At 46.1% G+C, this 500,946-nt stretch overlaps 8 protein-coding genes, 2 long non-coding RNA genes and 1 pseudogene across 44 annotated transcripts; 4 read left to right on the plus strand and 7 right to left on the minus strand.

The window, feature by feature from the left end:
• Positions 1 to 22,389: 22,389 nt before the first annotated feature.
• On the plus strand, positions 22,390 to 72,783 carry RAB6A (RAB6A, member RAS oncogene family). Of its 2 annotated transcripts, none has more exons than XM_019744396.2 (8): positions 22,390 to 23,172; positions 47,321 to 47,379; positions 56,134 to 56,187; positions 57,795 to 57,900; positions 59,704 to 59,815; positions 65,407 to 65,500; positions 69,710 to 69,776; positions 70,797 to 72,783. In XM_019744396.2, the coding sequence occupies exons 1-8, from the start codon at positions 23,103 to 23,105 to the stop codon at positions 70,859 to 70,861; spliced, it is 627 nt and encodes a 208-aa protein (XP_019599955.1). In that variant the 5' UTR covers positions 22,390 to 23,102; the 3' UTR covers positions 70,862 to 72,783. The 2 variants fall into 2 exon arrangements, with proteins under 2 accessions (XP_019599955.1, XP_019599956.1); XM_019744397.2 differs by lacking the exon at positions 57,795 to 57,900 and adding an exon at positions 57,623 to 57,728 and having other exon boundaries at positions 22,555 to 23,172.
• A 6,204-nt stretch (positions 72,784 to 78,987) lies between these two features.
• Positions 78,988 to 93,254, minus strand: PLEKHB1 (pleckstrin homology domain containing B1). 5 transcript variants are annotated; one of them, XM_074335807.1, is made up of 8 exons: positions 93,222 to 93,254; positions 90,700 to 90,775; positions 89,433 to 89,585; positions 88,726 to 88,828; positions 87,584 to 87,623; positions 84,784 to 84,888; positions 80,917 to 81,016; positions 78,988 to 80,339 (listed from the first exon to the last, which is right to left on the minus strand). In XM_074335807.1, exons 1-8 carry the CDS (start codon positions 93,237 to 93,239, stop codon positions 80,203 to 80,205), a joined length of 732 nt encoding a protein of 243 aa, XP_074191908.1. In that variant the 5' UTR covers positions 93,240 to 93,254; the 3' UTR covers positions 78,988 to 80,202. The 5 variants fall into 5 exon arrangements, with proteins under 5 accessions (XP_074191908.1, XP_019599967.1, XP_019599968.1 ...); XM_019744408.2 differs by lacking the exon at positions 93,222 to 93,254 and adding an exon at positions 92,023 to 92,180; XM_019744409.2 differs by lacking the exon at positions 93,222 to 93,254 and adding an exon at positions 90,924 to 90,946.
• On the plus strand, positions 80,306 to 269,427 carry FAM168A (family with sequence similarity 168 member A). 5 transcript variants are annotated; one of them, XM_074335805.1, is made up of 10 exons: positions 80,306 to 80,433; positions 95,185 to 95,243; positions 217,006 to 217,093; positions 243,362 to 243,442; positions 248,422 to 248,448; positions 253,413 to 253,538; positions 260,133 to 260,275; positions 261,737 to 261,911; positions 263,239 to 263,369; positions 264,048 to 269,427. In XM_074335805.1, exons 3-9 carry the CDS (start codon positions 217,024 to 217,026, stop codon positions 263,349 to 263,351), a joined length of 735 nt encoding a protein of 244 aa, XP_074191906.1. In that variant the 5' UTR covers positions 80,306 to 80,433; positions 95,185 to 95,243; positions 217,006 to 217,023; the 3' UTR covers positions 263,352 to 263,369; positions 264,048 to 269,427. The 5 variants fall into 5 exon arrangements, with proteins under 5 accessions (XP_074191906.1, XP_074191907.1, XP_019599923.1 ...); XM_019744364.2 differs by lacking the exons at positions 80,306 to 80,433; positions 95,185 to 95,243 and adding an exon at positions 119,706 to 119,978; XM_074335804.1 differs by lacking the exons at positions 80,306 to 80,433; positions 95,185 to 95,243 and adding an exon at positions 163,424 to 163,448.
• On the minus strand, positions 208,271 to 208,816 carry LOC141572440 (10 kDa heat shock protein, mitochondrial pseudogene; annotated as a pseudogene).
• A 3,283-nt stretch (positions 269,428 to 272,710) lies between the features above and the next one.
• Positions 272,711 to 292,305, minus strand: RELT (RELT TNF receptor). 15 transcript variants are annotated; one of them, XM_074335789.1, is made up of 13 exons: positions 291,999 to 292,127; positions 281,404 to 281,559; positions 280,758 to 280,875; positions 280,028 to 280,110; positions 278,974 to 279,048; positions 278,693 to 278,859; positions 278,408 to 278,487; positions 277,380 to 277,637; positions 275,441 to 275,521; positions 275,071 to 275,152; positions 274,645 to 274,902; positions 274,039 to 274,237; positions 272,711 to 273,900 (listed from the first exon to the last, which is right to left on the minus strand). In XM_074335789.1, the coding sequence occupies exons 4-13, from the start codon at positions 280,073 to 280,075 to the stop codon at positions 273,853 to 273,855; spliced, it is 1,296 nt and encodes a 431-aa protein (XP_074191890.1). In that variant the 5' UTR covers positions 280,076 to 280,110; positions 280,758 to 280,875; positions 281,404 to 281,559; positions 291,999 to 292,127; the 3' UTR covers positions 272,711 to 273,852. The 15 variants fall into 15 exon arrangements, with proteins under 15 accessions (XP_074191890.1, XP_019599971.2, XP_074191891.1 ...); XM_019744412.2 differs by lacking the exon at positions 291,999 to 292,127 and adding an exon at positions 281,989 to 282,446; XM_074335790.1 differs by lacking the exon at positions 291,999 to 292,127 and adding an exon at positions 281,989 to 282,446 and having other exon boundaries at positions 280,028 to 280,184.
• LOC141572224 (uncharacterized) lies at positions 291,674 to 297,775 on the plus strand. 2 transcript variants are annotated; one of them, XR_012497490.1, is made up of 4 exons: positions 291,674 to 291,780; positions 292,827 to 293,055; positions 295,618 to 295,686; positions 297,539 to 297,775. It is a non-coding gene; the product is annotated as an uncharacterized LOC141572224 (long non-coding RNA). The 2 variants fall into 2 exon arrangements; XR_012497489.1 differs by lacking the exon at positions 291,674 to 291,780 and having other exon boundaries at positions 292,237 to 293,055.
• Positions 297,776 to 298,411: 636 nt separating this feature from the next.
• On the minus strand, positions 298,412 to 354,973 carry ARHGEF17 (Rho guanine nucleotide exchange factor 17). Its single transcript, XM_019744355.2, has 21 exons — positions 351,431 to 354,973; positions 317,765 to 317,842; positions 311,818 to 312,000; positions 309,491 to 309,607; positions 309,181 to 309,273; positions 308,816 to 308,992; positions 308,468 to 308,518; positions 308,101 to 308,210; positions 307,905 to 307,990; positions 306,153 to 306,271; positions 305,604 to 305,817; positions 305,015 to 305,088; positions 304,244 to 304,443; positions 303,734 to 304,032; positions 302,979 to 303,228; positions 302,597 to 302,683; positions 302,206 to 302,273; positions 301,815 to 301,963; positions 301,198 to 301,372; positions 300,814 to 301,083; positions 298,412 to 299,924 (listed from the first exon to the last, which is right to left on the minus strand). Exons 1-21 carry the CDS (start codon positions 354,590 to 354,592, stop codon positions 299,728 to 299,730), a joined length of 6,159 nt encoding a protein of 2,052 aa, XP_019599914.2. The 5' UTR covers positions 354,593 to 354,973; the 3' UTR covers positions 298,412 to 299,727.
• Positions 354,974 to 355,159: 186 nt separating this feature from the next.
• On the plus strand, positions 355,160 to 391,620 carry LOC141572223 (uncharacterized). Its single transcript, XM_074335803.1, has 5 exons — positions 355,160 to 357,296; positions 377,017 to 377,497; positions 378,041 to 378,156; positions 384,889 to 384,973; positions 387,422 to 391,620. The coding sequence occupies exon 1, from the start codon at positions 355,168 to 355,170 to the stop codon at positions 356,104 to 356,106; it is 939 nt and encodes a 312-aa protein (XP_074191904.1). The 5' UTR covers positions 355,160 to 355,167; the 3' UTR covers positions 356,107 to 357,296; positions 377,017 to 377,497; positions 378,041 to 378,156; positions 384,889 to 384,973; positions 387,422 to 391,620.
• P2RY6 (pyrimidinergic receptor P2Y6) lies at positions 363,024 to 396,975 on the minus strand. Of its 7 annotated transcripts, none has more exons than XM_074335800.1 (4): positions 396,847 to 396,897; positions 395,655 to 395,715; positions 366,318 to 366,382; positions 363,024 to 364,982 (listed from the first exon to the last, which is right to left on the minus strand). In XM_074335800.1, exons 3-4 carry the CDS (start codon positions 366,329 to 366,331, stop codon positions 363,914 to 363,916), a joined length of 1,083 nt encoding a protein of 360 aa, XP_074191901.1. In that variant the 5' UTR covers positions 366,332 to 366,382; positions 395,655 to 395,715; positions 396,847 to 396,897; the 3' UTR covers positions 363,024 to 363,913. The 7 variants fall into 7 exon arrangements, with proteins under 7 accessions (XP_074191901.1, XP_074191902.1, XP_019599916.1 ...); XM_074335801.1 differs by lacking the exons at positions 395,655 to 395,715; positions 396,847 to 396,897 and adding exons at positions 365,660 to 365,819; positions 387,731 to 387,793; XM_019744357.2 differs by lacking the exon at positions 395,655 to 395,715 and having other exon boundaries at positions 396,847 to 396,975.
• A 20,370-nt stretch (positions 396,976 to 417,345) lies between these two features.
• On the minus strand, positions 417,346 to 434,060 carry P2RY2 (purinergic receptor P2Y2). 4 transcript variants are annotated; one of them, XM_019744400.2, is made up of 3 exons: positions 433,845 to 434,060; positions 424,136 to 424,318; positions 417,346 to 419,186 (listed from the first exon to the last, which is right to left on the minus strand). In XM_019744400.2, the coding sequence occupies exon 3, from the start codon at positions 419,180 to 419,182 to the stop codon at positions 418,052 to 418,054; it is 1,131 nt and encodes a 376-aa protein (XP_019599959.1). In that variant the 5' UTR covers positions 419,183 to 419,186; positions 424,136 to 424,318; positions 433,845 to 434,060; the 3' UTR covers positions 417,346 to 418,051. The 4 variants fall into 4 exon arrangements, with proteins under 4 accessions (XP_019599959.1, XP_019599960.1, XP_074191911.1 ...); XM_019744401.2 differs by having other exon boundaries at positions 433,802 to 434,060; XM_074335810.1 differs by lacking the exon at positions 433,845 to 434,060 and adding an exon at positions 431,378 to 432,286.
• Positions 434,061 to 453,257: 19,197 nt separating this feature from the next.
• On the minus strand, positions 453,258 to 497,517 carry LOC141572225 (uncharacterized). 2 transcript variants are annotated; one of them, XR_012497491.1, is made up of 4 exons: positions 496,746 to 497,517; positions 457,504 to 457,579; positions 455,968 to 456,046; positions 453,258 to 455,169 (listed from the first exon to the last, which is right to left on the minus strand). It is a non-coding gene; the product is annotated as an uncharacterized LOC141572225 (long non-coding RNA). The 2 variants fall into 2 exon arrangements; XR_012497492.1 differs by lacking the exon at positions 457,504 to 457,579.
• Between the last annotated feature and the right edge of the window lie 3,429 nt (positions 497,518 to 500,946).

Consider the following 500,946-nt stretch of genomic DNA (forward strand, 5'->3'; position numbering starts at 1 on the left):
TTCTGGCTTTACTTTTACAAGCCAGCCTTCTTTAAAAAGCTTTAAAAAAAACAACAAAACAAACTGTTCCAGTACTCAGTACAACACATCAGAGAAAGCCTTAGGGAACAAGAGAGAATAAAGGGAGGCCCTTTAGAAGAATATGTTTGATCTCAGGTTAAACTTCCTTGAAAGTAATACTTCTGTGGTACCTACTATAAAAAGTTTCCCAAGGGTGACAAATAGCTCTAATTTATGGTTTAAATGAAAATACATGCATTAAGGTAACGCCATTGAAAAGTATTTTAGCTTCAGTAGGACTTTTCTGCTTCTATTTTTTGATATGGCTTTGATACAAAGAAAATCATACTTAAAAGAAAAATGATACAAAGCCATCGGTAGACGATTGCTGGCTACCTAGGAAAAGTCAGAAAAGGATGGTGCCGACTCCCCAACCTATACTTTACCAGGAGTTTTCTGCTTGTGCAGGGCCTGGCCAAGTGAGTGGGAATGACCTCACCCTGGAGAGAGGAAGAAAGGATGATGAAAGAGTATGCAAGAGGAAGCTCAAGTGATTAGTGAGGTCATAGAAGCCTGTAAGAATTAGGAAGGGAGAACCACTCACCAAGCAGCTAGGTGTGTAACTTGTCAAGAATCTTTCTAGAAGCCCAGAACCTGTGTTCAAGTTAGTGGGAGAGTGCCTGCTGCACAAAGCTCCTCCAGCATAGAGATACTGGAATACCTGGACACCTGAGAGGCTATCATCTCTCCTCTCCTCCCATCCCTTTCAGGCTGGCCTGCACAAAACTACCTTTTATAGTTTACACCATTATTTAACAAAAGAAAAACTTTTCTTATGGACTAGGAAGAATCTGTTGCAGTTGCTGCTGCCTGAGCCCCAGATATCACATGTGTACTGAAAAACAGAAATAGAAAAACCGTAATTTCACTCTGGCAATCTACTCATAGCCTCTAGTGTAATTCTCCTGCCTGGCAGTTTGGGATTAGGAGACACAGATGCAGATTTTACAAAATCTTGATGTGGGAGCCAATTTTGAAATAAATTCCTCAGAAGACAGTACTGCCTCCTTGACCTACTGAGACAGGAGCTTCTAATCTGACTTTATTTGAATGCCTCCTCCTCTTTGCCTTCACATCTACTTCCTAGGGTCCACTTTCACTGTGTCTCACCTGAACTATTTTGCTGGCTTCTGATTAATCTACCAGGGTTCAGTCTCATCCACATTCCAGTACATTTCCAAAAGCTGCCTTTCTAAAGTACATATCATGAAGATTATAATTTTAAAAACAAAATAAATCAAAACAAAACAAAGCCTTCAATAGCTACTTAAAGCCCTCCAATTAACAACACACTCCTTACCTTGGCATCCATAGCTCTCATGATCTATCTCCAAGTTACCATTCCAACCACTCCTATTCACATACCCTTTACATCTACATCGATAACTCTGTTCAACATATTTTCCTAGACCTCCCTTATAGACTTGATCTTTTGTATTATAGTTATTTGCAGATGTGTTTTGTCTGATCACCAGACCATGGCCCTTGATTTTAGAATCCTTGTCTGATTCAGCATTATGTTTCTCTCAGCATCTTCATAGCATGTACACATAGGAGGCACTAGAAAATATCTGTGGACAAACATTGGGCTTGCGGAAGAGTACTAACACCTTAGCCCCAACGTTTGCTAATAAAAATATAAATGGTTCTCATGATAAGTTACTCTTATTTGAGTCTCTGAAAGCCTTTTCTTAGAAAAAAATTTAAAAATTAAAAAAAAAGGGGACATACTTGCTGTAAAGCATTTGGAGAAGACAGAAAAATTAAAATAAAAAAAATCAAACAATCCAAAGACAGGATGTTAACATTTCATTATATTTCTCTTTTTCACATGTCTTTAAAAAATAGTTTGAATAGGGCCGGCCCGGTGGTTAGAGCTCCATGCTCCTAACTCCGAAGCCTGCCGGTTCGATTCCCACATGGGCCAGTGGGCTCTCAACCACAAGGTTGCCAGTTCAATTCCTCAAGTCCCGCAAGGGATGGTGGGCTCTGCCCCCTGCAACTAAGATTGAACACAGCACCTTGAGCTGAGCTGCCTCCCGGATGGCTCGGTTGGTTGGAGCGCGGGCTCTCAACCACAAAGTTGCAGGTTCAATTCCTGGAGTCCCGCAAGGGATAGTGGGCTGTGACCCCTGCAACTAACAACGGGACCTGGAGCTGAGCTGTGCCCTCCACAACTAAGATTGAAAGGACAACAACTTGACTTGGAAAAAAGTCCTGGAAGTACACACTGTTCCCCAATAGTGTCCTGCTCCCCTTTCCCAATTAAAAAACAAAAACAAAAACCCACAAGTCTACCAGACTCTGTAAAAAAAAAAAGTAGTTTGAATATAGTCTGCATCCAATTTTACAGGCAATTTTGTTTCCAGTATGACATCAACTATTCCCTAGTTTATTAAAAACTCATAGCAAATATCACTTTGTAGTTGCATAATTTTCTATTATAAAGATGTATCATTAGATCCTAAATTTTTTACTTTAAATATTACAGGTTATACTAAATTTTCATGTTAAAATTACTTTCTTATGATAGCTATCATGAGAAGTAAAATTAGTGCTAGATTCATTTTGAGGTTTTGGTATATTTTGCCAAAACGCTATGACTTTATTTCTCTGTGTTTCATTTTTTACCACACTTTCATAAGCATCGAATATTAATATATTTGAACACTTTCAAAATTTGGTAAGTGAAAAATGCATATCAAAAATATTTGCAAATTTGGTAGTTTATAAATTGCATAATCTTCATTTTCTGTTGTTAATATGATCGAAACTTTCCCCATGTTTTGTTATACAATTGTATTTCCTTTGTGAATTGTCTCTTCATGTCCTTTACCTTGGAGTCTTAATACTTTGATTCCTGGCAATACCAGCCTTTTATACACACTTATTATGTTTTAGGAAGCAGCTTATACTCAGGGAAAGAACACCATAGTGGGGTTCAAGAAATCTGGGTTCAAGTCCCACCACTACCATTATGTGACCTGGAGCCAGTCACTTCCTCTCTTCAGACCTCACTGTCCAAATCTGTACAATGAGGGTAATGGACTAGGAGCTCTAAGATCAAGGAAAGGCCAAGTGGATGTGGCTACCCTCCCAAACTCCTGCCTTCTGCTTTAATTAGAACAGCTCCCCTTTTGTCCATAGTGTGTGTGTGTGAGTGTGTGTGTGTGTGTGTGTGTGTGTGTGTGTGTAATTCCCAAAGCTCTTCCATCTCTAATGGTCTTTCTGCCATTGATAGGTGGTAACCAACTTAGATAACATTTCTACTATTGTTATTTTCATTTTACAAATGAGGAAACTAAGGCTCAATTCAAGTGAACAGATTATTCTTCGTCTGGCTAAGAGAAAAAGCCAGACCTTCCAACACTATTGTGGTCCCTTAGCCCCTTCTTGAATCCAAACCACCCTCTCTTGAATCCCAACTCTTCCTGAAACTGGTCTGCTCGGTATTTCAGCGTCCTCCAGCATGTATATCCTAACAATGAAATGCTCAACAAATCTCCACCCTTCAACCACTTCAGATAATTCTGTTCCTCCCAAGCCAAAGAGACAAACTCTTGAGAGTAAAACGAAGTCACCCTGAGCTGATAATGCCTTCATGGTATAAGAAGTGGCCACTGACCTCATGAAGGACTCTCCTATATGCTCAGCCATATATGCCTAGAAGAGTTACTGTGCCACTTGACTTTTGCCACATCTTGTCCCCCAATTTTCTGAATTATAATGACTCTTTAAAAGTTTCAAAACTTTCTTATTAAAAATTTTATACCATCCAATAATAACAACACAGGGCCTTCTTTTTTCTAAAACACTTACAGACATTTTCTCAATTGTTCTTCATCACAGTCTTATGAAGTAAGTAAAGGACTTATATCCTCAACACAAGATAAGGAAATTAAGACTCAGAGAGGTGAAGTGACTTGCTCAACATCACACAGAAAGTGGATCCAGGTTTTTAGTCTCTACCGTAGTTGAGTGCTCTTTTTATTCAACCACTGCCACTCAGCTTTATCTCATTTGATAATTGTTAGTTTGAGACCCACATTCAGGCCAAGTTTTCATTGTTACAGAGCCCCTGAGCAGTCGGACCCTCTACCCCCAGCATTTCATGGCAGGGAACAAAAGAGACCAAAATTTATTTCTCTCCTATCAAATAAACAAGCAAATAAATCCATGTAAAACTTCCCCTTTTCTGTCTTGCTTACTTACCTAATTAGAAATGGTAGTGCAAGAAAATAGCATTTACATACCTAGGGAAGCTGCTAGCTAGGAAGAAGTTGGAACTGAAAGTCCTAACTTATTTCTTGACAAGTCTGTGTGGACTTGTTAGAGCCATTTTAACACAGGAGAGAGATTGAGTAGAGCTAGTAAGAGATGACATTCTAAATATGAAGGACCCAACTTTTGAGAAGGCTCTATGATTGTTAGCTACTCCTACATTTTGTGAAGTTTTAGATTTGTTTCTTCAGAGGTCCTTACCACCCTCAAGGTGTTATGATTCTGAGTTTCTCAAGGTTGTAATACTCTAGAACCCTAAGACTTTAAAGTCTTAAAGGCTCTAAAATGTTGTAATTCTTGTAGAACAAGTTTACAGAGGGAGGATGAAGTTGTGGCCTAGCCAGTTCTCAGCTGTCTCTCCTCTATCAGCTTTTCACTTAAAGTTCCAAGTGTTTAAATGCCCATGGGAAAATATGAAAATTATGGTACATTTATCCATGGAAAACTTTATACTCTGCAGATAATTTAAATGACAAAGAAAAATAGTATGTAACAAACAATACCTAACTTTTTACAGCATTGTCCAAATTGTCTTATATACAGGAAGGAAAAAAATAAGAATGACCAAAGGTAATCATGATTGTTTCATGTTGATAGGAAAATAATTTTCATTTTCATTATGCTTTTCCCAATTTCCTAATATTCTAAATTATGCATGTATTTTTATAATCAGAAAAAAATGTTTTAAGTTCAAACGTGTCGGGTCACACCTGGCGCCGCCAATTTATCTCGGTGTTGGGACAGAGATGAGTCATCGTAAAAAAGAGGAAGGGGCCAACTGGGCTTTGACAAGGGCTATTTTTGAAGGGGAAGGACTAGCACTGGATAGGGTGGGAACTGATCCGCTCAGCTAGAGTCCAACCCGGAAGTGCTGACTGTGGCACTCTACGGGGCAAAATCCAGCCGCAAAAGCTGGGAATTACGTGGCAGCGAGGCTCGACGGGTCCCAAGGCCACCCCCAACGCCCTCCGGCAGAAGGTCCCTCCTCCCATGGTTCCCGCCCCTTGCCTCTCCCCATTGGCCCGCTGAACAATGTTTGATTCCTAAGGCCTGCCCCGTTGGGTCCTGCGAGGGATGGGGCGGTCCCTCCCCGGCTTCCACCGGGCTGGCCATGCAGAGTGTGGCAGGACGCAAGAGGGTGGGGCCGTTTACTTGCACCACCTCAGCAGTACCTTCCCTGTGTTTCTCCTTAGTCGCGGACTATCGGGACTCAGTGGAAAGAGTGGTTTCCCACTTGGGAGCTGAGCATTTGCGTGAGGTGCAGATGTCTGCTACACTTCTTCCAGTTCCCTGCTGGCCAGGTTTTAGTTTTCCAGAGGTGATGTCATTACAAAACCTTTACACGGTCCTAATGCCCGTCGTTAAGATCTGAGAGCCACTGGAAATCAGAGATCCTTAGAGATAGGGTGACCGCATAATCTATTGTTCAAACTAGGACAGCTTTGAAAGCCTAAGGGGATACTATTAATAATTACGATTAGCACAACAGTCATAAATGTGAACTGTTCTGGATCTTATAACCACCCTACTTAGAAACCACCAGGTCCAAGGCCTAGCTCATTTTTTTAACTTTTTTTTTTTTTTTTTTCAAAATGTATATAACATAAAATTTTCCATTTGAACAATTTTAAATGTACAATTCAATGGCATTAACTACATTCACAGTATTGTGTAACCATCACCATTATCTCCAAAAATTTTCATCATCCCAAACAGAAATTCTACCCATTAAGTAATAACCTCCCCATTACCCACTTCCATCTGCCTGTGGTAATCTCTTAATCAACTTTCTGTTTCTTTGAATTTGCCTATTCTAGGTGGTTCAGGGAAGTAGAATCATGCAATATTTGTCCATTTGTTTCTGGCTTATTTCACTAAATAGAATGATTTCAAGGTTGTAGCGTGTATCAATCGTCTGAACCCTTCATAACATTTTATGACTGAATAGTATTATAGTTCATGGATATATCACAATTTGTTTATTCAGTCATCTGTTGATAGACACTTGAGTTTCTACCTTTTGACTATTGGTGAATAATGCTGCTATGAACATTCATATACAAGTATTTGATTCCTTGCTTTCAATTTTTTTGAATATATTTTTAGGAGTCAAATTGCTGGATCATGTGGTAATTCTATATCTTAACTTTTTGAGGAACTGCCATACTGTGTTCTGCAGCAGCTGCATCATTTTACATTCCCACCAGCAATGTCTGAGGGTTCCAATTTCTTCATGTCCTCACCAACACTTATTTTCTGATTTTTATTTTTATTTTTTATAGCCGTCCTAGTAGATGAGAAATGGTATCTAGTTTGGGTTTGTATTTTCCTAATGACTAATGATGTTGTACATTTTTCCATGTGCTTATTGGTCATTTGTATTATCTTTTTTAGAGAAATTTCTATTCAAGTCACTTGCCCATTTTTTAACTGTTGAATTGTAAGAGTTCTTTACATATTCTAGATATTAAACTCCTATCAGATACATGATTAGCAAATACTCTCTCCCATTCTGTGGATTATCTTTTCACTCTGTTAATAGTGTCCTTTGATACAAAAAGTTTTTAATTTTAGCCAAGTCCAATTTATCTATTTTTTCTTTTGTTGCTTGTGCTTTGGTGTCATATTTAAGAAACCTCTGCCAAATCCAAGGTTCCTGTGACCTATCTCATTTACAGGTGGAGAACTTGAAGTCTGTAGGGGCAAAAGCCTGAGTTCTCAAGGTCACTGGAAGTTAATGACAGCTTGGACTGAAATCCAGAGATCTATTTATAACCAGTGATTGAAAAATAACAATAATACACTTTTTTTAAAAAAATTACTGAGTGGAGTTTTATCTTCAGTAATAAAACAATGTAATAGAATAAGCCTTGAGAACAACTTTGCTCTTAGAATAAACAGAGAAAGTTGTATAAATAGTTCAAATTATTGTGACAATAAATTACTTTGATTGAATAATTTTGGGATCAGTTTTAAACAAACAAACAAATGAAAGTTGATGTCTTTGATAAAGAAACAAACAGGATCCTGTCTTACTCCAGGACATAACGTTTATCGAATGGCCTTTTAATTCATGGCCTGGGATAGTAGGATTTTAGAAATCTAAATCTTTCCTGGCTGTTATCTGAGGAGTTCCCCGTTGAAACCAAGAGCCAAAATGTCAATTTCACTTGAAAAATTATTTCCACCAGTGTCTATTCATAGAAATGCCCTTGCAAATTTTTAAAAATTGAGCGCACATCTCTGAAGTTTAAAATCAGTTTATTCAACAACTATCTACAGAGAACTTTAGGTCTGTTAGGGTCTTTATTTTTTTTTTTTAATCTATCAATTTGTAAAGTAAATACCAGGAATTTCTCTTTCTCTGAGATCTACGTATTACACTCTGTTACAAGACTATCTACCATCTATCCGAGTCAAGATTAATGTGGTATGTATGTAATGCTGATGCTTCCCCATCACATTCATTTCTGGACATTTTAAAATAGCATCATTTGTTTTTTCCTTCAAGACTATAAGGTTTGGGATAGAGAGCAATTAATTAGAAATCACAAGGATAGGAAGGAGGAACTCTTAGATCCTCCCCTAATCAGCATAGGTGGCAATTACGGTGGGGTCATTCACATATTATGTTGTGCTTTTAAAAAGAATATGGAAGCTTTTAATTTTGGAAATTTTAAAAAATTTCTGTCCAAAGTAGAATTCATTCAGCATTTAATTTTATAAGTAGAGAAATTGCCACTTATAATATCTCCCTCTTTCAAATTTTTCACCAACCTTCCCACCCTGTAAGCCAATCTTCTATTAGAACTGTCTTTAAAAATAAAAAACACCTGGAAAAAGAAGTGTGTATAAATATGAATTTTGTACCTGCAGAGCATAGCCCACCTCAGGAACACAAAAAGGCATAATAATCTATCTTCTTTGCTTCTTCCCAAAATTTCTGCAAAGAATTATAGTGAGTATTTTACCTTATTCCTCCCTATACAAATCAGACCATTCTAGTATAACATGTTCTAGCTCAGTCTTTCTTTTAACATGTGAGATTACTTGGTTCTAAAGTGGTGTTCAGATTAGGGTTGTCTCACTGATAAGAAGAAAAGCCCTCAGCCAGTCTGTGGGCTGCAAGATCTGATTTCTTACTAGTTAAAGGTTACGCATAATTGGAGTGGCCAGATTTAGCAAATAAAAATAAGGATGCCCAATTAAATTTTAAATATAAAATCTTAAACTCAGTTTTATTGTGCACCCTGTATTTTAACTGACAACCCAATCCATAATACAAATATACATTTGTTATTTCAATTTAACATGTATTCATTGAACACCACTAGAATAAAACATTGGGCTAGGCTTTGTAAGTCAAACTGAAGGTAAAATTTATATTCTCAAGGACTATGATTATCAGAACATACAAGGGAGGACACCAAACTTCTATGTAAAGAAATGAAAACTACATGTATAATAATGTTACTACACAGAACTAACTGTCGGTCTCTGTGTAGTTTGTTTCTTTGAATTTTGAGTATTGGTCCTTTCCAGGTATTTGCACTTGTAAGAACACCAAAGTCCTTCCTCTTGTAGTGAAGCTCTGTCTTGGAATCAGCAAGGCTTTAGCCTGTTCATTGCTACCAAACCATAAACATCTTGTATTAAACAGGACTGTCCCACATTTTAATTCTCTGTACAATAAAGTGAAAAATTAGAAAATTAGACACTTAAATGCTCTTTTTTTATTATAATTTCAAAACTTCATCTTAATTTGTGACTGATATTTAATCAATAGTGGTTTGTTATACTTGAGCTTTTGATTTTGTCTTCTGGTAAGAATATAATGGAATTTAATGATCTCTAAGTAAACACTTAAGAAGATGGTATTTCAAGGAACCCTGTGACTTTGCAACTTAGTGGTTTTGCAAAGTGAGTCATTTTATTCTCTAATTTATGAGTTTGATAAGCAAAATGATTTAGTAGTTTAGATACTAATGTTTTCTATCAAATAACATAAAAGGGATAATATTCCAAGTGGGGAAACTTTCTTTTTCATCTCTCTCCTTCCAAATGACAGTAACTATTTATTGAGTTCTTTCTCAATGTAGGCACTGTGCTAAATGCTTTACAAACATCATTTATTTTAATTCTTATGGGGAAATCAAGTCTGGAGAGGTTAGAGATGTGGTCCTATACTTTTTGGAAGATCTCTGGTGACCTTGTAAACATTAGCAATAGAAAGTACAACAGTACACAACATTTTTTAAAAAAGAGTTTTAAAGGACTCAATTTAAAGGAGAGACTGGAATTAAATATTAAGTAAAACTAACAATTGTCACCCCAGTAAACTTTAACAAAAAAAAATTAAGAAAAACTTCCTAGGGTATCAAATATATAGTGATGGAAGGAGAACTGATTCTGGGTGATAAACACACAATGTGATTTATAGATGATGTATTACAGAATTGTACACCTGAAATCTATGTAACTTTACTAACAATGGTCACCCCAATAAATTAAAAGAAAAGAAAAGCTTCCTGATAATGAAGAACTGGAAGAGGGCGAGTGGAGAGATTTTCTTAACTACATATACCGATGTATCAGTTGACATTTATATGCATAGGAGCTAATAGAGATGAATAAACCCTTTAAATATTCTTTGAGCTCATTAATTCCAGGAAAAGGAGATTGCTTAGAGACCAAAGAGGGGAACTTTATCTGCTGTGTAGCTTCAACCCCACATCCACTTATTGTGGGACCTCATACTAAGCCATTTGCTTCAATTTCTACTTCTGAAACAAAAAGTAATAATTATCTACCTCTAGTTATTTGGATTCTTCAGTGGAATATGTCTAAAACTGAACTCACTTCCCTTCTCCCTTTCTTGACCTTGTTTGTCTTTAGTTGCTATGTTTTTGTTTTTTTGTTTATTGTTTTCCTTTCCTTCTCTTTAAGAACCAAACTCCTTAAATAAAAGAGTTTTCATTTCTTGCCTCCATTTCTTAATCTCCCATTTCCTCCTAAATCCAAGTCTGGCTTCTCTCCTCCTCACTCCACTGAATCTTTTCTGGCTGGGTCCTAAAAAACAAACCAGAAAGAACCCCAAAACACAACTTTAATAAGTTATAATTTACATATGATAAAAGTTATTTGTTTTAAATGTTCAATTCTGTGATTTTTAGCAAATTTACAGAATTGTACAATCATCACCACAATCCAATTTCAGAACATTTCTGTTGCCCCCAAAAGATCTCCAAATGTGCCCATTTGATTTGCAATCACTCACCTTTTGAGAACACATTCAATGAACAATTTTCAGTCACAACTCATGTAACTGTTGTGGTGCATTTGGCACTGCTGACCATACCTTTCCTTTTGAAACTTTCTTTTCCCTTCTTTCTAGCCACCACTCTATCCTGGTTTCCCTCCTAATTTTCTGGTATGTCTTCACAGATTAATTTCTCTGCCTGACTTTAAATATTGCTGTTCCATTCTGTTCTGATCTCTCAGCCTACACTCTACCTAGGTAATCATATCCATCCTTATGACTACAACTGTCACCTGTAAGCCAATGACTTCGAAATCTCTTACCAGCTCAGACTTATGCCCTGAGCTCCAGACTGGTATAGTATAACAGTAAAAATATTTATTATCAACAGCAGTTCTTCTCTTGAGCTCTGGCTATTATAAAATGCAAACAGGAAATTCATCAAATTAGGAGATAAATTCTGTTCTTCTTGGAGGAGGGAAATAAGATTCATCCATATCTTATTAAGTTTCAAAGTGGTGGATGAAATATAAAGTATATACATGATCTCTGAAGTTTACAGACCATAGTATACTCTGCTTAGCAGATCTTGTAAGTTAGAGTTTTAATGTACTTTCCTCTCTCACTTTATTCTAACTCACTTTTTAGTTTAAAGATATTTTTTACATATCTGCCTCACCAGAAGATTGATGTAAACTCAAGAGCAGGACCAAATCTTCTTCTGCTTTTTCTTTTCATAGGAAAGCACAGTGCTTGGTACATAGTAAGTAAAAGTGTTTGTAGAATAAATAAATGAACAAACGAGTATATTGGGGCAGAGCATACTTGCAACTGAACTGGTGTGTTAGTGTAGTGAACATTGATGGTGCGCTGCCAAATGTCATTTTCCATTTTTCTTTCCTTATAACAAAATTATCATTATATTATAACAATCCCTTTTCCTCCACACAGCCATATACTTTTGTAATCCAGTCATAGCAATCCCATTTCTCTTGCCAGTGACCGATTTAGGATGGAGATCTGAAGGAATTCTGGTTGATGAGAAGTAATGGGGAATCTGCTATAAGTTTCCGTTATAGAGATACAGAGGCATCTTCTTTCTTTGAACTTTATAGTGTCTAGATGTGTCAACTTGAACTATGGCAGCCATCTTGTGATTATTGGGGAAGTTAGTATCTAAGGGCAAAGTCAATATATTGAGGAAAGCAGAGTAGAAAGACAGAAGCATCTGGTCCTTGCAGATATTGCTGGATAGAAATTAACCAACTCTGAAGCTGTCCTAGCTTGGGACTTCTTTATGTGTTTTGCCCTATTGTTTCAACTATTTAGAGTTGGGGTTTCTGTTTCTTCCAGCTGAAAGATTCATAACTGATCATGTTAATAAATGGATAACATAGCAGACAACTTATGTCTTTTCTTTTTCTCATCAGACTAGAGTGGAGTGTGGATAAAGGGCACGTGTCAACCCTGCTGTCATCTCTGTTGTCTGTATTGGACTACACTCCTGCCATGTAGATGTTCTTGTAAGCCTCCTCTGGAAAGACTTTGCACACACTAACCTTGATAGTCTCATATCTGGGCAACAAAACCAAATTAGCATGTCTGATGAAACCAGAAAGACAAATTTTAGGATCAGTGATATGGAAACTTCTTGCTTTTACTGATGAAAATGATAATTTTCAGCCTTACTCTACACCAAATGCTGGCATTTTCAGCCCAAAGGGAGAGTCCTAATGGTAATAATTTTCAGGAGACTTGAAGATATAGATTGATAATGTTTCTTTGTAGTCATTACAATATTTTTATACAAGTTTCGGTATTTTTACCTTTTTCTCTTCCCTTTCCATCTACTCAAATTCTGCCACTTATGCCAGACGCAGCATAAGGGTGAGATTTCACCCTTGTCATAAACATAATGCATCATGAGGCAACCTCTCTCTTCTAATTTCTTAAGCATTAATTGCCTTTGTACTTTATTTGGTAATTGGTCATGCAATGCTTTGTGAGATCTCTGTTTATTGTTTTGAAATATTGTTCAAATCTTTATTATTTAATCTTTCATGTTTTTCCTCTTCAACTGTAAGCTTCTCAAAGACAGAATAAATGTCAAGGTATCCCCACACAAGCACTTCATCATTTGGATAATAAATTATCAATTTATTAAATTATCACATCAATAAATAATTTTTATTATACATTTTTAATATACAATGATAAGAGTGTATAGAGGAAGAGATTTAGCAAAGGAGTTAGAAATCTCCTTACAAATTTTCCTTGAATTTTGTTGCTGAGAGCTAACTAGACTTTGGGTATTGTAAAAATATCCTTAGTTTACCTCCTAAAGTGTATAGTGGCTCGGTAGTAATAGGTGGTAGTAGTAGGTATGGGGATTCAAATAAGACAACATTTATTTAAGGGTTTATATGAACTTGATCCCCATGCTTTATTTTCTGTCCACTTTCCTCAAAACAAAACACATTACTTTGTTTTTCATTTGTCCATAACAAATGTTGAAACACATTAAACAACGTATAGAGATTTGGGAATAGGTTCATGGGTGTTTGTTGTACTGTTATTTTTTTTAATAGACTTCATTTTTTAGAGCAATTTGAAAAATTGAGGAAGATAATAGAGATTTCCCATGTATCTCCTGCACTGAAACAACAATAGTCTCCCTCATTGTCAATATCCTCCACTGGAAGGGTACATTTGTTGCTATTGGCACATTTTTGTCGCCCAAAGACCATAGTTTACGAGTATATTAGGGTTCACTCTTGGTGTACATTGTATGGATTTGGGCAAATGTATAATGACATGTATCCACCATTATAGTATCATACAGAGTACTTCCACCGCCCTAAAAATTACCTATTCAACCCTCCCTCCCTCTACACCGCTGGCAACATCGATTCTTTTACTGCCGCCATAGAAACATGAATATTTAACATAAACATGCAGTTAACATGACCATTAAAATCTATTTTTTCACCCTATCTTCAAGCAGGATGAAAAGAAGAAACCATACTTGTGACAATGCTCGTACATAACATAGTAGTATGTTTACAGTGTTGTGCAACCATAACTACTGTCTAATTCCAGATAATCTCATCACCCCAAAATGAAAGGTCTAATATGTGGTCTTTTTATTTTATTATTATTAGTTTCAGGTGTACAAAACAATGTAATAGTTAGACATTTACACCCCTTACAAAGTGATAATCCCCCTCTCCCAATCTACTACCCTTCTGACATTGCATATAGCTGTTACAATTCCATTGACTCTATTCCCTATGCTGTACTCCACATCCTGTGACTATATGTATATCAAATTACAGTTGACATTCATTATTATTCAGCTTCAGCTTCAGGTGTACAGCACAGTAGTCAGGCATCTACACCATCCATGAAGTGGTCTCCCTAATAAGACAAGTGTCCATCAAATACTCTAATACGTGGTCTTTTGTATCTAGCTGTTAGCATAATGTTTTCAAGGTTCATCCATGTTGTACCATGTATCAGCACTTCATTCCTTTTCATGGCTGAATAATATTCCATTGTATGGATAGACCAAGATTAGTTACCCATTCATCAGTTGATGGACATTTGGGTTGTTCCCACTTTTTGGCTATTAGGAATAATGCTCCTGTGAACATTTGTGTACAAGTTTTTGTGTTGATATATGTTTTCAATTCTCTTGGATATATAGCTAAAAGTGGAATTGCTGAATCTTATGGTAACCGTATGTTGAACATTGCAAAGAAGTGCCAAACTGATTTCCAACATACCATTTTATATTCCCAACAGCAATGTGTAATAGTTCAAATTGCTTCATATCTGCTCCAATACTTGTTATTTTCTGTCTTTTTGATTCTTGCCATCCTAGTGGGTATGAAATGGTATCTCATTGTGGTTTTGGTTTGTATTTTACTAATGACTAATTATGTTGAACATCTTTTCATTTGGTTGTTGGCTATTTCTGTGTCTTCTTTGGAGAAATGTCTGTTCAATCCTTTGTCTTTTTTTAATTAGGAATTGAGTTGTAAAAGGTTTTTTTTTATATTCTGGATACTAGACCCTTATTAGATGTATGATTTGTAAATATTTTCTCCCATTTTGAATATTTACAATTTCTTGATTGTATAATTTGGTGCATAAATTTTTTAAATTTTAATGCAGTCCAATTTATCTATTTTTTCTTTACTGCTTGGGCTTTTGTGTCATATCTACTAAGATACCTAATCTAAGGTTACAAAGATTTATATCTAGGTTTTCTCCTAAGAGTTTTATAATTTTAGCTCTTATAGTTAGGTCTCTGATTCACTTTGAGTTAATTTTTGTAAATGGCATGATGAAGAAGGGCCAATATCAAACTTTAGCATGTGGCTATCTAATTGTCTAAGCACCAGTTATTGAAAAGACTATGCTCTTTCCCTGTAAATTGTCTTGGCACCATGTTAAAAATCAATTGACCATAAATGTATGGGTTTATTTCTGCATTTTCAATTTGATTCCATTGATCTGTATGTGTATCTTTATGCTAGTACTCCAGTGTTGACTGTTTTGGCTACTCTGGGTCCTTTGAATTTCCATGTGAGTTACAGGATTAGCTTGTCAAGTTTTGCAAAAAAGCCAGCTGATATTTGGCTAAGGAATGTGTTGAATCTGTATGTAGACCAATTTGAGTAGTATTTTCATCTTGACAATATTAAGTCTTCCAATCATGAACATGGGATCTCTTTCCATTTAGTTAGGTCTTTAATTTCTTTCAATGATATTGTGTAGTTTTCTGTGGAAATACCTTGCATTTATTTTAAGTTTATTCTTACATACTTTACTCTTTCTGGTGCTATTGTAAATAGAATTGCTTTCTTAATTTCAATTTCTATTGCTAATACATAGAAATACAACTGATTTTTATATATTTATTTTGTATTCCACAACATTGCTGAACTAATTTATTATTAGCTCTAAAAGATTTTGTATATGTGTGTCTGTGTGTGTGCACGCCTTAGGATTTTATATGTACAAGATCATGTCATCTGCAAATAAAGATGGTTATATTTCTTCCTTTCCAGTCAATACACTTTTTATTTCTTTTTCTTCCCTAATTGGCCTGACTAGAACTTTGAGTACAAGATTGAGTATAATAGTGAGAGTGGATATCCTTTTTCCTGATCTTAGGTGGAAATCATTCCATCTTTCAACTCTAAATATGATGTTAGCTTTGGGTTTTTCATAGACACACTTTATCATATTGAGGACGTTCCCTTCTATTACTAGTTTGTTGAGTATTTTTCTCATGAAAGGGTGTCGGATTTTGTCAAATACATTTTCTGTGTCTCTTGAGATGATCATGTGTTTTATTCTATTCATATGGTATATTACATTCATTGATTTTTCATATACTGACACAACATACCTTGCTTTCCTGGGATAAATCTCACTTGGTCATGGTGCATAATCCTTTTTACATGCTGCTGGATTAGGTATGCTAGTACTTTCTTGAGGAAATCGAGTTTATATTCATAAGGAGTATTAGTCAGTTGTTTTCTTTTTTTTTTTCAAGGTCTCTGTGTAGTTTCAGTATCAAGTTAATAATGGCCTCATAGAATAAGGAAGTGTTATCTCACCTTCTACTTTTGGAAAGAATCTGTGAAGGATTAGTATTAATTCAAATTTAAATGTTTGGTGGAATTCATCAGTGTAGACATCCAGTCCTTGGAAACTTTTTTGATTACTAATTTTATCTCTCTATTTGTTATAGGTGTATTCAGATTTCTTCTTGGTTCAGTTTTGGTAGTTTGTGTCTTTCTTGGAATTTGATCATCTCATTTAGGTTATCTAATTTGCATAATCATTTTTATTTCTGTATTTTTGGTAATAATGTCCCCTTTTACTCCTGATTTTAGTAATTTTAGTTTTTTTTCTTTCTTGATTAGTCCAGCTAAAGGTTTGTAAATTTGTTAATCTTTTCAAAGATTAACTTTTTATTTCATTGATTTCCTTTATGGTTTTTCTAATCTTTATTTCATGTATTTCTGCTCTAATCAGTGTTATAGCCTTCCATCTCCTTCCTTGTTTGTCCTTTTTTTAATTTGTTAAGGTAGAAGTTTAGGTTATTGATTTGAGGTCTTCCTTTTTTTAACATAGGAATTTACGGCTTTAACTTTCCCTCTAAGTACTGCTTTTGCTGTATCCCAGGAGTTTTGGTATGTTGTGTTTTCTTTTTCATTTGTCTCAAAGTATTTTCTAATTTCCCCTGTGCTTCTTTGAGCTATTGTTTATTTAAAAGTGTGTTGTTTAATTTCCACATATGCGTGGATTTCCCAAATTTCCTCCTGTTATTGATGTCTAATTTCATTCTATTGTGGTTAAAGAACACACTTTGTATGGTTTCAGTCCTTTTAAATGTATTGTGCCTTTTTTTTATGGCCTAAGATATGGTCTATCCTGGAGAATATTCCATGTGCACTTGAGTTATTCTATACTTTGCTTTTATTGGACGGGGCATTCTATAGATATCTGTTAGTTCTAGTTCAATGTTGTTCAAGTACTCTATTTCTTTGTTGGTTACTAATCCCCCTATCTTCTGGCAGCACCTCACCCTAGTACTCTACTATGTCTCGTTATTTGAGCCTAGAGCTTCTTGTGTTCAGTTCCTCCATAGAGAGGGATAGGTTTGTAACTACTCTTTATATAGATATAATTCTCTTGTTTTTGGCCTCTTTCCTTACCCCTACCTTCTGTGGTACTTGCTGCTTCATATTCCTGAGCTTTTGTGGAGTTCCTGCCTGCCTGGCTGACTGGCTTGCTTCTTGCTACTTTCTCCTTCAGTAAGCACTTTCTATGCTCTGTTCAGTCAGTTGCCAATGCTCTCTATCTTTGTCTCCCAATTTAAAATATTATAGTTCTGGGTTAGAGCTGTCAAAGACAGAGTTTCCATTTTTACTTTTTGTTCTTGTTCTGGAACAATTTCAGAAAAGGAAGAGGGCAGAAACATCTTTAATCTACCATTCCAAAACTGGAAGTTTGTTTTTCTGAAGTTTGTTTTTCTGTGGTTTATTATCTCACTGGATAATTCCAGCTATTAACTATTGTAGTAATTTTGATACCCTTTGATTTTTGTATAAAGTCCTAGTTAGTTTGTGCTGTTCAAAAATGTGAAGAAATGTTCACAAAAAGATGGTTTCTCGTGGCATGTTAGGCAAGTTACAATTTAGCTCTGCAGTCCATTGGCATTTCAGTGCAAACAGCATTGGTCTCACGCTTTATCCTAAGATGCTCTGTTCTTTGCATGTAGAGCAATAGAAGCAGTTGTTCTCTTCTACTCTGAGAGTGATTATCTCTTAGTAGCAGGTGGAGTGATTCAGTCTGCTGTATATCTTACAGGAGACTTTATTATCTGTGGAGGATAGAGTATGAGGAGAGGAGAGCTCCAGCAATGTGTCAGGGATTACACATTCTGGATTAGTATAAAAAGAAGCAAACTCTTCCCCCACTGCAATTTCAAAGCCTGGAAGTAACACCCCACATCTAAGGCTCTGAGAAATCACATTATTCATAAAAAGGACCATGATTCACATGAACGGAACAAAATGGAATTATCAAAAATAGAGTCTGTAGATCAATCTGTAGCAAAAATATCTTCTGACTTAACTTATAAATTGTCTATAATCACAGGAAGGACCATTCCATTGAAGTTCCACTGCCTTCTCCTTCTGCTCCTTGACTGAATACATTTTATACTTCCCCCATGACACGTCCTTGTAGGTCAAGGTATTTGGAAAACATGTTTTGCCATGAAGCCTCCCCTCTCTTTTCCCCTTATAGTCCTTTTAAAATGAGACGTGCTTAAACCTTGCTTAAAACTTGTTTAAACCTTATACGTTGTGTTAGTTGTACTCATTTAATTGGTCACCTGGAATTATTGAGCATCTGTTATTTTTATGCTTTGTATATTGACTCACTATTATTTTTAGTATCAATGATTATAATAACCTGCAGAGTGGGTAGAAGGGCTTCACATTTGATACAATTTGAATTCCTGCCAGAGATATTATTTGTTTCAAATATGAGCAATATGATTTCAATCCTTTTCAATCCCTGGACAGTTTTTCTCCTTCTATTGATTTCCTGCCTGTCCAAGAATAATAAATCCTTTTTAGGGAGTAGTAAATAGAAAAAAGCAGTTCCGGTTTGGTAGCTATTACTGTATTATGTATATAATATACATTATTATATGCATAACATATATTAATACATATAATACACACACACACACACACGCACACACATAATATTGAGTGCCTAATGTTCAAGGAACTGTGCGAGGTGTTTGAAGGGATCAAAAGATGAGAACATCAGATGCTTTCAGCTGCAAGTAACAATAACAAAGACATATATGAAAACATTATTAAATATAAAGACTTTTTTTTTTTTTTTGCTAAAAAGAAACCAGAGGAAGGCCAGATACGGTGGCTCAATGATGCCTTTAAGTTTTCTGCTTAGCCCTCATCAATGGGTTGGCTTTTTTCTTCAGGATTACATATTAATGTTCACAAGATGTCTTAGTTCTAGATATCTTGTCCTTATATAACCACATCCAATGGCTGAAAAATGGCACTTTTTCCTCATCTATCTCTTTTCATCAGGGAAGATAATTTATCTTCTAAGTCTCTGGGATATTTCTTCATCTGATACTGGCTCAGATCAAGTTACGTGCCTATAACTTAGCTGAAGGGAACCTGGAAAAGTATCTGTCATTACCAATACATAATGTGGAAGTGTGTGTGTAATGTTGGACAGACAAACAGTAGTGTCTGCCACAGGAATACAATGAAATCTCAGTCCTCCTTCAAGAAGCTTTGTGTCTCTAGAGGCAGAAAGACAAGCTGTAGTTATATTACAATTTCTGTGTGGTAGCTTCCTGGACACATTCATGGGCTTCAAATTAACGGCCCCTTTTAAATTTATCAAAGGAATCTGCTCTAGGTACTTATGATTTGGACTTGTCAAAAGTTGTCCTCTCTGATTTTGAGTGATGCTTTCTCTAAAACGCTCTTGCCCTTCCATCTCCACGTGCCCGAATTCCATTGAACCTTTGAAGAAAGCTAAAATAATCTCTCTCATTTATTCAGCAAATATCTGTTGCATGCTTACTATGTAGCAAGCACTCTACAAGTGTTGGAAATACAGGACCTCACAGAGCTTAGTCAGGTGGGGAAGATTGACAATAACAATGAAGCGATGGGGAAGAATAGGGTACAATGGGAGAACAGGCAGGGGTACTTAATACTGTTAATGGAGGTGGGAGCAGACAGAAAAAGCTCCTTGAAGACCTTTTAGAGATGCTATCTGAAGGATAAGTAGGAATTGGGGGGAGGGAGAAAGGGAAGGGATAGTGTTCAAGGTAAAGAGAATAGTGTGTAGAAAATTATGGAGGTGAAAGTGTTGGAAGAAGCCTCTTTAATTTCCTTCTCCCAAGTAATTTTTTCATTTGATGAACCCGTAGCACTTAATATGCAACTTTTAGACCATATGTTTTGCTCTGAAGGCAAAACATGATTTACACAGATAAATATGAACGCAGCTTCAGAGAAGAATGAGGCTGTATATGTGTCAGTGCAAAATGCTAGGTTAAAACATTCGAACATCTGAGGTAAAAGGTCGATTACACCACACTTCTCTTCAAAATAATAGAAATAACATCACCTTTTTAGGTGACCATAGGGACCAGAGCAGCATGGAGAAATTGATTCATAAAGTTCCGGAGGAAGTACAAAGTAATTATAGTTCCAATCCTCAGATGTTACTTTAAAGGCTATTTCAGGAAACGTAATGAAAACCTGGTACCCATCAGAAAGAAAAAATAGCCACTCTTGCTTGAAAGAGGTTTTCTTTTTAAATAGTCTCTTGGTATTGGGTGTTCTCTGTGTGTGCCAGGGTTCTGAGTTACTGGTAGCGAAAGCCTCCCAAGACCTGACAAGCTATTTTTAAAATGAAATATTTTTCTTTTAAAATCAAATGTCCATATCACAACTCAGGTTTTCACCATTTCATTTTAGATGCATGTTCCAAAATCTTTCTGCCATTTAGCTGAGAGGAACCAGAAGTTAGTAAATTTTGATAGAGATGGAGGTTTGGGGATGTAACTGTTGTCTTGATAGGCTAGAATGGATATTTTATGAATCTCTGTTCCTCCCCTTAATTTATTCTAATTCAGCAATTCATGCCTAGTTTGAGAAGACACTTACTTGTTTGATACTGCCATTTCTATAGCTAAGTAAATAATAACCTCCAAATAATGAGAAAATGTATGTAAATGTGTTTTGTGAACAGTAAGACACTATATACAAATGTAAGGACTTACTGTTTTATTATTAACTTGGGAAGTATTTTTGATACCAGTTTTTAAAAGTGTTCTCTTCAAGCACAGAGATTACTTTTTTGGATGTTATCCAGTAGCGTAGTCAAGTGTGGCTGAAGTATGGTGAAGTGTAGATGCCAATTTCTCTAATTCAGTGATTCTTAACCTTTTATTCATTCATCTTTTATTAATAGGTGTTTTTTAAAGCTTTGTATTTACAGAAAAATTGAGCAGACAGTACAGAAAGTCCCCATATACCTCTCCCCACTGTTCCCTCTCATGTAATATCTTACATTAGTGTATTTCTTACAATTAAAGAACCAATATTGATACATCATAATTAACTAACATCTATCTTTATTCAGATTTCCTTAGTTTTTGCCTGTTTTTTTCTGTTCCAGGATCCCATTCAGTTTAAAACTTATGTTCAGTTGTCATGTTAATTATATCCACATTATACTTAGTTGTCATATTTCCTTAGGCTTTTCTTGGCTGTGACACTAGCCTGAATTTTGGGGGCATGAGCTATGTTGAAAATCTGCTGAATGCTATGATTCTCTCCACGGCAAAATGCACGTTTCAGATATTTCATTTAAGAGAGGTCCACCAACGGTAGATTCAGAAGCCCTATTTTAGGAGGAACGGATGATCTTTAAAATATCCCCTTCCCCACATTTGGTCTCAAGAACAGGCTCTACCTCTAATTTGTTGTGTGACCTTTTTGCAAAGCTGTTTTCCTACGTGGGCTTTAGTTTCACCATCTGTGAAATGACGGGTTTGTTTTACGTCTAATTCCTTTTCTAGCACAGAAGGTGGCACCTAGAGTTGTCAATATCTGAGGAACAAAGGCTGGCACAGAAGACCAAGCCAGGTCAAGCCAGGGAAGTGATGGGCTTATCAATAAGGAGATTGCAAAGGTTCAATGGGGGAAAAAACCAAAACCTGGGTTCCACTTTATGTTTTTGTGGGTTTTCTAAGTTATTTCCTTCCTTTGAGCCTGTTTCCTCATCTGCAAAAATATGGAGGCCCTGCTTCTTACTGTAGTTATGAAACTCCTGGGAGCAACAGCAGAGCATGTACCTAGTAAGATACCGTGAGAAGATTAAGAAGATGAAGGTGGGTAGGTGCCCGGGTGAAGGGCGGATCTGAGGAATGTGAGACAGGGATGTGAGGAATGTGCAGGGCTGAGGGCTCAGGATAGAGGAACCTAGTACACGTCTAACGACTCTCTAACCCCACCTGTGCATTGCTGGGTTCAATGTATCTCCTCCATTCCGGCCCCGCCTCCGTCCCTCCTCCCTTCCCCTCCCGCAGGCTGCGACGCGCCACACTCCGCATGGCCGCCACCGTACAACGCTTTCCACCGCGCGGCAGCCGCGCGCGCTCTCGCGCCGCCACCTCACTCCCGTCCCTGCCCTCCTTTGGTCTCTCGCGATTGGCTCATCCCATACGTAACATATTCCACACCCTCCTTATTCCACTTCCTCACTTCCCCACGTTCCGCTCCGCCTCCGTGCTTCTCCTGACGCGAGTCGAAACCAAACCTGCCGACGTCTCCACGGCGCGGGAGGAGCCGGGAGAGCAGGCTAAACCACGGAAGCGCTGGCTGTGGCGCGCACGCGCACGCACGCACGCACGCCGGCGGGCGGCGGGGCGGCAGGCTCGCGCCCAGGCTCGCCCAGCGCCGCGCCAGAGGCTCGCGCATTCAGCAGGTTGGGCTGCGGCGGCGGCAGCTGTGGGAGCTGAGGCGCTGCGTTTCAGAGGTTCCAGACGTCTGCGGCTCCAGCCCCGCCACCCTCCGCCTCTCACTTCACTCTCCGTGCCCGGTGCTGAGAACAGAACAGCACTAGCCTTGGGAACCCTGAGCACACCCCTGGCTGCTTCTGACACCGCTCTCCTTCCCTTCCCAGCCGCGGGCCTCGTTCGGTGCCAGGCGACTCCGCGGGGAGGCGGTGGCGACGGCTGCCTATCTGTGGAGAGCAGTCCTGCCCGCTAGCCTTGCTCAGCCGTCGGCCCTGCTGGGGCCGAGAGAGCTCGGCGCCCGCCCTTCCTTTCACCCTTTTCATCAACCGATTGGAGCAGCGTCGGTCCGGTAGGTCTCTGGGCTGAAGCGGCGGCAGCTCCTCCGGTTCCATCATGTCCGCGGGCGGAGACTTCGGGAATCCGCTGAGGAAATTCAAGCTGGTGTTCCTGGGGGAGCAGAGCGGTGAGTGCGTGGCTACCCCACTCCTGGCGGCTGGCCGCAGCTTCCCCGCACCGCCCCCAGTGCGGCCCTTAGTCCGTGGAGGCTCCCTGCCGGCCTCGCCTTAGCGCTCCGTTCCACCCCCAGCCCTTCCCGGGGTTCGCCGACCCCTCTTAGCCACCGGTTCCTTTTCGCCTTGATCCGTCGGTCGGATTTTGACCCTTTCGTCCCCGACTCCGGCGTCTCCTTTCCCCGCAGCCCGGCCCTCTTCCGTCGATCTGCCTCCCTATTCCCCACCCCGCCCAGCCTTCTGTCCATCCCTTTCTTCCTCGGGTCTCACCCACCCCAGCCCCCTTTCTTGAGCCCCACCCTTATTCCATGCTCTTATTCCAGTTCGTCAGCTCTGTTTGGCCCACCCCAGGAAGCCCCACTCCTGGGAACCGGCCCTCTTCAACCTTGGACACGGAGGGTAGGATCTGGGCGTTGTTTTCCCCAGAGGCTTGGCCCTGAGAAGTGCGGATCTCATGGAAGTGGGGGGGTCGTAGAAAATTCCTGGATGGTTTTCACTTGGGTGGGGAATTAGTCTGGGTTATAGAAGACATATATCTGAATTGGAGGCGACTTGAGGATGGAGTGGTTGAGGGGTGAGAGGGTTGGCGATGGCAGTGGCAATTTTTACCCCTTGGGTTAGGCTGTGGCTTTTTGGAAAACCTCATTTTCTTCTCTTGACTTTCATCCTTGACAATTCTTTGGGCAGTGTTGATGCTTTTCTGGTCTCTGCCAGATGCTATGTCATGATCGTTTTACTTGGAATTTTTCACATCTCACCTCTCCTTTTCCAACATGAAACAGTATCTGATTCTCCTCATGGTGGTGCATACAGGAATTACTGGGAAAATGTTCATTATTCCATTTATCCTTGAGTATTTTCCAGTTGTAGATGTAGGATTTCTGTGAAAGAATGCTTGAGAATAACAAATATCTTTGCTTGGTGGATTTCCTTTGGGAGTATTGGAGTAGAGTAAGAAGAATAGATTCATCATCTAGTTTTGAAAATTAGTTCGAAATATGTAATACCGCTTCTGCTAAATGACTCCTTTATACTTAATATCCCATAGTATCTGATGAGTGAAATTCTCAGTTACTCGGTCAGGCTTCTGCTGTTGTTATAGTTTGTATTCCATACGAGATCCTAGTTTTGTGATGGCTGTCTCTAAAATTACTTCTTGTAATTTCATTTTTATGCTGTATTATGCAAACTTGACACTTGGCAATTTAGAGATTATCATTCTTCATTTTTCTCACACTTATGACCATCTTTAAAATTCACACATTGAGAGATTAGTTTCTCCCAAGTCATCAAACATTGTTACCCACTTGGTGTCTTAGGTTAGGCTATAGAAAACATTTGTTATCTTTTGATTGAAAAGAAGATAACTGATATAAATTCAGAGCTTTTATTACTACCTTGAACTATTTATACTATTTTGTATGGCATTAAAGTAGGTTAATACTAGTTGCAGAATTGCTTCCAGTTGGACCTGAGAAATCATTTTTCTCCTTTCATACATAATCTTTCCCCTTCCCCCTTACCAAGGAAAAATGATGTCTTCTCTTTGCTTTTGAATTTTCCTGAAGCTTGTTTCTTTAAGTAGCTTGATTAACCTATGAGGTTGATCCTGGTCCAGGTGTTTTATGGTAATTTTAGGATAGTGCCATACATAAAATAGTAGCTTATTGGTCATTATTGATAAATAGGATTAAAGTGCTTATTGTGTACTCTAGGGATGTTATTGCCTGCCTTCTGTTATGATGCAGAGCTGTTTAGTTTGCATGAAAAATCCATTAATATCTCATAGGAAGATTTTAGTATGACTAGAGATTATAACCAGTATCTCTAGGTTTCCTTTGAATTTCTTGAGTATTTATGTTCTAATTCACATTGCAGAGTGTTATGGCTTTTCATTTCTTACTTTTAAAAAGTCTTTAATAACTCTTTTCCTCCCCAATTCCTGAAGCCGTCTTAGATTTTTTTTTTTAAATAGACTTTGTTTTTTAGAATAGTTTTAGATTTATAGAAAAATTGAGAAGATCATGCAGAGGGTTCCCATATAGCCCCACCCAGTTTTCCCTATTATTAACATCTTACATTAGTGTGGTACATTTGTTACAATTAACCAATATTGATACATTATTATTAACGAAGTCAGTAGTTGATTCAGATTTCCTTAGGCTTTTTCCTTTTATTTATTTTAAAGATTTTTTTATTAAAATACAGCTAACATACAATATTATATTAGTTTGAGGTGTACATCATAGTTATTCAACAGTACCCGCCTAGCTCTAACCAGTGTTATTACCGCATTATTGATTTTATTCCCTGTGCTAAAGAAGTGATCACCATAAGTTCAGCAACCATCTGACACTGTACTACACTATCACAATATTATTGATCTTTACCTCCCCTTTCAAATTTTTCAGTTAGAGTTGACATTCAATATTATTTTCAGATTTCCTTAGTTTTTATCTGTTCTGTTTAAGCATTTATTTTAGGGTACCACATTACATTGAGTTGTCATGTCTCATTAGGCTCCTCTTAGAATTTTTTAGGATTGTTCACATGCTTTTTAACTCTGTGGACCTGTGAGGTTAATTATCTGTTGAGGCTACTATATTGCTAAGTAATGCCATCCAATATCTTTGACAATGAAAGATCGATCTCTGTTTTCATGGGCAGTGTCTAGTTTTCTTGTGCATTAGCAAAGGTCTGTAGAATCCATGTAATCTTGATGTAACTCTTCATGAATTATTTATTTTTAGGTTTTAGAATTACACAATTCGGCTTTCAAAGACTAATCTGTGGCAAAGCCTTGTTTGTTTCCTTAATAGCATTTACCACATTTATAATTCTTATTTTTTATGTATTTGTTTTTGTCTATTTCCCACAAACAGAATGCAAGCCCCATGAAGATTAAAAACTGTTATTTTTTGTTGTTGTTCATTGTTTCCCCAGTGCCTCGCATAGAGCCAGGATTATAGTATGTACTCAGAAATATTTGGTGAATGAGTGATGGTTAAATCTCATAGTAATCAAAGGTAGTAAGTAGCCTATATTAATTTTTGTTATAGTGAAGTTTGTATTCTTTCCTTATGCAATTAAGAGTTTAACACTAACATTTTATACTTACATTATTGGATTGTATGCAGAGATATTGCAGTTACTGAGGGGGTGGGAGAGAGAACCTAATAATTTATAGACCTCATTAAAAAAAAAAAAAAAAGACGGATCAGGATTTTACAGTTTTTTTTCAAACTATTGTTAAATTATTTGCTATTAGAATAGTACCTCAACGTATGTCAAATGATAAAGATGTGGTCATAGAACTGATTTGAAGTTAAGTAGATTGTTTTATCAAAAATTTAAGGTTCTGTGCTCTGTAATGAAGATGAGTTGTTTCAGTACATGAAGCCTCGTTGAGTTAATTACATCAGTACTGGTAATCTTACAAACTTACGGTTTCTTTGTATTTCAGCAGTGTACATGGTTTAATAAAGGAATGTTGAAATACACAACTTGCATCTGAAGTTTCTTTGAGGAATCTCTTTTTTTACTACCTGTTGCTATTGTTTTGAAATGCAAAGGCACTTTTAGGAATGTCATTATGGTTTACAGTAGAAGATATTACTACAAACAAATGTTATAGGTTGGTTACAAATTAGAAAATGTAATCTAAGAGAGAATCACATACCTGGCCTGGTACTACTATTTTTTCACTGTGTGTTACCTTTTTTACATCAGTTCTTTTACATTATAACATACTAGGTAGGGAAAAAGTATCTTACTTTCAGAGGCTAGGAGTACTGAACAGTTTAGATTGGCAGATCAGTGATCTTAAACTTTTTCTTCTCACAATTCATTTATGCTCTCTTACAAATTTGTTGAGGCCCCTAAAGAACTGTTTATGTGGTTTAGATCCATATTTACTGTATTGAAAGTGAACAGAAAAATTTTAAATATTTGATTCACTTATAAAAATGATAGTGTTAAGCCTATTACATGTTAACATAATCATTTTTAATGAGAAAAGAAAGAACTATTTTCCAAACAAAAATGTAGTGAGAGTGGCGCTGTTTTACATATTTGCAAATCTCTTTAATTAGTTTGACTTATTAGAGGAAATCTGGATTCTCATAGCTTCTATATTCAATATCTGTTCTAATATCACACAGCATGTAGGCTCATTTTCATGAAAAAATGAAAGTGGAGAAAAGCTGAATAATAATATTATGAAAATGGTTTTGATCCCCCGGAGGCTAGTGGACTCCTCTGAAGGTGTCCTGGGGATCAGAGGACCACACTTTGAGAACCACTGCTTTAGATGATATCAAGCCATTTGTACCTTACAGCTTCATTTTGCAAGTTAGGATAATCAAGGGGAATGTTTTCCATGTCTTGTTTTGAAGCCTCAAAACTAAACAGTGGAACTAGTGATTAATAGCACAGAGTCTGGGTTTCGTATTTTACCACTGGCCGCTCTTGAGCAAATTATTTGACCTCTTTCTGCTTCAGTTTCCTTATCCAAAACTAAAGATAATATAAAGTTTATCATATACACTTATTGTGACGATTAAATTAGTTGATACGTGTAAAGCATTTAGAAGAGTGTATGGCACATAGGAAGTGCTTATAAATATTTTTAGTTTAACAAATGTTTACTGAAAACTATTCTGTCAAGTGGTTTGGTAGAGCCTACTCTTAAGAAATTTATATTTCATAACATACATATACATAATATAGTGTAATAAGTGCAGCTGCTTTGAAAAGTAGAATTAACAGGTACAGAGAAGTGACAGAGGAGCCTGGAGATTCAGGGAAGGCACATTATAAATATGACTGGCTAATAGTTTAAACATATTTTAGTTGATATTTTTTAGTTACAGCCTTCCATAGTTGGAGGAAACTTTGAGAAATCGTCTAGTCCGTTTTTCTTAAGGCTTTAAACTGGACCACTTTTTTTCCCCTCTAACTTTATTTTTAATAGGTAATAAAACCACACATTTCACAAATTAAAATTATATAAAGTATATATATTATTTTCTTGTGTATATTCTGGGATTTCTTTGTGAAGACTCAGCAAATATGAATATAATTTCTTATTCTCCCTTACGTAAGATGTATCAGACTGTATTCTGCATGTTGCTTTTTTTCACTTAACTATATGTCCTAGAGGTCTTTTCATATTAGTACAGAGAGAACTTTCCCATTCTATTTTTTTAAATACAGTTTTTGTTTTAGAATAGTTTTGGAGATTTACAGAAAAATTGCAAAAATAATATATACCCTACACCCAGTTCCTTCTATCAACATCTCACATATGCATTTTTTACAATTGATGAACCAATATTGATACATTATTAAAGTCCATATTTTATTTAGATTTCTTTAGTTGTTTTTTTAATACTTTTTTTATTGGGGAATATTGGGAGACAGTGTGTTTCTCCAGGGCCCATCAGCTCCAAGTCGTTGTCCTTCAGACTAGCTGTGCAGGGCGCAGCTCAGCTCCAAATCCAATCTCCGTTTTCAATCTTTAGTTGCAGGGGGCACAGCCCACCATCCCATGCGGGAATTGAACCGGCAACCTTATTATTGAGAGCTCGAGCTCTAACCAACTGAGCCATCAGGCTGCCCCTAGATTTCTTTAGTTTTATCTAATATCTTTTTTCTGTTCCAGGATTCCATGCAGGATACTACATTTAATTTAGTTGTCAGGTCTTCTTAGGTTGTTCTTGGCTATGACAGTTAAACTGGACCACTCTTAAGTTACTGCATCCTATTCTCAGATATCTCCAGGAATACACATTTTGTAATTTTTAATATCAAACTTCCCTATTCCGAAATTCTCAAATCTATTCCTATACTATCCACTGTGTTTCCCTGAAAAGGAGTCCTACCCTGAAAATAAGCCCCAAGTAAGATCGCCAGCCAGATGGACGCATTTAGTACATTATGACGATGTTCCAGAAGATGACATGACTATTTGAATAAATGTAGATTGTTGTACATGAAAAAATAAGACACCCCCTGAAAATACGCCCTAATGTGTCTTTTGGAGCAAAAATTAATATGAGACCGGTTTTATTTTTGGGGAAACACGGTAGTTAAAGCTTTTCTGTTCGCCAGGAGCGGCCGGTGGCCAGTGTGAGTGGCCGGCAGCCGGCGTGAGTTGCTGTGTGGTGCCGTGGGCTACTGTGTGCCACCATGAGTGGCCGGTGGCCTCCGTGAGTGGCCCATCGTGAGCAGCCAAGAGCTGCCGTGAGCTGCCGACCAACGACCGGTGACCGACTGCCTCAGCCGGGTGGGGGCGGGGGGGGGGGGGGCGGGGCGCAAGGCTCATAATACCAGCATGGGCCAGGGAGCTGTGTCCTACACAACTAGACAGAAACAACTGCCTGGAACCGGAGTAGGGGGGAGGAGAGGCGGAAGAAGGGGAAAAAAAAAACAACGTTTTCTTTTGGGGGAGGTGGTATATAGTGATAAAGACAGCTCCTGGGACAGTCAGGCTGTGGTTCTAATCCTGACCCCACTGTTTATAGTGTCATCTTGACCACTTTAACCATTTAACCTTTCTAAGCGTTTTTCTTTTCTTCTATGGTAATATTAACCTGGAAGTGTTGTTTTCCCCATCCTCTAAATACAGATATACATTTTGGTCAGATCAGTATTTAATCTTTACATTATTAATAGGTAAATGGTATTCACAGCTAAGCTGGGTAGTATACTGATTACTTGTACTCTCTTGCATATATTTTGTTTATCTTTGTGTCACTATTTGACTTGTTCCTTTGTTTAATTTATATGCATATCACTCTTTACCAAAGAATGCATCAGGTTTTCCCTCAGTTTGCTCTCCTTGGGACATCTCTCCCAGAATCTTCTGAGCTATTCTAATTTATGCTAGTTACCCTCCATGACTGCTGTATAGCTGTCAACCTGGAATTTACCTTGACCATCATTTTGAAGATTTCCTTCTATTCTTGTATTGAATGGATTCCTTAGATTACATTTTTTTCTTCTTTGTTTACTTCCTCCTTACATTTTACATATCCTCCTAATAAAGGGAAAATGAAAGAAAGTCTTTTGAGACCTGTGTGTCTGAAAATGTATTTGTACAACCCTTACACTGGAAGTTTGTGGAGTTTAGAATTCTAGGTTGGATATATTCTTCCTTCAGAGGTTTGAAGATATTAATATATTGCCTTGTAAATGCTAGTGGTGCCATTATGACTTTTGGTCTTTTGATTTTTTATAACGATATGTCTATTTTCATGTTATGTGCTGAGTAATAAGTATATGTCCTTTCATACTGAAAACTTGCGTTCTTAAATTTCAGGAAATTTTCTTGACTTTTAGAATGGTATCTTCTTCTCCATGTCAGTTCTCTAGAATTCTTATTAGACCTCCTGAATTGATCCTCTAATTTTACCTTATCTAGCCTCTTTCTCATTTCTTTATGTTTCTGTTTTAATTCTCAACAGGTTTTTTTTTTAACTTTTACTATCCTATTGTTTTATTTCTGCTGTCATTTTAATTTCAAAGAGCTCTTTGTTTTTTCAGTGTTCCTTATCTCTATATATCTATGATTCCAGTATTTTCTCTTGTTATTTGAGAATTAATGGGATATATGACTTTCTTTGCTTTTCTCCATTTATTTTAGTTTCTCTATTTCTTGTTTGATGTGGTCCTCAAAAAACTAGTAATTTTTGGCTATCTGTTTCTGTTTAAGAGTTGAACACTAGAATTTGAATTTTAAGCTCTTCTGTTAGTTTATGGGGCTTCTCTGTAGGATAGTGTGGCTGAGTTCTTTTGGGGGGAGTCTCTGATACAAGCCCTTTTAAGTCTTTTTGCTGGTCAGATTTCCTAAAAAAAGAATTATTCAGTGTCTTGTTGGAGAAGATAATCTTGGTTGCCAGCTTTCGTGAACTAAATAGAGAGAGGGTTTGAAGGTAACATTGAATAAGTATATTTAATTTCCTTGTTTTTAGGACTGTTTGTACTCTAGCCATCACTTGTACCTTGTATTCCCAAGTCCAGGAACCTTCTGCTTTCCTTTCTCATAGCATAATCCTCCAATCTTCTGATGAGGTGGGGGAGGGACCTGGCTGTGTGGAATAGAGGAAGGGGATGTGATAGATTATCATTCTACCTTTTAAACAGACTTTCACCCATTCTTTCCATTTTTACTACCTTTGTTACCCTTATTTCTAGATGTACTTGGTGCTGGCACTTGCTAAGGCATTTGGGGGGGCCCTCTGGTACAAATCAGATTGTTTCTTAGCTCTCCCCATTGTCAGTTTATTTATTTATTTATTTTTTTAAGTTAAAAATTTTTTTTTCCAATTACCATTGACATTGAGTGTTATATTCGTTTCAGGTGTACACCACAGTGGTTAGACATTTATGTAACACCATTGAGAGTTTAAAATTGAGCTTTATAGAATCTGTTAGGTCAATTACTATTTTCCCATTAGTTTTCTACCTTATAAACGTAGGTGATTTAGATTTTCTGAGAACAAGCACTTACATTTAGACAATTAGAACTGCTTAGGGTTTTCAGTTTCTGTTCTTTTTTTCCTGTTCTTTTTGAAAAGTACATTTTATAAAATCAAAACTCATTTATACCCATGTTTATAGCAGCATTATTCACAGTAACCAAAAGGTAGAAGCAACCCAAGTGTCTATCAATGGATGAATGGACAAACAAAATATGGTGTGTATAGTATACACAGTGGAATATTACTCAGCCATGAAAATAGTGAAATTTTGCCATTTGTGACATGGATGGAGCTAGAGGTATTTGTGCTAAGTGAAATAAGTCAAACAGAGGAAGATAAATATTATATGATTTCACATATATGTGGACTCTCAAAAAACAAAACATATATAAACAAAACAGAAACAGACTCAGATATTGAAAAACTGATGGTTGCCAGAGGGGTGACAGTGGGGGGAAGGGCGAAAAAGGTGAAGGAGATTGGGAAGTACAAAATAGTTATAAAATAAAGAAGTCGTAGGGATATGATGTACAGCATAGGGAATACAGTCAATATCATAACCTTCTACAGTGACAGATGGTTAATAATTGTGGTGATCACTTCATACCGTTTCCCCGAAAATAACACCTAGCCGCACAATCAGCTCTAATGTGTCTTTTGGAGCAAAAATTAATATAAGACCCAGTCTTATATAAGACCTGGTATTATATTATATTATATTATATTATATCATATTATACCCGGTCTTATAGTAAAATATGACCAGGTCTTATGTTAATTTCTGCTCCAAAAGATGCATTAGAACTGATTGTGCGGCTAGGTCTTATTTTCAGGGAAACACAGTAGTATTGTGTTGAATATATTGTACCTCTAAACATAATACAATATTATCTCAACTGTAATTTTTTAAAATGGTATATGCATACAATGAAATATTCAGCCTTAAAAAGGAAGGAAATTCTGACACATGCTACAACATGGGTAAACCTTGATGACATTATGTTAGATGCAATAAGCCAGTCACAAAGGGGCAAATACTGTATATGATTTTTGAAAATTTTTTAATATATATAGTTTTTCAGTTACAGTTGACATTCAATATTGTATTCATTTCAGGTGTATAGCATGGTAGTTAGACATTTATATAACTGACAAAGTTATCCCCCCAGTAAGCCTAACTACTCACCTGGCACCATACATAGTTATTACAATTTTATTGACTATATTCCCTATGCTGTACTTTACATCCTGGTAACTATTTTGTAACTGCCAATTTGTACTTCTTAGTCCTTCAGTTTTTTCACCCAGCCTCCCAACTCCCCTCCCACCTGGCAGCCATCAGTTTGTTTTCTGTATCTGTGAGTCTGTTTCTGGTTTTTTTATTTTGTTTTTCAGATTCCACATATAAGTGAAATCATATGGTATTTGTCTTTCTCTGTTGACTTATTTCACTTAGAATGATAACCTCCAGTCCATCCATGTTGTTGCAAATGGTAAGATTTCATTCTTTTTTATGGCCAAGTAATAATCCATTATATATATGAGGTCTGACAATTAAGTTCGCGAACTTGTTGCAACACTATTGCTAACCTTTTCTGATATCAGAGGGGTTATTCATTATGAATTCGTACCAACTGGACAAACAGTTAACCAAGTTTACTATGTAGAAGTGCTGAAAAGGCTGCGTGAAAAAGTTAGACAACCTGAACTGTTCTCCAGCAATTCATGGCTCTTGTATCAGGACAATGCACCAGCTCACAGGACACTGTCTGTGAGGGCGTTTTTAGCCAGTAAACAAATAACTGTATTGGAACACCCTCCCTACTCACCTGATCTGGCCCCCGATGACTTCTTTCTTTACCCAAAGATAAAGGAAATATTGAAAGGAAGACATTTTGATGACATTCAGGCCATCAAGGGTAATATGACAGCTCTGATGGCCTTTCCAGAAAGTTCCAAAATTGCTTTGAAGGGTGGACTAGGCGCTGGGGTCGGTGCATAGCTTCCCAAGGGGAGTACTTCGAAGGTGACCGTAGTGATATTCAGCAGTGAGGTAGGTAGCACTTTTTCTGGGATGTGCTCGTGAACTTAATGGTCCAACCTCATATGTACCAAGTCTTCTTTATCCAGTTGTCTATCGATGGACACTTAGCTTGCTTCCCTGTCTTGGCTATTATAAATAATGCTGCAATTAACATAGGGATGCATACATCTTTTTTGAGTTAGTTTTTTGGATTTCTTTGGATAAATACCCAGAAGTGGAATTGCTGGGTTTTAAGGTAGTTCTAATCCAGTTTTAATTTTTTGAGGAACCTCCATACCATTTTCCATAGTGGCTGGATCAATTTGCAGTTCCACTGACAGTGCACGAGAGTTCCCTTTTCTCCACATCCTTGCCAACACTTGTATTTTTATTTATTGATAATAGCCATTCTCACAGGTGTTTGGTGATATTGTGGTTGTAATTTGCATTTCTCTGATGATAGTGATTTTGAGCATCTTTTCATGTCTGTTGGCCACCTGTATGTTCTTTTTGGAGAAATGTCTATTCAGGTCTTCTACTAATTTTTTAATTGGATTGTTTGTATTTTTGGTGTTGAGTTGTATGAATATCTTCTCCCAATTGGTAGGTTGCCTTTTTGTTTTGATAATGCTTTCCTTTGCTGTGCAAAAACCTTTTAGTTTGATGTAGTCCCATTTGTTTATTTTTTCTTTTATTTCTCTTGCCCAAGGAGATATAGCCAAAAAAAAATATTACTAAGAACAATGTCAAAGAGTTTACTCTCTGTTTTCTTCTAGGAGTTTTATGATTTCACGTCTTTTTGGTATTTGGTGTAAGAAAGTGTTCTAGTTTCTTTTCTTTGCATGTATCTGTCCAGTTTTCCAAACACCATTTATTTAAGAGACTGTCTCTACCCTATTGTGTAGTCTTACCTCCTTTGTCGTAGATTAATTGGCCGTATAGGCGTGGGTTATTCCTGGGCTCTATTCTGTTCCATTGATTTATGTGTCTGTTTTTATGCCAGTACCATGTTGTTTTGATTACTGTAGCCTTGTAGTATAGTTTGATACCAGGTATCATGATTCCTCCAAGTTTGTTGTTATTCCTCAAGTTTGCCGTGTCTATTTGGGTTTTAGTGTGTGTGTGTGTGTGTATGTATGTATGTGATTCCATATAAAATTTAGGATTATTTTAGTTCTGTGAAAAATTCCATTGGTGTTTTGGTAGGGATTGCATTGAAGCTGATTGCTTTGGGTAGTATGGACATGTTAACGATGTTAATCCTTATCCATGAGCATGGTAATTGCGTAGCTTCCATTTATTTGTATCTTCATTTTCTTTCTTCAGTGTCTTACAATTTTCCAAGTATAGGTCTTTCACCTCATTGGTTAAATTTATTGCTAGGTATTTTTTTTGATGCAATTGTAAATGGGATTGTTTCCTAATTTCTTTTTTTGATAGTTTGTTATTGGTATATAAAAATACAGCTGATTTCTGAATATTAATTTTGTATCCTGCTTTACTGAATTTGTCAATTACTAATAGTTTATAATATGCCATCTGTAAATGACACTTTTACTTCTTCCTTTCCAATTTGAATGCCTTTTATTTCTTTCTTTCTTTCTTTCTTTTTTGTCTGATTGCTGTGGTAAGGACTCCAAACTGTGTTGAATAAAAGTGTTGAAAGTGGACACCCTTGTATTGTTCCTAATCTTAAGGAAAATGCTTTTCACTTTTCCCTGTTGAGTAGAAGGTTAGCTGTGGGTTTGTCACATATGGCCATTATTATGTTGAGTGATTTTTAAAAATTAAGTGATGATAAGCATCACTGTTACTCTGTCCTGCTGTTGTAAGATTGTATGAAACCTTGCCCAGACACCACATAAAGACTTCTGTTTGAGATGAAGTCCAAAATTGGCTGCCAGAGTTAGAGCCTTTCATTGTCTGGCTTATACTCTCCTATCTCTAACCTTATGCATAGCACTCATCGTTACCTAACAATAGTTAGGCAGATTTTTTTCAAAGTTTTAAAAACAATCATCATTAAGGTGTTACATGCTATACAGAACAGGTGTTTGCTTTTTAAAGCTTTCATTCTAAGAATCATAGAATATTATAGGTCATTTATCCATTTAATAGATGCCCAGTATATGCCAGACTTAGAGCTAGGTCCCAGGGGATGTGTGTGTGTGTGTGTGTGTATGTATGTGATTCCATATAAAATTTAGGATTATTTTAGTTCTGTGAAAAATTCCATTGGTGTTTTGGTAGGGATTGCATTGAAGCTGATTGCTTTGGGTAGTATGGACATGTTAACGATGTTAATCCTTATCCATGAGCATGGTAATTGCATAGCTTCCATTTATTTGTATCTTCATTTTCTTTCTTCAGTGTCTTACAATTTTCCAAGTATAGGTCTTTCACCTCATTGGTTAAATTTATTGCTAGGTATTTTTTTTTATGCAATTGTAAATGGGATTGTTTCCTAATTTCTTTTTTTGATAGTTTGTTATTGGTATATAAAAATACAGCTGATTTCTGAATATTAATTTTGTATCCTGCTTTACTGAATTTATCAATTCTAATAGTTTATAATATGCCATCTGTAAATGACACTTTTACTTCTTCCTTTCCAATTTGAATGCCTTTTATTTATTTCTTTCTTTTTTTTTTTTTTTTTTTTTTTTTTGTCTGATTGCTGTGGTAAGGACTCCAAACTGTGTTGAATAAAAGTGTTGAAAGTGGACATCCTTGTATTGTTCCTAATCTTAAGGAAAATGCTTTTCGCTTTTCCCTGTTGAGTAGGAGGTTAGCTGTGGGTTTGTCACATATGGCCATTATTATGTTGAGTGATTTTTAAAAATTAAGTGATGATAAGCATCACTGTTACTCTGTCCTGCTGTTGTAAGATTGTATGAAACCTTGCCCAGACACCACATAAAGACTTCTGTTTGAGATGAAGTCCAAAATTGGCTGCCAGAGTTAGAGCCTTTCATTGTCTGGCTTATACTCTCCTATCTCTAACCTTATGCATAGCACTCATCGTTACCTAACAATAGTTAGGCAGATTTTTTTCAAAGTTTTTTAAAAAATCATCATTAAGGTGTTACATGCTATACAGAACAGGTGTTTGCTTTTTAAAGCTTTCATTCTAAGAATCATAGAATATTATAGGTCATTTATCCATTTAATAGATGCCCAGTATATGCCAGACTTAGAGCTAGGTCCCAGGGGATGTGTGTGTGTGTGTGTGTGTGTGTGTGTGTGTGTGTGAGTGTGTGTACATATACATATATATATATACACACACACACATATATATATGTAGTTGTTAACAAATAACATAATCTCTTTTCTTGCTTACAGTCTAGCAGGGAGCAGTAAGGTAGATTTAAATCTTTTATGTTGCTCTGTACTTTCCAGCTTCTATTCTTGGACCTCACCTCCAGCCTGTCCTCTATATTGATATCAGAGTTAACTTTATAAAAATGTAAATTAGTGTTATTTCCTTACATTAAAAACAAAAACATTGTGAATGTACTTAATACCACTGAATTATGCAGTGAAAATGGTTGAAATGGTAAATTTTGTAATATGCATAGTTAAAAAAATTTTTAAACTCAAAAAACCTGCCTTTGTAGTTTTTTTAATCGTGCTTAGAATAAAATCTGTAATCTTTCCAAATGATCTACATGCATAGCCGACACTACATTATATGGCTCCTCTCCATCTGTCCATTGTTATCTTGAACACATATCCCACCATCTTTCTTTTTCAGCCATACTGGCCTGTTGTTTTCCTGTTGTAACTCCACTGATCTCCACCTTGTTATATACTCCCTCTTCCCCTTTGCCTGGTTAACTCCAGTTTATCCGTTAGGTTTCAGCTTCATGTCACTTCTTCAAAGAAGCCTTTGCCGACTTCCTCAGAGTAGTTTAGGTTCCCAGAATTCTTTATGCTCTCAGCACTTTGTACTTCTTGCTGCCTTTAATACAGTTGTAATTACGTATGTATTAAGATTTCTGTTTTCCATTTGGTCTGTAAGTTCCATAAATTCATGAATTTCTTTTTCATTGCTGTATTTTAAGCTCATTGCACAGTGATTGGCATATAACGGGAGCTCACTAAATATTTTTGAACAAGTAAATGATTTATAATTTTTACCCTACTTAATTTCAGAAAGGCCTCGAGGTTACCCATGATGTAACTACACATAAAAGAGGATAATTGAAGGAAAAACAGAATAAAACAAAACAATAAATAAACCTAATCTAGGAGAAGAAAGGTTTGATATACTAAGTATCTGGGATGAATGTGAAGAGTCAGTGGCTCAAGTTGAGGAAAATGATGCCTCAGAAAAGGTAATTGGATTTGTCAAGAACTAATCAATAGTTTTTTAAAAAGTAGTTTCAGTAGAGTTTTGGAGAGTCCAGAAGTAGGATTCAGAAGTAGGCAATAGGTATAAATTCCATATTTGAAAAGTGAATTTGTGACTTAACCAAATATGTCTCTGGGTTCTTAAAATACTATTTTAACTTCTTTATTATGGGAAATTTATAAAGAAGTACAGAGAATAGCATCATGAACTCCCATAAACTGTTAAAATACTATTTTAACTTCTTTATTACGGGAAATTTATAAAGAAGTACAGAGAATAGCATCATGAACTCCCATAAACTGTTACTCAGCTTCAGTAATTATGAACTCATGACTTGTTTCATCTATAGCAAATATTCCCCCACCAACTCCCAACCCTCACCCCCTGCACTAGAGTGGGTTGATGGAATCCCATACATACTGTTATTGCAAATATTTTGGTATAACTGTTAAAAGATGAAGACCTTCTTATTGGTATATTCTTGACATTCATTGATATGGTTGCCCACAGAGGCATTTATTTTTAGGATGCTTTCCATTATATGTTTTTGAGATTTAATATTTCAGGATTTCTAGATCATTGCTATCCAGGTGAATTGTCTGCAATGGTGGAACTGTTCTGTATTTGTGCTGTTTAATATGGTGATGGCTAGTGTGATTGAAGAACTGATTTCTGAATTTTATTTCATTTTAATTTCAGTAGCCTCATGTGGCTAATTAACCCTTTACCTGGCCTTAACCCTGCACTTAAAATGGAAGAATATCCCTTCAGAAATTTATGCATGTGCACCTTAAATGATTTGCATATTCAAGGTGAATTAAGTTGATTATAATAGGGAAATAGAGAATGTGATGCCTCATAGATTTAGACAAATTTCAGACCACCTCTGGACTAAAGATATTTTGATCTGTAGTATTTAAGTTTGCACAAAATCCACTCTTGGGTCTTTTAGATCTCTGTCCTTGGTGTCTAGCATAATGCCCTATAGATGACCATAAAATATTGACTCTGTCGAGTTGTTAGGAAGCTGGATAAATAGGTCCTTCTTTCTTCTTTAGAAAGGTGACAGAGGCTACTGAAGTTACTACTTATTTGTAAAGCTTCTATGTTTATCAAGTTGTTTAATATGCAACATTTCTTTTCCTTTAGCCTGTGAGATTCTTATAGTTACTGTGATAATGGGGGGAAGTTCTAGAGCAGGAGTTAGGAAAACTGAACTATGGCCTTTGCTCTGCCACCTTATAAATTATGTGCACTTACAGCGTTCACTTTAACTTCTCTATGCCTTAGTTTCCTCATACGTAAAATGAGAAGAGTCCCCCCACCTCGTTTGGTATGGCTGCGTAGATGGTGCTCTGCAGGCTGCACTGAGAGACTTCCTGTCAGCACCCTTTCAGAGATTCCTACCTATTTAATACTCACAGAGCTTCCAGAAACTGAAAGTAGTTTCTCTTCACAAAAAGACTGAGTACGTTTACTTTTAAATAATGCATTCCTTTTGTACTCTCAGAATTCTTCAGTTGAAGTTAACTTCATCTCAAAATATTGTATATTTGTTTTCAAAATCTCTGGTATTGTAATAATTATAGTCTTTTGTGTAAAACAATCTAAATAGTTATTTCAACCTCATTCTGATTAATATTCTAAATACTGTGATGATTTATTTTTAAGAATTTTTACTTTTGTGCTTTGTTATGAGTTAAGTTATATCCTTCTCAAATTCATATGTTGAAGTTTAACCTTTAGTACCTCAGGTACAATTAGTTAAGATGAGGTCTTACTGGGGTAGGATGGGCCTCTATACAGTATGACTGGTGTCCTTATAAAAAGGGGAAACTGGACACAGATGTACTCAGAGAGAAGGCCATGCGAAGATCAGCAGAAATCAGGGTAATGTTTCTATACACCTAGGAATGCCAAGGATTGTTGGCAAACCACCAGAAGCTAGGGACGTCTTGGAACAGATGATCCTCACAGCCCTCAGAAGGAACTAACCCTGCCAGTACCTTGATTTTGTATTTGTAGCCTCCAGAACTGTGAGACAATACATTTCTGTTGTTCAAACCATTCTGTTTGTGGTACTTTATTAGAGCAGTCCTAGCAAACTAATACAGTGCTTAATATCCCTTTGCAGCCAAATATAAAACTCCATGTACTCCAGACAACAGTAATGGATAATGTGTATTTCCTGTCCAACTGAATTTTTTTGAATAGTTAGACTGCTTTAATTTTGTGGGTATATATATATCTCCATGTTTTGTGGCTTCCTGACATTAGTATATTTCTTTGCATTCATAATAGTAGTATCGACTGGCATTTGATTACTTACTGTATATCGGCCCTGTTGTAAGTACTTTACAGTCTTAACCAATTTAATTTTTAAAACCAGCTCTGTGAGCTCCTTGGAGAAGTGGTTGATTTCTGGGCTGGCGCAGGGAAAATACAAAATGAACCTGGAGCTTCTTCTGGTGCCAGAAAGTGTTTAAGAAACAATGGGGGCATGTTGAACGGGCACAGGAACAATGTGAAAGAACTCTCAATAGGGAAAGTTGGAGTAATTTGAGCAACAAAATAATGATATTAAATAACCCACAGAATTAAGATATCCATGAATGCATGCTTTAATTAATTAATTAATTAAATTCAAAATAAATAGGACTGCTCTTCATTATAGAAGAATTACTGTGGAATACCACGGTAATGATTACTGCAGGCAAGATCCATTTGATGAATGCTAAAATTAGTGGGCACAAGTTTGGGAAGACACAGGAGATTCGTGTAGTTTCAAAGTATCTCCCCCACAATATTTGTTATTTACAAAGGGGAAAACAGTCAATTTGTAGTAGAGAAACTCTAGAGATCACCATAACCAAGTGAGCAAGGGTAATTTCACTAGGATTGAGACATGAATGTGACATTATGTTCCCCTTGGAACAATGCATCCAAGAAAGGTACATCATTTCTGTGGTAGTCTTGCCAAAAATGTGTGACCTGAATCTAAGGAGAAAATAAATCTAAATTGAGGGATACTGTACAAAACAACTGACCAGTATTCTTCAAAAGTGTCAAGGTCATGAAAACAATGAAAGATGGGAAATGTTACATATAAGAGGAGACAAAAGAGGCATGACAAATAAATGTAGTGTGGGATCCTGGGTTGGATCTTGGGACAGAAAAGGGGCATTAGTAGAAAAACTAGTGAAACCCAAATAAGTTCTGTAGTTTAGTTAATAGCATTGTATCACTTTTAATTTCATAGTTTTGATACTTGTGTTATTACATAAGATGTTACCATTAGAGGAAGCTGAGTGAAAGGTATACTGGAATTCTGTGCTATTTTTGTAACTTTTCTGTGAGCTTAAAATTATTTCCAAATAAAAAGTTAAAACAGTTGTACTACTGTTATACCCATTTTACCATGAGGAAACTAAGGCACAGAGAAGTTACGAACTTGTCCCAATTGTATACGGTTAGTGGTCAAGCTGGGATTTGACCAATCAGCTGGTTCTAGAGCTCCAATGCTAAAACACTGAACTATACTACCTTCCTTGATAAATTTTGTAGAGGTGGGATATGTGCAGGAAGTGCGGGATACTTAGGTGTTCCCCAAACCATAAAAGTGAAAAAAACGAATCACCTCTGGAAAATTGAGGTATACGAACTAAATCTATTAGATAAGGTTAAGTGGTTCTCAGGTATTTTGCAGAACTGGACTTTTATAATTTATATGACAAAATTATTAATACATGTAATTTACAGTTAAGAGATTAAGATGAGAAACAATTAGTTTTTAGTAAATTCAGTGGCATTGATAAATTTTATTAATGATTGTGTTACTGACTCTGATACTGAATTATCAGGATCATTTCAAAATGCTATTATACCTGTACACAAGGAAAATCAGATTTATTTAATCATGGAATTAAAATGTGATATTCAGATGAGGATTGTTCGGTCTCATCTAGAAGACAAGAACAACCAAAAAAAGTCTTTAGATTTGTAATCATATTCTGTAGAAAAAATAATAGCCACTTTGCAATTCTAAGATCTGAACAGGAATAAAACGCTTATGCTGAAACATGAATTTAGTTTATAGTGAATTTAAGTCAGGTATATTGAAGAATTTCCTGACTGAAGAGGTTGTAGAAATACTAGCGTGGGTTATGAAATCTCTTGGAGAATATTACCTATTTCAAATAGAGAAGTAATTTCTTGGAAGAGCTAGGAGTACTCAGAAAAAGGAGTGTAGCTACACTACTTAACAGATCCTATTTTGTGTTCTATAGAATTATATTTGTTGATAATTAAATGTTCTTATTTGCTAGTTTTAGTTTATCTTACTTGCTTCAATATAAGGTTCCTTTTATCAGAATTTCTTGATGATCGCTTTAATTTGGTCCATATTACATAAATACATTTATATGGTATGGGTGTATGAGGCTGCAGCCAGCTTAACACGGCATACTGTTTTACAGCAAACCTTTTTTTTTAAGTAGAAAGAGTACACTCTAAAAATGATCTTAAAAAAATACAGTGTAATAAATACATAAACTAGTAACGTAGTCATTTATTAAGTATTACCAGGTCAAGTAAGTTTGTGAACTCATCCTAGAAAAAGTGCTGCATACCTCATTGCTAAATATCACTCCTGTCACCTTCAAAGTACTCCCCTTGGGAAGCTGTGCACTGACACCAGCGCCTAGTCCACCCTTCAAAGCAATTTTGGAACTTTTTCTGGAATGGCCATCAGAGCTGTTGTGTTACTCTTGATGTCCTGAATGTCATCAAAATGTCTTCAATATTTCCTTTCTCTTCGGGTAAAGAAGGAAATCATTGGGGCCAGATCAGGTGAGTGGGGGGGTGTTCCAATGCAGTTACTTGTTTACTGGCTAAAAACTCCCTCACAGGCAGTGCCGTGGGAGCTGGTGCATTGTCGTGATGCAAGAGCCATGAATTGTTGGCGAAAAGTTCAGGTCATCTGACTTTTTCACGCAGCCTTTTCAGCACTTCCAAATAGTAAACTTGGTTAACTGTCCAGTTGGTACAAATTTATAGTGAATAATCCCTCTGAGATCAAAAAGGTTAGCAACATTATTGCAACAAGTTTGCGAACTTAATTGTCACACCTCATGTACCATACATAATTGTATGGGCTATAGCTTTATACAACTGGCAGTACAGGAGTTTTGTTTACACCATCGTGACCACAAACATGAGTAATGTGCTACTACATCAGGACAGCTACAGTATCACTAGGTGATAGGAAGTTTTCAGCTCCAGTGTAGTGATCTTAGGGCACCACTGTCCTACACGCGGTCATCTTTGACTAAAACGTCGTTATGTGGCACATGACTGTATTTGGATTTAAAATAAATCTGCCATCTTCTTAACGTGTTTTCGTTTTGTCCTAGACATTTCTATTTCTCTTCTTGTGTTATTTGAATTCATAGTTTGTTTTTCTTTTTTCTTAATTCACAGTCTTTTAAAAACCATTCCATGTTCATTACTTTATTAATTGGGAAGTTACACATTGTTATCCTTTTATTTAGTGATTACCCTAGAAGTTGTGGTATGCAGCCTGGACAATGAAGGGACCTAGAACTGCAACTCTATTTACCACTCCTCTTCCTGACTTTACTTACTGCGTGTATTTTCATTGTGTATATGTGTGTGTAAAACATGTAAAATGTTGCTATTGTTTCAAACAATGATTATTTCGATTTTTTTTGTTAAAGAAAACTTTTTGTTGAAGTATAACACATATAAAAGAAGTCGTAAGTACAGCTTAAATGAGAAAATTTGCTAGTTATACTCCTGTTCTTATGTAAGTTATTTCTTACTGTAAATTAGTAAATTTGGCCTTCTGGCTTTAAAACCTCAATTTCCTGAGTTTTGTTATAAGTGTATCCCAATGAGCTTTATCTACTTTCATTGCATTGTTGTATGCCAGACTCTGGACTACCTTAGTAGTCAGTGCTGTCTACTTGGTAAAGTTTCTTTTCATTGATTGCATTCAGTGCCGGGCAGGGACCAACACTATGAGTATATCCCTGAGCAAAATAAATGAGGTTCCTGTTCTGCATCTTACCCTTTGAAAGTTAGGGAGGTAAACAGTAAAAAAATGCACAAACAAGATAATTTGAGATGTGGTATATTGCCAGTTTTTCTTATTTTTCCCCATACAAAAAAGTGGATCATGTTTTTCCTTACGTTAAATTTCTACACTTAGACTGACAGTTTCTGAGTAAAGTTAATGCTGGTAAAGTGAGTCTCATGCTAGTACTTACTTTGGACTTAACACTGGACTGTTTTTGAGGATTCAGATTATTTCCAACTCGTCTTTTTATCCTTAAGAGACATTCATAGATGGATGTTGATTTTGTTGTAGGAATAAAGTAAAAGCCCTGCTGCCATTCAAAATACTTGTAGGAATACAATCTTAGGTCGCAAGTAATTTTGAAAGGTAATTTAGTTTTTCTTTCCTTCAGGCGTAACCATATCTGATACTGAATTTATAAGTTCATAATGTAACCAGGAAGAAAAGTTCCACAAAATTAGGTTACATGAGCAAAATCTGAGAGTCTCCAAGGTACATGTTATGCTTGAAGAATAACTAACAGCTTTCCATCATTGTCAGATGAAGTTTATGTTTAACAAGGCTAGGAGATGAGACTAGAGGGCTAGGTTCAGGTTTGACTATAAAGGTCCTTGACTGCCTGCTAAGGATTTTTAACTTTGTCTTATGGATACTTGGGAGACTTGGAATGTTTTATAAATTGAAAAAGGATACTATAGAAGCTGGATGCTTTTCACAGTGCTTTCCTTTCATGTTCACTTTGGTATGTGTATATGTTTATCTCTCAGTGGATTGTAAACTCCTCTGTGGTTAGGGCCTTACTTACTCATTTTTGTTTTTCATTCTTATCCCCCAACCTCCATGTTCCTTAGCACTTAGTAGTTTGGGAATTAAATGAGAAAAAAATAGTTGCCATCCAAGCATTAAAATATTTGCTTACTTGTTATTTATCTTTGTTAAGAGTAGCCAGTGGGTCTTTACCTTTATGGATCTTTTCTGTCTTCATCTCTTACATAGGTAAGTATTTTTTGTTTTTATTTTGGATGTCTCCATTTCATCATCCTGAAAACTAACACTATAGGTCTAATGCCTTTAACATAAATATGTTGTAAAGGAATAAAGCACCTTTATTAAAAACAACTTTTGAACAATAGATGTGAAATTATTTATTTTAACAAATATTATATACAACCGAACTCATTCTCCCCATTTTTTAATATGATTATACAAGTGTAGTTGTAGGGGTTTTTTGTTTGTTTGTTTTTTTTCTTTTTTTTTTTTTTTTGCTTTAGGAGAAACAAAATGTTTATTCAATTTAGGTCTTTTGAGAAAGGCTACTACATTTATTGAACTTGAGTGTTGTTGACTAGGTTAGCTGGATTTGAAGTAGCGTTAGCTAGATGTAATTGATTCTTTGTTTTGCAATAGAATTGCATCACCTAGGTGAGACATCTTGGATATGATATTGCAGTCTTTTGCTTGCAGCTGAGCTTTTCTGCTGTGGTCCCTAGGTACCTTTTTCAGCTGCCTTCATTACCATGATGGAATAGTGACTACAGATTGTGGGTTTTTTGTTTTGTGTGTGTGTTGTTTTGGGGTGTTTTTTTGCTTTTTGTTTTTATTTGCTTAACTGTGTTACTAAAATCATAGCATCTGTCTGGAGCTACTGTTATAGCACCATAATCTTGTATAGTGGCTTATTTTTGTAGGAAAACGTTAGAAAATGTAAATATGTAGTTGGTTTGTTTCAGTATTATCTGACCAATATAACTAACCAAGAATTATAAAGCAGTTCATAAATTTTCATATGTATAGGCTGTAGAATAATTAAAACTTCTTTTGAGCAAACATCAGTCTTATATTCTTTCAATCCTAAATATTCTTGAATTCTAAGTATATTATTTGAGGAATTACTTTAACATTTATAGAAATTTTCTCTCGAGTTAGTATACCTTGGTCTTCTAGAGGCCCAATAATTAGTTTCTCTAACCTTTAATAATCAGCCTTTTAAAAGAACTTTCCTTTTAGTTACCTTTGGTGTTCAAATATTAGATTTTTTAAAAATCCCCCATAATTTTTTGGTAGTGAGAGGTGTTTTTTTTTTCAATGTGGTAAAATATATGTAACAAAATTTACCCTTGACATTGTTGTACAACCACCACCACCATAAATTTTCAGTAACAGCTTTATTGGCATAAAATCACATACCATACAATTCACCCATTTAAAGTATACAATTCAGTAGTTTTTAGTATCGTCATAGAGTTGTGCAGCCATTATCACACAGTTTTAGAATATTTTCATCACCTTCAGAAGAACCTCTGCATCCCTTTACCATTACCACCCAATTCCTCTACTCTCCCCCCATCCTTAAACAACCACTAATCTACTTTCTTTATATATTTGCTTACTCTAGATACTTCATATAAGTGTAGTCATATCATATGTAGTCTTTTGCTACTGAACTCTTTTACTTAGTGTAGTGTTTTCAAGATTCATCCTTGTTGTGGCATATATCAGTACTTCATTCCTTTTTATGCGTGAATAATATTGCATTGTATGGATATACCACATTTTGTTTATTAATTCCTCAGATGAAGATCTGATCCAGAGGTGAATTTTAAAACAGTGTTTTATGTCACTTCTTTCTCACTCTTAGAAACAGTCTAGTTGTTGCAGCCCTAATACCCCTCGCTCCTAGGACTCTCTGTCTTTAGTCTTTATATCCCCAGGAGTTATGCTTTGATTCACTGAATGAAGTAGACCTGAACCTCAGTTTCCCGAGGTTACTGTCTGGGTAGTTAACTAAATTGGTTCATGGTCTAATCCTAGTTCTTTTTGTTAGGACCCAAGTAAATACCTGCTTTGCCTTTTGTGAATTAGAGATGTCATCATAATTGGTAGTTTTCCTCCATATTTTCTCTTTATTTTCTCAACTCTTAATAAATACTCTTTACTTGTGCTCTTCATTTGAGAGATTGTTGTCTATTATTAGAGAAAGGCATTTCAACAAACTTGGGGCTGTGTGTTTCTTCATTATTGTTACGTAGTAGAACCCTTGCAGATATTTCCCGTTAAATTAATTGCAGTTCTCTGTAAAAGAATTGCTTGAGAACCCAATGTAATATGTTAACTGAGTGAATCTTTTTTCTTATCATTTCAGTTGGAAAGACATCCTTGATCACCAGATTCATGTATGACAGTTTTGACAACACCTATCAGGTATTTTGTTTTTGCCAACTTCCTGGGTGTCTCTATTTTGTGTTATAAGTAATATTCAAGGTCTTTTAAAAAATTCATTTATTTACATGCAGTCATAAATGTAAGAGCGCTTTTCTGTAATCTGTAAAATTCTATATAAATATAATGCAGAATCAAATGATTTTGCTCAGTGCTCACCTTTTTTCATTTATCTCTTCCAAAGTCTATTGAAAGATTCTCGATAATGCCATCCGTGATAGAAGTAAGGATGATTGTAGATATTCTCTTATAGAGATTTTGTCCAGGTCTAGGATTCTCTGACATTTTGATCTATTCATGAAGTCAAGAATAAGGAGATTTGGGAAATTATAAATATGTGGAAATTAAACAACACATTTCTAAGTAACCAATGAGTCAAAGTCAAAAGCACAAGGGAAATTAGAAAATATTTTGAGACAAATGAAAAATAAAACACAACATACCAAAATTTATGGGATACAGCTAAAGCAATGATACAAGGAAACAAAATACATTAAATCGATAATTTAACCTTCTACCTTAAGAAAGTAGAAAAAGAAAAGTAAACCTAAAGCAAATGGAAGAAACTTTTAAAATTAGGTTTTATTATTATTCAGGCATAGTGAGGCCAACAGATCAGGAAATTATTGCCATTGAAAAGATAGTTTGGGGTGGCCCATTGGCTCAGTTGGTTAGAGCGCAGTGCTCATAACACCAAGGTTGCCGGTTCGATTCCCACATGAGCCAGTGAGCTGCGCCCTCTACAACTAGATTGAAAACAATGACTTGACTTGGAGATGACGGGTCCTGGAAAAACACACTGTTCCCCAATATTCCCCAATTAAAAAAAAGAAAAGAAAAGATAGTTTGTTATCCTCACAGATCCCAAGAGGAAGGGGACTCCATGCCTTGGGAAGGAGCTACATGCAGAAGCACTTCTGGTGGTTAGGAGATGGGGGGTGGGAAATGGGGAAAGTGGGCAAGAGCCTTTATTGTGGTTTCTGTGGGAAGGATGGGTGAGACCAGGTAGACAGATTTGGGATTGCCTAGTTTGAATAATTTCAGCAGGCTCTAGGTGTAGGAGCTGTTTCTAGTTATCTGGTTCGTGGCCCTGGGATGAGGGCCAGTGAATAGTGACCCTGAGTGTGATAAATGAGGTAGCTGGGGCACAGGCTCTGGGTTGGTTGGTTTGCATATGAAAGGCGCTCTCACAAGCACGTTTGCTATCCCAGAATTGGCAGGCCCTGGGAGGGCCAGTCCTTCCAGTGTCAGCAATGTCACAGATGTCAAAGCAAATAAAATAAAGCAAAACCACAGAAAAAGACATGCTTTAATTCAGAAGCTAATAAAGATTAGGCAGAGATATATGAAAGAATAGAAAAACAATGGAGGAATTGAATGAAACCAAAAGTGGTGCTTAGAAAGGATCAACAAAATCAACTAACCTTTAGACTAATCAAGAGGGGAAAAAAAGAAGATTCAAATTACTAAAATAAGAAGGACATTGCTACTGACCATACAGGAATAAAAAAGGATTATAAGGGAATACCGTGTACAATTATGTCAACAAACTAGATATCCTAGATGAAATGGAGTATTCCATAAAAGATACAAAGTACTGAAACAAACTAAAGAAAAAATAGAAAATTTGAATACACCTTTAATAAGTAGTGAGACATAAATAGTGATCAAAAACTGCCCATGAAAAAAATACCAGGACTAGATGGCTTCACTGGTCAGTTCTATGAAATGTTTAATGAATACCAAAACTTAATAAACTTCTAAAAAATAGAAGAGGAGGGAACACTTCCCAACTCATTCTATGAGGTCGGTATTACTCTGATACCCAAACCAAAGACATCAAAATTAAAATTACAGACTAATATTCTTTATAAATATAAACACAACAATCCTCAGCAAAATTATTACCAAACTGAATCCGGCAGCATGTAAAAAGGATTATATACCCTTTACCAAGTGGGATTCGTAGGTTGGTACCAGGATTGCAAGTTTGTTCAACATACAAGAAGTAAGGTAATGCACTATATGAATAGAAAGCGTTTGGCAAAATCCAATAGCCTTTCATGGTAAAAACACTCAACAAACTAGGACTATAAGGGAATTAAACATAATGAAGGTCATCTATGAAAAACCCACAGCTAACATACTTAATGTTGAAAGGCCAAAAGCTTTCTCTTTAAGATAGGAACAAGATAATGATATCTGCTGTCAGTTACATATGTGTGTGTATATAAATTTTATGTATATCTAAGTTATATGTATTTTAGTTTAAACTGCTTAACTGTAAAACAAAAATCCAAGAACAAACTAAGAAGAATAAATTAGTAATCTTAAAAACCAAGTACTTTTCACTGGGATGCTAAGCACTTGCAAATCTTTCTCTGTATTAACTCTTTGAAATGTTCTTGTTAAAATAAAAAAATAAAATGGCCCCTTTTAAGTATCTATTTTACATCTGTATTACTGTGTAGTAAATATAAAAACTTGCTTTCAATTGTTTTATCTTAGTAATAAATCAAATGTTAATCAGGTTAAAGGAAAGGTTAGCTTTCATAGTTATTACTTGCCACTGTCTCAGTTATTTATCAAACCATTTTTACTTCTGAAAGCTTTTAGGGTAAATTTAAAATCTGAATCTTGTCCTTTTTTTGGTATGTATTTTTCCCACATTTGAAATACATATTTTATTTCAGGAATATGCCTTCTGTTTCGAATACTTGATAAACTGAAAAATTTAGGCATTTTCTTTCTAGGAATGCCATATAATGAGCTCTAGCATCAGAAAAACCTTTATTTACATCTTAATTCTACCATTTAGTAATTGGGTGGTTTTTGTACAAATTGTAGAAATTCGGACAAATTTTTTTTTTTTTTTGAAAAATGCTCTATTGTTTTGTGATTATTGTCAATTTATCATTCAGAAAAACGTTGATTGTTTTTATTTACTTCTTTGAAAAATCTTAGCACTTGTTTCATAATACTGCTCTGTGTTCTAACTCGTCAGCATTTTAAGCAACTGTAATATTCACACAGAAGATCCTATACTTCTGACCAACTGGCTTTAAATTGGGGGTTCCCAAGGCTCCCTCCTTGGGTTTGGTAATTTGTTAGGCTGGTGTACAGAATTCAGGGAAACACCTACACTTACAAGTTTATTATAAAGGATGCAGAAGAACAGCTAGATGAAGAGGTACATAGGGTGAGATCTGGAAGGATCCCAAGTGCAGGAGTTCTGTCCCCATGGAATTTGGGGTGTGTCACTCTCTGAACCCCTTTACTTAGGGTTTTTATGGAGAGTTTGTGATATCTGGTTGATTCAGTCATTGGCCATTGATGATTGAACTCAATCTCTAGCCCCTCTCCCCTCCGTGGGGGTCAGAGCTGAAAGTTCTAGCCCTCTTGTCACCTGGTTGGTTCCCCCATCCTTAGGGGCTTTCTAGAAGTTGCCTTATTAATATTAAATCAGGTGTGGTTGAAAGGGTTGTGTGAATAACAAAAGACTCTCTTTTAACCTTTATTGCCTTGTTTTAGGAGCTATTTCAGGGGCTAGGAACGAAAACCAAATATTGTAACAAAAGATCCTCTATTCACTCTTACCATGTTTCCCCCAAAATAAGACTGCGTCTCATATTAATTTTTGCTCCAAAAGACGCACTAGGGCATATTTTCAGGGGCTATCTTTATTTTTTCATGTACAACAATCTACATTTATTCAAATACAGTCATGTCATCTTCTTCTGGAACATCATCATAACATACTAAATGCGTCTGTTTGGCTGATGATCTTAACTGGGGCTTATTTTCAGGGTAGGTCTTATTTTCTGGGAAACATGGTATCACTCAGGGTTTTAGGATCTTTGGCCAGGAAACTGGGACGAAGATCAAAATATATATTTCTTATATCATAGTATCACACCAGTGAACTCCATATTGGTAAATGCAGTGGTCATTTCTCAGTCCTCATCTTACTTGATCTGTAAGCAGCATTTAACATAGTTTTTAACACGACTTCTTAAAACTTGTTTTCACCTGGCTTTCAGGATACCATACCTGACTCATTTTTCTCCTGCCTTTCTGGTTTCTCTTTTGCTAGTTCTTCCTTTGCCTCTCCAGTCTGTAAATGTTGGTTGCTTCAGGGCTCGGTCTGCAGGGTCCATACTCACTCCCTAGTGATTTTACACAAATCTTATGGCTTTAAGTGCTCTGTGTACTGAGTCCCAAAATGTTAATGATTCTTAAATTTATAGGTTTAGCCTGGACCTCTTTCTTCTCAATTCCAGATCCGTATACAGAGGGTGCCAAAAAAATGTGTACACATTTTAAGAAAGGAAAACTATTAAAATTGTAATACTCAATATAAACCAGTAACAAAAGATGAATACAAGTCACACTTGACTTCTGCAATTACAAGAGGTGCTCAAAGTGGTTATCGTCAGCGTCCAGACACTTCTGATTACGGTGAACTACTGCTTGAGCAACGTTGACCAAAGTTTCCACTTGTATACGTTTTTTTGGCACCGGCGGTATTCAGCTGCCTACCTGATATCTCCATTTGGTTGTCAGTTGGCGTCTCAAACGTGGTATATTCAGAACTGATCTCTTCATATTCCCCCTCAAACCTTCTTTTCCTGTCATCTGTCCCATTTTAGTTAACAATAAAGCCAAGCTCAGTTTACCTTGGTGTCACACTCAAATCCTCTTTCTTTCATATCCCACTTATAGTCTATCAGCAAATCTGCTTTTCAAATTACATTTGAATTCTTCTACTTCTCCCAGCCCAACTAAAACCACACTGGTCCAAGTCACCAATAATAGCCTCTTAAATGATCTCTCTGCTTCCCTTGTGCACTATTAGGTTAATTTCAACAAATAGCCAGAATGATTCTCTTGTAAGTTAAAAGTCAGTGATAGCAATGTTCTAAAATTGATTGTGGTAATAGTTGTATAATTATGTGAATATGGTAAAACCTATGAATTCTGCACTTTATTTTTTATTTTAATTTATATTTTATTTTATTGGGGAAAGGGAACAGGACTTTATTGGGGAACAGTGTGTACTTCCAGGACTTTTCCAAGTCAAGTTGTTGTCCTGTCAATCTTAGTGGAGGGCGCAGCTCAACTCCAGGTCCAGTTGCGTTAGTTGCAAGGGGCGCAGCCCACCTTCCCTTACGGGAGTTGAACAGGCAACCTTATTATTGAGAGCCCACGCTCCAACCAACTGAGCAATCTGGCCACCCGGGAGCTGAGCGGCAGGCTCATTGACTTCATTGCAGTTGTGGAGGGCGCCGCTTGCTGGCCCGTGTGGGAATCGAACCGGCAGCCCCACTGCCCAGAGCTCACGCTCTAACCAACTGAGCCACCCGTCCGCCCCGAATTCTGCACTTTAAATGGTTGAATTGTGTGGTATGTGAAATACATCTCTATAAAGCTGTTTTTTAAAAAGTAAGCCATATAAGGTCATTCTTTTGAATATTCCATCTTATTCAAAGTAAAGTTGTTACAGTTCCCCCCCACACACACACACACTGTGTTATATATTTTACCACTATGCTATATTTTTTATAAAATTGAATTATTAGAAAAATGAGAAAAGAAAAAACATTTAAAAAGTCTACTGGATATGTGCTTGGCTATTGATTACTATAAAAGCTTGTAAGTGCTTATTCCTCAATTTCTGTACTTCCCTGGCCATGCACTGGTAACAGTTGGGAGTAGCATCGATCTTTCAACCATTCTTTGAGTAGCATTAGCCTGTTAAGTCCCTGCCGTCCTCCCTACCTCGTTACCTTTGTGATCTCATCTCTACTTTCCGCTCATTGTCAGATCTTCAGCTGCAATAACCTCCTTGCTGTTCCTTGAACTTGTTAGGCCCTTTCTTATCTCACAGTCTTTGAACCTTGTAGAAAGCTCTAAACCCAAATATCTACATGGGTATTCTTGTTTGATAATTCTAGAATCTTGGGGACAAACATATGTGGCTTATTATATTATCTCCGTTCTTTTAGTTGAAAATTTTTCATAAACATTTTTATATTTTTTTAAAAGTCGTAAGTTGATCATGTCAATAGGTGGAGCAAAAGTATTTGACAAAATCCAATACCTGTTCATGATAAAAACCCTCAGTAAACCAGGCGTAGAGGGCAACCTCCTCACCTTGATAAAGGATATCTACAAAAAATCTATAGCTAACGTTATACTTAATGGTGAAAAGCTCAAAGATGTCCTACTAAGATTAAGAACAAGGCAAGGATGTCCCCTCTCACCACTGCTTTTCAGCATTGTACTGTAAGTCCTTGCAAATGCAATAAGGGGAACAAATGGGGAGGGGAGAGTATACAGATTGGGAAGGAAGAAATAATAAGAAGATACGAAGAAATAGGGTACAAGGTTAATATATAAAGTCAGTTGCTTTTCTGTATACTACCGTATTTCCCCAAAAATAAGACCTAACTGGAAAATAAACCCTAGCATGATTTTTCAGGATGGCATCCCCTGAACATAAGCCCTAATGCATCTTTTGGAGCAAAACTTATTGTAAGACCGACCCAGTCTTATTTTCGGGGAATCACAGTAACTATATACTAACAGTGAGCAAGTGGAATTTGAGATTTAACACTATATACCATTTACATTAGCACCTTCAAAAATGAAATACTTAGATATAAATTAACAAAATATGTACAAGATCTACATAAGAAAAGCTACAAAACTCTTATGAACGGTATCAAAGAACTAAATGGAGAGATAGTCCATGTACATGGACAGGAAGACTCAATATTGTCAAGAGATCAGTTCTCAGCTTGGTCTATAAATTCAGTGCAATCCCAATAAAAAACCCAGCAAGTAATTTTGTGGGTATTGACAAACTAATCAATTCTAAAGTTTACATGGAAAGGCAAAAGACCCAGAATAGCCAACCCAATATTGAAGGAAAAGAACAAAGTAAAGGACTCATGCTACTCAACTTCGGACTTACTATAAAGCTACAGTAATCGAAATAGTGTTGTTATTGACAAAACAATCCACAAATAGATCAGTAGAACGAGGTTTGAAAATACTTCATTTTTCAAACTTGTGTTTCTTTTTTACTCTCATACTACCACCACACTCACAACACTTCTGATACCAGATATTTGTGTGTGGGGGGAGGGGTTCCCATACAAGCAAGTCTGTAAAACCAGCTGGGTGTTGTACAGTTTAACTCAGTTCTTATCTAAGCAGTGATTGCATCAGATCCCACAGATTAAAGATTCAGTCTCACGAGACTGCCCCCCACTTCACATGCCAATTGCAAGTAGTAGGTCCCCAGGTTATCCACAGCTTCTGTCCTGTTCGCTACAAATTTGAGATTCCCACGACCTCCTCCTCTTTCAATTTGATGATTTGTTAAAACAGTTCATAGAACTCAGGGAAATACTCTCGTATGTTTTCCAGTTTAATAAAGAATAGAGCTGGGTGGCCGGATGGCTCAGTTGGTTAGAGCGTGTGCTCTTAACAACAAGGTTGCCAGTTCAAGGGATAGTGGACTGCGGCCCCCATTGAAAACGGCAACTGGACCTGGAGCTGAGCTGCGCCCTCCACAACTAGATTGAAGGACAATGACTTGACTTGGAGCTGATGGGCCCTGGAAAAACACACTGTTCCCCAATAAAATTTTTAAATAAATAAATAATAGAATAAAGAACACAGATGAACAGCATGATGAAGAGCTACATAGGGTGAGGTCTGGGAGGGTCTCAAGTACAAGAGCTTCTGTCCCCATGGAGTTGGGGTACATTACCCTCCTGGTTTATTGATGTGTCCACTAACCTGGAAGCTCTCCAAACCCCATACTTCTGGGATTTTTATGGAGGCTTTATCACATAGGCATGATCAATCATTAACTCCATTTCTAGTCCCTCTCCCCACTTTGAAGAATGGGGGTGGGGCTGAAAATTCCAAGCTTCTAATCATGGCTTGGTCTTTCTCATGATTAGCCACCATCCAGGAGCCACCCAGAGTCACCTCGTTAGAACACAAGATGCTTCTAGTGCTCTTATCACTTAGGAGTTTGCAAGGGTTTTAGAGCATGTATTTTTTATTATTTCAGAGAGTTCAGAAATAGACCCACATGAATGTAGTCAACTGATCTTTGACGAAGGTGCAAAGGCAATACAATGGAGCAAAGGCAAAACAAGTGGTGCTAGAACAGTTGGACATCTACATGCAAAGAAATGACCCTAGGCAGTTACACCGTTCACAAAAATTAACCCAAACTGGATCACCTATGTAAATGTAAAACAAAACTGTAAAACACCTAGAAGATAACATGGGAGAAGAGCTAGATGACCTTGGATATATCTGTCAGTGTACGAGTATATTGGAAAGAGCTTGACTTTTACTCCCAACTCCACAGCAGACACTTTGTGTCCTTAGATAAGTTATTTAACTTCTCCAAGCCCCAGTGTTGTTGTCTATACAGTGAGAAAAATAGGGGTGGTAGTAGCTACCTTGCAGAGACGTGTGAGGATTGGAGATGAGCATGTGAAGGGCCTAAAAGAATCCCTGATACACAGCTGGTGCTCAGTAGGTTGAAGCCATTATCACGGAAAATTTTGTTTGTTCTTACTTGACCATGATGTATTTATGTGTTATTCATTATTTCTTCCACAATCATAATTTCCATTTGAACCCTAACTGCTAACTGTCATTAAACTATTAGTTTTTTTAACTCCTCTGTTTTGTTTTGGTTTACAGGCAACAATTGGTATTGACTTTTTATCAAAAACAATGTACCTGGAGGATCGAACAGTGAGTAATGTTTTCCATGTGCAATTTTCTTCAGCACTCCAGGATAGAAAACTATGATCAAAGCTATAGTCAGTGATTGTCTCCCTAAGAAGTACTTAGCAAAGTTGCCAAAGTTAGTTTACAGGCCTTGAGATAAGTTATTACAGAGTGAATAGTACTTAGCACTCTGACATCTTATCCCCAAATGAAATCCAAAGGGGAGAGAAAGCCAAGTTGTATAGAAAACCCCGAAAGCCCTAGGCTTGTTAAACAGAATTTGTCATCTTGATTTGGAAAAATGGTAACAAATAGCATTGAGATAATTAAATGAGTATGTTCATGAAAAAATTAGAGCTGCTAAAGACCTTTTGAATGCCAGAGGTATTCAGAAAGATTTCTTTTGAATATGACACAATTTGTGAACTTCAAGATTTCGTCAGAATATGATGTATACCAAAGTGACTGTGAATAGAAAAAGTAATGTGTAGTTATCTGTTGGATTTTTTCCCTCCATCTTTTGGAATGCTCCCTTTAAGTACAATGTAAATTCTGTATTCTAGCCCACTATCCTTTGAAGAGGTTTCTATCATGTAAACAGTGACTATCTTAAATGTAATATTTCGGAACTATACCCCAAAATCATTATCTTATATTTAATGCTGTTTCTTGTAGGTGTTTGAGTTTTTTTCTTTTGACTGTTCTCTTTTATGTTTTAATATATAAAATGCCATTTCTTAAAGTTTGAAAGCTTGGAAACAACTTTATAATGGTCAAAGAGCTTGTTTTCAGGCTTTTCTTCCTCAAATGTGAAAAAGTAAGAAATAAATTTTTATGTGGGGTTATAAAAAGATATTCCTTCTTTTTGTTAGATTGTGTATTTGTGTACAATGCTCTGGGAAGAAGTGTGTGGGAGAAACATAAGTACCTGTAATCAGAGACCCAATTTCAAAGTGTTCTGGACCCAGTAGAAAAGAGACACATTTTAGCTTCAGAGAGACATTAATAATTCCTTTACTCTGATAGCCTGGGCTGCTCGTTGACATTTACCTTCATTTTTCCCTTTATGCTTACTATTTGAACATCAAACAAGTCTACTACTTGCTATCCAGAAGGGATAGGAATCAAAGAGAGGTTATGGGGGTTGGAGGGGAGCTGTATTTCTGATTCTCTGCGATCTTTCCCATTGCCATTTTTAAGTCATGTACCTTCAAAGCAAACAAATTTTTTATATTCCTCCCTTTTGAAAAAGGAAGGTTTTGTGTTTTCATTCTTCACATCCCTGCAACCTTTTGCATGAGTCTCCTTTTTACCTCCTTTCCACCCACCCCTTTAAAAACATTATTTCTTTTTTCTTTTTAGTATGAGTTTTGTTTTTTTGTTGTTTTGGGGTGTTTTTTTTGTTTGTTGTTTTTTTTTGGGTTTTTTTTTTTTTTATTCATTTTTTCCCATCCCACAGATAAGGCTGCAGCTGTGGGATACTGCGGGTCAGGAACGTTTCCGTAGCCTCATTCCCAGTTACATCCGTGATTCTGCTGCAGCTGTAGTAGTTTACGATATCACAAGTAGGTATTTTGCAACACGTTGACCTTTCTTATTTTTCTTGCTTGTTTGACTGATTTTGTTGTTAGGTACGATTGCAATTATGGGACACAGCAGGTCAAGAGCGGTTCAGGAGCTTGATTCCTAGCTACATTCGTGACTCCACTGTGGCAGTTGTTGTTTATGATATCACAAGTGAGTGGGGGGAATTATGCATTTCTAATCTTCTTTCAACCTTTAGCTTAGCTGCATGCATGTTCTTGTCTTGTGCTTATTTTCCATACTGGCATGTAAAAATGAGTTTTATCATAGCAAACCTTATCACAGACAAGCTAGGTCCAAAATATTTGCTTTGGTGTTTGTACCAGTATACTTTATTTCCACTGCACCAGATTCTTTTGCCCTGGAAATTCTAGTTCAATTATGAATCTTCTCCAAGGCTTTCTTCGTATCTGGTTATCCCTAAGCACACCTTAATTATGGTTGGAAGAATGTCTCCGTTTTTATTTAACTTGATTTCAGATGTCTCTAAAATAAAATAATCTGCATTTAAGTCTCTTGCCAGGTTTTCCACATCATCAGAGGCTTCTGTTAAGGCTATTAAAAACTTGTGCTAGCCAACTTTTCTCTGCTTTCCTCTTCCAGCCATCCTCTCTCTACAGAGGAAGGTAGAGAAAACGTAATGTGCAATCTTCTATTAATGATTTTCATTTGAATCATAATCAGGATTCTGTGACTGACTGACTTGCTTTGTTGCTAACAAATTACACTTTCATTTCTCTCCAAGAAAAATGTTTAAATGGAAGACTAAAGTAATGGTCTTTCTTTTTCTTTTCCCTAAAGATTCCCTAATGCCTTTGGCATTTTAAGTGACTTTAAATTTTCCATGGAGCATTGGTGATTGACAGGGAAATGCTCTCCGATTAAAATTGTCTTTGTAAATTGGCTTATGATATATGTATATTAGGCAATATTAAGCATTTTTCCATATAGTGGTCCATAATTTATTAAAAAACTAGGATAGTAGTCAGACTTCTTTAAAAACATCAACAAACTATTGATTTGAACAAGTAGTACTATTACTGTAGATTTGTGCATATCTGCTCAACCAGAAGTCATATCCACTTAATAATTGAAATGGCAGGATTATAAATTACAAGTTTGCATTCAGAGACTTTTTTTTGGGCGGGGTTAGGTGCTGTATGCAATCTTTTCTTAAAGCTTTACTTTGGGTTGCTTCTTGTTTAAAATGTTCATGTGCATTGACAAGTTTTGCAGCTTTAAAATGTTTGTGCTTACTTTAACCAAATCAAGTGAAACCTGGTGTATTTTTCTTCAAAAATTGTGCACATGTGGTTAAAATATAAGTAAGCTGTTTTCTTTAGTTGCTATAAAAATACTGAAGTAGTCTACTTAGAATCAAATGCTAGAAAAGATGGAGTTTTTTCACGTGATTCTGGTGCTGCATTAAACTAAAAACTTCAAGTTAAAGTGATCACAAACTGAATAAGCATTGCAAACAGAGTGGTGTTAAAAGCTATTTAAAACTCTACAAATTTTCTGGATATGTTGGGACTTACTGGCTGACATACTTTTGGAGATGCTTTCTTTGTCATGTTTGATATGTGTAAGTAATAAAAAAAAGCCTTGTGGCAATGTGACACCATATTATCTGCCATAGCTGTCTTACATTAAAAAAAATTGTTTTTTCTATTACATATAGTACATTGCGCTCATGAGGGCATGTCCAAAAAATTTAAACTACTATAAAAAGAACCTTGAGGATTTTTCTTGTGATTTGTTTAGACCACGGACAGTTGTACTCAGATAAAATGGAGTTATGTTGCAGGCACATTAAAAGTGGGTCCTAATGTGCCAACCCCTTCCAACTTCCAGGGCTTTTTTTCTTATTTTCTTCCTTTTTTTCTTTTTTTTGGTCCATTACATGGGGAGGCATTTACAATAACAGTAATCTCTTTGTCCACCCTCTTATACCAGATGTTAACTCATTCCAGCAAACTACAAAATGGATTGATGATGTCAGAACAGAAAGAGGAAGTGATGTTATCATCATGCTAGTAGGAAATAAAACAGATCTTGCTGATAAGAGGTATGGAGTGATTTTGTATGTTTGATTTCTTTGTTAAGCAACCTGTTATTTTTGATGTTACTGAAGAATTGTTTTAAAAGGAGGCATGTTTAATCTTTACGTTTATATTTATACCCTTTTTTTCTTTAGTGTGGGAACCTGAAATATCAGACATTTCCTTAGAGGAAAATGAGTTTTTTTGTTTTGTGTAAACCCATGTGTAAATAACTCTTGTGCAAAATTGTTTACACATGACGCTAACTTGCATTTTTTTAGGCCTCATAAACATGAGCAGTGTTCTGTTAAAGAACAAAATGTTTTTTTAAAAAAATCCTATCTTTAAAAATTATTCGTAATGATTAAATACACACTCTTTTGGTAGTCTTATAAATATTCATCATAATTCTGTGGTGTAGTTTTTGCTGTTCTTTTCTTTTTTAAATTGTATGGTTGAGCCAAACTGTGTAGTTGAACTGAATAGCTTGATTGTGATACCTTAGTCAAATGAGGAAAACCATATTCAAGTCACAGGATGCAAAATGTGTTAACATTCACTATAGAACACATGGCTTGAATATCTGCCTTCAGCATTCCTAAGTGATCTGCTGGGCATTCTTTTAGCTTTAAATAATCTTGACCATTTTACTTAATAGTGGAAGCTTTTACTATTTATTATTTGTTCATGAGTTGGATATTGAATTTGGATAATAAATTTGTGCTGTTAATTAAAATGTTGCAAATAGAGCCAATATGTTCAAAGGCTTGTGGAAATATTAAGCCCATTTCTGCCCATGGTACCTCATTTGGAATTGGCAGTACAGTGACAAAAATGTCTTTCTTAATTTAAGAGTAAATTCAAAGTGTGATTTCATCTTTTCTTTATGAAAATCATCTTTGGGACATCAGTTGCCATCATATAAATTTTCACTATTTGTATCTAGTATGAGCATTTGAAGATCATATAGGCATATATTCTTCTAGTAGAGAGTCCCCAAGTACCTTCATTTTTAAATAGAAAAATTGTATATCTGAATTGTTTCCTTTTATAGCCAGTTATCTAAATAATATGAGCATCTGTTCTTTTATTGGGTAATATTTCAATTTAATACACAAATGCTACAAACTTACCTAATTTACAATAATTTGTTTTAAGGTACTCATCTATTGCTTTGGAATTACCATCTTTCTCAGTAATTTTTGCCAGACTATCACCCTTCAGCTATTCACATTTAAAAGAATTAGAGCCTTGTTCATTTCACTAATATAATTTTAAAATGAATGAAAGTTTTAAATGCTTTTTAAAAAGCACTAAAAGAAAATCTTTTGGTAGTGAATGGCATTTTATAAGCATAACTGGAAACCCTGAAGCCATAAAGCGATTGATAAATTTGAATACATAAATATAAAGATCATATTCACCTGTTAGATCAGCCATTGTTCAAAAGATTGATAATACACTGTATCATCAAAAGTCTGAATAAATAAGAACTCTCATACACTGAAATATGTAACTAATACAGTTTGGGGGGACAGTTTAACAATATCAGAATTTAAAATACTCATTAACTCACATCCATCTCTAGTAATTTATTCCACAGATATGCCTACAGAAATATGAGAAGATGAGCATAAAAGGATGTTTGTTGCAATGTTATTTGTAATATTAAAAAATTAAAATCAATCTAAATGTCCATTAGTAGCAGTAGCATTTTATAAATGAATACTTATAACCACTGAAAAAATGGAAGGAATTTATTGCTGTCTTAATACATGAAGCTTAAAACATTTGATCAGTGTGCAGAGCATGACATCCTTTCTGTGAAAAAAATTTTTTTTTTTTTTTTTTTAAAGATTTTATTGGGGAACAATGGTCAAATTGTTGTCCTTTCAATCTTAGTTGTGGGGGGTTCTGTTCAGCTTCAAGTTGTTGTTCTTTCAGTCTTAGTTGTGGAGGGCGCAGCTCAGCTCCAGGTCCAGTTGCCGTTGCTAGTTGCAGGGGGCACAGCCCACCATCCCTTGCGGGAGTCGAACCGGCAACCATATGGTTGAGAGGACAAGCTCCAACCAACTGAGCCATCCGGGAGCTCAGCGGCAGCTCAGCTCAAGGTGCCGTGTTCAATTTTAGTTGCAGGGGGCACTGCCCACCATCCCTTGCGGGAGTCGAGGAATTGAACTGGCAACCTTGTGGTTGAGAGCCCGCGCTCCAACCAACTGAGCCATCCGGGAGGCAGCTCAGCTCAAGGTGCCGTGTTCAATCTTAGTTGCAGGGGGCAGAGCCCACCATCCCTTGTGGGACTCGAGGAATTGAACTGGCAACCTTGTGGTTGGGAGCCCACTGGCCCATGTGGGAATCGAACCGGCAGCCTTCGGAGTTAGGAGCACGGAGCTCTAACCGCCTGAGCCACTGGGCCGGCCCGAAAAAAATTTTTTTAAATGGTAGAGAAAGATATATATTCTTTTGCTTAAAACAAATCTACATAAGCATACATGGAATTTAACTAGTCATTTTTGGGAAGAGAGTAGGATTATGGAGGAATTTATTGTAATGATTGATCTTTTTAAAAATTGATTACTTTTATAATCAGAAGAAAAGTTTTAATGAAAGTGATTGAAAAGGTAAATGTCTTTATCACTTTCTTTGAGAATTAAATACTTTTGGAGGGGTAAAAACTTGGAAGAAAGACCAGAGGATACCTGTTTCAGGGTTTCAGTGTAAGCACCGGGGTGCTCAGTACCGTATTTCCCCGAAATAAGACCCAGCCGGACCATCAGCTCTACTGCGTCTTTTGGAGCAAAAATTAATATAAGACCCAATCTTATATAAGACCCGATCTTATAGTAAAATAAGACCGGGTCTTACATTAATTTTTGCTCCAAAAGACGCTTTAGAGCTGATGGTCCGGCTAGGTCTTATTTTCGGGGAAACAGAGTAGTCTCTATCTCCTATAGTCCAGTGATTCCTAAGTGTTTCAAACCTGTGAATCACTTGGTAAATATGGCTTAGTAGACCCTCTTTTAAGATTCTGACTATGAAGAATCATGGTCAACTTTTTAAATTTGGGTGGTTTTGATCTGACTTCTAAGATACTATTATTCAATTAGTCTAGAGAATCTAGACTGAATATATTTTAGAGACTCTTCCTAGGTGATTCTGACAAAATCAAACCACAGCTGGGACCATTGCTATAGCTAACCTCGACCATTTTATTAGGGTGACTTATAGTTCTAAAACTAGGAAGGATTTCTGTCTGGAATCCTTCTCATGTAGGGTTTACAGACTAATAATTATTCAAGAAGTATTTATTGAGTATCATTTATGTTTTAGAGGATGCTGCTGTAGAGTAGTGAACAAAAAAGACGAGTCTTCAAGGAGCTTTTATTCTAGAGAGTGAACCAGACATAAGCCCAAAAAGTGCATAGCATGTTTGATATTGATACTTGCCAAGGATAAAAAATAGCAGGGAAAGGGAATGTGACGTGTCAGGGTGAGTTTGAAGTATTAGATGGCATAGCAGTGGAACATCTCACTGAGGATAACTGGTGACTTTTAAGTAAAAACGCTCAGTAAGAAAGGGAGTTAACTATGCAGATATTTTAAGGAGGAAAAGCTCCTAAGTAGATGGTTCAGAAAATGCAAAATCCATAAATTGGGAATACATTTAGTTTATTTGGGGAGCAGCAAGGAAGCCTATGTAGCTGGTAAAGAGAATGATGGAAAAAGTAGTAGGCAATGAGGTTTAAAAACAAAGCAAAACAATAATGAAGGCCAGGTCATACAGGACAAAGCTTGTGGGGTGATCAGTGGTCAAATTCAGATATATTTTGAAGATAGAACTGTCAGGATATATTGATGCAATGAATGGAATACATACTGATGGACAGAATATGGGGTGTGGGACGAGAAGTTAAGGATGACACCTAGATTCTTGGCCTGAGTAACTGTCATTCAGGAGAGACTCCATAAAGAGATGGTTTGGAATGGAGTATCATAATTTCAGTTTTGGTCATTTTGAGTTTAGAATGGCTGTTCGATATTCTAATATCTAATTAGATGTCAGGTAGGCAGTTGGATATATGAGTCTGGAGTTCAAAGCAGTAGTCTAATCTAGATATATAAGTTTGGGAGTCACCAGCATATAGATTGCATTTAAAAGCATGAGACTGCGTGGGATCACCAAAGGAATAGTTGTAGATAGGGAAGAGGTCCAAGGAGTAAGTTTCAGGCATCTGACAGAATAGGAAATTCACACTGCTAAAGTATTTAGGACTAAAGGTCAAGAGATTGTCAACTTTCAAATTGTTAGAAAAAAAAAAGTGTGTTTTTAAAAATTAATATACACATACACATAAATTCATAGAGACTGAGGATAAAAGAAGCAGATGTAGTAAAACATTAACAGTTGGATTGTTATGTAAGAGAATGTCCTTGTTTTTAGAGAGTGATGACTCCAGAATAATATCTTCTCATAGACAAGAAGAAGATAGTAGAATCTCGTAGTAAATGGGTCATGGGTGTAAGATTGGGGAGTAAAGACAGTTCCTCCATAGTAACAGGACTAGAGGTAGACTATAAGGCACCCATACACAGGTAAGTCAGTGGATAGATGGGGTGGAAGCTTGTGGAAATTCTCCTGCATTGCTTCAGTTTTCTGTGTTGTAAGAAGCAGAGTTTGTCAGCTGATAGTTCAGATTCATTTAATTAGAACATCTGCATATTTATTAAGCACCTATGTACCAATTAGGCACTTGGAATACCAAAGTAAATGAGATAATCTTGCACTTGAAGAGCTCACAGTTTGAGACACACTGCTAATTATAATACATCACAAAATGCCCTCTAAAAGAAGTATTAAAGTATTAATACTGTGTATCAAGAGACTTTTACATGTCTTTTGACTCACTTTTCCACTTACAGAAATTCATAAAATCCAACCTAAGGAAATGATCCACGGTGCACAAAATATTAAGCAAAAGTTGTTTATAGCAACATTTTTAACAGTAGTGTAGAATTTAAAAACAACTTAAATTTCTAACAGTTTGGGAATGGTTACATAAATTATGATAGCAAATTGACAAATTGTCTAGCAATAAAAATATTATACAAAGTTTTTCATCATAAGGCTAAATACTTATGATCTAATATTAAGAGAAAATAGGCTATTAACTTTCCAGAAATAAAGTTACAGGATGAGCTCAGCCAAGTAAAAGCAAATCATTAAAAAATGCCTTTAGTTGGCACTGCTGGTAGTATCTACAGAATAAATACTAGTGAAACGTTAGCTGTTGTCATCATCATCATCATCATCCTTGTTAGTGTATATCCCAGTGCTAGCAAATTTCCTGCCTAATATATTTTGTGTGAAGTAAATAAGTTGAAAAAAAAAAAAAGCCTTTAAAAAATTGTTTAGTTAGGTGTAACACACACATAGAAGGGCACAAAGTTTAAGTGTACTGCAGCTTGAATTTTCAAACTAGTCTTGTCTGTAACCAGCACCCATATCAAAAAAAAAACACAAAAAACGTTGTTTTCAGAACTTTGTTTATAATCTTTGTAATATCTTTCAAAAAGAATAATTTAGTTGTTTTTGCGTTTTGTTTTAATTTTTCTACAGGCAAGTATCAATTGAGGAGGGAGAAAGGAAAGCCAAAGAGCTGAATGTTATGTTTATTGAAACTAGTGCGAAAGCAGGATACAATGTAAAGCAGGTAAGTGTTCTTTGATTTATAGGTTGAGGTTATCAAATTGAAAAACCTATTATGAAATAATTGTGTGAGTATTCTGTTCTCTAGTGTGAGATTTTCTTCCTGTTAGTAACATCAGGCCACATGAACTAGCAACATATTATTGTATTAAACAGTGAAAAAATATAGTGTGGCATAGTTTTTGGAAAAAGGGAAAAGACTTGCCAAATTTTGCAGAACAATATTTCATTATAATTGTAAGATTGTATGATTGTAAGGTTGTAAACTCAACCGTACTCTCACTACATCCCTACTGCTTTGTTTCAAGGTAAAATTTCTTATTTTAGAGTTTGATGGTTAAGGTTATAATAAAAGAAAGCAAGTATTTGCTGTCAGGAATGGTGTTTTGCTTGTTGTTATGAAAGTACATCCTGGTTACTTTATGCTTAATAAATTGTTGGTATTTTAATAGTTTATAACAGGAGTGTTTTGGGAGGCAGGAAAATATGTGGAGACCTTACATTATCAAACTGTTTTCTAAAAGATAAGGTAGCCAAAAACTCACCTGCTTAATTCTTCAGGGCTACATATCACATAGGATAGTAGTCTCAGATTTATAGGATTTACAGACCAATAAATCAATTTTTTAAATTCTAGATGATCAATAGAGGGTTAAAGTAAAATCCTTTAAACTGGATAAGTAGACCTTTTTGAAAAATTCTCTATATTGTTTTCATTTTTGGTTCTTTATTTGCCGTCTCTTCTTTTCTTGAGACATTTTTAAGAAATACTGAATTGTCACTAATTGTCACTAATTCCCTCCCTGTAGCATACTGTTTCATGGCTCCCTATCTTTGTTCATGCTGTTTATTCTCTTTGTTTAGAATATTCATTTTCTTCTTTCCTGACTGATACCTACTCATCCTTTTAAATTTCAGTTTAGGTATCACCTCGTCAGAGACATTTTCTATGAAATTCTCTGCCATATCTTTAGGCTGTTTCACTTAGTATTTTTACTGACCCCTGTGTTTTTTAAATGACTCTTCTGTGTTTTTACAGACCCCTGACCCTGTGAAACCACTGTCATAGAACTTGCCACATTATATTGAAATTATCTCTCCCATCAAAATTATTTATTTTCAGAACCTACCAATGTGAGTGGAATTTAGTAAGTGAACCCATAGGAGCCACAGACAATTAAAGAATTTGAGTAATAGAAGTTACCACAATGTTATCAAATGTCACTTTTCTAGGACAAAGCAGTGGGTAGCTTCATGTAGCTTTCTCTGTTATAGACACTTTGATAATAAAGTGAGCAGGTTTCTAATATGTCACAGTATGGCCTTCTATGGGACATACTTTGGTCTGAGTTAATGTCTAAAGAAGGGATTGCTGTGGGCCCCTAGGCCTGACCCTGAGTAGTCTCATAGGTTTGGAAGCTCTAAAATCATCAGCATACAGTAGGCACTAGTGATAGCTAGTAACTTTATGACATTTGATTCCTTCCAAGTTTAGGTAATTCCTAGGATGTTGAGAAGATGGGGTATGTCATTTGTTTGCTATTTTATAAACATTATTTTTTAACAGCTTTATTCAAGTATAGTTTTTATACCACAGAATTCACTTGTCTTAAGCATACAATTCAGTTATTTTTAGTGAATTTACAGCATTGTGTAACCATCACCACAATTTGATTTTAACACTGTAAGCGGGCATTTTCCCGCCAAATCGCGTCGTAACGCGGGGCTTTTTCGACATTTTTCTCGCCAAAATTAGACTTTCCGTAAAATATTCATATCTTTCGATCTATTTGATATTTTTCTATGAAACTTTCAGTGTTTTAGTTTAAAAAGAGGTCTCTATTTATTTACTTTGCAAAATTTTTGCCGGTTCCAACTAGAGGCGATATGACGAGTTGACTCGTTTCCCACAAAAAATGTGTTAAAACATTTTCATCACTAGGCACATTATTTTTTCCAAACGCCTGACCTGTATATATAGACCAATATAGCTAGGTAGTGATAATGAAAAGACTTCTTTTATCTGAGTAAAATAATCTCATCCTACATTCAAAACTCATGTGCTGCTTTATTATTTCTCCTTATTTAGGTGCTAGGTCTGAACATGGGATTTTGCTAACGTTCCTGATTTTGGGGGACTTGATTTGATTATCTTTTAAATATAAATTTGACCAAAATTACTGTTTTCAAATTTTGAAATAGAGCTGCCTTTTAATTTTTTTTTGCATTTTCCTTCTTAACTCACAAATACCATTACTTTTCATTTTTATAGAATGCTACAGAGTGCCATAGTATATTAGAATTTTATTTCAATATTTAGAGACTCATGCTTTGTCAGCTCATATAATTTAGTTAAGGAAGGAAATAATCCAATACCCACCCCCCAAATGAAAGAATGAAACTAGAAAAGAATTAAAATTTTATGTTAATAAGCACATTTAAATAATTGGTTAAAATCTTCCCCTTTTAACTGTCAGTGATTAATCATACAGACTATATTTCTGTCATGTGGAGAAATTACTGAGTGATTTTAAGTATCAGCTAAGAAATACATCACATTTTTTAGCGGTTGTCTATTCCTTGAATTAGTTTTTATAAAGGAGCTTAAGAACTGATCAAATAGGGTATCATTAAAAAACTTAATTATTTAAGTGGCTAGAAATGGAAGAATGTTTGTCTTTTTTCTTATAGTTGCACTACAAATCACCCCAATGTTTGGGAAAAAAAAGCCAACATAACTTTTAATTCTGCTTGATATATTAGCTGTATGGAACAATTCAAATTTTGCTAAGTGAAATCTAAATCAAATCTAACAACCGTTGTCCAGTTTCTGACTCTGGACAATACACCTTGTGTGGTTGGAGTTCAGTGCTTATTTTGCAAATCTAATGTTTAGCATGCCATTGGAAACTTTAGCAATAGGAAAAAAATGGTAATTTACACAACTATATGATCTTTGATCATGTACAGTTTCTGGAATATCAGAAGATGTTAAGATAAGCATTCTGCAATTTTAACTCTTGATACCTTATTTTGGTTGAATATTGTGGCTAATGCCTAACTTTGGTACATCTCTAAAGTGCTACTGAACTATATAGAACCAAGTCAGTTATACCTTTTCTCAGGTTTTCCTGATCTTATCCCATCAGGTAATTGCCTACAGAAAAAAATTTCTTTTTCTGTAAGTCTTTCTCTAAATAGATTACTTATAATCTCAGTCTTTCATCTCTGGCCTTCTGTTCTTTCTGTTCCTCTTCATTTTAATTCAGCAACATTTATGGAGCCCTTAAACTCGGAGCACTTTGCACAGTATGTTTTTCAGCCAAGTGAAAATTTAAAATGCCTTTTAAATCCCAACTCAAATGGTACTATCTAAAGATTTTGCCCAGCCTCCTGACGAGGGCTTTCTTTAATCTGTAGTCTCATATCATTCGGTACTCCTTTGGTTTATAGCATTCATCACATTGTAACATAAGGAATTGTTTGAGTTTGTCTCCTTTGTCAGACTATAATCTCCTTGAATTAAAAAACAAAAAACAACTATATCCTGTTATATTCGTCCTTTCTGTTCTCACATACCTCAAAAGTGAACATCTCACCAGGCTTGAGTGTTATTCTCCTTTTGCAGATACTTTTCATAACGTCACACCTCAGGCACAAGCCAACCACTTCTACTGGTGGTCTTTCCAATGGTGGAGGAAAAGCCAGCTGTGTTAGTCTTAAGAGGTGGTATGGTGGTCTCTAACATAGTGCTTTCTTAAAGAATTTTCAAGGGTAATTTTGACTTAGACTGACTTGCACTCTATATACGCTGACTTTAGAACCTAACCCTTTATGAAAGATAGGAATGCAACTATACAGTTTTACTAAATAAACAATCTGCTCTTACTCTGAGTTCCTGTAGTACTTTGTTTTTATGACTCAAGTGATATTTTCGCTGCTTATTTCTTAGCTGTTTGTTCATGTCTGTTCTCACCAGTTGGAGAACAAGGATCATCTTTATATCTCTTTGTATTTGGCATACTGCTTTTCATACAGTATTCATTTACAGAATAAATAGACATTTTAAGATACTTTCAGTATGCTAAGGTCTAAGCGAAGAAAAACCTAGAAGCCATATCATTGAACACAACATTCAGTGGTCCTCCACCTTTACTTGATACCATTTGCTAAATTTTCCTTCCCAATTACTGTATTTGTCTCTTTTCCACAGCTCTTCCGACGTGTTGCTGCAGCTTTGCCTGGAATGGAAAGCACACAGGACAGAAGCAGAGAAGACAGTATCCTTTCTGTTTCATCAGAAAATGTTATTGTTATCACTAGTCTTTAGAGCCCCACTTGGTTGGCTGAGGAATATTATGCCATTGCTTTTTACAGCCAGGAATTGATGGCTGAGGAGCATAGAAGCGCTGAGGTTTTCTATAGCGAATGAGCTCTGGTTATCCCAGTGCACCCGGCTGCTCACTACAGTTAATCAGTGAGAGGGTTTGCGTGTGTTTGCTTGCTTGATTTTTTTGTGAGCAGGAAACTCGTAGAATCCCAGCCTTCTGCTTCTTAATTTTGAGTTCCATTGGCTCTGTACAGTTTTCCTATACGTAGTATGTGTCATGTTTTCTTCCCCTGCCTTTTCTAACATTCAAGCTTTCTACTTGACACTGGCAGGAAATAACTCAGTCTGGGGCTTTGTCATAGCCTCTGCTTTCAGAAACAGAACACGATGAAGCATGCCTTATATTAGTTATTTCAAAAGATTTTGAATTTTGATGTTTTCGTTGTTTCATATTTATGTTCTAGTGTTTTTCCATATGCAGACATTTTTATTAAGCCATAGAATTCATAGTACTTTCTGTCCAGCTCTTCCCACTTCTAAATGTTTTCTGTTTTCTAAGCCTTTATTACGTTTAATAGCATCGTGTGTTCTACAGAGTTAAGTCCCACCACTTATTAAATTCTCTCCCTGTTGTTGGAACTCTCTTGTGGGCTATTTTCAAATTTTATTATAGATAATTCCATAAGGAACATCATCTTTATATGGTTTCTTGCTCCTATAGAATAATTTCCTTAGGAGAGATTCTCATGAATAGAAGTTAACCTTATTTTGACCCTTGTTGCATAGAGTAGATATAAACAAGTTTATTCCATTTGAGTACCTTGTATGGTGAGCTAGCTGGTATATAGAAAATAGTGGCTGTGTAGGCTCTGAAGCCAGATAGGAATGGAAGGGGCTCGTCAGAGATGTCAGTGTTCAGCAGAATTGGAATTGTACTTGCCCGTTTATAGCTCCTTAACTTTTGTTTCAGTGATTGACATAAAACTGGAAAAGCCACAGGAGCAACCAGTCAATGAAGGAGGCTGTTCCTGCTAATCCCCCACACCCACGGCATCTTCACTTCCCTCTAGCCACTCACTGCTTTGGCCCCCTTTACTCTTTCATTGACTGCAGTGTGAATATTGGCTTGAACCTTTTCCCTTCAGTAATAACGTATTGCAATTCATCATCGCTGCCTGTCTCGTGGAGATGGTCTATTAGCTTCACAAGCACAAAAAAGTCAGTGTCTTCATTATTTATATTTTACAAAAAGCCAAACAATTCCAACATATTCCAGTGATAACTTTAAAAATTAGATACATTTTCTTAACTTTGTTTTCCTTTTTAATGTTCCGGTAATGCACTTCAAAATGATGGAACTCTCAGTAGTATGTGGCTTGGTTAAGGAACAATTTGTTCACAGCAGCACTTGCCTGCCTACTTGATCTCTCCCTGCTTTTTTCACCTCTCCCTTATTCCATTCCCTATTATTCTTCCTCCCTCAAAACGAACACGAGGTGGCAAAGCAGCAGTCAAACCAAGCCCATTGGAATTATCCTTCAATTTTAGTGATACCACTTGCTCTAGGCCTTGGGTCAAGATATCCGAAATTATTCTTGAGCACTGATGTAAATTACTTAGACCTTCTTTGAGGTCAGAACTAGCTATCATGGTAGTCAGTGCTTGAATGAGAAAAGTATTCTGGTGCATCTTTAAAATGAGTCCTAATGAACATAGTACTTACAAGTAAACAAATACAAAATGTGTTTCTGACCAAAGCAAACAATGCTTTCACGTGTTAGACTCTGAAAAAGTAAAAGTGCTTCAGAACAGGTTTTTAATATTTAATCCTTCCAATGAACTATTTCTCCCAAGATTTTAAAATTGTCAAAATAGAGCTATTTTATTTGTTTAAAAGAAACTTTTTTCAGCAATAGATTTCTCTTGGGTTTTTTTTCTTTAAAAAAAAAAAATGCAGGCAAGGCACTGTAGAAATCAAATTCCTTTAAGAAGAACCAGTGGAAGAATTTAAATTTGGTACCTTGATCAAAACTGCTGTAATGAGTAGAAATAATGATATCTAAAGCTTACCAACAAAAGAATCCTCAACAGAATAGCAAATACTTTGCTCAGGACATTTGAGGTCTAATTGAAAATGGCACGTTTTCTTAGAGGCAGATCTGAAAAAAAGCATACATAGAAAAGGGAAAAGAGAGAATGGAAATAAAACTCAATCTTATGCAGATTTATGCCTTATTTTTTAGCTTTTTTTTTAACGTTGTTTCTTTCAGGATGGTTTTGCTTTTTATTAGATCTGTATAGTTGATTAATTAGTGATTTAGTTTTATATTTAAGCTACAAGTAATCTCTAGTGATATTTATTTCTTTGCCTTTTTTAAACCACTTTCAATTTTTAGATGTTTTGTTCGATCTATTTAGAGCTTCATCACCATGGCAATATGTATTTCCCTTAAAACACTGCAAACAAATATACTAAGAGTGCACCATTTTAATCTTTACTAGTTATTGTGAGATTGCTGTGTAAGTTAATAAACATATTTGTAAATACATTGTTTGCAGGAAGAAAATTTCTGAGTTACAGCTCAGGAAAAGCCTGCTGAATTTATGTTGTAAGCATTACTTAACACAGTATAAAGATGAAAAGACAAAAATATCTTCATACTTCCTTATCCCCTCACTGCAACAAAACCTTTAACTGGGAGAACCTTATTCCCTCTCTTTCCTCTTCCTCCCCATGCCCCACTTATTGTCACCTTGTAATATTCAGAGAGCACTTGGATTATGGGTCTGAATAGAGAAATGCTTTCAGATAATCATTAGTCCACATACCAGTAACTCAAAGATGAGATGGAGTTGTAAAGTGCTTTTATAATACAATATTATTGTTAAAGGCAAGGGATGACTCTTTGTTTTATTTTGACATGGCATGTCCTGAAATAAATATCAATTCAATATGGCAGATGGGTCATATTCTTTATTTGAAAGAAGTTGTGATTTCTGATATGAGGGTGATTGTCTTCCTACATTGCAGTATTTGAATCTTTTTATGTATGCAGCTTTTAAAATTGGTATTTTTATTTGGCTTGGGGTTCTTCAACTGAAGCAGCAAAGTGTATTCATAGACCAGATTTTTTTTTTAATAAACACAATTTTGCTGCCAAAATATATATAAATAAAACACAAAAGAAAACCATTACTGATTTGGTTTCCCATTCCTGCCAAGGTGGTAAATTAGCATGTGTTTCTTCCTCCCTAGAACTATAAAGGAGAACATAGAATTCAGAAAAAAAACAAAACATCAGCAAAAATGAGAAACCTCTGGGGAGTCAGAAGACTCTTTTCAACTGTTAAGGGTGAGGGAGTGGCTACAACTTGAAAAACAGGATCACTGGTGGAGGCAAAAATATGCTGTATTAAGAAAAGTAAGCTTTTTCCTCCTCTCACCTAACCGCACCTTTGCCTGGGGACAGGGAAGGCAACCTACTACCCTCCCACCAAATCCAGCCTCTACCTGGTTTTTAAATTAAGTTTTATTGGAACTCAGCCATAAGTCAGAGTTGAATAGTTGTGACAGACTTTATAGCCCCCAAAGCTAAAAATATTTACTATCTGGCCCTTTACAGAAAAAAGGGCCAACCTCTGCCTTGGGGACAAACCATAGCTGTCCCCCTTATTGTAGAAATGGAGGCCATAGGCCAGACTATGGTGCAGGTATCCACAGGGGTAATATTAGGGCAGTATGAAATCCTGGTAAGTGAGTTGATGAATGACCTGCCTGCCTTATGCTTTAGGCCTTTCATGTACTCTACATTTTCCCTTTCAAAACATCATTTAGTGGACTGTAATCTAGGGAGAGTGCCTCCTACAAGAGCTGCTTCTTCCTAAACTGGGTTTAAAGGCTTCTTTTCCTTAGCATAAGGTTTTTAGTGTTCATCCATGTTATACCATGTATCAGAATTTCATTCCTTTTTATGGCTGAACAATATTCATTGTATGCATATACCAAATTTTGTTTACTCATCTCTTGATGGACACAGGTTGTTTCCACCTTTTGGCTATTTTAAGTAATACTGCTATGAACATTGGTGTACAAATATCTGGTTGAGTTACTGTTTTCAATTCTTAGTATATACCTGGAAGTGGAATTGCTGAATCATGATAATTCTGTGTTTAACTTTTGAAGACATGCCAAACTGCTTTTCACAGCAGCTGCACCATTTTACATCCACACCAGCAGTGTATGAGGGTTCCAATTTCTCTACATCCTCACCAACACTTTTTATGTTTGATTTTATTTTTTATAATAGCCATCCCAATGGGTATGTAGTGGTAATCTAGCTCATTGTGGTTTTCATTTTTGTATTTTCTAATGACTAATGATGTTGAACATCTTGCTTATTGACCATGTGTATATCTTTGGAGAAATGTCTATTTAAAGTTCTTCGCCCATTTTTAAGTTGGGTTGTTTATTTTGTTGTTGGGTTATAGTTCTTTATATATTTACATATATATGGATTTATAAGTATTTCCTCCCATTTTGTGGGTTGTCTTTTCACTGTCTTAACAGTGTCCTTTGAAATGCACAAAAGTTTTAAATTTTAATCAAGTCCAATTATCTTTTTCATTTTTTGCCTGTGCTTTTGGTGTCATATCCAAGAAATCATTGCCAAATACAATGTCATGGAGATTTTTCTCCTGTTTTATTATAAGAGTTTTATAATTTTAGCTCTTTAAATTTAGCTCTCTGATCCATTTTGAGTTAATTTTGTATCTGATGTAAGGTAAGGGTCCAACTTTATTCTTTTGCATGTGGATATCTAGTTTTCAGCAACATTTGTTGAAAAGACCGTTCCTTCTCCATTGAATTGTCTTGGCACCCTTGTCGAAAATCAATTGACCATATATGTAAGGGTTTATTTCTGGGTTGTCTGTCCTATTCCATTGGTCTGTATATCTGTCCTACGCCATTACCACAGTTTTGATTACTGTAGCTTTTTACTGGCTTACATCATTTTATTGCGCTTCACAGATACTGTATTTTTACAAATTGAAAGTTTGTGGCAACCCTGCATTGATCAAGTCTGTCAGCACCATTTTTCCAACATTTATTCACTTTTTGTCTGCCACATTTTGGTAGTTCTTTGCAATATTTGAAACTTTTCATTATGGTATCTGTTACCGTGATCTGTGACTAATGATCTTTGATATTACTATTGTAATTGTTTTGGGGCACCACAAACCATGCTCATATAAGATGGTGACCTTAATAAATGTGTGTGTTGACTGCTCCACCAACTGGCCATTTCCCCATATGGGGAAATGGCCAGTTGCTTGTTCTCTGTCCCTCTTCTTGGGCCTCCCTATTTTCTGAGACACAACAATATTGAAATTAGGCCAGTTAGTAACCCTACAATGGCCTGTAAGTGTTCAAGTGGAAGAGTTGCATGTCTCTCACTTTAAATCAAACACAAGATTAAACTTAATGAGGAAGGCATGTTGAAAGCAGAGATGGGCCAAAAGCTAGGTCTCTTGCGCCAAACAGCCAAGTTGTGAATGCAAAGGAAAACCCCTGAAGGAAATTAAAAGTGCTACCCCAGTGAACACACAAATGACGAGAAAATGAAGCACCCGTATTGCTGGTATGGGGAAAGTTTCAGTGGTCTGGATAGAAGACGAAACCAGCCACCACATTCCCTTAAGCCAAAGCCTGATCCAGAGCAAGGCCGTAACTCGCTTCAGTTCTATGAAGGCTGAGAGGTGAGGAAGCTGCAGAAGAAAAGTGTGAAGCTAGCAGAGGTTGGTTCTTGAGATTTAAAAAAAGAAGCTTTCTCCAAAACATAAAAATGCAAGGTGTGAAGCAGCAAGTGCTGGGGTACAAGCTGCAGCAAGTTCTCCAGAAGAGCTAAGATAATTAACGAAGGTGGCTACAGTAAACAACAGATTTTCAATGTAGATGAAATAGCCTTATATTGGAAGAAGATGCTATGTATGTAGGACTTGCATAGCTACAGAGAAGTCAGTGCCTGGCTTCAAAGCTTCATGGGACAGGCTGACCCTCTTGTTAGGAGCTAATACAGCTGGTGACTTTAAGTTGAAACCAGTGCTCACTTACCATCTGAAAATCCTAGGGCCCTTAAGAATTAGCTAAATCTACTCAGAGTAGATTTACAGCTATAAATCTCTCATGTAGCACTGCTACCATCTTACTAATGTATTGACCCTTTATGAAATTCCCCTTTTCTGATAATTTTTGTCTTGAAGTCTTTTTTGTCAGATATTAAAATAGCTACTCCAACTTTCTGATGTTTACTTTTTATATGGTATATCTTTTCCCATCCTTCTACTTTCAACCTATTTGTGTATTTTAAAATATGTCTTTTGTACACAGCATCTAGTTGGATCTTGCTTGTTCATTCATCCTGACAATCTAATCTCTTAATTTGTGCTTTTTGTCCACTTACATTTAATGTAATTATTAATATGTTTGGATTTAGGTCTGCCATTTTGGTGTTTTCTATTTGCCACATCTGTTTTTAAATTCCTCTGTTGGCCTCAGCCATTAAAAAGAACGAAATCTTCCTATTTGTGAGAACATGGGTGGATCTAGAGGGTAAGTGATCCTTATGCTAAGTGAAATAAGTCAGAGAAAGACAAATAAATACCATATGATCTCACCTATATGTGGCATCTAAAAGAACAAAATAAAACAGAAACAGACTCATAGATACAGAGAACAAACTGATGGTTACCAGATGGAAGGGGTGGTGGGGGGCTGGGTGAAAAAGGTGAAGGGATTAAGAAGTACAAATTGGCAGTTACAAAATAGTCACGGGGATGTAAAGTACAGCATAGGGAATATAGTCTATAATATTGTAATAACTATAGTGCCAGGTGGGTACTAGACTAATTGGGGGGATCACTTTATAAATTATATAAATGTCTAACCACTATGCTGTACACCTGAAACTAATAATGTCAACTGTAAATGAAAAATAAAAAAAGTAAAAAAAATAAATTTCTCTATTGGCTTTTTTAGCTTAACCTCTTTGCATTCTGTTTTCAGTGGTTGTATTAGGGACTCTACTGTACATCTTTGACTTAGCATATTGTACTGCTTCACATAAGGTACAGGAAACTTGCCATAGTATAACTATTTTACCACCTTCTCCTCACCCCCACTCATCCTCTGCTGTTTTTTTGATTCATCCATAATTCTGCATATACCTATGGATACTATTCTTTGAATGGTATTACATTTTGTGAATGGAATATACCAATGGATCCACCTACTCACGAATTTGAGTTCTTCCAGTGCTTCTATGACACTTTTGTACCTATTACTTTTTGATGAACATATATACACATTTCTGTTGGGTGTACCTACGAGTAGAATTGATGGGTTAGGACGTGTGCCTGTGTTTGGCTCTACTGATCAGTTTCCAAAGCAGATGTACCAGTTTACACTCACACGAGATTTCCAGCTCCACATCAGTACTTAATATTGTCTTTTACACTTTTAGCCATTTAGTTGGGTGTGTAGTGATAACACATTTTAACTCAAAACCTTGTAAAAACGTTGTGCTGACCAAACAAAACAATGTATGGGCCAGATGTGGTCCATGGGGCAACTCCACATTAGACTGTTGTCTGTGAGGATTGTTTCTCTTAAAGTGTGTGTGTGTGTGTGTGTGTGTGTGTGTGTGTGTGTGTGTGTGTGAGAGAGAAGAGAATAATTTTATAATTGTCTCCTGGACAGCTGGAAGATTAAAAATTCATGCAGCAATCCTATTAATGGAGAGATTTTGAAGCAAACTGCATTTGGAGCATCCATTTGCATCCCTCTTGCCCTATTCAGTGGTGAGTGGAAAAAACCGTGGTGTCATCGGGACTGTGATAAATGGCAGCGCTGAGGCTGTAGGGGCACAAAGAAAGGAGCCCTTAACCCAGCGGTGGGAGGTTCCCTGTACCCGGCCCCATTCACCACCCCGTCTCACTGTGCACCCTGCTGTGATACCAGATTGTTTTCTGAACTTCATACTGCTCTCAGAACCAAGTGTTCTAAGGCCTTTGCTCATGCCATTTCTTCCATCTGTTCTTTCTGTGTAGAAAGCTGTCCCTTCTCTGCTTGGCAAACTCCTACCCATCCCTAAAGGTTCACCCTACATTTCCACTTCCTCTCCCACAGCTTCCCCGGTTCCCTTGGCTGAGTTGGAACCTGCTCCTCAGAGCTCCCTGTGTGCCATGTTCGTCTCTTACCTCATTGAATCATTGCTGTGTGTATATGTCTCCCTCTAAGTTGGTGTCTGAGAATATGGCTGAGGTGGACATCTGATATTTTTGCCTCCAGTTCATATCTATTCATCTTACTTTTGGAACAGTGCCCTAAATTTCCTTTGGGACACCGTCCCATCCCTGCTCCAAGCCCTGTTGTAGACTATCTTTTCCAGATCATGGTAGATTCAGGGATGCCTAATGCAGGCTAATGTACTGATACCAGTCCCAGGACTTTTAGTCAAACTGTTAGAGAAACTCTCTTGGCCTGACTTGAATCCCAGAGGACATTAGTCTGGAGCTGCTGAATATCACTGCAGCCTCTGAATGAACTAGCCCAGTGGCTATAAACATGGAAACAAAGTCTAAGTGACACATTTTGAGTCCCTGGACCAAGTAGTTTCTGGACTTACCAGTTAGCGTGGCCCAATGTTTTCCCTTTGACTTGAATCGGTTTGAGCAGTGGGCTTCTGTCACTTGCAGCCTCAAAAAGCCTGATGCAAGCTGGTTGTGTTTCCCTCCCTAGCCACCTGGTCTCCATGAGACCAACTCACTGACTCAACTCTAGGAGGATGGAAACCTACTGGAAAAGACCCCAGCACCACAGAACTCAGAAAGCAGGTAGGGCATGGGTCACCCATAAGCTCAGATGACAGGGACCCTGGTCCAGCCTCTCAAGCCTTTAGGAATGGGCAACTTCAACCTGCTACCCCGTGGGTAGGGAACGCAAGATGCAGAAAGGTTAAGTGATTTGCCCCAAATTGCCCCGCTAACATACGTCACCAGTTCTACCTGACGTCAGAACACTCTTCTCACTACTAGAGAAGGCACAAGTAGGAGCAGAGTCATGGAGTTGTCCCAGAGAGAACAAACAGAGCCAGAGCCAGGGCTAGAACCAACCACACCTTTATTAGTTTCTGCAGCAGGGCCACTAGAGCCCCTTTCTACAGGGGAATGTTAGCAGGCTACGCTGGCTACTTGGGTAAGAATGTTAACATTTCTATGGTGATTAGGACAGGATGGGGGAGGAGACGAAGGGGACCAAATGGGGACTGCTGGGCCACCCGCCGGGACACACATGTGGGTGGGGCCTCCTGGGGCTGAGACAAAGGTGGATGAGGACCCAGAAGTGAACACTGCCATCTACCCCCGAGTGAAGGAGACACAGCCTGAGATGGTGACAGACACACTATTGGACAGAGGTCCAAGCTTCTGGGGAGTAGAAGTGCATTTCCCAATGGAGGCACCTTCCTAGGGATGGGGGTCCCAAATAGGTCTCACCTGCCCCCCTCCAAGCAAGGGGACCCCAGGTTCAGCTTACTTGCTGCCCCACGCACCCTGACATGGGAAATAGATGCTTTCTGACCACTGAAGGAATGGGACCCAGTAAGCTAGTAGTGGGAAGGATGGGGCTAAACTCGGGCAGTGTTTTGAGTTTGGGCATGTGTCAGTATTAACAAAAACAGGCAATATATCCATTATAGGTGCAATCCTGAAACTTCCCTCCAAAAAAACCTCACATCACCTCCGTACCCAGCAAGCTTCCTAGCCTGGAGGGGCATCATGATCTGATCCCCTGTCCCAACCCCAGCCCAAATGAACTCCTTTTAAGTTCTTTGGACATGCCATGATGGTCATGGCTCTGCACTCTTGCTCCTAGCCTACCTTCCTCACTCTCTGCCCTCATACCGTCAAAGGACTGATAACTCCGCCTTGTCAAGTGTTTACCCCTGTTTTCCCCCACCAAGCCTGGAGCCACCTGAGGGAAGAACTTGAATCGTGTGTCTCTAGAGCCTGGGGAACTTGAAGCCACATGAGTTGTGTTTTCTGTGTCCTGATGTGTATTGGGGAAACATATCCATATGTGTCTATTACGGATTTCTGGGGCGTCTGGCGGTAGATACAAGGATTTTGAGTTAAGTGTGTGCCTGGGATGATAGCTTCTTCCAGTTTTGGGGTGAGGCTGTGGGGAGTAAGAGGGATGGTCCAAGTTCAGAAGGGGTTAATGGAGAGGAAGGGCAGGTCTTGGATGTTGGAGGGTGGGGTCAAAGAGGAAAAAAGGTCTGTCGTTCTATGCGCAGGGTCCACTCGCCGAGTCTCAGGACTCAGAACCAGCAGGGCGACCACATGAGCGAGCCCAACGCTGCGCCCGTGGCGGCCCCTGCGAGCATGCCCATGGCCAGCGGGGCGCCGGCGCTGTAGCAGGGATCCTCCCGCACTACCACGTGCGTCACGCCAGGGCCTGCGGAGAGAGCCAGTGAGACCCACGGACGTCAGAGGAGGGAGCAGAGCGATCTTCATTCCCCTCCTCCCGCTTGACTCCAGCCCAACCCAAGGTAAGGCGCTGAGCCCACTCTCCTGTTCCCCAGCCGGAGAAACTAAGGCCTTAACGCAGGAAGGACGTGAGCCCCGTCCCCACGGCTTCCAGGCCTTGGACCCGCTACGGATGTTGTGGGATCGTGGTGGGCTAGGGTGGAAAGGCGAGGAATTCCCGGGATCTCTAAGAACCTCCAGACCACACCTGAAGCGGTAGGAGGCGCCTGTTCCTGCCTTAGCCACCAGGGGTCGCTACCAGCCCAGGAACGGGTATTGATGGAGGCAGAAAAGGGGCGAGCCTGAGGAGGTGAGGTCAGCTTTGGAATGTGGAGGGGCTCTGGTCCAGATCTATTCCGAGTCTCGGGATGGGTAGGGCCTTGCAGAGGGTCCTGCCTGGGAAAATCCGTGGTCATTAAAAGGGTGGGGCCTGGTCCCCACGGATGGACCATGGGCGTGGCCTGGCGCTGGATCGAGACAGAGGGCGGAGCGGGCCTGAGATTTACCTGCGTAGGGTGGTCCATAGTAGCTGCGGACATATGTGGCCTCATGCGCGTTGGGCGACACCACCTCATAGTAGTCCTGGTACGGGCTGTAGACACGCACCTGGGGAGCCCTGCAGGGTTAGCGGCCCAGGAACTCCCTGGCCCGGGTTTGATCCCCTACCCACCACACCCAGGTCAAGTCCTTCTAGGCCCACAGAGACGCCTCCCCAACTTTAGACGTTGGTCCCCAGGGACCAGCAAGCTCCTGGAGAAAGGCCCTGCCTCCCGACAAGGTCCATGATCCTTGTCCTCTAAAGCTTCAGCCCCTGTTATCCAGCTCCCCGTGATGCCATTTTCCTACCATGGCCTCCCTACCTAGCACTCCCCTGATCAAAAATTCTCCATGGCTCCCAACTTCCCTTCATAGACAGTCTAATATGTGCTAGCATCTCTCCAGTGGTTCCACTTGGAAAACCCAATGGATCTCTCTACTCTCCTAGTCACGGGGAGGGAGACCTGGCCAAGCCCCAGGCCCAGGAAATAAAAAGGGGTTGGGGAAGAAGGACAGGATAGGAAGGGCAGGGGAGGGAAGTAACTAAAGTAGTATTATCGAGCAGCCACCATGTACCAGGTCCTGAGGGAGGTGTTCACGTTGTTACTGCCTCTACTCCTTACAACACACATTATTATCTCCACATTGCCACAGAGCTGGGGAATGGAGGCTCAGAGAATAATCGCCAGTGTTCTCTCTGGGAGGGAAGAATATACTCCCTGTCCCCTTCCCTCACCCAGTAGATTTTTACCAACCCCTCAAAGCCTAACTCAAAAGTCGTGCACTCCAGGAAGCCCTTCTGGGCTCAGAAAGAATCTTTCTTCCTGAGTTCTCTTTGGATTATGCTTGTGCCTGCCTCTTATTCCTTCCTATCCTTCCTCTTGGCCTTTCCTGCCTGCACCCCAAATGTGAGCTACCTATAGGCAAGGACTCTGATTCATTTGTGTCACAAGCAGGGCCTAGTGAATAACAAGAACCAATGAATGAAATGGAAGCTCCTAATCCAAGCCCTTCATTTTATCCACAGGATCCCTTATCTCATGGCTCCTTCTTAGCCCCCTTCCATCCTCTATTTCTCCTTAACTGGGCTTCACACCTAAATGGTCCAACTCCCCTTAGAAGTCCAGGTGTCTTAAACTCCACCCATCTCAAAGTGATGTCATCCTCCTTCCATCCCCTAAACCCTGTTCTTCTGTAAGTGCTTTTCACTAAATGCCACCACCATGCACTCAAATGAAGTCATCGGGTCTCCATCCTCGTCTTCACACACTCATCTTCCACGTCACATTAGCAATCACGTCTCATGGTTTACCTTCTAAATATGCTCTTCTGTCCGTCCTCTTGGCCAATGCCAAGAGAACAAGCCATTGGTTTTGGCAACTTGGAAGCTGTGGGTGACCTTGAAAAAACATTTTTCAGAGGTGATTGGGGGAAGCAGCCAGACGATGAGCAGTTAAAGAATGGTTGAGAAGTCAGGGATGGAACCAACACGTCATGACATCTCTTTCAAGAAGTATGGCTATCAAGGGGAATTCTCCAAGCACACCTTGTGATTTCAACTCTCCGTGCCATTTCCCTTCAATGGGGCTGCCTTTCTTACCTTTTCTTATTCAACCACCTAACTTGTCTTTCAGATTCAGCTCAGGTATCACTCTCCCTGAACCTCAGGTTCTGTTGGGGTCCCCTCTGGGCACCCATCGCCCTTAGACTTCCTTCATCACAGCACAGCACCAGTCACTCTGTAGTATCATCGTTTGTGCCCCTGTGAGTGTGTACCTCTCTCATCCTTCTTGGAGACACACCTATCACCACCACCAAGGGCAGGGACTAGGTCTAATCAGGTCTGACTGGAACACAGTAGGTGCCTAATTATTGAATTTATCTTAAGTGCATCAAATACAGGGCCAGACTAGAACTAAGATCATCCAACTCTAAGTCCGGTTTCAAGTTGGGGACAATGACAGTACAGCAACGCAGGAGGCTCAGACAAACAATGCTCAGTCTCAAGTGACTTCCCTCATGGTGCTGCTCCCCCAAGGGAGATCCAATAGGGCTTCCTGGTGGGGGTGGCCAGGATCTGAGCTCAAACCTAGAAGGGGCTAGAGAGATCTAAGCACCAGATCCCCAACTTCATGGGTAGGGAAGTGGCGGTCCAGAGCCTACACCTGCTCTGCAGCTGCACCGTGAGCCACTGGCCCTGTCAGGCCCTGGAAAGAATGGAAAACACCACCCCATAGCCCTGTGGGGCACCTGTTTCTACCCACCAAGCCTGAGAGACCCAGAGGTAAAGTCATGTGGGTCACCTGGCAACGGGGCAAAAGATCCCCAGAGACCTCATGGACAGAACCTAAGGCCTTGATCCCTGATCCTCTCCACAGGCCCAGCCCCTTTTGTAAGTGAGGACAGGGTCATCCAATCATGAAATCGCATGCACATAAATCCCTTCCTTCAGAAAAGCTGTTGTGTATTTATTATAAGATTTAAAAGGTTTATCGCCTTTAAATTCCTATTTTTAGGAATCCTCACTTTAAACAAACTTATATCCTAGTTTGGGCTTGGGGGTGTTCCTCACAATGCTGGGCTGGGGGTTCCAGCCCTGCCACCGATGAATTAAGTGACCCTGGTCAAGTGATGCCCTCTGAGAGCTTCGGTTTTCTCATCTGTAAATAGGGACAGTCATTCCTACACTGCCCACTCCCAAGGCACAGCGATAATCCAGCAGAGCCACGTCTAAGCAACTGCGTGGCGCTAACACTTCTGGGCTCCGTGGTTCTCGCACATCAGGAGCACCAGAGAAATGTTTTAAACCACAGCTTTCCGAGGCCGCACCCCAGACCTATGAAATTAGAGCGTCGAGACGTAGGATCTGAATATTGGTATATTTTTTTAAGCCCTTAAAGCATTCTAAGGCACAGCCACACTGAGCGCCACTGTGCTAGAAAAGGAGCTCACGGTTACTCTAAGACCACGGATACTCTAAGGCAAGCCCCCCACTGTGCTCATCCCATGCCCGGCTGAGCACTGGGGACAGAAGAGGATTCACCCCAAATCCTGCTTTCCAGAAACACTGGGCAGGGAGGTGGGCAGGGAGACAGACATGGATTAAATTATAATGTGCAGTAGTGATGCCATAACAGAGGTTTTTCACTCCTCCCTCCCTCTTTCTTCATTCACTTGTTTGAGGCTTACTTGTGTCCAACCCTCAGGCACAAGGAATAATGAGGGTCAAAACAGAGAGTTCCCATCCCTCACTGACCTCCTGCTGTATACCCAGCACTGTGCCAGGCTCCATAGGGACAGAGCTGATCAGGCCCGGTCCTTGCCTTGGAGGACGTTCCAGATCTCATGGGAGAATCGAGACAGAAATAAACAGATTTGAAACCAGGCAAAAGGAAGACAGTGCTAAGCATTGGTGCCGTGGGCAGTGGGAGGGCGTGATGATGCCTGGAGGTCGGGAGGTCCTCCCTGAGGAGATGGCAACCTTTGAGGTGGGTCTTACAGGATAAGCATTAGTTCGTCAGGTGAATACAGAAACTAAGCATCTTCACAGCAGAGAGAACAGCATATGCCAAGGCTGGGAAGAGGGAAAGGTCTGGAGCAGCTAGGACAGAGGTACAGTGGAGCAGCTGAAGCCCAGGGGCTGAGGAGCCTGTGGTAGGTGAGACTGGCCCAGGCCACGTCCCGGAGGCCTTGAAAGCAGGGCTGCGGTTGGGGTCCCATGGGTGACAGGGAGCCATGGAATGTTTGTGAGCAGGGGAGCAATGTAACCTAGCCCAGTTTTGGAGGCACATCTTGGTGGCCAGAATGGAGGCAGGGAGGGCTGAGCCAGCACTTACCCAAATCCGCCTCTCAACCTTACAGGGGGTCCACGAGCTGGTCACACACCTGACCTTGGGGCAAACCCGGCGACTCCTGGGAGGGACGGTGGCTCCTTCTGGGGCCTGCTCAAGCCACAGAAACCCAAGGGGAAGGGAGGAAGGTGTCAGAGGCCCCCTACATCTGGAGAGACTCAGCACTCTTACCAGGCCCTACCAGAGCCTCTGCCAGCTGGGCAGGGGATGGGGATGCCCTCTTCCTCCTTAGCCCAAGGCAATGGGGGGAGACTGCGGAGGGGGTGGCTTTGCCGAAGTTACACAAAGAAGAAGTATCAGTAGTGTGTCTCCAGAATTAGCTCACCTCTCCCTGCTTCAGGCTGCTGAGGCTCCCAGGCTCCAGGGAGGACAGATTTGCCCTCCCACCCACCTGCCCCCTGTACTGGCCCCCCAGCTTTGACCCTGGCTGAGCCCCTGCCCTGTGTTCCCTGGAACAGCTGGGCTCAGGGGCTCCTCCTGGAGCCTTCCTGCAGAATAGGATAGAAACCTGAAGGCTGGGGAGGGACAAAGTGCGGGTCACTCCTACATAGGCACAGGATCGAAAGAAGCCCACACACAGGCATGGACACTCAGAAACAGGCAGACACTGTACAAGAAAACAGAGGCACAAAGACACCCTGCTCAAGCAAGCCCTGGATGCTCAGGCGTGTGTGTGTGTGTGCAGAGCAGTGGGAGGTAGCGTAGAGGGTCAGAGCAGAGAGACGTGGTAAGCACAGCAGCAGGAGAGCGGACAGGCAGAGAAGGGATAAGGCAGCTTCATAGAGTCACAGAGCGCAGAACGGTCAGTCCTCACCTTCCTTCTTCCTCTCTTGGGTGGGGCTGATTTGCCCTGCATAAGGGGGATTTAGAGCTCAGAGCCAGCTGAGCCCAACCAGATGTCCCTCCATCCTGCTGACCGCTGCCCCCACCTCCTCACTCCCAGCTCCTCTAATCCAGCCTCCACCCAGAAGCCTGAGTCTGCTCCCCGAAGTCCGACCGCGGCCCTCCCTGCTTAATGCCTGTCACTGCTCCCCACAATGCTCAGGAGAAAGTGCAGTCCTTTCAACTGGATTTCAAGGCCCTTTGTGACGTGGTGCCTCAGAGGTCATCTCTCCCATTTCTTTCCCTCCATGCGTTACCCTCCAGCCAGGCTGGACTCCTGGCTCTTAGACGTACACGTGTGCACATACACATGTGCCCGGGTCACTTCCCTGCCTCTGCTCATACAGTTCCTGCTGCAGATAATGCCCTCCCCTCAAAACCTCACGCTGACCTAGGTTCCAATACAGGCTCTTCCACTGATGTAAGACTATGAGACGGGACAAGTCACTTCCCCTCTGAACCTCAGCTTCCCTCTCTGTAAAATGGGACTGCAAACATCAACCCCCTGCTAGGGTTGTTGGAAGATTAAATGATATAACCGATGCCAGATGCTCAGCACTGCGCGCAGCTCTCAGCAAGTAGATGCCCGAGGGAGTTTCTAAATGCCTCCCAGGCTTCCCTGCTACTTCCCAGCACACTCTCTCTAGCTGAGAAGGGCTCCACTGTGCCACAGATAGACGAGTAAGCATGGGACCTGGAGTTGGGCAGATAAGGGTCAAGGCCAAGCTGCACCACCACGAGCTGGGGGCTTTGGGCAGCTCCTCCACCAATCAGTCTCTATTGACTCTACCTCGTAAATAGGTCTTATCCTCATCAGCTTGTTTCTGCCAGCAAGGCCTTAGTCCAGATCTCCAGTCAGTCACCTGGACACTTCCCAGCCTTCTAACTGGTTTCTGGGCATCCACTTTTACCCTCTACAACCCATTCCCTACCTACCAGGCAGACTATCTTTTTAAAAATACAGACCTGGTCTGATCTGTTTATGCCACCCTTCTGCTTAGCAGCTTTCAAGGACTGGTGCTCTTAGCAGAACAGACATCCTTAACACAGGCCACAATGCCTGGCCCTGCCAACCCCCTTCCTCATGCCTTCCCTCTCCCTGAGCTCCAGCCGCCCCAGCCTTCCTTCTGTTCTTCAACTTGCGGGAGTCTCAACCCTTCTCAGGGCCTTTGCACATGCAGTTCCCTCTGCCTGGAAAGCTGCTCCCTTGACCCCACTCCACACCTTTTACCCAGCCTATTTCTACTTATCCTTCAGGTCTCATTTTAAGCCTGTCTGAACTCCTACCTGGACCAGGCCACCACGGTGGTCCCACACGGAATGCACAGTGCGTGTCTCTGTCAGAGCAGTTACCACCATTGCAATGGAATCATTCACTGTGTAATTAGTTGCTTCATGTCTGGCTCCTCAATAGGCTGAGTCCAGGAGGGCAGGGCCCACATCTCTTTAGTTCATCTCTGTGCCTTTGGCACAGTGCCTGGCACATAGTAGGAATTCAGTAAATATTTGCTGTGTACATGAAGGAAGCTCAGTCTTATATCTGCAGGGAGGGAGCAATAATCCCAACCTCACAGGACTGTCATGAGGTGTAGCTGGAATTGCACCTGCACCACACCTGGCACATAATAGTTGCTCGATAAAAGAACACTTCCTTTCCCTAGCTCACATGCCACTCCCTTAAACAAGCCTTCTTGGAGGCCTTTCTCTCCCACCTCCGAGCACCAATAGGCTGTCTTCTGTCCTTTTCTGCTTAGGACTCAGGGCCTCCGAGTCTGCACAAGTCTATTCACTCACATATATATGGGAATCGAGAACTCTGAGCAGGCGGAGACCGAGTCTGAGTCACCCATGATTCCATGGCAGGTAGGGGTGGGGAGGAGAGAGGGAGGGAATGGAGGCTCACCGGGGTGTTGTTTGCCTCCAGTAGCGCCGTCTTCCAAGCTCTGTAAAACAAATCCCACCAGACCATGAGGAGGGAGTCTGGGAGAAGGAGAATGGGCTCTACATTTTAGACATCCCTTCCCCCACCCAGCCCCTAGCCCCAGTCTCTTGTGAAGGGGGAGATCTCAAATACATAAAAGTGACCCCCTCCCTACCCCAGTCACATGGACGGAGCCCTCAGTTGAGCTAGAACCTAATTCAGTCTTGGTCCATAGTCCTTAAGCCTCCAGAAGGTCCAGTTTCCCCATTTAGACAATAGACAGCTGGGCTGGGGGGTCTCTTAGGGGCCTTCAGATTCTGATACGTGTGGGCTGGTTCTTTAGCGGCAGCCCCCCTCCACATCCCAAACCTACAAACAGTTCCCCAACGCTCTGACCCCAGAACCCTGGAAGGGCCCAGTGGACACCAGACAATTGGGCCTTTGTTGGTTGCCATGGCATCTAACTGGGGTGCACAAGGCGGCTCTGTGTTTTGTCTACCCAGAGCTCAGCTTCCCCCACTCCTACACGCCCCATCTCTTTCACTCTCCTACAACCCGAAGGCCAACTGATCTCCCGCCAGAGGGTAGGAAGGGAAAGAATGTGAGTGAGCAGCCGGTGCCTGAGGAAGACACCCAGATCGCAGGGTGGGTCTGCGTCTGACCGGGGCTTGCCCCTGCTGCACGGCTGGCTGCCTCAGTTAGGTACGTCAGGGTCTGCCCTTCAGATCAGTTGCCCACCAGGGCATCTTCTCAGAAGCGAGTGAGAAGGAGGGGCCACTGAGGATGCCACGGGGCTCTGTTCCTTTGTATCAGCCCCAAGCAAGGGCTCACCTCAGAGGCTGCTAAATACGCGACTCTGGATGGTCAGGGGCCACACACCCGAAGCAGGTATGCACACTCCTGCCCCAGCAGTCCTGAGTGCATCACAGACCAGGTGAGGAGTTTACTGGGTACCATCCCAATCACCATGAGCCCATCAAATCCACTCTGGCTAGCTTCCACCAAGCTGACTGGTCTCTGCCCCCTCTTTCTAACCTCAGTGGGTACCAGAAGGCCCAATGAAGGGGAAGTGTCTAGTCACATTCCCCAAGATCCCATCCCGTCCTTTTCTGGGAGTGACTCACATGGCGTCGTCCTTGGTCTCCGCGTACAGATGCAGTCGGGAGCCTTCCCGTAGGTACACGGTCAGCAGGCCATCTCGGCTCCGGCCCTCTGGGGGCTGCACATCTGAAGGCAGACACACAGATAAGGGGTTTCTATAGGGCACAAGCCCCAGATACCCCCGAAAAACCAGGAACAAGAATAGGAACTGACTTCCCTGGGTTCTCTTTATTGGCCACTTCCAACCGCCTCTGATCCCACACACGATCTTTGGGATTCTGCTCTACTCTTTAGAGCCTGTCAACCCTTCCACATTGCCTGCTTCCCTAGTTAAGTCCATCTAGCTCTCAGTAACCCTGTTATAATTGGGACCTGAGCCTGGATTGAGGTTTGCTGTGTGACTCTGGGCCAGTCACTTAACTTCTCTGAGCCTCCTTATTTCCTTTCATCTTTACCCAGTTCCTAGCACGTAGAGGGCAGGAACTGTGTCTGCCTCACCTCTGTGACGCCAGCATAGAACCTGGGCCCAGCACAGGGTAGGAACTCAATAAGGAACTGATTTCTTAATTCACATTCACATGAATTGGAGTTGACAGAGACCCAGAAGCATTATCTGTGGAAACCCTCTGAAAGCTGCAAAGAGCCTTCCAGTGTGAATGTTCCCAGACAGACACAGTGGGAGGGCTATACCCAGAGTCACAGTGCTAGAGAGGAAAAGGCTTCTTCTCACCGTGGCACTCTTGACCGATCTTTATGTTGCGAACATTGGAGCGGATCAGCACGCGGTCCTCCTCGTCCTGCGCAGTCTCGTCATGGTAATAGCCCAGGGTCCCATCCAGCCACAGGGCAAACCAGTTCCGCTTCCAGCGACGGAGGATAGAGCCTGTGGATGTTCCAGACCCCCCAGGAAGGCTGATCACAGAGCCTGCTAGGGGACAGGAGCCCAGCGTGGGCTCCCAGAGTCCCCCTATCCCCAAGTCCCATGTAGTAACCACTCTTATTTGTCTATCCCCTGAAATGACAGGAGGTCCTCTTTCTGTCTTGCTCACCCATTGCCTCCCATTGGGCCTAACACATAGTAGGGGCTCCATAAATCAGTTGAATGGTAAATAAATGACCTGATTCCTTCCTTGGGGCCTTCCAAGGCCAAGTCCCAGGTCTCTTCAAAGGCAAGGACCTCTGCTTACCCTGAGCCTCTTGTCTATCTTAGCTCTCACATTTGCCTTTTGTGGTGGTCATTTGTGCAGAGTCTGCCTCTTCCACCAGACAGGGGACCCACAGCTGGACCTGGGCTCAGTGTTTGCTGCACTGAATAAACTGAGAATAAGTCATGAGATGGGGGTGGGCTTCTAGCCCAGGAGAGCTCCTGCTCAGATCATGACTGTGGTCAGAGGTGAGTCTGGAAGCTGAGCCCTGGCTTCAGGGCAAAGACGTAAAACAGCTTCTTAGATTCCAAGAATCCTTATACATTCTAAAGCAGAGAGGCATTTTTTATTTGTCCTGAGCCTTGTGTGGCCAGCCCTGGGCTGGGGTGCTGTGGACACATAGAGGATCAAACCCCTTGAGCCCTTAAAGAGCGCAGTCTGGGGCCTGTATGGGGGCAGGGGGAGTGAGACCCACTGGTAAAGACGGTTACATTACAGCGATGCTATACCAAGGATATGGATGAGGCTTGGGGGAACAGAGAAGTGAGCCTCTGATCCAGTTCGGTGCTGCAGCAGGAGCTGGGGCAGGGGTTAGAGGAAAAATCAGAGAAGGCTCCTCCCAGAAGGGGACATCTGAGCTGGGTCTTGAAGAATAGGTAGTTTACCAAGCAGTCAGGAATAGGAAGGACATTCCAGACACAGGAAAAAGCATGGGCAAAGGAAGGCAGGATAAAAAAGGCCCTGGTTTCTTGGGAGAAGGTTTCCCTGTGGCAGGCCCAACAAGCCACTTCCCTCACTCCTGCCCGTGGACAAGGAACAGAATAGACAAGGGCTTGGCCCGGGGTTACTCACTCTGTCTCCACAGCCAGCCGCCCCTCACCAGGGCCATTTCTTCAGAAGGACTTTCCAGGATAGAGTCCGGCGGGACCTGTCAGAGGAGACACAGGACACACAGGCCTTGTCATCAGTAGTTCCAGAGCAGCTCCCCAGAGAGAAACCCCCAGCCCCATCCTCCCTGCGGGAGCCACTGAGGAAACGTTTAATGGAGTATTAGTAAACAAACAAGGCAAGCCTGCCTGTCTCCTCCCAGTTCTCCGTTCTCAGCTCTAGGCAGATAATGGCAGCGCTGTCCTGTGGTATCAGCAGGGCAGCCAGCGCTGTGCTGGGATGGGGGTGAGGGTCAGGAGCCTGGATTCCAATCTCAGTTCCATAACCTTGGCCAAGTCCCTTCTTCCTGGCCTCTGTTTCTAGATCTGTAGAAGTATGTCTGTGAGACAGGTAGAGGCTGCAGGGAGGGAGGAACTCAGAAAATGTTAGAAACCCTGGAATTTGGAAATGCTGGCAGCGTAGGATATTAGAATCATGGCAATAAACGAGGGACCTTCATAAGGAAAGCCTCCCTCACATTTGAACCCCACCTGAGTCGTTTACACAGTATGTAAAATAATGGGGCAGCAGCAGCTGTCATTGAGTACGATGCCAGGTACATTTTTCAGTGCTTTCATCTATGATCTCATTGAAGCCTCACAACAATCCTTGTTACTCCCAGGAAACTGGGGCCTGGAGAGTCACTTGCACAGATCTGCTTGATGAGTAAGCAGTGGAGCCAGATTCACTCCCAGCAGTCCTGGCTTCTGACCATTACAACAGTGGGAGCTTTAAAAACTCCCCATCCCCAGGTCATACCCCATTAACAATTAAACCAGAATGTCTGGGGGCAGCAGGCAAGCACTGATAGTCTTCAAAGATCCCCAGGTGATTCGATGTGCAGCAAAGTTTGGGAACCACTGTAAATACTATACTACGTTGCTTTATCCCCACTGTAACTCTGTTAGATGATAAGGGGTAACTCTGTTAGATAAGGGGTAACTCTGTTACCCCTATTTTACAGATAGATGGACAAACTAAGTGATAGCAAATGACTTGTCCATGTATGTGATGGAGCTTGGATTGGAATCCAGGCGCCCTCTGTTTCTGACGGCGACTTACTTTCAAGCAGGTGCCTCTCTGCCCCTCCCCCACTTGCTGCGTAGCAAGGGCTGACACACCTGGGCTGCAAGGCCCGGCCTTGTCCCTGCTTCTCTTGCCGCTCCCTCCCCTCTCCGAGCCCTGACACAGGTAAGACAAGAGGTCCAGGTTCAAACTCCCTCTCCAGCCTCCCCTTGATGCACCCACCTGTCTACACCTGTTGCAGGATGCTGTTGCCAAAACGGCCGCTACTTGATGCTGCTGCCACCCAACCCGCTGCGCCTGCGCTTTGTGCGCCCCAGAGCGCCTGGGGCATTTTACTCCCCAGACTGAGCCCAGGGACTTGCTGCCCCTGTGCCCCGCCCTCCGGCCCCGCCTCACCCCCTGGGAGGGGGCGGGGCGTCGAGAGATGTGCTGTCACAAGACCTTCTGGGATTTGTAGTCTGCAGCTCTGGAGCCGAGCAGTAAGCCTCGGCTCCTGGGTGGTAGCCCTGTCCTGACCCGGAGCACCAGTTGAGAGGCCGCACCTGCGATTTTATTTTTCTGTTAAGACATTTGTTCACTCATTTATCATGAAATGCTTTTTCCTAAGAATCCTGAGCTCATTTTCTAGAAAAAAGTAAAGTTGCAAGGAGAAGCCAGGCTCACAGTTTTGCTATGTTTTCTCAATATTCGGTTTGTGCCCTGCACTGCACTGGGTGCTAGTGGAGGGTACAAAGAAACATCCGACAAGGCCCTTCGTCTTTCCTTCCCCAGCTTCCAGTCTGGCAGAAAAGACAACATAAACCCACAATTAGAGCACAGGGTGTGATTTAACAATGGGAAAGAAGAGTCTGACTTTGCCCAAGAGAGTCAGGAAGGCTTCCCAGAGGAGGTTGATACAGGTCTTGAAGGATGAATAGGAAACGTAGGAGAATCATATGCACGCTGATCAAGGAAGTTCAAAAGAGTGTCCAGTATTTCAGTGTGTTTGGGAAGTGGCGCGCAGGAGTGGGGAGGAGGGCGAGGGGAGTGCAGGTGATGCAGCTGCCCGGGTTGTAAGGATAGAACACGAGGGCCCTGGGTGATAGGCTCAAGAGCGTGGACGTTATGACTTAGTGACTGGAGCTTGGGGGTTGGGGTTCCAAGATGAGGAGTGAGGTGGTCCAATGTATGGGTTAGAAAGGCACCTTCTGGACAGTCAAAAATGGATTGAATGGGGCCCAACTGGAGAAAGAAGGCTGTTTCTATACCTACCACCTCAGTCTGCCCATCCAGGGTCAATTCCTTGAATAGCTCAGCCCTACAAACCCCCACCTACACGCAAATCCAGGATGCCATTCAGAGAACAGTTCCCATCCTCTATTTGAAAAGGGCACCCACCCTGCCCTGGACCCTTCCTCCTGTCCCAGAGACCTCTTCCTTACCGGAGCTGCAGGGCTCATGGTTCCTGGGCGGCCAAGGCAGCATTTCCCAGACGGCTCCTGCAGGGGTCATTTCCCTGAGCGCCTTAGAGATAAGGGGATAAGGAAGGTGCTACCAAGTGGAATCCCGAAGGGGGAGGCAAGGAGGTCCTAGAGAAAGTCATCTTTTCTCTTCGGTCCCTTCTCCAGCCTCCCGACTGATCTTGGCCTCTGACCTTCAGTTCAGGGATAACTGAGGTGGCCTTGGCCTTGCTTCGCTAAAATTCCAGGGACGGGGCGGGGCCGGTCCTCCTCCCTTGGTTGGGGTGGGGCTAAGTCTTCTTTCTGCTGCCCCGCAGGATGGTACTGTCACCTCACCTCAGTCCTGGCTGTGCAGCCTGGCCCTTTAAGCTTCCCTCTCTTGCTGCTGGGTTTCTGTAATCCTGACCTCGAAGCACCACTGCGTTTTGGCCCTTCGTGCAGTGCCTGCCTTGCAGGGTGATTCTCCATGGCCGATCGTATTAGCCACCGAGCTCATCCCTGCGTGCAGCTCCAGGAACCAGCTCTCTCAAACCACGCTGTTTTCGACCCTTGTGCCTTTCTGTCCCTGGAACGTCCCACCCCTACCTTCTCCAGGCTAAATTTTCTGCCCCTACAACAGGACAGAAGGACGAAAGGAAGGGATGGAGAGAGGGAGGGAGGGAGGAAGGGAGGAGAGGGTGGAGGAATCTGGATCCAGCCCCTCTCCCCAGCTCTCCCTGCTTCCCTCCGTGAAGGGCTGTTTGGCTCTGTCTTAGAGGGGTGGGGTGGGGGACCCGTGCAGACAGCTTCTAGATTACATTCTCTGGATTTAGTAACCAGAAGAAAAGGGAAGATTCTCCAGCAGCAGTGTGGAATTCAGGGGGAAGACTTCCCCACCACCCTCCCAAAGAGGGGGCGCTGTGACAAGAAAAAGTGATGCTCTGCAAACTAAAACCGCAGATGCTGCTACAGAATCTAAACGCAGCCCAACCAGGCATATGTCTCTAAAATGTTGATCAATGGTCAATGACCCACTCTGAGACACTAACAAAGGATGTGGACTGCCCAGGCCAAAATGCACACTTGTCACATTTTGCATATAATTCCTGGGATTCATAGACTCTTGAAGCTTGATTATTACTGTTGAGATTGTTTTTAATTTCCAGAGCTATGTTGATGGGTGGAAAGAGTGTGGACTGCCAAGTGAGAGACACAGAGTATAACAGGAATCCCAGCTTCAGCAGTCCTGGCTTTGAGAGATCTTTTTATCAACTAAAATGTATTGAGACCAACAAGCCAACAGTAACTTTCACGGTTCTCTTGTAACTGTGGTACACAGAACCATTGACAGAGAGAAAAGTATTTTGCTGTTTCAAATGTCTCCAGTGGATGAACAGCTCACAAATAATATATTGTTAAGAGAATTCACTACTTACATTTTCTAGACCTTATATATCCTGAGAATAATTAATATTATCTGGTTTTGCTATTATAAAAACATCCTGAAATTTATGTCAAGATGCAATTTGAGCAAAAGTAAAACCACTCATATATAGTTTGTTGTTGTTTTTGTCGTTGTTGTTGTTTTTAATTAAAGTTTATTGGGGTGACAATTGTTAGTAAAGTTACACAGATTTCGGGTGTACAATTCTGTAATACATCATCTATATCTCATATTGTATGTTCACCACCCAGAGTCAGTTCTCCTTCCATCACCGTATATTTGGCCCCATTTATCCTTTTCTAGAACCCTCTCCCCCCTTACATATAGTTTTAAAATAACTTCAGTGAGATATAATTTACATACTCAAAAATTTCTCTTGTAAAGTATACAGTTCAATGTCCTATTATACAAATATTCACAGAGTGTACAACCACCATTACTATCTAATTCCAGAACATTTTTATCACCCCCAAAGAAACTCTATACCCTTTAGCAGTCACTCTCAATCTTCTTTTCTTCCAGACCCTGGCAACCACAAATCTACTTCATCTGTATGGATTTGCCTACTCTGGACATTTCATGTAAGTGAAATCATGCAGTATGTAGCCTTTTGTGTGTGACTTCTTTCATTTAACATGATGTTTTCAAGGTTCATCATGCAACATGCAGAAGCACTTTATTTCTTTTTATTGATGAATACTATCCCATTGAATGGATATACCCTATTTTATTTATTCATTCACCAGTTAATGGACATTTGAGTGGTTTCCACTTTTTAGGTATTATGAATACTGCTATGAACATTTGTGTACAAGCTTTTGTGTAGACATATGTTTTCATTTCTTTTAGGTGTGATATTGCTGGGTTATGTGGTAACTATATGTCTAACATTTTGAGGAACTGCCAAACTATTTTCCAAAGTGACCGCACCATTTTACATTCCCACCAGTAACCTATGAGAGTTCCAATTTTTCCATATCCTTGCCAATCCTTGTTACTGTCTGTCTCTTTTATTATAGTCATCTTTTTTATTCTCGTAGGTGAAAATTGTTATCTCATTGTGGTTTTGAATTTGCGTTTCCCTAATGATCATTGATGTTGAGCATCTTTTCATGTGCTTATTAGCCATTTGTATATCTTCTTTGGAGAAATGTTTTTTCTAATCTTTTCCTTATTTTTAGTTAGATTATTTGTTTTCTATTGTTATGGTATAAAAAGCTTTTTAAAGTAAAAAAATGTAGATGATTCAAAAATAATTTGAAGAAAAAATGAAATGAAATGATGTAAGATCCTTGCAGTGTTTCAGGAGTTTGAGTAGAAGGACTGTGTGAGGCTCAATGAACCCAGGAGGTAACATGCTTCCATTTCCTGGATTGGAGTATCCAGAATAAAACCCAGCCCATGAGGGACAACAGGGGGGACAACACGCTCCTGATGGAAAGCCGTCTCGGAGGGGTTCATCCAGCCTTCCTGGAGCAGGAGTTAGTTTTATGTGTCAGCCTGGCTGGGCTATATACAGTACGCAGTTAGTTAATCAAACGCTGATCTAGGTGTTGCTGTGAAGGTATTTTGTAGATGTGGTTAACCTCTACAATCAGTTGACCTTAAGTAAGGGAGATTATCCTTGATAATCATTCAATTGGTTGAAGGGCCTTAAGTGCAAAACAGATTTCTCTGCGGAAGAAGACTGTATAGTCCGTGGACCGTGGTCTCAGTCCCTGCCTGAGTCCCCAGCCGGCCGGCCTGCCCTACGGATTTCAAACCTGCCAGTCCCCGCAATTACATAAGCCAATTTCTTGAGAGAAATCTCTTTATGTATGTATATATGCCTTACTGGTTCTGTTTCTCCTGCAAGCCCTGACTAATACAGGGAGGAAGAAGACATCTCCTTGCCATGAACTCCCCATTTGAATCTATTGGAAACACCAGATTTGGGAAAGAAAGAGGAAAGCCTGGCAGCCAAGGAGAGGGTCTGAGGGAAGGGTCTTTGAGACCCTTCTATCTCAGAAGAAATAGCGCCCCCTGCCCAGCTATGGGGGGAGGTGCTGCAAACGCTCCCTGAAAAAGTGCTCCATTTAGATCATCAGAGGCATGAGGACCCATTTCTAGAAACTCAAGTTTAATCACTGTTTCCATATTCTTTGTCTCATATCTGCAATCTGTTGTCTTGAAATGAAGAGGTTTCTTTCAGCCTCCTGCGCTCTTGTTCAATGACCATGTCCTTTTAGTTCAAGAGAAATAATTTGGTTTTGAGAAGAACAAGCGATGCTTTCCAGCTTTTCTCCAAGGTCTTTGACTTGCTCTCTGGAGGTCTTCAGCTCTTTATCACATGCTCATCTTGTCATTTGCTTCGGCACTTTCCTTCTCTTGCTCCAAGTAATGATGGACAGATAATTTCTTCAGAGACTCCATTTCTTTCTCTTGACAAATTTCAGTCACTTCATTTCCTCTCCCTTGAAGATTTTGATCTGTACTTTTTCAGTTGAAGTTTTCTCAGTCTAAAGACTTTTAAGATGATCTGTCATGTTGGCTTTTCTGTTTCCTTTTTTAGCAATGTTGATGTAGAATTGATTTTTTTCTCCATCTTGGATGTTTCATCGCACACTCGACTTTTTAACATCAGTCAGTTTCCTCCTAGCTCTTCTTGTTTGGTAATAAATACTGTCTCCGCCTGCTGATTTCAAGTTTTACTTGTGTTCTCGTCTCCAAGGGAAGCTGTCAGGTCTTTCATCTTCAGCAAACAGTCCTCCAGAGACTTGATCTAGACTCTTCACACATGGCCTGCAGTTCTGTAGGAGTGTCCTGAGTCTTGCTTTTGTTGTGCGTAGAGTTTTAAGTTTGCCTGTTCCACTTATATTTTTCTGGATTTGGTTTTTGCTTTGAGAGACGTAGTCTTTCTCATGTTATAAAAAAATGGCTTATCTTCATCTGAATACTGAGATTTTTCTTTTTCCTAGCTGGCTTGCTATTAAGCATAGATGAACCAAATCATGGGGTTAGACATATCCAGGGTGTTAGGACTTCAGGCCCTTCTTTCATTGCAGGGTGAAACTGACAAGAACTTTAATTGTACTAGAACTGAATTGCTGAGGTGTGTTATACTAGTGCTGAATAATACTAGTGCTGAATTGCTAGGGGTATGTTCCCTGGCTCTTAGCACAGAAAATATTCTTCTTCATTGACTGAAAAATTCTCTCTAAAACCAAGAACACTGTTAACACATATACCATCATGGCATGTGTACCTATCTCCCATTGATGCCCGGGAGAGGGAGACGTGGTCTCACGTTGCCAGGTACTTACTTCTGCATAGAACTCTGCAGTGTCTCCCAACTTCACCAACAGTGCAGATTTATGGCAGGAGGAAGCCCCTTCATGGTACCCGGCCTGCATCGAGCCCCCTCTATTGTTGCCAAGTCCTGCTGGGCCACAGTATGTCATGGAGAACACTGAGTAAGTGTCTACCCGGAGCCAAATCTGCGTCTGGCAACTGGGCAGACCATGCGTAAGGGGCTCAAAGGGGAGAGGACCGATAGGACAGCCTGCTGTCAGATACCCTGAAACCCTCAACTTTGTCTAGGACTCTTTCTTTTTTCTACTTAAACCTCTCCTTCTGGGACCCTGGAGGGCTCGTCCTATTCTCTGTGCACGCCATTCCCTCTGCCTGGAAAGTGCTTCCACTTGCTGCCCACCTGGAGCCAAGGCCCCTCCTTTAGTTACTGGACCTCATCCTCCCTATATCCCCAATGCCCAGGGCAGGGCCTGGCGTAGAATGTGCTCAGTGCACCACAAATGTTCATGGAGAGAATGAATAAATGAATGAACAGACGAATAAGGGACAAAGCCATCATTTGCCATCCCTGCAGATTCTCACGTAATGCTAGCTCTGTTGCCTCAGCAGCTGGTTCCCTTGGGAGAGTTTACAACTCCTTTCAGAACTCAGTGCGAAATGGTGGAGAGAAGGGAAGGTGGTGGCAACTGTGCCTTGGGCTCCTCATTCTCCCTGCCCTTCCCACCCCTGCCACCCCCACTGGGAGACTTTGAACAAGTTGCCTAACCTCTCTGCATGTCCTTTCCTCATCTGTAAATGGGGAGAGCAATGCCTTCCTCATGTGATATTGTTTGGATTCACACACGGGTGGACACACAGCCTGGCAGGTAAGGAGTTCAAAAGATTTTAGTGAACTTCTTGATTCCATTACCCAAGGTATGAGCCACTCTTTCCATGAATTATTTGGTTATTCCATGCCAGTTTAGCAAAAGCATTAAGATCAGAAAATAAAATAGCTGCTATCAACTTAAGAAAAAAAAGAGATAAAACCCTTTTTACTGTTAAGATTGTATGCCTAGGAAACATAAGAGATCAGTAAAAACTACTAGAATTAATAAGAGAATTGGGCAAGGTAACTGTATATAAGATAAACATAAAAAGCAAAAGCTTTAGTTTTTTTAAAGAAAATTTTATATTAAGTTATAAAAAGTAGTTGTGGACTGTCAGCTCCCTTTCCTCTCTTTGTCCCCTCCTCTGGAACCTGAGCCACCGCAGACCTGGCTGGTGTCTCAGCTCTTCAGTGCCTTTTGTAGTTCTTCTCAGCAGGAGCACTCATTGCCAGAAAGCTTGAAGCAAAAAGTGTCCATCTAGGGCAGCCGGTTAGCTCAGTTGGTTAGAGAACGTTGCTGCTAACACCAGGGTTGCTGGTTCGATCCCTGCATGGGCCACTGTGAGCTGTCCCCTCTTTTAAAAAAAAAAGTGTCAATCTTTTGTTGAACTCTTAGAGTGAATACCTACCAACAAAATTAGGGGGAAATTACTATGAAATACTTCCGAATTCACTTAGCAAGAAAAGCATAGAACCTACAAAGAGAAAACCACAAAATCTTATTAAAAGATGTAAAATAAGATTTGAATGAATGAAAAGACATGTCATGTTCTTGGATATAAAGATACAAATTCATAAAAGTGTCAATTCTCCAAAATTTCTATATAAATTTAATTCCAGCTTAAATACTAGTAACAAATTTTCTCCTCCTCCTCCTCCTGTTCCTCCTCCGTCTCTTTCTCCTTCTTTTTCTTCTTTAGGAATTGACAAAGAAAGTATGAAAAGTAAGAACAGAGGAGGAGACTTGCTCTCCAGAAACCAGCACTGACTAAAAAGCTGCTGTAATCAGAGCAATCTATGGCAGACACGGCCAGTTTAGTTCCAACATCCATTTTCCCCCTGATCCTTAGCAGAACCCTAGATTTACATCTAGACACGTAGCCACTTGGAATAAAGACCACATCTCCTAGCCTGTCTTTCAGCTTAGTGCAGTCATGTGAGTAAGTTCTAGCAAATGAGATATAGGCAGAAGTATCCTGTGAAGCTTCAGGAAATGTCCTTAGAGGGAGGGGGACATATCTTTCTTTGTTCCTTTCACCTTCTGTTGGTTGAAAGGCTGGAGCTTGAGCAAGCATCTGGGACCATAAGAGAAAACTATGTGTTGAGGATGGTGGAACAAAAGAGAAGGTTCCTGGTTCCCTGAAACTGTCAAAGGTCAAACTAGCTCTAATTACTTACCTCTGGACTTCATTTGTGTGAAAGGGAAATACACTTTTATTTATTTTAAGCCATTATTACTTTAATTTTTCTGTCACTCACAGGTAAACCTGATTCTAATTGATGTCGAATTTGGTACCTGGAAATAGGGCACTCACTGCAAATGACAGAACCTAGATGCTTAATAATGAGTGCACTTGAGTTGCAGATGGCAAGGACTCAGCCATTGCAGACTGGGAAGCTGTGACTCTTTGCTGTACAGTAGTAAAACATTTGATCAAAGCCTGGGATGTTAGCCACCTATTACTGTGTGGCAATGCACCCCCAAACTTAATAGGTTAAAACAACAAGCATTTTATTACCTCTCACAATTCTGTTGGTTGACTGTAATCAACTGGGTGGTTCTTCTGTCAGTCTCACAGGCGTCTTTGATGGGTTTCGGTTAGATGGTGGCTGGGGATGGAATACCCAAGATGACCTCACTTGTGTGTGTGGCACTGTGATGGGAGGGCCGAAAGGGCTGCCTCTCTCTCCATGTGGCTTAGCGTGGGCTTTTTTACATGACAGCTGGATCCCAAGTATACAGAAATGAAAGCTGCCAGATCTTCTTAGGGCTTTAAAGTGAGCCACAGGACTGGTTCAGGTTTAAAGGGGAGATTCTACACCAGGATGTGAATACTGGGAGTAGCTAGTGGGTAGACACTAGCTACCTCAACTTGGAGGGTATATCGTGGGCTAACTAAGGTCATAGCAATGCAATGTAGCAATGTGAAATTTAGAATGTTGGTGTTTTCTGGCTCCTTCTTGCTACTTTTAACAAAGTCCTACTAGCGAAAAAGAGATAGAGGAACGCAAACTAGAGCGAGCTACTCTGTACAACTTTGCTAAGGGAGGAACTCTGTTATAACCTATAATTTGGGTTAACTGAGGATCCTGTAATTTTGAGTTTTTCAGAGTTTAAGAAGCCAATTGCATCTGCACTGAAGCACTTATGAGTGGCAACTGCAAAGTGGCAGCCGTAGGAGAAGTTAAGACTAGTGCCCTCTTTAGAAAAGCTGTGAGTCTGTTGCCAAAGAAGGATGGCGCTTTCCCACCCAAGCCTTTTGTTTCAGACAGCCTGAAGAGAGCCATCATCCAGCTGGGGAAGTGACCAGTAAGTAGGAGATCAGAGTCTTTATGCTTGAAAACCTATCTAGAGAAGATCTTGGGATATGGCCACTCACATTGGAACCGACCAGAACCAAATAGATCAAAGGCCTACTAAATTTGTAAAGGAATTGTGTTATCAAATGTAACCCCTAAACCCAGCCTGCAAAAGCCTGTGATTGTTTAACCCTCAAAACAATCACTGGGCCCTTGAACCTGCACCAGCAGGAAGTAGACGTGGATGACTTCCTCCTGGAAGGTTCGTGTGGCGGAGTAGGGACCTGAATCAATATGAGATCGTGCCAGCCATGGTCAGGGGGCTTGGACTTAGTGGGTTTGGAAGTAGGACCATCCTCTTTGAATTGAATTAGACTCCAGGGTTTTCGGACAATTCTGGCTTGGGGAGCAAGAGAGATATGCCAAAAACCCTGCTAAGAAAGAGAGCAATGTCACCCTTTTTGTACCCCAACTGGATCAAGCCAGTTCTGTGTGGTGGCAGGACTCCTTAGTGAAGTTCTGATTGTAAGTAAGCAATATTGCCTAATAATGTATAACTTGTGTTTGTGAATAATCGATTGTTATTAACTTAATAATGTATTTTGTAGGTGACTAATAATCAGCCTTTGGTTATATGTGTATGTAAAAATGAGTCTATGGAATTGCAAGATCCTCCATATTTAGATCTGTGTGCTGGTCATCAGGAGACCCTAACGGGCCACCCAGTAGGCTGAGACCATACTTGGAGGATCCACGAGCACAGCACAACATAGCTCAGAGGCCACCATCCCAGGAAGCCCTCCCTGAACCCCCAGACTGATCCTTGAGCTTCCTCCATTCTCCCACAGTCAAGGGATTCCCTCTATTATATCACAGAGTTTAATGTCACATCCCGGTCCTCTTTAATCTTCTTTGTTCAGTTCACACATATTTATTGAGCCCTTGTTATGGACCAGACATTGTGCTATGTCGAGGAGATCTATTAATGAAAAGACAAAGTCCTTACATTCTGGAAGGAAGAGAGAGGAAAAATACAAGAAAACTAATAAACAAGGTAATATGATAAATACCAAAGGAAATAGTGTGTTGTAATAGAAATGATGGTGTAGGCAGCAGGGGGAGTGATGGTCAGAGAAGTCCTTCTAGAGGACTTCTAAGTTATAACAATGCCTAAGTTATAACATGAAAGAGGAAAAGGAGCCAAACCCCAAGAGGAAGAGCAACCCAAGCTGAAGAAATGGCGGGTGCAAAGGCCCTGGGGCAGGGAAGAACCTGTTTTATTTGAGAGCACAGAAGCTGTGTCTTAGTAAAAAAGAAAGGGGGATTGGTACGAGACTACAAAGAGGAAGACAGGAGCAAACATATGCTGAGTTTTTGACAAAGAAATGATGTGATATGGTTTATATTTTTAAAAGCTCACTCTGCCTGCTGGGTGAAGAATGGCTTCACATGGGACAAGAGTAGAGCAGGGAGACTAGTTAGGAGTCCATGATAGGCAGGAGATGGAGATGGAAATGAGTTGGAAAGGAGAGGTAGCAATAGAAATGGTGAGAAATGGATAGATTATACATGCATTTTGGAGATTTTACTAACTTCCGGATACACTGAATGTAGACCCTGAGGGAAAGGGAAAATTTAGGAAAGGCTCTCAGGTTTCTAGCTTGAAGTGGAGGCATTTGCATAAATGTATGAATTTTTATGTGTTATATATATTTGCACATATTTATTTGTTTAAATATGTACAAAATATTTTTTTTTTTAAAAACAAACTTTTATTTAAGTGTGTTTTTCCAGGACCCATCAGCTCTAAGTCAAGTAGTTGTTTCAATCCAATTGTGGAGGGTGCAGCTCACAGTGGCCCATGTGAGGATCAAACTGGCAACCTTGTTGTTAAGAGCACTGCGCTCTAACCAACTGAGCTAACCGACCAACCCTACAAAATATTTCTTGAAGGCTGTATAAGAAATTCCATAGAAGGTGTGGTAGTTTATAAAAGATGGCCACAAGTTCTTCCCAATCCCTGTATGCATGGCCTTTTGCAATAAGACTTTGGCGATCCTCCCTTCAAGAGGTGGAGTCTGTTTTCCCCACTCTCTCAGATGTCTAGTCAGGTAACCTGCTTTGACCAATAGAATGCAACTGAAATGATAGGCATTAAGAATCCTTGCAGCTTCCATCCTTTCCCCTTTACTGCCCTGAGACCACCATGTGAAAACGCCTCCTTGATAATGAGAGGTGACAGAAGAGAGAGAGGCCCAGCAGGCAGGCAGCCCCTAATAGCCACAGATGTGAATGAGGGCATCTTATACCTTGTAGCCACTGTCCATCTGCCAAAGGACTGAAGCAGCATGATTCACCCAGCAAGACCAGCAGAAGCACTGCCCTGCTGGGTCCCAAATTACTGACCCACAGAATTGTGAGCAAATGAAGTAGTTGTTGCTTTAAGCCACTAAGTTTTGGGGTGATTAATTGTACAATAAGCGATATAGGAGGGAACTGAGCGACTGAAGAACAGGAATGGGAGAGAGATTTTCATTCACCATTTTGTATCATTTGAATTTTAAACCTGGTGAATGTATTACCTATTAATTCTCAACTTTTATGCCACATTCAGTGCTTAAAATGCCTCTTATTTTGAACATAAAGAGTACAGTTTTAATTGACTCATTATTACCATTGATTTTTTTTATAAACTTTTCTTGAAACATAGCATACCTACAGAAAAGTACACAAATCATAATAGTACAGATTGACAAGTTTTTCATAAAGTGAACATAACCTGTGTAAATAGCACCCAGATCAAGAAACGACAACTGCCTCCTTCATGCCCCCTCCTAGTTGCTACCCACAAGGAGATGTATACGTATATGTATTTACATACATATGTATGTGTATACATACGTATTTACATATATGTATTTGAAGTTAATGTTTTTTTATTTACATATAGTGTATTTATTAACAGAAAAGTAGTTTCTTTTCATCCCCACTAAATACATTTGAACAAGTTTTTAAAAAATGTCATTTTAAAAGCACATCAAGTTATTTGCCTTCCTTCACCAGAGCACCCACAGATCTCCATCTGGCCTTCTGCTTGTGATCAGGGTAAAAGCATCTTGAGCCGTTCCTGGTTAAAACCAAACCCCTGCAGTTGGGAAGATACGTGACTGCCCCCTTGTGGCCATATTTGGTTGCTGCATCGAAGCCTGGCACCCAGGTCAGTCAGTGCAGGACTTTCCGATGCTTTAGCCAAGGTGGAGAACTAGATAAACGGGGCTCCGTCGTGACCTGGCATTTTAGAGTAATCCTTATAGCCGAGGTGACCTGACAGTCCTCAGCTTAGGTAGCACTTATAAGGTTACCCCCCCCCGGCCCCCCCCCCCGCCCCCGCCTGGCGGAGATGAGTTAGAAGGGGGGGGTTGAGGGGGGTGAGAGGAGGGAGGGGGAGTCGCGCAGTGGGAAGGCCTGTGTGTGTGTGTGTGTGTGTGTGTGTGTGTGTGTGTGTGTGTGTGTGTGTGTGGTGGGGGGTGCAGCCGAAGTCTCTCCTGAAGAACAACCGCTGCTAGAGATTGTGGCCTTGGCACTCTCAGGACACAGTATTTGAGAGGACCCTGGGCATGCCTGTATGGCAGAGGTCCCCAAGCCCTGCTTCTTTGGAGCTTCTCCCTCCCACACTGTGAGCAGGCACAGAAAGGAAGACAGGAGGGAACATATACTGAGTGTGAAGGCAAACGGTGGAGGGTTTTTGACAAAGAAATGACATGATGTGATTTATGTTATTAAAAGCTCACTCTTTGGGGAGGTGAAAGGAACTGGTAATATCTTGAGATGAGACCTGGTAGATGAAGGACCATGTACAGTGGATCCTCTAGGGAGGTTTCCAGGAGTAGCGGGTGCTGCTGGGGCTATAGACCTTGCCTGCCACCTGTCACACCTGGGACCTTACCCTGCATGCAGCTTGAGGAGCAGGTCTGGTTGAGAGGACAGAGCCAGTTGCAATCAGTAAATATGCACAATGGTCAGTTCTAGTTTCTGTCTACTCTACTGTCGCTATCTTAAGGTTTCCTCTTTGCTTAACACTTTGTCATACAAAGAGGTTATGGGACACATACCACTTGCCCCACTCAGCAGTGCAGATGTAAAATAGGATATATTTGGGGAAACATACAAGTGGAGACATAAGGCACAGGCAGTTTCTGGAACTCTCATGACCCCACTGCATGGTGGCCAGAGTCCCAGCAGAAAGGGCCCTGTTCCAGTAATGCTGACATGGAGAAGGAATATATCTTGCTGACATGAATGTCAAAAAAAAAAAGGAACTTTTTTTCTTTTAAAAAATTTTCAATTACGGTTGACATACAGTATTAGGTTAGTTTCAGGTGTACGACACAGTGATTAGATATACAACTTACAAAAGAACTTTTAAATAAAGTGGATATGGGGAGGGAACAGTTATGTGACCAGGTCACATGGGAAGCTCCCCTGTCAAGGAAGTGGCCTCGTCAGAAAGGGGGAGCCCCTAGAACCCAGCCGCTGATACCATTGGGCTAATTCAGATGAGTGGAGCTAGCTGTCTAGGGAGAGGAAATGAGCCTGTAAGGCCATTCAAAGAGGTCTGTCCTCACACTTAAAAAAAATTCTGTGACAATTTGTATGTTTTGGCTGTAACTGAATCTTCCTAATTGAAAATGACTTAAGCCATAGAAGTTTTATAATCTCTCTTAACAGGAAGTCAACAGAACAGGCCCTAGATTGACTCCGTGGCTCAATCTGTCCCCCAGGACCTTGCCATCTCTCCCTCAGCCACCCTCCTTGGCAGCAACTTCCCTCAACATTGCAAGATGGCTGCTGCAGATCCAATATGACACCATTACACAACAATGTATAAAATCTTCCCCTCTTGTCTCTGTCTTTTCGCTTTTTATCAGGGAGGGAGATTTTTCTTAAAATTTTGCCCGCACCCTCCACCAGGAGACTTACCCTTTCATCTCACTTGTCCGAATTGGGGCACACAGGTTCCCCTAAACCAACTGCAGGGGACGAGGACTCTTATTACCATGGCTGGCTTGGAAAAGTCATGATTCATCCTATCCACAGGGGAGAAAGAGACAAGGCCTGTTGGGAAGTGACCACTCGTATATGCCATTCCATTTTTTGTTCTTTTCTTTGATTACCAAAGTCATGTATGTTTGTTGCAGAAAATTTGGGAAATGAGGTGGCCCCTGCCACCCTCATGTTGTACCAGCCCTTTAAAAGCTGCTCACCCACCCTGAAGCACATGAAAGTTTGTTGTAGGACATGGCCACAAACTCCTCCCTCACTCTTTATTTTTAACTGTAAAAAATAAAGTAGAAATAACGAAGCATGCATAAGGGATGTGCATAGGTTAATGAATAATGATGTTAGGAACACTTGTGAACTCACCGCTCAGCTTGAAAAATAAAGCATTACTAATACTTTGAGGCTCTGATCACATGCCCTCCTTTCTCTTCCTGAATTTGCTATTGCTTACTGTCTTGGTTGTTGCTGTAAAAAAGCCATGTATTGCCTGAAAACTCAATGAAAATGTATCTCATGCTCCTGCTCTACAGGTTAACTGCTTTGGACTAATCTAGACTGGGCGGGTCGGGGTGCGGCTCTGCTTCAAGTTGTGGGTTGGCTGGGTTTGGCTCCAGACTGGAGACGTGACCCAGGTCTGCTCCACGTGTCTCGCATCCTACTTGGATCACTCAGAGAAAAGAAATTTATCGGAAGGGTGTTGATGGTTTGGAGAACGAAGCTTAGGGAGTGGACAGGATGCAGATCAGTAGTTGCCTGGGGCTGGAGATGGAGAGGTCATTTCCTGTAAAGGGGCACAAAGAAACTTTTTTGAGTGTTGGAAATATTTTGTATCTTGGTTGTGATGGTGGTTACATGGGATATATACGTTTGTCAAAATTCACCAAACTATACACTTTGAATGGGTGTGGTTACTGAATGGAAATTATATGTGAAGTTGATATTTTAAAAAAGAGGACCTGCTTCATTTAATAATAATTTTTTAAAAATCAGTAGTAGCTAGTGCTTGAGAAAGCAACTGTGGGGTTTCCCCCAGACCAGTTTTGTACGATTTGTGGTGATATTCCTGGTCCTATACCTGGCTCTCTAGGCCTCCTGTTGATTCTGTGAACCCCGCAATAGTATTTTTGTTTTAATATAACAGGTTTATTGAGATATGTCTCAACAAACAATTCAATGGTTTTGAATATAGTCACAGAGTTGTGCAACCATCATCACAACCAAGTGTAAAACTTTTTTTTTTTTTTTTAGGAGGGCGCCATCACAGTGGCCCATGCAGGGATCGAATCGGCAACCTTGATGCTGCCAGCATCACGCTGTAACTAACTGAGCAACCGTCCACCCCTGTAGAACATTTTCATCACTGCCAAAAGAAAGCCCATACCCTTTAGCAGTCACTCCCCATTTCCCGTTAGTCCTCACATTAGTTTGCTAGCGCTGCCATAACAAAGTACCACAAACTGGGTGGCTTAAAGCAACAGAAATTTATTCTCTCACAGTTGTAGACAAAATCAGGATGCTGGCAGCCCTCGCTCTCTCTGCAGGCTCTACAGGAGAATCTGTTCTATGCTTTTCTCTTAGCTTCTTCTGTTGCAGGCAATCCTCGGTGTTCCTCGGCCTGTAGGCACATCACCCAGTTGCTGTCTCCGTCATCACGTGACATCCTCCCCTGGGTCTTGTGTTTTCACATGGCATTCTTTTCTCTGTCGGTGTCTCTTTTCTTCTTATAAAGACATCAGTCAGATTAAGAACGCACCCTTCTCTAGTACGACCTCATCTTAATTTATATCTCAATTGTATCTGCAAAGACCCTTTTCCCAAATAAGGTCACACTCATAGATACCAGGGGTTAGGATTTTAACATATCTTTTTTGGGAACACAGTCCAACCCGCAACACCCTCTCATCCCTAGGCAACCACTAATCTACTATCTGTATTTATGGATTTACCTGCTCTGGACATTTCATATCAGTATAATTATACAACATATATTCTTTTCTGATGAGTTTCTTTCACACAGCATAATGTTCTCGAGGTGCATCTCTGTTGTAGCAGGTTGTAGCAGTACTCCATTACTTTTTATTCCCAATAACATTCCACGGTATGGATATAGCACATTCTGTTTATTCATTCATCAGTTGATGGACATTTGAGTTGTTTCCACTCTTTGGCTAATACGAATAGTGCTGTTGTGTACATTTATGTACACGTGTTTGTGTGTGCGTATGTTTTCATTTCTCTTGGGTATATACCTAGGAGTGAAATTGCTGGCTCATACAGTAATTCTATTTTTAACTTTATGAGGATCTGCCAGACTGTTTTCCAAAGCAACTATACCATTTTACATTCCTACCAACAATGTATGGGGTTTCCAAATCCTCTACATCCTGGCCAAGACATGTTACTATCTGTCTTTTTAATTATTAGCCATCCTAGTGAGTTTGAAGTGGTATCTCATTGTGGTTTTAATTTGCATTTCCCTCATGACTAATGGTGTTGAGCATCTTTTCATGGGCTTACTCCCACATTCATTTAATAAATTCCCTCTCTTAAGTCAGCCAGAATATTTTGTCATGTTTTTGTTGCTTACCACTACGAATCTCTGAAACTTTCCTGAAAGTCCTTGACAGGTGTCTGTCTTCTGAGTTGGTTGTGAGCCTAACAAAGGAGTGCTCTGAGGGTGTTTTGAGTCTTCCCCTGACGATCCCATGTGTACAGGAGTTCCGTTTCTCAGAGGCCCTCCAAAATCACTAAGGCCCTCAAGGGTGAGAAGCTGTTTCCCAACTCATGCAATCATTCAGTAAACACTTGGTGATTCTCCCTACCTGTCCCATGCCTGGCTCTGTGCCTGGGGTCCTACCTTCAAGGAGCTCCTCACCTGCTACAGAAGGCAGATGTGGACGTAGTTGGTCACTGCGCAGAGTGTTCAGCGCTGCTGCAGAGGAAAATGCAAGGGCTTTCCATCCTAGGAACAGGAGACTTCCTCAAAGATGGAGAGCGCTGAGGTAAGTCCTGGAGGATGAGTGGGAAACAGCCAGGTAAAGCGGTGGGGTGTGTGGTGATGCTCAAGAAATGTCTCAGACAGAGAGACGGCTTTGTATTAGTGACGATACAAGTTCAACTGCTACAACAATGATCTTATGTGACCTAAATAGACAGATCTTCTTTAACAATTTGACTGTAAGGAGTCTAAGTGGGAGTATAAATTATCTATCTCTGCATAAGAAATTATCCCAAAACTTAATGGCTTAAAATAATAGACATTTATTGTCTCACATGTTTTCTGTGGTCAAGAATTTAGAAGTGGGTTAACTAGATGACTCTGGCTCAAGGTTTACGTGAGGATGCAGTCATCTAAAGACTTGACAGGAAGCTTGGTTGTTGGCAGGAGGTCTCAGTTCCTCATAATGGGAATCTGTTCTCCTGATAGGGCAGCTGGCTTCTGCCAGAGCAAGTCATCCAAGAGGGAGTGAGGCAGAAGCCATAAAGCTTTTTATTACCTAATCTCAGAAGTCACACTCTGTCAGGGGTGTGAATATGAGGAGGTAAGAATTATTACGGGCCATCATGGAGGCTGGCTAACATAATCTGCCTTCTTGACCCCGATGATTTATCTATCTTACATGCAAAATACCCTCACCTTCTCCCAAAGCGCTCAAAAGTCTCATCCCATTGTAGCATCAACTTGAAATCCAGAATTTCATGATGTTAGTCAAGTTCAAATGCAAATGAGCCTCCTTGGGAATAGTTCCTTAAGTATTCTCATCAAGTATAGTTCTACTTTATCTGAACATCTGCAAAAGAAAGACAAGTTATCTGCTTTCTACTCATCCAACATATTATGGTGGGAGAGGACTAGGATAACTGCTCTAAACTTCCCTATTCAAAAAGGGAGGAAACGGGAGGCACACAGAACTCACTGGTCCATAGCAATTCTAAAATCAAGCAGGGCACACATTGATTCTGAAATTGAGCTGTTCCATGATTCAGCCCTGACTTGGGAATACTTCTCTGTGGGTCTTGGTTCTGCTCTCTGAGTCATCCTTCCTTTTTCATGAAAGGTAGCCTGTGTTTGCTGCTGAGTAGTTTTTTTAGTCTATTTTCTGTTTGTACAAGTTTAGGAGTCTAAAGTCTTCTTTTCGTTTTATATTGTCTCTGTCCCTTTCAAATGTAGGTGTTTGAGTTTGTGACACATGGTTTAGACAAAAGTAAAAACAAAGTCTGCATTCAGAGAACCTCCAGGAGTTCAGTATGACAATGCACATGGAAAGTTTATTGGTATTCTGGGATATAATGTAAGTCTAACCAAATTTCAAAGAACTGACATCATATAGAGTATGCTCAATAACCACAACTGGATTATGCTAGTAATAAAAAATGAAAAGAAAACTAAAAAAATCCCCAACTGTTTGGAAATTGAACACTACACTACTAAATAATCTATGAGTCAAAAAATAAACCACAATAGAAATTAGAAAATATTTGAAACAAATGACAATGAAAATACAATATGTCAAAACTTGTAGAATGCAACTAAAACCATGCTTAGAGTGAAACATGGCTTTAAATGCATATATTAGAAAGAAAAAATGGCTGAAAATCAATGATCTAAATATCTACCTCAAATAGTTAGGAAAAAATGTCCATAAATTAAATCCAAATAAAGTAGAAGAAAGAAAATAATAAAGATAAGTTAATAAAATAGAAAACAAAGATATGAAAGAGGATCAAATGAATCAAAAGTTAATTCTCTGCTAAGACTACTAAAATTAATAAACTTCTGGCAAGACTGGTGAAGGTAAAAAAGGAAGAGACACAAGTATCACTTTAGAAACGAAGAGTGCCATCACTACAGATCCTACATTCATCAAAAAGATAATGAGAGGATATTATGAATAAGTATATCCCAACAAACTTGAAAATTCACACGAAATGGACAAATTCCTAGGGAAAAACAAAACAAAAAAACAGCCCATTAAAGTTGACACAAGAAGAAATAGGAAAACTGAGTAGTTCTGTTTCTATTAAAGAAATTGAATTTTTATTAAAAAAACAAATCTTCCCACAAAGAAAACTCCAGGTTCAGTTGTTTCCAGAGAACAGAAAACATGGAAGTTTTCAACTCATTTTATGTGATCTGCAATACCTAGACATGAAAATCTAACAAGGACATTATCAGGAAGAAAAATTACAGGCCAAAGATGCAAACGTTCTAAAAACATATCAGTAAACCAAATCCAAAGATGTATAAATAATATTATACAACCAAGTTTTGTTTATTCCAGGGATACAAGGTTGATTTGACATTTGAAAATTAATCAATATAATTTACCACACTAACAGAAAGAATAAAGTTCAAAAAAATCACAGGATCATCTCAAGAGATGTAGAAAAATCATTTGATAAAGGTCACCACCCATTTATGATAAAATCCTTTTCAAACTAAGAGTAGAAGGGAGCTTCCTTTATCTGAAAGAGGGCATGCACAAAAAACCTACATCAAACATCATACTTACTGGTGAAGTATACAACTCTTCCCCTGAGATGGGAATGAGAATAGGGTACCCACTATCACCACTTTTATTCAACATTGTACTGGAGATTTTCCCCAATGAAATAGCAAGAGAAAGTGTGGGATTAGAACAAAGAAGTAAAACTGTCATGTGAGGGCAGGGGCTTGGCCTGATTCCTCTGCCAGGGCCTGGCACATAGTGTTTGGTGGATAATTGCTGAATGGACAGATGGAGCAATGAATGGACAAAGAGAATATTAAGTACTTGGGCCCCAAGGCAGGAGCCTTCACTACATGGGCTCTGACCATAATCAACAGAAAGAATGAAACTTACAACAGTGAAATTGCACACAGTGAATTTTTTTTTTAAACTTTTATTTATTTGTGTTTTTCCAGGACCCATCAGCTCCAAGTCAAGTATTTCTTTCAATCCAGTTGTGGAGGGTGCAGCTCACCGTGGTCCATGTGGGGATCGAACCAGGAACCTTGTTGTTAAGAGCACTGTGCTCTAACCAACTGAGTTAACTGGCAACCCCCAGTGAATTTTTTTTCTTTTTTTTTAAGATTTTATTGGGGAAGGGGAACAGGACTTTATTGGGGAACAGTGTGTACCTCCAGGACTTTTTTCCAAGTCAAGTTGTTATCCTTCAATCTTAGTTGTGGAGGGTGCCGTTCAGCTTCAAGTTGTTGTCCTTTCAGTCTTAGTTGTGGAGAGCGCAGCTCAGCTCCAGGTCCAGTTGCTGTTGCTAATTGCAGGGGGCACAGCCCACCATCCCTTGTGGGAGTCCAACCAGCAACCTTGTGGTTGAGAGCCCGCGCTCCAACCAACTGAGCCATCCGGGAGGCAGTTTAGCTCAAGGTGCCGTGTTCAATCTCAGTTGCAGGGGGCACTGCCCACCATCCCTTGCGGGACTCGAATTGAACTGGCAACCTTGTGGTCGAGAGCCCACTGGCCCATGTGGGAATCGAACCGGCAGCCTTTGGAGTTAGGAGCACGGAGCTCTAACTGCCTGAGCCACCGGGCCGGCCCCCAATGAAATTTTTTATTGATGAAAACTTGGTGGAAGAATCAGAGAAATGTTTTAGTCAAATGTAGATCAGCAAAGACCTGGCCTCAGCTTCCATTTCTGTTTTCTCTCTAAGAGCTTCAGCAGAGAAGTCAGGATATTTGGCCTCCTCTTTTGACCCTAAGGTTGTTTTTGTCTTGTGTTTATCAATACAGATTTTTAGATAGAATTATATCATATTGATTACTTTTCACTGAGAAAATATTTCCCAGAACAAATGCCACTGGGTCAGTTCAATACCTTTGATTTTTCTACACAGCCTATTAAATCTATTTCCAACTTACCCTTTTTCACTTAAATTGAGCTATAATTATCTTCATCTGAAAAATAATTTTTTGTATAAATTTCATAATGATGATTTGAGTTATCAGTCAATTTAAAAAATCCATGTCACCGTTTAATAATTACAGCTTCTGTCATTGTAAGTTATCTTTTATGGTCGTTATTTCTATCCTCTATCAAGTCCACTTTTCCTGGACAAATTTTACAGATCTACATTTTGTCTAGGAGATTTATTGTATTTTTCCATCAATTTTTAGTCAATAAGTAATTTCATTGTGTGCAATTTACTTGCTGTCAGTTTTATTTTTCTGTTGATGATGCAGTGGGTATGAATCTTACTCCACAAACTTAGGGAAGTAAGAAATGACATATTACTTTATTGAATTTAAATCAAATGAAATCCAGTTTACATCCTGGTCATTATTTGGGCTTTTTCCCTTGCAAAGGATTTGGGGTCTTATGTAGAGAAAAATATTTGGGAAGTCCCCTTAATGACCATGCTTGGTGGATACCAATGTACTTCTGTCTACCATATGCTATTCCTCCTTCATCTTCAGAGAGCAGGCCACACACCTGTCGAAGCTCCAAACCCCATAATGAATAAGTACCCAGTTGAGAACATAGCAGTCCAGTTAGGACAGCTGATTTTCCCAGTGTCATAGCCTCTAAGTGACAGAGCTTGGATATGAACTCAGATCTGGCTTCCTCATGTCTATGCACTTTGTATGACACCAGAATTCTTCACACTGATTTAAAGTAGGAGCCATCCCGGGACACAGGGCAAGAACTAAGAGTGCAGTAAGTGTTACAAAGAGAAAAGGCACAGATTCAAAGACAATGGATGTTGATACCAATTTTCCATAGCTGCTGTTAGAGATGACAAAGTGAATGGAAGTGATAAACATGTCCTAAAATAGGCTCCTCTGAATCTGTTTGGGGGACTTAAAATATTTACTAATGACTTGATTACTTGGGTTTCCAGCTTAATTGCTGTATTAGTTTCCTAGGGCTGTTGTAAAACACTGCCACAATTTTTTTTGTGGCTTCAAACAATAGAAATTTATTCTCTCACTGTTGTGAAGGTCAGAAGTCTGAAATCAAAGCGTTGGCAGGGTTGGTTTCTTTTTTTTTTTTTTAATATTACTCTTTTTAAAAAATTTTATTGGGGAATATTGGGAACAGTGTGTTTTTACAGGACCCATGAGCTTCAAGTCCAGTCGTTGTCCTTCAATTTAGTTGTAGAGGGTGCAGCTCAACTCCAAGTCCAGTAGGCCTTTTCAATCTAGTTGTGGGGGGCGGGGGCTGGGGGGGCTGGGGGGGCTGGGGGGGGGCACAGCCCACCATCACATGCGGGAATTGAACCAGCAATGTTGTTAAGAGCTCCTGCTCTAACCAACTGAGCCATCCGGCCGCCCCTGGGTTGGTTTCTTCTGGATGCTCTGAGGAGCATGCCGGTCTCCTAGCTTCTGGAGGTTGCCGGTAATCCTTGATGTTTCTTGGCTTGGAGTGAATGACTAATCTTTGCCTCTGTTTTCACAGGGCCTTCCCCTTGGTGTCTCTGTGTCTCAAATCTTTTCCCTCTCCTCTAAAGACACCATTCATTGGATGCAGGACCCACCTAAATCCACGATTGATCTCATCCTAAGATTCTTAACTGCCAACACCCTACTTCCAGAAAGGGTTACATTCACAGGTATAGGCATTAGGACTTGGACACACCGGGATGAGTACAGGCACACCCCAGAGGTACTGCAGGTTCGGTTTCAAACCCCCACAATAAAGTGAGTTGTAATCTTTTTGTTGGTGGAGGGTCTTGCATTCCATTTGTAAACAACACACCACCTGCGAAGCACAATAAAGGGAAGTACAATAAAATGATCTTTTTGGGATACACAATTCAACTCACCATATTTGGTATGCTATTTTTTTTTAAGCTTATGAACTTAAGCAGCATAATATATGTAAAGGATCCTCTTAAATGTAAACTTCCCTCCCAATTCTCTTCTGACATTTTTTTTAGTAACAACCCTCACTTCTGTCAGCGCCTTAAAACAAAAAAATATCTGGTCCCTTAATTAACTCTTTTATTTGCCTTGGGAGTTCAAGGTCAGCCATTTTATGGATAAGGAAACAGGTGCAGGAGAGAAATTGACTTGACTGAGGACACCCCGTCCTGGCTGCGGTGGGATTTGAACCCAGGACATCAAGGCTCTTTCCTCATATTGCTGCTGCGATGGGAGCTTAGGTGACTGTAATCAGTTTGTGCAGATTTTGTGATTAATTTTCCTCTTAAGCTTTATTTAATATGAGCTTTTCCCTTGTCATTACAATTTTTTCAGCTTTATTGAGGTATTTTCCTTGTCATTTTAATTGATTATCAATATGGTTTATCTACTTGTCATGTTAATGAGTTAATTCAACCACCACTTACTGAGGCCTTACCCTGTGAGAAGCTCTGGGCTGAACTGAGCTCTGGCCACAGAGATGAACCACATCACCTTGGTCCTTGTCCTTGAGGGCAGTAAATAGACAATGAACATGACAGCGTGAGCAGGCTGCGGGAGTTAAGTGGGCTCCTAACCTAAGCGAGGGTCAGGGGAGGCTTCCAGATGCCTGACTTAGGTCTTAAAGGATGGGCAGGATGCAATCTTATTCCTTTAATACTGGCTATTAGAATGAAATATTATGACGGGTATTTGATACCCAACGATTGAAAGTTAGTAGTGTGTTATTAGTTTTCTAGCACTCTGTCAAGCACACTAACAGGTTTATATAACGGCCTTCATCACAAATGACAGTACCCTTCGTTTGCCCAGGGCTGGATCATTCACAAAACATTTTTACACTCCTTTTCTCATTTGCTACACAAAAAGCTCTTTGAGACGCTTTGTTTATATACATGTATTTTTTCTTGTTTCATATCTTAGTTAAACTCAAAAATTATAATTTTGAGCACGATTATTGCAAAAGTTTAAAAATTGAATTAGATAACTTTGGAACTTAGAATCATTCAAATTGCACTGAGAATTAAAATGGTCTGGTTTCTGATCCTAACTTGGCCTTTCTCTCTCTTTCCTCTACGATAAAACAGTCATGTGAGGGACATTGAGGCTGACGATTAAATGAGATAATGGATCTTATACACCAGCACAGCACCTGGCTCATTAAAGATTGGTTCTCCTAACCAGGTCTCTAATGTCCATTTCCTGCAATTCTACAGCAATTCTTAAAGTAATACTCCAGCCTGCACGTGTGCCAAGGTTCCTAAAGAGATGCTTAGAGAGAGTTCAAAGCCAACTCATTAACATAGCTGGGACAAAACCATCTCACAGTCCTCGTTAATCAGATAATAACAGGCAAAGGATAGAGTTTTGACACTGTCATTTTCCCCTGAAGTTTGTTTTAGTTAAGTTGCTGAAAAAAATTGGATATGGTAGGAATAATCAACATAAAATAAAATTGACAATGGCTAAAACTACACGTGGTAAAATTTTATTACGGATGGAAAAGCAAACTGAATGACTCCATCTTTGTTGGTAACATTGAACATTGCAAAGTTGACCCCTGGGAAAATTCCACTTGGTAGAACTAATCAAACAAAACAAAACTGACAATGGCTCAAATTGCTCCCAGGAAAAGATGGACTTGGTGGAAATAATGACTAGAAATTTTGTAACAGCTGAAACAATAATCAGTAAAAATTGATAAAGATAACTGATGAATCAAATCTTTCTTGTAAAGTAGATAGAGGAAAGCATTATATCTTGATGAAAATTCAATATAGAAAAAAATCTAGAAAAGTTAGAAATTGTTTAACGGTGCTATATAGAAAATTATCAAGGAATTAAATTGGCTTAATGGAGTTAATTCCTTAAATAGTTAAATAAATTCATTAATAATGATATAATTTTGAGTAAAGAGTTTACATGCCAAGGCATGGCAGGGATTTGGAGAGAGAATTCTCAAATTAGATCAAGGGTTTGGACTATAAGTGGCACTTTACAATCTTCAAAACACTTTCATACATGTTGTTTTATTGAATTCTCCGAAAAACCTTATGAGGTGACAGGGCAGGAATCATTCCTTCTATTTGCAGATGTAAACGTTGAGGTTCAGAAAAGCTAAGGGATTTACTAAAGGTCACTCAGTATGTTCATGGCGAGGTCTCATTTAGGATCTGATTCCCAGAATCCTAGTTCAGTAAATTTCCTCATACCTATTCCTCTAACTCAAATAATCCTTTACTTGCAGAACAGATCAGACCCCTCTAATTTTGATTACCCAGCCCCCACTTTCTGCCAGTAGGAGAGCTGGGGAAAGGAGGAGGAGGAGCGAAGAGGGTTTAGAAAGGGGATGGCCAGTGCAACTCAGAGGGGAAGGGACATAGCCAACATGTCATAGGTACTTTTCTTACTATTCTCAGAGAAGAGAGCAGAGGAATAGGATATTTTTGAGGGGTGGAGGTGGGATTTTTAGGCCTGGAAGAATAGGATGAAAAAACTAGATACGCAATTTGAAAAAGTGCCTGATGTATTTGGAGAAAGTGAGTCCCATGGATAGAAATATAACCAGGTTTAGGTGGGGTGAAACTGCAGGATTGTTAAACTCTAATCTAGGCCACCTGGGCTTTCTCCCATAGACCTGCAGTTCTCCAGTGGGCTGGCTAGTGGATCTCAAATGTTCTGGTGTTTCTTGCACAAAACGGAGTAATAAGGACATATGAAATATAAAATACTGTAATTGAATACAGGATTTATGCTAAATCAGAGATCTGATACCATATTTCATATTCTAGGAGAGCTGGACACAGAAAGGAAAAAAAAATTTTTAAGTGTAAGACATTTATTCAGTCTATAGACAATGTTTTAAGTAGAGCTTTGCAGATTCTTTACCATAACTTTGATCCTTCTTCCTCTCTTCGCCTCCCGACAGAGATCTCTGGCCCACAGATTAGAAACCACTGCTATAGGAATTCAGATATAAGGAAAATAAGTGTGCCTGAAATATGTTCTAGGGAAGGCAGGACTTTGTCTTGAGTTTCAAGATGAGTGGGAGATCAGGAGGAAATGGGTGTGGAAAGACCAGAAGAAGGAAAACTTTGAGAAGAGACAATGAAAATCGAAAAAATACTCCCTTCTAACTTAATGGTCTTTTATGAATTTTAATTGACCTCTATTTTAATAGTGGAACTGTTGAGCTCACAAGAAAAGCCAGACAGGCAGAGTCCTGGAGCTTCACTGAGGGCAACAGGAAGCCATAGAAAGCTTTCAGGCAGTAAGGAGAGGTTGTTGAATTTGGAAATTGTTTTTGGAAATAGTCTTACAGCTTAAAAATTATGTGCTCCCTTTAAACAATTCAGGCACTATGAAAATAAAAATTACCTGAAACCGTTTTCTCCAAGATAATCACTGATAGTATTTTGGGGAAGTTCTTTCCTGAAATCTATGATTATAGAATATTTCAAATTTCACCTGAGTTGGAGCATTCTAAACATGCTATTCTGTAATCAATATTTTTCCCTTGAGAATAAAATGTGAATAGCTTTTCATGTCAGTAAATAGATCTATATCATTATTTTAAATGGCTGCTCAGTACTGCATTGTTTGTATATATAATTTAATTAGCCCGGTGATGGACATTTACGTTTTTTCCTCTTACAGTCAAGAACTTCATATAACAACGTTGTATTCATCTTTTCCAAATTGTCGGATTATCTTTTTATGGTAAATTCTTAAAAGTAATAGAGCTGGATCAAGAATTATGCCCTTTTTACAGTTGGATTCAAGTTGTCAAATCGTCCTCAGATTTGCAGGACGACCAGGAGGAAGCTGCTGCCTTGGTTCTAGCGTGAGGCTGTCGCAACTGGGATGGCGAAGAAAGTACAGTCTCACAGGTGATGTAGCTCATTTAGGCCTCTCTTCGGTGGGTTGGCAAATTCCTTCCCTTTTCCCTTTGCTTCACTTCTTTTTCTTAACATGGAGGCAGAACTGAGAACTGCATCTCCCAGCATTTCGCAGGGACCACCCTCCCTGGGAATTGTAGTACCGGGCCTGAGAAGGGCCCGGAAGGAGGGCAGGAGACGGTGGGGGCATGCTGGGAAATGTAGTCCAGCGAGCGCCGGTAGCGGTGGGGGGGGATTATGTGCGCGCGCCCGGGTAAAGAGGTTGGAGATGCTGAGAACATCGCTACCTGGGGATAATGGAGCCGCGTGGGCGACCTAACTTCCTTCACATGTGGTCTCTGAGTCTACAAAAATCGCCCGCGGATGGTTGACTTTATTCCATTGTCCATGACCGGGTAGGGCACCGCCCCGCCGCACTGGGCGCGCGGCAGGAGCCGCAGGCCGCGCGCGGGTCGGAGCGGGGCATGCCGGGAGTTGTGGTCCCGGCAAGCTGAGGCTGTGGGACGTGTCGCGGCGCTGCGCCGGCTCCTCCTTCCCCGTCTTTATAGGTCCCCCGCCCCTTCCCTTCGCCTCCTCCTCCCTCGCCCGCAGCCGAGCGTCCCCTCCCCCCACCCGTCGGGCTTCTCGGCGGCTACTGCAGAGGATTCAGAGCCGAGTCGCTGAGGAGGAGGAGGATCCCGGTCCCTGCGCGCCATCCGCCACCTTACTGGACACGGGCGAGAGAGCGAGAGCGTCGCCTCTGTACCCTCTAGAGAAGACAAGGGCATCGCCACCTCAGCCACCGCCGTCGCCGTTTTCGCCTGCAGCGGCTCTCCGGTGAGGAGACCCCCCCACACACCGCCCCCTGGTCCGCTCGCCCTGAGCCTGGGCCGGTGGTGCTGGGGAGAATGAGAGTGGAGGCTGCGTGAGCGCGGGTTGGGGGAAGGGGGTTGAGGTCGCGATGGAATGGCAGGCTGGGAGGGGAGACTTGTCCAGGCGCGGGGCTGGGGGTGGGGTGAGGGTGGGACCCGAGCAGGTTGGGGGGCCACAGGAGAAGGGGACTTTTAATGGGGAATAACCAGACCTGGGACAGGAACGTGGGTTCGGGGGGCTGGGGTGGAATTTGGGATGGTTTGGGGGCGAGCTGGATGATGAGACTGGAGTGGGATGGCTTTTAATGGGGGAGGGGATTGAATGAGGGTGGTGGATTTGGGGTTGGCCTGGAGCAGTTGACAGTTTGGGATCCGAGCTGGGGTGCGGGGTAAGGAGATCATTTCAATAGAGAGTGGGATTGCAGGGTTGGATAGGACCCTGGCGCGGGGGTGGGGGGGCGGTTAATTCAGGAGGGTGGAATTGGGGGTGGACCTAGGGCAGGCTGATAGAGGTGGTGGAAGCTGGGGGTGAGGGGCTTGGCGTGGGTTGAGACCTGAGCTTGAAGTAGGCGTTTGCCATCTGGGGGTGGTGGAATTTGTGGAGACTTACGGAATCGCGTGGGTTAGGAGAGCAGAGGAGGTAGAATTTGGGGTGTTCCTGGGGAGCTGGTGGGAGTGGGACTTTCAATGAGGGGAGTGTAATGGTGAACTGGCAGGAGCGGGATAAATTAGAAATTAGGCCCAAAATGGGCGAACAAGGATTGAAATTGGGCGGAAGGCGCAGGGGAGGGTGCACAGTAGGATGGGATTTAGGGTGATCTTAGAACCACTGGAAGGGGCATTGGTGGCTGTCTGGGTGCAGGGTTAAGGCAGAGGGCACAGAAGTCACTGCTGAGCTGGATTCACTGAAAGAAGAGTGGCAGGTGGTGAGCAATGTGGGGGGATGGTGTCTTGAAGAAAATGTCCCCTGGTCAAGGTGGCAGAGGGAGTTTTGGAGAAGGAATGTCTGAGAAGAACTGGTAGGACTGGCGAGATGGTTGCTAATGGGGAGGTGGCAGAGGGGTTCTTTACGGGGTGGGAGACATGGGGTGGTGTGGACGGGCAGAGAGGATGTGGAGGGGCACAAGCAATGCTGGGAGGAGGCAGGGGAAGGGTTTGGATGGCCTTCAACAGGCAGAAGCAGGTGAAGGGCTGGACTTAAATGGACAGCTTTGGAGGCTGTGGTCGGGGGAGACAGTAATCACAGGGGTTTTGTAGGGGACAGAGAAGGTACATGAAAGACCCCTAGAGGACGTGGTAAGCTGTTAGTTTCATCTTTTTGTTGCATGTATATTAGTATTATATTTGGAAGTAAATCAACCCAAAGGGGAGAGTTGAGAGAGGCTTCAGTTAAGGTAGAATGAAGGAGGGGAGCGTGTCTTCTGTTACAGACACACCTTGGAGGTAGCGCAGGTTTGGGTCCAGACCATCACTATACAGTGAGTGTTACCATCACGTGAGTTGTGTTCTTGCTGGTGGAGGGTCTTGCCTTCGATTTGTAAAAACTGCAACATTCGTATAGCGCAACAAAGCAAAGCACAATAAAAGGAGGTATGCTTGTATTGATATAAAAACAAAGTTTGGAGAGAAAAACCCACTCCCAAACTAAAGGTGGAGAAGATGAAACTGGAGTGTGATGGATGTCTTTCTATGTGATGTCTCTGCGTCTTTTCAGCCTTCCCCTTGGTGCATTTAAAAATTAGTCCTGGAATTTAGAATTCAATAGATTTGATGAGCTTGAGGTAGCAAAGGGAGCGTTCCTTGCTTGAGAACTGATGAATGAGACTGAAAAATATAAAGCTGAATTCATCTTCTAGTCAGGCAGCGTGCATGTATGCAGAAAGAGCTTGGGCATTTTTTTTTTTTTTTTCTCCTCTAAAAATTGATTGCTTGAAGGCTCCATTTATTGGTGTCCTGGTTTGCAAGGCAATTAGGCCCATCATTGTATTGCAGGCTAATAATCCTGAGATGAATCTTGGCACCACCGCTTTAAGTAAACAGAGGGAAGACAGGAAATATGGAAATGTCATAAATATTCATTGGTAAGATGGTTTTGGTATTGATAGAGTTTTTCATTTGATTCTCTTCTGACATTACTTGATGAGATTTAAAAGAATTGGACTATATTTCTATAGATTGAATTCAGGTGGTCAGAATTCTGTCAGATGTGGATAAAGCATATAGAATCTTTTTTATTTTATTTTTTAGAGGATGGCATTACATTACATTTAGAGGACACATTACATTAACTACAGAAGCAATATCTCCATCTATTAGAAATTTTAGTTAAAGCTGAATGATGTACTTATTCTCATGGCAGAATGGGGAGGTAGAGGGGTGTGCATGGAGGAAGCAGTTTTCTGGACTGAATTGTGTTAAGTATGATACGTTAAAAACGAAGTGGCTATTGATTAGAACTGAAGAAAAAATGGGGAGGAATGTAAAGAGGATAAAATCGGCACCAGAAGGATCAAAGTAATTCTTTTTGTTTAAGCTTTAGAGTTTAGCTCACAAACACCATTTTCCTTGGCTTTCACAGTTGCGCAAATAAAAATACCCAATATTTAGAATCCCCCCCCCCAAAAAATGGGCAGAATGGTGGAAGGTTGGACTTATCCTTGGAAGTGTTTTTCTTTTGTTTTTTTTTTAATTGAGGAAGCTTTCTGTATTAGAATGAAAATCAGGTTTAAGCTGTTACCTCTAATTCGATGAGAGTGTAATCTAATTAATGCAAGCGTTTCTCCTCATAACTTTACTCTGGGGTCCTGACATTGCTTTGTGGCTCTGCAGGCTTTATCTAGAGGTGGGATATTTATATTAAAGTCCTAGTTTTGGAAAGCTCAAAATGAAAAGTAATTGCCTGGGAGAAACGTCTTGGTGGATTTGTTTTTTTCCCTTTATAGCTGTGGTCACCTCTGCTGTAGAAATGTATGTAAAGTGGTTTAGTATCTTTTCGTCATTTGATTCTCTCCATAACTCTGGTGAGAAGGGGAGAGCAGATGGACGTATTAGTAGACAGGCACCTTGGTAGGATGAATAGCCTGTGAATTTAGGCGTCAGGAGTCCTGGATTCAAATCCGTGTTCTGGAACTTGATAGCTGAATGATTTCAATAAAAGCATTAAAAACCTTTCATACTTAGTGGTAGTGGTTACACGACATTGTGAATGTACTTCCACTGAATTATACACTTAAATGTGGTTTAAATGGTTAAAAAAAAAAAAAAAGCTTTCATACTTCACAAAGTTGTCAAGGGGAACGGAACAAATCAGTTCATGTCCTGAAATAACTTTATCCTGAAAACACTGAATATATGAAATATTTGTTCAATATTTATTTACTTTTTGACTGCTAAGTGTCGGGAGAAATGAAAATGAACAAAAAACAGTTGTCAAAGAGCCCTCAGTGTCGTGGAAGAGGCAGACTATTTAATAAATAGAGTGAGAGCGGTGAGGCAAAACGAATGTGCTGGTGAAGAGTCTGGGTTCTGAAGTTTGTCCGCCGTTTACCAGCTATGTGACCTTGGGCACATGGTCTCATCTGTTAAGTGGGTGTAAGAGAACTAATCTTATAAAGTTGTTTTGAGGCTTAAACAGAATAATCTGTGGAAAGCATGGAACACAGTGTGTTACATAGTATACAATAAAAAAAATTATTTGTTGCCATTAGATAGGAAGTGACTAGAATGTGAATCCCTTGTGTGTCCTACTGCCATTGAGTTCTTCGTATTATTATTAAGGAGGTGTTGCTTTGTATTATCATCTCATAGGTTACCTGTGTATTTGCGTGTTTGTACTGCAATGTAGGAACTTTTAAACAGTAAAGTACTAAATACGTTAGCTTCCTCATCGATAAAATAAGAAAAACTACTCTGAGAGGTTATATGGCTTAAGGTTAGTTACAGTTAGTAAATGGAAGAGTCTGGATTACAGCCCCAAAATTCTGATTCTTCAATCCTGTTTTATCTTCTTTTAAATTGTGAAACAAGTGATAGATATAAAAGTGCTTATAACATAAATCTTCAAATTAAAGAATAAATTGAAGATCTATGTTTTTGCTACCAGCTTAATAAAAAGGTGATTTCTAGTATCTTTAAAGCCTCTTGTGATTCCCTGCCTGATTGAATCTCGCTCTCTCAGACTTAACCGGTTTGCTAAATTTTGTGTGAGTCATTCCCTCGCTTTTTTGTATCGCTTTACCAAACTAGTACATATCCTAAACAATACATTCTTTACCTTTGCAACTTTATATAGATAGAATTATACTGTATGTTTTCTTACATATATAATTGACTTGCTTTATTCTTATTTTTTAACTTTACAAGAGCTTTATTTCTTTCAATGTTAAAAGACCATATGCTCATGGTAGAAATTGGAAGTTATAAAAAAGTAAAAGGAAGCAAATTATTGTCTGTAGTCTCATTACTCAGCAACACTTCTTATTTATATGTATATAAATATACATATTTATTCTTCAGTATATGTATGTATATACATACACATGTGGGTACTCTAGATAGCAAGAGGAAGCCAGTTTGCATTATCCAGATGTGGCCCTACGATATTTAGAAATAGGAATTGGAGGGGGTATTAGCAGTCTTCATGAGCTGTGGAAGAGCACTGTCTTCCAGCTTTATTTACTAGAGACTAATTCTTTGTTATACCAGCTTAGAGCTTCATGTCATATTTTAGTAAGTCACTTAACTCTTTTGCTCAGAAGTTCTATGCATCATTGTTTTTCTAGAAATACAGCCTTGTACATGATCCTCACCTGATGGTGTAGGAGGGTCTGTTTCTGCTGCACAGAGAGTACCATGAATAGGATACATAGTATACATATCAGTTATTCTTATCAGAAGCTTAGCAACCTAAACACCAAGAATTTTTTGTCTAAGTGATTTGAAATCCAAATTCATTAATTATCTGTTGGACCTTCAGTTTGCTTATCTGTAAAATTAGGCTCATAGGAGATAATCAAAGTGAAAATGCTTCTTAAACTATAAAGGACTATATAAACGTTAGTTGGTTTTTTCCCCCCCGCTCCTAGTTTACAAACCTGAAATCGGGGCATCCCACGCTGGCAAAAAGCTTGTCGTGTTTGGTTTATTGCTTTCTGGTTCTGCCAGTGGAGGAAAGAATACATGAAGGTCAGTTCACAGTTCCTTCCTTGAAACTTGAAGACTGTTGGATATAGTGGGACAAAGAAGGTGCTAGAGGACTTTCTCCTAGTGAATTTATGGGACCTGGTCCATATGAATTGTGCTGGCTCGCTCAGAATGAAACAATTGAGGCTTTATTGAAGTGGAGAATGCAGTATACAAACAAATATAGTCATTTCCCTGTTGGTTTTCTACCTGTAACGTATTACATAGACCAAGTAGTAAAGTGAGATGAAATATTTGTGCCTATGTAGAAGGGAGCTCATACTCCCTTGTTGGGTTGTTGTATGGATTAAATGGGAGAAGGACAAAGAACCTGGAATGTTGACTGACACATACATAGTCTGTGCTTAATACGGTAGCTACAACTATTTTTATTTTTATATTACTTATGAATTGTTTAGAGCTAATTTTTTTCCCTCCAACATGTTCTTTTGTTATTCCGTATTTTTCTGAGCTGCATCTCCCTTCATTTTACCTTTGGATTGTAAATTTATTTTAATGTTATAAATAAAGCAAAACAAAGAACGTGAATCCACAACCACAATGCAGTCCAAGGCCAAGGAGCTAGGAGTCTTGTGTGTGACATATGTTTAAGGCATCTGTTCAGAAAGTATCTGTTGAGTGACTGTTAGATAGCAGTAAGGGAGTCCTGGAAGTGTGGGCTACGAATCTTAAAATTCCCTGCTTTCAAGGAGCTACAGTCAACCAAGTGGGGAGACGGACATGTCACACATAACCAGCATCGTGTGATAAATGCTACAGCGGAGACTTGGGCAAGGGGCACGAAGAGGATGGAAGTTGGCATGGCCCGATCTCCCTGGGGGAGCAGGGGAGAGAGGTGCTGGGGAGCTCAGGCCCTGACGGGTGTGCGGACGTGCCCTGGGAGGAGAGGTTAGGAATGGTTCCTGCTGTCAACAGCACAATGGCCCTTGAGGGTTCCCTCCCAGTGTTCTCGTAGGCCTTATTTTGTACCCCTTTTTAAGGCCTTTCTAGCATGTGTACCTACTGTACAAACCAAATAAGCAAATCCCTAAACATGCTCTACCGTCAGGCTGCTGTTCTTTCCACATCCTGTGCCTTCCAGCTGAAAGCCCTCTTGCTACTAAATTCCTTCATCTTGACTTTGTCCATTCGATGAGGTGTATGTACTACGGAACATATTTCGTGGTTTCTGCTCTTCCCAGTTGGTTGTTTAGCAGGAAGAGCTTTCGAAGCTATTGAAACTAACTGATATTTAAGAAGAGACCTTTACTGATCCTGCTTTCTCAGTAAATGTTGGTATTCCTGAGGGTTGGCTTCCTTAGCTCACCGGGCTGTTTAAGATTCCTTCCTTCAGGAGTCTTGCCCGCTCTTGGCTTTAACTGCTGCCCATATGCTGATGACTCTCTAATCTGCGTGCCCAGCTCAGAGCTCTCTCCTCAGCTCTGACTTGTGTATCTCGCTGGCTGCTGGCACCCACATACATCCATGTCTATCCTCAACTTCAGTAGGTGCAAAGCGGAACTCATTTCCTACCTACTGGTTCGGACCTCCCCCATGTTAGATGTCCTCCAAAAATGTTAAAATCGTCTCTTCCTGCAGCTTTGTCCTAACTTTACAGGCACTACCATCCGTCCAGTCGCTCAAGACACGAATCTGTGCCCTTAGTCTTTTCTTCTCCCTTCTCTCTCAGAGCTGAAAATAAATCCTTGTAAATATTTCTGGAATTCAGCTCCCCTTTCCTTCTGTGACCCCTTAGTTCAGACCCATATCTTACCTGGATGAGTGAAGCAGCCTCCTGCCGTCCAGTAAACGTATCTCCCACCCCGCAGCCCGCACATCTGCCAAACAGGTGTCATCGCCCACGTCACTCCCCTGCTTACATCTCTGCATTGCCTCTAAAGTCCAAGCTCCTGAGCAGGACACACTAGGCCTCGTACGGCCCGTCCCTCTGTCGCTCCTGCTTCAGCTCCCGTCCCTGGTGATACCTGGCAGCCTGTGGTCTCTACACATGTCGTGTAGTTTCACACCTTTGCTCATGCCGTTTCCCCCTTTCTTCATTCCCTCTGGGTTGAGTGCACGTCCCCTCAGAAACCTTTCAGAGCTCGGAGGGTTGCCTGAGTGCCCCGATTTTGTTCACAGGGAGCCTCCAGTGCATGTCTCTGTCATGGCACTGGCCCTGTTCTAGGAAAACGAGCAGGTGCTGTCTGCTCCTGCTCTTACACTGTGCATTTCTTTGGGGCAGGGATTGTGTCCTAGTCACATCTTTATAGTTCCTGCTCCTGGAGGGGAGGGTGCCTGCAAGTAGTGAGTGATTAGCTTTTGAACTGAGCTTAGTGAGGATAAGTGACAAACTGGTAGTGTGATATTCTAAGGAGGACTAAGGTGATATGCAATTTTCCCGATACAGGTTTTTATTTATTTAGAATTTAATTGGATTGATAAAGGCTTTGATGATGATGTAAAGCATAAGGTTCAAAAGTAGAAAACGGGCCGGCCCGGTGGCTCAGGCGGTTAGAACTCTGTGCTCCTAATGCCGAAGGCTGCCAGTTCGATTCCCACATGGGCCAGTGGGCTCTCAACCACAAGGTTGCCGGTTCGACTCCTCGAGTCCCGCAGGGATGGTGGGCTGTGCCCCCTGCAACTAGAAACGGCAACTGGACCTGGAGCTGAGCTGCGCCCTCCACAACTAAGACTGAAAGGACAACAACTTGAAGCTGAACGACACCCTCCACAACTAAGATTGAAAGGACAACTTGACTTGGAAAAAATCCTGGAAGTACACACTGTTCCCCAATAAAGTCCGGTTCCCCAATAAAATCTTAAAAAATAGAACACAGGGAGATAGTGTGTTCAGGGGTTGGCAGACGCTTTCTGTAAAAAATATTTTAGGCTTTGAATAACATACAGTCTGTCATTTCTCCTTCTGTTCCTCCTTCCCTGTCCTATCCTTCTTTCCTCCTCTTGTGTTTCATTCCTTGCTCACAGGCCATTCAAACACAGGCCATGTGTATGCCATAGGTTGAGAATCCCTGGTATGTTATCAGAAATCAAAGTTGAAGTTGTAGAATATTGAAGAACAAAGAGACTAAAGCAAGTTTATGTATCTTGTTTTATTTAGTTCCTTGGGCATTATGATATCTTTAGTATCTAAAACAATTGCACAGAATCTTCTGTCAAACTACTCTGTTTATGTAAAAGTTTAACATTTTATTAAATGGACCACTGATCTCTGTATGAAGGAGCTTTAAGAACTCCCAGGTTTGTAAAACTGCAACACAACTCTCCCTCCTCCCTCTGTTTAAGCAGGTCCCTTCAGAATATGCGTATTTTTATGATGATACAGATTATGCTTTTCTTAAATACAGACATTTTGAAGGAACCATGGGCTAATATATTTTTCACAGTGAAGGTCAATCGCTAGCTGACTCGAGATTATGATCTTGATTTGCCTTCTGATCACGTCCTTCAATCTTGACAATTTCTGCTGTTGCTCATGTTTTCTAGCCTCTGTTTTATAATTTTTCTACGTATCCTTGTTTTCTGATGTGTCCTCCTTCTTTTTATTTTGACTTGATCACAAAAATTTTTACCTGTAAATACAATTACACTATTTATACTTCTGCAACTGTAATTATTTGATCTATAATGCATAGGTTGGTCATGTTGCATTATTTTCATTTTAAGGATAAAGAAATCAAGACTCAAGAGGATCATTTGTCTTAGGCCTTAGGACTAGTAGGGGATGAGGATAGAAAGACAAAAAGGACCTAATACGTATTTGAGTGCCTGTGATAGGAAGTATGCTGGGTGCTTTCTTTCCCTTATGTAATTTAATCCTCACACTTACACTGTATTGGGAGGGTATTGTGCTCATTTTACAGAAGAGGAAACTGAAGCAACTGAGGCCTGTAGGGATTGATTGGTTTGCATTTGATTACGTACTTAGTAAGGGAAGGGAAGCTTGTATTAAAAACCTGATCTGCCTTGCTCCAAAGCCTTTGTTCTTTTTACTGTGCTGTAATGTAAAGCTCCCTGGTTTTGAAATTTTGTCTATGAGTAGTATCTTGGCTACACATTAGAATCACTTGAGGATCTGTTTGAAAAATAATAATAATAATAAAAACATGCCCAGTTCTAACAGAATTGTGCTAACAGAACTTCTAGGTGAGCCTAAGGCAGGTGTATGTATGGATTTATGTTTGTAAAGAACATATAAATTAAAAAGAAGTTGTATTGAGGTATATATAACATATGTAACAAAGTGCACAAAAAGTGTAAGTAACCAGTACTTAGATCAAGAAAGGAAACATACCTTCCTCAGATGTAACCAGTATTCTGACTTCTAGCACCATAGATTATTTTTACCTGTTTATGAACTTTTCTAAGGTATGACTGGCTTTTGGCACTCAACTTTATTTGTGAGATTCATTTATGTTCTTGTGTGTAGAAATAGTTTGTTCTTGCTCGTTGCTTTGTGGCAGTAGTTCTCAAATATTTTGGTGTCTTCACTTTTACTGATTAATTATTGAAGACCCCAAAGAGCTTTTGCTTGTGGGTTATATATATATCAATATTTACTGTATTAAAAAATTAAAACTCTGAAATTTAATAAGCATTTATTTACTTAAAAACAATAAACCTATGAAATGTTAGCATATTTTTATGAATATAGCTATATTATCCCAACCCCCCAAATTAGAAGAATAAGTAGTTTACATTTTCCCAAATCTCTTTAGTGTATGACTGGATACATATCTGCTTTTACATTTAATATGTTGCAATTGATTATTTTGATTGTATAATATCTAAAGAAAATGCCGTCCCACATATATATGTGGTTAGAAAAGGGAGGAATGTTTTAATTCCTTTTAAAAATAATTGTGGATATTCTTTTTGGATACTGCACCAAAACTGGACAACTGGTAGTTTCTTAAAGGCCCATTGCTTTGTGGAATCTGAAACCATATCAGTGGGCTTTTCATTGACTGTTACATTAAAATCCATTGGTGTGTTTTGTACTTTGAATGGGTCTTCTACCCCTGCATATGATATTGTAACAGCATGCATTGGTCATTTGGAAAACATGTGGTCACTGAGTTATGCAGATCTACTTACATGTTGACATACTCTGTTACACGATGTCAAAAAATCACATTTGTTAATATTACCACCAATCTTATCAGACAAGTCTCTTCTAATTTTTGCTTGAAAGCTCAAATTTTATCATTGGAACAAGTACTGACAGTTGTTTTCCTTGAAGTGACAGTCTCGCATTGTTCATTTTTGAAAAAATGTCTGCCAAACATCCAAGTCGGAATAATCATAGTTTGTCTGCCATTTGTTCTTTCAAGTAAAAATGATGTTTCGTAAAAAGAACAGCTACTTCAGCTTGCAACTCAATTGCACGAGTGCTTCAGTGCTTTTCCTTGCGATAACTCTTGTAGTTTGGTATGCAGGAGAAGCGCTTTATGTGTGCTTCCCGTATCATCACAGAATATTAAAAAGATGTGTCATTAAGGATTGAGATTTAATAAAATAATTTTTGTGGCTTCATGAAGCACATTCTTTAGTGAAACTGAAACTAGCTTTTTTTTTGCATGTCTATGAAGAATGCAATGACATTATTACAGTTTGTTGCCACTGCCTCTGTTCAGCACAAGATGGTATATTGTTATTTATTAGTACGATTATGTTTCCAGTCTTTACGTATTTCTTATTGAGAGAATAGGTACTTTTGTTTAGCCTTCACTAAGAATACTGTTTTGAAAACCAGCATGAATGCAGTTGGGTTTTCTTTGGCTTAGTGGAACCAAAATGCTTTGGAGTTGAGCAGTTTTACAACTTTGTCATGATTTTAGAGAATCATGGGGCTTGGTGCTTATTCTTCCCCATCTTGTGGTGAATAAAGATGTGAGGTAGCCTTTAGAGCTGTCCCCCCGGCCCCCCTCTGTCGGTGCCGCTGCCCTCCAGCCCACTCCTAGGAAACTCGCCTCTCTTCTCTGCCCACAGCTGGGGCAGGGCAGCCGTGTGTGCAGTAGACGTGTAGGACGAACTTGATTTGTGAGAAATCTGTCATCTCACTTGGAATGAATGAAGGTCACGTTGGTAGCTTCAGAAGCTGGGGCCTTATGATTGCTTTTCTAACTCTTGGTTCTTTTCTCTGCTCCCCAGTTTCCTTCTTATTAACTTTCTGGTCAGTTTTAACTTTTAGATAACGTAAAATGAATGCTGCAAAACCAGGTTTTATCAGTACTCTGCTTGTGCATTTGATGTTTTGAACCTAAATGAAGGATTTGGCTTATGTGGTAAGGTGGTGGGATGACAGACTTAAAGACGTGGGGTATGGTGTGTCAACTCTAAGACACAGAAAGGGGGGTATTTGTGCTGCCCTGTCGAGCCCTTAGTACTTCCTAAGAGGTGATTTAAATTATGGCTTCCAAAAAAATATTTTGCTAATTAGAGTCTGAGCACCAGGCAAAAATAATGACTAATGCATGCATTCATTTCGCTTGCATGGGTGTCAGGCTGTGTGCTACGTAGGTAGGTTCAGATGGTACATAGAGATAAGATCCATCTGCTTCCAGGGAGCTCCCAGGTACAAGGTGTAAACAGGTAATATTACAGTTCAGTGTGTTGTAAATGCTGTAAAATAAGTAGCAGAGACGGAGGTGATAATGCCTTTTTCAGGGATGAGTTCTTGGAGGAGTACATACCTGAGCTTATTTCGGAAAGAAGACTAAGTAAGGTCTTGTGTATAGAAGATTCTGGATGTAGAGTCAGAAGACCTGGATTTGAGAGCCAGTTACTAGCTGTGTGTCTTGGAGCAAGTTGTTGAAGCATCTGAATCTCATTTCCCCCCCATGTAACGTGACGACAGTCGTGTCTATATCTACCTTGGAAAGTTGCGAGGATTTAATACATGTGAAAGAACTTCATAAGTGTGCTATACACCTTTTACATTCTGGTTTTTGTTTTTATTTATTTATTGATACTACTTTGAGATATTAGAGCATCAGTGTTCTTACCCAAACCAGAAATAAGAGAAAAAGATTGGGCCTATTAGTGTGTTGATGTCATTTATGACGTGCTAACACTGTAAGCATCATGAATTGGCGCGAAGAATCCACGATTCTTTAGTTTTGTCCTTAAGGAGTGGTCTTTGATAAAATATTGAGTGTGGTTCTGAGTGGCTTAGATGGCAACAGCCAAACTGGAAACAGCTCCATTTCTGGTCAAAGGACTTATGTCTGTGCCACCACTGAAGTTTATGTAATATTTCAGAATTGAATTTTCCCTATCAGTAAAGCAGATAAGTTACTTTACAGACTGAGAATTAGGGATAACTTGGGTAAAATGCACACCACTACTAGCTTCAGTCAGTTAAATTGGAACTGACTATTTGGTTTGTAGCATATTAAAACAATGTTTTTCCTTTCAATACAATAGATTTCTTTAGAGAAGCTTGCTTTAAAGAATAGAGGGGGTATTCTATCATTTTTACTCTACTACCATGTTTCCCCGAAAATAAGACCGGGTCTTATGTTAAGTTTTGCTCCAGAAGACGCATTAGGGCTTATGTTCAGGGGATGTCATCCTGAAAAATCATGCTAGGGCTTATTTTCCAGTTAGGTCTTATTTTCGGGGAAACACGGTATTACTGATAATACTTTCCTTCCTCCTTCTAGTTTATTTCTCTAAATAATTTTGCAAGTTGAGTTTAAATCTCAGCTCTTACACTTACTGGCTGTGTGACTTTCAAAGTTACTTAATCTTTTTATAACTTACTCTCATCTATGAGATGGAGGTACACTGGTATTTACAGTATATAGTGGTTGGGAGGATTACCTGAGATTAGATAAGGTGCTTAGTTTGGTTTGTGGCACGTAGTACGATTTCAGCAAATGGGAGCTTGTTATTATCACTTTCGTTTTGTAAATGGGGAACTGGATACAGATGTAGCAACCTGACTAGATTCACTTTAAAGAACAAGGATGGGATTCAGTCCAGGTTTGTGTGATGCCAAAGCCTTTATCCTTTATCAGGCTCCGTTTTATAATTAGTATTTCATTTGTATGGAAATGTAGCCCTAAGTGCTGCAGGGTGTTTGGAAATAACTTGTTACTCTTAGGTACTCAAAACTTTTAGTGATGTTTTCTTTATAGTTTACGTAAAATCAGGACTCAGTCAGTTTGGGAAAGAACTCTTGGGCCTGGCTTCTCATTGTTCTTTTCAAAAACACATTGTTCTTTTTACTAACCACTGACCAGGACCCCAGAATATCTGCCCATCAACCACTGACCAGTGGTTTGAAGTTGATGGGCAGATATTTTGGGGTCCTGGTCAGTGGTTGATGGGCAGATATTCTGGGGTCCTGGTCAGTGGTTAGTAAAAAGAACAATGTGTTTTTTCCCTCCTAAGCAGCTTTATGAGGTAAAATTGACAATAAATGACACAAATAGAGTGTAGTTTGCTAAGTTTTAACATGCATATACACATGTAAAACCATCACCAGAATTCAGATAATGACTATATCCATCACCTCCCCCAAAGTTTCCTGGTAGCCCTACGTAAGCCCTTCCTCCTGCTCTCCCGGATTCCCATGCAAGCAACCATTGATGTACTTTCTGTCACTACTGGTTAAAGAATGGTTTTGTAGTCAGACCAATCAGATTGCAGATCCCTAGCCTCTATATTAGTTCTGCGACTTTGGAGAAGTCATTTCATCTCTCCGCCTAGTTTACTCACCTGTAAAACAGTGTCCTACCCAAAGGCCCATGAGGAAGATGGGAACAATGTGTGGAAACAGCCGAGGAGCGTTCCTGGCACAAAGTCGCCTTTGGTCCCTGGACATCAGCATTACCAGCCCTGTTTTCAGTTGGTCCAGAGTACGTTTAGGAGTTCAGAACTCCAATGTGCTTTTCTGTCACTTAGCCCTCGCTGTCCCTCCCAGTGGATGAGCTTTTAGTGTCCTTGAAACAGGAAAGTTTAGGTTTAGGCAGCTTCAGGCCCTGGAGGGCTTTCTGATACTCCTTCTTTCCCTCCTCCCACATGCTATTAATTATGAACAGATGTTTCTTCATAAATAAGCAAAGAACTCCACAGCAGATTTTTGAGTTCTTTATGCTTATGTTTAAGTCTGGCATTGTAATAAAGCTGCATGAGCAATGAGCTTGTAGTCAGAATTTTCTGGGTTTTCGTTTCCATGCTGCTTTGGGCAAATCATACAATCTTTCTGAGCCTCAGTTTTCTCACTTATAAAGTCGGGGAAGATCATACCACATAAATTTGTTGAGAGGATTAAAGGAGAATTTGGAAGATGAATTACATGACGAAGTCAGACTTCATCTACATGGTTCCATGACTGCCCCGCAGCATTAGAAGTTTGTAACAGGTTCAGGTAGCATTTAAATGTGATACTGTAGTGTTTTGTTTTGTTTTTAAGTATATTTTATTAGGTTATACTAATAGGTAGAACAAAAAAGCAAACACCAGAGGTTAAAAGTGCTTAGAATTTACAGTCAGAGAAACTTAATTCAAATCTTAATTTAATAGGTGTGTGTGACCTTGGGCAAGTTACTAAATTTCTCTGAGCCTTAAATTCTCACCTGTCAATGAGTTGATGTCTCGTCTGCCTCAGGGGGTTAGAAATAATGTGTGTACAGTGGTTGTCGTATAGTAGACACCCAGAGATGCAAGTTTCCTTTCTTCCATTTTGAAACTTGGCAGATGTGTGGAGTTCAGTGAGCTATCACTGAAGGGATTACTCTTGCCTTCCCCATTCCATGATGCAGTTTGGCCCAGGATGGTGGTTAGGTAGTGACTCAGATTTCCCATTTAAGTCTGAAAATGCAGTTCGAGGTTTATGATCCTAGCAGTTAGTTATTGTAAAGGGATTTTTTTTCTAATAATGGGAGGAGCTGATTCCATGCTTTTGTGCTTTCTCTTTAATTCTCATTGCTGTAGCTGGAGGTACTTTGTATTGTGGGAGCCAGAGAAACTGGGGGCCATGTTCTTGTCTCTCCTCTCTGTGTTTATTTGGATTGGAAAATTGTCTAGAGGTTTCTTAGTGAATACAGTGGATTTGCTGAGTTCAAATTCTTCCTCCTGGGTGAGCCCAGGAATGACATACTCGGGGGAAAAGAAATAGGAAAATGTGGGGAAAACTAGTGATTTCTGCTTATAAAGTTGTCAGGGTCTTTGAGTTTGGGGGCAGTGGAGAAGAGTTGATTCTCTGTTCCCCTCTTCCCCTCCAGAGCATTTCCAACCCAACACAAAGGGAGGCTTAAGATGGAGGTCTGCATTGTCATTTCCTAGAAATTGCTGCTTCTGGAAACCACTTATTCAGTTTGTACCTATTTGCTGCAGTGGATGAAACAATGGGGACAATAAAACCATTTATCTGATAGCTGTAGCCTCAATGGGATGATTGTTTTAATAATGGTATAATTTGCAGGGCTCACACATTGTGATTTTATTCTCTTGGAAATAACTGCCCAGTGGTATTTGGATTCTCAGGTCTCCTGTTGTGGATAATTTCACTAACATTCTGGCTGACAATTTCCTTTATTCCAGACTTCATTTTAGATTGTTCAGGCTGGTTGGGTAATTAGCCCAGTGCAGAGCCACTTTTCTTTAGTTTGGGGCTGGCAGGTGGTTACTAGGTAACTAGGGGACCTTCTGAATGGGGAAGAAATTCTGCTTAGGGATTCAAAGCAAAAGGGCTGAGTTTGGTTTTGATTGTCATCTGGGATTTTTTTTTTTAAAGGTTTTGTCTATCTAGTACCAAATATCTGGATGAAAATGAAAAATTAAAGTCATCTTTTGAGTATTTATTTTTCTTGGTACCAAACATCCCATTACATTTGGAAAATCATTTATTTGAGTTTTTATCGTTCATCTGCATGGTTTTAAAACCTGGGAATATCCACAGAGGACAAAGAAAGATAATAGCTATCGGGAGCTAGTCATTGCCCTGGGTGTTTTACATACATTATTACTAAATCTTAATCAGAACCCTGAGAGATAGGTATTGTTTCCATTTCACATGTGCAGAAACTTAAATACAGAGGAATAACCACATTAAGGTTTCTGAGTTAATAAGTGACAGGCAGTTTTCCGGATTTAAAGCTCATGCTAGGTTTTCAGTTATAGTATAAAATATTCTGAAGATAAATGAAAGTTTCTGTTAAGCTCAGATATTGCAGCGATTGGCTCAATAATATATCATCAGATGTATATATCTGATTGTTCGTTCTATCGTCTAGTCCTGTATTACAGCAGTAAGGGACATGGAGTGTTTTGATTATCTTACCAAAGTTAAAGGCCCTTCCAGACATACGTACACTGTTTTAAGAATTCTTTAAAAGTTACCAAAGCATGGTATAGCCCCAGGGAATAGCTTCAGACTTGGAGTTTGGGGACTGGGTTTTAAAATCTTGGCACTGCCATTTATTGATGATCTTGGCTATACCTGGTAACTCTCATCGGCTAACTCTTAGCCTTGGATGAGCCTCATTGGCTCGTCTGCAAATAGGGGTATGATGCCCACCTTCCAGGGATGCTCAAGGGTTACTGGACGTGATAGTGCCCAGTATATGCCTGTTAACATGGGAAGGGCGCCATCAGTGTTGGTTTCCTTCCTTTTTGACTAATTATACTACTAGTGAACTGTTGGGATAATTTGATGCTAATTTTGTCATTGGCTATATACGATTTATTAAAAGATGGCCCGCTTCTAGTGTCATTACGTTACATTTCATGTTGATACTGTTAAATTGACAGTTATTTTTCTCCAGGAACTTGTTACCCAAGCTAGGTAATTTGTTTAAGGAACAGTTAGACAGCTGGTTCACTGTTTACACTCTTTTGATAAAAAAAAGTGAGTGCATATGTGGGAAGGGCATTGGCTTTGTGATCATACAAACTTGGTTGAAATTCCAGCTCTCCTGCTTACTAGCCGAGTTTCTTGGGACAACTGACTTTTTCTCTGGCTGAGACTTGGGATAGGAATAATGATACCGTGTTTCCCCGAAAATAAGACCTAGCCAGACAGTCAGCTCTAATGTGTCTTTTGGAGCAAAAATTAATGTAAGACCCGGTGTTATATTATATCATCATATCATATTACATATCATATCAATTATATTAATTTTTGCTACACAAGACGCATTAGAGCTGATTGTCCAGCTAGGTCTTATTTTCAGGAAAACACGGTAGCTGACCTCATCTGTTGTGAGGATCAAATGAGATAATGGATGTGAAAATGCCTTTTCCATTGAAAAATGCTAGGCACGATAGTGATTATTAGATTAGGTGGGGCTTAGTGAGAATTCAGTACCATTTTAAGAGAAAATTTTTAAATTTCACTTGAACTATATAAAGGAGATATTTTGATGAGTTTTATGTTAGCTCTTGGGGACAGCATAAGAGAAGAGGCCAGAGTGAGGTCCTGGGTAGAGAAAGAAATGAGTATTAATTGCATGCTGGAGGTGAGATGGGGTGGGGGTGGGAGAACAACTCTGAGACAGGCAGAGGGAAGAGCTTCCATAGGAGGTTTGGATCTTGGTCTAATCTTGATCTTAGAGCCAAGGGAGAGGCAGGCTCCTTGATTAGAAAAGCTTAGAACACTGGGCAGCGTGTGGAGAATTGAGTGAAAGAGTAGGGGTGGAACTAACAGCTGGAGCTTCTCTTATGAGGACACTCAAGTTGAAATCCTGGTTTTAAGTCTTCTAGAAATATGTACAGAAGTTAAAATAGATTTTATTTCATTCCTAGCTCCCTCTGCTTCCTAACAGGTAAGTGTGTCCATTTTTAGGGGAAAGTTCCGAGTGAATCTTGTGCTTATTGTACATGAATCTGTTGGTGACTCTCAGGTGAGCACACTGGAATATTTTCAATTAAAGAGGTGCAGGTGGCTGGCAAGTGGGGGATCTGCTTTCACAGATAGAAAGCTTAATTTTATGCAGTCATATTTATGCAGTCATATTCAGGTTATCTCTTCCCTGAAATTTGGTTGCAGTAGTGCAGATGGTATTTTTCCTAAGTGGAACATCAACCACACTTTTTAATGTGTTTAATTATTGATGTATCTGAATGCTGCAGTGTATTGCTTACTGATTTTTTTATATGAAGAAAGCCTTCTGGCTTTGAATTTTGGTACTCCACCAGTTTTACTCATTTTTCTTTCAGGGGGATGTTGGGTTTTCTTTACTACAAGTAACCTCATTACGTAGTCTGGATCATTGCCTTCTCTGTTGAGTATTGGGGTAGAGTGGTTGTTGTACAGGATGGTTCCAAAGTCTCCATTTTATTTGATTATGGGAACATATTTAGGTTTCTTCTACCCCCTTTGTCTGCTAGTAGCAAGGTGTGGCAGTGATTAGGTAGGAGACGGATTTCCATAGGCTCCACTCAGAATCAGTCTGAGTTACTTTATCACATTAACTTCTTATATAATGATGTCAGCTGATAGTTGCATGATTCTTTCTTTGTAAAGTATTTCATGTTATTAACATTTTTTCTTTTTACAGATCTGTTTCTTGCACTAAACTGGTAGTTCTCCTGGGGTAGGACCAAGTAGTTTTTCATGACTACTCAGCACAGATCTAATGATGATGATTCTGATGCTGGGTAACGCTGTGCTGTATGTGTATCGGAGATTGTGCCACATGCAATGTTCGTTTTATTCATTGTCCGCCTTTTATAGAAGAGAACACTGAGACTCGGTGAAAGGAAGTAACTTGCTCAGTCTCCCAACCAACAAAGGGATGCAGCTATGATTGTACCCAAGCATCTGGCTTTAAAGCTTACGTGCTTAACCCCCACACTGCATTTTCTCAGAAAGAGCTCGTAAGAATATTTGGTATATATAAAACATCTACCTTATTTGAGTCTTAAAACTCTGTGAAGCAGATATTATGCTGTAGTAAACTAAGAAAGGTGAGGTTAAACTAATTATACAGGGTCATACATTTGTTGAGTGGCAGAATCTGGACTCTAAATCCCAGGTCACTTGACTCCAATTCCTGTATTTTCCCCCCTCTGTCACACTATAGCTGTTTGTAGAGCTACACATCTATTTTCTTAGGAATGCACAGTAATCTTTTTAGCTATGGAAAATAGATTCTCTTATAATAAAGATAAGAGGCAGCCTGAAAAAAATATCTGTGTGCCCTTTTTTTCCAAATCCCAGGAGCAAAATTCCCTGGTAGATAGACTGAGAGAGCTCCTCGAGAGTAGAGGACAGACAACTGTGTGCGCGTGCGCATGTGGGCGCGTGCACGTGCGTGCGCTCTGTTTTCCTGGCACAGCGTGTTTTCCATGGAGGTTGCTGAGGGAATGCATCATTGAAAGAGTATGTGCTGAGTCCCATGTTATTAAAGAGTGATGATGCTAAAATTGCTAGTTTTATATCCTATGTTTTCTCCTGATTGCTTCATTCTTGGTCCCTATTGTTTGAGAATTACGATAACACTAAGTATAGTGGCATTTAATATAGTTGAGCCAGTATATGGTGACTGTGTAATGGATCCTTCATATGAGAGGGTTTGCAGGTATGCATTTGTAATACTTGGAGTACTTTTTCGGATGTTTGGCTGAACTCAATTGGACTTTTTTGATTGGCTCGTCAAAATTTTTTTTTTATATTTCTGTGAAGAAAATATGAGAGGCAAATTAGTTTTCCAATTTTTTTTTTGCTTAAAGTATGTATTTTAAATAAATTGAAGTGATGCTATATTGTGACTTCTCTTTTTTACATTGAAATATTGACATTAAAATTATAAGCTAACTCAGTAGTATATCATTAGAAGATTTATAAACTTTGGAACTTAGTAGAGCTGGAAGGGATCTGCTTCACACTCACCCTCTCCGATGTTACAGATAAGGAACTGGAAGCCCAGAGAAAGCAACTGATTTGTTCACGGTCACGCAGTTTGAAAATGGAGAACCTGGGACCAGAAACCTACATTTCTCTGTTTTTGCCCGAGCACACTCTATTTATTTTGAGAACTATTTTCTTTGGCAATTTTGAAGCCAGATGTTGACCTAAAGGTGATGTCACATGGCCAAATCCACAAGCTAATGTGTTTTGGCTCATGTGTCCTGCAGATAGATGATTGATTGATAGATAGATAGATAGATAGATAGATAGATAGATATGGAGGCTTCTGATAGAGGAAGGAGTATCCTAATGATAACAGATCAAGGAGCGGGTTCCATCGATAGCCTTCTTCCAGGTCCCTTCTTTTAGAAGAAGCCAGTTTTTCTTCATTTAGCTTCTAGTCAATATAACATTCAAATACAGTTACATCATGGCCTAACTATTTGGTTTTCCAGGTACATTGCGCTGAATTATTTTTGTATATGATTGTAGCTCTTCCTTTAGTCTGACATGATTGTTATGTTCATGTAAATTACCCCTCACCTAGGAATGTCACAATTTATTCTGTTGTTCCAAATTGTAGATTTGAGTGTCAGGTAGTAATCTACTTATTATTGGATCTTTTAAGAGTTAGTTGTTTTAATGTGGAAATTGTATGAGATCAAAAATTAAAATTTTTCCTCTTGATTAGTTGGCTGCAGACCTGGCCCTGCTGTCACTTGGCACAGATGAGCCCGACTCTTTCCTCACTTTATATCTGTGAGTGCATGTGTGTGTCTGTGCTCATGAATGTTCCCCTCTCCCATCTTGAAGGTACTACCAATAGCTAGTCTATTTTTAGGGCCCTGAAATTTGTCTTGCACAGTTTTCCTTGCAGGTTTCACAAGCTTGGAGGGTAAAGAGTACAGGGTAGCTGCTGAAACAGAGACTCAGGAATCCTGTGGCTCAAACAAGATAGATGTTAATCTCTTACATAACAGTTTAGAGGTAGGTCTGTTAGGACCAGGGTGGGCAGAGGTTCTGTTCCATGAAATCCAGGGATCCAGATTCCTTTGATCTCATTGCCCTCCCAGGATGGTGTCCTCATCCACATGCTCAGAGCCAGCTTATGACAACATCCGCCTTCTAGTCCATGGGAAGGAAGGAGAGAACACAGGGGGCACATAGTTGCCTTAAAAAAAAAAAGGTTGGAAGCTGCTTATATCCCTTTTCCTTCCTAGCATCTCATTCATTATATGTCCTTAGAAACACGACATACCTAGTTGAAACACCGAGAAATGTAGTTTTCAGCTGGGTTGCATGTGCCTCAGTTAAATCTTGGCAGAAAGAGAGGAGTGTCTGTACTAAAAGGTAAAAAGGGAAAATAGATACTATTAGCAGTTTTTTTCACAGAGTCGTCCATTATTCTGTTTAATACTCACCACCACCTTGGAGGTAGGTGGTATTATAACCATTTTGCTAATCAGGAAACTGATTTTGAGGTATTATGTGATTGGTTTAAAGTCACATAGCTGGCTCAAAACTGAACCCATTATCTTCTTCCACAAACCTTCTCTGGCGTTTCTTGTCTCAGTGAATGCCACCACCGTTCTCAGGCAACCATGCTAGAAATTTGGAATTTCCTTATCTTCCCATACTCCTGCCGTCTCTTACGCTGTGGAGATAACATGTCTCAAATCTATGTCTTTCTCTCCATCCCCAGAGCTCTTACCTCAGCTCAGACTCTCCACCTCTCTTGCCCAGACAGTAACCTCCGTTCTTCCTTCTGCTGCCAGGGTCACCCTCTCTTCTCAGCCTGACCCTGCCAACCTACTTACAAACTCCGGGATTTATCAGAAGCTATTATACTGCCAGACCTTTTACTCATGTTGTTTCATCTGCTCAAATGGCCCTTCTTCTCAACTTGGCAATACAGTCTTATTTTATTTTTAAAAATCTTAAAAAAAAAAAAAAATCTAGCACCAACATCACTTCCTCTATAAAGCTGTTGAAGTCCCTTCTAGGTAGAATCGACTTTTCTCTTCATGCTTCTCCTGTGTTCATGCCTGTTGTAGAACCTGTAAGACTTTATTGTACTAATTTATGTGTCTTCTTTATACCATCAGCACTCAGTGTTGTGCCTGGCAGAGAGCAGCTGCTCAATAATTGCTTGAATGAATGGAGCATGTGACAGACGGGTATTTGAATCCAAATCCTGCGTTTTTCTTATCGTAATGACTCATCGTACGTGAGTGTGTACGTATTTCTAGGGAATTGCTTCTCAGCACTGCATTTGGAGATCGGACCTTCTGGGAGCTCTTTTCTTTGGCAGCCAAGAGTAACCCTGCTTGAAAAGGGCTGTTTCAACAAATGTGTGCGTTTGTGGCATCATCATTGCCCTGTCACGTGTTTAGAGTTTACATAAACAGTTTAATTTGTAAGAGGACATCTCTTTGAAAGGTCACACTTTGACCTTAGAATAGTCAAACTTGGTGGGAAAATTATTTTTCCATTTGGATTTTGGGGATGTGCTTTATTTGGCTTTTATGCTGGTGCTGCTAAAACCGTTGTCTGTAACGTGCAGAATAAATGTTGGATGTCTGACTTGAATTTTTATTGATTAAATCAAGGAAGAAAAGAGGATTGGTATACATTTTGGAGGAAAGGTAGGCAAATTAGGAAAAAATGCATCCCCTTAAAGATGGTTTTGTTAAGGTTATTTACAAAGTATATGAAAATGGAAAAGGAATAACTTCAATTTACAGTAGGCACAATTTAGGGAAACACGGTAACACCTTAGTGATGAATATAAATTCGTCTTGGTCATTATCATTTCTGATCACTGAAGCTCGCTTATTGTGGGTTTAAACCATCTGTTTTGGTGTTAATTCTTTAAAACTCAGTTGGTGGATGTTAACGTGATAAAGGGTAATAAAGCTTGAAATATGGCAGTCATTTGGTCTGGTTTACTTTTCAACTAATTGCATGCAAACTTAAGTGTCTTTGGAAAAAGGAAAGGGGGGATTAATGCTGTAGTCAACTATTTTGATCTCAGCTTGAGCCCTGCACACCTGTCACTGGCTTGTGGAAGTTTTCCTCCATAATTAAGCGCTCCTCTCTCACATTATTACTTAATTGGATGCCACAAGAGCCTGGTGAAACAGTGGAATCCTCTTAATTGCATACCAGCTCTTAAAACAAATCACCAATGTTTAAATGTGGTATTGTTTTTATAAGCCTTCCCTGAAAATAGTTTTGATCTTCTTCAAGTCCAAAAGGAAATGTAGTCTCAATGTCTTGAAGCATTGAGGATTCTGCTGTTTATAAAAGTGGAAGTCATATAATTTACTTCGAAACATCTTCCTGTAAAGAGTTAAAGAACATAATGTTTCCGGGACGCTTTACGGTTTGATCAAGCGCTTTCCCTTGCTTCATATTGTTTTTTCTATAATAGCTTCATGAGAAAAGGTGTTCTACTCATGTTTCCCGTTGTACAGGTGAGGAAACTGAGGGTCAGAAGAGTGACTTGCCCCAGGCTACACGGTTAGTAAGTGGTGGTGACCCGTTCAGACCACAGACCATCCCTCACGTGGTACCTCGCGCGGCCTCAGGGCGCTGAAACTGCATGTGTGCGAGTGTCAGTGTTGGGGGTGTTTTTGTTTTGTTTTGTTTTGTCATCTGATATCTGGTCTCAGCTTAGTGTGTTTGGTATTTTTCTTTTTGAGCTTCCCACCCTCATACATAGAGTGGAAAGAGGCAGCACAGTAGTAGGTGAAGAAGCTAAAGTGCTGGGAAAGGCTGGACGGCCCCATTGCAGGTTTGGACATGACTGCATGTAGCTGAAACGTCTTTCTTAGCGTTGGCAGGGTCTTTGCTGTGAGGACAGGCCTTTACAGTGTGTTGGAGTGCGGAGCAGTGTTGACAACTGGTCTCAGTGAGCGCCTGTGGCACCTCCGTTGACGCCCCAGCCCCCATTTCCTCGGCTGCCGCTGTAATGGACTTAGTAGTGGACAGAGCTCTTGGCAGGGAATCTGGAAACCTTGGTTGTGCTGCTGTAGCTGGTGATTTGCTCCCTGACCTGTTCTCTCCAGGACTAATGTTGGTTCGTACCACCTCTGTGACGACTTCCCTGAGTGCTCTGGGGACCCTCCGTGCCTTTTTGTTTATGGATGCTGTGACACTAACATATCCACTGTAGCGCGTAGCACTTTCTACTGCACTTGTGTTCTTTCCATTACAACCGTGCCTCTAACCCTTTTTCTACCAGCATCTGCGCTTACGAATCATTGCCCCAAGCTCTGTATTCCAGGAGGGCACAGGCCAGCGTTTCTTAGGGTAGACAGCGGGCGTTTATTTTCTTAGCTTCCTTCTTATCTCAGTAGTGGCCTCCGATGTTGGTTTTGGGAACTGTACCTCCTCCCTATTTGTCCCGTGTGGTTTGGGCAGGAACGTCTTAGCTCTGGCGTATGTGAACCAGGCCCACGCTGACAAGCACGTCACGGTCCTCTGACCACAATGATTCGTTTCGGGGTAAGTATATGTTCTAAGCTGGTGTACACTGAGTGTTCAGGACTTTTCTGGGAGCCACTACAATAGACCCTCTCCCAATCTTGCTGGACTCAAAGGGTGTTAGCTTCCAGGACGAGAAGCTGTGAAGCGGTTCTGTCTCTATAGGAGGAGACTCTGGCTCATGAGAGAACCACCGTTGAGGAAGCGAGGCTAAAGAGATGGGCATGGTGACTTCAGCTCAGGATGGAGGCTCCTCTCTAGTCTTCTCTTCTGGGTTTCAGTTAATTAAGCCAGTAGTTAGACTTTTTGCTCCAACTCATTTGGATTTTCTGTCATTTATAATGGAAGGAGTCCTAACTGATCCATTCTTCTGCACCCATCGTGATGCAGGCCCTAGAATTTGTTAAATGCATAAATGATCTCTAGGAACAGGAAAATTTCCCCCTCATACGCAGCACAACGTTGGGAGAACAATGGGCATCATGAATACTCACTGATGCTGGCAATGGCAGCTGCACTTTGTTGCATAGGCTCTTTAGGCATTCTATGTAAATTATCTCTCAACCTTGTCAGTTAATAGCACTACCTGTTAGATGGCTATTAATAAGTAGTGTTGTCTTTAGAGGTCAGGTTATACAGTTAACAAGTAAGAGCTGACATGCTTGGTTGAGTTACAATGGAAAATAAATGTGAGTGAGCCTTCCAGAGCATATACAGTAAATCCTGATTTAACATCGTTGATAGGTTCTGGAACTTTAGTGAAACGACATATAAGAAACTAGTTTACATAGGCTAATTGATATAAACAAGAGTTAAATTCACATGGCATTTCTTCAGTGCTATAACAAAACGAATTTAATAAAACGACATTATTCAAGGACTAGGAATGTTTGAGGGGTCTGTCTTAGGTAAATGGTAGAGCTGAACATTAAATACTTGATAGGGATGAAATCTTGGTCTGGAATTTCTTGAAAAGCCACCTGTGAGTCTTTTCTTACTATAGTTTTATTGATTTCACCAATCCATGACATCAGTATTAAATAATGACCGATAAAGAGTAGTGGCATTGGAAATTCTGGTCGCAAGGGTAGTGTACAGTGTCGTGATGCCCCATTGACTAGCTCGGTAAATGCTCCCTCCCTGGGACCCTTGTGAATTAATGCCTTGCTTAATTAAATATTAATATATATTAATGCTTGACTGGTGCCCAGGGAATGTTTTGATCAGGTTCTCGCAGAACCACCCTGTTAGTAGGTAACCTTTAGCCCTTTATGGAGCTTTAAAGTCGGAAACCAGATTAAGCAAGAAATCAAATGGAAAAAGTCTGACTAGCTTCGTTCTAAGATGGAAAACACTTTCACCTTGAAGCAGGATGATCTGGATTGGAGACGATGGTCTGAATCAGATGGTGCTGAGGACCTGCTAGGTGATTTGCATAATGTTGTCTTATATAATCTCCAAAAGAGCCCTTCAGGGTAAAATACGCTCCCCGTTCATAACGAGGATCAGAGAGGTGCAGAGCGGCGTGTGGCTGTCAGTGTGCCCTGTCAGGTTGTAAGTCACAGCCCTTGCGAAAATGGCAGCAGTGAACCTCAAGATCGAGAATCCTATAGAAGAGGATACTTAAATTATCCAAAATATTATTTTTATTTTCCACAGTGAGTCAAGTGTTACTTTTTACCCCTTTGTTAAATGATACAGATATAAAAATAAAGTCATTTCAGCAACTGGAAGGAGTCCTGATAAAGACCTTGGTTTATGGATTTTTTTAAAAAGTGAATGGCTGTACCATTTGCAGTCTTATATGCTGTCATTTTAATACAGTTATTAGGGCTCTGGTGGGGTTTACCAAATTTGTGTAGTCTTCGGCGTATTCATTCCACAAAGGTTTTAGGGGAGCTTACAACAGTAACAATAAAATAATACAACAAGAAAATTATTCATTTCTAATGAAAACAGAGTAATATGTGTCTCCCCACTTGCTGTAGGCAAGCTTCAAATTTACCTCTCAATTTCCTGGAAACCTAGGAGAGAAGGATGACTTCTAAAAGGAGAAAACAAGACAGTTTCTCTGGGAAAGTAGTTTACATTTAACTGAGTTTATCATTCAGGTATGGACATAGCCATATTGGCGTGAAACCTGAACCAAATGCTTTTTGTTTGTATGTTGTGTTCTATTTTAATACGGGACCTTTTTATTCTGTTTTGGTACAGGACCTTTTGGTAAGGTCCTGCTCATGGAGATGGATTAACAGGTACAAGCTGCAGTTAAACGTAGGACAGGGTAAGTGCCCAAAAGTGGGACTTAATCTATACTTCTGTGATTGGGGGAGCTCAGAAGAGGGGGAGACCAGTTTTGGCTGGGGAACCAGGAGAGGCTCCCCAGCAGAGCAGTCCGTATGTTGGAAGTCCCGCAGGTATCAGGTATCCCCCGCTTTTCAAAAGTTTGTATTACTCCCCCTTCACTTTTACGAAAGACCTGTATTAGGAGGACCTGGTCCGCTAACCGCTTTTTTCATTACGAAAAAAGGTGAAAAGTGAAAATAGTGTCCTGCATTTGTTGTGCAGCAAACTGTTCCAGGGGCAGCACGCGGCGAGAGGGGCGCCACCACGTCTCTTTCCCTGGAACTACATACTCAGCATCAGGCCGCCGTAGCTTTGAACTGTTTGTGAGCATCTGTGCTTTATCTTGATTTATTTTGTGCATCTGTTAGCAAGATGTGTACTAAGGTATCAGAAAAGCCTTAGAGCGCTCTTGAGAGTGTTATGCTTGGCGTAAAACTGGACAAAAATTAGCGTGTTGGAGTGATGAGCAAAATAAAGATGTTGTGCACGTGTTGAATGTTGGGTCTGGGAATGCTCAAATAATTTTCCATGTAAATGAATGGTAATTGTTTCTTTGCTTTATGCCATTTCGGCTTATGAAGGGTTTCATAGGAACGCTGTTCTTTCACATAGTGGGGAAACCTGTAGGCCTGTTTGGCTGGAACTGGGACTTTTTGGAAGAGCCCAGACCATCCAAACACATTGTAGGCATTCAGAAACTCCTGTTGCAGGATAGATTTTTAACCTCTTCCCCCTTCCTGGGCTCCTCGTTTCTCTATATCAGTTGCACTTTCTGCCAACGGATTTGGGGTGTGGTTTAGTCCCATTTTCCAGCATGGATATACTCTAAGAAGCTACTTTCCCTCCTATCCCACTATATGTTTAAACATTGTTGCTCTTTTTTTTTCTAAATGACTTTATTTTTCCCCAACTCACATTATTTCTGCACCTTTTAAGCTCTTTTTGCTGGGAAAAGAAGAGCTGCTGATACATTTCTGAGCTCCTGACATATTTGTTAATGGTGTAAAGTATGTGCTTTGGCATGTATAAGTAATGCACTTCATATGTATGTTAATAAATTAGGGTTATGATAGTTGCCATATTAGAGAAAATAATAGATTAGTCTTGCAAAAAGTATCTTAGTTTTTAAAGTGGGTAAGCCAGGGATTTCAAAATTGGAAAAATAATTGTTTATCCAGCATTGTACTGTATAAATTTTTTGATGAATAACATTCTATTACAAAACACCTTATATAGTACCTGACATAGATATTCAATAAATGTTGAATTATATTGCTTAAAAAACACTTTATTTCGAAATAATTATGGACTCACAGAAAGTTGCAAAAATAGAGTCCTATGTATCCTTCTTCCAACTTGCTCCAGTGTTAACATCTTATAGATGCAGAGCAATGTCAAAACCAGGTAATTGAAATTGGTACAGTATGTTCATTAGACTACAGACCTTATGCATTCATTTTCACTATTTTTCACATGCGTTCATTTGTTTGTGTGTATATAGTTCTGTGCAATTTTACGCACATACAGATTTGTGTAACTAGCACCACAATCAAGATGATACAGCGCTGCTCTAGTGCCGTGAAAGAACTCCCTCGTGCTAACCCCCTTTATGTTTATACACACGCTTCCCTCTCTTCCCCCACCCTACTTCTGTCACTGTCCCCTGGCAACCACTCATCTGTTCTCCATCTGTATAGTTTTGTCATTTTGAAAATTATATATATATATATATATATATATATATATATATATATATATATATATATATATAAATGGAATCAGATAATATACAACCTTTTGAGATTGACTTCACTAAGCAGAATTCCCTTGGGTTTCATCCAGCTTGTTGCATGTACCATTATTCTCTTTTTTTGCTGAATAGAATTCCATTGTATGGATGTGTTGGTTTGTTTAACCATTCACCTGTTGAAAGACATTTGGGTTGTTTCCAGGTTTTATTCTATTAGAAATAAAGCTGCTATGAGCATTTGTGTACAGGTTTTGTGTTTTTATTTCTCTAGGATAAAATGCCCAAGAGTACAATTTCTGGGTTGTATAGTAAGTACACATTTAGTTTTTATAAGAAATTGTGAAACGCTTTTTCAGGGGGCTATACTATTTTACGTTTCTACCAGCAGTGTATGAGAAATGCAGTTTCTTTGCATTCTTGCCAGCATTTAGTGTTATCATTATGTTTTATTTTGGCTATTTTCATAGATATGTAGTACTTCTTTCAGGTTTTCTTTGATTAAAGCTACATTTATATTTGAGATCAAATGAAAATAAAGACAATGTCTACTGCATTTATCAACATGAATGTTGTCATTCATAACTTTAGTGAAATATGGTAAAGTGATTAATGGGGGATTGTTCAGCTGATGCCTGTTTCATTGAAAAATAAAATGTTACTCTGGAAAGAACATTATCATCTGTTTTACTGGATTAAACATTTTTTTCCAAGCACTAGAACTTTTTATACCAAATATTACATGAGGTTCCATACAAAGACATCAAATGGGAGCTGCTCTGGTTGGAGTGGGTCTTAAAACACTCTCCCTCTGTATCCCCTTTCTGTTCATTTACGTTCCTGGATACCTTTTCCTAACCTTTAGTTCTCTGAAGACCAGTTTGAAAACGCTGATCTAGGTGGTGCCTTATAGTGAAGAGGAAACTGAGGGTTGGGGAGAGCCCGTCCCTTAGCAAAGCATACATAGTAGGTTGTGAGTTGAGAACTAGTGTTAGTATAGTAATATTACTAAAACTAAGGTCTCTAGATCGTCTTCCAGAGCACCGTCCACGGACTCTGGACTCGACGGAATGACTGTTCTCCTTGCCCCAAACCAGCAGTTCTGACCCATTGAGTCTTCAGTGTCCCTATGACACGAAGGAAACATACTAAGGGATGTCAGTATCCTAGAGGTGATGGGCGAGGTGGCGGTTGTGTGTTTGCCACCTTCCATTCCACCCCACGGAATCAGTTTGTCAATTAATCATGGTACTCGCATGCCCCTTGCCAGTGAAGAATTTAGGAATGGGTATGTGCCCAAAGTCTGGCCACTGAAACATGACAGGAATGCTACTGGAGGCTTCTGAGAAAGGTTCTTGGCTAAAAAAAAAGTGGACTCTTTCGGATGGTTATTTTCCACTACTTATTTATTTACTTAGACTAAACTGAGCCAGCTTGGCCAAATGGAGGTATTAATACCTATCGAGTTGTTGTGAGCAGTAAATGATTTAATGTGTTTGGAAGTGTCTGAGAACTGTACAGCGTTATTAGTTTGTTCACTGGATCATAGATGTCATTCAGCAGAGCTGGGTAAAGGAAGGGCGAATTCAGTGATGCTGGGAGAGGCTGAGCGAAAGTGGGCCAGAAGCTGGTCCTGATTTGTAGCTGGTGAGGATGTGTAGGCTGGTCTGGGGGAGGAAGGCTGTTCATCAGTGAAGCATTGTAAGCAGCAGGAATACCCTCGGCAGTGCCAGTGCAGTGCCCTCGCGGAGGGAACTGTTACCCATGTTTTAAGTGCCTGTCTCTGTCTTGCTCAGTCAGTGTGGGGTCTGAAAGACCTGTGGCGAGCTGCTTCTCTTTCTCCTGGTGGCTCAGTGCCAGAGCACCCCCATCCATGGCCATCGGGGATTCCCTGGGAAGGTATTTGGTAGTAACTAAATCTGGGTCCTCCCAGCTGCTAACTTCTAGTGGAGCTGGAGGGGAGGGAGGACAAGTACCAGCACCGAGAGGGGCCTGGTTGTGTTCTTTTGAGACAGTAATTGATCCTCAAGGGTTTTGGAATCAGATACACCGAGATTCACATTCCAACTTTACCATTTATACCTGTCATCCTAAATGAGTTAGTATGAAAATAGAATTGTAACATTTACCTTTCAAGGTTACTGTTAGTATTCAAGATGATGTTTATACAGCTCCAACCTTAGTACCCCACATATATTAGATGTTCAAGTAAATGCGAGTTGTTTTGCTGTTCCTAACAATAGCAAGGTAGTAGTAAGACTGTGCTTTCAGAACACACCTTTCAGATTACCCGTGGATTTGCTTGTTTGTGAGCCCCTGAGGGCCCTACGCTTAGTATTCGTTTTAATTGGGACTCAGGTGCATGTAAAAATTGGATGTGGATGGAAATGGCAGTTGAAGGGAGAAATGGAGCAGACGTTGCTATTGTCTTTGGCTCCAAGCCTTAGTCTTCAGAGTTATACTCTTGCTACTTTATTCTTTTTTCATTTCTTTTATTAATATTTTACCTATTGTTTTCTTTTAAAGTAACTTATTTTACATTTTGTAATTTTTTAAAATTGTAAGTGTGTATAAATATAAAATTTACCATTTTAGCCATTTTGCAGTGTACAGTGAAGTGCCATTAAATACATTTATGTTGTGCATCCATCCATCTTCAGAACTTTTTTCATGTTGTACCACTGAAACTAGGTACTTATTAAACCGTAGCTCCCTATTTCCTTCTCCTTCCAGCGCCCAGCAACTTTCATCTACTTTCTGTCACTGTGAATGTGACTACCTTAAGTACTTCAGAAGAGTGGAATCATACAGTATTTGTCCTTTTAGGACCGACTTATTTTACTTAGCATAATGTCTTCAGTGTTTATCCACATTGTACCGTGTGTCAGAATTTCCTGTTTGAGGCTGAATAATCTATTATATGTATATACATTTTTTTATCCATTCATCTGTTGATGAACGCTTGGATTGCTTCTGCCTTAACAGTGATTACGAATTCCCCATTGCCTTTTCCATATAGCAGCAAGCCCCTCTCTCTTTTTCTTTATAAATACCTGTAGAGCAGCTTCTTTGGGTTCACTGTTTTTAGTATTGGAGACATGGCAGTGAATAAGACAGATGAGGTTTTTGGGAGCTCTCATTGTGTTGATGAGAATCGTTCCCTTTGCAAGCCCTGCAGGGACTGGGTTCCCTGATTTGCAGTTTGTGTCAGGCCAATAGTGTGTTACCATCTTGGATGTTGCTGCCCTTAGCCCCGCTTTCCTTTGTATCTCAACTTCGACACCTCCTTTGCAGGGGCCTTTTATGAGTCTCCAAGCTGGATTGGTTGCTCCTTCTCTGTGCTAACCACCCTTCACTTATCTTTTCCGTAGTTCTGCCTAACTGTCTCTTCCGCTGGGGTGAGTTCCTTCTGGGCTGGTGCTCTTGTTGATTGATTCATATCGCGCTGCTTGGCTAACATTGTATCAGGCATCCAGGTCGTCTGGGACAGGCTCCTGATGACTTCTGTAACCACATCTGTCACCACTGGCTGGCCTGCCTTGCACTTTGTACTTGAGCAACACTGAAATGAATGTCATTTCCCCAGACATGTTAAATTGTTTCTGTTTTCTGGGCCATCCCTTTTTCTTAGAATGCCTTCTTCCCCTTTCTCTAGGTTCACACCTTCTTTAAATCAGTCACCTTCCACTAAGCCTTCCGGACTCTCTGGACTGTTTTGCCGTGTTGATGCTACTGCCTTCCTTCATGGTCTTTGTCACACCATATGATACTCGACAGGTTCTATATTCTCAAGGAACTCATTGATTTTCGCACTAGGTCTTAGCTAGAGTTCTGCCAACTTCACCCATCAAGTTTCATTCCTCACCTCACTCACTGAACTTTGCTGCGGACAGACATAGTAGAATGAAAGTGGCCTCCTGGGAAACTGATTGGATTTCCTCTTTATTTCTCTCCCTTTGTGTTTCACCCTTTTAGTTGTGTCAATTCTCACTAGAATTAACGTAATCCTTTCGTATAAAAATAATATGCCTTTTATATTCATCTCACCTAGCAGAGATTCCAAAGATCTTGATCAATCATGATGGTGTTTAATATCCTTGTTTTTCTTCTGTAAATCTCCACCCTTTGGCTTTTTGAAAAGTGTCTATTATGGACAATTTGAAAACCTGGCAAATATATCCCTATATCCTATCCTCCCTATATCCTCTCAATAGCCTGCCATGAAGAAATTGACTTCTAAAACTCATTATTTTTTAAAAACTTTTTTCCTATTTTATATAAAATCATACTATAGACACAGTTTTGTGGAGTGCTTTTCAATTTAACATTAGATCATTTCACAGTGTCTTTGAAATTTTTTCTTAAGCATCACTTTTAATGACCATATACTATTGTGTTACACGAAATTATTTGTTTAATCATAACTTTATTGTTGGACATTCAGGTGACTTTCCATTTGTAGATATTATAAATAACACTATGGTGAGCATCTTTGATTATAAATTTTGGTCTGTATTTTTTTATAACTTCCTTATAAAATTTAGGAATACTGTAATTGGAGTCAAAGTAAATTTTTTTAAGGCTCTTGCTACATTTGAGTTGTTCTAGTCTATTTCAGGGACTTAATAATAAGTATTTGTTAAATGAAAGAATAAATACACCCCAGAAAGGCTCTACCTAGTCATGCTTTCTACAGGAGGGGATGAGGGCCTATAGCCCGCATTCCACCCTTTCGTGTTTGATGGTCTCAGTGTCCGCTGTTCTTATTTGTTTATAGTTAGGGCTTTATCCTCTTGTTAGTTTCAGATTTAATGGCTTCTTCTATGCTCAGGCCAAATAAAATCAGGTCTTTGCTCTTCTCTTAAAAAGAGACACTGACTTTCTCCTTGTTTGGTCATGTTCCTTCACCTTTCCATCACTTATTTGTAGTATCTTCTGTCTGAGACGTCTCTTCTTGCAACCACAGAGAAAAACTTGATCAATCTCATAGTTTATGTTTAAAATATGGAAAGAGAGCAAGCCCTAGTAGAAAACTAGAGCTAGTTTCTGAGAGTCCAAAGAGGATTCTAGTTCTTCCTAACTCAGTGATCTTAATCTTTAATCTCTCTGGGACTCTTTCTTATCTATAAAACAAGCCTACGAGAATACTTCTCCTACTTACCACACAGGCTTGATATAATTCATCAGTTCACAAAACAGAGCGTTCTTATTGAATGGCTGCTGTGGGAAGATTGTGTAATAAATTCGGAGAGGCTTCTCTTGTCACAGAACTAATATCTTCATTCATTCAGCCATTTATCCATTATTTATTCAACTGGTCAACTTATTCTTTGGGGTTTTATGCTAAGTATTAGATGGAGAGGAAGACCACAAATACATTGTAATGCAGTGTGAACATGCTACATCATTGGTATGTAATAGTAACAACAGCAGCACCTAACGTGTAATAATTGCCTGCTGTGTGCCAGGCACTGTTCTAAACCCTTTACCTATATTAATTCATTTAATCTTCACAATAAACTTTTAAGGTAGGGGCATACTTACTGTTACATACAAATTATAGGGAGGTACACAGGAGAGTGTAAAAATAGTTACCATTTATTGAATGCCCACATGAGCTAGAGGTTCCACAGATATTTTATGTACATTTTCTTTCAACCTCACCACAGCTCTGCAGGATGAGGTATTATCATTTTACACATGAAGAAATAGAGTCTCGGGAAGGTTAAGCAATGTGTTAAGTCATACAGTTTGTAAGAGGTAGAGTTGGATTTGAACCCAGTTTTAGTCCAGTTCAAAGCCTGGGTTCTTCAGGTTTTGTTGGTACAAGACAGGAAGGTAGGTAAACCCAGTAGGCTAAGGAACTGTGGGATCAAAGATGATCAGAGGGCATTGCCTTTCAGAGAATAAGAGGTAAAATCGAAAGGTACTTGCTTAAAATTGTGAGATTGTTCTTTCCACCTTCTTATATGTCCCCTCCTCTCCAGGACAGATTAAGAAATCCTCTTATACCAGCTTGAGTGCGTAGGTACTTCTAAGCACTAGACTTGTTGCGGCTTGCTGTTGATGACACACGGCAGTTCTGAATGCTTTAGCCAAGTGCCTAATAACTGAAAATGCTGTATTCATTCAGGACAGCTGCACCATGCAACCATATGGGCTTTAAAACTGGCATAGTCATATAAAAAAACGGATTTAAAAATGTCAATTTGCCATCTGATTTTGCCATGTTAGAATTTTCTAATTTTTTCCTCTAATAAAGAATAGGAAATGTTTCATTAAACTCCTGTTAAACTGTTTATACTTGTTGCGCACAGCACAGATGTGCTCAGCTGGCTGAAATGTTTTCCCAAAATTGTGTTCAGTGGAAGAGAGAAAAATGTGCAGTTTTCGTTTGAAGTCTAGAATGGCTATTGTGTAAAAGACTGCAGTGTAATTTTTTAGAGTTTAAGTTATTGACTTTAACAGTTGCTTTTGTAGTTGTGCTATATAATTAAGTCATGGCGTTAATAGCTTTGAGAGGTATAGACTAATGGAGAGAGACCCATTTAAAAATAGATGTTAGAGACTATTTGTATCAGATGGGCGTGGTCTCATCACTTTTTTTATTTTTTTAAATTGTGGCAAATATACTGTCTCTTCACTTTTTGCAGCAACTTCCTGATGGGTCTCCCTGCTCCTGTCTCCCCCCACCCCCCAATCATCTTTCATACTGCTTCTCTGGGAGTTTTGTTAAGTCCATATTGCGCGCCTCTTTCCTGCTTTGTAACTTTCAGAGGTTTCCCATACCTTTGAGGATAAAATTCAAACCCCTTAGTTTAGCTTGCAAAGTTTTTTCATGGTTTGGCCTCTGCCTGCCTCAATTGCCTCAAATCTTACTTCTCTCTCATGTTGTTCACGTCAGATCAAACTGCCTGACATTTACTGTCCAGGTCACATTCCTGTACCTTCATCAATGCCATTGTCTCTGTTTGTGACACCCTCTCACTTTTTCTTCATCTCCCAACCTCTTAATTACCCTTTAAAGCGTAGCTTGGGCTCATTTCTGAGTGGCCTCCCTATGGCTCCCCCACGGTCTCCTGCATCTCACCACTGGGCTCTGAACCTCTCTGTGCCCTTCATAGTTCCGGGTGCTTCCTGTATCACAGAGCACTTACCACTTATTCCAATTTAAGTTTCTCTCTGCCACTAGAGTTTATTTCTCTCTCTCTCTTTCTTTTTATGCTCACAGCGTTTAAGTGGTCCTCAGAAAGTGTGTGCCAGATGACTATACTTTTATATAAAGAGCATACCAAGGATATAGTAATTCATGGAGTCCCAAAAAGTGTGATAAATTTCAAACAGTATCTTCCTGTTTTTATTTCTGCCCAGTTGTGAGATTGCTCCAGTTGAAAAAAATTCCTTTTAGAATTACCTGCAGTCTAGTCACATGCCAAACATGAAAAAGAAATAAGCCCCTGGGGCCGGCCTGGTGGCTCAGGTGGTTAGAGTGCTGTGCTCCTGCTGAGGTCGCCGGTTCGATTCCCACATAGACCAGTGAGCTGCGCCCTCCACAGCTAAGATTGTGAAAAAACAGCTCTCCCTGGAGCTGGGCTGCCATGAGCAGCCGGAGGTTGGCATGAGCTGCCGTGGGCTGCAGGGAGCAGCCGGCGGCCAGCGTGAGTGGCCGGTAGCCATTGTGAGTGGCCGGCAGCCAGTGTGAGCGGTCGCAGGTGAGAGCGGCCGTGAGCTGCTGTGAGCGGCTGACCGACAACTGGCAACCGACCGCCTCAGCCGGGGGGAGCACGAGGCTCATAACACCAGCATGGGCCAGGGAGTTGTGTCCTACACAACTAGACTGAGAAACAACGGCTGGAACCGGAGTGTGGGGGGCGGGGAGGTGGAAGAAGGGGGGAAATAAGAAAGAAGCCCTCTTTTTCATCAAGTCTCATGAAATGGTGGAGCTTTGGTTTGGGTGGAGGGACGGCACAAAGGCTCTCTGATGACCTCTAACTGGTCGTTCCTTCCTCTTCCCACAGTTGGGATGATGGTGGATTAGTGCACTGATTCTAACCTATGAGGGACGTTGAATTTATGGACAGGCCCTGGTGGTGTGATAATAAGAGAGGTAGAGCAAGCTCTGTGTTACCCAGTGTCATTTCTAAGGGACATTTCCTGGAGACTTACTAGGTGCTGGGATAAAGAAATGAACGGGGCACAGCTCCTGGTAGACTGAGTGCCTCAGGGAGCAGACGCAATGCGGACACAACACGACGCCTCCAGTAGAACTTCCTGCAGTGGTAGGAATGTCCTGTGTCTGGCCAGTGGGAGTCACCAGCCACATGTGCCTCCATGTGGCCAGTGCCTGACATGTGGCCGGTGAGACTAAGGAACTGAGTTTTAAATTTCATTTCCTTTTAATTAACATAAATTTTAATTTAAGTAGCTTCATGTGGCTAATGGCTATTGTTTTGAAAAGCACAGATCTAGGGGGGCGAATCCGTGAGGAGACAGACCTGTAAATAAGAATGTATAGTTAAGTGTAATAGGCGCTGTGATAGAAATAGGTCTAGGGCTCTATCTAGGATTGGGTGAAGTATATCTGGGGGAAAGTTAAGTACATCTGGGGGATTCGTTTGTTCTGGGAGTCGGGGGAGGGATTCAAGAAAAGTGTCACAGCTTTGAGTCTTAAAACATGCGTGGGTCTACCTGGTTGTTACATAATATTAGCTTCGAGTCACCGCTGTCTTAGAGCATTCATAGGTTACCAGTTTTCCAAAAATCAATAAAACATAGTTACTCCTAAAACCTCATTATACATAATATAGTCTTATCTTTGATTAAAAAACAAACAGAAATTAATAAATGTTTCCGGTTATTAGAACACGTGCTGTATAAAATTGATGAGAAAGCTGGTCAGTTGAGAATCCCTTTAAAAAAAGTAGCTGTCAGTTGGCACTTGTGTTTTTAAATGGAAAACGTGTTCAATTTTTGCATGAACAAGCAGAACTTACTAGATACAGGCTAATCTTCTAGTCACTGGCGCTGCAGTAACCTCGCTATTGTGAGATTTACTGACTGGAGCTGTAAACCAAACCCTGTTAACCTGGGTGTGGACGTATGTCCTCTGTACAGCAGTCACCCAGGGTCACAGAATGTAGGACGTGCCGTAAGTCAGCAGAGGAAAAGAACCCTGCTCTGGGACAGTTACACACATTTTGTAAAGTGGATGGGACCTGAGTTATTCCACGAAAGGTGGATGGAACTTGAGTAAACCAAATTTTGGTGGTGATGAATCTCGTGACAACTGTGGCAACGAAAAGTGCTGAACAGGACTTCAGGGCCTGTTTAAGGGGCAGTGGGTTCGTGTTTGGCAGGTACTTAGAGTTCTTGAAAAGATATTATTTGGAAAGAAAGACGAGCCAATTTGCAAAACAAAAAAGGGCCTTTCATGCTAATGAAGGTGTATAGACTTTATTCTGAAGGTAGTGGGGAGCTGTTTGAAAGTTTTGTTTGGGATTTGCTGTCACTTTTTAAGAAGCAGTTATCTGGAACTTCTTGGGAGGTAGCCTGCAGACACACTCTGCTTCTGTGTGTATAGGTGTTTATGAGGAGTGCGGATTGAGTGATGGGTGATGATGAGAACACTCCTTGTGTAGTACTAGTGCACTGTGGGAAAAATGGAGAAACCCTTTCAATCTGACTTTATTCATTTCCCCATTTGTATATTCAACACATAACAGTGCCTGGCAGTGCCAGGTTCTGTGCCCTGGGGATCTAGGGGTAAGTTACATTTTCAGCCCTCAAGGAGCTTATCATCAGACTTTGGTCTGGTGTGAGTTCTTGTTTGATGGGCACCCAACTCATTCCGGGGACTAGGGATGAGGGCCCACGAGCATGGTGCTGACCCTCCATTTCAGACATTCCTTAACTCCCCCAAGGTTTGGCTCTGTGACTCCTTTTCCTCCCCAGTAGATGCTATTTTCTCCCCTCACTTTTCCAGCCAGAGAATTCATGTTTCCCCTGCAGCCTGCTGCCTGGCTAGAACACTGTGGCTTTTTCTATTTCTGTCACTCTATGTTAATTAAGTTAATTCTGGCTTTTAAAAAATTTCCACCTGCATGTGCATCTGTTTGTCTAAGGGAGACTGGATGAGAGGAGGTAGTCCTTATGCAAGTCTCGGAGAGAAAAGAGCTGCAAGCATCCCAACTGCTAGGTGAGCCAGAAGTGCTCCCGAAATACCCCAGTGTCACAGCGTGTTATGATAGCTAATAGTTATAAGATAGCTAAGGAAAATAAAGTGTCAACTTTAAAAATTGCTGTTTGTTTGGAATAAGCCAACAAACCAGGCAATTCGGGCATGAAGGAAGATAGGAAAAGAACTAGTGTTTATTGAGGAGCAGACACTGATCTGACTGCTTTGTATGTAGTAATTCCTACACCAGCCCTTGAAGATGGATAATATTATTTCCATTTTGCAGATGAGGAAATTGAGGTTCAGAGAGGTAAGAGAGAAGGTCTGAGTTTGAATCCTGGCTTTACTTTTTTTCCCTTTGCCTTTTTTAAAAACATTCTTTTATATTTATTTAAATAAAATTTTTATTAAATTTATTGGGGTGACATTGGTTAATAAAATTATATAGGTTTCAGGTGTTCCTTTGCTTTTTAGTTGTGAAATCTTTGCAAGTTATTTTAACTATATGATTCTCACTTGGTGGTTAAAAAATATGAGGAAAGGTGGCAGCCAATAATGCTTAAGTCAAAGCATTCTTTTTGATGATTAAATAAAAAACTTCCTATGAAATAATCTAATTCAAAAACATAGTAGGTGCTCAGTTAAGTTTGTTTTAATGTGAGCCTATTTTGTTTAATCAGGAACTCCTTTCAAGGAAATGATTAAAATTCCTGGAAAGACTAAGACATTTTTACAAAGAAATACAGAGAATTAAGAAATGTGGCCAAGGGTTTAATAAATACAGCTAATGATACATAGTATATTATGTTATTTGGTAGAAGCTACCCGACAGAAAGGTACTCCTGCTGAGGAACCTTCTCTGCCGTTCCTGGAATAGTAGGGACTGATGGTGCAGAAACGTGGTTCCACATCCCTCTCTTCCATCCTCAGGCTCCTCCTTAACCCCCGTTCATCCTGTTGGCACTGCAGTTTGGCTTATTGTACTGCCTTTTGTTTTTGAAGTTTTTGCTTGTTAGGTAAATAAACAATAATAAACTCCATAAACTAGGAGGTATAAGGGCATAAAGAATTTAAGCAGAAACAAGGGAGACTTGCTTAGTGTTGGGCACGGCCTCCACGGGTGGAGATACAGAAGGTGATGTTTGTTCTGCGGAGCCTTGGCTAAAGGGGAGAGTCTTTGCCCAGAGCAAATATGAAAACTACTCAGAAGTCCCAAGTGCCACAAAGGAGGCTGGTGGCACTTGAGTCTAACAGGTTTGGAGGGCAGTGTTGAAATTGGGAGGCTGGAGGCTTGGGTCTTCGTAGGTGTGGCTGTGTCCTGCCCGTGATGATCTAGAAGATCTTTGCTCTTTTATGGGCTGTCTTGGAGCATGATTCCAAAGAGAGAAACTATGGGGCCAGCTACATTTACCTACGTACATTTTTTACACGAATAATCTTGGAGTTTCTACCATGCTTCTAATCTGTTACGTTTGTACTCGTACAGTATGTCCGCTTCTAATGTGGTTCTCTTCAATTAAAAGCTTAGTTTGTCAGGACTGAGTAGTAGTTATATGAGTAGTTATCTTTGTCAACGTCTATCTGCAGTATTTTACGTAGTATTTACACGATTTTATGTTGTCGTACGGCGGTTAAGAGCCTGGGCTTTGGAGTCAGGCTGCCTGAGTTTGAATTCAGCCTCAGTTAGTAGCTACCTTGAGCAAGTGGTGTGACCTTGCTAGACTTGGACATCTCGTTTGTAAAAGAGGGGTCACGATGGGATTATGGTTAGAGGAGGGTGACATAATGTGCTTGCTCATCGTAAGCACTCAGTAAACGGTACCTGTTCTCATTTTACCTCAAGTCACATTACCGTGCATGCCCAGCTGGTTTAGTTGCTTATAAATGAATACATTGTGGTTAAAAACATAAAATTTACCATCTTAACTAGTTTTAAGAGTATTGTTCAGTGACATTAAGTACATTCATATTCTCGTACACCCACCGTCCGTCTCCAGAGCCTTTTCATCTTGCAAGATTGAAACAACACCCACTGAACAACTTCCCATTGACCCCCTCCCCCCACCCTTGGCAACCACCATTGTGCTTTGTCTGATTTTTTCTATAATAAGTACCTTATATAAGTGGAATCGTACAGTATTTGTCTTCTGTGACTGGCTTATTTCACTTGGCATAATGTCCTCAAGGTTCATCCATGTTTTGTAGCATGTGTCAGAATTTCCTTCCTTTTTAAGGATGAATGATATTCCTCTGTGTGTGTGTGTGTGTGTGTGTGTGTGTACACGTACGTACCACGTTTTTCTTATCCATTCATTCGTTGGTGGACACTTGGGTACGTCCATGTTTTTTAGCTGTTGTGAATAATGCTGCTGTGAACGCGGGTGTACGAATATCTCTTCGCGACCCTGCTTTCAGTTCTTCTGAGTACCCAGACGTGGAATTGCTGGGTCATATGGTACTTCTAGGTTTAATTTTTTTGAGGAACCTCTATACTGTTCTCCATAGTGGCTGCACCATTTTACATTCCCACCTACAGTGCACAAAGATTCCAATTTCTCCACATCCTGTCAACACTTGTTATTTTCTGGGTTTTTGGTAGTAGCCATCCTTATGGGTGTGAGGTGGTATCTCACTGTCGTTTTGCTTTGCATTTATTTCCATAATGATTAGTGATATTGATTAGTGGTATTGAGCAACATTTCATGTGCTTATTGACCATTTGTATATTTTCTTTGGAGAAATGTCTATTCAATTTCTTTCCCCATTTTTTTTTAAATTTTATTGGGGAATATTGGGGAACAGTGTGTTTCTCCAGGGCCCATCAGCTCCAAGTCGTTGTCCTTCAATCTAGTTGTGGAGGGCGCAGCTCAGCTCCAAGTCCAGCCACCGTTTTCAATTTTTAGTTGCAGAGGGTGCAGCCCACCATCCCATGTGGGAATTGAAACGGCAGTCTTGTTGAGAGCTGGCGCTTTAACCAACTGAGCCGACCGGCTGCCTCCCCATTTTTTTGTTTTTTAAAGATTTTTTTATTGGGGAAGGGAAACAGGACTTTATTGGGTAACAGTGTGTACTTCCAGGCATTTTTTCCAAGTTAAGTTGTTGTCCTTTCAGTCTTAGTTGTGGAGGGCGCAGCTCAGCTCCAGGTCCAGTGGCCGTTTTCTAGTTGCAGGTGGCACAGCCCACCATCCCTTGTGGGAGTCGAACTGGCAACTTTGTGGTTGAGAGGACGCGCTCCAACCAACTGAGCCATCCAGGAGCTCAGCGGCAGCTCAGCTCAAGGTGCCATGTTCAATTTTAGTTGCAGGGGGCGCTGCCCACCATCCCTTGCGGGAGTCGAGGAATCTAACTGGCAACCTTTGTGGTTGAGAGCCCACTGGCCCATGTGGGAATCCAACCGGCAGCCTTCGGAGTTAGGAGCACGGAGCTCCAACCGCCTGAGCCACCGGGCTGGCCTGCCTCCCCATTTTTGAATCATGTTTTTTGTTGTTGAGTTGTAGGAGTTCTGTGTATATTCTGAGTATTAACTTTTTTTTTTTTTTATCAATGTATGATTTACAAATATTTTCTCACTGTGTTGTTTGCCTTTTAAATGTTGATAATGTCTTTTGATGCACAAAAACTTACTTTTTAATATGCAGTTTAAAAAATTTTTACTTTTAAGTTAACAGCAATAAAATTGCCCTATTTGTGTTATAAAATCTATGAATTTTAACACATGCATAGATTTGGGTAACCACAGTCAGAATATGGAACAGTTCCATCACCTCAGAAGCTTCCTTGTTACAACTTGCTTTTTATAAGTGCTTGTCAGTAGTGTTATTGAGATGTCTTGTTTCAAGAATGGCCAAGGTCAGTTGCAAACCAGTCCGAAGTGCTTATGGCTCCATTTGGTTTGCTGGGGAATTGCTGTGTGCTTTTCTTTTTCCTTTCTCTCTTTGCCCCTCCCACCCCCCATAAGTGACCTTGGGAATTAGATCTAGCCCCCTCTTTTCATGTAGAAGAGCACTGCTGACAAGTAATAGATGAGGGGATATTGGATTTTATGATACACAGTTTTGGTAATCATTCTCCTAATCTGTGGTTGTAAATTGGGGTCCTTATGATCTCTTAGTCCTTGATTTATTAATTCATAGCTCTTAGGAGTACGTGTTATAGCTAGGTCTTAATTATGCTTGGTAGTAAGAACTGGGGGAAACGAGGTGAGAAAGAGCCCTAGATTTGGAGATAGTGAATGGAGGACCAACTCCTGGCTCTGGTAATTTACTACAGATCTTAAATTATGTAACTTCTATGAGCTGTTGGTTTCTTACCTGCAGTAGGCTATTTGATTGTATTAAGTAAAATAAAGAAGGTGAGCATTATCTACCATTCAGTAAATGTTAAATTGAATGTGAATGGTAAGAATGTTGATAAATGGAACCTATGGAAACCTCAGATTACATTTTAAACGTGTTTTTTTAAATAGCTTTATTGAGCTGTAATTCACATACCGTACAATTCATCCATTTATACTGGCTTTTACTATATTTGCAGAATTGTGAACATTTTCATTATCCCAGAGAGAAACCAGTACCCTTTAGCAGTCACCCCATACTTCGTCCATCTTCACCAGCCCTAGGTAACCACTGATCTGTTTTCTACAGTAGATTTGCCTATTCTGGATATTTCATATAAATGTTATACAGTATGTAGCCTTTTGTAACCAGGCATCTTTCACTTAGCATGTTTTCAAGGTTCATTCATGTTGTAGCATGTATCAACACTTCATTTTTATTGCCGAATATTCCGTTGTATGGACAGACCACATATATTTATTCATCAGTTAATAGACACCTGGGTGGTTTCTACTTTTTAGCTCTTATGAGTAATGCTGCTACCATTCTTATATAAGTTTTTGTGTGGATAATTGGCAGCTTTGTTTAACCTTCTGAAGAACTCCAGACTATTTTCCAAAGTGACTGCACCATTTTCCTTTCCCACCCGCATGTTCCAGTTTCTCCACGTCCTCTCCACCACTTGTCTTGGTGATTTTAGCCATTCTAGCGCATGTGCCGGGAGGAGTATCTTGCTGTCATTTGATTTGCATTTCCCCAATGGCTAACGATGTGGAGCATTTTTTAATGTGCTTATGGCCCAGCTTGTTACTATTTTTAAGTATCTCCCTGTGTTTTACTGCTGAGCTTGGCACCCTTCTTTAATAAGATGCCGCTCTACACCCCAAGGTACTTGTCAACACTTACTGATTTGTTAGCTGATTGCAAGAGGCTCCCACAGGAAGTGCAACACTGCTCATCTCATCGTTCGCTCCTTTTCCAGTTACTTCTATCACTAGTTGAATTGAAAGTCTTCAGACAGGATGTCCAGAAAAGGGAGGTTTTCAAATAATAATCATTCTGTTTAGGGGAAGGCCAGATTGAGGACATAAGATATTAATTAAAGAATAATTAATGGCTGAATTGATTACTGGTATTGATGATAGAGCACTTAATTTGATACAGCAGTCCCTGCTTTGAGTTTCACTCTTGGCAGCGACGTGAAAAATTAGGCAGTGTATGGGGAAAGGGAGGGGCTACTTTGGATGTGATCACTTAACCTCGGCCTCTCTGGTGAGGTGAAATTTGAGTACCGATCATAATGAAGTAAAGGAACAAGTCATATTGATAATTTCAGTGAAGAATGCTTTAGGCAGAGGGAACTGTAAGTGCTAAATCCCCGAGGTGGTGGTGTGCTCAGCTTATCAATGAACAAGAAAGGAAATGCTGATCACATAAAGGAATCTGAGCCTTGCATGTTCTTCTGGGTCTGCGCCCACCTCAGAGCAGTTTCCAAACAACAGAGTGTTGGTGTTAAAATTTCATTTTACTGCAGTGAAAGGACAATGGTACGTGGTGAGATCAGCTACGTAGAAGAAAGCCAGATTACATGGTGTTTTATAGGCCATGGTAATGACCCTGTATTTTTATTTTGAGTGAGATGAGAAGCCATTGCAGTTTGGAACACAGTAGAGTGACATGATCTGAATTGAATTTAAAAGGATCATTTTGGCTTCTGAGAAATGAGGGGCGTGGGATAGATAGATGCCAAGAGCAGACGCAAGGGGCTCAGATAGGAAGCTGTTACAGGAGTTAGGGAATGCGATAAAGAAAGCTTGAGCTAAGTGATAGCGATCGAAGTGGTAAGAAATTGTTGAAATCAAGATATGTTTTGAAAGAGAGCTGACCAAATTTGCCGATAGATTGGATGAGGATTATGAGAGTAAGAAAGTAGTCAATGGAAGGTTTTTGCGTTGAGCAACTGTAACATTGGAGTTGTCATTTACAGAGATGGGAAAGACTGGGAGGAGCCGATTTGTAGGGAGAGGTCAAGTGTTCAGTTTCAGACATGTTACATTTTAGATGGTTATTAGCCGAAAGGAGATGTCAGGTAGGCAGGTGGATATACACATGTGGAATTCAGAGAAGTCCAGGTTGGAAATATAAATCTGGGAGTCACTGGTATATATAACGCCATAGAGTAGATGTGATCACCTAAGAAATGTGTGTAGAGGCGGCCGGATGACTCAGTTGGTTAGAGCGCGAGCTCTGAACACAGGGTCGCCGGTTTGATTCCCACATGGTCCAGTGAGCTGCACCCTCCACAACTAGATTGAAGAAGGACAACGACTTGGAGCTGATGGGCCCTGGAGAAACACACTGTTCCCCAATGAAAAATTAAAAAAGAAAAAAAAAGAAAGAAATGTGTGTAGCTAGAGCAGGGACGAGAGCTAACAGTTGAGCCCTGGATACCCTGACATTGGGAGGCTGTGAAGTTCAAAGGAGTAGCCGGTGAGGTAAAAGAAGACTCAAGAGAAAGTGAAGTACCAGAGGCCCAGTAGTTTGTGTGGGATTTAATGGCAGCTGTCCCAGCGTGCTTGCCTAGAGTCCTGGAGTCTAATCATGGTTTGGTCCTAAATAACTGGAACATTGGACAGTTCACGTTACCTTTTGGGGCCCTGGTGTGATCTCTAAAGTGTGAGGCTTGACTAGATTATTTCTAAACTTTTCCCCCATCATCATAATAAACATTTATATAACACTGTAGTTTGCACAAGCATTTCCATGTGTTTATCACATTTAATCATCATAACTCTATGTGACTTACATTTTTATACCCATTTTATAGATGAGAAGATTAAAGAAGTTTAGGAGACTGGTCCAAAGTCGCATTTATAGTTGGACTGGGGCCCAGATCTACTTGATCTCAAAGCCCGTGCTCTTTACACTATGTAACAACTACCTTTTATGTTGACATTCTAAAGCTTTGTGGTTTTGATCACATATAACTCATTCATTCATTGAATATGTGCTGAGCGCCTGCAGTGTGCTACTTACTGTTCTCAGTGCCGGGGGTACAGTTGTGACCAAGACGCAGTCCTTATCCTCATAGATCTTCATTCTAGTGGGGAGACGGACAATAAACAAAACAAAAAACTAATGAGTAATATAATGTTAGTGCCATAATAAAAAATAAAGCAAGGTAAGGGCACAGCGTATCTTGGGGGTGGGGGGTGATCAAGAAAAGCTTCTGAAGAGATGACATTTGAGCAGAGATGAGTTATCTGAATGATCTAGACACGAGACGTGATAGAGGAAACAACAAGCAGAAAGATCCAGCGGTAGGAATGAGCTAGACGTGTTTGAGGAACAGCAAGGGCAAGAGCCTGACACACAAAATGCATAGAGCTTTAGAGTCATTTAGCCCTGGGTGGGGGGGTCAGTTCTGAATCCCTTTATTTAATTGGCTGTGTGACTCTGGGCAGAATACCTGGCTTTTCTAAGTTTTAATTTCCTTCTCCATAAGACGGAGATAATAAAATGCTGTCTTGAGAATTAAATGAGAATGTATGTGAAACACCTAGAATGTTGCCGGGCACTTTACTTAATTAAACACGTGTTTACTGCACACCTATTGCCAACTATGTCTTAGGCACTTATTACACTGTCATACAGTAAGTTCAGTTTTTCTCTGGGTTTTCAATTTCTTTTAGTCAGCAGATAATCAAGTTCTGTTTTTGTGCCCAGGCTGTGCGAGGCCCTCTCCCTGAGCTCACGTTTGTGTTGAAATCAAGGAAGGAAGTATTGGACTGAAAAGAAAATGATTTAAAAGTTGATGAGTAGGTACAAACACAAGGGCTTGAGATGCTGGTAATTGCAGCCTTCGATATATTCATTTATTATGGAAAGAAACTGCATGTGCATTTCTGTCATCTTTCCTTATCACTAGATACTAGCTCTACTCAGGCGCTTCCCAGCCAGGGTTCCTGCTGACCCAAAGCTGCTTGCCTTAGGAAAATCAGATAGCAGCCAAGTCTTCCAGCCTTGTACGACCATCTGTTTTCAGACCCACAGCTGCTGCCCTTGCAATTGCAACTCAACACAACTGGAATGATTTATTCATCTCCAGGTAACATTTGTGCACCAGGCTTCCAGCAAAGTACAGTATCAGCTTTACACGTAATGAAGCATCCAGCACAGGTGGTGAGCTGCAGAAAGGAAGCTGCTGGCTTAGGAATGGCTGCTGGACAGGTGGAGATCAGCGCTTCATCCTGCGGGTCCGCCCAGAGCAGGAGCAGCGTAAACACTGGGCAGTGAGGGAGGGTTTCTTGTCCAGTAAAGAATCTTGCTTATGTAGCCTGTACTTCTGGAGTTTCAAGATAATTTAACTCATCTTTAAGTTAAACGTTGTACCACTATTGAGTTAGGTGAGAACATTAAAATCCAGACAAGGGAAGGGACTTAGTTTAAGCTGCACTGCAGCTTGGTACAGCTTTGACTAGAGTGCAGGCATTCCAGTTCCTAACCCAGTGTTTGCTTCCACGTGTGTTGTTGTGCAATGAAACACTTCCAAGCGTTATCCAAATATGAGGCGGCATTATTATTTTTTGCTCCATTTGTAACTTGCTGATACTGAGAACAGATCACAACCTTTGTCCCTTAAATAACTGAATGACCAAGCAAGTCACTTATTTTTTTTTGACCCGCTCTTGTTATATATAAAATGAAGATAATTAACACTTGTTCTGAATTGTTTCGAGGATTAAATGAGATAAATTATATGAAAGCGGCTTAGGTCATTTTTGATAATCAGAAGGTACTAAAGTGCTCATCTCGTCTTCAAACACTGAATAAGCATCTACTTTGTGCCAACTCAATTTCTAAGCTCTTACTTACGTTATCTTATTTAACCTTTAACTTCCTTTCTCTCTCCCCTTATATTAAACGTCTAATTGGCATAATAGTACTTTTCTTCATGACATAATCCTTCCATGGTCAAATCGCCATAACCAAACACAATTGTTGCAAATAACTGATGCTTTTAGCAAAATCTAGAATATTAGAATCCAGTATGAACCTCTGGTGGTATCTATGGACCAATGCAGCTAGAGCTAGTCTGTGAGTCTTGGCTGCTGCCCTTTCTACAAGGCGATTTGGGGACCCTCGGTTTGGAGGGCAAATCATGACTATTACAGCACTCTTTGTCACCTCAGAGAAACATGGTTTCTCTTTGGAATGATTCGTTTTAGTAAATGGCTTCCTTTTCACCTTAGGTTTTAGGCTCTTTGATAAGCCGTCTGCTTCTCAAACCCAATTTCCCTTTACCATGAAGGGCTTGTAGGCAGTTGTTCAGATGGAAAACAGAAGCTTTCTCCAGTTCTTGCTGGTTTTCTAAGAGTGGGAAGGCCTCTGGGAGAGAGATTACATCTGCTTATTGGAATTCATTGTGATGTATGCCTGACTAGACAGTATTTTACCAGGGACTGCTGGGGCCGGCTGAAGAGGAGATACAATTTTGGAACGCATAGGTTTTGGCTATTTGTGTCATTGCCAGTATCCGCTAGGGCTGCAAAGAACTTGTTGGGATTGATGCTTCTTCCTTTCTTTTTCTGTACCTGCATCCATGGTCCAAATTTTCCATTTGTACTTTGATTTTCCAGGTTGTTGGTCTGTTCAGTGAGTGACTCAGCATAATGCCCTTCAGCGCACTGTGTTAAGTGAAGATTCAGTAAGAAATAAAATAAGGTCCAGGGAAACCTAGTGTGAGGTCGTGGAAAAGCCTTGGTAAACTCAGACTTATGGCTTTAAATCTGAGCTTTGCCTTATGCTGGCTTGGTGATCTTGAGTAAATCATTTCATTTCTTTTAAGTCTTAGTTTCTTTATTTCTAAAAATGGGGATATAAATATCTCCCTTGCTCAAGATTGTGGTGAGGATTAAGTGAGAAACTGTATAGGAAAGAATCAAGCATTAAGTTGGTGCTCATTAAATCTTTCCATCTTTCTTCTCATCCCCTTAAGGAGTGTACATGGGAAAATCAGACACGTATACAAGTGATGGGTGTGTGTGTGTGTTAGTTTAATGTAACTCTGAGAAGTGGCTGGAATCTGTCAGTCACAGGGAATTGGGAGGGTGAGGGCTTAAGCTGGATGCATATCTTCCTTGAAAACCAGGCTGAGAGATATACTCTGATAAGGTAACATAAAACAATCTCTGTTCTTTTAAAGACCTTAGGAGGGAAAAAGAAAGAACCTGGTCATGGAGACCTTGGGGTACTGGTTTACTCAGGGGGACCATTAGAATGTCTCTAGTAGTTACTGGTTCTCTTAGAGATAGAGTAATCTGCTTCACAGTAAGCTGAGAGCAGAGCCTGAGGTTTGTAAGCATGAGAACTGACTGTTAGGAACAGTTATTACATAGCGTGGAAGGTTGTATAGCCACCAGCCTTTCCCTCCACCCCAAAATCTGTTATCTCATTAGCAGAATGATCTTTTTAAGATTCAAATCTGGTCATCTTAATTTGCTGTTCAAAGTCTTCAGTGACTCCCTGTGGCCTTCAGGTTAGAGTTCAGATTCCCTCTGTGACATACGAGGTCTTCCTTGATCTGATCTCTACCCTTTCAGCCTCATCTCCCATTGCTCGTGCCTGTGCGCCAGGGACGCTGCATGATTTGCTGCTTCTCGGCCCCTCAACCCTCACGTGTCTTCTCGCCCATGATAGTCTTTCTGCTGCGCTGCGCTTCCCTCCTGCTTAGTCCTCTCTTTTACCTGACAAGCATCTACTCTTTTCTTTCAGATTCTTCTCAAGCAGCATGTTTTCTGTGAGGTCCTCCCTGACTTCTGCAAGTGGGGCGCCATGGGATGAGAGACTCCCTTCCTCTAGGTTCATCTAGAATTTTGTACATACAAAACTCTTAACTACATGTTGTAGCATCAGTGTTTAGTAGACAGAATGATGTCTCAACGCTTTTGTTTATGACTCTTTGGCTATTTTATTTTAGTGCCTTCATTGGGGGATTCAGTGCATCCATTTGTAGATCAGTTCACAACAGATATCTTTAAAATTAGAAAAATAAATGCAGATACAGGACCTTGCCAGACTTAGCAAAGTATATTTTATTATACTTCTTATCCCTGATGCAGTGAGTAGCCATCAGTAAAATGAACAATTAGGTTTGGAAAGAGCTAATTTATTATCAGGTTGGTGGCATAGGTCCATCTGATCTGATTTTTCAATCATTGACAAGCTTTGGCCAAGACAAGCATAACCATTATGCTTTCTTTCAAATAACTTTTCACTTGGATCCTCAAATTTCTTCTAATATAAATAGGATCTGAATTTTGTTTTTCATGTTGGAACTATTTCCGGATGTCTGGTGATCTTTGGTTGTCTGTTCATGTTTTCAAATGGGGTACTAAGAAGCTTATTGGCAATTTTAAATACTTGGGTGGGGTTTACTGATTGTGGACCTCACTGTGTGGTGATCTGCCTGAGCTGTTTGTGGGGCAGCTGCAATGTCAGCATCTTTAGGTCTTTCCGCTCGGGCTGGAAAGATTCTCTGGAAGGATCCTCTAGTCTCCTTCCTCGAGGTTATGGGATTGGCCGCTGGTCGGGAAGCTGAAGCGAGAGGAGGCGTGCATGGAGAGCCTCATATTCAGTTCCCTTAGACTCTTACTTTCAGGAGTGACCCAGCCTTTACCTGTCCTTGCTATTCCCTTGTCTGGAGACCTCGATCTTACCCTTTCCAGAGCAAAAAGAAAACCCAAACACGGTGCTCCCAATTTCTGAATTTTGTGTGTGTGGAGGTGGGGGAAGGTGGGGTGGTTTACAGGTTAAACTGAGTTATTTTTTAATTTTTTCCACTGCTGGGCTTAGTATTCATCTTCCTTGGACCTGGGAAGTCAGTTACTGCTTGCTCATCCATTTGCTTTCTAGCTTTCAATATTTTGTGGCTATTGCTCTTGTACATTTCTCTTTGTTTTTTTATGGTTGTATGCCTCATAAAATCCAAAAGTAGGGTTTAAAATACATTATATAACCCCCTCTTTAGAATAGACAGAATGTCATTTCATTTAATCTTTCTTGAGATTCAAGTTCATTATTTTGAACATCAGTTATTCTGCCTTTTTGTGCCATCCCGATGCCCGCAGGAGTATTGCACCCTACAGTAGCTACTCTGATGCTACGCTTTCAAACAAAAACAAATGCGAAGCGCCACCTTCTTGATGGGTACTGTGCCTTTTACATTTTTGTGGTTGTTTTGGAATTTACTGTTTTGCATTTTCTCCTTGCTGTTTGTGTAACACAACAGACAATACTGTTCCCCTTTCTTACTTTGTCACGTCTAACCTACAATATATGGTGCTCCCAAATTACTGAGTTTATTAGATGTGTTTTTAAAGGAAAAGTGAGGCCGTAGGGACTATAGTAGTAGTAAAGTACAAAGAATTACAGACAATTATTGTGGCTTTGAAGAGGCCTTTTTTTAATTTATTTTTTTTGCTTATTTCCTTGTTCTCTGAGTGTTCCAGAAAGTCATTATCAGATTGCTGAATTCCATACAAGTGAGGTATTATAATAAAACTTCATGGCTTGTCAAGTAAATTGCTTTCATCCATATTGTCTCCTCTCCTTTTTATTTCAAGCTTCATGGTAAATTCTGCAAGGTAGTGGGGTAGGTAAGATTATTTCCGTTTTGTAGATAGGGCCATTGGAGGTTCAGAATGATTAAATGAGTTTTCACATCACATAACCGAGCGGTAGCGCTGGGCCTAATCCCGTGTTGTTGGACTCACGCCGTAGTGCTCTGTCCCTTCTCTGCTCTGTCCCGTCGTGCGTGGCCCTATAGAGAGGATCCGATTCAGAAGATCCGAGTTCAGTGCCATAAGGAATAGTCCTCATTTGGTCCTTTTTTTTTTTAAATTGGAGAAGGGGGACAGGACTTTATTGGGGAACACTATGTATTTCCAGGACTTTATTGGGGAACAGTGTGTTCTTTCCCAGGACCCATCAGCTCCAAGTCAAGTCATTGTCCTTTTAATCTTAGTTGTGGAGGGCGCAGCTCAGCTTCAAGTCCAGTTGTCATTTTCAATCTAGTTGGCAAGGGGCGCAGCCCACCATCCCCTGCGGGAGTCGAACTGGCAACCTTGTTGAGAGCACCCGCTCTAACCAAGTGGGCCACCTGTCTGCCCCTCATTTGATCCTTATGGTAGCACAGTAGGACAGGATAGATTTTCCTATTTCCCACCTGGGGAAATTGGAGCTTACCTGATATAATAGAGTGGCAGAGCTGGGACTCATTTGCTTTTTTTTTTTTCTTAATAAATTTTATTGGGGAATATTGGGGGACAGTGTGTTTCTCCAGGGCCCATCAGCTCCAAGTAGTTGTGCTTCAATCTAGTTGTGGAGGGTGCAGCTCAGCTCCAAGTCTAGTCGCCGTTTTCAATCTTTAGTTGCAGGGGGCGCAGCCCACCATCCCTTGTGGGAATTGAACCTGCAACCTTGCTGTTGAGAGCTCGCTTGTGCTCTAACCAACTGAGCCATCTGACTGCCCCTCATTTGCTTTTGACTCGAAATCCTGCTCTCTGATTGCAGTACCTGATACTTCTTCCTCTAAATCGGAATGAGCTGCCAAAAGAGAAAATATGCCAGCCACATGGATATTGGACAGCAGTGGTTTGAATTGTTATTAAACAGCCAAGTCATCTTCCCTGGGAAGGTTTCAACTGATTGGAATTCTCAGGCTATTTTCCCAGTTTATGTAAAGGAGGAGGATAAAGAATTACTGTGTTTGGACTTGCAACAAACTTTAATTCCTTTAGTGGAAGCACTAAAGTTACACAGTTGCATTGCCAGTTTGGCACAAGGAAATACTTAAGCTTTCAAGTAGAAATACTTACTTAGTTTTTATTACAGCCCAATATTCTGGACCCCAGGAGGGATTCATCATGAATCAATTAGGTTAGGGCTCTACGGTCCATTCGTTCTTAGACTTAAAGGCTGAGTTTGTCTAGACAGTTCAGTGGAACAATTCTCTATACCTTTATTGAGCTCCTGCTGTGTACAACGAATACTAATAGACACTGGAGAATGTCTCTCATGGTCTAGTTAGGAAGGGATATACAAATAATTGCATTATAGTGTCAGAAAGGACTATAATTGAGAGCTATACAGAGAGTACTGAACAGGGAATGATTAATTCTTCCCAGATCAATGGTGGGAGTGATTGGAGAAAACTTGACAGTGAAGATGATGATTGATTTGTGCCTTGCAGGAGGGGTCAGATCATTAGAAAGGGAATGAAGGGAATTAGAGGCACAGGGAACAGTCATGGGCAAAATCTCAGAAATGTGAAAGAGCTTGGTTGAGGGAAGCAGTGGGAAGCTTATTCAGCTAGAACTAGGCCTCCTGTCTGGTCTGGGGCTCGCAAGGCCTTTTCCTGTTACGCTGTGCCAGCACCTGCTCACCATAGGTGTGTTCTTCCTCTTATGTAAGTCTTCTCCGAAACAGGCTGCATCTCCTCTGCAGTCTTGCTGGCTTTTCTTCAAGCTTAGTTAGCATAATTGCACTCTCCTCTAAAAAAGCTTTCCAGGCTGACAGTTGATACCTGTCTTCTCCAAACTCCTGTTGCCCTTTGTAAGCCAATGCAATTGCCTCCTAAATTAACACTGACAACTGTTCATCCATACTTTGATTCTGTGTTGTTTCCTATTCTAGAAGGATTCGCCATTCGTGATATTTTTGGTTATGCCCAGAGTGGAGGTTTATTGTTGGTTACTTGTATTTCTCAAGTCTTGGTTATAGGTTTATTTTGAAGTTGTTTTACCTTCTATTCAGCTCAGGAAACCTCTTACCCTCCCAGAACTAGTAATTCCTTTTCTTTTTGTCTTAGTACTTGTCACCCTGCCCTAGAATGCTATTTTTTCGGTGTCTATATCCCCTACGGATAGTGGGACCACTGAGGGCAGGGATTTGCTTTAGTTACTTGTGTTTTTTCATCAGCCAACATAGAGCCTGGACACAGAATACAGGTTTGGTACATGTGTGTTGTGAGTCAGGATACAGGAGTTCTAGTTCCAGTTCTTCCACTGTGTGACCTTGGGCAGGTCACTTCCAATCTTTGAAGCTCCAGTTTTCTTACCTGTAAAATATGGAGGCTGGACTCCATGACCGATATCATAGCATTTATCCTATTTAAGGTCGTCAGGGTCCAGTTGAACCGATAGAAGCCTCACCAATAATTTGAACAGGTAAACTTTAATATAAAGAATTGTTAACTAGGTAAAAAGTGATTACTAAAAGAGACAAGAAGAGAACTCTAAGGTATAATAGAGGTGGTAACTGCACAGAACCACTGCCACACATTCCTGGGGCTGCGGGAAAAGGAACAACGGAAGGAACTTAGAAGCTTAAGGAAAGAGAGCCCCACAAGACCGAGATTCAGACCTCTGAGGAGAGTGTGTGTCTGTCCTCGGAAGGTGCTGCTCGGTGCTGTGGTGAAGAAGAAACTGGCCAGAGGGCACTCACCTTGGAAGCGGAGAGCCACGCCCGGGTTGAAGCCTCCCCGCCCCCTCGCACTGATCTACTTCTGCTTCGTAGAAAAACCAAACACTGGGGAAAGTCCCTTCTTTCTCCCTGAGCCTTGTATTCTTCCAGCACCCACTGTTGGCAGAACCTGGCATGAACCAGCTGGGACAGGAGAAATGCAGTGTGCAGAGTCCAGTTCAGTACGGCAGAACAGGGCAACGAAGAATTGGTTCGGAGCTGGAAGGCAGAAATGAGTAATTTCTGTGTTGTAATAACCTGTTTTGATACTTGTCTTCCCCACCGCAGCGTGAGCTCAGTAGTGGCGGAAACAGTGTTATATTTGTCTCTGTATCTGCATTATCCCAAAAGGGGCCTGATACTACGGAGTTGCTCAATGTTGCTCAGTCAATACTGTTGGAATGAGGGAAAGCCTCTGTAAGATAGTGAAAATTAGGTGTTCTTCTAGGTTGGCTTAAGTCTGGTTATTTTGGAAGGGGTTGGTGCCAGGCATTCTCCCTAGCAGTTAAAACCTTATTGAATGCCATTTGTCTTGTGCCTGTATTGTGTACAGCTTGCATTAGATGCTAGAGGGCAGGGAGAACATTATCTGATTAATATCAATATATTCTATGAAATTAAATACATGCGCTTTCCTAAAGTGTGAGAGTCTGAAATCTGGGGTAGGTACTTTGCACATAAGTAGATGCATATTCCTCAGAAAGGCAAGGGGAGTAACGTGTCATGCGCAGTTTAGTTCATTTCCTCCCTATAGCCCGTTGTTTTATCCCCATTGTACAGATGGAGAAACTCAGAAAGGTTGAGGGACTTGATTAAAGTTATACAGTTAGTAAGTGGCAAAGCTAGCCCAGGTTTGGCGGTTCTAAAATTTGAACAGGGCGGCACTCTTCCTTTCTCCCAGTTTATGGAGTGCAAGCACGCAATCTTTGTTAACTGCTGTTAACTGACGGCAGTAGAAATCTGTGGAATTGATTTCTGTTTCTGGCCATTTGGGGCCGGGCAAGTATCAACAGAGCAAAATAGCAGCACTTGCAAGGCTGCAATGGTAGTGTTTGCTAATAATTGGCCTTTGGATAAGCCAGTTTGAGCCTGAGCTTCAGAAACCTGATTTGTGAAACAGTTGCTATTTGTCAGCAAGGTATTCTTTTTTTTTTTAACCCCACACTAGCAGCCCACAGGAGAGTTATGCATTCCCTGCAACATTAAGCTTCTCCTCTCTTGCTCTTGCAGGTTTCTTTTCTGGGGCCTGAAACTAGATATACCATTTAAATATTATTAGGAAGCAAATTTATGAAGCTGGTGTGTTTGTTGCTTCTGGGCCAGCACACACAAAGCCTTCAAGTAAGTTCTTTAGGCTTGAGAGTCAGTTATTCCTTTCTCACGTCACCAGGTAGGCAGAGTTGGGGACCCTGAGGCCTGTCTCATGCTTAAAGGGCCCGAGGATTGCGTAGGCCTGGGAGAGATACGGTGACAAGAAAAGCTTTCCATTAAAAGCATTGGAAGAGGCCAATAATATCTGGATTTGCTAATCAAATTATTCAGCTGATCATTTGGTGACTATCCACTCACTGTGCTGGCCGCTGAGATTGGCTGACATTGGAGTGTGATTTCATCATGACAGCAAGAAGCCTTGGACCAGTGTCACCTTTCCTTAGTTTCTTCAGGGACTACCCCTGAAGCTGAGGATAGTTACCTTCCCCTTTGATTTTCCTGGCCGTGAATGCTGCTGCTTTACTGCTTTTGAGAAATAATGACATTTATTCTTTGTGGGGAACTGAAGAAAGTGTGTCGTTTATTTTTAACTACATGCTCATTAGAGTTGAACTCTTACTTTCATTTTGTGGTTTAGCATTGAACAGAAAAGGCAATGTAGTGGAATTAGTATGGGCTTTAAGAGCAGAACCATCTGGGCAAAACCCAATTCTGCTACTTAAAAACTAAATAGTTATTTATTCTGTCTGAGTCTCAGCTTCCTCATCATTAAAATGAGAATAGTGATAAATAATGACTATAATAGCGATTTTGGGTAAGTCTGTGAATTTCCGTGAACCTCAATTTATTTATATGTAAAATGGAGGCAGTAATGCCTCAGTAATAGGTTTGGTTTGAGGAAGAAACTGGATAATATAAATGGAAGTGTCCAGTGGAGTGCTTGGCACATAGTATTTGCATAAATTGCTAAATAAGCGCCTGTGACTGTTCTTAGGAGATCTGAAGGAAAAGACCCCTGAGGGTAGGATAGTTCCTGTGGGACCGGTAGGGGCTTAATAAATATGCGTTAATTATTTCTTTTAGTGGAGAGCTCTTGTCATTTCCTTTATGGACAATTTGACTTGATCTGCTGGTGTTCTTTCTCCTACCATCATGTCTACAGACGGAACTATGGAATTGTTTTCCTCTGAGAGTTTCCTTGCTCTCTACAGAGAAAGCTGAGTACAAAGGCTGAGTTGTGGTTCAAAACTTCCAGTAGCTTGTATTTCTGGGTCCAGTGTTTTGTATACAAGGCTGAAGAGGGTTTGTCAGAGGCCTTACGGAGGTGTGATCATGCTATTTTTTTGTATTTCTTTAGTCTAAGCTAAGAAGGAAGGTTGGCCAGTAAAAACAAAACAAAACAAAATTTATGGACCAGTAAACTAGATGTCTCTGCAAAGCTGTTCTGTGATCTCTACTTAACCTCTTCAGGCAAGAGACTCTGGCGAGCTTGAATTCCAAATGTTTCAGTTCAAGGATTTCATTTCTCTTTCTGTCACAGAGTTGCAGAATCCTTAGAGATCCGTCAAAAGCTGAAACAGATTTAGAGGACTCTTTTAAAGTTATATGGTAAAACCAGAGCTAGGTTTCTCCCTTTCGATTCGCTTCCTGTAGTTCTTTGGGAAAAATAGCTGTTTATTTCATAGGATGTTCATCCAACAGTAAGCAGTTTATTTTTGAGAATATTCTAGTTTTCCTTCTCATAAATGCTGCAGGATTGTATTGAGCTGTATGTAAAGTTTACAAAGTTATTTCATGGCCAGTGTTGCTTTTTTCTTCATAACACTTCTGTGAGATAAGTCAGCTACTCTTAATGATTTTGGGTTTGGTTCTTGTTTTTTTTTTAAGAAACAAACAAACAAACAAAAAACTGATGAGGAAATTAAGGCCCAGAAAGGGGAAGTGACTTGTTCAGAGTCACATAGTGAATTAATGGTAGGTTTAGAATTAGAACTAAGGAGCAAGAAGGCCCTTTTATTTTTACATTTTTGATTATCACTGGGAACATTGTCACACCTTGCCAACACTGGATATTAACATTCTCTACAATTTTTGCCAATCCAATGAGAGAGAAATGTCTAATTGTTTTAATTTTCTTCTTTCTAATTACTAGTGAAGTTCAATGTTTTTTTCATGTTTGTCAGCCATTGGTAGTTCTGTGAATTTTGCATCATTTATTGCACATGTTCTGCTAGGTTCTTTGTCTCTTGTCACTTTCGCAGGGGACAGTGCTCTTATTAAGCATGTTAAGGTTAGTCATCTTTTGATATATATGCTACAAATATTTTTGATGTTTAATTTATAAAACTTAGTGCTTTCCTAGAGAACTAAAAAGTTTTTTATATTGGGATAACTTTTAAAAATAACATGTTACTGCTACCACTAAGATTACTACTGAGCATTTACTTTATGAGTTTTCCAAGAACTTTCATATTCTTTCTGTCTTTTGTTCTTTTAAGAACTTCATGAGGGGGCTTATGATGAAAATAAGATGGATTGAACATGTACATCTTACCTTCTTTTAGAAAAATGCCATTGAGAAGGCAGTGTGGTGGTTCCTCAAAAAATTACGAATAGAATTACTGTATGACCCAGCAATATCCTCTCCTGGGTATCTACCCAAAAAAATCTGAAAACATTTATATATAAAGACACGTGTGCTCCAGTGTTCGTTGCAGCTATGTTTATGGTGGCCAAGACATGGAAACAACCAAAATGTCCTTCGATAGATGAATGGATAAAGAAGTTGTGGTATATATACACAATGGAATACTATTCGGCGGTAAGAAAAGATGAAATAGGACCATTTGTGACAACATGGATGGATCTTGAGAGTGTAATGCTGAGCGAAATAAGTCAGACAGAAAAAGCAGAGAACCATATGATTTCACTGATACGTGTTATATAAACCAAAAACAACAAAAGAGCAAGACAAGCAAATGAGAAACAAAAACTCATAGACACAGTCAATAGTTTAGTGGTTACCGGAGGGTAAGGGGGGAGGGGAGTGGTCAATGAGGGTAAAGGGGATCAAATATATGGTGATGGAAGGAGAACTGACTCTGGGTGGTGAACACACAATGGGATTTATAGATGATGTATTACAGAATTGTACACCTGAAATCTATGTAACTTTACTAACAGTTGTCACCCCAGTAAACTTTAATTTTTTTAAAAAAGCCATTGAAATAGAATAAAACTAGTGTTAACTCACAAAGGCTAAGAGAGTAGGACAAGATGGAAATGAGGCATAAGTGATGAATGAGGTAGTGGACGAGGGAAAGCAGAAAGCTAAGACTACCGAGGGAATATGAATGTGAACAAAGCTGTTCCGTGGAACAGAATCCTAGAAAGCCTAGATATTGGAGGTTCTTGGCATTTTGAATGTTAGAATGAGAGGTGGAGCTGAAAACAGGACTTCAGAGGTTATATAAACAGCAGTTAAACCCCCAGATCTTTATTTCAGCAGAACTTGGGAGGTTTATGCTCTAGAGAAATAAAACCAGAGAGGACTTGGACTTGTGAATACCAAATTTAGCTGCGAGTAAAAGAAAGGTACCATTCTAAAAATGGGGATTAAGTGAAGGTCTCCATCCAGTTCTTAGTCCCCGACATAGGTAGTCAGGCTTGTTCACCTTAGGTGGGAGCCTGGAAGACTCCTCTCGGAGAAGCTGATCCACAGACATTTAAGGACCTCCCCAATAAAAATTGGCTTGATATTGCCTCTTGTTACAGTGAAGCCTAGAAGTTAACATGTCCTGCTGCTCGTACAGTGTATCTGTGTGTACCTTTCTCCTAAATGTGAAAGACTAGGCAGAGGTCACTTGATATTGGAGAAAAACTTCTAATATGAATAACATAAATAAATACAGACAGATAAGAGGAGCTCCATTCTCCAAAAGAGAGTAGGGGGAAGGGAAAGCACAAGAGAGACAATGTAGAAAGCAAGAGAAAATTGAAAAAAAATTCAGATCAGACAAGATATTGCCTAAGTGAAACAATAATAGGGTCCTACATATATATATATATATATATATATATATATATATATATATATATATATATATATACAGAATAGGAAAGAATTTTGGGACAATTAAAAATATATCAGAAATGAAGAACTAAAACAAAAGTAGAAAATAGAAGAAACAAATTACAGGGTCAGTTTAAGGTTTATTTAAATGTAAAAGTTATTAATATAAGAGAATTGATTGAATTATTTTTCATATTTCTTCTCTTCGGTTCCTCCAGTTTTTTCCCCCCTTTGTATCTCTGGGTCTCCTAATAGTTGAATGTTGGATCATAGAGTGAAGGAAATCATCAAAGAAATAATATAACTTCCCAGAATTTAAGTATACATATGTTTAGGTTGAAAAACCCCATTGTTCAGTGAATAAAATAACAAATCATCATGAAATTTCAAAACACTGGGTTGAATGAGAATATAGTAAAAGCTTTCAGAGAGAATTAACAGGTCACAGACAAAGGCATTGGACTTCTCAAAAGCAGTATTAGAAGTTAGAAGAAAGGGAAATAATTGCCTCACATTCTGGAAAGAAATGATTTCCAACCTAGAATTCTATACCCAGTCAAAACTACCAATCAAATATGAAGGTAAGGGGGAAAAAGACATTTTCAGACTTCTAAAAAGATTTCCCATGTATGCTATTTCAGAAAACTTGGTAGTTTGATATACCATAATGAAATAGAAAAGACAGAGGAAGGCATGGATCCAGGAAATGGGAATCCAGTGTAGACGAGAACAGTGAGTAGAAATCCCAGAATGATGGTTATTCCAGGACCATAGCTCTGCAGGAGGCCTCGAGACGGGAGAGAGTTGCCAGATTGGAGCAAGAGGTTGGAGGTCTTCAAGAGAGATGTTGTAAAGAAAAGATCAAATGAAACCAATAAGTGACCTGACGTATAAGACCATATTGAAAGGAGCCTTAAAGTTATTTTAGAGAATTTGGGGATATATTGGGGGACAGGACATTAAAACAAGGCAAATTAAAAATGAGGCAACTGTTAATTCTAGGAAAAACTAGAATTCTAGTTGTCCAAAAAAAGCAATGCAGTCATAATACACTGTGTGGCTTGGCTGTGAAATCAGAATAATGTAAACTCTGAATATTAATTTTTAATATTTTATTTTGAAATAATTATAGATTTATAGGAAGCTGCAGTGATAGTATGGGGAGGTCCTATATACCCTTTATTCAGTTTCCCCCGATGGTTAGGTCTTGTGTAACTATAGTACAATATCAAAGCCAGGAAAACGACATTGGTGCAATGTGTGTGTATCATTCTTTTATCACATGTGTAGATTTGTGTAACCATCACTGCAGTCAAGATACAGAAAATACCATTACTACAAAGATTTCCCTTATGCTACCCCTTGGTAGTCATAGCACCCACCACCCCCACCATCCCTAACTCCTGGCAACCTCTAATTTGTTTCCCATCTGTGTAAGTTTGTCATTTCAAGATAAATATATAAATGGAACCGTATAGTATGTGACCTTTATTTTTTCTTTCCCTCGGCATAAGACCCTCGAGATCTATCCAAGTGGTTGTGTGTATTAATAGTTCATTTCCTTTGATTGCTGAGTAGTGTTCCATGGAATGGGCATATCCTAAAAATACTAATTTAAGTAAAAATTCTTATGTGACCATATTAGTAAAAGAGAAGTATGTATAAATGTGTATGGGTGGTTGCAGAGGTGATGGTAACGGTATAAAAGAACAAATTCTCATAATAGAAAGATGATAGTGACTAAAATTGATCCCCCCAAAAGCCAGTATAAGCGTATTTTTTGGAAATAGATAAATACTAAGAGAATGAGCTAAAAGTTGAAAGTGATTGCCTTTCGAGAGCAGAAATCAGATAGGGGAGTGCTGCTTTTTTGTTATAATCCTTATAGTACTTACTATATATGAGGTGTGAGCAAAAGATACAGTGAATTTTTAAGTAAAAAAAATTATTACAGTAAAAGACACATTGCCGTTAATCCCCCTCAAAATACTCCCTCTTATTTCGAACACACTTATCCCATCATCCTTGCCACTTTGTGAAGCAGTTCTGGAAGTCCTCTTGCATGAGTGTCTTTACTTCATCCTCCATCATGATAACGCTCTGTGTCACACATTGCTTCCGGTGTGGCAATTTCTGTCATATAAAAACATTACAGTGTGTCCTCATCCACCTCATTCACCGAATCTGGCACCTTATGACTTCTGGCTCTTCCCCCAAAGTCAAAATTACCATGAAAGGAAAACATTTTGAATCTATTCAGTACATCGAGGTGGCCACGACAGTGCAACTAAAGACACTCATGAAAGAGGACTTCCAGAACTGCTTCAGGAAGGGGTAAGAATGATGTGATAAGCGTGTTCGAAGTGGGGGGGGTATTTTGAGGGGCAATATGTCTTTTACTGTAATAAATTTTTTTTAATTTAAACATTCAGCATATCTTTTGATCACACCTCAGCATTCCCTTTGATTGCTGAGTAGTAATCCTGAGAAGTAAAGGGTTATTAGCATAAATGGAAATAAGGCCCACAGAGTTAGGGGCCTAAAGTTTTAGAATGAGTAAATAGAGGAGAGTCCCGCTCTGGCTGCCTGACTCTCACCTTCATCCTTTCTGCCCCACCCTGCCTTGGAGTGTTTGTTTGTGACGTTCATACTAGACTTAGTCGGTGCTCCCATCAGAGCCCTCTCAGTAGTTTTTATATTGGTTGTTAACAGCCTTTGCCTCTGGGACAGTGTGAAGTGCCTGGCAGGGCAAACAAGAGGCCTAATGACCCAATTCCTGAGTAGCTGATACTGGGGTGAGAAATTACCATAAAAGTGCTCTCTGACATGCCAGCTCGGCAGCTATGCCCATTTTCTTTTCTTCTGATGGACTAGAGAAAGATCTTTTATAGGAATTGCATGGATCCCTGTTTTTGTTTTTGTTTTTTCAGTTTAAAGATTGATTGTTGGCCCCTGACAAAATACCCCAGTCATAAGAGAGGGAAGTCAAGGCCTAGGTTTGGGAGTCAGAGAACTTGAATGTAGCTATTGCTTCACTATTTTCTTTGTTTTGTTTTCTTTCTCTTTTAGCACAGTAGGATTCCTTCTTTTCTCAACTGTAGTTTCAGCTTTTGGGAGAATTCCCTCCTTGATATCTTTGTTGAACTCTGGTCTTCCCAAATTTCCTGTTCCCCAGATAGTTCTTTGGATCACTTTTGCAAATGATTTCTCTCTCATTCATCATGCATGAGAATTTAATCTCAGGGAGGAATCCCATTATCTAGGACTGGAGACTCATTCTTTGCCCTAATGTGCCAACTACAAGATTTAAGCCCAGAGTGAAATCCTCAGAATGAGTCAGTGGCCTCGTGCTTTACTTCAAATACTGGGTGATCCCTTTCGCCACTGCTATTACCGTTAAAGCATCTTGTCCACGCACATTAGCTGCAAGCTCCCTTGGTTTTCTTTGCTTCCTGATAAGGCTGCACTGTAGTTGTTTTATCCAGTTAAAGACTAATTTCCCAGTTCTGAAGATGAAAATAAGAGCTGTTATGCACCACCAGAGCCAATGTCATGACTTGGGAGTGAAAACGAGCAGAGCTTTATTTTCGTCTCCTGCCAACGCCTGGGCTCAGTGGGGAGAAAAGGGCGGGATGGGCCCTTAGCTTGGTCAGCTGCTGCTGACCAGGAGGTGGGCCGGGGTAGGTGGGGCTCAGCTCTCTTGACCCTGAAGAGCAGTCCCTTCAGAGGGTTCCACAGGTGTTGCAGCAACAGTACAAAGAGTATAGGGTGCCCGTTATTCAGACTCTCCTGGAGAGAGGGCCAAAGACTCCAGTTATGATTCTTACTGAGAGCACAGTCAACATTCATAGGCCAGGTTGCACAGGCAGAAAAAGCCACCCATCTTTTCAAATGATAAGATTCAAATCAATCTTATTATTAAAATAATAGCATATATATTTCCTGAAACTGTTGTACCATAATAAAATTTTATAACTTGGAACTTGCTAGTTTCAGCCAGTATAAGAGACAGACTTCTAGACCCAAGGACCCTGTTCAGGTGGTGTTCGCTGGAAGTTCCCACGGCCCGGAGGTGGTTTACTGGGAATCGAGGCCAGCAGTGATTTTTTCAGCTCATGATTTCCATTGTCTTAAGGTGCACGGACAGATGTTTGGTGCATAGACAGATGTTTGACAATAGTGTGAAATAATGTGTAAAATCCATCTCTTTTTTATCTTGAGCTTGACATCTGGTAAGAAGGCAGAGCCTTTGGGGAGGGTATGTAAGGAGCCCCTTTGGTGTTCTGGGTTCTATAAAGGGGCTGTTTCTTTTTAGACAGGGCATCCTTCGGTGACAGGCTTGATCATTCTCCCCATTTAAGGATTATGGTTTCAGTGAAACATTTCGAGATGACTGCTAAAGAAACTAGGTCACTTTAGGTATGATTTATGAAATGCACCATTAATGAGGCAATGAGAAAGTCAATTCTGTCTTTCTGTGTCCTGAAATTTTAAAGAGGTTAATTACAGGAAGACCTTCAAACCATATGTTCCTTTGTCTTGGAAACATTCCCATTTTTGAATAATGTGCTTGCTGTGTGTCTACATCTAGTCATACAGTATTCAGCATCAGCACTTATTACTTGAGTTCTTTTGTTTTATAGTTGAGGTTATATAAAGCCGGTTTTAAAATAATATTTAAATGATCATTTTAAGGGGTGAATCTACTGACATGTTACACTCACTGATCTGCGATGAACCCAGCAGCGTTGCTTCCCAAGCCTGGTGTTTGTGCCGCTCTCCGCCTTGTTCACTCTGTTCCAGCCACACTCGTTGTCTCAGTTCCGCTGAGAGCACGTCAAGCTCTCTGCTGCTTCAGTGCCTTTGCCCTTACTTTTCCTAAAATGTTTCTCTGCTCCTCCTTCCAACATGGCTAACTACTGCTCTGCTATGGCTCGTTTAAATGTCACCACCCTGGAGTGTTCTTTCTCGTCTTGCCATTTTAGAGCAAATCTCTATGTTGGCTTCTTTGTGAGCACCTTTTACATGTCGTAATTGTAGGATGTATTAGTCTATTCCACTTGCCCCTCATTTCTTTCCTCCTCTAGAGGATAAACTCTGAGGACGGCGCAATGGCTGAGTGGTTCATTATTGCATTCTCAGTGCCTAACACAATATCTAGAGCCTGACTCATAGTAGGAATTCATAACAAATATTTGTTGGAAGCTTGAATGAATGAAGGAACCTCCTCTTTCTTGGGAGCATCCAAGAGCCCCAGGCAAAAGATGAATGGCCACGTTGGGCTTAGTTTTGCAAGTCATACAGCATTGCTTCCACTGCATCCTATTGGTTGGGCTAGTCCATCTCAGATACGTGGGGAGGAGGGTTAAGCTCTGCCTCCTGGTGGGGTTGCAGCAATCTTTGGAATGTATAATCTGTCTAGCTGGGTACTGGATGTCTTGTCTGAGAAATGGATGCAACTCTATTATAGGCATGCTAATCTCTAATATCCCTGGATAGACACGCCTGAAATATAGAGAGGCAGAGGTTCAGATCCTGGTTCTGTCACTTACTAGTGATAGAGAAAGGAAACCTATCAAAAAATTTAAGCAGTTCATTCATTCATTCAGGCTTTCAAACAATATACAGGCATACTGCATTTTATTGCGCTTTATTGTGCTTCACAGATGTTTTTTATTTTTATTTTTATTGGGGAATATTGGGGAACAGTGGGTTTCTCCAGGGCCCATCAGCTCCAAGTCATTGTCCTTCAATCTAGTCGTGGAGGGCGCAGCTCAGCTCCAAGTCCAGTCGCCGGTTTCAGTCTTTAGTTGCAGGGGGCGCAGCTCATCATCCCATGTGGGTATTGAACCGGTAACCTTGATGAGAGCTTGCGCTCTAACCAACTGAGCCATCCGGGCCTGTTTTTTCTTAATAAATTGAAAGCAAGACCCTCCACCAGCAAAAAGATTACAAAGTCACTGTACTGTGATACTTGCTTCATGGCAGTGGTCTGGACCGAACCTGCGATATCTGACATCTCTGAGGTCTGCCTGTACTGTGAGTCCTACTATGGACCAAGACTTGGACATTGTATTAGACACTGAGCTGCAGTAGTGAACCAGACTGCCTTTGCTCTTGCCGCCAAAGCACCCAGTCAGTAAATGGAATCAGCGCCCCCCCCCCACTCTTTCCCCTAATGCAGTGCCATTTTAAAAAAAAACCACAAACTTTATTTTCTTAGAGTAGTTTTATTTTAGGTTTACAACACAATTGAGAGGGAGGTACAGAGATTTTCCATGTACCCCCCCTCCGCCCCCCACATGTACAGTCTCTCCCATGGTCAGTATCACTCGCCGGAATGGTACATTTCTTACCAAGGATGAACTTATGTTGACACATCATCATCACCCAAAGCCATAGTTTCTCTTAGGGTTCACTCTTGGTATTATACGTTCTGTGGGTTTGGACAAATACATAATGACCTATACATATCAATATAATATACAGTATTTCATTGCCCTAAAAATCCTGTCCTCCCTCCCCCCACCCCACCACAACCACTGAGCTTTTCATTGTCTCCGTGGTTTTACTTTTTCTAGAATGTCATATAGTTGGAATCATACAGCACATGGCCTTACAAGATTGACTTGTTTTATTTAGTAATATGCATTTAACGTTCCTCCATGTTTTTTCATGGCTTGATGGCTCATTTCTTTTTTGCACTGAATAATATTCCATTGTCTGGATGTACCACAGTTTATCCATTTACCCACTGAAGGATATCTTGGTTGCTTTGAAGTTTTGGCAGTTAGGAAAAAAGCTGTTATAAACACCCTTGTGCAGGTTTTTGTGTGGAAAGTTTTCAGTTCCTTTGAGTGTGATTGCTGTATCACGTGGGAAGAATGTTTAGTTTTCGTCAGAAACCACCAAAGTGTCTTCCAAAGTGGCTGTCGCATTTTGCATTCTTACCAACGATGGATGAGAGTTCCTGTTGCTCCACACCCTCGTCAGCATTTGGTGCTGTCAATATTCCGGATTTTGGCCATTAGAAAAGGTGTGTAGTGGTATCTCATTGTTTTAGTTTGCGTTTCCCTGATGACATGTGATGTGGAGCATCTTTTCATGTGCTTATTTTTCATCTGTATGTCTTCTCTGGTCACGTGTCTGTTAAGGTCTTTGGTCCGTTTTTTAATTGAGTTGTTTTGTTATTGTTTTTTTAAGAGTTCCCTTGCCTCTTCTCAGCTCCCAGAACAATCTGTATTTAAAAAAATAATTGATCATTATACTTGTAATTATTTGTTCCATATCTGTATTCTCCACTAGACAGTAAACCCCATGAGGGCAGGGCTCATGTCAGTCTTGTTCATGCCAGGCGTATAGAAAATAATATTTTTTGGATGAATGAATGGTTTTCTACCATGTGGGCTTTTCTTTAAAGTACTAGAGGCCTGTTGATTCATTTATAAACTCAACAGACATGTACTGCTTAGGCGCTGACTGAGAGGTGAATTGCTCTTGCTCTTTGACCTGGAGGCACTCAAAATCTATTAGAGGAGAGGAACATGGGGAAAAAATTATAATACAACTTTGTATGAGTTCTACAGAAGCCTAGAGAAGGGAGTGAGGAATCTACATTTAAAAGTAAAACTTAATTGGGTTTACAGTTTGAAGTATATTTATTGGAATTGTAATAGTATTTAATTACAGTGGTACTTTAAATATTGAAAATTACTTAAGTTTGTTTTATCATGGTATAGGAATAGAAAAAGATTGATTTCAAGAATATTCATTTTGAGATAAGTGTTACTATCAATCTCAGTTTATCAGGAACTTTCTCAACCATTTAACTATCCATTATTTAATTCTTTCTACAATCCAATAAGGTGAGTGGTGCTATTCCCCATTTCATAGATGGAGAAATTGAGATCAGAGAAGTTAAAGAACTTTCTTGAGGTAACAGTTGGTAAAGGACAGACAGGACACATTTAGGTCTTTTGGCTGCAAGCTCAGCACTCTTTGTATTAGATTATAGGTTGATTTTTATAGAGCTCTGTGATGTTCCCCAAAGGACCAGAGTTCCTGATGGTTTTTAGTTTTCTAAGAGGATTCTAATTCTTAGAACTCAGCCAAAATGTCAACTTTCATGTCTTTCCCGTGAGAAATGATTTCTTCAGCCTCCTTTCTCCTATGGCACTTTATTAATATTCTTCTGGCATTTTTACTGTTTTCCTTGTATCATAGCTATGTGTGCCCAGTTTTTAAATTTTTTTAATTTTATTTTAAGGAGGGCGCAGCTCACAGTGACCCATGTAGGATCGAACCGGTAACCTTGGTGCTACCAGAACCACGCTCTACCAGCTGAGTTAACCGACCACCCCTGAGCCCAGTTTTTATCACTTCTGCTTACAAACCTCTCTTGAGGGCAAGACAGTTGTTAGGGATATTTTTGTATTAATTAGCACATGTTCCTTGAGCCCCTGTGTTAGTTCATGAGATTTTATAATTTATATATCATGGATGATTATAGTTTTCATACCTTCACTAGAATTCTTCTGTTAATTAAATAGATTGAGAATGGTATTTTTTCTTTTCCTTTTATTAATTATTAGTTGTTTTCTTTGGTTTGTAAAAACTAATATAACTTTTGATGTGTTATTCCTTCCTGGAGTAAATGTCTTCTGCAGAAATTTTAGGCACTATAACTGGTCAGAGGGACCTATTTTGAGGCAGAGTGAATTATGGTACTTCTTCATGACACCTGGAGGTGGTGAGGACACACTTCTCCTCCCACTGACTTATAGGTAGGCATAGATTAGCTGCGGGGACTTGTATTAGTCTTCCTTTGATAAGCCTATTTACCTCACCAGATCCTTGTGAAGATCGAATGCAGCAGTGTATAGGTGGTCATTGGGTATATAAAGTGCCGTGCCAGGAGGACTTTGGATTTTTTCTCCCCCCAGAGAAACAAGTAACTGCTCTTTCTGAATGAATTAGCACGATTCTTCCGCCAAACACTATGCCTTTTCTTGCTGTTGATAACATAGACTCCTATTAGAATTTCTCAGCCAGCTTCAGATTCAGTCTGACATTTTTTTCCGTCAAAGGCAGTTGTATTATGCCACGTGCTTTCCTATATTTCATTTAATTATTATAACAACTCTTGAGGGTACAAGACCTTCATTTTAAAGATGAGTAAATCAAGGGCCAGTGAGTTCAAATACTTAACCAAAATAGTAAGTGGCAGAGTACAGATCCAAATTCACACATTCTGGGTTCATTTCTTGTTACGCTTACATTAGTCAGGACAGGCAGAAGTGTGCTGTGTAACAAATGGCCCACAAGATTTTAGTGGCTTAATATAACAAATATTTGTACAATTCTTACTCATATGAATTCCAGTATGGGCCAGGTGACTCTAGAGGGCAGCTGTCCTCCAGTCAGTGATGAGTTGGGTATTTATGCTGCTTCAGTCTTGTGATGCCACCCTCTCAACATGCCACCCTCTCAACATGAGACTTCTTCTTTTTCAGAACAGAAAGAGAGGGAACTGGGGGATCATACACCAGCTCTTGGGTACTTCTGCCTGAAAGTGAGACGTGTCACTTCTGCTCACAGATCATTAGCGCTGCCTAACTTCTAGAGGTTTGGGAGCTGTGGGGGACTCATGGCTATTCGGTGAACAGTGAATGTCTCTGCCAGACCACTTTGCAGCAGATGCTTCCCCGGGGAATCTGTTTGTACATAGTACATGTTTCCTTCTACCTTACATCAGGGATAGTCTGTTCACATGTCTGGGCCATGTTTTATACGTGAATCCCTTGACGTCAGGAATTAAATTAATAAATGAGCTTATTTTTCAGTTCAATTCAATTAAATGTTATTGAACACCTGCAATTCCAGGCCTTGTTTTCTTTCCAATATCTATAGGCTCCTCTCTTTCTCCCTCTCTCTTTCTTCCCTTTTTCCTTCCTTCCTCCCCCCCCCCCCATATCATACGTAAGTAATAAAAACTAGATAGCACTAGATTTTAAGTTCCTGGAGTGCAATATAGAGTAGTGGTTAAAAGCACTGATTTTAAGGGTTAGAATTCTGGGTCTGCCACTTTCTAACTCTCTGACCTTTAGAATGTTTTCATCATCCCAAAAGAAACCTTATTTCTTTTCTTAGCAGTCACTTCTCATTCTCCCCTCTTCCAAGCCCCCTGGCAAACACTAATCTACTTTCTTTCTCTATGGAGCTGCCTGTTCTGGACTTGGGTAAGTTACGTAACCTTTCTGTTGCTCAGTTTTCTCAACAAAGTGGGGCAATGATACCTACCTCGCCAGGTTGTTATAAATGTGGGATGGGAACAGGGAAACAGTTAAAGGACTTAGAATTGTCTGGCATATAGTAAATGCTGGGTTTGTTGTTAAATGTTTTATTATTATGTTCAACATTGTCGTGTTCATTATTTTGTTCCCTAGGATAGGCCTGAACACATGGTAGGCACATTCGTCCAATTGCCTAAAGCCCCTACTATGTGCCAGGTACTGTTTTGGGGGATTCTGAATATGGATTCTGTTACTACTGTTAGTAGAATCTGTTACTACTGGATTCTATTACTACTGTTACTGCTCTCAAGCTGTTCACAGTCTCATGGCAGGGACGGATATATAAAGAGTATATAAATACTCTAAACCTGTGAGGGGGGTTTTCTTAGGCTCAGCCATGTTAAGTAACTTACCCAGGGTCCTGTAGGTAATAAGTAGTTGAGCTGGGATTTGAACCCGAATCTGACCAATTGCAAAACCTATTTTTACTATTTCTGATACTTACAAAAAGAATTTGCTGCTACTTCTATGCATTTTGTAAGTCCTACAAAACAGAAACTGTTTTTGGCTAAAAGAGCTTGACATGCAATATATGTTTTGAAAAAGTCAACTACAGGTGTTCTATTGCTCCCTCCTTACCTGCTCTGGCAAGAAAAAAAAAACACCTGAGGACTTAGAAGTCCCAAGATGTGTCGTCAGCTCTGGGCAAGATGGGCGCTGCCCCATTTGGCTTTGTCCATTGTCTATCCCGCCAGGTTCCTGACTGGACAGACACCTTGGGACCTGCATGGAGGGTTTGTACAGCGTTTCCTATGAATGGGAAGTATGTTTGTGATTAGCCATGACCTCCTAGCAGCAGATGCATTCATCATTTGGCTTCAACTTTCCCCTCCCCCCTTTCAGGTTCCATTGGATCCACCTGTCACAGAGCAACTTCCATGGAATTCAGCAGCTTATTTCTGGTTACATTAGGCATGATCTGTAACTACCCTTTTGGCTCACTTCACAAATGGGCTAGTCCTGTGGTTATTTTCCACAAAATATCAAAGTGGGGAGGCCCCTTAAAAATCCCAGACTAAGCCCTCCTCATTTGACTGAGGACGAAAGCCGAGACCCAGTAAGGAAAGGTATTTACCCAGATCCCACAGATTCTGTGGCAGAGGTGAGACCAAGACCCTGATGATTTGACTCTAGGCCAGTTTTTCCCTCTACCAGTCTCTGCTGCCTCTTATTTTCCCACTCACATAACATCACAAGCTCTTAGAGGGCAGAGGTCATGCCTTATGGACCGTTATATCCCTCGGAGAACCCAGCTTATTAGGTATGTCTGATAACCTTCCAGATTTGTTACCTGATTTTACATACGAATGATGTGTTGCCTGGTTGAAAGAGCTCAGTGGACCTGGATGGGGATCTTTGCTGGGAATCGATGGGCTGGGCTTTCAACTCAGGTGTCAGTCCAAGTTGTCCGGTCTTCTTTCTAGTAGACTAACTGGATTAGTCTGATTTTGACGGGGGGAACAGTTCAAACAGAGCCAAGCTCCAGGAGCAGTAAGTACCATGTATTCCCCAAAATAAGGCCTAGCCGGACCATCAGCTCTAATGCGTCTTTTGGAGCAAAAACTAATGTAAGACCCGGTCTTATTTTACTATAATGTAAGACTGGGTCTTTAATATAACATAACATAATTATAATATAATATAATTATATAATATAATAATATAAGACCTGGTCTTATATTACTTTTTGCTCCAAAAGATGCATTAGAACTAATGGTCCGGCTAGGTCTTATTTTCTGGGAAACACAGTATTGGTTGCACTCAGAGAAAAGCAACTAGACTGATATGGCCAGAGCACAGGTTGAATTAAATGAAGGGAAATGAGGGGAAGGCAGTGAGAAACACCAGGGGGCTGGGGCGTGGGGGGTGGTGGGTGTGGTGGTGGTGGGGGGAGGTGAAGAAGGTTTGCAGCCAAAAGGGACAGAGCACTTTAATGTGGGCTTTTTAAAGAAAGCCTCCTGGAGTTGGAAGCCTTGAACTGGGCCTGAAGGATGCTTAGAATTTGAATTTATAGGGATGGCACAACATTTCTGGAAAAAAGTGAGCACACACTTCTGTTCCTCTTTAAACAAAGTTGCGAACCGAGCACCTGTTTCATTTGCCTAGAGCATTGTTGAGGAGAGAGGGTGGAGGGGGGGGGGGGCGGACAGCAGAGGTTGGGGATAGGTTTTTAAAAGCCTGGAATTGTAGATTTGCGGATTTAATTTTTATTTCCATGAATACCACTGCAGTTATGCTCTCTTTTCAAAGATGAGTTGTGGGAATCGTGGAGGCAGCTGGGTGATGAACTCTCTGCCGTTTTACCCTTTACACATTGGGGCTTTGTTTTAGACATTTCACTTTGATGAACTGCCATGTGTGCAGCTCTGGCTATTCTTGAGCAGCCTCAAAGGTCTGCGACGTGTGGTAATTTTCCACTTTCCTGAGGTGAGCATTTGAAAAGCATTTGATGGAGGTGGTGGTGGATGGGAGAGAGTCACTTAGCTAAGGAATGTCTCTTCCTAACAATTAGTGGTGTTTGTAAATTGAGGGATTCTTAAGCCATCTCTGGAGATTTGTTCACAAATGATAAGGATTTTAATATATCCCCTTCCTAAATATGCTCTACTCAGGTCCACAGTCAGCCTATTCTGGTCCCAGCTCTACTCCTTGACTTGTCTGTGTAACCACGGAGAAGCTTCTCTCCCCTAGTTCCTGCATCCGCGATAATAATAACGTCGGGCTGGTTCGTCTTCTGGTTCTGATATTTTAGGACTCTGTTTATAGGACACAGATCATCCTTTTCTTTGACATTCTTTATGTCCACAGATCATAATGCATTCGAGCATAATTGTATCACAGTGACTGCACACTTACTGGCTTATTCAGCACGTGCTCATGAAAAAATTCCCGTTGGTCATCGTGCTACACTGGCTTTTGAGTATTTTTCTTGTGTCCCGTCCTTTTTGTGTCTTCTGCTGCCTTCGTGTTCTGGCTGTACCTTCTGTCATCCTGCAGTGCAAGTCATCGACCCAGAGACCCCACTGTGCTCTAGGAGTATCAGGAAAAACAAAAACGAAACAGAACACCCCAAACACCCAACCAGCTGCTTCAATTTAAACTGTCCTTCTGGCAACTGCCGTTTATCAATTCCTGCGTAGGCATCCTGCAGGGCTCAAAGGAGGAGACATGGCAGTTTTGTCCCAACTTGGTGGAAAAACCCCAAGCCTTACCTTTCCTGTCAGTTGCAAGTGCGTAGCTTGCATTTCCACTCCTACTTTACTGCAGTATTAAAGGTGTTTGGAAGGAGGCCAGAAATGCAAAAGAGAGCTAGCTATAAGGAACTATATTTAGAAAAATGTTTAAGACAACTGTCATTGGACATGACTTTTCCTCATTTTTGCTGTTAGGTTGGTGCAAACGTAATTGGGTTTAAAAGGTTAAAAATAATTGCAAAAACCGCAGTTATGTTTGCACCAACCTAATAATTTGCTCCATAGTTTTGGATATGAGTAATAGTAATAAGCATTCCAAACGTTTCATAGCATTTTAAACTTCAGAGTCATTTTTCCCCTTACACAACACATCATAAACAACCTGGAGATGAAGCTTACTCTGAATAGTTAACTTTGTAGTGAGTACTTACTATGTGCCCGACACTGAGCTAAGTACTTTACATATATTATTTCATTTAACTTTTCTATCATCTGTCAAAGTGGTATTGGGGCGGCTGGATGGCTCAGTTGGTTAGAGCACGAGCTCTCAACAACAAGGTTGTGGGTTCAATTCCCGCATGGGGTGGTGGGCTGCGCCCCCTGCAACTAAGATTGAAAACAGCAACTGTACTTGGAGCTGAGCTGCACCCTCCACAACTAGATTGAAGGACAACAACTTGGAGCTGATGGGCCCTGGAGAAACACACTGTTCCCCAATTAAAAAAAAAATTTTTTAAAGTGGCATCGTCACCATTTGGAACAGATGAAGACACTAAGACGCAAAGAGGTTAAGTAAGGTGACCAGGATCACACAGGTAATATATGATGGAGCTATGATTTGAATCCAGCCACAGTGCCTCGCTCCACAGCTGGTTATGTTAACGTCTATGCTTTACTTGCTCTCTGTGGGAGATGCCATCATCTTTATTTACAGATGAGCAAGCTGGCGAGAGAGGTCATAGCTTGCCGGTATCACATGGCACATAAATGGCAGATACAGGACCTGGCAGATACAGGTAGATCCAGTTTTGATCATTTGATTTAGAATCTGTGTCCCAGCTGGTTTTTATTAATTTTTATTTTTAACTCTTATTTTTATATCTTAATAAGGTGAATCACTTCACATTCTTTTGGATTAGTCTTAGAATGGTTTCTAAATAAATTGTAAAGTCTTATTGGTGATGCAAAGAAAAATAAGATGTTGGGTTTATTCTCAAAGAACTAATGGTTGGGTGGTTGTAAGAAAAAGACATGTACAGAATTAGCGGTGCTCCCATCATATAGTAACTGGGGAAAAAACCCAAATGAGTAATTCAGGCTATGAGTGATTTAAAAAAGGGCAATATGTAAGTGTGAGCTATGATTTAATAGGGAAAGGTTTTTTGGGGGGTGGGTAGGTTAAGTATAGTATATAATAATAAAAGATTTGCAATCCTCTTAAATGTGATTAGAAAAAAAACCTGCAGAATTTTGGAGACAAGTTTTGTTTTTAGTAGGAACACAACTCTGAAATGTTTATATATGTGAATAGGCAAAGCGATGTATGTGAAACTTTCATGCATTTGTCATTTAGTATATTTGTGTTTTCAATGCCGAGCTTATGTAAATATTTATTGAAAGACTGAATTTGGGGCCTGAGTCTGAAGGCAGGGATACTGTGTCATTATTATAATATAACGTGCTACCAAGGGCTGCAGATGGAACCTTTAAAGAGTATCTAGTCTGGCCTCTACTTCTAACTGTTGAGGGAAGTGGGGCCCACAGAGTGGAAGTGACTTTTCTAGTGAGTTGTAGAGGAGGAATCCACTGCTCCTGGCAGCACTAATTTTTTGGAATAAATTGCCAATGTTTTCACAGAGATTTCATGAGCACAGGTAAACATGGAGAGAGAACATTGTTGAAAGTATTTTGAATCACTGGCTTCTTGACAGATAAAGTGAGGATTATGGAGGTTTGGATTTTTCCTCCTTATTTCTATCGATCTCATGTACCAAGTTTAGATTAGAAAGGTAGGTTAAACCTAACTTTTGATCATAGTTTTCCCACAGTGCACATCTAACAGAGCTTTTTCCTTCAGAAGCTTGGTTGGAAGCAGTGGCCTTTATTTCTGATGTATAATTCACCTCTCCTTCCTGGTGTTTGAGCCTTGTTGGCCTTGATAAATGCCTGTTTTCTGTGCACAGCATGCATTTAACATAGAGGTCCTGGTGTGAAGCTGCTTAGGAAGCAGTGGGTGAGAGTGGACAGGGTAAGTTAATAGCATGTACTCTTTTCTTAACCATTTACAAAGTTTTTCCAATTGCAGTTGACATTTAATATTTTATGTTAGTTTTAGATATACAGCAGAGTGTTGAGACATTGATATAATTTACAAGGTGCTCTTCCTGATAAGTCTAGTACCCACCCGACACCATACATAGTTATTACGATATTATTGACTATATTCCCTATGTTGTACGTTAGTTACATCCCGTGACAATTTTGTAACTACCAATTTGTACTTTTTAGTCTTTTCACCTTTTTCACCCTGTCTTGTCTGGCAACCATCAGTTTGTTCTCTGTATTTATGTGTCTCTTTCTGTTTTGTTTGTTTATATTGTTCTTTAGATTCCACATATAAGCAAAATCATTTGGTTTTTGTCTTTTCTGTCTAACTTATTTCACTTAGCATAATACCCTCTAGGTCCACCCATTTGTCACAATGGTAAGATTTCATTCTTTTTTATGGCCAAGTAATATTTCATTCTTTTTTATGGCCAAGTAATATTTCATACTATGTACCACTTCTTTATCCAGTCATTTATCGATAGACGCTTAGATTGCTTCCATACCTTGACTATTATAACTATAATGATGCAATAAACGTAGGGATACATATATCTTTTCAAATTACTATTTTAGATTTCTTTGGCTAAGTACCAAAAAATGGAACTGCTGGGTCATATAGTAGTTCTAGTTTTAATTTTTTGAGGAACCTTACTACTGTTTTCCATAGTGGCTGCACCAATTTGCAATGCCACCAACAGTGCATGAGGATTTCCTTTTCGCTACATTCTTGCCAACGCTTGGTTTTTATTTACTAATGATAGCCATTATGATAGGTGTGAGGTGATACCTCATTGTGGTTTTAATTTGCGTTTCTCTGATGATTAGTTATGTTGAGCTTCTTTTCATATGTCTATTAGCCATCTGTATGTCCTTTTTGGAGAAATGTCTATTAGGTCCTATGCTCATGTTTTAATTGGATTGTTTGTGTGTTTGGTGTTAAGTTGTATGAGTTGTTTATAAATTTTGGATATTAACCAATTATTGGATGTATCATTAACAAATATATTCTCCCAATCAGTAGGTTGTCTTTTTGTTGATGATTTCTTTTGCTGTGCAAAAACATTTTAGTTTGATGTAGTCCCATTTGTTTATTTTTTCTTTTTGTTTCCCTTGCCCAAGGAGAGAAATCAACAAAATAGTTGCTAAGAGTAATGTCAGAGAGTTTGCTGCCCATGTTTTCTTCTATTAGTTTTATTGTTTCGTCTTTAATCCATTTTGAGTTTATTCTTGTATATGGTGTGAAGTAGTCTAGTTTTTTTTTGCTTGTATCTATCCAGTTTTCCCAACACCATTTATTGAAGAGACTGTCTTTACCCCATTGTATATTCTTGCCTCCTTTGTCATAGATTAAATGACCATATAGGCGGGGGGTTATTTCTGGGCTCTCTAGTCTGTTCTGTTGATCTGTGTGTCTGTTGTTAAGCCAGTACCTTGCCGTTTGGTTACTGTAGTCTTGTAGTATAGTTTGATACCAGGGAGCATGATACTTCCAACTTTGTTCTTCTTTCTCAGGATTGCTGTAGCTGTCAGGATCTTTTGTGGTTCCATATAAATTTTAATATCATTTGTTCTAGTGCTATGAAAAATGCCATTGATATTTTGATAGGGATTGCATTGAATCTATAGATTGCCTTGGGCAGCATGGACATTTTATCGATGTTAATTCTTCCTATCCATGAGCACAGTATATGCTTCTATTTGTTTGTATCTTCTTCAGTTTCTTTCTTCAGTGACTTACAGTTTTCCAAGTACAGGTCTTTTACCTCCTTGGTTGAATTTATTCCTACCGTGTTTCCCTGAAAATAAGACCTAACAGGAAAATAAGCCCTGGCATGATTTTTCAGGATGACATCCCCTGAACAAAAGCCCTAATGCGTTTTTTGGAGCAAACCTTAATATAAGACCTGGTCTTATTTTGGGGGAAACACGGTAGGTATTTTTTTTTTTTTTTGATGCAATTGTAAATGGAATTGTTCTCTTAATTTTTCTTTCTGACAGTTCGTTATTGGTGTATAAAAATGTAACTGATTTCTGAGTATTAATTTTGTATGCTGCTACTTCACTGAATTCATTTATTAGTTCTAAGCGTTTTTTGGTGGAATCTTTAGGGTCAGATGTAGAACATTTCTATCAGCCTAGAAAGTTCAGTTTGGACAGTGCTGCTCCATTGCCTCCTCAGGGCACAGATCGGAAGGCAAATCGAGCAAGGCCTGAGGAGGAGCAAGTGTGAGAATGGAGAGAGAGAGGAATAACTCATGGAGGACATTAGATGCCAAAGTAAAGTTTGGACTTTATTTGGAAGCCTGTGGCTTCTGAATTTGGCCATATATCAAAAATACCTGGAGGAGCTTGTTTAAAATTCTGATTCCTAGGTGTTCTGATTTAGTTTTGACGTAGCGCCTAACACTCCGTGTGTGTGTGTGTGTGTGTGTGTTAAAAACGTGTAACAAACTTCATTTACCATCTTAACCATTTTTAAGAGTGCAGTGCAGTAGTGTTAACTATATGCACCTTTTTATGCAACAAATCTCTAGTACTTTTCCTCTTGCCAAACAAACTATACCCATTAAACAACTCCCCATCCCCCAACAGCCTCTGGCAACCACCATTCTACTTTCTAAGTTTTTTGTCTTTTGTGACTGGCTTATTTCACTCAGAGTAATGTCCTCAAGGTTTATTCATGTTGTAGCATATGACAAAATTTTCTTTTTAAGGCTTAATAATATATTGTATGCGTACACCACATTTTCTTTATCCATTCATCCATTGATGGACATTTAGGTTGCTTCCACCTCTTGGCTGTTGTGAATAATGTTGCAATGAACCTGGGTGTGCAAATATAAATATCTCTGAGATCCTATTTCCAGTTCTTTTTGGATCTCGACCCAGAAGGGGAGATTGCTGGATCATATAGTAATTCTATTTTTAATTATTTGAGAAACCTCCATACTGTTTTCCAGAGCTTCTGCACCATATCCTTGCCAACCTTGTTATTTTTTGTTTTTTATTTTTTGGGATAATGGCCATCCTAACAGATGTAAGATGGTATCTTGTTGTGATTTTGAGTTGCATTTCCTTGGTGACGAGTGATGTTGAGCATCTTTAAGTTTTTTGCCCATTTTTCATTCGAATTATTTGTAAAAACTGTTTTGAATAAATACTTTGGCGATTCTGATGGAGGATGGTGGTGAGTGGGCCAGCGGCTGTGATGGAGAGCGAGGAGGCTGGGCTCACTCAAGCTGCATTGTTCTCAGTGGGGTTATAGTGGACATCACATACTGTCTCTAGTTTTAGATTTTATTTTTTTGTGACGTCTATATCGTTAAGCCTCAAATTAGACAGGTGCTTCCCAGGGGAGTCTTCAGTATGTCCTGAAATTACCCTCTCTCCCATTTCCTGAGCCATGACTGCTTCTAATATAGTCTCTGCTTTTCATCAGGAAAGCTTTCGCAGTATTGATGCTGCTGGGCAGGAATCTCACTCTCCATTGCTCCGTATTTTCCCAGTGTTTTCCTTCACCTTCATTACAGGAAAGCTTCCTGATCCTGTGCCCTTTGCATCCAACAAGCGTGGTTCTGCCAGGTTTTACTGAGCCCTTCTGTCCCGAGACAAAGGATTTGGCCTGATATTCAGAGTTTCAGCTTTTAGCAATGCAGAAGTTCCTGATTCAGTCTTAGACCTCCCATTGCAAGGGCCCAGTAGTCTTTTAACTAACCAGTAAGCAGAGGAGATTTCTTGTGTTTGCATCGAAAAGCAGCCTCGCTGCCACCCTTCTGGCTGGAGGCCAGAGGTCCAGTCTTGGATCTGTTACTGACTTGCTCTGTGACTTGGAGCAAATCATTTGGTCTCTGTTTTCTCTGTTGCAAAATGAACGGCTTGAATGAAGTGACCTTAGAGGTACTGCCACGCTCTAACATTCTTTGGTTCATTTCAGTTAATCAAACTGTGTACTTGTGTGCTTGGCTGTGTATTAGCTGGTGGGGAATGCCATAGGTTAGTTAACAATATAGTCTTTGCTTTCACAGAGCTCATGGACCAGGAGGAAACGAGTCCTATAGATGACTTGACTTGAAGCAGGTCTAGCATGGGGCTACAACCCAGTGTGCTGGGCACAGACGGCAGTTCTCGCTGGGAGGCTCTGTGAAGCCTCATGTGGGGTGGAGTGCTGTGTTTGAGCCTTTGGTGCTGTCTTCACCTTTGTTCTGGTGTTTCCTTCTCCCCATCCCCATATGAGTCCCTAAGCCCATTTTCTTCTTAAACTCTGCCAGTTTTCATAGGCAATGGTGTCCCTCCTTTAAACAAACAAAAATCTAAAGAGTAAAAACACATGCACAGAATCACGGAAATCCTTCCCTTCCTTCTCCATACTCCTACAGTAGTTGTACTAGGTGTACAGGTTGCCTGTAAAATTCCTTTAGCTATTATTTTCTTGCCTTTCTTTTTATTATTTGGAACTACGAATTCAAGCTGCTTATTTTGTCTGCCACCAGGATTTTAAGTTCTGAGTGTTTGGGTCTCATTTTTGCTACTAGATTATGAGCTCCATAACGGCAAACAATATATCTTACTCTCTTGTTGTCAATGCCCCTTCCAAGTGATTTATAAAACAAATACCCCACATTAAAGTGTCATTAAATGTGGGTTTATTTTAAACCAAGACTCTTGGCTCTGGTATAGCTATATTTATTTATTCAGGATGTGCTGTTTATATTGTTGAGTAATTTACAATTTGTAGCAGTCTTTTTTTTTTTTTTTTTTAATTGGGGAACAGTGTGTTTCTCCAGGGCCCATCATCTCCAAGTCGTCCTTCAGTCTAGTTGTGGAGGGCGCAGCTCAGCTCCAAGTCCAATCACCGTTTTCAATCTTTAGTTGCAGGGGGCGCAGCCCACCATCCCATGTGGGAATTGAACCGGCAACCTTGTTGTTGAGAGCTGGTGCTCTAACCAACCAGGCCATCCGGTCGAACCCTCCAAAAGCTCAGCGGCAGCTCCTTGTCTTCAATCTAGTTGTGGAGGGCGCAGCTCACAGGCCCACCCTGTTGTTCAGAGCTCGATCTAACCAACTGAGCCATCCGGCCGCCCTGTAACAGTCTTTTTTTCAGTCTTGATCCTTCTTTCTTGCCTTAACCATATTCTTGTCACTAAGAAATATAATGAACATTCTTTTTTTTTTTTAAAGATTTTATTGGGGAAGGGGAACAGGACTTTATTGGGGAACAATGGTCAAATTGTTGTCCTTTCGATCTTAGTTGTGGGGGGTTCTGTTCAGCTTCAAGTTGTTGTTCTTTCAGTCTTAGTTGTGGAGGGCGCAGCTCAGCTCCAGGTCCAGTTGCCGTTGCTAGTTGCAGGGGGCACAGCCCACCATCCCTTGCGGGAGTCGAACCGGCAACCTTGTGGTTGAGTGGACAGGCTCCAACCAACTGAGCCATCTGGGAGCTCAGCGGCAGCTCAGCTCAAGGTGCCGTGTTCAATTTTTTAGTTGCAGGGGGCGCTGCCCACCATCCCTTGCGGGAGTCGAGGAATTGAACTGGCAACCTTGTGGTTGAGAGCCCGCGCTCCAACCGACAACTGAGCCATCCGGGAGGCAGCTCAGCTCAAGGTGCCGTGTTCAATCTTAGTTGCAGGGGGCAGAGCCCACCATCCCTTGCGGGACTCGAGGAATTGAACTGGCAACCTTGTGGTTGAGAGCCCACTGGCCCATGTGGGAATCGAACCGGCAGCCTTCGGAGTTAGGAGCATGGAGCTCTAACCACCTGAGCCACCGGGCCGGCCCCTGAACATTCATTTTTTAAGCTTTTATTTATTTTATGTGTGTTTTTCCAGACCCATCAGCTCCAAGGCAAGTAGTTGTTTCAATCTAGTTGTAGAGGGTGCAGCTCACAGTGGCTCATGTGGGGATCGAATCAGCACCCTTGTTAAGAGCACTGCTATCTAATCAACTGAGCTAACCAGCTGCCTCATACAGTGAACGTTTTGATGGAAAGAATACTGCGCCTGGAGTGGGGAGTCAGGGTAAAGTCTAGGCAAGTTTTTTTGAGGCTTTTATCATTTGTAAAGTAGAGGCTAATTCCAGCTCTGATTTCCCACTGAGTTGTTAGATGACTGCAGAAATGCTTTGGAAAGTCAAAAATTTATCTTCTAATTTCTTTGACATTTAGCATTTTTAATGTAACATACATTCCCAAAGTACCTATTATGTGCTAAGTCCTGGGCTAGAGGAAATGAAGGAAGAATCAAATATGGCGTTTGCCCTCCAAGGACTTTTACACGTTAGTGGGGCAGCAGGTATAACACAAAGGAATCAAAGGAATGAGCAAAGGGGCTGGGTAGGGAAAATAATTGGGAAAATGTTTTAATGTGGGACTTGCCAGTTTATGGACTTCAGTTGCATTAATCCTAAAGAGAGATGATGATGGCTTAGAGTAAGATGATAGAAGTAGGAGTAGTGAGAATTTGTCTTAGAGGTAGAACAAAAAAGATTTGCTGATGGACTAGTTGTAAAATATTAGAAATAGAGGTGGCAAGACTGACCCCAAAATTTTGCAATTGAAAGGATGGAGTTGCCATTAACTGAACTGGAAACAGGCTTCAGGAGAAACAGATTTCAGGGGAGAAGTGAGTGAATATAAAAATATAGTTGGTATTTAGAGTCTTGAGATTGGGGGCAATGACCTTGGGAGTGCACGGAGATAGAAAAGAGAAGAGAGGCCCAAGCTTTGAGCCTGAGTCACCCAAAGTTCAGAAATTGAGAATGAACTGCCAGAATGATGGGGGGGGGGGAACAAAACAAAAACCTGCCGCCAAAAGTCAGTGAGTTTAGTTTCTGGAAGCCAAGTGAAGAAAGTGTTTAAAAGAGGGAAGAGTGATCAACCTGGCCACATGCTGCTGACATGTCAAGGAAAATGAGAGCTGAAAATTGACGACTAGTTTTAACGTGTGGTGAGGATGTTTCCCCATGAAATAATGATAAAGCCACCATTTGTTAAGTATGTGTGCGTGCTCTGGCAAAACACATTGTCTCATTTAAAATTCCCACCAATGTAAGTAGTAGTTACCTCTCGTATTTCCATTATAAGAAGAGGAAACTAAAATTAAGCTACCCAAGGCCTCACAACTGCTGTGACTTAAAATCTATGTCCTTAACAATTACACAAAGTTGCTAGATAGCACTTTGCACATGTTTCTCCAGGAAAGGCAATGACTGTGCGATAAAACTTGCTGCTGAGAATTTCCAATCTAGTGAGCTTCTGGGTTTGCTTCAGAGAACTAACATATTCTGTTAGGACACTTTGACTCAATCAGTTTTTCAACAAGTACATACATTTCTTTATATCCCCTTCGTATCCTATGTCTCATGACAGATGGATTTAAAATGCATTGTCATACAGCTAATTTGTTCATTTGCCTGTCTTTCCATATAATTGTTCATCCATCCATACAGAGAGTGGTATGAAGGTGATAGATAGAGCAGAACGCTTCCAGTCTGAAGTCGGGAGACCTGGATGTTGTTCAGAGCCTTATGACCCCGACTTGTCATGTATTTCTAGGGCAGTCCCTTTCCTTCTCTGTGCCTCGGTTTTCTCTTCTAAACAAAAATAAAGAAAGCTGTTGGATGCCATGACCAGACCTCTTCCAATGATCTCTCTGCAAATAGATGTGATAGGTAATATGACAGTTGTACTTTTGAAAAGGAGCACCAGTATTTTTATTATATATTGTATCACAGGTCTTAACTAAGAAGATAAAATCTTATAAAATCAGCTTATACATGTGCATTGCAAATCTAGCCTCTTGTAAGTAACCATTAAAGAAGGGCTGTGAGGATTGCTGATTTATAGTCTTTCTAGAAATGCCTGATCACTGTTTCTTGTAGCTTGGGATGTTACAGCAAGTCTGCCTGCAGCAATCCATTTCCAGCAAACTATAACCTTTCTTCAGAGATGTGTGATAATTGCAGGTCATTGTATTGTGCAGTTGTGAAACTGTGGCAAGCAGCCAATTGATTCAGCAAATATTTTCCAAGCACATACCATGTACCTTTGTGCTTGGTGTTAGGAATGAAAGTGATCAAGACAAATCTCTGCCTTCACGGGCTTTACAGCTGGGAGTATGACACATTTATATTAATAGTATGATACATGCTATAGGAGCTTCCCAGTAAAGGTAGTATTTAATTGAGCCCTGAAAAGAAGAGAGGAATTATCCAGACTAAGAGGGAAAATTAGGGAGAATGCCCAAATGATGGAGAAAGGTGATATTTCAGGCAAAGAGAACAGCATGTGTAAAGACTCAGAAGCAAGAGAGTATGGCATGTTCAGGGGAACTCAAAGATCAAATCTGCCGGATTGTAAAGTGTGAAGGCTGGAAAATGCTACTTTGAAATTACAGCCATTTTAGGTATCACATCTGGATTGTGAAACAGCATGATGTCATGGAAAAGACACTGGACTTGGGACACTGGGCACAGGACTTAGGTTTTAGTCCCTGGCTTTCCACTAACCATCCATGGGATCTTGAACAAATTGTATAACTTCGCTGATTCTGTTTCTGTATCTGAAAAATAGTAATCAACTCTTGCACCATCCTTATAAGCTGTGAAAGGGCTACATTATGAAAGCTTTCTGCCAAGCAAAAGTGACATCCTCTCTCTGTTTCATTTTGTTCTAATATAGCACTTTCATTATAGTCACTCTAACATGCAGCTGTTTCCCCACTAAAAGGTGAGTTATTTAAGGGCAGAGGAATGACACATAGCAAGTCCCCAAGTATTTGTGAGGTTTAATGAGTACAAATGGTCTTTGACTTATGATGGGGTTACAAACCGATAAACCCATCGTAAGTTGAAAATATCATAAGTCAAAGATGCATTGAATACACCTAACCTACCGACCATCATAGCTTACTTCACCTAGCCAGTTTCTACTGAATGCGTGTTGCTTTCACACCATTGTAAAGTTGGAAAATTGTAAGTCAAGCCATCATGAGTAGGGGACCATCCGTAATTGGATTCTATATTAAGAGAGATTCCTTCTGAAATTGGTTTGCCCTTAAAAATAAAATAAATAAATAAAAAACCTTGAAGAAATTTTGTATTTTCAAGCATTTGGCTTGAGAGACGATTTTGTTGTGATTTTGAACAACAAAAAGCCATTTTATTAAATCTATTTCAATAGTGGTTGGAATGTGACATTTTGCAGATGAGCATCTCACTTACAGGCAGACTTTTGCGTGAAAAGATTTCTGTTAACTATGGAAGCCTTTTTGATATTGAGATCTTGTTGGACGATTCCTAGAAATCAAAGTTCTCTTCCATTTCTCTTTACATTGAAACATTTTCTGAGATGAAATGACATATACAGAACTGTAAAATTCAGAGATCTAATGTACAGTCTGATTACATTTGGCAGACAGATAAAGAAGCAGATATCTACTATAAAAACTGGGCTTCCTTGCATATCAGACTAATAGAATTAAGGGTGAAAAAAAACACGGAAACTGAGTTGTTAAAAATTTGTTTGGTAAGAAGTTAATATCCTACTAAGCTGCTGAATTCCAATAAAAGCTTTCTTTTTATTTACCCATTAATTAATTCATTCAATTAGTCAACAAATGTTTACTGAGCACTTTTCTTTATACCGGGCACTTTTTTAGAAATTCAGTAGTGAATACAAGATATTAAAAGATATGGTCCCTTCACCTCATGGTGCTTAAAATGTAGCAGGAAGAAAAGAATTGGTGGCCAAGACGTGGAAACAACCAAAGTATCCTTCGATAGATGATTGGATAAAGATGTGGTATATACGAGTATACACAATGGAATACTACTCTGCCATAAGAAAAGATGAAATACTGCCATTTGCAACTATGTGGATAGATCTTGAGATTATTATGCTAAGTGAAATAAGTCAGACAGAAAAAGTCGAGAACCATATAATTTCCCTCCTGTGGGATATAAAACTGAAGGCAACAAAGGAACAAGACAGGCAAATAAAGAAACAAAAACTCATAGACACAGACAACCATTTAGTGGTTACCAGAGGGAAAGCGGGGAGGGAGGATGGTAGAAGAGGATAAAGGGGGTCAAATACATGGTGATGGAAGGAGAACTCACTCTGGGTGGTGAACACATAATGCAATATATAGATGATGTATTATAGAATTGTACACTTGAAACCTATGTAGTTTTGTTGACCATTGTCACCCCAATAAATTTTAATTTAAAAAATTTTAAAAAAGGAAAATAATTGGGCACGCAAATTATAGCTGCAACGAGTATTTATAACACGTTCAGAGAGCTCTGGGATCGTGGAATGGCCTGTAGCAATGCCGCATCTGGCCTCTGAGATCCTTCAGTAAGAGCTGAGTAGAAATAATTCAGAAATGGGGACAGGACGATAATATCACCGCCATGTGTTCCCTCAGACATGTGCTCTAGCCTTTCAGACTACTCGGTATTCTCTGAGGGAGCCTTGTGCAATTTCATGCACGGCCTGTCCCTCCCCTGCTGCCTCTGTAGAATTCCATCCCATGAGGGAATTGAACCAGGGAGTTGTTGAGAGCGCACACTCTAACCAACTGAGCCGTCCGACTGCCCCTCCGAAAGCTCATCCTTCAAAACATAGATCAAATGACACGTTCTTTTGAGATCTTCTATCTCTCTCCCCCTCCCAATTAAAGAGGATTAGGTTCAGCTACATATAACAGAAATCTAAAATAACAGTGGTTTAAAAATATAAGGTTTTATTTTCTCATGTAAAAGTACAGAGATAGGTAGCCCAGGGCTAAAATGGTTGCTCCATCAAGGACACAGGCGCCTTCTGCCATCCTCGGTTTGAGACTTCCGTTGTCAAGGTCACTTCATGGAAAAGAAGGCTGCTGAGCTCCAAGCATTATGTCCTAATTCTAGATAGCAAGAAAGAGTAAGGGAAGAAGGAAGGGCACCACCCCCAGCTCACACTGTTCTCTCTAAGCAACCTTTAAGTAGAATTCCTATACCATATTTCAGTTAAATCCACGGAGCAAAACTAATCACAGCCACATCTACCAAGAGTTTGGGAAATCACGTCCTTGAACTGAGCATACTGCCGCCTAGTGGCAATCAGAGCATGCTCCCCTTCTCTTTGCCCTTTCGTCTTTTCTTTCAATTCCAGCAGTCAGTGTAATAACAGTACTGTATCGCTGTTAATTCTTAGTTTCCATGTCTGTCTCCATCATAGGAATACCCCAGGGACAGAAATGTGTTCTGTTATCTCTGAATTTGTGACACTTGACAGAGCCTGGCACAAGAGGTTTCAGTTCTTGTGTACAAATGAGGGTGTCAAACGACTTAATTCCTTTTAGCTTATAAAAAAATCTGTAACTTTTCTTGAATCACAAATTTGTATTTTTAACAGCTTTATTGACTTATAATTTACATATGATAAAATTTGCCCATTTTAAGTACACCATTCAGTGCTTGTTAGTAAATATATGGAGTTGTGCAACAGTCACCCAAATCCAGTTTCAACCATTTTTATCACCCCAAAGAGATCTCTTGCTCCCATCTATCAATTCCCATTCCTACTCCAAGTTCCAGGTGACCAAGTATCTACTGTCTGCCTTTTCTGAACATTTCATATAAATGGAATCACACACTGTGGTCTTTTGCTTTAGCTTCTTTCACTTAGCATAATTTTTGAGGTTAATTCATATTGTGACATGTATCAGTGGTTTGTTCTTTTATATCGCGGATGTTGATACTTTTATTAAATCTTAAAAGTTATTTTCTTTGGGGTGTCTTTTGCAACTAAATATGTATTTTAATTTATTACAAATTATGTATTAGAATCTACTTCACATACAAACAATCTACTTCAGATACAAACTAACTTTCAGTAGGCTGTAGAAACTTTGTTCAGTGTAGTTCCATTCTCCCTCTGCTTTACTTTGGGCTCTTGTTTTTATATAAATTCAGTCTTTATCCATTATATACCAAACAATACATTTTTAAAGTTATTGCTTTATACCTGTCTATTAAGTCTTATTAAGAGAAAAAAATAGGAAAATATTTACGTTGTCTTTTATATTGACCTCCATAATCACTTTTACTGGTGCTCTTTATTTTTTCATGTGAATTTGAATTACTCTCTATTACTGTTTTCTTTCAGCCAGACGGCTTTAATATTTTTTGAAAGCCAAGTTGCTTGCAATGAATTATCTCAGTTATATGTGGGAATGTCTTTGTTTTTGCCTTTAATTTTAAATGATAGTTTTGCGGGGGTTAGAAATTTTGGTTGACACCTTTTTTTCCCTTTAGTATGTTTTATATGTCATTCCACTGCCTCTGGCCTCCGTTATTTCTTTTTTTTTTTTTTTTTTTTTTGTAGATTTTTATTTGGAAATGTTTGTATCAGTACAGTGGAACTAAATTTTAAGAGACACTAGATGTCATTACTTTGGATATCATTAGTTTATTACAAAAGAGACATGGAAATTATTTACATGATGAGATTTCAGAACTTCAGTGGAATGGGCAGCTTCACGTGATGCCACGTCAGTAGTGATTTATTTCAGTCTACATATTTTCCAAGACTGTCACCATCTCTAAATAAGAAATAATCCTTGTCATCTATAACTACTTTGGTGCCTCCATACTCTGGAAGAAGAACTTTATCTCCAACTTTCACGCTAACTGGTTGAATCTCTCCGCCCTTTCCTTTAGAGCCGGATCCAACAGCTACTACTGTTGCTTGAAATACTTTTCCTTGAGATTTTTCTGGAAGCATAATGCCTCCCTTGGTTACAGTTTCTGCAGCACTCCTTTCAACTAATACTCGGTCAAAGAGGGGGAGAAACTTTCTAAATGCTTGTCCTGCCATGGCTCCGGCAGCAGCAGTTCGTACTCTGCTCTCGCGCCGCGGCCGCAAGGAGAGACCTGCAGTCCGGTTTTCTAGACACATGAACTTTAAAAAACGCTTCCCAGCGCGCAGGCGCTGGCCTCCGTTATTTCTGATGAGAAGTTACTTGTTAATCTTACAAATTATTTTCTCATTGCTTTTGAAAATTTCTCTTTGCATTCAACAGTTTTTACTATGATGTGTATAGGTGCAGATTTTTTTGTGTTTGGTCAACTTGGAGTTCATTGTCTTATCTTGGATGTGTGGTTTAATTTTATTTTTTTTTTAAATCAAATTTGGGAAGCTTTTAGCTTCAAATATGTCTTCAATTTTTTTTTTTTCTTCCCATTTCTTTTCTTTCCCCTTTCTGGAACTCCTGTTAATTGTATGTTGGTTTGCTCACAGATCTCTGACTCTGTTTATTTTTCTTCATTTTTTTATTTTTGTCTTTACAATTACATCATCTATACTGATCTATCTTCAAGTTGATGATTCTTTCTTCTGCCAGTTCAAATTGTTGTTGAATTCCTCTTGTATGTTTTATTTCAGAATACAATTTCCATTTGGTTCTTTATAATTTCTATTTATTGATATTATTTATTTGAGTCATTGTCATCATACTTTCATTTAATTCTTTTTTATTTTTAATTTATTTTATTATTTTATTTTATTTTATTGGGGAATAGTGTGTTTCTCCAGGGCCCATCAGCTCCAAGTCGTCCTTTAATCTAGTTGTGGAGGGCACGCTCAGCTCCAAGTTCAGTCGCTGTTTTCAATCTTTAGTTGCAGGGGGCGCAGCCCACCATCCCATGAGGGAATTGAACCACCAACCTTGTTGTTGAGAGTGCACGCTCTAACCAACTGAGCCATCCGGCTGCCCCTCCGAAAGCTCAGTGGCAGCTCATTGTCTTCAGTCTAGCTGTAGAAGGTGCAGCTCACTGACCCATGTGGGAATTGAACCGGCAACCCTGTTGTTCAGAGCTCATGCTCTACCCTATTTCCCCGAAAATAAGACCTAGCCAGACAATCAGCTCTAATGCATCTTTTGGAGCAAAAATTAATATTAAGACCCTGTATTGTATTATATCACATCATATCATAGCATATCATATCATATATCATATCATCATATCATACCCAGTCTAATATTAAAATGAGACCGGGTCTTATATTAATTTTTACTCCAAAAGATGCATTAGAGCTGATTATCTGTCTAGGTCTTAATTTCAGGGAAACACAGTAACCAACTGAGCCATCCAGCCGCCCCTCATTTAATTCTTTAAATATGGTTTCCTTTATTTATTTTTAACATTTACAATAGCTGATTTGAAATATTTATCTGCTAATTCTAACATCTGGGTCCCCTTCGAGACAATAGCTATAGTCTCCTCTTTTCCCCCTGCTAAATCAGTCACATTTCACTGTTTCTTTGCATGTATCATGATCTTTTTGGTTGACAATTACGTATTGTATATAGCAACTCTTGACTGAGATTCTTCCCCCACTGTTGGGGGCGGGGGTGTTGCTGGCTTTTTTTGTTTACTTAGTGACTTGCTTAGACTATTTTATAGTGTCTGTTTCCTTTGCAGGGTGTGACTGCTGTCATCTCTGGTCTTATTTTTTTTTAACCATGCATATTTATTTAATCATTTAACATGCAAGTAGTTTATTCTGGCTGGATCTTAATTATTGTTTTAATTTTTAAACTTGGCTTTCTAAAGGTCACTCTTGGGTCAGCATAGATAGTGGTCAGCCAATGATTGACTGAAACCCTAGGCCAGGAAATCTCCCACTCTTTGTTGCTGGCTCTGTTTGTCCTTTGGGGAACGCATTCAAACTTGAGGCAGTTTATCATTCTGTTCCTACCTTTACTTTCAGTGTGTTCAAGACCTTACATTCATATAGAGTTAGTAGATTTGGACTCTCCACAGTTTGTTCTTAGCAAGCATAGAGTCTTACAGTCAACCAGATTTTATCAAGACCCGCTATGTCTGTTTTGTTCCCCAGAACTCCCTTTTAAATTTCTGGCTTATCTGCAGGTCTCTTGCCTGCCCTGACTAGTATTATGACCTTAGGCTAGCTGCAGTAGTGGCCTTCCTGGATTGTTTACTGTTGCACCCCAGATTATCCTTTTATTGTTTTTGGCAATGACTCTGGGTAACATCCAGAGCAGATTTTCTATGCTCAGCTTTATATTAAATCAACCCACTCTGGCAGCACTCATTCTCTTGGCCTGTCTTGTCTTCATGGAATTACCCCAGGGAGTTGGAGGTTGGGGGAAAGGGGCCAGCCCCAGGCTAAAATATCACAGATTCTCACTGTTCTGAATATGATTCAGTAACTTTTCATGAATAATCATTTCTCAGTCTGATGTATGCCTTTGGTTCATCTTCAGAGGCCTGAAACGGTTGTGTTATTTTTGACAATTTATTGTTGCTTTTTGGGGAGAGGGCTTGCTAAGCAGTTTAGGTATTCCAGAAAGTCTGCCTCCTTATGTTGTTTTTGACTTCTTTATTTTTATTTAACTTTTAAAATTCCCCAGCTAGACTGTAACCTTCTTTGGGCGACACTGTCTTTATCTTTTCCCTGCAGTATTCATCCCAGTATACATTAAACCTTTGCGCTTTAATTGCTTTATCTGTCAAATGAAATTAATATTAATAAATCTCTGCATTGCTTACTTCAAAGGATCAAGTAAAATAGTGATTAAAATCGCACTGTAAACTATAAGCACTTTGCAAATGGTAAAATTCTTGGAAAAGATTTAAAGTAGTTTACAAACTACAACACAACTTTTAAACACAGCAACCTGTTGTGCATGTGATAACTTCCAAGTATTCACTCTTAATCCCTGGGCTCTTTCCCCCCCTTATCATTTCATGTTCACAGCTTTGCTGTTGATTTGAAAGAAATAAGTCAGGTATTTTTGAAGGCAGTAGCAGGCCACTTGGCAGAACAATTTGGGGATGAATGCCTGTCAGCTCCACCAAGAGGGACGTCTTGAGCCCCTCTGACTGTTTTCTTTCTCATGCACATGCCATTACCTGGCTCACTGCAGCTTGTTCTGCCCAAGGTGATCTGTCAATGGAGGCTTCTCTGGACATTTCAAGCCACGATTATCTTTCATCTGGATTATTTCAATAACATCCTAACTCATCGCCCTGCTTCTCTTTCTTTCCTGTCATCTGATCTCAGCTCAACAAAGTAATCTTAAAATGAGGTCAAGTCATGTCACTCTTCTCAAAACACTCCAGTGGCTTCCTAGCTCATTTAGAATAAAAAACATAGTCCTTATATAGGCCTACAAGGCCCTGCATGATTTGGCCCTCATTACCTATCTGATCTCACTGCCTACTGTTTTCTCTTTCATTCACAGCTAAATTGGCCTCCATGCTATATCTCAAACATGCTTTTACTTAGAGCATTTGCATTTGCTTTTTACTCTGCTTGGACAGTTTCCTCTCAGATATTTGCATGGCTTGCTCTTTCAGCCTATTCAGGTCTTTGCTTAGATGTTACTCAGTGACACTTTTCTAACCATCTTATTTAATGTTGCAGCTCCTCCCCTTGCACTCTTTCCACCCTCAGTGAATTTCTCTATAGCATTTATTGCCATCTGATATACAGTGTATTTTACTTTTAAAAATATTTTGTCTCTTCCTCCCCCCTCCCAACTAGAATGTAAGCAGGAATTTTTGTTGTTCACTGCTGTATCTTAATTCCTCTGTCAAGCATATGTGAGACAAATGGCATCTGGGAAAGAACGTCTAAGGCAGTGTTCTCAAATTTGGGTATCAGAATCTCCTTGGCAACATAAATCATAGATTCCTGAGCCCCATCCTAGATAGAGCCTAGAGGATCTTGTATACCACGTGAAGGAATTTGGGTTTTATTCCCAAGGCTTTTGAGGAGAGTAATGCCGTTATCTAAACTATATTTTAATAAAGAATATATTTAAAAAAAAGAATGTCAAGGTGAATTAGAGTGGGTTAGAATGGGGGAAAAGAGCCCTCTTGGGACTGTTGTAATAGTTCAGACAAAAAAGGATGAAACTTGAACTAGAGGGCAGTAGCAATGAGAAAGGTAGGGTTGTCAGGATTGGTGATCAACTGGGTGTGAAGAAATGGGAGGAATTGACAATGACTTCCATGTTTTTGGCTTAGGTGCTACCATAGGTGGATGGATTGTCAGTCACTCTGCGACAGGCAGTACAGGATGGGAGAATGAGCTCGAGGAAAGATAGTGAGTTTACTTTTGGACATGGTGAATTTGAATTGCTGATGGAGTTATCAGGAAGAAATGTTTCGAAAGTAGGTGTGTGTGTGTGTGTGTGTGTGTAGGTGAGTGTTGTGTTACAATTTTAAGAAAGATATGGATTTGGAAGTTAATTAGGTTTCATGTATCATGAACTAATCTAAACAACTACTAATCAACTTTCTCTATTGATTTGCCTGTTCTGGACATGTCATATAAATGGAATCACACAACATACGGCCTTTTGTGACTGGCTTCTTTCACTTAATATGATATTTTCAAGGTTCATCCATGTTGTAGCATGCATCAGTACTTCATTCCTTTTTATTGCCAAATATTTCATTGTATGGATGATATACTGCATTAAATTTATCCATTCATTAGTTGAACATTTCAGTTGTTTCAACCTTTTGACCATGAATAATAAATAATGCTGCTATGAATATTTGTGTGGACATTTGCATTTCTCTTTGGTATGTACCTAAAAGTGGCATTGCTAGGTCACATGGTAACTATGTTCAGCTATTTGAGGAAGTCCGACTTTTCCCAAAGTGGCTGTGTCATTTTACATTCCCACCAGCATTGTATAAGGGCTCCAATTTCTCTACATCCCTGCCAACACTTTTTATTGAGTATCTGCCCTTTTCATGATAGCCATTTTAGTGTATATGAAGTGGTATGTCATTGTGGTTTTGATTTGCATCTTTTCATGTGCTTATTCGCCATTTATATAACTTTTTTGAAGAACTGTGTATTCAGATCTTTTGCGCATTTTTAAATTGGGTTATTGGCCTTTTTATTATCAAGCTGAGTTCTTTATATATTTTAAATAAAAACCTCTTCTTTTTTTAAGATTTTATTGGGTAAGGGGAACAGGACTTTATTGGGGAACAGTGTGTACTTCCAGGCCTTTTTTCCAAGTCAAGTTGTTGTCCTTTCAATCTTAGTTGTGGAGGGCGCAGCTCAGTTCCAGGTTGCTAGTTGCAGGGGGTGTAGCCCACCATCCCTTGCGGGAGTCGAACCAGCAACCTTGTGGTTGAGAGGATGCGTTCCAACCAACTGAGTCAACCGGGAGCTCAGCGGCAGCTCAGCTCAAGGTGCCGTGTTCAATCTTAGTTGCAGGGGGTGGAGCCCACCATCCCTTGCGGGACTCGAGGAGTTGAACCGGCAACCTTGTGGTTGGGAGCCCACTGGCCCATGTGGGAATCGAACCGGAGTTAGGAGCACGGATCTCCAACCGCCTGAGCCACCGGGACGGCCACCAAATAAAAACCTCTTATCAGATACATGATCTGTAAAAATTTTCTCATTCTATAGGTTGTCTTTTCACTTTCTTTTTTTTTTTAAATTTCATTTTATTAAATTTATTGGGGTGACAATTGTTAGTAAAGTCTTTTCACTTTCTTAATGGTGTCCTTTGAAGCACAAAAGTTTTTAGTTTTGATGAGTCCGTTTATTTTTTTTCCCTTTGGTTATTTGTGCTCTTGTTATCATATTAAGAAACCATTGCCAAATCCAAGGTCATGAAGGTTTATGCCTCTATTTTCCTCTTTCTAAGAGTTTTGTATTTTTAAATCTTTCATTCAGGTCTTGGATCCATTTGGGGTGCTAGTCTTGACCCTGTCCCTTACTTGCTTTGTGACCTTGGACTGCCCATTTGTCTTTTTTCATCTTCACTTTTTTCATCTGTAAAGTAGAAATTGTGTGTGTGTTGTGTGTGTGTGTATAAAACAACAGAAAACAGATCAGAGGTTGCCACGGGCTGGGAGTTACGGGGTGCAGAGGGTATTGACTATGAAGATGAGAGAACTTTCGGAGGCAGTGAAAATACTTTGTGTCTTAGTTGTGGTGTTTGTATAACTGTATACATTTCCAGCGCTCACAGAACTATATACCTAAAAGGGGTAGATTTTACTGTATGTAAATTATACCTCAATAAACCTGTCTTTTCAAAAAAAACCACCTTACAGCAAACTCTGCAAAGAGTGTGTTCCTCTCTTTCCATTTTGAAGTTAGAAGAAACCATGGCTCAGAAAGGTTAGTGGACTCGTCTGTGGGCCCACATTTGGTACGGGGCAGTTCCAGGAGTTGAACCTACATCTGCCTAATCGTAGAGCTGGTGATCTTCCCGCTCATTTTTAGCCGGCCCTGGGAACTGTTCACAGTGTGTGGATTCTGTTGTAAAAGGCTGACTGACATGCCCTGGGAAGCCAGGAACCGGGTCTACCTGTGAGCAGCTCCCCTGAAGTAGCTGTCATATTCTCCAAATTTTGAACCCCTGGCATTAGTCAGGGTTGGAATCGGTGCCGTTAGAGAGTGCTGCCCAGGCCCGGTCTCCTCCTGAGGCTGTGGCCCGCATTTTGGAGCAGCAGGGGACCAGTTTCAAAACTGACGCGTTTATTTGGTTATGAAAATCAATTTCATACTTTGTCCAACCAGCAAAATAGAGTACCTTCTCAGGAGGAGAGTGATCAGATGTTTACAGGGCCAGTTGTGGTACTTAGCACTTTAAGTCTTCCTTACCCTGGTTTGTTTAGCGGAAAACGGGTTGGATAGACGAGAGAGCCGAGGCAGGGAAAGTATACAGGTAGTTTTCTGTGTTGTCACATCGTCACCATCATCATTTACATCCGCGTGTCACTTTACAGTTTGCAATGTATTTTAAGATCTGTGATCTCTCTTAATTCTCTCAGTACCCTGTCAGGAGATTAGTGCTTGTATTTAGAGAGTATGTTACTTGGCTGTATTCTTGGACAACTGGCCACAAGAATATTTTTTCCTTAAGTGTGCTGCAATAATGTATCTCCTATAACTTTCATCCTCAAATTGTTCTAGTTTCAGTTTGCAACTGGTGGTAGTTTAATGTAGCCTGTCGCCCTGTGGTGGTTTGCCAGGGCTACACTGAGTACATTTCAGGAAGTGCTAGCCTCTGAAATTGACCAGCGGCATTTTCCTTCCTCCCTGTTTGACCATCTCAGCTTCCTCTCCTTAGGAACCCGTCTTTTCTCCACCTCTCATTCCAGAACCCTGGACAGACTAATTAATCGCTGAGCAATTGTCCTGTCCTCAAGCCAGCTGTTAACTGCTTGTCTTCAACCTTTATTTGACTTGTGTCCTATCCTGAGGTGCTACAGGAAAAGTTAACAACCTAAAAAATTGCCCATCTATCATGTGAGCCTAGTTAGGAGGGAATTGTTTGATTTTTATGAAGTGTAAATAATATATTTGGAGACACGTTTTCAAACACGTGTCGGCCTGTTTATCAGAGATGGTTCCCTAAGCAAGGTGGGACAAATTGGCTGGCCAGTAGAGCTTAATGACAGATTTTCTGTTCATCAGAATGAAGAACGTGCTTTATGAAGATAACAGAGCACTTGTGCAGGTGATATTTACTACACACAAAGTTCCAAGTTTATTTCTTTCCCTTGAATAAATTTTGAAAGAGGTCTTGGCTGTGTTTCCTTGTTTGCATTAAAATGATCAATGGCAATAGATACCCGTTTTTTTCAAAGCTATTGGTAGTAGCTTGTGTCTTGTGCTCTGTAGGTGCAAAGAGTGGGGGAGACACTTGCTGTGCTCGTCAGGCACCTGGGCTCCCCTGGAGAACAGAAGTGTCTGCTTTCCTGACTCCTGGACTAGCATTCTTAGAAGGGACCTCGGAGAGCCTAAACGAATTGGTTTCGCATCAGTGCAGTGAAGTCCGGAGAGGGGAAGTGACTTGGCCAGTGCCACACAGTGCACTAGCGACAGAATCGTCTGTGGGGTAGTGGAACTAGCACTGAACTGAGAGCCAAAGGCCTCAGCTGACATTAGGCAAGTTGTATCCCCTCTGTGCTTCCCAGTATCTTCATCCGTATAGCGGGAAAAATGTCCAGCATAGGGCCAGGTACAAACAAGTGGCTTTTTGTTTAGTCCTCTTTCTCCTATACTGTGTCGCTTCTGTGAGTGTAAACTGAAGACTGTAGAGAGGAAGCTGAAGTCAGGGAGAAGGAGGAATCAATAATCAAGGCTGTTCTCTGTGTTTCTCTGTAGGACCCTCAGTCTTCTGCGATGAACCCTGTTTACAGCCCCGTGCAGCCCGGGGCTCCTTATGGCAACCCCAAGAACATGGCCTACACAGGTGAGTGGCGTGGGACGGCTCTCATTTTGAGAAACGGCGGTTAAGGACATGACCTAATAACTTGCTGAATGACTTTTGTATACTGTCCTCCAAAAGCTCTGCTAAGGCTTGGGAACTTACAGAAAGTGGAGATTGAAATGACATTAAGACTAAGGTAAGGATTATTGAGTTGTCAACTAGGGGTAAGGAAGGAAGGTAAATTTATTTGTTGCGAACCACGGGCCTGCCCTGTGTGGGCACGTTGATCTTAAAGCGGTTCTCCGTGTGCCGTTGATGACCAGCATGTCACAGGTGAGAAAGCCGTAGTCACAGTAAGAGGCCACAAAACAAAAATGTAGATACTTGAACCCAGGTCTGATGATTCTGAAGGCAGATTTTTTTTTTCCTCCCCCTGAACTGCGTACCAGTTTCCTACTCCTCTGGCTTTATGTATATTGTCCGTCTGTCTGGAATGCCATTGTCCCCTGACAACTGCATCTTTAAGAATTCAGCTCTGAACTCAGACAGCACTTTTCCAGGAAGCATTCTCTCCCTTATGCGGCCTCAGGCAGGATTTTTAACCTTCCAGAGCTTCAATGTTCTCCTTGTAAAATGAGGGCAATAGCATGGCTTTATTGTATAGGCCTGCGATAAGGATTCAATGAGCTAGTGTAAGGCACTCAGCGTCTCTTATCTGGCACAAAGTCAACGCTTAATAATGGTTGTTATTATTTACAAATAAATAAAGATGGGCAGGATGCATGGTAATGGCAGTGAGTGAGAAAATGTATGTAAGTTGCTACCACGGTGCTTTACATATCACCGGCCTTCAAAAATACGATGAATTTAAATCCAAGGTGAAGGGAACGTATGACGACCCCACGGAGGTAAGGAGGTATGGTCAGAGTACAGTAGATATTGGAGATTAGCTGGAGTAAAGCATATATAAAAAGGGCAAAGTGGGAAATGAAGCTCAGAAAGCTTCAGTAATGGTCTTGATGGCAGGGATCTGAGAACTTTGCTTGTTCTGAATTTGGTTCTATAAGAACACTACAGGGTGCTTCAGAAATTCCTCAAATATTTGATTTGATTTAAAATATATATATATTTAGAACTATTACAAAGCACGCATAAACAAAAGTTGATCAATGTGTTAACTGAAGCTTCTAAGAATGCATGTTAATTTAAAACAAAACAAAACATTGCCAACATTTGCAGCTACTTATGTTTGTGTAATAAATCAGGGTTTTCCTAATGCTCCTAAATAACATTCAGAAACATATCAGAGGTTGAGCCTGATAGGGCTATAGCTGTCATCACTAACTTTGAGTTTCTTATGTTTGTGTCGATCGGAGCAGCTTTTATTATCTTAATTTATCCTTAATAGTATTTTCTGTTTGAACTTCTATTGTATGGTTATTTCACCAACCAGGACCCATTGGGCAGAACCCCATGCCTCACTGGCTCGGGGAGCCTGTTACCGTTTCCCTTCCCAGTTCAGAGTGTTCCTTCCAGCAACCCTCTATGCTTTGGCCAGAGAGGACTGAGCTGCTTTGGCAGACAGAGCCCAGGGGAATCTTGTGGGTTTCCTGTGATCCTGGCGGCCTTCATTCCTACTGAATTGCTAAACTTGAGAAGGAAGAGGACAGTTGCATTTATCTATTGGTTTACACAAACAAGGTGAGGCAGTGTGATATGCTGGCAAGGGAACAGACCTGTCTCTGCGTGGCACATCGTAGAACTTGGTAAATGTTTTTTGATTGAATGAACAACAACCAGCTTCAAATCCCAGGTCTGTTAGATGACAGCTAGGTGACTTTGGACAAGTTGCTTAACCTCCCTAAATTTATTTTTTCTTCAGTAAACTAGGATAATATTATCTATTTCATAGGGTGGTGGTGAGAATTAAATGAGATAATTAGTGCTCTTCCAGAGGGAGAGAGGGAGGATCGTCTTTGTTTCTACAAATCACCAAGGAATAGTATCATCCTGGAACTGTTTTAACTTCTCTTAAAAATCCTACATTCTAGGACCACATAGGTAGTATAAACGCACACAACTAGAATAAATTCAGTTTTAACACAGTCCAAAGTTTCAAATTCTTAGGGAAACTTTCTTTTTGAAGCTAAGCTTCCTGTTGTCTCTCTGTACTTTTGAGTCCGTTTACTTATTTATTTTTTTACTGATAATATGATTCAACTAAGGCCTCAGCTTTATGCAGGGGAACTTGAGGCCTAGCTCATGGCCTCTCCACGGCCCAGCGCCTCATCTCCCACCCCCAGTGGCTTTAAAAAGCAAGCCCTTTGATTGCCCAGGGCAAGAAACCTTCCTGGAGCAGTTCAATTCAGCTTGCTGTGACAGTTCCTGATTTTCAGTTTCTTTTTCTTTCTTAAAATCTCAATTCTGCCTTTGTGTGTTACATAACATAACATTTGTTATCCTTTATCTACCTTTTCTAGGTGCTATGCAGTAGGCAGATTTTCAGGTTATCTTTTCCTCCACATTACTGGAAATAGAAAATCCATGTGAGATGATTTGTAAACAAGTACCAAATACAGTGCATTAGAATAAACATTTGTTGTTGTTAGTAACAGTAATGATTTTGTTAAAGAATATTAATTACCATTTGGGAAGCACATGCTAGGTACTTTATATATGAATTGTAATCTTATTAATCACAAACCCTGTAGTACTCTTCCTTTACAGTTAAAGAAACTGGTAGTTTAATTCAGGTCATATGACTTGGTCAGGTGTATAGTGTAGCTTCTAATGGATGAGGAAGGATTTGACCTTGGGTCTTTATGATTTCAAAGTGTATGTGCTTTCTGTTATAGCAAGCTGATCTGTCTTAAAATATGTGCTCCTTTCACTGCTCCCAGTGATAAGCTAGGGAAGAGGGTTGTCTTTGCAGTTTCTAGGACTAGGGAGCCCCACCTTTGAGGAGCCAGCAGCCCCTCCATGGACTCCCCCCTCCCTTGATCTGTAAGAATGGGGAAGACACTGACATGTAAGGAAACAATTATAGTCCATCAAGATAAATGCTATCTCATAGGGATGCACCACTGTTTTCCCAGAGCCTAACGTAATAAATAGTTGCACAGATTGCTGTGGAAACATGGTGGGTATACGGGAGAGGCCACAACTCTGTCAGAGGCTGGTGTCAGGAAAGACTTCTGAGAAGCCACGCCTGGAACGGGGTCTCGAAGCATGAGATGGATGGAGTTCTCAGTTCCAGGTCCAGGTCGGTCCTAACGACTACAAGACACTAGACAAAGCCTGCCCGTCTCTGTCTCTTTCTCTCTTTTTAAATTTTCATAAAGAGTTTATTTGAGCCAAATGGATGACATTTATGGGGAGCAAGATCTCAAATGCCCCTTCCTGCCTTTCTCTTTTGCCTTCACTTTCCCATCCAGGCTATAAGGGGCTTACCTGAGTTGTTTAAGTTTCCCTTCCAGCTCTTAACCTTCCGAGCATTAATCTATACATTTCTGTTAGCTCTCTCTCTTTGTAAAACAACTGGCTACCTCATTCCCTTAATCTATTTCTTTTGCCCCTTCTTGAATACAATTTTCTGTACCCCTTCTTGGATACCCTGGCATTAATGAAGGGTTCAGAAACAGGGAAGATGAAGTGAGCCCAGTACCCTGCTCAGACCCTGTCCTACTGCGTCAGGATCTTCTGTCAGTCCAGGGCTTCTTGCCCCAGAGCTCCTGACATTCTTGAGCAAGACCAACAGGAAACCACGAAAGCCTTTCCACAAGTATTCTCCTGTGAAAGGTCAGGTACAGCCATAGCCTCCACCAGTGAGTGAGTTCCCATTTCTTGCTAAATACACGGATGCAATTTAATTTCGTTTTCTATGTAGTTACTTATGATTCTTTCTTAGTCAAAGAAGATATATAATTTGGTGGTTCTGAGTACAGCTGAAAATTGGTGGAATGTTGACAAAAGATTTGAAGAGCTTTTGGCTATGTTGCAAAGATTCTCACTGGAATGATTTCTGTTGCTTAATATAGTGGGGAACCCCCTTCCCCATAGAAGTCAGAAGACCTGAGTTTGATTCCTGGCTCTGCCTCTGACTGAAAACTTGAACAAGTCACTTTACTTCCAAGGGCCTTAGTTTTCTCCTCTATAAAGTAGGAAAAATAACTCCTACCCTACCTATCACTTGTTTATGAGACTTTAAGGAGATAATTGATCTCGAAGAGCTTTTTAAATAAGATAAAACTAGTCAAGAGTGGAGCTGGGTCTGAGGGTGGACTGACTGTTTTTTTCCTGAAGGTTAACTGCTCAGCCAGCCAGCTGAGGCCCCAAGGGAGGCTAGCAGGTCGATGAAATTAGCGACTTGACTAATGCCAAAACATTCTTTTTTGTGTGTTTTGAAGACACCTCTCTGGCATTTGGGGGCAGAATTAGCCTGCTTTCTAGAGTCTACTTCCCAAATAATCACAGGGTTTGAGAGCAGAAATTGAAGAAGTCTAGAGCCTGGAAAGAAAAAGAACGCCTGAGTAGAGCGGGCACTCTCTTAAGCTCCGTATACTGCACAGTAAGTTTGTTTCTCCTGTGGGTGGGTTAATCACATCTATTGCTCACTAACAATAGTGGTTGCTATTTGTTGAGCACGTATTATCAGCCAAGCACAATGTGTTGGAAACTTTCCCACCCAAGTATATCTGACATCAGAGGACAACAAGTTCATTCCTGGATTGATGGGGAAATAGCCCAGAGCAGGTATTCTAAGATTAAAATTTATTTGAAGTTTATGTGTTATCTTCAAAACTCATATGAATTTTACCTTAAGTCACCATTATATAGTCATAGTTGTTTTCTGTAAAACAAATACTTTGAATTATTTACCATCTGGTAAATATTAACATCCCAGGAAGGATACCATATTTAATTCAGTGTTTTCATATACCTGTATTGTTGAGCACCCCCAGGTTTCCTGTACCCAGTTTGAGAACTTAATCCTTATTATACAAGTGTGCTAGTAGATATAGACGCAAGTCCAGAAAGATGGAGAGACTTGTCCCTGTCACAGAGCCAGAAAGAGGCAGAGCCAGAATCTAGTCTAACCACTGAGCTAGCATGTGGTTTGTGTTTGCTGCCTGATCATTGCTTATATTTCTGTACCTCTCATTGCTCTCGCAGGCACTCAGCGCTTAACAAGTGCCCAACACGACGTAAACTTGCAGTGAATATTGATTGGCCGAATGAATAAGTGACTAAATGATTAAGCCCATAATACTGAAGCCTTTTCAGAGTCCCTAAGTCTCTGGCAAATTGACTTCAGAGCTGGGATAAATGTCTTTGTTCTCTACAGCAGTGATTCACAGTTGCTGTAAGCCTGTGCTTCCACACAGAAAATAATGATATTTGTAGAGAACTCTGAATCAACAGACGAGGCAGCCCAGGAGCTCCCGTGCCCTGCTTCCTTCCCAGACTCCCGAGAGCTTAAGGAATCAGTATCTCAATTCACCTGTAACACGCTGACAGCTCCTAAGCTGCCATGAAATGTACTAATATCTCAGAATTACCTGGTTTTGTTTGTCTCCCCCTCGCCCAGGACGCCCGCTCACACTCTCCCTTCCCCATCCTACCCATTCACCCCTTATCATTACTGTCGTGAGCATAGATGTGTTGTGGACAAAGCTTGAGAATCATTGTTTTAAAGTTTCGGGGGTATTTTTAGTAGCAGTTAAGGTGGTAAATAGTCTGTGCACACTTAGGGATAGTGGTGAACCTCCACTGCTGACTCGTCCTTTCTTCCCGAGGCCGGGCAAGAAAGAATTTCTTCCTCGGAGAATTCCTCTTCTGAAAATGCACAGGCATTGCCCAGTGTCCTGAAGCATTTGGAAAGAGAAACCTGTAGAAATCTGTCACTATTGGCTTTTAGGGATTTGTGTGTATTGGTGGGGAGGGCTGGGGAAGGTATTGTTGTTGTTGTTTTATTTATTTATTTTTTTAAAAAGCTCTAAGCAAGATGAATAGCATGACATTGTGAATGTCTTCTTAGGGTTGGATAGGTGTTTCAGGTATCTGAAGGTGTCCAGTTGTGGCTTTTCAAAGTCTCAGTGACTGATTGATTTATACCTTAAAGCGGTGGCTTCTAAGTCTAGTGCCCAGGCCTAGGAATTGTTAGAAATGCAAATTCTTGAGCCCTACCCCAGAACTATGAATCAGAAATTCTGGAGGAGGTTCCCAGCAATCTGTTTTTACATGCTGCCTTAAGTGATTCTGATATTCATATCTGCCATTTAGAAAATGTTCAGTAAATAGGCTTTTTCTTCTCCCCCAATTCGATGATCTTGTCTAGGAATCTTGCCATTGTGAATGTCATAATTCCCGTGGAAAATACCCTTGAGTCTCAAACAGCTTTAGAAACAGATCATGTGTCCACTATGACACATGTGTCCCCTATGACAGGAGTGGCTGGCCCCTTCTCAGATGGGGTGGCCTGTGGGCAGGCAACTTAAACCCAGGACCCAGGAATAGACGCTACAGTTTTCAAGAAGATGGCCAACAATCCTGTCTTTTTCCTTGCACATCTTAGGAAGACTAAACAATTAGCCCCAAAAACCGGCTTTAGAAGACTCATGTTGGGTGAGGTCAAAGTGTGATGACTTGAAAATTGCTCAGCTGGTGGGGGAGGTACTTCAATTTAAGTGTCTACATCAAATTTTTGCTATTACTGTTCTCAGGAGGAAAAGAGGCAGAACAATCAGTAGTTTTTGGTCTTGTTTAAACTACAAAACCATACTTCTTGTTACCTCCAAAGGTCTCTGGCTGCCAGAGAGAAGTTTGGGCCTTCACTATCACCACAGGTGCTGTCACACACACTTGTAAGTTGATGCTGAGTTCCTTGAACTCTGTCATGTTACACCTGCATGGCCGGAGACCTGGAGTCTTTGTGGTACCGTCATGTGGGTAGGGGCGAGCAGCCAGGACCTGACTGCAGACCTTCCCTCCCTGTCCTTCCTTAGGGTAGACCCTGAGCTGGGAGAACTGAATTCAGAGATGCGGAGAAGAGGGCTGGGTACAGTATCCAAAAGGGTGACCTGTCCCGAGCAGCTCTGGTGGGATTTAGGTTACTGATAGGCCTGAGTTTCCAGAGGAGCTTGGAGCCTCGAGGAGGAAAGTGGAATAATTTATATTATTATCATTTTCATCATTTGAGTACTTGTTCTCTACCAAATACAGTGCTAAGTGTTTCTCATCCAGCCTAGTGGTTAAGACTGCCTCGTTTTGAATCTTAGCCGCATCATTTGATTATTCTGTATCACGTGTAAAATGCCTGAAGATGCTATTTGAAGACTTGACTAATGGTAATTTAAACACATAGGTATATTTTTCTCACGTAAAAATTCTGGGGGGTCAGTGGCAGGTGGCACTAATTTTATTATATCAGTGATTTCAAGATCGGTGTCCTCTGACTCTTGATCTAAGGTGGCTGCTACAGGTGTTGGCATCATGTCTGTGACTGAGGCAGGAAAAGGGGTAGAAAGGACCATCAGTGATGTTTGTCATTTTACTAGGAAAGTAAAATTCCCCAAATTCCCCAGGAGACGTTTCTATATATCATTGGTCAGAACCGGGCTACCTGGCTACTCAGTGCTAAGGGCTAGGAAGGGCTGGACAGCAAGGAGCTTTTCCAGCCTCCGTAGTGTCGAAGGGCGGACGAGGTTGGGAATGAGCACTGGGTCAGCGCGCCATGGTCTGCCACGATGTCTTGGGCAAATAAGTTAATTCTCTAAGTGGTTTCCTCATCTATAAAATAAAAAAATATAATAGAACCTACCTCATGAAGGGATGGTGAGGATTAAATGAGATCAGTATAAGGTGCTTAGCATGATACTTAATATATAATAAGTAACAATATTGTTTTTATTACTAGCATTATTGTCATCTCAACTCTCTGCCAAGTAATTATTATCCCATTTTATGTAAGAGGAAGTTGAAGTTCAGTGAGTGGAAGCAATAACTTGCCTGAATTCACAGACTTTGAAATGGCAAAACTGGGATTAGAACCTATATGTGAATCTAAAGTCTATGCTCCTTTTTCTACACTGGGAGTTGAGTCAGCAGAGAAGTATTGGTGAGCTGGTGAGTGAGTCTGTCTTGGCGAGACCCACGGCCCCAGCCACAGGCTTGATAATTAGGGATGAAAGGAGACTGGAAAGAATGGATTGGACAGTGAGAATGCAAGCAGAAGGCCCTGTCTGGACACGGAAGGGCAAAGAGTACCACACTTAGGGGGTCATCGCTGGGCTGATTCAAGAGCCATCAAATTGGAGGATGAATATTTGAGGAAAAGGGCAATATAATTTGATAAGAACTGTGTAAGAAAAGCCAGTTATGGGAGTAGCCGGAAGGGACCCTTAATCTAGCCTGGAGACAGAAAGGTCAGTGAAGGGTTTTGAAAGAAGGACATGAAGTGAAGGGCAAGGCAAGGACAATCCAAGGACTGAGGACAGCTTAACAGTGACATGGAAACAGACAGTCGAATGGAGTATTCTAGAACAGCTGTGCATTTGGTGTTTGTGAATTGTACAGTGCCAGGCCAGGAATGGCAAGAACGGAAATCTCTAGATGGATAGGGTCCAGCCTCGTATGGTCCTTATGCCATGCTAAGAAATTTGGAACTTTGTCCTTAGAAATAACCATTATCGTTTGGATACTTGTTTGGAATTTTATCTTTGGCCACCAGAGAGTTTTAGGCATGGTGGATAGATTGGCATTTTTGAAAGATCTCTCTGGATGTGTGAGCAGGATGTATTGGAGAGAGAAAATGGAGGTTAGAGGATAAGTTAGGAGGTTCTTAAAATAATTCCGTCAAGAGACCTGAACTAGGGGTGGTATTTAGGGATGGAAGAAGACTGGAAAGAATGGAGGGGATGGAGAGGACATGTTTGAGACATTTTTAGACAGAGCGGTGTCTGGCATACAGTAGACATTGAATATTTGTGGAATATGAATGAATAAGTTAGGACTTGATGTTGGATTTGGGGAGTGAGGGAGAAGGAATAATCTGGACTTATCCCAGGCTTCTTCTGGCTGATGTGATTGGTTGCGTGGTTATTATGCGTTTTATTGAGTTCTTGGGAGTACCGAGGCCAGAATGTGTTTCTCAGGTATTTTTCTCATAACTTGGGGAATCCCCCTTTTTCCTAGTCCTGGGATTTCTAAACTTAATATACCTTGATAATTACAGGGCAAGATAATGCTATTCCCATTTTACAGATTTGGAAACTGAGGTACAGAATAGTTAAGTGACTTGCCTGGGATCATCCAGCTACTCAGGGTTAGGAGATCCTCTTTCTCTTCAGCATGTTGCCTTTGTGTAAGACTCTTGAACTTCCCACTATAATTTCAACTGATTATAGGCCATAATAAAACAAGCAATAAAATTCAGATTAGCTTGATCTAATTACTCAGCTGTTAAGACGAGGCCATGAGTTAATTGTAATTCAATACACCTTCTAATTCAATCCAGCACAGTAGAGTGTACAGTATCATTTGCGTTGTGCAAAGATCTACTGATGCCTCCTTAGTGTTAAGAGGAAAAAATAAAATAACTCAGAGCCACCATTCCCCTACCCTTATTCTTCTTTATAAGATTGATCTGATTTCATTCTTAACTGTCACTTGTGCATAACTGTGTGCAAATTATTTAACCGTTAGAGCCTCAGTTTTCTCACCTGTAAAAAATATGGGAGATGTTCATTTATACTCTTTTGCAGACACAGGAACAGACTCAGAATTTGATAAGGATTTCCAGGGCCTTGCCCAGGTCACGTAGTATACTAGTGGCATCTCTGAACAGAAAACGTGTTGAAATGGAAGCACTTTGGGAATCTTTGACCAAAGACATGTTCCCTATTTCCGTTTATTTGAAAACCCACTCGTGGTGTGTGTATCATACCTATTTCCCACCTACTTCCTTTAGGACCTCACCAATGGGCTGACAAGTCTCTAATGTCGTCCCTTTAAATTTTTAGAGCCCAAAAAGTTTCTAGGACAGTTTTACATATAACTAGAAAATCTGGGTATCTGGATTCTAGTCCTGGTTCTGCCTGAAGGATGAGGAGCTGTTATTTGGAACAGGTGAAATGTGTAACAATAGAAGATTAATTAAACTTACTTAAGTGTCAATGATATGATCATTTTATGGATTCTTTTGTTGTTTTTCCTCATTTTCAAAACAATGTAGGTTCATTTTAGAAAAATCAGAAAATACTGAGTAAGAAAAACATCCGTAATTTCTCCTGAGCCAGAGATAATCACTGTTAACCCTTTGGTATATCGTTTTTTTCTAGATCTTTTGAAATGAACATACGTACACATTATTTTTCAACAAAAATGAGATTATATGCTATGTACTGTCCATAACACCTTAATTTATGTAAGGAATTATGGGTTGTTGGGTCATTTAGATTTGTTTCAGATAACGCCCTGTTGGTTGCTGTAACTTTCACTGTTAACCAGTAACACAAAGCAAAAATAATAGACTGTAATGAATGAAACATAAAAAGGCAAAAATGTGAGGACACTTTTATTTACAAATTTTTTAGAGAAAATGTTTTAAAATGCACAAAAGATTGTAAATATACCCACACGCACAAAAGTACACTAAAAATTAACGTGCGATCAAAGCATAGTGATTGATTCAGTGTTTCCACAAAACACCATGCTGACTAGTAGCTTGCTTTTCTCCAGCTTGTGCTTGGCCAAACAGCAATCGGCCTAATTACCTGGAACCATGCCATGGAAGGGAGAGCAAAAGGTAGGAGGTGAGGGACATGATTGAGGATGTCGAGGCTTTTCATTAAATGCCTTCAAATCCATGGGCAAGCTCAGTCACTTCCCAAAAGGAACTTTAAACGAAAGGGGTAGGAGTGGATTTAGTGAAGTACTCACCACTGTGTGCCAAGTATTTATGCTGGTATGTATTTTGCATGCTACCGCTTTTAATTTGCTAGCCTACAATATAGGATATCCCTGTGTTCTTGAGGCTCAGGTAAAGGGACTTGCCTAAGATTTCATGTCTGATAAGTGGCACAGCTGACTTTTGAACCCACATTTGCCTGCCTTCAGAGCCCCTGTTCTTTCCACTGGACTAGGATGGCTCCTACACGATGGCCAGAACAGGAAACTCCTCCTGACTCTTAGTAGGAGTGTTCCGATGGGTTCTCAACAAAGTAAGTTGAGAACTGCCCTGTTTACCCCACTAGCCAGCCCACATACAGATACAGAAGTGAAAAGAGACACTGGTCCTGGCATAGAGTAGATACTCAAAAAATGTTTACCGAGCAAGTAAGTTAATGATTGTGTCTAATTTTTAAAGTATCAAAACTGAGACTCAGTCTTTGCCGAAGTGATTTGCCCAAAGGTATAGAGCTAATAAGTAAAAGAGCTGGGATTTGAATCTAGGTCTGCCTGTAAATAAAGCTCTTAATGTGTCTGTAACAGTATACAGTTTGTCTCAGCTTGACACCTGCTCTCAGTGTCCACAACAGTGTTACTTGTTTGAATTAACAGTAGGGGAAGGTGCATGGCCTGAGCACAGACAACTCTCTACTTAAGATCTCTCTTATAGCTAACTTGGAGTGGCAGCAGCCTCTGCAATCCAGAAGCCAGACCAGATTGGTGGGACAGGGAAACAGGTTAAGTGCTAAAATTCATTTTGACTTTCTTCCCTGTTCTCCCATAACACTTTGTAGCTCCTTCTGTGACCTTTACCCCAGGATGCCTCCTACCAGTTACTTCTGTGCTTGCTTGTCTCTCCCATGACATGGTGAATTCATGGAGGACAGGATTGTCCTTTCACTATGCGTTTATTATAGCTCCTAGAACACATTAAGAATTCGGGTAAATAGTTAATTGAATTGACCACTACTTGTGTACATGGCTCACTTTTGAAGGCAGTCACTCAGGTAGTAACATTTAACATACACAATTCTAAAAAGATTTCTGGCCTTCCAGCGCACAACTAATTTCAGCACTGGGAAAGGGCTGGCTAAGAAAGGCTGTAAGGATGCAGGCTTCATGATAATAAAATGAGTGTAAAAGTGAGTGTTAACCTGAGTATAAACAAAGATGCATTTAGAGCTATGCCTCTAATTTCTTTCGTTCTTAAGGGGGGAAATGTCTTGCCTCCATTCCCCACCCATCCCATCCCCCCCACTCACCAAAAAATCCTCTGGATCCTTCTACCTCCTCAAGCTGTCATTGTTCCTTTTCTTTATTATCAACATTTAATCACTTTCTGGGGGGGTGGGGGGTTGAGGGGCTGGGTCGAAAAGGTGAAGGGATTAAAAACTACAAATTGGCAGTTACAGAATAGTCGCAGGGATATAAAGTACCGCAGAGCGATTCTAGTCAATAATATTGTAATAACTGTGTATGGTGCCAGCTGGGTACTACACTTATTGGGTGGGGGATCACTCCATAAGTTCTGTAAATGTCTAACCACTATACTGTATACCTGAAACTAATATAATATTGAATGTCAACTGTAATTGAAAAAAAATTAAAATCGAAGAAAAAATTTACTCACTTTCAACATGTCCTATCCTACTGTTCCAGTGCCTTCATTAAATCTGCTATGTATCAAATCAAAGAGCAGATATTGTCATACTGGATTGAAAAAAAAAACAAGATCCAACTGTATACTGTTTATGGGAGATCCACTTTACATTCAAAGATACAGAAAGGGTGAAGGTAAAAAGATGGAAAAAGATCATGTGAACAGCACCATAAGAAAGCTAGAGTGGCTGTACTAATATTACACAGAATAGACTTTAAAACATTTTATAATGATAAAAGGGCCAATCCATCATGAAGATACAACAGTTATAAACATATATGCACCTAACAGCAAAACCCCAAAATACATGAACAAAAACTGACAGAAATTAAGGGCAAAAGAGACAATTCAGCAATAATAGTTGGCGACTGCTGTACCTCATTTTCAGCAGTGGATAGAAAACTTGGCAGCCGACCAACAGAGAAATGGATGACTTGAACAGCATGTCCACCAGCTACACCTAACAGATCTACAGGATATACCAACAATATAATTCTTTCAAGTGATATGAAACATTCTCTAGAATAGACTATGTGCTGGGGCCATAAAACACCTCTCAATACATGTAAAGGATTGAACTCAGACAACGTATGCTCTCCAACCACAATGAAATGAAATTAGAAATCAATAACAAAGAAATGTAAGAAACTCAGTTATGTGAAAATTAAATTACACACTCCTAAATAACCAGTTGGTCAAAGAAGAAATCACAAAGTAAATTAGAAAATGCTTGGAGATGAATGAAACACAGCCTACCAAAACTTATGGTATGTAGCTAAAGTAGTACTTAGCTAAAGTAATACTTAGAAGCAAATTTATAGTTGGAAATACCTACATTAAAAACAAAGAATGATTTTTACTCAAGAACCTAACCTTTCACCTTAACACACTGGGGGGAGAAAAAGAGCAAACTAAACCTAAAGCAAGTAAATGAAAGGAAATAAAGATTAGAGTGAAATCAATGAAATTAAAAAATAGGAAAACAATAGAGAAAATCAGTAAATCAAAGCTTGGTTCTTTGACAAGATCAACAAAATGGACAAATTTTGATCTAGACTGATCAAGAACAAAAGAGAACAGACTAAAATTACTAAACTCAGGTATGATACAGGAGACATTACTAGTGACTTTACAGAAATAAAAAGGATTATAAGGGAATACTATGAACAATTGAATGACAATAAGATACGTAGGTGAAATGGACAAATTTACTAGAAAGACACAAACTACCAACACTGATTTATGAAGAAATAGAAGTTTGAATAGACCTATAACAAATAGAACTAGGAAGAAAAAAAACTTCCCACAAAGAAAAGCCCAGGACCAGACAACTTTACAGCTTTACTGGTAAGTTCTAAGAAACATTTAAATAAGAATTAACACTAGCCCTCCACAAACTCTTCCAAAAAATAAAAGCAGGAGAACCTTTGTAACCAATTCTATAAGGCTGAAATTGCCCCCATACCAAAAGCAGATAAAAACAACACAAGAAAACTACAGACCTGTAGTCCATTTAAATATAAGTGCAAAAATCTTCAACAAAATACTAGCAAAATGAATCCAATAATTTATAGAAATGATTATATTATACACTATGGCCAAGTGGGATGTATCCCAGGGGTACCAGATCCATCCAACATAGGAAAATCAATCTATGCAATATACCCTATTAAAGGAAAAAAACCCACATACTCGTCTCAATAGACACAGAAAAATCACTTGACAAACTCCAATACCCTTTCGTGATTTAAACAAACAAAAAAGTCTAGCAAACTAGGACTAGAAGGGAACTTCCTCAACCTGATGAAGGACATTTATGAGAAACTCATGGCTATCAACATACTTAATAGAAAAAATCTGAATGCTTTCCCCCTAACATTGGGAATAAGGCAAGTCTGTCTGTAGTCTCACCACTTCTATTGAACACTGGACTGAAGGTTCTAACCAGAGCATTTGGGCAAGAATGTGAAATAAAAAGTAATCCAGATTAGAAAGGAAGAAGTAAAATTATCTGTATTTGCAGATGACATGGTCTTTTATATAGAAAATTCTGAGGAATCCACACAGAAAAAAAAAAAGTTAGAACTAATAAATGAATTCAGTCAGCAAGGCTGCAGGATACAAAATCAATATACAAAAATCAGTTGTATTTCTATACAGTTGTAATAATCCAAAAATGAAATTAAGAAAACACTGCTATTTACAGTAGCATCAAAACGTGGGCAGCATAAAATATGCGGGGGGCCAGTTGGCTCAGTTGATGAGAGCGCAGTGCTCATAACACCAAGGTCGCCAGTTCAATTCCCACACGGGCCAGTGAGCTGCACCCTCCACAACTAGATTGAGAACGACTTGATTTGGAGCTGATGGGTCCTGGAAAAACACACTGTTCCCCAGTATTTCCCAATAAAAATAAAAACAGCAGCATAAAATATGTAAGAATGAATTTAACAAGGTACGAAACATATACTCTGCAAACTACAAAATATTGTAGAAAAAAATTAAAAGTCTAAATTGGAAAAACATCTAGTATTCATAAATTGAAAGACAACATTTTTAAGACGTTAATACTTCCCAAATTGATCTACATATTCAGCACAATCCCAATCCATATTCCAGCTGGCTTGTGTGCAGATTTTGACTAAAATTCTGTTCCTAAAGCTGTTCCTAAAATTCACATGGAAATTCAAAGGGCCCATATTAGCTAAAACAATCTTGGTAAAGAAGAAAGTTGGAGAACTTCCCAATTTCAAAGTTTATTAAAAGCTACAGTCTTCAAGACAGTGTGGTTCCGACTTAAGGCTAGACCTGGATCCATGGAGTAGGATTGAGTATCCAGAAGTAAACCCTCGCATTTACAGTCAGTGATTTTCAGCCAGGGTACCAAAAACAATTCAATGGGGAAAGAAAGAATAATGGTGCTTTAACCATTAACAAATGGTGCTGGGACAACTGATTGTCCATGTATGAAAGAATGAAATAGGGCCCTTTCCCCAAATATCATACGTAAAAATTAACTCAAAATGGATCAGAGACCTAAATGTAAGAGCTAAAACTCAAAAAACTCTTATAAGAAAACCTGAAGGCAAATCTTTGTGACCTTAGATTTGGCAGGGTTTTTTTAGCTATGACACCAATAATACAAGCAGCCAAATAAAAAAATTGATAAATTGAACTTAATCAAAATTTAAAAATTTTGTGCTTCAAGGACACCATCAAGAAAGCAAAAAAACAACCCACAGAAGGGAATCAAATATTTGTAAACCATCTGTCTGATAAAGGACTTGTAACTAGGCTGTATCAAGAACTTTTACAACCCAATAATAGAAAGACAAATAAATCAATTAAGAAATATGCAAAGAATCTGAATAGACACTTCTCCAAAGAAGATATACAAATGGCTGATAAACACATGAAAAGTTGTTCATCCTAATTAGTCATCAGGAAATGCAAATCAAAACCACAATGAGAGGGGTGGCCGCTTGGCTCACTTGGCTGGAGCTAGTGCTGATGGCACCAGGGTTGCTGGTTTGATCCCCTTGTGGGCCACTGTGAGCTGAGTCCTCCTTAAAAACAAAACAAAAAACAACAACAACGAGATACCACTTTGCACCCCAAAATAGCTATCATCAAAAAGGCAGATAATAACAAGGGCTTGCAAGTTTCTGGAGCAATTGAAACTCATATATTCCTGGTGTATACACTTTGGAAAACAGCCTGGTGGTTCCTCAAGTACTTTTCCTATCTCTGTGACCTTGCTTATCCTGTTCTTTTTATTTGGGAATGCCAATCCTTTTATCTTTGCCTGACAGAATCCTGCCCATCCCACAAGGCCCAACTCAAATTCCAATTTCCCAGGCATACATATATCTAGAAACAGAATTGCAGGGTTGTATGTCTTTATTTGGTATTGCAAAATTGGCCTTCAAAATGCTTTAATTCCCATTGTTTCAGATCTTTCCCAACACTTAATATTGTCAGACTTTAGAATTGTTGTCAGTCTGATAGGTATGAAATGATATTTAATTCCATTTACTTGCGTTTTGCTGATTACTAGTGTGGTTTTAAACATCTTTTCCTTTCCTCCCCCTCCTTAGTCATTTGAGTGATTTGTTTTGTGAATTGCATGATTAGATTCTATTGGTTTATTTTCATTTTCTTATTAATACCAGTTTTTTATTCTGGATATTAGTCCTTTGTTAAATGTGTTACAAACATCTTTTCTCAGTCTGTGCTTGTTTTTTTAACTTTGTTTATAGCATCTTGTCATACCGATTTAAATTTTCATGAGTTAAATTAATCAACCTTTTGTCGTTTTTCCTTTTGGTCTCGTCTAAGAAATACTTTCTAATCCCAAAATCAAACTGATATTCTTCTATATTTTTTTCTAATAATTTTTAAAGTTTTGTGTCCTTAAAAATTATTAAGTCTTTCTGGAATTGGAGAAATGTGAGGTGGGGATCTAGATTTTTTTCTTCACATGGAAAATCAAGTATCTCAATATATTTTATTGAATATGAATGAGATTCTTCTCTTTACCAGATCTCTTTAAACAGAATACTAGAATAAAAGAGTGACTTGACCTGGGAGGGAAAGGGGTTCATGGACCAAATCATTAATCTGCAAAATTTCATCTTGCTCTTTTATCTCTTTTTTAGAAGATGGATGCAGGGAGGTTAGGAATCATTCACCAAACAATCTGTAAAGTTCTGAGTATCTCCCATCTGCTTCATATGTGCAGGGAAAGAAAAAAAAAAGCAGCATACTCCTGGAATGGCAATTGAAAGAGAAAGAATAGGCCATCTGCTTTCCATTAAAATTTCTCCCCTACTGGCAGATAGGGAACTTGGGAGATATTTTTAGATTTGTAAAAGAATTTTTTCCCCTGAGGAACAGCAACACACTTGGCCTTATGTGCTTACCTATGAGCGATTTTATTATTAGCTTTAACATAGCCTATTTTCCTATTTTTTTCTTTGTGGATGATATTGTTTTTACACTAAAGACATATCAAGTGAAGCCTGCTCTGGTTTTAGCAGCCTTCATTCTAGGGCTCAAGATGAATGACCCAGAGATTGCTGGCCTTTTATCTGGATGGGTGAATTCTCCCCGAGGATGCAACTTGGCGCATAATTGATCACTGGATATTCCTCCTTTTCTTGTTACCTCAGCGGGAGTTGCCTCCCCCTGAGAAGAGCAAGGCCTCACTTACACCCTCACAATTCCCTGGAGCTCACTAGTGGGAGCCTGGGTGGCTGGGCCTTGAAGCCAACGGACAGGCTCCATCAGATTCCGGTCCAGTGGGCAGGTCGGGGCCAGTTCTGCAGCACTGCCTGCCTCGGCTGACCTACATTCTCGCCAGTGCAGCTCGCTCAGCAGCCAGGCCTCCCAGCCAGTAAGAGGAATGCAGAGCCAGGCTTTTTTCTGGAACGAACCGATTCAAGAGTTTAATTTATTTTCTTTCCTTCTGCCTGTTAAAGAAAAAAGGAAGAAAAAAGTCTACCAACCTTGCAATTAGAATGTTTCCATCTTACTTTGTAGGCTTTCAGCTCACAATAATAAAAATGAGACTCTGCTATCACGATGAAGTTTTATAGGCTCTGTCTCCTAAACGTGTTTGTAACCCTCCTCCCCCCCTGCCCCTTTATCCCATTGTTACTGTTTTAGCTTTGCCTTTGGCCTATTGCAATAACTTCCTATCTGGCCCCTCCTTCCCTAATCTCTCCCACTCTGAACCCTTTTCTACTCTGCCACTGGAGTAGATTTTGTAAAACACACATCTGAAACTTCCCAGTTTAAGATCCTCCAGTGGATTCCTATTATTTATTGATGAATTTCATGCCTTAGCCTGGCATTCAGATCTCTTCACAATCTATCACCAGTGGGCTTATTTGTCTTCATTTCCTGCCACCCCCCACACACACACACACGTACACTCCAACCGTACTGAATTATTTGTTACTCCCTTAATATGGCATATACATTTTCATGCCTTCGTGCATGAAATGAATACATATTTCTTTGTCCCCACCCCCACACACCTCTAGCAAACTCCTGCCCCTCATTGCTCAAGGAAGACTGAAATGTTTCTTCTTCTGAGAAGCCATTCTCAACTCTCCCAGGCCTGTTCTTCACTTCCTCCTCAGCATGCCACTAACACCCCAGTATTATTTGATGACATATATGTTCCGTGTAGATCAGTATAAATAACCTGTATTGTCTCCCCATGAGACTGTAAGCTCCTGTGTAAAGAACCCAGCACCACGCTTGGCACAGAGTAAGCAGTTGCTAGATGCTGACTATGCTGATCAGCTAGTGATAAAGAAATCTGGATGAAGCCACTTTAGGCCTTCACAGACCACCCACCTATCACCAGGGACTTATGGCAATTCAGGTTTTTTTTTTTTAAATGGGGGGTAAAACCATCAGCAGAAGAATGAACAAAGGAAGAAAGTGGAATTGTTTTAAGAGAAGGGGATTTGTAAATTGAAGGCTGGCCAAAGGTGGCAGTCAGGATGGAGAAGGGTTTAAGGAATTGCGTCTGTTGAATTTGGACAAGAGAAAATTCAAGAACAATAACTGATACCTTCGTATCTCTGGAGAGTTGTCCTGGAGCAGAGGGAACAGACATGATCTGGGAGAGTAGACCTAGCGTCAGTGATTGGGAAGGTGTCCGGAGTTGGACTCCTTATCAGGTACATTTTCAGCTCAGAATGAAGAATTTCTTGACGTCCAGAGCTCTCAAACAGGAGCTGTGACTGCCTGAAGAGGTTCTTAGCAGAACATCATTAGAAGGCTGTGCTGGCTTCTGAGGATTTCTGAGCCAAATGGCAAATTGGACTCAATCACCTCGAATACCTCTTCTAACTCTGTAATTTATTGCCTGAGTAATGCTTTTCAGTAACATGATCATGACTTATATTAGGACACTGACTGGGAACAGAATAGCTTTTTTTTTTTTTAACTGGACCATCTTTGACTGAATTGATTCTCTAGAGTAATTTCCTGTTTTCCCAGGTTTTGAAGGTGAAATAATCTTGGCAAACAAAAAGACTCTCGGCAAAGAAAACGGCAGCCAAATAAGGTGTATGCTGAGTAGACTAATGTTTTGAAGAGCGGTAGGGAGCTTTGTAGGAAGGAACTTGGCCTCTCACTCAGCAGACCTGGGTTCAGCCCCTCCTCTATTTACTAGCCGTGTAAGATAAGTCTCAGCTTCAATACCCTCATCTCCAAAATGGGGCTGATAATGTATCTCATAGAGTTAGGGTGAAGATTAAACCAGATAAAGAAGTGCCTGGCTCAGTGCTCAGAGCATGCAGATTCCAAATTATTTCCTTCATCTTGCCCTCTTTTTATTATTTTTTTTTTTTATTTTGAGAGAATTAAAGTTTTTTTGCTTGTTTGGTTTTTGGTCGCCCTGGCCTTGAGGTGGGGGTGGAGGGCAGTTTTCTTTTTTTAATCTTCAGACCTAAAATGTCTTTTCTGCAGTGTCTCCTGCTCACAAAGGAGTAATCCTCTTTGTCTTTCTGTGCCAAGGAGCTAGTCTTCCACTAGCCTTTTGATACTCTGTTATTTTTACTTTCTAAAGATCAAGTCATTTCAGAAAAAGTCCTCTGATTTCTCTTGAAAGTAATTTCTAATTTCCATATGAATCAAAAAATAGTTTTCCATTTCTTCCGTCCTAATCCTAGTTACAACAAGAAAAAGGGATTAGATTGTACTGACCTCTATAAAGTAATTAAAATGTACACATCAGAATCCCAGGAAACCCAATCACTACTACAGCCTTTGGGATACAAAAGAGAAAATCTCACTAGTGTCTTTTCTCTTGACCTTCAAAGAAGATAAGTGCAGAAGGGGCAGACATGTTTCCAAGGACCGCGTCATAGTTATGGTATTTGGTAGGTCTGGAAAAGGCATTGCTTTCAGGATTTCCTTTCCAGTTCCACCAATGACTTGCTGAATAATCTTAGCCAAAAAGTCACTTCACCTCCCCAGCCTCTGTTTCCTTATCTATAAAATGGGGGAAATAACATTAGTTGTTTTGAGTCTCAAGTGAAATAGCAGGTGTGAAAATACCTTTTGGATGAGCAGTGGGTGAAATACGAGGTCGGACAATTAAGTTCGTGAACTCATCCTAGAAAAAGTGCTACATACCTCACTGCTGAATATCACTACGGTCACCTATGAAATACTCCCCTTGGGAAACTATGCACCGATGCCAGCACCTAGTCTACCTTTCAAAGCAATTTTGGAACTCTTTTTCTGGAATGGCTATTAGAGCTTTAGTCATGTTACCCTTGACGTCCTGAATGTCATCAAAATGTCTTCCTTTCAATATTTCCTTTTTCTTCGGGTAAAGAAAGAAGTCACTGGGGGCCAGATCAGGTGAGTAGGGAGGGTGTTCCAATACAGTTATTTGTTTACTGGCTAAAAACTCCCTCACAGACAGCACCATGTGAGCTGGTGCATTGTCGTGATGCAAGAGCCAGGAATTGTTGGCAAAAAGTTCAGGTCGTTTTTGTGTAACTTTTTCACACAGCCTTTTCAGCACTTCCAAATAGTAAACTTGGTTAACTGTTTGTCCAGTTGGTACAAATTCATAATGACTGATCGCTCTGATATCAAAAACAGGTTAGCAACATCGTTGCAACAAGTTCCCAAACTTAATTGTCAGAGCTGGTGTACATGGTGAGTTATTTGAACTCAGTATCTGTACCCACAGTGAGCCTCCGTAGATCCAGGCAGCCTTGGGGGACAGCACTTGGAAGGCTCCCTGCTGGCTTGGGGGTGGGGAGGCAGAGCCTTTTGGAGATCTCTGGACTGTGCTGGGAGGAGACCTCCACAGGGAATAGCCACACACTAGCAAGTGCTCCGTATTGTAACCTGAAGCTTATAGATTCCAGTGGTGGGAGATAGTCCCTCATAAGCAAGGAAACAGAGTATGTCGCGTTAAGTGCTGTGAAGAAAAAGCAGACTAAGGAACATAGAGAGGAACGAAAGTTGAGTACTATTTTAGAAAGAATGTAAGGGGACCTTTGAACAAAGTTCCAGGCAAAGGGAAGAGAAAGGGTAAAGGTTTGAGACAGGAAAGTGCTTGACACATTTGAAGAACAGCACAGACGCCATTGTGTCTGGAGTCGATGAGCATGGGGGCAAATAGTAGGCGAGGTTAGAGAAGTAGCTGAGGCCCACGTGGGTCATTAAAAGGATTTCACTGTGATTGTCACGGGAAGCTACTGTGGGGCTTAACGAGAGGAGTGTCATTACTGGACTTGATGTTTTCACAGGATTGCTCTGGCTGCGGTGGGAAATAGACTGCGTGGAATCCAAGGTAGAAGGAGGGAGAGCAGTTGAGAAGCTATTGCAATCATCTAGGTGAGAGAGAGTGGTGACGTGGAGTAGGATAGCAAGTGTATAGGCCATGAGATTTGGTCAGAGTCTGAATATGTTCTGAAGGTGGAACCGAAAGGATTAGCTGCTGGACTAGATGTGCGTAGGAGAGAAAGCAGAGAGTCAAGGGTGGTCCCAAGGTTTCTGGCCCGAGGAGCTGGAAGAAGGAATTGTCACTGGTGAAGAGAAATCTGCAAAGTAAGCTTGGAAAGGAGTGGGAAGATAGGAAGTAAAATTTTATTTTTGAATCTTTTAAGTTTGAAATACTAATAGCTAACTTTTTGAAGGCTTAACTGTGTGCCTGGCTCCTAATGCTTTGAAATCTTAACTAATTCAATACTTTTAGTAACCTATTAGGTAAGTAATCTTCGTCCTTTTTTACAGATGGGAAAACTAAGGCACAAGAAGGTTAAGTAAGTGACCCAAGATCACACAGATAATTACCAGTGGTGCTGACGTTGAAACCTAAGCCTAGCTCTAGCTCCAGAGACCACTCGTCACCTCTCTGCCTATAGCCTTGACGTCTAGGAAACATCCAAGTGCAGATGCTGAGTTGGCAGTTAGATACTATACTATTAGGTTGGTACAAACGTAGTTGCGGTTTCAAAGGTGAAAAATAATTGCAAAACCACAATTATGTTTGCACCAGCCTTATAATATATGAGTCAGGAGTTGAGGAGAGTAGTCTGGTCTAGCAATATTAAACTCAGGCATAGTTACCGGACAGATGAAGCTAAAAGGTAAGTAAGGTCGGGTCAGCCACCATAAAGGGAGACATGGTCATAAGAAGAGAAAATGATAAGATCAAACCCCCGAAGACAACCTGCCTTCTCAGGTGTGGTTAACCCTTCAGTCCTGTTCCTTAGAAGAGGAAGGACTGGACCAAATAGAGCTCCCTTTAATGCTGGCATTCTGTGATACCTGCCAAAATCAAGTGACTAAAAATAATTCTACTTAGAAACATTGAAGGAAGATCTTGTAATTGCCCCTAAAGTAAAAGGCAGCTGAAGTGATGTAACAGGTGTGCTTACCCTTGGCTGCGCAGTCTCTTCTCATGAAGACAAATACAAATTTCAGCCATGAGACTGGATCACTTTGCTTCCCGGATTAACCCCCTGACTTTCTTGAGAACTGGAAGACCTCCAGATTGCTAATTAAGTGACAAGTTGGCTGCCTTGGTTCTGAAATCAGAAAATGATTGAGGTGGGGAAGAGAGATTCTTTTTCTTTGGAGTTGGAAAGGATTTAGGGAAAGGCATATTAACAAAGATACATTATTAAAGCTCAATATTTACAAATCCCAAAGAAGCTTTTAGGGACTTAAGGATTTAATCTTTGACTTTTAAAATCAGCTTTCCATTGTCAGTCAAAATACCAGTGAGCATTAAAAAACTACAGGGAGCAATGAGACCGGCACTTACACACTGCTAGTGCAAGTACAAATTGACCGTCTTTCTAGAAAGCAGTGTGACACAGTATTTGAATATTCTTAGCATGTCACTTTCTTGTCATCTCAGCTGCTGTAGACCTAATGTGAGCCCCATCGTCTATTGACAGTAGTTTGCAATAGCCTCTGTGCTTCTCTACCCTTCCCTTCGTACAGTATGTTTCCAACACAGCAATAAGAATGACCCTTTTCAAACACAAGTCAGGTCATGTTATTCTTCTGCTCAACACCCCAGGATGACTTCTCATTTCACTCTGATTAAAAATCAAAGTCTACAGTAGCCTGGAAGGCCTTCTGGGAACTGACCAGCGCTTTGTCTCTGACTTCCTCTGTTAGCGCCTTCCCCCCTCACTTGTTCTCCTTCAGCCACACTGACCGCTTTGCTGTTCCTCCCACGTGTCCCATGTACTGTGAATTCAGGGCCTTTGCACTGACTGTTTCCTTTGAAATGCTCTCTTTTCAGCCTTTGGCTTGGTTAACTCTGTTTCTTTCAAGTCTTTGCGAAAATCTTACCTTCTTAATGTGTCTTATGCTGGTTACCTGGTTTAATATGGCATTGCTCTCCCCACCCCCAACACTGTGGCGCTCCTGCTGTCCTTTATCCTGCCCTTTTTCTCTTTTCCGTAGCACTTAAGACTATATTTGTTTGTATTTACTGTTTATCCACTGCCTTCTCACTCCATCTTAGAATCTAAGCTCCACAAGGGCTGGGATCTTAGTGACTGGTACGAAGTAAGTACTCAAGTATTTGTTGAATGGATGAGCTTTAAAAAATAGCACTGTCTTTTGACCTAGAAATCTAATTTCTAGAACTGGTTCCTAAAGAAATAATCAGAGATGCAGCCAAAATTTACTTAGGTTATCCTCATAGCTTATTTATAATAATGAACATTTGCAAACAACCTAAACATCTAAAAATAGAGTAATGGTTAAATGATTTGATATAGCTACATAATGGAATATTTTAAAGATACTAAATGTTTTTAAAGAATGTGTAATTACATGGGAAAATCTTTATAATGTTAAAGTGTTTTGAAGGTAGAATATAAAACTGTATATACCCCTGCCTCACACCATATACAAAAATGGATTAATGATCTAAATATAAGAGCCAAAACCATAAAACTCTTAGAAGGAAAGATAAAGGTAAATCTTCATGACCTCAGATTTGGCAATGAATTCTTAGATGTACCACCAGAAAATATGAGCCCAAAAGAAAAAAATAGATAAATTGGACTTCATTAAAATTTTAAAAATTTTTCATCAAAGGCATGATCAAGAAAGTGAAAAGACAACCCATACAATGGGAGAATATATTTGCAAATTATGTATCTGATAAGGGTTTACCATCCAGAATATATTTTAAAAACTCCTGTAATTCAGTAACAAAAACAAACAATTCAGTAAAAAATGAGCAGATGTTTTGAGTAGACATTTCTCCAAAGAAGATATACAAATGCCAATGAGCACATTAAAAGATGCTCAATGTTGTTAAGCATTAGGGAAATGTAAATCAAAACCAAAATGAGATATCACTGCTTCACACCTAGGAAGATGTCTATAATCAAAACCAGAAAATAACAAGTGTTAGTGAGGATGTGGAGAAATTAGAATCTTTATGAATTGTTTGTGGGAATGTAAAATGGTGCAGCCACTGTGGAAAACAGGTTCATCAAAAAGCAAAACATATAATAATCATATGACCCAGCAATGCTGCTCCTGGTTATATAACCCAGAGGAATTGAAAACAGGACTCACATACTTGCATCACAATGTTCATAGCAGCATTGTTCACAGTAGCCAAAAGGCAGAAACAACCCACGTGTCCATCAATGGATGAATGGAGAAACAAAATGTGGCAATAGCCATACAATGGAATATTGTTCAGCCATAAAAAGAAGTAAAGGTCTGATACATGCTACAACATGGATGAACCTTGAAAATATTATGCTAAGTGAAAGAGGCCGGACATAAAAGAACAAATAGTGTTTGATTCCACTTATATAGAGTATCCAGAATAGGCAAGTTCATGGAGACAGAAAGTAGATTAGATGTTAACAAGGGGCTACAGGGAGACGGAATGGGGAGTTACTGCTTAACGGGTACAGAGTTTGTTTGGAGGTGATTAAAAAGTTTTACAGATAATGGGGATGGTTGCCAACATCGTGGATGCAATTAATGCCACTGAATCATACACTTAAAATGGTTAAAATCACAAATTTTGATACATATATTTTGCCCCAGGAAAAAATTTCAAAAACGCAAGACACCTATAGAGTATGCAGTGGTGGGCTGATCTGGCCGTTGGGCTCTCCGAGACAGTTGTAAGCATCTCTTCCCAACTACTCGTTCCGTAATGTTGGTAGCTTGAAATTGGCCATGGTGGGAGTATTTACATTGTGGAACTTGGCAAGTGCTACAAAACAGAGCTCCACCGCAGTCCCCTCGAGCCAGTTGTTAAATATTTACCAGCACACCACTGAATATATGTATATAAAAGTGCACAGAGAACTGTCTGGAAGGATAGATGCCAAGTTGTTATTACCTCTAGAGAAAAGAGTATTGTGGCAGGAATGTAAAAGTAAACTTACACTTTTCCCATATACATTTCTATATTGTTTCAATATTTTTACAGTGAGCATATAGACATATGTTTCTTGTACTGTTTTTTGGTGTGTTTTTTAATGGACAGGAAAATCTGCATGTGTCGGGATTGTGTTGGTGGCTCTTCTCTTGAGAGTATAAAAGCTGGTCACATATACTGTCTGAAATGGCCCATGAAGAGGATGAACTGGATTCTGTTTTCTCAGAAATCTGCTTTTCTTCTTGCCTTGCTCAATAGAGCCTTTCTTGTGTCTTTGTAGGTTACCCCACAGCCTACCCGGCAGCGGCCCCTGCTTACAATCCCAGCCTGTACCCTACCAATAGCCCCAGTTACGCTCCAGGTAAGGAGAAAATGAAGATGGTAGTGGTAAGTGGGGTGGGCAGTGGGATCTCTTTGGAAAAACAAATCCACCTGCTGCTGGCCTTGCCCTGTCCTTAATTGCTTTGGGCTCAGCTTGTCCAAGTCTGATTCTCCTGGGAGTTCCCTCTGGGAACTGGGGCAGTTCAGCCTCACCGTGGGGGCAAGAGTGAAATCTCCGTTCTACTTGGGCTTCAGGGTGGCCCGTTTCTCCTCTGCCGAATGTCTAAGACGTGTCCTCACAGAACGTTCTCTGCTCTCCCAAACAATGTCCAAATCTGGGCTTTGCTCAGTTGCCCCTGAGGGTATCACTGAGAAACACACAAACCCACACACACACCCCACACACACACCCAGACTTTCTGGGTTGCGGAGTTAGAAAAGTGAGAGACTTGCCACCAGAGGGTAAAAAGCTGGTTTTTAATGTGACGCAAGGAACTTGTTTTTCACAAATAATAAAGGCCCAACACTCCTTGGAAAGACATAGGTTTGGAAATGTTGAAAAAGTTTGTTCTCGTTTGGGCTAGGAGGATGAAGAGGTCTTCCCACTGACCTTACTCCCCACACTCAGCTGGTGTTTTAACACCCGCGGGCAGGAGACGGAGTGTGGGCTCTGCACTCAGCCCCGGGTTTGAATCCCAATTACTCAGCTCACTAGTGGTGAGGCCTTGGACGTCACCTCACCTCTCTGACACATGTGCTACCTTCCTCAGGGTTGTAGGAGGTTTTATGTAAGTGCCTCTTTGTATGCTCGTCAAGGATTTATTGGTTGAATGTCCTCTACGCTGGGATAAAAAAAAAAAGAGAGGATGCCATCTTTGCCTAAAGTAGCTTACAGTCCATGTGGGAGCTGGCACATAAACAAATGCGTGGCTGTACCGTGGGATGAGTGTTGTAAAAGGAATACATAGGCGAGGGGAGGAAGCTGAGGCATGGACAACAGTCTCCTGAGGTTGAAAGTGTAGGGGAGGCTTCCCAGAGGGCCCAGAAGTAGAGACTTGAGGAAGAAGCGGGAGCCATTCTTTTACGCACCCAGAGGCAGCGCCGGGCGTTCTAGGCAGAGTGGAGCCTGAGCAAAGGTGTGGAGGGTGAGGACAGACACGGAGGCTGCGAGTGCTGGCAGTGCTTGCAGCGTGGGAGCAGGGAGGACAGTAGATGAATCTGAGCTGCAGACGTGCAAGGGCCCTATTTGGAAAGTGTCATGATAATACCCCCATTTCCTTGTTTAGTAATTACTGTTCTAAAGTTAGAAAGCTTGAAAAGACCTCAGAGGTCCCCCAGTTCAGCCCCTTCTCTTGACAAGGGAGGTTCAGAGCAAAGCAGTGTTTTGTCCAAATTACCCAGTGAATCCGCAACAGCATGTGGACCAGAACCCGGGGCAGATCCTCTGGCACTTGGTCTAGTGCTTCCCTGGGGCCAACCCAGTACTCACTCTGCTGTCACTCCCTTTTCCTCTGGGACGTTGAGATGACAGAAAACCATGGACTATGTCAGAAGACCTCGATTTGAGTCCGGACTCAGTCACTTTTTAGATCAGCACCCTTCAAGTCACCCGCACTCTGAACCTCAACTGTCAGTCTCTAAAGTGGGCGTGACATCACAGACATGATGCACACGTCATTACACACATCATTGTACACACGTACACACATCATGCAGCTGTCAGACCCTTCTGTTTGGGGCAGATGAGAACTGTTGTATGCAAATTAGTGATGTTGACCCCTGAAGTGTTTACATAGACATGTCATTCCACAGACATTTATTCTGACCTTGCTCTGCGTGAGGCACTGTGGAAGCCACTGTAGGTGACTCATACTTGGGGAAGCTGCAGACATTGGCCTCAAAGAGCTTGTGAGGGGAGCAGTGACACAGGCTGAGAACCTATAATAGTTTTTCAGCATTGATATTTTATTCTGCATTTCCCCCAAATCTATAATAGGCAGACACAATAAAAGCTACAGAAATTCTCCCTGATAAACTACTTAATCAAATTTGGTAAGTTCTGCCTTAAAAACGATGGTGGTTTTGATTATCAGTTATCTCACGACATAGAAATGATTTCAGTGTAAATACTATGAGATCTGTGAGCTGGCTTGGTGAACTATCCAGTCGGAAACAAAACGAGTAGTTGCAGAAGGTCAGGTAAGATCAGGAGCGAAGAGGAGGCGTTGCCTTTCTTGGCAGGAGGCCATCAGCAACCTGTGTGGAAGCCACGTCAGTGAGGTGGCGAGGCAGGGAGCGCAGCGCAGTCTTAGCAGATGGAGCCCACTCTTATGAGAGGCTTGGCCACAGGGAGAGGAGAACAAGAGGGTATTGACTAGAAGGGAACGTGGAGTCAGAGGAGGTGTTATTGGAGAGGGCATGGTTAAATACGTACTGGGAAGGGGCAAGTGGAGAGGACGAGTCGGAGATGGAGGGGAAGGGGTGCCAGATGGATCCGGGCCTCCAAGGAGACTGCAGTGGGCTGGCAAATCTACGTTTCTTTGTTTGGGGGAGCAGGTAGAATGGGTGCCTCACAGGGGAGCGGTTCTCCCTCTCAGACTATAGAAAAGGTCACAGGTGGATAAGCTTAGAATAAATTGCCCAGTGGAAAGTAGAGAGTTCTTATCTAACGATGGGATTCCCTGAGATAGGTGAGCAAGGCTGGAGGGGAGGTTTGTAAGTACAGAGGTCAGGGGGTGAGGAGTGGGAGAGGAAGCGACAACAGGTGAAAGCCAGGTAACACTGGAAGCCCAGCTGAGGGTGGATGTGGTGCGTATGTCAAGACTACTCCCTCGCACTGGGGTATTTTCTCACGATGGTCACAACTTCTGGTGAGAGGTTGTAGAATTGTTTTAGGATTAGTTTGGCAAGAAAGTAGAGGATTGGAAATAAATAGCTAATGTTTGTTGAATGGTTCCTGTGTGCCAGGGCCTATTTTGGGCTCTTTATGGATATTAACTTGTTTTATATCCAGCAAACCTTTGATGTCAGCACTATTGTTATTCACGTTTTCCAAATGGGAAACTAAAACGTAGGGAAATTAGGGAACTAGCACAAAGATCCAAGCCCAGCCTTCCTGCCACTACCCACGTGTGCTCTTAACCACTACATAACAGGTGCAGTTGGCCCAAGAAACTGAGGGGTCACACTAGAGCAACCAGACTAGAGAGAGAGAAGGGGGAGCAGGCAGGAGGAGGCTGAAACGGGGTGTGGGGGGAATGAATGTAGAGATTGGAAAGCCCTGGGCATATATAAAGTACTGATTAAGTTTCAGTTTTAAAACAAAATATCATCCCTCATCAAACTTGATTTTCCCGTTTTATGTTTTAAAAAGTCAATAGATTTCTAAGTTATGACTAAATCAACCCAGTTCATTTTCTCAGAAACCCACAAATCCACTAGAGGGGATGGTAATTAGCATATTGTCAGAAAGCCCCAAACTGGGAATTGGAAGACCAGGGTTATAACAACCAACACTGCTACTGATTTGGGTATAACATTGGGCAGATCCCTTCTCTTAAGAGTTACACACACACACACACACACACACACACACACACACACACACACCCATACCCCACCCCACACCTCCACCTCCCTACCCTGCTATTTCCTATGTTGGGAGGCTGGGCTCTGCATTCACCAGGTCTTCTGATTGTGGTGGGGAAGCTCTGGCTAGAGAAACTAACTGGCTCAGGGACAGAGAGGACACTGTAGGTTACTCAGCTTCCTGCCAGAGCCCTCATTTGTGATGCAGAGACATGCCTGCGGGGTAGAAACCTGCAAAGGAGCCAGGCTCTCAGGTTTAAATTTCTCTCAGCTTCTTCAAGGAGACCAAGATGTTGATGCAGAGAGAGCTATTTTTAGCAGCTCTGAGTACCCTAAAATGTCATGGGTCCAGGATGCAGGGATATACTGCATTGGTTCTGAGGGCAGTGAAGGTACTTGGAGCTTTTCCCCAAGCTCTTAATGATGTTAGGAATCTTAGTTAAGAACGCTTTGGCCCCATTAGAGGCAGGAACCAACTGAGACTTGTTTTCAGAATCTGGAAACCAAAGGATGTGTCGTATTAATGGTAATCTGACTTGAAAATGAAAAGAGAGGATAAAAAGGATAACTAGTGTAGATGAGAATAAAATACTGTCTCACAAGAAATCTGTTTATAAATCATTTTCATCTATTGCCTCACTTCATTTCCCAACAGCCTTGTAAAATACAAATATAATGTTCCCATTTTACAGACGATGAGCTGGGGAAAGGCATTTGGGTTTGCTGAACACCTGCCCTCTATCTTCTAGGCACCGAGCAAAGCATGTCACAAATGTTCATGTTTCCCTCATTCTTGGGAGTTAGACTCTCTGCACACTTTTTCTTCCTCCAGTTTTGCTCAGTGAGGTTAAGTAACTTGTCCAAAGTTGCCCAGCTAAAAAGCAGTGGAGCTGGGATTCAAACCCCGTCTGTCTGAGCCCACAGCCTCTGCTCCTACAACACCGCGTTTCCCCAGAGGCTTCAGGGAATGAAGTGCCTCTGCATTGGTCCTTGCTCTCTGGAGCTTTAGAGAGAACTCTTCAGATGCCAAAGGTGATGATTTTGTCCCTGAACCTTCACGTTCTCTAGCACATAATGTCTGTCACGTGTGAAGTCCCTCTGTAGTACGTGGGAGAATTGAAACTTACTCTTAGCATGGAAGCCAGAAGCAGGAGCGTGGGCTTGTTTATACCCAGTCAGCTCCTGATCAGCTGCCTGGAAGATGCTGTGGCAGCCAAGGAGGTGCCCCCCCCCTCCACGAATAGGGTTTTCTGGATGGCAAGTCTGTCACTCCCCTCCAGGGTAGAAGCGTTTGGCACCCTCTGCATTCTGTTTCTTGTGTGGCCTGGGGTAAACTGCTATCTTGAGACAAAGTCTGTTTTTGTAACTTTAATGTGGACTATTTTGCACAAATTCTTAGTGGTAATTTCAACTAACATTTCTATCCAACAGAGTTTCAGTTCCTGCATTCAGCTTATGGTAGGAGAGCTATTTTTCCTCATATGTATTATGGCCTATGAATGTGTTATATCGTAACAACGGTAGATCCCCTTTCCTTTCCTCCCCAAATCCCATTCCCTAGGCTTGGGCTCCCCCAGGTGGCTCAGCAGCAGTTCCTAAAGCATGCAGGAACATGTCTGATGGTGCAAATCATGGGTTGGAGACACACATGAACCGTCCCCTAGGGCAGCAGTGAGGGAGCATGGCACTAAAAGGCGTCTCTCCCCTTCCTCCCTCCGGGGTCCCTGTCTGACCCACGTCAGAAACCTTCACCCTAACTTGACTGCTGAATTCAAACAAACAAGTGAACGAAAATTGCTGGGCCTGCGTGGCTCCTCTGCTGGCTTCATGCAGCTCCTGTGGAGGAGTCCCTGGATTATACCTATGAGAACCCAAAAGACCAGTCTGCCCCACGATCAGATTTTTCATCTCCATTGGTGGTCTGACATGTTTGAAGACCTGGTTGACTTGAGATACACAGTCTGTTTCATTCGCCCAGATCTTGATCTGGATCGTTTTCAGGGCGTTGTCCTGGATGGAGAGAGGCGAGGGCCCAGTGTGCTGAAATGAGCAAGGGACCCAAGCTGGGTTCTCTGGGCAGTGTGGACTCCAGGCCCAAGGCACCACGGGAACTTGTGGGCACCTGTGAGGGTCTCAGCAGTATAACTTGACTAGGTCCTTTTTGTCATAGACAGGAAGGGACCATGGGAGGGACTTGCCACTGTCACCACCCTCACCTGGGCTGCTCAGGGCAATTTTTTGGTAAAATCTCTGCACACTTTTTCAGCTTTTACCCTGGAATCATTTGGATGTTGAATATTGAACTTATGCGTGGCACATCTTTCAGGAGATGAGCTGTGAAAATTTCTCCTTGCCGCTGCTGTGGGCTGTTTGATCTTGGGCAATTTGCTAATGTCTCCAGGCCATCGATAATGTGTTTCATTCCAGAAGATCTTTGAGGTCCCTTTAAATGCTAACAGCCTATCCTCTTGTATTTTTATTATTTGAATTTTGCTAGTTGCAGACTTGTTTCTCTCATCATTTATGGGGAGTCATTTTTTGTTTGCCTCAGGATATATGCACTTAGAAGACTCCATAAAAATTGGGAGAAGCTCTCTTGCTTTCTCACTTCTCCAGTTATAGCTTGTGTAGTTCCATGCGAGGCCCTTTGAAGATACAAAGACCAGTAAGACAGGGTCCCTGTTCTCAAGGAGCTCACAGTTTAGCGCGGAAGACAGAGAAGCCAGAAAGTGCAGGGGCTTCTCAGGATTAGAGGGACTGGGATTGTGAACCATACGGGATCCATGAGGGGGCGAAGGTTAAGGGGTGGGTAAAAGAAAGACTTTGTAGTAGAGATGCGTCTTCAGCTCATGATTGGTGGATTAATAAATGTTTACTGCATAGCATTTGGGGAAAGACCTGCCAGGAAGAGTGAGCATTGTGAACAAAAATAGAGAGATGCAACGTTCCTTGGCGTATTTCGGGAATGATAAACAGTTTGTGTGGCAGTAGTGCAGGGGCAGAGAGTGAGAACAGGAGCGAGTCTGCAGCGATCATAGGACTAGATCACGAAGGCCTTGAATGCCACGCAAGGCGTCCAGCCTTCAGCCTGTAGGCAGTGGACAGCCATGGAATGTGTTTAAGAAATGTTTTGTCATTAGGTTTAGGTCTTAGAACTATCGCTGTAAATGTGGCTTGGAGATTAGAGTTGGCAGGATTAAAAGCAAACAGAACTATGAGGAAGCTATTGCAGTAGTTCTGGTGAGAGATGATGAGGGCTTGAGTTAGAGCTGTTCACAGCTGTGAGGATGGAGGGCTGGACAGAGCCAATGGACAGGCTTAGAAACTGTAAGACTGGGTGACACTTTATTCTTGATCCTTACGTCAGTGCTAGGAAGTGATCGTTATTGCCGTTTTATGAGACAACAACACTGAAGTTTTAGAAAGGTTGTGTGACTTGCCCAAGGTCTCACAGTTAATAAGTGGCACAGCCCAGGCTAAAATTCAGATTTCCTGACTTACTACGTTGTTCAGGATGATGGTCCCTTGCTGCCTCTCTTCCTTGTAAGTGTGCTTACTAGACTGTTTCAAGTGTCAGAGGGCGTGAGGGCCCCGTACCTGGGGAAGTGAACAACCCAGCACCCGGATGTGGGCAGCATGCTGTCACTGGGCCGCAGCCCTGCACTGCCGAGGCTTCCTGCCTCTCTCTCTCTCTCTCTCTCTCTCTCTCTCTGTCTCTCTCTCCCTCTTACCCCTCCCCTTTTTAAATTGAGGAATAGCACATATACTATAGTACATAAAGTGCACTAGTCTCAAATGTACAGCTCAATAATATTTGACATATGTATACACTTGTATTTAACTACCAGCTAAAAATACAGAAGCATTTCTAGGAGTTGGTACCTTTCATGGCACCAGAGCAAACATGCCTGTCAGAGCAGCCGCCTCTGTTACCAGGTCTCTGGAAGCTTCGGCTGGATCGTCTTCGTCCCACAGCTGCGCTGCACCACCACTGCTAGCAGAAGGGGCAGCTTTAGAGTTGTACATGGGGAGGAAGATCATACAATACAGCTGACACACGAAGAAGCCAAGTTGACAGCTGACATGTGTTTTCAGTCTTCCTATTTATACAGTTATTTGAATCACTAAGTATGCAAATACACAAAGAAATACAGAAAATACTAACATTTGTTTTCTTTATAATGACACCAGAAGAAAGTGCCCACTTCTTCGGGAACATGTGCAGTGTAGTTCACTTGATCACTTGGGAAAGACACAATCAAAGGCACAGTCGCACTTGCTTCTTTCCTGGTTAATCTGGAACCTGATCTTACCGTGTGTGATGCTGTCTTGTTCACTCTCTGGTTGGCGTGTGGCTGTGTTGCATCCCCAGCTAGACCGTAAGTCCCTGTGTGCGGTGCCCATGCCCCACGTGTGTCCCGTCCACGTGGCCCTCCCAGTGCTGAGTGCAGGGTAGGCCTGTCACTCTCAGATTAAGTTTGATTTACTTACCTTTGTCACACAGTCCTTCAGGCTCATGTCAGACTTGTGGCTTATGATGAAAATTATGGTAAATTACGCACCACTTCGGGGAACAACTGGACCGGAGCTGGACCTCCAAATTCTCCAAATTCTCTGCAGCCAAATTCAGCCCTCCTGCTCCCTGGTGGAGTCCCTGTGGGGTCTTGAGGGCATGGACTTGCTCTGTCTGACTTCTCAGAGCTACAAGTTTCACCGTTAGGGAGTTGCTTTGGGTGGCCAGGGCTCTCCAGCCACATGGAATGGCAGGTTCTAAATTTGGAGACATCTTGATAAGATTTTCAACACTAATTGGACCCATTATTGATCCGCAGCCCCCACTTACCCCCTCTCCCGGGAAAAGAAACCCAGGGTAATTGTTTATAACCGACTGCCCTCCTCCTGCATTGTCTGCAGAGCCATGTCGTGATGTCCGGCAAAGGCCCTGGACTGTGCATGGAATTCTGCGGGGTCCCCATTTCTTCTGCCAGAATTCTCCTTTTAGTGTCACTTCCCTGCCCATGATTTCCTTCTCATTTGTCAGCATCCGCTGTATGTATTGCGGGCCATTAATGCAAGCACAGGGTGAGCCCAGAACAACTACACTTCCAGCCTCGATCAGTAAAAGCAGCAGAGTCCTTGATCTCCTTCTCTGGGCCCAGTACCTTCATGACTGAAGGAACCAGGGCCGTTACCTGTTACTGGGACAGGCAGGGGGTGATGGGATCTCTCTGGAGATGGACTGTCCCTGTCCGGGTGGAATTATAGACTACAGACACACTTTCTTCTCATACCACCCGTCTTACCACAGCCCCTTGTTGAAATGTTTCAAGTATATCAGACGGTTACCAGTGCAGCCCCACCTCCTACTAATATGCTTTAAACACCCACATCCATGACTCCCAAGACCTTATGTGAATGGAAAAGATACTGTTAAAATTATTCTTTTTACCCTAAGTAGCAATTTGGGTCAAGAATGTTTCTCCTCTAGTGTTTGAAAGTATATCAGGGGAAATATCTAAAATGTTAGGCATTTCCCCCCTTTGAAACCCTATTTCCTCTCTCCTTCCCCACAGGATACCATGAAGGTAAGTTTTTTGAGTTATTCCCCACTTCTAGAACATACAAAGCATCATCTTTCACATTTTTCAAGCTGAGCTTTGAGGCAGCCTGGGAAGGCTCTATAGATTTCTTTCAAACTGGCCTCATCTCTATTTCAAACCTACCCCGAGTTTGACATTTACTTTCTTAATGGCCCCAAAGATCATCTCTAATTCATGGAGATATCTCATAGGAGGCACCAGTAGCACCTCAGCGGGAGGAAAAAGGGTGTGTGAGAGGTTTGTCTGGCCCTAGATGGAGACACAGGAGGCGTTAGCAGGGAGTACACTGGCCAACCTGTACCTGCTAAGTTGCCAAAGCTCAGTCCCTTTAGAAGACATGGCAGTCCGGCAAGGTTTGTCATGTGATAATTATTTGGGGGTCTCTCTTTGAAAGCAACTTATTAAACACACCTCCAGCTGAGATTTCAGGCATTAAGTACTCAGTGGGTCCTGACCCAGTGTGTATACTCAAAGGCTCCAAGTTGCTACACATTCATGAAAAAGTGGCTAAGGAATATTCCAGAGCCTTAGGCTAGACACAGTGGGAGGCAGCATTCATAGGCATCTTCGTGGTGTCAGTTGTAGAAAATCCCGACTCCTAATTAGTATAAGCTCAGATTCCCTCCGTTTCAGATCATTTGGAAGCTCAGTTCAGCGCTCCTCTCACTCACCCATCTCAGAAAGGCTGAACCATCTTGTGTGTCTGAACAGGTCCCCTTGGGTTATATGTCTCTGTCCAGCCTGAGACCTTTGCTTTGTGTCTGTGATTGGTGGTGCCGCTTCTTATTTCTGCCTAATGTCATTCTTGTGTCTTCCCTTAAGCAACTCTGCTGATGAAACAGGCCTGGCCACAGAACTCGTCTTCCTGTGGCACTGAAGGCACCTTTCACCTCCCTGTGGACACCGGGACCGAGAACCGAACTTATCAAGCATCCTCTGCGGCTTTCAGTAAATACAGCCTGTCTCCTCCTTTCGTTGTTCCCCTCGGTTGGGACTGATTTGTCTCTTAGGAAGAAAGGAAAGGGAACTTTTAAAACTGACACTTGTAAGACAGTTTTAAGAGGTTCTCCTACCCATGCAAGAAATTTTCCCTCTTCATACAGGAAAGGTCATCCTCTTTGATCGTGCCACCAGCTTTGGGGAGACCCAGAGCAGGGAGGGAGGGAGAAGGGAGGACAGAGGGAACATGTGGGCGCCTGCCTGTGGACCTCTAGACAGAGAGGCTCCGCCCGCTAGCACAGGGTTTCTCGGCCGCGGCACCGCGGACATCTGGATCCCATCATGCTTTGCTGTGGAGGGCTGTCGTGTGCCTCGTAGGATGCTTAGAGCGTCCCTTGCCTCTGCCCACTGGATGCCAGTAGCAAACCCTCATTATGACAATCAAAAGTGTCTCTAAACATTGCTGACTATCCCTGGGAGGCACAGTTGCCCCCTGCACGAGAAATCCTGCCCCCGTGGAAGCTGACTGTGGGAGTAGAGTGTGTGCACAGGGTCCTCGGGGAGGACAGAACCATTTGGCCAGTCAGATTGGTCACTCGCACCTGGAGGCTCAGTGGGGTGACTGGTGGTTTCACCGTCACATCTGATTTTTAACACAAAATGGCTCCACTGGGTAGAATGAGGACCAGTGTTTAGAAACGACGGAGTGGCATTTTGACTCGATGTAAGTGGGAATGGTGTGCTTGTCGGAGCTTTCCAAAAGAGAGATAGCTGGCTTTGCATGTGGGGAGTCCCTGTCTCTTCAGTTGTTCCGGGGAGGTGGGGGGGCTGGACAAGCCCTCGGGGGGATGTTGCAGACGAGGCCCCGTGGTCCTTGGCTCAGGGCATCGTGAGTCTATTAAGTAGATTAGAAGAATGTAGCGTAAGTATTTCTCTTCTTTAAAATACTCAGTGTTATTTTCTCCTTAGTTCTCGTTGCCCCTAGATGTCATCATCAACTTATGTTTCTATACAACCTAACTCTCACCTCCTGGAGAATATGCTTTCATAATCACCCTCTCATTTAATCTACACTGTAGTCCTATTATTTGGATGAATTTTTATTCCAGTTCGAAAGCCTAGGCTCAGAAAGGTAATATACCTGTTGCCATCCAACCTAGTAAGCAGCACAACTAGAAAAAGATATCACCCAGGTTAAGTTGCTGTTACTGTCTTTTTTCATGAGATTAATTGTCCTCTTTAAGAGACGGATGGCAGCAGTGGGGAGTTTTTCTAGGTACCCATGGCATGCTAAATGTTGATGGGCACTTACATATTCTTTCTTACATCTACACATATGGATGTGTATAGACGTGTATAGACACACCTTCTGTAATGCAGCAGAAAGAGGCCTGGAGTGGAAGCCCGAAAGAGGTAGATTCTAGGTTTGGTTCAGTGTGACCTCAGATCATTCACGTCCATGCTTCTGACCTTGGTTTTTCCAGCTGTAAGGGGAGGGGGCTGGACTAAGTTAACTTTAAGATTCTCTCTAGCTATTAGGCACCTGATTCTGTCACCTTGGTGCTGGGTCCTTAATACCCTTCACTCTGGCAGGGATGTCCCCTCTGCTGCCCTGACCAGTAGTTAGTTCACTAGCCTTTGCTCACACATGCCCAGGTATGGCGCACTCATTCCCTCCAGCCCTTTCCACAGTGAGAATGTCTGAGTATTAGAAGGCCTTACCTTCTACTGTGTTGAAATCTTCCTGCAGTCCCATCAAAATGTGCACTAGCTACTGTGTTTCCCCGAAAATAAGACCCAGCCGGACAATCAGCTCTAATGCATCTTTTGGAGCAAAAATTAATATAAGACCCAGTATTATATTATACCTGATATATTATTATATTATACCCGGTCTTAGGTTATATAACACCTGGTCTTATATTATAGTAAAATAAGACGGGTCTTCTATTAATTTTTGCTCCAAAAGACGTATTAGAGCTGATTGTCTGGCTGGGTCTTATTTTCAGGGAAACACGGTATGTTCCAGTCCTCTCACAGGTTGTAACAGTCCCTGGAAAGGACCAAAACATACCTCCTCTCTTTTAAGCAAGTAATGTATGAACCTGTGCACTTTTTAAATGGAGGTGGGACTAACTGACCCTCCCACACCCATCAGGGGTCCTCCCAGCACAGATTTGGTGGCTTTCAGTGCTACAGGACCTTCAGGGCACTTTGACACATTCAGTTCAATTTCACCCACACTTGCTACGCCTGTTTGTAAGTAGGTCTTCCTCCTCCGTATTCAGCACCCTCTTGTTCCGCTACCAACAAGGAGACTTGGGGGTCAAGCAGGAATCAGACCAAGAGCTTTGTCCAGACACGTAAATCTAACGCTCAATAACCCGACCTGTGTAAGAGGCTCCCTTGATGTGTGGATCAGTGCCTTGGAGGCACAGGGCACTACAGCTGGAGAGGATTTATGCCCGTGCGGAAGGATTGGAGAGGGGGCTGGGAAAGGTTTCATCTGCTAATGGACACGCTCTGCTTATTCTCTTGGTTGATGGAGCCTAGAATTGCGGTTAGGGAGCTGAGCGAGAACGGCGTCATCAATAAAACCTCTTCCATAAGGCAGAGCTGGGACTTGTAGTGATCAGATTCCTTTTGCCTCTCACAGTGTTGCCTGTAGTGAAACGATGATACAAAGGCTAATACAGCAAATGCCCAAGATTGGCCTGCAGAGGCCTATAACTGACAGCAGCGCTGCCCAGGGGACGGGGAGCCCTGAACTCTGGGCCCAGCTCTGTGCTGATGTGCGGTGCAATTTGGGGGATGTCTCTGCCCCTGTGGGCTCCAGTTCTTATCTGAAACAGAGGGTTGAACGCAAGTCTCTAGTGTCCTTAAGGGACAGCATTCCCAAGACCTACTCTGCGACCTTCAGACTTAGGTAGGCCTCCTTTAAGGAGAGTCCGGCCTCCCCTGAGTGAGTTGAGTCTAAGTTCATTTGAGCAAAATGCAGGAGGATTTTTTGTATCAGGCCCAACAGCTTTTACTTAGATGCACAGAGTAATGACCCTGAGTTTTGTGAGACTCAAGGCCGCCGAGGCTGCCAGTGGTCCTCAGGCCGTAAGCAGTATCACCAGGCGGTTATGGAAAGTCCTCTGCAGTGATTTCCTCATAAAAGTTTCACTGAGATACTCAGAGACTTAGAACGGCAGCACTAGAAAGGCCCCTCTGATATTGTCTAGTCCCAGGGAGGGTATTTCTTGAGAGAAGAATTGAGCTGGTTCACTGACAGGGCCCAGGATGGCAGTCCAGGGCAGTTTCTGAGCGTTGTGACCCAAATGGTAACCGTGAGAAACACTGTGCTGAGAGGAAGGACCAGTGAGGCCCGAGTCCCCGCGAGCAGTCGCGCGCGCTCAGCGTCTGGCTGCTCATTATCTCATCTGGGAGACGTGCGTGTTGGTCCTAATGATCTCAAAGGCCTCTTCTAGCTCTGCAATTCTGCTTCTCCCTTCTCAGACTGTCTGGACAAACAGCAAGCTCTTCTGCAGCAGCATCATTTTGGCTGCCACGGCTGTGTTGGCTACTGATTTGTCGTGTGTGTGTGTGTCTTCATTTCATAACATTTCATAAGAAAGGGAAACATTCTCAGACAAGGTTATTCTTAGATGTGGAAACCAAATTCTCCTGCAGTCTCTTGGAGCCTCTTGGTTTTCCTCAGAGGGACGATCTCCCCCCTTTAGAAGGTGATGTCCTTGTGGCATAGAGGGACCACTATCCACACTTCCCCAGGGCATGAAAATTCTAGACCACATTCTCGGGGAGCATACAGGGAAGTCACCCCCATTGCTGACTTGTTGACTTTCAAGAATCATAAAATCATGGCATTTTAAACCATACAATTTTAGAACCTTAGAGTTCTAGAGTCTGTTTCAAGTTGGATCACACCATGGAAGTCACAGTTTAACCTCCTGTCTCCTGTCATCTTTCAGACCAGTCTCTGCTTACACACCCCCGGGACAGGAAGCTCACTAGCTCTCTCTACAGCGAGAGAGGAAGAAATATTAGCTAACCTTTATGAATGGGCTCTGCACTTAGTAATGTGTTTATCACAGTAACCCTGTGAAGTAGATACTGTTACCCCCTTTTACAGATGAGACGGATGCGTCTACAGCTATTAAGTAGTAGCGCTGAGGTCTGGACCCCGGTAGTCAGTCTGGCTCCAGACTGTTTAGAACCACTGCTCCATGCTGGCTAGCTTTCAGAGACAGGCATCTTAGGATTCAGGGGTGCTCTGCCCTCCTGCATAGAAGAGAGGTGCTCTCCACTCTGGCAGGACTCCCCATACCTTGTTTTCTCCATTTAAATCAGGAGTCAGCAAGATAATAAATGCTTTAGGCTTTTCTGGCCATAAAGTCTCTGTTACAACTACCATTGTAGCAGGAAAGCAGCCATGGTCGATATGTAAATGAATGGACATGGCTGTGTTATAGCAAAACTATTTACGAAAACAAGCTATAGTTACCACAAAACATTGTAGTTTGTTGTAAATGTTAATAGTGTGAATTAAAGATTCTGCAGTAAAATAAACTTGGGCACAGTCTTCTGCATATCCCTGTCTTAGAGAGTCACAGTTCATCCTGTCATTTAAAAATTTCTAAGAGTCATGGGATAAAAAGCAAACATATTTATCTCTGTTTTATTTTGCTGCTTTTTTGTGTGTGTGTGTGTGTGTGTGTGTGTGCAAAACAAAGATTACGATCCCTCAGAATCATAGTCCCTTGTGTGCTCTTGGGATGGGCCCATCCTGAGAACCCCTTTTGTTTTCCAGAGAAGTAAACCGTGTTGCTAAGGTGAAGCTCCCCTCCGATGGCTCCTAGATGTCTACTAACCTAGACTCCCTGTGTCCCCCCGGTATCTGCTCCTCTTCCCATGACCACCTCTCAAGATGAGCTCCACAGTCTAGAAACTTGCAGGAATCTGCTCTAGACTTGTCCCTCAAATGACTCCTACCTCCCCTTCTAGTTTCCAGTTCTTATCCATGCTTGTTCTCTTTAATGTATTCTTTCCACTCCATCTTCATTGCTACTTATTTTCCAAGCCTGTTTGACCACAAAATTGGTTCCTCGTGGAACAAACTGGGGATCTGCAGGTGGAAAAATAAATGACATAATTCCGGGGAAGGGCTAGGACACCTTTTGTAGAGCCTTTGTGTGGCGACTAGATAGCAGCTCCCACATCCTGCTAACCATCAGAGACATGGGGGCACCAAGTCAGAGTTGTGATGTGGACTAAGGGAGATTTGTGGCAATATGGCAGCTTGCTTTTACTTGGGGTTAGGGTAGAAGAGACCTAGGATCTTTAGAGCAATGGGATTTTAGTTCAGGAAGAGATCTTCATTCTTAACTTTCTGATTTTACAAAATAAGAAACTAAGGCCCAGAGGCTTGGCAATAGTGACAGCAAATTGGGAGGAAAGCTCAGACTGAAGCCTAGATCTCCTCTTCTAGTAAAGCCCCCTTTCCACTCTGCCCCCAAGTCCCTTTTTGCAGAAACAGTGCCCTGTTGCTGAAAGGGTCCTTGGTGAGCATCTTGTAGGCGAAAGACCTAAGGCCCAGAGAAATTCGGTGATATGTCGGCCACACTAAGTGAGGATGGGGACCACAGGAAGAAGCCCCAGCAGCACCCATTGGGGCTCCAAAGCCAAGGTTCCCTGGTACTTGCCCTTTCTGAGCCCCAGGATACCCTTGAGTTCTATAGAATTATTCCTTTTGTGATTTTTTTTGTTCCTGAGTGATTCCTGTTTCCAGTTTTTCCATGAACATAGGATCTGACTCTTTTCCAGAAGATTCAAAGGTAGCACAGTTGGGCTGAGCGCGAGCTTCTTGGGTTTTGACTTCTCAACCTCACCCCCAGCTTTTGTCACCCTGCTGAGGGACCCACATGGCCCGGGTCTAGTTCATGTGAACCTTCATGATCCCTGACTTCAGCCCCTTGGGCACAGGCGGCCCTGCTCCAGGCGCTGGGGGCGATGCAAAGCCAGCTCTGTGTGCGTCTCAGACGATGAGAATCTCTGATGGTGTTTTGTGTAGAGTTTTCACCTTAAACCTTGGCAGGGTGGAAGGGGAACATGGGGGAGATACAAGGGGGGAAAGGAAATACAGAGTAAGGGGGAAAGAAAGACAGAAACAGCAGTAGGAAATACTCTGGGTACTGAGTGAGGAGCCAGAAAAGCAAGATAGAGTGCGATACAGAGCGAGCGGGCTGAGGGTCTCCCGTCTCTGTGCTCCTGCCTCTCACGGCGAGGAGCTGGGAATCCCGGGCTGGGTGCTGCCAGGGGCCCTGAAGAGATCAGCTGGTTCGTCTGTTATTTTGTAGCCAACAGCCCTGAGACCCAGAGAAATCAAAGGTGCCAGAATCACATGTACAGCCTTGTGCGCCAGGACTGAGGGAGCTGCCTCCGGGGTCAGGGCTCTGGGTGGAGTCCTGTTCTCTGTTCTCGCCTGTGTTTCCAGCCTGGATTCAGCCCCCCCTGGCCTGGGAGTCATCCCTGGGACCCACTGCCTGCCGGTGCTGCTGTTCTGCCGACTAACTGGAAGTCTCTCTTATTGCCTTGGTACAGGATACACTGCGGGGACTCCATACAAGGTCCCACCGACCCAGAGTAACACTGCTCCACCCCCCTACTCCCCATCACCCAACCCCTATCAGACGGCCATGTATCCAATCAGAAGTGCCTACCCCCAGCAGAATCTGTATGCCCAGGTAGGTGCATGTGGGAGCCTGGGCCCACCTCTTCTGCAGGTAAAAGGGCCACCAGCCTGGGGAGGGTGGGTGCGCGAAAGAAAGAGAAGGAAGACGAGTTCATGGCTCTGGCCAGCTGTCACTGTCGTGTCAGTGAGACACTAGCCCTGAGCCCGGGGGAGGGGGGTGTACACACACACAGTCACTTAGGTTAATGGAGCCCAGAATGGTCAGAAGGGCAGGGGCCGTGGAGATCACCCAGCTCAACTTCTTTTCATACACGTGGGGAAGCTGAGACGCAGAGGCAGTGACTGGTTCAAGGTCACACAGGGAGCTACTGGCTGAGTGAGGAGGAGACCCCTATGTCTTGGGCATCTCTCCCTACCCCCCACACTGACCCTTCCTTGATAAAGTGTGAGCTTGGGTGGGGAGGAGATAAGTGCCCAGGCTCTGCCCCCAGTTCCCTGTCTGACACTGGGCAAGTGTCCCCCCCGCTTAGTGCTCCCATCTGGGCTACTTCACCTATAGAACGTGTGCGCTCTGACCGGAAGGCTATGTGACAGTGACTATATGAGTCTTCAACATTCACATAGCACTTTTTCGGGAGTGACAGTTCTACCTGAGTTGTAAGTAGTGAGGAGAACACTGTTGCATTTAAAAACAGCTGTATTGTAGAGTAGAATGTACAACTGAAAAGACAGAACATAGACTGGAGATTCGTTCGTCTTGTTGATGGTGGGCTGCTTTGCACTGTGCTCTCAGATCTCGGGCTACAAACCTACATTTTGAGGTTGTTGTCATTGTTTAGTGGAAAGATTTGAGAAGCTCTGGATTAAGATGAGCCAGGGGCCCCTGTCTACTCCCCCCAAAGATCAGTAGGCATGTGGGCTGTGGCAGCAGGAAGCAGCCCCAGGACCCAGGCAGTGGGAAGTCATCTGGTCGTTGTCTCCATCCTACACCTTTTTTCCTAAAGGGTAATAGGTAGCAGGATACGTTTAGGGAAATGCTCTGCATATATGACATTTTCCCAACATGTGACAGTTCAGCACTGCTCGCACCAGTGTGACACTTGCACTAATGCTTCCCGAGCTCAGCAGCGCCGCCCAGTTCCTTCTTCACTCATCGGGTGTGGTCCCAGCCGCACACTCTAGGCAGCTCATGGAGCGCAATGCAACAAAATAACAGATATTTTAAAGTGCTCACATCTGTGTTAAGGGAGTAGACCTGTTAGCCCGTTGGACCTTCCTAGCGGCCCTAGGAGCAACGCAAGACAGGGCTGGAGCCTTACTGTTCAGACCAAAAGCCGAGCCCAGCATGGAGCTGACCACAGTCACGTAGTAAGACAGCAACAGAGCCCTTGCTGGGCCCACGCCTTGTGCCTGGGCCAGTGCTTCTCGGACCCCCTCCCTTAGGGCCTGGGAAGAGCAGGCCCCACCCTCCACCCCCCAAAAGCCCATGTGACCTCAGTCTCCTTTCCCCCAGGGAGCCTACTACACACAGCCGGTGTACGCTGCCCAGCCCCATGTCATCCACCACACCACGGTCGTCCAGCCCAACAGCATCCCCTCTGCCATCTACCCAGCACCTGTCGCTGCCCCCAGGACCAACGGTGTGGCGATGGGCATGGTGGCTGGAACCACCATGGCGATGTCAGCAGGTGAGGGCCACCTCTGTGTCAGTCCCTCCCCCTCCTCCCGGAGCTCCTGAGGGTGGAGAACAGGCATGGAATCAGCCGTAGCACAGCGTGGGAGCACAGAGGAAGGACCCTCTGAATCTGTCTGCAAGGATGAGGACAATCTCGCCGAGGAGGGCATGTTGAGCGAGGCCTTACAGGGTGAACAGAGGCTAACCAGCGATGGCAGAGGGAAGGGCAGTCCACGCAGGAAGAAGATGTGGAGGGGATGGGCGAGGCACTTAGAAAATCAGGATGTGAAGTTGGAAGGGTGGCTGGGGGAGTCGGCAAACATAAAATAGAGAGAATACCTTTCGGGAACCAGGAGCTAGCGAAGGGGTTTAGGCAGAGGAGAGATGGGGTTCGGTTTAAACATTCTCTCTGGCTGCCAGGTGGAGGCAGGATTAGATGGGGAGAGGCTGGAAGCAGGTAGGTCAGTGGGGAGGCTGTAGTTTAGAGGAGATGTGGTGATGCTAGGATTCTGGTAGCAGCAGGGTTCCAGAAAGGAGGTCAGGGGGCAATGCTCCTTAGCAGTCAGGGGCTTAAGGGCTGTCCAATACCTGATTGTAACGCACGGGAGAAGTAGGCGTGCAGGACCCTTCTCCATTTCTGGCTTACTCCACACGTTAGACTAGATTCCTGTCCCTCCGGAACGTTGAGGAGGGGGTGGGAGAGAAGCAAGAGGAAGAGCGGGTTTAGGGAGGTCGTTGGATGAGTTGATATTCCAAAGAAGAGCACGAGAAGACGGGAGCTGGGAATGACCTTTAGAGTGTCCCAGCTTTCAAAGAATCAGCTGGGTCACCTTCTGCGGGCAGAGAGTGCGAGGGTGGACTAGGCAGGAGGTGGGAGTTGGGGATTATTCTGCCCCTAAGTAAGGGGTTGTTGAGGGCTCTCATTTCCTCGGGTCATGTCAGGGACCTATTGAACATCCCCTTGGTGCCAGCCTTGTTGTTCGGGTCCTGGGGACCAGTTACTGACCAGTCAGACTAGAGCCCTGCCCTTAGGAACAACTGGTGGGTGGGAAATAACCACGTAAACCAACAGTTACCACTCACTATGACACTTGCAATGAGAGGAGCACACAAAGAAGAGTGAAGGGAGACCCCTGGAGAAGAGGGATTGACTCTGGAGCTACAGAAAAACTTCCTCTAAGGGGAAACCTCAAGGTGGGGGAGGGCAGGCGGCAGTTCATGAGCAGACGGGAGGGGGTGCCGGCCGTGGAGAAGCCGTATGAAGGACCGTGGCTTCATCCTCTTCACCCCAGCATCCGGGGACGGCCTCATCAGCTTTACTTTTCTCTTTGGATGCTCAGGTACCCTGCTGACTGCACCCCAGCACACCGCAATTGGGGCACACCCTGTCTCCATGCCAACGTACAGGGCCCAAGGGACCCCGGCGTACAGCTATGTACCCCCGCACTGGTAAAGCCTGCAGCCCATCCAAGTGAGTGGGGCCCCAGGTGGGAGAGGCAGGAGGGTGACTAAATCCTGGAACTGCTTCAAAGCCCCGGCTTGGTCTGAAGCACAGGTGTCAGTGGGGCAGTTAGTTTTCAGTGACGTCCTGCTCCCAGTTCAGTAGTATCACTCCAGTAAGAGCTGTCACTTTGCGTATATTCTAGACACTTTACGTGCTAGCTCATAATCCTTACAGTAGCTCCGTGCAAAAGGGTGATTAGCTCTATTGTACAGATAACTATTGCTCAGCATCACTTCACCAGTAAAAGTGAAGCTGGGACTTGGAACTCCAGTCCTCTAGTGCTAAATCCTATGTTCTTTACGATACAGTCTTCAGACTTCCTTTAACTGTGGGCCGCATCCTGCAAAGGAAATCTTACCTCAGTCAGGTGGGACCAGGTGGAGACCTCAGGCCAACCGCCAGCGCCCGCTTCCTCACGGACCTGGGCAGCTCCTGAGGCGGCACCAGTGAGCCACGGGCCACCAGGGTTATCCCTGCACTACCTCCCTCCTCAGCCCCCACCCTCCAGCTCCTCCAGGAGCTCTTGGCCCTGGACGGGAAGCGGGCAGCGTCACTGGGAAGGCACAGTGAGGGGAGGGGGTCCAGTGGCTGCCTGATGGCCTTGCGAATGTCACTGTCACTAATGGCTTCCCCTTCCTCCCCCAGATCTGGAGTCACAAATCGTATGCAACTACTCAAGTCTTACACAGGTGCTGGAGCAGCTCCCTAGCAGCACCACCTCTATTTGCAAGAAGAGACAACGGAAGTGCAAGGGTCACTTTATGCATCTTTAACGGTTTTGATTTTGATTTTTGTTTTTTGTAAAAGCTGCTTTTTCTGATCTCCTGCCTCTCCCCCACTTCCCCTCTTAGTCACGGCCCTTGCAGCTCTCCCCGCCCTCCTACCTGACCAGGCACATCCTCTCTGCTCTTCTTTCCCTCCCAAGTGTCCCGTCCCCGGGGACCCCAGTCTAGGGGCAGGTAGAGAGTGGGGTTTATTGCAGTGGTTCAGCTGAAGGCATGATTTCCTTTGAAGAGCATAACAGGTGTGGCCCTCAGGTCCAGGGTGGGAACTCAGAGCAGGCCACATCTCTGGGGGATTGTTTCTTTGATTTTTCTCAAGCGAGATTAGTTTGGGACATTACCATGTCCTGACACAAATGAAATGTCTTCTGAGAACCATCGCAACAGACCAAGAACAAAACTACCTGATTAGGTAGGAGTGTTCATAGCAGCTTAATACCCCAGGTGAGAACCTGGGAAAACCAGATTCTTTCTATGGGAAAACTTGGGTGGGGTGGGGGGGTGGGACACTGTGGGAGGGAAATGGGGAGAGAGGTGCTTGCCTGCTGGCTTTGGTTTGCAAGGTCTCTGGCCGAATCGTCTAGGCCTAGACCTCTGATTTGCACAGTAATGTAACCTGACCTGGCACTTCCTCAGAAGGTGATTTGACCTCAGACCTGCCAAGCCGCTGTAGGGCAGTGGGATCCCAGCCTCCCAAAGCCTTGGAAGGCCAGGTGCCCTTGTGTAATCCAGACCGTGGCCTCTGAGCCCTCATGGACCCACTCTGCTGAGGAGCTGTCTCCTGATTAGAGTGGGAAACGCATTTCTCTCCCTTCCCTCTGCCCTTCCTGGTGCCAGGGCTCACCCATCTGTCCCTGGCACTGGCAGGCAGGCCAGGCTCTTGGTTACCTTTTGCCATTCGCGGCCAAAGTGAAGGAACCACATTCCAGGTGGGTGCTGGTGGCTCTGAAGGGCAAGATAGTGAAGGAAAAGCAATAGCAATAAACATTTCATAGACTCATGGAACTGAAGGGACCTTAGCAGTCATCTCATCCATTCCCCTACTTGACAGACGAGGAAGCCGAGACCCAGAGCGGAGGAAAGGACCTAACCCTAGACCTCGCAGGACATGAGCAGGAAATGCAACCTTCCTGCCTAGGGGCGCGGCGCCCGCAGAAGTTCCCCTGGGGATGGGTGGGCTTGGTCTTGCAAACATTAAGTCAGCAGTGCCCACACCCGGTGGGCTCCGGGACAGTATCAGGGCTTTTGTTTCTGCTCTTTTCCTCCATGGACTCCAAGGCAGGGGTTGAAGACTGGGCAGAGGTCACAGGGGGGCAGATGGCAGGAGCAGAAATTGCAAATGAAGAAATAGCATTTGGAAATTCTGTGAAGACATCTGGAACTATCATCCTGAGAGAAAAGGAGGATGAGGATGAGGCCCAGGAGACATGGGATCTCCTGGGAGACAGAAGAGGGGTCCCTGGGTCAGGAGGCCCCGCTAGTCGTGGCCGGGATCTGGTTGTCTAGCGCTGCCCCCCTGCACCCAGCACTTGGCTGCGCCAGCAGCCTCCCTAGTGGGGGCGGGAACATTTTCTGTATAAAATGGGGTCGTTGATAACATTTGGGATTTCTAATAACTTTTCATTTTAAATTCATGCAAACTTGGACATACCCCTCCCCCTACCTCCCACATCTCCCTAAAGGAGAACAAAATCAGGAACCCTTGGGCCAGGGCGTCAGAGGCTACCTGGCAGTCCCCAGGAGGGGACAGCCCTTCAGCATCCTCAGTGCAGAGCCAGAGTTGGGGGGCCCACCTTCTTGGCCTTCTCGAGATCTGCAGGACCAGTAAGGAGAAGCCCAGCTATTCTAAACGGTCTGTTCTGGGGTGCTGAAGAGGTTTCACTTTAAAACAACCAAGTTTTCCAGTGTTAATCCATTTTTTGCAAATGCTTCCTTCTGCTCTCTGGTTTTGTAAGGGTGGGTGAAGGTTGTTTTAGATTATGTCATACATGTTTGGAAAAATGCCAAAACAATAATGATGATAATAGGAAACCTTTGCGTTTGTCAGGTGCTTCACAGATTTCAGAGCATTTCATAGCCTTTAATTTACTGGCCCTGAGAGAGAAACAGGATAAGTTATTACACCCATTTGACAAACGAGGAAACTGGTTCTAGAACGAACTTGCCCAAAGTAAGCAGAATGCTGGTATCCTGACAGGCTTCCTGAATCCTGTTGCTTCTAATGGGCTAGAGGAGAACCACCGAGAGAAGGGGAAAAAGCGGAGACCTAGGAATAACCTTGTTACTTCGTTCTTTCTAACACCTAGTACCTCGCAAAGCAATTTCCCATCCATCCTCTGATGTATTACCATGTCCTGACACAGATGTACAATAGATTATTACTCCCATTTGATCCATCAGGAAACAGACTTGGAAAAGCAAAGTGACTTGCTCCTAAGTGGCAGAATCCCAGTGTTTGTTTTCTCTTTCCCTCCAGTCTGTCTCCATACACAGGCTTGTAGACTAAAGCATCCATGCACTGCTCCCTCTCAGCCCTAGTGTGTAAGTCAAGATCAGAGACAGGCCCCGAGGCACAAACAAGGCCCAGAACGGCTGTGGCTGGAAGAGCCCAGGCCCAGCACCTCTTGTTCAGTAAGAGCTCCAAAGCCCCAGTTCAGCTGTCCTCATCCTGTTGCTTTGATGGAGATCCACAAGCCTAGCCACGCTTGGGGAGTCATTGCAGAGGGACTGAGCCAGGAGGGCTGGGGCCGCAGGTGCCTCTGTGAGCGCGAGCACACCAGGCAGACTCACAGGTGTCGGGGTGCCGGAGGCACCCTCCAAAGGGCCTGGATGGCCCAGTGGTCAAGCTGGACAGGTCAGAGCGGCAGGGCCCTGTCGTAGGAAAGCCAGCAAGGCAGCGAGGACAGGGCTGAGCCAACACAACTGAGTGTGGTGCTGGCCTCTGCATGCAAACCCTTCTGTCACCCCACTGCACTGCCTCTCCCAGCACCGCAGCGTGGTGGCCAGGGTGAGGGGCACAGGTGGTTCCAGTCACCAGCCAACCTCCTCACTTCCCCCCACTTCCAGTTGACTCCCCTTCATTAGCTTGGGGCCTAGGAAGCTGGAGTGCCCCCAAGTGGTGAGCCTAAAATAATTGCTACATTTTGAAAAATTAATTTGTTTTCCCCGTGAGACCAGACAGTTGCTCCTCTCTCTGTGTCTCTCTCCCCCCGTCCCCGCCCTCCCCCCTCCCCCTCTCCCCTGGAGATGACCCTCCTGGAGTCATATCCCCTTCCCTAAGTACTGAACAAGGACACGCACACCTGTCCAGAGTGTTTTTCAGGTACAAAGTACTTTGACATTGATTGCCAAAATACCCATTTTATAGATGGTAAAAACAGTCTCAGAAGGCTTAAGAAACTTGCCAAAAGTCACAGAGCTCATAAGAGAAAGAACCAGGATTTGAGCTCTTCAAATCCTCTGCTCTTTCTGCTGGCACCTGCCTCGTCCGAGTGGCATGCTTGCAGAAGGGGTGGCTGCCCAGACCCCACGGGTGAGGACCGGGACCTGGAGAGAGAGTGCACAGTCCTTACCCCTTATCCCACCTCTTACCTCTGGCCACCCAAATTGTTCCAAATTTGAGGTATCTCCCAGAGTCTGGGGGTGCTTCTTTGGAGGCTCTTGCTTTGTGCTGAGTGGCCTTCAGAAATTAATCACGTAGGGCATAAAGCAGGGCAGGCCCCTTGTTCCCCAAGTTCTGGTGTCCTTGTGCAGACAGGACGTGGCCAGATCAGGTTTCTCAGCTCTGCTCCAGGACCAGAGAGGGAGGCGTAGAAGGCGTGGACCTCGGTCACAACACTGACTGATCATTTAGCTGTCACCCTGGCATTTCTCCTCAATTGCAATTGAAAGTATATAGCGGCTCTGCTTTCCCATCCTGTATTCTACTGCATCACTATAGGGTATGTGGTCCCCAGCCACTTGCCAAACTTGGAAATCTGGAGAGGGGTTAGGTCAGGCAGTGGAGTGGGCAGGCGGGAATCCAGGCCCCACCCACCTCCGAAAGCAGAGGAAACCCAGACAGGCTAACATCAAATTCCATACCTGAGCCTCAGAGCACAGTCCTATCGCTTGCCAGGCTGGCTGCAGGATTGGTCCTTTACCTGTCCATGTTTCTCTCTCCTAGAAAACTCCTTTCTGAAATTAGACATTACATGGTTCCAGGGCCCAGCCTTCAAAATTCCTGGCAGGCCAGCTTCAACATTCCATAGGCAACCTTGCCTGAGCCAGACTTGGGTCCCACTCCCTCAGTTTCTTCAGTGGGTATTTTCTACCTTGCATGCTGTTGAGTCCAGTCCAGTGGCCAAGTGAGAAGCACAGGAGTTAGGACAGGTTGCCACAGCCTGACAGGGAAACGAGCTCCCGCTCTCCTGTGGCTGCAGCTAGTCCCTGGGCTCCTCGCCGTGGCAGTTTGAGGCCCTCTACCCATTCCAGCTCCTGGTGGAGGGATATTTTCCTTCCTGAAGAGAACAGAGATAACAGCTTTGCAGATAAGTACCAGATTTGACCATAGGAGTCAAATGGGTGAAATCATCTTTGAGCTTGACCCCAGCAAGACCAGCTCCAGGCTCCATCCAGCCTTCCTCCTCAAGCCTGAGAATCGGAAAGAGGGAGACTGCCCAGAGACAAGCTTCTCCTGACCGGGGGAGGTACGACTGGGCCTCTAGCAACTTGGAGTTGTCTGTACCTTTTCAAGGCCCGCGGGCCTGTCCCATCTCCTGACTAAGGCATCTGCGTCCCTCTTTCATTATCACATGACAGACACCTGTTCTCATGGCATGTAACGTCCCTGTGAGAGTGTTGTATATGATTTTGTATTTTTTAATTCATTTTAATCTACAAGTTGGAATCTAATTTTTAAATTTTATTGGAACTCACATTTTAAAAGGAAAAACACTTAAAATAATAATAAACCTTTGACCAGTGTCTTCCAAGTAGTTTGATCAAAGAACTCATAGGTGTTTTCAAAACACAGCCTGGAGTGTAAAGATTGGAAAGCCCCAAGGCCTCGCTTGTGTGTATGAAGTGTAAATCTGGTTTTGTTTCGTTGTTTTGGATTCTTTGGGTTTTTGTTTCATTTTGTTCTGAAGATCAGATAGTGATCGCTCTGAAAGATTGAAGCCAAGAATTTGTAACTATGATATTTACTGTAAGCTGTAGAACATTCAATAACTATTAAAAAAAAGTTTCCAAAAAAAAAAAAAGGTCTGGGGTGACCAGACTGGTGCTTCTTGGGGCGACGGAAGAACACAGACCAACTCCTGGACCAGTGAGTCCCCTGGGTTTCTCCCAATTCTAAACTTGTTTATGCCAGTCAGGTCACACCTGTGCTGCATCTCCCCAAAGGCAAAGCGGGGCTTCCCTGGGAGCCACAGTTGAGGGGCCTGGCTATGGGAGAAGGAGGCTGTGACTGGTGAAGGCTCACGTCTCCCGAGAGGAGACCCCGCCCTGCGGCTGGCAGTGCACTTTGTGTTCAGTCCTTGCAGCGTGATAGTAAATGAGCACTGTTCTCAAGAGGGGGCCGTGAAGGAGAGGAACCAAGATGACGGAGCTCGTGAGCCCCACGTGCAGCCCACTCCAGAGGCGGAATGCCTGAGCTTGCTTAACGGGTAAATTTGTTAGGTGGGAAACAGGGAAGTTTGTACTAACAAAATGACTTCAAGGGAAGTCATTTGGTCTCCAAATGGTAGGCAGATGCTGTTTTACATCCTAAACACCGCTCATTTCCACTCTGGGAAAGCCACTGCCCAGGCCCAGGCTTCTCTCTCCGGTCATCGTGGCCACCATTCCCTCCCAGAGCGTGGCCTCTAGCCTACTTGCCCAGCTTCTAAATTTCCAGCCTCCTCAGCTGGAGAGAAAATGGGCCCACAGAGGCTGAGTGAGCTGGCTGGTGCTAGAGCTGTAGTTAGAACTCAGGACTCCTAACTCTCCAGCCCTTTCCACCAACTCACGCCCTGTACCTCCATAGCGCCCTCCGTGGTCTCCCTCCTCACCTGCCGGGAAACTCCTCCCTCCTTGCAGCTGAAAGCTCCATCACGTGTGGGAGGGGAGGGCACCTCTGGCCACAGGTAGTTCCAGGCTACATCACAGCAGTTTCTCGGGGGCAGAAAGGTGGTTTTTCCCAGGGACTCAGCTCCAGGTCACGGGTAGGGCTGAGGCCAGGAGCCAGCAGGGAAGTGGAGACCTGGGCCCCAGCTTCCCCAGTCCTGACTGGGGGGAAGGGTGTGGGTGGAGTGAGGAGTGGTCGGCCCAGGGCTCCTCTCTCCTCCAGGGGCCTGGGCCGACCTTGAGCCTGAGAGGCCAAGGGCACCTGACACACCCCTACCTGGATCCCTCCGCTCCTCGTGGCACTTGGGAGTTGGGCTCAATAACACTAAGGGACAGGTGAAACTGAGGCCAGGGCCATACCTTTCTCTGACCTTCCAGCAAGCAGAAAATTAGAGGGGCATTCTGGATGGGAGCTGGGCGTGTCACCCCAGGGCCCAGGGCCCAGCGCCCTTACGTGGGTGTCCCTTACCTGGCCTGGGAGGCCCATTCCCAGTCTCCACCCCGGCTGGCATCTGCATGTGCCTCAGACAAGACGGCACCTAGAGCGCGCGTTAGCCTCGTCCCAGTGTGTCTTCTAAGTCCTGGGTGCATGGAATTGGTTGGCTGAGGGGACCTTTGGCAACCGTTGGTGCTCCAGAAAATGAACCCTGATGTCCAGCCTCTGTCTCCTTCCTTCCACTCTCCTGGAGCAGGTAAAGCTTTGCCTCCCGGGTTCTCAGAGGTGCCCTTCCTTTCCTGCCCCCTGGGAAGCCCGAGAGAGAAGCCTCTGGCCTAGAAAGGCAAGAGGGAGGGAGAAGTAGAATCTCAAGGCATGTCTTCCCAGCCTCCCCTCGGGAAGCTGCTAGGCCAGGCCCCTGCCATGGCGTCTGCCAGGAAAAAGACCTCTGCCCTCTGAAGCTGGGGCCCTACAGGAGTCCCTTCCCACACCTCCCCAGGTTCCATCAAATGTCACTTTCTCGTGCTTCAGCCTCTCCTTGGACCTCTCCCATCAGCTTTTAAATGTGTCCCCCTCTTCCATCTTGAAACATACCAAACACCGAAAGAACCCAGCATTAACTAAAAACCCTCTCTCTCTCGAGTCTACGTTCCCACCAGCTATTGCTTGACACAGGTTTCTGCAGGGAGCTCAGTCCACTCAGACCTGGCCCTGCTCTCGTCACTCCCGTGGGACGGCTCCTGCCACAGCCGTGTCCACTAGCCCCGAGACACTGCGTCCCTCCTGACCCCTCAGCTGCACCTGGCCTTGTGACCCACCTGCTCCCCACACTCGTCCTCCCCTAGCGTCTGGTCTCCTTGGCAGTGCCCTGAGCCCTGTCCCCAGCACATGTTCCCTCCCCGTCCCGTCCTGTGTGAACCCGCACCTACGTGCTCGCCGATGCTCCCACAGGCCAGGTCTGCCGCTGAGCACAAGGCCTTCACAACCAGATGCCGCAGGACAGGTCCCCAGGACTGCTCCTCTCTGCCCACCCAACTGGCCCAGAAAGCCCTAATCCCTTGACCTACATCCCATTCCCAAGCCCTGGAGGTCTGTCTTAAGAATCTCTTGGATCCATCTACCACCCACGCAGCCGGGTCCCCACCATCTCTTGCCTGGATGTCTGCAGCAGCTTCCTTATGAACCCCTGCGCCTACAGCTTCACACAGTGAGAGCAAGCTGACCAATCATGCTTTCCCCTTCCTACATGCTTTAGAGGCTCCGTGGCTTCCCTGGCATAAGGCCAGTGGCTTCTGAGAGCCCAGGTGACTGGTTTCTGCTGCCCACCCCCACCCATCTCCACACCGAAGTCAAGAGGGTCTCCTTCCAGCCTCTTCGACTCCTATTTCTGTTGCCATCGGGCCTTTGCACATGCTGTTCCCTTCCTGGAGAGCATGTTTCTCCTCCCACATTCTCCAGCTCCCAGTGTCTTACTTACCATCCATCTTCCAGGCTCCACTGTGTCTAAAGCTGTGCTGTGCAGTACAGGAGCCACATGTGGCTACCGAGCCCTAGAAATGTGCTAGTTCACAGTAAGATGGGGTTGCAGTGTAAAATACACACCAGATTTCAAAGCAAAAAAGAATGGCTCATTCATAATTTTAAACTGACTGTATATTGAAATGAAAATATTTTAGATATAGACTGGGTTAAATGGCATAAATACATTATTGGTATAGTTAAAATTAAGTTCACCTGTTTCTTTTTACTTTTTAAATTTGGCTATTAGAAAATTATAAATGACATACATGGCACACACTATATTTCCGTTGGATAGCACTGCCTCTGGGGGCTTCAGTGAGAACCAGATGGGGTGAGGGGCCTCCCGGGCCCCACTTCACCTGCTGCCACAGAGACGCACGGAGAGGAGCGATGGCCCGTGCCACACACAGTACCTAACACGGCTGTTGTGTGAATAGACGAGACCTGGGAAGAGGCCCAGGGAAAAGAAGCTTCTCGTGACACCACTTTCCCACCTTTTATTCAACAAATGGATGGGGATGGATATGCAAGAACAGGACAACAGCAAAGTGTAAATAAATAAGAGAAATGGGGACGGCAGTGGGGCCTGTTGCCTGCACAGCTCCACATAAATAACCAGGTTACTGAGCCAGGATGGAGACGGGCTGGGCAGTCGCCCGCACTGCCCAGGCTGGGGGACAGACACACCGACACCACAGGGACACAAACCACCTAGGCCAGAGGAGCCTCTCCAGCCAGTTACACCCCTACCCCGAAGTTCCTGAGATCTTGGGGTGGCTGGGCACGCTGGGGCTTTGTACCACAGCCCTGCCCAGGTCAAGTCTGTTTTTGAATAAAATTGTAATAAAAACAGCAGGATGGGGGGGCAGGCACATGCATTAAGCCCCTTCTGCAGGCAGAGCCATGGCTGGGCAGCCCCATGGGGGCCTTGGCGGTGGAAGCCCTGAAAGCAGCAAATGATGGGGCCAGATAAAACTACTGGGGGGGTGGCAAGGAGCCAAGCTCCCCGCGCCGAACACGACCCAGCCCAGAGCCTGCGAGGAGCTGGGGAGGCCCTGGGCATGGAGGCTTCACAGTCAGAAGAACTGGGACCCAGGGATGGCTGGGGACTCGCCCGGGATTAGAACCCGGGAACTCAGCCTCCCAGCCCACGGTGTTTCGTCACCCTTCCCTTTACAGGTCCTGCCAGAAGAGGACTGGGAGGCACATCTGCTCTAGGGCCCTGTACAGAGGCAGGAGGTGGCTAATGACCAAGCTGTGGGGCCAGGCGTGCCACGCAGAGGGTCCCCACCCCCCACCGTCAGGCCTGGCCTCCTGTGTACAGGTGCTCCTGTTTGTGGGCTCCTAGGATCTGGCCAGGGCACGGGGCAGGGACATCCTGCAGGGAGGGACGGTGGCAGGGACGGGGGAGGGGCTGTGTGCACCCTGCTCCTGTACATGGCGCCCCCCAGCGGGCCTGCCTCCTCACTGCGGTGGACGTCCCGCCTCCAGGCCTGGCCTTGGCTGTTTTGTCCTCTGGGCCGTTGCTTCTCCACTGTCGCAGGCGCAGCCGCAGCTGCACCTCCTGCAGGAAGCCTGCGGCCCCTCCCAGGCCGGCGGCAGTGTCCTCAGACCACACAGCCCCTCAGATGACCAGGTTGCTCTCACTTAGCCGGACCACATAGCGGTTCTCCTGGGGGACAGGAAGGAGGGGTCCAAGCTGAGTCGGGGGGCTTCCGGGCTCCAAGGACCCCTGCACCTCCACCCCCACCCCATCTGCAGTCAGGGGTGAGCCCAGCGCCCACAGACACCTCCTGTCTCTGGCCCTCACCTCAGCCTTCTTCTCTAACGGGGGCTTCGCCCACTTCGTGTGACTTCCAACATTGCCCAGCAGTGTCCGCTGCTCTGGAGGGAGGTCAGGCGGTGGGAAGTCAGTGAGATCGCCTCCTGAGGGCCCGGCTTCTGTGATGGTCTTCACCTCAGATGCTGCGGAACTTATCCGCTGCTCAGGAATTCGGGCCACGCGGAACCTGTGAGGAGAGGTGGTACAAGCACCCCCACATTTGAGGGAGAACCCCAGGTTCAGAGAAGGCAGCACCCGCCAGGGTCACACAGCAAGTTCATGGACCAGAGCCTGAGCCCTTCCCATGCCCTCACACCCACAGATGAGCCCCGAACACCCCAGCTCTAGGTGGCAGATGGACAGGCCCTTGGTCTAAGGGGCTTCAAGTGTCATAGGGGCCGGGACCCTGCCTGGGGGCCCAAGGGCTCTGGGTGAGATGGCTCAGTCAGGCAGAACGCACTTGTCCCTGTTCCCGCACTACCCAGAGAGACACACTGAGGCCACCACCGAACAGGGTGTTCAGGGCCCTGCCTGCCCCCCCACCCCCAGCTGTCACGTCTCTCCCTGACCCTCCCATGTCTGTGCCCACATCACCTGCCCACAGACAAGATGGTGATCTCGCCCTGGCGTCCTGCCTTGGTGCCGGCCTTGGGAGCCTTGGCCGGGTTGGGCAGGAGTCTGGGAGTGGGAGTGGTGGCAGCTGCGGCTTCAGGGGACAGCAGCACCTCAGGCCACTTTTTCTGGCTGCAACGGGAGCAGCAGGGGCCAGAGAGTGAGGCCAGGCCCTGCACTGTGTGGAGGTGGTGGCCATGAGGACAGATGTGTGGCATGCTGGGGCGTCCGGGCGGCAGCCTGCAGAGGGCACAGGTGGCGGTGGTGAGTCGGGCAGGCCAGGCCCAGGCCAAAGGCGGCAGTGAAGGGGAATTGGGGTGACAGGAAAGGGAACATACCCAAGTGGAGAGCCCCAGGAGGCGGGCTGATTCTCTGGGGGTGGCCCTCCTCACCCACCTGCCCACTCACCTGGGCACAGGCCCGTGGCTGGTCGGCACCAGCTGTGTGCTGTGATACTCCTTCAACAGCTCTTCCAGGGCTGCTGCATTCTCTGTGGGCAACTGCAGTCAGAACCCGCTCTGGGCCATGAGGGACCCCCCCCCCAGACCCCATGCCCCAGCACAAATCCCCCTACCTACCCGCCACCCCCTCCGGCCTGGGCCACATGCCTGTTCCTCCTCTCCCTCACTTCCTCTTCAGGCAAGAACAGGAGGAAAGGGGCAGCCACACAGGCTGGCCAAGCTGACCTCGTAGGAGGAGCAGAGCAGGGCAGGATCTGACCCGAGGCTGCCTCATACAAAGGCTCTGGGCACAGGGATGGGTCAGCACTTCCCCTTACCTTTCTTCTCAGTGATCAGACGCACCAGGACCCCTATGGTGTCCTCGTTGGCATCCTCAAGCCTATAGGCAGGGTTGATCCCTGGGGAAAAGAAAGGAAGGACCATGATCCTGGGGCAATGGGGGGTGGGGCAGTGGAACTCCAGACTCTTGAGCTACACCAGGATATGGCAGCAGAGGGCGCACCAAGCCTTCCCAAGAATTGGGCTGGGAGCCTGAATGTGTGTGTACAAGCTTCAGGCCGCAGCTCTGAGAAGCCCCATTATAACCCTCCCTGCTCAGCATCATTGCTCCCTGCACCCAAAAGCCCCAGGTACTTAGTGGTTTCAGCATCTGAACGCCACAGTCCCTACAGAGTGTGGGGGGCAGGGGAGCCGCCTCCTCTGGAGCTGTCTCCTCTTCTCAGCCTCAGGGATTTGTGGGCTGCCTCTCCGCCCAGAACCCCCAGCAACTCCGGCAAACTGCCAATTACAGGCCTATTACCCCCCGGCACACCGCTGTCTATATGAGGTCTGATAATTAAGTTCACAAACTGGTTGCAACGATGTTGCTAATCTTTTTTGATATCAGAGGGATTATTCATTATGAATTTGTACCAACTGGACAAACAGTTAACCAAGTTTACTGTTTGGAAGTGCTGAAAAGGCTGCGTGAAAAAGACGAAAACTATCTGAACTTTTCGCCAACAATTCATGGCTCTTGCATCACGACAATGCACCATCTCACATGGCACTGCTTGTGAGGGAGTTTTTAGCCAGTAAACAAATCACTATTGGAACACCCTCCCTACTCACCTGATCTGGCCCCTAATGACTTTTTTCTTTACCCAAAGATAAAGGAAATATTGAAGGGAAGACATTTTGATGACATTCAGGACAATATGATGGGTAATACGATGACAGCTCTGATGGCCATTCCAGAAAGAGTTCCAAAACTGCTTTGAAGGGTGGACTAGGCACTGGCGTTGATGCATAGCTTCCCAAGGGGAGTACTTAGAAGGTGACCGCAGTAATATTCAGCAGTGAGGTATGTAGCACTTTTTTCTAGGATAAGTTCGCGAACGTAATTGTCTGACCTCATATAACCGAGGGCCCTTGGCAGGTTAGCGCCCAAACTTCAACGGTGTGAAAAATGGGCCACGGGATCATTCCTGGACCAGCAGCAAACAGAGCTCCGAGGACCTGTGCCCAGGCAGTAGCCAGCAGTGAAAGTCAGGCCTAAGCTAGGAGAACAAGTGCAGTCCTGGGTGAGATGGCCTGAGTGCCCACTTTCCTGCTGTCTCAAGCGCCTCTCCCCTCCAGTGTCAGGAATGTGGAAGGGTTGGCAGCCTGGGCACTGGCATGGGAGGTGCCATTTCAATCCCGACTACAAGGCTCTCTCCTGTGTGCAGTGCATGTGCATGTAGGGTCCCTGCCCTACTGGCTTTCAGGGGCTAGTGGGGGTGGGGAGGAGAAAAGACTTGGGGTGGGGGCAGGAGGAGCACAGCTCCCCCCTGGTTCCAGGACTCGTAACTTAAAACACAGCCCGGAAACCCAAGCCTCTCGTGGTGCTTGCCTGGGACAGCTGTCCCACCAGCCCTTCAGGCCAGAGGTCAGAGGTCACCTCCAGCACGGAGAAGGCAGTCCGACCCTTGAACCACACACACCTGGAGCCCTGAGGAGTCCAGACCCCCATGGCCAGGCAGGGCCTCTCTGCCTTTGCTCTGCCCCGTTGCCACCGTGGGCCATCTCATCCTTCCTTCCACCCTGTCAATTTGCAGCGTCTCCTCTGTGGCCTGCGTGCAGCACTTCCAGGAAGCCCTCCCAGTTTGGCCTCTGCAAGCCTCTCCCTGTCAGACCCTCCAGGCCACGCTGGTTCCCTCGGGAGGCCCCTGGGCTGGGCTGGACTGGGCTGGGCCGGGCCCTCTGGCCGCCCCACCAGGACCCCAGGCCGGGCCTCACCGTTGCCTCCACCTCCAGGGCCAGGCCCAACGTCCTTGTGGGCTGTGCAGTGGTAGCCCTTCCGCTTGAGCAGGTTACACACCAGGATGCCCAGCAGCCCCATGAGGCAGAAGACAGGCACGATGGCAATAACCGCGTACTGGGCAGCCGTCTCCTCGTGGCCGCCCGCCCGTGTGCCGTTCCCGGGCTGCCGGGTCTCCTCGGTGCTGCCGGCCCCTGCTGCCACCGCCACACCGCGTCGGGCCCGCTGCCCCCGCTCTGAGCACCACGGAGGACGGAGGCGTGGAGGCCAGACGAGGCAGAAACACACAAGCAGAGGCCCAGGGCCAGAGAGAGGGAGAAGGAGAGGGAGAGGGAGAGACAGAGAGAGACAGAGAGAGAGTTGGGATGCTAGCGTGTCCAGAGCCACCGATTCCACCATGTTGGGGAAGCAAAGGCCCACTCGCCCTCTCGCTTTCCTTTCTGGCCACCCGGTCAATCAGCTTGAGCAGGGCCTTCTTAGGCCTCAGGACGGCCAGACCCTCAGCCCCCGGTCCACCCCTTATGCTGGGTCAGAGGGGTTTACAGATGGCACCTGGGCACAGGCTTGGGCACAGGGACACGGGGTCCTGCTGCCCCCTGACCTGCTCCATGAGTCAATTGCCTCAGGTAACTGACTCAACAGGTGAGAGGAGATGCGTGTGTCTGTGTGTCTGAGTGTGTATGAGTGTGTGCTCACACTCGTGCGTGGGTGCCTTTGAGGGGACGAGGACAGGGGACCAGTCAAGACGTGAATCCTCCAGGTGTGGCTCTCACCTGCTGGATGGTCTCTGCCACCCAGAGATGAGGTGGGAAGACACATAGCCAGGGGGACAATTGACCACGTCCCGCTGGACACACTCTGGCTGCTTGCCCTCCCGTGGGCTGAGGGAATGAGGACCCCAACTGCCCCGGATGGACACTGTGGGGGCCCCTGGGCTCAAGCTCACCAGACTCCCTCCCACCCCTACCCCCACCCCGACCAGTCCTGGGCCCCATCTGACACTCACCATGACAACCACGAGTACCCAGAGGCGTCCAGGGGCACGGCTGACAGGGAACGTGGGTGACCCCTGAAGGGGCAAACCACCTGCGGGGGTGGGGGGAAGGCGTCACTGAGGCCCAGAACCTTCCTCAAGAGAGGCTGGACTCCTTCCACTGGGCACCCACACTGGTCCATCCCATTCCACAGACGGGAGGACTGAGGCCTGCGCAGGAGCTGGGTGAGGATGGGACCCAGGGCCCAGGGTCCTGGTCAGCTGGCATGAGCCCCCACGCCCCACCATGAGGCTCACCCAGGCTGGCAGTCTCCACATAGTGTGTCTCGTGTCACTGTGCCCGCCTGGGCCTCCAGCCTCCCTCGAGGGCTGCAGCGGGAGTGGGGCTGGCATGGGCTAGAGCCCCAGGAGGTTGAGAAGGTGCCCGGGGGGCAAGACCTGCATAGTGTGCCCTGCCCCGGGTCCTGTGGGAGGGAAAGGGTGAGAACGCAGACAGGCACCAGGCCTGAGGTCCCCAGAAAACGCCCCGGCCCTCAAAAGTCTTCCCAGGACATGGCGGATGGGCAGGCTGAGCTCACCAAGCTGGGCTCCTCCCCGGGTGGGCACTGCCAAGGGGTCGTTGACTTTGGTGCGGCCAGAGGCCAGGGCAGCACCTGGAAGAACGGCAGGCAGGACACACTTGAGAAGGCAGAAAGCCTGGCGTCCCTGGGGCTATCTATCTGCCACCCCCTTCCTGAGGGCCCAGGAGCGGGGACCACACACCACCCAGGGCCACTCCCCCCAGGCTTCAGGGACACCCTCTAATCTAACCTCCATCCCTCATGCTGCAAGTAAGACCTGCTTGTCCCAGACCTGTTGCCTGGCCACGGCCGAGGTACGAGGGCAAGAACCACATCTGCTTGTGGAAAGTGCTGGGAAGCTCCAGACAGGGCCCAATCTGAACCCCTTGGGGTTCTGAGTCACACCCCTTCCATCCTCCAGGAGGAAGACATGCTTCCGAATTCCTCTCTCATTTGCACCCCCCCCCCCACCCCCGTCTCCCACAGCTGGGCCTATCATCAGTATCCCTGGAGCCAAGTCTGCAGCTGGTGCTTCCAACACTGGGCCCTCGGCTGAGTCTCCAGGGCTGTACGCTCCTCGATGACCCCCCCATGGCGCAAGGCCAGCCTGTTCATACCCCTGCACCCACACAGGGCATAAAACGTCCTGCAGGGAGCGTCTTCCCAATTTGTGTCCACAGCCCATCCCCCTGGGAGCTCCCTCTGCTTCCCATTCCAGGTATGAATTGTCTGCCCTGATTCCTCCTGCTGTGGGGAGACGCTCCAGCTTGGGGGTAGTGAGCACAGAGTACAGACAGCTGCCCTGAGAGCAGACGGCCTCGGGGGACCTCCTCAGGCTCTAGACCCCCAGACCTGGCTTCCAGCACCTGCCCAGCACCGGAAGGCGCCCCAAACCAGGAACGGTATGGGCCAGGGTCAGACTGCCTCCCAGGAAGAGCTGAGTAACCAACCCCAGCACCCCAGCCTCGCATGGGGGCTCCACTTATTCTCCACCTCCTCCAAGGGCCTGGCTGCAGGACTCAGGATTTAGCTCTTCTGCCCCCCCCCCCCACACACACACACCCCAACTCACCACAAGGAGGCAGGACAGGGCCCAGTGTGGGGGAGGGCGCAGCGTCATCCTCAGCCTAATCCTCCGGCCCCACAGCCCCCAGCCTAGGACAGACGGAGGGGAGGCTCAGCCGGTGGGTGGGTGCAGGCGGGCAGCTGCTGTCCTCCCAGCACGGCTTCTAGGGCAGCACCGGATGGGGAATTCGCAAGGTGCTGTCAGGCAGGCAGAGCACCCAGGAGGCCTGGTGTGTACTCAATGCCACCACCACCCCCGCCCAAGCCCGAATAGAGGTGGGGGTGCCCTATCTGGGGCCAGCCTCCCAGGGCAACACAGACTGGACGGGGGTAGAGGGATCTGCCAGTCTTGGGAGGCTTCCTGTAGGAGGAAGGGCTTCCTTCCCCTTCCACAAACAGCCAGGTGCCCTGGAGCAGGAGCAGGAGCGCCTGGGAGGAAGGAAACTTACGACTGCATCCCTGGGGATGGGGGAAGAGCGAGCTGGCCCCCCCCCACCCCCAGTCTCTCAGGCGCCTGCCCCTCAGAACTCCCTGCAGGCCACGAGCATGGCCCCCCCTCCTGCTCCTCTGCCTTCCCTCGTGCTGTTCCTGCTCCAAAGGTCTGTCCCTCACCTTTCAAAGTCCAACACAAAGACCTCCCTTTCCCCAAAGCTGGGTCTGGCCCCCAAAGCTCTGTGTCCCCCCCTCAACCTCATCACAATCCTAGTCCTGCTGTGTGTCCCACTGTCCACACACACCCGGCGACTTCTCCGTGGAGGGTGGGATGTGTCACTGCATCTTCTGGGTCAGGGTCAGACCTGGGACTCCTGAGGGGTGGTTATGGTGGCCAGCCTCCCATCCTCTCTTGGGTACCTACTGTGTGCCAGGCACAGGAAATAACATGAACAAGACAGGCCTGTCCCTGTCCTTGGGAGCTCACGCCCCAGGGAGGACGGACGGCCACCAGAGGAACAGCGTCCCCCTGTGGTGGGCACAGTCTGAGGCTGCGTTCGCCCTCAGGCTCAGAACATGGCCTCCTCTGGAGAAAAGCCTCCTGCCAGGGGCCAAGGCTGAAACAGCAGAAAGGAGGCCTCGGATCAGACGACAAACGGAATTGTAGTAAAACAAGGGAGCCCCACGGTGACGTATTTCCAGGACGGCTGGCTTCAGGCTCAGGAGGGCGAGGAAAGTGATATATATTCAGCCTCAGCCATAGGCTACGCACAGCCTCTGAACCCAGAGGGGTGGTCATGGAGAGCAGAGCTCCGTCCCTGGCCTAGGGCCCCCAGCAGATTGAGGGGACCCTTCCTAGAGCCCCCTGATGCCAAGCTCCTCAGAAGAAATGCTGCCTGCAGTAAGCCCCTGGTCACATGAGAGCCCTTGTAGGTGGCCCAGGCTTCCCACCTGGAAAAGGAGCCGGAGGAAACCGATCCACCCTCGCTGGACGGCCTGCCCCGGGGCTTGAGTTACACCACAGGGGAGGATGGGCAGTGGTCACACCACGGGACTCTCCAGGTCACTGGCAGTGGCTCTGGGCCTGAGGCCAGCTAAGGGGGAAACCTGGAACAGAATGTCAGGCCACAGAGTGAAGGCTGCACCCTGGCAGTCAGCACCCAACAGGTGGCGTCCCTGGACCCATCCCCCACTGTCCCCTCCTCTAACTTGGTCACAAGTCTTCCTTTTCAGTTTCTGTCCCAAAATGAACCTTCCCCCTGCCCGGGCCCAGCTCCCATTCAAGCAGTTCTTCACAGCATCTAACCCACAGACCCGCCCATGAGCCCCACGTCCTCAGGCTGGCCCCCCAAAGTCCTGCCCAGTCCCTAGACCCAGCGCCCTTCCATGTCCCTGGGATGGGCCCAGAGGCCGGGGGCAGGCATGAAATGTAAGATGCACAACGGCCACAGAGGAGCCAGCCCTGTCCCAGCGCAGGCCCTGACAGTCACCTGCTGGGTGACCTGAGCCCGTAGGGAGGGCTATGCATCTGCTCACCTCAGACGGACAGGGAGCCGTGATCGCAAGGCTTCCAGGAGCACAATGGGGGTCCAAAGGCCCAGCCGCAAAGCCAGGGAGGACGCACCCACCCGGTGCGTTCACAGACACTCACGGCCTAGCCCCTGCCGCCTTCTAATTATGTGCTTTCTAATTACCCCAAACCAGCATTTACTCCAGTCTGGCCCCCACGTCTCTGCTTACAGCCGCTCCCCTGGCCCCCACACTCAGCCCAGACTGAGCCCCCCTCCCAATGGGCCTGCTCAGTCAGCAGCCACTGGCCAGCCGCCCAGAAGCCTGTGCGCGCGCAGAGACCCACACCTGCTGCTCTGGCTTCCCCCTCTGCACCCCCTTCCCCACTAGGCCTCTAGCATCTAAGCCTTGAGCCTGGGAACCCCCACCAAAAAGCAAGTTCAGACCAAAGCCCCTTGTCTGGGGGTGGGGGGGTCTGGGAAGTCTCCATCCCCCCACCCCCAACCCTCCTTGCCCTGAAGGCTGGGCAGTGACCTCCCAAAGCAGGCGCCTCCTGAGGCTTCCTAGACAGGGGCCGGCGGGTGGTGGGCAGGCAGAGGCCTGGAGGCCAGTGTCCTCAGCCCGCAGCCTGAGCCTTCTCTTCTGTCCCTGTGCTTCTGGCTGAGTGGAACCCCATGGGGCCCAGAAGGAAGTCAGCTTAGAGGCCACTCCCCCCTGATACAGCCTCTGGCCCTGCCGGATGCCAGACTGAGCCCCTGCTTCACCTCATTGGGTCTCAGTTTCCTCATCTGCCAATGGGGCTATTTATCTCCCAAGGCAAGGCTGTTGGGAGGTTTAAATGAGTTAATGAGCCTAAAGTAGGTCGCGGGAGTTCCCCGTTGCCCCTTCTTTCCAGAGGCACCTCCTGCTCAGGCAGGTAATTAGGTGCTTGCTTGCCTGTTTACTGTTTGCCCCTCCTTCCCGCCCCCAGACGGCAGCAGGGGCAGGGACGCTGTCTCATGCACCACAAAAGCCAGTGTCTGGGGCCGGAGGCCTGCAACAGACAGGCTCACGGTAGCAGGGGCTTCCTCACACTTAGCTCACCCCTACCCTCCAAAAACCACCCAAACAATTAAAACCAGAAATTCCCTGGAAGAAAGCCAGCTAACAAAGCCACCCTGAGGGCCCCACGCTGGAGGCAGCCCTGCCCCAGGGCGGTGCAGCCCTGGAGGCCACAGAGAAAGAGGAAGCCGACCTCAGCAGCTTCCCCTTTCCCAGAACCGAAGCCATGGGGCCACCCTAGCTCCTCAGGGCTACCAGACGCTGAAGGTCTCCGGGCCCCACGCCCACCCCACGACCTCCTCCTCGGCTGCCAGTTCAGATGTGGCCCTCACCCCCCCGCCCCCACTCCAGCCACTCTGAGCTCCTTTCAGCCCCCCACACTTGCCTCTCTCACCCCAGCACTGGTATCTGCTGTTTTTTCTGCCCGGACACCCCTCCCATCACCCAGTCAACACCCACTCTTCCTTCAGAACTCAGCTCAAAGTCACTTCCTCCTGGAAGCCCCCCAACGACTACCTCCTCTTCTTCATTAATCACCCTGTGTGTGACCATCCTGTTTACCCTGTCCCTTCCCCACTGGCTGCTGCCCGCGGTGCCCAGTGCCCAGCACAGGGCCTGGCCCTGGTATGTGGGGAGGTACGCGCTAAACTCGGGGGGCGGGGGGCAGGGATCAGAAAAGGCACTCTCAGGAGACGGTCCAGCTTCTGCAAGGTCAGGAGGGCCAGAGAGCAGGCTGACGGTTAAGGACCCCAGAGGTTGGGATGAGACAAGGCGTTGGAACCTGGATCCAAACCTCTGGGCTCACAGCTGGGACAGCCAACCTGCCTTGCTCTGTTTTCCACTGGCTCTAAGGCTGTGGACCACTCCCACCCACCCCCCAACCCCGCAGAGGGCTGATGGAAGAATTCACATGAAATACTCAGCATAGGACATGGCACAGAGCAAGCCTTCAATAAGCACTCGCAGCGCCTGAGTTGCCCACGTATAAATTGTGGAGGGGAGAGTGGCACCCACTGACAGGCAGGTGCAAGGTACAGACATTTCCTTATATTTATGTGTCATGCTTGGCACAGAGCCTGGTGTGCACGAGCTGCCGATTAGCCAGGGTGTAGGAAGGGAGAGGGGTCTGGAAAGGTTTATTCTGGCAGAGCCAGAGCCCAGGTAACACCGAGCCCGGCTGCAAGCTAAGAAGCGTGCCCTTCTCTCAGGGCCTGGAGGAGCCCTGAAGGGTTAGCAGGGGAGAGACAGGCATGGAAAACTCGCATCTCAGAGGGCTGGCTGGGTTGCCTGCCAAGTGAGGCTGACCTGGGCGGCTGGAGGTGGGAGACAGGTACTTCTGTTTCCCAGCCATCACCTCTAGGGCCTCAGGACCACCTTGCAGCCTCCGGAGGTGCGGGTTGCCTAGAAACACAGCTGGACATGGGCCCCGCAGGCGGTGGCTGCACCCAGGCAAGAAGACAAAGGCTGCTCAATAGAGAAATCCAGGTTAGCAAGGAGCCCAGTGGTTCCCTGGCAACTGGGGCTGAAGTAGGGCAGTGCCAGCAGTGGGCGGTGGTGAGGGCAGCTAGACATCGCCTCCTTGCCATCCTCCACCCTCATTCGCTCGGGTTAGGCGCTCATCCTGGGTTGCCTCCACTCCTCACAGGGGAGGTGAGCATTCCTATTTCACAAGAGGGTAAACTGAGGCCATGGGAGGTCACTTGTAGGGGTCACACAAGCAGCAAGCAGTGCAGCTGGGTGGAGCCCACCTCACTGCTGGCCCCTTCCCTGGAGCCTAGCCCAGGGCCTGGCACACAGCACATGTCCTCGGGGCGTCTGCCAACCTGATGGCAGAGGCTGGAGAGCTAGTGGACACGTACTATGAAGCACCCTGGCGGCCCTAGGGAAGGAGGTGCTGCCTCCACCCCAGGGGTCTCTGGGCCTCTGAGGCTTTCCTGCTTCAGTCCTCATTTGCATACTGCCCTAGTTGGTGCCAGATCCCCGGGAAAGGTGCTATGAGAAGGAGGAAGCCCGGGGAAGGCTGGGAGTTCCCAGGGGGAGGAGGTACAGCTCCCTAGGGCTACTGACCGGCTGGGGCCCAGAGACACGCAGAGGTTGCCTCAGGGACACTCTGTGACAAGGCCACCCAATTCCCTCCCCAACCTGAGCCTTGGGTAGCCGTGATGTCCCAGGTCCCACCTCTGGGGTGAGGACTCCACATGCCGGCTCATAATCCTGCTCCAGGACACATCCTGCTCCCTGCTCCCCCCCACCCCCCAGAGGCCAGACGTGGTTCTCCCCTCGGAACTGCCACCAGGCCTGGGCACAGAGGCTCAGCCGGCTGAGGTGGGCAGGTGGGGCTGAGGGGGGCAGGTGGGGCTGAGGGGCTAATTGGTCCTGGAGGCTAAGACAGGGCTGAGACGGCCAGACCAGGCCCACCCTCCTCCTCCCAGTCTGGGTGCAGTAAGACGCCCCCCTTTCCCCTTCCCCGTCCCCTTCCCGGGCTGAGTCGGGACAGGGAAGGTGGTCTACAACCAGACCGCCGTCTCTGGGGCAGAGCTGGGGCTCCCAACAACCCTCACTAAGCACTTACTGCATACTACGTTCCCTTTCCAGGCAGGATTTCACTGAACTCCTCAAAGACAGGGCTCCAGGCTTCCCAAATGAGGAAACTGAGGCTCAGAGGCTCAATCGTACCCTATAACAACTTGCTGTCCATGGAGATATGGTTTTACCACCGGGGATGGGGCGGGCAGCAGGCACCACCCCGTGCCCAGCGCTTGCCCACCACCCAACCCCTCAGCACCATGGGCTCCTGCTCGGGTCAGGCAGGGAGCATGGACCCCTGGGCTGTCTCCCGTGGCCCCACGACAGGACGGCTGGAGGACACCTCACTGCATGCCCACTCGTGCTCTTGCTACCTCCTCCTCTGACAGGTCCCCTTTGCCTCCGCCTTGCCACGCATCTGGTAGGGACTCGCCTGTGTGCCAGGACGCGGAGTCTGCCCAGCACAAGCCTTACCCCGTCACCCTGACCGGACAGCCAGCTGAGGATTAGTGAGACTAGGGGACCGCAGCCCCAGCCTGCCCCCTTCTCTGACTCCTCCAGACTCGGGGTGCTGGGGACAGACACTCCCCACGCTCGAGCAGCCCCAGGTCAGACCCTAACCAACTGCAGCTTGAGGCCCAGGGACAGCATGACAGAAGGTGGGGAGGGTGTCAGGCTCTGGGGCTCACACGTGGTTCACGCTCTGGCTCATCACTTAGCCACTGTGACCCTGCTCACCTCACCGAGCTTCGGGGTCCCCTCTGCAGGCAGGATGCTAGTCCCTGTCTCCAGGGATGCTGAGTGGATTGAGTGGAGCTCCTGAAGGTAGGGCTGGCTGGGGCCTGGCCTCACCAGGCCTCCCCTGAGCGCCGGTTCTCACCACAGCCCCACGTGGGCCAGAGGAAAAGCCAAGCCCAGAATGGACCAGTGCCCAGCCAAGGTCACCAGTGGCTTGGGAGTGGCAAGGGTGCTTTAGGGAACCCAACTTTGGTCCCAGCGGCATGAGGACCCTGGGTGCCCACCTCCCAGCTCCTCTGCAGGCCTGTGTTTACCTGCTCCCACACCAGCTGAGCCACAGTCAGGACCCAGCCCCAAGTCCCTGAGCCTCAGTTCCCTCCTCTGTGATTCTGGGCCATTGTGTCTGCTTAGCTGACCTCCTGGTGTGGCTGGAGGATCCAGAGTTCACAGGGGAACAGTGGCTCTTCTTACAATCAGGTCTCTGCCCAGGAGCCACCTCCTGCGGGAAGCCTTTCTAGCCTCTGTTGGGGGGACCCTCCCCTCTCCTGGCCCCTTCAGCCATCATTGTTTGTGGTCTCCCGCAAGGGAGGGAGGCAGGCGAGTACATGCAGGAGTCTGGGCACACAGCAGGCCCAGGTCCCTCGTGAGCTCACTTCTCACAATGAGGGTGCAGGTCCAAGGTCAGGCTCCTCCCCCTGGATGCCCTCCTTCCTTCCCTCTCCACCCACACTCAGACCCTACCTCTAATTGGCTGCAGAGGCCCCTCCATCCCTTTCCGTCTGTGCCAAGTAGCCAGGGCACAGGCTCACAGCCACATGGGCAGTTTATTTATAGAGCTCTTATCTCTTTCCCAGGGTGGCCCAGGAAAGAGCTCTGGCCTTTCAGGCAAACAGACCGGGGTCAGATCCCAGTGACACTAGGGTCTTGCAAGTCCCTTCCCCTCTCTAGGCCTTCTTTCCCTGCCTGTACCTGGAGGGAACCTCTGAGCCTCTGGGCATGAGGCTGAGCATATGAGAGCCTTGGGGGTCCTCATCCCAGGGCGTCACACAGTAGGGACGCAGCATCCCTCCTGTCTTCCTTGCCACCCTAGCCCTAACCGGTGGCACTAACCCGAGGCCAGGTACCCAAGGGTTCAGCACTGAGTAGGTGCTAAGCTCTGCCAGAGACCACATCCTGGCACCCCCAACTCCTAGTGGGGGTGGGGCTGGACCGGTCCTGCTGGCTGGTCTCAGACAGAACTGGGAGAAGGGCTGGAGCCAGGCCAGGTGCTGAACGACCCCACCAACATTTCCTCCTCCCCCTGCAGGTAGCCAGCTCGGTCCTTCTTGGAAACTGATGCCAGAATGGTCGGATAACCCTCACCCCCCACTGGAGACAGGGCTGGGGCTGGGAGAGAACTTGAGTGTCAGACTCCAGCACCAGTGGCTGGGACTCAAACTAGGGCTGGTCCCCTCTGCTCTCTGAGTCTCTGCTCCCCATTAAGCAGCTTAGGAAGGAGGGGGGTCCCGTCAGTGCTGCTGCAAGACCTGCACCCAGGGCCTAACACAGAGCAGGGCCTCAGCAGGCAGTTTCCTCTGCTGGCCCAGAATGAGGGCCATGGCTGAGGAGAGCCCAGGGCAAGCCCCTAACTCACCCCTACACACAGGGGTGGCTTTGAGTCTTCACCCCAACCCCCAGCACCCAGTAAGGAGTCTCAGAGCCCCTGGCTGCAAACCCCCGTGTATCCCAGCACACTGTAATGCCCTCAGAGGCCTGGTCAACACAGACATGGCAGCAAGAGAGGGCAAGCTGCTGGCCAGGCCGGCCCCACCCCGCTGGGCAGGCAGTTCCCATAAGTGCCCCATACCTGTGCCTGTTCCCAGAAGTGAGGGGGGACACCTGGCATGTGGACCACAACAATGAAGAGGGGCTCACATTGGATGGAGGGGCTTCCTGGATGAGGGGGACTGGGTTGTATCCAGAATGGCCAGAAGGGTTCTAGAAAGAGGAGACAACCCAAGCAAAGGCAAAGTGGAACCAGGCATCCAGTAGGGAGCGATGAGGATGAAGATGGAAAGTTCCAAAGGGTCTTGGAAGGAAAAGCCTCGACGCTAGGATGAGGTGTCCGGACTACATAGGCACAAAGAGTTACTTTAGGGGAGGTCAGGTCACTCTGTGTGTGTGTGCGAGAACCGGAAACGGAGGCAGAAGCTGGTATAGGAGGACAGGCAAGGACAGCAAGGCCAGAGCTGGAACGTAACAGGGAGCCTGATTTTAGGAAGGTGTGTCTCAGGCTTGCTTCCAGTCCCAGGCCACCTTCAGTCGGCCTGGGAACGCGTGGCAAGATAGAAAGTAGGTGCCCTGTCTGGAGCCAGATAGCAGGGCTCTGGCACTCTTAGTTAAGTCCCTGCCCTTCTCTTAACCTCAGTCCCTCCCTCTGGAAAATGGGGCTGGGCCTATGAGCAGGGGCGAGGTGCTGACTGCCCCTCAAAGTCTCCCTTCTTTCCTTGGCCAGACACAGATACCTCCCTCTAGCAACTATCACTAGTCCCACTCGGGTCACATGTGGAAACCCAGCCTGGCCCCACCATCGTCCCTATCAGCCCAGGAGGCCTAAGTTCCCAGAAAGGTTTGGCTTAGGCAGGGCAAAGGGTGGGGCTGGGGACCTCCATGACGGCTGAGACCTGAAAAGGAGGTTAACCCTTAATTAACCCTTCCCATCTCCCCGTTCCTGGGCCCTGAGCTATTTCCACCTCTGTGCTGAGGATGGAAATAACTCAGGCTTAGCCCCAGGAGACCAAGACAGCTATTCTGATCAGCCCCAAAAAGCACAGCTCTAGCGATTCCAAAGACAGAGGGACACCCTGGTCCCCAACTCCAGCTCACCCCGGCAGCAGCAATGGTCAGAGCTACCTGGGGCCTCTGGGAAGAACAGGGAGACTGAGGCCTGAGAAGGTGTGACACAAGCTCAAGGTCATTCCCAGCCTGCTTTGCATTGTGGGTGGATTTGGGAAAGTACCCCTACAGCAATGCCAAAGAGGGGGGTAGGGCCTTTTAGGTAATGAAGGTCAGTGGGGACCTCTCAGTTATCCTCGCACCCCTGGAGCCTGGGCTGTGCTGCCGATTCCTGACACTCTTCAGGGCTACTGTGTTTCCCCCAAAATAAGACCTAGCTGGACATCCGCCCTTATGCGTCTTTTGGAGCAAATATTAATATAAGACCCAGTATTACATTATATTATATCATATTATATAGCCCCAGTCTTATAGTAAAATAAAACCCAGTATTATATTATATATTATGTTATATTATATTATATTATATTATATTATACCCGGTCTATATTATAGTAAAATAAGACCAGGTCTTATATTAATTTTTGCTCCAAAAGACGCATTAGAGCTGATTGTCCGGCTAGGTCTTATTTTCGGGGAAACACAGTATGTGGACGCTCCCAAAGCCAATGGCAGGCTCTACAAGGCAGGAGACAGATATTTCTGGTTAACTCCGGCTAGGGGTGGGAGCTGGGGGAAGGGAAGGGAAGAGGAGGAGGAGGAGGAGGAAGATCATATAACCCCCCCTCCAAAGTTTCAGACATGTGTGCAAACACATACCACACTCAGAATTCGCAGTGGCACACCCTGGCAAGAGCATGCTTGCCAGCCCAGGTCTGAGAGAAGGAAGCCCACATAAGCCATGAGCAGAGACAGGCAGGCCTCGTTTTATTGTGCTTCACAGGTGTTGCATTTTCTTGACAAATTAAAGGCAAGACCCTCCACCAGCAAAAATATTATGACTCGCTTTATTGCAGTACTCGCTTTATTATGGTGGTCTGGCATGGAACCCACAATATCTCCGAGGTACGCCTGTATTAGGCAGGTGGGGCTCTCTCCAAGCCTCTCCTAGGGCTTCAGGGGCAAAAAGTAACTACATGATCTTGGGCAAGTCACTTGCTTCTCTGAGCCTCAGTTTCCTTCTCTGAAAAAGTCACCACATCTCAGAACCACTGTGAGGATTCAACAAAAGCAAGCCATAAAGTATTGAGCACAACACCTAGAACTGCCCTCACCCCCACCAGAATGCAATCAACCTTTTCAGAGGCTATCAGCAGAGGACAGGAGCGCCCTCACCCTTCCTGGGCTAGGAAGCCCAATTTCTATTGGGCCTGCTTGTGGGGGTGGGGGCCTCAGAGGGGTCTAGCCCGAATGGTGAAGGGGCCCTGCTCCAGTTCCCCAAATCAGAGACTACTCGTGGGGAACAAGTCCATGCCCCCCTCTCCCCATACACAGGGAAATGAAGAAAGGAGACCTGAGCCAGAGAAGTCAGAATCGATGGACTCGAATTTTGGGCTTGGCCCGAGGAGCTGTGCTTCCAGCTGTCACCAGTACCTAAGGGCAGCCCCTAGACCACTGAGTCCGAAGCAGAGAGCCTGCTCCCACCCTCCACTGCCGACTTTCTGCCTGAAGGGAAGGAAGGGAGAACAGAGGCAGTTGACCCAAAAACAATGGAGGATCCCCAAGTGATGATTCACAGTCGCTTCAGAGCCCAACACCTCAGTGTGCAGACTGGGGGACTGAGGGGCGCGGGGGGCACGGTCTGACAGCGGTGCCTGCGCCCAGTGAGAATACAGGTTACCCGGGGAGCAGAGCTTGGCCAGTGCTCCAAGACGTGCGCGCGCGTGCTCGCGCCCGTGTGTTTGGGAGGTGGAGCCTGACGCTACCTCAGGGGCCGCAGCTGCTCCAGATGCAGCCCAGGCTGGGCCCCTCTCTCCCTGCCTGGGAAAATCACTCAGGGTCCACCCCCTCACTAATCTGAGATCGTGAGGGGGCATCCTCCTGAGGACAGTCCTGAAGAGACACTTGCTCCCCGCCTCTGCCCCCCCATATGCTGACAGGTTTTCTGTGGTCCCTCCTCTTTCTTCCCCTTACTCATTGCCCTGAGGCGCAGACACGCAGACACGCACACACTGACACTATTGGACCCCACAAGCACACTGTGGAGCCAGTGATTCCGGGCCTGTCACTTGGGTTCCTTACCCTCTATTTCATACTCACTCACATTAATGAGCGGCCCTGGCCCTGCCCTAGTCATACCCCAGGCCACACACACACACACTCAGTGACCCCCGTGACCCGGGGTCTCACTCACAGTGGTCTTAGGTCACTCACACACACGCACATACACACACACACTGCCTGTCACTGGCACATAGAGCCCCTCTGTGTCTTCAGCTCGGCCCGGAGTCACCGCCCAGTTCCCTGGCCACACGTTCGCCCGGGCAGAGCCGCCTCATGCGCCGTGTCACCCAGTCACGGGCTGACACCGTTCAGACCCCCCCATCTGGCCGGCCCACGCCGCAGCCGCACCGAGGCGCTGCCGTCCCGTCCCGCACCAATCCTGGTCTCGGTCCAAGTTTCCCCGGACCGAGGGCGTCTGGGAGGTTCGCCGGCTCCTCCAACAGCAAGTCCCGCTGCTGCTTCCCAACCGCACACGGCCGGGACTGGAGTCGCAGCGGAGGACGAGCCACTCCCGGGGTAGGGGACCCAGAGACGGAAGGGGGCCGGTGCGCGGAAGACGCCGGGACAGGACGCGGAGGCGGGAGGGAGAGGGCGCGGGGCCCGGGCTGCGGCATCCGCCGCGCCAGCGAACTTCCTCAGAGACGCAGGGAGGCTGGGGGCACCACTAGGGTCCGCATCTCTGGCCGGGTCGCGGGTAGCGGACCCCAAGTTGGGGCTCCGTGGGCCTTCCTTACCTGGCCGCCCGCGGCAGCTCCAGCAGCCCGGCTCCCGGCTCCTCGCGGCGCCCGGGCCCGGCTCCGCGAGCGCACGGGTGGCCGCGCAGGCTGCGCGCCTTTTGAATGAATCGCCAGCAGGGCCTGAACGATGCACAGTCCCGCCCCCGCGCGTCACGGCTGCCAGCCCCGCCCCCAACGTCAGAGCTCGGGCTCGTGCCCTCTCCCCCCCAACCCCCGCGGGTCCCCTGACCCGTGGGGCCGGCGAGGGCCTCTTAGTCTCCCGCGCGGCCGCGTGGCTCTGTGTCGCCATCTCTTGCGTCACCCGGGAACTGCAGAGGGCTGCGCGGGAAAAGGCCTGTTGGATCAGACCCTTCTGGGCTCCAAACTGAAAGAGAAGAGCTTGCACGATGCAAGATAGAGACTTGGATACTACACCAGGTCCGGTCACCATTGCCAGTGCCAACGGCTACAACCACTGCCCCTTCCGGGGTCTTGTTTTCCTCCTAGAAATGGGCAGCTATGGAGAGCGACCTCACTTTACCTTGTCAATGAGGCTCAGACCTGCCCCCAGAAACACCCACTTAGTGTGTGAGAAAAGGCCTGGTGAAAGGAAATCTATAACAGAGGCCTAGCTGGTGGGCTCCTACACATTCCTCAGGGCCCAGCCCAAATCTCCTTCCTCCACGAGGACTTTCCTGTCTCCACTCTCCACCCCACCACTCTCTGTGAGGATAATGAGTCCTTCCTCCCAGCAGGTGACACACTGCTCTCCCTTCCCTACCACAAGCTATGCCCAGCAGGGCAGTGACTAAGGACTCCAGGGCACTGTTCATGTTGTATTCCCAGCTCTGTGAATCGTGTCCCCTGGAGTTGTGGAATATGGTGGGCCAGGACTGGAGGCAGCAGCTCAGCAGCCAGAGTTTCCTCCACTCAGTGTCATTCTGGAGAATCCGCGGTGGCCCTCCCAGGACAGCAGGGCTGGGAGTGGATGCAGACAGCAGGGAGAGCCCCATGCTGGGGGCAGAGGCCTGGCCAGGATCAGGATAATCACAGCCCATGACAGAGATGGAGGAAGGTAAGCAAGTCTGTTGGGGATAGATTGTGTGTGTGTGTGGGGGGGGGCAGTGGAGAATTCAAAACAAACTGAGTCATTGAATCTGAAACTGCGATGTGAGGGGGCGGGAGAGTCACATCCCCTGGGTCCAGGAGATTCCAGGAGGAGAACTAGACACCTGTAGAGGGAGGGGGGCAAGGAAAGAATCTCCATTCTCTGGGCTATGCCCAGGTTGTGGGGGTAAGGATAGGAAGAGCTCCAGGTCCCTGACAGGGTCAGAGCCCCAGCCCCCTCATTTATCAATGGAGACTCCTGAGGGTGGCAGTGATCCCAGGGTTGAATATCCCACATCAGAGCCCAGAAAGGGAGTCCAGAAAGGATCCATGCTGGGGACCTGGTGAGGGGGCCAGAGCACCCAAGGATGTCCTTCATTCCCGCAAGTGTTTTCTTTGTAGGGGGACCTTTCATACCCCAGTTCCAAGTTCTGTAGTTCATATTGTAACATTTCACGTGCCGCGTGATAGACCAAATGGGGATATGCTTTTTGGTCAAGCAGCATTGGCTATTAATCAGACATCCTACAGAGAGTCCAGGCCTTTCTCGACTACCAGCTCTCTGTGAGGCTTTGGTTAAATCTCTTCCCCTACTCAGTTTCCCCATCTGAAAATTAGTGTGGCAAACTTGTTGCCTGAAGGTCATTTAGTTCTCCATGGGAAGAGGTGATCTGCCAGACCTGGCTGAATGTAAGGGTGGGGAGCAGCCACCTGAGCCAGAAAAAAAGACCAGGGACGGAGGCTGAGGCGGTCCTCCTGTGGTTCTGGGGGCTCTGGTTGGCAACTTTGGGCTCTCAGGCTGCCGCTCTATAGAATCGTGTCTCCCAGAGCCACAACGCATACACATCCCACCCCTGTACCTTCGGGATATGAGGAGCCTAAACACTGTTTACTGCCAGCTCTGACTCCCGAACCACAGCAAGCTGCAGATGGGACCCTGCCCAAGAGTCTGGAAGCGTCTAACTGCTACAGTGAGGAGACAGGGAAGGAGTTGTGGAGGCCACAGGAAGATTTAAATCGGCTTTTTATGGAGCTTGGACAACCACAGGCTCGAGAACAAAGCAATCTCAGAATCACAGGCTTTTAAAACTCTTGGCATCTCCCATGGACTCACAGAATCTTAGCATTACAGTCTCTGAGCTCAGGGACCTCAGAGACCATCTCCTCGAACCTCTCATAGTGCAGCCGGGGAAGTGAGCGTGGAGAAAGCTTGCCCTTCATCCTACATGGCACAGCACCAGGCCCCCGTAAGACGGGATGAGCTGTGATGGGAATGGGAGGCACGGGCATAGGGCCATGTCCCACCGGGGCCCTCCTGCCTCTGGAGGGGATTCTGGGTCACAGGATCAGAGGCAAAGGATGTGGTTTGCAGGGGATCTGAGCGTATGTCCAGCTCAGGAGTTGTGAACCAGAAATAGTGGCTCCCTCTGCTGGCTGCACTGGAATTCCAACATGGAAGTCAAGCAGGAGGCACGGAGTGGGGTGGAGCTCAGACTTCAATTTTAGTGCTCTGTGCTTGGCTAACCCCCAGCTGAACAAGTCCTATGCCTTGGAAGACAGGCTGCACTCCTATGTTTGTGCTTTAGCTCCAGGGGGAGAATGGGCCTCGTTTTTAAGAGGAACTAGGCCTAGGAGGCCAGGGTGGGGCTTAGCTTGGAGCAGGACAGGAGCTGAGCTGGGGCTGACTGGACCTGGGGGTTAGGACTTGCATTTAGATCCAAACCTGCCTTGGGTGTGGAATCACACTGGGGTTGGGCTTTGGTGTCACACAGATATGGGTCAAGTCTCAGCTTTGCCACTGCCAGGCTGTGTGGCCTTAAGCAAGTGGCTTTACCTCTCTGAGTGCAAGCTCAACCACCCAGGGTGTTGTGAGGATCTGCTGAGACCCCAAATGGGGGGCACCTGCTTCTTCCAGGCTGCTGGGTTCAATCACCGAGCACCACGTCTGTTCCCTCTGACCCCCTGCCCTCAGCGGTTGCCGTGTCCTTCCCACAACCTGGCATGTGAGCTCTGCCTCTTTATTCCTGCTTGCTGTCCCCCTTCCCAGTTCAGCCCTGCAATCTACCCTGGACCCAGCCTGGGCTGCCTGTTCACTTGCCTTTACAAGGCAGGGCTCCTCACTGCCCATAATGGGTCTAAAATAGCACTTCCCCTTGCCACTTCCTGCAACCTGGCCTGTGGTTTAAGGTCTGTGAGGACAGAAGAGAGACCTGGTGTTTGGCAGGTACACAAATGTGAAGGGCTCTCGGAGGTCACCTGTGTCCAGAGGCAGACATCTGCTGAGGGTCACAGTGAAGGGAAGACAGTCCTGAGGCTTTAGTTCAGACTCCTGGGTCCCCATCCGCTCCAGGTCCCGCCAGGAAGGTCTAACACAGAGCCTTGGCCATACTTGCTGCTGCCTTCTCCAAACCCTCTGGAACCACAGATTAGTGCTGACACCAATTCGAGGTGTGTGGGGCATCTGGGGGCCAGCTAACCCAGCCCTGTGCTTCCTGAGTTCTAAGGGTCATTCTGACTTTTCTGACCACAGGAAACCTTCCTGCCTGGACTCTCCTCTACACCCACCCCTGGCCTCAATGCTGCCTTGCTGTGACTTCAGGTAAATCCCTATCCTTCTCTGTGCCTCCTCTTCCCCCTGAGGCAGATAGATGTCTAGCTAAACCCTGCCTTCTGTCCCTCGCCCAAGGGACCCTTTGGAGAAGAGATGGCTTTTGGCCCTAACTCTCTCCCATTTCTGAGGTCAGGACACGCTGCCGAGGGCTGGCCTGAGAAACATGAGCCTGACACCTCATGAGTGACTACTGTAGCTCCGTCTCCTGTCCCCTAGCCAGCCCATGTGGCTGCCCCTCTTCTCTTTGAAGCACAGAGACCCGAGTGGACAGATCACAGGTAAATCCAGGCTCTACAGCTTAGCTGGCAGGTAACCGTGAGGAAGGCATTTAATCTCTCTGACCCTCAGCTTCCTCATCTGCAAAAGAGGATAAGAATGGTGCCGACCTCTCAGGACCGTTGTGAGGATTAAATGAGATGATGCACGCTCCTGGCTTGCAGCAAACGCTCAACAAACAGGAACTGAGGTTATTGCTTGTGACAGAGACCTAGCGGAGAATCCCAACTGAATTCTCCAGATTTAATTCAACAAATATTTATCAAGCACCTACTGTGTTAGGCACTGCAGGCGGCCTGGGGACAAAGAACAAAACAAACTCTCCCTCACAGCTCACATTCTGCCTTTCCTTGCCTTTTCCTTTTGCCCCTCTGTGCCAGCTGGGCCTAAACCACGGACACCTTGCTCCAGGCTCCTCCACCCCTCCTTGCATTGGCTCAAGCTGTTCCCTCTTTGCACCAAACCTAAGTTCCACTTCTTCTCACCCCAGTGGCCAGCCACGGCCATGCCCATTAAAGCAGTGGTTCTCCCCTCGGTTGGCCAAATTAAACCACGGTGTCTGAAGCTCGGGTAGTGGTTACCCTTTGGAGGGTAGGCTGGGAGGCAGCCGGTGGGAGCTTTCAGGGAGATGGTATCTTGTTCCTCGAGCTGGGTGTGCTCACGTTCTAAAAACTCGTCAAGCTGCACACTAATGACTTGTGTAGTTTTCTGTACAAATGTTACTTCAATAGTTTCCTAAAACAACAACAACAAAAAACACTGATACCTGGGTCCCGCCCTCAGAATTCTGATGTAATTGGTCTGGGATGTGGCCTGGGCCCCTCAGGTGATACTCATGTGCAGCCAACGCATCACCCCTTCAGGAGCCTCACCTGGGCCCTGACAGCCATGCATCCCAGAACCTCCCTGCCCATCGCTGATGGGCTCAGGTCTGCACACCTGTCCACAGGCTGGCTGATGCCCTGCCAGCCAAGGTCCTGCCATGTGGCTTCCTAAATAACAATGGGCTGGGCCAACCTCACTCTCACTGAGGCACTTGAGCTGGGAAAATACCTTGGGTATTCAGTGTTGAAACTGAAGTCTGTCCAGGGTCTGTGTTGGGGGGAAAGAGGCCCCAAGGCAGCAGAAGCTGTGACGCAGTGAGACCAGCAGCTGTCTGGCAGCGAGGGAGGAAGCAGGCTCAGAGTGGAGAGGCCAGGGGCCCTGCAATGGAGCTCCAATATGTGGGCCACTGTGCTGACAGCTGTTTGCTGCCAGTCCACGTCTCTAATGAGCTCCTTTTATTTCAGGGCAGAACACATCTCTCCCCTGCAATCCAAAGTCCTGTGCATACCAAGCAACAGTCCTGTGGAGGAAAGGATTAGCAGCCCCATTTTACAGATAGGAAATGGAGGTGGACAAGGGATACAGCTCATCCAGTCACATAGCTAGTTGTGGCAAAGTCAAGATTTCTGTTCTGCTTCAAAGCCTGTGCTCCTTCTAATGCTTTGTTTCATCGTAAATTTCGTATGAACATTGGCTTCTACTCTGTAACATACGTTTAATATGATCCCCTCCTCCCCAGATCTTCCAGGTACAGTGATGCTGCAGGGAGATGGTCCGTGCATGTCCTGTGGCACCGAGGGCCCAGCAGAGCTGAGATGTTTGTATACCAGTTTGCAAAGCATGAGCCTGCACTCTCCATTTAGCAATTGATTTTTGTAACATCTTAATCATTTAGGTTGGGAAATGTTCAAATGTGTGTTCAGCAGAGCGGACGCATGACACACCCCTTTCTAGGAGTCACCATGTTGAGTCTGGCAGGTGGACCCTGGTAGGAAGAGCTCTGCCCCTGCACAGACAGGCCCCGTGCTGTTGGCCTTTGCATTCTTGTCTGATGTAATGGCACGCTCTTTGGACCAGAAATCAGATAGACTTGAATTCTACCCCAGCTCCAAAGCCTGACCTCACCTTGGTGTGTCAGATTCCCCAGCTTCACAAGAGGTCTTGCTGGGGAATAATTTCCTGGAGGAGCTGTGGATATGCTTGCTAGTCGCCTAGTGTTTTACTTGCAGTGTACGTTCAGCTTCAGATTCCCAAGCCCCACCCCAGACCTACTGACCAGCTGAGGGGAGCCTGGGAATGTGCATTTACATGGACATATAATTGTGTCATGCTTTATACTTACACATGAATCTGGAAGGAATACTAACACCTAACCCTGGTTACAAAGCACTGGACTACTAGCACAACCCCTTGTTTTCCTGACGAGGAAACTACAGTCCAGATAGGGACAGTGACCTGACTGGGATAACACAGCAAGTGACTGGCAGTCTCACCATCCCAGCAGCACTCTTCTGGGTCTCTGAGGCCTCCCTTCTGCCCAAGTGAGTGGGTGTTGGGAGGCCCACACAGCTGGGGAGCCCCGAGGTTGCTGGCAGGCCACTGTGGCTGCCGATGGGGAGCAAGAATTTGGTGTTTCTATTTATTGACTTTAAAATTCACCATTCAAGGAAAGTTAATACATGACTGGTAGCAAGAGAAACATAATCTAAGACCGCAATGACCCACCCACCCCAAACAAACACAGAACCAAACAAACCCTATCTGAAACCAGACCTTTGGAGCCATAGCTGAAGAAGCGAGGGGGCAGAGGCTCAGACTGGCTCCTGCAGTCCGGAGGCAGGAGGCAGCCCTCGCACCCGATTGGAGAGGCCATGTCCAGCCCCTCAGCCTTGGGTGTCCTTCCTGGAGGGGCTGCCTCTGGCAGGAGGGGTGTGAAGAGAGGGATTCAGTGGTCAGAGTGAGGGGGCTCCTAGGTCCACCCTCCCAAGGTGACCATGTGCCAGTGCATGAGACACAGGGGCTGGGGAGCAACTGTGAGGAGAGCAAGCGCCCGTTCTCTTGCCTGGTCAGGCCAGGGGAGAGCCTGCCCAAGGCCCTGTCAGTGTTCCCAAATGTGGAAGCCACTAAAGGCACTGCCGACAAACTAGGAAATGCCAAAGCCTGAACAGGCCTGCCAGATGGGAGTCACTGCCCCCCAATGGTCGTCTTGTTCTGGATAATTGAGGGGACGTGGTCCCTGGCTCTGGATACTGGAGAATGGCCCAATCAGGATGAGGCTGTGGAAAGTGTATGTTAAGCAGCCAGGTTTTAGTGTCCTGAACATGCAATGTGTGTGTGTGTGTGTACACACATGCGTGCATGTATATAACAAGGGGGGATTGGTCCCTCTGGGAAGGCTTGGTTAGGGTCCTGGGTGGCCCCCAGGGCAGGAATAGGGTTTTTTTCCTTCTGTCATTTCCTCCAATCACCCCCTGCCCCAGGTCATTGCATAAATAAGTGCTTGGGAAGGTACACATCTAAAAAGAAACATAAATACTGTACACGGGAAAGGATTCTGTCTCCCAGCCCTCCCACTGCCCCCAGAAAACCCTCCAAATATTGCACATGGCACTCCCCAGCCCCATGGGGTCCAGGCCCGGCCGTGTCTTTGGTAGAAGCTCCAGGGACGAGGTCCTGGGCAGCCCACGTGCCCCCCACCCCACCCCCATCATGACTGGGAGCACCAGAGCAGCCAGAGGATCGGGAAAGGCCTTGGTGCGCTGGCCAGGTGTTCCATCAGGAATGCTTCTGCAAGGATGGGAGGAGCCCATGCAGGCACAGGTGAGCCCCTGGTTGGGCACTCCTGGGCAGAGTCTGTGTGTGGGCTAGGAAGAGGCAAGCAGGCTGAGGGCAGGTGGGCGGACACGTCCTGAGCCACAGTGGACAGGGTCACACCCTCCACAGGAGGAGGTGGTTTGTGCTGTCATCTCGGCCCACAGTCTCACTGCTGCCGCCACCCCCACTGCTGAGTCGGAAGTCCTCATAGCCGTCACCTCCACTGATAACTAGCATTTTAGGCCTGGCTGAGGTGGGTCCTCGGTGCCGTGGGGAGTCCCGATGCTCCAGCGATGGCAGCTTCTCAGGACCTGGGGACCAGAGGGAAGGATCTGTTAGCCCGGGGCAAACGGTGGCTGCACTGTCTATCAGGGTCTAAGGTCCCATACCCCAGAAGATAGAAAGATATGCACACTTCCTGTGGGGGATCCCACTTCATGTTAACCAAGAGCTTCCTGTTTGGGAAGGTATGTCTACTCTCTGGCAGTTAGACAACTTCTTACCTCCTGTCCATATTTTCTAGTCAGGAGTGACGTAACTTCCCACGCCACACCACTTTCTCTCTTGATTACTGCATATATACTGTTCTCCTCATACTCATTTCCTGCTTCCAATGGCCCTTTGCCAGTTAGGTAGCTTAGGTCTTCTCTGCACGGAGACAACTCATGACCAAAGCTTTCCTGCTTCCTGGTTCCCACATCACTTCCTCTTGGGAATATGGTTTCCTGCTCTGCCAAAGCCAAGACTGTGCTAACTGTTGCCTCCTTGAAGCACATCATTTCCTAACATATTTCACTTTCTATATATATTTTCACAGTCCATTTACTGTCCTATCTGTCATTCTGCTCTCTGTTGCTATTTCTATTTCCTGCTCTGCACATCACTTCCTGCCCTAGATATCATTTCTAGTGGTTTTATTTCCTGTTGTACATATCCCTTCCTGTACCATATTCTAATTCTTAGCTTATAGTTCACTCCATCTCCCATGACAATTCTTTGGATAGACTTTTACACACACACACGCACACGTCATATCCTAGATTTTATTTTGGAGTTTCCATAGCCTACTTCCTATAACATATGCCACTTCCAGCTCTGTATTACACTTTCCTCCATCTTAACTCTCTTCTGGCAGGAGCGTGGGGAGTTCTAACCCCAAATTCCAGGAACCCTGGGGTGGGGTAGGATGCACAGACCCACCTGTGTCTGGGGGAGGTGGTGGGGTTGGGCAGAGCAGGTTGAAGCCATCTGGCAGCTGGACTGCAGCCAGGAAGCGGACGTGGCCAGTGTGTCCCTGGCCTAGGCCAGTGGGGCTGAGGGGCGCTCGAGGGCAGCTGACAGTACTGGGGGACGTGGGCATGGTGAGCACGACGCCAGCACTAGTGCCCACCCATAGCAGCTCTTCACAGACCAGCAGTGCGGTGATCCTCAGGCAGGCGGCCTTGTGCTGCCGGATGATGGCATCCGAGCCTGGGGTGGGAGACAGACCAGAGCTGAGGCTGCATCCTGGTGCTGGCTCAGCCTCCTCAACGACAGGACAAAAAGGGTCCAAGGGAAGAGACAGTGGTAGACTGAGGTCCGTACCTGCCAGCATCCTGTGCACGGGAGGTGTGACGTCTACCTCTGCCAGCTGCTCGAAGGTGTCTGGATGGTAGAGACACACGTGGGCACTACCTTTCAATGTCACCCACACACCCAAGCTGGAGTCCACCATGCAAGCCACGCTGCGGCTGGAATCCTGTCCCACGTAGAATGTGTGCTGGTGGTGGTGGTGGGGTGGGATAGAGAACAGATGGGTGACTGGCAGACCTGCCTTCCCTGGCCCCTCCCTGCCTTGTGCTTCACCAGTACCCACCCCTCCCTCCTTACAACTCACACCAAACCTCTCCACAAAGCCCACTTGGACTGACAGCAAAGGCAGCCTTGTTCCTAGGTCTGGATGACTGACTTATCAAAGATGGTTTCATGAGAGCCTCCCCCACTTACTCCTCAGGAATTAAAATGGGGGTGTCCTTTCCCCATGAAACTTGAGTGATTTAATGATCAGAGAATGTCAAAGTTTAAAGGGTTTTCAGAGAAATCACTGGCCTCTTCCTAGGCCGCTGGATATTTTTCTATGGCCCCCGTAAGTCTCATCTCTTCTGTGAGCCTGGCTCGCCCCATCCCCAGTTCCCTCCCACTCCCGCCACCTCCCGCGCTACCTCAAGCTGCAGTGTGTCGGGGCTCAGGACCAGGATTTGGTTCTGGCAGCCGCACCACAGCCGCCCCCCCACAGACACCATCTTAGTGATGCTGCTCCCCTGGGCACCCAGGGTCACCGACTTGAAGTTCTGGGGGTCCCAGAAACGACCTGGAGTAGGAGTAGGGTAAAGAAAACAGCATATTCAGTCCAGGGTTGCATGTGAGCCTCACCCTCTCCTGAGGGTGCTAAGAACCCCATTTATAAATGAGGACACCAAGGCCCAGAGAGGGCCTGGGAGTTGCCCAAGGCCACATCTCCAGACGCACAGCCCCAGACCCCAGCCTCTCTCAGGAGAGGGCTCCAACCTCAGCAAGGGACTCCAGGAGAGCGGGGCAGGGCTGGGTACGCACCTGCTTCTCTTTGGTAAACGACAAGTTCCCCATTAGCCAGAGACACAAACACCTGGTTATTCAGATACCTAGGTGGGAAAAAGGAGGAGTCGTCAAGGGCTTCCGGAAGCCAAAGTAGGTCACCTGGGGCCAAGGGAATCACAGACAGACGGCTATGGTTTCCGAGAGTCACCTCTCCAGGTGGAAGACCCTAAGTCTAGGAAGGACCAGTGACTTGCCCAAGGTGACACAGTATGGGGGAGGCACAGCTAGCCTAGGGCCAGGCCTCTGGCCTCCAGCCTCCAAAGAAAGGAGGGGCCAGTGGAGCAGAAGGACCTGGGAGGACAGAAAGAGGCCTGCATGTGCCGCTGAGAAGGGTCTGGACCGGAAGGGCCACCTGGGGGCGCCTTACAGGATGCAGGTCACAGAGGCTGTGTGCTGGAGCTTCATGCTGTTCCTGCGATCGCGGATGCTGTCGGAGGACTGGTACACGTGGACACTGTGGATCAGGAGTGTGCACCTGTGACACGCGCTGGGGCACAGCAGTCCTGAAGGCATCCCTCCACCTCTCACCTCCCCCACCACTTCCTCCATGCCCGGTGCCTGCCCAAGCTCCTGAGGTCATCCATTAGCCTCCCTATGGGTTTCAGACCCACTGGCAGCCCTGGCTGGCAGTACCCCTGGGGCCTGACCCAAAGACCCTCCCGCTTCTGCTAGAAATCAGGCTACCATCTGATTTCCAAAGCAGGGAGCTCAGGGCTCTGGCACTGTGCCCCTGCCCCTCCCATCCCTACCAGCCATCCTCAGTGCCCAGCCACACGGAGCTCTGATAGGCCTCAGGGTCAACGCTCAGTAGGTCCTCAAGGCTGCCCCGGGTGAAGGAGCCACGGCTGGAGCGGCGGAGGGCTCTCCCATCCATTGGGCTGGTGCCGCAGGGACCTCCAGGCCCAAAGGAGCCAGACAGTGGTAGGAAGCCAGGCTCTTGCTCCTCCTCTGAACTGGTTGTCTCTGCCGTAGCTTCCTTGGAGCTTGGGGTCTCCTCGTCTGAGGGAGACAAAGGTGTCTATCTCCATTCCCCTCTGCCAGGCCTGTGCCCTGATATTTTCCTAGGCCTCAGTCTCCTCTCAATGCATCCCTTCTGGCCATGTCCCTCCCAAGGGCTTTCCACAGCTGTTCTCCCTACCGTGAGACCTCTGCATCAGCTCAGGCTGCTCACTGACCGCTTAGTGCTACAGGTTCCTAGTCCTAGCACGGCCCCCTCCAACCCGCCACCATACTATGGACAGAGACCAACCACTCCACCCCCTACTCCATCTTCCTTCACTCGGCGGTCATTGCAGGGTCTTCAGGATCTGGCCTGCCTGTCCTGGGTCCTTGGTGCCACCCCCTGCCCCCCTTGCTGGCTCCCACCACTCGCTCTGTGTGCTAATGTCCTGAAATTGATTCCATGCCTCTGCTAGCATGGGTCCCTCCTCGCCCATCAGTACCCACTGGGCTGTCCTCTCATCTGGGCAGTCCACACTGCCTGACGGCCCCCAGTTGGACTCACTGCCAAAGCTGGAGGAGATGGTGGATCGGCTGGCTTGGCTCTGCAGCGTCCCTGACGGGCTAGGTGAAGACTCATCGTCTGAGTCGCTGTCAAAGGGCACCAATTCCGGGCGGGGGTCACTCTCCGTGGGGCCTGGCGCCATCTCGAGGCCGGAGCCGGCAATGGAGATGTGCAGGCAGGCCTGGGGTCCTGGCTCTGCCAGCGTCACTGCTTCTTCCTCTGAGGCCTCGACATCCATTTCCGGCCCAGTGGTCTCAGGTGCCGACTCCTGGGGGCTCTGCAGCGACGAAGGCTGCTCCCTGGAATGAGGATGGGGATGAGCGCCCCTAAGAGCCCAGGCTTGGCCCCACTCATCAGCAAGCCCACCAGGCCCCGGCCCACGGACACGCCCTAAAGGCCTGCCACATCCACTGAACACGCACATGCCCACAACCACATAGGGGTCACCTCGGAGTGTTGAAAGTAGGGACTCAGTGCAGCAGCCCCACCCACCACCATGCCATGCCTCACCGGTGGCAGCGCGGCTGCAGCCCAGGCACCGCCCCAATGCAGAGGATGCGAGCAGAGCAGACGGCGATACAGGCCTCCACATCTGGCTCGGCGCGGAGGCTCAGCAGGCACACCTGGCCCACGTAGCCATCGCTGTTGCACACCCACACTTCCGGCGCGGGTTCGGGGCAGCTGCTCAGGGTCGGGGCCGCACAGGAGAACTGTGAAAGGTGCCAATGGACAGGGGAAGGTGAGTGGAGGAATTGCTGCTAGCTCTCCGTTGCTCTCCAGGCCCACCAGCAGGACAGAGGGAGGGGGAGGCAGGCCCACACGGGTATGTGGATTTCCAACGCACCCCTCTGCATATGTGTACACATACAGCACACGGGACACTCTTTACATATCAAATGCACACATGCCTGTCTTACAGGTATCCTCCATTCGTGCATGTACATATATACAGACCCCAAATATAATGTATATGCATGTACCAAACAAGAAAATAGTAACCTTTGTTCATAGGTATACGCTCATACAAGCACATAAATTAGATACTTTCCATCAGTTGTAGAGGCTTTACTCACATGCACGGATACAGACATGCATAAACATAGCCACATGCATGTGACACGTATGCAGTGTCCATGTGCATGTACAGAGAGCTGTACACTCAAAGACATAGGGAGCAGTTATAATATTCAAGACACGTGTATAATGTACACAAAACAGGACACACGACCATGCGCTGGCTTTGAATATGCGCACCCACACGACCCAGGTACATATACACACCTGCATGCCACTGCGAGTTTTCATGATGGGGATGGCCTTCAGGAACTCAGGGTCTAGGCAGCTTTTGTTGGATGCTACAGTGGAGATGGACAGACAGACAGACACTGCTTAACATCCACCTCATCCTGGCCCTGACCTTGCCCATTTACCTGCTTGTCTCTGGCCTCCAGTTCCCACCTGTACCATGTGGGACGTAGACCCAGGGGCCTCTAAAGATATTCTAAGCCATGGACCTTGATCAACAGCTGTCCCTGATCCAGGCCTCCTCTCAGTGAGTGTGTGTGGGTGTGTATGTGTATGTGTGGGGGGTGTGGTGGTGGTGGTGGGGTGGCCATCCCACGATGGGGTCCCTGATTTAAGCTGACCCCCTCCATGGAACCCCCTCCCATGGAACCCCAGGGAGGCCTTGGGGAATCCCAGGCTTTACTACGCAAGTCTTAGTCCACCCTCCCACCAGCAGGGACTGGAGCTCAGGACGTGGCAGCCCTAGGATTTCTGGCTCCTGATGTCCCAGACAGGCTCAAGGTGCTGCCCACTGCCCACCGCCTGGAGGTTCTGGAGGAGGTTGCTGGCATGGGCCCTGGCTTACCCAGCTTCCTCTTGGCCTCGTCGAAGGCCTGCTCAAAGCCAAGGCGGGCGTCAGGGTGGGGAAACTCGAAGATGAAGGAGTCAGTGCCCTCAGGCCTCGTAGTACACAGCTCCAGCTTAGTAGGAGGGAAGGAAAGTGCATAGCACAGCGCCTGCTTCTCTGACAGGTCCCGGTGCATGGCGGCTGAGAGGTCCCGCAGCACATCGTCCAGGCTCTGTGGGGCAGAGGCCCAGGCTCAGGCCCCAGCATCGTCCCACAGCCTGCTCCTGCCCCAAAGATGAGTATGGGGACTTCCAGATGGAAAGTGGGACTGTCTTCCCTCTTAGACCAAAAGGTAGACTGGATTCCCCCAGATAGGATGGGCCCTCTCCACTCCCTCAGCTGGAGATGGAACTGTGTCTCCCTTTCCAGGCTTGGAACACCTTACTTCCTTCAGATGGGGTAAGGCTGCATGTGCCCCCTTAGATAAGTGACCGGGATGTCCTCTCCCTCAGACCGGGTTAGGGACCCCCACCCCCAACCCCCCAGCCTCAGGCAGAAGGCGCAGACCTGGTGGGGGAAACCAAGGCTCTCAGATAGCTTGCTCATCTGGCACAGGGTGGTCAGGTCCTCGTCTAGGCGGCTGATGGCCTTCTGGATGTTCTCCCGATTGGTGACTTGGGACGCCCCTGGTGGGGATACAAGAAGGCCATGGACAGAGCCAAAGACAGACAAGGTCAAGCTTGGAGAGACACTCCTCCCCTCACCACACAACTTGCAGCTGGGCGTGGGAAGTAGTCTGACAAACAGAGCTTGTAAACCCCAAGTGCCCAGCAGGCAGCTCGCAGAGAAACCCCAGGCCTAAGGGCAGGGGACTGGGCCTAAATCCAGAGCTACGGAGCACAGGGTATTGGGCCCTTGGAGAACTCCCTGGAAGAGCACAGAATAAACAGCAGACGGCTCTGTAGGTTATACAGGTGCCAGCTGACAAACTGGCCGGCTGCAGTGGTGCAGCCCCCATGAGGAGTTGGCTGGGCAGGCAGAGCCTTGGGCAGTCAAATTTGCTGATTACAGGACTCAGCTCTTCCACAAAGGGGGAAGCAAAGAGCTGATGCCCTGGATTTCTCTGATTTCTCTGGTCCTGTCCTGTACCTGACCATGTCCAAGGAGCTGGCCCTACAGGTCAGCTTAGCATCCTCCACCCCTGTACTGCCTGCTAGGGGTGCACACCCTGGACCAACAGCCCACAATGGGCAGCACAGAGAGCAGCAGTGTACTAGACAAGCCAGGGCTGGGGAGGGAAACAATTCCCCAAGCTCCTACCACCTGGGCAGCCACATGTTCCTCTGCATGACCCTGCCCCACACCTGGCCATAGCTGATTGGTGCTGGACTGGACTGGACACCTGACCTAAGTCATTTTATCGACTATCCTGTTCTTTAGCGAGAAGAGATGATTGTATTCCTACACAGGGGCCCATGTGGGACAGGCCTGGGTTCACGGAGGGGATGAGCGAACCCCTTCACCTTGAGGACCACCCCAGGTGAGCTTAGGGACAGAGTCTGGGCCTGAACTGCCTGCCACCCACAGGTGCCCACACTACCATTCTAGACCAGCCACCCTACTCAAGAAGGTGAACAGTGGGACCTGGAGCAGCTATAGGGCCCAGAGCGAAGGTGAAAAGGCTGAGATGTAGAAAAGGGCGTGACAGACCATGGTAGTTATAAGACAGCTGAACGGTGAGGAAAACAGGCCAAGAGTCGGAGGGAAGGAGGGAGGGAGGAGAGAGAGAAGAGGGGGAGAGAGAGAGACAGAGATACAGAGAGAGAAACGCACATAAACACACACACAGCAGCAGGAATGGGCGGGTCTCTGAAGCGGCATCAGCTTCTGACAATCTCAGCCCCAAACAGCACAGATTTTTCCAACCAGCCTTTTGCTTGAACTACCTTGAGTATCTATTCCTTATGCACAAAACTGCTCAACCCAAACAGTGCACCATCATCTAACACGAGGTGCTTACATGAGTTTGTGCAGAATCAATGGCTAATTACGGCACATGGTACTCCCTGTACTACCCCAGCCTAACCCACCTGCCAGCGAGGTTAGGTCCCCGCCTAGTCAGAAAATGGTCTGCATGGAGAGGTCCTGGACTGGTTCTGTGTGTACCAACCAACCCCTTACGCTGGACAGGAAAGTGAGGCCCCAAAGCAGAAAAGGAGATGGACAGGCAGCCAACCTGGCCCCAGCTCAAATCCTCAAGGGCTTCTCAGAGGAAGACCCTAACACACAGAACCCCGGGCGGGTCTCAGTCAGGCCCACCTTTGATGATGTCCGCGTCTTCCAGTGGCAGCTTCCACAGCAGCTTATATTTGCTGGCCGTGTCAATGACGCTGGCTGCCGTGTACCTGTGGGGAGCCAAGGGGAACTCTGGCCAGGGCAGGGAAGTGGGACCCATGGAGGGAAAACTGCTCCCCACTTCCTGAGACCCCCCCCTTGCCAGGCCCTCGCCACTCACAGGCTCATGGAGCTGCGCCGCAGGGAACCTGATTTCCGCTTCAGGGTGGTGCAGACGATGAGGTCCGTGAACAGGAAGAGGGACCGGTCCTTTTTGCCGCCAACTGCCTTCTGTGGGGCCCGAGGCAGGATTCAGGCCCAGAGGCCCACCCTCCTGCCCACAGTACCCAAGGGGACAGCCAGGCCCAGGGAAGGGTGAGGGCTCTCCCCCAGCTGCCCAGAGGCAGAGGCCGAGTTGGGACTCGACCCAGGGCTCCTGTTGGAGTGGAAGAGCAGGGAGAGCCGTGCGCAGCAGGTATGAGCAGAAGTGTGGACAAAGTTGGGGGGGAGTGGGAACAAACAGGCAGACAACACAGGGCACTTCTTACCACTTCAGTGACCATCTCCTGCCTCAGGAACCGCCGCATAGGGGCCTGGAGCTGTGGGGCAGGAGGGACAAGGTATCTTGAAGGCTAGTTATTAATTGTCACCCCCTCCCCAGACGCTGGTGACCCTTTGACCCCACTGCATGGGCCAGGCCAGTGGAAGCAACATCCCATCCCCCCTCCCAATGCTGTCAGGTCACGAGTCACATGGCTAGAGACGGATGTGGAAAATACCACAATGCAAACACACTAGGGGACACCACTGTGGGTGTGGACATGGCCACAAGTCCAGGTGCCACAGATGGACACAGGTGTGTGTGTGGGGGGTAGGCAGAGCGGGGCTACACGCACGTCGTCCATGCCCTCGATGTGAGCCTCGATCTCCTGCAGCACTCGGGCGTGCCGCTCCGCCTCCTCGGCACTCCGCACGCCCTTGTTGATGCGTTCAGCCACCTGCTTGATGTTTCGCTGTGCGTCCAGCAGGAGTGGGTGGTCCGGGTGGTCCTCAGGCGTGTGCTTCAGGAGGTCCTGGGGTGAGAATCAGGACCAGATCGGCCTGCTTAGCTGCCCTCGCCAGGCCCTAGAGCCTCCCACTGACTCTGGAGCCAGAAAGGACTTCCTTTTCTACCTGACCCCTGGGGACCCAGCCACAGAGCCCGCTGCATCCCCACGTGCCTCCAGGCCTTGCCCACCTGCCCACTCAGCCCCATGCCCACCTTCACCAGAAGCTCATAGCGTGGGATCCGCTGTACAGGCTTGATCATGAGGTCGGAGAGTGCCTGCTTTTCCTTGTTCTCACGCATGCTTTGCTGAAATCCAAAACAGGGCAGCAGGGCAGCCGTGTGAGGAAAGACATGCAAAGAAGCGAATGTCCAGGGACCGGCTCACAGGAAGCCCCAGCTCAGCCTGAGGGCAGAGGCTAACCCACTGGCTAGAGCTGTGGTGCCCGGGGTGGGAGCTCCTGGGGACCCCAAAGCTGGCCCCCGGTGAGGGGGGCCGCCATCCCCCTGCCCTGGCCCACAGTACCTCCAGGAACTTGAGAAAGGCAGGCCTCGCCTCCTTAGCCACACGCACGGCATCCTTTGCGTTGAGAAAGTTATCAATATAGGCAGAATAAATGTTGACCAGGACATCCTTGGAGAACTGTGGGTGAAGAGACAGGTTGGGACTCTCAAGGGGCCCCTTACCCCACCTCACCCTGTCCTGGTTTCCATCAATTCATGAGCCAACATCCTTTCCTCCACCTAGAAATGATATAGTTTCTGAGATCAGGCATGTTCTCCTGTGTCGTGTGTATGTGTTGTATGTGTGACTGTGTGATTAGATGTGTGCATGTGCAGATATATACACATGTGCATCTTATCCGTGTGTGTGTGCACGCGCGGGCATGTCTGTACATGTGCCTGGATGTGTCCTGTGAGCTCACGCCAGGTTTTCTCGCTTCCAAATGGGCATTTCCATCCCCTGGTCTCCAACAGCACCAAGTCCAGCCAGCCAGGTCCTCTGAGTGACACAGACTCATTCCAGCTGCTTGGCCTCTGCTCATGTAATTCCCTCCACCAGGAATGCCCTCCCCACATCTAAATCTCACCCACCCTCAGGGCTAAGCTCTAGTTCTGTCTCTTTCAGGAAGCACTCCCAGCCCTGACTAGGGCTCTGACTGGAACTACACCTGGCCTCTGGCCTCCCCTAATCCCCAGGACAAATCTTCCCTCTCCAAGGACACAGATGTCCCTATCCCAGTCAAGCCCCGCGTGGGGCAGGGCACACAGCTGGTGGCTAATGCCTACTGACCAGCTGATGACTGGGCTAAATATGGAGGTTCCTGGTCAGAAGCCCTGGCTGGGGGTTGGGCCATCCTAATTCCTGTCTCAGCTGAACCACGGATGGACTAGGTGACCTGCGGTGGTATTTCTGGTCACCCCTCCCCCCCGCTCCCTGGGCCCTAGGCCTCCAAGCGCCTGTGCCTCTAAGAAACCAATTATCCTCCCTCCCTGCCCCCAACTGTGCTGCAGCACATAAGCTGAAGCAGCTCAGGGAGGAAGGTGGCCCCCACCAAACTGCCCCCATCCTGGGACAGCCTGTCCTATGCTGACCCCTCCCTGGGGGTCAGGGCATCTGTTATAGCCCATGATCAGCATCAAAATCTGAGTGACACTGAAGATAGTGATGGGCTAGAGATGTCAGCACTAAGCTGGGGTCCCATCACCACCAGGCCACGGTTCTCATCACATCCGTTTCCTTCTAAGGCCTTCATAGGCCCAAGGCCCATTCACAGCATCACAAAGACATGAAAACACACCCACATCCCATTAAAAATAGATAAGATTTCTTTTTCTTCCACTAGTATATTTTTAGGAAGGAGTTTTGCAATTTTGCTTTTTGAGATTATTTGGCTCTGAGTAACCATTTAGCTTGCATTTGGCTATAATTTATCCGTCATCATCATGCATTCTTGGGAATTCTGGCAAAAATAACACAATGTAACTTCAACTTGTTCAAATGTAATTAAATTCTTATAAATGAATACTAAATTTAACGATTAAAGAAAATGGCATGTTATATTTCACAAACACTTAATTAAATGTTTATTAGTTTTGCTTTTCGAAGGTCCCAGTCACTATTGTAGGATCTTGAAAAGCTCAGAGGCGGAGGGCTCGCCTGCGGTAAAAGGGTATACAGAGTGGGGTACAGCCTGGGCACTGGAACCAGGTTTCTGGGGGTTGAATCCTCCACCACTTACTGGCTGTGACTTTGACCAGGTTATTTTATCTCTCTGTGCCAGAGTCATCAACTTTACACTCGGTAATAATCACACCTTCCTCCTAGAGTTGTTGATATATATAATGTATGCAGACTAATGCCGAGCACATAATAAGTGCCAGATATTTAGGCTTCTTGTTAACACGTTGCTTACAGCGGGGTTTAAATCCCTCGTGAAGATTCTCGTGATCCGTACGCAACGTGTTAAAATACGTGATAGAGAAAAGAGCTAGTCAGGCAGGGGTTGAGAATATGTGCTCGTATCCCATTGAGGTCTGGGTCAGCCTCAGCACCAGCTCAGGGGCAGGACTAGGGTAGGTCATTGCCAGCAACTGGACTTGGGTCCAAGATCAGGTCATTGTCTGGTTGGGGTTAAGGTCTATACCAGTGCCCAGCCAAGCTCTGGGGTTGGGCAGTGTCCAGGTTCAGGGCCACCCAGGGTCTGTGGTGTCAGTGTGTGGTCAAATTCTGGGGTTAAATATGGGATCAGAGTCAGTGTCCGGGTCCACGGAGGCAGCCAGCTCCTTCCAGAAGTGGTCTGAGCTTGGGGGGGAGGGGGGGCTGCAGCCACGGGCAGCAGGGCCACTCACCGACTGGATGAGCAGGTCCCCCACCTTCTGCTGGGCGTGCCAGGTCTGCACGCAGTGCCGGACCTGCTCCAGGAACTGCTCATGGTGCTCCAGGAGCTCCGGGATCTGGTCAAAAATCTCGTCCACCAGTGACGGGTCACACAGCAAGGAGTTCTCTGGCTGCTTCAGCGGCTGCATGTAGCCCTGGGGGGATCCATGGGGTCAGTGCAAGTCCCCTTAGACATGGCACCTAAACCTACTGGCACAGGTGCACACACAGTCGCCCAGACCTGCAGCCCAGTGGCCCTGCCTCATGTACCTCCCTCATTAGACTCAGAGCTCTAGGAGGGAGATGGGAAGACCTATCCCTGGGTCCCTCTATGTGCAAAATAGGTGTGAGGGGGCTCAGGAAAGATGTGCTGGATGTATGAACAAACAGAGCTTGGAGTGAGAAGAAAGCAAGAAGACTGGGCTTCCTGGAAGACCCACACACACTAAGGCAGCAAATATTTTATTCAACACTTACTATGTGCCAGGCATCGTTCAAGAACTAGGTAACAGCAGTGAAACTGTTTTAACAGTTTTCAGATCTGCTAGTCACTCTGGGACTAAAACTCCTGTTTTTCACCTCATGTCTACATTCAATGGTGTTTCCTGAGCGTGAATTAATAGCCCTGCTCAGCGGCTAGTGTGCTCATGGAGAGGCCGCCCTCTACTGGCCCAAACTGTAACTACAGGCCAAAGAAAACGGTTTGGAAAAGTATATGCAATATTGCAATAAAATGTATATTAACATTTTTTAAAATGTTGCTTGTTTTGTAAGACAAGCTCCAGAAAGTAAAGCTCAACAGAATTCTCTCGCCTGGTTGGGGATTCTAAAAAGGCCAGGGGGTGATGGTGAGGAGACAGGCAGCAGGCAGCCTCCCTGTCTCGTGCGTAGGCCAGTCTGAGCCAGTGCCTTATCTGTGTTAGGGTCCCTTGCCCCACAGGAGCAGGAGCTAAACTGCTCATCTCCCGGTCCCAGCGCCCCACATAGAAACAGGCACACAGTGGGAGGAAAGAATAAACAGAGACTGAGAACCCGATACAGACCCAGCTAGGAGCCGACACCTGCATTCACTCACCACATACTCTCTGAGCAACTACTGTGTGTCTGGCTTTCTAAGCACGGAGCTGCATCGGTGGGCAGACAGAAGTCCCTGTGCTTGTGGAGGGAGGCAGAAAATAGGCACCATAAATAATGAAATTATTATATAGTATGTTAGAAGGTAGTAGGTGCTGTGGGAAACAGACAGGGCTAGGAGTGCTGGGAGAAGGGGGTTTGGTTAGCTGGGAATTTGGGCATTGAAGAAAGACTCAAAAGGTGAGGGTGACACTGAGGAAAGGGTGTAGCCTTCGGACCTGGGCTCAAATCCCACCTCCTTCTGGTTGTTAATCCTGGTATTTAACTTCTTTTTTCATTTTAAACTCCTGGCCTGCAGGAACAATACCAATCAATGTGGGTGGGCAGTGTTCACTTCGAGGGAACACCAGGGCTGTGGAATCCAATCTCAGTTTGAATACCACCTATCCTTTAGGCGGTGGAGACCAGTGGGTGAGAGGGAGCACCTCGAGTCATACTGACAGGGATTCAACCCAGGCTATGGCACTTCCTGGTTCTGTGACCTTAAACAAGTTGCTTTACTTCTCTGTGTCTCAGTTTCATCATCTGTAAAATGGGAGTTATGGTGAGGTTAATTATGAATTAATTTATGTAAAGTATATATATATTAAGTACTCAATAAATGTCCGGTTTTACCATTACCACTTGCTATACACTGAGTGTTTGTTGTGTTCCCCCCAAATTCATATGTTGAAACCAAAACCCTGATATAGTGTTATTTGGATCTGGGGCTTTGGGAAGTGAGTAGGTAATGAGGTTGGTGCCCTCGTGAATGGGATTAGTGCCTTTATGAAAAAGGCCCCAGAAAGCTCCCTCTGCTGTTCTGCCATGAGAAGACACAGTGAAAAGTCTATGAACCAGGAAGTGGGTCTTCACCAGACATCGAATCTGTCAGCACCTTGATCTTGGACTTCCCAGCCTCCAGAACTATAAGCAATACATTTTTATTTGTTTAAGCCACCCAGTCTATGGTATTTTTCTTAGAGCAGCCCAAACAGACTAGGACACCACTTAATAGATGGTTGACCCTGGACAGGTTTCTTAACCTGAGTTTTCATTTCCTCATCTAAAGAAGGGGATTATAATATCTACCCCACAAGGTTAATACAAGGATTAAATGTGATTTTATAAACACACCCTCGCACCTTCATGCATGCAGACTTGTCAGGCAATTTGCTCAATTATACATGCTTCTCTCCTGTAGTCTGTGCTTGAAGCAGGTATTATTATTATTCACACTCTACAGACAAGGAAACTGAGGCAGAGACTGGCTATGTAACTTGCTCCAGGTCACACAGCTGGCCAAGAGGTAGAGTCAAGTTTGAACACTGGCGGCCTGGCTCCAGAGCCATTGTCCTGACCCGGGGCCCGTCCTCAGTCATTCGGACACAACAAGGCTGCCTCAAGCTACAGTCCTCTGGTTCAGCTGACACTCCCAGCCCATCTCCATCCTCCCCATCCAACATTCTCCCTTTGGCTTGCTCAGCACGATCCTCCCTTAGTTTTTCCCACAGGTCCTGCATGCCTCCATGTGTGCAGCCAGGAGATTCAGAGGTAGAGACCCACCCAGGCCCTGCCTGCCTCCAGTCTGTGAACAAGGCACGGGCAGCCTCATCACCTTTTAATCTTCACACTGGGAGACAGGTATGGTTAGTTACATTGTGCAGACAAAAAAACCCACTGAGGTTCAGAGGAGTGAGGTGATTAGGTTAGCATCATCCAGCAGGGAGGCAAGTGATGCAAACCTGGGACTGTCTGACCCCTGTGCCTTGACTCCTACCTAGGGGACAACACAGGACTCCCCCAGACCCCTGCACGTCTATTCCCACCTGGCAGTCAAGGGCACCTTTTAAAGATGGGATTCTGGTTGTGTTCCTCCTATGACTTCTCTGTGCTTAACAGTAAAGGCCAACTCCTTACCCAGCAGCCTCACGGGCCACCTCTCCACCCCTGACTACTCCAGGCTTCCTCCAGCCCCCCAGCCTTTGTTCCTGCTGTACCCTCCGCCTGGAACAATTCCCTCTGGCCTCGCCCCCTGCTTGACTCCTACCCACAATTCAGGTCTCAGCCAAACACCTCAACCTCACAGAAGCCCTCCCGAGCTCCAGAACCCCCATTCTGTGTTCCCAGCTCTCTATGCATGTTTTAAAAATACATAAAAGCAATGCAATTTTTTTGCAGTAAAATACATATAAAATATGCCATTTAATCATTTTAAGTGTACATTTCCGTAAACTCACACTAAGTACATGCATACTGCTGTGGAACCATCACCACCACCCATCTCCAGAACGTTTTCATCTTCAACAACTATAACTAAGTACCCATTAAACACTAACTCCCCGTTCCCCTCCCCCAACCACCATTCTACTTTCTGTCTCTATGAATTTGGACAGAAATTCTCTATGAATTTGGATAGAGGTACCTACTCTAGGTACCTCATGTAAGTGGAATCATACCAGGTCTGACAATTAAGTTTGCGAACTTGTTGCAACAATGTTGCTAACCTTTTTTTTGATATCAGAGGGATTATTCATTATGAATTTGTACCAACTGGACAAACACTTAGCCAAGTTTACTATTTGGAAGTGCTGAAAAGGCTGTGTGAAAAAGTTAGACGACCTGAACTGGTCTCCAACAATTCATGGCTCTTGCATCATGACAATGCGCCAGCTCACACGGCACTGTCTGTGAGGGAGTTTTTAGCCAGTAAACAAATCACTGTATTGGAACACCCTCCCTACTCAGCTGATCTGGCCCCCAGTGACTTCTTTCTTTACTGGAAGATAAAAGGAAATATTCAAAGGAAGTCATTTTGATGACATTCAGGACATCAAGAGTAATACGACGACAGCTCTTATGGCCATTCTAGAAAGAGTTCCAAAATTGCTTTGAAGGGTGGACTAGGCACTGGCATCAGTGCATAGCTTCCCAAGGGGAGAACTTCAAAGGTGACTGTAATGATATTCAGCAATGATGTATGAGCACTTTTTCTAGGATGAGTTTGCCAACTTTATTGTCAGAACTTCGTACAGTATTTGTCCTTTTGTGACTAGCTCGTTTCATTTAGCATAATATCCTCAAGGTTCATCTATGTTGTAGCATGTGTCAGAATTCCCTTCCTTTGTCAGGCTGACCAATATTCTGCTGTTAAGCACACACTCTCCGTGCCCTTTTGCATCATCGTTTGTCCTCACGTAGGGTCTGTCTGACTGGTAACTGCCAGTGTCTCTCACAGAATGTGAGCTCTGGGAGCTCATCCCTCACGCTGAAATCTCTAGAGAACGCTGTCTGGCATGAAGAAGGGGCTCCGCTGCGGATGCGTGGAGTGAATGAATGAACACTCTGGATGTTTCCGGGCTCTACCTTTCATCCTTCGCTCTCACTCTGTCCAGGTGGCTTGAGCAAACTTGTCCTCATCCGTGAGTGGCAAGCCCCACTTCAGCTCAGATCCGTGCTCTCTATCCTGGGCCCCAGACCCGCTTGTGCATCCCGGCTCCTGAGCTTTCCCAGACCCACACATCGGAACCCAAACTCATCACCTTGCCCCACCTTTCCCAGGTGCCTCAGTCACCCAGGCCAGGAGCCCAGGTATCATCCTGGGCTAACCCCACTTTACTCCCCACAGCCAACCAGTTACCATGTGTGGCCTGACCATTCACCTCCTAATTGTCTATTCCCAACTCTCCCTCCCGGCAGCCTCTGCCCTGTTCCTGGCCTCCCCTCCCTCACCTGACCTCAGTGGCCTTAGCCTCCTCTTCTGCTACTGCGTTTCCCTGAAGATAAGACCTAGCCAGACCATCAGCTCTAATGCATCTTTTGGAGCAAAAATGAATATGAGATCTGGTCTTATATTGTATTATATTATATTATATAAGACCGGGTCTTATATTATAGTAAAATAAGACTGGGTCTTCTATTCATTTTTGTTCCAAAAGATGCATTAGAGCTGATTGTCCGGCTAGGTCTTATTTTCGGGGAAACACAGTACCTACCTTCCCAGCAGTCAACAGACTCTGTAAAGCAGGAGTCGGGCTACACACCACCTCTGCTCAAAGCCCTCACTGACCCCTCAGGGCCCTCCTCCTGAGAGTCAAGGCTCCTACCATGTGGCCCCTGCTGGCTCCCCGACATCCCTGTAGGAGCAACCCCTGTGTTCAGTGCCGGCCACATGGACCGCCAGGCCTCTCCTTACTGGACGTCGCCTATGCTATTCCTGCTGCTGAGAAGACAGGTCAGGAGGAAGCCAGCACCTCCTCCAAGAAAATTACCTGCCCCCTGACTCACAGGGGCCTCCTGGATGCTTCAAGAGTGCCCATATACTCAATCAGGCCCCAACAGCACGGAGAGCTCCTGTGGCAGGGGCTGGTCTTTCTCATTCATCCCTGGAACAGGGCCTGGCATGCAGATGCCCAACATTTCATCCCATTCAACAAATATTTTCCGAGTTCATGATTAAAATGGAGGGGGTTCCACTAGCGGGGGCTTCACAATCTAAGCTCAGACCCAGGACTGCGTTGGGGAGTTGGAAGGACAATGGGTGGGGTGGGGGCACCTGCTCTAGGGTAGCCTGGTCTGGCCTCACTATGGCCCCTGTGTATTCTCTCTTGCCCTGGAGGAGGCTTCCTACTCTAGGGCAGTCACGTGGAGGGTTCTCCATGGAGGGGTGGTGTGTCCCAGGGTCAGTTCTCTCTCCTCTCTGACCTCAGCACTCTGTCCACAAAATGGGTTTGTTAGCGCATGTCTAAGAGCCTCCCAGGCTCAGAACTGCCCCTCTCAGGGGCCCAGGCCAGCTGCGAGCCTCACCTGCATGAGTGTGCGCAGCGACTCCACGTATGACTGCTCTGTGTCCAGCAGGGTCATGGTCACGTGCTTCCGCATATCCTGGGGAAACAGAAGGCAGAGGGTGAGCCGTGCACATGGGTGCGGAGAGCCATCCACACCCTCCCTGGCCTTCGAGGCCTACCTTACCACCATCCAGAGCTGCTGGCTGTTTCCCCAAGGTACCCTGGACGGTCACCATGCCAGATCTCTGCTCTCGTACCCTCCCTGCAGGGACCGCGCCCCCCCCCCCCCCCCCCCCCCCGCACCTCCCTGACGCCCCAGAGTGCCCCTCACTCCTCCACCTGACCCCACCCATGGCTGTAGCTGGCAGATCTCTGAGTTTACTTCTTGGCTCCCCCGCTGGGCTCCTGAAAAGGACTGAAAAAATCAATAATCTCTCACATTTGCAAAATAAGATGCCTCCAGGCCACCCCCTACTCCCCCACCACTCCAGCTGCCAATTCTGAAAACCCCCCCGTTCAGTCTCAGCCTTTGAGGTCAGAATTCACCTAGTTGGGCTTCACATAAGCCCTGAGAGTCGAAATTGTCACCCCCTGCTACAGATGAAGACAAGGTGGCCCAGAGAGGTGAAGTCGGCACCAAGTGTCATGGCAAAGTTCACACAGCGGGTGGGGGCAGGGTTCACACTCTCAGACAAGGCTGGGTCCCAGTTCTCTCATTAACAAAGGTTAACTGTGCCCTACTCCATGCCAGGCACTGTTCTAAGCATTATATATTATTTCATCCTCTTGACCACCTGGGAGGTAGATGTTACTATTCTTCCCAATTTAAGGATGTGGAAATGGAGACCCAGGCACCTAAGGATCTGATGATCTGCATTACAGAGTTCCTAAGGGGTGGCCCAGACTCTGTGCCCATACCCACAGCGACAGGCTGTGCATCTCTGTGAGGGAAACCCCTATTCTGTAGGAAGATTTTGCTGGAAGCCAGCCTCGGGATCTTTTGTCTGTATGCAACTCCCTGGGACTCACTACTGCCCTTGCCACCAATCCCTATGTCTCTGGCCCACTCCTCCTGCAGGAAGCCTTCCCATATGGCACCAGTCCCAACAGCTTCTCTTCCCAGGCAGACTTCTCTCCAGGTCTCCGCTAAGTCTCTGGAGAGGTTCTGAGTAAGGCCCCTAATTGCTCTGGGGCCCAGATCTCCGGGGCTTATTCTCCCTTCTCCACCCTTCCTCTCAGGGACCTCAGCTCGCTCAGAGGATCTGTCTGGATCCTGTCTCGAGCTCCACCATCAAGGCCTGCTGTTGTGAGTGCACATGGCAATGCCAGGGTGGGTGTCCACGTCTGTGCCATCCCTCTAGTTCCCACCCCGAGGAGGCCCTCAGGGTAGGGACTCACCAGTGGGGCTTCCCCGGTCTCTGCTGCACTTAGGGTCTATGTCTGCTGACTGGACTCAAGACTGGGCCTGTCCAGCCTGCCTGATACAGCCCCGCTCATCCCTCTGCCTTAGTATGCCCATCTCAGGTCCCCCAACCTCGGACACAGGTATTCAGTTGCCAGGTCTGTCCCCACACCTGCCCTATAATGAGGCACACTTAGAAAAGTGGGCTCCTCATGAATGTACGGTGGGGTAAAGACAAGTCTATTCAATAAATGGTGCTGGGAAACCTGGACAGACACATGCAAAAAAATGAAGCTTGACCACTTCCTTACACCATATACAAGAATAAATTCAAAACGCATTAAAGACATAAGTGTAAGATCTGAAACCATAAAATTCCTAGAAGAAAACATAGGAAGAAACTTTACAGACGTTACCTGGAGTAAGATTTTTACTGATATATCCCCTCGGGCAAGGGAAGTAAGAGAAAAAATAAACATGTGGGATCACATCAAACTAAAAAGTTTTTTTCACAGCAAAGGAAACCATCACTAAAACAAAAAGGGATCCTACTGAATGGAGAAGATATTTGCCAATGATATACCCGATAAGGGGTTAATATCCCAAATTTATAAAAAACTCACTCAACTCCAGAAAAACAAACAACCCAATTAAAAAATGGGCAGAGGACATGAAGAGACATTTTTCTAAAAAGGACATACAGATGGCAAACAGACATATGAAGAAATGCTCAACCTCACTCGTCATTAGAGAAATACAAATAAAGACCACAATGCGATACCACCTCACCCCAGTCAAAATGGCTATCATCAATAAATCAACAAACAACAAGTGCTGGTGAGGATGTAGAGAAAAGGGAACCCTTGTGCACTGTTGGTGGGATTGCAGATTGGTGCAGCCACTATGGAAAACAGTATGGAGGTAACTCAAAAATCTGAAAATGGAACTACCTTATGACCCAGCAATTCCACTCCTAGGTATCTACCCAGAGAAATCCAAAACTCTTAATTCAAAAAAATTTATGCACCCCTATGTTTATTGTAGCACTATACACAATAGCCAAGACATAGAAACAATCGAAATGCCCATCGGTAGACAACTGGATTAAGACACTGTGGTACATTTATACAATGGAGTATTACGCAGCCATAAAGATCGACATTTTACCATTTGCAACAATATGGATGGACCTAGAGAACATTATGTTAAGTGAAATAAGTCAGACAGAGAAAGACAAATACCATAGGATCTCACTTATATGTGGAATCTAAAGAAAATAATAAATGAATGAATTAATCAGAAACAGTCTCAGAGACATAGAGGAAAAACTGAGGGTTGCTAGATGGGAGGGGGGGTGGGGATACGGGGGAAGGTGAGGGGATTAGAAAGCACAGTCAGTGGCCACAGGATTGCCACGGGGATATGAAAGTCGATTTGGGGAATGTAATCAATAATGTTGTAGGAATTTTGTGGGGTATCCGATGGACACTTGTCTCGTTAGGGAGACCACCTCAGGGATGATGTAGATGCCTGATCACTGCACTGTACACCTGAAGCTGAAGCTGAACAATAATGAATGTCAACTACAAGTTTATATATATATATATATATATATATATATATATATATATACACACACACATATATACACACGTATACATATATATGTATACGTGTGTATATATATATATATATAGTTTTTCAAGAAGCGGAGCACAGCATTAGGAATAGAGACAGTGGAAATGTAATGGCTGTGTGTGATGTCAGAGGGATAGTGGATGGGGGGAGGGGGGTTGTCACTGTGTGAGGGATATAGATGATAGACGTCTGACTATTACATTGTTTTGTGCACCTGAAACTAATAAAAAAAACGTAAAAAAACCCAAAATACTCACAGACACAGACAATAGTTTAGTGGTTACCAGAGGGTGAGGGGTGGTGGTAGATGAGGGTAAATGGTGTCGAATATATGGTGATGGAAGGAGAACTGACTCTGGGTGGTAAACACATAATGTGATACATAGATGATGTATTACAGAATTGTACACCTGAAATCTATATAATTTTACTAATTGTTGTCACCCCAATAAATTTTAATTAAAAAACAACCTAAAAAAAAAGAAAGAAAAAAAGAAAAGTGGGCTCCCATGCTAGGAACTCAGGGGTGCAGGGTGTGAATAACACCCCCTGCAGACCCTGCCTCAGAGTCCCCAGCTCCAGACAGGCCATCCAGTCTCAGGGCTCCTTAGGCCTATAACAAACCAGGGCAGCTTCCAATAGGAGGCAGCATGAGCTGGGCCCACTACAGGATAGACAGTTTGGGAGAGCATCAAGGGCCAGAAGGGCCCCCCAAGGAAAGGCCTAGGTACCCAACCCACCTTTTGGACATGTCCGCACTTCACAGATACGGCCTCATTTCAGCCTCACACTCATCGTTCCATGACATAGCTGTCACCATCCCCACTTCGCAGGTGAGGAAGTCAAGTCAGAGAGATGATATGACTCACCTAAGGTAACACAGCCAGAGCCAGGATCAGTCTCTTCAGCCACCTCATGCTAAGTCTTAGGGCCCCAGCACCCAGAGTTCATGTCCAGACTGACCAGCCAGCTATGGGCCATGGGTTCCCCAGCTTGGACCTTTCCAGCTGTGAGACCATTGGTGGTCACACAACCACCCAGATTTTTCCATTGTCCTCTACAGAATGGAACTGATAATACCTCCCTCCCAGTGCTGTGAAAGCAAGGAGACAGGGAGCAGAGCAATGCTCTCCACACATACATACTGGGTCTGCAATGTCCATTCTTCCTCCACCCCAGTGAGGCTGTTTATCTATGTCCCTCTTCCTGCTGGACAGGGAGCTCCCTGAGAGTAGGACCAGGCAGGGCTGAAGCCCTGGGCAGCACAGCCACCCTCCCCTCCCCCACCCACTCCCCTGGCTCAGCCCTGCCAGGCCCAGCAGTGAGGGTCATGGGCAGAGAGGCCGCCTGGGGGAGGCAGGGCTGGTGCTGGGCTTAATGGCCCAGAAGGCTGGGATAACACACACAGTGGCTGACTCTGCAGCCCGACTTTGCCAGCCTCCTCCCTGCTTAAAAGCACAGCAGGCTGTCACTCAGCTGTCAGGTAGAGGCACAGAAAACAGGGCCAGTTCCCTGTCACTGCATAAGAAACCTTCCACACGTGCTCAGACACGGGTATGAGTGTTCGTAGGGGTGGGGGGCCCAGCGGATGGGCAATGCAGCTGTCAACCAGATCAGCAGGCCCACCTGTTCTGGGCGGGACAGGCCTGTAGGCCCAGCCTCCCCCCAAAGCCCCTCACCCCTCAACAGCTCCGTATTCAGACCTTCACTACATGGGGCAATGAAGTGGGAGGGGGAGGCAGGGGCTGAAGGAATATAGCAGGAAGACAGAAGGGGGCCTCCCTACCAGTATGATTCAGACATCATGGTCCAAAGCCCAAGACCCCAATATACATAGCATGAAGACAGGACACACGTACACAGAGAAACCATGAAGGCCAGACACCCCACAAAGAGAAAAAATGCAGCCAAGTCACCCAGTTGAGGGGCCTTCAGCCCAGTATCTTGAGGCAGTGGAGAGAGACCCACACAACATAGTCCCCACTAGAGCCAGAGCAGGGAACAATCCAGGCCCAGACACACAAAGCCATGGAAACAGCCCCCGGAAGGGAAGCCTCACCATCCCCCCCAACCACAGGGAAACACATACCAAGCTAGGAATGGGGACGCCACTGTTGCCACCACAGCATGATACCTCCAAGGCCCAGTAGGTCCAGCGGCAGGGAGAGGATGGCAAGGGGGGCAAAACTGGCCCATTCCCTGCGACCCTGCTTCCCCCCACCCCCCAGCACATACATACACCTGGGGACAGCCAAAGGCCTGCTGGAGAAACTCTCCTTCCTGAGCCTGTGGACCCAGGATAGCCCGGGCGACAGCCTTTTACTCCACACTGACCCTTACTGCATTCCAAGTGCCACTAGGCCTTACCAAAGCTGGGTCTCAGGGTGCAGGCCTCCCTCCTCAGCTGAGTTTGCCAGCCCTTCTGCCATCCTAAAGCTTGCATCTTGGTGGCACCAAACCTCAGTGCCCTGCCAGCCACACCACCCCTGCCAGGTCTCCTCATAGCCTCAATTTTCCCTACCCCCATCACTTATAATTGAGCACCCAGCCAGTGGTCAGGCAGCTGGTGTGCCTGATCCAAGTCCCGGGGTCCTGCACCCCAGCATCTGCCCATCTGCCCAGGTCGCATGAGCTCTAGGCCTTGGCCCAAGTCCCTTGCTGCCCCTCCCCCTCCCCGTACCTGGGACTCCCCGGGCTCCTCAGCATCAGCAACGCTGCTCCCGGTGGACTCTCCGGTGGGCTCCCCGGAGGCGGTGGCCGGGCCCAGATCGCGCATGTCTTCCAGCGCGATGGTGAACTGGGCCAGGGTCTTCACCATCTGAAGCATACGGCCTGGCCACCGCCAGGGCGGGGATGCCGGGGGTCGGCAGGCACCCTTCCTCCCACCGTTGCTCCCTCCCGGGGTTCAGCACGGCTGCAGCGGCGATCGCAGCGTCAGTTCCAGCGTCAATCTGATCACTAAGACCTGGCCGGCGGTGGCGCTGTTACCTCCTCCGCTCAGTGAATGCGGCGAGCGAGCCGTGGGTGCCGCGCCGCTGCGGAAGGGGTGGCTGGGGGCGTGGCGGGGGAGAGGTCCGCCCTCTCCGCGAGGCCCCCCCCACCTGCCCCCACACAGCAGCGTCCTTTTGCGGACCTATTCCCTCTGAGGACACAAGTCGGCGCACACCCGTGGGCAAAGGCGAGTATACTTGGTGACACGCACTTTTTGTCCACACGTGGGGCACACACGGTGCATGCACATATCTACACAGAAGAGGCCCACATACCTGGATTCATATCCACGTGGTGTGAGCCAAATGCACACACATCAACATAGTCCTGTACAGGCCTGAACCCTGACACGCATGACCCAGTGCAGCACAGTGGCACGTGCTTCCGCGTTCACACAACTATAACCTGGCAAATAGGCGTACGGATTTAGGGATGCGCACAGACTCATTCCTGGAAACTGACACTGTCCTCCCATGGTAAGCACTTAAGCCTGATGCAGGGGGCTACCAGGGAAATGGCCCACCCTGAGTCACCCCTACTCCCATCCCACCCATCTGACCTGTGCCCTGTACTTGAGAAAGTCCTAGAGAGTTCCAGTCCTATCCCTCTCCACCCCCCCTCCCCCGCCCCCATGGGGAGGGGCTCAGGCATTTACAATCTCCCCCCACCAGCACCACCTGTTCCTCAAATCCCAGATGAAGCTAGAACCTATCTATCCCAGACGCATTAACGGGAGGGGGGGGTGGAGGAGGGGGGAGGATTTGTTTTGCACCAGCTCTTACCCCCCACCAGGGGATTCTGATGCACTCTGCAGCTAACTGGGGGCCCCTCAGCTGTGCCTCAGCCCCAGCTGACTTCAGATTTCATGCTCCCACACTCATTCACCTCCCTCCCCGGAACCTGCTATCTCCTGGGTTTCCTGCACAGTGGAGACCTCCTGTCACCCAAACCAGTCCCATCCATCCACCCCACTCCCCCTTGCTTGATACCTGCAGCCTTTTTTAACTTCTAAAAACAGACCAGGCTCTCTCTTGCCTCAGAGCCTTGGCCAATGCCTTTTCCCCCTCCTTGGAATGCTTTTTCTTTTCCTTTAAGACTAGTCTTAGTGCAAATGTCACCTCCTCAGGGAAGCCCTCTCAGATCCACAGATTAGGTGCACCTGCTCTGTGCTCTCAAAGATTCTCTGTTTTTCTTAGCCAGGTCTCATAGTTTGTAATTATACAGTTGAGCAAATGCTAGATTGATGCCCATCTCCTCCAAGAAGACTGTAAGTTCCCTGAGGGCAGGGTCCATATCCCTTTTGTAAGGCACAGCACTTTGCACATAGGTACTGGCTAATAAACCCTAATAACTTCCTTCTCTCTTCTCCGCACACACCAAAACAGCCCACGCAGTTCCCTGCTCACGCTCCTTCCCCAGCACCCCCGTGGCCCAGGATCAATCGCTCCTGCTGGCCCTTGCAGCCTCCTATGCTGCTCTGCCCTCAGCCAGCTGAGTACCCCCGCCCACCTCCATCCAAGGGAATTATTCCTCATCTCCTGAGAAGGCAGGACACAGGCCCTGGCAGCAGGCCTGCTCAGACCAGTCCCAACTATCCAACACTAAAATTTTAACTCCCCAATGGACAACCCCCAAATAATCAACACTGAAAACAGGCACAGAAGATTCCCAGAAAAAACCAGTGTGACCCCCACCTGGCGGCAGGCCCCAAAGCAGTGACCACCACAGAGACGAGAGGTGGGGAATGCTCCAAGAGGCTGCTCTCGGGGACAGAGCCTGACACGTGATAGGTGTTTGCTAAGTGCTAAGTTGGTGCCGCGTAAACGGGTGAACCCATCTGTCTCCCCTGGGTTCCACAAGGGCCAGGCCCACAGTGACTGTTGAGTCAGTTTTACGAAAGAATGAATGAAGGCATAAACATGTGCTCTGCACAAACCTCTCTGCTGGTCCCTCCCTGCAGTGGTTCTCAAAGTGTTGTCCCTGGGCTAAGCTTCAGTGCTTCCTGGGAATGCTGTAGAAGGGCACATTGTCCGCTCCCTCCATCACCCCTACCACCCTACTGATCTGAAACTCTGGGTTGGGGCCCAGTAATCTCTGTGCACTGGCAGCAAGGAGCCTTCCAGGCCTTGAGACTGCCGGGCCACCACATCCCATCCTGGGGAGTGGGTCCTTGCCAAGCCCTTTCTGCCCAGGGGAGGTGGGATCGAGGGTCCTCCAGGAGGCCCCCAAGCCCTCCTCAACCTCCAGTTTGGACCAAGAAATCCAGTGGGTCCTTCTGCCTCTCACCCTCCCGGTGTATCATGGGCTTTCCTGGGGAGAGGCCTGCTCTTCCTCCCTCTCCTCTCAGGCTGGGCACATCGGGGGAGGGACTGGGACAGCCAGGCTCATTGACTGAGTCATGGTTTGAGCAGGGAGCTTGGACACAACCTAAGGTCCAGTCCAAACAGCCAGGTCCCAAAGAGAATCCCACACTGGTGGTCCGAGGGCCCCGCCCCTGGCCCATTGCTTGATCACTGTAGCTGCTTACCCCACATTTGGCTTTCTCTCAGAACACCTCTTTGCCCATGTGACCCTCTCTCCAGCTAAATGACCTGGGGCCTCATTTCCTGAGTCGTTGGGAGGCAGGGTATAGCTCGGGCTTGTTAGTGAGGTGTGTCCATTCTCCTATTAGTTCCAGCAGGAGGGGCCCTGCAGAGATGAATCCACTCTGGCCAACATCTAGGAGCTCCCAGACAACACTCACAAGGTTCACTGCCTGGGGGGTAAGGGTATTCAGGGAGGGCTTCCTTGAGGAGGCAGAGTTTGAACAAGGTACTGAGGTCAAGAGATCCAAAGGTACATATGTGGGTGCCCAGCCTGGAGAAGGTGGCAGGGATTGGTGCCAAAGGCACTGCTCGCTGCTGCTGCTACATTAAAGATGGCTAATTAGATCCAAGCCTGTTGCCATGGCAACAAAGGGGCTAGTGGGGAAATGAAAGGAAGCTTAGAGAAGGAACAGGAGCACACAACGGCTGAATCAGGGTGTCCAGGGATCACCGCCACATCACAGGCATGGGAGCCCCTCAAGGTGAGGTCAGCTGGGGTGGGGACTGGGGACACCCTGTGCAGCTCTGGTTCTGTTGTTCCAGTTTCAGGTGTTGATTTCTCTTTTCTTTTTGGGTCTTTGCAGCTGTTTGGAGTAGGTCTGGCTCCGAACAGTCTTTATAAGAGTACGAAGTGGTTGTCAAGACCTGCCCAGCCCTCTTCTCCACCCCCCCAACCCCACCAGAACACACATACACCCTGTCCTCCAACCAAGAGAGCCTCCTCCCCACTCCTCAGTCAGGGGAAGGCAAGAGGCAGGGAGGCGCAAAAGGGCTCTGCCCCACAAGGCCACACCCCACTCTAGGAGAGCCAGGCTTGGCAGCCCAGCTGTGGGACCACCCTTCTGCCAGCCCTGAGGAACACCTAAGCCTCCCCCTCTCCACCCAGTCTGTTGATAACTTCATCCGTTACAGAAGCCCAAAACCTTGCCTGATTCTGGACATACCCCCTGAGCCCCACCATCTGGGCACTGCCCACTGGGGACCACTTGGTCCTGCAGCTGGGACTGAACAGATCGGGGGGCCAGTAATGAGAAAGGACATATGGATGGACAAATGGATGGATAATGAATAATGGCTGAACAAACAAAAGGATGAAATGGCGATAGAGAAATAAATAATAACTGGATAGGTGAACAGAATGAACGGAGTGACAAATGAGTACATGAATGGACGCACAGATACGTGGTTCAATGGATGAGTAGTCCAGTGAGTTTTTATTTGTTGATTAGTTCAAAAAATTTTATTGAGTGCCTATTAGGTGCCAAACACTGGGTTGGGGACTAAAGGTAAGAAAAGAGAACTGTGCCCTGCTGGGTACAACAATCTATGTAGGAACTGAAAAAGAAATGACGTGTAATGCAGGTTCTGGAGGAGAAATGCAGGTTCTGGGTGGGGGTCTCGAGCCTTTCACATCTGGATGGCTCTATATAGGTATTTGCCAGGAGAGGGTCTGGGCCCCAGAGCTGCCCAAACTGGAACACTGGAAACTCCATAATCTTAGAATCCTTACCATCACTTAATGCTGTTTGAACACTTGTGAGGTGACAGGCACCCCACCATTGCTTTCCAAGCCCTGGCTCCTATATCAAGGGCTCTGTTATTGTGACTCCTCCATTTGAGGCTCAGGGACGTCACCTCACTGGTAAGGGGTGGAGCCCAGAGGCTGCCTCCAGGCCCCCTCTTGGGAGAAGAGCCCCTCACCACCTCCCCTCAGCCCATGTACCCAGCTCAGCCTCCCGTCTCCCCTGGCACACTGGTTGCCTGATTGCCTTTCTCCAGCCTCACTGGTAATGAGACAGTGACATGAATAAGTTCTCCTGACCCAGGATGGTCTTGGTGGAAAACAACATGCCACCCACGGGCAACACTGGGATCAAAGAGGGTCCTCTTCCCTGGGAACTAAGCACTGGCTAATGGTCCAGATGGACTGACCCCAGCAACGTCCACGGGCATGGAGTCAGCACTGAATGTTCCTAACCTGCTGGGCTATCCATTTCACCACTGGCTGCTGCCCCCTCATGTCCTCAGGTTCATGGGTGAGATAAATGTTCCAGAAGAGGGACTTCTTGGTACAGGAATTAAGAGGGCAGACCCCGGAGCTAGGCAGCTTGGGCTCAAATCCTGGCCCTACCCCTTACTGATGATACGACCTTGAGCAAGACACTTCTCCTCTTGGGGCCTCAGGCTTTCCACGTGTTCCTGTCGGAGACCCCTTCCCTCTTCTTCCCATCATCTGTTCCTTCCGCCTCCCTTCCCAGGTCATGGCCTGTTCCCTACAGACCCTCCCTTCTCGAAGGAGGAGGCTCTCAAGGCTCCATCGAGTTCCCAGGCCTCAGAGGCAGCTGCAAGGGCAGTGTCCAAGCCACAGGGCTCCCTCGGGACTGGCTACTCTGGGGCCCAGAATCCTGGGGAATGTGCTTTGGGAATGGAAAGGGGAGATCAAAGGCCTAAGGAGCCTTAGGTCCTTCCTATCAGAGGCACTCTCTTGCTGAGGTGGGTCTCTGTGTGCCCCTGGAAGTGGGCCATGACGTGTATCCCATCTGTGTGGACTCATCTATGGGTGTGTGTATTCCCGTCAGCGGTCTAGTAACGGGCTCCTCTGTGGGTGATGGTATATACTGTTCTGTGGCGAGTTGGAAAGTAAAGGGGCCACTTCGATAATAACCCAGAGTAGCTGTAGCTGATGTTTACTGAGCACTTACTAGGTGCCAGGCATGGGCTGAGTATTTTACATCACTGTCTCATTTTATCTCCATAATCATCCCAAGGAAGTGTGGCAGACTGCATTTCTCAGCTACGTAGTTACCACAGTATTTTCCATCCCACATGTTCTTCTGACAATGAGGTACTGACACTTTTCCCATCGAGGGATGCGGTTTATGTCCCCTCTCCTTAAAACTGGGTGGATCTTTGTGACTGCCCCAACCAACAGAGGGCAGCAGAAAGGATACTATGTGCCGTACAAAGCTAGGCCATACAAAGGCCATGTAATTCCACCCTGCTCTCTTGGGTCACTCATTCTTGAAACCTGCTGTCACATTGTGAGGAAGCCCAGGCCACACGTAGAGGCCATGTGTCGGGTATTCCAGCTGATAGCCCAGATTTGTGAGTGAGGATGCCTCCAAGGTGATTCCAGCCCAGCCCTTTCATCCTCATTTAATCCTCACATCAGTCCTCTGAGTTATGTATTGCTATTGTCCCCATTTTACAGATAAGTAAATAAAGGCTCCAAGAAGTGAAGCAATTTGCATGAGGTTATGAAGTCTCATGTGGCAAAACTGGAATTTGACCCCAAGTAATCAGCATATCATAGAGGCCTGAGTGATTCACCAGGGTCACAGAGCACATAAATGAGTCGAGCCAACTCCAGAGCACCTTGAATGAGGTAGTGGTGGGCTGCATTTTCTTCCCTGGATGACTGAAGATAGAGCTGGAAATAGGAGGAAGCTCTGTGTCTGCCTCCCCACCCTACCCCACTACAAGATCCATAAAGGCAGAGACCAGGTATCTTCATGTTCGTGGCCATGCCCCTAGCATGCAGTCGGTGCCCAATACATATCTGTTGACGGATGGACTTGCTCTGTGACTTGAACCAAGCTGCTTCCTACTCTGGGATTCAGCTTCCCCTTCTGTAAACGAGTGAGGGAGGAGAGTGTAGATGGACTCTAAATTACCCACCAGGTTCCCTGAGGGCGGTGGGTAAGTGAGATCATGCCCAGAGATGGGGGATGGGCAGCCTGACCTTCCTCCCTGATTTCTGGTGCCAGGATCCAGCCTGGCTTTAGTGAGGAAGCTGGGGCTCCAGAAATTGCACTTCCATGAGATGGCCCACAGGTGGCAGCAGAGGCTGACACGGCAGGGGCTGTGGCGCATGTGGTTTGAATTTGTCTTTTTACTTATGGGCTTTTTCCCCTTTCTTCTCCTCTGCCCCGCCCCTCCCCTTTTTTTCAAGAAGATACAGCTGGACCTTCCAGACTTGGAAGAAGTTTCCTAACAGGGAAGATGGCCGGAAGCATGAGAGGGGGGGTAGGGGGTAGGTGCATAGACAGACCCCAACAGATGTGAAAAGCATCTCCTGACAAGCTAGTAAGCTCTGAATATATACTCATCTCCAGGGCCCAAGAGGCTGGGACTATCACCTCCATTTTACAGGCAGAGAAACCGAAACACAGATCTTCTGGATCCCACAACAGTCTGAGGGGGCAAGTTGCCCTACCTTTGTGGGGGAAGAAGGGCTACTACTGGGAATCTGATGAAGCCTTAGGGTAGAATTTGCTAAACCAGGAAACCCTAGTCCTGGGAAATGTACCACCCAACCCTGCACATACTTCTGCCCATAAGAGTGTTCTGGCCCGTGGTCCCAGCCCTGGCTCAGAACTTGTGGATAAGGTCAGCTTCCAGAGTCCTCCCCTCCCAACACTAAAAGTTATTTCATTCAAAATGTTTAAACGTTTGCTCATCATAGAACACTGCACAGGGAATCAGGCCCATGTGGTCTGGGACCCGTACCACCACCTTCCAGCTGTTACAAACATCCCTTCCCTTCGGCCTCAGTTTCCTCACTTAAAAAATGAGGGTGAACACCTACTGCACAGTAGGTGCTCTGCAAAAGAGGGGCTCCCTTCCCTGGCCTCCACCCAGTTCTCCAGCCTTCAGGGAGGCTAGGGTGAGAGATCGTGGGAACGGAAGTTATCCAGGGTCTGTTTCCAGCTTCTCCTGTTCTCTCCTCCCACACTCAGACCCAGGCACAAGTTGGGGGGGAGGGGGAGGTACATTTGTGTGTGTCCTCAGGGTGGGATGGGGTGTCCTGCTTCTAGAGCGGAAGATGACTCACTGGGCTATGGGCCAGGCACCCTGGGAAAGGCTAGGTCAGCCTCAGGCCAGAACCCCAGGGAGCTGAGAGGCAGTGAGGAGGGGGGCAGGGCCTGACTGAGCTGTAGATATAATCCTGGGGGCTCCCAAAGCCCCCCGCAGCCAAAAGAGGCCATCTCTCCCACTTACCGGGATGCCAGAAATTCTATTCGGACCAAAGGCCCAGGGAAGCTTGAGGTGTTATCAGCTCCTACTAACCTACTAATCTAACCTCTGTTGTAGGCGTGGATGCTGCTGGAACAAGGCAGAGGCGTTCCTTCCCCTTTGGAGCTCACAGACTTCAGTATCTGTGCCTAGAACAGAAACCGGCCCATAGCAGCAGCTCAGTACATATTTGTGAATTCGTGGATGGTTGAAAGCAAATAGTATCAGTGTAATGAATGCAAACAGCAAGTTTAGAATGTCCATGTTCAATCCTCCCTTGAAGGAAGGTGCCAGAGAAGGGACTATTCCTCCCCATGTAACATATGGGCACTGAGGCCCTGAGAGGAAAGCGTCTTGGGACCAGCACCCAGGGCAGCACGCAGTCAGCTGAGACTAACCAGGCCCTCGGGGCTCTTGCACTGTAGCTTGCCCAAAGGGGCCCAACCAGCTGGGAAGCATTGAGACACCCACCTTCCCTGCCCCTACCCTATTCCAGGACCCAGGGAACACTCCCAGGAAGGGAGCAAGTTCCATCCATCAGTCAGTCGCTCTGGCCCTGGAGTGAGCCCTGGTGATCCTGGCCCAACCCAGAGCCCAGGGAAGCCCTGCCAGTACACCAGACAAGCCTAGGTTGGTGGAGATATTTAGTGACGGCGACCATGCCCTGCTCGGTGATCCCTCCACCCCAGCGTCCAGGGGGCTGTCACCAGGCCGGGGCCATGCCGGTGGAAGTGGTATCTGCTTTGGGCCAGTCAGAGGCTAAGCATTATTGCACTGTCAGCAGCTAGTGACCAGCCCATATGCCTGGGCAGCCACAGTCACGCGCGTGTGTGTTGCACAACAAGATTCACAGCTGAAGGTCAGCCTGAGCAGGTCTGGCTCTACTCTCCAAGGCCCCAGGACCAGGGCCGCCACTTCCAGGAAGCTGTCCTGATAACCCAGACCTGCCGATTCCCCTCCTTCTCTGAGCACAGCGAGGAGTCGTAACTTGCCCAGGTGCTCAAGACTAAGAGGTGGTGGGGCTGGTATCAAATCGTCTCTCTGCCACTGAGCTGAGGACAGGGAGAGAGCGATGCCATACAAATAGGAGTTCTTCTTTCTTGAGGGGTTCCCATGTGCTGTATACAGGTATTTATTTGAACTTCGAGGTAAGCCTTCTGGCCCTATTATTACCCTGCTTTACACAAGAGGACGATTGACACAGGGAAGTTAAGGGTCTGGCTCAAGGTCTCACAGCAGAGAGGATTCGTGCCCCCAGGGGGCGGAGCAGTCAGGATATCCACATCTATTCCACCACAGTGAGAAAGAAGGGGCACCTTCCAGCCCAAGCGAGTAACCCAGACAGCAGCCCAGGCCCCCAGCCCAAGCGGGACGCTCACACCAGTGGGAACTGGCCACAGGGCCAAGTGAACCTGCACCTATGGAGCTAGAACGCCATGGCACAATATTCAGTGTAATAATAAATGAAAGAAGAAACATACATACTGCATCATCTCAACATCATGAAATATATACATGTGTATGTATATGCAAGGAGAAAAGGCTAGAAGCAAAACACATACATCAGAATTTAACAGCTGGCGGGGTCCCTGAAAAAAGGACAGACCACCCTGGACTGATGGCTACCCAAACCTGCAGAAAGACCACATTTGTGCCTCAGTTTTTTAATCTATGTAATAGAAAATTAAAGGGCTTACTTAGCACAGTGCCCGGAACAAAGAGCTCTCAATAAATATTGGCTGTTACCAATAACCAGAGAAACTTAGAAGGCTAGTCATGTCACAGGTCAACTGGACCAATGCCCTCCCAGGCAAGCATCCCCTTGCTTGCATACCCCCAGGGCCAACGAGCTCACCCCCTCCAATAGTACCATGGTAGCCTACTAGGGGCCGGTCTGCTTGGGAAAGGCCAAGCTGGGCTGGGCCCCTCAGTCCCTGGACGGCCTTTAGTATTGGATGGTGGTGATTTCAGGTAGGCGCTTCCATCTCCCATTCTAAAGCCTCTGGTCTGAGACACTTCTACGGAGTGATTCTCCAGGGGCAAAGTTCGTAGAGACTTTCTGGGTGGGTCTCTTGCCCCCGTCCAAGTAACCACCTCCGACCTTCCATTGTCTCTGAGATAACAGTAGTACTTGCTGGCAGCATTGTGCCTTTTCCATTTTCTCCTTTGGAAAACACATGAGAAACCAGTTGGGTCTGACCTCCTCCCTACTCCACCTCCAACCCCTCCAGTCCCCCAGGGGCAGGAGGCCCTCTCTGCCTCCTCCCTGGACAACAGCCTGGTGGAGAGCCCTGAGAGGAGGGGCCCTGTGAGCTGGCTGTTGCCATGGTAATGGCAGCCCTGGAATTTGACCACTGGGGCCCAGGAGTGGGGGTGGGGAGTTAATGCAGGCCGTGCTGGGGGCAGGGAGGAAGATCCAGAAGCCCAGGAAAGCCAAGAAGAGCAGAGGCAGGGCAGGGGTCAGGGTGCCGTCCATGGCCTCAGTTTCCCCATCTGTGAAGGGGGAAGAGGCATGGACCTCAAGATCGCTTTCCAGCTCTAATCCAAACTGGAACCTGGGTGAGGGCTAGGGGTGGGAGAAGCAACCAGAGCAAGGGCAGTTGCTCCCTTTGATAGCTAGGGACCTCAGAGGACAGGGACTCGCCCCCAGTTGGTACAGCAAGTCCAGCGCAGTATCAGGACTAGATCCTGGGGGGGGGGGGGGGTGTCTCTCCACTCTGGCTCCCCTGTTCCTGTTTCTCCACTGGATAAGACAAGAAGGCCTGCCTCATGATGGGGGGAAGAGGACCTCCAAAAATGGCTATGGCTGGGCTGGGCCCACACTCCTGAGACAACGGACAACGTGCCTGCCTTCCCAGCAACCCCCAGCATTCCTGAATCTAGAGGCCTCGCAGAGGGCCTGCCCCCTCCCCGCCCCCTGCACTGCCAGGCAGCAGTATTTTTAAACAGCTGCCCACCCCTCTTCACCTTCCCTTGTGCTGTACTCCAGGAACACAGGGAACCCTGCTGCCAGCCTCCCCCCACCCTCCACTTTGGTCAAGCCTGAGTGGGCAGTAGATCCATGACTTTCCTCTGTGCCCCCCACCTTCAGGACAGCCCCCTCCTCCCTCACAGTTATCCTTGGGATCAGGGTGATCTCCAGGGCCCCTTCACCTATGACACCTAGGCCCAGAGAAGGAATGGGAGTCGCTCAAAGGCCCACAGCACAGAGGATTTGGGAATGCTGTACCACCAGCCTGTGCCCCACCTTCCACTGCCTGTCAGGTTATACGGCTGCCGCCCCACGCCCTTCCTCACTGCTCTGCCATTGCCCCTCAACAGCCACAGCCCGGCTCCTCCAGCTGCCCTCACACCCAACCCAAAGATATTCCCATTCTGACCAAGTTGCTCCTCAGCTTAAAATACCAGCCAGCTGGGGGGAAAAAAAATAGAACTGGAGCTCTAACTCACACTACGCACCCAGATAAATTCCAAATGGATCAAAGATTTAACTGTAAAACAAAACAAGAAAACACAAAACACCAGAAGAAAACATGAGGAAATTGCTTTATAATCTTGGACGGGGAAAGGTCTTTCTCACTATGACTCTAAATCCAGAAGCCATAAAATAAAAGCTTGATAAATTAGACCGCATTAAAATGAAACCTTCTGCATGGCAAAAATACACCATAAATAAAGTCAAAAGTCAAGTGACAAGTCAGGAAAAAATATCTGCAACTCATAACCCAGACAAAGGACTAACCTCCTTAGTATTTTAAAGGTTCCTAGAAATTGATAAAACAAAAACCCAACAGACAAACAGGCAAAGGATATGAACTGTTCATAGAAAAGGGAACATGTGGGAACTCGTGGACATGTGGGAAGACGCTCAGCCTTACTCGTGACAAGATAAATGAAAATTAAAACACACTGAGACACCATTTGCCACCTACCAGACCGGGAAAATACCCAAAAGTCTGACTTGGTGAGGCTGTGGGAACCAGGTGTCTTACTCTCGTGATGGACCCCTGTGTGTGTGGGGAAGTGTCCATCAAAATTAGAGTCACATATACCATACCTTCTGTCCCAGCAGTTCCACTCCTAAGAGGGTGCGCTCAACAAACCCCATACCAATGACCTATAAACAACCTGTTCACTGCAGCACTATTTGTAACACACAAAGACGGAAAATAGCCAAAATAACATGTGGTTAAATACAGTTTGGTAATCTGTGTAAAGGGACACCATGCAGTATAAGAAAGAATACACAAGCTCACAGAACGCTTTTAAGGCAAAATCTACAAGTGATGCTAAGTGTGCTGCCATCTGTGAGGAAAGTGGGAGAAAGACGGTGCATTTACTGGGATTTGCTTATAGAAGGATTCACACGAACTAATACCCAGGTGTCCTGGGGTGGGGCAGGGTAGGTCCTAGGCAGCTGGTGGGAGGGAGACTTTTTACCTTTTTTGATTTTTCTTAAACCACGTGAATATATTACCTATTCACATTTTTAAATGTACAGACTGAATTGTTTAAAACGTCACCTCACAAGCTGGCCCCTGCTGCCTGCTCCAGGCTCATGTCTCAGCTTTGAACAGCCTTTGCAGCCCTCATTTTCCTTCTCAGCCTTCGAAGGCTTAGCATCAGCCTCCTCCTCAGGAGCCATCCCTGCTGTGTGCTCCTTCCCGAGGGGGCACTCTCCGGGCTCCCCCAGCCTCTGAGCATGTCTGTCCCCGTCCTGATCACTCTGGCTGTCCCTGTCTGTGTGTTTCTGGGCACTGCCCTGTGTTCCCAGCCTACAGAACAGGACCGGGTCCCAAGGGGGCTCCCAGTGAATGCAGACTGAATGGAAGAATGGGGTGGGGAGCTGCCCTGGGACCCTGAGCTTAGAGGCTTTGTTTCCTACCTGGTGTCCTGGGCAATTGCAGTCTCACCTGTAATGCCCCTCCAGGACACTCTCCCTGCTCACCTTGCATTCAGAGAGGGGCTTGGCTCTCCATCCCTTTCTGCAGAAAACTGTCAAATTCCTCCTTCGCAGGCTATGTCTTCACCCACCCTCCTTAGGTCCTGGCAATCCTGCCTCTTTCTGGGCCACAGATACGGTCTGTAAAGTGAGACTGGCAACAGGCAACTTTACAGCAGGGTGGGGATTTCTGGTAGTGGGAATCCAGCAGAGCTTCAAGCCCGCAGAGTCCCACCCCACTTCTGCATAGCCCCGTAGTTCCTTTCCTACGGACAGTTGCCTGGTAGGGGTGGGGGGAGGATTTTTAGCCTTCCTCAGGGAACTCAGCATATGCCCCCATCCCTCAAAGATGATTCTAGGCTATTCTTGGTGACCCCATCTACTTCTCTCCATCCTTGGGAACCCTCCTCAGCCAGGCCAGGCCACTATCCTCCCTCCCTTCCCTTCCAACTTGCTTTATGATTTCCCACTGATTCCCAGCGGCCAGTGGTCTAGCCCAGCCACCACAGGCATTACCACATTTCACAAAAACCTACAATAGGTGCCTCCATCATCATCATTCCCATTTTACAGGTGCATAAACTGAGCCACAGAGGGATTAAATACTTGCTCATGGTCACACAGCTAAGAGGAAGAGCAGGATCTGAGCCTAAGCCATCTGGCTGCAGTCTGTTACAATCATTAGACCGACACAGGTGGATGCAGGACCAAGTGCAAGCGCTCAGGCTGACCCTTAACACCCGGGGGGACCTGGCCTTTGCTGACCCCACCCATATCACACTCTGAACATAGCAATTCCTTAACCCATCAGTCATACTTACACCCTAGGCCTCCGCATGTGCTGGTCTCTCTGCCACGTGCTCCCTCCCATTCTTACGCTTACACTTGGCAGGGTCTTCCCACCATGCCAACAGGTGGTCCTCCGTCTCAAGTGGGGCACAACCCAGCTCTACGGGGCCCCTGGTGGGGGGCACTGCCTGCTCACAGGAGCCCCAGGGTAGGTGCTCCATCAGCCTGGCTCCCTCTGGAGACCTGGCCCCCAACAGGGTTTGTCCGTCCTCAGGGAGCCTGGCTGGGCTGAACTGAGCCTGCCAAGAAACTGAAGGGAGGGTCTCGTCCTGCTCTAAACCTTTCCAGCGGGGCCCCTCTACCCCAAACAGGGATTCTCTGCCGAGTCCTGGGAGCTCCATGGAAGTACACGGGGGAAATGTGGTCAAGGGGGCAGATACACCCCCATCTATACTTAAGTCAACAAGGTTCCAAGTTGACCTATTTTATAGTTCTGTGTCAAGACTCCTCTAGAAAAAAGGGTCGCACTATTTTTAAAAGCTTGGAAATTGCTGCCAGGGATCAAATCCAGACTTTCAGGGCTGGCCTCCCAGACTCCCCACAACCCACCGACTTCCCCAGAACCAGGCTTTCATGGTGCTCCAGCCACACCAGGGCTTTTCCATCAGGCCTCTGCTTGAAGGGCCTGGCCCTGCTTCTGTCTGCCAAGGTCCTACTAGGCCTTCCAGGCTCCAGTCGCTCGCCCCGTCCCTCCTGAGCCTCCCTCCCGTTCCTTGGCCTCCCTTTTTTCTGCTCCTCAGTCCTCGGAAGGGGGCTCCCCGGGGCTGGAACCCTTTGCTGTTAGTCCTACAGCCCCCATGCTAGCCCTGTACATATAGGCCTCCGTGGATGGCAGTAGAATTGATTTTTAAAAGTTACCCTGGACTCTCCAAACCCATTACGGAGGCTAATTCCAGAGTTAGTTACCCAGGGCCAATTAGAAAAGCTAGGTGCTGCCGTGTAGTCAGCTGTTACTCCACCGGTGACAGTGAGCACCCTGGCCCTCACTCAGCTCGCTGGGCTTTCCCCTGGGGATGAGGCCCTGCTCCAAGCAGAACCCCATTCACCGGGTTCTGGCCCCCACTGCCCAGCCCAGCCCCATGCTGGGCACCCCGGGGTTTCAGTGCAGGAACGGCTGCGGTTCCCCTCTCCCCAGGTGGATCATGCCTATTTACATTACTTGTTGACATCTGGCTGCCTCTATCTATTCCAACTTCATTATCATCACAGGTTGCTCCAGGGAAGGTATGAGGGGTTCTCAGGCTGGGTCCTCACTTCCGATATCTGCACACATGTCTTCACGGGTATAAATCTGTTGGGATTGAAAAGGAGCATGTGTGTGTCCACCTAGATGTGTTGTGTGCCTCTGGCTTTGCCCATGTTGGCATGGGTGGGGGTCCACAGTCAGCTTACCCCACAGCGTAGGCACTGCTGGTTTCAGTATGTACCCCTCCAGCCTATGGGCTCCCTTTAGCTTCTCCAGCCCTATCTCAGGGCCCAATACTGGGGATTTCTTCCCCAGCAGACATGGCCCAGGTCTGGACACACGGAAGGTGGCCCGATGACTGAGGGGAGAGGGCCACAGCGCTGCCTGAGGCCCAAGAGTTAAACTCCTGGGACAGGGCTCAGGGCTAGGGGCCCAGTGGCAGACAGGGCAGGAGGCTGGGGGTGGGGGAGGCGGCCTGGGCTGGCTGCGGGTCTGGGCCTCTCTGGGCTCTTTGTCCAAATATGGAAGGTTTTTTTGTCTCCATTTGAGTCACGCCGGCCTAGGCCCAAGAGATCTGCTTTCCAGATACTGCAGGCAGGCAGGGCTGTGCCAGCACTGGCTGGCCTGCCCCCACCCACCTCTCCTTCCTCTGCCTGTTGCTCATCTCAGCACCCCTCCAACCTCTTGGGCCAGAGTTTTCTCTTCCAACAGGGAACCCAGCACCCACCTCCGCTGCTCTCCAGCACCAAGAGAAAAGGCCCTGGACCCATGACGGGAGGAAACACTCATTCCCTCTGCCTGTCCATCACCTCCTCTCACTCCCCGAGGACGCTTCATATTCAAATGAGCCACTCAACTAATATTTACTGAGCAACTGCTATGTGCTAGTTCCTGGGGCTAGGACTGTGGACTGTGAATCCAGTGGACTCCCCATGTCCCAAGCAGAATCCACTCTCTCCTCCCTTGTGCCACCCTCGGGATGGCACCACCCCACACTAAGCAGTCCTGAAAGCCAGGAGCATGGGTAATGTGCAAGGATGCTGGCACCAGACTGGGTTTGAACTTGAACTTGCCGCTTGGTTAGCTTTCCTAACCTGGGCAAACTGTTTCCCCATGCTGTGCTTCGGTTCCTCATCTGTGACATAGGAAGGTCAGCACCTCCCCATAGGGTGGTGTGAGTACACGGAAAAATTGCTCAGACCAGTGCCTGGCACACAGGAAAAGCTTTGCCACCAGTACTGTGACTTTCCACCTCCTAATGGTACCATATTCAGTCAGGTATTAAACCTCTTAAGACTTTCCATCACCTTCCTCCCTGATCTCTCTGCTTCAGGCAAGTTTCACTCCTGCAGCCTTGGAGTGAGGCCAGCCTAGGTTCCAATACCACCTCTTGCCTTCCGAGGTCTGTGATCCAAGCGAGGACTTAACCCTCTCTGGGCCTCAGTGTCTAGTTCCCACCCCCACGTCCAATTGGTACTGGCTTGAGACAGTACCCTTTGCCCATCTGCCAGCTCCTACCTGCCTGGGTGCTCAGGGCAGAGCCCACACAGGGCCGGGCATGGTGGTGGGAAGAGCTCAGAGTAGCCTGAGAATTCCCCAGGGGCAGGCCCATCTCTCCTTCTCCTGCCTTCCCTATACCTTCCACATTATTTATTTAATAAATGTGTTTTGATGTCCCACTGTGTGCCAAGAACACGAGGCAGCAGGAGGGCCTGGAATGGATGGCGCTACCTGACCAGAACCAAGCATTAGGTCACCAGGTGAACTGGAGCCCCACCCACAATGCCACAGTCCAGAGCCTTTTAGGTCTGTCCACCCTCAAACAGAATGGTTGCAATAGCTAGAGTCCTGGGGTGGGGGAGGGTTTCTGACACCTGGGCTGGGATGCTGAGGGAACACTGCCCTATACAGAGCTCTCTTGCGAAGACCTAGTCCTGGCCAGGGGGCTCTGTCTCAGCTCTGTCGGAGGCGGAGAGATACAGGAGGTCAGAGGAGACAGGAGACAGACAGAAGGAGCCAGAGCGAGGGAGGAGGGCAGGGAGTAGAACAGAGCAGAGAAGCGAGAAGAAAGCAAGGAGCCCCCGGGGAGGGAAAGGCCTGGTGTGAGTGAATAGAAGAAAGAAGTGGAAGAGAAGGCGGCCCTCACAGCCCAGGCCCTGGGTCCAGGTGAAGAGGTGGGGCCGGCTTGGATCAGCGGCTGGCCCCACCCTCCTCCTCCTCCAGCCTTGGGGCCAGACCCGGGGCTATTTTTAGCGGGAACTGAATTTAGCTGTTCCCTCGGAAATTCCTCACCCTCCCCAGGCTACGCCCCCGCTGGCCTTGGGGAGAAGCCTGGACGTTCTCTGTCCAGGAGGGAGGGGAGGAGGGCCCAGGAGCAGCAGGCGCTAGAAGAGGATGCAGGCATCTGATGAGGAAACTGAGGCTCAGATCTGGCCCCAAATATGAGTTACTCGTCTCCCTACAGCCCCTGTTTTCTCGGAAGGCCTCCGGGGCTGCAGGGACACGGATTAGCACTCCTCTCGGGGTCTGAGGTACAAATATCACGAGGATACTTTGTCTCGAAATACACGACCCACTGCTATCGAGGCGGCCTGCCCACCAACCAGTCTTTCCACCCCAGCTCCTGAGTGAGAGCCTGTCTAGTCCAGAGCGCTCCTGGGCTCTGCCACATCTGGGATTCTCACTTCACAGACGGGGAGACTGAAGCCAAGCAACTTGTCTTGGGTCATAGCCGGTGTGGACGAAAAAGGGGTTCTACGGAAAGTAACCTCACAGGGTGACCCGATCATAAATTCCAAACCGGGCAGGCAGGTAGGCATGCCTCAGGTCTATAACTTCTTTAGTGACAGGTTTTTATGCCAGCCCTGTCCATTGTTCTTATGCATCTAGGTTAACACACCTTTGAAATGCCAGAAGTAACACCCCTGGAAGGCGGAACACCCTCAAGAGGGTACATAATCTTAACTAGCCTATAATTCAATCCCTCCTTCATTTCAAATGCAAAGGCAAAACTGTCATTCTTCAGAGCATTTTCCTTCTTTCTCCTCCGCATATGTCCTCAGTTTGGCTCAAGAAAAACGCTTAGAAAAATTCTCTCCAGGTTTGGATGCTTCTTACAGCGACATCAGAATGGCATGCTGATGTCTGTCCCTGATATGCTCCCCACCCTGGCTGCTCCCAGAAGGACTGGACTGGGGGGGTAGCCGGGACCTCTGCTGTTCTCTGGAGACCCTGTGGCGATGCAAGTGCTTCCATGGGAGTGGAAGGGACTGAAGTTAGGCCAGAAGCACATAGGGCACAGAGGCAGGGACCTGAGCCGGCTCAGAGCCCCCCTCATCCTTCCAGAGATGCAGGAGGATAACTCAGAGGACCCTGCATCTTGTCCCTAACTCTAATAAGGTGGGGGGGCCACACCCCTCCCCCAGCGTCTGATAGGTTCCCTCAGCCTAACTTTAAACCATCGGATTTTACTTCCAAATGATCTCCCTCGGAAGTCCTTTTCTCTCCATCCCCACAACCCCCATGTCCCCTATTCCCTCAGCTCAGGCTTCTCCCCTCCCTGCTCCCTTCAGTCCAATCACCACCTACAATCAGAAGATCCTTTCCATGGTGCCCATCTGGCATTGCTCCTCCTAAGCTCCTAACCTTCCATGGCTCCCCAGTGCCCACAGGACAAAGCTCAGGCCATTTAACTCGGCACTCGAGGCCTTCAGCTTGGCTCCTGCACACACAGCCTCTCCCTGCGTGCTCTGGTTAGAGACCTTCCCGCTCTCTTGACATCAGACATCTATTGAGGCTTCTCTTTCCTGCCTGGCTCAGCCGAATTCCCTAAATGCCAAGTGACCCACATCACCTCTCCTCTCAAGAACTCCCTGTAGATACGTAGTCCAAACGTGGGGCCGGAGAAGCAGCGGTGGGGGGGGTGGGGGTGGCTAGGGGCTGACTACTGGGCTTAGTCTGCGACTGTGTGGCCTTGGGCAAGACCCCTGCCCTCACTGAGCCTCAGGCGCCTCTCCAAATAATGCAGCGTAAGGGGTGGTTGGAAGATGCAGCCTGTTTAGAAGGGTCTTTCAGTGTGGACTATTCCGGCATTCAAGGCCCCGGCCCTCTTCCTCTTGCCTCCTGGCCTGCCAACAAGTGGGATGACTCCTCAGCAGGCCCCACCTCAGAGGACAGTGAGGAACCAGGAGTTAGACCTCAGTGACAGAGGCAGCCAAGAGGGATGGAGTCAGTAGGATTTTGGGGGGGAGGTGGGTCCCTTCCCGTGGTTCCGCCCCTTCCCTTCCACATCTGCTCCTTGACCTCCAGTGCCCCGTCCTGGGAAAGGACTGGATGTTTGTCCAAGGGGGTTAGGGGGAGGGGTCTCAGCAGTCCCAGGAGGCCAGGCTATTGGGCTGGCTGGCAGCCAGGACCCTGGGCTTCTCTCCCTCCTGCTCCAAGCTGCTAGGGAGCAGGGCCTGCTCACCCCCTGGGAACCAATAAACAGGAAACAGATACCAACCTGGGCTTGCTCCCTCAGCCTGGCCCCTCTTCACACTCCCCCTACTGCCTTCCCACTGGCCCAAGACTGGCCCCGCCTCTCCTCTGCCACAGAACCTCAGAATTAAGAAGTTTTGTCTCAAATATACACACAACATCGCGCAGAGGTATGACTCCTGGGAAAAAACTCAGACTCCATCTTGAAACCACGAGATTCTACACTCTGAACCGGCAATCTCAAAAGCACACACTTTAAAGTGGCCCCATTTCTGAGACCTCCTAGACCTGGGGTCATGGAATGAAGCCTCCCCAAGCATTAACTCTTTGGCCCTCACAATAACTCCTCAATGTCCCCATGTTACAGAACAGGAAACTGAGGCTCAGAGCTGAGGTGCAATGACTTGTTAGATGTCACTGAGAGACTGAGACAGAGTCACATCTGAGAAGTTAACCCCTATCAGTCTGACCCCAAAGCCCGCCCGGCACACCTCAGACTCCCTGCCTTGGAGACAGCCCTGCTTCTAGGCTGGTGCCAAAGCCTCGGGGACTCTGGCCCAGAGAGGCTTCCGCTCTGCTGCACCACCCAGGATGGGGCTGGACGTAACAAAAGGAGAGGGAAACTGGAGAGAGGAGCAAGGACAGCGGATGCTTACCTGCTGTCCACCCAAAGGTCCAGGATGCTGGGTCACGAAGCCTAGCCAGGTATAGCCAGGGCCCCACCTGCCCCCTTTTCCAGAGCTTTGTCCTCTGCTTCAAGGTTGGAAAGAGCATCTTAGAGTCAATGTCTCTCAGAATCTTAGAATCCTAACATCTTAGCATCTCGTCATCAGGGGAGGAACTAACATCTTACTCTGAGCACTTACTCTGTGCCAAGGCCTCTTGGCATCATTTCATTTAATCTTAACAAGAATCCTTGGTGGAGGGAGAGGATAATGCACCCATGTTATGGGCTCAGAGGAGTCTGCAAACGCTTGCCCTGGATCCTGAAGCCAGCCTGGGAAGGACCTGGGCCATGCTCCTTACCCTCCACGTGGCATCTCCTGGGCAAGAAGGGACCCGACAGTTTCTCTGGTCCGACAGCACTAGGGTCATCCATCCTAGGTAACCCCCATGGCTACTTGGAGGGGGGCCATGGACTGACCTCTGGGGACTCAGATACCCTGACTCCTGGCACGGGGGGCAGGGGGCTCCTCTCCATCTACCCCTGAGGTCCATCTGGGACAGCCGGCAGAGACTACTCCTGCCCCCTCCCTAGACCCCCACCTTCTCTCCTGCCAACTGCCCTTCTTGGGAGCTGATTCCTCCCGATTTTGAGTCAGCAAACCCAGGGCCAGCCACCCCTAGAAAACAAGCCTGTCCACCAGGGACCCACTGGGTCCTCTGTCGTTCTCCTGCCAGGCCAGGGCTCAGCCACCATCTGGACCCCACCAACCTCGGGGGGCTTGGACCCCTGCTGCAAGCTCCTGGCAAGCAGGGCTCTCACGTCCAAGCTTTCCCTGTGTGTCCCCACTGCCCAACAAAGGCCTCAACAATTGACGGGTGAATGAATGATGAATGACCAATGAACATGGAAAGAAATGACTGCAGGATAAATGCAGTGGGCTTCAATTCACAGGCCTGGCCCGTCTGCCCACCTGCGGTAGGCAGAGTAATAGCCTCCAAAGATGTCCGTCCTAATCCCCGGATCCGGCGACTATGTTACCTTACATGACAAGCGGGGTTTTGCAGGTGTGATTAAGGATTTTGAGATGGGAAGATTATGCTGGATGATCCAACTGGGCCCAAAGTAACTACAAGGGTCCTCATAAGAGGCAGGTAGGAGGTTTGATTCAGGGTGAGAAAGAGATTGGAAGATGCTAAGCTGCTGGCTTTAAAGGTGGAGGAAGGTGCCAGCAGCCACCAGAAGTCAGAAAAAGCAAGGAAACTGGTTTTCCCCTTAAGCTTCCAAAAGGAATTCAGTCCTGCTATCACCTTAAACTTTGGCTGCTGAAACCCATTTCTGACCTCCAGAACTGTAAGATAACATTTGTATTGTTTTAAGCCACTAAAGGTGTAGTAAGTTGCTATGGTAACAGTAGCACCCATCTGCCAGACTACACCTTGGAATCAGGCTCATGTCCCTCCTGTAGAAGCCCCTCTCTCTCTGCCCAGGGAGTCCAGAGCCCTGTGACTTCCCCAAGCCCCAGAGGAAGTTTTAACATAGTGACAACAACAGCATCAGCACTTTAAGGGACCAGAGTGAGGCCCACAACCTGTCCCAAGTGTGGGGAGAGGCCTCGTGTGGGGGGTGGCGGGGAGGGGAGCTTAGAGAAACAGCTAGTGGTAGAGGTGAGTGCCCTGGGAGCAGGATAGCTCTGGGAGATTTTGTCCTGATGCCCAAGTGCATGGAAATCTGTGGCTCTGAGAAGAGGAGGGACTCATTTAAGGCCACACAGCAGGAAAAGGGGAGAGGCTAAGGCTGGAACCCACGTCTCCTGACTAGTGCAAACCTCCACGTGCTACCCCAGGTCCTCCCTGGTTACCCCACAGCTACTGGAGGAGGGGGCCATGGATACTCCCCTGGGGGTCACATACTCTGGCTGGAGCCTAGGCCCCTGCATGTCACAGGCTGGATGCAGCTCACCACTGCTTAGGGCCCAGCAGCCTGGCAGCCGTCCTATGCCTCTGTCCTCCCCTTGGAATGCCCCAGAGGCCTGGGGGTGGGAGTGGAGGGGAGGCAAGGGGGGAGCAACTCCCACGGGGGTGGGGAACATCGGCTTCAATAAACTCCGACTTCCCAGGGGACCCGAGGCCCCTGTCTCAGGGCCTGCCAGCAAGGCGCCAGGCTGCCTGGGCATACTTCCCAATAAGTATGCGAGCCTTTCTGGGAAACATGGGCTCCCTCTCCCCCCACCCCATCACCATCCCTGCCAACTCTGCTCAGTAGGAACTCTGTGGAGCTGATGTGTCAGGGTGGCCTGGGTGTCAGGACACCTGGGGCCAAATCCCATCCTTGAGCCATAGGGCCTTGGGCAACCTCTGCCCACTTTGGGCCTGCATCTTTATATGTATACTGGGCCATGGCAATGCCGCCCTAGCTGGAGGACCAGATGGGAGGAACAGCGCTACCTCGGGGTGGCCTGAGCTCTCTGTCCCAGGAGACATGCAAGCTGGAGCTAACGGGTGTGACAGTGCCTGCAGAGGAAACACCAATGGGATATGGCACCGTGGCCATCCTCACGGGGGCCCTGGGGCAGCTCCACCCTCCTAACCTTTGAGCCAAGGCAACATAGGTCTGCAGGGGGAGGCCAGTGTAGCCTACAGCCCCAGTCTACTCTGGGGGCTTTGTCAATCACCTCCCCACCCTAAGTGGCCCCTCACGCACTGCCCAGCCACAGGAGCTGCAGTAGCTACATGTTCACCTTAAATGCTAGAGTCCAGGCCCTTCAAAAGCCCTCTGGGTTGCAGCAGAAACCCATGACCCGACCACCTCTGCCCCAGCCCAAGCCACCACCAGCTCTTGCCCAGATCATTCCAGTGGCCTCCTGACTGGCCTCCATGCTTCCATCTTGGACCTCTGCAATCTATGCTCACAGAGCAGACCTATGAAAGCCTATGTCAGCTCAGGTCACTGCTCTATTCAGAACCTCCCAACAGTGCCTGTCCCATCTTACCTCAAGTAAATGCAGAAGACCTCTTATTGGCCTATGAGATCTACCTTGTCCGGCCCCAACCCATTTCCACCCTCCCTTACTTTTCTGACCTTATCTCCTACTTTGCTCCATCCATACAGTCCTCTTGACAATTTCTCAAACACACTTATACCTCAGGGCCTTTGCACTTGCTGTTTTCTGCCCAGAATGTCCTACCCCCACCCCCAGACAGTTACCTGGCTTGCTCCCTCACTTCCTCCAGGCTTCTGTGCTCATCTCTCCTCCTCAGGGAGGCCTTCCCAGACCTCTCAACCTAAAATAGTATCCCTTTCCTGTCATTCTCTGCTCTCTTATCTTGCTTTCTTTTGCTCCCCAGCCTCTCTGCTTGACTCATAATGTATCCATTTACAGACAGGTGTGCTCACTAGTCTGAAAGCTCCATGAGGGCAGGATTTTGTTTTGTTTGCTGCTGTATTCCCAGGCCCTAGAAGAGAACCTGACATGTCTAGGGGCTCAGTAAGTATCTGTTAAATAGATGAGTGCATTGCCTTATCAAGAGTCACCCAAGTCTCTGAAACAAACTCCAACTGCATACAGTCTTCCATGTTCTTTCCCATCTCCTAGCCTCTGCTCATGATGTGCCTTCCTGCTAGAACCCCTCCCTCTCTTCAGTTTTCAAGGCCAAGTTCCAGGCAAAGCCTCCTCCAGGAAGCCTCCCCTGACAGCCTGGGGCCAGTCCCTCAACATCCTACAGCCCCTTCAGTCTGCTTCTAGATTCTAAAAGCTCTGAGTGTTTTGGCTCCCCAGGAAACCCGGCGGTGCCTCCCCCGGCTGTGGGGCAGCAAGTGTAGCCTGAGAGACCACAGATAGAAGAGACGAAAGCAAGCAGAAGGGGCAAGTCCCTACATTGGGGTGGGGGTTGGTGACAGGAAGAGGCCTCCCAGCCTTCCAAACCCAGCTGGTCCTGGAAATGTGGGGCTGGAAAATATGTCAGCCCCAACTCTGGTCCACCCTCCAACTCTTCCCTGCCTGGTGTGTGTGGGGGAACCCATTCCTGGGCCACACTCCCCCCACTAGCCCAAGGCCCTTAGGAAGGAATGGGGGCAGGGAATAAACAGAGGAAAGGGACAGCCCTCTGCCTGTCCTCCCCCTTCCCACCCTCCTCCTGCTGGGTGAAAAGACATTTAATTATAGATATTTGGTCCGGCTCAGAATTTCAAATGTCCTAATCGCCTCCCCTCCCAGAACCAGTTTCCATGGGAAAATCATAGCAAAGAGCCAAGGAGGGAAAGGAGAACCCTCACCCCCATAGGTTCCCTGCCAAGGGGAGACAAGAGAGAAGAAAGCTGACAGGAGCAGCAGCCCAGTCTTTCCTCTGGGGAGGGGGGCCGTATCTGCTGGCGCAGGGGTGGGGGGTAAGGCCAGGGTTCTGGTGCTTGAGCCTGGCTCTGCCCTGCCTTGCTGTGTGACGTCAGGCTCGGTATTCTCCTTTCTGAGTCTCCAAGTTCTTCCCACCCCAACCCCAGGCCCCAGTGAATTAAATAACCACCATGAAAGTGTTCAGGCTTTTAGGGGTATACAGTTGATGCCCCATCTGCCCCTCAACCCTGTCCCTCTACTCAGATAGCAGGCCAACCCCCCCCCGAGAAACAGAGACCCTTCGGGCCCCTTCACCTCTAAGACGCTGATGTTCGAGCATTCAGTGGGAATCTAACAGTCTGCAATTCTAAGAATTCAGCACTATAAGATTCCCACAGCTTTCACATTTGAAAAATGAATCATTCAGAGTGTCTGGCATATAGAAAGCACTTAATAAATGTTAGCCACCGTTACTGCTATTCCAACATGCTCAAGTTCTGTGAGTCCATCCATCTGATTCTGAGACACGAGTCACTTCCTGTTTCTGGGCAACGGTTGTCACATCTGTCAAATGGGTGTCAGGTAGCTGAGGGCAACAGGCTGAAGCACAAGCCTGTACTTTAAGGCCAGGGTGGGGGAAACCCTGGAATGAAAAGTCGCTGATCAGCCAGGCTATTGTGGGCCTAAGTGGAAATGCCAAGGGGCGTGGGAGGGGCAGGGCAGGGAGGCTCTCACAGCTTTGCCTCCTCCCCCCAGCACAGACACAAGCAGGTATCCACAGAATAAAGCCACCAGTAGTTAGCCTTCATTCCCCGACTCTTAGTTCCTTACAGCTGTTGCACAGACTGCCTTTCTCTTCCTACCAGCAACATCCCAACTCCTCCTCTTTTCCTTGACCACCCTGCAGGCTGAGTCCTTCCTGTAGGCAGTCTAACCTCCCACTGTACAGATGGTAAAACTGAGGCTCAAGATGACTCTGTCCATGTCTCAGAGTGCGTCAGAGGCTGAGCCAGGTCTGCTATCCAGGCCTCCTGCTCCCAACAATGGGGATAACACCATGCGAAAGGCAGATATGGACTTGGCTGGCAGAGACCTGACTGAGGGACTCCTCACAGCCCGGGGTCCGGTCGGGGGTCCCTTCTGCCCACAGAGCTACTCCTGGCTGGGTGCACACTGGTTTCTGCCCCATCAGCAAAGTGTGACCGCCTCTCCTATTCCCGTCTTATTCTGGAGCCCACACCACGCCATCTCCACCCACAGCCCAAGGAGCGTGACTGGTGCCCCAGCCTGAAACAAGGGAACATTGTCTTCTCCATGGAGGCCAGCAGGAGGGGGTAGACAGCTGCTCCCCATATTCCCAGAGCCAGAAAGAAGGGGACAGCAGGAGGGATTCAGGCTAGCAGATGGGAGACTTTCCAGGCTTCATGGGGCTGGGGAATCTCTTGAGCCCATTCAAGTCCACCACTGATACCTAGCCAGGGAGTGCCCGCCCCTGTTCTCAGAAACCAGCAGGGGGCAGGGAGGAGGGACCAGGCTAGTCACTAGAAGCAGCTGAGGCAGTAGAGCCTGTTTTTTTCCCCTCTCCTGCCCCCAGAGAGGGAGTGATTACACCAGCCAGTTACTGTGCAAGAGCCTTCTAGGCAGAGGTTATTGCTCCCATTTTACAGAAGGGGAAAGGGAAGGCATAGAGCAGGGATGTGACTGATCCTAGGCCACACAAAGATCTGCAGCTGAGCCTCAAACCCTGCTCAGGTATCACAGACTCAATAGTTGTCTCACCTAAGGGGTAAGAGGGGACACCAAGCTGGGTCTGGAAAGGTGGGAGGACTGGTGTGGGCAAAGGCTTGGATGCCGGAGAGAGCCTCCGTTGAGGGCAGGGAGAAGCCTGTGTTATGGGCAGACATGTCCCACCTCATAGCCCCCTGGGGTATTCTCCCTGAGGTCAGGAGGAACAGGGGAAAATGTGATGGGAGGCAGACCAGGAGCCAATTCTGCAAAACTTCCCACCTCCTCACTGGGTCTCAATGCCTCTTCTTAGGAGTGGGCCCCCTCCCTAGTCTCCCTGAGCCCCCTGGTTCACCCTTGCCCTCTCCCCTAATCTAGCCGTTAAGGCTCCCAGAGGAGATAATTATATGGAAAAGACAGCTGGGGAGGAGACCCTGGCAGGAGCTGCCCCTGCTCTCCCCCTCCCCCACCTCCACGTTCCAAAAACAACAGGCACTGGATTTAGGGACACCTGAGCAGCCTTACCAGGCTCTCAGAAGCAAGGATAGGCCCCAAATTGCTCCTCTCCCCATTCCCTGCCTGTTGACTCTGCAGCCTCTGTCAGAGACGCCAGGACCAGGGGGAACTACAGACAAGGAGAGCAAAACAGAGAGAATTCAGAGGGGCCGTGAGAGCGACAGGAATGGGGAGTGACCAAATTAGTCCAGGGTTTAGGGTTTCCAGGCTCCTCACGCAGGCAGAGAACACAGTGGGAGTGCAGGCCACGGTTGAAATAACCCCGGGCCGTCCCTGCGCTAGACCTAGAACCCAGAGCCTGGAATCTAGCTTCCGAATGCCAAGACATCAAGCCACCTAGGACCTACCTGAACTCACAGCCAAAACTCCAGGGACTGCTGAAGCCAGAGGCAGAAGTGGAGGCCTCAGGAAGAGTCTCCAGGGCCTGGGGGCTGGCAGAGGAAGGGGGAAGCATCTCCAGTCACCAGGAAGGGGATGGGGTGGGGAGAAGATGCACGTTGCAGGATGGGGGCCCAGTGCCACCACCCTGACCCACAGAGGCAACCCTGACTGTGGGGGCCAGAACTCCCAACCTCTCAAGGCCACTGTCTACTGAGCTCCAGCAGACCCCTCCCTGACTGCCCTCCCCAGAGGCCCCCATTCTCATCAGACGAGACTCCGGCAGACCTTAGGCCCCAACTCCAACCTACAGACTTCCCCCAAATTTGTGCAGCATCAGCTAGAGACATGGGCACCACCTTGCCCACAACCCACCTGATCTTACAATGCAGAGACTGAGTCATAGAGAAAGGCCAGGGCCACGAAATTGTTTATGGACCCCTCTCTACTACTCCATAAAATAATGCCTCGTACCGCTCCAATTTTCCCAGGCCCACATGGACAGACCCACAATATGATCTGCCACAGGAAAGACACATGCCAAACCCATGTCAACTGTGGGCCCCCAACCCCAAACATCCCACCAGGGATCTGGCTAATAGGGCAGCAAGCCTCTTGAGGAAGTTCCATCACTCCCCCATCTCCTTGTGTATTTAAAATAAAGAACCAGATGGGAATCTCTAAAACCAGTCCCTGAGAAACAGCTAAAGAACGAGATTAGAACCCTGTGTAATTATCACCTAGAAGACCTTGGAGGCGGTTAAGAACCTTTGACGCAAGCACTAGTAGAAGCCTGAAGCCCCCGGGGCCTGAATAGGTAGGAACCCTGTGTCATTAACACTCTTAAAACTACCTGGGCACTTCCGGGACCAAAGCACTCTGAGATCTGGGTACCTGTCCAATGAGCACTCTCGAAAGGCTCCTGTAGAAGTCAATGCCCACGGCCCTCCCTCCACCCCACCCAAAGGCCCCCCACAAAGGACTCACCACCTGTGGCTTGCTGCACTTGCTGGCTGGAGCTGGCTCTTCTGGAGCCCTGGCTGCCTCAGGGGGCTTGGCCTCCGCAGAGGGCGGTACAACCACTGGAGTCAAGCAGGGCATATCCACTGGCACTGGGGCAGGCACCTCGCCAGAGTGGAGGGTCAGCATGTACTGCTTAGTGACGTCCTCAAGTGATGGTGCCTGCAATGTGGGGTGGGCTCGGGCAGGGAAGCCCATGGGCTCCGGCACAGCTACAGGGGGGCCAACAGAAGTCGGTGGCTCAGGCACCACAATAGGAGTGAAGGTGGCAGGCACACTGGCATGGCGGACATGTTTGGAGGAAGGTCGGGCCTGAGTCTGGTCCCGATTGCCCTCCTCTCTCTGCAGCTCTTGATGACTACTCCGGGCTGGACGCTTCTTGGAACCACGGCGGACGAGCCGTGGGGACAGGACATTAGCCAGTTTAGGGTCAAGGTGGAAGTCACAGTGGGCACTGGGGGAGGCAGGCAGGGCCTCAGGTAGGGCCCTCTCAGATTGTGCCCGACCCCTGGCAGCACTGGGATCTTCTGGTTCTGCCCGCCGCTCTGCAAGGATGGGCTCACTGCTGGATGGAGGCAGCATGGGCTCAACCTCGCGGATGGGCTCCCCTCCAGGGCCCTCAAACCCAGGCCCTGCCAGCTCCCCACGGCGGCTGGGATCACTCAGAGACTTCTTCTTGGGGGCTTTACCAGCAACCCTGTCATCCACCACACGTCCCAAGGCACCAGGCCCCTGAACAATGCTCTGCATGACCTCTTGGTATCCCTTGCTCTCTTCACTGCCCACAGACCAGTCACTGTGGCCGCTGGTCAAGCCCTCGTCCACAGTTGGAGCTGCTGGAAGCCCTGTTTTGGGGCTCAGCGAGCCCAGGAGGTTGCTATCCACGGAGAACCCAGAGGGCTCCTCAGAGGTGGCAGCCCGGTGGCGCTGTGGAATTGGGTCACTCAGAGAGCGGTAGGCCTCCCCTGCCTCCCCATTGCTCAGTTCAGTCCCACCAGGGCCCGAAGGGGGGACTTTACGTCTCCTGCGGAGGGCACCTGGGGTGGGAGGGTTATCAGGGGACACCAGAGACCACCCTCCCAGACTGTCTTCAGCCCCAGGGAGTTGGTTGGTCTGCACCGAGGACGAGTTAAGGGGTCTCCACACCCCTGTGGGACCCAGGTTGCAAAAGGCTGAAACAGGAGGCTCAGGGTCCGCCCCAATGCCCTCATCTGTCAGGCTGGACTCAGGGCCGGAGAGCTCCTCCTGGGACCTCTGCCCTCGGGTTATGTCCCCCGCCCAGTCGGGGCTTCCGTCATCCTGCTGGGCACCCATGCGCTGGATCTTCTCAAACACCTGACGGGCCTCTTGTACGTACTGATCCTGGACAACAAGAGGCAGTGGGTCCTCCTCGGCACCTGGGCCTGCCAGGAGGAGCTCAGAGGAGCTGAGCTTCAGGGCACTGGTGCGGGGTAGTCGGCGGGCCAAGGGCTTCTCAGAGCAGGTAAATGACTTTGCCCTCCTTAGGGTGGCCGTCAAGTCCTTGAGGGTGGGGCGGGTGCCAGGTGCTGCTGGGGCTGAGGGGGCCATGGGCTCAAGTGGCTCCACCAGGCCACATGCTGATGGTGAGTTTCTGCCATCTAAGGGGGCACTCCCAAGGTCCCCAGGGCGCCCACCAGGTTTTCGGACCCTCAGTTCTGAAAGGTCAGAGCGCAGGAAACTGAGCAGTGTCAGGGTCTCCGATGCAATGTCTGGATTTGACAGGGACTTCCGCTGCCGGCTCTTATCCAACTCCAATCCTCCATCCCTCAATGACCTCGTGGTGCCCACAGGTCCCTTGGTGCGGGTTCGAGCCTGGGGCCTTAGGAGGAGCCCTTCTCCAGGTCCAAAGCTAGGGGAGCGATACACACCCCAGCTCCCAGAACCCCGGCTAGCCCACAGGTCCTCATCCTTAAGGGTCTCTGTGCTGGAATAACGACTGCTACCTCGGGAGCCTGATGGGCTGGCCAGGTAAGCAGGAAAGCTCACCTTGGCTACACGGAAAGCTCCCCCTACAGTGTCTGACAAGGGCCGAAGTCCCTCCTGGGGTCCTGGTACAAAGGGAGGCGAGCCAGTGCCCCACTCCTGGGGTCCTTCCTCGCTAGGGACTGTAGATGTTGGGAGCTCCGGGCTCCTGGCTCCCCCAGCCGAGTCCATGCTGCCCAGATTTAACCCATAACTGTCTGACCTGCAGTCCTTATCCAAGAGGGAGCTTCCAGGCCTGGACCCCGGCCTCCCTCCCCAGCAGTGGCCGCCTTCACCGTCTTGGTCCTCTTCACTGCCGGAGGAGAGGCCGCCGTGGTAGGCCGGGCTCTGGGCCCCGGGCGGCGGCGGCGGCGGGCCCTCCTCTTCCTCCTCGCTGGAGCTGGCAGCCCGGCTGCGGCTGACAGGATAGGAGGCGACGGAGGAGGAGGAGGAGCAGGAGGCCCGGGCCCCAGCCTGCGGTTGGGAGAAGCTATGCCAAGAATGTAAACCATCCGCCGGACGCTGCGCCCGCTCCTGTTGCTGCTGCTGCCGCCGCCTCCTCCCCTCGGTCCCTGGGCCAGGCAGCGGCCGTGCCGAACGCAGGCCCGCCAGAGGGAAGCATGTCCGAGGAGGTGGCGTCGGAGGCTGCCGGGGCTCCCGGGCCGGGGGCTCCCACGCGGTACCATCGGGGCTGGGCGTCCCAGAGGCCTCAGAGTCGGCACTGGGCCGCCTGGAGCCAGGACCACCGAAGAGCTTGCGCATCTCGGTGACGCTGGGCCAGGCCCCACGCGCGGCGCCCTCCGTCGCTTCTTCCGCGGCCCCGGGGGAGACGCCCCCGTCCCGGGGCCCAGCGGAGTCGTCGTCCGGCCGCGGCGCGTCGAAGCGCCGGGAGAGTTGGCGCACCGACGGCGAGAGGCTTCGGAGCGGGCGCGGCTGCGCGGGGGCGGCCGGGGGCCCAGACGCCAGCTTGGACACGCGCCGGGTGGGCTGGCCCGGGACGGCCGCGGCCGGTCGACACGAGGCGCGGCGCCGCAGCCCGGGGATGTCCGCGGCCCCCTCCCTCGGCCCGGGCCCGCCGCTCCAACGCTCCAACAGCTTAAACGAGACGCTGCGATACAGCGGTGGCCGGGGCGCCCCGTCCGCCATGGTGGCGGCACTCACTCCGGGGGGGCTGGCCTCGGGAAGCCGCGGCCAACCCCCCCTGCGCCCCTTCCCCGAAGGAGCTCAGTGGCGGGGATCCGAAGGCTTGGGTCCTGCAGCCGTGCGAGGGGATTTGCGGGGAGAAGGCGAGAGACCGGAGCAGAGCTTTATCTGCCGCGGCTCAAGTTTCTGCGGTCGCGGGCGGCATCGGCTCCATCCCGCGCGGCCCCTCCCGTTTCAGCGCCGACCCTCGGGCCTGGCCCCAGCCTCGGCCAGTGCGACCCGGAGCATTGCGCGTTTCCCGGCCCGGTCCGGATCCCTTCCTCGGCTCCGTGCCCACCAGCCGGCCGGCCTGCCTGCCTCCCTTCGCGCTTTCGCTCCAGCTCCCCGTTCCCTCCCTCTTGGCTGCTAGCTTCTTGCTCCCTTTTGTTGCAAATAAACTTTGTGGCAGAGGAAAGGGGGCGGGGGGCGGGGCCTGAAACCCAAAAGAGGGGGTGGGCTCCCCGCGCGCGCTAGGCTGGGAATCGGGAGTAGAGGGGAGGGAACCGGGGAGGAGCCGAAAGAGAAACAAGACTGAGCGCATGCAGACCGATGCGACCCTCAGGGCCCCAGCTGACCCCCCCCCAAGGACTTGCTCCGACACACGCAAGCAAGTGTGGTCTACTCCGTGGACATACAGCCCGGGCGGCGTACCCAGTGCGGTTCAGCCGGAAACAACTTCTGCCCAGTGGACCAACATGGCAACCTCGGACCCACAAACTCGTACACACCGATACTCAGGTACACGACTCTCAGCTGGGAAAGGGGCAAGGCTCTCCGCCAGGGGGAGCAGTAGGCGCCGCGGGAAGACTCCTGCTCTGGCTACACCCTGCCCCGCCCCTTCATCCCGCCCAGGCCACGCCCTTTATTGGGCCCTCCGAGGCGAATCCTGCTGTAACTGCGACGGGGTCCAGCCTCTCGCGCCCCCAAACGCCCCCCTCCACCTCTGCGGCGTGCCAACCCCGAGGGTCCCCCAAACCCGTCCCACACCGTTCCAAACGCCCCACCCTTTATGGCCACGCCCCCACCCACTTTCGTTTCCAGCTGCGGGCCCTGCGCTGGCTCCCCTCTCCTTCCCCTGCGCTCCGGGGTATGGGGCTCTTGCGCCCTCTACCGGCCGGTTTTGCCCCAACCCCCCCCATTCCCCGGAACCCTGGACAGGTAAAACAGCATCCACCACCAAAAAACCGGACGGTTGGGAAGACTTCACTTCCTTTCAGTGGTTTCCTAGTTCCTTCAGGAGCCGTTTTAAAAGGAATCCCTTCATAAAGCGCACTGCCCCTCCGGCTTCACAAAGAAAAGGTGCTTTGACAGAACACCTTCGACTTGCCACTGCTAAACCTACAACCTACCTGCGGTTGCTCCACCCTCCTGACCCCGACCTAGCCCTTGAACTCCCCTCCCACCTCTGCCCTGGGTCTGACAAGTCTCGCATAGTACCGGATGCTGGGGGGTTTCCCTCCCTCACCTGCCTCTGCTAGGTCCCATCCCATTCATCCTCCCCCGCCCAGCTTAAATGCTGCAGCTTAAATGCAGCATTAACAAAATTTGAATTAACAAATGTAGATATAGGGAATTTATGGAATGCCTTGGCTGTATGGACAATATTATTTCATTCATTTTATTTAGTCTTCGAATCACCCTTGGAGGTAGAAATTATTGCCCCCTCTATCGGTCATGAAGGAGAAGTAACTTTGACCAGTGTCAAAGCAGTTCCTGCTATGACTCAAATTCAGATTTCAGGAGCTTCAAACACCATGCTCCTCCAAACACCCTTCCCAGGTCCTAGATTCCTGATGAAGATGGGGGTTCCTTCTCTTTTGAGACCCCAGCAGTCTCCTCCTCCTTGGACCTGGGCTCACCCTCCCCAGGAACAGAGGATCCTTTTGGAGGAGAGAGAGAGAGAGACAGACAGACAGACCTGTGGCTGGTCTGACTAAGATGGGAGCCCTGAGAGCTGGGAGTCCTGGTCCACATAAACGGGGCAGGGATAGACTTAGGGCAGGATGGTAGACGCTCAGGGATTGCCTGACTATCACACAAGAGAGGGAGGACTCAGCCAGCACCCTGAGCTCTGCTTGCTCTTTCCCTTGGGTTGTGGGAAATGACCATGGGGGAGAAGGCTCTTCTTTTTTGTGTTAAGACCAGCCTCCTGTAAGTCCCTCACCTTTGTCTCAGTTCTGCCTCAAAGGGGCCAGCACATCTCTTTCTTCACTGGGAAATTGATGGCAAGGAGGAGAGTCCTGCCTTGCCTAGTGCTTCTCTGTCTTTGCCTTGCTGTGTGACCTTGGGTAAATCCCTGCACTTCCCTGGGCCTCAGCTGCCTCATCTGAAAAGTGAGGAGGGGGTCTAGGCTTCCCCAAATATGCCTCTCTCCGACTCCATTTGAAGACAGACTGTTGTCTCCTCTAGAGTTTTCTTTCTACTCTTTTGGGGCAGTTTTAGTTTGGTGGGGGGACCCTCATCCCAGGAGTCAACTGTTCTCTAATAACGATGCCCCCTACAATCTGAAATTTGTACTTTTTCAAACTCTTTCACACCCTGTCCTATTCTGCCTTCCAGTCATTTCTGGGATAGAGGTTCTTTTTCCCATATTACAGATGGGCAAACTGACTGAGAGGAGTGGAGACTCAGATCACATGCTCCCAGCGTCTTGCAACTTGGCTGTGAGGTGAGCTGGCTGGGGGCTTTGGATCAGTAGTCTTCGTGGTGGGGAGGGAGGGTGTTTAAGGATCTAAGCTGGGCCTCCTCCCAATAGGCAGCTCACCCAATCAGAGAGTGGCTTGGCTGCTTGTAACACCTCATGAGTCCCCCCCCCCCACCAAGCCCCTTCTGATTCAGAATGAGACAACGTCATTTTTCTGGCACAGAGGGACCTGGGTGTTTTTAGCCCTTAAAAGACTCATCTAGGAGGGGGCTGGGAGCACTGGGCAGCAGGGTGGAGAGAGGGACACTGCTGGAAGTCTAGAGCTGGGCTGATGCAGGCACCCTCACATATGCTGGGTGACCCCAGTACACTGTGCTCTGCCTTTGGGCCTCAGGCTCCTCACCTATGAAAGGGGAATGAAAACAATACCTCATCTACCCAGTGAGTCGCAGTGACTCAGCAAGATCAGGGCTCTAGAATCTCTTCGAGAAATAAAGATGGGAAGGTTGTGATGGTCAGTCATGGCCAGTGATGGGCCTTGGGTACTTAAGAGGGAGAAAGATGAGGAGTGACAGGACCCTAAGAAGCAATGAGTTCCAGAAAGGAAATCTGGCTCCTGACTCCATTCCAAAGTCAAATAGAAAATGACCCGAGGTTGTCCTGTCCCTTTCCTGTATAATTAGACCTCAAGTGCACAGAATTGGATTATTTATAACCTTTTGTGTATGATACATTCTCACCAGTTATTTAATTGACTCCTACCAAAAAAACAAAACAGAACAGCTAGGACCTTTACAATGTCCTACATGTCATTATATAGTTCCCCCACCACCTATTCTCCTGCTGTCCCACCACCCAAGATAACTATTACCTCCTGTGTTCAGCATTCTCTTGCTTTCCTTCTTATATAGTTTTATTGCATCTATGTGTTTCTCTAAAGTATATATTTTCTTTTTAGTTGTTTTTAAGTTTAAAAAGGGGCATCTTACTGTATATACTTTTTGGGGGATTTCTTTTTGCCTAATAGTATACTGCTAAGATTTATCCACTTTGTTGCATGTTGGTGTAGTGCATTCTGGCTATGTGCAATATTCCAGTGTGTGAACAGAGCATAGTGCATTTATCCACTCTCTTGTGGATGGGCATTTGGGTGTTTCCAGGTTTTTGCTCCTGTGAACAGAGCTACTCTGAGCGTTGTGCACGCTCCAGGTGCACATGCGCAAAAGTGCTCTGGACAATGGGCCAGGTGGCTACTCAACATGAGGAGGTATTGTCAAGATAGAATTAAATATCTCTTCTATGATTTTTAAATTATCTGTGTTTCCTTTTCTGTGAAGTGCCTATTTGTGCCTGTTGCCCATTCTTCCATTGGGTTATAATACTTTTTTGTACTTTATGAAAATTCTGCCCTCACTTTGCCATGCTCAATTACGTGGTGGCTTAGGGAGGGTTCGTATGATTATCACTACATATTCTATAGGTATAGGGGCTCGGGGAAATAAAGGGGCTTGTTCAAAGTCACAGAGTCAGTAACGATCCTTCTGTACAGAGCCAATGCCCTCGGAGGGCCTCAGCTAAGAAACTTTCTCTGCCCTTCAAGCTGGGTCAGGGACCCCATGGTCCCCAACGGCTCTTAACTATTCCATGAGCTTATTGTCTCTCTACTGAGACCTTCCTTGGCCCTCTTTGTGTTTTTCTAAACTCTTCTCCCTGACTGTAATGATCCAGGTGTGTATGTGTTTATTTCATTATTGCCATTTTCCTTTATCAAACTAGGAGCTCCCTGAGGAGCAGCCTAGCATGGGGGCGGGCATATAGTAGGTGCACAATAAATGTTGTTTACTGGATGAACTGTCTGTTTCCTTGTCTATACCCCCCGCCCAGATTATTTCTGAGGGTAGGGTCTGAGTCTGAGCTGCCTCTGTGTTTCCATCACCATCTCTGAGGAGCACAGAGAATATTTGTTGACTACATGAATGAGGGAAGGAGAAGGCAGTTGCATCCATTGCTAGGACAGATCCAGTGACTCTGAGCTTTTTCTGCTGTGAATGGAAATCTCCCAAAGACAAGCCTTGGTTCCTGCCTCTGTAGGTCCCTGTCCTCAACTGCATACAGCCAACACTGGCAGGCCTCCTGTCCTGAAGTGTCTTCCCTGGGCCTGGCCTTCCTCAGAACCTTCCTCTCTTTACCTCTCCACCCATTACCTTCACTTCTCCCCCTCCAGCCCCACCTGCCCTTACCCAACTCCACTGTACCATCGTTACCATTGTTCAGAGACCCCCTCAGGCTTCAATCTCCAACTTTCTGGCTCCTCCTCTTCCCCAGCCCCCCAATATTAGAGTTCCTGGACTCTCTCCAGGCACCCCTTCTTCTCACTCTCATTCAGGAAGCCCATCCACCCCCTTAGATTTAAGCCAAAAGTGAAGGGACCTCTCCCTAGGCTTTGCACCATTTCCCAGAAGCCTTCCTGGATATCTTTAGACCCTGTTGATTCCCAGCTCCCACTTAGGTGGAGGTCTCCACCCCAGTCCAGGGTACTGGCTGGCTTCCACCTAAGTCTACCATCAGGATAGGACCTGAGAAAAGGGATTCATTTTGGCTGTGGGTAATAAAGGTCCCCAAACATAGTAGCTTTAAAAAGATAGACACTTACTTTTATCTCTCATGCAAAAGTCCAGATTTAGGTGGCTCCCAAATGGAATGGTCAGAGACCCAAGCTGCTTCCAGCTTTTTGTTCTTCTAGCCACCGAAGGCACCCTTGACCTCTTGGTCCAAGATGGTGCTCGAGCTGTCACATCCACATTGTAAGTGACAAGAAGGGAGGGGAGGCAAAGAACAGACACTGCCCCCTCTCACATTAAACTTCCTTAGGGCACTTTGCTTATATCCCATTGTCCAGGAGTAAATTACCTGGCCATATCTAGCTGCAAGAGAGGCTGGGGAAAGGAGTTTTCATTCTAGGAGGCCATGTGTCCAGCTAAAAGAGAATTGGTATTGTAGTTGGCACTTAGCTATCTCTGTCACAACTTCCTACGAGTCCCTAGTCACTGGGACTGAGTGGGGCAGGTAAGCACTGGGAAGGAAATTGAAGAAAGGGAAGGGAAGGGAGGGAGGGTGAGGCAGGGGGGATCTAGTATCTGTGTTAGAGAAAGGCTGTATGACTTTGACAAGTCAGTTCCCACATCTGGGCCTCAGTTTACCCATCCATAGTAGGACGTATTATAAGGATTAAATGAGAAGATGTGTGTTCAGCACATTGTATGGTTCCTGGAACCCTCAGAGCCTAGCAAGTGATCAATGCTGTCGTGGTTGTGGCTCCCCAGTGCTTCCCTGGAAACACCAAGCCCTTCCTCTCCAGCCCTGCCAACTCTTTAGCCTCATCTCAGGCCACAGCCCTTCTTATCCTTCCTCCAGTGGCCTCCATGCCTTTGTCTGTGCTGTTCTTTGTACCAGGATCACCCTTTCCTGCTCTCCTTCAGTCTAATTGCATCCATCCTTTAAGGCCAGGCCTGCATTGCTCTGTCCCCTGGAAAGTCTTCTCTAACCCACGGAAGAATCACCTTGGACCCCTTTGAACCCTCATGGTCCCCCTGCCCCTCACCATACTCCATCTCCACACCCCCATGTCCCCTCTGTTCCCACCCCAGCAGACAGACATTCCCAGGGTAAGCCCCCCCCCCACTCCATCACTAAGCGTGCTCTAAGTTAAAGTGAGGAGGGAGAAGGGGGCTAAAGAGGAGGAATGAGACAAAAGGAGGGAGAAGAAAAGGAGGAATCAAGCCCCACAAAGGGCGCTTGGAGTCCCTGGTACTAGCTCATAATAAATGGTTTTTCCATGAGCTGGGGCTCATGGGTTATGGCCCTTGTTCTCAAGAAAGTGTGCTGAGTCTCTTTTGTTAAAAGAGACTGCCTCCCGGGTAAAGGAAAAAGAGAAATTGTGGCAATCCCCTGCTTAAAGTCCCTTGTTTAGAAATTTCCTATGACTATTCCTAGAAGTACACCCTGGAGGAGCTTGTGTGCCAAAAGGCAAAATCATTATAAGAGTAACATTTATTGCATGCTTACTATGTTTCAGGCATTGTTCTAAGTACTTTGCAGATATCAGTTAATTTAATCCTCACAACAACAACAAAAGATAGGTTTCATTATTGTTCCCATTTTACATTTAGGGAAGTTAAGGTACAAAGAGGTTAAATAATTTGCCCAGAAGAACACAGTAAATGGGAGAGCCAGGATACACACCCAGGTGGTCTGGCTCTGGAGTCTGTACCTGCCAGCGCTTCTGCCTTGCAAAGGGAAGCTGGGAATGGAATTGTGGCACACAATTTTCACTCTTGGAAAAGTAACCACAAGGTCACAGTTCTTGGTAGTGTGCTGGGACAGTCATCTGGGTCTCCAGGAGCTCAGCCTGGGCCGTGGCCCAGACTCTGCCTTCTGCTTTCCCTCTCACCCACTTCCCTATCACAGGCCACACTGAAGAGTCTGGTCTCAAAACTTGGAACAAGATGCAAGGTGGATAATATCTGTACTGCTAGGCAAGGCATGGCATCAGACAGAGAATCAGAACCAGCCTCTGTCTTCTGACATTCCCACACTTCTATCTCACTGTGGCCCAAAGAATCAAAGTTCTTTCTACCCAAATTGTCAGCCTCTCCAGCAAGCTTACTTGGAATGGATTCCCAAGGTGGGCTGGGCCTGGTTTTCCCACTTCCCAGTGGCAAGCACACCCGTGGCATTACTATGGAGTTTAGCTTCTCCAGAGCCTTCTCTGAATCCCCTCATTGCCCCGCAGCCCTGGAGATTAGGCAGGGCTAAAAGGAAAGTGTTATACAGCCCTTCCCCTCCCTGCCCTGTCGCTCTGCCTTTTCCTCTCCCCCATCTACCTTCTAAAAATATTATGTACCATGCTGGTTCTGTCACATATGGGGTCTGTGTGATATACCAGCAGCCAAGGACAGGCCAGATTGTTCCACAGGAGGAAAACAGATCTAGGAGGAGGGACTAGGGCCTGGAGGAGAAGTGAGGGGGGATGGAGGGAGGGGGGAAGGAGGGGGCAGGACAAAGAGCAGAGAGGATGAGGACCTGCAGAGGTGGGGCTGAAAGGACAGTTGTGCAGGGGAACTGGGGAGGGCCTTGCCTGGTATGATTGCCCTTTGCTGTCTCCTTGTGACCTTCAGGGAAGATGCCTTTCCAAGGCTTTTTAAGGCTCAGGTCTGTATTTGAGATGCCTCCATGTGAGATGGCCTCCAGGCAGCCTCCCACGTACCCACAGGCCAGAACGGTGTTGCTGAAGGGCAAGAGAGGAAGCAGGGGGAGCAGTCTGTCTTGAGACTGGCCAGCAGACTCCTGACCGTGGGACCTCCACGTAGCAGCCTCCTGGTGACCCGGAGTCGCCTCAAGCTGCTGACTTCTCCTTTTCGAATGAAGCAATGTTGAAGGGCTATTTCCTCTCACCTGGGGGGCTAGGTGGAGGTGAACCAGGGACTGAGGATACCCCAAGCCTGAAAGAGGCACATCTGAAGAGGTGGGTGGAGAATAAGTGGGGTCTGGGGCTCTTCCTGGCATTGAATGATCTGGGCCCACCCAGCTCTTGCCACCCACCTCCTCACACACCCAACCACCCAGGCTTAGTTGAAACTCACTGTTGCTTTACAGCCAGGCTCAGTGCACCTCTGCCTCTGGGTTTTGTACACACAGTGCCTTCTACCAGGAGCTGCCTCCTCCTCTCTGCCTTTTGGATTCCTCCCCACCTCTTCTAAGAAGTGCTCCCTGCTTCCTCCCTCCACTGAGCCCCCACAGCCTGGAGCATCTGGCCTACTCCTGCCGTTTTCTGGAGAGTGGCCATGGGACAGCTCTTGTTTTCTCAGCTTTCACACACAGGAGGCCACATACTCTCTGCCCATCTGCCCCAGGGCAGAGCCTAGCACAGGGCTGACTCAGGCTGCACTAACATGTTTCCCCTTCTTTTTGCAGAGCTCTCACTTGGCCTTCAACATTTGGTTCAGATGCCCCCCCCCCCCCTTTCAACCCCCAGAGAGCTCTTTCCTGACTCCTTGGATTGGGTCATGGGCATCCTCTGGGCACCTTTTCCCCTAGACATGCTTCCCTCTGTTACAGCTTTGCCATCACTGTATTAGTACCTCCAGTAGTTGGGAGCCGGTGTCGGGCAGGGCTGGGGCTGGTACTATAGGGGCCCCAGAACTCACCCAGGCCTGAACACAAGGTGTCAGTAAAGGTTTGCTGAATGAATGGACCGGCACACTCAGAGAGTTCATATTCACCCCTCAAAACCCAGCTCAAATGCCTCTTCCCAGAAGCTCTCACTTCCCGCTCCAATCTTCCTTCACTCCCTTATTGGTGACTCCAAAGCATGTAGCATACTCAATTATAGTATATGTCACACTATATTTTTGTGAGCAGCTTAACATGGCTTCTCCAACTCTCCATGGTTGACTGGGAACTTCTGGAGGGCCAGGCCCAGGCTTGTCTGTCTCTGTGTCCACAGAACCTGGCCCAGTGAAAGGGATCAATAAATAGTTGTTGGTGAGATTTTGGGGTCTGTGGGAGACCTCACTACATGCACAGCTGAGCTAAACTCTTAATTCTCTGCATGGTTTAGGGTTGGTGAGTCTTCTGGTGCCTCAGCCACAACGGCAAACAGTATGGTTGTCCAGGCACAGGTGTCCTGCCCCAGTGGTCTCACGACCCTGCCGTTGCCACTTGGCTGTGAGTTTCTGTAGCAGCTCATGTGGCCGCCGGCGGAACTTCTTCTGGGTGAAATAGAAGAGGATGGGGTCTAGCACACTGTTGGCACTAGCGAAGGGCCGTGTGCCTTTGTAGGCGGCTGCAAAGGCCTCCAACACGGGGCAGGGGGCACCGGGAGTAGAGCGCACTGCCAGGTAAGCTGTCTTGGTGACATGGAAAGGTAGGAAGCTGATGGCAAAGGCGGCTGCCACCACCACAGCCATACGGGCTGCCTTACCATGCCGCTCCTGGGCCACAGGCCCCACTGGGCCGTCCTGGCGGCATAGACGGCGGGCCAGGCACCAGTAGCAGGCCAGCAGGGCAGCAAAGGGCAGCAGGAAACCGATGACTGTGAGGGCCATGCCATAGGGCAAGTAGCGAGTGGCCAGGGCTGGTGGGCTCAGGTCGTAGCAGACAGTGCGGTTACGCTGGATGCCTGTGGAGGCAAAGAAGGCTGTGGGCAGGCATTGTGTCGTCACGACCAGCCACACAGCCCCACACACTAGCCAGGCAGCCCGGCGGCCCCCACGCTTGTGCCAGGCAGCCAGAGGGTGGCAGATACCCAAGTAGCGCTGGAAACTGATGCAGGTGAGGAAGAGGATGCTGCCGTGTAGGTTAGCGTAGAAGAGGAAGCGGACCAGGCGGCAGGTGAGGTCGCCGAAGGGCCAGTGGTCACCTTGGGCATAGTTATAGATGAGCAGGGGCAGGGAGCAGGCATACAGCAGGTCAGCTAGGGCCAGGTTCAGGGTGTATACAGCCGTGCGGGTCAGAGCCCGGCGGGATGTGCAAATCTGGGCAATGACGCAGGCATTCAGTGGCAGGCCGGCCACCAGCACCACCGAGTACACAGGTGGCAGCAGCAGTTGCTTGAAGTTCTCTCGGTAGACACAGGTTGTAGGCGGTGAGTCCAGAGTTTGGCTTGAGCCATTGTGCCACTCCATGGCTGCCTGACCGGGCTTCCTACATCTGGAGAGGTTGGGGAAGCAACACACAACCTGTGAGTGACCACATTCACTGACCACCCAGTCAGCCCCCATCGCTCTAGACCTCCCCACCTGAACCATCTCTGATACTCACCACCCCATGGGGGCCCCACATAGTCCTCACATCAAGGCAACCTGGACTACAATAAAAGCCAAGCTTGGGAGAAATCCAATTCACTTTCTATAATACTCATTTTCCACCAGCCTTCTTGGTGGACTTCTTCACATCCTTCAAAACCTTAGTCAAATGTCTCTTCTGTAAATGGAGATTGAGGAACTTTGGTTTGAATCCCAACTCTGCTACTTATTAGCTATGTGATCTTGGGCGTGATATAGTTTTTCTGAATCTCAGTCTTCCCATCTGAAAAATGGGGGAATGAAGCACCTACCTCTCAGGATGTCATGAGGTTAGAGGCACTAAATCATGCTATGCAGGGCTTCCCCTGTGTTCCCTGGAGCTTGGAGACTGTGGTCACAGTGGGCCTGCCTGTCTGCCTCTCCCCTACAGACCGGGAACCTCCTGAGAAGTGCCAGGTCTGGTGTCCCTCTGTATCTGAGAGTCCAGCCTGGGGTTCAGGGTCAAGAGGGCCCAGTAACTCTTAATTAACCAACTTGAACAAAATGTCCACACACTGTGAGCTGACCAAGGACAGCGCCCACCTCCTTGGCCTGGACTCCACCTTCTAAAGCCATGGTCCTTCTTTTGGCTGCAGTTTTCTTATCCATAAAATGAGGGAAGGAGGTGATTCGGCAGTCCTAAGCCTCCTTCCTGTTGGGCTACAAACGCTGGTCTGTCAGAGCCCTGAAGCCACAGCGCTCCCTGGTGGTTAGAGTGAAAACAGCTTCCTTGAAGGCAAATGGCGGAAGGAGGTCAACAGCTCGCGCTATTGGGAGGAAAATCCAGCCCCAGTGAGGGGCAATGACTGCTCAATCTCATTCAGCGAGTTAGAGGCAGAGTCACAGTGCAAGCCCAACTGCCTGACTGAGAGGGAACCTAGTGTAGCCCATGGACATGGAATGTAGAGGTTATGAGCCCAGCTTCAGAGAATCAGGCATGCCTGGTTCAAATCTTGACTTCCTTTCTTCCATGCTGTTCAACTCGGGGCATATCACTTGCCTTTTCTGAGGCTGTGTCCTTATCAGTGAAATGTATCGTAGGCCTGACACGCAGCAGGTGCTTAATAAATGTCATGCCATGCCATTGTGTCCTATACCTTGTCCCTCCACTCGTCCCTTCAGGCTGAATTTTAGGGGAGCCAGCAGCATACATGCCTTAAGGGGTCCCCTGGTGGGATAAGTCTGACTTCTTGACACTCACCTCCCAGCTAACATTTCCACATTTACTGGGGTCCAGAGAGCATTCACCACTTAAATCCAGTGGACCTGTAAGGGAAAGCCCTTGAGATAGTGAGTCAAATCTCTCCTCTCCCTATTTTATAGATGGGAGAAACTGAGGCCCAGAAAAAAGATAAAGTCCTGAAAATGCTCTCAGAAGGTGATAGAGGATTGAGGCCAAGTACACGGGCTCTGGTCCAGATATCCAGGTTCAAATCCCAGCTCTGCCACATGTGAGCTGTGTGGCCTCTGGCTCATCACAGAACCTCCAATGCCTCTGTTTTCCCATCTGTCATGTTTCCCTGAAAATAAGACCTAGCGGGATCATCATCTCTAATGCGTCTTTTGGAACAAAAATTAATATAAGACCCGGTCTTATCTAACATAATATAATATGAGACCGCGTCTTATATTACTTTTTGCTCCAAAAGACGCATGAGAGCTGATGGTCCGGCTAGGTCTTATTTTGGGGTATAAAATGAGGTGATATAGCACCTATGTCATAGAGCTGCTGTGAGGATCAGTGTCTGGTGCAGGGCAAGTGTTAGCTCTTCTTAATGTGAACATACCGGTTAGTAAAGTGATGAGATTTGTAAAAGTTATATTAGAGCAAAACAGAACTCTTCACACTAATTTCTCCCATCTTAAAATTTGATTTTGATTCTGGGCAACTGCAAAACGATGATTCTCTAGTCTGTTTCCCACATGCCATATCACCTTTAGTTACCAAAGCTTCTTTGTGGGGCTTCAGCCCACGAGTTAGGAGTGCTGGGTGCTCAGCTGACAAGTTAGGCACCATTGTAGCCAGGAAGCCGAGATTAGTACAGGCAAGAGAAAGTTCATTCATTCCTCTCTTCATTCATTTGTTTAGGCCATTTTTTCATTCATGAATTCATTCTCTGATTTTCACATGCCGGGCATTTAATGAGTATTTATTGCCTGCTGGCTGCATGAGGGCACAGTATACAGATGTAGGTAGATAGATACAGATACAGACATACATAGACGCATATACCTATACCTGTACACACTCGTATACGTGTGCTAGTCTGAAGAGGGAGACCAGTGCAAGCCATAGGATGGAAGAGACTTTTCAGAGGAGGATGAAGGATGGAGCAAGGCCCTAATGGTTGAGGAGGGTTTCCTTGGGTGGAGAGGGGTGTGAAGATCCCTGGGGTGTCCCCCAGGGAGGAGGAAGGTGGAGTAGGCAGGGCCTGAGAGGAAAGCAGTATGCTGGGGCAGACGGTCATGGTGAGGAGTAGGAAGCTGGTGGAAGGAACTGTGCTGTGTCCCTGAACCCTCCTTGAGAGGCCTGTCACCCTCAGACACCACCCCAGAGACAGCCCTCTGCCCTAGGCGAATGGAGACTCTAGTCATTTTCTGCCTCCCACTCCCTGGTGAGATGGGTACTCTTGGAAGGAAGCAGGGCTGTATGAGCAGATCCAAATCTTCAGGTCTGCTCCAGGAAAGACAGGCCTGGCTGTCACCGTGGCTCCCTCATCCACTCTGTCTTCTGAGGACCTAGGAGGGGTGAGCTGCTCTCCCAGTTCCTGGCAGGAGCTGGTTCTGAAAGGGGGCTTGCTTGGCCCCCGCCTCTGGGCAGCAACTGACATTGGCTCCCTCCAGATCTCACATCTGTCATCCACCCTTGGGCCCTGAGCCCTGGACCAGCTCAGACCCCCAGCCTCTTCCTGGACTCCAGCTACTCTTCCTGTGGTGGGGGCTTTCTAACAGGTGTCTCCACCTCCTTCCCTGCATTCCTCTGTCCTTCAGGGAAAAGCTCAAACCCTTGCCCTGATAGTCAAGACAGCCCTCTAGCCTTATCTGAAGTACCCAGGTCCCTCTACTCTGCCCCTTCTTCTCTTGTCACACTGTTCTCAAGACTCTGAGACTGCTATGTGGCCATTCACAGCCAGAGATCCAGATTTCCTCTCCGGCCTCCCCATCTTTACTGTTTGCTTCACACAAAGTGCCACTCAACGTATCTCTGTTCAACAAAACCCCAGTGTCCATCAAGCTCCAGATCCAACAATCTTGCTTCTTCTTTTGCTAATTCCCCAGCTGGGTAGAGCACCTTCCTCTGGGCTCCCCAACACTGTGGACCACCTTTAGGTACATGCTAAACCCAGCCTGCCTGCCCAGTCATAGCCCGCGTCCAGCCCCAGTCTGGCCCCCCGCACTGGCCCATGACCCCGAGATGCACTAACACTTACATGCAGCCTCAGGTCCCTGAAGCGCCTTGGTGGCCCCAAGTGCGTTGGGGCGAAGGGAAACCAGAGACGAGGCTCCCCACCCTCCTGCGCTCAGCCCAGGCTACAACACCTCCGACAGGGCGGGCAGCTTCCTCTGTTTCCAGGAAGGACTGTCTCTGACTGAAATAGCCCCTGCGGGGGACACCCCCTCCCTAACACCCCTAACACCAAGGCATGGCGGAAACTGGGCCTAGAGGAGCAAGGGGGTGGAGAAATAGTCTCCTTCCCAGAACCCTCCCCCATCCCAGCGGAGCAAAGAGGGTGTTGAGGGGGTAGAGAGAGGGGGAGTGGGGGGACCAGAGGCTGCTGGTCAAAGGCCAGTCCCACAGACCCAGCAGCTTTCTTTCTCCTCAGTCCCCTTTGTCTTTTCATTGGTCAAACGGGATGGTTGGTGATTAAAGAGCTTCTGGCTCCTGCTTTAGCTATAACACCCAGAGCCATCTTTCCAGTCACCCACTCCTCCAGCCACCCCTCCTTTCCCGATTTACTGACATGCCCATCCTTCTATGTGGCAATCCATTTATGCACTTCCCGTGTAAGACCCGGTCTTATTTTACTGTAAGACCGGATCTTATATAATATAAGACTGGGTCTTCTTATATTAATTTTTGCTCCAAAAGACGCATTAGAGCTGATTGTCCGGCTAGGTCTTATTTCCGGGGAAACGGGGTACTGAATAAGTATTCACCCACCTTCTCCCTCCCTCTTTCTTCTCTTCCTTTGCTCCACAAGCATTTGTTGAGCACCTACTATATGCATCAGATCCTCCCACATTCCCCCATTTACCAGTCACTGCCCCCTTCCCCATGGCAGGTTGAGAGCTCACAGGGAGTGATGGGTGTGGGTTGTGGAGATGGAGGTGATACCCTGAGAACTTCCCTGAGTGCAGTTCTCTCGTCTGTGTCGAGTCCTCCTCCAATTGCTCCTCACCACCAAACCAGAACTCAGAGCTGTTAGGACGACCTGAGCAGGAGATGTCCCAAAGAGGCCGGCTCTGGTGGTGGGGGCAGCATTTGGGGGCGTGACCTAGAGGAGGGGGGCTTTGATTTGGGGCAGCTGAGGTAACTGGGGGCAAAAGGGGGGGTGCAGGAAAAGAACACTGCCTTGGGAGTTTGAGGCCCAGGTTCTTGTTCTACCTTGGCCCCTACTCACTGTGTGACTCTGGATAAGCACCTTCCTCTCTCGGAGCCTCCCTGGCAGAATGTGGTCATACAGGCCACGAGCAGATTGTGAGGATGAACTGCTAGAAGCGGGGAGTACTCTTTATACTCTGTAAGGTGTAAGCACTGACCTCATCTCCAAACCCATTTTACAGGCAAGGACATTGAGGAACCAAGTTGGGGCCAAAACCCAAACTGAGAAAATTCAGGCTTAAACTGCTGGTAAACACTTGTTCAATTGTGCATGGATTTGGCACCTATTGTATATTCAGGTCTGTGCTAGGAGGCCACTTGTACTGGTTAAGAGCATGGACTTCCTGGTCTGATTTGAGCTGTGCTGGGACCCTGAAGGCAAGGAGGCCTGGCCTTCAGTCCAGCAGCCAATCCTCTGGTGGGTTCCCAGGACAATCTCCTGTTGTCAACCCCACTAGGGTGGGTCACTATGTGTCCCAAGAATGGGAGCAGCTCTGAAGGCTTTCTGGGGGTGTCAGCCTCAGGACAGGGACTGGGTCTCAGTTCCTGCTGCCTGGGTGGGGCCCAGGAGGGAGAGCTCAGGTGTTAGGGGTCATAGGTACACCTGGGAGGGAGTGACCTGAAAGGGCTCCTGTTGCTGGGCCTTAAAGGGCCAAGGGGACTTGGACTCTGAAGAGTGAAGACAACGTCCCAGGCAGGAGGCAAAGAGGTGGGGAATGGGCCCACCCTGTGTGAGAAATGAAGAATACATATTATAGCCAGAGCATGGGATGAATTGTACAAAGAGGGGGCCAGATACAAGGCTTAAGGAGGCTGGCCCATTATAAAACCTCCAAGAAGAGCCCAGGTGCTACTGCCCTGCCCCTGAACTCAGCCTCAGCCTTCCCCACCTGGCTTTCCAACCTCAACACCTATGTTCAAGCTGTTTCCTTTGCCTGGGATGCTTTCCCCACCTTCTCTGAATAATCCCTACTTATCCTTCCTGTAGTTTTCTCATCTGTGAAATAAGAATGTTTGGGGGCTGGCCTGGTGGCTCAGGTGGTTGGAGTGTTGTGTTCCTAAAGCCTGGGTCGCCGGTTCGATTCCCACATGGGCCAGTGAGTTGTGCCCTCTACAGCTAAGATTGTGAACAACAGCTCTCCCTGGAGCTGGGCTGCCGAGAGCTCGGTGTGAACTGCTGTGGGCTGCTGTGCTGTTGTGAGCTACCGTGTGCTGGCATGAGCGGCCAGTGGCCAGTGTGAGTGGACAGCAGCCGAGAGCTGCTGTGAGCTGGCGACCGACTGCCTCAGTTGGGGGAGCATATGTCTCATAATAACCAGCATGGGCCAGGGAGCTGTGTCCTACACAACTAGACTGAGAAACAAGAGCTTGAACTGGAGCGGGGGGTGGGGGGGAGAAGGGGGAAAAAAGAAAGAAATGAGATGATCGTTGGTACCTACCCCATAGGCTGGTGTAAGAATTAAATGACACCATGTACATGAGGTGCCCTGGCACACAGTAGATACTCAATAAACATTTGTTAACTGAATGAACCAATTCCAGGCCACATTGGGCTCCCTCAGCCCACCACAGCCTCCACTACTTTCTGGGCCCGCAGCACCAGGTGTCATTTCTTAACTGCCGACCCTGTGCCAGATGCTTTATCTGCAGCTCTGGGTTGGGGGTGGCGGGGTTCTTCTCTCCATTTTGTAGATGAAGAAACTAAGACTGAGGAGGGGCCAGTGCAAGATGTCCCAGCCAGGTGGCATTTCAACAGGATATTTCTGACTCTATGGCTCCCTTTTTCCAAGTTCCCCCAAAGTCCAGGGGATTCCCAGGAGTGTCTTCCCTGCACTGAGGGCCTATGGCCATCAGATGGCGCCAACAGTCTGCCCAGGACGGCCAGTCTCACCTTCAGAAAAGCAGCGCTGGGCTGGGTTGCAGGTCTGCACACCGCAGGGGCCTCCCCTCTGGGGCTGGCCCTGAATAACCTCAGGACGGAGTTCCCAGCCTCCTTTCCTCCCAAGCCAGTCTCCAGCCTTTCTCCCACTTATCATTTCCAGATAAGCTCAAGCCCTGTTTTCAGATCCTTACCTGGTCAGTGTGGCTCACAGGGACCACTGGGGACACTGGCAGGATGACAGGGCCAGTGCTAAGCCCTGTCTGAGCTGGAGGCCCTGGGAGTGTCACCCTGACACCAGGTACCCACCACCGGTTGCCTTTCCAGGTACACCATTGGCAGAAACACTGCATTCCCTCACCCCATAGAAGGGACCACCCTTCTACAATTCAGGCAACACATGGGGTCGGTTGATGCCCGTAGCAGAAGCAATTCAATTGAGGCGCAAGGAAGAACTGAAAAGGGTTGAAGCTCCTTGGGCTGCTTGGATCCTACGGACTCAGGATACCCTTTAGATGACCTGGCAGCCTTCCCACGCCCCTGGCCCCACCCCAAGGCCCTCTTTTCTGGAAGGGATGAGGAGGCCTGATGGCCAGAGGCAGTAGCTGGAAGCCTGAGTCACAGTCTGCCAGCCAGCCAGGAACCAACCCAGACCAGGCTGGATGTGGGAAGAGGCTTCTCAACCTTAGCCTGCCTGCCTGCTGGGAAACAAGGTCTGGAATCCCCCTTGCCTAGCCTCTGCCCTGTGAGCTTAGCAACAAGGGCGCAGGATAATAGGGGTCAGGACCTAGCTTCCTTCCCTTGAGGAGTCAGACAGGCTGGGATCCATCACCAACTTTCTGTGTGATCTGGCACGAGCCACCTACCCTCTCCGAGCCCGAGTCTCCTCCACCTGATAAACAGGACTAGTAATGGTGCCTACTGACAGTGTCATTATGTCCTCTGTGCTCCAGTCACCAACCCGGGCAGTGTCCAGCCTAAGGCAAGGAGCCCCCTGGAGCCCACCTCAGGCCAGGCAGAGGCCAGAATCCTGATGCCAATGTTTCTCTGACACCCCGGGGACAGCGGGCAAGGGGCAAAGTCGACCCCTGCTGGAGGAGTTTTGGTCTCACCTGTGGTATCAGGCTGGCCATAAAGGAAGGCAAACCTGGCAGGAAGAGGACACAGGGAGGGCAGGAAACCTGATTTCTCTTCTCTTTCCCACTTCCCCTTCTTACCTCCTGCTCAACAGGAATTAAAGCTAGAACTGAAACAATCATTTTAAGTGCAAGGAAGGGGAAGCTTTAGTTTTTGGGAATTTGGCGGTTGAGGCTGCTTTCTGCGGTTTCTCTCCAGGATCTACAGGCTGTGCAAAGAGGGATCTTGCATTTCTTGAGCCTCTACTATGTCAGTGAGCTCACATCAGCCCCACCACCATCTGGGCAGATGCTTTTATTGGGCATTGACTATGCACCAAGTACTATGCAAAAATGCTTCACACGCTGTATCTCATTTACTCTTCACAGATACCATCTCCACTTTACATAGGAGGAAGTCGATGCTTGGTAAAATTACCAAGTTTCTCTCTTGGGAATGAGACAAAGAAAGTGGTCAGAGACCATGGTCACTCTTGTGGGTGTAAGGCTGAGAAGTCATAGGTGGCTTTGGGGTTGAGGAACTGAGAGAGCACGCACAGAGCCCAGAAGGCAGCAGCCACAGCAGAGGGAGCTTTCCAAGTCCAAGCCCATGGGGTCGCAGCACCTCACATCTTTCCCAGGGCTCTGGGAGATCCCAAGACCTTCCAATAAATCCTCCTTCCCTGGAGTTGGTGTAGGAGGGTCTCTGTTGCTGGCCCAGACCCCCGGGGTGTCCCATTTAAAGAAGTCTCCCTGTGAAGATGTGCCACTTCGATCTCTATTCAAGAAAGAACTGGCCATTTAGCTGCAAGGAGTGCAGTTGGCTGACAACCTCCTTTGGTGTCTTCAGGACACCCCAATCCTCTCAGAATACCAGGCTCCAGTCCACTGGGAAGAGATGGCCCAGCTCCGGTCACCAGGCCTGCCCCGCAGGCTGTCGTTGTTCTGCTCCTCTATAGTTTCTTCCCGCCCAATTTCCAGATCCCTTCTCATGATGATGGCTCTACCTCCTGTTTTTCCTTTGGGGAATGCCCTCCTTCCTTTCCTGAAGTCTTGAGGATTTGCAGGGGGGGGCGGGGGGGACCTGCAACCTGCCAATGAGAGTTGTTGGGCTCCTTAGGCCCCATCACGGGCTCAGGGGTAGATGGGTTACCTTCACTGACTACCTTGGAGTCAATTCTGGAGCTTTTACTGCAACACTGGGAAGGAGAGAATTTTTTTCCATCAGGTTTGCAAAGCTGGTAGGAAATAGCCTGGAGCCGCTAGAGCCAGGTGAACTATGTGTCCTAGGCACTGCAGATACCACCACCAGGGAGGAGAGAGTCCAAAGGAAAGCCAAGGGATGGCAGAGTTGACAGATGGGAACACATAGGTTCCTGAGAGAACCATTGAGTGCCTGGTTCCAGCTGTGCTCAAGCTTCACATTCCACTGGACTTTTTGGGGGCATGAGCTGATAAATTCCCTTTTGCCTCAGTCCATCTGATCTAGGATCCTGTCACTTGAAATCGGAAGTCCTGCCTACAGACCTGCACCCCATGCCTCCTTCTCCTCTTTCCACAGCCCATCTTCACAGCTTTGGCTCTGGAACCCTCACATACCTAGAGGCCACAAGCAGTGGGGCAGGTGGGGACTGAGGTACTGTCAGGTCAAGCGTGATCCCCCTGGAGGCAGCCAGGGAAGCTCCCAATTCATTTCCAATGAGCAGCCAGAGTACCCACTGTGTCATCTCAGTAGCTCCTGGGCAGGAAACCGGAAAGCTGGAAATCCACGTTCCTGTCCTAGATTCGTCTTCTACTTGTGTGACCCCGGGGAGGTCACTTCACCTCCCTGAGCCTTATTTTTCTGAGCTACTTAATTGCTACAGTTGTTTGGCTACTCAGCAGGTACCAGCCACTGAACTAAGTGCTTTCGCTGCAGGATCTCACTTGCTATTATAACAGCCCTGTGCGGTGGGTTGTATTATCCCGACTTAGAGATGAGGAAACAGGCTTAGAGAAGGCTGGTGATTTGCTCAAGGTGACACAGTGAGTCAGTGGTGAGACAGGACAAGGATGCAGAGCTGAATAATGATAAAATCTGTGCTCAGGAAGAGTGGTGATATTTTTTTTCCAGGAAAAGTGAGGCCGAGAGATTAGGAACTTACTCAAAGTGCCCAGTACCTCCACCAGCCATCACGCTCAGGAACACTGGCCTGAGACAAACAAAGAAACGGGGGTCGAGAGATAGGGCTGAAAAGAAGACCAGTCCAAGAGTCAATGTCAGCCAGACTTCCTCCCTTCTTTAACTTTGTTAGGAACTGGGGACAAGGTTTGCTTTGTCTTTGGAGCCCCAGAGACCAGCACAGGTTCCAGCTCCCAGGAGGCACTGGGAAATGTTGAATGAGTGAACCCAGTATGTAAAGGTGAGTCACAGGGCTCTGTCCTTGGTGCTGCCTGACTCAATACAATTTAAGAAAATCTTGGGATCAAATATATGGTGATGGAAGGAGAACTGACTCTGGGTGATGAACACACAATGGGATTTATAGATGATGTAATACAGAATTGTACACCTGAAATCTATGTAATTTTACTAACAATTGTCACCCCAATAAATTTAATAAAATTAAATTAAAAAAAAGAAAAAAAGAAAATCTTTGTCTTGGCTGATGACAGAGCAGACCTGTCAGGGGGAATGAAGGTAATGGCTGTAAGAGCAGCACCTCTGAGCCTGCCTGGCTCCCCCAGTCCCTCATCCTCTGGCAGGCAGACCACCGACACTACTTGAGTATTTCACACCGACACGGAAGCCCGAAAGGCAGGAAGCTTGTCCACAGCTCTCCCAGGTAAAGTTTGGGTGTGGAGGAAGCCTCAGAGAAACCCTCATTTCCCATGAAAGGCAGCCCTGTGCCGAGGCCCTGCTCTGACCAGCCCCCGCACCCAAGCCCACCTGGCAGAGACAAGATACCCAACTGGATTCCAGAGCCCCAGGGTAAATGACAGGGCTCTGAGTTCTGGACACTCAGGGTCAGAGAGGCCTGAAGAGCATCTGGCCCAGAGCTCTTCCCAACCCCTCAGAGAAGAAAGCTCCCATAAGCCTCTTTGACAGGGCTTGTCTGGCTGCTGCTTGCATACTTCCTGTGACAGGGAGCTCACTCCTCTCCCAGGCCACTGCATTCCATCTTGAGATGTGCTTCGTAACACCAACCTGAGATATGCCCCTAGGCACTGCTTCCTATCCACAGTCTGGCCTGCTTCTAGGCCATGGAGCCTGGCTGCCCCCAAACCCCAGAGACTGTCCCAAGACTACTCATCAGTTGTTCTTCATTCCCACTGGACAATTCTATTGCTTATGTCCAGGCTCAGGGGACCCAGTGGTGGAGCCCATAAACCAGGCATGAGGTCAGGGGGCCGTGACCATTTCTAAGCCTGAGGACAAAACCCTTTACCTCTGTCCCTTCTCATTCCCTGCCTGGGTCCTGTGTGTGTGTACGGGGGAGCTGAGGTGGGGAGAGGCATGGTCTCTTCTTACCATTTTGGGAGGAAGAAACTGAGGTGCCCCAAAGCTTAGTACCTTGCCAAGGCCACCAGTCAGTCGGTTGTCTTCCAAGCAGCTGGACTGCCTTCCACCAAACCCCAAGTCCTCACCCTCAAATGTCAGCCATGTGGGACCAGGGCTCCATTTGTGGCCCATCTAATGTGGGAGGAGCAGTGCTTTGCAGGCATCTGAGGGGTGGCTGGGGAGGAGGAGATCAAAGTCGGGGTAACTGCCTGGCTCAGAATGAAGTGTGAGAGGCCAGTGGTGCCAGGTGGTTCCCGAGGAAGAAGAGTCAGCTGCCGCATGTGGAGAGAAGGAAGAACACAGGCCAGACCTCCCCTCCTTCAGGCACTCATTCCAATGGCACCTTCTCCATGAGGCCCTCCCCAACAACTCTAGCTAAAATCTCAACCTCCCACTCCGCACGCATGTGCTTCCTACTCCCCTCCTCTGTTATACTTTTCTCCTTAGCATTTATCATCTTTTAACAGGTTGTTTTATTTATTTATTTGCTTATTATCCATCTCCTCCCACCAGGACGGGGTTTCGTGTTTTATTCATTACTGCATCTCCAGTGCCTAGGACAGTGCCTGGCACATAGTAGATACTCAATAAATATTTGTTGGGTGAATGAATGAATGAAATTCTAGGGGTGGCTCAAGAATGTCTACACATAGAGGACTTAGGAACAGCGATCTGACTGAGGGCAAAGGGGACTTGGCTTGAGGCTACGTTTGTATCACAAGCTACAGTTTGTACTTACAGTGTGTGTTTATTGTTGATTAGGCGCTGACAGAGACCCCAAAGCCACCGAGAGGCTGCCTCTGTCTGTCTCTGTGTGCAAGATTCCAGCTGCGAACAGCTAAGGAAGGCGAACAGGACACGGCCTGCTGGGCCTGGGCTCTTGCCTCTCCCTCTGGCCCCATCTGAGGTTTTCCCAGACACGCTCACCTCCCTCCCAGATCTGTCTTCCTCCAAACCCACACTGGCCCTGCTCCAGCCTGTTCTCTCAGAGCCTCCAGCCTACACACCATCCCTTCTTCTGCACCGGGGCGTCTGATTCGGCGCCATCCAATCCCTGGGCCAGCATCTTCCTGGCTTCTCTTCCTTCCCTGGCCAGCCTGGACCTCCAGCCAGGATCCAGGATTCCTGTGAACACGGCCATTCCTCCCTCCTGGCACCACCAGACTGCTCTGTCCTGCACTGTGGACGTGACTGTGTCCGGAGGATGTGACTCAGCTGAAGACCCTGAGGCTGCACAGACGAGGTCATCATCCCATTTGGCCGGGTCCCCAACCTTTTGCCTGTGTTGGACCAGCCTCCCTCCCCTCTCTGCCAAGCCTTCGCTCCATCTTTCTTGTCAGCCCTACACCCCCAACCCCAATAGCCCTGAACTCCTCCTGCAGAGTAAAGAGAGCCTTTGCAGAGGGGCCTCCTTTCACTTCCTGGCCTCCTAACTAAATCAGTGTCTGCTTCCCTCTCTCTTCACTCTTCCGCTGCCCTCCTGGGCCCCCGGCCGCCTCCCCCTGTGCTGACCCTGTTCTGCGGGCTCCTTCCTCTCAACCCACAATGCTGTCCATCCTCCTTGCTCCCACCCTAGTCAAGCCTCTTCCCTGGCCCAATGTGCTTCTCCAGTCTTGCTTCGTCCTCCCTTCACAGTCAAGCTTCTGGAAGAGTCCTCACTCGTCGCCTCCACTTCCTCCCTCCTTATTCCATTTCTCACATCCCTCTAGTTGAGCCCAGGGCAGGGCAGAGCAGGGAGGCTTTGGGCCCAGCTGAGAGAAGAGCATTGAGCATCCTCTCTTTCTAGGTGAGGCTGGCAAGATGAGACTGTGGGAGCACATGACCCCTGAGCTCCAGCACCAGGAAATCTCAGAAGGGACCTTGACATAACAGGCCTTGAAGGGAAAAACAGGCCATTTCCAGGTGACTTCTGTTTGACGCCTTCCGCCCCCAGGCTGGTGCAAGGCTAAGGGAGGGGAGCTGCCTCTGTGGCTTCTGGGAAAGGGCCTGGACCCTGATGGGAAGGTGGTGTGGCGCTCAGGGTGGGCAGCGGCACCTCCAGAACATCTGTTTAGGTGGGACTGGGGGATCTGGAGGGAGTAGAGGAGGGGACGGATGATAGCTCATGACATCAGTTTGAGAAAACATCAGTCGTCTGCATCACAGAATAGGAAGGGCTGTCAGTCATGGAGCGAGTGAAGGTGGGGGACACAAAGCTCTCCAAGCCAGCCCCTGGCATCAGCCCCTGGCATCAGCCCCAGTCATACGAAATATGAGATTCTACTCCAGAAGGGATCTCTCCTCAGAGCTCCTGGGAAAACTCAGCAGTTCACAGCGGTCTCCCATTCCTCTTCTACACACTCGTCCACAGCCCTGACAACCAGAATGCAGAAAGACAGATTGGGAGGGGGTGTGGGTTCTCAGACATGCCCTACTCCAGTCTTCAGGTCACAGAGGGGAATCCAGGACCCCGAACAGGTGAGAGGATGGCCTATAGCCCTCCTCTCCTGCACCTATGGGGACCTCCTGCCCTGCATCCCGTTCCCAAGCCTGCTGTTTCAGTCTGATTCCTCTCCTAGGGAAGCAAGAGTGTGGCTTTGGTAGATGGAAACTCGGAGCAGTCCGGAAGGTCGACTGGCTCCAACTGCCAGACCCATGCAGGCCCTCCCCTCTCCAACTGGGGAGGGGAGCCCTTAGAGCCTTTGGGGTTCTCTCCTCTACTTCTCCATACCCAGTTTGCATCCGAGGAAACCGAAGGTCAGGGAAGAGAGGCTCCTGGGATACACCCAGCCATCTGGGCCTATGAGTGTCAGGTGCGGAAGACAGAATCCTTGTGACCTAGTCCCAGTCTGCTGCCGGGCAGCTGGATTCGTGATTCCTGAGGGTACCAGCTTGTGAGGGGTGGAGCTCCTACAGCACCAGCCTCTGGTCCTGGCCTGGCCCTTGTATTCAGCACTGTTCCCAGGGCGTACTCCCCTTTCAAATCAGCCTGTGTCTCTGCAAGGCATGGCTGACAAGGGAAAAACAGGAAGGAACCATGTGCCATCTGTTTCAGGGAACTGTGGGTCTGGGCTAGTCAGGTCCCTTCTCTGATGGAGTAGCCGAGGCCCACCCTGCCCAAGGGAGTCAGATGTCCCATCAGCACAACTCAGCCAGGTGGGGTTGGTGGGGAGGCCTGGGTCTGGTCTCTGGATCTTGCAGACTCAATCAAGCCCCCTCAGTGTCTGATCTTGTGCTTGAACTGGAACCTGTCTCGGGGTGGGATAGGCTAGGGGGAGCGCATGGAACTACACGGGAGATACGGTTACAAACCATTTAAAGTGGTCAGTGCCAGGTGCCTGCTGTCTTCCAATCTCCCCTGGAGAGGCCAATGGGGCAAGGCCTGCTCATTGCCATTTCCTTGGTGGGAAAACTGAGGCCCCACTTTAAATGAATCACCACGCCCTGTTTGATCTCCATCCTTATAGCTGTCAAACTGGCCTCCTCTCTCATCCTGTTGTTCCTGCTTCAACCTAGACTGCACACACCTCATGCTCTGTCTTCTAGCTCCCTGGCCAATCCATCCCCTGTCTGCAGCCAGAGGGATCTTTGCTCAGCAAAAACCTGACCTCCTCACTCCCTGCTTAAGTATTTTATGGCTTCCCAGTGTCTGAGAATCAAGGCAAACCCTGGCCCTGCTGACCACTCTGTTCTCAGCACTACTTCCTACACTTCTCACGTGACCTGCAGGGCCCTGAGCTACTTTCAGTTCCTGGGACCAGCTGTGTTCCTGTGCTCCCTGGTCAGTCCTATTTCCGCCCCTAGACTGCCCTCTCCCCACATCTGCAGCTGGTAGACTTCGGTGAACTCAGTGACAGACAAGACCCAGGCCCTGCTCTTAGGGGCTCAGTGTAGACAAGGGACATGGACCTGAAAGTCCATAATCCAAGGCAGACGTCAGTGTTGCAGAGTCCTGAGGGTGCCCAGGCAGGGAGGGGTGGCTTTGTGGGCAGGGAAGGCTCCATGGAGGAGGCAGCAATGAAATGGCCAAGTGCACTGAAGGCAAAAGCATTTCAGACGGAACAGAAAGGGCAGAGGCTGGAGGAGATGCCTTGAAGTGGATAAACACAGCTGGAGTGGTCAGTGTACCAGTAAATGTGGTTGGAAAAGAAGCCCAAATACTACTACTATTACTACTACTACAATTATTGAACCTTACCATGTGCCTGATGTACATTACATTTAATCCCTGTAAGACAGGACTAGTATTATCTCCATTTTATATCAAGGCACAGAGAGCTTAGCTGACTTGCCTAACGTGGCACAGGTAGAATGAATGGCTACTGGTCTATGAACGTAGGCAGTCCGGCTCCAGAGACCACGTTTTAAACTCCTACAATACACTAGGGCTGGGGTAGGGAGGTTCGCAGGTGGCAGGAAACTTAGCTCCCCTAGTGCTCTGCCCAATCTGCCTGGGACCCAGCTTGCCCTGGGTTCACCCTCCTGCCAGTCACAGGGGTCCATAAATGCTGCCTCCTCCAGGAAGTCTTCAGGAACCTACTAAAAGGATTCCCTCTACTTCCAGTGCCCCTTATGAGAAGTCTGAGGTGAGAAATGTACTTTCAAGTAGAATCTCATGACTCTGGCTGCCTGTCAGATTCCTGGACCCCTCCTGGGGAGGAATGTTTATCTGTCAAGCAACTCTTGCAATGGGGCACCCCTCCCCCATCCCATGCGAATCTTGTTTATTCAAGGGGGGCACCTGACCCAGAGCTGATCAATCAGAGCATCCATCCAGACCCCTTACAAGTGATTGGTTCAGGGGAAAGCAATTAGAGTTTGCCCCAAGAATTTTGGTAGAATTAGCATGAAAGGTTCTCTCCCTTTTCCTCAAGGATTAGTAGCTGTGAGGGCCCTGGCACTTATGGAAACAAGTTGGTTGGGAACGTAGGAAGCCAGTGTGAAGTCAGGAGAGAGGATGAAAAAAGAGAGTACTGATGGCATCATTGTAACTGCTGGATCTAGCCATGTCTGATCTAGGTCTACCTTGGACCCTTTCTTTACATGAATTAATACCTTTCTTGCCCAAGCATTTGTCACTTGCAAATCAGTCCTGCCCATATATGACACCACAAACACAGGCAACAATAGGAAAAAATAGATACATTAGAATTCAAAATTAAAAACGTTTGTTCATCAAAGAACATTATCAACAGAATAAAAAGATAACCCACAGAATGGGAGAAAATATTTGAAAGCATATATCTTTGATAAGGGATTAACATCCAGAATATATAAAGAACTGCTACAACTCAGCAACCACCACAACAAAAACAACTCAGTTCAAACATTGGCAAAAAATCTGAAGAGATATTTCTCCAGAGAAGATATCCAAATGGCCAATAAGTACATGAAAAGATGCTCAAAGTCACTAATCATTAGGAAAATACAAATCAAAACCACAATGAGCTACCACCTCATACTAGTTAGGATGTCTATTATAAAACAAACAAACAAACAAACAAAAAACCCAGGAAATAACAAGTGTTGAAGAGAATGTGGAGAAATAGGAACCCTATTCATTATTGGTGAGAATATAAAAGGGTGCAGCTGCTGTGAGAAACAGTGGCGGTTTCTCAAACAAAAAACCAAACAAACACACCCTAGAATTACCATAAGATCCTGCAATTTTACTTCTAGGTGAAAAGAATAAAAGCAGGGCCTCAAACAGATATTTATACACCAATGTTCATAGCAGCATTATTCACAATAAGCAAAAGGTAGAAACAACTTAACTGTCCATCAACAAAAGAATGGTTAAACAAACAATGATATAGCCATTATACACACTGGAATATTATTCGGCCTTAAAAAGCGAGGAAATGCTACAATATGGATGAACCTTGAAAACATTATGCTAAGTGAAATAAGCGAGACGTAAGAGGACAAACACTGTATGATGCCACTTACATGAGATACTATTATAAAAGAGTCAAATTCATGGAGACAGAAAGTAGAATAATGGTTACCTGGGGCGGAGGGGGGGCGAAATGGGAAGTTGTTGTTGTTTAATAGGTATAGAGTTCCAATTTGGGATGATAAAAAAAAGTTCTGGAGATGGACAGTGGTGATGGTTGCACAACAATGTGAACGTACTTAATGCCCCTGAATTATATATCCAAAAGGGTGAAAATGGTACATTTTATGTGTGGTAACAAGAAATACATACGTAATTTCTTTGTCCCTGGCTCTTGACAGAGTTCCTAAATCCCTTGGAATTTCCTGAGTGATAGGAACATCTTTTGTTCTAATGAGTTGACTTTTGGCAGGTCCTAAATGACTTCAAGATGGGGGGGGGGGGGGGGCTGGTCACCAGAAAGACCAAACCTTGATTTCGTCTTGGAACTTTCAGCCGCATCCCCTTATCTCCAGGGAGGGGAAAGGGGCTGGAGATTGAGTTCAATTACCAATGGCCAATGATTTCGTCAGTCATGCCTGCATAATGAACCCTCCATAAAAAACCGTAAACAAGAGGATTCAGAGAGCATAGACGTGCTGGGAGGTGGTGTACCCGGAGAGGGCATGGAAGCTCCACTCTGTGCCTCTTCCATTTGACTGTTCCTGAGTTGAATCCTTTATAATAATGCGGTAGTGGTAAATAAAGTGCTTCCCAGCACTCTGTGAGCCACTCTAGCAAATTACCGAACCTGAGGAAGGGGTTGTGGGAGCTCCCCATAAATAGCTATTTGGTCAGAAGGACAGGAAGCCCAGGACATGCAACTGGCATCTGAATTAGGGGGGCAGTTTTGTGGGACTGAGCCCTTAACCTGTGGGGTCCGTGCTACTACCTTTCAGAGTTGGTGTCAGGAGGGAAAAAACCCTACACATGTGGTGGGATTGTGAGTAAAAACAGCTCATTTTATGTCACATATATTTTACCATGAAAAAGATTAAAATGGTAAATTTTATGTTATGTGTATTTTAGGACAGTAAAAAACACAAACAAAACAACCCTGACCATTACATCTAAGTGTGAGGAGAGGGAACTGGGCCTTGAGGGACAAATGCTAATACTGATATTCTCCCTGCTACTGTTGCTGTGAGGAACACGTTTCTCCATCGCTAACTAAGAGACTTAGGTCTTCTGCCAGCACCCATAAACTGTAGCCGGCTCACTGGTAAGTGTGGTAAAATCGCACACCCCTCCCAGTTCTTGATATTGCTGAGTCAGAATTTCAGGCGGGAGATATAGGAAATTTCTGTTTCTGACAATTTGTTACGATAGTCAGCCAACTCAGGCTTGTGGGAATCTTGCCCTAGAGCTAAGTCTCGGAAGAGTTGGTTTCCCTAAGGAGCTGACACTTTCCTCTTGCTTCTCCTTCTTCGTTCCAGCTGCTAGGAAGCTCCTAGTTGAGTGCCCATGCTCTCCTACCTTAGGATCAAAGTTAGTCTCAACCTGCTGTGTAACTTTTATATTCCTGCTCCTGTTTTGATTTTTTTTTAAATTAAGATGTTATTCACCTACCATAAAAGTCACCCTTTCAAACTGTACGATTCAGTGGGTGTTAGTATATTCACAAGACTATGCAAGCATCAATCACCACTATCTAATTTCAGAACATTTTCATCAAAGAAACCCCGCACCCATTAGCAGTTAGTCCTCTCTCCCTCCTTCCTGTGAAACTACTTATCTACTTCCCATATTTGTGGCTTTGCCTATTCTGGACATTTTATATAAATGGAACCTTATGTGCCATTTTGTTTCTGGCTTATTTTGCTTAGCTTAAAGTTTTCAAGATTCACCCATATTGTAACATGGATCAGAATTTCACTTTATGGCTGAATAATATTCCATTGTATGGATAGGCCATATTTTGGTTATCTGTTCATCAACTGATGAACATTTGGGTTGTTTCCACATTTGGGCTCTTATGAATAACACTGCTATGAACATTTGTGTACAAGTTTTTGCGTCAGTGTATGTTTTTTATTTTCTTGGGTGTGTCCCTAAGAGTGGAACTGCTGGGTCATATAGTAGCTCTATGTTTAACTTTTTGAGGAACTGACGAACTGTTTTCCAAAGTGGCTGCACTATTTTATATTCCCATCAACGGTATATGAGAGTTCCAATTTCTCTAAAGCCTAATCAACACTTATTGTCAGCTTTTCATTATAGCCATCCTAATTGTGTAAAGTGGTATCATATTAAGATTTGGATTTGCATTTCCCTAATTGCTCTTTTTTTTGGTTGTCATTCATATTTTCACATTTTATTTTATATATTTCTGATCTGAGGCCTGACATCTTTTGTGGAACAAGTACTCCATAGAGTAGGAGAGTCATGGGTTTCAGGGCCAGACAAACCTGTTCTGAATCCTCCCTCTGCTTCTATTAGCTCTATGACCTTGAGAAAGTTATGTCACACTCTGAGTCTCAGTTTCCCTTCTTATTAAACACAGGTTACAGTATTAACCTTTCATGGTAGTTGCTATTATTTAAAGATAAATCTATAATAAAGCTGTGGAGTGGGCATGGCACAAAATAGGTCCTCGATGGAATTTCGCTAACTAGTCTGACAGTCTGACAGGGAGATTTCGGGCTTGCTCAGGGCACCTAGGCTGCGGACTTTAGATTTTAATCTATTATCTGCTTTATTGTGGCAACTTTTTCCAACAGAGGCCTCACACATCAACCTCTCTGCACTTCTATTTCCGTTTTGTGACATGAGAAATGAGACTGTGCACCATAATGTCAAGTATTGGTAAGTCTATAGGGTTCATTCTACCCTCTTACAAATTTTGTCTCTTGCCTCAACCATCAAACTAGCTGCTGCCGAGAGGATAGATGAAGGACTCCCCAGGGTGGAGAGGAAAGTAAACTAAGGTTTCCTAAGAACTTACAAGTAATGTTATGTGTCTTATTTTATCCATTCCATGAGCTGGCCAGGTGGGTTCTATTACCCCATTTTACAAATGAGGAAACTGAGATTCCAAGAAGTTAAATAATGTGTCTGAGATCACACAGCCAGTAAATGCTGGCACCTGGATCCAAACCCAGCTCTGATTTCAACATCTGATTTTTTCCCCTGGTTCAGAGTGTTCACCCCACCCCACCCCACCCCCACCAGGAGGTACTCAGAGAACTTCAGGCTGACCCGAAATGTCTGGTTCCCATCCCACTGGCATGACAGAGACAATGTCTTTCTTCACTCTGAGCTGAGATCTGCCTCCTAGATGTCACAGGTCAGCTCTCTCCTGGGGCCACAGGACAGCCCCTTACTCTGTTCCAGGCCATGAAAACAAGCTTTGCATTGCGAGTCAGGATGCCAGGCTCTGCCTTGATTACTAGACTTAGCCCACCAAGCCCATGAGTTCTTTAAGTGGAGGGCTGGATTGACTTGACCCTGGGTCCCTAGGCCATCTCCACAGACCCATAACTTCATCTTGAGCAGACGTGTGCTCCCATAGGAGCTCTTAACGACAGGGCTGGTCCTGGGACAGGGGCCCAGGCCAGGGCACTGGCGTGTCTAGAATCAGAGGAAGAGTCAGAGCTAGGCCAGAAAATCTCGACCCCAGACTGAAATAGAAAACCATTTCAGAGACAAATGGGGAAATGCTCCTGAGACAGGAGGGGTGGGGGTGGAGTGTTACTGGGAAGAGCTGTAGACAGCTTCCTGAGAGGCTTGACTGGCCTCTGCTGCAAAGGGAATCTGTTGCCGGGCTCTGCCGACTCACCCCTCCTCTAGGGAGGACACATTAGAATCCCAGGTCCCCCACTGGACAAGATTCTTTAACTTCTCTGAACCTCAGCCTCTTCAACTGCAAAATGGGGAAACAAATAATCTTGGCTGCATTTGCTTTTATGTGAAGCACTTAGCACACAATAGGTGCTTAATAAATGATAGCCATTAATAATATCACTTAACCTTCCTTTTCAGCTCAATATTGACCTAATGATTTATTCATTTGTTCTTTCATTCATTTATTCATTCAGCCAACCAGCCACCACATGCCCACCAGGTAGGCCACAGCAATTAAGGATAAAGTTTTGGGGGTTCTGTAGGAGTTAAAACCCCAGCACTGCTACTAATTAGCTAGGTATCTCTGGGAAAGCCATTTTTTCTCACCGAGTTTTCATTTCCTTGCTTGTAAAATGGGAATGATAAGAGCACCTCTGGGGGGTGCTGGGATGTTGCTAAGTCAATTGGATAATGGTGTGAGAGCTGCCAGAGCAGAGCCTGGGAGGGAAAAGCAGGTGGCAGGTGGGCTACACAGAGGAACCAGGCAAGCTGCCAGCCCTGCAAAGCAGGTTGTGTGGGAGCGCCAGGCAGCTGGGCCTCCAGGGACAGCCACAGGATGAGGTGAGGGTGGGCAGGAGGGGAGAAGAGTCAGCAGGCTCAGAGACAACCGCTAGGTTTCCGGACCACGGCCCGCTCCCTTTCTGGTAAAGTAAGACCAGTGAGGAAACACGAGAAATGATTGTAAGAAGTTTAGAGAAGTCCCAGCCAAACAAGGAGCCTTGGGCAGTGTGGAGTTACTCCAGCACACCAAGCCAGGGGAACGTGTGCACTCACACACATCACACACACATGCACACACACTCAAAAGACGCACATTCTCATTCGTGCATACACACCCAAGGGCTTGTACACACATGCAGAGGTACCATTAGAGGCACAGCATTTTATAGTTTGCAAAGAGCCTTCTCATTTATCACTTCATTTGATACTGAGGGGTGGAGAGAGTGTCCCTGAATTGGCTTAAGACCCATTCTCAAGCTGGCAAGAGATGTAAATCCCAGATATCTTCAAGAGGCCAGGGCCCATCCAATGGACTGTGCCACCTCCATTTTCTTCTCCCATGGTGGTGTCAGGGGGGGTTGAAAAGCAATGGAAACCCCAGAAAAGTTTTACCCCAGCTCCCCCAGATATACTTGTTTCACCCTGCTTTGTTCCCCTTTAGCAAGCCACACCTGGACTCCGGGACACACTTTCCCCACTGGTTACGTGGGGTCAACTGTCCTCAGATGTCGCTGGGATGGCAGAGGCCAGAGCTTCCCAAAGGCCTCCTCTGGGGACTCCTATCCGGCCATCTCATCATCCTAGCCTCTCCTGCCACAGGCTTCTCCCCTAGGGACCCTCACCACCAACAGGCAACACTTGACAGTTTTCAAATACTCAGGGAGAGATCACTGTCTTACCATTTTACAGAGTCAGAAACTGAGGCCCAGAGAGGAAAGGTGTCCTGTACCACTCCGGACTCACACCCAGGCTGATGTGGCTCCCTGTCCTGCCTCCGCTATTTCACTCCTCGACCATGGCCCAGTCGGCCCCCATCTCCTCTGCCCTCCACGCTGAGCAGCCTGCAGGCTCCAGACACAACCAGGCGGAGGAAAGCAGGAGGACCCTCCCCACCCCGAGTCTGTAGTCCTGTCTGGATGAGCCACAGTGGACTGCACAGGAGCTCTGAGAGGGGGTGGGGGCTCAGACATCCTCCCAGTATTGACCCAGAGCACTCACCCCAGAGTTACTGAGCTCCACGTTGGTCTGTGAGGTGTTGGAGCAAATTCTGACGCCCGGAGCAGCCCCTACTGCTAGCTCGTCCTTGTGCCCCAAACTGTCACGTGCACGTCTCACACAAGTCCCAGAAGGCAGCAGGAAACCGAGAAATGCGAGGAGGGGAAGTAACTTGCTGCAGCACAGAGCTGGCAAGCGGCAGGGCTGGGACCCAAATCCCAAGAACATTCCAGCTCAAGTCCCTACCATCAAGACGGACTCAGCCCCTACCCAGAAGTGAGCAGTCACTTCACCCTGAGTGTGCTCATCAGCTCAGCCCTGAGGGCTGTGGGGAGGGTCGAGTGGGATGACATTTAAGGACCAGGGCTTGGCACAGGGTAGGCACTCCCTGGGTGACCATTCTGCTCCTCCTCTCCACCCCATGCCTCAGCCCACTCTTGGCCTTTCTCAAGTCTGGAGAGAGTCCTGGTCCTGCTCTTTGCTGCCACAGGGAATAACTAACGTGGTTTTCTCAGCAGTGCCTGGAAGGTCCATTAAGAGAGGCTGAGATCCTGAGATTGATGGCTCTGTGGTCTGAGGCTCTGACTCCATGGGTCCAGATGCCACCCTCTCCCCTTGGGAACTGAGGATGGCTCCTCAGATGGAGGGTGACGTGGGGGCAAAAAGCTGCGCCAGGTCACCATCCCCAATCCATCCTTGAACTTGGGCTTGATGAGGAGAAGCCAGCCAGGGTGAGTCTGCCTCGGGCCAATGGGGACCTGGGCATCCCCCTGTCCACAAGATAAGTCCTCCCTCTTTCCCCCTCCTCCTTTTTTATGGGTACTTATTGGGCACCCACTCTGTGTAGGTAACGTTCAAGGCACTTGAGAGCATAAAATAAAGTCCTTGCCCTTATAGCACCTATATTCTAGTAGTGGAAACTAGTTTATTTTAGTTAATGAGTAAATACAGAAGATGCCAAAAAATGTATACACATTTAAGTAAGGAAAAAACTGTATTAAAATTGTAATACTCAATATATACCGATAACAAAAGATGAATACAAGTCACATGTATACTTTTTTTGGCACCCCTGATATATAGCAGGTCAGGTAATAATGAGAGCTAGAGAGAAACATAAGAGAAGGGAAGGGGCAGAGAGCCAGAGGGCTGCACTCTTAGATGGGCTGGACAGACACCATGGGGATTTGCGGGGTCCTCTTCTCCCAACAGTCTCCCGCCTAGCCTGAAGGAGACCCCAGTTCCTGAGCTCCCACTCTGTGTCAGGCCCTGCCTTGGTGGATCTCAGCAGTAGGCCAGGGACCAAGGCCAGGGCTCCCTGGGCACAGCTCAGGACCACCAGGACTTCGGCATGGAGCATCCTGGGCCTGCCTTCTGCTCACAGCCCCGCGGAAGCCCCATCTGCAGGCTCAGAGAGGAAGTACATCCTCCAACCAACCCCAATATTCCAGTGTAGCGAGAGGGCCCTGGGTCCAAGGAGGGTTAGGGACTGGCCTGGATCACACAGCAAGGCAAAGTGTCCTTGTTCCCCCTCCTGCCCTCTCCTCTGGCATGGCACAAGGGTTGACTCAGGGCTGAGCCTCACAGCAGAGTGCTGGCCTGTGATGGACTGTCTGGGTCCTCAGCCAGCTCCTGGTAAAGGAGGACGAGGTGCTCTTCTGTTGGGCCCACCCGACCCCAGGATGCTAAAGCCATTTCCCCCAAGCCCAAGCTCAGGAGACCGAGAGTTTTGGTCAACTATGCCTCACCTTGCTGTGTGACCTCAGGCAGGTCCCATCCCAAGTGGGCCTTGGTTCGTTCATCTATCAAATGGAGGAAGTGTAGGCACCTACATCTCAGGGCTGTCGTGAAGAATGAGCAAGACACTGGCAAGAAAGCAGTTTGCAAAACTTAGGAGCTCCCCAGACGACAGGGGTTGTTATATGCTCAATATCCCTGCTCACTGAAAACCAGCCTCTTCTTGCAAAGCCCTGGGGCAGTTCCCAAAGCAAGCCCTTGACCCTTGATGGGAAATAAGTGGAAATTCCACAGAACCCGTTCTTCAGAAAAGACAAAGCCACTAACCAGCTGGCAGGCAGCTGACAGGAAGGGCCCCTCCTCTGTCCTTGTAGAGAAGGTGAGGAGGGAGAGATGGGAAGGGACAAGGCTGGAAGCCTGGGAAAGCTTATTCTGGGAGGAGAAGGTATAGGCCTGAGATAATTGAGAGGGTCACCCAGCCCCCTCAGGCCCTCAGGTTGGGAGAGGATGGAACTGCTTGAATGTCAGGTACACACGTCTGCATGGAGGGTGTCAGCCATGTGTGGGTCTGACCTGGAAGATGCACACGTACTCACACGTGTTTGGAATTGCACCAATATGTGTACAGCATGTGTGTGTATCTGTGCAAGAGGGCCTGGAGTGTGATGTTTGTTCACACGTGCGTTTGCCTGTGCCTCTGCCTCTGCCTGTAGTGTATACATATGCACACACATGCCTACCCCTGGGGAGCCCGCAAGCCCCCGGTTTACAGGCTTTGTTTTCGCAGGTTCAGCAATCCTTGCCACAATCTGGCCCAGGTGCCGTGGGAGATTTGTGGGGATCCTGGTCACTGCAGGCTCCTTATTTTCCCCGGGAACTAAAACAGACAGGAGGAGGAAGGCTTAGAGTATTAGCTAGGGCTCAAATTCTCCCGGTTCAGCCCTGGGTATAGGCACCTGCGGGGGTGCAGGAGATGGAGTGGGTGTTGGGGGGGTTTGGTGTGTGCCCAAGGCTAAAGCCCTGCCTCCACGGGTCCTCAGATCCCCACTGCCTGTGGGCACTGACCCCTCCACAGCCACCCTCCTGCCCTCTGTCACCAGCAGGAATCCGTGAGCTCCCGTACAGTAGGTAAGCACTTTACAGTCTACATCCCACATGTCCTGTATCATGCTCACCGACTTTCTGCCAGGCTGACCCTAGAACCCCGTTTTTAGAGGCCCCAGCCCCACGCAGCCACTGCCAGCTGGGTCTCAGAGTCACCCCTCCTGGCCTTGGGCTAGGCTCACAGTACAGTTTGGGCCATTCCACTGGGTGGGTCTCACCACTTTCTGAACCTTGGTTTCCCCAGCTGCAGATTGGAGCTATTCCTGTCCATGTGAGTCAAGGACTGAGAAGGGTCTCTGTGAGCCAGGGACTGGCAGGAATGGTTTCGCCCACATCCGGGCACCCAAGTTCACTGCCCATTGGCCCCTCACTGCTTCCAGAAGTCAGGAGGGAAACACTACCCTCAGCCCTCTGTCTGAAACAGGAGACCGTCTGGCCCCCGTCTGAGGGAAGAGACTTGGTCCCTCTGGGATTCAGATCACATCCCGAAGGATGCTGCCCCATTCAGGCTTGCAGGCAGCAGGCTTGGTAGTCCCTCAGATGGGGGAGGCTGGTCCCTCTTGCTGCACTTCAGTTTTCCTTCTCTGCAACCTGGATACCTCGCTCTGTCCAGAGTGTGGGGTCTGCTGTTTCCCATGCAGAAAAGCACAGCGGGACCACAGAGACCTGGCAAAGGAGGAAAGAGTCCGTGCCCATGGGTGCAATCCCGCCCTGGGGTGTGCACAGCATACTCCATATAACCCACACAGGGCCACACACGGGCATGTGCCCAGGCACCTGCCATACCCGGAAGCACACCACGCCCATCACGCACACGTGCTCCCACATTGTGTGCATCCACACAGCCCATGCAGGGCGCTTGCACAGCTCGTCAGTGAGTTTCACACAAAGGACCTTCAGAACCAGGAAAGAGATGGAGGGGAAGAGCTGAGTCCTCAGATGCCTGGGCCCTTCCTTGGCTCCCTCCAAAGGGTTACCAAGGATACAGATGGCTTGTCCTCTCTAGCCATCCTACACAAGCCCTGGCCATAATGCTCCAAGAAAGCAGGCAAAGGTCCCTTTAGGAATGTGGTCCCTGACCTGCCTGGCCAGCCACCAGCCCTGTGTGTCACCAGTTTAAAGTGACGCTTCAGGCTAATTAATCTCCAGATTTGGAAGCTTAAAGGGCAGAATGTGAGTAAGTGGAGTTTTAGAGGGGACAGGGCTATTCCAGGAAGAGAAAGCACAGCCACCCCCCTGGAACCCTTATTTCACTCAATTTTTGGTTCATTCACTCATTGAATCCACTGAGCTCTTCTGAGTGCTGGTGACCTACTGGTAAAGAAGAGCATCTTATCTCAGACTCAGCTCAGAGTCCAGCCTTCTCAGAGCTTCAAGATGGAGGTGGGGGGCACCAGTCCCAGGCTCCTCCATTCATTACCCTCTGGATCTCTGCAATGGATCCCAGCCATAGCCTGACCTAAGTCCCCACGGTACAGACTGAAGTGTGAACTCTGCTCAGAAGCTCTGGCATATCCGAGAGTATGTCAGGAATGCACTCTGAGGTTCTGCCTCGACCTACTGTCTCAGACCCCAGGGATTGATATGTCTACTGACATTTGAGAAGCACTGGCCTAGAACATTCCATACAGAGCCAGTCTCTTCTCCTGCCAGCCCTCCCAGGATGGCTACGATACATTCGGATAATAACTACACCGGCAAACACAAAGTGCTTACCCGTGCTTATACTATCTCATTTAAAACTCACACAGCCTTATAAGGGAGCTACCATTATTATCCCCATATTACAGATGGGAACATGAGGCACCTGAGTGGCTAAGTAACTTACCCAAGCATCTCCCAGCTAGTAGTAGCGGAACCAGGGTTGGAACTCAGTGCTTTGAACCAATACACTGCCCCATTCAGCAGCAGTATCTTCATGTCTGGTGGGGTTAGTGTGATGGGCGAGGCAATAAAGAAAAGTGAAAACCCAAGGAGCCAGTGGACCGCCTCCTAAGAATCTAGGAACTACCAGGTGTTACTTATTGATTGCTTTAGAATTTACAACTCTGTCTATAAAGGAGTTCAGACACTAGCCACGTGTGCCACAGGATCTTATTGGAGGCAGTAGCAGAAACCTAAACTAAGATGGTGGCTGAGCTTCCTGGCAGCCAAAGTTAAAAGGAGGGAAGAGTGGGGCTGCAGGTGGGGAGGTTGTGAGGATTCCAGAGCTGGGCCAGAGTCACTGAGATGGAGACAAGGGACCAATGGAGACACATTTGGGAGGCAGGTTCAATGGGGCTTGACAACTGCATGGGGGAAGTGAGGAAGACGGAGAAATGGAGGAAGGAGGCCAGGATGAACCCAAATCCCTCCTTCTGCCAGAGTAGCTAGAGGACAGAGCACCCAGATAAGGACTGGGCACAGTCCCTCACAGTAGGTGCCTGGTAAATGTGTGCCACCTGCCACCCTCTCTATTCATTCCAATACCTGCTGAGACAGGCCACGCCCACCTTCACCCTGCCTCACACAGCCTGGAGGCCCAGGTCCCTTCTGGCCTCCTCTTCCACCAACCTCTTGGGGGTTCCTGTTTACCACAGACCCCACCCCCACGAAGCTACAGTTATTTCCTTCAACCATCAGCTCAGGGGCTGGGTGGGGGGTGATCATGGGCAAATAATGACGGATGGCATCGGGAATCCACAGGCCTGCTGCCCAGGGCTCAGGGCAAGGCTGGCAGTGGACATGCTGCAGGGCAAGGGGTGACACTGGGAGGTCCCCCACCCCCAATCTCTTAAACTATTCGCCAATTCTGGGTTCTTCCAGAGGACAAGCCCCCCTAATTCTTTTAGTTCTGGGATCAATTTCTCACATGTGGGCTGAGGCTGCGTGAGGTAGAGTGGAAGAGGGATCACCGTCCTGGTGCCTTGGGCTGTATTTTCACATCTCTTCACTTGATCATTCGTTTATTCATTCACTCCTCATCCATTCGACTAACGTTCACAGATTCGCCCAAGGACCAGGCGTCCCACAACGGCGCTGACATCCTCAGTGGTGCGAAAGAGAGGTCAGGAGTTTCAGTCCTGGGTGCCAATGTGCCAGACAAGGAAAGTGAGGTCTGGAGAGGGATAGTGACGTGTCCGAATTGGGACTGGCCATCAGCTCCCCGCTCCTCAGACCACGCTGAATTCCAACATGATTGTGCATTCATGGTGGGGCTTGTGTTAACACCTCAGCAATCTTTCTACAACCTAAGGTGTTTGGAGTGTCTCTCAGACAGAATGAAGTTTGCCCCTGGGGTCTTCTCAGCCCCATTTCTTTTTCTCTCTCTTCTTCCTCTCCATGTCCCCTCCAGAAAAAAACGAGTGACCACACAAATCCCTTATCCTGAGGGGACTGATGACAATCTAGACCCTACCCTAACCTTCCCTCTCCTGTGCCATCCTCCCTTAAGAACCACAGCTGCTCTGAGCATCTCCAGTGTCTGGATGAGGAGGGGCCCTGGGTTCACAGTCACCCATCCAAGGAGCCTGTGGCCACTTCAGAAGGGAACTTCCTTCACTCTATAGAGAAGCTACAATGGCTGTGGCTGGCTGTGAAATGACCTTTCCTGGGGCTTCTCAAATAATTCTGCAGTAGACCTTCTCTGGTAGTTTATAACCTTGAAAGTGTCAGGCTGCCAGAGCTGGGATCAGAATCCTTGAACATTTGAACTGGAATCAGAAGAAATGTTACAGCAGGAGTCCAGAACATTCGAGTTTGGATTGTAGACTTTTAGAATGTTTGAGTTGAGATTATAGACTCTTAGAAGTAGGGCTATAGAATCATAAACAATTATAGCTGGAATTGTGGATGAAAGGAAATCAGGGCCAGAAGTGATGTCAACATCCCTCTGTCCCACCTCCTTGACAGCTGAGAAGAGAGAGCTGGCAGTGTCACCCTGTCACTGGGGGCTGGGCCAGCCTCCTGCTGCTCGTCAGGGTTCCATCCTCCAGACCTCAAGGAGCAACTCTCAGGGCCTCTGGGCTGAAGACTCATTGTCTGGGGACAGTGGGGACACTGGAGACAGTGATCTGCCTCTGCCCTGGCCCAAGCCTTGCTACCGGCCCATCATAGCACCCTGCCACCACAGCAGATATATTTAGGTGCCCTCCTTAAATATGTTCCCACAGCTCCCAACACTGCCTTTTATGTCTCCCCATCCTCTGGGGCCTCTGGGCACCTTCTCTAAACCGATGCAATGACGTCACCAGGAACAGGGCTCTTGCTCTGCCAACGCAAATGTTTTCCCCCCAAAACGAAGCTCCTGGTCCACTTCCAGCCTTGCGCTCAGACCCGCCGGCTCTAACTCTGACTTTGCAGCCTCTCTTCAGCTCCCAGAGCCCGCCTTGGCTGCGGGAGCTCACATCCCTGCTCCTGCTCCTTTTGACTGTCCTCATTTCAGGCAGAGGGCACCCCTGCCCCCGCCAGTCCCCAAACACAACACAACACAACACACATACACACACTCAATGGCACAGGCCAGCATTTTTCTGTTGCTCTGGTGTTTGTCGGGAGAGGCCTCTATCCACGCCCCCGCTGCGCTTGCACTTCTCCCCAGCCTGTCTCCCACGCCCCATCCCAGGCCTTGCCAGGGGCTTGGCATCTTCCCACTTCAGACTGAAGCTTCCCAGAAGCCAGATCATCACTGAGAGTTCAACAATGATAGAGCCTGGGGACAGGAATGGATCCCCCAGACATACTTAACTGGGGAGATTCTCAGATTCCTACCTTCCCAGTTCACGGGAAATCATTGGTTCTGTGGGAATTGACGGTTCCTGGGTGGGCAGGGACCCACTCCTCAGGGGGGACGCCGTCATTATCATAGTTTTATCACCAGCTGTTAAGGGTGATAATGGTGTTATGTGCCTGAGACTGTGCCAAGCACTTCATATCCAGGCACTCAGTTGTTACAATAACCCTACAAGGCAAATACTATTAACATCTCCATTTTTTGAAGGAAGAAACTCAGACGCAAAGAGATTTTGCCCCAAATTCTTCATGTAAATAGCTGGAATTTAAACCAAGCCTGGACAACAGAACCACCTTGACAGTTCCAGGAGGTCACCTGCTATGGGAACTCCCTTCCCTATGGTCTTCAGGGGTCCAGCAGCCTCTTCTTGCCCAGCCTGTGAAGCAAAGGTGAGAAGCTCATAGGTGGCCAGGGCTCCTCCTCAGAAGCCAGCTCCCCTGCCCCTGCACTAGAAATGACCTAGATAGACATCACCACAGTGCCCCATGCAGGACACCCCCCACACCACTGTCATCCCTTCCTTCATACACAGTACACACGGCCTTACACAACTCCAGCTTCCTACCACACAACTATGCTGCACACACAGCACAACCTCACACCAACCACACTCCCTCAGGAGCTCCGGGTCCTGCCATCCCAGCTTGGAGGACAGGCAGGAGATTCCTCCTCTACAGGTGCCAGAGGGCTCCGACCTCAGGATAAACCCGGCTCGTCACCAAGCCTTGAGTCAACTCACTGGATGGTAACTTATCAGAATGATATTTTTACATTAAAACAAATGCAGAAATGTTACAGAGAGGAATGCAAAATTCACATGAAATTTGAAGAGTAACAGAAGCTTCCTGAGAGTGTGCATGTGTGTTTGTGGGAGCTGGGCACTATTTGCACTTCCTCCACCCAGATCCGGGGTGAGCTTTCATTCTCCCAAGCTCTTAGGGGTGCTGGGTGGAACAGTCAGAACAATCCCAGGGTCATGGGAAATGTTCTGTCAGTGGTAACAGATGCACAAATGCTTCTCACCTCCATTACCTGGCTCAGCACACCACACAGGGCGATGGACGTGTCACACTCAGAACCCACATTTAACAACTTGCACAATACACATGTACGCACCAAAGTGCCACGGCTCCCAACACAGTGTACACACACCATGGGCACACACACTGAGCCCCTAAGTTACTTTGCCACAACCAGGGCTATAGATAGGTACCACACACACTTCTTGCACGCCGACACACAGCACAATCCATTGGTTATACTGCCTGGGCACACCACACACACACACACCACACTAACTGACTATAACCCGGCATACACACATTGTCCATACCAATCTCTTACCTACTGCCCACATCTCACACACACACACACACACACACAGACTCACCTCCGGAAACTCCACACTCCACACAGGCAGCGACATGAGCCAGGACTGGGCCGACCTACCTCGTCCCCACGCCCTGCACCTACTGCCCCTGGGTACCCCGTCCCACACAGCCCTTACCTGGGTTGCGCAGCACCATCCGGCACTGGGCCTGGGACGTCACTTGCTCTGGCGCTGGCAGGCAAACCCACAAACCGAGGGGCAGCACTGGCAGCGGCTGCAGCTCCAGCCCCCAGCGTCCACCAAAAGGGCGGGGAGGGGGTGTGGCCAGGCGGCCTCTGCACCTCCGTGGGAGTCACGTGCAGGCAGGAGCGGGCTGGACTGCCAGCCCCGGAGGAAACCGGCGTCGGGGGACAGCGCTATGGGCCGGGACCGGGACCCCTGAACTCCAGCCCAGGATTTCTGGCAACTCCTACCCTTCCCTGGCCTCAGTTTCCTGTTTGTATTGAGAGCCGTGGCTTAAGTGGTGATTCCTCAGGTCTTTTCGGCTCTGACATTCTACAGTCCTGGGATGGTGACCGAGAGGGAGGCATAATGATACTAAGTGTTCTCTCTTTTTTCTTTCTCTCTTCTTTCTTTCTTTCTTTCTTTCTTTCTTTCTTTCTTTCTTTCTTTCTTTCTTTCTTTCTTTCTTTCTTTCTTTCTTTCTTTCTTTCTTCCTTTCATTCTTTTTTTAAATTATTATAATTTTGGGGGGAATATTGGGGAAAAGTGTGTTTCTCCAGGGCTCATCAGCTCCAAGTCGTTTTGTCCTTCAATCTAGTTGTGGAGGGCGCAGCTCAGCTCCAGGTCCAGTCGCTGTTTTCAATCTTAGTTGCAGGGGGCACAGCCCACCATCCCATGCAGGAATTGAACTGGTAACCTTGTTGAGAGCTCGGGCTCTAACCAACTGAGCCATCTGGCTGCGCCCTAAGTGTTATTTCTTGAGCACCTACTATATGCCAGGCACTGTGCTAGGTGTTTTAATAGTAACTTTATTTAATTACTGTAGCAATTCCAGAGATATTCTTAACCTGATTTCACAGGTGGGCAAACTGAGGCACAGAGAGATGAAGTGACTTGCCCATGATCAACAGCTAGAAAATGGCAGACATGAGATTTGAACCCAGGCAGTCTGACTCCAGAGCCCAAGTACCCCTCCCTACAGAGTGGGTTGGTGGCACTTTCCACACCATATACTGCTCCCAGATCCTCATAATCCCAGGAGCTTGGTGCTACAAATCCATTTTACAGATTAAGAAACTGAGGTTCAGGGAGATTATTTTTACCTCAGGTCACCCCACTAGTGGGGTGACCTAGAGATGGGATGTGGGGTGGAATGATGCTGGGGATGGTGAGTGTCAGGATAGTGTAAAGGGACAGCACCTGGCACATAGTTGGTGCTCATCAATGTCTACATGCCTCTCCCCTTCCCTCTCTTTTATCTCCTAATATCTCCTATGGACAATGGCCTCTAGTTCCCTCATCCCTGAAACCTTCCCTGATCTGTAGCTCTCAGACAAGCCAGCCCCTCCTCTTAGCTACCAGTGCAACTTTTATTCAATAGTTGTTGAGTTACTATGTGCCAGGTTCTGTGCTAGGCACTGCGGTTGCACCTGAACAACTAGCACTGTCCAAATAGCACTGGCCTCACGGAGTTATAATCTGGTGGGAAACACAGATGTTAAACAAATAGTCACATACATTTATACATAATTACACACCACAGTAAGTGCTAAGAAGGAAAAGTGGAGGGTTAGAGGAGAGATTATAATGGGGGTGGGTGGGGAGTCATCTAGTTTAAATTGGGAGATTTGGGGAGACTTCGCAGAGTAAATGCCACTTAAGCTGAGACCAGAGTGAGAAGTTGGCCTCAGCCAGGTGACAGTGAGGAGAGGAGAGTCCCAGGCAGATGAAATTGCACAGAGGGCTCGAGATAGGAAAGGGCTTGGCAATATCCAGGAAATGAAGCACAGCTGGGGGGGGGGGGGTGCCCACAAGCCAGGAGGCATGGTTAGAGGTGGGGCTGCAGGAGCGGCAGCAGCCAGTCCAGCAGTGCCTTATGGCAATGGTCATGATTTTAGCCTTTGTCTGAAGAGCTGTGGGAGTCACCATAGCATTTAGAGCAGCAATGACATAATCAGATCACATTTTAATATATCCCTTGGGCTACTAGAAGGAGAATGAGGGATGGGTTGGAGGGACAAGGTGACAGCAGGAGCCCAGCTGGGAGGCTATTCCATAGTCTGTGAGAAGATGATGGCAGCTGCCCAGGGAGGACGTGGGGGATAGAGATCTGAGGACAGGCCCAGGGTGTTTGGTGCCATGGGCTGTGGCTGTGGCCACCTCTCCCTAACTGAAGCGGCCTTGAGGTAAGGCCTTGTCTGATTCAAGGGCCAGCCTTTTGTGGAAAGAAGGTCTTTGCCTATGACTCAGTGGACTTGGGACCCTAGAAATCCTCACCTAGGGAAATTCTCCCCTCTCCCTTCATGGTGGCCTTTCCAAATCTTCCCTCTCCATAAACCCTAACTCATTGAAACCCCAATCTTAGCTACTGACCCCAACCCTCTACCTGACTCACTAAAGAAAATTCCCTTACCAGTGATCACTGGCTTTTCCCTGTGTCAGGCAGACATTAAGATTGAGGCCAGCTCCATGGAGGGGGCTCACTTAAGTTCCTGCCTCTAACCTCTCTGCTCAGCATCAGCCTCCCCAAGAGGTGGCCCTTTTTTCACCTGAGGTGAAAGCCCCAGCTGTGCCCAGAGCTGCTCTTCTACACCTACATCTGCAGCCAAGCCCCCATGCCCTCAGGTACCCCACTCTCTCCTGGTCTCCTTCCCTGCTGGCGTATTGTCAACAAAAGTTCACTGTCACCAATCTAATGCCAACAGTAGTCCCCAGTCTAGGGTGTGGAAAAAGGAGAAACTTTAGTCAAATGAACAGTTTGCAAATGGGGATACACAGCCTCTGGTGGAAACCAAAAGTGGCTTCTTCTCCAAGACAAAGGGAAGGACACCTTTTATAGAGAAAGATCATCCTATTTCCCAATTAATCCAATTTTATGCAAATGAGGAATCCAAATCTGCAGTCTGATTGGTCGAAATGTCACAGTCCTGATTGGAATTGTGTGTTCTGATTGGTTGCTATGGAGCTGTTCTGATTGATCACTATAGATCCAAACGAGGACATACATCTATGAGTAAGCTGCACAGTTCTAATTGGATGGGGCAGGTCTCAGTCCTATTGGTTGAAAGAAGATGTCAGGAACTCCCTTATAAGGGTTGACTCAACAGCAGGAACACAGTGCAGGCGGCTGGCAGCTCAGTCTGTAGCTTTTCCCTGAAATGCAGAGTTCATGAGAGTCCTCTGTCAACAATGGCTCCTAGAGTCTGGTTATGAATTTAGGCCCAGTTAACCATGAGTTGTTCTTCTTGGCAGATATATTCCTTCTGGGGTAACACACTATGAACATGCTCCAGCATCTCCGTAAGCCCTGCCTTGGAGCTACCACCTTCAGGTACTGCCCCCCCTCTTCCCTTTCCTGCCAACAGCTGGGGAAGAGTTACCTCCTCTGCAGTCCTCTGCCCATTTATCTAGTCTCTGCCTCCAGAGCACCCCAAGATGGCCCCTCCAAGGACCCAGGGAGCTCCATGCCACAGAAGGAGTGGACAAGAAGTCACTACACGGACACTGTCAAGAGGTCCCTACATGTGGCCCCTGCAACAACCTTCTGGGTTCTCCTTCCCAGATTACTCCCAGGGATCTGTCCCCCCATCTTCTCTGCTCACTCTGTACATTTGCCCTGGGGGATGGCAGTGACTCTCCTTAAATTACCCTACCTCCAGCCCAGCCTTTCTCCTGCACCCCAGACCTATAGCTCCCTGGACATCTCCCCTTCAATTACTGAAGTGCCCTCTTCTCTACAATAATCTCCCTCCCCATGTCCTCATCTCCGTGAAGACACCATCAGCCGTCAGCTCAGGTCAGCCCCTATAGCACTCAGACAGAAAGCCAACCCTTCCTTTTGTCTTCTATCACAGCTTATAATCAACAAACATTTATTGAGTTCCTACTATGTGCCAGGATTAAGGAAGGATTTCTTAAACAAAAACAACAAAAAAGAAAAAAAATCATGACGGAAAAAATTGATAAATTCAAGTACAATGAAATTTTAAAAATTCTCAATCCAAATACACACACACACACACACACACACACACACACACACATATGTGAAAAGACAGGCCACAAACTGAGAGAAGATAATTGCAACACATATGGCAGACAAAGGATTATTATTCAGCATATATAAATAACTTCTACATGTCAGTAAGAAAAAGCCAAACTACCTAATAGAAAAATGAGCAAAAGACACAAACAGACATTTCACAAAAGAGAAAGCAAGCGTGGCAAATACACATATGAAAATGTGTTAACTTCACAATTAACCAAAGAAATTTCAGTCAAAACCACAGTGAAGTACAATTTTACATACATCAAATTAGCAAAAATTGAAGAGTTTGATAATACCAACTTTGTTGAGGGTGTGGAGAGATGGGAACTTCAGTGCACTGCTGATGGGACTAGAAATTGAACACACCCCAAATGAAGAACAATTTGTCAATATCTAGTAGTTGAAGATGCACAGAACCTAAGATAGCCATTCCGCCTCAATGTACACACCCAGGAGAAACTGGTAGTTGTATAAAAATGTACATCACAGCATTTTATCTAAAGCAAAACATTGAGAACCATCTAAATATCCATCAACAAGAGAATGAAAAATATTTTTATTCAGGTATCCCTTGCTATTTGAACTCTCACTCTCCCAATGTTTGTTCTAATGACTTGCAAAAATTTTACTAGTAGAAAACTCGACTTAAGGGATCTGCGGGTGCTTACCAGCGTGCGTCTGGGTGTGAGGACGTGGAGTGAGCTGCACTAACTCTGCTCTTCTCCCAATAGGATAAGACTGTGCCACATGCTCATGTTGCTTACGCTTATTTGGTACATAATTGTTAACCATCTTCCCCGCATTATTAAAAGAAATCGTCTTCCAAGAAAGTGGAAAAGGCTGAGAAGAAAGTAGGTGAGCCTGAAAGCCTTAGAAAAGCTCTTACATTAGAAGGAGCTGTGGAAATAATAAACTCATTGAGAGGGCTGGTTTTGTGAAAGGTGTGAGCTGGGCCATCCTCCTCCATCACACACAGGAACTGCCCTTATGTGTGAGAAAACAGAACAAGCTCATTCACTATTAGAGAATGAAGTAATCAGTGTTTTAAATGCTTTAAAAATTTCTGCAATGATGGAAATATCCTATATCTGCGGCCCAATACGGTGGCCTCTAGAACCGTGTGGCCACTGAGCACTCGAAATGTGTCTAGTGCAACTGAGGATCTGAAGTTTTTAACTTTTAATTATTTACATTTAAACTGAAATAGCCTCGTGTGGCTAGTAGATACCATATTGGACGTATGTAACTACTATGCAGCTTTATACTACACAGAAATCCTTGGCGATTATTTATAGACTTAAATAATTTTAATGATATTTGTGGGAAATTAGTTGAAGTTTTTGAATGAGCTGGGAACATACTATTGTTTTCCAGCTAAAATTCTATAATATGAGCTTTCACTATCCACACATTAGCCATTAGGAATGGTCTCTGTTCTGTTAACAAGGGAGGACTGTATATTCATATAACAGATTGCGAGACAACAGAGGACAATGGATGAACCAGAGCAACACATAGCAACAAAACTAAATCTCACAAGCATAATGTGAGTGAGAAAAGTGTATAGAAGGGTACACACAGTATGATACTATGAACATACAGTTTTAAAACATGCAAAACAATACTAAACTGTAGCAAGCATATGAGGACATGAATGATAATGAGCAACACAGTAGAGGGCACCTTTGAGGGGAAGGAGGAGGTGAGCTTGTAGGGGACACACAGCCCTTGTTTCTCTTCTGACTTCCCAAGGCCCCTGCATGCTCTGCAAAGACAGAGGGTGAGCAGGGCCAGCACAGGGAGGAGGCATCTCCTCTCGGAAGCCTTCTCTCTCCCTCCCCACCAAACATGGCCCTGGGCCTCCTCTGGGCTCCCAAGTCCCCAGTCTTGGCGTCTGACACTCCCTATCAATCCAGCCTCATGTTGCCTCTCTCCACATCTTTCCCCCCACCAGGCGGAGAAGAGAAGTTCTTCCAAGGCAGGCTCTGTGTCTGTTGTTTACCAGCCCTATTTTTCCCACATTTAGCACAGCGCTCTGTAAATACCTAAATGAAGGCATGAATATAGGTTTCTTTCGGGATTTCGAGTCATCATTTCTGTTCCTTTGACCCTTGCTATGTGTCCAGGCATGGTATGGGCACTGAGGATACAGATGAATTGTCCATGGCTAGTGCCCTCAAGAAGTGTCTGGTGTGGAGAGAAGATAAACCAGGACGTGTGGGCATTGGGACACAGAGACATGCACTGGGGCCTAGAAGCCCAGAGGGGTCCTGGCTTAGCCTAGGGACAGGGAGCACAGGGGAGGTCAGAGTGCAAGTGTGTCCTAAGCTGGGTGTTCAAGGTCTGGGGTTATCTGGGTAAAATCGGGGGAGGGTATTCTGGGGAGAGGAGGCAGTATGCAAAGGCCTGGAGGTGAGAGAGAATATGGTGGATTCTGGAAACCTCTTGACGCTCAGGCCTACTGGAGAGTCCAGTGAAATGAAGAGCGGGATGTGACAAGGGTGAAGAGGGCCAGGGGTCAGTAGGTCCTTGAATACCAGGCTGGGAAGCTGGATTTATCCTGAGGGTGAGGGGAGCCATGGAAGTGTTTAAACAGGAGAGAGACGTAGTCAGAGTTGTGTCTTAGCAAGATCGTTTGTCCGGGCTGCTGTGTAGAGGGGCAGAAGAGGAGGCAGGGACCAGTGACGAGGCTGGACCAATAGTCCAGGCAAGTGGTGGCCAAGGAAGTGGGGATGGAGGAGGGGTGATAAATGAGGAGCTGACTAGAAGGTGGATTGTGGAGCTTTTTAGGAGGTAGAATCAGCAGGACTTAAGCAGATTGGATGTGAAAGTGAGGGAGACAGAGATGTATTTTGGTTTGGGTTTCCCCAGAAGCCAACCCTGAGGCAAGGATTCAAGCATAAATAGTTAATTTCTGAGATGATCCTAGGAAGCATCCGTGGGGGAAGTGAGACAAGAAAAAGACGCAATACAATTCTGGGCGGTCAATATCATTGGGAACCTCTGAGAGGTGGCACAGAACATTTAAATCTAGAGATTAGATCTGATTCAGGTTCGATTTTTGTTTGGCAAGAATTCATAGGTGATGGTGTGTACTTCCTTTCGTTAGGCGAAACGATTCCTGGTACTTACCGTGACCGACGACCAACACCACCTTAGGAAGCAAGCTGACCACCGGTTAACCCCTGAGGGATGGGTCCCTACTATCTGAAAGGAATATTCTTGCATAGATAAGTGGGCCCATTAAATTGTTTACTGCTTTGGATTATACAGCTCTTAACGACCACGACCACTTATGGGTTGGATAAAAGCCACCTTTGTTAGCCTGCGCCGCGTGGCTACAGGCACCTGGGTTAGCACGCGCCACTTGTCTATACATCACAAGCCCCATCTGCTTTTGGGTGCAGAAATCTGTTGTCTTGCTGCTTTCTGTCCATTAGTTACCTTTATAAACTCTTGATGTAATTCTGGCATTGTCAGTCTTGGCCCCGGAAAAATTTTCCCAACACCTTCTGCACCACACATCATTTCTAGTCCTCTCTTTTTTTGTGATGTTAATTTTGGTCAGCGGGTTCAGGCGTTAAGAGACTGTTACATCCATTAGCAGCCGTTGGTGATCACTGCCTCGACATGTTCAATAGAAATATAATCAAGGCACACAGAATTTAAATTATAAATTTTATAATTTAAAATTTTCAAGTAATTACATTTAAAAAATAATCAGAAACAATGAAATTAATTTTAGTCATATATTTTATTTAACCCATTATAGCTAAAATATTACCATTTCAACATGTAACCAATATGAAACATTAATATTTTACAACCTTTACTTTTGCACCAGGTCTTTGAAATCCAGTGTGTCTTTTACGCTTGCTACATGACTTCATTCAGATGAGCCACATTTCTTTTTGTCTAAGCAATTCTTTTTTTATTGAGATTGAATTGACATATAACACTGTGTAAGTTTGATATATTTATACAAAACACTCTTGGTTTGATACATTTATATATTGCAACGTGATTACTGCAGTAGCACCGAACACTTTATCATATCACACAAGCATAATTTCTTCTTTTGTAAAACAAGCTTTATTGATGTGTTACATCTGGACATGCTCTCTTGTCCCTGTGTTAAAGGCTACGAAAAAGAGTTACAGGGAGTTATGAAAAACTCTGCGTCAGTCAGGGATGTGAAAGAAGGATGAGTCGGAGTTGATTAGCCTGCAAGAGGGGAGCTTTAGAGTAGAAAGAGCTTAGACGCAAAGACCGTGCAGCAGGAGGGAGGACAGGAAGGTGAAAAACACCAGGCTGAGGAGACTGACACCACTTAAGGGAGGTGTGGGTCATAGATGGAACGGGATGTGTAGCTAGGAGCTGGACCGAAGAGGGACTTGACCAAATGTTAGACTGTTCTTTTTTGGTCATAAGAGCAATGGGCATCAGGGTAGTGTCTCTGCTCTAAAACTCATTTAGTTAATAAATATTTGATAGATTCCTACTATGTGTCAAGCGTGGTTCTAGGCACTGAGGCTACAGCAGCGAAAGAAAAGAAATCCTTGTGCTCAAGGAGCTTAAACTGTAGTGGATCTCTACACAAGACCTAGGAGACTACGAGATAGAGCAATATTTGTCAACTTTTTTCTGTTATCCTTCCCTCCCACACAGGCAAGGAGCCCTTGAGACATTTTTTTTTTAACCAAATTGCCCCCCTCCATGAAATTTAAATACTACAGATATGCTGTATATCTGTTTAGGTACTGTATGTATATCTGTATTTTATACATAAAATGAGTAAGACGTTTTGCCCCCAACAACCAATTTTCACCCCCTTGGGGGCAAGCTCACTTGCATTGAGAATGCGTGCTATTCATGTGTGGACTTATGAATCTGAAAAGAAATTTCTATTTAGGAATAGCCAGGTAGGTCTTATCTATGATGTGACTTGGCAAATACTATGATAATTCTCCACAGCTGTCACTGTCTTCATTAAAAATGAGAAATTAGTAATGTTTGTGTTAGCTCATACTATTACCAGTTTGTTTTCCTGACCTATTTCCGTATTCTATCTAGCAGATGAATCTCATTTCTAATGCTCAAATAAGCACTCATGATATGACTACAAATACTGTTTGAGATTTCTTTATAATTTTCTTTGTCCTTAGATATGTGCCTCTTAGGGATGCACAGTGAGGCAATTATTAATTCCAAAAAACAAAGAGTTGTGCAAGAAAGAAAATGTAATCATAGTGTGCTATGTTACTTACTGCAAACAATGCTTTCCAAGTCATAAAAATGTAAGTACTGAACATTGATTTACCTCCAAATTACAACAGGATGATGAGGAAAGAGAACTAAATCCTTTTTTCACAGATGAAATCAGTAGATAATATCTAAAATGGAAGTAATCAGTTTTTTTTAACAGTCTGAATTTGTTACTGCCATGAAAGTTTTCTTTTTATCCAGTTGAGTTTAGATTTCCATCTCATTACCGTTGTATGATTTTAACACTCACTTTTCTCCTCCTCTCCCTGCCTTTCAACAGCCCCTTCCCCAGCTCATCTTTGAAGAACAACTAGGGGAAAGGAAGTCTTTTTTACTTAAGTGGGCTTGTGATTTAAATGCTCTTGGTGTGCGCCTCTTCCCTGACAACCCCGAGTTGGAACACGTCCTCTGTCGGAGGGAGGCCCTCCAGCAAGGAATCCCGTCCCTGCACATGTGTGGGGTTCTCTGCCTCGGAGGCGAGCCAGCCGAGGTCAGGGAGGGTAATCAGCAAGGCTTCCCAGGGGAGGGGATTTTGAAGTGAGCCTTGGAGGAGGAGACATTTACCAGGAGAGTGAGGCAGAAGTGAGGTCACTGCAGAGAGAGAAGCAGCATGGGCAAAGGCAAGATGCCTGGCACCGGTCCTGCGGCGCATTGAGGGCCTGCGGTTACTCCTCGGAGCTGCTGTGCAGCTGCTCTGACTTTTCTGGCAGCCCAAGACATAGGGTCATTTCCTAACCTACTTAATAATAGGCAAACACGCTGGCATCTGCTCAGTTCAGCCCATGGTCTTGGAACAAATAGACCCAATTAAAAGGCCATTAGAGGGGAATTCAGGGGAAGAGGAAAAAGCCATTGATCAAATCAACGCCCAGCGGCCCTGGGGCTGGTTTGTGACCTGCTGCAGCATAATCCTTCCTCCCACTCTGCTCTTTCCGCTCACATGATGCCCTAGACCTGGGGACCTCCCCATCAGCCCTCCCCAACTCCACTCTTTCACCCCACGTACTGACCAGCTGTGTGGCATCTCACTAGGCATTCTCCGGATCTCAGTATCACTGCCTGCCAAAACTTACAGGAAAAACAATCAGAAATCCTGTTGGCCATTCCTTCAACATACTTGTGGTATCGATCCATTTCTTACCCCTTGTGGGAGCAGAAATAGAATTTTCCTCCTACCTTTCTAAGCTGTTCTGCTGGACCAATAACCAAAGTAACATAACAGGAGAAAACGACCAAATGTATCACATATGTACATACAGGGGTTCCACAAGAGAATGAGACCTGAGGACACAGTGGGCGGTTGAGGCTTCTGTGCCATTCTTGACTAAGAAGAGGGAGGCAGGGTTCTGGCATTTCAAAGCGAAAGGAGGCAATTCACCGGCAGATGAGAAAGGGCAAACTTTGTTTAACAGGTGTGGTAAACAAATTCTTGCTGGGCCACCCAAACGGTGGGACACAGAGGGGAGCCTAACACTTGTTGGGATCCCCCCATCTGTCACACTTAATTCATATATGCTAAGAGGAATATGCTAAGGGTCTCTTCCTGAAGCAGGTTTTCCTACCTGATTTCGTTTAGGAGGGTAAAAGGGAGGGTCAAATGTTCTTTCTGAGCCTTTTGATTCTTAATAACCAGCTTAAAATCAATATCCCAAAAAGCATATTTTGGGTGGCAAACTCTGCTTCCCCTGAACCTCCATTGCTGCCACCTGGTCCTAATCCCCATGACCTCTCACCTGGACTCCTGCATTCCCTCTACTCCCTGATCTGGCTGTTTCCATCCTCACCCCACTGTGGTTTATTCCCAACCCAGCAGCCAGACGGATCATTTTAAAATGTAACTCAGATTGCATCTCTGCCGTGGCTCTCCACTTCACTGAAGATCCTACCCGATTTCCTTGATCTCTGGCCTCTGCTCCTCCCGTCTCCGCCCCAGCCACAGGACTCCTTACACAGGTCGCTTGGCCTTCGTTTTCTGTTCCCTCTGCCTAGAAGGCTCTTCCCGCAGACAGCCCCTCGGCTAACTCCCTCAAGCCTGCTCAGATGCCCCCTGATTGGCTTCTCCTGAGGCTTCACCTGACCATCCTACTTCAAATCCCAAACTGGCTGCCCTCCAAATCCTGCTTCTTGCTCTGCTGTTTTCCCCACAACACTTGTCACCTTTTAAAAGACCATGTGATTTACAGTTTACGTCTGTTGCGTTTTGTCTCTCTCACCCCACTAGAATGTAAGCTCCCTAAGGGAGGGTCTTCATTTTTTTATGCACTGATGATTTCCAAGTACCTAGAACAGAACCCGGCACATAGTAAGCTCTTGGTAAATATTTGTTGAATGAATGAATGAATCAATCAATCAATAATAATAATAAGGTTCCTGCCTCAAAGGGTCATTGTGAAATTTACATGAAATAATTTATTTGACTTGCTGTGCAAGGGAAGGAATAAACATATAATGCATAGCCACTGGTTCTAGGTATCCTGCAAAACAGTTTACACAGTTTATCTCATTTATTCCTCATTATGAATTATTCATTCAACAAGTAATTGTTGTGTACCTGCTACATGCCAGGCACTGGGGATAAAGTAGTGACTAAAACAGACAAAGACCCCTGTCCTCTGAGAGCTCTTATCCTAGCAGGAAGTGACAGACAGTACAAATAAAATATGAAGTGAGTATAATTATTGCTTTTCTTTTTATGATGAGGAAACTGAAGAGCCCAAGTCCATCTGATTGATGAGTATTAGAGCTGAGATTCAAGTGTAAGTCTGTCTGACATAAGGGTTGTGTGCTCTCTGTGCCTCGTGAATGAGGGCATCTGGGTTCAGGGGGAGTAACAGCTAGTGGAGGAGGTGTGCGGGTCTGGATCGAGACGTGAGGGTGGGGCCTGAAGGCTGCCTGAGACTTCCCCTCCCACTTTTGTGTTTCCCACTCCATCAAGGGCCCAGCACTTGGGCCACCCCTTCCACATGACTGAGAGTCAGACACATTTTACCTACGGATGTGCTGGGGGGTGGGGATCAAAATTATAGGCATCTTGTGGGTGGTGGGTGACCCCTAACTTCTGCCCAGATGCAGTCACAGGGGGTGCTGGGAGGACCAGCTGAGCTTGGTCACACCTCCCAAGGGATGGAGGCCGCCATGTGAGGAGGCTAGGATTTCTAGGGGCATACAGAGGGCAGGGCCTCTGGTGGGGGGCGAAGGTGCAACTCGTGGTCATGGTCCCATAGTTGCCCTAAGCTGAGGGCAGAGATGCTGTGTGCCCCTAAGACTGAGATGGGGAGACAGGGCCCTGTGAGGAGGGTTCTCCCACCGAGAAAGGGGACGCCTAGGAGGAAGTGATCCCTCCACTCGTGGAGGTGGGGAGGAGGGTGCAAATAATGTTAGGGTGTTAGGGGGGTGCAGAGGGGACTCTTTAGGGGGAGATAGACCTTTTCAGAGGCCTTACCCTCAAAGAGGGGAGAAGATTCTGGATTTCCTTCAGAAGAGCTCCCAGACCTGGGAGGGGCTGGCCCTCAGGGCCTGGAATCTAATCCCAGATCTACAGGCCCTTTGGGAGGGCTGCGCTAGCCTCTCTCCCCAACACTCAACTCTGGCCTCAGACCCAGGGCTTGGGTGTCTTCCTGGCAGCCAGGAGAGGTGGGAGACCCCATCTGGGGCCTCCTTAAAGGTAAATAGGAGGTCAAAGTGACACCCAAGGCCAGAGGAAATCATGCGGCTATCTTCAGGGAACCTCCTCTTGGCAGAACCAAAAGGCAAAGTCATTGTCTTTGAAACTCCAAGCTGGGGAGACTGGGCCTGGAAAGGGCAGTGCCCTGAGGAAGGAGCAGCCATGTCTGCACCTCAGTCTTGCCTTCACAGAGCCAGCAGTTGGACACAGTGTGCTCCTCTGAGGGAATACAATACTCCACAGTGTGGAGAATTATGCTGGTGCCAGGGGCTGTAGGGCTCTGGATGGGGCAGTGCCTGGGAGCCATGTGGACAGGGAGGCTGGAACAGAGAGCTAAAACGTCACCTGCTCTTACTCTTTCACTGGGAAAGAGGTAGTAACCTCTTTCAATGCCAGGCAGCCCCTATCATGAGGAACACACCTGCAGACCCAAAAGGCTGGGCTTATTGCTGCAGCAAAGACCACATTGGGGAATCCCTGGGGTGTCTCCAAAGGGGAGAGTCAGGGAAGGGTGCTTATAGGGTTATGGGGGCTGGAGTTAGTAAAAGGATGGTCTTTGGCAGAGATGGATCAGAATTTGCAAAGCAGGGACTTGCTGGAACAGTCCACGATCCTAGTTTGAGAACACAGGAGTCCTTAGCCAGCGTTACTGTTAGATCAGGCTGTGGTCTTCTCTGAGAACACGCAGGCCTAAATACAGGGCTGTTTACAAGTGTGAACTTAAGATAGCCTGAGACAGACCTTATGGTCTGGTCAGGCACTGTTACCTGTTTGCAAGTCCGGGTATATTTTGCAAACTGTGTGTCCTGTTTCAATTCTCAGTCCTACCCTCATCTCACACCCCCAACCTGGGTGCCAGCGGTATCATTTTCTTCTTCTCACTGCTTGGGTGAAGGTCTGGACTCCAGCCCCCATTCCTGCCTCTGCAGCCAGCTTTGGACACCAGGGGGCAGCAGGACAGCGTCCACAAAGCTGGGGCCCACAGTAGAATAAACACAGCCAGGAAAGGGCACTGAGCCAGCCTGAAGAGGGAAGGAATGGGTCTGAAGCTCTGAAGGGCTCCATTTGTTTCCCTTTTCTCCCAGGAATTCCGAGAGCAGGGAGCAAAAAGGGGAGGAAAATGGGAGGGAGTAAAGAGGGGAGCTGAGGGAAAGGAGGAAGAATGGGGAGGGAGGGAGTCCACAGAGCTGGCGGCTGGATCTTCTCCCTACTCCCCATCTTTTCCTGCCCTCCCCACGCCTGTCTACTTCCACGTCCTGGTTTTAGCCTGACCTCCTGGCAGCCCCTTCTGGTCCCTCTCTGCCCCCCAGTGGCTGGCCAACCACCTGTGGCCTTTCTGCCTCCAGGTATCTATTTATTTGGTGCCAGTGGGGACTGCACCTCCCCTCAGCATTCTCTCTCTCTCTCTCTCTCTCTCTCTCTCTCTCTCTCTCTCTCTCTCTCTCTTGCACACACACACACTAGCACAGGCTGTGTGATGACCCATACAGCAGGCTTTTAATTTCCTCCCCCACATTTTGCAGTTGCTTTGGTCACAAAGGCTGGTCTAACAGTTCAACCCACAACGATGTGGGACTTTTCATATGGCTGCTGATTTGGAATTTGACTCCAGGACATAAATCTGAGGACACACAAGGGTAAAATACTCCCACTTTGTAAAGAAACCTGAAAAAACTGGGGTCAGACACCTTCTCAGAGCTTATGACCCCAAGCTCTATCACCCTCCACTCTGACTCTACCAGCTGGACACTGGGCTTGGGGACTTGAAGATGTCACTGCAGTTGTGAGTTCTCAACCGAACGGGGAGCAGAGGGGACAACGGCTTTCCCATCCCAAAGCCAGGGGAGGGATGCTCTCGGAAAATCCCTCAGGGAGACTGGGGGCATCTGTAGTCTCAGTAGGAAAGATGGGGCACTGATGGCGTTTGGAGGAGACACTGATAGCCCTGCCGCCATGGCCAGAGAAGTGAAGACAGAGAGAGAGGGCTATGGCAGTACTGGGGGAGATGCACTGGTCCCTCCCCTCCCCACTCTGCCCAATACCTGGAGGAAAGAGGGACCAAAGGTGGTGTGAGGAGGGTCCTTCCAGCACTGGGGAAGAGGAGGAGGGAGCAATAAATTCAGTAAGGATTGGAACTTTAAACTGCACCGAACTTTGTTCCTCAAAAGTGACACAACGTTTTGGAATTTGCCAAATACGCAGTTTATGGATGGGAAAAGGAAATTGGATATCATTGAGTAGAGACCATTGATGGGAGGAAAATTAAATAGTTGTGAGTTTGTGCCTTACTGCATTTTCACTGTTCAGTAAACTAGGAAAACAGATATTAACAGTTCCATTTTACAGATGAAGAAACCGAGTTTGTGGTCACAGAGCTAGTGATGGCTGACCTGGGCCAGGCCTCTGTTCCTCCTGCCTCAGCTTCCCTGTGTCCCTCCAACCTCTTTCTTTTCCCAGAGCTGCTACTTGGTAACTCTGAGTTCAGTGCAAGCTAAAGCCACATTCGGTAAAAGCAGGACTGAATAGGGAGCTCCAAGGTCAGAACCCAACATACACCCCTCCCTCCCAAGCCACTCCTGCTTCTTCCCAGGATGTCCACCCCAAGACTTAAAGGTGAGCTCTCACTCCCAGGAGGTGCAGACTAGCGCTAGTGAAAGCCGCCAAGACAGCAGGAGCAGCTAGAGCACCTGGCATCACACCTAGTCTCTGTGCTGACCGCTGCGTGACCTTGGCCAAGGCACAGCCCTCTCTGGGCCTCTAGTTGCTCTAAGCAGCCAAACAATCCCTGGGATCCCTGCCAGGAGAGAAAACTGATTCCAACTGGTCATATCTCCCGGGGGACTCACGTGCTGTTTCATAGTGGCCTTCAGGAGTTAACAGCCACAAGAAGCAATGTCAGGGTGGGGAGGTGAGGAGCAGGACAGGGAGGCCTGGAGGGTTGGGGCAGGGGAGATATTTTGGGGCAGGCGTATCCCCAGTCACTGCTGGACAATGGTCCAGTGCAGCCATTGTACTAGGAGTGGAAAATCCTTTTCTGACTCCATCTCCAAGGGCTGAAAATAGTCCAGGGTGGAGCCCCCAGGGACTGGGTTTGGGGCCGATGAGTGACTTGCCCGGTCTGGCCCATTGTTTCTGGCTAGGACAGGGCTGACACTGGACGCCTGGCTAAGCTGGAGCCAAGAAAGAGGCAAGCCCAGGAAGCCCCTACCAGAGGAAGCATGGCTGGGCCATGCCGAGCCCCACTGCAGATGCAGAAACTGGGGTCCAGAGAAGAGAAGGGATTCACCAAGTCACATGGTGCATCAGTGCAGAGGAGAATGAGAGTTTGGCTTCTCCGGCTTCTTTCCCTCCACCCTCTACCCCCTAACAAACACATACCACTTGGGAAGACAAGCAGATTTCTCACCCTGCTGCTCAGCCACTCCTGGCCAAGCTCCATCCTCCACCCCACAGGAGCCAGACTGTGTGTTGACAATGGAGTCACTTCCCCTCTCTGGTCACTTGATGCAAGGGAGACCCAATGTCCGCACTCTCGTCCTCAGAACTGAGAGCCCAGGGGGCCTTGGGAGTGCCTGGGGTAGCAGCTGCTAGTTGTGCCTTTGATGAAAATCTAGGAAGCTGATGCCCTAATTAAGGTAGGGAGAACTGGAACATGGGAGGCAAGTTCTCCAGAGAGTGGCCCACAGGCAGGCAGGGGGCCTCAGGTCACTCAGCAAACGTGCCCATTCATTGCCTGCTTTGGCCCAGCTCCAGTCCAGTACTCCCACCCTGGGTCTCTGTGCTCTTGACCTAACCAAGGGGTGAGTGGCTGCAGCACCCCATGGCAGGCACCGCTCGTCAGGGAGAAATGGCTAAACCTGCTGCTGCCATGGTGGGTGGGAGCTCTCTAGCCCATAGGGGCTGGCTCTAGAAGCTTGATATCAAGGGCATCATCCTTCTCCTTCTCTTCCCACTGTCCCTTCCCCCTGCTGCCCTCCCACACCCAGCTACATGGACAAGGTTCTGTAAACCCACACCAACCCACGTGCCTGAAAGCCACCCAGCACCAGGCAGGGCAGAGGGTGATCCTCCATCTCACCCCAGGATGGACCAGCTCCCTTCCTCCCAACCCTGGGGAATCCTTAGCCACAGGGGACCCATGGTGCTCACTGGCCGGACACACTGTCCTTTCCTTCAAATCACTTGTCCTTATGTGGTTCCATATTAAATTATGTCAACTCCATGAGGGCACGGACCGGCTAATTCACTCCATATCCCCTTGGAACCGTGCCTGGCATGTAAATGCTTACCACAGGCCTGGCCCTGTACTAAATGCTCCATATGTGTTAACTCAAGTACACCTCCCAATGGCCTCCATGGGAGGTAGTGCCTCCTTTTAGAAATGAGAACATTTCTAAGGCGCAACAAGATTAAGTAATTTGCCCAAGGTGCCAAGGCTGTAAGAAGTGGAGACCATACTCAAACCCCGGTGGTCTGGGTGTAGAATCTGTGCTCTTAACTTCATCCTTGCCACATGGCCTCTCTCATCTTAACCACATGAAGGGTCGCTTACAGACCCTCCTGCCCCACAGGGGTTGTGAGAGGCATGGGATACTGGAAAGGGAACTAACCTGGGAGTCAGATGGACCTGGATTCAATCTCGACTCACTCACTTACTGCCTGTATAACCTGGAGCAAGCCGTCACTTCTCAGAGCCTGTCCCCGTGTCTGCTGAAGGGGGATAAGAATGTCTATGTCACACGTCTGTGGTGAAGAATAAACGGCACAATGAATGTGAGAATGAGGGAGGGTCCCACACAACACCTGGGGCCCGGGTTAGTACACAAGTTCCCCTCCTCATGTGCCTGGCTCTAAATAGATGGGCCCAAATCTGCCGCGACAGTGTGGTGGCCTGACCTGGATCTAGACCGGAGCAACTGTGTCTGGGGAACATGTTGTTCAGGGTCTTTTCTAGCCTTGGAAGGTGAGAGTGGGAATGTCCTCTGGGATTTCGCCCTCCCTCCTGGGCCCTGGACACCTGCCACCCAGGGCAGCGATCTCATGTGCCAGCAGCGCCCCTGCTCAGACGAGTCAGCAGGCATTTAGCCCCACCTTGCTCCCTCCCCCTCCTCCTGCCTGTTTCTTTGGCCTTAGCTCTGTGGCTCTGTCCACCTGGGGTGGGAAGAACTGGAAGAACTGAGGCGGTGGAGGTGAAGGCAGGATCCCACAAAGGCATCGACCTACACTAAAGGGAGCAGAGCAGCAGGGGCAGCCTGAGCCCCTGGCATGTGTCCAGTTGCCATGCTGACCTGCCGAGTGACCTTGGGCAAGGCCGTGCCCCTCTCCAGCTGAGTCTGCAGCTGCCCTGGACAATCCCTGGGGTTGTCAGTTGGCTGTGCCCTTTCACAGTGGCCTTCAGTAGTCAACAGCCCCAGGAAGTGATGTCAAGGTGAGGAGGGAGCGGGGAGGCCGGGAGAGTGAGGAGATATTTTAGGAGCAGGCAGGTCCCCCCACGGCTGGACAATGGTCTGGGGCTGGCAGTGGAAAATCCTGCTCTTACTTGGGCTGAAAATAGCATAAGGCAGGACGATCAGGAACCTCACCCACCAGGAGGGTGGCCTGGGCACTGAGCAACAAGGCCAGGTGTCCACACCAAGGGGCCAGGCAGTCCAACTGGGACCCCGCTTCCCTTAGTGTCTCCATTCCCCACCCCCACCAATGCCGGCCACAGGATTAAATGGTGAGTCAGTCACCCTCTCCCAGTCCGCTAGGTCCTGTGTCCTTAGAAATCTGCAGGCAGCTGGTGGAAGGAAGCTTTCCTGGGGCTAGGCCATAGCGTTGTCTCCATGACCTATGGGACCTTGGGTTTTCGGGGTCTCCAGGGCAGCTGCAGGAGGGGTCGGTGGGCAGGATATGAAAGGAATGGCCACAGCCCCAACCCTAACCATCAAGGAACACTTGAGTCCCCAAAGTCATGATGTATAACCCCTACCTATGGATCTAAGCAGGGTTAAGGGAGACAGAGTACAGCCTTCACACTCCTGGCCAGCAGAGCATCTTAGCTGGGTAGGGTGACCCTATAAACTGGGATGGGGTTCCACCTGAGCAGCAGCTAGTAGGAAAGAGATAGGCTCAAGCCTACAGGAAAGGCTTGAGGACAGTCTGTAATAGGTAGTCACGAAAAAAGCTCACAGGGACTCTGGTTACATTCATAGAAGTATAGAACCTAAAATGTGGGAGGTGAGCATCAAACACTACTTTGGGCAGGTCACCCACATGGTAAAGTGCAGAGTAATCATTTGGGTCATGGCTTGTGATGGGTCCCTGTCACATGAAGGAGCTATAGACTTAGACTCTAAACAGAGCAACCCCTGGGGTGCCCCGTTTTGCCAAGGTAGAGTGGGAAGGGTGGAGAAGTCATAGGAGGCCGGTGGAAGTGGAATGAGGAATGAACCTTCTCTCAGGCAGAGAGGGCGCATAGGACAAGGGCTCTCCCAAAGAGGGTGTGTCTTTATCCTTGAGGTGAAGAGTGAGGTCTGTCAGCTTTGCCCTATTCCTGCCCAAAGGCTAGTGGGCCCTGTCTAGTTGAGCTCTGCAAATCTCCAGAGTGTTCTGGGCTGGACCCAGAACCTGTCACAGGTGAGACCCATCTCCCCCACACTAAGCCCTGACCCAGCCTGAGCACCAACCATTACACCATGTAGCTGGATTTTCCCAGGAGGCAGAGGACTGGATGGGAGAAAAGTAAGTCTCTCCCACACTACTCAGTGCAAAGGGAACCTCATGATCGGGGCAAGGAGGGAGCCCTGACTTGGCCTCCTTGTGACTTGTCCCCGGCTTCATTCCTGCCTTAAGTCTGGGCTCCAGCTCCCCAACCTGCTTCCAGTTCCTGCACACCCTGCTCTCCTGCCCCCATGTCCTTGCCCAGGATGCACCCTGCACTTGGATTCTTTGATGAACCGCTCTTCTCAGAAGCTACAACTCAGGGGTTCCCCCACTCCAAGAAGCCTTCCCAGACCCCTGGTCCACAGCCCCAACCACTCCGCATTATCCAGTGGTATGCTGGAGCAACTTGTACCTGCTCGCAAGAGCCAATGGTTAAATTTTCAGGAAATTTTCAGGGAGGTAGTCTGAAATTGGCCATGGTAAGAGTATTTGCACCATGGCAATTGGCAATGCTACAAATAAGGGGTTCCCATCACCTCCCTGGCCGGCCAGTTAAATGGTTTAACATTTACCAGCAATTGGCTGGTCATCACCATTAAGTCCTAAATTGTGGGATCCCGACTCCTCTCTGTGCCCAGCAGAACCAGGCACAAAAGCCAATTAGCTTTAAAGTGGGGTCTGGAGCAGGGATACCTGATGTGAGAGCATAGCTGAGGCAGCTAGTGGGAAGGCAGGTGGCAGACAAGAGCGGGTTGGAAAAAGGACCCTAGTGTGATTGGTGACAGTTTCCTAGGCTGTATCCCCACCCTTCAACCACACAGTAGAGCACAGCTCAGCAGACAACAATACCTTTAGTATAAGTTACAGCCTCAAACTGGCCCCTAAGCCCAGGGGAGCCTCCAGATGGGTGTATGACATCAGTTTCCAGACGTTCCGTTCTTGGGCAGGGGATAATATTCATTGCTGAATCCATTGCGGCATCCAGACCTGCCCCAGGCTCCCTGCGGGAAGCTCTGGCTGCTTACCAGGGTCCTCCGGTCAACCTGTGACCCCACCCCTCCCAGGTAGCTCAGGCCCAGACTCCGCTGTGTGATCTTGGTATGTCACTCTCTTCTAGGGGCCTGTTTCTGCACTTGACTTGGTTAGGCTGGGCTCCAGCCTAGGTACCTTGGCAGGCACAGCCAGGTCTTTATGTGGGTGAGTCAGGCGAGCAGCGGCACTGGCCCTGCACCCTTGCCTTTCCTGAAACCTTATTTCCCAACTGACACATGCAAACAGTGATGAGCACTCTGGACCCCAGAGTGTCCTGAGCCCCTGCCAAATGACAGAGCGTTGGGTGGCTGGACCCAGAACCTGTCACAGGTGAGACCCATCTCCCCCACGCTAAGCCCTGACCCAGCCTGAGCACCAGCCGTTATACCATGTAGCTGGATTTTCCCAGGAGGCAGAGGACCGGATGGGAGACCATCCCATTTGAAAAAATCCTAGTCCGTACAGTCTCCCCATATGCACTTGCATAGGCCCGAGGGGTTCAGGTCCTATAGCCGGATATCCTTAGTGTTCCCGCCACCAGTGGGCGTGGCCTCTGTCTGCCTGGAGTCCTCACTGCTGGCCGACCCATCTTCTGTCTTGGTGTCAGTTCTGTGAAACTTGTGCAGGTCCAGCCTGCGGGTAGCCTGGGCAGGAGGGGTGGGATCTGTGGGTGGCTTAGCGTCCCGGGCAAAACGCACGAGCCTCTGCCCAGCCAGGAAGTACAGCACAGGGTCAAGGCAACTGTTGGCGCTGGCCAGCGGTCGGGTGATCTTGTAAGCCATGTTGATGGCATTGAGTGTGTGGCAGCTGAGGTCCAGCGAGCGGAAGGAGTAGTAGAGGGTGCGGGTGACGTGGAAAGGCAGGAAGCAGAGGGCGAAGACAGCCAACACCACAGCAATGGTGCGTACCGACTTGCGCTTGGCCCGTGGCAGGCCCCCCGCAGTCCCGTAGGCTGGCTTTAGCAGCCGCCGGGCCATGAGCACATAGCAGACCAGGATGGTGGCAAAGGGCACTACGAAGAGCAGGCCCATGATGACGGAGATGTAGGCCAAGAAGTGGCTGAAGAGCTCGGGTGCCGAGGTGTCATGGCAGGTGATGCGGCTGCCACGCGCACTGGTGGTGACGAAATAGAGCACGGGCGCCTGGCAGGCCAGCACCAGCACCCACACGGTGGCTGCCACCCGGCGGGCATAGCGGGCCCGGCCCCAGTGCAGTGAGCGCAGTGGGCGCAAGACACCCAGGCACCGGTGCATGCTGATGCACGTGAGGAAGAGGATGCTGCAGTACAGGTTGGTGTAGAAGAGGAAACGCACCAACTTGCAGAGCACCGTGCTGAAGGGCCAGTGGTCCCCGCGGGCGTAGTAATAGACCAGCAGCGGCAGGGAGGCCGCGTACAGCGCATCTGACACGGCCAGGTGGAACATGTATGTGGTGGAGGCGTTCCATGTCTTCAGGCGGCACAGGAAGACATAGAGCACCGCGACGTTCAGACACAGCCCGAGCACACACACCACACCATAGGACACAGGCAGCAGCACGTACTTGAAGTTCTCGTTGAAGCGGCACTTGTAGCCCAGCTCATCCCCATCCCAGGTGTTATTGATGCTGCCATTCCAGAGGCCCAGACCTGCATCCATAGTCCTGACGGGAAGGGGGTGGGGAGGGGAGAACAGCCATCAGGGTCGCAGCTGTAGCTCAGCCGGGGGGGTTCTCAAAGCAGGGACCCCAAGGGCCCAGATACCTTTGGTTAAGATCTGCCCAACCACATTCAAGACCTCTATTGCCATGTGACCTGGCTCTCTGGACCCAGAGGGTCCAGAAACTCAGAACCCTGGAACCTCAAAAATGAATGTGATCCATGAATATCAGGACCATGCAATTCTACAACTTGAGAACAGCGGTTGGCAAACTAAACCCTGAAGGCCAAATCCAGCCCACCAGTCTGTTTTTATAAATAAAGCTTTATTGGAATACAGTCATACCATTCCGCTTACAAAGAGCTGAACAGTTGTAACAAGGACCACACGTCCTACAGTCTAAAATACTTACCATCTGGCCATTTACAAAAACCAAGTTTGGCGACTCTGCTTGGGAACCTCAGGAGCACAGCGTTCTAGATCTGGAATTCTGAGCTCTAGAATCTGAGGATCCCAGAGGGTGTCATTTCAGATTCGTGGACAGGGGCTTTCGAGTCTGACTGGCTCCACCTCACAACCAGTGCCCACTGCCTTCTGAGGTGTTTCTGGCCAGTGGGCAGCCCGTACCTTCCTGAGGCATTAGAACGTGCTTTCCTTTGGCTCATCCTTCTGCTTCCTGGGGGCTCTGGCCCTGTGCCTGGTATTTTGGTATCTGAGGGAGTATTTCCAATGGTCTCCCTCTTTCGTCATTCATTCACTCGCTCAGCAAATTATGTTTTCAATACTTCTATATTCCGGCACTTCCTGCATCTGTCCACTGCAGTCTTGCTCTATGTCCTGTGAGACTACCAGATGGAAGAGTGACCCTCTTGTAGATTTCAGGGAAGTCTGGGGCAGAGGTACGAGTGAGGGCAGCTGGGGACTTCCTTTGTGGGGCAAATTAAACATCCTCCAGGCCTACCCAGCTTCTCTTTCAGACCATTACTATCTTGAGGTTTCCCTACTTTGACCCTAGTGGGCATATAACACACCAATGGGGCCTAATTGCCCAGCTGACAGTGAGCAACCAGAGAACCAGTTGTCTACCTTCCTTCTTTCCCCACCCCCACTAATGTGACCAATAAGAACTCTCTCTAAGCTGGGAGGTAGGGGACAAATATCTCAGTCTGGAGGGTGAAGATGTGCCCAAAGGTCCCAGAAGGCAGGCTGGAAATCCTAGCAGGAGTCTCAGGTGGAAAGGTTTAGAACAAACACAAAGAATAACTTTCTGACAGTGTGAAGGGGTAGGGGGAGCTAACCTTTTTCAAATCCTACTATTTGTGCTTTATGAATGCTACTTCATTCCATCCTTACCACATGCTTGTGGGAGCCAGGTTATCATGCCTGGTTTTCCAATAAAGAACCGGAGACACAGATCATTCTAGTCATTTGGCAACAGTCACACAGCTGGGGACAGGCTACAATTCCTATCCAGGTCCACTCCCCAGTGGGAGATGCTATAGGATGGAGGTAGTGAGTGAACTGCTTGCGTATGGGGGTGTGCAAACAGAGTCTGCAGAAGGGCTTGTGCACTCCCTCTGTGTGTGTGTGTGCGTGTGTGTGTGTCTGGAAGGACACACAGGCAGATGACGTGTGAGACTTGTCTACACTGAGAATCTGGGGCTGTACAATTCCTTTCATTTTGGAATCGGGAGTCCTGAGAGGCTGGGATTTGAGGGTTCTGTAGGACCCTCTTTTAGACCCTAAGCGTCTTGCCCAGCCTGGCCTTCCAGCTGCAAGTTCAAGGCCCTTGAAGTTGAGATTGGAAGGTGAGGGAGGGGCCTGGAGCTAAGGGACCCATAGATCCCTCAGTTTCCCTTCTTTCCCAATACCCTGCTGCCCCCCACCCCAGATCTTCCCTGCCTGCTATTGTCAGCAAAGGTGCAACTAGGATGAGGGGAGTCTACACTTGTGACCTTCCCCCCATAGGCACAAGTTCCTTCCCAAGGAGCCAGGGCAGATCCAGGGCGAGGAGGCAGGAAGAAGCCTATGTGGTGCCCCGCTGAGAGGGGGCAGGCGTGGAGGTGCTCTGGCAGGGCAACCCACTGGGCTCTTTCTCACCTGGGGCCTTGACTTAGGACCTGGCATTGAAGCATTGCCTGCATCCCCCCCTGCTCTAGGCAGCCATGTCATCTCCACCCTCGCTGCTGAAGCTACTGCATCAGCCTCTCTGCGTCCAGCCTCATTTCCCCCCAATCCAGAGGGGTCTTTGTAAAAGGCAAAAGTCATTCCCCTGCTTGAAACACTCCATGGCTCCTGCTTGCTGTCAGGAGAAAGCCTTGCCCCTCAGGTTGGTACTGGAGGTTTCCATAATCCTGCTTCTGCCAACCTCACCGGCCCCAACCATCCTCTGTGACTGGCACTTTCCTCCCCTGCCAGCCTTAGTACACGTTGCTCCTTCAACCTAGAATCCATCCCCATCCCTCCTATCTACCTGTTAAAATTACAACTCTTGATCCCTCCGCACAGCAAGCCCCCGTGATTACGAAGAACCCGGCCCCTGGAGCCGATCACCCGTTTCCTCATCTGTAAAAAGAGGTGACTAATGGAGCCTACGTCACAGGACTGCTGTGAGCACTGAGTGAGGGATCTGTGTGAAACGTTTGGGACAGTGCTCGGCTGCGGTGTGACGAGCTTCAAGGCTCAGATCAGATGTGGCCTTTTCCTTAGATCGTGGGACGCTCTCCAGGTCACTGGTGGAGGAGCAGCAGGTCTTGACTGGAGGCTGTGGAGCCGGGGAGAGTGGTGGGCCAGGGACATGACGTTCAGGCCCAAGCTGGGGCCAGGCCTGGGGACGTCTGAGGGCTGTTTGGGGGTGGCACTGGAGAGACTAGCCCAAAAGAAGTCTGGGTGCAGGAGGGCAGGAGAGAAAGGCGGCCAAGAGGCTTGGCTCAGGGGTCTGGGAGGAGCAAGAGAAGGAGAGGAGGAATTCAGTGTCAGACATGGTAAGTGTGGGGTTCCCTGAAGGAGTACGGTGGGGTGTGCGAATGGGCAAAGGCTGGGACACTTCGGGAGGTGGGCTGGGGTTGCTCGTTCACAGAAGCTGCAGGAGTGCGGAGGCCCGAGTGTGACACTGACGATCTGTAGAGGGGCCCCCACCCCAGGATCCAGCTTGGGGTGCCCAGCTCTGCCATAGAACGCCAGTGACATCAGGCATTTCCTGCCCGTCTAAGACTCAGACCTCTCCTGGGTTGAATTCCCTGGCCTTGGAGAACGACAGCCCAGAACTTCCCCCAGGGGGTCCTCTTCCCCACTGGAGTCAGGGAGAGTGGCCCCTTCCACGCTCCAACAGACACGCAGTCCCTTCCTCTCCTGCCCCAGGGCTGAGCCCTGGCAGGTCTCTCCTTGGAGCTGGGCCAGGGCCCTCACCCTCCCTTCGTCAACATCCCATTGCTCTGCACAGTGTTCTTGCGAATCGCTAATGGTGGAATCTCTGACACTAAGGAGAGGGGTGGAGACTTCCCTAAGTCTCCCGTGAACCCAAGGAGCTCCTTTTCCACCTGTTTTAAGACATCCTGGCCTCCACCCTCCCAGGCCATCTGGAGATTCCATTGCCATGGTCCCAGTCCAGACTAATCCTACCCACCCTCTTTCTTGACAGGCTGGCTCACCAACCTGTGATGACATCTTTCCTGGCCCCCCAGCCCCTGCGTATGGAGAGAAGCCAAATCCCCAGCCCTCACTTCTGCCTCTTCCAATGCCCTTGGGGCCTCACTCCCTTCTCCCTCGAGACCAGCTCCTACCTAACTTTGTCCAACACCACTCACCAGTCCCTCAGTGCCCAGTTCTGGCTGGCCCTGCCCTGAAGAGCTCCTACACTAGAGGGAGATATGAGCTGAGCCATGTAAGTACCCTGCCAGGCTTCCCTGCCTTTGTTCATGCTGTTTTTCTGCCTGGAAAGCCTTTCCAGAACCCACCCACACTGCACTCCATCCTGCCCCTCCCATAAGGCTCTTCTCAAATGTCATCTCACCTCTGAAGCCCTCCCCCTAACACCCACCCAGGCTTTCCTCACACCATGTTAGTAATTTGTCCTTTCATCCTCTACCCCAACATTCCAGGTGCTCCCAGAAGACTGGGTGCATTTGATTCTTTTCTTTGTCTCTATCATCCAGCAAGATGCCTGATCCAAAGCAGGTATGACATGAATGAGAGAATGAATAAGTGAGTGAATAAATAAATGCATGAAGCAAGCACAAAAGGCTATGGGAGTCCAGAGGAGGCTGAGCTTTATAATCATGGATCTTCTTCTTTTTATTCCTCTGAGAGCCTCCCAGAGGACAATGACACTTAAAGATTTCTTAGCTGCTGACCCTAGGTGGCCAGGAGTCACCTAGCCCTCCTGGGGCCCAGCCCTCCTAAGGCCTGCTTCTGCACTAGACAGGCCCCTGGGCTGTCTCTCTTTTAAGAGCTGCAGGGCCCAGAAGGCCCTGCCCTTCTCTGAACAGGCCAGGGAAATGCTGGGAGAAAGGGAACTGGACCCAGGCATTCTGGAGATGGGGCAGCTGTCTGAGCCAGTCACATTCTTTGATCTCGCCCATCTCTGGCTCAGATCATAGGTCAGTATGGGTCAGGAGCTCCTGATCCTGGAGCCCCGCCTCCCTCACTTTGTAGGGGTCAAGCCTGGGTTGAGCAGCTTCCATATAACATCTTCATTTCACTCCCCACCCTCACTCCTCAGTAGATACTGCCATAGAGGTTAAGCTATTAGTTCAAGGTCATAGTACCAGAAATTGGAAAAATTGGGCTTGACACCCAGAGCTGTCTGGCTCCGGAGCCTGAATTCATCATAGCCTGGGATGAGGGAGCAGGGCAGGGATCCCCCTGACCGACCCCCAGTTCAGTGTATACACATGCATGCACGTGCCTGCCCCAGTCTCCCAGCTAGTGGACCCCACCCTCGCACGCCCGTACCTGACCAGCCCCTGCTCTCGTGGTCAGGATGCTCAGTAGCCGCTCAGGTTGCTCACTCATGAATGCACACGCCTGGATAGGGCTGCAGGGAACTGTGCAGGAAACAGGAAAAACAGGTCCCCCGCCTGGGGCCGCGCCCAGCTTCCAGCATTTCTCAGGGCAGGCAGGCAGTGCTGAGGGTTCCTGAGACACAGGGAGGTAGAGACAGTGTGGGCTCTGGGTTACAGGAAGTCAGCCAGGACAAACCCTCCCAAGGCCCCTTCCTCTGCTCCAACCTTGGCCCAAAAGAGCACAGAGGTGCCCTGGCGTGCTTATCCCGGGAGGGCTGTCCTCTGCCTTCCCACGCCCCAGCCATCCCCCCTCAGCTCACACGCTCTGGGGCTGGTTGTTTGCAGCCTCCTTCCCCAGGAGCCCCCTTTCACAGGAAGGTGGTTCTGCCAGGGGAGGTCTCCCCATATCTTGCAGAGCTGAACTGAGCCTCCAGTGCCCCTTCCTTTGGTCCTGGTTCTGTGCTTCAGTCCCATAACAGGAAACAGTCAATACTCTCCTTGCCTGGTACACCTGACAGTGCTTTAGCCAACACAATTTTGCTCAAGCTGGGTTTCTATCTGGAATGCCCCTCCTCCCTCTCATCATTCCTCCATAGGTGTTACAAACACACAGGAACACACAGAAGCATGGACACACCTCCATATACAGCTACACAGAGACATATACAGTCACACTGAGATGTACATGCAGTGCACCCACACACACACTCCCAGTCAGGGCCGGGAACAGCCTTTAGAAGTCACCCGTCCCAAACTCCCATGTGACAGAGGAAGAAACTGAGGCCCAAGTCCTCACAGTAAGTCAGGGACACAGGCAAGATCGGAACGCAGGTCTTCTGGGTTCTGGCCCTGGTTTTTGTCTCACACGCACCAGACACAGGACTTCAGTGAGGGAAGGACCCCCTGGCAGAGAGAGCCCTCTGTGTGGGCAGATCCCAGCACCCACCAGGACCTCAGACACATCACAGGAAAAAACTAACATGCCCCTCCTTTCCCCATCTCCTTCATTTCTCTACAATGGAGGAGTGGGGTCCGAGAGAGCTAAGGCCAGGCCCCCACGCTGAAGTTCAGTGGCAAGCATGGGGCTAAGTAGAGGGGAGCTGGGTAGCTGCAGGAATAGAAGAGGGTGTGGGAGCCCTGGGCCACTGTTTTCCCGGCGCATCTTGCCCCAGGAGCACAGGCTGACCTGGGCTAGTGGGCTGGCAGCTATGTGCCAGTCTCCTCTACCTTGGGTTCTCCTTTTCACCCCACTCTGGCTAGGGTCTCACCCTGTCTACTGCTCCTTCAACAGACTAATGTGGAGTACAGCCCTTTCTCAAAGCCATTCTCCGATTTCTGAGAAGGGTCTCCACCATCCATCCTTCTAGGTGTCAAACCTCCAATATGTCCTTGACAACCTCTTTATTTTCCACCCATGTGAAACCATCACTCGCCAAGTCCTGTCAGTTCAACCGCTGAAGTGGCTGAGCGATGGCGCTTTTCCTCCCCCCACAGCCTTAGGCCCGCATTTCCCCTCCACACTGTGCCCGCTCACTGGTCTCCCGGCCGCCACCCCTGCCCCTCCTGTCCATCTCTCATATGGCAATCACAGGTCTTCTTAAAACATGAATCTGAAGGGGACCAAAGTTTTCCCAGCCTTTTTTGGATATTGATTTTAAGCTGTTCATCAAGAAATAATACTCAGAGCCTTTGGCTTTCCCCCGCTTTCCTGCCCAAGAGATGTCAGGTAGAAAAACCTGCTTCAGGAAGGAAATCTTAGGATGTTCGCTTTAGCGTACCTTGAATTAAGTATGGTTAATAGGAGGGCTTCAGGTAGGGGCCTGTTAGCCAGATACCCCGTGTCCCCTTGTTTCTGAGATTTGCCGGCCACATGTGTATTCCAGTCTTCCTCAACTACCTGTAAATAGCCCATTCTCACTTCTGAAATCTAAGACCTCATTCCCTTCTTTTCTCCTTTGTCCAAAATGTCATATATATCCAGTGTTGCCTCACTGTGTTTGGAATTTTCATGCTTATGTGAATTTCCTATGTGTGTATTAAAATTTTGATTTTTTCCTATTAATCTGTCTCTACTAACTTGAATATTAGGTAGAAGAATTTAGAAGGTGGGAGGAAAAGTATTATTTGTTTTAGACCCCACAAATCTGACCACATACTTTGGAGCTCAAAACCTTTCCATGGCTCGCTATTGCCCTCAGGCTACATCCAAGCTCCTGAGCCTGGCACTCCAGGTCCTGACTGGTCCCTGCCACCCCTCCAGACAGCTCACCTTCTTTGCCTCCATCCTTACCTCCCTGTCTCAAGCACAGCAAAAGCAGTCCCATGGTCACAGCTTTGCTCAGGAACGCTCTTCCTTACCTTCTAACAACAATATCATAATAAGAATTGAGTGCTCTCTCTGTGCCAAGTTCCATGTTACGTGGCTTCACAGGCCTCTTCTCAATGAATCCTGAGAAGCTTAGCGAGGCACAATGCCCTCTCCAGGGTGATAGCAAATGACACAGTAGCCCCGATCTGTCTGACTTCAGTATCTGTGCCCCTCACCACTGTCTCCTTCCCTCCAAAGCCCAGATCCCCTCCTCCAGGAAGCTCCCTGACTAGCCCTCTTTGAGCCCCATGGCTCTGCTTATCTGTCAGTTCTCCACCAGAGGGAATGCCCTACAGGCAGGGACCAGGATCGCCTCTTCCTGGTACTTTCCAGGTGTGAAGCAGCCATGATGGTTATTGTATCCATCTCACAGATAAAAAAAACTAATGCCAGAAAGGGTAGTCCAAGTTTTCACTCAAGGTCAGCAGTGAGTCAAGGGCAGAGCCAAGCCTAACACGCAGACTACCTGTCCCAGTGACCTGACTCTGCCTCTACCCCACGCTGTGTCTTTCCCTCTGTGGCTCCAGGCTAGTGAGCCCAATGCCAAGAGGAAGGGCTGGGGTAGTTCTCAGGCCCGCTGAGGAATTTCCAGGGTGGTTAGACAACATTCCAGCTCGTCCACTAGGGTGGCTGCAGAATGTACCCGCTCGCCTGCCCATCTGGCTGGCCCTGTCTAGCCTGGAAGGGGAGAGTGACCCATCACCATTTTGGAAACCCTGCTGCTTGCCTTTGCTGGGGGTGGGGTGCTGTGAAGGGAAACAGAGAGCCTGGACCCAGAGCACCATGGAGGAGCAGGGGAGGGTACTGGGCAAGTGGGAAACCCCAGTTCTGCTATTCCCAGCGGTGGGGCCTGGACAAGTCTCCTTTCCACAACCTCAGTCTCAATACCCCTACAATCTAAGAACAGTACCTGCCCCCCGCCACAAGGTTGTTGAGGGAGTTAAAGGAGATGATTTAGACTCATTTTATGAAATTATTAAAAGAGATACGATTTCAGCAGGTGGAGAAGCCAGGGAGGATGGGGGTATACCAGGAAGACAAGAAGGGCAGGAAACACACAAGAAGTTTGGGCACAGTAGCAAGGTCACAGCCAGACTGACCACAGATCAAATTTCCCACACCCAAGGCCATCCTCAGAAGGGAGGGAAATCCAGGGACCTCCAGCAGGAACAGACCCCACCAGCTTTCTTCCCTCACTCACCGTTTATAGGGGTTGCCATATCTATGCTTGCCCCTGTGCAGGGCACTTGGGGACCCAGGTGAGTCACTGTCAAGGTTGGCGGGGGAGGGGAGTAGCACATGGGAGAAAACGCAGAAATAGGTAATGACAACTCAGGATGATCAGGGCTGAAGGAAGCAGAGGCAACAGGGCTGAAGCAGCCCAGAGGACCCCTAATGGGAATGGGGAGGTAGTCAAGGGAGGCTTCCTGGAGAAGGCACCTGACCTGCACTTTGGAAGATGGGTAGGGGTCAGGTGCGTGGAGAGAGAAGAGGAGCAGAGTGAGCAAAAGCCAGGGCAAGAGACACACAGCTGTCAGTCATCCCTGTGGACTGAGGGGAGTAGCGAGGGCAAGGCTGGGCTGGAAGAAAGGAAGGATCTTGGAAGTCACCCTCTGCCCCCTCTCAAATGTCCTCCACAGTGGACACCCCGCCTTGCCTGGAGTGCTTTCTGCACCATAAGCATTAGGGCTGGTCTGGGAAAACAACTGAGGGGGTAACCTCAGATGTTATCAACAGGTGCTGTTGCAATGTAAAGCCTCTGCAACCTCCTCCAGGAAGCCCTTGGGCTCTGTGGCCCCTTAAGGAGGCACTCTCCCTCTTGGGAGCCCCCAGGATCTTGGCTGTGGGAGCCATGTGTTGGCACTGAACTCAGAGCATGTGAGTGCGCAGGTCTCAGATCAGCCAGGCTGTTCCTCCCACCTTACAGATCAGGAAACTGAGGCATCTTAAGAGGAAAGGATTTACTCAAGGTCTGGTGTTCTAATTACAGTATTTTCAGTGTGGAGTTGAGCACGTCCAACTCCACCCCAGGGCAAGACTCTAAACCACCTGTCCCACCCATGACCTGGCACTGTCCAGCCCAGCCCCGCCCAGCCCAGCCCATGGCTTATAGAGACACGCTGCTAAACTGAACCAGTTCAGAATCACAAGGCCCTGGACTCCACATCAACCTATCACATCCATCTGCCTCCAGCCAGACTCAAGAGGCAAGAACCCTGGGTGCAGGCTCCAACTTGGAACTGCCCATGCTGTGCAATCTCAGTCAAATCGGTTCCCCTCTCTGAGCCTCAGGTTCTTCACTGGTCAATTGGAAAGAATTCCCGCTACACAAGACAACTCATGAGGAATGAATAAGACAAGGGGGCAAGTGGGTGCTCCATGAGGCTAGCAAATCATGTATTGTCCTGATGTGGGGGCTGTGTCTGCCAGTCACGGCAGAGAGACACTGGCACGTTTCTCAGCAGGGGGCCCTCCTGGGTGACCCAGCAAAGGGGTGGGGGGGGGTGGTCAGAACAGTCAGGGAAGGTTCCTAGAAGGGGCTGTGATCAGGTCTGAAGAGAAGCAGAAAGGGTCCAGCTCAGAGGGAAAGAGGGAGAATGAAGAACCCAAGGTAGAAAAAGGGACAGAAATGTAGAACAGGAGGCAAGCGAGCCTGTGATTCTGAGCCTATCTCCCTCTGAGTGGTTCCAGGATTCCGATTCTGAGTGTTTCCATTGGTTCTTACAGCCCAATACCAAGAGTTTCCGGTAAATGTTCAATGTTTCTTTAATTCTGTTACTCGTTGCTTCTGATAGCCTCTGATTTTGAGATTCTCAGAACCACAGGCGTCTGAACTCTCAGAATAACACAATCATGTCCTTTTCTGAGGAGCCACAAAGTCTCAGCAAACACTTGCCAATGCCCCAGTGTGCCTAACCTCATAGGGACCCTTGAAACCCAGACTTAATCAGACTTGGTCAGACCCTTGAGGAGCTCCAGTTTGGATGGGGAGAAAGCCACAGACAAAGACCAAGCCCACGTGGGTGATCAAACCTTGACCAAAGGAAGCCCAGGGGCCATGGAGCCCAGAGTAACCCCTAACCAGCCTGGTGAGGTAGTCTTCCCAGAGGAGGGGTCTTTTGAGCTGGGACCTGATAGATGGTTAGGAGTTTGTTAGATGGACACAGAGGTAGGAGGGCATTGAAGGCAGAAGGGGGAGCAGGTACAAAGACTCAGTGGTGTGATAGCGTGACCTGTTTTTGTAAAGCCAGGGGTCATGTGAGGCTGGAGTGGAGGGTTAGGTGGAATAGAACGGGGTGGGTGGGAGGTGGGGTGTGAGGGAGGGAGGCTGCAGGACTAACGTGAAAAAGCTGGAATGCCAGGCTGAGGAGCTCGGCCTCTTCCTGAGGACGATGGGGAGCCATGACAGGGCTTAAGTGGGGAAGGACATGGTCAGAGTTGACCTTTGCAAAGATGGCGCCACATGGAAGGTAAATAGGATGGGCGAGCCTCCCTTGAGGCAGGGGGAGAAGGGAGGATCACATGGGTCCTAAGAAGTCTGAGGGAGGCCCTCCTTTCACACTCCAGTGCCCTGGCAGTGCCACTGTCACTACCATGACAGTGACAGGGTACCAGGGTACAGGGCCAAGGAGGAAGTAGTTGCCCAAGAGGGTCTAGGCTGTCCACCCTCCAAGCAGGAGCTCTAGTTTCTCATCCTGAACCCTAACGGATGCAGGCCTAAGACATAGTGTGGCCGGGAGTGGAGGAACTCCTCTGCTCAAGAACCGACTGTGGCTCTCCACAGAGCACGGCCTGCCTTGTCCACTCTACACCCACTTTCACCTGGTCACTCATTTCCCGAACATGCACGGCACCTCTTTTTGCCCAACCTGTCCTGGGTGATGTGGTCAGAGAGAGAAAGCAGACCTGTCCTGGCCAAGCCCTGCAAATGACCCTCTGGGTCAGGATGGAGTCCCACAGCCAGCCTCCCCTCATGAGGCCGCACGGCAGGAGGAGACTAGGCCTGAGAACACAAAGGCAGCCCGAGAGGAAGGTGTGGGCAACAGGGTACACGAGACAGGCCCACAGAAGGCAGTTCAGGAAGAGAACAAATATTTCACCAGGGGCACCTCACTAGATCAGCACGGCTTCCCTGGTCCTGTGGGCAGGCCTGAGCAGGCATTATCTTATCAGCAGCTGGGTAATCAGGCCACAAGCAAGACTAAAGATGGGTGTTCGGGGCAGGATTCAAACTTCCTTCAGTTGGAAAGCCAGAGAACCAGGCCTTACTCGGATGGGCTTCTGTCTTGAATGGGGAGGGATAGGAGCAGACAGGGCCCACAAAACTCTCTGGAGAAAGAAAAGGTAGGCAGGAGCCCCAGCTTTCACCTTGGCTTATGACCTTGGGCTAGATACTCTCTGATCCCCTAGTTCCTCATCTGCAAAATGGGGGTCATCATTCCTCCCTCACAGCGTTGGTGGAGGATAAAATGAGGGACATTTATAAATTTTACTAGTAGCAGAAGGGGCTAGGGGAGAGGAAGGCAGTCAACAGTTAAAATTTCAAAACCCAGAATGATACCTTGTTATTGCACCCATGTTCTAGCATTGTCTTCAAAATGCATTTAAGTCTATGAGTAACACACTTGTTACCTGTGCATTGCACTTTACAGCTTACAAAGCCCTGTCCTGACCACTGTCTTAAGAATCCTCACAGTAACCTTGCATTTGAAGAGGCAAGAATCATCATGCCCAATTCACAGATAGCAAAAACGAAACTTAGAGGGGGCACAGAGGCCTCGCTAAGGACTACAGCTAGGAAAGAAGCCAAATCAAAGCACTTACAGAGTTGCCCATGAGGCCTTGGTGATGTTCTCACATTCTTAACTGGTGCTTCGGGAATCCAGAAGCCTCAGAGCCCGTGTTTCCTGGGCAGGAGGAGGACAGGAGGAGCCATAGCCTTACTTTGCAGCCCAAGCTTGACAGCCATTTATGAGGCTTGCCCACTGCAATCCTGCAACCCATCTGGCTGAGCCCGGGACAGCCCAAAGCAGGAGGAAGGGGAGAGTGACAAACCTTCCCACGCACAAACTCAGCACAGGGTCTTACTGGCTCCAGCCTCCTTTTAGAGGCTGGCACTGTAGGAACTGCCCCAAGGTCACCCAGCAAGTTAGAGGCAGAGCTGGGATGAAATCAATCACAGGTCTCCTGGCTCCCACTGGTGGAGGGAGAGCTCCAAGTGTCCCCAAATTCCTTAGCAGAAGCATCTGAGGGCTCAGGGAAGTGTTTGGCCAAGGGCTCAGGGTTTAAACAATGTCTGAGTGGTTCTGGTGTCAATATCACAAATGTTGTGACCTCTATGCACTTGGCACTACCCAATCCATTCTCCACCCTGCAGCCAGAGAGATCTTTCTGAAATGCTTCTCTGACCATTAAGCTCTTCTGCTCACAAACCTTCCATGGCTCCCTATTGCCTTCAGGATGAAATCCAAGTTTTCAGCCTACATACTCCGGGTCCTGTAGTGCCCCAGGACACATTGTTCTGACAACATGTGCCACCCACTCTGATGACCTGATTCTGGCTTCCCTTTCTTTTTAATGACATGGAGCTCCACTGTAGACAGGCCTTCACTGGGGAAACGGGGGACGGGGGTAGGTGATCGGGGCTGCTGCTGTTCTCTCAGTTCAGCTCAGCTCTGTGCAGGGTGCTGGCCACACAGATATGAGCCTCAGTTCCTGCCCTCCAGGGGGCCTCAGACCTGGGGATTGGCAAGGAGACAGACTGAGACCATGACAGTCCAAGGTAGGACCTGGGCTGTCAGCACTGGGACTTCAGGAACCTAGAAGAGGCTCCAAGAGGAGCCTCTGGGGGAGGAAGGAAGGCTTCCCAGAGGAGGGGACATCTGAGTTGGGTCCCAAGGCTCTGTAGTTTTCCAAATGAAGAAGATGAGAGTAGGAGGGCATTTCAGGCATTGAGCACAGAACATGCAATGGTCTAGAGGCAAGAAACTGTCCAGTGTGTGCAGCAGACTCCATGCAGTTACTATCAGTAAAGAGTCAGATAGGAGACTGGGCTGGAGAGGCTGTCGAGGACCAGTTCTTGAAGGCCTTGAATCCCACACTAAGGGGTTCAGGCTGCGTGGAAGTGTGGACGGATACCCCAGTGGGAAGTTCTGTGAAAGGTCAACCCAGGGAGGAAAACAGTTGGGATTTGGGTTTCAGAAAGTTCCCTCTAGGGACCAACCCCATAGCTACCCCCAAGCTGTGAGCCAGTGCAAGAGGACACTGGGCTGAACATGACCCACACATCAGTCCTCAAGAGCCCTCAAATTCTATATCACTGTTATTCCCCTTTCACAGATGAGGCCACTGAGGCTCAGAGAAGGGATGTGCCTAGCCCAGGGTCACAGTGGCCAAGGCAGCACTGGAATATAGGTCTCTTTCTCCAGAGAGCTTTGGTGGGCCCTGTCTGCTCAAAGAATCTCCTTCTCAACCACTCCTACCCACAGATAACTGAGACTTTATTAGGGCTTGACCCTGACCCTAAAAGCTCCCCATTAGTCCAGTCTAGATCCAAAACAAACCAGGCACCTCAGGCTGTGGGCCCAGGGAAGCTGGGGATAAGATGCTGAAAGGAACAGCTGCCACCCATCCCTCAGATCCCAAACTAGCAGTCTTAATCCACAGCAGGGCCTGGCCCTTGGGTCTGGGGTCCCCAAACCTGCCACTGGCAGCCCTAGTTGGGGAGTGGAGGGAGGGCACTGCCTTTCTCCAGACTGACCCTTCCTATAGCACCACCTGCCAGATTAAAAGTCCCCTGATAGAGGCTTAACTGTCCTTCGAGGCCACTACCCCCCCCACACACACACCGCCCCGCAAACCTCCCAGTCTTACCGGCGCCCAACGGGGAGGGGGGCTGGACACCCAGAGTGCCATTGGGGTAAGGGGGCACAACGGACTTTAAGGGGTTCTCGGGTCCCCAGCCACTAAGGGGGCGCCCACACCAGAGCACACACATATAAACAAGTTCCAGAGGATCAGCTATCGACTCCGCAGGGGCGCACGAGCTCACCCACCCACACACAGACTTTCCCAAATACCTGGACAAGCACTCACTCCCTGAGATCTACACCCCAGGGGAGACAGAGTTCGACCACCCACCCGGTGCGCTCACACCAGCTCGGAACCATGCCCCACTCCAAAAGCCACACGCACACGGCTCTGCTTGCCCAGGACCAGGTCGGCACCGCCGGGTCCCTGGCTGCGCACCTCAACCGCTCCAGGCCCCTCCGGGCGACAGCCCACTCCTCACCTCCCCAGGCCGGGTGCTCTCGCCCTCAATGCAACAGCCACCTCTCCCTGGTGCCCGCGCTCCCGTTCCGCCGCTGCCGCAGGGACCCACGTGCCAGAGGGCCCCGCCCGCGGGGCGTAGCTCCCACACCCGCCGGGTCAGGCGGGGGCGGGCGTACTCCGCGGGCCGACTGGGTTCAGACCCTGTCACCGCCCCGCCTCTGTCCGGACAGGCAGGCCGCCATCCGCTCGGGGACGCTGCCGAGCGATGTGGTGGCGGGATCAGCGCCTCTGCCACCAGTGCTGCGCGGGGAGGGACTGGCGGTGACCGTCCTACGCTCAAGTTTTGCAAAGTTTGCCTGGTGCCTGTGTGGCTCCTGTCGCTGCCCACCGCGAAACCTTGTCCTGAACCTGTGCCATCTCTTCCCAGGGACCTGTTCAGAGCACCACGCTGAGACATCGCCTCCCTCGCTTGAGCCCCGGTGTGTGTGTGGTGGGGGCTCCCCGGTGCCCTAGGTAGGAAATTCAGGCGTTCAGGCTCCTACCTCTCTTCAGCTCCAGAGGGATGGGAGAGAGCCTCCCCTATTTTCCCTTTGCTTAATCTCCCTCAGAAACAGGCACTAGAAATTTCTGGAACACCCTACTCTTTTTGGTCCCTCAACCTTGAGCTGCTTGGGTTGAGCTGCCTTTTCAGACGATTCCAGCCACATGCATCACACTCCCTTCTCTGCCCTCAACCTCACTGACAGACTTGGGTGGTCAGGGACCCTATGTTTGTCTCTTTCGTAGACTGTGAGTTCCAGGAGAACAGGGACCAGGTCTGCCTTCTTCCTCCTGTGGTCCCAGGGGTCCCCGGAGTTGTGGAATGCATGAATGAATGAATGCCCCCTGCTCTCTCATTCTGGTCTAGCTGTCAGGAGAGTAGGTTGTAGCTCAGCTTCAGCACTGACGCTGGGAGATTTTGACCCAGTTCCAGTCCCTCTCGGGGCATTCTTTTCTGTGAAATAGAGGCAATCACATTCACCCTTCTGCCAATCAGTGTCTATCTGTCAGGGCTTTGGACAGTCAGTGTCCAGACACGTGCATAGTAGGCCTCTTACTGTGGCCAAGGAGCTTGCTCAGAGCCCTAGGGCCTTGGGTCCTGCTGGGCTCCATAGCTGACTGGCGCCTGGCTGCTGACCCCAGGAGGCGCCCAGGAAGGTTGATGGCTGCAGCCTTGCCAGGAACAGAAGTAGAGTGGACACACAGCCCTGTGTAGTTGAGCCTCCTCTGCAGTCCTCCAGAGACCTGCGCCTGGAAGACACAAAGGCCCCTTGTCCAGTCTCCTTCCACCACCTATTGTCCAAGCTGATCTATACAGCTTCTAGGGGACTAGAAATCCTCGCGGCCCCTACTTATTATGGAGCCTGGGCCTCGGGGTCCTGGTGTGGGCAAGTCCCCCAGGGCACTGGAGGCCCAACCAACACCCCTCTCTCCTCTCCCTTCCGATCTCTACTGTAACTGCTATGTAGACAGAGAAAAAAAATTCCTTTGATACCAAGACGAGGAGCCAAGGCTCTGCTTCCACCTGCAGCCGACTTGAGGGTAGGCAGCTCAGGGTCCTGCTCCTGCTCTGGCCCATCTCCCTTACTTTACAGCCAAAGAAACTGAGACACACAGAGTCAGAGCTAGCACAACAGGAGGCTTAGTGAGGCCTGAGGAGCCGAGGAAAGGGACTTGGCCTTGAACCCCTCAGCCTTGCGTTCAGGTTCAGACTCTTCTCTGAGCCTCAGTTTCCTTTTCTGCAAAATGGTAATAATAACCCCCTTCTCACTGGCCTGTCTGAGGTTTTGTTCCTCAGGGTTTTGCCCATTGTCCTGAGCCGCCTGGGTTTGAGGGTTAGTATCCCCTCTATTGAGGGGCGGGAAGTTTAAGACCCCTGACATCTTACCCTGGGCTTTAGAGATCAAGTCCAACAGGCTCCAAACCCCCCAGCTGAGTCCATCCTTAACTTGGGGCTGCCCGAGGAGCCCCTATTCCACTTCAACCTGAGCACCTTAGCTTTTATCTCTGTATTTATTTATATTTTCTGGTAAGAGTTTGTTGAACAAAATATAGATCTTTCCACGGCTATTTGAGACCCATTGACCCAGCCAGGAAACTGAGGCCCAGCAAGTCCCACAGCAAACCTCACACATGGCCCCATCTGGATGGGTGGAATAGCACTAAGGGAGCCTCTCTCCAACCAAGCAGCCAAGAAGGCTAGTGATGAAGGCCCAGGCCCCTAAGGGTTCCCACAAAGAGGCGAATGGAGCCATGGGACCGGGCATGGAGTAGAGGATCCATTAGCAGCAGCAGGTCAGGATAGAGAAGGGCAACCCAAGAGTGCTTCTCCCCGTGCATTAGGAGGCTTCCGGTCTCACTAACCCTGAGGAGGCATTTGGCTCTCTCAAGCCTTCTCATCTTCCCTCTCTCGCTTTGTGTCATCTTCCCTGAGAAAACCTGCTCTGAGAACCTGTGCTGGGGGTGGAGGCCAGGCCCCAGCTCGGGCCTCCTCACTAAGCTGGGACATGACACCTGCAAGCCCTCCTTCACAGGCTAGGGTGGTATCTCTGTCACATTTCCCATTAGATGGGAAGATAGACATCCACAGTGACAACAGTGTGGTAAGTGTGACAAAGGGAAGTACCTGATAAGGTGCCTGGGCTGGGCCTTAGAGTAGCCATGTTGGGGAGCTAGGAGAAGGGGCAAAGGGCAGAAAATGGCCTGGCTTTCCAGGCCATTGCCTGCCTCACACCGTCTGGTAGCCCCAACACCCTCAAGATAAAGCCGGGCTCTGCAGCCTGCCAGACCAGGTCTTCCCACCTCACCTCCTGCCTCTAATCCAGCCATGCTGTAGTGCTGGGCTCTCACTGGCCTCCTGCCTGTTGCTTGCTGCTTCCTTTGCCTGCAATACCCCTTCATGATTTTCTGCCCTTTGCCCCTTCTCCTAGCTCCCCAACATGGCTACTCTAAGGCCCAGCCCAGGCACCTTATCAGGTACCTCCCTTTGTCACACTTACCACACTGTTGTCACTGTGGATGTCTATCTTCCCATCCAATGGGAAATCTCTTTGAGGGGCAGAGCTAGGGTTCATCCTGTCCACAGTTAAATGCCAAGCACCTAGCACTGCCCCTGCCACCTGGTCCGCCTCCATGAATATCTGTTGTGCGAGCGAATGAGTAAGAACTATATTTAGCGATCATTTTCTTTGTGCTAGTCATTGTGTTGAAGTATCTCATTTAATCTTTCCCAGAACCCTGTGAGGTAGGTGTTGTCATTACCACTTTACATAGAGGGAAAAGAAAGGGGAAGTGAATGTTCCAATTCACACTATGAATCTGCTGTAGGGTGCCTGACCCTGGAACTGCAACCTGCTGGGAAGGAAGGCCCTGCTGAGTTCCCGGAGTGATGGCTGAGACATGACATTGGACCCACACAGCAGCTCCGGTTACACAGGGCTGGGCTGGCTTCAGCAGCCTTGTCTTGCTTGCTCTCTGGACTGCTGCGTAGGCCTGGACCATCCTGCCTCTCTCACCAACCGGGAACTGTGCTCCTCAAGTTTCCCAGGCAGGGGCCAGGCCTCTGATGCCAAGTGCAGCCTGTAAGCTCTGGCTCTCGGCATGCCAGGATGCAGGCACTCAAGGGAGGCAGCCTGCAAGGCAGGAAGCCTAGTCCAGGCTTGGGCAAGCCTCTGTTCCACCTCCCCACAAGTGGGACCAGCTGCATAATTTGTGGGACTCAGGGTAGAATGAAAATATGGGCCCCTCGTTCACAAACCAGCAAGAATTTTAAGGTAGGATAGCAGAGCATGAGGTCTAGTTCGGGGTCCTTTGAGGCCTGTGGCCTTGTGTAACTGTATAGGTCACACACCCATAATGCCATCCCTGTCCTCAGGCCTTCCTAATCTGTCGAATGGGAGAATGACGGCCAGCTGGCCAGGCAGTGGTGGGATGAGGTTGGAGTTGGAAGCAGGAGGTCCAGTGGACAGCACGAGAGTTGGGTAGGGGTCCCCGTGGACGTCATTTTTTATTTAGGTCTCAGCACTGGGTAGCAGACCAGTTCTTGCCAGGAGTTGGATTCCTCGCACAGCTCCTTTTCACAGACCCCAAAGCAAAGTCTCAGAGAAGCCAAATGACTTGCTCAGAGACTCCATGGGGAACAAAGATAAGAATCCTGGTCCTTCTCTCTGCAAAACTCGAGCTTTTTGTAACACAGTCTGGGGGTGTGGCTTGGGGGTGGGGAGAGAGAGAGAGAGAGAGAGAGAGAGAGAGAGAGAGAGAGAGAGAGAGAGAACAGGAGGGAGGTGTGCGTGTGTGTGTGGAATGCTGCTCAGGACAAAGAGGGCCACTGTGCAGACACAAAGACCTGACCACAGAGGCCCCTGCGGAGGCCAGGCCAGACGGGTGACAGAAAAGCCCCACGGTGTGGGGATGTGCCAGGAGCTGCCTTCCAGCCCCTCCCTGGTTGTGATGGGGGTAAAGGGAAGGCATGCAGGAGCTGGTAATTGAGTCAAGGAGGAAAAACAGACGTAGGGCTGGGCCCCTTCCCCTAGCCCCTGGCCTCCAGAGTCAGCGCTGCCCACACCACCTCTCTCCAGCTCCTCCTAGGAGGCTGCGAGCCTAAGGAATCCCCCATTAGGCTCCCAACCATCCCACTTTCCCCCACATCAATGAGAGTGGGGCTCAGGCAGCTGACCATCTGACAGTCCCATCCTCACAATCCTGTTCAGAAACTTCTGGCTACTCTCCACCACCCCCGGGAGAAGGACGCATAAGCCCCTCAGTGTGTCATCCAAGGCCCTTTGTAATCTGCTCCAATGACCTTTACACACTCCTCTGCCCCCACTTCCCATCAGCTTTCCACTCCCCAGTCATATGGGACATCTCACCACCCTCCAAACCACTCAGTCTTTTCACACACACTCTTGTGTTTGTTCAGGCTTTTCCTTCTTCCTGGAGTTCCCTTTCCCCTGTCCAGTGCTGGCTGAAATCCTCCTTCTCCTTCATGAACCAGCTCAAAGGCCGCCTCCACCAGGCAGCTTTCCTCCACCCCCACAGTTGGATTTAACCTTCACTCTGCCACAAGTGTTGGATTTACCCATTCCTCTTGCAGGATCCTACTCTGGTTTGAGCAGTAGTTTGAATCCATGAAGCCTGCTGGAGGGGGGGGCATTTGAGCTGGGCCTTAGAGGGCAGGTGGACTTCACTAGTGGATGACAGTGGTAAGCAAGGAACAAGAGCTCAGACAAGATACCAGCCCCCTCTCAAACATTTTATCTGAATCAATCTATTTGGTCCCCGAGTTCAGATAGCAGGGGGTCCATAGTTTGGAACAGCAGGAGTTGAGTGTGTAATGTGTGGTGGGGATGGGGTTAGGGTGGTGGGTGGTGGATTGCCGGATTGCCGGGGGGGGGGATGAGGGTCAGGGGGTGGGTGTCATGTTAAGGGATAGATAAACCAAAACAGCCAAGTAATGGTGAGTTTTATATGCCACACTACAGAATTTTTTTGTTTGCTTGTTTAAAACGCACCTGAATTTATTTCTCAGTTCTATAGTTTACTAAGTAATTCATTTCTGCTTTATCTTTATTATTTTCTTCCTCTTAATTATCTTGGGGTAGCTTTTCTGTTCTTTTTCTTCAAGTTTATTAAAGTGAATGTCTATTTTGTTTATTGTCAGTGTTTTTAAATAACATAAGTATTTAAGGCTATGATTTCCCTCTGAATTCAGCTTTGGCTACATTACACAGGTTATGATATGTAAAATTTTCTTTATCATTATTTTATAAATAGTTGGTAATTGAATTTTTAATTTCTCTTTTTATGGGAATATTTAGGTTTGAGGGTTGTTTCTTTTAATTGTTTAAACTTGTGTTATGAATTCTAGTTTTATTGCAGGTATGTAGAGGACATTGATTTAATTAAAGTCTATAGTTTATGTTTATTTTATTTTTTAGAACTTACTTTATATGTGTTCTATAGGTTTTTAAAAAGATGTGTGTTCTCGGGCTGGCCCGGTGGTTCAAGCGGTTAGAGCTCCATGCTCCTAACTCTGAAGCCTGCCAGTTCGATTCCCACATGGGCCAGTGGGCTCTCAACTACAAGGTTGCCAGTTCAATTCCTTGAGTCCCGCAAGGGATGATGGGCTCTGCCCCCTGCAACTAAAATTGAACACAGCACCTTGAGCTGAGCTGCCTCCCGGATGGCTCAGTTGGTTGGAGCGTGGGCTCTCAACCACAAGGTTGCCAGTTCAATTCCTCGACTCCCGCAAGGGATGGTGGGCTGTGCCCCCTGCAACTAAAATTGAGCACGGCACCTTGAGCTGAGCTGCCTCCCGGATGGCTCAGTTGGTTGGAGCATGTTCTCTCAACCACAACCACAAGGTTGCCAGTTCTTGTGGCAGTCAGTTGCCAGTCTTCAAGGTTGCCAGTCCTTCCAGATGGTTGGAGCATGTCCTCTCAACCACAAGGTTGCCAGTTCGACTCCCGCATCTGAGCTGTGCCCTCCGCAACTAAGACTGAAAGGACAACAACTTGACTTGGAAAAAAGTCCTGGAAGTACACACTATTCCCCAATAAAGTCCTGTTCCCCTTCCCCAATAAAATCTTTTTAAAAACAAGAAAAAAAGATGTGTGTTCTCTTTTTAGGATCTATCTTTTGATATTTTACTAGTCTAGTTGTTATACATACGTTATATATTATATATACACACATACATACATACATATTTTAAATAATGTATATCCATATATAACTTACTCAACTGATGATGCGTCTCTTACTACTTTTTTGTTTATATCAACCTCTCCTATTTCTATTTCATCTATTTTAAAGTCTTCCTCATGGATTATATATATATATATATATATATATATATATATATATATATATATATATATTTATTTTTTAAGATTTTATTGGAGAAGGGAAACAGGACTTTATTGGGGAACAGTGTGTACTTCCAGGACTTTTTTCCAAGTCAAGTTGTTGTCCTTCAATCTTAGTTGTGGAGGGTGCCGTTCAGCTTCAAGTTGTTGTCCTTTCAGTCTTAGTTGTGGAGGGCGCAGCTCAGCTCCAGGTCCAGTTGCTGTTGCTAGTTGCAGGGGGCACAGCCCACCATCCCTTGCGGGAGTCGAACCTGGCAACTTTGTGGTTGAGAGGACTCGCGCCAACCAACTGAGCCATCTGGGAGCTCAACGGCAGCTCAGCTCAAGATGCTGTGTTCAATCTTAGTTGCAGGGGGCGGAGCCCACCATCCCTTGCGGGACTCGAGGAATCGAACCGGCAACCTTGTGGTTGAGAGCCCACTGGCCCATGTGGGAATCGAACCAGCAGCCTTCAGAGCTAGGAGCATGGAGCTCTAACCGCCTGAGCCACCGGGCTGGCCTGGATTATATATTTTTACTAAATAAAAGTATCCCTCTTTTGACCCATTGAATGCTCTTAGCCACAATTTTTATTGCTTCTTATATCACCATCTCTTACTTTGCACTTACTTAACATAGCTTTGTCTGTGTTTTCAATGTAGATTTTCTTTGTCATTTAACTTTTTACTTAAAATTTTGAATAATTAATATATTTACATGTTTCAAAACTTAAAAATATAGGAAAAAAGGACACATTGAGAAAAGTCTCTCTCCATCTCACATCATACTTCTACTCAGTTCCCACTCCTCCCTCCCTTCACCCCTAAACTAAAAGGTGGTTTTATTATGTATTTTGCTGTGTGTAATGCACACTTTTTTGCTCAAATTTGTGAGGGAAAAATAAGGATGCTCATTTACTGGAGCATTTATATGGGTAGTACTAATTCCATATCTATATAAATGTTTTCAATTCTTTTATTTATGCTTATGAGTTAAAAGTGTAACTCTATAAATCAATAATGATATCCGTATGCAAAATAATACCGTGGAATATGATAATTGGTTTTGTTGAACTTAACGATGAACTGGCAGTGACGGACTTCTTGGCCTATGATGCATAAATATTGTAAATTTTTTACCAGTACATAAAATTTCTTGTACCTTGCTCTTGTTCTTGTGTTTTGTAATTATTTGTTACATACAATTTCTTGTACCATAATATGCTGAAAAATGAATGCTAAAATTCCTTTATAATACAAAAAAACAAGTACCTAAATGTAAACAAATAAAAATTTGAATTAAAAAATTAAAACAAAAGGTTTCTTTTCCCTGAAAGTTTGGGACAAAAATGTGGGTGTGTACTGTAAGTGGCAAAATATGGTAGTTTCTTGTGTATTCTTGAGTTTCTTTGTCCAAATACGTGTATTTCTACTTATTTTTTTAAAACACAAAGCATAGCTTACAATACACATGATCTTGCATTTTATCACTTAATTGTATCTTGGGGATTTTTCTAAATTAATACATTGGAAGCTTCCTCTTTGTTTTTAGGGACTGGATAGTATCCTATTGTATAGCTGAACCATAATGTATTTAACCAGTTCTCTATTAATAGATATTTGGGGTTTTTCCAATTTTGCTAGTACAAACAATATACATACTTTCTCTGTTCAATTAGGAAATTTCATGGAAATATTATTACTAGATCAAAAGGATTGTGCATTTGCAAATTTGATAACTACTACCAAATTGCCCACTATTGGGGTTGTACCAATTTATGCTCCCATCAGCACTGTATGAGAGAACCTGTTTCCCCACAATCTCACCAACCCTGTGATATTAAACTTTTGGAATTTTGCCAATCTGATAGGTGAAAAATCATGTCTCAGTGTAGTTTGAATTTGTATTTCTCTTATTTTGAGCACATCTTTTCATAACAAAAGAGTTATTTAAGATCCATTGCATTTCCTTTTCTATTATATCCTTTAGACATTTTTCTGTTAGGTTTGCTGGGCTTATTGATTCTTACTGGTTTTTTAAATTTTGGAAGATTATCCCTCTGTCACCTGAATTAAAAATGATTTTTCCCAATTTATCCCAATGTATTTTGACTTTCCACAGGTTTTTCTTTTTTTTTTAAAATGTAGAAGTTTTCATTTTTCAGTGGTTGAATTTATCAGTCTTTTCTCTTTTGGCTTCTGGATTTTGAGCCATAATTAACTCCTACTCCAAGATTTCTTCCCCGTGTTTTCCTTTAATGTTATTAGATCTCGTTTTTTACATGTGTATCTTTAATACATTTGGACATTCTGTGTTATTTTAAGTATTTATTATAAGTAGGATATAGTCTAGTTGAATTTTGTTTTTCATCGGGAAACTGTGAGAATTGTTGCCTTCAACAGAGAGGGACAGAGTGAAGAAATAAAATGGAATCGCTATAGTCAAGCTGCTACATTACTAAAATCAAGCAGGTTGAGGTATGATTCTATTCTTGTTTTAACTAGCCTGAGAACTTAAACTTTTGAACTTTCCAGTCTTGTGTCAATGCCTGAATATACATCAAACCTCCAGGTAATTGTCTGATGACGCCCTGAAAAGGTAAGAAAAGAATGTTGACGATGTGTCCACACCACCTGACAGCCATTATCCAGACAACTGGTTATCTAGAGGATTACCATCTCAGACCAATCCAAAGATTAAGAATGAAGGACTGGGCTGGCCCTGTGGCTCAGGCGGTTAGAGCTCCATGCTCCTAGCTCCGAAGGCTGCCGGTTCGATTCCCACATGGGCCAGTGGGCTCTCAACCACAAGGTTGCCGGTTCAATTTCTCGACTCCTGCAAGAGATGGTGGGCTGCGCCCCCCACCCCCCGCAACTAGCAACGGTAACTGGACCTGGAGCTGAGCTGCGCCCTCCACACAACTAAGACTGAAATAACAACTTGAAGCTGAACTGGCACCCTCCACAACTAAGATTGAAAGGACAACAACTTGACTTGGAAAAAAGTCCTGGACGTACACACTGTTCCCCAATAAAGTTCTGCTCCCCTTCCCCAATAAAAATCTTAAAAAAAAAAAAAAAAGAACGAAGGACTGACTCTTCTCAAGAATGTATTTTTTACTATAGGGATCCTCCGTTTTTCTTTCTTCTTCAGAACACTTCTGGGTATAACCCAGTTGCGTTTCCATTTTGCAAACCCTATGACCCTTGAGGAAATCTTTGTCATTTATTGCTAGCCAAAGCCTTCAGACTCTTTTTGAGTTCATTTGATAATAACATAGCTTAATTTATGTATATATATTTAATACCTGAGGTAGTCTCCTTTTACTTCTTTATTTTTGTGCTTCCTTATTGCTGTGTTTTTTGTTCTCTATACATTCTAAATTTTTCTTGTTTTTATCTTCTGTAATGATTAGAGCTCTAGTTTGTAGTTCTATAAGCCTTTAGATTAGGTTAAGCACATATATTTAAATTGATAAGTATCCGATTACCAAAGTCACTAAAAGACATCATTTATTAAATATGTGCTAGACACTGAGCTGGCTGCTATCCCTGAGTCTCTACTATTGTCGGCATTTTACAGATGAAGAAACAAAGCTCAGAGTGCTAAGTAGTTTACTCAAGGTCACCCATTAATTTTTAATGATCTCTGGATGATGAGAAATTTAGCAGGCTTCAGCCAGTCAAGGCCACCCCGGAGCTGGAGTGGAGGAAATCTCAGTTAATTAAACAACATTGCTGAAAGTAGAGGTAAGGGGTGAATTCTTCAAAGTAAAATCCCCACAGGGATTTAAAATCCCTGCAATGGATTTCACAAGGATCTCACAACCCTGTGATATCAAACTCTTGGATTTTGGCCAATCTGATAGGTGAACAATCATGTCGAGCTGTAGTTTTGGTTTGCATTTCCTTTACGAGTGAGATGAAGCATCTTTTCCCATGTTTGAGAGCCACCTGCATTTTCTTTTCCAAGAATTGCCTATTCATATCTGTTATCCACTTGGGAGGCACCTAGCAAATAATCACTATACCAAAGCTTCCTGGGGTGCATGTTTGTTTTGAGAATACCAAACCAATGACTTTTAGAGTTTTATTCTGTTTCTTATAGATCATTTCAGAGATAACAAGCTCTTCATCTGAATCTTTAGACCAATTTTCACAGGTACCCTGTTGATTGTTTTTGTTCACTCTTGATTAGGCAGAAATAAAGCCACAGGCACCACCTCCTGACCCTCTCAATTTTATGATGCAGTGCTTACTCAGAGAAGACTCAATTCCACCATCAGACAGATGGTGTAGACACAGAAAAAGAAAAGCTGATGGGATGGATTAGGGAATTAGTACCATCATTATCAGTAACAGCTGGCACTTAAACAGCACTATATATCTATATCTTATCATCTATCTATATCATATACTACGTATTATGTATAGTATATATAGTATAGTACAGCTATGTAAATTTATATATGTATGTGTATGTGTGTATATACGTTAAATATATGCACTAAATTTACACACACAAATAAGTTTAGTTCTCATAACCACCCTCAAAGATTGGTACTATTACTATTTCTGTTTTACAAATGACAATGGTGAGGCACAGAGAGCTTAGATTACTTGCCCAAGCTCACACAGCTAATAATTGGTGGAGCCAGGACTCTATCTAAGCTTCCTGGCCCTATAATCTGTGATCTCATCCACTCTGCCTGGTTTGGAAGCTAATCCTGGGTTGTTGGGGTACAGCCAAAGGTCCTTCCAGTCAGTGCTGCCCCCGGGTTCTTGAGAGGAGTAGGCAGTGAGGATTAGTGTTTTATCTATTTTGGAACCACTGGTTTCACTCATTAATTCATTTAATCCTCTGATTCATTCAACAAATATTTATTAAGTGCCTACTATGTGCCAATTCCTGTGCTAGGTGCCAGAGACACCAAGGTATAATACATTAGATACGGTCTTCGTCTTTAAGGAGCTTGCAGTAAAGGGGAGGGGACACATGGACAGCTAATAACAGTATGACACATGCTGTTCTGTTTCAGAGGGAGGAACAGGTGGTGTGTCATCCAAGAATGTGTTTCTCAATCTGCTCCCATCTACCATCTAGTTAGTGCAATTTTCCCCTTGCACTTTGCCTTGTGACCTTCTCTTATCTTTAGTTTATATTGTATCACTGCCAGGTTTTGAATTTTTGTGTATCTTCCTGATCATTTTCACAATGGGCTGATCGGTCATATCTGCAATCATTTTTGTTTTTCATCCCAGAAATGTGGCCTTGTTCTGGCTGTAGTATGGAAAATAAATTGAATGGAGGAGATAAGGCAGGCAGCTCAATGAGGAGGCTGATTGATAGTTTTGGTGAAGGAGGAGATCTGAGCAAAGGCTGTGGCTGGGGGTTGGGAGGAGTGTATGGCTCCAAGGAATATTAAGGAAATGTAATTAAAAGGACTAATTCATGTAACTGTGTTTAATGAGCATCTACTAAGTGGCAGGCACTGTGCCAGGTGCCAGGAATACAGTAGGAAACAAGATATACATAGTCCCTCCCTTCACTGAGTCTAGAAGGGGAAGATGGACAATGGAGCTTTTACGATAAAAGAGGATAAATGATACAACAGGGAAAGTACAGGCGCTACAAGAAAGTGGAAGGTAGGACGCAAGGGGGTATGAGCCAGGAGTCTAGGCTGATGCCCAGATTTCTGCCTTGGTGGCAGGAGTCGATAGTGGAACCATTATTTGAGTCAGGGAACCCAGGAGGGCAGAACCCCACAGATGTCTCTCTGTGTCCCCCAAGCTCAGGACAGGCAGGAGCAGGGGAGGTGGTGCGCAAGTGACTGCTGAATAAATAAATAAATGAATGTGGGCTTCTGGATACTCCCCAGCCCCCAGCCTGACCCTGAAAGAGGAAGACGGGGAGTGGTCCAAAAAGAAACTTGAAATTTCAGGAAGCCCAGCAGTTACTCAATGCCCACAAACCGCTAGCCTCTTCTCAGTTACCCAATGGGCCACATAAGGCAGCTATTACTCTCTCCAGATGTCCAGCAATCAGAACCGGGCTGCCATGACTCAGTGCACTTAGGGCCTGGGCAGTGGGCAGGCTCAGAATACCCTGGCTATTTTGAGGCCATCAGCATGGGCCCCACAGGTTGTTGAAGGTGGAACTGGACAGAGTAAAGAACCAGTTCTTCAAAGTCCCTGGGTACATGTCCCTAGAGTTAGGGGTCCTTCCTCTGGCTCCTGTATCCCCTGATGTGTTCCTCTTCCTTAGCATCGAGCCCCCAGCTCTGGATCTGTCTGCCTCCATGAAAGGTCTGGGACTGGTGGTCCCCTCTCTGTGTCCCCAGCACCCAGCCCAGGCAACCCGTCCCCCTAACACGTAATACAAAATGTTTCTAGAATTTGTTCAGAGAGAGCTGTGCCTTGAGCCCCAAGGGCTAGTCTCTCTCATCCTCAAGAGATGGCCGACCAAGAGCCACACAAACACAAGTCCCATTCTTGGCATATGGCAAGGATGCCCATGGTTACAACCCTGAGTTCATGAGCTGAGGCTCGGAAAGCTTCTGACCAAGTGAGAGAAGGCACCAACACACATCCCCGCCACTACCTTCTATCAATATCTGAGAGTCTTGGAATTGTAGAATCTTAGAATCTGAAGGATAGAAAGGCCCTCTGTGGTCAGGTGTTCCAACTGCCCTTCTGAGGAGTCGCAACTGTCCTACGCAGGCTCTGATCACAATGCCCTCAGCAATAGGAACTCACCCCATCCTGGGACCTGAGACCTGCCTTATGTGAGTTCCTTGAGGGTCTCTTCTCATCTTCAAGGCCACAGAGATGCCCCCTCCCCCCAGGGCCCAGAATAACCAACCCATCAGAGCCAGAGCTGCAACTGTCACAGCCAGCACTCTGCCATCCCTGAGAGATGAGGAAGTGAGAAGGAGAACTTTTCTCCACGGCTACAGTTAAAATGTCATCACGTGCAATAACCAAGCTATCAGTGGGGTCGCATCAAAGTCAAGAAGGGCAAGATATAAGTCGTCTTACCGAGCAGAAAATGACGTGCTGGAGACTATTTTGAGGCAGTGTGCAGTAGTGGTTAAGTGCACCTCTGCTGTGTGCCGCGTAGGTGATCTGTTCCTTAATCTTTCTGAGCTTCAATTTTCTTATAGGCAACATGGGGTAATGACATCGAGGTGGTGGGCTTGATGTGTGGATTGAATGAATGTGTCTAAAGGGTGAGCCCAGGGTGGCACTAGGGAGGTGCTCAGTGAATCCAGATTCTCACAGGGTGATGTCTAGAGACTACGTGAGCTACACACACTGCCCCTCGCTCCTCAGGAAACCCACACTGGCAACCCATGTTTCTTGCCAGTGCGGTTCCATCCAGGCTGAGAGCCAACTGCAGTGACATCGGGAGAGGAGAGACCTGCTCCATCCTGACAGCTGCCTACTACCACTGGCTCTGCCCATTTTGTGGTCTCCCCACCCCTTGGGGCTTTTTCTACCTGAGAGTGAGCTATGGCTCTCCTTCGTACTCGAGAATCACTCATCTGTATGGCTCTTCAAGCAAAATGTCATGTGTTTGCTAAAGTTTCCCACGTGATTGCTGGGAATAAGGCCCTGTGTGGGGAAGTCCAGGAGACCAGAAGAACCACTGGGAGTGGGGATAAGAGGTGGGGGTGCCACACAGCCAGCCCAGGGCTGGGCAGGAAGTGGCCAGGCGAAAACTGCAGGCACTACTTCCATTACACCCTGCATCTAGCCCAGTTAAATTCATTCACAACAAAATTGGTGTTTTTATTTTTCCTGACTACAGAAATAATGCCTCTTCATTACAAAATCTTTGAAAAATATAGAAATATAGAAAACACAAAATAAAAAATTCCTAATCCTCACAGATAACTGATGTTAAGATTTTGGTGTGTTTTATAATATTCGAGTTTTCTATACATTTTGACCTAGTCATAATGTATATATAATTGTATACTTTTTTTTTCATTCACCATAATGGCAGAAGCATTTTTCTGGATTTTCACAACTTAGCCAGTTAAATCCCTGTTGATTTAAGCCCATTATTCTAACAAAAATCCTTAACCAGTATAATTTACCTGCCTCTTCCCAGGATAGAATGGTGCTGGGTGCCAGTCTGCAGGAAGAGAGGGAGGGAGGAGGAGGAGAGGAATAAGAGAGGAAGTGAAGAACGGGGAGGAGAAGGAGGAGGAGACAAAAGCAGCACTACTAGATTCATTCTCTCGGCACCTCTGTTCCCCTCAGACTAGCTCTATTTCTCAATATTCAAAAACCCGAGGAAAGTCACCTGAATCCCAGGTAAAAACTGAAGCTCAGAGTCACCTGGGCTCACCTGATGTTCTTCTGAATCTTTTCCCTGCTCATTCCATACGCCCAGCCCTACAAGGAAGGGAAATCACACCCTGATAGGAAGAAAGCCCTCTTCCCCAGGGACCAGTCCTGCCAACCCTGAGCAGCAAAGACCCTGCTTTAGCCATCCTGCCTACACTTGAGTCCTCTGCCAACTTGTCACGTGACCTGGTTTCTAGGTCTCCATAGTCTGGTCACTTTCTCCTGGCCCAGAGTATACCACAGCATGTCAGAGGAACGTCAGAGCTCCAGGTGGGTCTGGGAGCATGTGGTACAGAATAGGGCAATCACCTTCTTCGTTCCAGATATTATGCTTCTGTTAATGCAGCCTACATTTGCATTTGCTCATTTGGTAGCCATTGCCTTGGCTCATGTAGAGCTTGTGGTCAGCTCAAACTCTGAGCTTCTTTTTGCATAATTGTTGGTAAACCAGTTCTTCTACATGCTATGCTTGGACAATCACTTAAAGAAACCTAACACAACACTTGATACTTTACCCTCTTTATATATTTGCATTATGACTTTTAGCTCTCCCTCTTGGCTTCTTGTCATGGGTGAATTTGATACACGTGGGTCATGTCTTTATCCAACCTATTGATAAGATGATAACCTGAGCTGGGCCCAAGACAGAAATCCCTTTAATCAGAGCCCCAGCAAATGTTTGATCAGCTTTCTAAAACCTGTGAAGAAATACCACATTTTTAAACCATCCAGTCATGCACAGGTATACACAAAAAAGAATTGAAAAAAATGGGTACTAAAATAAATACTTATACATAAATATTCATAGCAACACTATTCACAATAGCCAAAAGGTGGAAACTACCCAGAGGTCCATCAATGTACAAATGGTTAAACAAAGTGTGGTATATATATATACAATGGACTATTATTCAACTATAAAGAGGAATGAAGTTCTGACACATGCTACAACGCAGATGAACCTGAAAACTTCATTCTACGTAAAGGAAGCCAGACACAAAAGGTTTCATATTATATGATTCTAGTTTAGGTGCAGGGAGGGGCTGAAGGGAGAGGGGAATAGGGAGTGGCTACTTAATGGATATGGGGTTTTCGTTTGGGGTGATGAAACATTTTGCAATTAGTGGAAGGTGTGGTTGCACAACACTGTGAATGTATAAATGCCACTGAATGTATTGTGCATTTTAAGATGATTGATTTTGTTAAGTGAATTTCACCTCAATGTAAAAAATGCATCTGCAAAAGGAAAAAAAAAAGTCCAATGCATTCAGCAGACAGCCTTGTGTGGGTATTGGAGACACTGAGATGAATGAGACTTGCTAGCTGCTAAAGCTGGTAGAGCCCCAAACCATTAAAGTTAAGAGTGAGCTGCCCCCTGAGATCCACCTTCCATGCTGCTGGTTCTCCTACTGGTTGGTTACTATTATCACCACCGTGCAGACTTCCAGGGGTGCTGCCCCTCCCATCTTAGTGGTCTGGCTTAATACTACACAGAATGCATCCTCTTACTCACTTTGCAGTGGAGAAACCAGACAAACATAACCTTAGCTATGTGATCAAGGTTAACATTCACAGTAGTGAATAGTAGGTACCCTTGATCTGATGTGATGAGAATGGCATGTTAGTTGTGTGGTCTTACTCCCAAGAACTTCTAAATTCCATCTAATCATGAGAAAAACATCAGAAAAACCCACATTGAGAGCTAGTGTACAAAATACCTGACCCATACCCCTCAAAACTGTCAAGGTTATCAAAAGCAGAAAAGTCTGAGCAATTGTCCCAGAGCAGAAAGAGGGTAGGGAGGCATGCTGATTAATGTGATACAGTGCCCTGGGACAGAAAAAGGGCATTAGGCAAAAGCTAAGGAAATCCAAATAAAGTATGGACTGCAGTTAGTTAATAATAACGTATCAATATTGGTTCTTCAGTTGTGACAAATACAAGATGTTACGACAGAGGAAACTGGGTGAGGGTGTACAAGAATCCTAGGTACTACCTTTGCAACTTTTCTATAAATATAAAACTACTATTTTACAGAGTTTATTTTTAAAGTTTATTTTAAAATGTTATCTAAAAAAATGCATCCTTTTAAAATCCTCACAAGGGCTGCCACAAGGCCGTTCAGACAGAGATAACAATAGGGAAATGAACAGAGTGGAGTGTGACCTATGAAACAGTTTGCAGTGTCCGGTGACACTTGTTCTCCGGGTGCTCATTGATCCCAGGGAGAAAAATAAGGCCTTGCCTGATTGAGACCCTGGTTTCCAAGTTCCTGACCTGCCACTTCCTGACTTGGGAGCACACCTGTAGATACAAATACCTTTAAAAATCCAGATTCAGAGCGTAGGGGTCTCTCTTCCGTAGCCTAGGACCCCACAGCAGTTCTGCTTTTCAGGCCCTGGACAACGCATCTTCCCCAGGGGACTTATACCAGGAAGAACTTTAGATGAGACACCTGTCTGCCGATAGGGTGGAGTTTTGGACCTGATGTTTATGTTCTAAGTCAACAGTGGGATACCTTAATCCAACATAATATCCACAGATGCTCCTGCCCACTAACTAACAAGAGGTCATTTCCTTTTTTACTGAGCAAACATTCCTCCATTTGGTACGTGAAGAAATCATGGATGCCTTTGACTGAGGCCTTTCTCAGATACAAACGCAGGGCAGGACAGTGTAGAGGTTAAGAGGAATGGTTTGGAATAGACAACCCTAGATTCAAATCCTGAATTTCACCACTTCTTAATTTACCTAAAACTTATGACCCTCAGTTTCCACAGCTGTAAAATAAGGATAATAATAATGTCTATTTTATAGGATTGTTGGAGGAAGAGATAATTCATGTCATGTGCTTAGCATAGTACTTGGTATAAGGTCTCAGGCTCTCGTCAAGGTTCTTGGATGAAGCTGATGAGAAGTCCACAGACTCCAGGGAAGTGGCACCTGCCACCAAGGCCATAAGTCCGTTAGGATAGAGAAGACTGAATAGAGAGAAAGGACTGGCTGAATCCTGGAGCCAGTGGAGAGGCCAGGGAGGTCTGGGGGGTCCAAGACGTGGGTTGATGTGGCCTGAGCTTCTGGAGTGTACATGGTGCACTAGACATTAGCCTTTTAGTTGAAGGACCATGAGGAGGCCGGGCGGTACACGCAGGGGGCAGCCAGAGTGTACCTGGAGGTCTCAGGATCCATCAACCCCAATTGTACCCTGGCACCCAGCACTGGCCTGGCACACAGCAGGTGCTTATTGGGGAGGGGTACCAAATTATTTTATCTGAAGGAATAGTATAAGTGAATGAGCATAAGTGAATGCTTTGGTACAACTTACAGAAAAGGTAAAGGTAACCCCGACATCTATGCACTACCTTGGTGACCAGGGAAGTAAGTCACCACAGTGGCTATGGGAAGCCAGCATAAGGCTTAGCTCTCATCACTGTCTTCCAGGGTTTACTTGTCAAAGAGATAATCTGCCACGCCAGACTTGGGAATCCCCATCTTGTGCAAGTTGCTTACATGGTAATCCAATCCTTTGATGAATTTCACCTGCTCGTTCAGGTAATGAATCTTAATGAAGTCACACAAAGGAGGGTCATTTTTGTCAGTGGCCAGTTAGTGCAACTCCAGTACTGACTGATTCACACTTTTTTCCAAGTGTAACACACACTCCATTGCATGCAACCCATTCCCCAGTCATGATGCTCAGGTTTCTTGATATCCTGAAGGAAGACTTGGCCACCTCATCAGTTCTGCAGCTTCACCTGTTTCTCAGCATGTTCCCTCTCTTCATGAGATTAATGAAGAAAATATTTGGCAAAGTTCTTTAAAGCCACATCATCAAGGTCAAAGTAGTAAGACATGGATAGTTATGTGTAGGAGGTACAGAGCTCCAGATTTATGGCCTCTGAGTCCTAGGGTAGTTCTAAGCCCTGCAAGGAAGTTGTGGTTATCGTGGTGGGTGGCTAAGGAGATGCAACTACAGCGGGACCTTGGGACAGTTCGAGGGCACTGTGAGGAAATGGTGGCGAGCTGGCTCTGAGCAGCTGGCAGGGGTGGAGGTCGAGTACTTGGTTCCAGCCAAGCACTGTTGAAGCAGGAAACGGCAGGGATTCTCTGCAAAGACTGTGATTAAGTGCTTATCAAGCACACAAATTACAGAATGCAAGGTCCTTGTTGTCAACAGAAATTGCCAATCTGATGTGTGGAAAAAGGAGAAACTTTATTCAGGTAAACAGTTTGCAAATTGGGAAACGCAGCCTCTGGTAGAAACCAAAGTGTGCTCCATTAAGATAAAGGGGAGGCTACCTTTTATAGAGAAACTTCCCACCTTGGTTCCTGATCGATCCATTTTATACAAATGAAGAATCAAATTTTGCACAACTGATTGGTCCAAATTGCACAGTCATGATTGGTGAAAATTGTGTGTTCTGACTGGTTGTTATGGAGCAGCTCTGACTAGTTAATATAGCTGCAAATGAGGATATAGCTGCACAGTTCTGATTGGAACAGGCAGGTCTTAGTCCATTGGTCAAAATATGATACCAGAAACTCCATTATAAGGGGTCTTAAAAGAAGACCAGTGCGGGAGGTTGGAAGTTCAGTCCGTGTCTTTTCCCTGAAATGCAGAGTGCACGAGAAGCCTCTGTCAGTAATGGCTGCTAGACTCTGGTTATGAATTTGGGCACAGTTAACCACAAGGAATCGTTCTTGGCAGATATATTCCTTTTGGGAGTTCACACTGTCCTCAAGGCCTTCACAGTCTAGCAGGGAAGACATGGCACACCCCACACCCAGGAAGAAACTTGCCTGGCAGTAGGGCCAGATTGTGGTCATTGAATACCCCGAGGGAATGAAGTACTTCCAGGGTGAGGCGTGGGAGGATGGTGTGAGGCTGGGTTGCAGAGCAGGAACACTGCTGTATGCACTGGCCTCGCTGTCCCAAGAGTGCTGGGGAGCCGAATGACTCAGGGCAGGGCAGGGTTGCAGGCTGGAGGAAGGGTGGGGCACCCAGGGAAAGTGCCAATAAACCTCAGGATGAGCCAGCTTCATCCCTACCATCCTGCTTCCTTCTCTCCTTCCGTAGTGTACTGCTTCTGGGCAAAGGCCACTACAGAAGTTCACAGACAAGCAACAGCTTTGACGGCATCTGCAACATAAATAGCAAAGATCAAAATGGCATAAAGCTGGAGTGACTTTCTGAGTGCCAAAAATAAGCAAACATCTCAGAGACTACTTTAAAAAAAAAACAAGGGCAGCTAAGTGTAACAGGAGCTGGAGCTTCAACATTGGGCAAAGCTGAGTTAAAATCCTGGCTTAGCCTAAACCCTTAGCACCCAAACTCCCTGAGTCTGTTTCTTCTTTTTAAATCTGGCACTGGAAATGATGTCTGTAGGAAGCCTGGCTCATTCAGTGGGGTGCAGTGACAGGTAGGAAGACATCACCTGTCACTGTCACTTCATTATCCCAGATCATGGCTGTGAAGGGGCCTGGACAAACATGCTAAATGCCACAAAGGCTTCCATGTAGGGCAAAAAGTCACTCATCTTTCCTAATATTGCTGAGTGACTGTGATCATCTACTAAAATTGCCCCGGCAACATCTGATGCCCAAGGGGAGAGAATAGTGCAGTGTAACTTGTTCTCTGAGCCAGCCTCAAGCAGCTGCATCCATCCCTCAGCTCTCAATCAATCCATCTCCTGTGTTGGGTTCTCAACCCAGTCCTAGAGGGCATGAGAGACGAGGAAGACCCATCCGCTGTCCTCTAGAAACGTAGACTCTCACAGGACAGGCCACTCTCTGAGAACTGGCACCCCATGATACGAAGCCTCCTCGGGTCATGGATCCACAGCACCTGACAGCTGCCCAGTTCTGGCCCTTTGTGTGGTGACCTCTCAGCCTGGTCTGCACTGATCCTCCTCCATGCCAGCCACACCTCTCTCCCCACTGCTCACTGCACAAGACAGGGCTTCATCTGTGCACTTCCCTCCATCTGGAAGGTCCTTCTTCCAACTCCAATGTGGAAGGTCTCCTGCGAAGTCCTCCCCTTTTCATCTCCCCTCAGCACTTTCATTTCTTCCACCAATGTTGATTGAAGCTTGCTGTGTGGTAGGACCTGAATAAAACAGAACACGGGCCCCACCTGTGTGAAGCCTCCACTCATACGGGCTCCTCAGTCCTTGTGAAAGGGCAATTATCTCCCTGTTTTATGATTGTTTGTATGTCTGTCTCCCCACTAGCCTGTGAGCGCCGTGGAGTTGGGGGGCTGTGTCTGTCCTGATCACTGCTGTGTGTCCAGTGCCGTCACACAGGGTGTCATGCAGGGTCTCAGTTCCCGCTCCCTGCGCAAGAACACAGGACATGGTGAGGCCAAAAAGGAACAACGGAGCCATGGATAGGGGAGTCATACCACTATATTCTCAATGGTGGCTGGTCAAGACATAAAAACTCACATCCACCAGTACCCCATTGAGAGGTCTTCCTGCACCCCAGTCTCGCTGGGGGCTGGGTGGGACACAGGAAGTAGGATCAACACACCCGCAATCCACAATCTGCTTGCTAACCGCACTTGCTAGTTGCAATCCGCCGTTGGCATCTCTGCCAATCAACCAACCCCCTAGTGTAGCCACAGCAGTTATTTAGTGGCTAATGGCTAACTGGTTAGAGCTAATGGCCAACCACAGCGGATGCCTATCTGATTACAGCTGATGGCCATCTACTACCCGAGCCAGCACCTTTCCACATGAGGCCGAGAGCCTGGAAACAGCTCTCTGGGACTCTGTCCCCACAGTAATATTTGGGACACGCTTATACTAAAAAATTGTTCGTTGCTTATCTGAAATTCAAATTTGTATTTGCTAAACCTGGTAACTCTTTCCCCACCCCACCTCCCATTTCAGAATCTGCCACTCACCTCTGCCTTGAGCCTCCAAGGAACCATCAGAGAGGTCCTGGGCCGCCTGCAACATACTCAACCGATCAGGAACTTAGAACTGGAAGGAACATTGAGGGTTATTTAGCCCCATTGCTCCCTCATATGTGGATGACGAGAGAGGCCCAGAGGGGACAGGCACTAGCAAGCTCTTGGGCCCCTCATAATTCCTTGGCTGCAACTTGGGCCTCCTGGAGAGCAGGACCCTAGGGAGGGGGTGTGTTGCTTAGGGAAGGTCAGAGCCCTCCCAGGTAAGGCAAGGCAGTACTGAGTCTCCATGTTTCTGCTCTGACACACCCCCACCCCAGGCAGTTTCCTGGATCCTGACACCCCCATGTGGGTCACTTCCACCTGCCAGGCTATATCTAGAGCCTTGCCCAGGCCCTGGCTCCTCAGCTCCTGCTGGGTTCCCTGTCAGAAGGAGTTGAGTTGGTGGGGTGGGAGGTGGGGGTTTCATAGGCAGGAGCAGGTGAGTGGGGCTGACCTCATGGGAGAAGCTGGTCTTCCAGGTGGTTCGTTGCTTGGCCATTCCCCTCAGCCCCTTCTAATAACCCGGCCAGGTAGGTCTCTCAGGGATGACTCAACTCAACTCCCAGTGGGAAACTGAGGCGGGAAGTGGGGGTAAGGACTTGGCCAAAATCAGCCAGTCAGTGAGGCAAATGAACAGTGTTTTCTCTGTCAAGCAGCCATTCCATCCATGCTCCCTATTGAAATTGCCGACCCCTACCCTGTTCTGTGTTTCTTCATCTCACTTTTCCCTGCTCGACATATTATGTATTTGTTTACTGTCAATCTCTAGTTAAAAAATAAATCCTGTTCACTGTCTTGAGATCCTAGAACAGAACTTGGCACTGAGTACGTGCTGAATAAGCATTTGTTGAAGGAAATCGCCCCTATCACATCTCACTTTGTGTGGAACCCCCTACGTGACGCCACAGCCCTCCCATAGTGTAGCGTCTGAGAGGAGCACGGATCTGTGCTGGGCTATGAGCTCCCAGGTTGGGTGGGTGACTCCCTCCTCTGATTGCAGCCCAGCCTGAGTTTTGGGACTAAGAAAGTAACAGCGCAGGGCTGGAATGGTGATTTCAGGTATGCTGCTTGGTGGCGGTTGGGCTCTCACCTGTCTACCCCAGCGCACCCCTCTGGACCAGACAAGCTCACACCTGAGCATGGCCGGGAAGCTCAGTCTCAGAGTCACACCGAGCTAACCACTCCCAGCCGGTGTAGCCCAGGACACAGCCCTAAGCAAGGGGTTGATGACCTGTCTGCTCCACCATGTTACCTGGCCTGTCCCCACCCCTTGCTAGGCCTCGTTCTGCCTGTCTGTACAATGATGGCCTTGGGCTGACTGATCTCTAAGGTCTACTGGCCAAGCCCGTTTTTGGCTGGTTTCCACTCCACCCCATACCTCTCCACCACCCATTTCTGCCCTGCCCTGGGGGTGTCTCTTATTCTTAAGCCCAGATCCTCCCCTCCATTCTGGTCAGAGCTTTTGCTGCCCTTATTCCCTGTCCTTACCTGGAGCCCAAGTCCAGGTTCTGTCTGTCATGGAGACCATGGGTGGGTGGGGCCTGAGGCACTGCCCTGGGGGTACCTGGGACATTTCAAAGTCATCCAGAGAATGTTACTCAGAGAGGATCTGTCCAGACTTGCCTGGCCCCAGCCCTCTGACCGGTCTAGCCTTCTCCATCTCTAGTTATACCATCTCCCTAGTATGTCCAAAGCTGAACTCTGCACCCTCCCCAAAACCTGCTCCTCTCTCAGCCTCAGCAAGGGCACCTCCAACTACCTGGGCCAGGAACTCGAGATCATGGAGCCTCCTCTCAGCCCCTCCCTGCCCTCCTCCTACCCCTCACTCAGTCCTGACCATCCCTCTGTGACATCCTGGGGATTGTCCACTTCTCACCTTTAGCAGCTTCACCTACGTTCATACTTCATCGTCTCTCTCCCGCACCTTGAAAGCAGAGGGCTCCTTGTCACTGCTTTCTCTGCCTTCAATCTGTACTCCAAGCAGCAGCCAGAGAGGGTTACTACTGGCAGCAAATCCAGCCTCGTCACTCTCCTGCTCAAAACCCTCCCATAGCTCCCCATCACCCTCAAGGATACAGTCAGCTCCTTGGCCTGGTATGCGAGGTGATTCTTTATGTGGACACTGCCAACCTCCCCAGCTCCTCTCACACTGCTGTGCCACTGACTGCGGAGCATTCCTGCAGCTCCCAGCCGTGGCTCCAGGTGTTCCCCCCACCTGAGATGCCTCCCTCCTTCCTGATCCTTAGACTCCTCCACCTTCAGTCATCCGGAGAGTTCACAGTAGGAATCAACTTGTTACCCAGGGGGGAATGAATAAACAAGGCTTTTCTCAGGGTGCATGTGTGTGTTTTGAGAGTAAGTCAATGTTTATCTATTTACTCACAGACACATAGTTTTGTTTCAAAAAGGATTTAAGACGGGTCGTTAAATATTTATTGAGTGCCCGCCATGAGCAGCAAAGCCCCGTGTGCACACATGCTCACCCACACGCCCGCTTGCAGGCACAAGCCCGGAGAGCCATGAGGGTTCAGGGCACAGCGCTCCAGGGTGAGGGAATTCAGAGGAGTCGGGAAGAAGGAATGGGGAGCTAGGGAGGTAGAGGGGATTTGGAAGGAGACAGCAGTGAGAAGAGCACGGAAAGAGGCAGGAATAGAGGAAACAGAAGGAGCAAAGGCTGCAGGGAGGAGGGAGGAGAAGCACAGCATCCCTCCGTGATTCCTGTTTGCATTTTGTCCAGGTCAGCTTCAAGCCCTGTTCTCCTTTCCTCTTGCAATATCACGGGGTGAGGGACAGGGTGAAGATGGAAGTAGTGGGGGCGAAGACTGTGGGAGCCACTCAGACTCTAGTTTCCCCACAGGAGGGAGCCTAGTTTCTCAGCCAGCTGGCAGCCTTGTGGGCACAGTTTACTCTGAAGTTCCCAGCACTCTTTCCATCCTCCATTCATCTCCTCTATCCCTCCGAACCAGTCTGTGAGTAGGTCCACAACCATTTCATCCGGGAGGAAACCAAGGACCAGAGCAAGGACTTCATCCCTTTGTCCTCAGAGGCTAAAATCCTTCCTCTGTCCTCTCTTAGGTGCCATCTGCTCCTGAAACCTCCATAGTTGGGCACAGCAAGAGGGTACAAGAAGCACATATTGGGTTGGCATCAGGAAGAGACCCTGAGAAGGGACCCCTCTCTGCACTCCTCAGGCAGGAAGGCACTAATGCCAGGGCTTCCCTCCATGGGCTATTTTAAATGCTAGGCCCCTTTACATTTCTACCCAGCCCTGGAACCCAGCTGGGCACCAGGAGACGGAGGCTCCAACCCCAGCTCTGTCATCACTTGTTTGTGACGCTGACCGACACCTTGGCCCCTCTGCCCTTTTCCAAGTTGCTGAACTAGAGGATCTTCAGGGTCCTGAGCTCCCTGGTCTCTGTGACTTCAGGTTTCCATGGGATTTGGTTTGTCTGTCTGCAGAGACTGAGAGCAGGACCAGTTCCCATCCCATCCTGCTGGTCAGCACTGATGGGGGCTCTCCAGGGAAGATGATGGCAGGGGGTTAAGGATCCTAGTTTCATCTGCTGCAGTCCAAGCTGGGGCTGGCCTGGCCCACTCTCCAACTGACCCCAACTGACTCCGGCACTGAGCAACTGGGAACTGACCCAGGTTGGGCTGAGGCAGCTGTCAAGGCAGCCCTAAAATTAGCCCCAACAGGGGTAGGGAGGGGGCACGGGCCCAGGCTTCAGGCTCCTAAGGCTCCAAGGGATTGAACCCACACCTCACTCAAGGCAGGAGAGGCCAGCTGGACTTTTGGCAGTGCCCCTGCCATGACGCTGGGTGGGAGAGTCATAAATGAGTATGGACACCTTTCAGGAGGGGGATTGAAGGGCAGGTACCCCCTACTAGTTGTTTGAGCCCTGATGTGGCTCCTCGGCCTCAGCCTGTCAGAGGCCTCGGAAGGACCAGGGAGTGTCCTTGCTATTTATATTCTTCTCTAACAGGGTTGAGGGGGCCAGCCTGTCCTTCCAAGTCTGAGTTGGATAACCTCACTCCTTAGCACCACTCCCAAGCACGGAGGAACCAGGAGGTAGAGCAGCCAGCTCTGAGAGTAGGCTGGAGAATGGAGGCAGGCCCAGGGCCAGCCCCTCCCACTCAGGGATAGTAGCTCTGCCCACTCCCCTCCTCTCTGCCTCGGTGCTGTGAGGATCTTATTAAATGCAGATTCGGATTCAGAAGGTCTGGGGTAGAGTGTGGAAGATGCTTTAAGGTTCTAACAAGGTCCTAGATTGGTCTGCAGACCACACGTTGATCATGAATCTTATTTCCCAACCAGCCTGGGTGGACCCCCAGACCTGGCTCCCTGTCCTCTGATCCACAGGTATTCTGCATCCTTGCCCACCTTGGCACACAAACCTCGGCACATGCTATAGCAGGTGACTGTTTCACTGTGGATTCCTGCATGAGTGTGTAGTTATCCACGGCGATCCTTGTGGCCCTGTGTATACTGCGTATGGCTTCTTACATGTGTAGAGAATGTACAAAGATGCATGTGTACAATAATGAAAGTAGCTACAATTTTAAAAACTAGCTAACATTTATTGAGCACTATGGCCAGGCAAGGTACTAACAATATTACAATATCTCCTTTAATTCTCATAACAACTCGAATGAGGTGAGAAAATTGAGGCTCACAGCAGTTAAGTGACTTGCTCAAGGTCACATGACTAATAAGTGGCAGTCAGGGCTGCTGTGCAGGTGCACCCACCTTGGTGCCCATGAGCGTGGAGTGTGTGTGCAACTGGGTGGGCACTGGCGAGTGCATGAATAGAGCAGCAGCGAGGATGACTCGGTGAGGGAGGAGTTGTGTACAGTGATTCAGAGCGTGTGCAGAAAGCAGGTGGGAAGGAAGGAGACACGGGCATGAGTCAGACCAGCCTGGGCTTGAATCCTCACATTGCTGGGCCGAGCGAGCGTTGACTTCCTCCTCTGTGAAATGAACACATTCATAGCTGCCTCATGAGGCTGCTGCTGTGAGAAAGAAATGCGATAACACACACAAAATAGCTTGTCCAGGGCCAGCCCGACACACCGTAGGTGCTCAGGATGTGTGAGCTGGCCCTTCCTTCCCCTGGTGACTGAACTGCTTGGCCATCTGGGGAGTGGCTTTGGCCAGGCTGGGTGTAGCCAGCTCACTAAGAGGACACATCTGGGGAGGGCCAGGGACAAGCAAGGGCAAGGCCAGGAAGGTGGTGTTGGAGTCATAGATGAAGGAGCACCCCAAGGAGAGGCAGACATCCAGAGAGCGCTCAGAGCCTGGCTCATTGCCCCTTGCAATGGCCCAGACTGGAGACACCTCAACTCAGGAGAGGCTCTGTCAGGAAGGCAAACACCCTGTCCCTTGACTCAGCCTTCAGCTATGCCAGAAACATCAGTCCTCATTGTTCTTTGCAGACCATGCCCACTGGGGACCAAATCTCTGGTGGACTGGGCTGGATATCAGTTAGGCCGGGCCTTTGGAAGTCCCTGGTCCCTTCCTCCACCCACAGCACTAACCTTCCTCCTGGAGCTGGGGTATCCCCGACATTGCCCACACCTGGGTGGCTCCAAGCGTGGGCAGCTGTGAGGCATCAGTAGGCAGACCCCTAACGCACCAGACGTGTGCTGCCAGCAAGTTTGCTGCCTGAGTTGCTCCTCAGGTACTGAGCTGCCTGCTGTGGGCTTCTGTAAAACGTGGAAAGTTGCCTTGCTGTGCATTAGTCTCTCCTGGGACCCAGAGCAGACGGACATTCAGATGGAGCCCCTGGCCTACCTAGAAGCAGGTGCTGGGGATGAGTCCAGGATACACTGCTGATGAGAGCTGGCTCAAGGTGGGAAACCAGATTATAGCAGTGGTGGGTCCAGAAGCTCACTGCATTCACCTCCTTTATTTTCCGTGAGGCTCCTAAGGCCAAGAGAGGACCATCACCAGGCCAGGGTCACCAGGAGAAGGGCCAGAGAGCCCACTGCAGCCACTCACCCATGTTGTTGGTGGGAGAGCTTCCAGAGGAGGATGTGAAAGACTGTGGCTCTGGCGCCCCCATGTGACAGAAAGGAAGAAAGACAGGGCCGGGCGGAGGTTTGGGAAAATGGCTCCCTGAACGGAGCGATTCCAGTGATTCCTGGATGGAGGTGCCCTTCTGGGATAATAGGAGGAGGGCACTTTCCAGTTACACAGCCCCTGTCCCTACTGGTCACAATCCAGTATCTACCTCCCCACTAGACTTGGATAACCCAAAGAGCAGGATGGGGTCTGACCCATCACATCCCTCTGGTGTGTGGGAGCACGTTGTGAGGGTTTGAAGAAGTGGTGTGAACTGAATTGAGTTCAGTATAAATGGAAGGAAACCGTTTGGAATGTGAACAAAGATTTATTTATGCACAAGAATGTTCAGCTAATTCATGTCTGTAAAAGCAAAAATTGTGTTGATAATTGAAGGGAATGATGGGTACAGGGGTTCATTACACTTTTCAATTCAATTTTTTAGTGTGTTTGAAATGTTTTGAAACAAAGGAATGAATAGAAAACATAAAGATCCAACAATAGAAATCTAAATAAATGATGATGCAGCTGTGCAAAGAAATAATGTCTAGAGACATTAAAAATGCTACACAGCATTCTTTTGTGTTTAATTATAACACTTTATTGCTACATAATTTACATAACATACAATTTACCCACTTAAAATGTACAATTCAATGGTTTTTAGTATATTCACAAAGTTTTGCAACCATCACCATAGTCAATTTTGGGACATTTTCATCACCCCCAATAAAACCCATTAGCACTCATTCCTCATTTGCTCCCAAACCTCCTCTTCCCCCAACCCAGCCCACAAATTTACTTTCTGTCTCTATAGATTTGCCTATTCTGGACATTTGATGAAAATGGAATCATAGACTATGTGGCCTCTGTGTCTGACCATTTTCAGTTAGCATGTTTTCAAGGTTCATCCATGTTGTAGCATGTATCAGTACTTCATTCCTTTCTATGGCTGAATAACATTCCATTGCCTGGATATATCACGTTTTATTTTTCCATGCATTAAGTTGATGGACATTTAGGTTGTTTCCATTTTGGGGCTATTATAAATAATGTTGCTAGTAACAGTCATGTACAAGTTTTTGTGTGGATATGTGTTTTCATTTCTCTTGAACATATACACACCTAGGAATGAAATTTCTGGATCATATGATAGCTCTATTCTTAATTATTTGAGGAACTGCCAGACTGTTTTCCAAAGGGACAGTGCCATTTCACATTTCCACCAGCAGTGTACAAACGTTCACATTTCTCCGCATTCTTGACGCATTTGTTATTATCTGTCTTGCGATCCTAGTGGGTGTGACCCATGTAATTTTTAATGACGCAGAAAATATCCTTGGTGTAATGTTAGATTTTTTTAAAAACAGGCTTTAGAACTGTTTATATAGTGTGATCGCAGCTCTATAAAAATATATCTACAGAAATCACACTAAAAAATAATCTACCAAAATGTTAATATAGTAATCTGTGGACAATTTGGGGTGATTTTTGTTCTGTCCTAAATTTTTGAACATGCGTTGATAGGAAAAACACTCAATATTATAAAAGGAGGTAAGAGAAAATCAATAAATGTTAGAAAGAGATAATGTAAATAAGTTACAATGAAACATTAAAAATGTATTTAATGATGCTGATTAAGCACCAGTCTGCAGGACCATGGGCACTTGGAGAGGGGGTTCTGAGTGGGGATGGGAGAGGCAAAAGAATCAGGCCACTGATTCCAGGGTAGCGGGTGTCTAGAAAAAAAACATCACCCTCAGTGGGAATCAGGGAAGGCTTCCTGCAAGATGCAATGCTGCAGCTGGCTGGACTCTGAAGTAAGAGGCAGATTTAGACTCATGGAGATGGGGGATACCCAGGTACATCAGACACAGGCCTGACCTCTATGTGCACAGCCTGCTGGGGTTGCAGACAAGGGCTTCAGTGTCTCTATAGGCAGAGACAGTGGCCCAAGCAGGCCTGGCTCTGCCCTAATTCAGGGTGATTGACCTTGCACAGTATGCTGAGGATGTCCCCTAATCTGTGAAATGGCCATGATAACCTCCCTTGAGCATTGTCATGAGCATTGAGTGAGATAGGAGTTTGTAGCTGCCTCCAGCACAGGCCTGGCCCACAACAGGTGAATGATTTGCTTCCAGAAAAGAGGGACAGGCAAGGATGACTCTATGGATGGGATGATGTGGGGGGAGGTTTGAGGGGAGGTATCCCTAGCTGGGCCTTGAAGGATGTGGGGTTGGTTGAGGAGGGGGCTGGCATTCCAGGCAAAAGCAGCTGGGATCCTGAGTATCCAGCAAGAGGGAAAGGGTTAAAGAAGAAGACACACTGGGGGTGGGGTGTTGGAGGGAGGGCTGCCAAGCCCTTTCACAACAGAAATGTTACCACACATTATCTACTATTACCAGCTAAGCCCAGAGAAGGCAGAACTGGCTCAAGGTCACCTAGGAAGATTCAGGCCTCCCAGATAAGGACTCTTCTCTAGGAAGTGGTCGCAGGACTGGGGACTGCAGTGGGAATCAGGTCTCTGCATCTGAGCCCTGTGTGTTTTCCCCACCCACCTCCCAAGCAAGTGGCCTCCCTGGGATCACAGACTAGGAATAAAGGGAGGAGGCAGTTTTAGTCTTCTCTCCTCTGTTTTTTCCAAGCCCTCCACACTGGGCAAGCATTGCCGTTGTCACCATAGAAAATGACACGTGCTGCTGTGGCTGCTTTTTAAAGAACATTTCCAGGACAACCTGCTTAGACTTTGCAAAAAGTCAGTGTTAAAACATTTGACAACTTATTGTCAAATGTTTCTGGCAGGGAGAGGGGTGGGGAATGGGGTGGGAGTATCCAGGGAGATGAAGCAAATGTGGCAAAATGTTAATAATTGATGCTCCCTAGGAGAAGGGTATGAGTATGTGGGTGTTCACGGTTTCCATAGATTTGAAATTTTTAAAAAATGTTTGGGAAAAAAAGACAAGATAGAAAACCATACATAAAATGTGAACCCAAAATTGGAAGGAAGGCACACCAAACAAAGAAACAAAATCTTTGTAACCTTGAGTTAGGCAAAAAGTGTATAGATACAATACCAGAAACATGATCCATAAGTGAAAAATATTGATCAATTGGATTTCATTAAAATGAAGAAATTTTGTTCATTGAAACACACTGTTAGGAGAATGGAAACACAAGATGCAACTGGGATAAACTATTGCAAATCACATATCTGCATAAAAAGGAGTTGTATCCAAAACAATTTTAAAAGGAAAAAAACTAAAAAACATAAAGAACTCTCAAAACTCAATAATAAGATAACAAACCACCCAATAAAAAATGGGCAAGAAGATACATGGATGGCAAATAAGCAGAGGGAAGATGCTCAAAAGGCAAAACTAGCAAAAGTACAGAGAAAAATAGGTGAATCCGCTATTATACTTGGAGACTTCAACACCCCCTATCAGAAAGGGACCGACCTAGCAGGCAAAATGTCAGTAAGGACACAGCTGAACTAAACACCACCATCCGCCAACTGGATGTAATTGACATCCACAGACTACTTCATCCAACAACAACAGAATACACATTCTTTCCAAGCTCACATGAAACATTCACCAAGATAGACCGTATTGTGGGCTATAAAACACGACTTAACAAATTTAAATGAATAGAAATCATACATTGTCTGCTCTCAGGCCACAGTGGAATTAAACCAGAAATCAAAAACAGAAAGATAATTGGAAAATCCCAAAATAAATAACACATGGGTCAAAGAAGTCTCAAGAGAAATTTGAAAATATTTTCAACTAACTAAAAAGGAAAACACATCTTACCAAAAATTTGTGGGATGCAGTGAAAGCAGTGCTTGAAGGGAACTTTATAGCGTTGAATGCATATATGAGGTCAGACAATCAAGTTTGTGAACTCATCCTGGAAAAAGTTCGCTGTGGTCACCTTCAAAGTACTCCCCTTGGGAAGCTATGCACCAACGCCAGTGCCTAGTCCACCCTTCAAAGCAATTTTGGAACTCTTTTTTCTGGAATGGCCATCAGAGCTGTTGTTGTATTACCCTTGTTGTCCTGAATGTCATCAAAATGTCTTCCTTTCAATATTTCCTTTCTCTTCCGGTAAAGAAAGAAGTCATTGGGGGCCAGATGGTGCCGTGTGAGCTGGTGCATTGTGGTGATGCAAGAGCCATGAATTGTTGGCGAAAAGTTCACGTCGTCTAACTTTTTCATGCAGCGTTTTCAACCCTTTCAAATAGTAAACTTCGTTAATTGTTTGTCCAGTTGGTACAAATTCATAATGAATCATCCCTGTGATATCAAAAAAGGTTAGCAACATCGTTGTAACAAGTTCGCAAACTTAGTTGTTAGACCTCGTATTAGAAAGGAAGAAAGATCTGAAATCAATAATCTACGTTTCACTATAGGAAACTAGAAAAACAAGGGCAAAGTAAGTCCAAAGCAAAGAGAAGAAAAGAAATAATAAAAATTAGAGCCAAAAATCAGTAAAATTGAAAACAGAAAATCAATAGGAAAAGATCAATGAAATGAAAAACTGATTTTTTGAAAAGATCAATAAAATTGATACATCTCTAGCCATACTAACCAAGAAAAAAAGAGAGAGGACATAAATTACTAATACCAGAAATGAAAGGAAGGACATCACTATAGATCCTATGGACATTCAAAGTATGATAAAGAAATATTATGAACAACTATGCTCACAAATTCAATAACCCAGATGACACATACCAATTCCTTGAAAGACTATCTGCAAAAACTCACACAAGAAGAAATAAGACAGTCTGAATAGGCCTATATCTGTTAAAGACATTGAATCAATTATTAATAAGCTTTTAAAATAGAAAGCACCAGGCCCAGGTGGGTTCAGTGGTGAATTCTACCAAATATTCAAGGAATAAATTATACCAATTCTCTATAATGTCTTTCGGGTTATAGAAGCAGAGGGACTACTTCCTAACTCATTCTACGAGGCCAGCATTTACCTAATGCCAAAACCAGACAAAGACATTACAAGAAAAGAAAACTACAAAGCAATATCTCTCATGAGCATAGATGCAAGATGCTCAAACATATCATTAATCATTAGGGAAACACAAGTAAAAACCACAATGAGATGCCACTACCTATCTATCAGAATGGCTAAAATTATGACTGACCATATCACACATTGGTGAGGATATAGAGCAACTAGAACTCTCATGCACTGTTGGTAGAAATGTAATGTGGTACAACTTTGGAAAACAGTTTAGCAATTTCTTAAAAAGTTAAACATAAACCTACCAACAACCCAGCCATTCCATTTCTAGGTATTTACTAAAGAGAAATGAAAGCATATGTCCAAACAACGACTTGTACTCAAATATTTAAAGCAGCTTCATTTGTAATAACTCCAAACTGGAAAGAACCCAAATTTTCATCACCAACAGCACGATCAACAAAAGAAAGAAATACATAAATTGAACTTTATCAAAATAAAAAATGTGCTTTGAAGAATACCATCAAGAAAATGAAAAGACGAGCCATAGGATAGGGGGAAATATTTTCAAATTATATGTTGGATAAGGGACTTGGATCTAGAATATATAAAGAACTATTACAATTCAATAATAAAAAAACAAATAACCCAATTAAAAATAAGCAAAGGATCATAACTAGACGTTTTCCCAAAGAAGATGGACAAATAAACAAATAGACAAAAATGAACAATAAAGACGAGAAAAGATTCTTGACATCATCAGTCATGAAGGAAATGAAAATAAAAACCACAATGAGATATCACATCATACCCACAATAATGGTCAAAATAAAAAAGTCAGATAATAACAAATATTGGCAAGGATATGTAGAAATCAATCCTCATGGATTGCTAGTTGGAATGTAAAATGGTACAATTACTTTGAATAAACAGCTTAGCAGTTCCTCAGACAGTGAAACATAGAGTTACCATATGATTTAACAATTGCACTCCTAGGTGTTTACCCAGGAGAAATTAAAATGTATGTCCACATAAAAACTTGAACACAAATGTGTTCAAGTTTACATTTGTAAACTTGTTTATAGCAGCATTATTCATAATAGCCAAAAGGTAGAAACAACCCAAATGCCCATCAACTGACGGATAAACAAAATGTGGTATATCTATACAATGCAATATTATTTGTCCATGAAGTACTGTTACATGGAATGAAGTACTGTTACATGCTATAACATGGATAAACCTTGAAAACATTATGCTACATGAAAAACTCATAAAACACCACATATTACATGATTCTATTTATATGAAATGTCCAGAATAGGCAAATCTACAGAGACAGAAAGTAGATTTGTGTTTACTTAGGGCTAAAGGGTACAGGATTTTTTTTTTTTTTTTTGAGGTGCTGGAAACTAAAATTGTATGTATTGATGGTGTATATCTCTGAATATATTAAAAACATTGAATTGTGTACTTTAAATGAGTGAATTAAGTGATATGTGAATTATGTCTCAATAGAGATATTATTATTTTTTTAAGATTTTATTGGGGAAGGGGAACAGGACTTTATTGGGGAACAGTGTGTACTTCCAGGACTTTTTTCCAAGTCAAGTTGTTGTCCTTTCAGTCTTAGTTGTGGAGGGCACAGCTCAGCTCCAGGTCCAGTTGCCGTTGCTAGTTGCAGGGGGCGCAGCCCACCATACCTTGCGGGAGTCGAACCGGCAACCTTGTGGTTGAGAGGACATGCTCCAACTAACTGAGCCATCGGGGAGCTCAGCTCAAGATGCCATGTTCAATCTTAGTTGCAGGGGGCAGAGCCCACCATCCCTTGTGGGACTCGAGTAATTGAACTGGCAACCTTGTGGTTGAGAGCCCACTGGCCCATGTGGGAATCGAACCGGCAGCGTTCGGAGTTAGGAGCATGGAGCTCTAACCGCCTGAGCCACCGGGCTGGCCCTAGAGATATTATTTAAAAAATGCATATATGAGTGTATACTCAGAATTTTTTTTCAACTGGAAGGAAATATATCAAAATGCCAACCGTGGGTAGTTCAAGGTGGTCAGATTACAAAATATTTTCTTTTGTAATTTTTTTCTATTTCGGGGAGAAAAACATGAGGCACCTGATCTACATTTAAAGAGAATGAAGAGACCAATAACCAAATGCAGTAAGTGAAAACAGATTGGATCCTGGATCCCTCCCTGGCCCTCCACCCAAATAGCATAAACATTTTGGGAAAATTGGGAGAAATATAAATATAGACTGGATCTTAGACGATAGTATAGAATTATTTATCCTTTCTTTAGGACTGTGATTATGACTGTGGGAAATGTTCTTAATCTTAGGAGCTGCGTGCTCAGGTATTGAGCGTCATCTACCGTCATGGTAACTTACTTTCAAATGGTTCAGATTTAAAAAAAAGAGAAAGCAATGAGGCAAATAAGGCACATCATTGATTGTCCAGTTTAGGGGAGCATATGGATGCTCTTTGTACAATCCCCCCCCTTTTAAAATATTTTCTTTAAAAAAAAAGCAAAAAACATGAAGAGAAACAATAAACAAATTGTCCTGCTGGGCGCACAGTAGAACATCTCTTGGCTCAGGGAAGTCGAAAGAGACAAAGGCTGGGGGTGAGGGGGTAGCCTGGGGGGCCAAGATCCGGAGCCCTCAAGTTTCCCCTTCTGGAAGGGATGTGCTCAGAGGGTTGGGCAATGGGGAGAAACCTCTTCAACTGGCATTAACCCATTCCAACAAGGTGCTAATGAAGGGCTTTATATGCATTTTCTCATTTAATTCTCACCACATCCCATGAGGTAGGCACTATTATTTTACAGTTGAGGAAACTGAGACCAAAATTCAGTAACTGCTTTGTATCCCTCTCCTGGTTCAAGGGCTGTGTCCAGGCTCCCTGGAGGCCAGAGAGGTAACAGGATTGTGTCCCCTAAGATCAGCCCAGGGTCATCCTGCCATAGCTCCTGACCTTGGGGAAGGAGGAAGGTCCCAGGAATCAGGACCTGCGCTGAATAACCTGACCCAGAGTGGACGGGGTTACAGTATGAGGCAGAGGCTCTGTACCTGCCATCATCAGGGGTCAAAGCAGGAGCGTGGGGGGCAGGGAATTGTGAAGAAGCTGTGTTGGCCACAAGTATGAAGGGCTATGACCTCTTCTTGACCTCATAGTCTGGCACTTCTTCCTTCTCACTCCTGTCACCCTCAAGCTAATACACATACACTCACTTCTCCATGCCTTTGTACAGGTTATGTTCCTGAGCCTGAATGACCCCTGTTCACAAGGCAAGTTCCTATCAAGCCCCAGCTCCAAATGTCTGGCCCTGGGCTGACACCTCCACCTCACCCCTCAACATTAGGTCATAATCAACTCCTTGAGGGTCCCTAGGGCCTGGCCCCAAAGATAGTGACCGCTGTGATGGTAATTCGTCTCCTCGTGGCCCTGTGGTGCTTAGACCCCACCGCTGCCCTGGGCTTTCTGCTGTTGCAGCTCATCCCAAGTGGTGGCTCTCAGCGGACCCCCTTCACTCAGGTCTCAGGCCAGAATCCCTTCTTTATCCCAGCACCTATCTCATGGGGCACAGAGGTCCTTCGGTGAGTGAAGGCTGGTGGCAGTGTCCCCAGTGGGACTCATGTCCCACTGATTGGGCCCCAGGTGGCGCTGTCAGCTCAAGCAAGTTCTGGGGAGCCTAAGGCCTCAGAGCCTTTGGCTCTAACGCAGCCTGGCAGGCGGAGAAGGAGCCAGTTGTCAAACCCTCAAACTCCAGAGCTTCTTTTCCTCATCCCATCCAGTGCGTCCACTCCTGATTGAAAAGTTCAGATGTCAGGGCTACATTGATAATGGGGATTACCCCCAAACCCCAGAAGCAGAGAACAATGATCCTTGCAAGGCCACACAGCTGAACCAAGGGGCCCAGACCTCTTGAGAGGTCTAGGGTGGGCAAGCAACCACCTTGCACCAGTCGCTTCACTCAGACTCTGCCACAAGTGACTATATACTGGGACAGCCCCTACCTTTCTCTGCGTCCAAACACTTCTGCCTCTTATGGGTAGTGAGAGCTTAAAAAATGGCTAGAGTGCTGGGTTCTGGTCCTCGTTCTGGTTCTCGTTCTGGTCCTGGTGTGCTGTGCTGGTCTGTGCCCACTCCCTTGAGCCTCAGGGACCCTGGCTGTGAAATGGAGCTGGACCCAAGAGCTCTAAGCTGCAGTAGTCCAGGATCCCCACTGGGCAAGAGAGGCCTGGGTGTGGGGCCGGTGCCTTGGCCAAGGAGAGGCTGCTCCAGGAGCTGCCAGATGGGAAGTGTTTTCCGGGAGCCGGAAGGGCTGGCAGAGTCCAGGGCAGGCTGAGCAACCACAATGGACCCTTGTGTGCAGGTTTAGCTTGGACTCACCCACAGGCCTGGTCCCTGAGCTGGGGTAGGCCCAGCTTTCTGATCTATAGCCAGATCCAACTCCCAAACAACCCATCTGAGGTCCAGAGACAGGAGTGTGAGATGGGATCCCAGTCCAGCTCCAGAGTGACACCCACAGCCTTATTGCCAATACCTGAATTTCTACCATCAGCCTTCCTGGAATCTGCTTGCTTAAATGACCTCATAGAAATGAGAAAGCTGATCTCTCCAACCAGACAGGAGCTCCAGGAGGGCAGGGGCAGGTCTTCTCTCCCTCAAGCCAACTAAAGGAGCTCGGGACAGAGTGTGGGCCAGCCTGGTTCAGGTTCGGTGAAGACCCCTGGCTGGGGAGCCCCTCAGGCAGACCAGGCTCCCCAGGAGATGCTTCACATCAGCCCTCTTTGTGGGGTCCTGTAAACTGTCCTAAGTATAAAAAGAGATGATACAGGGAGGGGCGATATGTAAACTGTAAGGCACTGTGCCACTAAGAATTCCTAATATTTACAAAATGGAAATTAAAAAAGAAATGCAAGATCCCATAGCTGGATCAAATATAAGGAGGCTTAGGGTCGGAGATAACAGGAACACAAAGGTAGATTTGATGTCTGGCTGCATTAGCAGAGGCATAAAGCCTAGAACGTGGGAGATGACCAAACAGCCCTCTCTGTAGCTTTGTGCCCATTTCTCAGGAATGGCTTCAGCATGGATGCCCCTGCCCAATAGTTCCAGACTCAGAGCAGAGAAAATGCAGAATCACTGTCCTCCCAGCTTAATAGGGCCACCTGGTGCCATAGGGCAGCGGACTTGGGGCCCCAAAGGGGACTATGGGGATATTCAAGGAGGCTGGTCTCTGCTCAGAGTGAGAAAGGCAGTCCCAGCGGAAGGGGCTGCCTCTGGAGCTAGGCAGTGAGGGTGTGAGAGCAGGGTTGGATGAGCCCAGTCAGGAAGTCTGTGGAGTGGATCTTCTCCACGTGGAGTGGACAGGCAGCTTTGAAGTCCCCTCCATGTTAGAGATATGGGAGAATCTAAGTTCCTAAATCAATCTAAGAATCTGAGCTTCTGAGGCCAGTGGTGCCTTGGGCTGAAGCCACTTGGTGGTGAGTATCTCAGCAACACCAGAAACTATGTTATAAGCTCTGTTTGTTTTGTGTGGCTTTGTTGCAGGGTGTGGATCAATATAACTTCTAAAATAAACCTGTCAGCAGGAGGCTGGGTCCTGCTGTCCCAAGGTCATTTCTGTTGATCTTTGTCACTCGTACAACTGGGCAGCTGGGAGCCTGGGCAGTGCCTGGAGTTTGTCTCTGGCTTTCCCCACCCCCCACTTCCTTGCATTGTCAGCCTTGGGTCCCAAACCCAACCTAGCCTGGGTAAGGACAAGAGCGCAGGCTTTGGAAGTACACAGACCTGGGCTTGAGTTTCTGCGTTTCCATCTAGCAACTGTGTGACCTTGGGCAAATAGTTTTGCGTCTCTGAACTTCTGTTCTCTGATTTATTAAATATGGACAAGAACCTGCCTCCAAGGCTCTAAGGACTGGGAAGAAAGCATGTCAAGGACACGGCACATAACAGGTGCTCAGTAAATGTGAGCTCCTGTCTCTTTGGCCTTCCCTCTCCTTGGGAGACTCTGGTGCAGTGGGAAGCCCTGGGCTTGCGGGCAGGACATCGGGTCTGGTGGGTAGGTTTTGTTGCTCACTGGCTGCCTGACATCAGGCAAATCCCTGACCCTCTCTAATACTCATTTCATTATCTTAAAATAAGGCAGGGGCACAGATGGTCTCTCTAAGGGCCCTTCCCTTTCTCCAGGCCCAGAGAGAGCACTGTCTGCTGGGTTCGACTTGCCTGAGCATGGGTGGGAAATACTCTGGCCTAGAGGCAGGACCCTGTCCTGACATGCCCTCTTCCACTCTAGACCTTGCTCTTCTCTTCAGTATAATGGATTGGATGCCATGGGCTCCGTAGCCCCTTTGGATCTGATGATCCAGGATCCCTGGGATCCGGTCTCAGCCCAGGCAGGCCCTCCGTCTGTGGGCGCCCCATCCATCTACCTACCTATAGCAATAATCTCAGGTACTGCATTCTCCGTTGCAGAATCCACCATTCATCCAGCCTCATGGTCTTTCCTTCTACATCTCATCTAAGACCCTAAGAGCTGCTGAGACTCGTACTCCACAGTTCCCTTCTCAGTGTTCAGTGTTTCATGTACCCCCAGGTCTCTGTAGGCCATCTTCCCTGAAATCAGGAGGTTTCTGCCAATAGGGAATCCTCTCGACTACTTCCTACTCATCTCATAAGAATAAAAAGAATGCTTGCTTACGGGAAGTTTCCCAAGTACTGGCTCACACTTGCGAGCACACAAACACACTGCCTGAGTTCCCCCTATCACAGAGACATTTTTTTCCCGGAAGCTCTGTAGAAACGCACATGTTTCAGATTAGGCTACAGGCCCAGAGAACTTTAGTACTTTGCATGTCTTTGGAGAAGTAGCCAGAGCACTTGAGAGTCCGTCCTGCCCTTTGGTGTCCCGAGCGAGCCCTAGCACGTGAGGTGAGAATAGGCCTGCTGGATCAGTGTGGTTCCAGACAGCTGGCAAACTGCAGGTTTGTAGATCACACCCATTGTGTGAGCTATAGCGGTCACCTGGAATAGTGAGGGGCCCTCACATCTGCTGGGAGCCAAGCCTCTGCTCAGCGCTACCGTAGGGCCCTGCCCAGATATAGCCCTCCTGCAGGAAGCGGGCACCCTAGGTGGGGAGGCCTGGTTCACCCGACGGCCTCAGGTAGGGCCCCACCACTTCCTGGATCTGATGCTCCTCCTGGAGAGGCGGCCAGAGGTAGCACTCTGGGAGTCTTCCCTCTGGGACTGCTGACCATTGGCTGCCCTGCCACCAGGTGGTCAAGTGTGGCTAGAGAGTCCCACTCCTCCCCCCCACCAGTGGCTGGAGACCTCCTCTGGGCACCTGCAGTCCTGAGCCCTGCTTCTCATGGCCTAGCTGACCACATTGTGCAGTGAGCAGAGTCCACAGCCTGAGTGCTCCTAAGGAGAGTGGATTGGGTCAGTGTGATCCCACAGCCCATTTTAGGGCTTGGCACAAAATAGACACTAAATTGTTTCTGCCATCTCTGCCCTGTTCTGAGTCCTCCCGGCACTGACCCATAAAAGACCTAGCAGGGATCTCCTTCCAACAGAAACAGAGGCCTTGGAGTGGGCAGTCCTTAGCTATAAATGATGGAATGCTAATGTTCGCCTCAGGGCAGATCCTGAAGGGGAAGTAGGGCCCAGGGAGTGAGATGTAGAGAGCCCTAAGGAGTCCCCCCATTCCCTCTGCTTATGGTCCCAACCCGCTCTTGCATGGATCCTGGCCTCCAGCCCACCCAGACAGACTGTGAATTGCTGGATTTCTAAGTTATTCTATCTCAGTACCAGGCCTCTTGCTGTTTTCTCCTCTTCGATGCTCTCTTTATCTCCTTCTCCCTCAAGTCCCTCCTGGCTCCAAAGTCCATTGACTGTGGGACACAGAGGTGACCTTCCCTTTCTGAGTTCCCCAGCACTCCCAGGTTTTTCTGCTTATCAGCTCACCTGGACCCAGAGCTATTGGTGCTGTCTTTCTTATTTGTCTCAGGAGGCTGCTCCGAGAGAAAGCAAATATCAGCCTCTGTGCCTCAGTTTCCCCATCTGTAAAATGGGGACAGTGATCCTTTTCCTCCCAGGTTGACCTAAGAATTAGAAATCCGTCAGGTCAGAACCCGGCACAGAGGCATCTCAGTTGTCCACACACGTGGCAGGAGTTAAGGCAGAGCCAACCTGCACCAAAGATGCAGGGGCCTCAGGGCTGGGGTTTTCAGCCCTGTGGAAAAGTTCCACTACACAGCTGAACAAGTCACCTCGCCTCCCAGGCACAGGGAGGGGTGGCCTGGAGATGTGGGAGGCCAAGAGGAAAGGGCAGGCACATTCTAACGTCTCCGGGTATGGGCGGAGTGAAGACTGCTAACCTTCACTGAGCGCTAGTTATGTGCCCAGCCCTCTGCTAAATGCATCACGGACTCCATCTCATCCATGCATGCCCAGTTCACGGGATCCTGGAGGAGTTGTGCTTGGCACTTGGCTCTTCCCTTTTACTGTGTGGAGGATCATAAATAAACAATCTGCCTCTAGGTATGGAGGCATCACTGCTTCAGTGTTTATTTACGATCTTCCACACAGTAAAAGTGACTCTACACCATGATACACTGACTATTTGAAGAACAAACTTAATTTTGGAATAATTTTAGATTTACAGAAAAGTTGCAAAGATAGTACAGAGAAATCGCGTGTATTCCTTACCCAGTTTTTCCCATTGTTAACATCTTCTGTTCCCATGGTACATTTAACACAACTAAGAAACTGACATGACTATTAACTATACTCCAGACCTTAACTGGATTTCACCAATTTTCCTAGTAATGTCCTCTTTTGTCCCAGGATCCAATCCAGGGTACCACATTGCGTTTAGTCATCGTGTCGCCTTACTCTGGTCTGTAACAGGAGGAACTGACTTTTTAACTGATGGTTTTCATGTGACAAACAGGAGAGGACTTTTTTTGTGGCTTCCTTCACTTTCACAATTTCACTTCAGGAAATCCCCATCAAACATGACCTCTCCCTGAAGCAGCCCACTCATCACGATGCCCCTCCCATCTTTCAGGTGCTGGGACTCCCCTCAGGAGCTCTTGCCCATCTCATGTCTCTCCTTCCTCTCGTTTTCTTCCTGCAGGGCTATTTCATTCTGCCCCGTTACTCCTAGCCACCATTTCACCTTGTCTTTAAGTATGGCAATGACTTGAAACACCTGACATTTTAGTTTTAGTCTCACTTCCCTCCCGGGGCTGAAACTTTATGTTCTCAGAGGAGTGAAGAGGGAAAACCCCCAATTTAATATTTCCCCCAATTCATCCTCCTTCCCTCTTCCCTGAGGTTCCCACATCCCTTTGAGGAACACTGTGGTTCCAGGGATACCAATTCCATGGATGGAAGTATGACAGAAGCTTGACCAATTGGCACATGCCATCTCTTAGCCACAGCGATTGGTTCAGGAGTGGATTTGTCACCCAAGATGGTGCAGTCAGAATGAATCTCAGGACTTTTGCAGGCATTCTGGTTCACGGATGCTCTCTTGCTCAGGTTGGTGGAATGCCCCCTATGGAGATAGGAGCCCAGTGGCCACTTTGTGGCTGCAACTGGCTGTTAGGAATTTCCCCATATTGAGGAAGACAAATGAAGCAATTCTGGGTCTTCTTGTTCTCCCTAGTCCCCCATTCTACTCTTTCCTCTTTTATAACATCATAGGTAGAGTTTATATAATGTTCTGGTCTTGTTCAGTTATTAAAACTTAGACCAGTCTAGTTTAAACTTCACCCTCCTATCTAATTCGTAGCAATCTTCTTACCCCACCTAGGCTAGAATTGTGACTAGAAGGGCTTGGTGTGAGGATGGACATATTTTGCTCTCTTTTCTGGTCACTAACTCCTGGATGTGGGGAGGAAGCTTGGTGAGATCTCTTGCCAGCCTGACTTCACTCTGCAGTGGAGAGGGGTCCCGGGCCTTCCTCTGGTTCTGTCTGCCTCAGTGTCTTCTGTGATGTGGTGGTCTCCACAGAGGGATATGTGTGGTTTCTTGGCTGTCGTTCAGCTCTACCTGGGTCCCCTCATTACCAAGGACTCCCGCAGATAGGGCCGCCTGGCCTTCCTTTGTCCCTACCATCTGTCCCCAGCCCCTCTTCCAAGTTGAGGGTCCCACTGCTTGGTCTAGCAGCTGCTGGCTGTCCCTCTGGTTCCTGCCCCTCCTCTAACCTTCATGCTCTTTCACATGGAGCCATGGGAGGTATGAAGAAATGGGAGGGGTGGTCCCATGTTCCTCCCCGGCCCACCATATCCTGGTCCTGACAAGTGCGCTGACACAGGCCCTTCCTTGGGTCTCCTACCTTCAGAAGTCTCTGGTCCACTCTCTTGTGGTCCACTCACAAACACCTGCAGTCTCACGAGAACATGGCCCAGGCCCTCCCTGTCCACAGCCCTGCTTGTTGACCACGCTTTATTCCAGCACCAGGATGAGCCTGTAGGGTCCTAGCTCAGTGAGTGTCCAGAGGGAATAGTTCCTCTCTCGCTCTGCAGGCACCCCCATTCTCTTCAAGAGAGCCTCTCAGTGCCTCTACTCTCTCTCTTTATCCCCCTGACACACACACTTAGCTTTGAAGGGGAAGAGAAACATGGGAGATTTGTAGCCACTGTGACTGAAATACAGAAGCATTAGCATTAAAAGGGGCCTGGAAAGCTGGTGGGATTTTCATCCTGGATTCCCTCTCTCACTTCCTTTACTCTCAGAGACAAGCCCTAACCCCACATCTTTGACTGCGCCTCTATCCCAGAAGTATGTAGGTCCCTGCGTGCCTCAGCTCCAAGCTCCCCATCTCCTCCTGTAAAGGGAAAAAAATGATGCATTTACTGAGCTTCCTCAGAGGTCCATATGCCACAAGATGGCCTTCCTGGTCACAGTGAAAATAAATGCTGTAGTGTTTCAAACTCAGGAGTCCTTGGCGTCCGTTAGTTTGCCCTTCAATTTGACCAGGAAGTACAGGGACCTGTTAGGTGCCAGCAAGTGTCAGTCCTGCTGGGTACCAGACTCTCCCCAGTGGAAGAGAGGATGCCCAGCACGTTAGCCTGAGCTTCAGGCTGGCTCTCAAGGACTTGCTATTAGTCGCTGGCCTATCTGCCTCATGTCTCTGGCCAGGGACTCATTCAGGAGGCTGAGTGTATTTGCAGCCCTTCTGCCTCCCTAGTGGGTACTGGCTCCTGCAGCCAGAGCTCTGCTGCTCCTTCTTATCCTCTGAGGACTCACCTCCCCCTCTTTATCTTCACACTTAGTTAATAGTGAGCATTTCAGGGATTATTCAGGGTCCCAACAGGCAACAGATGGCCCACTCAACTGAAAGTGAAAGGAGGTGGTTTTATTTATAAAAGGACTATTTACAAAGTGCAGAGGAATCTCAAGTGCAATAATCTGGAGCAAGTAGCAGCAGAGCTGTCACCACCTCTAGGCCAAGGGTAGGGGGAGGGGAGCAGTTACTGGAACCTGGAATGAGAAAGAGTCATGTGGAGTCAGCCTCTTTGGGAGGAGCAGTGACCTTCGGTTGAGGGACAGAACCAGCCCTGCCACAAGAAGAGAGCCCAGGGAATAAATACCGTGACCTCACTCTCCTCCCTTCCCCTGGTCTCCAGCTGGGACTCTCCATTGGCCAAACCCAACCTGAAGCTAGAAGCACTTAATTAATCCTGTTAACTGAGTCTATAATGGTCAGCTTCCTCGGACAGGGAGCGGGTGGGGAAGGCTAGAGAATGGAAGATATCCAGCATATGGAATCCAATCTCCTGGGAATTCTGCTTTTTCTCAGTAAAGTTTCCCTATCAGCTGCACCCATGGTTATGTGTTCTAGCAGGTCTCTTCAGTCTTCATGGGGAGCACCTCTCTCCTTCCTGCTTTCTCTACGTCCTCTGAATCAGCACCTTCCCTCATCACTGCACATCCCTCTAATTGGCACTGGTCATTCTTTCACATAGATTGAGGCATTGATTTGCAGCTTTGAATTCGTGTTTGATTCCTACTGCCAGAGCCTAAAACCTCTTATTTTTTGCCACTTTTTTCCTCTGTCCCACCACCATCCTGTAACATTTCAGTGGGAGCTCTAACCACAGTTGAGCAACCTCCTCTCTTGTTCCTGGGGCCGCACTACGTGCAACCGTGTCTCCTTTCTGGTAGCATGTGGCCTTGACCAGAGGTTTCAGTGTTTGTCTGGTAGCCAGCTCCACAACACCGGCTCCCGCTCCAGGAAATCCTGTCCCTGCAGCTAAGGCTGAAAGGGGAAGGAGTGGGGGCCCAAATCAGCTTAGGGTATCTGCCCCAGTCCACTTCGCCCCTTCCTGGAAACACTCTAGTTTCTTAATAAATCACGTGCCCTTCAAGGCTGGATTAAACATCAATTCCCAATCTGGAAATTTGGTTTTTGTTTGTTTGTTTTGACATCGTTCTCCTGAGTTCATGTCACAGGGTGCATGTCTCCGTTTTTCACTGACTGCTGTTTTGCCATTCCCATTTCTGGTATCAGCAACTTGATTTCCTTTGGGAGACTTTCCTGCCTGTGCTCTCAGGTCAAGGAGTTCCTGTGTGGCTGACCCATCCCCCAACTCCAGGGTGAGGGAAGTAACCAGTTAGTCCCATGAGACTTAGTCCTAGAACTTTCCTCAGAATTACTGGGAAGGTAATCTCTTTCCAGCAGGGCTGATGACGTTAGGACGGAGCTATTGGAGGGCATCTTGCCACCACATGGGGAGAGTGAGCTGAGACAGAAGCCAACACAGGAAGGCAGAGTGGTGAGATGGAGACAAATTCCTGGTGACTTGACTTGTGTGTCTGGATCTAGCCATTCCTGAAGCAAGCTGGATTTACTCCTGGGCTTCACATTTACATTGCCAGTAATTGCACCCTCCTTTTTCATGTTTTTGGGTGTTGTTTGATTTGCTCAACACATTAGAGATGAATCTTCATGATTTGCTACCAAAAGGATCCTAATTAATATACCTACTAAAAAATCCATTCATGTTCAGGCCAGAATGGTGACCTCACAGCCACAACTTCCGTCCAGCGTTGAGACACTATTCCAAGGCCATCTCTGCTGGGGCTAGATCAGCCTACACTGGCATGATTGCAGCAATGGGGATGGAGGAGCATTTTTTGTTTTGTTTTGTTATTTTTCTTTTTTTTTTTTTTTCACTTGTGGTAAGAACATTGAACATGAGATTTACCCTCTTAAAATTTCAAGTGCACAACCCAGTATTGTTAATTATAGGTACAATGCTGTGCGTTTGACTCTTTATTTAGGGTACTGATTGAAACACAGACTCAGCTGAGAATTGAACTTCCCATCAAAAACCCTGAGCACAGTCCCAAAGTGCAATCCACATGTGTCTGCCCTCCCACAACAGCCTCCGTTCACATCCTTCGCCAAGCAGCACCTCTCTTAATTACCCCAAAGTCAACTTTGATCATAAGGCCTTAGTGAAAAATGGACTGTGGGGACAGAGTCCCAGAGAGCAGTTTCCAGGCTCTCGACCTCACTTGGAAAGATGCTGGTTTGGGTAGTAGATGGCCATCAGCTCTGACTGGTTGGCCATCAGCTGTAACCAGTTAGCCACTGGCCACTGATATAACTGCCATGGCTGTGCTAGCAGGTGCGGAGTGCAGCTGCAAGTGGGGTGGTTGGTTGGCAGAGAAGCGGACGGCAGATTACGGCTCCTGCTTCCTATATTTTCAACCCAGCCACCAGCAAGAATATAGTGGTATGAACCCCCTATCTATAGGTCTGTTGGTGTTCCTTTTTGGCCTCACCATATCCTGCGTTCTGGGGCGGGGAGCGGGAACTGAGTTCCTGCATTACATGGACATAGTATTGCAGATATCTATCTAGAAATGGAATAGTGTTTTACATCAAACAACCCACGGCAGTTCTCTCTCCCCTCAAGTGACCCCAGGTCTCTCTCCTCTTCAGGGTCTCCTCTGCTTTCACCTTCCTTGCCACCCCACCCCTCCTTTTTGCAGCACAAGTATAGCTGGGCTCTTTTTTACCCATCATATAAGGCTGTGATTTAGTGTAGTAAAGGCTATCACCTGAACAAGACTTGGTTTTCAGCAAACCAAACACCCACAGGCTAGACCTAGATACAACTTCCTTAGAAGGCATGGGGGAAGGGAAGTTATACATTTTCTAAAACAATTTTTTTTCCGGTCATGTGCTGTAATTTTTCAGAATATATACCCCACTACTAAATCACCCACTAACGAGAGATCAGTTTCTGCAAGTTACCTAGCTAGAGTCCTTTTAAGAAATTATTTTTCTGACTAAATCGGTCAGTGTGTTTCTGTCATTCACTCCTACAACCTGACATAGTGTATAACTTCCTTCCCTCAGCCTCCACTTTCTCATGGCTTGTACTGACTCCAGCACCTGCGCACTCCCTTCTTTCTGTCTTCCTGCCTCATCTCCTCCAATGGCTTAGCTCCCTCCTCAGCTCTCAGAGGAGAAATGGCTGGCCCACTTAATCCCTATTGTCTCCATTTGGGCAGAGCTTTGGGTCAGCCCCTCTCTTGACATCTCCAGCAAGTCCATGGACCAACTGCCCTTTGGGTGCTCAGCTGTAGCTAAGAGACGTAGGGGACAGGTGGAACAAGGTGAAAGGAGATACCTTCAGCAAAATGGCAGGCATCACACATACTCTGGGGCTTGGTCTGTTCAGAACTGGAGGCGACTCTTCCCTTACCTCAGAGCTGATCACATCACACTTGGAATGTGGCCTGCCATTCCAATCCCCAATCCAGGAGATAGCCCAGGACAGAGAGAGGCCTGCCTAACCAGAAGAGAGAGGCTGTACCTGGGAACACCACCCACAGGGCCAGGTGAGCAAAAGAGGGAGACCAGAGGACATAATCTCTACCTTTACCTGCTGACAGGCTCTCCTAGCGTGGGAGATGAATTGTTCTGTGTGACCTGGAAGGCAGCACCAGAAACAGATATGAACGGTACAAAGGGACTGAGAAATATTTTCTCACAGCCAGAGCTATCCCACAACAGTCCAGGCAGCCTTTGAAGACAGTGAGCTCCCTCCCCACTGTTAGAGGGGCTCAATGAAGCCTGGGTGGCTATCTGGCAAGGTTGCAATCAATGGTGAGGATTCCTACAAGATTCAATTGGCTGAACCAGAGGGCCTTCGAGGTCTCTTCTAGCCCTGAACTTTTGATATTTGAAATACTTAGTTGAATGAACGAAGACTGAATGACTCCTTAGTGCTTTTTTTTGGTTAAACGAAGGTTGATTTGTTAAAGAAAGTGAATGAATTAATGAAATTAAGTGGTTGCTCCATTAAATACAATGTTTGATTAAATGAAGATTGGTTTATTTATTGATTAGTTGAGTGAAGATTGGTTGCAAGAATGAATTAGCAAATACAGGGCCTAGATGAGCAGGCAGGTTGAATGAAGGTTTGAAGCTTAGAGGATTCAGTTCCTTGGTTCCTGCTCCATTCTCTTCTCTTAGCCTTTATCCTGCTTGTTTTTCTATTCTTTCCAAGTGTAGTCAAAAATAAATGTCTTCATTGATGTGCTGGGTGCGGAAAACATTGCAGGCTAAAGGTTCCTTTTGCATAATCAGGATTTCATCTTAGGCAAATTTGGTTGCCCAGGCACGTGCCCATGGTAACTGGTCTAACCTGCTTCAGGACTGATGGGAGATCTGAATTTGGCATCTTGGCCAGGGGAGTGGAACTGAAGGTCACAGCTGGGGCTGGGCCTGTTTGGCCCTGAGCCCTGGGCCTAGTCTGGGCTCCCTCACGTGTAGGCAGAAAATGCTGTCTTCTCTGTGGGTTAGCAGAGGGTGCCTATTTGGCAAGAAAATATCTTCCCAAGTTCCTTTTAAAGTGCCTAAAATTCCGCCAACAGAATCACACCTTCTTTGCACAACAGAACTGAAAGACTGTTGAGGGGTTACATTCCAAAAACCTATTGTTCAGATTGCTGTGTTTTGGAGTAAATAAGATCCCTGGTGAAATGTGAGTGGAATCAGAGATGGAATGTATGAGAAGCTCTATTGGCTAGATTAACCACCCATTGCCATCGACTTCTCAGGTCTGTCAGCTGAGCTCAGTGTCCTAATGAGATTCAGAGGGAGGTGCACAGGCTGGATAAGTGTTGACAGAGGGAGGGAACAGGAAATAACCTGAGCACTTGAGGACTATCCTGGGTTGTAGACATAAGCAAGGGGTCATGGAGGAATCCTGAGGGTGAGGAGAGGCTGGCGAGCTCTTGAACTGTAACTGAGAAGGATTAGCAGAGAACTGAAGTGCAGAAAGAAGCCCAGAGACTTTTCCCTCCTATTCCCCAGGCTTGTCTTGGTCTGGGTGCAGAAAGAGATAATACATTTTTCTGGTTCCCCTCACCCTGCCCCACTTATGGAAGCTAGAGAAGCCAAGAACTTGAGAACTACATGTAAGTAGTATGGTTACTGCACCGGCTTAGGGTACAAATTATAATCACATTATCCTCCCAATAATCGCTTGAGCTCCCACAAGACCTTATCAATAGGAAGTCCAATCTGCCCCTTTGGAGGCCTTTTTTCCCACCTCATAGGACTGCTCAAAATCCTCAGGGACTAGCTTATTTCAACCGAGGTCACTGCTGAGCACCAGCCTTGCTCCCCCTTGCTGCTCAGGGTCCCAGCTGCCATGAGCACATGACTCCAAAGTCCCAGCTCTCATTTACACTCCTGAGCTCAGGCAATTTTGTCCGGGAGAAGAGCCCGAAGGCGCTTCTGGGTCCTCAGCTGCAGAGTTGAGCCTGGTCACCAGTACAAGGCCCTTTTCCCACACTACTGAGCTCCCCTTGGGGGCCCAGGGGTCCTTCCCCATTGACCAGTGGAGCTCACTGGGGATCATTATCTTGGGAGAGCGTCAAATAATTTTGAACCTCACAAGGGAAGGGTCTGGGCCTTCTTCCATTTGCGTCCTGGAAGCTCCTTTGTCTCCTGCAAATGTGCTGTTTTCCTCCCCAGCTCTGCATCCCATTGATCTTGGGAGAGACAGCCTTTGTCAAGCCACAAAGGGTCCTGTTTTGTTCTGCCAGAGCCTAATTACATCTGATAATCTCAAGTGACTGCCAAATGGAGAGGGCCTCCTCCCAGGTGGCCAGCAAAGTCCTCTCCCAAGAACAAAGCATGAGAAGCTTCCAGCCACTGTTACACTTTCAGTTAGTACTCCAGAAGGGAAGTGATTTCAGGGACCATGAGACAGGGACATTTTACACTGTGCCGCCGGATTCCTTAGAAAGACCTCAGGGACCTCTGGGTGGGGCAGGACCACGAGAAAATACCCTCACACATGAGCACCGCCCATACACACACACACCTCACCAGCCCCTCTCACCTCCAGTTACCCACTGCCAGCTTCTCACTGAGACTTTATGTGGCCTTTACTTTTCCTCTGATAAAAGGACTCTGCAGCTAAAATATGTTATAAAAAAAATCCAGGCCAACCACAGTGAGATACTACTTCACACTCATTAGGATGGCTATTATTATAAAATAATAAAAAGGAAATAACAAGTGTCTCTAGCCTGTGTCCCCAGGAGAAATTGAAACCCTTGTGCGTTGCTGGTGAGAATGTAAAATGGGGTAGCCAGTATGAAAACAATTTGGTGGTTCCTCAAAAAATTAAACGTAGAATTACTATATGATCCAGCAATTTCACTTCTAGGTATATACCCAGAAGAATTGAAAGCAGAGATTCAAATAGATACTTGTACACTCATATTCATATCAGCATTATTCACAGTAGCTAAAAGGTGGAAACCCAAATGTCCATAAGCAGATGATTAGATAAACAAAATGTGGTAGATCTACACAACAGAATTCGTTCAGCCTCAAAAAGGAATGGAGTTCTGACACATGCTACAGCATGGATGAGCCTCGAAAACATTATGCTAAGTGGAATAAGCCAGACAAAAAATGGCAAATATTAGATGATTCCACTTCCGTGAGGTACCTGGAATAGGCAAATCACAGAGACAGAAAGTAGAATAAGAGGGTACCAGAGAGTGGGGGGAGAGGGAATGTGGAGTTACTGTTTGATGGGTACAGAGTTTCTGTTTGGGAAGATGGAAAAATTCTGGAAATAGATAATGGTGATGGTAGCACAACATCGTAAATGTATTTAATGCCACTGAATTATATACTGAAAATGGTTTAAATGGGAAATTTTATGTTATATATATATTACTACAAAACAAAACATATCCACCCTTCTTTGCTTAGAACAACAATTTGGTAGCCCTACCTCAGCTCCAAGAACCCTCCCTGTCTAACAGTGTGATTTTTGAAGGCGTCCCAGTAGCCTGTGCCCTCAGTTCCTGCACCCTTTCCTTGGGCAGAGATTTTTTTCTTATTCCGTGGCTACAAGATTAGATGGAATGAGCGATATGGCCTCCCATATCTCAGAACCCCACACACAGGAGCAATTTCTTCCGCTTTATCCTGCCTACACACTGTCACTGGAAGGGGCCTTAGGGTTTACAGAGCCCACTTCTTCATTGTGCAGATGGGGAAATTGAGGCCCAGAGATTAGGCTACACCTGCCCAAAGCTGCACACTTTCCTAACTCACAGCCCAATGCTTTCTCCCTGGGTGGGGGTGCTAATAACAGACCTCCTTGAGGCTGGGAGGTGATGACTTATTTCCTCTGTGCTCTGAAGGCTCCTCAGTTGGGCCAGGGTGGGGACCAAGTCACTGAAAACTCAGATGGTCCCACGCCTAGAGAAGAGGCAGCCACCTCCACCTAGGTGTGGTGGGGACACCCCACCTACCCCCAAGCATTTCCCTACCCATAAACCCTCCCTTGGCATCCATCTCCTCCGTTCTGTCCTCTGCTCCCATCTGACAGTGTACTTACTCACTGCTCTAGCCTGCGTCCCGGTGTCCCCGGGAGACCCCTTCAGGTACAGGGTGACAAGACAGGATAAATTGATGGGTCAGGACAGTAGGGAGCCCAGATTAGTGTATCCAGCCCACAAACTGCAAGTGCTGGCAAAGCCTTCCCCAGGCGCTGGTGAACAGTGACTTAGGGGACAGGTCGCCTGGGGCCTAACGACAGGGGGTCCTACAGGACAGACACTTCCTCCTACTCCATCTGCTCCTCTAGGCCTAAAATTCCCTGACCTAGGGTCAGAGCATCAAACCTCCCCCGCCCCCTGCAAAGTGAGAGAGGTTTAATAGCACCCCTCTCCCAGCCCCAGAGGACAAAAAGCAATTTTACATGAGAACAGTTCTGATGAGAAGCAGTGCCCAGCACAGAGTTGATTTCAGAAAAATTTTGTTCAATTACAAAGCTCTTAGACATCTCCATAATGTCTGAATTCACCTATAGGCAGCAGGGTGTCTGGAGGGAGGGAGGGACAGAAAACATTTATAGTGGATCAGTGCAGGGACAGAGGTTAATACAGACCTGGGCTGGAATGAGTCCCTGGCCCTGCCTGGGGTGGGGACTCGGGGAGCACTTCCTGACAGGGGGGGCTCCTAGTTTGAAATCTGGGCAATGTATGGGAGTTGGGTAGGCCCATGGGGCAGGAGCTGGAGAAAGTTGGGCTAATCAAATGGGGTAGCTCTGGCACTCTTGGAGTCCCTGTGCCCTGAGGCCCCAGTATGAGCCGGGATGGGGAGGGTATAGGAGATGGCGGCCCTACGTCCCTGGTGGGAGGGATGGGGGGTGAGATGGGTGAGTCTCAGAGGGCAATCCCACACAGGTGAGGGCTAGGCTTCCTGACCTCACAGGAGCCCAGGATGTAGACTCCTACCACCCTGGGAGGAACCCCCATGCCTCCCAGGGTAAGTCTCAACTGACACAGCCTGGCTGGTTGTAAAGTTTGCTTTAGCCTGGTGGCTTCCTGATGTCCTCCAACCCCCCCCCCCCCACCAGGCCGCCTTCTTTATCTCTGTCTGACACCCCCTCCTGGATGTTCTACTTCTCTGCCTGTGTCTCCACCTACCAGCCAGTGCAGCACTGGCCTCACATGGCATGGGAATGGCATGGGGAGTTTGGGGGGGGGGGGGGGCGGATGAGAGGGTAACTCAATATGGTTTGGAATCCTGTCTCGTGAGAGTGAGAAGGGTCATGGGGATTGTCCAACACAAACTAACCATCTTACAAGTGCAGAAACCTAGTCCCAGATCTAGACTCAGGAAGGGAGCTGTCTCAGGCTATTCAGTGAGTTGGGGGGAAAGACAAAATTAGAACCCAGGCCTTCTGACCCCAGCTGAGAGCCTTATTTCTCTGCCCAGGATCTTGCAGGAAGGAAATAAGCATTTTAGCTACAGCAGTGAGTTTCAAAATTGATAAGTCAGCTTGAGACACTGCACTGAAGCTAAATGTGGTCACTTTAACAGCTTCTTTGGAACCAGTTTGCTGATAAAGCCAGATGTGGACTCTGGCACTTAAAGCCTCCTCTTTTATAAGATGCTCTGCTTTCCAGCCAAGCCAGAATATTCTCATATTAATAGATTTTTATTAAAGTGAAGGTAAATCATTTAAGAATTTGAAGACACTCGTGACCAAGGCTGGGAACTCTCAGGAAACTGACGAGCCTGATTTGAGAAACACTGGGCTGGAAAGACAGACAGTCCTAGGCAGAGGATGGGGACAGGCCAAGTCTAATCTGCAGAGTCAGTGGTAATGGGGCATAGTATGGGGCTGGACTCCTGCCCTCTGCCCATCCCACACCCTAGCCCTCTCCTTGTAACAGGCAGGGCTGGGAGTGTCCTTCCCATGGTTTTGACCACGTGGGAATCTGCAGGTTTCAGACAGTGGTCACAGTCCTTCCTTAGGCCTTACAGAGGGATCTTGGGCTGGACATGCCCCTTTCTGGGCCTGGGTCTTCACCCATAACAAGACAGAGTGGAGTTGCCTGGAGGGCTTGGTGGGGATGGGGTGGGGAAAAGGCACAGGAGTATCCATTTGTTAAAGCTGCCCCTGCAAACTGGGCAGTTTTTCTGATAGTTGATAGGGCCAGAGCTGAAAAGATCATCATACTCTTTACTCTAATTCTGAGACATCACCTTTCAGAAATAATGGAAGAGGAAAAGGCATGGCTCTAGAAAAGACTGATAATCACCCTTTATTTAATAACCCAGAGTTTGCCCCCAGCTGGCAGATAATCATCTGGTTCCTGGGAAATCAACAGCCCCACCCCCAAAGCTCCCCCAGGCCCACACGTCCTCCTCTGCTAAAGAGATCTCAGGGTGTTATCACTGTCTGTGTTCCCATATCCCGCTCCCCGCCAGGGTTGCCTCCTTTCTATTCTATAGCCTTAGGCCCAGCAGCTCACCTGGACCACAGAAAGCACTCAAAGAACAAGCTGAGGGGATCAATGGTGATAAGTGCACATCCTCCCCGAGGCCCTGTAACAGCTCTGCACCTGACAACCCAGAAGAAAGCAGGTCAGTGGCAAGTCAGGGAATCCAGAGATGGAACACAATAGTCCTGAGCACTGGCCTCTGGAGAACAGGAAGGCCAGCTGACCTTGGTGAAGTAAGAATCAGGACTGGGGCCACCTCTTTTGGTTTACCCTCCACTGGCCTCCCAGCTTCTTTGGCTCAGCAACGCCCAGGATTCCTGGCATGTCTGCCTCTGGCCTAAAAATACCCTGGCTGCCTAGCACCTCCCAGATGTCTGAGCGCTGAGTCTGTGATTTCCCTGCTGGTAATGGGTCAGCCCTGACATGGGCAACCGGGGGTGGCTCAAGCAGCTCAGGCCACTTCCTCTGCCTCCCAGAAGCTTGGCCCAGCCCCACCTTCCAACCCCTGCAAAGCAAGTGGGTGTAGAGGCCTGACTGCCTGAACTGAGAGATGACAGAGATTGTTGACTCCAGTCCCTTCTTGCAACAGATCGGAGAACTGAGGTCCAAGGACTTGCCCACGTCACTCTAAGTTCCCCCTCACACCATTCCCCAGCGCTCTGCTCACGCCTGCTGCTGCCTCACTTCCCATGCTGCCTCACGTCTGTGAGCCAGATCTGACTTCCCCACTTCAGACGTAAGCTCCTGACAACAGTGATGGGGAGGATCCGTGTGGTCCCACGGCCTGGAAGAGTGTCCAATCTAGAGCTTGCCTCAGTACATGTAGATTGGATTAAACACTGTAGTGGCAGGCAGGGCTGTGCACAGAACCCTGGGCTGGAGGACAGAGCCTCTGGGTTCGAATCCAGGGCCAGCCACTGTGATATTGTATGTCTCCAATTGTTCTGGGTGAGCCTCAGTTTAATGAGGGCTTAGATGCGATGGTGTCCAAGGACTGAGCCAGCTTTGCTATCCTGAAGCCATGAACTGATGGATATTCCTGTCCCTTCCTCTGCTCCACTGTGTGGGGGGAGATGGCAGGTACTACTGGTTCCACCTCAGCTTCTGCTCCTCCCTAGGACCTCTGAATATCCCACGTCTAGTCCCAGGCCCTTAGGCCCAGCTCTTCCCTCTGGCTCCGTGGCTGGGTGCACACCCCCAGGGGTGAACACCACCATCCCATCCCTCCCTGATTAACTATGTGACCTTGGGTAAGGCATTGACCTTCTCTGGGCCTGTTTTATCACCTCTACAATAGAGATAATAAGGAGAGGAACGTTAGGAGGAGCAAAGGAGATTCCACATCTCAGATTTCAGGTCACAAATCTCCTCCTGCAGAAAGTCTTCCCTGACCTCCCCGAATGGCTCCGGTGCCTTCGCTGGCTCTCCAGTTCTGTCTTTCCCTCCCTCACACCCTGTCCACACTGAGTGGTCATTGTCTCTCTACGCATCTATATGCATCTATGCACAGGGTAGGGTTTCTTCAAGGCCAGGAGCCTCCAGAGCCCAGTATAGTCTTCACAGGTGAAATGCATGGGAAGATTGTTGACCAACAAAGTGAGTGAATAAAGCCTGTGGGAAAGGCAAGAGTTGTGCAGAAGTCAGGGAGTCTGAGCTAAAAGTGGCCTGCTTGACAGGGGGCTCTGATGGGAGGAACATAGAGAGCTCCTTGGAGCCCTTCCCTCACTTCTCTTTTTAGTGAATTCATCGTTCAAGATCCTGGGAAGCACCGTCTTCCCTGAGAATCCCGGTCAGTATCTCTCCTGGGCCCACAATGTACTCTGCTGTGGGATTTCTTTACATATCTGTCTCCCTGCTCCGGAGGTGAGTTTCCTGAAGACAAGAACCCCCGTGGATCTTACACACCAAGCTCTGGATCTGGCATGAGTCCAATAAGAGTTATAGGGGAAATGCTTTCTGAATCCATCTTGGGGTTGAACTGCCTGATCTTTAATGCCCCTTCTAGCCTTGGGAATATTAATTTACCAAAGTGAGAGAAGCAGAGCAGCAACCTGTTGTCTTCCTTCTAGAGGACACTCCAAGCCTGTGTGGGTTAAGTGTGAGCTGGTGAAAAGGACTGATAAGAGCGCCTGGACTTTTCTTTCTGCTGAGGGACGGCCACAAAAACCAGACTTTAGGCATAAAAGGTCCCTGGATATCCCAAAGATATTCCTTAAGCCCTTGGTCTGAGCCGATTTACTTATATTTTACAGGTTAGTTTTACACCCTTGGTGATCTAGTTGTAAACAGTTTAAAGGCTAATTGGCAGCCAGGTTGGGGGTAAGAGTTGCTGTTGCAGGCAGGCACTCAGGAGGCAGCAGAGAGGAGACGCACCTGATGGGCTGATAGAAGGGAGATCCAAAAACAAAACAACGTCACACAGGAAAAAGCACTTCAGAGCAACACAAATTGGGACCATTTAGTTCAGGGTCAGGCCTCCTAACAAATAAATGCCCCTGGGTACATCACTGCATCTCTGCTCTGGGAAATTCCCTTTTTGGCCTCAGTCTCCCCATCTGTAAAATGAACAGGTTCCACCAAGGGCTCTGAGGGTTTATGATTCTGCAGGAGTTTCCTCATGTGAAGCCTTTCACTCCCCAAATCTACAGGTTAAATGAGGTTTCGTCAAGGTCAAGATTTCTTTCTCCTGGGGTTTTGGTTAATCAGGCTTTTCTGCCACAAACTCCCCAGGGCAGAGACTGTCATTAGGGGCAGTCCACTACCCAAGCAATCTGGGCTGGGCCCCCTAGAAGAAACAAAATTCCCCAGGAGCTGGCACAGAAACTGTGGCCCTTGGTCTGCTTGCTGCCTATAGAGGAGGTGAAAAGGGCCTATAGAGGGGGTGGAAAGGAAGTCTGGCTCTGAGTGAAACGGAAGTGCCTGAGATCTGACAGTTGTTCTCAGTGCTCTGCAGCCAAGAGGGAAGTAAAACTGTCTAGGCATCTGGCAGCTTCCACCCTGAAAGCCCATGGGACAGCGACAGGTGAGGCCTGGTATAGGCCTGCTCTCTGTTCCAGAGCCTTGGCCCAGGCTGGGGGAGGTCGCTGGAGAGTAGGCTGGCACAAGGACCTGGGGAGGGCAGAGGAAAAAGCCTTGAAGCTGGTTCATGACCTTGGGCAAATCTCTGTGCCTCTTTGGGCCCAGTTTCCCCATTTGCAAAAATGGAGTTTGGGTTAAATTTGCCTGTGTCATAAGGATTTCTGGAACGGCGGGCCCTGGGGATATAGAGACACTTTGGTTACAAGAAACCTGGCCTGTTATCTTGCTTGTAAGTGATTCACAGCCTGGTGGGAGATACAGAATCATGGGATAATAATGATTATCAATGCATGTATAGGTGCTGAAAACTCTTCACAGAGAGCACGTAGGCCAGTCTGGGGGCTCAAGGAGAGTACCTGAAAAGGTTAAGTGGCTTGCCCAAGGTTGCATTGCTAAAAAGCAGTCCAGCTGGGAAAGGAAAGGGAGTTCAGAACAAGACATAACTAAATAACTTGTGCGGAGTGCTGTCATCAAGATCTGAAGAAAGCTGTGGAGACCCAGAGGCAGAAGCATTAATTATGACGTGGGGGAAGGAGAAAGGCTTTGTAGAAGCAGGGGTTCTAAGCTGGGATTTGAAGGGTGAAGATGAGAAAGGCAGAGAACAGGAGAAAAGGCTGAAGGCAGAGGAAAAAGACTGTTCAGAAGTGTGAAGTTGCTAAGAGAGCCTGATGTGTCCTTGAGACGTGCATATAAATATGTCGTGTTTGGTACAAAGGGCCCCTAACACGGTGAGACTGAGAGATGAGATGCGTAGACCAGCAGGAATCATTCGGCGAAGGGCTTAGAATGTCACTTTCAGAAGCTTAGCCTTCATTTGTAGGACAGGGAGACCTACAGAAGGGTCTCGAGCAGAGGAGTGCACGGTCCAAACACCATCGTGAAGGGCTTGCTCTAGCTGCCAGGAGGGCAGAGGCTAGGAGAGAGCCGGGTGGGGGACAGAGGCGGGAATGAAGGCAAGCAGGCAGCGACAGAGGCTTGACGTTACCTAGATCAGTGTCAGGCCCAACCCCTGTCAAGAAATGGAAACTTTTCTAAAGAAAAAAGAAAAGGAAATTGAAACTTTTGAGGAGCCTACAGAGGTGTGAAGAAAATGAGAATTGAAAGGTGGGCCCTGCTATGGCTGTGGTCTGGGCAGGTGCGGTTAGCAAGGAAACTGCTTGGGTTGGGGTACCTGGCAGCACAACTTTGAGGGAGGTGAGATGGCTTAAGAGAATGTGGGAGGCCTGTCCTCAGGCAGGAGCCCTGTTCCAGGCTAGGGAAGGGGGAGGGCCATGTCCTGAGGGAGGCCAAGTGGCAGCCCACTGTGTGCCCCACCTGCCCCTGGCTCCTACCCTCAAGGATCCCACTTCCTTCTGCCAAGCCTTTGCTCCAGTCGTTTCTGAGCTTGTCCTCCCTGCCTATCCAGCATCTCGTGGTTCCTGACCAGGCCTTCCGTAGCTCTGCCACCCCCCTGCCTGTGATCTGACCATGCTCTTCCTTCAGTCATGTCTTGTTCTGTGGCCTTGGTTTACTAAACTAGTGACTATTACCTTGCTATAGGTCCCTTTCTCTCGTCTGACTGTGCCCACAAGGGTCCTTTAGCAGTGACAATAAATCAGTCTGATTGTGGGGCCCCCAAAGAAACCACATTGTGCATGCCTGCCCTAGAGCAGGTGCACGGGAGGGCTGTTCACAGACCAGGCTGGTTGGTTCTTTGTTCTGGGGGAAGTCTTGACCTGACTGAGCCGAACAGGCAAAATCCAGGTCGAGGGTCTTACATTAGGCAGGAGGCCTGAAGAAAGCAATTCGCCGCTAACAGTTCAAATGAAGAGACTTACTGGCAAGACTGCTGTACCGAGGTGTGGGTAGGTTAAGGGCACAAACAAAAGGATGGCGCAGTACCCACCCAGAGATTATGGCTGAAGGAGGGGATAGGAATCATGTTACTGGAGCCCAGCGAGAGGTAGGGCTGCCTGGCAGGAATGGGGTCAAGGAGGCAGTGTGAAAGGCACCAAAGCAGGGAGGGAGCAGAAGCACAACTAGCCCAACCTCTTCTCGCAGCCTCCAGTCTCCGGTTGTTTCTCATTGTCCAAACCCAAGTGGAAGCCAGTTGGTAAGGAGGCCTTGGTGCAGCCCATGGGGGCCAGCCTCCTGGGGCGCCGGGCAGGACCGAGGGCCCGGGTGGGGCTGCAAGCGGAGACTAAGCATCTCCAGATATGCCTGAAAAATGGTAACCCAGGTAGAATATCTAGATGATGCCTAAGGCCTTGAGCCAGTCATTTCTCTGTGATCAGTGCTGGGGTGGAAAAGATTTTTCTGGCTGCCTCAGGGAGAAAAGACCAAGCTTCACCTTTATATTCACTTTGCTACCATCTAGAAAGCACTGTCTAGTCATGATAAGTCCAGAACTAGAGAATGACAGAGCCACGTGAGCTTCAAGGGTAATCATCCCTCCATACACAGTGACTGAGGCCCAGAGAGCGAGACCTGGGCCCAGGACCACAGAGCCAGTGTGAGATGACACCGGAGAGGCAGGCAATATCTAGATTATGCAGTGAAGGCCACATCATTAGCAAGCAGCAGTCTCAAAATTCAAACTGGTCCATCTGACTTAGAATTTGACCCAAGCTCTTAACCCAGCTCCCAAGCTGAGTTCCCTATGTCCAGGGAGAAAAGGCACTGGAGTTAGTGTGACCCAGTTCAAGGTGCCTTGTCCTTCAGACATGTCCATCCTCTCCTTTATGGTCCACGCACTCAAAAACCACCCCCAGGGAGGAGCAGCAGTGAGGTCACAGGCCCAGCAGAGGTTGTGAGGACAGAGGGCTGAATACGAACAGACGACAGGCCGCCAGGCACACCCTCCCTTAGGGTGATGTACTCTGTGACCTGGCTGCCCACACTTAATGTTCCACAGCTGGTGAAGCTCTGGGTCTTTAGGTTTTCAAATCCAGCGTGCCTCATCCTAGGTGTTGGGGATACTATGTGACAAATAAAATCTCCTCCCAGAGACCTATGGGGATGGGGACACTGACTGGATGGCTGAGACTGGCAATACTCGTGCCTATTACAGAGCATGACGAACATCATCAAGGAGGAATGCTTTTAAATCTCAGAGCAAATATGTAAGCGGGACATGCAAGGTACAGCCCACCTTTGTAGGCTCATTTCCCAAGATTGTTCCCAAACATGGCTCACACCCATCCTGTCTGCGGGTTTTGCTTTTATTGTTCCTCTCCTGGTCCTGTCCTCCTCCCATACATAAAGGCCCGCTTCCACTGCTGCAGTAACCATTTGCTCAATTAAACTGTTGCAGCCCAGTTCCCAAGAGGAGGGGCTGGGTGAGTCCAGAAACTATGATAGAGTAGTTAACCTCTGAACACTGAAGCAGGGCCATCTGTGTTCGATTCTGCTTCTTACCAACTGTGTGATCATAAGCAAGTTACTTAACCTCCCTGAGCCTCAGTTTCCACATCCTTAAAGTCAGGATAATTGGGTATTGTGGGAATCAACCGGTTATGAACGCCCTCGGAGCTGTATCTAGAACTCCACATGCATACAATAAATGTTAGCTATTATTATTATACCTATTATTAGGAGCCAGCCAGGTGTGCTGGTAAACAACTCCCCACACCCAAGCAAAGCTGGTACACACACACACTGGCTCCACATACAGCCATGCTTGGAGATGGGGCAGGGTGAAGAACTGTAACCCCATTTTAGAGATGAGTAGAGAGAGGCTCAGAGGAGGCAGGGGCATTCATTTATTCACTTAACAAATATTTTGGGGGGCAATTTCCAGGTGTCAGGTACTTCCTCTCTTCCTATACCAAACTTACTGAATCCTCAGGGTAGGGGCTGAGGTCCCTGTGTTTTAAACAAGAACCCCTAGGTGATTCTCAGCTCAGGCAACTTTGGGAAAATGCTTGTATTCTAGGATGCTAGGGCAAGCATCTTACCATATGCCAAATGGGGACCTGGGTTTTATGGGGGATACCATCTTCTGGGGGCAGATTTGCAAAGTAGTTTGGCAGCACAGACCCTGGAGCCTGATTAATTTGGTACAAATCTCAGTTTGCCACTGATTGGCTGTGTGACCCTAGGGTAAAATGGGGCTAACAGAACCTACTTCAAAGTCTTTGCGAGAATTAATATTTGTGTGAAGTGCTGACACATAGTAACTATTATAAAATACGAGCTATTATTTTTACCGTGCCCAGTGTAGACAAGCATCAGAGAGAAGGCGGGGGTGGTGAATTTGATGCTTTTTACCCCAGGATTGGCTCTGTCTACAGCGTTGGCGGAGTCTGTCTCTGCAAGGAGATTCACCACCTGCTCCCTTCTGCTGAAAGAGCTTCCCCAGAGCCAGGGAATTCCCTCCCACGGTGACTGATAGCAGATCCCAGCATTCTGATGCCATGTTCTCTGCATGGCGAGAATTAGATCACATCTCAGAGGCTGGATTGGGAAGACAGGCAAGTTTAGGTGTTGGAGGTGTCCCTTTAGGAGGGCTGAAAATGAGAGGGGAGAGCAGGTCCTGGGGGAGCTCCACACACTGGGCCAGCTTTGGCTGAGGGTGGTGCTCAGCTTGCCCAGGCCACAGGACAGGGGTGTGTGGATGTGCCACAGCCTGGGGAAGGGTGGGTGCCCAGGAAGGAGAGGCAGGATGTCAGGGCATCTGCCAGTCCTTCACGATGCTCATTTTTGCCCCCTGTCCTCCCACGGCAGGGAGCAGGAAAGTGTCTTTTGTTTTGGCATTAACTGGGCAGGCTGTGGGAAGGTACGCAGCAGGCTTCCTCAGCTGAGAGGATCTGCGTCCTTCATAGGCTTGAGCACAGTGGTTACAGAGCTGCCACTTCCTCATTTTGTGGTCCCTCCCCCACAACTCCATCTCCCTCCCCTGGTCCCTGCCTTACCCCATCCCTCAGCTCAGCCTGGGGAGTCCTTGCCATGGAAGGGCTCTCAGATGGGTAGCATCCTTCTCGTTCCAGGCTGGGTTTTGGAGAAACATCCTGGTATTACAGATGAGGACATGAAGGCTGAGGGAGGGCAGGGACTTCCTGGGGCTTCATGGTGAGTCAGGAGCAAAACCCAGGACTGTAGTTGGGCTAAACCTCCTCCCATGAGAATTCCTCTTTTTTGTTTTATTTTTTTTTAATTTACAAACAAAACCAGAACAAAATGAATGGAAACTGAAGGAAAACACATGCACGTACAAAGGAAACTTCCATGTGTGGGCCAGCACGGTTGCAGGCGTTTTATATAAACATTCCCATTTAATTCCCACCACAACCCCACAAAAAATCATTATTTACCTTTTCTGGACACGGGAACTCAGTTGAAAAGAGGTTTCAGGACTCGGTCAAGAAGCCAAAGCCAGGTAGAGGAGACACTGGACGACTAACTAAGGTTGGTCTGACCCCAAATCCCCGATATCACCCCTCTACCCTAACCTGTTTTACCCATCAGTCCTAGTTTCACAGAGTTGTAATCACAGTGCAGCTCCCAGTGGGAAGCCCCTTCCCTGATATATCCAAGGATGGGTAGTCACTTGCTCACATAGCTCTTCGGCCCTTTACCGATCACAGACCTATTATTTCATTTAACCTGCACCACCCCCCAGAAGGAAGACGGGACAGAATTTGTAACGTAAAGTCATACTCAGCAAGTACCTGGCAAAGATAGGACTAGAACCTTGGTTTCCTGCCTCCTGATCTCAAAACCATGTGACTGCCAGCTCCTACTAGAGCCCTGGGACTGGCTGTCCCTTCATCCCCATCCCAAGTTGTAATATTCCCTGGCAGGGGCACCTGCCCCAGTGCCTGCCTCTCAAGAACTAACCTCCGGCCTTAGATCCCTGCTACTACCAGGTAGAATCTGGGTCCTATGACTCTCCTGGCCCTGCATGTCCTCGATTCACTGCTGTGACCTTTTGTCTATGTGTTGAGATTGGGAGCTCTTGGAGTGCATGCAGGGCCTGGCGCTTACCCCAGAGACCTGCTTATGACTGAGCCCAGAATAAGGGGATTGTTGAGTGATGCTGGATGATATCCAAGGTCTGGTTCTGCCACAAATTCACTCTGTATCCTAGGGAGAGCCCCTGCCCTCTTCTGGTGGTCAAAGATCTCAAAGCTGCATTTCAGCGGGCTGTGATTCTCTTGGCTTAAGAGAAGACGAGTGGAGGAGACATATCCCCACGCCAGGCTGACCGTTAAGGGGATTAGCTCAGGTAGGAGCAAAGGCCTCTATGTGTGTGCATGTGGGATGGAGGTGGAGGGGGAAGGTGACTAGGGTAGAAGGAAGGTGAATAGGAGTGGGGTCCACAGACTGCATTGTCTGCAGCCAGGCTCTGCGGGGTGCAGGCAGGAAATAACTGGCATCTGTAAGTGGGGGATGACAGAGAAGGAAAGGAAGTAGAGGGTCTGTGAACCCCAGCTGAAGGAAGGGGGGTGCGGTATGGGCAGATGGGTTGGTGGCCACCTTCTCAGGAGAGAGCCTTGGGTGGAGTGCCAACCTGTCCTGGGTACCCACTCTTGACTGGGCTGGGATTCTCTTCATGTTCTAGCCATGTTCAAGGGCTGCTGCACACATTGCCTCCCTGGGGATTTTCCTGAGAGCCCTGTGGAATATTGGAATAGCTCATCTTCCAAAGCCCATTCATATACCTGCTCCAGGCCAACTTTCCATCCTGGCTCTTAAGCTTAGAATCATTTTCCTTCTGGGAGACTGCACAGCAGCACACACACTAGAGGGAGAGCACAGCTGCAGAGCTAGAGGGAGCCAGGGGCCAGGCATGGCTCTGCTGTCCTAGCTGTGTGACCTTGGGTAGGTCATTTCACCTTTGAATCTCAGGCTGTGAAATCTGTGAAATGGGGTCATATTTATCATGAGGGGTTGTTGTCAGGGTTAGAAACAATATAAATGACATGTCTTGTTCAATGCCTGAAACATGGAAAAGGCGACATAAATGGTAGCTGTTATTCCTTCCCAGGGTGAGAAGCCTCCTTGATGGAAGGGAGCCAACACCTGCTCGCACAGCCCCAGGGATGGGGGAGTTTGTCCCATCTAGGGGTGGCTCTGCCTAGAAAACCTCCTTCCCTATACGCAGCTGAGACCTGTCCCAGTTCGGTCTCTGGAGCCACAGTACATGCTACTCTGTGGCCATGGGACAGCTCTGTGGCATCTCCCCCAAAGAATCTTAAGAAATCTTACTGGTAACATGGTCCTTGCCCACTTTGCAGGAGAAAGGCTCTGGAAGTCTCCAGCCTGATTCAAAGGGGTATATGTGTATTTTAATTCAGGCTTGCATAAATCACAGAAACCTTTTCCCCCTCCCTGTGACTTTGGAACATATGGATTGTAACCTCCTGAGTCTGCTTTTTTCTTGTGTGAACTCTCCTAATTCCTTTGAATATTCCTCATAGAGGCAAATGGGAGAACAGGGTTCTGGTCCCAAATCCATTACTTCAGGGCAAGTCACTTATATTTAATGAGCCTCTAGTTGCCCATTTGTAAAATGAAGAAAATACTATTTCATAGGACTACAATTAAGATTAGCTTGGAAAAGTAACATGAAAGTTTGGAGTTTGGAAGTTCGGGTGGTAAATATTAAATGCATACTTTTAAAAATCATTTTTGAAAAAGCAGTTAGTAGGCATGCCCATCTGGTGTTGCCCCTTAGTTTTATAAAACCTCCAAAGGAAATTATTCCAGAGAGTCAATGCCATTCCTGGTTTCACAATAACGACAAATAAGGGGGGGAGGATGCCCTCTTAAATTCATAAAGTGAAGCCCCAGGGTTTGACTTAATTTGTGAAGAGTCTACTAAGTTCCAGGCCCATTCACTTACCTTATTCTGCAGTTGGAACCAAGACCCAGAGAAAGCCCAGCAGATCAGTGGTAGAGGCTGGATCCAAGTCGCCCAACATCCAGCATATTTATAGCCCCAGTGCTCACTGCCAGAGGAGGAAGGTGAAGGGAAGATAGTCTCTGGGCCAGACTAGATACACGCAGGACTAGGATTCAGCAAATCTTTCTCAAGCACCTTCTATGTGTGGGCCACTACATCTGGGCAAGCACTCTTACCCTTCCCCACTGTCATTCATGGAATGGTTGGTTTGGAACTCAGCCTTGGTGAAGGCCTAGGCTGACACGTTTTGCTCATCCCTCTATCCCTGGTGTTTGGTACAAAGACTTGGCACAAAGCAGGACCTTAGCAAATATTTTTGAATGAATGATGAATCAGTGAGCATTTATTGAGCACTATGTACCAGGTCTTGTGGTACGAGAAAATCTATTTAATACAAGCCTGCAAGGCTGATATTATATCCCCATTTTACAAGTGAGGAGATAAAGGCTGAAAGAGTTGGATTGACTCACTCAAGGCCTCGCAATGAATTGGTGGTGGAGCTGAGACTGGAGCCCAGCCTGACTACCTCTGGCCTGGGCTCTAGGTATTGACCCACAACTCTCAGGGAGCTGGGTCTCCAGCCACCTGTTCTCTTGCCCTAGGCCTTCCCTGATAGTAACTGAGGACCCTGCAGAAGGGCTGACTTTTGAATGGCCTCAAGAACAGAAATAGCAAGCTTGGTCTCCTAGTTTACACATAGCTCTAGATTAAATCTGATTCAACATAGCTCTGATTCTATCACCTTCATGTACAAGAATCTAGGCTAACTCAGTGTAAACAATCTGGGTTCAAGTTCCATCTTCCCAACTTCTGGCCATGTGGCCTTGAGCAATTTACTTGGGTCTCTCCAGGCCTCACTCACTTTCCTGTTTTGCCTGACTACACTTCTGAGAACAGGTGTCTGAGATGCCAACTTCTGATAAAACTATGGGGCAATCTAGTTCACCCTCTATACAGCCCTGTGGCCCCAGAAGAGGGTTTATTCTTCTAAGGACTCCAAGGGAGGCAGATACCCCTACTGCCAGATGGTCTGGACAGAGCAGGAAGGTACTGGGGTCGTGTGGTGGTGGGTATGGGGGCTGCCTGGATGAGCATCTTGATTGGCAGATGAGGCAGCCCAAGCTCACTTAGCCAACTAGAGGCAGGCAGAGTGGACCAGCATCCAGAGCTCCTGATTCCCAGACAAGGGATTCCTCTGCCCCTGCTGCCTCCTCTACTTTTCCTAATGGAGCATCTGCACCTGTGTCTCTATAACCCAAAGAACCCTTCGTGATCCAGAGATTCTAGTCCTACTGTGTGACCTTCAGAAAGTCTCCAGTTCTCTATGGGCTCTATTCACCCCATCCATGAAATGGGGGCCCTGCCTTTAACGACCTAACTGTTCCCTTCCTGCAGAGTCCATGCTCTTTGACTTGAATGCCCTGTAGCAGAGAGCTGTTCTTTTTCTTTAAAGGGGAACTACACCCCCCCCCCAGCCCCCCAACAACAGTCAGGCACCTGCGGTCTGCTGTGATAAGACTTGTTAATGCTCGCTCCCTTGGTGCCTATCTGCCCGGCCCATTTGCTCGCGAGAGAGGGGTGTTGGAGGACCGCGATGAAGCGAAAAC

This window comes from Rhinolophus sinicus, linkage group LG06, assembly GCF_036562045.2.
Source record: "Rhinolophus sinicus isolate RSC01 linkage group LG06, ASM3656204v1, whole genome shotgun sequence".
NCBI lineage: Eukaryota > Metazoa > Chordata > Mammalia > Chiroptera > Rhinolophidae > Rhinolophus > Rhinolophus sinicus.

Excerpts from the sequence above, each read along its gene's own strand:
- RAB6A (XM_019744396.2), top strand. The coding sequence starts at position 23,103 with ATGTCCGCGGGCGGAGACTTCGGGAATCCGCTGAGGAAATTCAAGCTG. Across the intron at positions 56,188-57,794 it reads TGTACCTGGAGGATCGAACA|GTACGATTGCAATTATGGGA; the intron begins GTGAGTAATGTT and ends TTTTGTTGTTAG. Across the intron at positions 59,816-65,406 it reads ACAGATCTTGCTGATAAGAG|GCAAGTATCAATTGAGGAGG; the intron begins GTATGGAGTGAT and ends ATTTTTCTACAG.
- PLEKHB1 (XM_074335807.1), bottom strand. Across the intron at positions 89,586-90,699 it reads CGGCTGGCTGTGGAGACAGA|GCTCTATCCTCCGTCGCTGG; the intron begins GTGAGTAACCCC and ends GAACATCCACAG. Across the intron at positions 88,829-89,432 it reads GATCGGTCAAGAGTGCCACG|ATGTGCAGCCCCCAGAGGGC; the intron begins GTGAGAAGAAGC and ends GTCTGCCTTCAG.
- FAM168A (XM_074335805.1), top strand. The coding sequence starts at position 217,024 with ATGAACCCTGTTTACAGCCCCGTGCAGCCCGGGGCTCCTTATGGCAAC. Across the intron at positions 248,449-253,412 it reads GTTCCTGCATTCAGCTTATG|CAACTCTGCTGATGAAACAG; the intron begins GTAGGAGAGCTA and ends TCTTCCCTTAAG. Across the intron at positions 260,276-261,736 it reads AGCAGAATCTGTATGCCCAG|GGAGCCTACTACACACAGCC; the intron begins GTAGGTGCATGT and ends CCTTTCCCCCAG.
- RELT (XM_074335787.1), bottom strand. The coding sequence starts at position 292,290 with ATGGCGACACAGAGCCACGCGGCCGCGCGGGAGACTAAGAGGCCCTCG. Across the intron at positions 279,049-280,027 it reads CCCTGTCCTGCCTCCTTGTG|GTGCTGCCCTGGCCTCTGGC; the intron begins GTGAGTTGGGGT and ends CCGTTCTTCCAG. Across the intron at positions 277,638-278,407 it reads GGGTACTCGTGGTTGTCATG|AGCGGGGGCAGCGGGCCCGA; the intron begins GTGAGTGTCAGA and ends CGTGGTGCTCAG.
- ARHGEF17 (XM_019744355.2), bottom strand. The coding sequence starts at position 354,592 with ATGGCGGACGGGGCGCCCCGGCCACCGCTGTATCGCAGCGTCTCGTTT. Across the intron at positions 302,684-302,978 it reads CTGGGCACTGAGGATGGCTG|TGTCCACGTGTACCAGTCCT; the intron begins GTAGGGATGGGA and ends CCTGATCCACAG. Across the intron at positions 301,084-301,197 it reads CGTGCACAGGATGCTGGCAG|GCTCGGATGCCATCATCCGG; the intron begins GTACGGACCTCA and ends CTCCCACCCCAG.
- LOC141572223 (XM_074335803.1), top strand. The coding sequence starts at position 355,168 with ATGCAGACCGATGCGACCCTCAGGGCCCCAGCTGACCCCCCCCCAAGG.
- P2RY6 (XM_074335799.1), bottom strand. Across the intron at positions 364,983-395,654 it reads GAAGGGAGTTCCCATAGCAG|ATGTAGGAAGCCCGGTCAGG; the intron begins GTGACCTCCTGG and ends CAACCTCTCCAG.
- P2RY2 (XM_019744400.2), bottom strand. The coding sequence starts at position 419,182 with ATGGATGCAGGTCTGGGCCTCTGGAATGGCAGCATCAATAACACCTGG.